The 576716-nt window shown below is 34.2% G+C and overlaps 3 protein-coding genes, 2 long non-coding RNA genes and 2 pseudogenes across 14 annotated transcripts; 3 read left to right on the top strand and 4 right to left on the bottom strand.

Moving 5' to 3' along the window:
• Nucleotides 1-431: 431 nt before the first annotated feature.
• TRIM36 (tripartite motif containing 36) lies at nucleotides 432-86491 on the top strand. Of its 6 annotated transcripts, XM_074207407.1 has the most exons (11): nucleotides 845-1237; nucleotides 4082-4319; nucleotides 32873-33216; nucleotides 36097-36243; nucleotides 45775-45870; nucleotides 52236-52489; nucleotides 52875-52999; nucleotides 62176-62469; nucleotides 68809-69106; nucleotides 70834-71224; nucleotides 86388-86491. In XM_074207407.1, the coding sequence occupies exons 1-10, from the start codon at nucleotides 1211-1213 to the stop codon at nucleotides 71186-71188; spliced, it is 2178 nt and encodes a 725-aa protein (XP_074063508.1). In that variant the 5' UTR covers nucleotides 845-1210; the 3' UTR covers nucleotides 71189-71224; nucleotides 86388-86491. The 6 variants fall into 6 exon arrangements, with proteins under 6 accessions (XP_074063510.1, XP_074063512.1, XP_074063509.1 ...); XM_074207409.1 differs by lacking the exons at nucleotides 845-1237; nucleotides 86388-86491 and adding an exon at nucleotides 432-549 and having other exon boundaries at nucleotides 70834-71443; XM_074207411.1 differs by lacking the exon at nucleotides 86388-86491 and having other exon boundaries at nucleotides 842-1237; nucleotides 70817-70995.
• Nucleotides 86492-145946: 59455 nt separating this feature from the next.
• Nucleotides 145947-333270, bottom strand: KCNN2 (potassium calcium-activated channel subfamily N member 2). 2 transcript variants are annotated; one of them, XM_074207695.1, is made up of 10 exons: nucleotides 333218-333270; nucleotides 323586-323768; nucleotides 321071-322371; nucleotides 320308-320403; nucleotides 288790-289208; nucleotides 189568-189709; nucleotides 167384-167494; nucleotides 154623-154750; nucleotides 148286-148355; nucleotides 145948-147010 (listed from the first exon to the last, which is right to left on the bottom strand). In XM_074207695.1, the coding sequence occupies exons 2-10, from the start codon at nucleotides 323605-323607 to the stop codon at nucleotides 146723-146725; spliced, it is 2577 nt and encodes an 858-aa protein (XP_074063796.1). In that variant the 5' UTR covers nucleotides 323608-323768; nucleotides 333218-333270; the 3' UTR covers nucleotides 145948-146722. The 2 variants fall into 2 exon arrangements, with proteins under 2 accessions (XP_074063797.1, XP_074063796.1); XM_074207696.1 differs by lacking the exons at nucleotides 288790-289208; nucleotides 320308-320403; nucleotides 321071-322371; nucleotides 323586-323768; nucleotides 333218-333270 and adding an exon at nucleotides 266458-267186 and having other exon boundaries at nucleotides 145947-147010.
• Nucleotides 277409-287397, bottom strand: LOC141502770 (uncharacterized). Of its 2 annotated transcripts, XR_012472636.1 has the most exons (3): nucleotides 279012-287397; nucleotides 278282-278320; nucleotides 277409-278140 (listed from the first exon to the last, which is right to left on the bottom strand). It is a non-coding gene; the product is annotated as an uncharacterized LOC141502770 (long non-coding RNA). The 2 variants fall into 2 exon arrangements; XR_012472635.1 differs by having other exon boundaries at nucleotides 278282-287397.
• Nucleotides 333271-342144: 8874 nt separating the features above from the next.
• On the top strand, nucleotides 342145-377364 carry LOC141498496 (uncharacterized). Of its 3 annotated transcripts, none has more exons than XR_012471658.1 (5): nucleotides 342145-342430; nucleotides 343443-343550; nucleotides 363031-363096; nucleotides 364062-364167; nucleotides 371241-377364. It is a non-coding gene; the product is annotated as an uncharacterized LOC141498496 (long non-coding RNA). The 3 variants fall into 3 exon arrangements; XR_012471659.1 differs by having other exon boundaries at nucleotides 371245-377364; XR_012471660.1 differs by lacking the exons at nucleotides 363031-363096; nucleotides 364062-364167.
• Nucleotides 377365-415771: 38407 nt separating this feature from the next.
• On the bottom strand, nucleotides 415772-440876 carry LOC141498951 (pentatricopeptide repeat-containing protein 2, mitochondrial-like; annotated as a pseudogene).
• A 6735-nt stretch (nucleotides 440877-447611) lies between these two features.
• Nucleotides 447612-521690, bottom strand: YTHDC2 (YTH N6-methyladenosine RNA binding protein C2). The gene is made up of 29 exons (XM_074204565.1): nucleotides 521371-521690; nucleotides 519112-519202; nucleotides 513266-513462; nucleotides 510401-510600; nucleotides 507697-507863; nucleotides 506766-506868; nucleotides 504396-504552; nucleotides 499797-499904; nucleotides 498918-499066; nucleotides 497645-497780; nucleotides 493718-493844; nucleotides 493478-493543; nucleotides 488397-488575; nucleotides 488057-488153; nucleotides 487775-487862; nucleotides 487612-487692; nucleotides 482461-482543; nucleotides 475885-475990; nucleotides 475032-475151; nucleotides 473195-473467; nucleotides 469529-469655; nucleotides 464754-464959; nucleotides 463478-463673; nucleotides 456619-456728; nucleotides 455751-456043; nucleotides 453373-453550; nucleotides 452050-452253; nucleotides 449634-449816; nucleotides 447612-448024 (listed from the first exon to the last, which is right to left on the bottom strand). The coding sequence occupies exons 1-29, from the start codon at nucleotides 521561-521563 to the stop codon at nucleotides 447944-447946; spliced, it is 4299 nt and encodes a 1432-aa protein (XP_074060666.1). The 5' UTR covers nucleotides 521564-521690; the 3' UTR covers nucleotides 447612-447943.
• On the top strand, nucleotides 502296-502695 carry LOC141503378 (large ribosomal subunit protein eL36-like; annotated as a pseudogene).
• Nucleotides 521691-576716: the final 55026 nt, after the last annotated feature.

Below are 576716 nucleotides of genomic sequence, written 5' to 3' on the forward strand. Positions count from 1 at the left end.
ATTTATTCGCTGAGATTCCGATCCTGTTTTTTTCCCTTTCCATCCCTAATTTCCATAGCTTTCAGATTCTTATCTGATGTTCATGGAAATGGAGCTGATCTGGTCCAAGCCCTTACTTTATGGATGAGATAGTACTTGAAGCAAGCACACACCAACCTCACAGCCTTCTTGGACTTAGTCTGCTTCAGTGCTGACCTGAATCCGTTATCTTCACCTTCACAATCTCTCATGCTTTTGCATCTTTCTCTCCATGCACACAACAAAGAAGCCCACGTTCTCTCTCCACTAATGTTTAAAGTGGCCTCTGCCTCACCTTCCCCCCTTTTCAATGACTACTTCTGGGAGTCCTCACTGGGGCTATTATTAGGCCAACAGGCCCCTTCCAGTTCGGTGATCGATTACATCACGCACAGTTCGAAAACGAGAATGGAAAGGTCCCAGGAAGGCTGCCTGGAAGCCCGCTGTCCCAGGAGACATCGCCTTACTTCCTCTCCCCCCCGCCCCGGGGCTCCTCCTCCCAGTCTAGAACTTCGGAAAGAGTCCATGGAGGTAGGTGGCACATAAAGGCGACGCTAAAAAGTGGGAAAATGGGAGAAACGGAAAAGGGGTCTGCCCCGGGAGCGGGGCGGCGACGCGGCCTTCTGCGCCTTGGTCCAGCCCTGGCTCGGTCCTGCTGGACAGCTCCAAGCGCGCCAGACCGCGGCCCGGCCCGCGCCCCGCTTCCCCGCTTCCCCGTCCCCCGCGGCCCCGCCCGCATTGTGCGCCGGGGGGCCGGTTGCCTAGGCGACGCGCAGCCGCCCCGCCCCCCTGCAGCCCTGGCCGGGGCCGCCATCCCGGGCTCCTCCTCCCGCGCCGCTGCCCCCTGGGCCGCAGGAGCAGCCGCGAGCGGCGGGCCGGAGCCGGAGCCGGAGCCGGAGCCGGGGCCGGGGCCCGGGCCGCAGCCCCGCGTGGCGCCGCGCGCTCCCGAGGCGGCGGCACTTCCCTCCCTCCCCGCCCCGCCCTGCGTCACTCCGGACTCTCCCCCTCCCCGGCCGTCCCCGCCCCCCACACCTTGGACTGACCGGCCGCGCGCCCGTTAGCGGCTCCGCCCGGCCCGGGTCCGGCTCGCCTCGCCTCGCCTCGCCTCGCCTCGCGCTCCGGCTCCGGCCTCCGCACGCGAGCCTCCGCCACCCGGCAGCCCCGCTTCATGACACGCGGCTGAGGGTCGGCGATGGAGGGAGACTGTGCGGACTCGCTGGTGAGTACGGCCCTCCGCCCGGGGGAGGCCGCGCTCCGGCCCGTCCCGGGGCTCCGGCCCCCGGCCCGGGGCTGGGCTCACCACACCCTCGGGCGGGGGCGGCCTCCCCCGGGGCCGGGCGGGGCGGGCGGGGCGGGGCGGGGGCTCCCGGGGGCCGGGCCCCTGGAAATAAAGAAATGCCCCGTGGAGTCTTTGTGAGCCGGAGCGAGCCCCGCGGGCCGCACCTGCGGGGCCGCACCTGCGCGGGCGTTGGGGACCCCGCCCTCCGCGGGCCGGGCGGGCCGGGCCGGGGCCGGGGCCGGGGCCGGGGCCGGGGCCGGGAGCTGTGGGCCCGGGCCCGGCTTCTCATCCCCATTCTCATCTCCCTCCCGGGCTGAACACGCCCCGAGGCCCCGGGCCAGTCACTGCCCCCTGCGCGCCCGGTCCCTGAAAGCCGCCAGCAAAGGCCGGGACCCAGCGCCGAAGTGCTGCTCGGGAGAGCGAGGCGCCGGGGACAGGAGCACATGAGGAAACTGAGGCAGAGGCTCCACCGAGCCGCGCGGGCGAGCGGGAAAGGGACAAGTGCAGGCGATGGCCGCATCTCGGATTGTGGGAACATTTTGTTTTTCCCCTTGGATGAGCTTCTTTTGTTATTTGGGATCGCACAACCTCTTTGTGTCTCAGTTTTCTCATCTGTAAAATGAGGAGGGTTGGACATTTGCCCTAATCTTTGTAAGGAGACTAAGCTAAGAATTGTTTTTTTTTTTAAAGTAAAGTTTTATTTTTTTTTTTAAATTAAAAAGCTTTCTAGCACTTAGGTCTAAGAAGAAAAAAAAGCTGTGGCTGGATTTGGCCTTTGGTCTATAGTCTGCCTCCTCTTAGTCCAGATGGATTTTTAATTTTCTCCCTGCACTAGATGTGGTTTCTAATGATCATCATGATAAAGAATTCAAATCCACATCATTGACTATCCAGTAGAAAAGATGAAATGAGTTGAAATATAGTTGTATGATATCGATATATATATATATATATATCATGAATATATATATACATTCAGTAGCTCATGATATTATATATCAGGTATCATATATATATATATATATGTATATATATATATGAACCTATATATAGTTGGTAGTTTTAAAGCATATTTAGGGGGCGGCTAGGTGCCACAGTGGATAGAGCACCAGCCCTGGAGTCAGGAGGACCTGAGTTCAAATTCGACCTCGAGACACTTAATAATTTTACCTAGCCGCGTGGCCTTGGGCAAGCCCCTTAACCCCATTTGCCTTGCAAAATCCTAAAAAAAAATGAAATGAGTTGAAATATAGTTGTATGGTGTATATATAATATATATATATATATATATATGTGTGTGTGTGTGTGTGTGTGAAACTATATATAATTGAGGTTTTAAAGCATGAAACAGCATTTAAAAGCATATTTAGGAAATCTAAACAATTATGGTTCATTAGAATCCTTTTTGAGATGTAATTTTTCTACTTTATAATCAGTGGGAATGAATTTTATTTAACATCCAAATGATATATATATATACATTGTATATATACATGTATACACATATATATACATGTATATATGTATATACATGTATATATATATATATACATATAATACATTGAAAAATCTGTTGAAAATCAAGATCCAAGTGATTGTGCTACTTTTTAGTTAGTGAATTATTAGAACACTCTGCACTTCCACAAGAGTAAGCATTAATTGTTTTCTTGAACACAGATGTATGCATTAAGATTTGGGGGATACACTTTAAAAAATAAACACCAAGACAGTATCTAGTTCTAATACTTTAATGTTTGAGCATTATTGATTTTGTTGGGCCATTGAATCTTAGAATTTTAGAACCAGAAAGGACCTTAATGATTAGTCCAACCTCATTTTACAAGTGAGAAAACTGGCCCAGAAAGATGAGCTATATGACATAACTAGCCCCAAACTAGTTAATGACAGAACACATTCAGTAGCTCATGAAATCATAGTGTATGATATTTGAGTTCTTTATTTTATATACAGATGAGACATAAAGGTCAGAGTAGTTGAGTAAAGTCACCAAACATTTATTGTACTATTAAAGGCCCTTAAATATTTTAATGGATCCAGGAAATTGCCATACTAAGTATTTGGCCATCATGGCAGTACTGATTCTAGTGTAAAGAATAATAGTTTATACATAATCCTGTTCATATTGCAGAGGTTTATAATCTTAAGGGTTCTTTTTTTTTTTGCAAGGCAATGGGGTTAAGTGGCTTGCCCAAGGCCACGCAGCTAGGTAATTATTAGGTGTCTCGAGGTCAAATTTGAACTCAAGTCCTCCTGAATCCAGGGCTGGTGCTCTATCCACTGCGCCACCTAGCTGCCCCTATCTGAAGTTTTTTGAAAAAAAATTTTCATCAGTTTTCCCCAAAGCCATGAAAATCAGCATTAGCTTTATAGCTTATTGGCAATTTACTGGAATTTAGGTTGTGGTAGAATATATTGTCCCCAACATATTCCTAGTATTGTTGCCGATTTGTTTTTACTGCTGTGTCGGTCCTTCAGCTTTATCTGCCTTTGCCTCACATACCATATTACGTGCCCTTATAAGATTTATTAAGTTGCTGATGACAGTGTAGAAAATTCAGATTTGTTTTTTCAAGTTATGTTCCTTGGTGATATTTCTGGAAAGGTATCTGAAATAGGCTTAGATATATGCCTGTATATAAATAAACATGTGTATATCTACATATTGCATATGCATATGTATGTATTTTTTAACACATTCTACATAAACATATCTATAGCCAATTGCCTTTTTGTCTCTGATTTCTTTCTCTTTCTTTATTTAAGGTTACTATTAAGAATATTGAACGAGAGCTTATCTGCCCAGCATGCAAGGAGCTATTTACCCATCCGTTGATCCTTCCCTGTCAGCACAGTATCTGTCATAAATGTGTTAAAGAACTTCTTTTACTGACAGTTGATGATTCATTTAATGATGTGGCATCAGAGAGCTCCTGTCAAAGTAGCCCTCGACTTCGGGTCCAGTCTCCTAGTATGGATAAAATTGACAGAATTAACAGAACAGGTATGTGCCAGACTATCTGGACATTTAGCTTCTGTTCTGACATATGTTGAATGGTAACACAGATAGGAAATTTGTATTTCATCATACTTGACTATTGTGGCCAAATGAATAATGTAAATTAAGGTATTTTTTTTTCTTTAGAAGGTAAATTTGTACTTGATGAAATAGTAGCTTACCAGAATGTTGTCCATTTACTTAACTCATATTGAGTACCACTTTTTGCAGAGTACTCTACTAATGTCTTTGGGACAGATGGTTTATAAAGTTAGGGGCAAATAAATATATGTATGTGATCTTTTATGATATATTTGGAAATGAAGATAACTGTAAATGGGAGGTTTTTACAAGAGAAAAATCATAATTTTTTTCATCCTTTAAATGCTGAGGAATATATAGGATCAACTATATAGTAGGGTTATTGCTAGTTTTTGAAAGCTATTTGAGGGCTGCAAATTTTTAGTATCATCAATTCCCACTGATTGCTTTCTCCTCGTTAATTTATTTTTATCTTTTGTATAGGGATAGGGATTTGACCTGTGATTTCATTGGCATGGGAAATACTTTGTTAGTAAACTCCCTCGACTAATTCAGGTTGGTGACATGTGCAGCAAATAGTTTTTAGAGTTGCACTTATGTGACTTGCCTAAGAACACACAGACTATTTAATAGAGGTAAGGAAGGTCAGTTCTATTTACTACTGCACTATGATGCCCTATTATATTTTTGTAAGAATACTACTTTGAAAACTTTTGTCATAAATTTGATCCCTGTATCACTAATGCTTTGAAAAAGATATAAAATTTTAAGTCTGAATAATTGTCAAAACTGTTGAGGGAAAAATATATTAACCACTTTGTGTAATCTCAGTTGAAAAGGCACTTTGAACAGTAATCCAATAATTAGTTCATGTCAGGTGGTGGGATTACCTTTCTTAGGCTAATCTGAGACAGGTCTACAGTCAAGAAATTCCAAAGTCCAAAAAGGCAGTGATTGCTCTTTTTTGGGAAAAATATGAGAGTCATGTAGAAGGGGGAAATCATTGTCAGATTACCTTAACATAGAGGTGAGGATTTGTGAGGAAGGGGATGTCAAAGGTTCTGCATGGGCTTGTCAGGTCACCAGTAACTAGAATGCTTTGGTATACTTGGCTGCTTTGCTTTTTTTTTTTTTCTTGATTCTTGCTTGAAGGTTAAGTAGTCAGCATGCTTCAGTCCTAACTGCTCTTTGAATGTTGTTTAGATTAAAATTCTTCACTCCAAACAAAAATTTTAGCAAGAGGGTACTTTCTTGCCTCATGTTAATTGTAAAATAAGCAGATTTCTCATAGAGAGTAGTAGCTCTCTTTTTTGTGTTTCCCTGTCCTCTAGGACTTTTTTGTGAAGTATTTTCATGCTTGTATTCCTCACTTGGGGTGGCTAGGTGTGGCAGTGTCTAGAGTGCTGGGCCTGGAGTTCCGATGACACCTTTTCCTGAGCTCACATCTGGCCTCAGTCACTTATTAGCTCTGTGACCCTGGGCAAATCTTTTAACTCTGTTTGAGTTTCCTCATCTGTAAAATGAGCTGGAGAAGGAAAGGGCAAACTACACCAGTATCTTTGCCAAGAAAGCCTCAAATCAGTTCATGAAGAGTCGGACATGACTGAAACAACTGAACAACAGCAGCAGCAACAGCAGCAGCAGCAGCAACAACAACAACTATTTTCACCTACCCAGTTACCAAGAGTAGCTTATAATATAACGTGCTCTTATATGATTATAAGACAAAGCAAAAGGTATTTTAAAATTTATTAAAGATTTGAATGCCAACTGGCTTACTGAATGCATTCTGCATATTTTTTAATTCACCAAACAATAAATGTACACTGTGCTAACTGCTAGTGAATATAAGGAAAAAAAATAAGGAACATTTATTGCCCTCAAGAGTATTTATGACCTAGCAGGTAGTTAAGATTTACACAGGCAAATATAATGCATAAAAGGAAGTTACATATACCAGAGTAGGACAAGAAATCATGCTCAGGTGTTGTAGTGGATTGAGTCAGCCTCAAACACTTTATAAGCTGTGTGAGCTTGGGCAGATCACTTAACTTCCATTTGTCTCAGTTTCTTCAACTGTGACATGGGGATGATAATCTTACCTCCAAAGGTGGTTGTGAGAATCAAATGAGATATTTGTAAAGTGTTTATCACAGTGCCGGCACTTTATAGTAGGTACTACAGATACTATAATTGTCATTACTATTATATAAAGTAATCATTACTTCAAACATACAAATGAATCAAAATTTCACAGGAAAATAGAATTTTAACTAGATCTCCATTGTACATATTTATTTTAAGTTTTAAGCTCTTGTAATATGAAGTATTTATATATCTATATACATATTTAATATAGCATAAATAGTAAATAGATATGCAGACATTATTTTCAGTGTGTATCTACTTCATTACCAAATCTTTTTGTGAGAAGAAGCTATTTTTTATTTTCCTGAACACTTAAGGTGGATGGTGGACAGTAAGAAAGACTTTGTTGACAGAAAAATATCAAGAAGTACTATTTTCTACTGTGCTTTCATTTCTTCTGGGAATTCTTAGAAAAAGTAGAAAAAGGCAGCAGTAGCAGCAACTAATTTAGAGACCTATTAGATATAATGTAAGTACTACCACTGGCAGATATTGATAGACTGATCTAGATGCCCCTAATTCTCAGTGACCCAGGAAGTTGAACCATCTTTAGAACTTGAAATAATGGGGTATTGAGATATTCAATTTTTTTTAGTTTATCCTACCAGTTATGATTCTAGTTAGATATTTATTAATTCTTCAATTCCTACCTAGATTTATTTTCTGTAGACCTTTCCTTAACATATTCCATATGTAGACCTCTCCTCAACAAATTTAATTTAGGTCTTCAATTTTAAGTTTGTCAGCTTATTTTGTGATTAACATGAAATAGCTAATCATATCTAAATAGTTGTGTTATTTTTTTAGAACCTACCCATCAAATGTTGCAAATGTTGTTTAACAAAGAGGATAAAATTATGGAGTAAAATAGGAAAATTCCAATCACTTACTGACATAAAAGTAAGTTCTTTTAGGTCAGAAATGATTTTTTTTATGTTGCTTGATATCTATTAGATAATAAATGTTTAATTGAAATAATGATTGTCTGCCATGTGCAGAGCATTATAAGTACCAAAGGTAGCTTTTTCTTAAATGAATGGTGCCATCTCTGTCATCAAGGGGAGTGTTTGGAAGTCAGCTTGTAACATTTGCAAAACAATATTTCAACAAATATTACAAATATAGTACATCAGATATACTCAGTGTCTTATAGTTGGAGGGTTTTGGTGCTATAGTTTTCAGGTGGTGGGCCAACCGTGACAAGTAATTGTATATATTTAGCAATATTCTGTAGTTGATATTAGAAAATTCTCACTATAATGTTATAGCTTCTCATTATGAGATCATTTATTTTTTCTTTTTCTAAAGCTTGAGCATTTTTTTATATCTCTTAGGCTTTATTCCTGTAGGGAAAGTATTAAAATTTTTTTAAAATTGAAAATTGAAAAATTCACCATATTAACACATGCATGTTAATTTCACGGATTCAAATTACTTGGGGGAAATTAGCTTGAATTATAAAAATGAATTATAAAATAATGTTACTGTTGTAAACTGAACTAAAAAAAAGTTGTGGTTTTTTTTTTTTTTTTTAGGTTTTTGCAAGGCAATGGGGTTAAGTGGCTTGCCCAAGGCCACACAGCTAAGTAATTTTTAAGTGTCTGAGGCTGGATTTGAACTCAGGTACTCCTGACTCCAGGACCGGTGCTCTATCCATTGTGCCACCTAGCCACCCCCAAAAGTTGTTTTTTTAATATGCATTTAGATAGGTCCTTAAGGGAATCCATTTTAATGACAAAATAATGCCAAGGTGTAGTTATAGTTCTAAAGTGTTTTGGTACTTAGAAATAGTTATATATTCCTACTGTAATTTTATTGAGGGTGTGTGTGTGTGTGTGTGTGTGTGTGTGTATGCACACAAAAACACCAAGGCATGGAACTGGAAGATTGGAGTTTAAGTTCTGCCTCTGACAAATTGATGTACAGCTAAACTGACAATGTGACTCTGGTCAAGCCATTTAAGCGATTCTAGGCAACTCTCTAAAACTGTAAATTGTAGAGAAGGCACTTAGCTACATTGGTAGAGGGAATTTCTTCCATTAGGAGTTCTCTTAGACAATTTGAATCACAAGTTCAGTTCCTCAGCCTTAGACTGTTTTATTTCATAGATAATGCAACAATATTAAGCATTTACTATTTGCTGGGCACAGTGTCAAGAGCTGGAAATACAAAAACAAAAACAGGAAATAGTCCTTGTCCTAAATAAGCTTAAATTCTGTCAAAGGAATCACCATGTCCATATTAAATAATAAAAAAAGATATATGCAAAATAAATATAAGATTTATTTTGAGAGGAACACTAGAAGTAGGGGGAGTGATCCAAACATTTATTATTCCATTATCAGTGGGACATATACTTCAGATTATTTTTTTTTCTTAGTAAACGGTTAGATTCAAAATGATCTCTTCCCATCTTCTTTTCTTCATTATGGTATAGGCACACATTATACCAAATTTAGAAAAATAAATGCATACATGAATTCCCTCACTGGTTGTAAGTATACAAAATGCACCATTTAGTTTATGTAGGACTTTTTTTAGCATCTCTTCTACTACACAAAGCAAAGTTTTTGAGAATGGTGGTGAATTGAAGTCAGATTTCAATGGAAGTACTTGAGGGAAGAAGGTATATGTTTATAGTATTAGAGAAGGACCTTATAATGGGTTTTCATTATTTATAATAAGAACAGTAGACCTTTTCTCTGTGCAAAGGGTTGCATCTAGTCCTTAAAGAAGATATATGTGGATCCCCAGTGGCAACCTGGAGTAGCAGTAGAGGAAGGGAGAAGTAGTCCTAGACAAAGAAAAAAAAATGTGATTTGTCTTAATGGTGTAAAAACTTAGTTTTAATTCATGAGTGAAAGAGAAATTAAAGCTGTAACCTTTGTATGATATTTGAAGAAGGAAAAACGAAATAAGACTCTGCTAATAGGGGATAGAAATAAGGATTAAAAAGTAAATGAAAACTTCAAAAAAAGGTAACAGGCATGTTACTTGAGTTTGGGGAAGAGTAGGAAGATTATGAACCACTTGATCAGTAAAAAGGAAGACTAAAAGGAACAGAAAAAAGAAAAGTTAATAACTTTTTCTTTTTATTATTTAATTTTCCCAATTACATGCAAAGATAGTTTGCTACATTCATCCTTTTGAAAGCTTTCAAGTTCTACATTTTTCTACTATCCTTCCTTCCCTTCTTCCCCTCCCCATGGTAGCAAGCAATCCGATATAGGTTGTACGTGTACAATCGTAATAACTTGGGATTTTTCAAAGAACTTTCAAGAAAATGGAAGTGGGGGCAGTACTTGGGAGGTAGACTTCTGTATTAATAGACATCTAGGTAGTATGAGCCAAACCAATCATGGACAAAGTACTTATTTAAAAGAGAAAGGGGAGAGACAGCTAGGTGGCACAGTGGATAGAGCACTGGCTCTGGAGTCAGGAGGACCTGAGTTCAAATACAGCCTGAGATACTTTAATAATTACTTAACTGTGTGACCTTGGGCAAGTCACTCTTAACCCTATTGCCTTACAAAAAGCACAGGGAAAAAAGAAGGGGGGAGAGCAATCAATACAAAAGGAGGAAAATACAAATCTGACATTATTAACTTTAAATGTTAATAGATTAAACATTAAAGTAAGACAAAAGATAATGGCAGAAAAATTGAAACCTAACAACATATGCTATATAGATAAGAAACAAAAAAAGACAGAATGAAATTATGGTTATACCAGAATTTATAACATACCAGGCAATACCAAAAAGCAGGAATTGTAATCATGCAATGAGACTCCAATGGAACCAGGAAAATTACATTGTGCTTAAGGCTTCCATGGTCAGTGAAAATGTCAATATTAAATGTTAATTTATATTAACAGTGATAAACAATGTTAAATGTGAATGCACCAAGTAACATAGTATCTAAAATTACAAAAAGAAATGGTTAGTAATATAATTAGAGAAAACTTGTAATGTTCTTAGAACTAGAAAAATCTTAACATAAAAAGGAAAATATAGAACTGAATAGGGACTAGGAAAAGTTAGTTTTTAGATTTGAATGACTTAGGACGTCTGCTGATAATCATTTAGGATGCATATTCTCAGCATCAAATGGTATCTTTACAATCAGAACGTTGAAAAATTAAAAATATAAAAAGGGAAACATTAAATATGTTATTTAAGGATATAAAAATACTAATAAGGGGAACACAAAATATGTAAGTCATTAATGGAGACTTATAATGACATACTAAATAAGCAAGTGAAAATACAAATAATCGAAATAACCATATGAAGAATGATTATGATGATAATATATTAAAATTTAGCTAGGGGAGGAAAAGTCTGAAGACATAATTAGCAAAATAAAAAGACTCAAACTGAGAATGCAATTAAAGTCTATAGTTCATTAAAAAACTCAAATGTAAAAGATGGATCTTTAAATTCAGAAGAGAAAAAAGGTTTTTATCTGAATAATAAAATAAAATAATAAATAATAAATAAATAAAATAATAAAATAAAAATAATAAAAATAAAAGCTACTGTATGAAAATTTTAAAAATGATTAGTAGATCTTTAGGTAATCTCAAAGGAAAACGTTTTCAAAGTGAACATGATAAATTCACAGCGAATAAGAAAATTAAAAAGAACCTACAATATATAATTATATGCTAGCTAAACTGAGATTGTAAAGGAGATGAAAGATTACTTAGAATAATATAAATTATGCAAATTACCAGAATGTAACAGATGTTAAAACAATCCAGTCTCTGAGAATGAAAATGAACAAACTGAGGAGGGGCTACCAAACAAGAAAATTGTTGGTCCACATGCATTTGTAGAGAAGTGCCACACATATTATTCTCAATAATTGGGAGGAAAAATTCTGTTGAAATCATTTTTATGACACAGATGTAGTTCCTGTACCTGAATCCAGAAGGGATAAAATGTACAAAGATAACTATTAGCTAATATTAATAAAGAATATTTATATAAAGATTTTAAATAAACTAGCAAAAGAAAAATATATTAAAATTGTTCACTATGACTAACTTGAAATTATACTAGGGATCCAATGATAATTTAACATTAGGAATGAAATTATTATAATTTACTAAAACATGAGACTTTAAAATTCATTCCAAAAAATTAAAAAGTATAGTGTAGGCTATTTTCAATATGATAAAGTATATATATCTAAAACAAAACTAGAATTATTTATAATAATACATTAGAAGATTTCTCAATAGATATAGGGAAAGCAAAGATGTGTCCCTCCAATAAGACAAAAAAAAAAAGAAATTAAAATTAATGAGGGGGCAGCTAGGTGGCACAGTGGATAAAGCACAAGCCTTGGAGTCAGGAGTACCTGGGTTCAAATCCAGTCTCAGACACTTAATAATTACCTAGCTGTTGTGGCCTTGGGCAAGCCACTTAACCCCATTTGCCTTGCAAAAACCTAAAAAAAAAAATTAATGAGGAACAAAATTACCTGTAATTGTGGTTGTCTTTCTTAAAGAAACAAAGATAAGCAATATCACTACTAGGTCTATATCCCAAAGAGGTCATTAAAAAAAAAAAGGAAAAGACCCATATGTACAAAAATATTTATTGCAGCTCTTTTTGTAGTAGCAAAGAATTGGAAATTGAGGGGATACCCATCGTTTGGGGAAAGACTAAACAAAATGTGGTATGATGGAGTACCATTATTCTGTTAGACTTCATAAATGAGTGGATTTCTGAAAAGCCTGTTAAGATTTGTATGAATTGATGCTGAGTAAAATGAGCAGAACCAGAAGAACATTGTTCACATTTATAGCAACATTGTGTGATATTCAACTAAGATGAACTTCACTCTTCTCAGCAGTACAAAGATCAAAGACAATTAGAAAAGTCTTGTGATGGAGAATACTTTCCACATCCAGAGAAGGAAACTATGGAGTCTGACTGAATGCAGACCAAAATATACTATTTCCAGTTTTTAAAATTTGTTTTACACTTTTATGTTTTTTTCCCTCTCATGGTTTTTTTTTTCTTTTGTTTCGATTCATCTTTCACATGTCTAATATGAAAATATATTTAACATAGTTGTACATGTATAACCTATATCAGTTTGCTCACCGTCAAGGGGAGAGGGAGGGAGAAAAGTATATAACTCAAATCCTTACATGAAAATGAATGTTGAAAACTTTCTTGGCATTTAGTTGGAAAAATAAAGAAAAAAAATTGCCTGCCTCCCTTGAAACTAAAAAAACAAAAAAACAAGCAAAAAAACAACCCAAAGATAATCATCAGTGAAGTTGAGATAGCTAACTATTTCAATAAAGTTGGATACAAAATAAATATATGAAATGATCAGCATATGTCTACAATATTAGCAAAATCAGGAAGAAAGCATAAAAATAGAACTATTCAAAATAAATATAAAATTCATAAAATATATGTGTCAATTGAACAATTCATATTTGAGACAAATACAAGGCATTCTTTATTTTTTGAATGTTATTTTTTTCAATTAAATGCAGAGTTTTTAACATCTTTTTATAAGCTTTTGATTCCACATTTTTCTACCTCCTTTATTCTTCCCCCCTCCCCAACAGCAAGTAATCTGATTTAGGCATGTATAATCATGTTCAATGCATTTCTATATTAGTCATGTTGGGTAAGAAGAAACAATTAAAAGGAAAAAAAACATAAGACAAGTTTTAAAAAGTGAAAATAATACGCTTTGGTCTGCATTCAGACTCTAGTTTTTTTCCTCTGGATGTGGATGACATTTTCCATTTAAATCATGTAGAATTGTTCTTGATCACTAAACTGCTGAGGGTAGTTGATAGTTGATCATCACACTATGTTACTGTTAGGGTATAGCAGTATTCTTCTCATTCTGCTCATTTACATCAGTTCATGGAAATCTTTGCAGGTTTTTCTGAAATTCATCTGCAAAGCTTTTTTTTTTTTGCAAGGCAATGGGATTAAATGACTTGCATATAAAGGTCACACAGCTCTCAAGATTTCTTACAGAATAATGTATTCCATCACATTCCTATACCATAATTCAGCCATTACCCAATTGATGAGCATCTCCTTAATTTCCAATTCTTTGTCATTTTAAAAAGAGCTCCTATAATACAAGGCATTCTTTTTTTTTAGGTTTTTTTTTGAAAGGCAAATGGGGTTAAGTGGCTTGCCCAAGGCCACACAGCTAGGTAATTGTTAAGTGTCTGAGGTTGGATTTGAACCCAGGTACTCCTGACTCCAGGGCCAGTGCTTTATCCACTGTGCCACCTAGCCTCCCCTAAGGCATTCTTTTAAGAAATAATTGTAAGAATATTAATTGCTCATGGTTGGGTGCCACTCATACAATTAAAATGATGTTACTATCTAAATTGATTTAGTAACTTCTGAGGTATTACTTTGCAGAACTTGGTAAAAAATATAGCCATATTTATTTGGAGTAGCAAAGGCCTAGAGAACCTGGAGTACTGAAAATAATGGAAATTAGTAGGAATGAAGGGGAAATTGAGATCACAGAATTCGTTATATTAACAAGTGGTAGTCATTAACTCTTTTGTGTTGGTTAAAAAATAAGAAATAGATCAGTTAAACAAAGTAGTTAATCAAGAAAAACAAACACATATTCCAGTATTCTCTAAGCTCAAGAGTATAAATTACTTAAGGAAGAATTTATATTCCTGGGGGGGGGGGACTAGGAAATTTGTCTTCAAATAGGTATAAACCATCATTTTACTTCATGTACTATATAAGGTTCAAAATGTATATATATGATCTAAAGGTAAAGGTTTCATTATTTTAAAAAAATGGGAGGAAAATGGATTCTGACATCTTTTATAACTGGCTAAGAAAAGAATTTTTAACTGAATAAGGCACAGGGATGATGACAAAAGATAAAACTATAATTTTGATTAAATGAAACTGAATTTTTTTAGGAATATAATCAATTCAGCTAAGAAAGGAATCTGTAATCATGGAAAGATTCTGATTTCTAAGATAAGAATCTGATTTCTAAGATACAAAATTTAACAGAAATAAGGCTAAGAACCATTTCCTAAAGGATAAGTGCTCAAAGTTTATGAAAAGTTTTTTTTTGGGGGGATGGTTAGGTTTTTGCAAGGCAATGGGGTTAAGTGGCTTGCCCAAGGCCACACAGCTAGGTAATTATTAAGTGTCTGAAGCCAGATTTGAACTCAGGTACTCCTGACTCCAGGGCTGGTGCTCTATCCACTGTGCCACCTAGCTGCCCTATGAAGTTTTCAAAAGCATTACACACTATTGCCATATGAAGATATTTTCCCATATAAAAGAAATGTAAATTGAAACAGGTCTGAAAGTTTGATCTGACTAGCCAATTTGACAATGATTACAACGTAATGGAAATTGTAATATGGGAGGGCCTTTGGGACAAGATTGAGATGTCTGTATACACAATGACTATTTCTGGAACATAAGATAGCTTGTTAAGTAGTCAGGGACAGTGTCACTTCTATTTGTATAAAGAAATAATAAATTTCTTGCTTAAATCAAAAATGGCCTTGTACAAAAGGATATAAGTACTGCTTTGTTTTTTTTTTTGTAAACCAATTGTGAGTCTTTTCTTTGAAATTAAATTCTAAACCAAGCTTCCTTTATGCTCATTGTTTTATAGCATAACAATGAAGGCCTTCAGAGTGAAGAGGTAGAAAGATGATATTGCTTTCTATGTGCAAGATAGCCTAATGTGTAGATCTAAATGTCTAAGATAGCCTAATGTTGTAGATCTCAATTAAATTCCTTTTAGTTCAAAGTTCTTAATATCAGTGCTTTATTTTTCAAAACTGTTTTAGAAAGTGGACAAACAAAATTAATCTACAACTTAAGGGTCAGTGATACTAAAATTTTCAAATGAATTCTTTTTTTCTTAGTTTTAATTTTTCTTGTAGTAAACATACATGATATGTCCTATAGTAAAAGAAGAAAATACATTTTTTTCATTTTTTGTGTTAAAAGTAATTTTATACAGTAAACCTTTTAAAATTTTAAGTATATTAAAATATAACAATCATTCAGCAACTTAGGCCTGTTTTCAAATTATTACCATTTTTTCATTTTTCACTTTTATAGTAATTATCTAATCTTAACTTTTTTTATGATGAGATAAAATTTATCAGAGGGTCCATTGGTTAGATACCAAATCAATGATCAGAAATAGATAACTACAATTTTATTATTAGAGTACAAACTCAACTGTCAGTGAGCTTAGAACTTCAGCTCCAGTAACCTTATGTAGAATGTGAATACATAAACAGTATAGAAAATTGGATTTTTACAGAAAGCAATAGGGAAAGATAAGGGTATACATGTCTGGGGAAAGGTATTAGGAGAAAGGAAGGACACCTGCAGTTCAAAATAGAGTTTCAGTGTCCTCTTCTCATAGAGAAGTACAAAGTTTCTTTTTCATCATAGTCCTCCTCATCACAATAGCAAAGAAGCATGAGCCAGAAATTCTCATCACAGATTCTCCCTCCTTTGGTTGAACATTACATATATGTGCCCTTCTGACTACAGTTTTATACCATCCTATCACTTTTTTTCATGATAACTTTTTTTTATTAGGTTTGTTTTTTTACAAGGCAAATGGAGTTAAGTGGCTTGCCCAAGGCCACACAGCTAGGTAATTATTAAGTGTCTGAGGCCGGATTTGAACCCAGGTCCTGACTCCAGGGCCGGTGCTCTATCCACTGTGCCACCTAGCTGCCCCCATGATAACTTTTTATAAGTTCTGGAAGGTATTTCCACAGACAGTTACAAGTACTAGGAAGCATTGAATCTTATGAGAAAGCAAATTAATATAACAATTATTAGTATTCTAAGATTAATTTATAAAACTTCCTTTATCCAATTTGACCCTAGTTCCAATATCAAATGTCCCAGTCAAATATTTATACATGTTTAATATCCTCTAGATCTTTCCCTAACTTCCCAATGCACTTCCAGTTTTGGATGATATTAGGGGTTTGGTTAAACACGTGCAATATTCAGGTAATAATTATTCGAATAATAGATTTCTTATTCTGTCATCTTGAGTTTAACTTTCTATTTTATAAAAGTCATCTGCTTCTGGGAAATATTTTCCCTTGAAAATTCTCTGTCAGATGACGACTCTGTCCTTGACCACTGTCTACAAATTGTCTAGTTTCATGCACTCAGACTGAGACAGGTCTCTCTGAATCAAAAGTTAACTTTTTTTTTACTATAAGTCAAAAGTTTAAAGTTTAATTAGATTTTAATTAAAAATCCTTAAAGATTTAAAGTCTTTAATTTAACAAAATCTAAGTCTTTTAACTGAGGTCTGTATTGGTAACAGTACCTGGAAGGGGCTTTGTTTTCAGGGAAGATTTGCAGAATTGTTTCTTTTAGGAGATTGCCATAGTCTAAGCCACTTTAATGCTGCTTAAACCAGTTAGTGATAAGACTTAGGGTGACTTAGGGCCTCACAAAAGCTAATCATATTGACCTTCCAATAAATAATTAGTTTATATGGATAAAAACAGGTCCAGTTTTATAGTTAATCTTATAAACATCAGAGCTGTGGGGGGCCAAATCAAGCCGTCTAATAATAACTCTTTGAAAATTTGGAGAGTTTTTAAGTCTTTCCATGTTATTTGTTCTTTAATTGTTTACCTGAAACTTGAATGTAGTACGGGTAATGCTAGCTATAGCATTGCTATAGATAATGCTCTATCGACCACAAAAAGAATCATAAAGGGGCGGCTAGGTGGCTCAGTGGGTAGAGCACCGGCCCTGGAGTCAGGAGTACCTGGGTTCAAATCCGGCCTCAGACACTTAATAATTACCTAGCTGTGTGGCCTTGGGCAAGCCACTTAACCCCATTTGCCTTGCAAAAAACTAAAAAACCCCAAAAAGAATCATAAAAAAAGAATCCTTGAGGATATTTGTAAAATAAGTCCTTATCGTTTGTGTTTTTTACATTATATATATATGTATATATATACATCTATGTGTTTATGTCAATTTATAAATGTGTGTATGTGATATATATATATATATATATATATTCACACCCCATACACTGAGAAATAACACCCTCACATTAGAAAAAAGCTCCTAATATAAGATACGTTTTTAAAAATTCTAGTAAAATTTTAACTACATATTGATTTTCTTCTTTTAATTTATTTAAGTGACTTGCCCAAGGTCACATAGCTGGGCAATTATTAAGGTCGAATTTGAACTCAGGTCCTCCTGACTCCAGGGCCAGTACTCTATCCACTGCTCCACCTAGCTACCCCTAGCTACAGTATTAAAACCATTCTTTATTATTGGTAACTCTCCAGTGATATCCTACTTTGAAAACTGGATTTTACTCAAGCAGTTATTCTATGCTTAAGATTTTTAAAAAAAATATTACATCTATTTAACCATTTTATATATATATATATATATATATATATATATATATATACACACACATACACACTGAAATGCTTTGGACAATCAGTCCATTTAATGTATGCATTTCAACAAATTGAGAAAAAATTTTTTTTCTAAATATTTAAGGATTTTGGATTTTGTGACTATAAAAATCTATTTATTTGAAAAACAAGAGCTCTGATTGAATTATTCAATATAGATCCAACAGTTTTGTATAAAGTGTAGCCATATATACTAAGAGAAGGCGAGGAAGTGATCTTTGGTCATTTACTTTCGGCAAGCAGTAATTGTTAATGAGTGATTAACAGGAGAATTTACTTCCATGTGTTCCCTTAGATCAGTAAACTACCGAATTTTTTGTTGTTCTTTTAAAGTCATAAAAATATATTGTTTGCAGAGAATGGCAATATTTGATTGAAACATCATTTGTTTTTTCAGAATATCAGGTAAATACTTTAAAAATCGAATTGAACTCTTTCTGACCTATTATGTTATGACCTATTATTCTAGGGACCATTAGTATTTTCCTTTTCTTTTCCCAATGTATATGTATATGTTTATTGTATGTATCTCTATGTACTGTAGTTTAAATTATTTTGTGAAGGAGAAACATTTTTTCCTCTTTAGTTTTTCCTTTGTAAAAAAATCATGATTAAAAAATTTGACAAGTAATGAAAAGAATTCTATGCGTGAAAGCCTCAATCCAGCTTGAGACATTATAAACAATTACTAAAACACATCTAAAGTCTGTGTTTTTAGGTAATTGAATAGATATTTGTGTACATTTAAATGAACATGAAAGAAGTTCAGTAGTTCCCAATTACTTTCAGGATAAAATTTGAAATATGTTTTTGGAATCATCATTTTTACTTATTTTTTCCTTTGTTTTTCACTGGCAGAACAATAAAAAAGTTCCAAGACTATTAATACAATTATTTTTATCATTAATTTTTTAATATTTACTCATTGGCAAACTCTTGAACATCCTAGATCTCAAATACAAGCAGTGTAGTCTTGTTGCCTTCCCCAACATGAAATTGGCTTAATCATTAAAAATTAAAACTTTTTGGGCAAGCCACTTAACCCCATTGCCTTGCAAAAACCTAAAAAAAAAAAATTAAAACGTTTATGTCTTTTTCATATCACATCTTTATTTTATCTCCCTTTTGAGAGGATATATGTTATTCTAATTATTCAAAATGAATATGATACTCTGGATCTAACCTTATATATATATGAATATATAAATATTAAACCATCAAATAAGGAGACAGCAAATCTAAAAACTAATAATCCCTAGTCACCTAGATAAGAAAGTGTAGATTAGTAATGGTCACAAATTCAAAACCGTAAAAGCTGACCAATGTAAACCATAAGATCTATTATCAAACATTGCAGATTTCCTGCCATGATCAAAGAAATTTACTATGAATGCAGGAAGGGCCTGGTTATAACAAAATCAGGATTGCCTCTTCAGGCAAGCATGATTGGCATACTAGGACCAAACTTTTTTATTTTAGGTAAACATCATAGATACTCTTTGAAATAATCATTCATGCAACAGAATTCCAAAGACTCAGAAACAACCTGGTAGGAAACATTCCTGTTCAGAAGGAAAATATCACAGTAGGGAAACTGAGTGAGGAGAATCCTGCTATTACCTTTGTTAAGGCACCTTCTCTACTCTCCCAGATACTTAACAGTCACCTGTATCATTTCTTAGATCATACCCATTTTGAGTAACTCGTTGGCATTACCTTTGAATGGTGCCTATTGGTTCTACAATAATTTGAATAGTTGTACCTAAATTCAGAAAGTCAGTGCAGATAAAATTATAGTGCTACCTCATATTGTAAATTCTTCTTACTGTTTAGAACAGAATATAATAACTAATAAACATTTCTCTTCAGTACTTATTAAGTATATAGAATGTGTTTCCAAAAGTTTGGTTATTTTACTTCCCTAGTTTAAACACATTCTGATGTAAAAACTAATCATCTGAAATTAAGGAAAAAATAACATTCAGGAGTTTTATATATATATAAAATGAATCTGATAGTTCATTCATATCCCTGAAAGATACTAGCTTCCCATTAGCTTGGATATTTTAAAGCATTTAACAGTAATCAAAGGAAAAAAATAAAAGAAAAATCTTTAAAACTGGGATTTGTTGGTTCAAAGATAAAATTTTAACACATACTATTGTAAGTTCAATTTTATAATTTTCATTATCAGTAGTCATACAATTCATCATATAAATCACTTCTATACTACATGTAAATATGGAAGTTATCTGACATTTTGGGTGTTTGTGTTGGTGGAAGTAAATCTCAGTTTCTTGATAGGTTCACTACTTTAGAGTTTACAAGGCTTACTTTAGTCACATACTTTTTCGTCTCCTTTTCACAGCTGATAAAATTTTATAACTTGCAAAGATTGAAGATCTAGAGAATCGGCAAATCTCTAAAGAACTTTGTAGAAAATGAGACTTTAATAAGGTCTTTGGTACTTTACCCAACATTGTTATTTCTCTTTTTAAGGCAAAGTATGCCCAAGTAAATACTTAAGACAGTATTTTTAACCATAAATCTATTAAGTGATAGTGCAGATTCCTAATTTCACAACATTCAGACTAAAATAAGGAATTAATCTTTTAATGATGTGCATTACACTATTAAAAGCAATTCTTATACCATGGTTTCCCAAAAAATCACAGTGCAAGAAATAAGCATAATTCTGATGCAAAACTATTATGGATATTTAAAAACAAGACATATAGCAGTCACTAACAATCAAATAACATTAATCAGTGAATGCATGTCTGAATTCTCTTTAAAAAAATCATTTCATTTTCTTATCAGTTTGATCAGGGAAAGTAGTATTTTTCATTTAACTGATATTAAGAAAACTTGTGCTAATTTGTAAAGGAGAGATTCAATGAAAGAAACCAGTTCTTAAGATTGGCTTGGGATATATTTGGGAAAAACCATGAGGGACTTAAGTAGTGAAGGTGTGTGAAGAGCTATAGAGAATAAATTTGATCCAATTAGACTTATAACTCTTATTCTTACAGTCACTAAATGTTTTAACCTTAATGCCAAATTTTAAGTATGCTTACCTTTAAGTAAGGATCAAATATTACAATTTTCCCAATTGAAAAAATCTCACTTTAAATGAGGCTACATTATAATATTTTTGAGAATAAACCCATATCAAATATGTATAGTGACAGAATTTCAGGTTTTAACAAGGACCATTTACTGCCAGCATTTAAAATTAAAGAACTTACTACTCCTATCTTTAGAAGTCTGCTAGCAGTGTTGCATTCTCATCTTTCCCTTTTGAAGGTCCGTTTGGCCCTTCTGAAACATGGATAATGTAAACATAACCTCTATTACTTAGTAATGAATTATGAATATATATTTTAAGGACAGAATTTTAGTATGCTGTACCGAAAATAATTTCATACAGCACATTTATTTGTAGATTCTTCCTTTGGTAAATATTGTATCTGGAAAAATACTGTGAAATTAAATCATACTGCATGATTTCAGTTATTTTTCCACGTCAACAAGAATATCTGAATTAGTGAAATAAATCTCAGATCATGAAAAATCTCCCAAGAAATATTTATAGGCATAGTAATCTTCCCTTACCCCTCATCTCTGTGAGGTCTAAATCCTTGAATCTCTCTACCCACTGATTTAACACTTCATTTACTTTACCTGTTTCTTCGGTCGCTCGTGATTTTTCCTGTCATATCCTACGTCTGACCTTGGAACTGGCTTCCTTCACTAGATCCCTCTTTTTCACAAGTTTTTCTTATACGTTACTAAGTAACTGCAAAAATAGAAACTTGAGATTTACAGACAGCTCCTTATTTTGTTGGGTAAAACTTAATTGGGTCTTGCAAATGCACAGTCTTTTCTAATTCCTTTTGGGTGACCTTGCTTCTTATGTAGGCAGTCAATTTTTGTTAAATTATTCAAAGAAAGAACATATTTGTTGGTAAACTTTATTACTTATATAAAACATTTGCTATCTGATTTAAACAAGCATCATCCTCATGTAGAGAAGTGTAATAACAGGTGGTTCTTAAGTTCTTAAGTACAACTTAAAAGCTGCAAAATAATGTTTCTTTCTGTTTTTGAACTTCATTGGAGATAGTTTTTAATTGACATCAGTTGTGTTTATTCTCTAGTTGACAAAAATCATTTTCTTTTCCTTGCACTAAAACAATCTGTTACTTTCCAAGAATGGAGAATGAAAGAGGGGTATGCTGTTTCTATGGAAAAAGTCCTAAATGCTTGCAAACTGACTGATAGGATATTTCAACATTTATAAAAACATTCAGATCACATTTCCATCATAGTTTGGAGATAGGCATTTCATAAAATAGTCATTTAACAAATTTAGTCTCTAATTTGCAGTGAATTGTAAAATTGGAAAGTATCTCTTTCCGTTTTCCAACATGGCCAGAATTAGGAACACCAGATAAGATGATAAGATTATTTTTTTTGAAAGTTTTGAAACTCTTTAAAAAATTGTATAATTTTAAATTATTTTTAAATATTGAGTTCTAAATTCTTTCCCTTCTTCTCTCCACTCCCTCACACATTAAGAAGACAAGCAATATTATATCAGTTCACTTATTAATATTTCCATTTTGGCATATTTTTTTAAAAAACAGAGAAGAATAAAGAAAGAGAAAGTCATACTTCAGTTTATCAGTTTGTTCTCTGGAGGAGGAGAGCATTTTTTTTTCTTTCTTTTTTTTTTTAAGTTTTTGCAAGGCAATGGGGTTAAGTGGCTTGCCCAAGGCCACACAGCTAGGTAATTATTAAGTGTCTGAGGTCAGATTTGAACTCAGGTACTCCTGATTCCAGGGCCAGTGCTCTATCCACTGCTCCACCTAGCTGCCCCAGAGAGCATTTTTTCATCAGGAGTCCTTTGGAATTGTCTTGGATCATTGTACTGATTAGAGTAGTAGCCATGTCTTTTTGTAAGATTTTGAATTCTACACGTTTTCCCCCTACCCTCCCTCCCTCCCCCTTCCGCCAGCAGAAGGCAATCTGATAATCTTTATGTTATTTCTTTGCTATGCAGTGATCAAAATTGAATGTATTGAGAGAAAAAACACATACATGAGGAAAAAATAAAATACTAGAAATATTATGTAGTCTAAAGGCAACTTTTTTTAAAAAAAAAATTGAAGGTAATAATCTTTGGTCTTTAACGCCACAATTCTTTCTCTGGATCCAGATGGTATTCTCTATCGCAGATACCCTAAAATTGTCCCTGATTATTGCACTGATGGAGTGAGCAAGTCCTGGTGATCCTGGGCTGGGCTGGGCTACACTGTGGCCAAGGCTTTTTTCCATTCCCAGGCCCGGTGAAACATACCTTTCCCACAGAACTTCTAATTTATCTTGGACTGGGAAAATGTATCAGTTCTTCAGTTCTGCCCCTCTAAATTGTGGCCAGAGTCATAATTTGATGGCTTTTGTAGTTTTTTGAGGAAACAGTTTCTGGGAAATGCTGCCTTCATGCCACCATCTTGGCTCCGCCCCCCCAACAAGTCCATTAAGGTTGATCATCACTCCCGTGTGGCTTTTAGGGTGTACAATGTTCTTCTGGTTCTGCTCATCTCATTCAGCATCAATTCATGCAAGTTGTTCCAGGCTGCTCTGAATTCCCATCCCTCCTGGTTTCTAATAGAACAGTAGTGTTCCATAACATACATATAATACTACAATTTGTTCAGCCATTCCCCAATTGATGGACATTTACTTGATTTCCAGTTCTTTTTACCACAAACAACTGCTATGAATATTTTTGTACAAATAATGTTTTTACCCTTTTTCATCATCTCTTCAGGGCACAGACCCAGGAGTGGTATTTCTGGATCAAAGGATATGCACATTTTTATTGCCCTTTGTGTATAATTACAAATTGCTTTCCAGAAAGATTAGATGAATTCACAGCTCCACCAACAATGTATTAGTGTCCCAGATTTCCCATATCCCTTCAAACATTGATCATTGACGTTTCTGGTCATATTGGCGAATCTGAGAGGTGTGAGGTGGTACCTCAGAGATGTTTTAATTTGCCTTTTTCTAATCAGTAATGATTTAGAGCAATTTTTATATGACTATGGATAACTTTGATTTTCTCATCTGCAAATTGCCTTTTCATTGACCTTTTGTTAATTGGAATTGGAATTAGCCATGTCTTTTAGAGCTGAGCCTCTTGGTTCAACATTACTGTTCTTAAGCACAGTGATCTGGTTCTTCTCACTTCATATAGGCCTTACCCTATTTTTCCAAAACCATTCCCCTTGTCATTTTCCACAGCACATTAATACTCCATTTCAATCACATGCCATAAGTTCTTTAGCTATATCCCAATTAATTAGCATTCCATTTCCAATTCTTTGCCACCATAAAAGAAGCTGCTCTAAATTTTCTTGTACATAGAGGTCTTTTTACATTTTCTTTGAACTTGTTTGGATACAGACTTGATGAATGGTATTTCTGGATCAAAGGAAATGCAGTTTTATAGCCTTTTGGGCCTAGTTCTAAATTGTAAACTAGAACGATTGGACTTGTTAATTAGTGTACTTTCTTGTCCCATATCTATTCCAACTTTTGTAATTTCTGTAAGGTGTAAAATGGTACTCTAGAGTTGTTTTAATTTGCTTTTCTCTAATTAGTAGTGCTTTTGAGCATTTTCTCATATTTCTACAGGTAACTGATTTTTTATTTGTTTATATCTTTGACAATTTATCAATTGGGGAAAGGCCTTTATTTCTATAAAGCTGACTCAGTTCTGTACTCAGTATATTTTTGAGAAGTGAGGCCTTTAATCAGAGAAACTTGTAAATTTTGTAATGTCACTTAATAGTGCATGGTATATTGTAGCAAAATGTAATTTCTCTGATTATCCCTTTTAATTAGTTCTGTTTTTTGCTTTTGCTTTGTCTGAGATCATAATTGCTATCTCTGTCTTTTTTTTTTAACTTCAGCTGAGAAGGATATTAGATTCTATTTTAGCCCTTTATTTGAATTCTGTAGTATGTGTGTATGTTTCTGTTTCAAGTTTGTCTTTTGTAAACAACATATTATTGGATTCTGGTTTCTAATCCATTCTGCTCTTTTTTTTTGTTTTATAGATGACCTCATCCTATTTATATTTAACAGTTATGATCACTGACTGTGTATTTCCCTCCATGCTAACTTTTTGTTTCTTCTTTTTCTTTTTATTCTAACCCTTCTCAAAAATCTATTTTGTTTCCATTAATTTGTTCTTTCTTTTATATTATCTTCACTTTGTCTTATACCCTTCTCTTCCTGTTTCTCTTTTGGATTAATTACATTTCCATTCACAACCGTGTTTGTGTGTTTGTGTGTGTGTATGTGTGTGTAAACTCTTTTTAATTGCCCCAATCATGATAAAGTTCTTAGAAATTACATATATCATTCCCCCATATAGGAATATAAACAGTTTAACTTTTTTAATTAAAGATTTTATTTATTTTGAGTTTTACAATTTTTCCCCCAATCTTACTTCCCTGCCCCCCCCCAGAAATCAGTTTGTCAGTCTTTACTTTGTTTCCATGTTGTACATTGATCCAAATTGAGTGTGATGAGAGAGAAATCATATCCTTAAGGAAGAAACAAAAAGTATATGAGATGACAAGATCAGATAATAAGATAGTTGTTTTTTTTTCTAAATTAAAGGGAATAGTCCTCGGACTTTGTTCAAACTCCATGATTCTTTATCTGGATACAGGTGGTATTCTCCATTGCAGACAGCCCCAAATTGTCCCTGATTGTTGCACTGGTGGAATGAGCAAGTCCATCAAGGTTGATCATCACCTCCATGTTGCTGTTAGGGTGTACAGTGTTTTTCTGGTTCTGCTCATCTCACTCAGCATCAGTTCATGCAAATCCCTCCAGGATTCCCTGAATTCCCATCCCTCCTGGTTTCTAATAGAACAATAGTGTTCCATGACATACATATACCACAGTTTGCTAAGCCATTTCCCAATTGAAGATCATTTACTTAATTTCCAATTCTTTGCCACCACAAACAAGGCTGCTATGAATATTTTTGTACAGGTGATGTTTTTGCCTTTTTCCTCATCTCTTCAGGGTATAGACCCAGTAGTGGTATTGCTGGATCAAAGGATATGCACATTTTTGTTGCCCTTTGGGCAACCAGAAAGGTTGGATGAGTTTACAGCTCCACCAACAATGTAATAGTGTCCCAGATTTCCCACAACCCTTCCAACAATTATCATTATCCTGAGAAGTGAGAGGTGGTACCTCAGAGAAGCTTTAATTTGCATTTCTCTAATAAGTAATGATTTAGGAGCAATTTTTCATATGACTATGGATTGCTTTGATCTCCTCATCTGCAAATTGCCTTTGCATATCCTTTGACCATTTGTCAACTGGGGAATGGCTTTTTTTTTAAAATATGACTCAGTTCTCTGTATATTTTAGAAATGAGTCCTTTGTCAGAAACATTAGTTGTAAAGATTGTTTCCCAGTTTACTACATTTCTTTTGATCTTGGTTACAGTGGTTTTGTCTGTGCAAAAGCTTTTTAATTTAATGTAATTGAAATCATTTAGTTAGTTTTTAGTGATAGTTCTCCATCTCTTCCTTAGTCATAAACTGCTTCATTTTCCATAGATCTGACAGGTAAACTAGTCCTTGTTCTTCTGATTTGCTTATAGTATTGTTTTTAATGTCTGAATCCTGTATCCATTTGGATCTTATCTTGGTATAGGGTTAAACAGTTTAACTTTAGTGATTCTTTTGATTTTATGTTTTACCTTTTTAACTTTTTATGCTTCTCTTGAATTTTATTTTTATATAATGCTTGTCTTTTCATCAGAAATGCCTGAAAATCCTCTATTTTATTAAAATGGATATTTAATAACCTACTAAGTTTTGCTAGGTAAGTAATCTTAGCTCCTTTGCCTTCATATTCTTAGCCTTTTATTCCTTTAACACGGAAAATGTTGAATCTTGTGTAATCCTGACTGTGAATCCACAATATTTGAATCTTTCTTTTTGACTACTTGATGTATTTTCTCTTTTGGCTTAGAAGATCTGGAATCTGGCTATAATATTTCTGTGAATTTTCACTTTGGAATTTCTTTCACGAAGTGATTGATGGACTCTTTCATTTTCTATTTTTACCCTCTGGATTTATGATATCTATTTTCTTAATTTGGTCATGACTTTCAGGTCATCTAATAATTCTTAAATTTTCTTGTCTTTATTTTATTTATTTTCCAGATCAGTTGTTTTTCTGATGAGATATTTCATATTTTCTTTTATTTTTTTCATTCTTTTAATTTTGTTGTATTGTTTGTTTCAGTTTTGGGGGGGAACAATGGTATTAAGTGACTTGTCCACAGTCACACAGCTAGTAAGTAATCAAGTGTCTAAGGGTGGATTTGAACTCAAGTCTTCCTGACTCTAGGGCCAGTGCTTTATCCACTGCACCACCTAACTACTCATTTTATTATTTCTCATTAGCTTTCACTTGCCTAATTCTAGTTTTGAAAAAATTATTTTCTTCAGTGAGCTTTTATACCTCCTTTTTCATTTAGCCTATTCTATTTTTTAAGGAGTTCTTTTCTTTGGTGAATTTTTGTGCCTCTTTTACCATTAAGCCAATTCTGTTTTTGTTACATTTTAAATTCTGAACTGTCTCCCTCCCTTCCTACCCTGCTCTAGAGAAGGCCACCATTTGACATTTTATATATTTTATATATTATATATATATATGTGTGTGTGCATATATATGTATACACACACACACACACATATATATTCATAACTTTGCAAGCATCTATTGGTTCTTTTTTCTGGAGATGGATACTATCTTCCTAAGAGGTTTTTTGGTAGTTATTTGATATTTTTAATACTCAGCTTAGTCTTTCAGTTATTCTTCAAATAGTATTATTACTGTATACAACATTCTCTTAGTTCTGTTCTTTTCACTCATCATTATTTCATGCAAATTTTCCCATGTTTTTCTAAAATCAGCTTGTTCATTTCTTACTGTATTTCCTTCCCAAATTTTTCTCTTCTACACTTTCTTTTATTCTTCCAGGGATTCTTGTTGACCTTGTGTCCAATTAGCCATTTTTTTGTGCCTTTTTTTTGGGGTAGCTGTTTTCATATTGAGGTGTGTTTATGGTTCCTCGTCCCTGTCAGCATAGTAACTCTTATGTCAGCTTCTTCTTCTTCTCCTCCTCTTCCTCCTCTCATTTATCTTGCCTATTTCTTGACTTTTAACTTTATGTTAAAGTTGAGCTCTTCTTAACTAGGGTTGGGTAGGCACTGTCCCACATTTCAGACTTTTTTGTACTTCAGTTTTCAAGTCTAGGTCTGGTGGTCTGCAAGTTTGAGGTGTTTCCAAAGTGGTGTGATCCTGTGAGAGGTATGATGACTGCTTTCCTGATCTCTGCTCTGGTCTTTACCAAGAAAGAACCCCTGATTTCTGTTTCTCTATATGCCAAGATCCTCTTTGCCTTAGAACTGTGACTAGGGCCCCTGCTGCTTTGTGGCCAACCCCTAAGTGCTGCTTTTGCCATGGAACTTGCAATCCCGAACTACATATGGCCAATAGAGTTGTTAATCAATGCCTGCTGGACCAGAACTAGCAAAGGGACCCCCTGTAATCTCTTAACTTGTTGTCTGACCTCCTTAACATTTCTGGGCTAAAAACTCCTGCAGTTGATACTGCTATTGCTGTGGCTGCTGTGAGTATCACTGTGTGTAGGGGCTCTGGACAGGCCTCCACCTGTGACATAGATTTCTTTTGCTTATCATTTAAGTTTTCTTGGGTCAGAAAAATACACTACCCTGACTGTTAACTCTTTCTTCATTCCAAAATTTGATTTGAGGCATTATTTTAAAGTTCTTTGGAGAGGCATATTGGGAGAGTTCAGCTAAATGACTGTCCCTAATCCTCCAACTTCAGCTTTGAAACTCTTAGAGAAAAAAATTAAGCACTTTTTTTCTATTCTAAAAATGTTTTTCCACTGAAAATTTAATGAGAGTTCAATGGAAGTCCTTGTTTATTTAGAAACATTGGTATTGCAGCAATTAGGGATTGCTAATTTGGGTATGAAGCTTCAACAATTAATATAAACATGTACAATATTTCAAACTCAAAAATATCCTTCCTGAGATCAAGAATGATGTATTTCAGCTCTTACTATAGTTCATACTTTTTTTTTTTTTAACACTTTGACTGGACCAGAATTCCCATAGGGATAAATTCGACCAGAAGCTATTTTGTTCTCCAATTGCCATAAACCAGTCCAGAATTATCAGAATCTGAGGAATCCCATGATGATCTCCAACCACTCAAGGTGGAATTGAGGTTTATGTCAGATTTATATATCCTTATTTACAAATAATAAATCACATGCAAAATATTAACCTGTTTATGCAATTTTTCCTTTTTATTTCAAGATGAAATCTTGTGTTGCAGTTACTGATCTGGAAAACAATCTAAGTGAAAATTATCCAAGTATCCATTGGTTAGATATTTTTGTCATTTTGATTTTAATTTAATTTTAATTAGATACATTTTGTCAATGATACACATCATTAACTGCAAATTTATTATTTTGCTGAGTGTAAACTAAACTGATTATATATAATAGTCAGTGAACCCAGAGTATCAGCTTCAAAAAGCTTATGTAGGATGCTAATGCATAAACAGCAAAGAAAAATTAAATTTTACTAAAAGCGGGAGGGAAAGATAAGGGTAAATATGTCTAAAAACTAGTAATAAAAGGAGAAAGATAAGGGCACCTGCCAAGCTGGCAAAAATTAGAGCTGTGACTTGTTTCCAGCTTTGATTCTGCAGGTGTTGTGACATTTCAGGAACAATGTCTAGATTCTAAAAGCTCAAAATAAAGGATAGTGCCCTCTTCTTATTATTGTAGTGTGAAGAAATATGAACTAGAATTTCTTTCTCATCATAGAGGCAGCAAGAAGACTGAGCCAGAATCTCTTTTTCACAATGTATATAATGTACAATAAGATATCATATTAGATCTAGATCTTCAGTATTGTAATTCTTTGTTTTATTTTATGTAGTTAAAAACATTGTTCTTTATTTTAAATTGAATTGACTTCTTAATATCCAAATTAATTGTTTTATGTATCAAAATTGGGCAAAAGAACATTGTCTTAATTTCAACTAATTTTTATTAAATATCTTTTGTGTCTTGTTAACTTATAAATAATAATGAAAAATGAATAGTCATTGCCTTAAAGGACTTACTGTAGTAGAGTTGATTCATAACTTACTTTTAGAATATTGTTTTAAGGTTTATTATGGATTTTAAAATGAAGTTTGTGTTGCCATTCTATTTAAAGTAGCATAATTTCTGAAAGGAATGGTGGAAATTTCTACAGTGGAATAATTGCTCTTTTACTTCTGTGTTCTTTTTACTCTAAACAATCATTTACTTTTGTTGTTCATTATATCATTAATATAAGATATTAGAGGTAATCATAATAAAATGTTTGGAATTCTCTTAGAAGTTAGTCCATCCTCTTAAAACCAAGTCTGGAAAGAAAGTTAGAATGTATGTGTGTGTGTGTGTGTGTGTGTGTGTGTGTATAATTTCTTGATTGACTTATAACCTAATTTTATTAGAGCTATTTCCCCAAAATGCTTTAGATCAACTTTTCTACTTTTTAGGATCATGAAGAAATGATTTAGTACTTATTTTTATTTCTGAATTATTCAATATATAGTAGAAATAACATTGCTGAAATAAATTACTATGGTGGAAAATAGTTTTCAAAAAATTTTAAGTGATGTTTAGAAAACTACTGAAAATATAGTAGAAAAACTATGTGAAATTGTCACTATCTTATTCAAACATTTCATTTATAGACTAATGCTTCAAACATTTTTCTTAACTATCTTACTTTATAAAATGTTAGTGTTGTGCTATAATCTCTAATTTTGGGTAGTGAAAATTTTGACATAATAGCAATTTATAGAAAAGGAATGAATACACATTAATAATAAATTGTGACTTTTTTGAACATGGAGTAAAATAAGCATGTTGACCTGAATATGCATGTTTTTTAAAGTATGATTCCCTTATCATATTTTTTCAATTGTTTAACAATCAAAATTTTTAGCTTTAACAAGTAATAATTTTTAAACTATTCATTTCTAAAATTATCAATTTTCATTTTCATATGTGATCCACTTTACATGGAAAATGTGAAATTAGAAATATATTTCTTGTTTTGTTCCTTGAAACTGAAGCATAGAACCATAAATTATATTTTCATTTTGTTTTTAAAACTTGCAATTGTTGTTTTATTAAGCTGACATTTTATAAAGCATCTTTGAATGAATGCCTTTCTCTGCCTTTAATTTTTTTAAAATTTTTCCCCTCTTTATTTTAAAAAAAGTTACTCTCATTTTGAAATGATAGTCTAAATGAATTATTTTGTATTTATATATATTTATGTAGTTTTATTTATATAAAGTATTTATATAAACTGTTTCTATACAATTGTTTTCCTTTGTAATTCTATAAGTTTTATTTTATGTAGTTAAAAGCATTGTTCTGAGAAAGGGACCATAGATAGCTTCATCAAACTACCCAAAGGGATACATGACACAGAAAAGGCTTAGAAACTAAATTCAGACCAACCCTCCCCTACTTCTTCATTTTACAGATGAGGAAACCAAATCCTAGAGATGTCAAGTCTTGATATGTCAAAACTTAGAAAAGCTAGAATTCAAAACCAAGTTCTCTGACACCATCGATATTTCCATTAATATTGTTCCTATTAAATGTTGGAAACCAGACGATTCTTTTCCGTGTATTCTATATTTTATGACATTTTAATAATTTTATTTGGAAAACCTTTTTTTAGCTCATAAGAAATTGTTTTGTGCCTTTGTTTTGTGCCTTATGACTATGAATGTGTTATACAACCTTTAGTAGGTTGTTTTTTAAAACTAGATGCTATCTACTGAAATTTCACAAATATTTTTATGGACTAATGAATGGGATTCAGTATTTATTTTATAATTTGTAGGAATTCTGAATTGGCATAGGACTATTTTAGGATGTTTTGGGGCTTATGACAATGATCATTAATAGGTGCTCCTTTGATACCTGAATTCTTCTCAAAGTCAAAGCTGGTGAGATTTTGGGCAAATAGGGGAATGTGCAGTAGGAGTCCTGCAGCTACTTTCTGGAATTTTCTGTTATGGAGCTGCATGTGCAACCAAGTAAGGCTCTATTTTTCATGGCTATATATTTTATATAGGGGTGTGTGTGTGTGTGTGTGTCTGAGAGAGAGAGAGCTGAAAGAAATGAGAGAGGGAGAGAGCAGAGGACTTCAATCAAACATTTATTAAGTTATTAAGTGCGTTCTTTAGGCGGGGCACTATGTTAAATGCTGGCAATGCAAGCTTGTATTCCAATGGAAACAATTTGCTAACAAATATATACAAAGTAAGCTATGTACAGTGTGTGTGTGTGTGTGTGTGTGTGTGTGTGTGTACTATGTACAGTATATATATTTGTGAAGTTTATTCAGCAGTATCAAAAAATATCAAGATCCTTCTATGAAGATATTTCAAGTGCTCTGCTTTGACTCCTTAAGAAATATTTTGGAAAATACAGATGGTTTTTGTATCTGATCTTTTGTATAGCAGGAAAGTTCAATAGAAAGATGTTTTTAAAACCTTGGCATAATTTGCATTAGTTTGTGTTATTTCTTTGGATATTTTGTGTTTTGTGTACTCAATGTTCATACACTTTTCTTTTGTCTTGCAACGTTTTTCATTCTGTGTTTTGTCATTCTAATCATCTTCCCACTGCTATAACTAAACACTAGGAATGATCAATTATTCAGGCTGGAAACGCAGCTCATTGACTCCTAGGACGACCACTTTTCCCTGCCCTGGTTGTGAGCATGATATTGATCTGGGAGAACGTGGAATCAATGGTTTGTTTCGAAATTTCACTTTGGAGACGATTGTGGAAAGATACCGACAGGCAGCTAGGGCAGCTACAGCGATTATGTGTGACCTCTGCAAACCTCCACCTCAAGAATCCACTAAAAGTTGCATGGACTGCAGTGCAAGCTACTGTAATGAATGCTTCAAAATATATCATCCTTGGGGCACTGTAAAAGCTCAGCATGAGTATGTAGGCCCAACCACTAATTTTAGACCTAAGGTAAGTGTCATTTTGATGGAGGTGGGGGGAATAACACCATAAATTACAGTTTTAAACAATTTTTTTGTCTATATTTTAACAAGGACATGTCCTGTCCTAAGTGTAGGCATTGGAATTTGGGACTGGAGATATTTAGAGACTTTTGTAGGGCACAGTTGTGTGTCCAGTGACCACAGAAGAACAAAGAGTGACTAGTCATAATTCTTAGGTTAATTGCATGGCTCATAGGTACATAGAATTAGTTTTGTCAGGGGTGCTTAAAGGCCATTGAATCTAACCCTCTCATTCTATGGATGAAGAAACTGAGGCAGAGACAGGTTAAAATACTTGTCCATTGTCATACAACTTGTAATATAGGAGGTAGGTTAGAATCTGGGTCTGATAACTGCCAAGTTCAGCTTTTGTCACAATATATTACTCAATTTCAGATTTGACTTAAAGCTTCATTTCCTTCTATAATAATGTGTGATCCATCATCATTATTATAATAATAATAATAACTGCAATTTTAGTGTTTCATAAATATTATTTAACTTGATCTTTAAAACAATCCTATGAACTAGAGTCCAGTGTAAGAATTATATAATCCTTTACAGAGGAAACCAAGACCCAGTCAGCACCATTTTCTACATGAAACCTTTCCTGCTCCTCCCAACTATTCCCTTTCTAACTACTTTATATTTATTTGGAATTATTATTTTCATATTCTGTATATACTTATCAATTTTCTCCTCGGAATGTAAGCTCCTTGAGAATAGAGATTATTTAATTCTCTGTATTTGTGTTCCCAACACCCCATCATCAACTTCCTGGTACAGAATGGGTGTTTGATGAAAAATCTGTTTTTTAATTGGTAGGTGCAAATGATCGTAATTTAATAAGTGATAGAGTCTGGGTTAGAATCCAGGGAGTCTCTTCAGTCCAATGCTTTTTATAACTGAATCTTTTGCCTTTATCTTTGTATTTATTGCTGAAGTAATCAGGGCTGTATATGTGGTATATATATGCCTATAGATGTGAGTTCATTATGTTTGTGTGTGTGTGTGTGTGTGTGTGTGTGTGTATATATATATATAAAATTTGTGTGTATGTTCTTGTATAATGATACATATGTTTATAATTAAAATTATATGCTTGGAACCTGACAAGAGCATTGAAATTGTCCTTTAAATTATGAGGCACTTAAAAAAATTTACTTTGAATAATTCAAGGTGAGTATATTTTTTTAAAAACTGACAAGCTTTGCTTTCAAATTACTCAAATTATTATTCTCAAAAACAATAAACCATTCCCACCCCTCCAAACTTGGGACAACAATAGATCAGTTAGTACTTTGTATTAATCAGATAAAACTGATTTGTCAAGCAGTGTCCTAAGTATTGGGGATACAAATACAAAGAATTAAACAGACTCTACTGGTCTGGGTCTTCACCTTGAAATGGAGGTTCTAAGCAAAATGAGCAAATCAGAGAAGAAGTATAAGAGTGAAGATTATTTCCAGTTTGTGAAGTCCAGGTATGGGCAGAACTTTGAAGATAAAGTTTCTAGGACATTGAGTACAAAGACTGGGTGAATCAGGAGTTAAGTAAATGTTGTCTTCTTTGCAAGTTCCTTTAAGTATTTTAGCATTATATGACTGAGTTTTCCACTTAAAAAGTTTTATTGTGTGGACAAACTAAAATTTTAATTGTTGTCCATTCATTCATAAATTTAAAATTTTTGGTTTTGTTAAAAAAAAAAAAGGTTCATCTTGTATTTTAAAAGTGAAGTTTTAATCCTTAGCAATACTTAGGAAGACTTTGTAATAAGATGCATTCTTTTTCCCTAATTTTAACTTTACAACTTTAAATTTAAGTAGTTTTTTCTGATTACGTTTATTAAAAAAAAAGGTCTGGCAGTTAACAGTAACAATCCTAGATTATAGAAAATTATATATATATTTCATATTTTAAATATGTATATACATACTTATATTTTCAACTACAGTGGTTTTAACTTGATGGAAGTATTCTGAGCAAGAACAATTTGGGTTTCTTAATTGGTTTATTTAAATAAGACTTTTTCCAAGCAAGAATATAGATATTTATATAGAAAACACTCCTGTTGTTGAATTTCTTTCAATTACTTCTCCTGATTTCAAAATCTTTAAAATAATGCTTATTTAAATTATTTACACGAAGATAATTATTCTCAGTTATTAATGATTGTCTGCTTTTCATGAGAGATAATATGGAATAGTATTTAAGAGTACTAGTTTGGAGTCAGGAAAAACCAATTTTCAAGAATCCCCTCTGACACATATTATTTATGTTACCTTGTGCAAGTCAGTGAGAAAGGTGATAACCTGCATTGGTAGAGGAAATTTCCTCATCTGAAAGTTCTGTATATCAGTGAAATCATGAATCCATTTGTCCCCATTGCCCTGCTTTTTGTATTTAGAGGTGCCTTTAAAATGTTTGTTTAAATCCTGAAATGTTTTGTGTAGGATTAAAATCATCCTTACTTTGTAATTCACTTGCTTACCAAATTGAAGTGAACAAATACTTAAATATAATAAATACAACTTTCTTGACTTAAAATTTATTATATCAGAAATAATGATTCTAATAATGCTAATTTTCACATGTGATGATCAAGTAATTTGGTTTTCTCATTTTAGTTTTGGTAAATGACTGATTTTGTTAGCTAATAGTGGAAGAATAGATCACATTAATGGAATTTGTGAAGATCAAATGAAATGATATATAAAATCCTTTATAAAACTTAAAGAAATGTGTATAAATACCAGCTACTATTTTGATTGGGTTTATATTTTTGCTTCTTTGACATTAGGTAATTTTAGACATTCTTTCCTTACGCTTCCTTTTTTTTTCCCAACAGATTTTAATGTGTCCGGAACATGAAATGGAGAGAGTAAACATGTACTGTGAATTATGTAGAAGACCAGTTTGCCATCTCTGTAAGTTGGGTGGTAATCATTCAAACCATCGGGTCACCACCATTAGCAGTGCCTATAAAACCTTAAAGGTAGGTCTTGATTCTTGAATGAATGAAAAAAAATATTAATTGCCAGTTCCTGTGCCACAAATACTGGGAATGCATGTAAAAAATTAAGACAGTTTCAGCTCTCAATGAACTCACATTGTAATTGGGATAAATCATATATAAAGGTCAGTTGTAGGATGAATGAAAAGGTTTGGTGGTCTTTAGGGTTCATTGACAGGGCAACTGTCGATGCTTAGGTGTCTGAGGATGCAGCGATAAGGTGGAGTGGACAATAGTAAGGCCTATTGGACAATTGGGGCAGGGGGGGGGGGAGGACCAGGGTTTATCACTCTTGGAATTGAGAGAGGTTCAAGTGATTGGTTGGGAAGCTCCAGGACATGAATAGGGCAATGGAGATGAATGGGGAGAGGAATTTAAGGAATTTAAGAGTCTGGGAAAGGAAAATGGAGAAAGATGTGTTGGCAGGAAGGCTGGGAGGGAAAAGAGGGAATCTGAGTCAGGGGATCATTTTTTTTCCCCCTGTAAGATTAAATTCAAATTTGTTTGGTATAAACTTTTATCTTTTATCTTCTAAAGTTATGTTCATCATGAAATTCAAGGACCTCTGATTCTTCATTATGATGACAGATAAATTGTGTCTGATCCTAATTGTGCCTCAGTGATATTTCAGTTCATTCTTTCTCATTTCTTGCAGTATTTTGTCTTTGACTTGGGAGGCCAGGGTTTTTTGAATACTGTTCTTGGGAGTTTTCCTTTTGAGATTTCTTTTAGGAGGTGACTGGTGGATTCTTTTTATCTCCCTTTTGCCATCTGGTTCTAAGAGTTCTGGGCAGTTTTGAGAGTTCTTGAAATATGATCTCTAGGCTCTTTATTTAATAAGGGTTTTCAGATAGTCCAATAATTCTTAAATTTTTTTTCTTCATCTTTTTTTCTTTTAGGTTTTTACAAGGCAAATGGGGTTTAGTGGCTTGCCCAAGGCCACACAACTAGGTAATTATTAAGTGATGAGGCAGGATTTGAACTCAGGTACTCCTGACTCCAGAGCCTATGATCTATCCACTGCATGCCACTCCTTCATCATTTTTTAAGGTCTTTTGTTTTTGCCATGAGTTACTTTCTTTTCATTTCTTCTATTTTTTTTTCACCTTTTGACTTCATTTTAATACTTTGTTTTGTTGATTCATAGAGTCATTGGCTTCTATTTTTCACTTTCTACTTTTCAGGGATTTTATTATTGGACAAAGTTTTGAATTTATATGCTGAACTGTTAATTTTCTTCCCAGTTCTTTCATTACTCATTTCCCACCCCCATTTTTTCCTCTTGCATTCTCTAATAAAAACATTAAAAACCTTTAAATTCTTGCTTCATCTCTTAGGAATTCTAGTTGAATCCTCTGTGCAAGCTATGTTTTTCTTTACAAATTTGCTTGTAGATATTTGGAGTCATTCTCTCTGAGTATGTATCTTGAGCATTCTTATCACTATAATAGCTTTTTTGTTTGCACATATTTCCAGCCTACTTCCTGACTTCAGACTTCATGTTAGAATTGGGGCTCTGCACATTTCTGGTATAAATCTCCCTGGATCATACAGTATAATCTTTATAATTTATTGTTATAATATTTTAGCTAGAATTTTGTTTAGTAACAGTTTTGCTATCTTCCTTCACAGCATCTCTCATATACACATCTTTTTCTACTCAACCACTTCCCTAGTATAGCCACATTCCCTTACCACATTAACTCTGAAACTTTACAATAGCTTTTCTGGTTCGACTCCATTTATGAAGTCTCTTCCCACTCTAATTCATTCTCCACTCAGTTGCCAAAATGATTTTTTAAGAGTAAAGACCATTTCACATCCCCTTATAAACAACAGGGCTTCCCTATTACCTCTATGATCAAATATAAAATCTTCTAGCTGGAATTTAAAGCTCTTCACAATATGGCCCTTTTTTGACTTTCCAGTCTTATACTTTATTCCCCCCCCCCTTTGATTCCCCCCCAACATTGGTCTACTTACTGATATTCCTCACATATGACATTCTATCTCACAACTCCAGTATACTGACCGTCCTTAATTCTTACAATGTTCCTCCTCCTTGTTTCTATCTTCTCACTTGCTTCAGGACTTGGTTTAAATTTCTCTACTGTAAGGTTTTTCTTGGTCCTGTTCTCCACTTTGCCTAAACCCTGCCACTTCTTCAATGCCTTTCTTTGAAATTACCTTTTATTTATATAACATATATCTTGTATTATTATTATTATTATTATTTACATGTTGTCTTCCCCATTAGAATTTGAGCTCTTTGGGGGTAGAGACTGAATTTTTGCCTTTTTATTCATAATGCCCTAGTATAGTTCCTGACACACAGTAATTGTTGATTGATTTACTATTTATCCTTTTTCCTTTTCTCAGCTAAATTCTTAAAAAAATCTATCTATATTCATTGTCTCCACTTCTCAACTCTTTGCATTGTCTTCTGATACTGTAACCAAATTGAATGAAACTTCTCTCTAAAGCTAAGTTCCATTCTTCTTGACCTCTGAAGCATTTGAAACTGATAGAATGTGAATACCTTGAATATAGATTATCTTATTTTTTCTTTGTATCCTCATTGCCTATTAGTGTTATTTCTACATAGTTAGTCTCTCTTCTTAGACACCGCAAAACTTTTTTTAATTGTAATTTTAAAAAATTAATTTGAATTTAGATACAGAAAGACAAAAAAGAAATATTGATATTTTTACCACGTACACAGTAATGCATTAAAGAGAATTCACTATAAAACCATGGATTTACATTTCAGATTGTTTACTGTTTTGAAAAACTATATTAAGTACTATTACTTTCTAAATTTCCTTTTATTCTCATCTATGTACTTTTTATATTTTTTTGCCTTCCTCTCACCCTGCCCTAGAGTTGGTACCATTAGACACAATTCCAAATATATAGGTAAAACCATACTATACAAACTTAGTCCATCTGATAGGGATAAAATGATATTTCAAAGTTGTCTTAATTTGCAGTTTTCTAATCAATAATGATTTAGAGCATTTTTATATGAGTTTAAATTGTTTTGATATCTTTATCTTAAAACTATCTGATAATATCCTATGATCATTTACCAATTGGGAAATAATTGATATTCTCATAGATTTGACAGTTTTTTATACATTTGAGATACCAGCCCATATCTGAAAAACTGTTTTTAATTTTTTCCCCTCTAGTTTTCTGTTTTCCTTCTGATCTTGACTACATTGGTTTTATTTGTACAGACCCTTCTGTTTTCCTTCTGATCTTGACTACATTGGTTTTATTTGTACAAACCCTTTTTAATTCAATGTAATCAAAATTATGCATTTTACATCTCACAGTGCTCTTTCATTCTTCCTTTTTCTTGCCCCCCCACTCTCTCATTCATAAATTGTTTACCTAACCATAAGTCTGATAGGTAATATGTTCTATGTTCTTCTAATTTTCTTATAATATTTCCCCTTATATCTTGGTGGTTTTTCCATTTGATCTTAACCAGATTGCTTTCCAACTTTTCCATCTATTTTTAACTAAATAATGAATTCTTGTCCCCAAAACTTGTCTTTACATTTGTCAAACACACATTTATTGTAATCATTTGTCTACTCTGTTCCACTGATCTGCCTTTCTATTTCTTAGCTAGTATGAGAGAACTTTGAGATTTACTGCCATATAATATAATTTAAGATCTAGTCCTGCTAATTCATCCTTTTGTTCCATTATTTTATTAGATTCTTTGATAGTCTTGACTTTTTGTTTTTCCAAATGAATTTTGTTATTTTTTCTTATTCAGTGAAATCTTTAGGTTGGGGATGGCATTGAATAGTTTAGGTAAATTGTCATTTTTATCCTATTAGCTCTGCCTACCATGATCTATTAATAGTTCTCTAATAATTTAAATTTAATTTTACTTCTTTAAAAAAGTTATTTCTTCATTTTTTTTATAAATTTGGAGCCTAGATTCATTTTGACAGATATACTCCTATGTATTTTATACCAAAATATGGGATATCTCTTACTCTATCTTCTTAGAGGATTTTGTTGGTGATATATAGAAATGCTGATGATTTATATGGGTTTCTTTATATCCTGCTACTTGGCTAAAATTATTTTTCAACTAGTTTTTTGTTGTGTCTTTAGGATTTTTCAAGTATTTTATAATATCGTCTTCAGAAAGAGAGTTTTATTTCTTCATTGCCCATTAAGAGACCTTCTTTTCCTTTTTGTCTTTTATTGCTAGGCTTTCCTGAATAATAATTATTTTTAGGAATCCTTGTTTCTTACTTCTAGTTTATCCTCATTATAAGTAATGCTTGCTGAGGTTCTAAAGTAAATGATTCTTTTGTAAAAAAAATATTTTTCCAACTATATACAAAAGTTGTTTCAACACTTTCAACATTTTTTGTTATGTTTTGAGTTTCAAATTTTTCTCCTTTCTTTCCCCCTTTTCCTGACAGAAAAATTCTAATATAGGTTATATGTTAATAATTATGTTAAATATATAACCATATTAATCATGTTGTGAAAGAAGAATCAAATCAAAAAGGGAAAAAAATTAGATCCATAAAACAACTTTTAAAAATCGAAAATAGTATACACTGGTCTGCATTCAAACTACATAATTTCTTCTCTTGATATGGATGGTATTTTCTATCACAAATCCTTTAGAATAGTTTTGATTAATTGTACTGCTGAGATGAGCAATTTCATCATAGATGATCATTACACAATGTAGTGTGAAGTATTTTCTTTTGATTCTGCTCACTTCATTCAGCATCAGTTCATGTAAATCTTCCAGACTTTTCTTTCTAATCCCATCCCTCATGATTTCTTACAGAGCAATAGTGCTCCATCACATTCTTGTACCACAGTTTGTTCAGCCATTCCCCAATTGATGGGCATCACTTCAATTTCCAATTCTTTGCCACAACAAAAAGAGCTGCCATAAATATTTTTGTTTATGTGAGTTTTTTAACTTTCCTTGTGATCTCTTTGGGTACAGACCTAGTAGTGGTATTGCTGGATCAAAGGGTGTGCATAGTTTTATTGCCCTTTGGGGATGGTTCCAAATTGCTCTCCAGAAAGGTTGGATCAGTTCATAGCTCCACCACCAATGCATTAGTATCCTAGTTTCCTATATCCCTTCCAATATTGATCATTTAACCTTTCAGTATTAACCAATCTGATAGATGTGAGGTGATACCTCAGAGTTGTTTTAATTTGCGTTTCTCTAATTAATAGTGACTGAGAGCATTTTTTAATATGACTATTAGATAGCTTTAATTTCTTCACCTGAAAGTGCCTATTTTATATTCTACTTTATCATTCTGCATTCCTTTTAATCTTGGTTGCATTGGTTTTATTTGTATAATAATTTCTCAATTTAATATAATCAGAATGGGGGCGGCTAGGTGGCGTAGTAGATAAAGCACTGGCCTTGGAGTCAGGAGTACCTGGCTTCAAATCCGGTCTCAGACACTTAATAATTACCTAGCTGTGTGGCCTTGGGCAAGCCACTTAACCCCATTTGCCTTGCAAAAAAAAAAACCTAAAAAAAATAATCAGAATGATCCATTTTGCATTTTATAATGTTCTCTATCTCTTATTTGTCACAGATTGTTCCCTTTCCCATAGTGTTGACAGATAAACTATTCCTTATCTCTTAATTGGCTTATGGTATCATCTTTTATGTCTAAATCTTGTACCTATTTTGACCTTATCTTAGTATAAGGTATGAGTTGTTAATCTGTGCCTAGTTTTTGCCATAGTATCTTCCAGTTTTCCCAATAGTTTTTATCAAATAGTGAGTTCTTATCTCAGAAACTGGAATATTTGGGTTTATCAAAAGTAGATTGCTTATAGTCATTTACTACTGTTTCTTTTGTACCTAATCAATTCCACTGATCCACCAATATATTTCTTAGCTAGTACCAAACAGTTTTGATGACTTGATAAATGCTTCTTATCAATCTAAGGAAAAATCTGTTTATAATTATACTTTCAAATGTTATTATTAGAAATGAGTTTTGTATTTTATCAAAAGTCTTTTCTAAATATATTGATATAATTATATAGTTTTTGTTATTTTTATTTTTGCTATAATCAGCTATGTTATTTTTTCCCTTATGTTAAATCATCCCTGCATTCCTGGTATAAATTCTACTCGGTGACAATGGATCATCTTTGTGATATTATAGTCTCCTAGTATTCTATTTAGAATTTTTGTATCCATATTCATTAATGAAATTGGCCTATGATTTTCTTTCTCTGTTTTAACTCTTCCTGATTTAGGTAGTAGTATCCTATATGTTTCATAAAAGAAATTTGCTAGGACCCCTTCGTTACCTATAATTTCAAATAATTAATTTAATATTGGAATTAATTGGACTTTAAATGTTTGCTAGAATTTGTTTGTAAATCCATTTGATCCTTATGATTTTTTGTTAGGAAACTCATATGTAGCCTGTTAGTTTCTTTTTTATAAAATATGTTTATTTAGATAATCCATTTCATCTTCTATTAATCTTAGTTGGGTTATGTTTTTATAAATATTCTTCCATTTCACTTGAACTGTTAAATTTATTGTCATATAATTAGGCAAAATAACTCATAATTGCTTTGATTTCATATTCATTGTTGGTATAGTCACCCTTTTATTTTTAATACTTGTGATTTGGTTTAGCTCTCTCTTTTTTAAAAATTTTATTAACCAGTGGTTTATCTTTTATTTGTTTTTTCATAAAACAAGATCCTAGTTTTATTTATTAATTCAGTGATTTTCTTATATTCAGTTTCATTTTTCTCACTTAAGTTTTAGGATTTCCAATTTAGTATTTAATCAGGAATTTTTAGTTCTTTTTATAGTTTTTTAAATAATTGCACATCCAGTTTATTGGTCTGCTCTTTATCTAATTTGATATAAGCATTTATTTTTTATTTTTTTTTAGGTTTTTTTTTTGCAAGGCAAATGGGGTTAAGTGGCTTGCCCCAAGGCTACACAGCTAGGTAATTATTAAGTGCCTGAGACCGGATTTGAACCCAGGTACTCCTGACTCCAAGGCCAGTGCTTTATCCACTATGCCCACCTAACCTCCCCAGATATAAGCATTTAGAGATAGAAATTTCCCTCTGATTACTATTTTATCTTTATCATCCCATAGGTTATCAGATGTTGTATCTTTATTGTCATTCTCTTTAATGAAATTATTTATATATTTGTTCTTTAATCAACTCAATTTTTAAAATTATGTTTTTAGTCTCTAGTTAGTTTTTATGCTCTGTTTCCATGGTCCTTCATTAGATATAATTTTTATTGCATTGTGATATGAAAAGGATGCATTTAATATTTCTGCATGTCTGCAATTTAGCTATAAATTTTTAATGCCCTAATATATGATCAGTCTTTTTAAAGGTCCCATTTACCTCTGAGGAAAAAAGATGTATTCCTTTCTCTTTCTATTCGATTTCTCAAGATATCAATCATACCTAGTTTATCTAAAATGCTAGTTTTTTTTACTTCTTTCTTATTTATTTTTTGTTTAGCTTTCATTAATTTGGAGAGGGAAAGATTAAAGTCCCTCAGTATAGAAGGACTATTTCCATCTTAATTACTTCAACTTATCCTTTAAAAATTTAGATACTGTAGTATTTGGTGTATATATATATATATATATATATATATATATATATTATATATATATATGTTTAGAATTGATATTGCTTCAACATCCATGATACTTCTTATGATGTTAATTTCCCTGTTTATCTCTTTTAATTAAATCTATTTTAATTTTAACTTTGAGATCATGATTATTATCCTCCCTTTTTTTCCCCATTTTGTTATATTCAAAGTATTCTGGATGTGTAAAAATATAAACTCATGAGCTCCTACCAATTTATTTTTAATAATCAGCATATAGATAAAATGTCAGCTTTTGAACAGAAGCTTCAACCCCCCCCCCCCCCAAGTCTGGGCCAAAATCCTCTACAAATATACACATTGTCTGTGGCATATATATAAGGTTTACTGATCGAGAGGCACATGTGTAAGGAAACATGATCAATGCACTTCAGAGCTCCAGCATACTAGGGCCTCAGTTTTCTTATTTTCTTTTTGTGTCTTCATTCGCCATAGCTAGTCATTTGCCATTGACTGTCACTGCCAATTCTGTTTTGAATCTGAGTTGTTTAACTGTATTTCTTCCAGAGGCTCTCCTCAGGTCTGTCTCTGCTGATTCTGTTTTTAGAGATTCTATCCTTTTCTTTTTTTAAATGCCATCACAATGTGACTCGACCTAAATTCTTCACTTTTCATAAAGGGGCAGCAAAATTGGAACCTTTTTCTGCACATTCTTTAAGACATTGGCACCTTGGTATTTGTTTCCTGTCTCTTTTGTTTAGCATAGATAGGAGGTGAAATCAATTGCTTATGAATATCCTGATCAATTCCTTCCACTGTATTTAGTTTGTGTGTGTTTGTTATGTATGTGTGTCATAGTTAGATTGTAAGCTCCTTGAAAGCAGGGGCTTTTGAACCCCAGAGATTAGCACAGTTTGTGGTACTGTGGTGCTTTGTAAATACTTAATAATTGATTGGTTGATAATTCAACTTTAAAAATGCTGAAGTTAATTCTGGAATTGTTGTCAAACCTGCTTTTATTGTCTCCTGTTTTTATAGAAAAGAAATATAGTCTTTTTATCCTCAAATATCTTAGGTGGTAGAGCTTGGAAAATAATAATTGATTATAAAAAAACCAGGACCTTTAAAAAAATTGCACTGTATCTGGGAATTAGTAGGTACTTAGTAAATGTTTATTGAATTGAATTGATTTCAGTACTTATTGTTTGCAATGTTTATTTTTTTAAACAGTCATGGCCCTACTATACCATATTTCCCCATGTATAAGATGCACCTTAATTTTGGGAACCAAAATTTGAAAAAAAAAGTATTATATAAAATTATTGAACTAAAGATTTATTCATCATAAAATTCATACAACTCCTCATCACTGTCAAAACTCCCATCCATTGGCTTGTCCTTATCTGTGTTTGATGATGAATCACTGTATTCATATAGTTCCTCAGTTCCATCTGTGGTATTTGAAATGCCATACTTTTCTTAAATGACTTGACAATGAACTCAATCTTGATGTTATCCCAGCACTGTAGGATAATGTTTTCTGAGCCATTTCTGGGCAATATGTGGTAAAATGTAACCTAATATACCAGTAACAAATGCAAAACAGTGAGTGCAAAGACAGCAAGTACAAAAATCAGGAAATGCAAGTAAAAAAAATCTAACCACTGTGTAAGATGCTCCCAGTTTTTAGACCCTAAATTTTTCAAAAAAGAGTGTGTCTTATACATGGGGAAATATGGTAGTTGATTTTTATTCAATCATAATACAGACTTCCAGGGGAAGGTAAATAGATTATAACCTGTTTTCTTTTATGTCTAAGACCTTCTAATTACATGTTTAAAATTTTGTTCATTTGCAGTACATTTTTATTTTAACAGGAAAAACTTTCGAAGGACATTGATTATCTTATTGGCAAGGAGGGCCAAGTTAGAAGCCAGATATCAGAATTGAACTTGCTAATGAAAGAAACAGAGGTAAGTTTTAGATTAGTTTTGACATCTTATTTGGGAAATGGATTTTGATAGTGTCCCTTTCATTGAACTTGTTAAAAAACCAACAAAGAAAGTTCCAGTTTATTTACAAAACTAAAAATGTTGTTTTTGCATCTGTTGTACACTATATTTTCCTCTTAAAAATGTGATTTCCCCTTTGAGATGTGATCACTCTAAACTAATTTCTACCTATTAAGAATAGTCTGGATATAATAGGAGAAGGACTGTTTTTATTTTTAATTTTTTATAGAATAAGATCCATTTCATAGGATAAGACTGATAAGTAGTAGTATAGGATGATGATGATTTGATATGGTACTATAAAGAATAGTGTACTTATCCTACCTATTGCAGTTCATATTCATCAAGAATTATTCTTAAAAAAAACATAAAATGTAATTTTTAATTTTCATATATTTCTCTAATTTCCCAAACTAGGTTATAGATCCATGAGGACAAATATTACATTGTAATTTATGAATTCACCAACACATCTAGCATATTACTTTTTAAGTGCCATTTATTTCTCTGTTTTTGTGATTCTTTGTGTGTTTGTGTGTGTGTGTGTGTGTGTGTATGTATTTCTTTGTTTCACTTTTTAAAGTCTTTCAGGTATTTCTTTTTCCCCAATGGACATTATCTCAAAATCTCCTTTTCGAAACTTTCTTATTACTTTCCCCAAGTGCCATTCTTCTAGATTTGTAACTTCAGAATTACACTTGACTCCCACTCTTTCTCCACCCCCACTTCCCTCATTTTAAATCTGTTGACACATATTCCCTGTTTCTACCTAAATTTTTGTGTCATTCTTTTCTTTCTCTGAACATGATCATTATACCTTAACTTAGATCCTCAATAACTTTCTCTTGGACTATTTTAATGGCTTCATAATCGATCTCCTAACATTGTATCTCTATTCTTCAATCCATTTTCCACTTAGCTGCCAAACAGTTTACCTGAAGTATAGCTCTAACCGTGTTACTTCTCTACTCAGAATATGCCTTTGAATTTTAAAGCCCTTCATAACCTGTTGTTAACCTATCTTTCCAACCTCAATTATACTTTATTCCACTTTTAGAACTCCATGGTCCAGTCAAGTTGTCCCATTTGCCATCCCTCTGCATGGCATTCCATTAGCTTATTTTTGTGCCCTTTTTGCCTAATCATCCTATACATGAAGTCTTTCCTGATTCCTCCAGCTGCTCGTACCCTTTCTCTGTCGTGAAACTCTTTTTACTGTGTATTTATCTGGTGTGTTTTGTAAGTTTAAGGTTATCTCCTTAAATAGAATCTAAGTTTCCTGAGAGAAGAGATGAGATTATTTTTTTGTCTCTGTATCTTTGACACCTAGCACCTGGCCTGGAAGCTAGCTGTCAGAAAGGCTGTCCATGAGCATTTGTGAAGTTCTCTACCATGTGCTGGGCACTGTGCTAGCTATTAACAAAAGAAAGTACCTGCCCTCAAGGAGCTCACAATCTAATGGGGAAGAAAACTAGCAGATATATACAAATCAGCATATACATGATAAATAGGAAATATTTAACAAATAGAAGGCACTAGAATTAAGAGAGATTGAGAAAAGCATCATGGAGAAGGTGAGACTTGGCTGGGACTTGAAGACAGAAAAGTCAAATGGCAGAAATGAAGAGGGAGAGCATGGGAGGCATGGGAGACAACTACAGGAAAATACTTGTAGCAAAGAGATGGGGCTGTCTTGTTCAAGGAACTGTTAAGAAGATCAATGCCAGGGGATTAAAGAGTGTGTTGAGGGAAGGAGGGTAAGCTATAAAATGATTGGAAAGGGTGGGGCATCCTAGACTGTGAAGGACTTTGAATGCCAAATAGAGGATTTTGTATTTGATACTACAGTTGGTGGGAAGCCTTTGGAAGTTCTTGAATTAGGAGGGAGACCTGGTTGGATTTGTTTTTTGTAAATACATTGACAGCTGAATGGATTTGGACTGGATATGGGGAGAGTCTTGTAACAGGCAGCCCCCTAGTGCAATAATGAGGAGATGAGGGCAGGGCCTGTAGCAGAGTGTGGCAGAATGAGAGGAGTGAAGGGAGTATATTTGAGAGATATTTCATAAAAATTGAAACATGAAGACTTGTCAAATGGTTGGATATGGGGAGGGGCAATGACAGCATGAACATTTAAGGATGACACTTAGGTTGAGAGTCTGTGTGATGGAGAATGGTAGTGGTCTCCACAGTAATAGATTTATGAAGCGGGCAATGTTTTTTGCGGGGATAAGTTCAGTTTTAGACATGTTGAGTTTTAGATGCCTGTGGGATATTCATTTCAAGATGTCTAATAGGTAGGTGGAGATACAAAACTGGAGGCCAGCAGAGAGGTTTGGACTGGATAAGTAGATTTGACAATCAACAGCATAGAGATGGTATTTGAATTTGTAGGCACCAGTAAGATCACCAAATGAAATAGTAATAGAGAAAATGACAGAATAGAACCCTGTAGGACACAGATGGCTAGTGGTCAGATTTGTATAAAAATCCAGCAAAGGACATAGAGAAGGATCAATCAACTCAAAGAGAACCATCAGACAGTAAAGTCCCAAAAACCTAGAGAAAAGTATCAAAGAGAAGAGGCTAATCAGTAGTGTTAAAGGCTACATAGAGGTAAAAAGAACGAAGATTGGTAAAGTGACTTTGGATTTGACACTTAGAAAATTATTTTGAAGACAGGTTTTAGTTGAATGATGATTAGAAGCCAGATTGTAAAGAGTTAAGAGCGAAAGGAAATATAGTAATGGCACTAATGCCTTTTCAAGGAGTTGAGTCACAAAATGCAGAAGAGATATGAGATGGTAATTGTTGGGGATAGAAGCATCAAGCGAGGGCTTTTTGAGGATGGAGGAGACATGAGCACATTTGTAGTTAGTGGCCCTTCTACTGACCAGTAGATAGGGAGAGTGATTGAAGATAAGTGAGAGAGTGAGGATGGTGGAGGTGACAGTCTGTTGGAGTAGAAGGAATGGAATGGGATGGGATCATTTGTCCAGATGGAGAGGTTTGTCTTGGTAAAGAGAAGAGCCACTTGTTCATGTGAGACAGGGATGAATTAGCAGCAGAAGTTATCTGAATGATGAAATGAGGAGCTCTTGGTAAATAATTGCTTCAGATTTTTCAGTGAGATACAAAGTAAGGTTCTTGACTACATTTGGGAGATTTGGGAAAGGATTTAAAGTTTTGTAAGAATAGCTGTGATGAGTGGTATATTGAGTTAATTAGGGAGGTATAAAGGATGACCTAGTTTCGAGGAGGTCCCAGTTGAGTTTATGTAACATAAATTTGCAATGGATGTGGATTTTTCTCCTTCATTCAGCAGCACATCTAAGAGTAAAGACAGTGTAAGAGTAAAGTTAGACTTGGTAGGGCACAACTGGCAATTTGATAAAGTGGTAAAGGAACTTGATAGAAGAGGATAATATAGATTTGAACTCATTCACCAAGAGGAAAAGCCAACTGATAACCCATTAAATGTTTAATGATTGATTGTATATATCAAGTATTCAATAAGTATTTTATTAAATGATCTTTTGCAATAATTTTTTTTGTTTTTGGTTATAGTGGATTAGTTCCACTTGCCTCCTTTGTTCTCTTTTATTCAACCAAAAGGTTGAAATTTAGTGAATCTGTTATGATTTTCTATAAATTATTTAACCTCACTGTATCTTTGGCTAACTGCTTTTGTAGGCTATATTAGTAAGAGTTGTGTCTCATTTTTTATATAAGAAAAAATTATTTTCTTACCCTTATTAGTAATTATAAAATTAATCTTTTACATAAAGAGGGAGATAACATTTGTTATATAAAATGAAAGACATTAATATTTGTTATTATAGTGTTCATTTTTTTAACTACCTTTCCTTTTCAGTTTTCTTGGCTGGATTCTCATTCCAGTCATACCCACTAACAATCCCACAAGGTTCTGTCTTAGTCCTTCTTCTTCTTGTATACTATTTATTTTGGTGAGCTCATTAACTTTATTGGTTTAAATGATCTGTATTGATTCTCAGATTGATTTATCCAACCTTAACTTTTCTGCTGACTTCCAATCTCACATCTCTAGTTGTCTGTTAGACTCAACTATTAGACTCAACATGTCCAAAAATGAACTCATTTTCTTTCTTTCTAAAACCTCCCCCCTTTCAAAGTTCCCTATTTCTGTTTAGGGCACTACTATCCTTCTAGATCCCCTGCTTATCAACCTTGTTTGGGACATCTTTGAGTCCTCATTTTCCCTCATATCCTTTATCAGATTTGTTACCAAAGCCTGCCATTACCTTTCCCCTCCTCTGGTACTACAGCCACTCTGGGGCAGGCCCTCACCACCTCATGTCTGGATTATAGCAATAGTCTGTTCAATGCTGTAATGTCCAGCATTTTCTTCGACTGTTGCCCCATACCAAGATTTTGCTCTTTCTCATTCTCTGACTCCTGAATTCCCTGATTTCCTACAGTTCCCAACTAAAATTCTCACCTTTCACAGAAAGTATTTTCCCTAACCCTTCTTAATTCTAATGACTTAACTCTAAGGACTTAATGATTTCCTCTTTATTCTTTATATAGTTTGTAGTACATATTTGTTTGCAAGTTTTCTTTCCCCCATTAGATTGTAAATTCCTCAAAGGCAAGGACTGTCTTTAGTCTTTTTTTTTTATTCCTAGTACTTAGCACACTGACAGTGCTTAATAGCTACTTATTACCTAACTGACTGCCTCCTTATTTCTCATATTGTCATTGTGTCTATCATTTCATTATATTGTTGAACTATGTGCTGCTACATGATGCCATTTGAATCCTTTCTAGAGGGGAAAATATTCCATTTTGTTATCAGTATTGGTTAGAAGTCAATTGGAAATACAAAAATGCTCTACTAATAGGCATTGTTTGTTGCCCAAGTCTCTAATGATTATTATCCTTTCTGTACACAGTAGCTCCCATCTCTATGCTTGTCACACTTTCAAAATAAAATTAGCATTTAATTTTCTGGGTTACCCCAACCTTAGTAACTAAAAATGCTATGAATTTTCTGACAATTATTATAATAATAACAAATATGTAGTGATTTTGAATTGTGGATTTAGTATTCCTTTGTATTTGTGGCAACATAACATTGGTAGAATGCTAGCTTAGAATCAGAAAACTCTGTGATGGTATCCTACTAGCTATGAGACCTTAGGTGAATCATTTTATTGTACATATTTTTGGCAATTGCTTTGTGGTATGTGACTGTGATAGGATATTATGTTATGAGAAATGATGAGCAGTATGTTTTCAGAAAAACATGGAAAGACATAGATGAATTGATGCAAAGTAAAGTGAGCATAACCAGGAGAACATGTAAATAGTAACAGCAATATTGTGAAATGACCACTTATGAAAAACTTATCTATTTTTAGCAATATAATGATCCAAGACAATTCCAAAGAACTTAGGATCAAAAATACTATGCACTGCTAGAGAAAGAACTGATGGAATCTAAATACAGTTTGAAGCATTTTTTTACTTTATTTTTTCTTGATTTTGTTTTGATTTTTTTTTCTTTTACAACATGAAATATGTTTTATACATATATATATATATACATACATGTATAATCTATATCAAATTGCTTGTCTTTTCACTAAGTGGGGAGTCACAGAGAGTAGGAGAGATTTTGAAACTGAATTTAAAAAAAATGAATGTTAAAATTATTTTTGATGTGTAATTGGAAAAAATTTGGGAAAAAAAAGACTTTTTTATCTACCCATCAACAAATTATTGACTTTGGATAGGTTCTCCTTCTCTTCCTCCTCCTCCTCCTTCTTTAAGGGATGTATCAGATAAAGAGTCTATATAAAAAAGTTAATTAGGCTGTTAATAGAAAAATATACATACAAAATATGTGAGTTTCGATTAAAGGAATATTTGTGACATTGTTCAAAGCAAAATAATTATTTATAGTATTTATATTTGTATCATTTATAATAATTATTATTTGTATCATTTATAAAGAATGCATTGTTAGACTTTTATTATGGAAAATTCAGAGTTGGAAATAATACTCTAAGCAGCAGCAGTGTTGTTGTCTTTGCTTCCTTTGCTTCCTTCCTTACATATCCTATTTCTAAATGCTACTTACCTGAAAAATCATAAAGTGTTTTTATATTGCTTTATTCTCTGCCAAAAAAAATCTTAGTCTGATCTCCTCTTTCCTCCTCCCAGTTAATTCTTTTGAAAACAGTACTGCCTGAATTAACTAGTGCTTATGTTGGCATTGTAGAGTGACTAATTTAATTCTTCAGGGTCTTTGCAGAATGGTAATAAAGTTTTGTTTCAAACAGTGCAATGGAGAGAGGGCTAAAGAAGAAGCAGCCTCACATTTTAATAAACTATTTGAAGTTCTGGAAGAGAAGAAATCTTCTATTATCAGAGCAATTGATGCTTCAAAGAAATTAAGATTAGACAAGTTCCAGACCCAAATGGAAGAGTATCAGGGACTTTTGGAAAATAATGGGCTTGTAGGATATGCTCAAGAAGTACTTAAAGAGACAGATCAGTCTTGTTTTGTTCAGACAGCAAAACAACTCCACCTCAGGTATCATTTTTGCCTTTAATTAAAAAAAAACTTTTCACGAAGTTTAAAGCAACTGTTTCCTTCGCAACTGTTTCCTTCAACTTTATTATCAACAAATTTTATGATGTTGAACAAATTCATTTAACTTCTGTTAGCCCTAATTTCCTTTTGTATATAATGGGCATGATACTTTTTATTTCTTTTTTCATAGTTTTTATGCTTATTTTGTTGTATACTTAATTTTCATTGTTCTGAGGTGCATTATGTTTATATAGTTTTGAAATGCTGTACACTTAATTTTCATTGTTCAGGGGTTGGAAAGGGGGTCTTTCTTATCAAAGATCCTAAGGGATTTAAAAAATATATTTAGTTTTATAACATATTGATGTTAAATTATTTCTTGTAGAATCCAAAAAGCCACTGAATCTTTGAAGACCTTTAGGCCAGCAGCTCAAACATCTTTTGAAGACTATGTTGTTGATGCATCTAAACAAGAAGAGCTTCTTGGAGAATTAGCTTTTTTCTCTAATGGTATGTGTATGTACACAACACCCCCCCATATGCACAAATCTGTCTTTTAACCTTAACTGTCATCAAAATCTTTCAAATGATCAATGGAATTTCAGTGTTGGAAAGGGTTTCAGATACTTTCTGGCACAACCCATCCCTGAACAAGAATCTCTTCTACACTATATAAAACAAAGTAGCTTTTGCTAGAGTTTTCCCTTAACTCTACTTCCAATTTCATCCTACCAAAACTGCTTTCTCCAAAGTTACTATCAGTATCATAATTGCCAAATTCAATTTACTTTTCTTACTCCTTATTCTTGACTTTTCTGCAGCCTTTGACACTGTCTATCACCCTCTCTTCTTTGATATTTTATCTCTAGGTTTTCATTACATCTCTCTCCTGATTCTCTTCCTACATCAGACATATCCTTCTCAGTTTTCTCCTTTGCTTCATTTGAATCTATATCTCATCTGCTATTAAGCAGATAGGTATTCTGTTGGGATCTATCCTGGATCCTCTTCTCCCTTTCTGCTACTTCACTTGGTGATCACATTTGTTTCCAGGGATTCAATTTTCATTTTTATGCAGATGATTCTCAGATTTATTTGTCTCTCTGCTGAGCTTTAGACTCATATCTCCAACTGATTATTGGACATCTCCAATTGAATGTCCTGTAGACATCTTAAATACATGTCCAAAACTGAATTCATTATTTTTCCCCCTAAATCTTACCTTTTTTTTACAGCCTTCCTCATCCTTTTAGTCTTACCTTTTTTACAGCCTTCCTCATCCTTCTAGTCTAGTCCTCCTGGTTCTCAATTCAGTTGTCATCCTAAACTCCTCTGCAACTCCCATATGCAACAAGTTTTTGAGTCCTTTGTAACATCTCTAATATATTCCTACTTCTCTCCTCTGACACTATCATTCATTTATTCCATCACATTCTACCCTAAATCTTGATAATTGGAACTTATCTGTTAATGGAACTTAATTATCATTTAAATATATTTATTGTTAGTATTTATTGTTAACAAGATGTGTCTCCATTCTTATATTCTAACAGTGCTTATTTTTTATATGCTTAAGAAATGTTTTCTAGAGAAAAGACTTAGTTCAGATGCTTGCTAGCTAAGGAGTTATGGGTTAATTCCCATAGAATTTCGACTAAGACATATATAGACATTTAAAAAAAACTAATAATTGCTTAGAAAAATATATTAGTAGTTAATGAGAAAAATCACAATAATTTATTTTATATACTTCTGTTTTTTTGTTGTTTGTCCTTCATTCTTTTTTTTTATATTTTTTTTTGTAAGACAGTGGGATTAAGTGACTTGTCCAAGGCTACCCAGCACTAAGTATTAAGTGTTTGATCTGGATTTGAACTCAGGTCCTCCTGACTCCAGGGCTGGTTCTGTATCCACTGTACCATCTAGATGCCCCCTTGTCCTTCATTCTTGAAGAAAAACCATGACATCAGGGAAGTGATGCCATTACATGCAAGTAATTGGATTTAAGTGGGGGGGAGTCTGTGCAAAGTCACCTTCCTCACTTTCTCCTCCAGAGCCATCTGATTTCAGTGTACAGATATGGATTAAGATGACTGGAGATGACCCTGGTTGTTGTGGGAGACTTAGGTCTTTTTGAGCTAAAACCTTTTAACAGGTCTCAGTTTGACTGAGGAAAGACCCATTCAGTGGTTAAGGCTAGGTAAAAAAGATGTGACAAAGAGACAAAAGAATGGACACTTTCGATTAAGGCTGTTAAGAAAGAAATGAAGAAAAGTAATAGTGTCTCTTGCATAGTCAAAAAAAAAATGTAGTGGTGGGATGGGGAAGACCCTTAGGGTTTCTGGCCAAAATAGATATAATTGTTATATTTACATTCTCTCTGAGCCAAGCTGGGGCAAAATAATCATCAAATGAGACTTGGCCAATCAGTGACCAGAATGAACTGGGGTCTGTTAACCCCATGATATCTTACCAGGCTTCTAGACAGAGCATCCACAGGTAAGGGGGGGAAAAAAGAGAAAGGAAGGAAGTAGGGAACCGTGTAACCAATTGGGCAGCAGTGGGACCACTCCTACTACTCCCAGAGATTGTTGTTTGTTCTTGAAGACCATGACATTTTTGCCTCTTCTCTTTTTTACCTAGTAAGCCTTCTCATAGTCAATATAGTGAATATTGTTAATATTCACTATATTAACAAATCCTTGCATTTGCTATATATATATGTATATATATATATACACACACACATATACACACACACACACACACACATATATATGTATATATATGCATATATATATATAACTAACATGATGTGTAGTTCAAATTGAGTACATTTAATTATCATTGTATTGTTCTTCCTTCTTCCATCTTTTTTTATTGGTAGGCACTAATTGGTGGTGGAGTGGTATGTCAGTAGTTCCTTGTGTACAGACCTGGGACCTATAGGACACAAAAAGAAAGTCTTACATGTACATCTAGCCATAGCATGCTTTTCTTACAATTCTTCTCCCTATTTTATTACTAATATTTTGAATAAAGTATGGGCCACAGTTCATGGCTCTTCTGATATGGAAAACTTTTTTAATGTACTTTTTTTTAATCCTTGTAGAAATAGAAAAGGTTGAGGAACTTAGAGAAGGAATAGTGTAGGGAAAAAGAGAAAACAGAAAAAAACCCAAAAGATTATAAGGAAGCTTGTATCTTTCTTTCCATTTCTTTCATTGTAACCATTCATTTTAGATTAACTTTACCAAGGAGTATTTTGCCAAAACATATGTAAGATAACATAAAGAGATATATACCTCTTTAAAGTCTTTAACCCCTTTAATTCCCTGAAGAAACTGAGAAAGGTAGACTAATTTGCTTTCTAGATCATAGCTAATTATAGCTCAGAACTTTGTACTCATAGTTTTTTATTTGCTCTTTACTTTATATCATGTGATCTCACCATTATCTTTGCCCCTGGACCTATATTGTTTGCTTTTTTTAAATAATTTTAAATGTTTTATTTACTTGTTTTTCCAACCACATACAGCGGTAGTTTTTAACTGACTAATTTTTTGGTAAGGTTCTGAGTTTTACATTTTTCTCCCTCCCTCCCTCCCCCTGAGAGTAAACAATCTGCTATAGTGGCTACTTCTATCTATCTATCTATTTATTTTTACCAGACAAAAGAATTTGAATTTTATTCAGAACCCATCAGAAGACATTTTCCCAATAACTCATGAGAAGAACCCTTTGTTACAATGGAAAGGGAACTTTCCCTTTGAGGGTTAAATGTCTAGTTTTGAAAACTGAGATTGAATCAGGTGTATATCATGTGTACTCTTCTTAATAACTGAAACTCTTGTCTGAAAAATGACAGGGTCAGCCTCAGCCCCTTCCAGGTTCAGATCCCCTATGGGAAGGCTCCCCTCGCTCTTTTTTTTAAAATTTTATTAATTTAATTTTTTTAATTCTCATTTTGTACAAATTTTTTTTTACATTAATAAAATATTCTTGTTTAAGAGTAAACAAAATACCCCTTCCCCCATGAATATAGACTTGCTTGGGCGATAAAGTAAAGGGGAGAGAAAAAAATTAAAATTAAAAAAAATAATAGTAATAATTGTAGGTATGGCCAGGTGGTTCAATGGATGAAGCACCAGGCCTGGAGCCACGAGCACCCGAGCCCACATCCAGCCCCGTAGACCCAATAATCACCCAGCCGTGTGACATGCAAGCCATCTGATCCCCACTGCCTTGCAAAAACCAAAAAGAAGGGAAAAAAAAGACCCAAAATAAAATAAAATAGTAATAATAGTAGGGGTGGTTGGGTGGAGGACAGAGCACTGGCCCTTGAGCCAGGAGCACCCAGGTCCAAATCCGGCCTCAGACACCCAAAGATCACCCTGTTATGTGGCCCCAGGCAGGCCACCCAGCTGCACTTGCCCTGCACCCTCCCCCAAATAATCATAACAAAAAAATGTGCTTCAGTCTTTGTTCCCACACCAACAACTCTGTCGTGAGTGGATCTCATTCTTTATGATAAGTCCATCACAAAAGTTGCTTCCATATTTTTCCAACGTTGCCGTTGCTGATCGCAACTCCCTCCTTTCTTATTTCTCCACTACCATGTACTATATTTTCTCTCTCCTTTCACTCTGACTCTACTGTAGGGTCACTGAGTGGCACAGCAGACAGATCCCTGTTCCTGAGGCCAAGAAGCCCCGAGCCCCCATACCACCCCTTAGGCCCAGAATCCACCTGGCCCTGTGGTCCTGGACAGGCCTTCCAATCCTAGCCCCTTGCAAGAAGTAAAAAAGAAAATGTGTTATATCTGCCCACTCGCCCCCCATGGTCCATCCTCTCCTCCTTTATTCGCATCCCTCCCTTCCCCCTGTCCCCCCCTTCTTACTCCAGATGTCTATATCCCATTGAGTATATTTGCTGCTTCCTCTCCTAGTCACCTCTGATGAGAGCAAAGGTTCCCTCATTCCCCCTTGCCTCCCCCCTTCCATATCATTGCAATAGCTCATTGTAATAAAAAAAAAATCTTATTATGTGAAATATCTTGGCCTATTCCCCCTCTCCTTTTTCTTTCTCCCATTACATTTCTCTTTTTTTCTATTGACTCCATTTTTACACCATATTTTATCTTCGAATTCAGCTTTCTCCTGTGCTTCAACTATAAAAGCTCCTTCTACCTGCTCTATTAACTGAGAAGGTTCATATGAGTATCATCAATGTCATTTTTCTATGCAGGAATACATGCAGTTCATCCTCATTAAGTCCCTCATATTTTCCCCCTCTCCTCCAATCTCCATGCTTCACCTGGGTCCTGTATCTGAAGATCAAACCTTCTGTTCAGCTCTGGCCATTCCAAAAGGAACCTTTGAAATTCCCCTGGTTCATTGAAAGTCCATCTTTTTCCCTGGAAGAGGACATTCAGCCTTGCTGGGTAGTTCATTCTTGGCTGCATTCTAAGCTCTTTTGCCTTCCGGTATATTGTATTCCAAGTCCTACGAGCTTCCAATGTAGTTGCTGCTAAGTCCTGTGTGATCCTGACTGCAGCTCCACGATATTTGAACTGTGTCCTTCTGGCTGCTTGTAATATTTTCTCTTTGACTTGGGAGTTCTGGAACTTGGCTATAATATTCCTAGGGGTTGGTTTTTTGGGATCTCTTTCTCAGGGGGATCGGTGGATTCTCTCCATTTCTATTTTGCCCTCTGCTTCTAGAATATCAGGGCAATTTTCCTGTAGTACTTTGAAAATGATGTCAAGGCTCTTCCTGATCATGACTTTCAGGTATTCCAATAATTTTTAAATTATCTTTCCTAAGTCTGTTTTCCATATCAGTTGTTTTTTCAATGAGATATTTCACATTTTCTTCTAATTTTTCTTTTTTTTTTTGGTTTTGAAATATTGATTCCTGATTTCTGGTAAATTCATCAATCTCCCTGAATTCTATTCTTTGTCTGAAGGACTTGTTCTCCTCAGAGAGTTGTCTTATCTCTTTTTTCCATTTGGCCAATTTTGCTTTTTAAAGCATTCTTCTCTTCCATAACTTTTTGAACTGTTTTATCCATTTGCCCTAAGCTGGTTTTTAGCATGCTATTTACTTCAGCAATTTTTTTGATTTCCTTGACTAAGTTGCTGACTTCATTTTCATATTTTTCCCTGCATCTCTCTCCTTTCTTTTCCCAGTTTTTCTTCCAACTCCCTCATTTGATTTTCAAAGTCTTTTTTGAGCTCTATCATAGCCTGATCCCAATTTCTGTTTTTCTTGGAGTCTTTAGATGCAGGAGCTTGTGCTTCCTCATCTTCAGACTGAGTATTTTGATCCTTCTTGGGCTCATTTGCAAAATATTTCTCAATAGTCTTCCTTTTGTTTCTCTGCTTGCTCATTTTCCCAGCCTGGGCCTAGTTTTGGGGTGTTTCCTGAGCTTTTGGGACACTCCCACAAGGGTCTCAGTGTGTGAGGGTCTGTTCTCCCTCCTGGTTTGTGAATGACCATATGTGTCCCTCTCTGCCACGGGGCTGAGGTGGGGGGGGGGCTGCTGTTCTATGGGGGGGCCTAGATTGTGGTCAGGATCTGAATGTGGTCAGAGCCCCAGAGTCCTGTTCCAGGGGCAGAGGACAGAGCTGGGCAGTCTCTCTTCACTCCCCTCCCTCAGCTCAATGGGCTCATGCCCTGGAGGCTCCTGCTTATGGGCTCCACCTGCTTCTGTTTCCGGATCTGGGCTGCCTAAAGTCCAAGCTGCTCCCTGTGTACCCTGAGGGCTGGGCTCCACATGCTCACTCTGGCAGAGGTCCCCCGTTGTTCCCCCACTTTGTGCCGGTGCTCCCCTGGGTGCAGCTCAGGAGACTCCCCCGCTGCTGTGAGCTGAGACACCCAGCGCCCTGGGGCTGCCTCTGGGAGGCTGAAGTTCTTTCGCTCTGGCGGGCCACCCCTCTGACCCCCGGGGAGCAGAGCCTTTCTGCTCTTTTCCAGGTTACCTTGAGTAGGAGAACTGCCTCGCCAGGTCCCTTTTTGGGTTCTGTCTCTCAAAAGTTTAGTTAGAGTCCTTAGTTTCAAGTTTTATCAGAGAGCACCTAAGACTTGATCCCTTCTTGTTGCCATCTTGGCTCCCTCCTATTGTTCACTTTTTAATTATTCTGCATCTAAATACCGGAAGGGAAAAATGTATTTTTCCCTATAAGCAGTAGAATCTAAACAAAGTGATTGTATATAAATCTGTGGAATCACTTAATATGTGACCTTTTTTAAAAAACAAAATTAAGCCAATGACTTTCAAAGTTTTCTTCATTATTATATTTCTGAACTTTTCACTTGCTCTTTTGTATATATGTCTTTTTTTGGGGGGTAGATTATTACTAACCCCAACTTCCCAAATTTCCTACCCCCACTTAAAAATGAGAAACCTTTATATCAGATAAGCATAGTCACATAAAACTAATCCTTAATTGGTTGTGTTTGAAAATATGTCTCCCTTTGCATCTAGAATCCTTCATCTTTATCAATAGGTAAGTAATTTTTTTAAATTGTTGGTCACTTGGAGATGTGAATGTTCTTTGAATTGTTCAGCATTCTCAAGTTTTTAAAAATTTATTTTAAATAGTATTACTATTCTTATATTTGTTAACTTTTTTCACTATTGGTTCTTACAAGTATGAAACTTGAATCTTTCTGAAGATCCTTTTCATTCTGTGATTCTTTGAAACTTCTGAAAGTTTTTCTGAAACTATATCTTTTATTATTTCTTATGGCATAGTAATATCCTACTATATCCATAGGTGATAGTTTGTTTATCCATTCCCCAATTGTTGGCAATTCCTTTTAAGTTCTTTGCTTATAACAAAAAGATTACCTAGAAATATTTTTGTAAAAATAAATATTTTAATACATATTATATGTTATTCATTTTTCCTTTAAGTGGTTAGATGCAATGCAGTTTGGTGTTTATATATTATATTAATTTATTGTCTGAGGTACTTTTAAACATTATATAGTTTTCCTTTTTATCTCTTTTAATCAAGTACTTTCATTGTATGAGCTCATGGTTGATATTCTTACTTGTTTTTCAATTCTCTTGAAACAGATTTTAGTTCTAGTTTCTTAATATTTGTAGAAATCTTTCTGTTTAAAGTATATTTCTTTTAAAATATCATATTATTGGATTTTGCTTTCTAATTTTTTCTCCTTTCTTCCTCCCTTTTATGGATGAATTGATCCTATTAATGTTCATGGCTATAATTGTTAATAGTGTTTTTCCTTCTACTCTCATTTACAACTCTGTTTGCCCCTCCTTCCCTAGTAGTAATCTATAAATAATAAACACTGCTTCTCTTTTACTGCCCTTTTTCTGTCTCCATTAGGAATGCTTGGAAGTCCTCTATTTCGTTAATTATTTATTAACTGTATTATACTGAGTTGTGATTAATTGCAGTTTGTTATATCATGATTTTTCCTCCCCTGAATTAAACATTCAAGATATCAAGGATTCTTCCCTCCCCCCAAAAGAAAAACTATAAATATAACATTAATATTTCTTCTCTGTTGAAAGTAGATGTTGATGCTTTTTTTTACACTTCCTTAATTAATTTTTTTTTTTTAAGAAATTAAATTTAGGGAGGGTGGGGGGAAATTGTAAAATTCAAAATCTTAGAAAAAGATACATATTACTTTTGTATATACTTGGAAAACAAAATGTTAAGAAATTTTAAAAAATTAATTAATTAATTAATTAATTTAGATTTTGCAAGGCAATGGAGTTAAGTGGCTTGCCCAAGGCCACATGGCTAGGTAATTATTAAGTGTCTGAGGTCGGATTTGAACCCAGGTACTCCTGACTCCAAGGCCGGTGCTCCATCTACTGCGCCAACTAGCCACTCCCGAAATTAAATTTATTGAAGCATTTTATTTGGCCAAAAATAGACTTCTCCTGCATTTATATACAATCCTACTTATAATGTCTATATTCCCTTTATTAATTGAAAAGAGGAATATATTCTTTAACTTTGGTAGCAAAATTATTGATAGATTTTAATTTTTATTAAAAAAGTGAGTTTTCCATGCCTGTTATATCTTCCTCAAAAGCCCAAATTCAATTTTTTTTCTAGCTATGTTTGTCCTAAATTGAAACTTGAAATACTTTAAAATTTTTATTTAAGAAAGCGAATGGAGATTATGTATGTAATTGTTAAAACTTTTATTTTGGATCTTTACAATACATTCCAGTGATTCTGTTTTCATTTTTCAAAAGTCAAATTCCCCATGTTTGGTCTTTGAAATGATTAAAATTTGCTTAAAATTGCAAAACATAAATTAAAAATTATCTCTAATTAGAAGTTTCCTTTCAACATATGATAAATAAAGGGAAAAAGCTGAAAAAATAGAGTAGATAGTATTTAGAAATTATTATATATTTAGCATTATAGGTATAGAGTATGTGTATATATATATATATATATAATTTTTTATTTTAATCTCATTTCCCAGATATTTCTCCCATTTCTTTTGTTTTCTTAGTTTTTAGTTTTTTTAATTGTAGTAATAAATATACCTATTTATTTTCTCCCATATCAACTCAGTTTTTAAGGTCAATGCAAGAAACCATAGCATCATAGTTGCTCTTGAAGAAAAAAAAAAACCTGAGTCTAAAATGTATGTATTTAATCTTGTTTTCTTTTTCATTTCTAGGTGTAGGTATACCAGAGATCAATGAAGAACAGAGCAAAATATATAATAATGCCTTGATATGTTGGCATCATCCTGAAAAGAAGAATAAAGCTGATAGTTATATTCTTGAATATCGAAAGATTGGTAGAGAAGAAGAAATGTTAACTTGGAATGAGACAGAGGTCTATAATACCAGTAAAATAATTTCTGATCTTGAAAGTAACAGTAGCTATGCCTTCAGAGTGAGAGGATATAAAGGTTCTGTCTGTAGTCCTTCCAGCAGAGAAGTGATTCTCCATACTCCTCCAGCTCCAGGTATTATGAAGTTTCAAAGAATCACAGAATGAAAAAATATCTTGATAAATAATCTACTTACAAATTCTACCTCTAGTTAAAATTTATTCATCTGAAACTACTCCAGCGTAATATCTTATAATTTTTTTTGGTGGTCTGCTGACTTAGAGGTGACAAAATAGCCTGTAGTCAAAATGTGTCAACATTATTGTTTGAGAATTACATTTGGAATGGAAGAATGAAATTGGATGTTTGAAAATTCCTTTCTTTTTTAATTATTGTTATTATTTTTAATTTTTTTTAGTTTTTTTTTTTTGCAAGGCAAATAGGGTTAAGTGGCTTGCCCAAGGCCACACAGCTAGGTAATTATCAAGTGTCTGAGACCAGAATTAAACCCATGTACTCCTGACTCCAGGGCTGGTGCTTTATCCACTGCGCCACCTAGCTGCCCCTCCACTGTGCCACCTAGCTGCCCCTATTTTTAATTTTTTTTTGAATTTTACAATTTTTCCCCCAATCTCTCTTCCCTTCCCATCCCCCCCACAGAAGGTATTTTTTACATTGTTTCTGTGATATACATTGATCAAAATTGAATGTATTGAGAAAAAATCTTATACTTAAGGAAAAAATAAAATATAAAAGATAACAAACTTACATAATACATAAGATAACTTTTTTTAAAAAAAATTAAAGGTGATAGTCTTTGGTCTTTGTTTAAACTCTGAAATTCTTTCTTTGGATACAGATGGTATTCTCTATTGCAGATACCCCACAATTGGCCCTGATTATTGCACTGATGAACTGAGGAAGTCCATTAAGGTTGATCATCACCCCCATGTTGCTGTTATGGTGTACAATGTTTATCTGTTTCTACTCATCTCACTCAGCATCAGTTCATGGAAGTCTTTCCAGGATTTTCTGAATTCCCATCCCAACTACAATTAGTGTTCTCTAACATACATATACCACAATTTGTTCAGCAATTCCCCAGTTTGATGGACATTAACTAAATTTCCAATTCTTTGCCACCACAAACAGAGCTGCTATGAATATTTTTGTACAAGTGATGTTTTTACCCTTTTTCATGATCTCTTCAAGTCCTAGTAGTGCTATTACTGGATCAAAAGGTATGCACGTTTTTATTGCCCTTTTGGGCAAAATTCCAAATTGCTCTCCAGAAAGGTTGGATGAATTCACAGTTCCACCAACAATGTATTAGTGTCCCAGATTTCCCACATCCCTTCAACATTGATCCATTGTCCTTTCTGGTCGTATTGGCCAGTCTGAGAGATGTGAAGTGATACCTCAGAGATACTTTAATTTGCATTTCTGTCATCAGTAATGATTTAGAGCAGTTTTTCATATGACTATGGATCGCTTTGATTTTCTTATCTGTAGATTGCCTCTGCATATCCCTTGACAATTTGTCAATTGGGGAGTGGCTTTTTTTTTTTTATAAATTTAACTCAGATAACTTTTTAAATGAGTTTTATGTTCTTAAAAGTACCCTGTTCCTGTGATTTATTGGTATACCTATAGAAAATTTATTGAACTTGTTTAACAGAACTATCATTTGTATATCCAAATGGTAATTTCCAATGGTGAGATTCAAATAAATTAATAATCAGTTCTCCACCTTAATGACCTTTTTAAGTATGCAAAAAGATATATCGAAATGTAGTTTAATATTTCATGCATTTAATACTAAAATAAGAACAATAAAAGGTACACAAAACTAGATTATGTCATAATTACTCATGAATGTATCCTATTGGAGCAAAAGCAGTCACATGACCACAGCAGCCAGTGTTTGGAAACTATGCAGAATCCAAATTCATTCTGCTTCTTTTTTTTTTTTTCATCTACTTCATGGCTTTCAAAATGGGCAGTAAGATAACCTTTGAAATCTACATTTCAGGGGTGGCTAGGTGATGCAGTGGATAGAGCACCAGCCCTGGAGTCAGGAGTACCTAGTTCAAATCCAGCCTCAGACACTTAATAATTACCTAGCTGTGTGGCCTTGGGTAAGCCACTTAACCCCATTTGCCTTGCAAAAAAAAAAACCTTCAAAAAAAGAAATCTACATTTCTATTGGTTCATTGGTTTCACCTTTTGGGGAACACCAGTGCACTCATAATATCTCAACCATAATTTTGGGTGTGTAACAAATTGAGAGGAATGGGAGGAAAAAAAGGAGTTAATATAAATTCCCAAAGTAGAGAAAAGGATACTTTTCTACCATATATGACAACAAATTAGTGAATCTACCAATTAAGTGAAACAAATGACAGCTTGTCTCACCCTCTATTTGACACTTTTTCTGTTCACGTTATATGTGTAATCAAAACAAGGGAATTAAAATGCAGTATTTCATCAAAGATATAATGAATTTTAAGAAATGAATAAATAAATATTACAAGTGTAGTTCTGTCCATTTTTTTTACCTGTGCGTGAAACGAACATTACTAAAACATTGTTGCGCAAATGAACATTAGATTAAAGAATGTAAATTTGTGATTTTCACATTGGGCAGCTGCCCAGTTGTCTACTTTAGAGAGAACCCTGATAACAATTGCCATTTTAACAACTGATTTGATGAACTCAACATCAAATTAGATATCAGTTCTGCTGAATTGGTGTGAACCAATTGAATCGTACCACTGGAAATTTCTCATTTTGATCATTTGTCTAATGTCTTGAAGAAAAACTTCCATCTGATTCTGGTTTGTATGGCTTTTATAGATAGGGTTTCCTAATCAATTCAGGCAGAAGTGATTTCTTTTTTATGGAGTTGGATGTCAACCTAACTACCTTGTAGTGTTGTTTTGGAGGTACATACTCATTTCTCCTTTATTAGACTGGATTGTCTTTTGTATGCCAGTGTCTTACAGAGAAGTACCTGGTACAGTGAATGCTTTATTCATGAATATTCTCAATAAATGACCATTGAGTGAAGGAAATAATCATTTTAAAATCATTCTATTTTGGCCTCCCTAATTTGAAGGGGAAAATGTAAACATAGAAGTTGGTCATAGATGGATGGGGAAGGGAACATGTAGAGAGGAGTGGGTGTGGAGAGAACAGAGAGAGAAAAAGAAATTTTATCCTAAGAAAGGAAAGCTCTTACTGCTTGGCAGTATAAATAGTAAGATTGTTAGACTTGGAGTCAGAACACTTAGGCCATTTCTTGTTCTGTCATTTGACCTTGGACAAATTTGGGCATGCATCTTGATTTCAGTTTTCCCCCATCTGTAAAAATGAGGTTAGACTTAGAACTCTAAAGGTTCCTTCCACAGCTATAATTATTAGGATTGTATAACTTAGTAAGTTTGACCATATTTTTAATGTTAAATTTGATAAAGAAGTGCTCGATTTGGCAGCACATATACTAAAATTTGATAAGGAAAAATTTGCAATTCTGTTTCAAAGTTTTCAAAAATCAGAATTATGATGAAATTTCTTAAGGTTTATCTTTTAAGTGTGTAGATGAGAGATAAATAAAGTAGTCTAAAATAATTTGGAATGAACTATCAGTTCTCTAGGTCTGGGCTAAGATTAATTGGTAGATTCACTAATTTGTTGTCATATATGGTAGAAAAGTATCCTTTTCTCTACTTTGGGAATTTATATTAACCAATTTTTTTCCTTCCATTTCTGTCTTCAAACTTGCATTTCTTAGAATTGACAGCATGGTGTTTTCAAATAGTCAAATATCTTCATTTCAATGTATTAAAAAAAAAAACCTTGACTGTGCTACTTATATATTCTGTCTCACATTTTTGTTTTGTTTTGATTTTTATTTTTAGTTTCACCTTCTCTTTCTCCTTTCATCTCTTTCCTACCTATTTAGAAGGCAAGAAATATGACAATCCCTATACATATGTAGTCATGTAAAACATTTTCCACATTAACCTTGTTCTGAAAAAAAAATGCTTCAGTCTCTGTAGTGAGTCCATTGGTTCTCTATCTTAAGGTGGATAGCGTTTTATATAATGAATTTTTTGGAGTTGTTGTGGATCATTGTATTGATTATAGTTATTAAATCTTTCACAGTTAATTTTCCTTGCTATACTCTGTTACTGTCTAGATTGTTTTCCTGTTCCTGCTCACTTCACTTTGCATCAACTCATGCAGATTTTCCTGTATCATACAAATATTTCTTTGAGCTTTGAGCACAATAGTATTTCATCACAGTTTGTTCAGCCATTCCCCAATTGATGGGCAAATCTTTGTGACAACAAAAAGAGCCATTATAAATATTTTTGTATAGTATTTCTGGGGGTCAAAGGGTATGCACAGTTTTATAGCTCTCAAGGCATAATTTGAATTGTTCTCCAGAATGGTTGTAGTAATTCACAGCTCCACCAGGTGTGCATTCTTGTACCTATTTTCCCAGCATTTGTTATTTCTTTTAGGGTGTGATCTTAAAGTTGTTTTAATTTGTTTTCTCTAATTATTAGTAATTTAGAACTTTTTTTCATACAATTGTTATTTAGGTTTCTTCCTCTGAAAACTACACTTTCATATTTTTAGACTGTTTATTGATTGGAAATGATGTACTTTTAAAAAATAAATTTAACTTAGTTATATATATTTGAGAAATGAAAATGATCATCAGAGAATCTTATGGCAAATTTCTCCCCAAAATTCCTATTTTTCTTCGTATTTCAGTTTCATTAGTTTTGTTTGTGCAAAAAAACTTTTATATTTTATGTAATCAAAATTATCCATTTTACTTCCTGTGAACTTAGCTCCTGTTTGATCATGAACTCTTCCCCTATCCATAAATCTGATAGGTAATTTTTTCCATGCCCCCTTGATTTGCTTATGATATCCTATATAATTAAATCATGTTCCCATTTTAACCTTATCTCGTTATATCATGTGAGTTGCATAGTTTCTGCCAGTCTAATTTCTAGTTTTCCCAGAAGTCTATCAAAAAACTAATTCTTGTTTCAATGCTGGGATCTTTAGGTAATCAAACATTTGATTATTGGGCTCATTTCCTTCTGTATATTGTGTATCTGATCTGTGCCATTGATAAATATTTCTTATCTAGTACCAAATTGTTTTGATGACTACTGCTTTGTGGTATAGTTTGAGATCTGGTACTGCAAGACTTCCTTCATGTACATTTTTTTCAGTAATTCTCTTGATAGCTTACTTTTTGTTCCTCCATTTGAATTTTGCTAATTTTTTTTTCCCCTTTCTTTGGTTTGATAAATTTAGGTAGTATTGGCTCTTCCAATATGTATCTTGACAGGTGAATTCTCAAGTACTTTATACTCTCTACAATTATTTTATTTTTAAATTATTTTTAGGGTGTGTGTGTGTGTGTGTGCGCGCGCGCTAGGCAATGGAGTTAAGTGACTTGCCCAAGGTCACACAGCTAGGTAATTTATTAAGTGTCTGAGGTCTAATTTGAACTCAGGTCCTCCTGACTCCAGGGCCTATGCTCTATCCACTGTGTCACCTAGCTGCCCCTCTACAGTTATTTTAAATGGAATTCCTTCTCTTCCTGCTGGGTTAAAAGTGTTGATGATTTGGGTGGGTTTATTTTAACAATTTTTCTAAAGTTGTTAATAGCTTCAACTAGTTTTTTAGTTGAATAGCTAGGATTCTACAAATATATCATCACATCATCTGACAAGAGAGATAATTTTATTTCTTTGTCTTCTGTGCTTATTCCTTAATTTTTTCTCACTTTTTTTTCATATGCCTTAATTTAGTTTTCAGATTTGCTTAGGTCTCCATTTCTCCTCAGCATTCTCCACAACACTATAATGAATAGCTGAAATGATTTTGGTTTCCCCATCTGTGAAATTTTTCCTTTGTATTTTGATCAAGGGAAATATCAATGCAACCATGATTAATGGTCCTGGGGGTATGAAGAAAACATTTACAGATCCTCAAATCTTTAGTAGTGTATTGTATTGCTCATTATGAATTAGATAATAGATACAATAGTCTTCATCTTGTTTTGAAGGTAGAGAGCTATGAATGGAAGTTGTCTAAAGTCTTCTAAATTGAAATTAGCTGACAGGATTTTTTTTTGCTCAAAGCCAGCTCTTCTGGTTTTTTAGATGTCTAGGGCAGAACATAATCTTTTTCATTGTATTTTTAAGGGAGTATCAAGTCTTAAAGATGTATTTTAAAAAACATTTTCAGTTGTCTTCACAAGTGCTTTCATATACCAACCTTCACATAGTTTTGTGCTGTGTTGTACAAAGAGATTGAAACTTAATTAATTTTATGCTTCATTAGAATAGTAAATCTATTTAGAATTTTACTCAAATTGATATATTGCAATTTTGAAATGTTAATAAGCTTCAAACTAATTTTAGTTGTTTGTTTTTTAAGTTTTTAGTTTTCTCTTTGATGAAAAATGTGGATTTAACAATGAACATCTATTGCTGAATCTAAAGAGAGACCGTGTGGACAGTAGAGCTGGATTTTCTCTTCTGCTTGCTGCTGAGCGTATTCAAGTGGGTTGTTACACAAGTTTAGATTATATCATTGGAGACACTGGAATCACCAAGGGAAAACACTTTTGGGCCTTACGTATAGAACCATATTCATACATGGTTAAAGTGGGAGTTGCTTCCAATGCTAAAATTCAAGAATGGCTCCATAATCCTCGTGATATCAGTAGCCCAAGGTAGATTTTGTTTTATTTTCCTTAAACATTTGGGTCAGTTTAAGACTTATTGCATTTTATGGTAAGTCTAAAAATGGGCTTAGATTCAGTAACTTTATTTATAGAGATTATATATGCTATTATTGTATTGCTATTTTATATGTTCCTTATTGCATGAGCTATCAGTGAAAAATTATACTCTTTATTGTGCTGTCTTACTGCTGGGCATCTAGGTAGTTCAGGGGGATAAGAGTACCAGGACTGGAGTCAGTAACACTCATATTCCAGAGTTCAAATCTGGCCTTAGGCACTTAATATGACCCTAGGCAAGACACTTAACCCTTTTTGCCTTGGTGTTCCTCATCTATAAAATGACTTGGAGGAAATGACAAACAACGTAAGTGTCTTTGCCAAGGAAACTCCAAATGGGGTCATGACCTGACTGAAAAATGACTAATAACAAGTAACTTCACAGCTAATTATTCTAATTCCTATTTTCCTATAGTGAACACAACTTTGTAAAAAACTTCCCTTTAATGTGATTTTGTATAATATCGCTGAAATGAACATTTGATTCAGAGCTAGGATTTTTTTTTCCATTCCCAAATCAGTTAAATCATCCTTAGAAAGAGGGTGACTGGTGTCATATATTACTTTTTAATTGTAGTTAGATTTTATGAAGATTGGAAGAAATAGTCTAGACATATAGCCCTTGTTCACTTTGTTGGCCTTACTCCCAAACAAGGGAATTTTTTTTGGCTTTAAGAATTCCAAAGAAACATTGCTGATCTTTCTGCATTAAAAAAAAATCCATGCCCAAGAATTTACCTTAGCCTATTAATTTAAATTTTTGTTCCATCTCTTTAGTCATGTCCTTCCCTTTGTGATCCCATTTGAAGTTTTCTTGGCAAAATACAGGAGTAGTTTGCCATTTCCTTTCCCAGGTGATTTTTGTGGTTGAGGAAACTGAAACTATTCCCTTCTCCAGCTTATTTTACAGATGAGAAATTGAGGCAAAAAGGGTTAAGTGATTTTATAGGCTCACACAGCTAGAAAGTGTCTGAGGCTGGATTTGAATATAAGGTAAGTCTTCCTAAGCCTAGTGCTTGATCTATTGTACCACTTAGCTGCTCCCATTAATTTAAATAAAATCCTATTATCTACTCTTCTTCTCAAAAAAATAAAGAGTAGCAAGGATTTTCAGTGAGGGATGGTATTATCTTTCCTTTAATCCCATAAATCTTAAGAGGTAAGTATGCAATTCTTAGTAAAATAGAAGAACTTATTATAGGAAACAGTGAGATAAGAATGTGTTACTAATGGAGGTATGTCTAGAATATAAAAGAAGAGGTGGAAATGCAAACAATAAGAAAAATGATTTTGGACACTTGTTAATTTTTTTTTTCAGATGGTTTTCTTGGTAGGTGTTGTAAATGTGACTTATTAGGGAGAAGATTAAACTCAAGGCAAAACCTGGATTCAAATACTAGCTATGACAGAATTGTTTTGAGAAAAGTGTTTTGTTAACATTAAAGCACTATGCAAACACAAGCAATTATTAGCTTATTTGCCCAGTACATTTTACACTGTTTTATTTTTTTCAGTTTTCTATTTAAAATTTTCTAAATGTTTAGCTGTACTTCAGTACAGAAGTTTTGTTTAAACTAGAGTGTGATATTTGAATGTGAATGTGAAAATACACTAGATCTTATGATAATTTATATATTACAGTTATTCTCTTATTTTAGATATGAGCAAGATAGCGGTCATGACAGTGGAAGTGAAGATACCTGCTTTGATTCAGCACAGCCCTTTACATTAGTTACCGTAGGCATGAAGAAATTTTTTGTCCCCAAGTCACCTACTTCTTCCAGTGAACCTGAAAATAGAGTTCTTCCCATGCCAGCATGTATAGGAATTTTCTTCGACTATGATAAAGGCAAAGTTGGGTTCTATGATGCAGATCACATGAAATTACTTTATGAGCGCCAAGTGGACTGCTCAGGTACAATGTATCCTGCTTTTGCTTTAATGGGGAGTGGAGGAATTCAGCTTGAAGAACCCATCACAGCAAAGTATCTGGAATACCAAGATGACATGTAATACAAAGATCTACTGGTGCTGCTTAGGATGAGAAATGTGAGCAGAAGGATGTCTTAGCATTAACAGTCAAAACTAATTACAAATCTCCTAAGTGCTTTTGCCATGCTTGTTTTGTGTGTTTGTGTGTTTTCCTTAAAACACAGAAAAAACCAAAATAGCTTTTTCTTCCATCTTAAGTATTCTACATTTCTTTGTGATGGAGTTAAGGGCATTTTCCCCTCAAGTTACTACTAAACTTGTTGGTTAGCAACTGAATTTTGTTTGATGAGTGTCTTTGTGAGTTGAAAATATATGTAATTTGTCAACTAGCAATTTTCATCTTAATTTTTAATTCAAGAGATCTCATTTTATAGAACACTTATGTTTGTTTTCCCTGTTTTAAATCATGTCTATGTCTTAAGAAAGATTATTTCTAAAAATAATTTATGGAGAGAAGTGAGTGTTAAACAGTGTCTTGCATTTGTTTTTAATAGGAAAATAAAATTTATAGACAAATAATGGACAAGGGGAATTAAAATGATGGTAACATACTTAAATAGGGAAGAATCAATTTTAAAATGTTATCTATGCTATTAATTATATATGTTGATAGTACTTGTTCTACCTACTTACTTTAGCTGATTTTTTTTTGAAAACCAGCTCCTCTACATTACATATAAAATAGTACTATTTAAAAACGTTTTTCCCCCTGGAAATAGAAGCTGTTTTTCCTAAACACTCCTCATATGGAACTGTAATAAACTAAGTTTCTTATTAGACATATTAAAATTAATTCAAAGGTGGATTTTTTCAATCTCTGTAATCTTTAAGATTAATTTAAAATAGCTTTAATTTATGTTCTCCTTTGGGCAAACGTTGTAAACTTGGGTGAAGAGACTGATTTTGTCTTCAATAAATAATTTTAGGAAATCTTGGTTCCAAATGCACTGATATTTAAATGAGATTATTTGCTCTTTGACCCTTTTGATAGTTTATTTAATTTCATTTAGTATGATTATTACATTTCAGTTTTTACTAGTTTTTATGTTTAATGCACAAATGCTTTTATGATTTAATCTTTTATAGCATTAAAATTATCCCAAAACATGAAATAATAGCTGATAGTGTAATTGTTTGGCATTTTCTCTGTTATTACTTGGTGTGGACAATAAATTTTTTGCAGTGTAATCAAGTAGAAGCAAATGTTTGGTATTGCAACTAAGATATAACATTAAGGTATGACATATTTATTCTATTGATGCACTTTTATTAATAGTTGGAAGAAATTAATTGTAAGTGGAATGTTTAGACCACAAAACCGTTGTATGCTTGAACTCATTTTAAAGGATGTGGCTACATTATTGTATAGGGATACTGATAAAGGCACTGGACCTTTGATTTCATTAATTTAGGAAACCCCTAGGTAAGAAAGTTCCTTTTCAACCTTCCCTGCATCTTACTGTCTTAAGAGAGTTAGAACATTAGAGCATTGAGAAGCTTGCCCAGGGTGTCACCCAACCAGAAAGAATCAGTCAGGAGTTGAACCCAGCTCTTCCTATGTCATGCTGCCTGACACTTATTATATGGTTTCTATAAGTAATTGTTTCTTCTTTATTAAGATTAGATAATTGTGGATACTAAAGTCTTGTCCTTATATTGAATCGATGATATTACAGTGCTTTTTTGGCTCATTTAATAGAATAATTCCTCAAGCTTATTATTATTTCCAGTTTTAAACTGAAAAACCAGTTTAAGTCTTTATTGTTCAATTGGTGTATATTATAGAATGGAAGGAATTCAGTATTCAGTAGCATTTGCTTATTTTATCTGATAGTAGCACTTTATAACTTAAAAAATGTATGGTGTTATGTGGATTGTTGTGCAATAAAATTGACTAAATTATCATGTGTTGATTACAGATCGAATCTCTCAAACCTTTGTATGAGTATAAATCATGTAGATATTCCTAAACTTAAATCTTTCGATCAAAGTAGGAAAGTTTTATTTGAAACTGTATAGCTGTAAATAACTGTCCATTTGATTTTTTAGGAAAAAATAAAAATGAGAAGTAGCAAAGTTTGTTTATTTATAAATCTAAATTCTAAGAATTTTTTAAAAAATTACTTTGAAAGTTTCATATTGGAATGAAGTTTGTACATTTATCTTTCAGATACATTTAATTAATCATGAGGAAATCCTAGAAATGTGCATGGATTGATACAAATCTATTACTTGATTTTTAAAAAAATGATTTCTTGGATATGCTGTAGATCAAGGCAAGATAAGACAAAAAAAATGTAAAGCTTTTTTCCTCCCTAAGTTTATGACCTTAGAAATCTATACAAGAGATTAGTGAACTCCAACCTAAGACACCCTTCTCTAAAGGCTTATCTTGAATTTATCTTGGATATGTCTACTTTTATGTTATAGAAAATCAGAGGACTTGCATATGACTTCTTTATTTTCTTTGAAGACCTCATAAGAGCAAGAATTGCCATCTAGTTTGTACAAAGAAGGCAGCTTGAGTAGAAGAAAGAACACTTGGACTGGGCATTAGAATTCCTGAGTTCTAACTAACTTCTTTGGATTGTCATCTGATATAAAAAAAATCTGATGATTCTTAAAGTTACTTTTTCTAAAATTCTATATCTTTCTGCATCCTTCCCCCAACTCTATCAAATCTTTCCTGTTACTTTTTCCCATTTCATGATAACAGACCACCAATCTAAGCAAGTTATCCATCAGTAACCATGCTGTCTTTGTGGAACAATCCTACTTGAGGAGTACAGGAAGGTTTAATATTGTCTAAGGACTGAACTTTAGGATATATATATATGAAAAAAGATGGAGATGATCAAAAAATAAAAGAATTAGAAGAAACTTTAGAAGTCATCCAGCCTAGCCATATCTGAACCCAAAATTACATCACCAGCAAGAAGTAGATGTATTTGTGATATATGATTGAAGACCCTCGGTGATGGGCAACTCACTGATTCCCAAAAATTCAATACATTTTTATTTCTTTCTAAGCATTAGTTTTTCATTATATTGACTTGAAGGTTGTCTTGTTCCAGATTCTTTGGTCCTATTTCAACTTTTGTGTTTAAACAAAACACATCTAATGTTTCTTCCATATGACAGCATTTCAAATATTTAAAATTAGCAAGTCTTTTTTCCCCCATTTCCTATCAGTAAAATACATTCTTCATGTAATATTCTTGTGGCATGATCTAGAGTCTACTCAACCATCAGAAATGCACCTAGAATTTATTAACAGTTTGGATTTGTCTGGATAGAGTATAATGGAGATTGTAGCTTCTTGTTGTTCAGTTTTTTTAGTTGTAACTCTTTGTAATCCCATTTATTGTTTTCTTGGCAAAGATACTAGAGTAGTTTGTAATTTCCTTCTTCAGTTCATTTTACAGATGAAGAAACTGAGTCAAACAGGGTTAAGTAACTTGCCCAGGACCACATAGCTACTAAGTTTTGAGGTTGAATTTAAACTAAGATCTTTCTGATTTGTGGACCTGGCTCTTTATCCATTGCATCACCTAGCTGCCTCTCTGTTTTCTATATATTGTAACTTCTACATTCTGTATATTGTGTTTTTGGTTAGTGCAACTTATCAGTCTTAAGTTTTTCCAGTTGCTGACTCATATTTGATTCAATTAAAATCTTTTTTCACATAAACTGTCATCTGACTGTTTTTCTTCATTATGTACTTAAGAGCTTTTTAAAAATATCTAAATGATGCTACATTTGTTCTTATTAAATTTCTTCTAATTCTTTTTGACCCTTCATTCTAGTATATTGAGATATTATTAGATCTTGATAATTATAGCAGTGTCTGTCTGTTTGTAAAGCATACCATATCTGTCCACATTTGTATTCTCAATAGAAGCCCTACATTAGAGAACTTCCACAAATTTAATACCAATTGGTCCCAAAGAATCATGATTCTTTGGATCCAATTCTTCCGAAGTCACCTAATCAAATCAACACACATTTCTGTCTTCTTCACAAACTGTTGAAGGCCTTCTTGAAATTTAGATATACTCTGTCAAAAATATTCTAGTTACCATCTAGAACCTTTTTCTTAAAGAAATGAAGTTGGTCCAGCATGATTTTTATTTGATTAACCAATACTGACTCATAAATTACTATTTTCCTTTTAAAAAATATGTTTGTTAATAATTCATTTTGGTTTTACATCACAATTATTTCTGAATGTTTCCTTATCCTTGCAATTGTAACAAATCCTCCCTCCTTTAAAACAAAACAAAACAGACAGTTAATCAAATAATCTGTCCCATTCTTTAAATACCCCTCCTCCCTATTGAGAAGAGACCAGGTATATTTTAGTTCTTGTAACATTTTTGGTTTCTCAGTCATTCAGAGTTTAACTTCCTTTTAGTGAATGGTCTTTTCACTTGTAGTTATTGTGCATGTTATATAAAAATATATTAAATTCTGCCTGTTTCACTCTGAATCACAATGCTGTTTAATTCCTACTTGTCATTTTTTCTTAATGATATTCCATAATATTCACATAACAGTTTACCTATTGCCCAGTTGATGATAATGTAGCACTTTCCAAGTCTTAAACCCAAAATGGTTTTATGAATATTTTAGCATATATTTCTTTCTTTGATTTCCTTGGGTTATGACTTAAGATTTCAGGATTAATAGTTATTTTTCTTAAATAATTACAAATTGTTTTCTCAGAAAGTTGGAACAATTCTTAGCTCTATTATTAGTAGATCTGTCTCTTCATATCCTTTCCAACACTTACTTCCTCTTTTTTTTTGGTGCCAGTTTGCAGAGTGTTGGTAACAGCTCAGAGTAGTTTTAATTTGCTTTTCTCTTAGTGACTGGAACATTTTTGTGTAGTTAGTATAGGTTGCATTTATAGTTTTTGAAACTGTTCACATTCTTAGACTACTTTTAATCTACTTGCTATTTTCCTATCTTGGATTTCTGGCTTCTAGCAGTAATATTTATTACACAGATATTTTAATACTTTACCTTATTATATCTGCCTTGATTTTGTTAATACAAAAATTTTAAAATTATATACAAAAATGCTATATTTTGTCTTATGATTACCTATATCCCCTAATTAGTTATGAATTCTTTCCTTAGCCATAGTTGCAAAAGTATTTCCTTCATTAGAATTTTTAAAAAGTCTATGGAAATACAAGTGGGGAGACAATATTTGAAAGGCTTCAGTTGCAAGAAATAAAAAAGTTCTTAAGTGACCCTTAAAGTAGAAAAGAAAAATCATTTCCACTTTAATGTCATTACCACTGATAAAATCTTAACAGTTTGATATTATACCATTTGACAATGTTAAGAACTTTAGTTGCAAAAGCTTTATTTTCTAGGTTGCTAGTTGTGCCAGTATCTTCTGCAGAAACTGTCACCAGGTTGCATCTCCACAAGGTTTGTTTCTTGGGATGATGGCTGAGAGGACACGAGACTGGAAGTATTAGATCTAAGTTTCTTAGTTTAAGGGTCTTGGACTGTCTTCATTTGGATCTGACCACCACGTAGATGTAAAGGTTAAACTGCTTATTCAAAGTCACACTAATTGTAAGGGGCAAAAGTGTCATTCAAGTTTAAGTCCTGTGACTGCAAGGTCAGTTCTCTAGTTCTTCTTTCTTGCTTTTATATCTTCAGTCAAATTCTTCCTTGTCTCTAACAATTGAAAGTATGTACCATGGGGATTCTTCTCAACATTCCCCCCATCCCAAATAATATCAATATGATTACCATACGAATTCAGATTAGATGAAATTATATCCCAATTGCAACTATGCTTCATTATCTACTTCTAATTGGTGATATAATAATGTGATCTCTGCAACAAGAATGTCATTATTCAGAACTAATAAGTGCTTATTGTACTCTTCATGCTTACACAATATCTTGTTATTTTTATACTTGCCTTGTGGTTACTTGTTCCACGCAACTTCCTCTTTCCCCATACAGTAAGTAAAATCTCAGCAAATGGTTATCCTACTCCCCACCTATATTCTAGAATCAATGCTTCTATTGCTAATCAACCAGTGAACAAATATTTAGTGCCAACTGTGTACTAGGCTTTGGGGATGTAGATACAAATGAAAATATCCCTTGTTGGGGCAGCTAGGTGGTGCAGTGGATAGAGCATCTGCCCTGGAGTCAGGAGTCCCTGAGTTCAAATCTGACCTCAGACACTTAATAAGTATCTAGCTGTGTGACCTTAATTTAACCTCATTGCCTTGCAAGAACAAAAAAAATATCCCTTGTCCTCAGAGTTGAGGACAAGCTGAGGGAGAAAATGTGTATATACATACATACATACATATATATATATATATATATATATATATATATATATATGTATATATGAATAAAAGGAGGAAAGACATAAGCAGCTGGAGAGATCAGGAAAGGTCTCATGTAGAAGATGACCCTTGAAAGCTGCTTTTCCAGAGTCCTCTAGAGGCTGACACTCTGGTTCACAGTAAAAAACACGAAGATGAAAAAAGTACTGTATGTGAGAAGACCAAAGAAATGGAATTTTGCCTTCATTTGGTGTGAATTTTGTCATTTGGATAGGCAGTGCAGAAAGACACTAAGTGAAAAAGAACAATGGAAAGTAAGTGCTTTATGCAAATAGTCTCATTTGATTCTAACAACAATCCTGAGAAGTAGTTGATGCTAAATGTATATAAAACTGCCTGGCTAATGCAACTTCTTGACCATGTAAAAGTATAAGTTCCAGGTGGAGTCTAGGTATCACTTTAGACTTGTTGGGTTATCATACATACCCTGCTCTCTTGTCCCACTGACTGGACATGTTTCCATAAGGAAGTTAGAAAGGTTGCTTCTACTAAAGCTGATGACTAGTGTTACTGAATATTTGTTGCATATCCTTTCTGTGTTAGACCAAAATAAACTTCCTTTTTGTTAACTGCTCAGTGATGCCAGAGGGCCTCATTTCATCCCAAAATAGTGTGCTAATGCTAGTCATCTTCTAGTTAGCCATGTTACCTGCTTCAATCAGCCTTGCATCTTATCTTTCATCTAGGTCTCATCAGCTACCAAATCTAGTTACTTCATCTGCATTTCTCTTGAAACTGTATCCTTCAATCCATTTTACTCAACCCTATATACTGCCATCCCTAGACCAGGTTCTCATCACCTTGACTATTGTAAAAAACTCCCAATTGTTTCTGCTTCCAAATTGTCCAATATTTGCCAATTCATTCACTTCATAAATTGTGCAAAATAAAAAAAAATCTTAAAGCCTGGGTTTGAGTTCATCCTGTTTTGGCGAAATACAATTCTTAGTATTAGAAATCACGTGGTCTATTACAAGTCCCAAAATTCACAATAAGTAGAGCCCTCAAAGGCCTTGATAATTGATAACCTTGCTCAATAACATCTCTTGGTAGAAGTGTTTGCTCTCAGTATCTCTTAAAAAATGCCCCCCAGGAATAGGTAGAATAATTCTTATATATTACTGAGTGAGACCTTTCCAAAATTGGTTGTTGCTTGTCCAGGAACCCTCCCGATCCATGCCATACTTATCATCGTAGCTCACCAGAGCATTTCACTCCCCCATTCAAGAATCTTCAGAGACTCCCTAAAGCTTCTAGAATAAAATGAAAACTGCTTATGTTAGCATATTTAAAATGCTGCCCTTTCTGGCACATCTCCACACTGTTTACTTTATTCACAGTGCCTCCCTTCAGATACTATTTCAGCTTGACTACTTGTTCCTTGAATTCAGTATTCCATCTCCTACTTATAAGCCTTTGCAAAATCTTAGGAATAACACTTTCTCCTCATTGCTTCAAGATTTAGTTCAAGAAATCAAACCCAATCCTCCTAAGATTATCTTTTATTTACTTTTTTGTCCATGTATATCAGCTCATTGGAGTCAAGGACTATTTGAATTTTATCTTTGTGTCCATAGTATTTTACATAGTACTGTTGTGGGTGATATAGGTAGAAATGAATTCACAGACTTGGACTTAGAATTGTTGGGGACTTCGAAATTTATTTACAAAGTAATACAGGCTGGGTTCTTTAGGGGAAAGTAACAGAGATACTGAAGACTTTTAAAAGAAGGTACAGCATGATGGCATGATGTTTATGCTGGAAGGGTTTAGGGAGGGATTAGGGTGGTACTAGGGAAGGATTAAGGAACAACTAATTTTTTTTTGTTTTATTTTGTTTTTAGGTTTTTGCAAGGCAAATGTAGTTAAGTGGCTTGCCCAAGGCCACACAGCTAGATAATTATTAAGTGTCTGAGGTCAGATTTGAACTCAGATACTCCTGATTCAAGGACGGGTGCTCTATCCACTGCACCACCTAGCCACCCAGAACAACTAGTTCTTAAAGGTATTTGCAGCTTGGTTCTCTAGGGAGAACTAGGGAGCCCCACATGGGGGAAATCATCTGCATATGTAGATTTTATGGAAATTAGCCTTCAATTAACTTATAATTGAAGACTAAGCTTGCTGTGCATGTCCTGAAGGGTTTGCTAGTGATCATGGTTGCATTTCTAGTTAGTGTTCCGTTATCTCGGTGAATTTATGTGCCTCAGCCTCCCTTTTTGGTAAGATAGCTTTGAGGCACCAGTGCCTAGTGTCTTTGCCTGGATTAACAAAATATACAGAACGAGAGCACAAAATATAGGCTATACAATATGGTAGTTTGTTAGTGTAAGGTCAGCATAGAAAGGAACAAATTAACTATTAATTGGCATAATAGTTTTCTCTACCTAGTATTTTCTCTGCTGCAGTACTTTGCACATTGTAGAGATTTAATAAATGTTTGTTAAATGGGAAAAGAATTCAGAAGTAATCTACTGCCACCTGTATCTGAATGTGTTGGGGCAATATCTTTTCCCCTGAGAGGAGACATCATTGGCCCAGAGACTTGATTTGGCCCAGGGAGTTAAGGCTCAAATCAACAAAAACCTAGTATTTATTTATAAAAGTTCCATTGTGTCAGGGCTATGTTAAACACTGGGGATACAAAGAAAGACAGAAGAGCCCTATTCTAATAGCTGAGACAACACATAGTAACTGTACAAACAAGATATACAGGATAAATTGTAGATAATAAATTGTAGGGAAGGGACATGCATTAAGGGGAATATGGAAAATCTGCTTGGGGTATATTGAATATTCCTGGAATTGGGAGGGGGAGGAAAGGAGGCTAATATCACTGGATCACAAATTTAAGTAGGTTGAAGGTGGAAGAGAAAAATATATGAGAAGACTGAAAAAAAATCAGGTTATGGAGGGTCTTAAAAGTCAAACAAGATTTTCTGTTTGATGTAGGAGATAATAGGAAACCACTGGAGTTGATTGAACAGATGAGGGACATGCTTAGACTTAGACTTAACAAAGATCATTTTCAGACATGGGTGGAGTGTGGATTGTAGTGGTCAAAGGCAGGTAGGCTATTGCAATGGTTAGCATCAGAAGAGAGAAGCAGGCATATACTAAGGATGTTACAATGGTAGAAATGACAGAACTAGATGACTGAATATGAGAGGTGAAAGAGAATGAGTCCAGGATGAATTTTACATTAATTATATAGCAGCTTCTTGGCTTGTACTTCATATTCTTTCTTGACCACAGTCATATCTATATCAGAGAAGAATAAAATTATGGCAACATTCTTTTTGAAAAAAATTTCTGACTTCTTTTTCAAGCTGCTGTTGAGACAGATAACTTCCTCTCTTGCACATCAGAAGGAATGAACTGACCTCTAAATACCTGGGCTTCTTGACAGGTCTCAGTTAAAAGCCTAGGTGCCTGGGAGGATGCTGTTGCTCTCAACAGTGATAAGGATTGCAGACAATCTTTCTGGTAGAGAAGCAACTAGCAGCCAAGGAAATATTCCTTCCCCCCCCCGCCCCAAGCCGAGCACCTTCACTCATACTTCTCTGAAAAAAAAAATTAGGGCCCTTCCCAAAAGGATCTTTCTTATTCCCTCTTCAAAATCATACATCACCAGAAACTTTCTGCCACTTTCTCCTTCAACTGTCTCACATAGAGATGGCCCTTCTTACCAAGGCTATATGCACAAATGATTCCATTCCATCTTTTTTCTCCAACAGATTATCCCCTTCCCCACTGTCTCATGTGTCTCCAATATTTTCCACTATCATCTCTAGGGAGTATAACCCTAGTATAACTCCTAGTATAACCCTAGAGGAGTCCAAGCTAGTCAGTGGAGCAGTTGTTAAGTTAAGGTGGTCTAATGGATCCAGTGCAGACCCACAAGAACAGAGTACTCTAGGCTGAAGATCTCTGAGGACTTAATTATTGTTAAGACTGGTTGAATCACTAACATATTGCACACAGAAATAGCCATTGGTACCTTTTTTTAAAGCTTGCTAAAATAGGGAGTTTTTCCAATCTGGTCTCATAGATATGAATTCCTATTGCAGAAGACTTCCCAATGGAGCTCAGCACATAAGTGGATAAAAGTTTCTTTTTTCTTTTTTTTTAAAATTTATTTTAATTTTTTCCTCCAGCTACATGCGATAGCAAATTTCAACATTTACTTTCAAAACCTTGAGTTCCAAATTCTCTCCCTTCTTCTCACCCCATTCCCTGCATTGAGAAAACAAATTACTTGGTATAGGTTAAAAATGTGTAGTCATGAAAAACATTACTACAATAAGTCATGTTGTAAAAAGTAAACATAATCCTCCCCTCCCCCCCAAAAAACCCAGAAAGGTGTGGTCAAGTTTCTTAAGGAAATAGCTTTAATTAAATTGGCTCTTTGACTTAACCTCCCACATTATGCCTCATAGGTAATTAGGTCCCACTTCCTGGGTGGAGCCTGCCATAATGGCTTCAGAATTTAGTGATGGGTTTCTTCTGCCACACAACTCTAGGGGTAAGCTGATTGTGAAATTTGAAGTCAATCAGATCAGAAAAGCTGTGACCTAGGCAAAAGGCTACCAGTTCAAATAGTCTGTGAATAGGAGGTGATGATACAGAGCTCTGGTACCCATCTTCCTGTATAATCAGAGGGTAATAACATTCTCAACTAGAGAGAAATTTGGATGTGGTTTCTGTGGATTAATAAGAAACCAATTGATAGCCAGTTCATAGGGGTGCTAGTAAAAATGTAAGGGAAATTCAGCACTGGGTATTAATGATCTTTAAGCCCTCTAGCCCTAAAATTAGCCTGGCTCATTTGGGGAGATTACAAAAGGCATAGAGAAGAGACATCCAGGGATGTTGGGATTCAGTATTTGTGCAGGACCTTTTGAAACCTCTATGCGGGTTATTGTGGGTAGGGTCAAGTGGAAAACTTGTTATTTGAACCATCTCATCAGTTAACACTAAATGATATCAGGTCCCAGTGGGGAGAGAGGGAAGATGAATCAAAAGATATTTATTCTCTGGTGATGGAGATAAATTTGTAATACTTTGTTTATACCAATTTCCCTAAAAAATGTTTGCGCATAAGGAATGCAGATGGCCTCTAGAAGCTATTGTATGCCATAAGGATCTGAACAAAGTCGTCATACCCATTATTACAGATATACCTGACCTCATCAATATTGCAGACCAGTCAATCTAGGTCCAGGTTGAGAGGGAGGTGGTTAATGCCCTTATCAATGTTTATTTTCTTTGTCTTTATGACTAAGCATAGTCAAGAGTAGTGGCTTTTACCTCGGAAGGAAGGGTATATTTTCATTGACTTTCCTCAGGGCTACCTGAACTTTCCTTACACTGCTACTTTATAGTGGGCAAAGATCTGAAAAAAGTTACCTGAAAGCACTAATATTTACCACTATATTGATAACATAGTTTTAACTATCATCAGACCATGATGGCTGACTACCTACATTGGATGACTGTCCATATGAGACACAAAGGGTAGGAAATCAATTCATAAGAAAATCTAAGGTTCAGCCTGCTCAGTCTGTTTAGGGAATGCAATGGGTAAGGAACATGCAGAGAATTCTAGGGCCAGTGTTGAATAAGCTACAGACAGTGAAACCCGGAGATTTATTGAACTCTTTGGATTTTGGAGATCCCATACCTGAGTTTCCTGATGGCTCACCTTTACCAAGTCATCCTCAAGTCTATCTATCTCAAGTGTGACCCAGAACAGACATCCACAAGGTCATAGTTGTCCAAAAATGACCATAAGTCATTTAAGTAGAGATCCTTTAAGATTGACATCTTACATGTTGATTAGGTCAGTTATTTTTCTTTTTTTTAATCTTTTTTTTCTAATTAAATGTTATGAAAGTTTTTCAACATTCATCCACTTGCATATTAAGTTACACATTTTTTTACCTCTCTCCCTTCCCACCCCTCTCCCCTCAGTGGCAAATAATCTAATAAGAGTTGTATATTGTGCTTAGCACATTTACATATTAGTCATTTTGTATAAGAGGAATGAATTAGGACTAAGGAAAAAGGAAAAAAAAAACCTGATGTAGGAAGGAAAAACAAAAGTTTTTTAAAAAGTGAACATAATATCCATTCATATTCTGTGTTTTTTTGTTTGTTTTTTTGTTTTCCTCTAAATGAGGATGGTTTGTCCATAGTAGGCCTCTGGATCTCTGACCTGCTGAGAGGAGTTGTTCAACTCACAATGTTGTTGTTAATGTAGTCAATACTCTCTTGGTTCTGCTCCCTTTGCTCAGCTTCAGTTTGTGTAATTCTTTCCATGCTTTTCTAGTCCTACCATTCATGATTTTTTATAGAACAGAAGTAGTCCATAACATTCATATACTCAGCAGTTCCCCAGTTGATGGGCATCCCCTCAATTTCCAATTCTTTGCCACTATAAAAAAAATTAATATTTTTGAACATGTGGGATTTTTCATTTGTAAAATTTCTTTTGTTGCAGGCCTAGTAATGCTATTGCCAGCTCAAAGGATATGATCAGTTTTATTGTTCTTTGGACCATAGTTCCATATTGCTCTCCAGAATGGTTGGATCAGTTCACAACTCCACCAACAGTGCGTTAATGTCCCAATCCTCCCACAACATCTCCAACATTGATCATTTTCCCTTTTAGTCATCTTAGCCAATCTGATAGAGATAAGGGGTGCCTCATAGTTATTTTAATTTGCATCTCTCTAATCAATTTCTCAAATCTAATGATTTGGAGCATTTTTCAAATGATTATATATAGCTTTAATTTCTTCATTTGAAAACTGCTTGTTCATATCCTTTGACCATTTTTTCAGTTAGAGAAAGACTTGTAACTTTATAAATTTGATTCAATTCTTTATATAGTATAGAAATGAGATCTTTATTAGAACCCCTAGCTAGGAAAATTGTTTCTCAGCTTTGTTTTTCTTCTAATCTTGGCTGCATTATTTTTTATTAGGACAAAATTTTTTTTAATTTAATACATTCAGAATCATCCATTTTGCATTTTATAATATACTCTTTCTTGTTTGGTCATAAATTTCTCCCCTTCCCATAGCTGACAGAGTATTTCTTGATCTGTTCATTAGTCTATGTCATTGCCCTTTAATCTAAATCCTGTTCCCATTTTGGTATAGGGTGTGAGATATGGGTCTATGCCTAGTTTTTAACCATACTGTTTTTCAGTTTTCTCAGCAGTTTTTTTCAAATAGTAAGTTCTTATCTAATGTCTTTGGGTTTTTTAAACAATGGATTATTAATATTAATATATTACTACTGTTGTATCTTTTCTACCTAGTCTAATTCACTGGTCTATTACTCTATTTTTTATTTTAGGCTTTTTTTGCAAGGCAATGGGGGTTAAGTGGCTTGCCCAAGGCCACGGATTTGAACTCCTGACTCCAGGCCCAGTGCTCTCTCTATCCACTGTGCAACCTAGCTGCCCCCATTACTCTTTTTCTTAATGAACTTTTTTTTTTATTTAGGGCAGTGGAGTTAAGTGACTTGCCTAAGGTCATGCAGCTAGGTAATTATTAAGTGTCTGAGGCCAGATTTAAAGTCCCATTACTCTATTTCTTAACCAGTACCAGGCAACTTTGATGACAGCTGCTTTATAATATAGTTTTAGATCTGGTACATTTAGACCAACTTTCTTTGCATTTTTTCCCATCAATTTCCTTGATATTCTTGACCTTTTGTTGCTCCAGTAGGCTAATTTTTCACTAAAACATAAAGAAACCATCCTTGAGACTTAGTTGGTAGAAAAAGATGAATGCTATAGATTTTGGTGTAGTTTCTAAGTTGCTTAAGTCTAAAAGTAAAGTACTAGGGGAACTGGAGTCTTCAGGTTTGAAATATATTGCCGACCAGGATGTGCTAGGGGACCTCTACCAAACTGAATCCATGATATAACCCCAGTGAATAACCTTTCTAGTCTCTTGTTAAGTAAGCCCTCATTTTATGAAACATTAGATGGTCAAATAGAGTAAATGAACAACTATTTTTTAAACCCCAGTTATATGCCAGGTCTTTTGCTGAGGGTCTCATCTTTTCCTAATCTTGAGCCTGAACCAGCCGGCTGAACTAAGTAGCCTGACTCCACAACAGTACGAAATGAAGAGGAGGAAGGAATTTGTTGTTTTTCATAACTAGGTACATGAGAAGAGTATGCAAATATGGAGGAAGGGGTGAGGGGAGAAGATAGCTCATGAACTTCGCTCTTATTTGAATTAGGCAAAGAAAGGTAAATAAACACAACAGGAAAGTAGGCAATGACAGTGAGATGGAAGAAATGAGTTCAGAAAGAATAAGTAAAACAAATGTCAACTTTCAGCTGTTGACTCACAGGCAGGAGATTAAGAGAGAGAAAAAGTGTAAGAACCAGAGATCAGGATATGGCCTTGGTGAAAAGAGAAAGGGTGAGAAAGAACAGAACTCCTCAAATATAGATTACTAGCATGATTAGATTCTTGCTCTTCCAAGAGGATATAGTTAACAATTAAAATATTAATAGGCATAACTAAGAACATTAAAGGAATATTAAGCACATTAAGGATTTATCCATAAAAAAGCCAAAAGGTAGAATGGATTAGATAGTAGAATTCAGTAATGTGTGCATGTGTATATGTAATATATTTTTATGTAAATTTCTATATCATGTTTTTTTCCCTTTTTCTGAAACTTTGGTATAAATCTAATCTGGTCATAGTGTTTAATTTTTTTTAAATAATTGTTTTGTTATTATTGATGTCTTTTTTACATCATTGTAGTTCTCTTACCATCTTTCTTCTGTCCTTTCCTAGAGAGCCATCCAATGTAGTAATATTTTAAAGACAAAAACAAGAGGAAAAAAATCAGCATAACTGAACAGACAGATCTTTAAAAAGTCTGAAGATGTGTACAGTGTGCTACACTTGCAGACTGTCTCCCTCTGCAAAAGAATGGGATGTCTTCTCATATTTCTTTAGTAAAGTTTGTTTATAATTTTGCAACATACTTTTGACTTTCTGTCTGTAGTTCTTTCTGTTAATACTGTAGTCACTGGATGTTGTTTTCATGACTGCTTCAATTCACTCTGCATCAATAAATGTAGATTTTTCCCTTTTTCTATATATCACATTTATTATTTCTTATAGGAATATTACATTACTATCATAAAATTTTGTGATTCCTATAACAATTTAGTTGTGTACAGGAACTTTTTTCTAATGATCTTCTTGAGATATTAAGTCCAGTAAAAGAATCTCTAAGATCAAAGAGCATGGATATTTTGGTCATTTGATTCACATAATTCTGATGTAGTGTGTTGAGTTTGGGTTCGAACAATGAAAAAGGTTTCATGAAAACTCACAACTCAGAGTAATAAGGAACAGATAAATTTTATTATGTGGGTACAAGATTATTGTGGGCTTGGGACGGCTAGGTGGCGTAGTGGATAAAGCACCGGCCTTGGAGTCAGGAGTACCTGGGTTCAAATCCGGTCTCAGACACTTAATAATTACCTAGCTGTGCGGCCTTGGGCAAGCCACTTAACCCCATTTGCCTTGCAAAAACCTTAAAAAAAAAAAGATTATTGTGTGCTCTATCCCTAGTGGATAAGCAACTAGCAGGGAAAGAAATTGGGACTCATATTAGGTGTACAGGGAAAGATCTATGTGCTAGGAAAACAGTAGGGGTAGGCTCAAGTATAGTGTATAGGATTATGTCAAGATATCTAAGGATAATAAAGTTTTATTTATGGGGTACAAAGAGGCAACAGTTTATTAAGATGGGCCTCTGCCTTTGTATTCCTCTTCTCTAGTTGGTTGAATACAGGTTACATATATTATTAATTCAATGTTTGGCAGAGGGAGGCAATTTCTTGGGAATAGTAGGAAACTTTTCCCATGGGGATCACATAATTTTTTCTATAATCTACTTTTCAAAAGGTCAGAATATTTAAGGCACAAGAATTAACAGTTTACTATAGAAAAGCAGAGAACTTGTCTATTGTAACAATTCCAAATTCCTTTCCCAAATGGTTGTACTGATTCATAGTTCTGTCATCATATGCTAGCTTCTTTTTCTTTCTACAAGACAATGGGGTTAAAGTAACTTACCTAAGGGGAGGCTAGGTGGTACAATGGTTAGAGCACCCACCCTGGAGTCAGGAGTACCTGAGTTCAAATCTGGTCTCAGACACCTAATAATTACCTAGCTGTGTGGTCTTGGGCAAGCCACTTAACCCCATTGCCTAGCAAAAAAAAAAAAAAAAATAACCTAAGGTCACACAGTTAAGTGAGTATCAACACACAGTTAAGTGAGTATTAAGTGTCTCAAATTTGAACTCAGCTTCTCCTGACTCCACTGCGCCACCTGGCTGCCCCATCTCTGCCATCATAGGCAGAAAAGTGCCTATCTTCCCACAACCCCCTCCAACATTGACCATTTACATCTTTTGTTAATTTTGTCAGTTTGCTAAGTGTGAGGTAAAACTTCAGAGTTCCTTTGATGTGCTTTTTCTCTTACTATATAAGTGATTTGAATAATGCTTTCATGTAGCTATTAATATTTTTGCAATTCTTCTTTTGAGAACTGTTTGTTCATATCCTTGACTATTCATCTATTGGACAGTAGCTTTAGATATTAGATATAGCTGTTTGTGTATATATTGGATGTTAGATCCTTATCAGAGAAATATGGTACATTCTTTGACCAATTTATAATTTATGATTTTATTTTTAAATCTCCATTTGAATTTGTGACTTTAGCTGTGGTCCCTAAACCGATAAGAATATTTATTTGTTTTATGTGTTTTTGTCTGTAAAGGATGATTTACTATTTTTGTCTCTTTATATTTGTTTGTAATATAATAATATGGTCTATATGTAAAAGAGTCATTCAGCACAGTGGAATATGTATAAACTTTTGTAGTCCCATTTAGAAGATGCGTAAGTTATTTAGCTCTATTTTCTCTAGCAGTCTCTATATTTTCCCTTTTGTTTATCTTTCTGTTATTCTTTTCCAAAACTGAAAGAAGGACATTTGAAATCTCCTGTCAGTATTGGATTAGTGTCTTTCTTCTTGTAACTCAGTTCATGCTTCCTTTATTTAAATGCTAGGGTATCTCTTTTAATATTTTTAATATTATTTTTGCTCTTTTATTTCTGAAAGCATGATTCTCCTGTTCTTTTGTATTCCCTTAAAACTTTTTTCCATGTTCTTGTTTTATTTTGTCTATATATTTATTTTTAAAATGTGTTTCCTGTAAACAACAGATTTTATGACATTTTATTTTCTTATCCAATCTGTCACTTTTTACAAAATTGAATTTTAAAAATCCATTCACATTTAGGTTTATAGTTTTGTTCATTTATTTCTGATAGTTTTTGTTTTTTTGCCAAATAACATTTCTCCCATTACTCTTCAAGCCAGTATTATTTCTCTTCAATTATTTTAGCATGATTTATTTTTAAGGCAACCCTATTCCTGTTAGGACTCTTCCCCTCATCCTCAGATTTGTTTGAGGCCCTCTCCTTAGATTTGTTTGCTTATTCTATTTTTGCTTTTATCTAGTTATTTAATTCTTTCTTTTCTTTTCTCCTTTCATTTAAGTAGACAACTAGAATCCTCCCTTCTTTCTTCCCTTTCAATTTATTTTCTTCATAAGTTTTTGCAATTTAATTTTTGTGCCTTTTTCTAGAAAGACTTTTTTTCTCCTAGTCTCTTCATTACTTTCCCTTTCTGTCTCTTCCAGTCTCTTGTCATGGCCCTTACATTTATTTAGTCCTCTTATATTCTCATCATTCCTCATGGAATTGGAAATATTTCTAACCCAACTGGCCCTTCACTTGTCCTCAATTAGCAAAATAGTACTCTGCCATCTCAGAGTAAGAAGGTTGACCCTACAAAAGAACATTGGCATCATTCAGTTTTCCAGTAACCATATTTATGACAAATTAGTGAAATCCTGGAAAAAGGAAAGAGTGAGAGGGAACAGTGAATATCCAGTGTCTTTCTTTGTATGTCCATTTCATCATGTCTTAGGGCTCACGTAACTCATCTTGTTTTTGATTACTTCTCCTTTTGTGTGTTCCAGAATGGGCCTGTTCTCAGAGCAGTTTCTCCTAGGAGATCTTCTTCTTTGGTTTAAGTTACTCATAGAGATAAGATATTTATGTTAAAATCTTGCAAAACATATCTCAATACAATTTAATACAGTCACTTAAATTCTATTTTGTTATTAATTAGGTCATGTGATGAAAACTAGCTCAGACCTAATGACTCTAATCCTATTAACCTATTAATCCTATTAAAGTTTGAAGAATTTAGGTTTTTACTTGCTGATTCTATCTTTACTGAAACCTTGTACTTTATTTTGAACTGTCAGTAGGCTGAAGGAAGAAATTTAAAAAAATCTATAAGGATCCTACTTGTAAAGTGTGAGCCCTTCTGGTTAAAACTTTAATATTTATGGAAATAGACCTATAAGCTAAAATTTGAGTGCTTTTTAAAAATTGACATTGATTCCATTATTATTTCATTTTTTAAAACTGTTCATTTGTTTCATTCTTCACCTCAGATTCAAATTCCACAAAGGAAAAATTTTAGTTATATTACCTTTAACTGCCCTGTGACCTAAGTTAGTAAATTGTTATGATGATAAATTAAGGAAATTCAAATAACTGAGAAATCAGAACTTAACTAACACTTTTAAACTTCCTGGTTTGTTCTGTTAAGGGGTTTCATGAACCTGTCTTTTTGAGTTGCCATATTTTCCAGAAGTACTTGACCCAGAACACACAGGAGGCTCTGAATGTGTCAAGGACAAAACTCTCCCTGAGCTGACATAATTTGTTGTTGCACCCCAAATTTGATTCCCTGTGATCTTTGGGAGGCAAGATAGGCCAGTCTGGGATGGCTAGGTGGCATAGTGGATAAAGCACTGGCCTTGGAGTCAGGAGTACCTGGGTTCAAATCTGGTCTCAGACACTTAATAATTACCTAGCTGTGTGGCCTTAGGCAAGCCACTTAATCCTATTTGCCTTGCAAAAAAAAAAACCTAAAAAAAAATAGGAAAATTAAGATAGGCCAGTCTGTGCCAGCCTGGGAAAATGCTTGACAACTGGGGTCCTCTGCAGATAAGAAGGCCCTCCTATCTTTTGGAGTCCAGCAGTTCCCAGGGGAAAAGAATGAGACTTTTGCATTCACCTTGGAGAGTGGTATTGTCTTTTTTTTCCCTTCTTTGTTGCCCTGCTCCCCCTCCCATGTCATGCCCCTTCCTGGGATCCCTTTCTCCCTTTGTCCTGCTATATAAAAATATAAACTTCTAAAAAGCCTGGAAACCCTTTTTGTTCCACATGCACATTCATTTTTCTTATAATAAACTTGGTTTTCACATAAACCTTGTGAAGTAGTAAGTTTTGAAAATTTAGAGGACAAACAACACAATTGTATATGTGTGTGTGTATATATATATACATATATACATATACATACATACATATATATATATATATATATATATATATATATATAACATCCTAAACCCAAATTTTTAAGATCTTATGCTTTTTCAAAATTTTCCACTCTCATTAATTCTCCTCTCAGGTAATTTCCCCCTCAAGAGCATAAACAATATTCTTTGTTAAATCAGTGACTTCTATGCCTAGGTATACTGGCTATACAAATGAATTTACCTAAAAGATGCTTATTTTACTCCAACTGTAACAAAAAAGACTTGGGATTACATGTGCAAATAAATGTAAGTAATTCCAAATTGTATACAGAGAACAGTATATTTTAAGTGAGCTGTCTATAGTAAGCCATCTTCAGCTATTAACCCTTCAAATGGAACAGATTATATATATAGACATAGATCCTTGTTCTTAAATACTTTCTAAATCATGAAGACATACTTAAGGTTACTCGAGCAATTTACTTGCATTTCAGTGCAAGTAACCATGTTTTGTATGCTGGTTTATTTCTGGGACCCAATCAGACACATACATAAATAATTACTAGCGGGCAGCTGACAAGCCCAAGTACTCATCTACTTAATTGTTTAGGATATGTGAATGATTATAATTTCAAATTGAGTAACAGTAAGATCTTACTTGGATTCTATTATTGTAACTTAAATGTGTTAATTAAATTTAGTAATCTATTAAATAATTGAATAGTGTTGTATTAATATCTTCTCACCACCTTCCATGATTATTGAAACTTGTTACAAGGAAAAGCTGTGATATAATTGTATCAAGGGGAAGATGCTTCCCTAATTCAGCATTAATTGCAGGAAAGAATCATATAGGTAACCAGTTGTGTTGACAAGATGTTATAGCTAGGTTCAGAATTAACCAGGTAAGAAATTTTTTGTATGGGAAATGAAGTCAAGAGGATCTTATCTTAACCTTCCCAAGGTCACTCCACCTCCTAACTAATCCCCAGCAATAGAAATCCATTGATAGCAGTTCACAGATGTCATTCCCATTGGGCTTCTGGCAATGTGGATTCAATAACATTTCCAAATATCATATCTAGAATCCAACTCAGAATAATATCAACTACAGTCCCACAAGATTTAACCTTAAACAGCAAAGTTCATTAATCATAACTTAGGGTTGGATTCAGTTATGTTGTTGAGAAGAAGAATTTTAGAATGAACCCATAAGCAAAATTAAGACCCTAACATAAGAATCTGTCAAGATTAGGTTGGTTCAAGGTGTAACTCCAGGTGTAACTTCATAATTTTTATAATCACAATTCATCTCATAAATTGTTAGTAATACAAGAAGGAATCTCATTTTTTAGTATTTTGGGGTTTCAGAAGATATGGGGAAACCCCTGAAGCAGCAGCAGAGTCAGTCAGCAGAATAGTAAGCCATGGAACGAATGGAGGGACTACAGGGTTGGGTCAAAACCTTTGTTTTTTAAAATGGAAAGCTGCTTATAGATGGGACCACAGGGCACTTTTTCAGTTCATTGGCAACTAGGTGGTGCTAGTGGACAGAGCACCAGCCCTGAAGTTAGGAGGACTTAAGTTCAAATTTTTAACTCAGACTTGACAAGTACAAGCTGTGTGATCTTGGGCAAGTCATTTAACCCTGATTGCCTGACATCGCTAGTCGTCCTGATTCATGTCTGTCCACTGGACCCAGATGACAGTAGAGGAGAAGGTGAGGTTGGTGACTTAACACAGCACCCTCTCAATTCCCATTCATGTGCTTGTCATGGCATCACTTCTCTGATGTCATGGTTTTCTTGGAAGGGCAATCATCACTGGGTTCTGGTTTAGTGTCTTTGCTACTAAAAATTGTGTCCTTAATATAGCTAAATAAATTTAAATGAAACATTTTAATGGACACTAACTTGCAAATTTTCTCATTCTAGTTGGGTATGAAGCTAGTTTTTCAGACTCTGGGTTGGCAAGGTTTTAGTTCTGGTACTATTTCATATATTCATATACATATATATGTGTATGTGTATATAAAATGAAATCCATATACCATATTAGTACCAAGCTGGTAATACCTCATAACCTTGCTCAAATAGCGTCTCAAACAATTTATCAGATAAGACAACCTCAGAAGTCCTTGTAACTCTCATTACATTCCTAATGAAAATGTACCGAATGAAAAATTTAGTAGCTTTTAAACAACTCTTCACCAGCTGAATTTATAATCCTAACAGCATCTGTATTACAAGAATAGTTTTTCTAACATTGTTGCTGTTATCAAGTCTTACAATATAAGACTCTTGATTGCTGGATTAGTTTGAAGTATGCTAAACTAAATATTATAAGTCATTGTTCTTAAATTTTCTTGCTCTTTACATTCCAGGTGGAAGATTGGTAGGATGCTAGAATTTTTGGCCCAGGCAAGAGGTTCTAAGGAGTTGGGTCCCACTCTGACAGGGCATGGCTCTCCTTTCTCAGCCTGGAGTTCTTAAGAATTTTCAGTTTGACTGCACAGAGACATAGAAGCCCAGAGATCAAGCCCAGAGATCACAAAGAAATTTAATACAGTGACTCCCAATTTGCATGCTATAATGAAACACTTAAGGTATTATATAGTAGACACATCTAAACTCTTTTATATACTTATCTAGAATGGAGCACTGGAAATGAAGTAAGCAAAATAGCCAATATTTGTTTGGTGCTTGATATATGGCTGAAAGAGAGTTCTATTGCTAGACACTTAAATAACTTCATTTGTAACAAACTAGGAAGATAAGGCAGACGTCTTCTTAGAGCAATGTGATTAATGGATAGAGATATGAATTGAAACTTTCTGTTTTTTAGTTTCTAGTTCTCTAATAAAATTGAATTATTGAATTCTGACCTGGGGGTGAGGCTAAATCTTAAAATCTTCAAGTGTTGAATCTATGTCCCATTATTGCACGACTTAAGCAGTTTCTTCTTTTTTTATTTTCAATATTTAATATTTATTATCATTTTATACAATTTTTTATATATTAATAAAATATTCTTGTTTAAGAGTAAACAAAATACCCCCTCCCCCCAAAAATATAGATTCACTTGAGTGATAAAGTAAAGGGGAGAGAAAAAAAATTAAAATTAAAAAACATAGTAATAATTGTAGGTATGGCCAGGTGGCGCAGTGGACGGAGCACCAGCCCTGGAGTCATGAGCACCCAAGCCCACATCCCGCCCCGTACACCCAACAATCACACAGCTGTGTGATAGGCAAGCCACTTGAACCCACTGCCCTGCAAAAACCAAAAAAAGAAAAGAAAAAAAACCAAAATAAAATAAAATAGTAATAATAGTAGGGGTGGCTAGGTGGCGGACAGAGTATTGGCCCTCGAGTCAGGAGCACCTGGGTCCAAATCCGGCCTCAATCACCCTGCTATGCGACCCCAGGTGGGCCACCCAGCCCCATTTGCCCTGCACTCCCCCCCAAAATAATAATAAAAAATGTGCTTGAGTCTTTGTTCCAACAGCAACAACTCTGTCGCGAGTGGGTCACATTCTTTATTATCATAAAGCAAAAGTTACTTCCATATTTTTCCACTGTTGCCTTTCATATTTCTCCACTACCATGTACTATATTTTTCTCTCTCCTTTCATTCTGACTCTGCTGTAGCATACATATCTGAGTGGTGCAGCAGACAGATCCCTGTCCCTGGGGCCAAGAGGCCCTGACCCCCCATACCACACCTTAGGCCCAGCATCCACCTGACTCTATGGTCCCGGACAGGCCATCCAATCCCAGCCCCTTGCAAGAAGTAAAAAAGAAAATGTGTTATATCTGACCACTCTCCCCCTGTGGTCCATCCTCTCCTCCATCACTCACATCACTCCCCCTTTCCCCTGTGCCCCCCTCCTTCTTACTCCAGATGTCTATACCCCATTGAGTATATATGCTGTTTCTTCTCCTAGCCACCTCTGATGAGAGCGAAGATTCCCTCATTCCCCCTTGTCTTCCCCCCTTCCATATCATTGCAGTAGCTCATTGTAATAAAGAAAAATCTTATTATGTGAAATATCTTGGCCTATTCCCCCTTCTCCTTTTTTCTTTCTCCCATTACGTTTCCCATTTTTCTATTGACTCCATTTTTTACTCCATATTTTATCTTCGAATTCAGCTTTCTCCTGTGCTTCAACTATAAAAGCTCCCTCTACCTGCTCTATTAACTGAGAGGGTTCATATAAGTATTATCAGTGTCATTTTTCTATGCAGGAATACATGCAGTTCATCATCATTAGGTCCCTCATATTTTCCCCCTCTCTCCTCCAATCTCCATGCTTCACCTGAGTCCTGTATCTGAAGATCAAACCTTCTGTTCAGCTCTGGCCATTCCAACAGGAACATTTGAAATTCCTCTGGTTCATTGAAAGTCCCTCTTTTTCCCTGGAAGAGGACATTCATTTTTGCTGGGTAGTTGATTCTCAGTTGCATTCTAAGCTCTTTGCCTTCCAGTATATTATATTCCAAGACCTATGAGCTTCCAATGTAGCTGCTGCTAAATCTTGTGTGATCCTGACTGCAGCTCCACGATATTTGAACTGTGTCCTTTTGGCTGCTTGTAATATTTTCTCTTTGACTTGGGAGTTCTGGAACTTGGCTATAATATTCCTAGGGGTTGGTTTTTTGGGATCTCTTTCTCAGGGGGATCGGTGGATTCTCTCCATTTCTATTTTGTCCTCTGCTTCTAGAATATCAGGGCAATTTTCCAGTAGTAATTCTTTGAAAATGATGTCAAGGCTGTTTTCCTGATCATGACTGTCATGTATTCCAGTATTTTTTAAATTATCTTTCCTAAGTCTGTTTTCCATATCAGTTGTTTTTTCAATGAGATATTTCACATTTTCTTCTAAATTTTCATTTTTTTGGTTTTGAAGTATTGATTCCTGATTTCTGGTAAATTCATCAATCTCCCTGGTTTCTATTCTTTGTCTGAAGGATTTGTTCTCCTCAGAGTTTTCTTATCTCTTTTTCCATCTGGCCAATTTTGCTTTTTAAAGCACTCTTCTCATCAATAACTTTTTGAACTGTTTTATCCATTTGACCTAAGCTGGTTTTTAGCATGCTATTTTCTTCAGCAGTTTTCTGGATTTCCTTGACTAGGCTGCTGACTTCATTTTCATGTTTTTCCTGCATGTCTCTCCTTTCTTTTCCCAGTTTTTCTTCTAACTCCCTCATTTGATTTTCAAAGTCTTTTTTGAGCTCTGTCATAGCCTGAGCCCAATTTCTATTTTTTCTTGGAATCTTTAGATGCAGGAGCTTGTGCTTCCTCATCTTCAGACTGAGTATATTGATCTTTCTTGGGTTCATAGATAATATACTTCTCAATGGTGTTTCTCTTGTTTCTCTGCTTGCTCATTTTCCCAGTCTAAGCCTGTTTTTGGGGTGTTTCCTGAGCTTTTGGGACACTCCCACAAGAGTCTGTGTGTGAGGCACTGTCCTCACTCTTGTTCTGTAAATGACCACAAGATCCCCTCCTCTGCCACGGGGCTCAGGTGTGGGGTGGCCCTGCTGTTCTGTGGGGAGGCCTGGACTGTGATCAGGATCTGAATGTGGTCAGAACCCCAGAGTCCTGTTCCAGGGGCAGAGGACAGAGCTCAGCAGTCTCTCTCTCTTCACTCCCCTACCTAGGATCAATGTGCTCATGCCCTGGGGGCTCCTGCTTAGGGGCTCCACCTGCTTCTTTTCCTGGATCTGGAATGCAGTGGCCAAGCAGCTTGCTGTGTGCCCTGAGGGCTGGGCTCCACGTGCTCACTCTGGCAGAGGTCCCCCGCTGGTCCCCCACTTTGTGCCCGGTGCTCCCCAGGGCGCAGGTCAGGAAACTTGGCTCCCAGCGCCCTGGGGCTGCCTCTGGGAGGCTGAAGTTCTTGCACTCTGGCGGGCCACCCCTCCAACCCCGGGGAGCAGAACCTTTCTGCTCTTTTCCAGGTTACCTTGAGTAGGAGAACTGCCTCATTGGGTCCCTCTGTGGGTTCTGTCTCTTGAAAATTTAGTTAAAGTCCTTAATTTCAAAGATTTATGAGAGAGCTCCTAGGACACCCTCCACTCTTGTCGCCATCTTGGCTCCGCCCCTCTCTTTTTTTAAAAAAATTATTTTATCTTTAATATATGGGATAAAACAAGCATTTATATAACAAAACAATAAAAAAAATGTTTGCAAATAAAATTGAAAATCTACCACGCACAACTTGCTCTTCTTTCCTTTCTTTTTTGAGAGGCAATCTATGATGAACAAAATGTCAAGTGCCTAAGGCTTTATTTAAATTCAGGTCTTCCTGACCCCAGGGCCAGTATTCTATCCACTGTACCACCCAGCTGCCCTTTATTCTTTTCAAATATACAACAAAATTAAAATTAAAATTTCTTTTTTGGCATTCTTTCCCCTCCCCAACCCCTGCCTTAGGGATAGCTACCATTAGACAGAAATAGATATATAAATATAAATATAAATATATATGTAAATATATACATATACACACATATATACATATATTTATGTAAAATTGTTCTATTCATACTATTATTTATCAGTTCCTTCTCTGGATGCAGATAGCATCTTCATATATCTTTCGCAACTAATTGGGGTATTTATAATAGACAAAGTAACTTATTCACTCAAAGTCATTCTTAAAACACTATTACTGTTACTGTATATAATATTCTCTTAGTTCTTTCACTCTTCATTGATTTGTGCAGGTCTTTTCATGTTTTTCTAAAATCATTGAGGTCATGATTTCTTATAACATAGTTGTATTGAAGCATGATCATCTACACAACTTGTTCAGCTTTCCCCATTCTATGGGCATCCCTGCAATTTCCAGTTCTTTGTCACCACAAAGAGAGCTGCTACAAACATTTTAGAACATAGATTCTTTTTCTTTTTTCCTTATCAACTTGAAAATGGACAAAGTAGCATCATTGCCATGTCAAAGAATATAGGTAATTTAATAACTTCTTGGGTATAATTCCAGATTGTCCTACCAAAATGGTTGTATTAGTTCACAATTCCACCAACAATAAATGACTGTCCCAATTTTTCCACATTCCCTTCAACATTTGTTACTCTCCCCTTCTGCCATTTTAGCAGTCTGGTAGATGTCAAATGGTATTTCAAAGTTGTTTTAATCTGCATTTATCTAATCAATAATGTTTTAATTTTTTTCATATGGCTTCAGATTGTTTTGATTTCTTCTTGAGAAAACTGCCTTTTGTATCCTTTGACTATTTATCAATTGGGGAATGACTTGTATTCTTATAGATTTGACAAAGTTCTGAGATATGAGACCTTTATGTGATTAACTCTATAAATTCCCCCCTCCTCTACCTCCCCATTTTCTGTTTTCCTTCTGATCTTGGCTACATTTATATTTTTTTGTACAAATCTTTTTAACTTAGTGCAATTGAAATTATCTGTTTTATACAATTTACAAATTATACATTTCATACAATTTTGCTAGCTCTTGTTTATCCATAAATTGTTCACTTATCCAAAGTCTGTTAAGTAATATATAATATACTTTTCTTTGTTTTAGTAATTGGAATAACATTTACCCAGTCTTATAGCACTTCTTTCAGAATCAGAAAATACAAATTTCAGAATTGGGACATACCTCAGAGTCCATTTGATCCAATCTCATACCTGAATGGGAATCCTCTCTACAATTTGCGTGGAGAAAGTTCTTCAAATACTTGATGATAATTGTCATTTTTCCCTTTTCTATTTTAACCATCCACGATTCCTTCAACTAATATTACTATGGAATGAATGATCTTGAGTTCCTTCATCATCCTGATGTGTCTCTTCTGAAGAAGACATGCTTCCCAATATCTTACTGTAAGGGTGACTGAGCATGGTAAATAGTTTGGAGAAGTCTGCTTTATATTGATATTTTTTCATATGAATTACAGTTGCTGGTTTCTGGATTTAGGGTCATCCTTCCATGTGGCAAAGACTTCTTGTCACATATTTTTTCCTTAGTATATCATTTATCCATTAATTTTTCATTCATTTAGCAAACATGTTAGCCTAGCCTTTACTACTGAATGGGTATTATGTCAAACAATCTGGAACCTGGGAAAGACCTTAGCTTAAAATATCAAGATCTCCCACTGCATCCAGGGTCATTCTGGTCATCCTGACTGATGTCTTGCCACTAGATCTAGAGGAGAGAGTAAGATTGATAACTGTACATCTCTCCTCACTTAAATCCAATTCACATGCAAATTAAGACATCACCCTTTGGTGTCATCAGCTGAGAACAAAGGATGAACAGCAATACTAATTAAGCATCTGCTACAGAAATGACACTATTAGGTGCTGTGGAAATGTTTTTTTTTTCCCTCTTGCTTTCTAAATCCTGCCTCTTGTTGAAATTTTTTAGTTTGATGCCTAGATATTTGGACTTGGGTTTATTAGGAGATTCAAGATACAAAATATACATTTGAAATTGTGAAATTATATTAAAAAGTCAATACAACCTTAAGCTACATTAATACCACCATATTGTCCTGCACAAGGAAGGTAAGAGTGCAGAATCTCTCCACATCTCTTCATTACTTCCCACATTCTCCACATTACTTTCTCATATATGATGTTCCATCTCCCACCTCTACACCTTTGCACTGGCTGAACCTAAGCCTGGAATGCTTTCCCTCCTCATTTCTGCCTCTTAAGTCCCCTGGCTTTCTTTAAGACTCAGGATCCCACTTTCTGAAGAAGTCTTTTTGGTCTCCCTTCCTTTCCCCTTAGTACCTTTCTTAGTACCTTTCTTAGTACTTTCTTAGTACCATCCCTCTGAGATTTCCTTCCATTATATTGTACATATATCTTATATACATCTTGTTTTTTTGCATATTGTCTTCCTTGAGGGTAGGGATAGTGGGGGTTTTTTAGGTTGTTTTTTTTTTTTTTTGCAAGGCAAATGGGGTTAAGTGGCTTGCCCAAGGCCACACAGCTAGGTAATTATTAAGTGTCTGAGGTCAGATTTGAACTCAGGTCCTCCTGACTCCAGGAACAGTGCTCTATCCACTGCACCACCTAGCCACCCCAGGGATAGTGTTTTTTGAATGATTCATTACAGCTGTCCTATCATTTTTCAAAAGGTAGGAAGCTTCCTGAAGACCATGTGGAAACCATGTTTCTCACCTCAGTTTCTGAGGATCTGTGTCTCCTCTTCCTTCTATCTCTTTTTTGAGGGCCTACTCCAGCCCCAATTTAGCTTATCTCATTTGTAAATAAACTATTTGTATACAATAATCTCCAAGACTTGTTCCAGCACTAAAATAGTGTAACCCCAAATGCCAAAGTCCATAGGATGAAAGTTTTGCCTTATGAGAGAGATGGAGAAGCACTGGTGATATTTGGAGAACTCAAGTCTCTTCAGTTCTGGAGACAGTCTAGAAGGCTTTGAGTTCTCTTTAAGGTTTGAGTCATTTCAGACTCTGTAGTTGCTCTGAGCATTCCTGATTCCCAACTTTATTTTTTTTTATTTTTTTATTTTTTTAGGTTTTTTTGGAAGGCAAATGGGGTTAAGTGGCTTGCCCAAGGCCACACAGCTAGGTAATTATTAAGTGTCTGAGACCAGATTTGAACCCAGGTACTCCTGACTCCAGGGCTTGTGCTTTATCCACTGTGCCACCTAGCTGCCCCTATCTATTACATTTCTATATGAATAGTTTTCAAATGTATTTACATCAGTCTTATAACAACAATCTATATCCCCAAAGAATCTAGCTCTTCTCTGTCCTACAGAAGTGGTGCTGTTCCTTCGAGAACCTCCACAATTATTTTTCTTTTATTTTGGGGGATTCCCTTTTTTCTTTCTACAATCTTTCCCCTACAGGAAAAATACTCAGGTGACTGACTGACCCTGACATTACCTGTTTGAGGGCTTCTGAAACAGTGGTAAGAGAGTAAAAATGGTTTGAACTGAAGCTGTCTGTACTGGGGTAATGGCAGTTTATTTCTTCTCTTTGTCCTGTTTTTCCTTCTCTGGCTTTTTCTTATTCCTGTTTTTCTTTCTTCTTGCCTTCATAAATAAATAGGACAATGCTATTTAGTTGACCTATAAGTATTGCCTTCCATCCAGAATATATTTTATGGAAATGATTTTCTATTTCAAGAAATAATTGATTAATAAAGTATGTGAATAATATATGCATCTCTTGGGCGGAGAAGCAGGCTAATCTTGTAATAGTTTAACAATAGTCTGCCATAAAAAATGATTAACATTCTCATCCTATCTCCTAAAACTCATTCTAGATCTCTGGAAATGCTGCATAATCATTCATACCCTTAAGCAAAAATTGCTTTACCTGCTGTAATCATATGAATTTTTTGGTTCCCAATGTGGGTCTTGGAAATCCCTGGGATTGTAAGTCTTCCTTTCCATCAGATGCAACCTATGTTCTTTCTATGATGGCTTATTTTTCTCCCATGAAGGATGGAGTTATTAAATCAATTACATCTTTCCAAGTAGTATTGACCTCTAAATATTCTTTGAAAGTGGTTTAAAATGACTCAAGGGTCCTCAGTAAATCTATGAATGACATTTTTCCAAGTGGAGAGGTTGGAGGGGCTGAAAGTCTTATATTGTCTATTAAAAACTATTTTGCCCCTACAATCATATCTTGAAGGAAGATACCAACAGATGACTTAAATGTACTTAAAGAATAAGTTCATTTGCAATACCAAAAATACCATTATTTTAACTGACTTGGGTATTTATTTGCTATGACTAATCTTAAATCTTTTAATTTTGAGGGTCTAAATAATTCACCAGCTGAATTTTTCTTTGTTTCAAACCAGATATCGCAAAACCTAATTGTTGTTTTTTAGTCATCTCTGGAGTTCTCTTTTATTTTTACTAATTTTAACTCTAATTATAAAAAAATTCTTAAATGTGACCAAAGAAAATTCATGAGGCAAACACTGAAAAATGAATACAGGGTTGATAAAATTTAGGAAGCATCTCCACAAATCTTAGTTATGACAATGAATATCAGAGTTCCTCATTAGTGTTATTTTGATGCTTTTGAATTTTACTTCTTTAGGTACCTTTTCTGTTTGGAGAAGTCAAAAAGATCTTTTACTGGTCCAGTTTCCAAATTAGATTTCTGGGTGCTTTAAAGAGATAGGATCACTGAGAATGTCTAGTTAAAATTTTAAATCATTTTTAGCAATCCCCCTCAAGAGGTCATGTGAATTAGCCTTGTCATAGGCCTGGAAGTGCCAGTAGAAATCCCTCCTGACTTTTCAAGGTGTTAAAAAAAACTGGATACCAGTTGTTAGCACCAGAACCTATGATCAGTTAAATTACTAAGGAAAAACCTGTGGGTTATTCAGAAATTCAGTGCTTTTGGTATAATTGAAACCTCCTAGGGAGACATAGTTTTAAGCCATATTGGTCATTGTTTTCTATGACTGGGTTCAAAGTACCATACCCCCTCAATATAGATGTGGCTGCCAATAGGCCCAATCCTTTGTCTAGGTACCTCATAAGCTAATAGAAGGCAGTATTAGGGTCAAACCTGGAGATTCTCTTTCCAAACAAAGTGCTAAGTACTGCTGCTATACCTGATTATGATATTTGTCCTTTGTTCTCAAAGAAGACTATAACATCAGGGAAGTGATGTCATGACATGTACATGAATTGGATTTAAGTGAGGGGGTGCTGTACTAAGTCACTAACCTCACTTTCTCCTCCAGAGAGGTCTGAGTCCAGTGGTCAGATGTGAATCAGGATGACTAGAGATGACCCTGGTTGAGAGGCAATGGTTAAGGGAATTGCCCAAGGAGTCCAAAAGTTGTATTTAAATTTAGGTCCTCCTGACTACAAGGCCAATGCTCTATTTACTGGGCTACCTAGCTTCTCTAAGATTGACCACTTGCAAAAAAAATTAAACTGGGAGGATTAAGACCCTCAGGGTTTCTCAGTGATCAAGAAGCACCTCTTTTATATAATCTGAAGGGGGAAAAAAAATGTCAGTCTGGGACGGGAGGATCATCAGGTTTCTGAGTAAAATGGAAACAATCACTATTTACATTCAGAGTGAATGTTTGAGTGTTTGAACCAAGTAGGGTCCAAACAGTGATCAAATGGGTTAGCCTGAGACCAGTTTTGGGGTTTGGATCTATCAACCTGAGAGCAAACCTGAGAGGAAAGAAAAAAAGAGAAAGGAGAAAAAAAGAGAGACAAGCTATGTAGCTCAATTTGCCAGTGGTGGATCTGCTCCTATCAGAGGTTGATGCTCAACCTTCTCAAAGACCATGACATTAGGGAGATGATGTCATAACATGTAAGTGTAAGTGGATGGGTGGATGGGTGGATGGGCAGGGTCTCTGGTCTAGAAACCCTTTTGGATTGGTAATGGATTGAGCAGTCCCTCACCCAACCCCTCTGTGTTTATGTCATGATACACCCCCCCCCCCACACCCTGAGCTCTGATATCCAAGAGCCAGCCTAATTGAGGGGATAGAGAGCTGACCTTGGGGAGACTCTTACGGCAGTCAGGAAGTTTTGTCTCTGACAGTAATGATAACTGGACTCACTAGCAAGTTATTTTAGCTTCCTTGAGCCTCATACATCTTAATAAATTCCAGGGGTTAGGGTTCTATAACTGAAAGGAGTTTCCACACAAATGAAATTAATATCCTTCTCCTCCCAGTAACATCCCCAAAACCCAAGATATGAGTGTGCATATTCCATATATATATATATACATATATACATATATGTATATGTATATATGGAACTTGACACAAAAGCTTCAATAAATAAGTGCTCAGAGCATATGAACAATCTTTCAATTATCAATAATCATATAAAATACTCCATGTTACTAATAAGAACAATGCATACATATTGAAATCTAGGTTTCACCTCATGCCTATCAAATTGGCAAAAAATGGTAAAGGACAAAGCTGGATAGTTTGAAGGAAGATAGGCACATCAATACACCATGAATTTGATCCAATCATTCTGAAAAACAATTTTGAGTTATCTCAATAAAGGATATCTATCCCAAGGAAGTAAAAGAAAATTTTAAAAATTATGTATTCCAAAATATTCACATTCCTTTTGTTGTGTGTGTTATTAAAAAAAAAAACAAACAAAAAAAACCTTGAGCATGCATGTCGCTATTTTCAGTTTGGTCACTAGATGACTCCAGAGATCATAGTATACCACACTCTCCAGGAGGATCAGATTGTAGAGGGAAAAATGTTTTACACATCAAAAAAATTCCTTTTCAAGCCCTAAGTGGGATATAAATTAATTTACTTAATATTTTAGTTATTTCTTATATGACAAGGGCAAGACCAGGACCCCTCAATTCTCCAGGCCTGAATCAACTTCTCTAATTGGGAATATAGGATTTAATTTTTCAGGCTCAAAAGAATGTTGAAAAATAGTGGCACATTTTTGATTCCCCTCCCCTCTCCCAATATTGGGAGTCTTCTTCCTTGAGGAAAAGAGAAAATTCCTCCAAGGGGATTGTATGTTATTCTTTCCTTGAGAAAGTTATATATTACCAATTATTTACACAAAGACAGCAACCCAAAGAAAAATATAGACAGATAAAAACTGCAACTTTTAACAAGAGACAGAAAAATTGTCTCCCAGTCAGTACTTCTTACCTGGAAAATATTGGGGGTGGGGGTAGGGGGGGCAGTCAGAGAGGGAAGGAAGATTCAGTTCACAGCTCAAGAAGAAATTCATTTTGATGGAGATCACCAGGGGCCCCAAAGAAAAGGATGAAGTTCTACTAAGGGAGTAAAATCTACTCTGGTGAGTAAAATTCAATAACTGAAAAACAGGCATGTTTCTCTAAACAAGATCAGTTTATTACCAATGCCTTATTGAGCTATTAATAAAGTGGGTCATCTATTGGTACCCTCAGGTCAGGTCAGCAACTCTCATGAGAAAAAAGACTATTTTTATTGAGGGGAGGAAGGGATCAGATGAATCTTATGATTGGCTGCAACGACCCACTTTTATGGGATTCACCTGTTTTTTTTTGGTTTGTTTTTTAAGGTTTTTGCAAGGCAATGGGGTTAAGTGGCTTGCCCAAGGCCACACAGCTGGGTAATTATTAAGTCTCTGAGGTCGTACTAGAACTCATGTGCTCCTGACTCCAGGCCTGGTACTCTATCCACTGTGCTACCTAGCCGCCCCTATTCACCTGTTTCTTGATAGTTTGATCAGGAGTCCAGAACCATCCAGTTTAAATCTCCATCAAGGGAAGAGGATTAAATCTCTAATTTCACAGGACAGACTAGGGCATAGTAATTGTCTTTTGGGGAGGGGCTCAAACTCAAGATGGACTTTTTCTTTACAGCAATAACAGAGGTCCCATGCTAAAGCAAGCAAATAACCCATATTTCCTTCCAACCATACCTTTAAACAATTCAAAGCAGAAGAGATTGCATCTTTGAGCAGGGTAAGTTCAGGCAGATGCTAACAATTATAAAAATTCAGCATCAAATCAATAACATTGCAAAATCAGTAGAACTCAGAGGAATATTTGATTTTTTCACAGGGGAGAATCATAGAACATAAAAGTTAGTTTTGATTATATAGAATTGAAAATGTTTTGCACAAAATGCCATTAAAGCTAGAAAGGAAAATTTTGAAATTAACTTTGCCACACATTTTTTTTTCTGAAAAAATTATTTCCAGGAGCCATAAGATTTAAAAAATATAAGCTAACCTTTAGCTAATTAGTCAAAGATAAATGGTCAAAGAATTTGAACAAGCATTTCTTAAAAGGAAGAAATCCAAATAATTAGGTGAATAAAATGCTCTAAATCATTAATAAGCAATTCTGGTAGTGTTAAATTGTTAAAATGCCATTTAAAGCCTCATATCTGGATGACAATAAAAATAAAAATTTTAAAAAGACTATAGGAAAGCAGGTTTTGTGTTGCACTATTGAATGAGTTATATATTAGTTTAACCAATTTGAAACTATTACACAATCTCTCTCTCTTTTTTTTTTTTTTTGGTTTGTGCAAGGCAAATGGGGTTAAGTGGCTTGCCCAAGGCCGCACAGCTAGGTAATTATTAAATGTCTGAGATGGGATTTGAACCCAGGTACTCCTGACTTCAGGACCGGTGCTTTATCCACTGCGCCACCTAGCGTCCCCACAATATCTCTTAAACTTTCATTATACCTGAAATGGATCAGAGGAAAAAAAATGAATAATTTGGCATATACACAAAAATATAACGTATTTTTATTGTGAAAAATAAATGGAAACAGTTCTTTCAATTGGGAAATGAGTGAATAAATTATGGTAAATATGGATTATTCACCATGAAAAAATGACAAAAGGCTCTATTTTGGACAAATTTGAGAAAACTTACATGAACGGAGACAGATTGAAACAAGCAGAACCAGAAAAATATTTTTAAAATTAATATTGTAGATGAAGACAGTTCTGAAAGATTTAAGAACTCTGATCAGTGCAATGATCTATCATAATTCTAGAGGATCAGTAATGAAACTTGCTCTTAAACAACTGAGAGGGGAATTCAGTGAGAAGAATGAGACATTTTCTGATTCAGCCAATGTGGGTGGTTTTCCTTGACTAAGAAACATTTGTTTTAAGAGTTTTTGATTTTTTTTTCTTAATGGAGTAGGGAGGAGGTGAGAGGAAAGAGATACTGGAAGTGGGATTGCCTACATTTCCTCTTAAAAAAATGGAAAAGGAAGAAAAGGTCATTGAAGCATTTTTAGAGAATGAGAGAACAGAAGGAAGTCCAGAAGGAAACAGACACAAAGATACACAAAGCAGGACTTTTTTTTGTACATAACAGAGATTTTGAATTTTGTATGCAGTTCTTTTCTGTTCCACTTTGTATATGAAAGTGCTCATTTAAAGTATTTTCTTAGGTTTTTAAATTTCAAAGAACTGCTACAAATAAGTCTCAACCGAATACTTGCATGCTTTGACCATCTATGTAGGCTATGCAGAATTGTAAAGACTAAGTCAAGTGATGAGAGTGAACATTATCTAATCAGTGGTTCTCATTGTAGATGTGAAGAACATTATGAGAAATTTGACCTTGAGGACTCCTTGATAGCTAAGAGAAGAAACAGTTGACGCAGAAACTCAACAAAAGGATGGATATGTTCTCAATATGCTAGAGAAGCAACTTGCAAAATCTGTATATCAACTCATGGCAAATCTAGAGCAATCCAGAAAAGTTCCTTTGTGATGGATGACCTCAGAATATAATCTGGGGGCAGCTAGGTGGTGCAATAGATAGAGCACCAGCCCTAGAGTCAGGTGTACCTGAGTTCAAATCCAGCCTCAGACACTTAATAATTACCTAGTTGTGTGGCCTTGGGCAAGCCACTTAGCCCCATTGCCTTGCAAAAAAAAAAAAGAAAAGAAGATAATCTGAAGAATTTTCTAGTCAATGGCATCTAGTTTATAATCATCACCAATAGAGTTGGTACTGAAGAAAAATAAATATATATGTGTGTAGACTACTGGACTATGAACAAAAGAAGGAAACTATACTAAGTCAAATATCCTAGATACCTTGTACTTTTATGTTAGGAAGTCTTAGTGGCTATTATCAGATTCATACAATGAAAAAGGACAGCTAGGTGCTGCTGTTGATAGAGTCCTGGCCTGGAGTTCATAAGATTCACCTTCCTGAGTTCAGATCTAGCCTTGGATACTTACTAGCTATAGGAGATTCTGGGAAAGTCACTAATAATCATCTAAAATATGAACTGGAGAAGGAAATGTCAAGCCATTACATTATCTTTGCCAAGAAAACCGCAAATGAGGTCACAAAGTGTTGGACATGATTGAAAATAACTGAACAATAGTTGAGCAAGACAAGGAAAAGAAAAAAAAGCAAAAGACATCATTCCAGTTGGATTTTTCCAATATGAGCAAATGTTCCAAGATATCTGAGAAGTACCTGCCATTTTTGAAAGAGTGTTGGAGAAAGTAGTTGATAGAAACTATAAGAGATAGTATTCCTTGATAATGTCATTGTCTTTAGGAAGACTCTTGAAAAATATGAGGAAAAATTTGATGTCAGTTTGGGATCAGCTAGAGGAAAATGGTTTAAAACCATCAAGTGCCAGGTCATATAGTAGTGAAACAGTGACTCAGAATAGAAGTGCTCCTAACTTGTCTATCTTCAAAGAATAAGAATGACATTTTAAAAACCAACAACTTTCAGAGACTTAAAAACTCTGATGAACATAATGACTAACCATGATTCCAGGGGACTAAAGAAAAACATGTTGCTCCCTACCTGATTGAGATTCAGAATGTGAAATGAGATATATGTAACATATATTTATGCACATAACAGATGATATATATATGATGTAGTATATATTAAACGTGAACAGTGTTATATGCTGAACAGTGATGAAACTTTTTCATACAAATTTATATTTCATATAGATATATAAAATATATGTATATTATATAATCTGAATATTCATATATATTATGTGTGTATGTCTCTGTATTTGAGTCATATATCAGGAAGTAGGTATCATTTTTTCATGAGTACTTTGGAATCATAATTGGTCATTATGTTCATCAAATCTCGAATCCAGTGTATGAATATATTTCCTTTTGGACATGTCCAGAGTGGAAATATATTTTGCTTTTTTATAACAAGAGTTTTTTTTCCCCTTGATTTTCAATTCAGGGTATGATGGGAAGGAGATAAGGCAATTTTTCTGGTTGAAAAAAATTAATTTTAAAAATGGCAGTATAGCTGAAAGTTTGGGACTTTCCCCAGACAATATGCCAGCAGTGTATTAATTAAACTATTAATTCATTAAGCCCACATTCTCTGTCTCAGCTATCTGTTGATGACTGAATGGTGGTGCGAGCAGATGGCAGAAGAACTGCCAGAAATGATACAAGCTAAGAAATGAAGTGGAGATGCCAAGGAACTCAAGTGCTGGTCCTTTGAAGGCACCCTGCTTTAGAGACAAGACAGAAGTTAAAATTGTGTAATGGAATATTATACCAGATTGTAACTGATCCCACACATGGTATCAGGAAGCAGTTGAAGATACCTAGTGCATATATTTCCATGAATATGAAAGCTTAACATGACTTTGGACACATGTATAAAGAAAGGACCTGGCAAGAAAAATATTTTAAAGGCTCTATATGGCTATGGATTTCAGCAAAAGTGTGAAAATTGTACTTACTGTGTAAAAAAAGTAAAAATACTAACTTAGGCAGCTTATCTGAAGAACATAAGCACAAACAAACCATTAAAACTTGTCTGTGTAACAGTAATTCTTCACACTCCCTCCTCCCACTGCCTGGACCAAATTCTATTTTACCTCTTGCCCAAGATTTCATCTATTCATTTTTTAGGTTTTTGCAAGGCAATGGGGTCAAGAGTCTTGCCCAAGGCCACACAGCTAGGAAATTATTAAATGTCTGAGGCCAGATTTGAACTCAGGTACTCCTGACTCCAGGGTCGCTGCTGTATTCACTGTGCCACCTAGCCACCCCTTGCCCAAGATTTTATTGTACTCTTAGGAGATTGAGAGGTCTCTTTTCTCTGTCACTGACTCAAGACCTCTCTTGTCATGTCTCCCCATTTTAGGAGTCTTTAAGTACCCTAGTTTCATTTAACCCCCTAAAATTTGGATTAGATTTTATGAAGGAATGCACTTCAAAAATATAGTCAGAACAAATGTAGTCATTTGTCTGTAATGCCTCAGTTATATAATTCTTTTGTTCTTTCCTCCCTCCATCATCTATGGGGGCAGGGTTTAGGCTAGTATTTTAGGTCAGTTTCTACATAACATTAGTCCTACTAAATTAAAAGTCCAAAGCCACTAAAATCTCACAACATATATACCAAGATAAGGCAAAAAACATGATTTAAACAAAAAAAGATGACAAGATGGACAAATTGGAAAGTATGGAATAATTTACCTATCAGATCTATGGAAAACAGAAGCATTTATGACCCACTAAGAGAGGACATCACAAGATGTAAAATGGATCATTTTGATTATATTGAATTAAAAAGGGTTTGCACAAACCAATGTAACCAAGATGAGAAGGAAAGCAGAAAACTGGGGGGAAATTTTTATATCAAGTGTCTCTAAGACTTCATTTATCAAATAGAACACTGAGTCAAATTTGTATGAATACAAGTCATTCCCCAATCACAAATGATCAAATGATGTGAATAAGTGGTTTTTAGATAAAGAAATCGTAACTACTCACAGTAATTTGAAAAAATGCTCTGAATCACTATGGATTAGAGAAATGCAAATTAAAATCAACTTTAAGGTATCACCTCACACCTATAATATAATAATATAGTAGAAAAGTGATAAATGTTGAAAGGGATGAGGGGAAAATTGGAACACTAATACACTGTTTTTAAATTTTGAATTGATCCAACCATTCTGGAGTCATTTCTGGAAATATGCCTAAAGCGCAATTAAACTGTGTATACCTTTTGATCCAGCAATACTACTACTACTAGGTCTGTATCTCAACTTTTTTTAAAAAGGAAAAATGGGGATGCCTATCACTTGAGGAATGATTGAACAAGATATGTGATATATGATTGTAATGGAATACTATTGTATTGTGCTATAAGAAATGATGAGCTTAATTATTTCAGAAAAACCTGAAAAGACTTAAATGAATTGATGCAAAGTAAGGTGAGTGGAATCCAGGCAAACATTTTATACACTAACAGCAACATTGTGGGATGATCTATTGTGAATAACTTTGTTATTTTCAGCACTGGAATGATCCAAGATAATTCTAAAAGACTTGTGAAGAAAAAGGCTATCTTCATCCAGAGAAAGAACTGATGGAGTTTGAATGCAATTTTTGTGGGTTTTTTCACCTTATGACTAATAAGGAAATAATTTTTGCATATTTGCACATGTATAACTTTTATAGAATCTCAGTGAGGGAGAGAATTGGGAAATCAAAATTTTAAGAAAATGTTAAAAATTATATTTACATACAATTGGGAAAAATAAAATATTTTTTAAAAAGTCCAAAATCATACTTTCTCCTCAATAGGCTTGCATCCTAGGACACTGAATTCTTAAGAGTTTTCCTGCTAGGCTGGTTGATACATCTGATCTGAAATCCTGGACTCCAATTTTTCCATTGTTTAAGATCCTGTGTCTGTGACTATATTCCCTCCTCTTAGAACTGAAAAGGATAAATAAAACACATAACTCCCCCCCCCCCCCCCCTCACTCTCTGGCATATGACCTGAAGGAAAGTATAAAAAGGTCTGGAAAAGTTGATGTAGCAAAGGATAGTGAGTCAATTAGAAGGTGCAAAAGCATTGCTTTGCTCCATTGAGGCTCAGATGAGATCATGTAAAACATTTGAGTGGATCCAGACAGCTCTGTTTTGTGATTTTCTCCATGATTTTTCAGGAGCAAGTGAATAGTAGTAAGACTTAACTGTTAGGTAAGGAGGGAAAAGGAGGAGAAAAATAGATAGTGTAAATTTGGATTACTTGGCCAACTAGTAAAAATGGAGAGGGGAGAGGAATATTATCAATGCAGGGATGATGAATGTTAACCATAACAAAGTTTTATAAATGAAGTTTTTTTCTCTAGTATCTTACCAAAAATTCATGAGTTGAGGGCATCCTTTTGAATGAATACAGAATGAAATGAATAATCAATATTTATAGAATTTAAACAAAGAATCATAAAATTTTGGAATCATCAAGTTACACATTTGTGCATAAAGGTATCATTGATTATGGTTCTTTAACCTATCCATAAGGTTTGTTCCAAGTCAGAACTGTCAAAGTTCCAATTAGCAACAGGACTACTGTCTCATCATTTGACTTGATATTTTATTTTATATTAGACATGATATAGACATATAACACATTGGAATTTCTCCCTTTTCAAAATGTCATAAGTATAAAAATTTATTCAGGTTCTTATCTAGATAACTAGGGCAGTTACCTGCCTTCTCAGGATGGTCTTTCACTCTTTTTTACAAAAATTCAAAGTAAAACTTGCAGATGCAATTAAGGCTGTTTCACACAAACAGAACCTGCCTTCAGATTTATAATAGAGACTTTGTGGAGGGCAGAGGCCAATATTCCAAACTAACAAACCTCAACTAGAAACTGAGAGAACAATTTTTGTTAAGGAATAATTTCAGGGGGTGGCTAGGTGGTGTAGTGGATAAAGCACCAGCCTTGGAGTCAGGAGTACCTGGGTTCAAATCCGGTCTCAGACACTTAATAATTAACTAGCTGTGTGGCCTTGGGCAAGCCACTTAACCCCATTTGCCTTGCAAAAAAAACCCCTAAGAAATAATTTCAAATTAAGGAATATCAGAATTAGACATGACCTGGGAAATAAGGGTTGTAGAGATTAGAGGTCATGGTAAAGATGAATAATGTTGGGTTGTTAGGAAAAGTGGAATGACAAAAGATTAAGAATGGTTAAAGCAATTTCGGAGTTCATGAGCATAGAAATGGAAAACTTTCAGGTGATTACAAGATCAAAAAGAGTGGGTCATGGGAAATAAGTTGAATTGTGAAGTTAGGGTGTTTTAAAGTGGCATAGTTATGTATCTTCAAGTCCCTCAGTATGAGGACAAGAATTAGGGAGGAGAGAAAGGTTTTGAGCCAGGCAATGAACTCATTGAGGAAGGAAAGAGAATGTTTCGGATGTTGATATATCTAACAATTTTCCTGGGTGATAGACTGAATGAACAAGGAGGAGGGGTTACTTAGGAATGGAGAAAGGGAGAATCTGAAAGTGGCAATGGGGAGCAAAGAGTATTCCACAACCTTAACCAATGGGTTGGGGAGATCAAGTGAAAGAGCAACTAGTATTGGAAAATTAGAAGACTTTGTCATAAGGTGAGAGTCAGAATTCAATGAAAGTATGAATAGGAAAGAAATATTGACAATGGGGAGCAAGAAATATTTTGACTTACTACCCATGATCAGTGCTTTGGGATTGGAAGTTAGGAGAGGTGGAGATGTAGAGAGTGGTATGAGTGAAGGTGCAACAAAACTCAAGTATATATTGTTACCAGAGGGAGAATAGGTCTCAGTGAGTGCAAGAAAAGAATAGGAAAGGAGAAGACTGAAATGATAACTTAGGAATGCACTGACTGAAAGAAATGATAGTATACTACCAAAATTTATTGTCAAGATTTTAAGCAAGTTTGATTGAGACAGCTTTGTATTATTATATGTTAGCTTAGTATTATATGTCGTTTTTTTATATATTGGGATATGTGTATGTGTGTGTGTGTGTGTGTGTGTGTGTGTGTATGTGTTAGCAGATTGATGGAAAGCTCAATTTCTAAATATGAAGAGATTGACTAATTTTATAATGCCTTTCCAAAACAGAACCCGAGTTTGACAAAGACTACAAAGAAAATCCATTGTAACTACTTTTGTCTTTTGGTGAATTGGTTGGATTCTCTCACAAGTAGTGTCATGACTGATGGATAAAAGGCTTTACTTGTTCAGCATTTCATCCACATTAGGAGTAGGCTGTCACTACAGTTCTTATACTTAGTGCTTTTTACTATCCTATAAGCTTCAAGTCATATTCAACCATAATATGAAGTCAATATGAGCAAAATTGCCTTTGTCAGACTACTTAAACAGAAAGGAAACTTAGACAAAAAGTTTGGGATACAGATTACTTAAACTATTGACAAATCTCATATGTAAAATAAGTCATTCAGATCTTAACTTCAAATTCATAACTTGGTTTTTAAAATGTAACAAGGGTGGCACTTATGGGAAGCAATTAGGAATACTTAATCTTCTGGATCTTAACAAAAATGTTGCTGAAGTTAAGAGAGCTGGAAAGAAGGGATCACTACACCTTAGAATTCATGATGGACTGGGCAGCTAGGTAGCACAATGGATAGAGCACCAACCCTGGAGTCAGGAGGCCCTGAGTTCAAATCCAACCTCAGACACTTAATAATTGCCTAGCTAGGGGTGGCTAGGTGGTGCAGTGGATAGAGCACTGACCTTGGAGTCAGGAGTACCTGAATTCAAATCCGGCATCAGACACTTAATAATTACCTAGCCGTGTGGCCTTGGGCAAGCCACTTAACCCCATTGCCTTGCAAAAACTAAAAAAAAAATAATTGCGTAGCTGTGTGGCCTTGGGCAAGTCACTTAACCCCATTGCCTTAAATAAATAAAAAAATTAAAAAAAAAGAATTCATGATGGAGAAAGGAACTGGGAATAGTGTGATTCATTCCACAGATTTAGGATGAGAAGATTTCAGAAGGTTCAAAGGAAAAATAGACACATATTTTTATGAGAGAAAAGTCTACAAAGAAGTTGGTCTAAGAGAGATAGGAAATTCTCAGCAATGAATTTTGAAGACACAAGTGATTTTGATCAGGAGGAAATTGGGAATGTAATACCTTAATAGATACTTTTCAAATAAAGATTGGATGAGATCTCTTCAATGAGGCAGGTGTAGCATGCTATAGAGCTTCTTGTTTGGGTTTGGATGGGACTGGGTGGTGTCTGAGATTCTGGGATGGCTTTTGCTAAATACCTTTCATTTTAATTGTTGAATTTGTGCCTTAATAGTCTTGCTTCTTACCAATAGGTGGCAATCTAGGCCAGTGAATAGAAATACTTGTTAAATGGCTTCACAAAACTATTTCCTTGTGATTCAGGGCAGATTTCTCTAAGAGAGGATTATAAAGTATTTAAGCATGGGCTTTATCCAATCCATTTTTTTTAGCTTTACCCAATCCATTCTTGTTAGTGAGAAAGAAACAGAAGAGGAGGACAATATGTTATTTGTTCTTATTTCATTGTTGTGGATATATTTTCATGGACACATATTGCAACTCCTCTATATTTCATCTTGTACGATTCTTATTCATGTTTTCCTTTAAAATATATTTTTATTCAGTTCTTAAAGTTTACAAGCAACACTTTCCTTAAAACAAATCAATATCGGATGTAGATGCTGAGGTTCAGAAATATTAAGTCACTTGCTTATAGTTACACAGCTAGTCAGTAGCAGACCCAAGACAATGGCTTTTTTTTTTCCTCCTCTCCTATATGCCCTAGAATTGGAATTGTCAATGGTATTGTGACTTTCTTGTGATCTCTCATTCAACTTCTTGATTTTCCCTTTCCTCTGATCATAGGTGTTTTTAATAAAATATTACAGTGCCAAAAGTCATTGTTGATATCATGTTGATAACAAAAAGCCTGCCTACCATTTGTCTTTCTGTTGCTTTTTGTAATTTTAATTCTTCTTGGAGCACCTAGTTCCATGATTTTCATTCAAACTGCCTTACTGGAAGAATATTGATGATAGAAAGTTTTAACATCAATGAACGTGTGACCAATATAAACATAAAAATCACAAATTATTAGATATGGAAGACCTTGATATTTAATCCAACCACTTACCCTCATTTATTTTTTAAATTCTAAACTTAATCAACACTAAATAAGATCATTTCCATTCACAAATAGAACATAAAAAGAGGACTGTTAGTGAAGCTGAGAATCTTTATTATAAATAGCTTGTTTTTCTCTTTTAACATATGCATCATGCTATCTGCAAAACTGTCCTGTTTTATTGTGTTTCCTAATGATCTTCATTCTGTTCTTTTCCACACATTGTTTAGGTGGCTAGTCTTTATATTGTTTGCAAAACAGTTTACGAATATTTTCTCATTTTTATCCTTACAATAACCTTGGAAAGTAAGTGCTATTATTATCTTCATTGTGTATTATATCTTCAGCTGGAGAAGGAAATAGCAAACCATTCTAGTATATTTGCCATGAAGAGTCAGACATGACTGCAAATTATTAAACAATAACACACACACAAACACACACACACATATAAAACTCACCTGATAAAATAGCTTTGTGAATAAAGAAAAGATTGCTGAAGTTAAAGAGGCGGAGAAAGGCATACACACAGACTATCCCTGAACCCCTAGTATTTAGAGGGTTCTGAAGATCCAGTGAGTGCTCATAACCTCAAATAACCAATGGGGCTTTCACCAGAAGGTGAAAATCAGGGTAGAAGCCTTGGAGATGTGAACTGATACCAAATAGGCTCAACTAAATACCTAAAAGCATAGTGCAAAAAAACTCTGGTTGCTACTGGTCAGTCATGTTCAACTTTTTGTGAGTTTTCTTGACAAAGATACTGGAATAGTTTGCCATTTCCTCCTTCAGATCATTTTCAAATGAGGAACTGAGGCAAATAAAATTTAAGTGACTTGCCCAGGGTCACAAAGCTAGTAAATGACTGAGGCTGGATTTGAAATCAAGAAGATGAGTCTTCCTGACTCTAGCCTTGGCATTTTTAATCACTGTGCTTCCTATCTGCTCTCTGGTCCTAATACAAAGAATTAAGAATTAAAGCTGGAGATATGAATAAATGTAAGAAGATACCAACCACTCTTTGAAATTCTTATTGACATTGGGACAGCTGGGTGGCTGGCAGTGGCTAGAACATCGGCCCTGGAAAGGCCTCAGGAGGACCTGAGTTCAAATTTGTCCTCAGACATTTAATAATTACCTAGTTGGGTGACATTGGGGCAAGTCACTTAACCCCATTGCCTTGCAATAATCAAAAGAAAGAAGGAAAGGAGAGGAAAGGAAAGAAAAGAAAAGAAAAGAAAAGAAAGAAAGAAAGAAAGAAAGAAAGAAAGAAAGAAATTCTTATAGACATAGAAATATCCACAATTACAAACACCATAATGACCAGAAGCAGAGTCAAAGGAAGAAAAGGAAAAAAATAAAAGAATGTCCCACAAGAACTACACAAATAATTACAATAAATGATCAGTAGATAAACATTTTGAGGAAAGAACTAAAAAGAGAATACAAAGAGGTAAATCTTTTTTTTAATTAATATTTTATTATACTTTTCCAATTACTTTATGAAAGTTTTTTAACTTTAATTCACGTGCATATTTATAAATTATACAATTTTCTTCCACCCTCCTTTCCCACCTCTTTCCTTTCAGCAGCGAACAATCTAGTGAACATTATATGTGTTTGTATTTTACATGTTTACATATCAGTCATTTTCTGTATGAGGAAGTAAAACTAAGGGAAAAAAAGGAAAACCTTGGGTTAAGAAAGAAAAACGTAAGAGGACATTTAAAAAGTGAACATGGTGTTCATTTAGATTCTGTCATTTTTTTTGTTTTGTTTTGTTTTTTTTCTTTGTCTGGACGTGGATGGTGTTATCCATAACAGATCTCCAAGGTTGTCCGAGCTCCCTGAATTGCTGAGAGGAGCTGCATCCATCAAGTTGATAACCCTGCTCAGAGTCAGTTCTGTAATTTTTCTATGCTTCTCTAGAGTCCTAGCATTCATGATTTCTTATGGAACAATAGTATTCTATAACATTAATGTACCATAACTTATTCAGCCATTCCCAAATGATGGACATCCCATCAATTTCCAATTCTTTGCCACTACAAAAAAAGCTGCTCTGAATATTTTGGAATATGTGGTACTTTCCCCATTTTTTTTATGATTTCTTCTGGATCTAAGCTGGTATTGGTATTGCTGAGTCAAAAGGTATGGTCAGTTTTATTGCTCTTTGGACATAATTACATATTGCTCTCCAGAATGGTTGGATCAATTCATAACTCCACCAATAGTATATTAATGTCCCAATCTTCTGACAAGCTCTCCAGCATTGATTGTTTTCCCCTTTTGTCTTCATAGTCAATCCTGATGGTATGAGTTGGTACCTCATAGTTATTTTAATTTGCATTTCTCTAATCAGTAATGATTTGGAGCATTTTTTCATATGATTATATATATAGCTTTAATTTCTTTGTTTGAAAACTTCCTGTTTATATCCCTTGAACATTTATCAATTGGAGAATGACCTAAAATCTTTTAAATTTGATTCAATTTGCTTATATATTTTAGAAATGAGACCTTTATCAGAAACCCTAGCTATGAAAATTATTTCCCAGCTTTCTGTTTTTCCTTCTAATCTTGGCTGCATTGGTTTTTATCAGTGCAATTTTTTAAATTTAATATAGGCAAAGTCATCCATTTTACAATTTATAATGTATTCTATTTCTTGGTTGGTCATAAGTTTCTCCCCTTTATGTAGAGCTAACAGCATGCTATTTCTAGATCTGTTAATTGGTCTATGGTATAGTCATTTATGTCTAAATCCTATACCCACTTTGACCTTATTTTGGTATAGAGATGTGGTTCTATGCCCAGTTTTTGCCATACTATTTTCCAGGTTTTCCCCCAATTTTTTTTTTATCATATAGTGAGTTCTTATCCTAGAAACTTATGTCTTTGGATTTGTCAAACAATAGATTACTATAGGCATTTACTACTGTTTCTTTTGTACCTATCCTAATCCACTGGTCCATGACTCTATTTCTTAACTAGTACCAGGCAGTTTTGATGATTGCCATTTTATAGTATAGCTTTAGATCTGATAGAGCTGGGCCACTTATTGCATTCTTTTTCATCAGTTCCCTTGATATTCTTGAACTTTTTTGCTTCAGTGAATTTTGTTAATGATTTTTTAAAGCTTGGTAAAATAGTTATTTGAATTTCGATTGGTCTGGCACTAAAAAAATAATTTAATTTGGGTAGAATTGTCATTTTTATATTATCTTGACCTAACCATGAGCAATTGATAGCTTTCTAATTGTTTAGAAAATGTTTTATAATTGTCTTTTGTTTTTGTTTTTGCTTTTGCAAGGCAATGGGGCTAAGTACCTTGCCCAAGGTTACACAGCTAGGTAATTATTAAATGTCTGAGGCTGGATTTGAACTCAGGTCCTTCTGACTTCAGGGCTGGTGCTCTATCCATTGTGGCACCTAGCTGCCCCTATAATTGTCTTCTTACAATTTCTGGATTTGTCCGGGAGGTAGATTTCCAAGTATTTTATGTAGTCTGCAGTTACTTTATATGCAATTTCTCTTTCTATCTCTTCTCCTTGGGCTTTGTATTTCAAAAATAGAAATGCTGATGATTTATATTTATTTTATATCCTGTTACTTTGCTGAGTTTGTTGTTTCAAGTAGTTTTTTAGATGATTTTCTAAGGTTCTCTAAATATACTATCATCATCTGCTAAGAGTGAAAGTTTTGTTTCCTCATTGCCAATTCTAATTCCTTCAATTTCTTTTTCTTCATTTATTGCTGAAGGTAACATTTCTAATACTGTATTAAATAATAATGGGGATAATGGGCATCTTTGTTTTACCCCTGATATTACTGGAAATGCTCTTAGTTTATTTCTATTACATATTGATAGTTTCTTCAATTTCTTTTTTCTGAAATGGGGATATTTTAAAAAAGTATTTTATTTCCTCTTCTGTTAATCTGGGCAGTTTATATTTTTGTAAATATTCATCCATTTCACTCAGGTTATCAAATCAATTGGCAAACAGTTGGGCAAACTGTTTAATTTCCTCCTCATTGGTGGTGAGTTCACCCTTTTCATTTTTCATACTAATTTGGTTTTCTTCTTTCTTTTTTAAAATCATATTAACCAAAGATTTATCTATTTTAATTTTTTTTCATAAAATCAACTCTTAGTTTTAATGATTATGTCAATGGTTTTCTTGCTTTCAATTTCATTAATCTCTCCCTTGATTTTCAGAATTTCTAATTTGATACTTAATTGGGGATCTTTAATTAGTTCTTTTTCTAGTTGCATACCCAATTCATTGATCTCATCTTTCTCTTTTATTCACATAAGCAGTTAGAGATATAAAATGTCTCCTAAGAACTGCTTTGGCTGCATCCCATAAATTTTGGTATGATGTCTCATTGTTATCATTTTCTTGAATGAAATGATTATTTCTATAATTTGTTGTTTATTTCATTTGTTCTTTAAAATTAAGTTATTTAGTTTCCAATTAATTTTTTTATTTTTGCAAGTCAATGGGTTAAGTGACTTGCCCAAGATCACACAATTAGGTAATTATTGTTTTAAAACTGGATTTGAACTCAGGTCCTCCTGACTCCCGGGCTGGTATTTTATCCACTGCACCATCTAGCTGCCCATTTTCCCATTAATTTTTTATTTATCTTTCTGTGGTCCTTTATTACATGTAATTTTTATTGTATCATGGTCTGAGAAGTATGCATTTATTATTTCTGCCTTTCTGCATTTGATTGTAAGGTTTTTATGACCTGGTACATGGTCAGTTTTGGTATAGGAGCCGTGTACTGCAGAGAAACAGTTTTTTGTATTCATAGTCTTAACTTCCTTCTTGTTTATTTTGTGGTTAGGTTTAATCTAATTCTGAGACTGGGAGATTGAGGTCCCCCACTATTATAGTTTTGTTGTCCAAGTCTCCTTGTGTTTCATAGTTTCTCCTCTAAAAATTTGGATGCTTATACCACTAGATGCAAATTTATTTAATACTGATATAACTTCATTACTTATGATGCCTTTTAAGATGTAGGTTTTTTTTTCTTATCCCTTTTAATGAGATCTGTATTTGCTTTTTGCTTTGTCTGAAATCAGGATTACTACCCCTGATTTTTTTTACTTTCACTGAAACGTATTTTGCTCCAACTCTTTAACTTTATCTTGTGTGTATCTCTTTGCTTCAAATGTGTTTCTTGTAAATAACATATTGTAGGATTTTAGTTTTTAAGCCATTCTGCTATCTGCTTCCATTTTTATGTGAGTTTATCCCATTCACATTTACACTTAAGATTACTCATTTCTCTCCATGCTAAGTGTTCCCCTTTCTTCTTATTCCTCCTCACTAATATTTTACTCCCTTTCCTCTTTAACTTTTCTTTTCTTTTAAATTTTAACTTTAAGTTACTTTCACTTATACCTTCACCTTCCCTTTTACCAGTCCCTTCTTCCCTTTTCTTTCCCCCCTCCCCCCCCCCCACTTCCCTGTAGGGTAGGACAGATTTTTTTCTTCTAGTTTTTGAAAGTCAATGGGGTTAAGTGGCTTGCCCAAAGCCACAGCTAGGTAATTAAGTGTCTGAGGTCGAATTTGAACTCAGGTACTCCTGACTCCAGGGTCAGTGCTCTATCCACTGCACCACCTAGCTGTCTGAGGTCGAATTTGAACTCAGGTACTCCTGACTCCAGGGTCAGTGCTCTATCCACTGCACCACCTAGCTGCCGGGTAGGATAGATTTTTAACACCAATGGAAATGTACTATTCCCTCTCTGGGCCAAATCTATTGAGTGGGATTTACCCAGTGATTGCACTTTCCCTTCTTTCCCTTTACTATAATAGGTCTTTGTAGCTCTTTACCAGGTGTTTTTTATCCACTAATGCCTAGCCTTCTCTTAGTATATATATAGTCCTTTTTATGCGCTTATTGTTTTAACCCTGTCTCATGCTTACATATCCTTTTTTCAAAATGTACTCCTTTTATCTGACCTGATAGTAATACTATTCTCAAAGTTTGATTGATTACTTAATTGGTTGATTGAGTACTTGATTGATTGATAAGCAGTATTGCCTCAGAGTCACTAAGTACCCACCCCCTCTTCTGTCTCATTAGAAATACACTTCTCAAGAATCATGAATCATATCAAATTATAATCACTTCAAACTTTACCCCCTTTTCAAGTACCCTTCAAGGGCACACAATCCTCATGAGCCAATGCATCATGCAAAACCAAATCATTTCATGAACTTTTTACAGCCTTTTCCCCAAGTATACACTCTCCAGTTTGCAGCCAAAGCATCAGAGAAAGCAAAATCTCTTCATGATGTTTTCATGTTCAATCCCTCTAAGTATACTCTGTCCTTCCAACTCTATACTACTCCAACCATAGCCCTACAGCCCTTCTCAACCAAAGTATCAGGTACACTCTCTCCCACTGTCCCTTTAGCCACCCAACTATGGTACTTAAATCCTTTTATTCTTACATAAAGTATGGATTAAGAAAAGATCATTTCCTAATCTCTTTATGTTCAACCCTTTTAAGTAGCTTCTACCCTCTGCTCCTATTGAACCACAACTTCTAAATATTTGGTAAAATAAAATCACTTCTGATTTAATTAAGTATAGATCCTCTAAATACTCATATGTGTCTGTCTCTCTTCTGGACTGTGTAATTCTGATTGTGCTTCCTTTGTATTTAAATTGTTTCTTTTTGGATGCTTGCAGTATTTTATCCTTTATTTGAGAATTCTGGGGTTTGACTATGATAGTTCTTAGAGTTTTTATTCTGGGGTCTCTTTCTGGAGTGTTCTATGTATTCTTACAAGGAATATTTTGTCTTTTTGATTTATTGTACTGAGGCAGTTTTACCCTGATAACTTCCTCAAAGATATTATCCATATTTTGTTTTTTTTTTATCTAGGTTTTCTAGGAGACCTATAATTTGTAAATTATCTCTTCTGTATCTCTTTTCCAGGTCGTTTGTTTTTCCTAAAAGGTTCTTTACATTTTCTTTAATATTTTCAGTCTTTTGATTCTGTTTGATGGAATATTGGTATCTCATAGATTCATTAGTTTCTTTTTTGTCCAATTCTAATTTTTAGGTTTTCATTTTCTTGAGTTAGCTTTTGTGTTTTCTTTTCTGGTTCGTCAATTTTACTTTTTGCTGAATTGCTTTCCCTTTCCAGTTGATTGGTTTGAGGTTTTAGATGAGTTATATTCCTTTTCCAGTTGATCAATTTTATTTTTTGAAGAGTTACATTCTTTTTTCAGTTCGTGAATTTTATTTTTTAAAGGAATTGATTTCTTTCATCACTTTTTTCACAATTTTCCTGCATTGTTTTCATCCCCCCCCCATCTTTTCTTCGTCTCTTCTTTGGTTGTTAAAGTCTTCTTCTTCTTTTTTTTTAGGCTTTTGCAAGGCAAATGGGGTTAAGTGGCTTGCCCAAGGCCACACAGCTAGGTAATTATTAAGTGTTTGAGGTCAGATTTGAACTCAGGTACTCCTGACTCCAGGGCCGGTGCTGTCCCCTGTTAAATTCTTTTTTAAGCTCTTCTATGAAGTTTTGGATTTGAGTCCAATACATAGACTCCTTTGAGATTTCCCATGTAGGTAATTTATCATTGCTTTCTTCCCTGGCTTAACTCTGGCCAAGATGTTAACCACACAGTCCAGGTGTTGGCTATACATAGGTTTGTTTCTTTATATTCAGGCACTGCCTATGCAGTGGTTTGTTCCAAACTCAGTCCTGTCTTTTTGCCCCTATGTTCCCAGGGTTCATATTTTCTGAGGATGGGAACCTCCCTGCTGGCTTGCTACCTAGCTTCCAGGACCTATACTGTTGTCTGGCTGCCTCAACCTGGGCCACATGGTAACTAAAAGCCTCCAGCTGACTTTCCCCTTTCCCCTGAAGAGACAGACCTGAAGTTCCTCCATGATGGTTCAGTTTCAATCTTTTTTTTTTTTTTTTTTGGTGGGATCTGTAGCTTTAATATCTGTCTGGAAGCTTCATTTAAGGTTGTGTAGGGAAAAGGTCCAGGAGTATTTTAGCTTCATGCTACCATCTTGATTCTGCCCCAAAAATATCTCCCAAAGTGGTAAATCTTGCCCAAATAATGGACATTGAAAAAAATGGAATAAACCAAATAGAAATCATGGTCTTTATGAGAAGTCATAAACATTAGAATAAAATCCAAAGATTAAAAAAAAAATGGAAGAAAATTTATGGTATTTTCTATCAAAATAATTGATCTCAAAAACAGATCAAGAATAATTATAAATGAAAATTGTTGGTTAGAATCAGAGAACAAGAGACTTTTCTTTGTTCCTCTCCCCTTCCTACAAATGAAAATGAACTATTTTTTTTTTTGCAAGGATATGGGGTTAAGTGACTTGCCCAAAGTGACTTGAACTCAGGTTCTCCTGATTCCAGTGCTGGTGCACTGTGCCACCTAGCTGCCCCCCCCAAATGAACTATTTTTATTTATAGAGGTATCACATGATTTTTTAAAAAATTCATTATATAAAATGGTGATTCTTCCAGTGGTATTTTAAGCCTAGAAAAATTGAAAAACTATTAGTAAACTGATTAAGAAAAATAAAGAAAAACTGTAATTATTAAAAAAAGAACAAAGTAAATTCACAAGAAATAGAGAAAATAGAAATTATCAGACATTTCTATATAATCTTGTCTCAGCAAACTTATTAGCATCTGTAAAGATATAAAATACTCAAACTAACAAAGTAAATATTGAGATCATAAACAATTGAATCTTAGAAAAAGAAACAGAACAAGTTATGAAAAAAGCAAGCCCATGAGCCAAAAAGAATTTACAAGTAAATTCTACCAAACAAAAAAAATACCTAAGTTCCAAATATTATTCTCAAAAAGTATTCTGTTAAACTTTTTTATGAGGTAAATGTAAGAATACTCAAACTACAGTGAGACACAAAGAGCCATAGACTAAAGTAATTATTAAAAAATTTTAAATAATAATTTTAATAAAAATCTCATGACTTTAGAAATATATTCAGAAAACAGTTCACTATATCAGTTAGTTATAATAGAGATGCAAGTATATTTCAACATTAAGAAAACAAAAAAGGATAATCAGTCCTATAAATAACAAAAATAATAAGAACCATGCCATTATTTCAATAGTCAGAAAAAATACTTTAACAAACTGCAACACTCATTTATGCTAAAAATTCACAACACAAAGGTACAAAAGATCCATCTTTAATATATTAAAAAAGCATATATTTAAAACAAAAGACTTGCATTTGAATAGGAGAAACACTTGAAACTTTATCAATTCAAGCAGGAGTAAAGATAACTTTTCTTCTAATATTATTTAAAAAATAAGAATAAAATTAAGACAATAAACAACAGAAAAGATGTAATAAAGTATTCCTAATTGTAAGTTTAGCATGATGCTGAACTTAGAAAAAATCAAGGAAGAAAATAATTGAGATGTAAAAATAGAACCACTTCAGAAGGTCTGATTGTGTTATTTTATTACAAATAGTTGGGAGGTGAGGGGGGTTGAAATATTCTCAGTATCTAGGATATTAGAGAAACCCCAAAATATCATATTTAACACACTAATATTGTTACATTGTACAAGTTATATTGAACAACTTTTAACAACTTGTATGTTATTAGAATATGAGCTAAAAGAAACTTAAAATTTAAGTAGAATTAGTGTTTTAATAATTTAGTTTTCTCTTTTTTAAATCAGTTTACCTACTAGTTTTTCAATTTTTCTAGTCTTAAAGCAAAAACAAAGGGGGAAAAACCCTCTTTTCTCTAACTCCCAGTCATAGAATTGTTTGCAAAAGTCTCTTTCTAATGTTAATATTTTAGTGAAAACCTCTTGATTTGAATGGTCTTAAGAAATATTTTATAAACCTGAATCTTACTTTGAAATTCATATGTTATTTTTTAATATAGCTGGAAGAATCATTATTTCATGTAGTCACTTTTAAAAAAAACATTTGTTACTCATTCTATGAATAAAATATAGCTCAGTTTTATTAGTATAGCAGATTTTTAAAAATTATAATGGGGGCTATAATCATAGCAGTCTCCTCTGATCTTCTCTGGCTAAAGAATATCCCATACAACATACTTGGAGAAAAACTGAATTATTTGAAGTATTTCCAGGGCTTCAGTACTTATCATTGAAGGACTTTGAGATTGTGCATCAATTCTTGAATTCCTGTGATGGCTGCAGGGGAGAGGGTTGCATTAAAGAGAATTGGTAAACCAGAAAGAGTCACAGACATAAGACTTTAATGGAGGAGAAATCTTTTGTCCTGATTTGCTTCTGTCATTCTTAAGTATGGGGTTTGGAACTCAGTAGACATCTCATAGGAAGGTCAGGGAATGTGTCTACCTCTCCTGAATCCTAGAAGCAAGAGTAACTTCCTTCACATGATTGAGAGTTTATGCTTGTTTAGGAGAGCCTGAGATTGGATCTCAAAATCTTAGCTTTTTTTGTGTTTTGCATTTCTTTCTTTTGAGCATGAGTGATTAGTCATCCTAATATTTTTGACCCAATGCATCCTTGTTACTTCAATTGAATTCAGAAATTCCTTGATTCCTCATTCACTGCTTTCTGGATGCAGTTTTCTATATCCACTACAAGTGGATGTGATAATGGACAAGAGGCTGAGTCCAAGCCATGCCCTGTCTTTCTGAAAGATATGGACTTCTCTCAAGGAAGGTGTTCAGAAATTACAGATCAGACTGGAAGGCAAATGCTTGTTCTTGCTTTAAATATTTGACAATGCAGCTTTTTGTTTATTTTGGGAGAAGGAAGGCATAGGAAATAATTGGCTTTCTTATGTCTTATGTACTTTTTACATTGACTACCTTTCCAGAAGGAACTCTGTTAATCCCTTTTTGAAAGAACACTTCAATAAAAAGTTTTCTTTGAGTGATGTTCTCCAGTTTTACTTTGTGATGGTGGTGGTGATCCAGAAATAAACAACTAGAATTATATAAACATAGGGCTTCTGTGATATTTAAAAAAAACTTACATACTTTTCTTTTTAAAAACTTAAACATACTTTTTTTTGAAATTAATTTTTTTTACCCTAGCTACATGCAAAAGCAGGTTTTCACATTTATTTCCAAAACATTGAGTTTTAGATTCTTTCCCTTCCTTCTACCCCATTCCCCAAATTGTGAAAGTAAGTTATTTGGTGTAAGTAAAAAATGTGTAGCTATGAAACACATTACTACAGTCATGTTGTAAAAATAAACATAACCTCCCTCCCTAAGAAAAATGAAGTGAGAAAACAATGTGCTCAGTCTGTACAGACATCACCAACTCTTTCTTTGGGGTGGATTGCATTCTTTATCATTATTCCATCAAAGAAATTACTTGAATTTTTTTCCCACAGTTGCTTTTGCTAGCTGTATTTCCCACCATCCTATCCCCCCACTCACATTTACTCTATTCTCTCTCCTTTTACCCTGTCCTTCCTCAAAAGTGTGTTGTTATCTGATTACCTTCTCCCACAATCTTACCTCTGTTCTACCAAGTACACCCCTCTTCCCCCTCCATCCCCTTTCTCCCATCCCTTTCCTCTCCTATTTTCCTCTAGGGTAAGATAGATTTCTAAACCCAAATGAGTGTATATGTTATTTCCTCTCTGAGCCACTTCTGATGAGAGTGAATGCTCACTCACTACCCTTCACCTTTCCTCTCTTCAACTCCATTGTAAAAGCTTTTCCTTGCCTCTTTTATATGAAATAACTTATCCTATTCTACCTCTCCTTTCTCTATCTCTATCTCCCAGTCTATTATTTACTCACCCATTAACTCCATCTTTTTAATATATTATGCCTTCAAATTCAACTCCCTCCTGTACCATATATATATATATATGTATATATATATATATATATATATATATACACACTCCTTCTAACTACTATATATATATATATATATATATATATATATATATATATATATATATTCCTTCTAACCACTCTAAAAAAATGAAAAGGTTCATAAGAGTTATCAGTATCATCCTAATGCAGGAATACAAGCAGTTAAACTTCATTAAATCCCTTGTAATTTGCCCATCTTGTCCACTCTCTCTATACTTCACCTGAGTCTTATACTTGAAGTTCAAGCTTTCTGTTCAGCTCTGATTGTTTCATTAGAAAAGTCTGAAAGGTTGGTTTTTCTAGATTGTTGATTCTTGGTAGTAATTAAAGCTTTTTTACCTTCTAGAATATCATATTCCAAGACCTACAAGCCCTTAATGTAGAAGCCACTAAATCTGTGTTATCTTCACTGTAAATATTTGAATTGTTTCTTTCTGGCTGCTTGTAATATTTTCTTCTTGACTTGGGAGTTCTGAAATTTTTTTTTTTTTTTTAGTTTTTGCAAGACAATGGGGTTAAGTGGCTTGCCCAAGGCCACACAGCTAGGTAATTATTATGTATCTGAGACCAGATTTGAACTCAGGTACTCCTGACTCCAGGGCCTCTATCCATTGCACCACCTAGCCACCCTGAGTTCTGAAATTTTAGATAATAATTTTTGGACATAACCAATATTTCAATTTGTTTTAGTAGGCTATACATATTCATCATTATAAGGGCTCTTTTTTAAATTGTCAAAATAGGGGAATAGTAACAGGGAAAACTAGCAAAGTCTTGTAAATAAATGCAATTTAAAAATTAAAAGGAAAGTGAGAACAGTTTATATTTTATTTTTAAAGCAATGAAACTTTCTGAGCAAAAGAGTGTCATAATGATTTTTTTGCACATTTGAAGATTAATTTGGTAGCCAAGTGAAGGATGGATTTTCTTATACCTTAGTAATATGCAATTATGGGTATCTAGTAATATCTTTTTTCTCCAATTCTTTGCTATCACAAAATACTAATATTTTGATATATTTTCTTATTGATGACTAAGTCTCTGGATCAAAGGGTATGGCCATTTTCATAACTAATTTGCATGATTTCAAATTGCTTTTCAAAAATGGATGCATTGATTCACAGCTCCACCAACAATGTGTAGGTGTGCCTATCATTTCATATCTTCTCCAACATTGACCATTGCAATTTTTGATAATTTTCATCAATTTTCAGGATGAGAAGTCTTGGTTTGATTTGGGTTTCTTCTCTTAATAGTTATATGGTGTATTCTTTCATGTGGCTGTGATTTTTTTGCAATTTTTTTTGAGAACTAGTTAATCATATCCTTTGATAACTTATCTATTAGGATAAGGCATATAAATATATATATATACACACACATATAGTTATTCAATGTCTGTATAGTTTGTATACTTAAATTTACCCATCTAGAGAAATATGATACCAAGATTTTGCTCCATTTGACCACTTCTCTTTATCTGCAATAGATTAATGTTGTCTGTGCAGGAGTTTTTCAGTTTCATGAAAATAAACTTGCCCTTTTTTATCTTTTGCTTTTTTTGGTTAAGAATAATTCTATCCATTGTTCTGAGACGTATATAATCTATTTTTCTTCTTAATTCTTTATAGTATAACCTTTATTATTAGAATTGAGTGTCTATAGTGTAAGGTGCTGGTCTCTGTCTAATTTTGTCAGACTACTTTCTTGATTTTGCAACAGTTTTTATCAAAGGAGTTTTTCCTTGATAATTTATATTTTCATCTTTATCTTTGCTTTACTCCTATATTTATTGGAAAGGTTTCTAGTGAATTCTCATTACATGATTTTGGTTTTAGATAGATGACTTTTATGTTAGAAAAAAAGTCCCTTGTGCCTCCTCTTGGTAGGGTTTTTAGCATAAAAGAGTTTGTCAAAGGCTTTTTCTGATTAACAATGACCATCGAGTTTTGGTTAATTTGTTTTTTTAATGTGCTTATTTATATTGATTTATTTCCAAATATTGAACTATCTTTGCATCCCTAGTATAAATCCCACTTGGTCATAATCAATGGTGCCTTGGATTAATAACTATGTTTGATAGAATTTAGTTTAAAATGTTTGAGTCAATGTTCATGAATTCTTTCTGTTTTATCTTGCTATGTTTTAATGTTCTCATTTTATTAAAGCACAGAACTGTGCATAATATGTTTTAATTACTTTTTATCAAGTCTGTTTTGTTGTATTTTTACCTTGTTTATTTGTCATTTTATTGATTTGGTTTTCTTCACTCTTCTTTTTAATCAGATTAGAGATTTATAAATTTATTAGTCTTTTCAAAGACTGATTTGTAAATTTGTAAATTCTATGTTTTATTTCTAATTCATCCATTCCCCGTTTAATATCTCCTCTTCCATGCTTATTTTAGGTTTATTAGTTGGTATTCTGACACATTCAGATCATCAAAACTCATTTTTTTCTATTGTGTTAATGAAGGATTGTGAGGTTTTAATTTTCCTCCTCAGGACTGCTTTAATTGTATTCTGAGATTTTTGTTATATTGTTTTTAAAATAGTTATTGTTTCTGTGATTTCTTCTTTGACCTATTCATTATTTAGAATTTCATTAAATATTTATTTGGGATTGTATCTTTTGTTTCTGGTGCCTGAACTAACTTATTTTTATTGTGCTAACTACTCTCTTTATAATCTATAAAGAAGATATTAACTATTTTTACTTTTCTATATTTGTTTACAATATTTCTGGATCCTACTCTATGGTTAATTTTTATAAAAGTTTCATGTGCTGTTCATAAAAATGCATATGCTTTTCCAATCCCTTTTAGAAAATGTTTTCACTCTATCTCAGCACTTTACTTTCAGTCTTGGGTCAACTTGACATATAAAAGCAGGGTTATGTTCTTTTTTCTTAAACTTTTGGATCTTTACATTAGCTATATTTGAGCCTCTGAAAAAGTTATATAAAACTTTTGTTTATACTCATGCTTGGGAAAAAAGGGAGCAAGAAGTTTATAACCAGATAAAAGCAAGACAGAAAAAGGAACTAAGAAAAATACCTGGATAAAAAGAGCAATTGATAAGAGAAAGGACTTGGGATAAACTCTTGTTTCTCCAGCAATCTGTTGTTTAATACTTTTAATTGTTTTATTTTTCTTTGAAAAAACTGAGAGAGGATAATTGAAGTTTCCTGTCCCTTATTGTATTACTAAGTCTTCTTATAGCTCAGATGTTTCCTCTCAGGGTTTAATGATTATGTATACCAAAAATGCAATCCAATCTATGGTATAAATTGTGTATATTACTAATATTGATTTATTGTCTCTTGTTCATTTTAGCATAATATAGTTTCTTTGTTAATCACTTTCATTTTTGAATGTTTGTTTTTGCTTTGTCAGATGGCATGATTGCAACTCTTGCTCTTTTTGGCTATACTTGATACATAGTAAATTTTTTATTCCCTAAGTTTTATTTTGTGTATTAGAATGTCTTTTTCAATCAATTGATCATAAGGTTTTTGTATTCTTATCTAAATCTGTCATTCTTTTTTTATTTCATTGAATTATTTAATTCATTTGCATTGAAATTTATGAAAGTTAGTTTATATTTTTCTCTGTAGCTAATATTGTTTTTTCCCCCTCCAGGTTATGCTTTCCCCCATTCTTCTGCTGTAAATATATTATGTTCCTTTAGTTTCTTTATCTTAAGCTCTTTTTTTAAGAGGACCATTGGCTCTCTTCCCTTTATCCTAAGTCTTTTCTCTCATTAATTACTCTTTTTTCTTCAGGGATTTTGCTTTATTAGTTCCTTTTTCTGTCCTGCTTTTATATGGTTATAGAACTTCTTGTCCCCCCCCCCCTTAGGGGAAACCCTAAGCATGAGCCTAAACAAAAGCTTTATATAATTTTTTCATAGGCTCAAATATAGCTGATGTAAAGATCCAAAAGTTTAAGAAAAAAGAATGTGACACTGTCAAATTACCCCAAATCTGGAAGTAAAGTTCTGAGATGGAAGGAAGAGGGTACAGCATCCCATTCCCCTAGACAGAGGTTATCATTATAACTGATTTTTTGATTTATTAAAATCTGTTGCATATAATTCTTTGTTTAGTGCCGGTAAGCAGGAGGCTAGGCCTACTTTGTTCTGCTTAGGAACTGTATATATATCTGTGATTTCCTCAAAAATCGATTTTTCAGAAACTTTTATAATATTCTGAAATAGAGCTTTTAAAAATAATAATGATGGTATCTTATGGCTTTATGCTTTGCTACATCTGGTTACTCTGTAGTAAGCAAAACAAGGCATTCCAACCCAACCTTCAGTCCCTAACTTATTTACCATATTTGTACTGCTAAAAATCTCTTTTAGAGTCTGTTTCTCTAAGTACTAAAAATTTCCTTATGAATGTTTCTCTAAGTACACTAAGTAGGCAACGATCCATATCAAAAAAGATAGAAAATAACATCTTTCAACAATCTGCTTGTCATTTAGAAAAGGCTCACTCTAAATGTCACGAAAACAAGCTGTTTCTTGAGAAAAGAAAAAAATTATCCAGGTCTCTGCCTCACATGCTATCCCTTAATCTTAAAAAATGCAAAACCAAGGAAATATGAAATGTTTGAAAGCAAATACTCCAAAGTCCAGTTGTGGCATGATACAAGCAGGATTTTGATGTATTGGTTTTCCTGTGTAATGTGAACTTTGTTTTAAGTTCTTTCTAAGAGGATATAATGAGAAAGATAGGAGGTTGGATAATGCTGAGAGAACAGACATAATAAGTTAACACTGAAAAATGCACAGCATTCACTCTTCTAATACTCACTAGCTATTCAGAAGCTACTCTTCTAATTCTCACTAGCAGTCAGCACCCCCCTGCCCCGAAGCTTGCTGCAACATCTTTCCTCAGAACTCTAGTATTAAATCTCAGGGATTGGAAGTGTCTTTTTTCATTCTTGTGTTCATAATTCAGTATTTGTTTCCCCCTTTAATTATCATAATATCGATTACTCAGTCAAAATTGGTTTTTAGAAAAGGGTATTTACCAAGACAGTATAAAAGCAGTGGGTGCAAAGTATTCTTTCCAATGTTTACAATATATTTTCCTTCCAGTACTTAAAAATTTCGGGAGGAAATGGGCTCACATTTAGAAAGCATATGTAGCAAGAGGAATATTTACAACTTCTGGTTGCCGGAAATCTTTTCCTCACCTTTGTGGTGCCCTCATGAAGTCCACTTAGACCTGGCACATCCTGGAGCTGCAGAGTCCTTGGAGATTCTTGAAGCTGCCTTTCCTCAGCTGTGACAGCTGAATGTGGAGAGAGGCAGTGTCAAAGCTACTTTCCTCCCCCTGCCCTTCTCAAGGGATACTTTCATTCATATCAGGAAGGGGAAGCAAAGGGTTGCGGTAAGAGAAAAGGAACATCTAACTAGAATTATGTCTATCTTCTCCCTTATTGTTAGTCTTGGGAAAATAACTTTAAGGTCCAAGTTAAACTCCAGATCATTATTCATTAATGGGAAAAAGGAGGGTCCTTAGCTTTATATTCAAGGCTTTACTTCCTACCAAATACTGGTTTCATGAATTACACATATTAGCAAATAAAGAAACCCATTTCTCTAAATCAATAGCAAAACAGAAATCAGAGAAGGTTACATATGGGAGAGGGGGAGGAGGAGGAGGAGGAGAAAGAGGAGGAGGAGGGAGGGAGGAAGGGAGAGAGAGAGAAAAGGAAAGAGAGTCTCATAATAAATTCCCTGAAATCTCTAATATAGTAAGCTGATTATAGGAACATAACTTTCATCAGCTCTCATATCAACTTCTTTCCATATTTTTTCTCTTCCTTTTGCAAATGGAGGAGAGGTTAGCATCCTGTCTTCTCTCTTCAAACTGGAAGATAGAAGAATCCCATATTATTTTCTTTTTTTGTTCTTGCCAGTTCTGCTCCTCCCTAGCTTGGGAATTTATTTACAACATTGAAAAGAGAATCCTGTACCAATGGACTTTGGGGCATTAGTTCTAGAATAATTTCATTACTTTATATTTTCCTGCTGGGTTTTGTTGATAATATATAGGAATGTGAATGATTTCTGTGGATTATCTTATATCTCACAACTAAAGTTATTATTTCAATTAAATTAGTTTTTATTTTTCAAATAGCATTTTTCTAATTTTATGTAAAGACAATTTTTAATGTTCATTTAAATTTATTTTGAATTCCATATTTTCTCCTTCCTTTCCTCCCCTCCCCTGTCCATAAGACAACAATCAATTTGATATAGGTTATGTTAGTGCAATCAAGTGAAACATATTTCCATGATAGTCAAGTTGAACTAGAAACAGAACAAAAGGATAAAAATCCAAGAAAAAATAAAGTGAAAATGGTATGTTTCGATCTGCATTCAGATTCCATCAGATCTTTTTCTGGATGTGGATAGCATTTTTCCATCATGAATTCTTTAGAATTGTCTTGGATCATTGTATTGCTGAGAAGAACTAAATCATTCATAGTTGATCATCCCACAGTGTTGCTGTTATTGTATAAAATATTCTGAGGAATTCACTTTGCATTACATAAATTATTATATTACATATTATATGAATGTTACATATTCATGTAAATCTTCCTAGGTCTTTCTGAAATCTGCCTGTTCATAATTTCTTATAGGTCAGTGGAATTCCATTACATTTATATGCCACAACTTGTTCAGTTCAGAATATGCCATACTATTTTCGTTTTCTCAGTTTTTGTCAGCCAATGCTTATCCCAGAAGCTGAGATCTTTGGATTATCAAACACTAAATTATTATAGTCATTTACTTTTATAGTTTTGTGTTCCTACTCTTTTCTATTGATCAACATTCTATTTCTTAGCCAATGCCAGATTGTTTTGATGATTACTGCTTTATAATAAATAGAGTTTGAGAATAATAGAGTCAAGCCACCTTTGCAGTTCTTTGGTATTCTTAATCTTTTATTCTTCAAGATGAATTTTGTTAAGATTTTTTTAGTCCTATAAAATATTATTTGATAGTTTGATTAGTATGGCATTGAATAATAGAATAGATAGAATAGTCATTTTATGATATTGACTTGGCATATCCATGAACAATTGATATTTTCCAATTATTTGTCTAAAAAAGTATTTTATAATTGTGTTCATATAGTTCCTGGATTTTTCTCAGCAGATAGATTCCCAAGTATTTTATATTGTCTGTAGCTATTTTAAATGAAGTTTCTCTTTCTCTGGGCTTTGGAAATTTATATATAAATATATATATATATATATATATATATGTGCTTACTATGCTAAGTTTGTTAATGATTTCAACTAGTTTTTTACTTGATTCTCTTAAATATACTACATATCTTCAAAGAGTGATAGTTTCCTCATTGCCTAATTCCTCCAATTTCTTTTTCTTCTTTTATTGCTAGCAATATTTCTAATTAACAATTCTAAAACAATATTGAATAATAAAATTGATAATGAGTATTCTCATTTCTCCCCGATCTTATTGGGAAGACTTTTATCTCCATTTAAATAATACTTGCTGATGGTTTAAGATAAATACTACTTATCTTTTTAAAGAAAGCCCATATATTCCTATGTTCTCTAGTGTTTTTAATAGAAAAGAGTGCTATATTTCATCAGACTTCTTTTCTGCATCTACTGAGATAATCACTTGATTATTTTGGACTTTGTTATTTATATGGTTGATTATCCTTAAAGTTTTCCTAATTTCCTAATATTGAACCAGCCCTGCATTCATTGAACAAATTCCAGTTGATGTGTGATCCTTGTGCTATATTGCTGTAATCTCTTTACTAGTATTTGTTTTAAAATTTTTGCGTCAGATGTTCATTAGGAAAATTGGCCTGCTGCGAACTCATCCTACCTTTCTGGAGAGAAATTTGGAACTATGCCCAAAGGGCAACAAAATGTGCATACCCTTTGATCCAGCAATACCACTTCAGGGTCTATACCCTGAAGAGATGATGAAAAAGGGTAAAAATATCACTTGTACAAAAATATTCATAGCAGCCCTGTTTGTGGTGGCAAAGAACTGGAAATCAAGTAAATGTCCTTCAGTTGTGGAAATGGCTTAGAAAACTGTGGTATATGTATGTCATGGAACACTATTGTTCTATTAGAAACCAGGAGGGATGGGAATTCAGGGAAGCCTGGAGGGATTTGCATGAACTGATGCTGAGCGAGATGAGCAGAACCAGAAAAACATTGTACACCCTAACAGCAACACGGGGGTGATGATTAACCTTGATAGACTCAATCATTTCATCAGTGCAACAATCAGGGACAATTTTGGGCTGTCTGTAATGGAGAATACCATCTGTATCCAGATAAAGAACCATGGAGTTTGAACCAAGTCCAAGGACTATTTCCTTTTAATTTAGGGAAAAAAACCAGATACCTTATTGTCTGATCTTGTTATCTCTTATACTCTATGTTTCTTCCTTAAGGATATGATTTCTCTCTCATCACATTCAATTTGGATCAATTTATACCCATGGAAACCATGTAAAGACTGACAAATTGCCTTCTGTGTGGGGGTGGGGGGAGGGAAGTAAGATTAGGGGAAAAATTGTAAAACTCAAAATAAATAAAATCTTTAAAGGAAAATTGGTTTATAGTTTTCTTTCTCTGTTTTAGATCTTCCTAGTTAGATATCAGCACTATATTTTTATTATAATGGAAGTGATTTGGTAGAACTACTCCTATTGTTTTGAATGGTTTATACAATATTGGAATTGATCCTTCTCTAAATGTTTGGTAGAATTTTCTTGTGGATACACCTGATCCTGGGGATCTTTTTTAGGGAGCTCATTGATGACTTGTTCAATTTCTTCTTCCTCTCCTCTCTTCTCCTTCTTTTCTCTTCTCCCTTGGAGGCATCCAATGTCCTTCAGTATCCTCTGAATCTGTTCCAAAAAGTCCTCTCCAGCTCTGGTGACTACTTGTCTTCTGGTAAAGAAACTGCTTAACATCTTAATTCAGTTAAAAAACGCATACCTTCCATCACAAAACAATGAGATTCTGGAGCTTATTAAAATTTACATTTTGCCTTACTGCCATATTGACACACATACTTCACTTTTAACTTCCATAGTATTTTACTACATGAGCAAACACAAGCTTGTAACATATACATTCAACAGTCATCTTTGTTCTAAGAGTACCCAACATCTGGTTTAAAATAAAGAAATTTTAACCTTTGTTCCCATTACAATGACTCTAACATCCTTAAACAAAATTTTTTTCCCCAAATATTCCCATATTTTCCTTTTCCTGGTGTACTTATCTAACACATTCCTTTCCTTAAACTAGAATTTGACACTGTAATTATCCTAAGAGTTTCCCATTCTTCTCTTTACCTAAATATCCCCTCTAACACAAAAACTAAGGAAACTTAATTCCTACCTTAGCATGTCGCTGATAGCAGGTGTTAGAGGCAGACACCTAACCTATCTCTGGCTATTACATCCAATTCACCTGAAACCTTTTTAGTTTGCTTAGTAACTAACTATAAAGATCCAGGACATTAAAGGAAAATTCCTTTACAGATATAAGTATTGAATGTCAGTGTCCAGGCAGGTCATGTGAGTAAGTCAAATGTCTTAGGTCAGATTTATTCTTCCAGGTGAGATATTATCCAAATGTCATTTTGGGGAAATCAAGTCAAAGGGGTCCACCCTCAGCCATACTGAGAAGTTGCCCCTTAGGCTGCCCATCCCTGTCACCTGACAACCTTGGCCCATTGGCTTCCTTGGCTCCAAGAACATAACATTTACCTAGTAGCATTTCTTTTTGTTGGCCATCCTAGTATCTGACATAAGAGAAAATCAATTAAAAATCCTGTGATCTAAAATTGTTGTTTTACCTAGTTAGAACTTCCAGTGAATACAATTCACTAAATTCCAATTATAATCTTAATGGAGTCCCAATTAATGAAACCCCTACCTAAAGCTCTGAGTATCCTTCCTGTCAAATTTCCTTTTCTAAGATGGGGGTGGCTATCTAAATATTCTAGTTCCTCTTCTGTTAATCTGGGCAATTTATATTTTTTGTAACTATTCATTTATTTCACTTAGATTGTCAGATTTATTGGCATATAATTGAACAAAATGATTCCCAAGGATTGCTTTAATTTTTCTCTTTAGTCATGGTAAAATCATCCTTTTCATTTTTGATTCAGAATATTTGGTTTCTTTCTTTTTTTAAAAACCAAATTAACCAATGGTTTATATATTTTATTGTCATTTTTTTCATAAAACCAACTCCTAGTTATAGTTATTAGCTCAAAAAGATTTTTAATTTGGTGCTTAATTGGAGATTTTAAATTTTTTCTAGTTCCTTTTTCATTATATGTCCAATTAATTGACCTGCTCTTTCTCTATTTTATTAAAAGAAATTTTCCCATCAGTATGCCTTTGGCTATATCTCAAAAATTTTGGGATATTGTCTCATTCTCTTTAATGAAACTATTTGATTGTTTCTATGATATGTTCTCTGACCCACTTATCCTTTAGAGTTAGATTATTTAGTTTTCCAAGTAATTTTTGATTTATCTTTCCATTGTCTTTTATTGAATACAATTCTTATGACATTATGATCTAGAAAGGACACTTTTAATATTTCTGCTTTTCTATATTTGATTTTTGAGGCTTCTATGTCCTAATACATAGTTCTATGTAGTCCTGAGAAAAGGTATATTATTCTTTTCCCATTCTATTTTCTCCAGAGGTTCATCATATCTGACTTTAAAAAAAATTCTATTCATCTTCTTAATTTCTTTATTGTTTATCTTTGTGTTTAGATTTATCTAGTTTTGAAAGGAGAAAGTTGAGGTTTCTCATAGTATAATTTTCCTATTTCTCCTTGTAACTCACTTAACTTCTCCTTTAAGAATTTGGATGCTAGGGGTGGCTAGGTGGTGCAGTGGATAAAGCACTGGCCCTGGAGTCAGGAGTACCTGGGTTCATATCTGGTCTCAGACACTAATAATTACCTAGCTGTGTGGCCTTGGGCAAGCCACTTAACCCCATTTGCCTTGCAAAAAACCTAAAAAAAAAAAAGAAAAAAAAAGAAGAATTTGGATGCTGTACTACTCAGTGCATATATGTTTAATATTGATATTTTTATTTTTATATTGAGATTGTGACTTGCCCAAAGTCATTGCTAGGTAATTATTAAGTGTGGCTGGATTTGGACTCAGGTTCTCCTATCTCCAGGGCTGGTGCTCTGTCCACTGAGCCACTTAGCTACCTTTTACCCAGTTTTTTTCTCATAGCAATGGGGTTAAGTGACTTGCCCAAGGTCACACAGCTAGGTAATTTTTAAGTGTCTGAGACTGTATTTGAACTCAAGTCCCCCTGATTTAAGGGCTGTTGCTCTATCCACTGTGCCAAAATATTGATATTACTTCATTGTCTTTGATACTTTTTAGCAAGATGTTTTCTTTCTTATCTCTTTTTAATCAGCTCTATTTTTGATTCTGCTGTGTTTGAAATCATGATTGCTACCTCTGCTTTTTTTTTACTTCACCCGAAGCATTATAGCTTATGTTCCAGCCTCTTACCTTTATTCTGATTGTATCTCTCCACTTCAAGTGTGTTTCTTCTAAATAGTATATTGTAAGATTCTGTTTTTTGATCCACTCTGCTATTTGCTTCCATTTTATATATATGAATTCATCCCATTCATAGTAACAGTTATAATTACCCCCTCCATCCTCCTTTTCCCCCGTTCATACTTTTCTTTCTTCTTTCACCCCTTTTCTCCTCACCAATGTTTTACTTCTGACCACTGCTTCCCTAATCTTCTGTCAGTCTCCCACCCCTTTCTTAACCCCTTGCCTTCCTATTTCCCTATAGGGTAAGATACATTTCTATATTCAACTGCTTATGTTTGTAATTCCCTTTTTGAGTCAATTCTGATGAGAATAAGATTCAAGTGATGTTCACCCTCTCCCTCCCATTTGCCCCTCCACTGCAATGGGTCTTTAATACCTCTTCGTGTGGGATAATTTACCTCATTTTATCCTTTCTTTCTTTTCTCAGGGTAATTTGTCTCACCTCTTAATTTTTATTTTGGATATCATACCTGAAAGTCATCTGATACCTGTACTCTCTGTCTATGAATACTTCTAATTTCTCTAATAGTGATAAAGTTTTTGAGAAGTACAAGTCTCATCTTCTTATGTAGGAATGCAAACAGTTTAACCCTGTTGAATCCCTTGTGGTTTCTCTTTCTCTTTTGCCTTTTTTATGCTTTTCTTGAAAATAATATTTTTTTTTGTTTAGCTGTGGTCTTTCATCAGGAAAGCTTGAAAGTCCTATATTTTTTGAATGCCCATTTCCCCCCCTGAAGTATTAGGCTCAGTTTTGCTGAATACTTGATTATTGGTTGTAAGTCGAATTCCTTTGCTTTTCAGACTATCATATTCCATACCTTTCACCCACTAACGTAGAGGCTGCAAAATCTGATGTAATCCTGATTGTTGCTCCATGATATTTGAATTGTTTCTTTATAGTTGCTTACAATATTTTCTCATTGACCTGAGAACTCTGGAATTTTCCTATAATGTGCTTGGGAGTTTTGGTTTTGGGATCTTTTTCAGGAGTGATTGGGAGATTCTTTCAATGTCTATATAACCTTTTGGTTCAAGGATATCTGGGCAGTTTTGTTTTGTTATTGGATAATTTCTGGAAGGATGATGCTCAGGACCTTTTTTTTTTTTTTGATTATGCCTTTCAGGTAGTCCAATAATTCTTCTATGATCTATTTCCAGGTCAGTTGTTTTTCCAGTAAGATATTTGATATTTTTTTATTCCTTTGATTTTGTTTTATCATTTCTCAATGTCTCATGGAGAAATTAGCTTCCAGTGGTCTGTCTAATTGTTAAGGAGTTACTTTCTTCAGTTAGCTTTTTTCCTTTTATCGCCTTTTCCATTTAGTAAGGCTATCTTTTAAGGAGTTGTTTTCTTCAGTAATGTACATGATATTTTATTTTTTTGTGCTTTTTATTGTTGTTGACTTTCTTCATGATATTCTTTCATCATTCATTACTTTTTCCAATGTTTCTTCTACTCTTCTTATTGATTTTTAAAATCTTTTTTTGAGCTCTTCCAGGAATTTTTTTTTGAGCCTGAGACAAATTGACTATTTCTTTGACACTTTGCATGCAGGTCTTTGACACTGTAATTCTCTTTTGAGTTTATGTCTTCATCTTCCCTGTTACTGTAATAACTTTCTTTGATCAGGTTCTTTTTCTGTTTTTTTTGTTCATCTTTTACAGACAATTTCATTACTTTTAAAATTGAACTCTGCTCCTGGAGTGGACGGGGCACTGTCTCAAGCTTCTTGTATTAGGGGTTGCAGGTCCTGGTAGCTTGCCTGGTATTTATAGGTACCATTAGGGGGCCTAGCCTTTTGCCTGGTGCTGTGCTAAGGCCACAGGAGTGCTGTGTCAGAGCCCATGGTGGGGCTGGGTCACTAACTAGTTGCTGTGCTAGGGTCTTCAGGGACCTGGCCTCCTTCCTGATGCTCTCTAGGGTCTTGGAAAGTGAAGCTGGGGAGGACACAACAGCCAGATTCCTGAATAAAATACTCTGATAGTCACATAAGAAGAATTTGCATAGTGTTATTGGGTTTACAAAGCATTTTACATGTGTTATCTCATTTTATATCATAACAGCCTTTTTACATAGGTACTAATATTAGCATCCTTTTACAGATAAGGAAGCTAAGGCACAGAGAGATTAAATAACTTTTCAAGGATCATCCAGCTAGTAAGTGTCTAAGGTAGGATGTAAACTCAGATCTTTCATCTTTTTATGTTTTCTTTTTATTCTGCATGTGCACTCTGAGGGAAAAGGAAGAGGAAAAACATCACAAGGAAGTTAGGTGAAATTGGTGACTTCCTTCTCCCTTTGCACAGCAGGATGGCTTTATAATTTGGCCCCCTCCTACCTTTCTTACAATTTTCTTCGCCTGCTCCCATAATTTCCAATTCAGCAACAGTACCTTCTTAATTTTCCTAAATGATTCATCATCTCCCAACTCTGGACATTTTCCCTAGCTGATGGAAATTATTGCTTGTCTGGAATACTCTCCCTCTCTTCAATTTTTATTCTTCCTGATTTCTCTCATTTCCTTCAAGTCCCCAAATGAAATCTTTCCTTTTTTAGGAAGATTTTTTTTCTATCCCTTTTAATTCTAGATCCTTTCTTCTGGTAATTATTTTCTCTATTTCTTGTGCATAGATTATGTAAACCCCTGTCCTAAAGCTCAATAGTATGAGACTTTCATTGGTTGGCAATGAAGGTTTTGGACAGGACAAATTTGGAGATAGATTCAAGTTTCAGTTCTCAGTCATTCATCCACTGGGGACTCTCAAAATAAAAGTCTTCTTTGAGGATAGTGTCAGCTTCTAACTTTAACAGAGAAAATGGAAAAGGTAAACTATTTTAGGTTACTGGAGGAAAAGAGTTTGGGAAGACATGAAAGGAATCCATAGTCTTCATCATGTCCCTTTTGCTTCTCTAGAATATTTGAGAAGTTTCCCATTGGATGAGATCATGGACTCCTTTTTGGTTGAACTAAGTGATCTTATTTCCAATGCGAGAGCTCCTTTACTCTATTGCCTGGTATTATTCCCCTGCATCTATCTTCTCTGATTTCTGTTTTGCTATGATTTCGATAAAAGGGTTTCTTTGCTATTCTCCAAGTGTGTTCATGTGGAACTGGTATTAGGCAGGGAAGGGAAAAAGCCTTGGATATAGAGCTTGATTATCTTCCCCACAAAACAACAGAGTGATGGAACCTTATAATAGTCCTTGGATTAACAATATTTCTATCCTGATACCCCTTCTCTCTCAGAGGAGTAGTGTTCTGACCTCCAGTCCCAACTTCTTGTTTCCTCTCCTGGCAGGTATGAAAGTCTCCTTTGGAGTAGAGTGTGGGGAGAAGACCTGCCTTCCTTTGGGCCACACAAAAGGACGTTAACCCTGCCCAAGTGGAGCCTTACCACACATGATCCACTCACCACTTCTAAGGCCGTACTTGTTTGTCTATATTTGTTTGCTTGTTTTCTCCCTCATCAGACTGTGAGCTTCTTGAAAGCAGAGACATTCTTTTGCCTCTCTTTGCCAGAACTTAATAGGGTGTCTGGCACACAGTGGATACTTAAGAAAAGTTCATTGACTATTCAGCCCTTTGAGCTGTTGATCATTTTTTTTGTTCTTAAGTCATAACAACTTAGTTATAGCCCTTATAATCACTGTTCATTACTGATATAGTCTCAGTTTGTATAAAGTAGAATTAATGATACTAAATTCACTTACATGACTACATGTAAATATATACTATGGGATTTATTGTGTTCTATGACCATAGACTTTTATCACCAACCATGTTTTGTTTGTAAATCTCTGCCCTTGGTTAGGAAAAAATACACTTCCACTAAAAAAGCAAGTTGAAATGCACTCTTCCTGAAAAGAGATAAATTGATTCAGGTCTATGAATGAACAATACATTATTTACCAGGTATGGCAATGTTGATTATTGTTTCACCAAAAGGTGAAACTGGGGAATGGGAATAGGGTGGTGGCATAGCAGGAAAATGGTTGACTTGCAACATGGTCCAGTCTTGTCCTAGCTAGATATGATGAACTTTCATCTCTCAGAAAATCACTCCACTAGGGCAGGAGATAGAAGTCTGGATAAGATGCATCATGTAGCCATTAATGCCTTGCCATTACAGAATTGTAATTTCTTCAGTTTTGGATACAATTTACTTGTAAATTCATCTGGAAAATTCTCTACCTTATCTCATATTCCTTTATATTTAGTTTGTTTTATTTGATATAAAACTGAATTGTTTAGAATTCATGACTTGACATTTTTGCATTTTTCTATCCTTTTAAATTCTCTGTGTATCATAGGGATGGGTCTTTTGGGTCTTAGTGATTTTTATCTTTTTTTATTTTGGTGGTTTTGTTTTTCCTCTCTTTTTAGCTAAAGGGTTTATTATTTTTCCTAATCTTTTCATGGACTAGCCTGTAATTTTATAGTTTTTGATTTCTTCTCTAAATTTCAAATTTCCTTTTTTTACATGTTTTGGTCTCGTGCCGATTTTTTTTCTCAATTTTAAAAACTGCACATTTAATTCAGCAATCCTCTTTTTCTATTTTGTTAGAACATATTCTCAAAGATATTTTTTCCTCCAGACTGCTTTAGCTGCATGAGATATTTTTGTATTTTGTCTTGCTTTTCTTCTTTACAGTCTAACTTATACACAATAATAAATAGCAATCAGGGAATGCTGAACTTGGCACTGTCTTTAGCCTCCCAAGAAGCCTCCTTCAATACTTACTGAGCTTATCACTCACAATGGGAACCTTATCCCTGTCCTATAGAGAGAAGTATCAGTGCTAAGATCTGGAGGTGTCCAGAGCCTGGGATCTCTGCATTCCAATAATCCCACCTCACAAAGAATGTGAGCCATGAATATATCCAATCTTATCCCAATATTATATTAGAATATTAGAGCTAATGCCTACTGCAAGCATTTAATTTAGGTTTGGTTTAGGGACAAAATGAGACACTCCAAAGTCATGGAACAGTAGACAAAAAAGGTTAACTTCACCCTAATACAGCCAGGATATACAATAAGGATAGGGTAGCACTTAATTTTCACTTTTGTTAGTCTTGGTCTCATCAGGATAGGATATGGTGACTTCTGCGCTCTGGCAACGAACAATCAGAGAATCCCAATAGGTTAGATATTTGATGACCCTTGGTGATCAGGAATCTGTGTCTGGCCAATTGGGTCCTGGGGCATTGCTTTTTCTTCTTTTAGGAAAAACCAATCCCTCTAACAGGCAGAAAAGTGGAGATGTGGACCTAAACTGTGCTGTGTGGTTGGTAGGTCTTTATTTGGAGCCTTTCTAGCCAGGGTAGGACCTGATAAGAGCTTGTGCAATGTTTCATCTTTGTAAAAACTGAAATTCACTTTACTTGCCCTAAGATATCAAAGTACAACTTTTGTAGAGGTTTAGATCTTTCTAGAATCCATCTCCTTGTAGACTTTTTGTGTCATGTTACACAAAACTGCCACCAATTTGACTCTTAACCTTTGAAAGATGTATATGAACTACATATAGGGCAGTTAGTAGCACAGTGGATAGAGCACTGATCTTGAAGTCTGAAGGATGTGAGTTTGAATCCAACCTCAGACACTTGACTCCTACTAGCTGCGTGACCTTGGGCAAGTCACTTAACCTTGACTTAACCCAGGGAAATTTCCTGGGTTAATTTTCCAGTTATCCTGATTCATATTTGGCCACTGGACCCAGGTGACTCTGGAGGAGAAAGTGAGACTGGTGACGTAGTACAGCATCCCTTTAACTCAAATCCAATTCATATGCCAATTCATATGGCATCACCTCCCTGATGTGATCTTCTTCGAAAATGAAGGAGAAAAATTATCATTATGAACTACACATTCCTGTGGCAATGCTTATGATACATTCACTGTTTGGATACTTGTTTCCCATTCCCACCCAATACTTTTATCTTGACTATTTGGTTTTAGGTAATTTTAAATTTTTCTACCATATGTTTCTTAGCTTCTATTTGTAGAAATTTAATCTCTCAATCCTCATATTTATTAGTAGACTTGTAATATATCAGTCTTTTCCTCAAGGTTCAGTTCTTTGGAATAGTGAATTTATCAGTAAGATGAAAATATTAGTTAATTAGATTACCACCCATTCTCATTACAACAAATTAGCCTTTGTGTTGAAGGTAGAAATAGATGAATAAATTGCTTTTGTCCCTGGTTCCCCTTCTATTTCACTTTCCCTTCATATTGAGATAATATATATATATATATATATATATACATATATATATATATATGTATGTCCATGGTTTTTTGGTATGCTTCCCAATTTTGCAGAGGGGGGATTTTTTATATGAAAACAAACTTTTCTCAACTAAGATAATAAATTTCATACAACCAAAAAATTTCCCTGGATTAGGAGAGGTATTCATTTATGTATGGTCACTGAAGTTTCTTTAGTAATAATGTTATATCTTTGTGTTCCCCTAAGATATGCCATTTTTAATGTTTTTGATCTGGAAAGACAATATTAGATCTGAGTACTAACAACAAAGAATAGTTATGAAAGTCATTTTATCCAGGTTTGTGTTTGTTTTACATTCATTGCCTTTGTGCCAGACATCAAAGAAAAGACCAAAGGAAGACCACTGGCAGACTCATAGAATCATAATTCTATAACAGGCACTCTACTCAATACAAGAACATTATCCTCTCTGCATTTTATTATTGGATATAATTAAGAAAAGATATCATGAGAGTGAATTGATTGCTAAAGTGAATTTTGACTTATCTTAAAAGTACTTTATTTTAGAAATATGAACAAAAATGTTTCCAACTTTATTTCAGATCTAGAGAAAATAATTATGGCATGTTATAGTTAAAAAAATCTATGAAAATGAAAGTACCTTTTGTATTGATTCTCCTTTCTATTAAGCAAATGCTCTTTAAAAGCAACAAAGATAATCCATGATCAGTGAATAAAAGTGAATAAAATTCTAAAATTTCATTTAAGAAAATATTATTTAATGAATTTAGAGTTAATGTGGGGAACCCTTATCATGCTAGTTTTTCTATGGAATTGAGAACAAATTGAATAGTCAAACAGTTTTTGACTCCTATGACATTGTTGCTATGATAGAAATGAAGTTAGACTTTAACTTGCAAATGAATTAGAAACCCTTAATTTTACAAATGGAAAAATGGCTGTGTCAGTGACCTTATTTTGCATACTGTTGGAAAGAATACTGCACCAAGGAATTTAATTTCTTTTCCCAATAACCTGAAATATTGGAAATTAGTGTTATTGGTACATAACTGTTCTCACCGATCATTTGCTCTTGAAGATAATGCAAAAATATCATATTCCAAAGTTATATTGGATTGATAAAGCAAATGTGCAGAAATTAACCTCTTTATTATATTATATACTGTAGTAGTAAAGTTCGAAGTGCATGAATAAAAAGTTAGTGGAATTACAGGAGGAACAATCTAAGTAGCAATAAATAGGTGCATTCCCTGTGCATCTGAAAGAAAAGAAAAGAGTTTTCACTCATTTTGGCCTAAAACATTGTGTTCAGGTTCCCGGAATTCTGACATCAGAACCCAGATAACACTGATTAGAACCATAGGGCTTTACAATAAAAGCTAAAATATTGACCATATGATGGCAAAAAGTCTTTTATTTTGTGGTTGGTTAACTTATTCTCTTTTAGCTACTCTCTGTTGAAGTTGGTGGTGTCGTGGAGGAGGACCTTCTTCTTCGGGTCAAGGACCGTGACCGCTCTGCACTGGGGGCAGCATTCTTATTGAAGTTTTGCATCTGAGTTTCCATGAACTGTTTTTGATGGTTTTGGATTGTTTCACTTAGTTGATTAGGGAGGGCTTGAATGTTACCAATCAAAACCTCTAACTTATTTTCCAGGGAAACAACCCTCTTGTCAAGATCTTCACTTCTTTCATTTAGGTCAGAAAGCATGTCATACATGATGGATTGTGTCTGAAAAGGAAGAGTATGATATATACATAAGTAATTTGAAGATAGGGTATAACCCCAGAAGTGCTTGAATATTAAATAATCAGAAGTAGTACAGACCCCCCCCCCCAACCCATTTCTGGAAAGATGTCCACTGAGGAGTAGGCTCTCTGTCTTTGTCTCTCTTTTTCTCAACTCTTGTTTATTTGCTTGTTTGTTCCCTCAGTCATTCATCCCTCAGGTAGAAGGGATAGAGTACTAGACCTGGAGTCAGGAATACCAGAGTTCAAATCCAATATCAGACCAAGTTTGTAACCCCGGACAAGCCCACCACTAAAATGACTCATCTTGACCCTGTGAAAGACATTACAATTTCCTCATCTGTAAAAAGAGGATAAAATGAGATATTTTAAAAGAACTTTACAAACCTGACAGTGAGACATAAATGCTAGCAGCTATTATTAATTAATTCAAGAAACATTTATGGAACATAATTTCAAATATTAGACTCAGGGATACAAGGAAAAAATAATTAAATATCTGACATTCTAAAACAAATACCAATGAGTATGACTTTTGGATATTAATAATGAACTCTAATGAAAAAAATGAAAGAATAAAAAGAGTGATTAGATGCTTCTTAATGCCTTTGAAATAGTATTAGAAAAGAGTACTTCTTCATCTCACCTCTGATCTCTGCTACTTGTTTGACCTATAATAAATCACTCTGTTTCTCTAAATAACAACTATTGTTTCATTTTCATGGGGATCTCTCTCCCTTCTCTTCCATCTTCCTCCTGATCCTGTAATCCCTTAATATATTCCCATCATGCTTCCAGTCTTTATAATAATGAGAAGATAGTCCTTCTCATCATGGCCAGCTCCTCTCCATTTACCCCTTTTTCACATCCTCTCCCATTTCTCTAATCATCTGCTTCCTTTAGACACTTCTTTATAAACACAGATATAAAATCAAAGTAAAACAAATTGAACTTCTAGTAAATAAGGCTTTAGAAAACCTCACAATGTTTAAAGTAACTTCCTATTTTTTCCTCCTCCTGAAATACCCATCACCAGATATCATTAGATGCGAGATATAGATGTAATAGTCTAATATACTAAATCCTATTTTTGATATTTCAGTGTGATGATTATAGACAGCATAGTTCTGCCAAAGATTGAATTACTATGGGCATTCAAGTGATATCTAAATTCTGTCTGAATGGCCCTTGACTTGAAATTCAGACTAGATGACTATGAGAATAGTCCTGGCTTTTGCAAGGGAATGTGTTGACTCACCTTTACTAGGTCCACCAATGTATTTGCTTGGTCATTCAGTTTCCTCTGTTCCATTTTTACGCTTCTTAATCTATGAGGTAAAATTTAAAGTCAGATAGTTTTCTCCTTTTTTCTTTCATTTATCTTTTTCCTCCCCAAAAGCATGCACAAAATTAATAAGAGCAAATTACTGCATGAATAATGCCTTGAATATTTGGGGTAAAGTCAAAAACTGGTCATGTATCTGGTATAATGAAAAGCATGCTTTTTTAACACCACAAAAAAAGAAGAGCAAGAAATGTGATGTCCTCAGGACTATTGTCCACCATGTAGTTTGAGTTGTATTTGAAAAGGGGTAATAAGGATTAATTCATATGAGAGAAAGCCACAACATTCCTTGAAGCTTCAGTATCATGACAGATAGACATAGGAAGAAAAATATAATGTAATTGAGATTTCATCAATGTGGTAGTTATTCAACACCTTGGTAGTTATTCAACACCTTCCTATGCCTATATGAGCAGATACAATAATTAGCCCTGTTTAGTCTGAAATGAATTGGGGTGTTTGGGCTGATGAAAAGACAGTGATAAGTGAGATTCTTATTAATTTAAACACAGCTTTTATTCAACCAGCAGCATATTAAATCTCTAAATGTTTTATATAATTCTTTCACTTTTTTTACTTCACTTGAATTTTACTTCAAACCACTTAATGTAAATTTGAGAGAACTATCTTATTTTCAAATTCATATATACACAAACCATAAGATTTTTAAAAATTGATGCTTTGAGCAAAATATTGTTTTTAATAATGCAATATCTCTCAATTTTGTTTTTTGAATGCCTTGAAGTAAAGATTAATTTTCAAACAATGGGTTAAGAAACTGACTTACATTGTACAGTATTTATTGGAAAGCAATTAACTTGGGACAACTCTCTAACACCATCTTTCTTGGTATTTCAAAGAAGCAAGTCCTAATATAAATTATTACATATCCTCCAGAACTGTGCTCTAAAAGATGAACAGATCAAACAGAACTACTCCTGGAATTAAAAATTGCTTTTTTAAAAAAATCAACATCAATTTACTTATAATCCAGGAACTCAATAATCAAAAAAAGAGTAGTTTAAACTACTTAATTTGTTACATTCAGCTGGTTAAACAGTTACACAGGAAAATCCTTAACTTTTAGGGCCAGAGTGTATCACTGGGGAAATTTTTGCAAATCTCTAATTCTCTGAAACCACAGTATTTATTCTATGTCATCAATGCTGCCCCATTGTGGCAATATATTCTTTGAATAGTTAAAGCATATTTAAAGAACAATCTCTAGTAATTTTAGTTATTTATCTTATTTTGAAAGCATAAGAGATTTCTTTGTAAGTTTATTTGAAATCAACCCAATTTGGTTTGAAATGAAATTACATTATATGGTTATACCTTTCCATTTTGAAAGGCTAAAGATGGAATGTTATAAAGTAATCCTTAAAGGATTAAAAAGGGATTCTCCGCTTGAGTTCTGTGAACCTCTTAAAACGTATTTTGATACTCAAGTTCAGTAAAATTGGTTACTTTGTAATTCTACATATTTTATGTATTTAAAATATTATTTTGAGAAGTGGCCCTTAAGCTTCATCAGATTGTCAATGGGAAAAAAATGTTAAGAACCTCAGTCCTAAACAGAATTTTCCAAAGGATCATTTTCCCTCAAATGTGATAAATAGTTTTTATATACTAACTTTATGGATACTTTTTAAAAATACTAAATTGGTAAGTCTGTTATAGATAAACAAGATGCTAAGTAGAAAGAAAGTGCTAGACCAACAATGTAGAAACCTGATTATAGTTTTGCCTCTGCTACTAACTCTAAACAAAGAACATCCTTATTTATATAATAAAGAGCTGGGTTGCATATTTTCTAAAATATGCAAGATATTTTGAAATAAAAATAAAAGTATATGTAAAGTGCTTTCTAAAATATAAAAGCATTGTTGTTTGTTGTTATTATTATTACCTGGTATCATCATCATCACTACTATCATCACCACCACCACCATTACCATCATCATCATCATCATCATCTTAGCTCCCTTTTCAGCTATGAAGTTTTTAATAAAACAATTAGAAGATCCATATGGCTTTAAATATAACATTTTTGAAGTATGTTGAGAGGATGAATAATTATGCCCTTAAGATCAGGGAAAAATTATGGAAAGCATCAATGAAGTATTTTTACATCCCAAGAGATGATGCCTAGTTGATCTCTTAGACAAGAGAATATTATATATAAAACAGTATAATTTTGCCCATTATATTTTTTGTAGAGCTTGGAAAGGTTAAAATAAACCATATAATATATATACACACATATTTGCTTGAATTAAACTTTTCTTTTGCTTAGAATTATAACTTGTAAGTCCTCTTGACCTTGATCTTGACCTGGTTTTTATTCTGTCATCATAAAGATCTATAGGGAAATGGTCTTACTTGAGCTGCAGCTGCCAGAATAAAAGGTAACATGCAGGTTTGTGTGTTGTGAGTTTTCCCCCTCAAAGTAAAAAAAAAAAAAGCAGGGAAAGGGAGGAGAAGAGTAAAAGACATGTTGACTCCTTCCTTGTGAACTTCACTTATCACAGAAAAAAGACCATGAATTTGGATCACATTTCTATGGTAGCAATCATACTACTGAAATTCACAAATAAAGGATCTGCTGGTTGCATGCAGACGGTAGTAAATTCTGCAAATGTTGAGCAGAGCAGCTTATACAACTTACTTCCGAGCTCTATTTTCATTTTGTCGAAATAAAAAGACAAAACAAAAGAAAAGAAACTGTAAAATATATTGGAACAAAAGAACATAGAATGGTGTTCAGATGGACACAGGGGGCTCGATTCACCAGCTGGGAGGTCCTGCACTCATTCTGCAGGTTCATAAGGTTCATCAAAACTCTCTAGAATAACCCTGATGCAATATTTTTTATCCCATCAGTATTTCCACATTGTTACTACCCACCCCTGCAACCTCCCCTCCAGGCAGCAAATTCTGGTTATATACACAGTAATAGTGATCATTCAAGAAAAGCAGGTCTGAAAATGGAAAAGAATTATCCAATTTCATTCATAACAAAGAAATTTTAAAAAATAAGAGTATTTTGGATTGAAGGAGAGCTCTACTAGTATGTGATTTGATATAAAAGAAGAGATTTCAAACAATGTCACAGCAATTGTGTTTTAGTTTCTACATACTTTTTATTTCATTTTGGATTCTTCAGAAGTTTGCCTTCATGAGAGCCAGATAAACAAGACTTACAATTTTATGCATATTCATATGTACATATTAGAAATATAGATGGATCTATTCTAATATATATCTCCTGTTTTCTATGATTCACATTTTTCAATGGGCTTGCAAGTTGGATAATAAAATGATACATTTTAAAGCCAAAATCACCATTGGAAAGAATAAGATATATTGAATTTAAAAGCTCCATGACATAGATCTGTGAATCCAAAAGACCAAGTTGAAAAATTCTTCTAAAATTAAATGGCACAAATCAAGAGGTCAATTATGTGGTGGGAGAGGTATTAAGGGAGTTGAGGAACAGGAAAAAAGAGAGGGGGGCGTAGAAGAAAATAGATTAAGCAAAACCATCAGTTGCAAAAATTAGAAAATAAAGCTCTCCTGGAGAAAAACAGTAAAAATCAGGAGAACTCTATCAAACAAATTAATTTTCAATATTCATTCAATTATCAGTACCAAGAACAAAAACTCTCACTGTTTGACTCTATCAAAGACTTTGCCATAAGAATCGAGCCCTATGCGCTTTTAAAAAACGTCCTAAACTTCAACAAAATAAAATAAGATTATGCATTATAAGAATAAACTTATATGACAGCTACTTAAGTACACGATTGAACATGGCCTGAAAATACAACTTTCCTAAAAACAACATGCCCCAGATTTTCACAGTATTGATTAGCAAATGGGACTTGGAGTCTTTGAAAATTACTTAAGGTTCAAGTCAAATTGTTGGAAATTTATATTGCTATTGAAACAGCAGTGTGGATGATGTCTTGAAATAAGTAAAAGATCTTGAGGATGTTCCCTCAAGTCATTCTAGCACAAGTAATACCATAATACCCTTAAAATAGTCTTGCTATTTGTTATGTTTTAGGATTATGCTTTTCAAAATTTTTTATGTTATATATTTTGGTTTATATGAATTCATATCTGTACATGTATGTATAAAATATATCTATTGTAATAATATCCACTCATGATTGAAATTAATTTGCATTCCACTCTTCACACAATGCTAATACTTACCTTTGCATCTTCATATGCTCTAATCAGTCAGTCAACAAGCATTTTTAGAACCTACCATGGGCCAGGCACTGTGCTAAGTGCTGGGGATACAAAGAAAGGCAAAAACAAAAAACAAAAACAAAAACCCAGTCCCTATTCTCAAGGAGCTCACAGTTTCATTGGGGTGACAACATGCTGTGTGGAAATAGGTTATACAGTTTAGAGACTTGGATATATCTCTGATATTAGAAATAAGGGAGGTTTAGAAAGGCTTCTTGTGCAAAGTAGGATTTTATAAGGGACTTGAAGGAGGCTGGGGAAGCCAGGAGAGAATTACAGATCTGAATGATAGTTAATAAAAATACTCAAGTGGCTTATACTAGAAACAGCCAGAAGGCAAGTGTCAATGAATCCTAGAGTACGTGGGGATGATCTAACTATAAGAAGACAGGAAAGGTGGAGAGAGGGCAGATTATGAAGGCATATTTAAAGTCAAAGAGAGGATTTTATATTCGATCCTGTAAGTAAGAGGAGTCATTGGAATTTACTGAATGGGAGAGGATTGGACAGGGTCAAACTTGTGCTTTAACATAATTTGAAAACTTGAGTGGAGGATGATTAGAGTAGGGAGAGACTTGAGGAAGGGAAAATAATGAGCAAGCTATTGGAATTGTCTAGGTGTGAAATGATGGGGGACTAGACCAGAGTGGTGGTAGAGGAATGTGTCAGAGGAAAGAAGGCATACATGAGAGATGTTACAAAGGTAGAATCAAAAGGACTTGACAACAGCCTTTTGCCCACCCACATGGATGTACAATGCATATGAACATACTTTGTTCAATATGAGCACTGTTATGCACATATCCATAAGAACAAAAACATAGAACTTTCTGCTCTTCAAACATAAACTAACATATATGGTTAACAGGAAATAAAGAATTGGATAGATAAAAACACACACAAGATTGATGGGAAAGAGTAAGTAGTACGTTCACAAGAGGGTGAGAGAATTGTAAAGCTCCAACAAAATCTTAATGATACTGTGTTGGTTAAATAAATAAATTATTGAAAATAATCAGAAGAAACTTTCAGAAAGTTTGCTCTGTTTGACATAATATTTTAGATTTAAGGAGACACAGGGTCTGATATCTTGAATAGAACAAGAGAATTAGTGTCAAAAGATCTTTTTCTTCAATTAGTCTCTTGCTGGATAACACTAGAAAAGACACTTTGGTTCTTTGTGAAACAAATTATCCTGGAAGTTAGAAAATCCCATCTATTCCTACTTCTTGGTGATATAATGAGTAAAAAGAAATAAAATATCAACATCCCCAGGAAAAATAAACACAGTAATGATGTATCCAGCCTTGGGAAGAAAGTCCCTGATTCTTAAAAACCAATGCCTCCAATATATTAGAAAATATTTTATGTGTATTTCTTTCTTGAAATTCGATGTGTTATAAGAAAATATAATCATATATAATCATTCTCTTTAACATCAGCATAATTGCAAGAGATACCTAACTGAAAGAATTCAAAAATATAGAACTCTTTGAAGGTCATGTATTTAAAGTGAGTTCACAATATGGAAAGGAATTGAAAAACTCAATATGTTCATTCCCTAATATTCAGGTATTTGGTATTATGTTGATTATGTAAAATTCAGAAAATTTCTTAAAGATTTTTGCTTTTATTCAAATGTCTGATATCATGTAGAGCTAGTCTAAATCTCAAAGAGCAAATGACAAAGATTCATATGCTTTGTTAGGCAATAAAATCTCAATAACTATAGCAATAATTTGAAAGTATTCAACACATAAAATGAAAGCCTTAAGTTAAGTAACCATTATCATATCAAATTTTTATTCCTATCAATGAATGTTATTTATATATAATTTCTCAAAGAGGTAAGGAATTTACAAATTGGGGTTTAAAAATCTTCATATCTAAAAAAAAGCTTTTCCATTTAATGCCCTCTGGAAATAAACTTTTTCCCCCTAATATAAATCCACAGATATAACAGCAGAATGGGAGAAAAATTACTACTTACTGATGAATTGCTTGTAAGAATTTACGCTGATGTTTTCTTACTCTTGAATGATCTATTTTTTTTACCAGCTTTGTATTTTTGTAAATTAGCCATGTTTCCCTGAGTACATTGGCAGCTGCATTTTTCACCTATATAAAAAGAAAAAGATCAAGTTCATAAAATCAATACCTGAATCTTCTATTACTTTTCTAGGAGGACCTTGTTCACCAAAAATCATTGTGATGACTTAGGCTGCTAAACAGATCTACTATTGCAGGCAAAATAATGAACAGAAGCACAGAGAGGAATTTTGACCTATTCTTTCTCATGTACCTATGAAACATTAGAAAGACCTTTTAATTTTCTAGTAGGAAGACATACCACTAGAAGATCTTAGGGATCTGAACTAGAGGGGATACCAGAGATCATATGGTTTATGTGAGATCCCTTTACTTTATAGATGAAGTAACTTGGGCCCAGAGAAGTGAAGGTATTAAGTGGCAAACCTAGAATTCAAACCAAAGTGTCCTGACTTTACTTATATTAGCTGGAGTATCTGATACATAAAAAAGGATGTTTTCCACCATTTTTGTTGTTCCTTTGTAGGTGCTTTCCTCAAAATTTATTCTCAATTCTTTTTATTCTCTTTTACATTATTTATCAAGAAATTATTTCTACCTTGTACTGTGATTGTTTTCCTGTCATTTGTTTCCTTCAAAAAAAGCAAACTGCCAAAAATATAAGATTAGATTTATAAGGCAGTTGGACTGATTAATATTGGAGTCTGAAAATTTTCCTTGGATGGACAATGATAGTCTAAATCTACTTTCATTAGGGATGCCAAATCAATTTTTTGGATAAATCTTTAGAAATTTTGACTGAAAGTGAAAGTCTGCGACATTCATCTAATCCTCATACAGGTTAAACTTTTACTGTTTGACTATTTATGAATATCCAAATGTTTGACATGTTGCTTATGTAAATTAAGAAAATTGATTTAAGATCTCTTGTATCACATAGATCTTATGTAAATTAGGAATATTGATGGAAGATTACTGTTTTTATCCAGATGTCTTGTATCATATAGATCCAATTTTGGCATAGCTACTCAGGAGTTGTATAGCTGGACAAATCACATAATTTCTTTGAACTTCAGCTTTTTTTAACTTGTAAAATGAAGGGTGAACTTGTTGGTTTCTAATTTACTTCCAGTTGTAAATCCTTGAGTTTTTTTGCAAGGCAATGGAGTTAAGTGACTTGCCCAAGGCCACACAGCTAGGTAATTATTAAGTGTCTGAGACCAGATTTGAACTCAGGTACTCCTGACTCCAGGGCCAGTGCTGTATCCACTGCACCACCTAGCTGCCCCAATCCTTGGGTTTTTTTGAACTTATTAATCAATAGTGTTAGAAAAAGTTTATTAGTGTATTTAATGTGAAGAAAAACGAACTTTCCATATGGGAAGGAGAAGGGTAAGGCCATGATTTGAACATAGAAAACTGCCTTTTAAGGATGGCAGTGTGATATAGTAGAAAGATTAGACTAGGGGTGCTTACTGTCCTTTATACTTTTATTTATCATTCTAAAATCTAAATAACCAATCTTAAATAGAGTTCAGTATTCAAAAAGATATTAAAGATAGTGCCAGGTACTACACTAAGTGCCAGTGATATTTTTACAAAAAATCAAAAAATATCTACTTGAACTTTCCATTTAATGAGGGAGACAAGTGCATATACAAACATGTATATAATAAATAGAATGAATAAATATAGAATGAAAAATACAAATATATACAAAGAAGTTAAATACAAAGTTTGGAAGAAAGGAGGACAGTAGCAGGTGAAATGATAAGGAAAGCTTTATGCAGAAGATAGTGCTTAAGGCAGAGCTCAGGAGGGAATGAATTAGGACATGGGGTAAAGGATAGAGTGTGTGTGTGTGTGTGTGTGTGTGTAGAAAGGATGGCTAGTGCAAAGGCATAGGACTATAAGTAGGCTGTTTTGGTTAGACTGCAGTGTAGGACCAGATTGTATAATGTTTTAAAGGTTAAGTAGATGAATTTATATTTTATCCTAGAGAAGGAGTTCTTAACTTTTGGTGTGTGCAGTAGTCTGCCTATGGACCTCTTTACAGGATAGAACTTCAAAATGTATAAAATTAAAAAAAATTAAAAAATATAAAAAAATTATGTTGAAATACCATTATCAAAAATAGTATAAAAATTCATAGACTCTAGATTAAGAATCTTTGTCCTAGGGGCAACAAGAAGTCATTGACTTTGATTGATTAAGGTAGTCACATGGTCATATCTATGCTTAAGGAAAAGTACTATGGAAGTAGAGTATAGATAGGATGCACTTACAGAGTAGTGAGAGAATTGAGAATAATTTGTTAGAACCGATAAGAGACTGAATTAAAGTACTAGCTGTGTGAATAAAGTGAATAAATTAAATGCAAAAGAAGTAATAGGGGTAGAAACAACAAGATGACAACTGATTGGTTTTGGGGAAAAAGAGAGAATGATGTTTTAAGGATAATGCCAAGCATATGAACTGAGGAGACCATCAGGATGATGAGGCCTTCAAACTAAATAGGAAAGTTTGGATGAGTAATTTGGGGGTAAAGAAAATTTGTGATTTGAACATGTTGTATTTGTAATGACTTGGGACATCTGGCTCGAAATGTCTAATTTGCAATTCATAATATAAGTGAATCGTCTGCAAGGAGAGATATTAGCTAAACCCAAGTGAACTGATGAATTTGCCAAGAGAGTTTAGACAAATCAAAGAAGAAAGAATAGGACAGAACTTTGAGAATCACTGACAGGATTATGATATAGATAATGAACCTTCAAAGAAGATTGAGAAGGAGAGGTCAAATAAGAAGAAGAAGAAGAAGAAGAAGAAGAAGAAGAAGAAGAAGAAGAAGAAGGAGAAGGAGAAAGAGAAAGCATGGTTACAGAGAGGAGAGGTATTCAGGAGGTTGGGATGATCAGAAATGACAAATGTAGTAGATGGACTGAGAATAGATGAGGACTAAGAAAAGAATATCAGGTTTGACAAATAAGAGATCACTGGTAGCTTGGAGAGATCAGATTCATTTGAGTGATGAGGCTAGAAATCAACTAACCAAGTAAAAGGAAAATAATATAGGCATCTAGCGTAGACAGGTTTTTATTATATTATTTAGTCTTTAATTTTTTTTCAGGTTTTCTTTCATTGTAAAGGTAGCTCTTTTGCTTCTGCACACTTCACTCTGCATTAATTCATAGAAAACTTCCCAGATTTTTTCTGGGATTATCACATTAATCACTTCTTACACCACAATATAATTCTAATATATTTATATACAATTAATTGCTCAGCCATTCCCCAGTTGATGGACATCACTCTGCTTCCAGTTTTTGATAAAATAAGAAGTGCTGCTATGAAATATTTTGTACACAGGCATCCCATTCCCTCTTTGTTTTCTTTGTAGTAAAAGTCAAATATTAATATCATTAGGTCAAAGAATAAACACTGCATAGTGACTTTTAAAGTATAATCACAAATTACCCATTTTTTTCCTATTCTATTTTTTAGGATGAAAATATTTATTCTCCATTTACTTTTGAATCTTTTCTTCAAAAATCTTTATTGATTACAATTTTGTTATGCTGTGATCAGCAAAGGAAGTACTTCATATTTCTGCTCTTTCTATTTTTTAAAGTTTTATGATATAGTTAGTTTTGTTTTATTTTTTTGTTGTCATTCAGTTGTGCCCAACTTTTCATGATCTCATCCAAGTCCATCCACGTTCATATCTGTTATTTCCATGACACTATTTATCTAGCTCATCCTCTACCATTCCCTTCCTTTCAAATGAGTCTTGTTTTCTCATCATATGACTAAATTATTTAAGATTCATGCTTCAGTATGTTTTTTTTTTTGCAAGGCAATGGGGTTAAGTAGCTTGCCCAAGGCCACACAGCTAGGTTATTAAGTGTCTGAGGCCAGATTTGAACTCAGGTACTCCTGACTCCAGGGCCGGTGCTCTATCCACTGCACCACCTAGCCACCCCAACAGTATCTGAATTTACAGTGAATAATCTGAATTAATTTTATTTATTGACTGAATTGATCACTTTGATGTCCAAAGATCTCTCAAAAGTCTTCTCAGGGACTCTCCAAGCGACAATTCTAATGGTGCTCAGAGTTCCTTTAAGTTCAATTTTTAAAGCCATATGAAATCTACTGGAAAAATCATAGCTTTGACTATGTGGATCTCTGTGGCATGGTGATGTTCTTGCTTTATAGTATACTGTCCAGATTTGCCATAGTTTTACTTCTAAGAAAAAGTCTTCTAATTTTATGATTATAGTCACTATCTGCTTTGTTTTTTTTTTGAGCCCAAGAATATAAAATCTGATATTAAAAAGAGGGAAAAGATATGAATTATGTTTCATGCCAGCTTTTATACTCCCTACTCCGCTCTTTCACTCTCATCAAGAGCTTCTTAATTCCTCTTCAATTTCTGCCATCAGAATGGTATCATTATTTTCAATTTTTTAAAAAAAAATTCAATTTGGTAACTATCAGAAATCTATCGTAATCTAATTTTTTTGAGGTCCTTAATTTCTTTTTAATTTTAATTAGATCTGAAAGGGTATATTAATATCTCCAAATATTTTTGCTGCCTATTTCTCTCTTCAATTCAATTAAGCGATTCTTTAAGTATTTATACATTTCACTTCAATTAATTTATTCTTTAAGTATATGTGTGTGTGTGTGTGTGTATATATATATATATATATATATATATATATATATATATATATAGACTGATCTTATTCTCTCTGGCGCCTTTAAAGATAATAGTTTCACTGCTTAACTCTTTTAACAATGTCCATTTTTTTTTTGTTACTTTGCTTGAGCTCACCAATGCTATCCTATTTCTGTTATAGCCACTCAATTTTATAGTATGATTTTTTGTGTCAAGGGTTACTTATAAATGATATAGTATTAGATTCTATTCTCAAATCCATTTTGCTACCTTCTCATTTTATGGATGATTTCATTCTATTTATGTTCGCTGTTATAAAGTGCTAATTATGTATTTCCCTCCATCCTCTTAATACTTTTCCCTTTTTAAAGGGGGAATTAAGATTATGTAATCTGTTTGAGGCTCTTCTTTCTGCCAAGCTCTAACCCTGATCATTAGTTCTTATACCTTCTGTCTCTTTTTAATATACCCCTTTTAATGAACCACCCTCTGAAGATGAAGTTCCTTTAGCGATTTTTGGCCTCCTTTTGTTCCGCCTCCTTCTTTCTTCTGATTCCATCTGTTTCCTTGATTAGTTTTATGTAGTTCTACATTATGAACATGTTTTTTCCAATATTCTTTTGCCTGTTCCAGAGAAGATTGAGTTCAGGAGAATCTGCTCCTCCTACTCCTTCCTCAAACTTGTGTACTTTTCTTCTCACTCTCATTATGCAAATTAGAAACTTTCCCCTTCTTCCTTAATCATTCTCTAAGACATCCCATTTTCCTTCCTCTTTCCTCTCTTCAACAAACCCATATCTGAACCTTGTGGTCTTCAAGGACTTCTTCAATGTTTATCTTCCTCTAATTGCTCAAATTTTAGGTTTCTCTTTAACGTTTAGATTCATATTTCTCAATTTCTACTGAGTTCTGGTCTCATCTTCCTTAATGATTGAAAGCAGTCTACTCTATTAAACATCCATAATTCCCCTCACAGGGGAACTTAGTTTTCAAAGTGTTATCCTCCTTTTCAAGCCTTTATCTTTTTGTCTTTTAGAAAGCTTACATTTTAAGATTTCTTCCTTTATAAGATTTGCTACTAAGTCCTATGTGATCCTGTTCATGATAGGTTCTTTTGAGAACTAGGTGCAATGGATAGAGCACCAGCCCTGGTGCAGGAGGACCTGAGTTCTAATCTAACCTCAGACAATTAATAATTACCTAGCTGTGTGACCTTGGGTAAATCACTTAGCCCATATCCTTGCCAAAAAAATGAGCAAAACCGCTTTCTTTTTGGTTCCTTGTAATAATTTTGATTTGAATAGGCAAGATTTTAGTGATTACATCCTTGACTGTTTTCAGTTTGGAATTCATAGGCTTTGAAAGGAAGATTCTTTCTATTTTTACTTTATCTCTAGTTTTAAGAGAAAATTCTCTCGTGATTTTTTGAAATATAGTGTTTAGATTTTTCCTTGGTCAGAGTTTTCAGGGGCTCCACAAATTCTTATGTAATGATTATTGTCCATTATATAAAGACACACCTTAGGATGCAGAATCTTTAGGGCAGTAAAGATGTGGATGCCTGCAACACCAATGGAAATTCTAGTTCTCAGTTTGGGAAGAGTGGAAGCTAATCAGTGATTAGGAATGGAAGATAGGGTTTCTCTCAACAGAGAATAGATTTTGTTCCATGCATTAAGAAAAGGTTTTGAGTAGAAGACCTCTTGCTCTCCTTCCTGATGGCTTTTATGGGAGCAGAATTGTTTCGAATCTCTTGGTGGGAGAAAGGCAACAGTTTTGCTTGCCTTCTCTTCCTGTTCAGTGTGCATTTGCCTTTGGGATAGCACCTTTGTTCCCTGTGTGTTTCTTCTTTTCTGCTCTTAATTGACTTCTTGTCCTGAGAGAATAACCCCAGGCAACCAGTGATACTGAGAAAGCATCAAGGCATGCACTCAAGCAACTGGTGAAAATAGATCCTTCAAAATCATCTGAGTTCTCTCAAACAACCCAATTACTGAAGTCAATGGTAGCTTCAACCTAGACTGGTAAGGAGACCATGCACCAGGGCTGGAAAGCAATGAATTTGACCAATCTAAAAGAGAAGTTAGCAGGGGTGGCTAGGTGGCATAGTGGATAAAGCACGGGCTTTGGAGTCAGGAGTACCTGGGTTCAAATCTGGTCTCAAACACTTAATTACCTAGCTGTGTGGCCTTGGGCAAGCCACTTAACCCCATTTGCCTTGCGGAAAAAAAACAAAAACAAAAAAACAAAACCTAAAAGAGGAGTTGGGGCAGGTAGGCTGAGCAGTGGATAGAGCACCAGCCCTGGAGTCAGGAGTACTTGAGTTCAAATGTGACCTCAGACAATAATTACCTAGCTGTGTGGCCTTGGGCAAGCCACTTTAACCCCATTGCCTTGCAAAAACTAAACAACTAAAAATAAAAAAAAAAAAGAGGAGTTAGACCAACCAAACAAGGGAATTGACTTGTCCAGTGACAAGGCCATATGCAGAAGTAAACTTGGTGGTGATTCTGGAAAGGGAGAAAATGGCTTAAAGGATCAAGAAACCTATTCCTTACCCCTCTATTTGGGGGATAGATGTTCTGCAACAACCATTTTATATTTGAATTTATTCTCTATAGAGACTAAATTTTTTTTGGGGGGGATGGGTGGGTGGGTGGATGGAAACTGAGGGAGGAAAAAGAATGATTTGTATTCTTGTCCTTGCTGAATCTTTTCAGTAAATAACCTTTTGTAAAATCTATTTTTTTGCTAATTGATTAAATGGTATTTGGGAACCTACCTATTAAGTACTTCACCTAGGATACATATTAGGACTTTACCTTCAGTTTGGGACTCTTCTAAAGAAAAATTGTAAATTTGTTTTTAGGATTTTGCAAGGCAATGGGGTTAAGTGGCTTGCCCAAGGCAACCCAGCTAGATATTTATTAAGTGTCTGAGGCTGGATTTGAACTCAGGTACTCTTGACTTCAGGGCTGGTGCTCTATCCACTGCACCACCTAGTCACCCCCTCTCTTTTCTTTTAAATTCCAATTGTACAATAATTTGTTTTCATATTTGTTTCCTTATAAATCAGAACAGTTTCTATTTGATAACTTTTTGTTTGAATCTTTATGTACTTATCTGTTGTATCACTGTATTATTTGGTCAAGTTCACTCAGTGCCTAATAGTTTTCTTAAAATATTGATGCTTAATGTGTGTGTGTGTGTGTGTGTGTGTGTGTGTGTGTGTGTGTGTGTGTTCATGAGTGATTGATCACTTTGGAAGTCTGATAAAATCTGTGGACCCCTTCAGAAAATAATATTTTAAATGCATAAAATAAAATTAAATACAAAAAATAATCCTAAAGAAAAAGAGGAGGAGGAAGAAAGCAAACTGACTGATTAAACTTTAAAAATATCCGAGAAAAGTGAAAGACAAAGATAGAGAAATACCAAAGACAGAATACCAAGGAGAAATAAAGTTTTCTTAAATGACCAATAAAAAGAAATGGAAGTAAAACAATAGAGCAGGAAAGTCAAGATATCTCTTCAGGATAACTGGAGATATCAAGGAAATATTTCTTGCAAAAATGATGAAAGACAAAACTGGTAGGTACTTAACAGAAGCAAAAGAGATTAAGAAGAAGTGGCAAGAATACACAGAACTATAGAAGAAAGAACTTAACATCATTGCTAATCATAGTGGTGTGGTTACTGACCTAGAACCAGAAATTAGGATACTGGAAATGAGGGAATTTTAGTGAGCTATTTACAGTCATAAAAGATGATGTTGTTAGGATGATAATGATATTTGTCCATTGTTCTCAAAGAAGATCATATCATCAGAGATGTGATGCCTTAACTTGCATATGAATTGGATTTGAGTGAGAGGGTGTTGTGCTAAGTCACCAGCCTCACTGGTGCCATCTGGATCCAATGGCCAGATATGAATCAGGTCAATTAGAGATGACTCTGGATGTGAGGCAATCAGGATTAAGTGACTTGTCCAAGGTCACACAGTTAGTAAATGTCAAGTGTCTGAGGTCAGATTTAAACTCAGTGGTTCTCTATCCATTCTAGCCCTTAGGTGCTCATGCCGTTATAGTACTGCATTAAATATGTCAGCAAATTTGGAAAACTCATCAGTGTTCTCTGGATTGGGGAAAAGATCAGTTTAATACCAATCCTAAAGAAGAACAATGCTAAGGAATGTTCACACTATTTAATGAATTTATTTCACACGCTTGAAGGTTATGCTAAAGATTTTGCAAGCCAGTCTTCAGTAATATGCAGACCAAGAATTAGCAGAAGTACAGGTTGGTTTTCAAAGAGGCAGAGGAACTAGAGATCCAATTGCCAAAATTCAATGGATTAGGGTAAAAGCAAGGGAGTTCAAGGAAAAAAATCTTACTTCTGCTTCATTGACTAATGAAAACCTTTGATAGTTTTATCACAACAAATTGTGGCAGGTCCTCAAAGGAATAGGACATCTTATTTGTTTCTGGAAGAATCAATACATGGATCAAGAAGCAACAGTAAGAATTGAACGTGTAACAACTGATTGGTTCAAGATTGGGAAAGGAGTACAAGAAGGCCATATCAATGATCTTAGATATGCCGAAGATAATACAGGTAGGCAGAAAATAAAGAAAAATTAAGAAACTTCTTGATGAGGGTGAAAGATAAGTATGTAAAAAGTTGATTTGAAGTTTAACATGGAAAAAATACCTAAATTCATGATATCTGGATTGATAACTTCCTGGCAAATAGAGGGAGAAGAAATGGAAGCAGCATTAGAGTCTATATTTTTGCGTTCAAAGATCACTGCAGATGGTGATTATAGTTATGAAATCAAAAGACACTTGTTCCTTAGAAAGAAAGGCAAATTTGGATGGCAGACTAAAAATCAGAGATATTACCTTGCTGACAAGTCTTTTTAGTCAAAGCTATGATTTTTCTAATGGCAATGTATAGCTGAGAGAATTGGCCTATACAGAAAACTGATGTCATGGAATCAATGCTTTCAAAATGTGATGCTAGAGAAGACTTTTGGGAGTTCCTTGGATATCAAGGAGATCAATTCAGACAATACTTAAAGAAATCGATTCAGACTATTGGAAGGTCAAATACTGAAAATTGAGGCTTAGATACTTTGTTCATATAATGTGAAGAATAGGACTCTTAGGAAAAGTCTCTGATACTAAGAAAGATTGGCAAAAGGAAAAAGGGACAGCAAATAGTGCCATGGAAATAATGAATATGAAATTGGACAAACTTTGAGAGATAATGAAGGATAGAAGACCCTGACATTCTAAGGTCCATGGGATCATGAAGAGCCAGACATTACTGAACAGCTGAACAAGTGTTTAATGCCATTTAAGAATTTCACACATATTTAAGAGTATTACTCCATTTTTGTCTTTCTTTGTTCCTTTGTTCATTCATTCCTTCTTTTATTCTTTCCTTCCTTTGATTCTTCCTTTCTTCTCTTATTCTTTGGTGATTTTGTAATTACCTTTAGATTGCCCTTGTAGTGGTAGGGGCACTGTGATTAATTTTTGGTGCCCTTTGATATAGGGACTCAGAAGAAAATTATCTGGACCTTCAAGGGAATTGCCTATAAAACAGGAACTTCTGGAGAAATTTTGATTAAAAAGGGACACCTAAGGATTTTGCCTGGGCCCCAGAAGGATGGTGGTATGAACTGAGGGACTCAGGAAAGAATTTTTACCTAGACAGTTTGATTTCTCATCATGGGGAAGGGGGTAGGGCAGGTAACTTCCATTGATGCATGCACAAAATACCTGTGGGAGGAGAGTACCATGTATCCTAGAAAGTTCTTTAGGGATCATGTTTACTCCTTAAATAGGAAATTTGATTTTCTTTGCCTTTTTCTTGTCTTTATTTTCTTTGGGTAGGGGAAGTCCTTTTGAAAGAACTAAAATAGATTTTATAAATTCTAGTCAAGTAGGAATCTCTGATAAACTTTATAAAAATATTCTTTGTTTACTGAATAAACATAATTATATTTGGGGACAGTATTTCTAACTATAGTTTGCAATTGTATAAGACTTGTGCCATGTCTTTTTTTGAGACCTATATTGTACAGGAATGGCAAATGAAAAGATAATGCCTATGCCTCCCTATTATCCTATAGGACTTTTCTGGATGGGGATATGGATAAAGAATCTAAAATGTAGTCAGTATGTTGAGGGTGTGAAAATTTAATTGGAAGAGGAATGTAATAGAGAAAAAATTATATATATATATATTTAATATCACACTAAACAGAGAAAATATCTCTAAACCTGCTGCAGAATATACACATATAGAAAATCTTAATGGTGTTGCCTTTGCTAAATGTATTAGTAGGGTAGTTTTGAAAAGCATTTTATATATGTTATGATTTCTTTTTTTTTTTTGGCCAGTTTCATTAATGTGAGATGACATATCCTCAGGATTCAGTATGTAATTCTGAAACAGAACAAAGCTCACTGATCCTTAAAATGATACCATTATGATATGTCCTATCCAATAATCTACAAACAACACATAATCTATGTGTTTTTTAAATTTTTAAGTCACATTTTATTCTCTAGTTCAAGAAGAATGAAATGGAAAAAAGTATATAATCTTGCAATATCATTAATTATGTTAATGTTAATTATGTTAAATTAATGGTAGGGACTTATGCAAGGCAAAAAGTCACTGAAAAGTGAAAATACTACACATAATGCAATACAAAGGCATTTACTGAATATGCCATTCTACATATGTAGGCTACAACATTCTTAACCAATGAGCAACTTTTAAGTATAAATAAAAAAATATCAAGGAAATGTATCAGAGGAAGAGAAGATTAAAATGACTAGTAAATAGTCAAAATGCAACACTGGCATGTATACCATGTCAGAAAAAAAGCAAATAAAGCTTTTGGCTCATTATCATTACCTGGACCCCTTGTGGTAAACTTATGGTATAAAATGGACAACATTCATGAAGGACAGGTAGATATAGAAGAGTTGTATCCTCTGTTATTGGAGGAAACAACCAATTTAATGAGATGAAAGTTCCATTTGGGAATTTAAATATGCTCAAATAATATTCTTATTAAGAATCTTTGACACATCCATGTCCAGAATTAATTCATAAGTACATCTACTCTCTAACTCGTTATATTTTAAAAATCATGATTGACTTTCAGAAAATTTTTGATTTATGTATTTCTTTCTTTTTGCTTTAAAATGTATTTAATTCCCTCACAGCACTTTAGGTATAATTCTCATGGCATAATTTATTCTGAATTATATGATTCCATATTTATGGCATTTTATTTAAGTCTGTGTATTAGATTAAGTAATGATTATAATAATAATAATTAGGTTTTTAGACTCAATGCGTATCTTTTGTCTTAGCTTGACTGTGTAGTGAAATTCTGAAAATAAAAGAATTTATTTGAAAATATCTATGTGTATATTTCCATATGAACAAGTGCTAAGTGAAAAGTTTTACTTTTTCCCCCTTAGCCTTGATATAAAAATATCCATTGCCTCTCACCACTGTAATTAGTCTTTATACCTCAGCTTCTTTTACCTTTACCTTTATATGTATTTTGAAACAATTGTTAAAGGAGATGATTTCATCTAATAAAGCATCAAGTGCTCTTGTTTACCAGTAACCAGTGCTACTGGTTATAAGGGAGAGAGAAAAAAATTCTCAAATAAAAATTCTATTATCTTTCCATACCAAAACTATAGAACCTGCAGAATAATGAAAATGAGGAATGCTTGTTTTTCATTTATTGTTGATTTAGTTTATTTCTTTAGTGAATGCTACATTTCTAAGATTTAGAGCTCATTTTTCTCTAACCCATACCTCATTCTTTGAAATGTGATTAATGACTCCAAAGAGAATATTACAAATGATGTCATCTAATTTTAATAGAGCCTTCAAACTAAAAGTTATAGTATTCATGAGACATTGAAAACACATTTAAAAAGATAGCCTCTTTTCAGATATATGGAATATAGACTTACTCTTTTGGTTAGCTGGGTATCCATCATGAAATTATGCACATGTTTTTCAGCTTTGGTAAGTTCTAATTTCCTTGCAACCACAGCTACCACCAGTGCAGTGCAACCAGCACCCTGCAGATGACAAGAGAGAATTCCAAGGGGTTACCACCAGGAGTGTCACATGTAGTTCAAGATTCTTCATCTATTTAGAAAAACTTCATTTTATCAAGTACATTATTTGGTAGATAGAAACATTACATTGGTACAAGTATTGAATATGGTCATTACATATTGTGCAGAAATGGAAGGTAAAGTTTGAATAAATAACACATCAATTTGAAATGAGATTAAGATTATACATTATATTTATGATTTCTAGGAAATTAAAAAATGACATTTGTAAATATTGCATTTCTACCCTTAGAAAAAGATGCATGTAGCTATATTGCAAAAGGTCAGAAGGAACTTACTGAAATTAAAGAAAATGTTAAGAAGTGTTATTTCTCAAAATTATTATGTCAATAAGAGGAAAATTATGATGTGCCCAGTTAGTAGAAATATGAATTGGAGGAGTAATGATAAACATTTTCCCTGGCAATGATTCAACTGTAGACTGAATATTTGTTATTTTGAATGGAACAGAGTTCCATTTAGCTGGGATGAGAATGGATATATAATTAATGTTTACACAGTCTAGTATGTGCTTAATGAATAATGATATTGGAAGGAAAAGGGAATTTTATCCCCTGGAAAATGAGTAATCTGTCTTTGGAAAATGATGCTCAACTTCAGTGAATTTGGAGAATTGTTAGAAGAAAGATAAGACTAGTTGAGTTAAGGGATCCCTCAGAAGTCAGGTACAAAGATTCATTTAGGTAAATACTAAGCTGAGACTAGTAGGAAAGGCAGGTAGCTCTTTAGGGAGCAATATGCAGAAAAGTACAAGTATCAAGGGGCCTTTATTAATGCTACTTTTTATTAAGGCACATATTTTTAATACCAGAATAATACTCAAGGTTGTGAGAATCAAAAGAGATATTTGTAAAAGGTCTGCATATAATAGATTTGTTTTCTACTTTTCTTTCCTTCTCATTAAATAAACATTAAGATTCCATTGAATGCAAAGCACTGTGATGAGTGCTGGGTGAAATTTTGGATATGAAATGGACCCTTTCCTTATTAAAGCTTATGGGGAAACTGATTTAAAAGCATAATCATAATATTCAGTAATATGTTCAAAGAAATACAAAATAAGGTGGTGTGTGAGGACAAAGGGAAAAGGTTGTCTCATAAGAAGGGATCAAAGTAAACTTCGTTGAAGAAAAGGTATTTGAGTTGATTTTAAATGATAAGTAGTAAATTCAACAGATCTAGATGAATAGAGAGGACATTTAGCAGGGGAATGAGGGCAAAGAAATCAGTGTTGTTAGAATGTGGTAAGCATTGTAGAAGTACTAAAGTACTAAAAGATAAGGCTAGGGAAGAGGATGAAAGATCATGGAAAGTAGTTCTAGTCTGAAGGTACTTGACTGCTAATCCAAGGAGTGAACTTTTTTTCATTAGACAAGCGGGAACCACTGAAGATTTCTGAGCAGACAAATGGTAAAATCAGCATTATGAATTTTTTGTACATTTATTTTTTTATTTTGTTTATTTAAGGCAATGGGGTTAAGTGACTTTCCCAAGGTCACACAGCTAGGCAATTATCAAGCATCTGATGTCAGATTTAAACTCAGGTTCTCCCGACTCCAGGGCCGGTGCTCTATCCATTGTGCCACCTAGCTTCCCCAGTACTATGAATTTTAATTGCAATTCTCTATCTTCAAAAAAATCAACAGTAATCCAAAATTAAAAAATAAAAATAACCTTAACCTCCGGGAATACTGTATTTCCCCTTTTAATTCTAAAACATAGCATTTTTCCCTCCCTTCTATTTAGCTAATTTCTTCACAAATTCCTCTTTAACTTTTCTGCACCTCTACCAGAGACCCCATCTGGCAGAAAATTTCCTTTTGATACCCTCAGTTTTAAGACTGGTAGTTTAAAACACTTTTAAATAAGTTCTAGGTATTCTACACTTCCCTCTCTCCTCTCTGGTCTCCTCCTCCACAGCCTTCTTGCCAGCTGCCTTGCCTATGGACATATAGATTTTTCCCCCATCTGCACCTTTTAGGTCTGGAATAGTGAACCTTAAACAAATCAGTTCTATCATTGTTCCCACATATCAATCTTATTTCCCTAAAATCCCACTTTTAATTTCTATAAAATTCCTTCCAGAGTGCCCATCTCTGGTTACTCATCACAATAAATGTTATCTCTCCTTTAAAAAAATATGTTCCTTGAGCATAGAGACTGTCTTTGCTTAGTAGAGTGCTTAGAACATCTTAAATGCTTAATAAATGATTTTTCCATTCATTCTTTCCTACCTACGCTAACCCATACAGTATCTTTCTATAAATATTTTTTAAAACTTAAGATCGTAAATCATGGAGAATTTGATTTTTATCTTAATTTGAATTGAGAAAATTTAATTTAATCATAATTCTATAGTCTTGTGGGTTTGACTTATTAGTTTGTGTCTCTTCATATGAGAGTCAGTGTAGAATAATGAAAAGAAAGCAAGATTCAGAGAGAATCTATATTCAAATCTTGGTCCAGCTCTTTTAATACCTTTGGTTTTTATTTATAAAATAAGAGCTATATATAGAAAAAGAATCATCTGGATTAACTGATATTTAAATTCTTTTTCATCTATGATCCATCAGAATGACCACACCATCAATATGAATGCAATAGCATTTTAGAAATAGGGAACCTACTTTCTCTAGTACTCAATGTCTTAATTCTTTCAGTGAAACAGATAAGGCTGTACAGTTACTCTGTAGAGTATTATTTATTTAATATGACATTTAAGAAAGTCTGAAAAATAGCTTATATTCAAAATCCTATAAATTCAATCAAAAACACAAGAAAAGAAGAAAGCATGATTCCCTGATCATTAACTATCTAAACTAGTAGATAATTTATGGGTAATCCAGTTCAATCCATTCATTAAATTGAGGTCCAAATTCCAGTGATGTGTTAAAAAATCTTCTGTTTCATATTAAAAATGATTTTTCCTCCTATTTACCTCAGTTTGATTGATCTTTTCACAGGCATATCCCAAGTTAATTGATGCCTTTCGTCATACATTCAAAAGAGTTCATTTCATATTTATATCCATTGTTTTGAAGATTATAACTATATAAATACTTAATATTTACAAATCCAACACTGCTTGCAGTAAAAAAAAGGCATTCATATTCTATGGTATGGTTGGAATACTGCAGTACAATCCTATTTCAATGTCTCATTAGTGTGCTGGTAACCCTGATTTCTCCAAAGATATTCTAGGCAGAACAAACAATGGTAAATTCCATATTAGCTGGAAATATTTTGATTATTAATCCAGTTGATGAATTAGCCTATCCAGGTTTGGAGACACTCATCAGCACAAGGTTGGCTATATGGTGACATTTTTATGACAACAGCAACTCATAAAGATATGACAAAATCATGGATCTTTGAAGTATAAAAATAAGATTAATGTCTATTCTACTAGTCTTAGTGAAGAGGAAATGGAGATGGAAGTGACACCCTTGAATTTCTATTTGTGTAAAATGATTTTCCTTATTTGTTGAGAATGATATTAAATTCATAGTAATAAAAAATTAAAAAGCAAAGTCTTTCATTACCAATTTTCTACATTATGTAACTATGGTTAAAGGGAAGAAATGGAGAATGAGAAATTTCTCATGGGAGAGAAAAAAGAAGGCAGAGAAGGTAGGAGCAGAACCAAAAAAGTAATTTGCTCTGCTATCCTCAATAAAGAATAAGATAAAGTCTAGGTTGAAAAATTGGGAATTATTTACAATGAATTGTTTTTTTTCCTACACTCTCCTACTTTAGCTGGTAGGAAAAAAATTAATATTGCCTAAACAGAGTTATACCCATGGGTTTAATTCTACTTATTTAATGATCATACCTATATGGATCACATGAATCCATATGAATTGAATGTGATCACATGGATCACTGATCTCAGGAAGTAATATATGTTAAAGAAAAGGATTAATGATACTTTGTTTTTAGTAAGTAAAGAATATTAAAATTGGATGCTCTTCAGCAACTGAATGATATGTATCCTACTTAAAATGAAGATAGGAAAAGGTTCTTGAAGAGCTACATATACTTCATCAAAAACCTAAAAAAGACATCAGATGGAATTGTAAGCAAGAAATCCAAGAAAAGCCAACAGTAAATAGTTTTAGCAGCCCAGGAAAAAACTTAGATGCCTGAATTTGTTGGGAAAACTTGTAAAGAAAGTCAGTGGTAGCAGAGATTGGGAGCCTGTTCTGATCAAGAATTCTTCAGTTAACTCCAGAAGAGTTCTAAAAACTGCAGTACTTTGTCTTGAGGTAAAAAGGGGAGAGGGTAGCTTGCAAAGAAATTGAAATTAAGACCCAAAAGGAACTTATCCCCAAATCAACAAAGTATGGGTCATATTCTGGCACAGTCCCAAACCAGGAGGTGAGACTGAAAATATGAATAGAAGATACCAAACACAAGAACAAAAGACTTTGGGTCAAAAGTAAACACAAAAGAAGAAAGTAGTTCAAAAATTAATAAAGCCATGGGCTGGGGAGGTGTGTTGGGTGAGACATGACCCACTAACAAGGACTACAAGAGTACTTGGATTAAACCCCCCCCAACCCACAAGATATTTTTTTTAAATGACATAATAGCACCATTATGATATGGCATAAAACTTTAGGCTGTATTTGTGGGCAAAATGAAGTGGATATTTTAGAGAATTATTGTCATTTTAAACCATTTTGTAGAATGTTTTAATATTTCTCCAATAATCTTGCTATGTGAACTTGCATAAGGAAATTTGTCCAGAAAATTTCAGGGCCTCAATTTTCTTATTAGATGATTTGACCTAGATTTGCTGATACTGGAATTCTAATTTTCTTTCTGGTTTTCATATGAGACAAACCACACACACCAGTATAACCCCCCCCCCGAAAAAAAAGGTTAAATTTTTTTTAAAAATCAGCTATGTGGGGCAGCTAGGTAGTGCAGTGGTTAGAGCACTGCCCTTGGAGTCAGGAGTACCTCAGTTCAAATCTGGCCTCAGACACTTAATAATTACCTAGCTGTGTGGCCTTGGGCAAGCCACTTAACCCCATTGCCTTGAAAAATCCAAAAAAACAAAAAACAAACAAACAAAAAAAAATCAGCTACACTTTTGGGCTTGAATGAATGATACTAGATCTGTATGTTATAAGATAGCTTGCTGAAGTAGATGGTTGCAAGTTTTGGTCAATTGTAGTAAACAAAAAGGACAATGTATTTAATTTATTAAGTAAGGAATGTCAAGAATATACCTCTTCCTCCCCCCCCAAAATGAAATAAAAGTTCCAGAGGAAAGTGGAAGGTGTGTTTCCACTACATAAACAAGCCACAGTAATGCCAGTTTTAGCCCATAAATATAACCATTTACTTAGAAATAAGGCAAAGGAAATGATAACATTATAGATATTTCATATATTAAATCAAATGTAGGAATAATAAATATAGCAAAATCTACATATCAACTTGCCCACAAATATATTCACTATCAATGAGAGAGTCATATACAAATATATAAGGGAAACAAGCACTAGAGCTTTGAGTTAATTCATAATCCTAGATTTCTGGCTTTGATATCATTGGTTAATTCATTAACATCTGCCCACATGAAACTACTTTCTGCTACATCTTCCTGTTCTAATCCTCATTGTTTTCTAGCTAACCAAATACTCCTTTCTTCTCCATTTTTAACCACTAAAGAGTGAACACTTTTAACTCACAATCACTTGGAAAGAACATTAAACCACATTGCAGTATTAAATGACAAGCAGGGATTAGTCAAAGAACTACAAAGTTTATCCAGCTTGTTCCATTTGAGTACAGATAAGCATAGCCAGCTAGCTCTTCACCAGTATTGTCCAATTTTAGAGTAAATGAAGCTCACAGAAAACTTGTCTACTGACTTCAAGAGTTCATAAAGGAATTAAATTAGACACAGGGTCTGGGTTGAGTTTTGTTCTCTGATGGTCTTTAGGGAGGAAAGAAAAGATGGGGGGGATACATTAGGAAAGAAATGAAAAAGGAGGGAATGGAACTTATTTCATGTAATTGTTATGGATGAGAATATAAAAACAGGGAGGACAGGCGGGGATAACAAGTTTCACATGAACCTCCTCTTCTTAACTGCCAAAGGAAGGTTGAATATATTCATACAAAGCGAGAACCAGTTTAATATAGAGCTATGTTAAACTGAACAGGGAAACATGCATATTCAAAGTCGGGGGTATTTATGATTAAAGGTAGAATCATAGTGGGAAATATTTACTCACAAAGTATAACTATTAAAACTTGGATTACCAAGGTGGAAAAAAAAGAAAGTGTAAATCTCAATATGTGGGCCAAAAGAAAAAGAGGATTAGAAACACACTTATTCATTTAGAGATTCCTAGAATATATTAAATCCATTTTTTTAAAAACAATTTTTTTATTGTAAAGAGGGGAGTGAGGCAGGGAGAAGAAATGGGGTGAAGCATAAGATAATCTGATTGGGAAATTAGCAATCATAATTAGCAATCATAACTGTGTGAATGTAAATGCAAATAAAAATGAAGATAGTAAAATTGAATAGATGGCAGAATTAAATAATAAATTATTTATAAGAAATATATCTAAAACATAAAGATTCACACAACTTAATTCTTCATTCACATAGTATTTACATTAGGGGATGGAGGTGTAGTATTTATTGTGCTTCTAGCCAATTAAAGAATGGGAGATAACAATCAATCTCAGACAATGAAACAATTAAAATAGGCATAGTAAAAAGACATAACTGGGCAAGCTACATTTAAAGGCACAATAGATAATTGACATCAGTACTTGTTATATATGTATGCTGAATGGCAGAGTATCTATGTACTTAAAAGAAATGTCAAATGAATTAGAGATAAGAAAAAGAAAGGGGAAAAGAGCAAAAGATAATAAATAAAGAATAAAATACTATAAAAGTTAGATAATATATTGGGTAATTATTAAATGTGAACAGAAAATATATACATATTTCTTATTTGTTAATGGTGCTTTCATAAGAATTGACTGTTCTTGGACATTAAATATTGTAAACATAATCTGAAAAGCAGACACTGAATACATCTTTTGCTGACTATGGTGCAATAAAAATTATTTTTTTAAAAAAGGGACATCTCAAGAATGGATTCAAAACTTTGGTGTAAATGAAATAATCCTAACAAAATGGTGGGTCATAGAGTAAAACATGTAAGCGAGAGATAATTTTAACAATGAAATGAACATCAAACCTTTTGGGATTCAACCAAAATAGTGTTTTGGAGAAAATTTATATCTCCAAAGACCAGATTAACTAAGAAAAATACTCAAATGAAAAAAGTAATATATAAAAGCAACAACTAAACATTAAAAATAAAAATATTAAAAATCAAAGACGAGATTAAGAAAATTGAAAGCAAAAGCAGCATTGAACTGCTAAATAATATTAATGCCTTGAGTTCTCTTTTCCTTTAAAACAAATTAGGAAACCAATTAGTTAATAAGATTTTGAGACAGATGAGAGAAAAACCAAATTGCTAAAACAAAAATGATAAAGGAGAATTCACAGCAAGTCAAAAGATAAAGGGAATTATTAGGAAATATTTTTGCCTGGTTATATACCAATAAAGAAGATAACACATGAATATTTACAGAAAAAAGTTAAGAAAATAAGAATTTACATTAAAATCATTTTAATTTATTTTATTAAATATTTCCCAAAAGTTAAGAAAATAAGAATTTACATTAAAATCATTTTAATTTATTTTATTAAATATTTCCCAATTATATGTAAAAGATTTTCAACAATCATTTAAAAAACTTTTGAATTCTAAATTCTTACCCTTGCTGCCTCCCCTTCTTCCCTCCATTAGAAGTTGAAAAGAAAATACAAACAAAATAAAATTAAAGAAAGTTGAAAAAAAAGTATGCTTCAATCTGTATCCAAAGTTCATCAGTTCTCTCTCTGGAGATGGATAGCATTTTTTATTATGGGTTCTTTGGAACTGTCTTACATCATTGTCTTGATCATCTTAGCTAAGTCTTTCACAACCAATCAGCTTTGACAATAGTGCTGGTATTATGTAAAAAGTTCTCTTGGTTCTGTTCACTTCACTTTGTATCAGTTCATATATATATATATGTATATGTACATATGTATATATACATATATATGTGTGTGTATATATATATATATATATATATATATATATATATATATATATATATATATATATATATATATAATCTTCCTAGGTTTTTCTGAAACCATTCTACTTGTCATTTCTTATAACATAATATTATTCCATCACAATCATATAACACAATTTGTTTAGACATTACCTAATTGATGACATTCTCTTTGATTTCCAACACAAAAAGTTGCTAAAAACATTTTTGTGTACTAATAGATCTTTCTCAATTTTCTTTGAACTCTTTAATATATAAGCTTAGTACTGGTATTGCTGGTATGCACAGTTTTATACCCCTTTGGATATATTTCCAAATTGTTCTTCAGAACTACTGGATAATTTCTCAACTCCAACAGTGCATTCATTATTCTCATTATTTTTTCCAAATCCTCTCCAGCACTTGTCACTTTCTTTTTCTATTGTTAGCCAATATGATAAATGTGAGTTGTTTTAAGTTGCATTTTCTAATCTGAAGAGCTTTAAAGTATTTTTTCATGTGACCAGTAATATTTATTCTTCTGAAAACTGCCCATTCATATTCTTTGACCATTTATCTTGTTTTTAGAAATTTGACTCAGTTCACTATAAATTTGAGAAATTAAGGCCTTTATTAGAGAAATTTGCTGTAAATCCCACCACTCCAAATTTCCTGTTATCCTTCTAATTTTGCAATATGAATCTATGTTTAGCATAATTACATATGTAGAGCCTGTATTAGATTGCTTTCTGTCAGGGGTAGGAGGAAAGGAAGGGAGGGAGGGAAAAATGTAAAACTCAAAACTTTGCAAAAAATGTATCAGGAAAAATAAATAAATAAAAATATTTAAATTTAAAAATACTCATTTCAATTCCCATAATCTCTTTTATGTTTTGTTTAGTCATAAATTATTACCTTATCCACAAATTTGAAAGGTACATTTTCCATCTTCCCCAAATTTGATTTTATGATGTCATACTTTATGTCAAAATTATGTACCTATTTTTATGTGACATAGTTTCTGCTAAACTACTTTCCAGGTTTCTCAACAATTTTTGTCAAATAGTTTGTTCTTATCCCCCCCCAAACTTGGATCTTTATGTTTATCAAGCAATAGATGATTGCGGTCATGTACTACTATATATTATATGTCTAATTAATTCCATTAATCCACCATCTTATCAAGTTCCAGGATTTTTTTTGGTTTAGTGATTAATATTTTGAAATGAAGTTTGATATCTGGTATTATTAGGTCACCTTCCTTCACATTTTTTTCACTGAATTCCTTGATATTCTTGACTTTTTATTCTTTCATATAAATTCTGTTACTATTTTTTCTAGCTCTATAAAATAATTTCTTGGTATTTGGGTATAGGATTGAGTGACTAAGTCATATTAGGTAGAATTGCCATTTTTATTATATTGGCTTATTATATCCATAAGAAATTAATATTTCTCTAATTATTTAGATGTCTTTTGTGTAAAAATGTGTGTTTGTCTTGGAAATTAGATTCTCAAATATTTTACATATTCTCAGGCTTTTACATATTTGATTTATTAATTTCTTCCTGCTGGATTTAGGTGGGTTTATTTTAATTTTTCAACTAGTTTTTTTGTTGATTCTAGGATTCTCCAAGTAGATAGTCATATCCTCTACAAAGAGTGATTGCTTTGTTTCCTCATTGCCAATTTTTATTCCCTCAATATCTTTTTCTCATCTTGTACTCAAAATGTTTGAGTACAATATTGAATAATAGTGGTGATAATGGACATTGTTGTTTAACTACTGATCTCATTGGGAAGGCTTTTGATTTATTCTCAATATATAGATGAGATGTACTCTTGGTTTTAGATAGATACTATTTATTTTAAGAAAGATTATATAATATTTTTAAAGAAATGAATATAGAATTTTGTCAAGGACTTTCCCTATATCTACTGAAATAAATAATATGATTTCTGTTGGTTTTGTTATTGATATGGTCAATTATGCTGATAATTTTCCCAATACTGAACCAACTTTGAATACCTGTTATAAATTCCACCTGGTCATTGTATATGATCCTTGTGATATTTAGTTGCAATCTCTTTGCTAATATTTTATTTAAAATTTTGCAAAAATATTCACTAAAGAGGCTGGTCTTTAATTTTCTTTCTCTGGTTTTGCTGAACTTGTTTTAGGTATCAAAACAATATTGAGCAGGAATTTAGTAGAACTCCTTCTTTACCTATTTTTTTCAAAAAGTTTATATAGTATTTAGATTAATTGTTCCTTAAATGTTTTGTAAAATTCACTGTAAATCCATTTGATCCTGGGGATTTTTTTTAGAGAGTTCATCTATGGCTTAATAATTTCTTTTTTCTAAGGTAGGGTTATTTAAATATTTTATTTCTTGTATTAATCTAGGCAACTCATTTTTTGTAAATATTCATCCCTTTCACTCAGATGCCAGTTTTACTGGCATATAATTAGCTAAATAACTGAATAATTACTTTCATTTCATCTTCACTGTAATGAATTCACCCTTTTAAATACTGGTAATTTAGTTTTCTTTCCTTTTTCAATCTAAGTAACCAATGATTTATCTGTTTTAATGGATTTTTCATAAAACCAGCTCCAAGTTTTACCTTTTAGTTCAATGGATTTTTTTAATTTTCCCTTTACTAATCTCTCCTTTGATTTTCAGGATTTCCATTTTTGTATTTAATTGAGGACTTTTTATTTGTTCTTTTTTAATTGCATACCCAATTCATTGATCTACTCTCTCTGTCTCTCTCTCTCTCTCTCTGTCTCTCTCTCTCGCTATGATACATCTAGAAATATATATTTTCCCCGAAGTACTGCCTTGACAGCATTCCACAAATTTTGGTATGTTGTCTCATTGTTTTCATTCTACTAAATGAAATTACATCTAATTAATTAGATATATAATAGTACATGACCATAATCATCTATTACTTGATGAACATAAAGATCCAAGTTTGGAGGATAAATGAAATTATGTCTAGGCCTTTGGCCTACTCATTCTTTAGAATTAGATTGTTTAATTTCCAATTACTTTTTTTATTCATGCTTCTATGACCTTAAATTAAATGTAATTCTTACTGCATTATGGTCTGGAAAGGATGGTTTTAATATTTCTGTTTTTCTGCATTTATTTGAGGGGATTTTATGGACTAATACCTCTTTTGGTTTCTGTGAAGATGCCAAATGCAGCAGAGGAAAAAGGTATACTCCTTTCTTTTCCCATTTAGTTTTCTCCAGTGATCTATCACATGTAACTTTTCTAAGATACTATTCAATTCCTTAAAGAGGTTAAGAATTTAAATTAAGAAAATGAATAAGAGAAAAATAAACTCCCAATAGGGAAAATAAACAAACAAACCCAAGACTATATTAATTTAAAAGGAAATTATATTAAATACTCAAAATTTATTCTAACATTACATATGTTGTTTAGGGGGGCAAATTTAGCAAAGTAAGGATTCAACCAAATTCTTTTTATGAAATAAATGTGATAATGTTATAAAATGGAGAGAGACAAAGAAGAAAAGGAAAATTAAAGGTTGATATCTTTAACAATGAAAGATATAAAAATATTGAGCAAAATATTATCAATGAGGTTATTGAAGTAATTTGAAAAAATATACACTAAGAGAATGTATTTATATTAGCAATGAAATGTTGGTTAGGAAAACTATAAAAATATTATACAATAAATACAAAAGTAATAAAGATCATGATTGTGTCAGTAGACAGAAAAGGTTTTTAAATAAAATGTAATCCACATTTTAAAAAATATTTAAAAGCATAAGAACAAATTGTTTTTCATAATGTGATTGGTAAGTAGTCTATATCTAAAATCAAAAACTCATGTAGCAATGGAGAAACATGCAAGTCATCCTAATAAAATCAGTAGTAAAGCAACGCTATCCACTATCACTACTATTATCTTTTATAACTATCATAATCTTATTAGCTTTAGCAATAAAACAAGAATTTAGGAAATTTACAAAATAAAAGAGCAGATAAAAATTTTTATTTTGCAGAAGATATGATCTTCTACTTTAAAAACTTAAAAAAGGAAACAGTGAGCAAAGTAGAATCAAATAAAACAAGCCCACAGAAATTATAATTTCCATATATTCCTATGAGAAGAGCTAGATAAATTATATTCAAAAATAACTAAAAATGTTTAAAATATCTTGGGTTCATTGATCAAAACAGATACAGGAATGGTATGACATATGAAGAATAATTAAAGAAATAAAAGAAACAATTGGAGAAATAATATTTGCTCATGATTGGACCCTGCCAATATAAGTCAATATTATATAAATTAATCTATCCAATCAGTCAACACTAAAAGATTTCTTTGTATAATTAGGAGAAAATGAATAAGATACATCATTTCCTCCTGAGTTGCTTTTGTAAACTAAATAATCTTCCAAAACGTTTCACTGTGCAAGATGAAATAAACTATGAAACTCATTCCCCCTCAGCACCTCCTAGCACTGGAGTCTCTTTCTTCTTCTGTCTGATGAAGTTGGAAAGTGGGCATTGGAGATTACCTCTCAGAATTTCATCACCTCTTCCTACACGTGATTTTCAGCTCCTTTCTATGTGTTGTCTTTGCTCAGTAGATCGTGAGCTCCTTGAGAGCAGGGACTATTTTATGCCTTTCTTTGTATATCTAGTCCTTTGTACTGAGGCTTTGCTAAGCAGGTATTTGATGTTTATTGATTCTAATTCTAACCCTATCTCACCTATAGCAATAAATGGTCAAGAATCCCAAGGAAATAATGAGAGTTAAAAAAAAAAACCCTAGCAAGAAAGGTGATCTATCAATACTCTCTATTTGGTAATTAGTTAAAAAGTGAAAAGTTAATCAGGGAAGAAGATATTGAAATGAAATCTAGAAGCAACTGAAAATAGCATGGCATTTGATAAGTGCATAGAACCCATTTGAGGGGAAAGGATCCACTACTTGATAAAATTTATGGGAAAAGCAATAAAAAGTGTGGCAGAAATAATGAGCTCTAAGTAAATTTTTAGGATGCTATAAAGATTTCAGCAAAGCATTTCATAAAGTATTTCATGATATGCTTATAGAAAATATCAAAATGTGGTCTAGATGATAGCAGAATTATATAGAATTTGTTGACTGTACGCAAAGAGTAGATAATGATGATTCAGTGTTAACTTGGTTAACTTGGTTTTTGTTGATCATTTGCTTCACTCATGTCTGACTCTTTGTGACCTCATTTGGAGTTTTCTTGGCCAAAATACTAGTGGTTGCCATTTCTTTTTCCCACTTATTTTTCAGATACTGAAGCAAGCAGGATTACACCAATTGTCCAGGGTCACACAGTAAGTCTGAGACCAGATGTGAACTTAGGTCTTCTTGACTCCAGGTCCAGCACTCAATCCATTGAATCACCTAGCTTCTGTATGAACTTGGTAGTAGGTCTCTAATAGAGTACCTTAAGGATTTATCCTTAACCTTTTTTTCTATTTTCATTAAAATCTTGGATATAAGAATAGATGACATTCCTATAAAATTTACAGATGACACAAAACTGAGAAGCCTATCTAAAAGCATAAGAATAGCACAAAGTCAGGATCTGTAAAGATGTTGATATTAGGGTGTATTTAATAAAAATAAAATTCAGTAGTAATAAATGCAAAGTTGTATATTTGAGTATAAAACATCAATTAGATATAAAAAAGAGATTGTTCTTGGATGGTTCAACTAGAAAAGATCTGGGAGTTAAGGGTGTGAAATAAGCCCCCCTTTCCATTTATATATAAATATATATACATATATATATACACACACATATATGTATGCATACTTACATACATATACACATGCACATACTCATACATATATAATCCCTGGTCAAACTGCATCTAGAGTATGGTATTCTAGGTACTAAAGCGTAAAAAGTGCATTGCTAAGCTGGAAAGCATCTTGAAGTAGAAAACCAAGGTGACGAAGGACCTTGAGTCAAAGTGATAAGAAGAGTTGTTAAAGGAACTGGTGGAGGTCAAACTATTCAAAACATTTGAGGGGTATACAATAATTTCCTTCTGGTATTTTCATTTGTGGGTTTGGCTTGTTGACTGTCAAGTTTCTTCCAACTTCCAATCTGTGAATTTTTCTAACAAAATTCATTGACTGTCAGTGATACATTTCAATGAAAAGTATCCTGGCTGATGTATTTGTATTTAAAAACCATGTTTTCCATTTAGTTAGCCTTTAGTATTATAAAACTAGCTTTGCCCCTAAGCACCCAAATTTCATTAACCCTCAAAATATTTATTTTCCCCACCAAATTCCTATTGCAATGTTCATCTTTGCAGATTGGGCTTGAGATCACCCATCTTTGATAGATCCTACCACGTCAGAAAGGCATCAGGTATGGCCACAACAAGAGATGACACTTCTATTTTTAGAGGACCAAAATTGCTAAGTTTTGACCACAACAATGCTAAAAGATCAGTAGTATAATTTCAAAGGTGGTTTGTGTTGGCAAAAGGAATACCTATGCAAACGTTGCCACAGATCCCTAGATTATTGAATTATTTTGGTTAATTTTTTAATTAAGTTTTACAGATAATTAAGAGAATTTTGTTTACTGAAATGAAACAAATAATAATTTAGCCATCATCATGCCTACAAATAATCAAATTAGCAATTTCAAAATCAAATTTATTTTCAATTCACAAGCATTTACCATGTAACAAGAAAAGCTATTAGGAGATAGGAATTTTTAAAAAAAAATCTTCCCTGAATTTAAATAACTTAATTTTTAAGTTGTATTCTTTCTGTTTATTGTTCAAGCCATTCATTCTTGAATTAAAATCATTTTTTAAAAATTAAACTTCGTCCTAAAATAGTATAGCAGATATTCTTATAGGTAAGTAATCAATATTATAGATGGTGGGAGATCTGTTAAAGGTCACTAAATTTACTAAGTTGAACCACACTCAGAGAACTTCAAAAATAATTTTCCTTTGTGAGAGATGTGCTGTTTCCAGAATCTTCAATTTGTGAATCTAGATAGTTTTTAACAGAATGAATGTTGATTTTGCTTTTGCTTATTATAAAGAAGTTATGTTTCTAATGTAAAGTACGCAATATAATACAGTAACTAAATGATTAAGTTCAGTGAGGGATTCAGATCTTATTTCAATAATTATTCTATGTCAATTCTTCTACTGTTTTCTTAAACCTAGTTATCAACTTTATTTGATAATTTTGCTTATAGAATTATTATGAATGAGATATTACAGTGCCAACCAGGGATACTAGTTGAGGAGTGGAATCAAGGAGTGCTGGAAAGTCACAAAAACTTCCAGCTATACTTGCCTGTACCCCGAAGAAAGCAGCAGACACATTTCTTATGAATTTTTCTTGGGATCCACTGAGGGGAGAAGTGAAGATCCATTTAGGGCACTGATGGGAAATTTAGCCTTATGACTGAAAAGGCCCATTCCCTCCTGCTGCTCTGCACAAAATAGAAATTGTTGTAAGAATTTAAAGATAGGTTCTACTTATTTGGCCCTTTTGTTGGTAAGATTAGATGAATATCCATCAAAGAACCAAACAGTAAAATACTCCTTTAGAACTTTATTTGATGTTCAAAGATCTTTGATAACAAGCAGTCTATAAAAGATTAAAAAAGATCCTGTTCGAAACAGTTTTCTTGTTTACTTAAACATAAAACAGAGGTAATGGCTTAAAATATGGAACATTTAATCCTGAGCAGGACCACAAACAGCTTTAAAAATACATATTTTTTACATTAGCCATTTACCTCCCCCTCTTCTCACTGCATTTTAAAATATAAGCATTAATTTATTGTAACTTGTATGGTTAATAAAGATGGAGTGGGAAATTATTATCTTTTACATTGACCTGAATCACTCTGTGATTTTTATTTTAATTCACAAACTGCATGGCATAGCGGATAGAGCAATGAATTTGTTATCACCAAATAGGGTTCCAATACTAATTCAAGCATGAATTACTAATAAAGACTGAACAAAATCACTTAATCCCCTTACCCCAGTCCCCATTTTATCCATAAGATAAAGCTCCTACCTCATAATAATGTCATAGAATGAAATGAGATAATCTTCAACTGATACATAAATATTAGGTGTTATTATTCAGAATCATAATATTACTAAAATTGAGATGCTGTAAACATTTAGAGTGAAGGGAGAATTTGGAAATGTAATACTAAGGATCTATTTTATTCTAATTCAAAAACCTGACAATAATCTAATCTATCTGTTTTTACATCCTTAGAGGTTATAGAATCATCTATTTGTAGTTTTTTTGAGATAATTTCTTCTCTCATTTTTTTGACCCAGATCTATGAATTCACTAGTATAGAGAACCAAATATACCAGTTGATCAATCATGCAACTTTCTCTACCAATGCAGGACTATTCTACAACCTAGTCTCACCAGGTTGCCTAGGACACTGAAAGATTATGTAATCTTCTGAGTGTAACTGAACTAGCAGTTATCAGAAACAATTTGACACACTTGAACCCATATTTTTCTAACTCCAAGGGTAATTTGACTATTTGCAACTGTATGCTGCCTTTCATTAAGAAATAATTATTTATATTTATATGTTTACTTCAGATGTTAAAAGAATTGTATTAATTACTAGAATATTCTCAGGCAAGAACTTTCTGTTTCCTTTTACCAAATGAATATACTTAAAACAAGAGATATCATATTTAAATTAAATTTTTCAATTAATTTTAAAAATGTATGATGTTTTGTTGTTGTTATTCAGTTATGTCCTATTCTTTGTGACACCTTTTGGGGTTTCTTGGCAGACTTAGAGTGGTTTGCCATTTCCTTCTCCAGCTCATTTTACAGATAAGAAACTAAGGCAAATAGGGTTAAGTAAATTGCCCATGGTCACATAGCTAGTAGTGCCTGAGGCCCAATTTGAACCCAGGAAGATGAGTCTTTCTGACTCCAGGCCAGGCTCGTTATTTACTGCCAAGTTACCTAGTGAAATGCTATAATGTGACCTAAGTTCAAAATGAAATTAGAAAGTTGTATCTTTTTTTTAAAGAGAGTTTAGATACTAAAACTAATATATGTGAAACATTCATTGGGAATCTAATCAATCAAAAATGAATAAATGAAAAATCATTTATTAAGTGCTTGCAATGTGTCAGGTACTCTCTAAATGAGTTTACAAATGCAAAAAAGTAAGAGAGTACCTGATTTTGAGGAATTTGCATTCTAACAGAGAGATACAACATATATAAAGGAGTGACAGCCAGAGAAAGGAATCTTGGATCAGGTAGTCACAAGAATGACAAGTTGATATACAGGGCAGTAACATTACAAGGAGATAGAGAAGGAAAAAAAAGTAATGATTCTCAGATTATACTTACAAAATAAATATCTAATTACTAAGGATATATTATTTATAACACAGTTGAGTATAAATATTCACATACTATATGGATCTTTGATTTCATCAGTTTGGGACTTCCCTCTAATGCTGTAAATCTTAACTCATTTATGCTTGCCTATCTTGTATGGCTCTTATTCACAATCTACTATAAGTTTTCCATAAGGGTCTATCTAACATGCTGGAAGTTATCTTCACTTTCTCTTTAGCATACTGCTGATACTGGACATCTACCTATTAAACCTCAATCTTGCCATGTGACCATTTTTTTTCCTCTGTCATATATTTCTAATTCTAATTCTTCGATAATATCTTTACTGTTATTCTAAGACTATTGCTGTTGTTATTATCAAGAATTTATTAGAATACATTATCTAAAAAAGTCAAGTTATATATTATATATGGGATAATAAGATATCAAACATATAATAGATACATTTTATATTAGAAATTATATAATAATAATAAAATAAATGAGATTTCTCAAATTTTTAATTAAAATATCATTGACATTTGTGTTTCTATCATCAATCATATTTCTTCAAAGAGTAGCATCAGTATGGTATTAGAATAGTTACTCAATAAAAACAAGCCATACTCTACCAGTACAGGAGAAACAAAATAGATGAGCTTAAAAGCAAATTATAGTGAGTAGTCAACTTACCTATAATATTTTGTTTCTTACTGATATTATTATCTACCCTGTTTAAGTAATTTGCTGACATTATCTAATAAGTTGTAAAGTCTCTGAAGTAAAGAAAATGACTTGCATTCTCACTCTCTCTAAAATATGATTAAATATTTCTGTAGAAACTATTTCTCTCGGGCAGCTAGGTGGTGCAGCAGATAGAGCACTGGCCCTGGAGTCAGGAGTACCTAAGTTCAAATCTGGTCTCAGACACATAATAATTACCTAGCTGTGTGGTCTTGGGCAAGTCACTTTAACCCCACTATCTTGTTAAAAAACCTAAAAATGTTCTCTATTTAAAAACTAAAAATAACCCTATTTATAGCTAAAGTTTTCTATTAAAATGCTAATAGTTATTATTATTATTTGGTATGAAATAATTAAGACAACTTTATGGAAAGAACATTTTTATAATGATGTCCTAATGTGTTCTGTTATTAAAATGTGTGAGCCCTATTAGGGATAAACAAAGAAAGAATTACATTGTTACAAAACTGTAGAGATCACAAATACATTAGCATAATATCAAACTTCTTTCCCATATCTCTAACATACAAACTCACATGACAATGAGACAATTCTAATGAAAATGCAACTTAATACTAAAAGATGAGGATGAACATATTTTCATCCTTTTCATAGAAATAATGCAAGATGTAATTCAGTGACAATTCTTTTGTCTTATGATTAGCACATATTCACAAAATTGCAGAAGGGAGGTAAAGGATGAGCTTATTTGAAAAGACATGGTAGGCTAGACATCCCTTGAGGCTAGGGAAGAATGAGGCTGGTTCATCAGGAATTCTAAGATGAAGTTTGACAAAAGACAAAAGGGTATCTATTTTAAGGCTTAGACCAATATGGTGTGGCATGGGAGCCAAGGGTCACTAGGGCTGTGTTGATGAACTAGTTCAGATGACAATAACTCAGTCTCTGGGACAATCAATGAACGGGATCAGGCCAAGGATCAGGACCATAAATGTCTAATGAATTTCCAGTCTGAGTGAATAGGGAAATCCAGTCATAAGAAAGCAAACAACCAAAGAATGGAATTCTACTTCTGAATAAATTAAATCAATAACTTGAAATAAAAACAAATCATGTCTTGATTGTATTAATTCAAAAGAAATCAAATGAGGAAAAATATTTCAGACTTGTGGATATTGTCTTGAGAGACAATGAAGAATTAAAATGTGATGGTTCTGCTATACTTTGTCTTGGTCTGGGCAGGGCTTACCTCAGATCAAGTTCTCTGGTAGTTTAGGTTTGATATAGGAACAAAATGTTAAGTTTGTGGATCATTCAACTTAATTAAAGGTCACTGATTTAGTTAGTCATAGCAGAGGGTATTCCACAAAGAAAGTCACTGAGGACTGCTTCATTTGATTCACATTCCTTGCCTGAGATAGCCATTATTTCCTACCAGCTAATCGAGAGAGAGAGAGAGAGAGAGAGAGAGAGAGAGAGAGAGAGAGAGAGAGAGAGAGAGAGAGAGAGAGAGAGAAACCTGCAGGTACTCATGTTTATTTTTAGGCTTAAAGCATGAGCTATTAAGAAAAACCTAGCTTGTATGGTGGCAGGTGGCTCCTATCACTATTGGTGATTAAAAGTTATTCTGAGTGGCCCTTAAAGATGGATTGACTTTGTATCATCCAGGCAAATATCATAGCAATCTTTTAGAGAACAATATCCATTCTTTGTCCAAATTCATGGAGACATCACATGGAATACACACATAACATATAGAAACTAGCTTATTGAATGGAATGAATGAATATCATCCTAAGCTCACTTCCCTGAAAACTCAATCTTGTGGCCCAGTATCAGATGAATTCATTTAGCCAACTGTATAGAAATAGTCTAATGAATCCATGTAATATAATTGCATTTTTTTCATAAAAGATGAGTGGAATCTTCTATAAACAAGTTCTTCTGATAAGTAGTGTGACAAAAGTCTTTAAAAAGGATAATAGATAGGAAATTGAGGTTAATTTATGTCAGCCTGAAAATGATATTTGAGAATACAAATTTAGAGAGTAGTAACTGCATTGTTTTCATTTTCATAAATTTCATTTTTATTTAATGTTTCCCTTAGTTTATATTATTTAATTGAAATTTATTATTCTACACTACACATATGACAAGCATTAAATAAAAATTTACATGATGACAACCATAGATTTCAAATTTAAAAGTTCACATTCTACGATGAAACTTGTCATTGGAACCAACTATGTCAAAATCAAAAGTCTGTGATGTTAAGAAAGGAAATTGGTGAAGGACAATAGGATTCAGAATAAAGAAAAATCAAGGAAAGATAAATGTACAGCTATTAGTCATGCAAGAAAAAATAACCTTAGAGTTTTATCCAACAATATAGATGTCACTGTATATTAGCCCATACTCAGATAAGATTTAAGACTAGAGATGAAGGAAAACTTTTCCATAAAGGCCTCAAAGGAAGCTTCTAATTAGAAGACTGGTAGAAAATATTCTATAATTGTGAGATATTTTAATAAATATTATCTTGTTATGAGACTTTCTAGGAAAACTTTTATGTAAATGATATTATTATCAACATTATCACATCATTCTCTATATAGAAAATAAAGGAAATAACACCATGTCAAATATACAATATAAGAAATAAACTGCTATGTAAATCAAACATGATAATTTTTCCCACAATTCTGAAAGTACTTGGATTTATATTATGCAAATAAGAATAAATTATTACAGAAATTACATATATTTTATAACTCAGACTAGTAATTTTGCCACTGAGTTGCCATTGGTAATCTTATATTTGATTGTAGCTATATTTTTGTGGCTAATGGGATGGTGTTTGATCTCAGTATAAAAATGCACAGCTATGTCAAAGAAGGTATACTCCACAATTGTTAGGTGTCACAATAGGCAAAATCTAGGTTGTAGGCTATGTGTGAGGTTGGTCTTTTTAGAAAACTAGGTCTTTTGTCTGTACACTAACCCTGAAATAAGAAAAGGAACATTCCTAGTTCAGAGTGAGGCATGCCTGCCATATTACTATGTTTGACTTCAAAAGCCCAAATAACAAATCACTCCATCATTCCCAGAGTTTAAGGAATCCAAAATTTCCATTCAACATTATACCTAATTACCTACCAAGGGAAAAAATGTTTATGATGATGATACACACTAAAATCAACTTCACAAAAATCAATTTAAAATGAATTTGGAGACCATCTGCTTTACTCTAGACACCTAAAAATAAACATTGCAAAGCATTAAATGCTCTATGTATTTACAAATTTAAATAAGAGCTATCAGTCAACTAAGATATTGTTCCATATAACATCCTATGTTAGCACAACAGCTGTATAAACTAGGAGTACTTAAAATTTTATCCTTGAAATTTTCTTTTTAACTGTTATAAACTAATAACTTATCAGGTAACCATAATGTGTTCTGGTCCTAAAAAACTGACAATGTATATACTGAGGCAGATAATGTTTAAAATATGTTTTACGTGGAACTCCATGAAGTAAAGAATTGAAAATGAAAAAGGTGAAAAGGGCAAAAATGAAAACCATTTTTTAGTTTTCTGTTATGAAAAACTAGAAAATTAGTTTGAAGTGACTTGGCCCATAGGTAGAACAGCCTAAATATCTTCTTATCAGAATTGAATTAAAATAGAGTTTGAAGGAGGTGGAGAGAGGGAAGTGTCACTTACCATAATTCCAGTAAGTAAACAGACTCCTTTTCCACAATATGTATTAGGTACCATGTCACCATAACCAATGGAGAGAAAAGTTATTGAAATCAACCACATTGCTCCAAGAAAGTTGCTAGTGACATCTTGTTGATCATGGTACCTGAAAAAAAAGAAAAGAAAACCTTTATCAGCTAACCAATCTAAACATTGGGCAGCTGAGGGCAATTTGTACTTGCCTTAAAATTATTTTTTAAAATTTACTCCCTAAGTTATTGTATTCTTTTATGAAATGCGAGAAGGTTAGGGGGTGGTTAAATGAGAAGTGAATTACAAATTGCTTACAGAAATATTGTCCACATTATATTATATAAACTTCCTGTCTTTATTAAGATGAATATGTGGAGAAAGATCAAAATGATTAACATATCCTTGTGAAAAAAACCGAAGATCTATAAAGTAGTAGCATAAATAGATTAGTATTATAGGCAAACATACAATTTGAGTTTGAGAACATTGGCCTCTAACCTTTTAGACAATTGCTGGTATCAATTGTTAACTTCTCATATTATTCATGGTTGGCTCACAAACTCAATTTTGAGCTTATGATTCCAGTAAAGGGTTTGTTCTACTTCCAGGATATACATTCTGGGGTATACATTTGCAAGACAATGAAGCATGTTTTCCTGTGATGTAGTCAAGTAATTGATTGACATAGGAATTAAAATCAACATTTGATCTAATTTATATCATATTCATTCCATTTAATTAATTAAACAGAGAGGAGAATCTAGAACAATAATTTGTCTTGCACTTAGGATATTAATTTCTACCTAACTCTGTCATTGTTGAGATCTATAACCAGAATTATGTAATGCTTAATTGTGATGTCAACTATTTATGGGTCAGTTGCTCTACAAGGACAATATACTGTAATGTATGAGATGGAGTTCTGAAGAAAAAAAATAAATGTAAGCCACTTTCAAATACCACATGTTTGGAGAGAAGGAATATCCATGCTCATATTTTGCTTATAGACTTCACTTTCTAGTAAAACTTAATTTTCATGTTGTACCCTGAATTTGATCTATCTTCCATCTCCATTAATTTGTACAAACTGTTGCCTGTATCTTGAAATGTACAGTACTTTGCTCCTTTGCCATGTAGAATCTATTTTCCTTCAATTTCAGCTCAATATAGCTCGTTGGAAAAGTTTCTTTTATTCTTTGGTTATTAACCCCCTCCTTGGGGGTTTGGGAGAGATTTTCTAATACTATTGTACTTGCTCCAATGATTATGAGTTGTAATCACTTAGCCAACCATACTTAATTAGCTTTGAGAAATAGGTCATTACTAAGCTATTATAATTAGAACAGTTAATATAAAACATTCTCCTCAAAACTGTGTGGCACACTATTCACCAAATGCATATAGAATGCAGGGTAAAGTAGGTTCAATCTTAGAGAGCTCAATGGCAGAGATAATCTCTATTCATGTTTATTGGAATTTTTCTACCTTTGTAGTATCCTCCTGAAGTTCAGCTTAGGCATTGTGTATTTTTTCTGTGCAGTTTCTTGTAGTCCTGAAGCTACTTTTCCTCAATGTTTCTAGTTTTCTTAGGCTCCAGACACCAGCCACTACTGTTCTGGGGACTCTGCTGAGTTGACTATAAGAAACCTATATCTGTGACCCTTTAACTTCATAAGGTCATTCTCTGGTCATTGCATGGAATACTGGAATATAACTGGGCTTGTTATTTTATACAAGTCCCATAAGGCATTACTGAGGCTCTGAAGCCAATCTTAACATACTTCCTATGTAGCATCATTTCATTTTATCCAATGATTTGAAGCACTCTAATCCAGGTGAGTTCAACACGTAGTGCCCTAGAGATCCATTCATGTGATCCTTTTGGATTTGTTGTTGTGTTCTGTGGGATATATGTTGCACTGGATTCATGAATTCTGTTTGCTGCCCTTGACGGTTTTCATTAGGCAAAGTGACCCAAAAAAGGAGTTGGACACCCCTGCTCTAATCCTTCCTAACTAATTAACTAGTTTGTTCACCGCTTCCTGCTTTTGATGGATTTAACAGCAATGCTCTCACCTGATAAAAATATCTTATTAAATACTCTAAAGTGGGATTGGCTTGATTAATCTATTGATTCAATTGACCTGTATTCATCTAAAAGTTTAATATTTGTTGTCTTCAGCAAATACCCCTGAATATGTCTGGCAAAATTCATATTCCCAATTTTGGATAGTCTCCTAGTGACTTGGTGATTCAATATCATCCTCCTTAAATTATATCTAAAAAGACTTTAGAAAAAAGTCTATGAAATACAGTTTATATTCTAATTTGGCCATTAATTATTTCCCTACACACACACATATATATATATATAGTGAATAGACATATACATAGCATATATATATATATATATACATAGTATATTTGTCATTTGTCAAAGTTAATAAGTTTTACAACTTATATTTCTAGTCAGATTCTTATTATATAAATAAGGATTATAAATCTGAAATGTTATTTCTCCATTTTTGTCCTGACAATCACAAGAAGACAGATGATTACAAATTAAGAAATTTGTATGATTGTTTCTGTAAAAGTCACATAGGTTTCTGCCACCATTAAACATTAAACTGGGAAGGAGATAACCAGTTACCTTCACTTAGATCTTGCTTGAAACATACTTGACAAGATGATAACAATGTATAAGGATAACATTTTTGTGAGTACGTAACCTGATTGGCCACCAAAAAGTTAATGATTTCCCTCTCTGATCTGTATAAATGTACCCTTCTTCCCTTCTCTCTGGGTGGTCATTTATAAAATGGAAATAGGTTCTGTAAATCTTAGAGAATAAACTTCATGTAAAACCTATATTAACATTACTTTGTTTTATCCAAAATTCATTGTTTTTACAGATTGTGCCTAGTGACTCAGATATGGACAGTGACTTGACCTGAGACAAGTCCTCATGCAAAGGACCTGAGTCAGGTAAATTATTGCCTGAAGAAAATCATAACTTTGGATGGAAACTTTTAAACTCCTGTCTATTTTGAACTCTTATTTTAGTTGAAGTCAAAATATTTTCAAGGATTTACCTTTACTGGAAGTCTTGCCAAAAAATAGGTAAATTGATTTTTGCCTTTGGTGAAATGTTCCTCGGTTTTGACCTCTGTATACCCCTCTTGTTTTCTGGTCCCTCTAGTGTGAGAATTAGTTCTGGTATCTCCTGTTATGTGTTTTGTTATCTGATGTGGTTTTTTTGTTTGACTTTTTTATGTGGTAAAAGCAAAAGAAAAATCTAAGCTTTTACTACCTGGTTTGTACTGTTTTCCTGTCTTTCTGTCTTAATTGGCCAATTCTACTCCCTCTTTTCATTCCCTCCTCTACTAGGGAAGCCTCTTACCTCTCCTCTGTTTCACAATCAGGGAATGGGAGAAATTGGGATTTTCCTTTTAAACTCACAAATTGACAATATCCTAGATTGTTTCCCTATCCAGAAATTGTGACTTTGAAAGAAGAAAGTATATTCTCCTATTTCTAACTTTGATTTGGGTCAGATCTCAAGGCCCATTATTATCCTGCTGTGAAGCCTATTTTGTCTTATTCTCATTTTGGAAGCTGTTCTCCCCTCCTTCTCCTCTCCCTCTCTCTTTGAACTAAAAGAAGATCAAGTTATAGCACAGACTAACTGCTATCCTAGGACCATGATTAATGTGTGAGAAAAAAATTTGTCTTGAGATAATGGGATGCAAAATTATACTCATACAAATGTACACACATACTAACACATACATAAAGGTAATTGGGTTTTGATTGGAAAATATTTTTGATCAGATATTTTAAAGGTTATACAAATTAAAATCTAAGCTTTGATCAAATGTTGAATGAACTTTTTGAAAAGGAAGATATATTGTGAAAATTGAGAATTTTTGTTAAAATTATATGAGACTTCTATCCTATTATAAATTTTGGTTTCTATAATTTAAGTCTTGGAACATGTTTTGTTCCTCACCATAGAAGATAGGAAGTAACTTGAAATGGTATATTGAGGCAGCTAGATGGCACAGTGTACCATAGAGTACCAGCCCTGGAGTCAGGAGGGCCAGAGTTCAAATGTGAGCTCAGACACTTAGTAATTACCTAGTTGTGTGAACCCAGGCAAGTCACTTCATCCCATTGCCTTAAATAAATAAAATTTAAAAAGAAAGAAAATGGTGTGTTGCCACATTTGCAAATAATTAGAACTTGACTATGATTTGAATGGATCAAGTTTTATAAGGATTAAAAAATCTTTAAAATATTTGGTTGTTGCTTTTATCTTTTAGGAAGTTAATGTAGAATAAAAAAATGAACAATTATCTAAAAACAGGTTATGGATTTCTTCTGAGACTATGGAATCCAGATTTGAACAGAATTAAGTTGTACTCAAATGTGATAATTGGGGCAAAATTAAAATCCTAACATCAGCCTGCTACTTTTGCAATCTCTAGCAATGATTAGACTGGGAAAAATGAACCCCAGAAATAATAAATGTTTGGAAAATCATATAACTCAGAATGGTAAATAATTGAAATTAGAAATTTAATGATTTCCTTGTCCTTCATGCATAAATACATCCTTTTTCCCTTATCTCTGGGTGGTATCTTCTATCATGGCTACCACCTAGAGGTTCTGTAAATCTTAAAAAATAAACTTCATGTATAACCTATATTACTGTTATTTTATTTTAGCCAAATTTATTAAGTTTTTACACATTTTATAAAGTTCTCATTAGTTATCACCTATTTTTATGCTTGCAAAGACCTTTTTCAACTCAAATCAATAAAGCCCAAAATGAAAAGAAAATAAAGCCTTCATTCTCAGAGGGAAACTCTGGTCCTATAGAGCTCCTAGAGCATATATTGCTATTGCTGTTGCTGTTCATCCTTCATTGTTGCAGAGGACAACTGACATCCCGAGTCTTTGCAAGTGAATTGGATTTAACTGAGATAGAGCAGTGCAAAGACATCAACCTCCTTAACTTTTCTAAAGAGTCATGTAAACCCAGTGGCAAGACATAGGTCAAGATGACTAGTAATGATCCTGGATGCAGTAGGAGACTATGTATGGCCTTTTTGTTTGTTTTAATTTTTTAACAAGGCAGTGAAGTGACTTGCCCAAGGTCACACAGCTAGGCAATTCTTATGTGTCTGAGACTAGATTTGAACTCAGGTCCTCCTGACTCTAGGGCCAGTGCTCTATCCACTGCACCACCTAGCTTCCCTGACTCTGGCCTTTTTAAACCAAATTTTTCCAGGTCTCAGTTTGTCTGAGGCAATATACATTAAGTGATTGAAGGTTAGGAAAAATTGAGGCAAAAGATGACTTAGTATGACTTCCCAAAAGAATCAGTCTGGTATAGGAATACTCAGTTATTTACAATCACTCTTGAGACCATCAAAACCCAAACAACAAGATAGTGAAGTTTAGACTGGGACCTATAATGGTCAATCAGTGAGAGCCAAAGTGATTTGAGTTTAAAGGTATATATTTAAGTAGCTCTATTTGAATACCAATGGGCTTTCTCAAACTTATTAGACTGAATGCTTATAGACTAATCTCAGAATGAAGGTACCCACATGTGTAGAAGGGGTAATATTTGAGGTAATTTTTAAAAAATTCAAAAAATCTGGACAGGAGGGAGAGAATACTATGTCTAGGAAAAGGTACAGAACCAGGAGATGTAATGCTGTGTGTAAAGAAAAAAGTGAAGATTAAGGTGACTGAATTATAGGGTTCAGACAGGGGAGGAAAGTGTGAAAAAACTGGAAAAGTAAAAAGATTATAAAAGGTTTTAAATACCAGAGGAAAATATATTTAATCTGGGAAATAATAGGGAGAAATGTAACAGGGAGTAGTGTTTTGAGATTGTTTGTCTGTGTGTGTATGTGTGTATGTGTGTGTGTGTGTGTGTGTGTGTGTGTGTGTGTGTGTTCACCTATAAGCTTTAGAAAAATCCATTTGACAAGCTGAAGGGAGGAAAGGGGGCTTAAAGACTGATCTATGGGTGTTTCTTTGGGGGGTGAAGAATGCACCAATTTTTGACTCAGGAGAGTAAGAAAAGGCATAAACTTTAATTTACAGGTTGCTCAAAAATTTTCAAGTTACTACATAAAGTTCATAGTTCACAAGTTAAATTTTTGAAAAAGCAACACAATAGTGAGTTTCTTAAAGGACAGACTGGTTAGTAGAAATTGAAGTTAAAAAGGTTAAAATGCTTAAAAAGGAAAAAAAAAGTAAGTAGCTTAGATCAACATAGATCAACCACATGGAACTGGGACCATATTGGTAGTTACAAGCTGGGAAAGGAGTAGTCAAGCTAAAAGGGAAAAGGGGAGGGTCAGGGAGGAGAGGAGAGGAGAGAGAGAAGAGCTGGGCAGAAATCCACTCAAACTTTCCCATGGCCAGGACAAGGGTGGTGCTTGAGGAGGGAAGCACCTGGCTCCAGCATGCCTCAGGGACAGTTCCCAAAGAGTGGCTAAGATAGCACTCACTGCGAATGAGTGACCTGTTTTGCACTGCTAAGCCTCTTCCTGCCCCAAAGGACTTGACCAAAAAGTAATGGACAACAGCTATGTCTAGAGCTCCCCTGCTACAACCTGAGAAGAGGATAAATTGGAGTGAGGAAAAAGTTGAGATAGGGAAATCAGTGGAAAAACTATTGCAATAATTCAGGCAAGATCTCATCACTTCAACTAGCAGCCAAATTTTTTGTTAAGGAGATCATATTCAGAATAGAATTTCCCCCTTACTGGCTCCTTCACATTTTAAACAAAAAGGCAAATGAAGAAGTTATTTGTTGCTTTTGTCAGAGGGAGGGAAGGAAAGGAACAGAGGGGGAAGGAGAGAAAAAGAGAAAGAGGAAAGAGAAAGGAAAGAGAGACATAGAGAGACAGAGTCACAGACTGTGACAGAGATGAAGCTTGTGATCTGTTTGTCAAACATACATTTCATAAAATAAGGAATTTGACATTGACACATGATGTAGGACAGTAGTGTTAAACTAAAATAGGAACTGGCATATTCATTAGATGAAGATCCCAAGGGACCCCATTGTGACTTAGTTAAAATGGAATATTATCTTGCTTTTACTTGATTTTTATTTTATTTATTTATTTTTAATTTTTTTCAAGGCAATGGGGTTAAGTGGCTTGCCCAAGGCCACACAGCTAGGCAATTATTAAGTGTCTGAGGCTGGATTTGAACTCAGCTACTCCTAACTCCAGGGCCGGTGCTCTATCCACTGTGCCACCTAGCCACCCTTTACTTGACTTTTATTTAGTTTGTTAAATAAATGGTTTGGGTTGTACTCAGCTGTCTTGTGGGTTGTTTGAAACCTTTGATGTATGGAACTTAACATTAGAATATGATTCATCACATATCTGTTAAGAGGTAGAATGTGCTAAAACACTGTGCTAAATATTAGAGGTAAGGAATCATAGGGACTTAATTTAGAATAACATACTAGGATTTATTCTTTTAGAAGTTTGGAGGCTTCACATTTAATATTAAAGTATCCTCTTTGTATTTGAAATAATAGCATTCTCCTGAGGAAAAAAAATTTTAGAATTGGAAAAAATCATATTTTTGATTATCTTCAACTAAGGTTCATAGTAATTTAAATTTTTTTCTTGAGAAACTAGATACAAATATGAGATTTATCAGCAAAGTAATATTATCACAGGACAATTAGGTGGTACAGTGAATAGAGAGTCAGGAAGACTCATTTTTATGAGTCTAAATCTGGTCCCAGATACTGAATAGCTATGACTATATGAGCCTAGGCAAATCATTCAACCCCATTTGTCTGTTTTCTCATATATAAAATGAACTGGAAAAGGAATTATTAAACTACTCCAGGGAAACCACTCCAGATCCTTCTCAAGAAAACTCTCAAATGGGGTCACAAGTTGAACAAAATGCTTTCAATAAGTTTATCTCCAATTTAAAATTTTGCCATTTATATACCATTATTAACATTGGAGCTAGGAAGACTTGGACTCTAGCTCTTCTTCTGACACATACTGGCTTTATGAACATTGGCAAATTATTTAATCTCAGTGATCTAGACCATATTTTAAGAGTTAAAGAGGTGTGAGCCTTTGTTGATAGAGGGATTTCCCTTATCTGGGAGGTCCCTACTCTTTTGAAATCAATGGTCCAATTTGAGAGCTCTTGTGAAAGTGAAGAATCACTACCAACCCTGAAGCTGAAATAGCTCAGGATTTATTTCATAAGCCAGTGAAGTTTACAGATTAAAACTTTTTCTGAAGAGACAAGCAGAGTGAGGAAAGGGTGAATAAGATAGAACTAGGTGAAGTGCCTGAGGGAAAGAAAGGAGAGAGGCCAGAAGACCTGGCTGGGATGAGACACCTGGTTGGGCTGAGACTCCAGTGGGGTGGGCTATATGGAGCAGAGGGCCCAAATTTGAAGACAGGCAGAACAAGATTTTAGGTAAGGGAGAAAGGAGAAACAAACATAAGAGCTGGCTTAGACTAATGCAAGTTCAGCCACATGGAATAGAGGCCATAGTTCTCCAGTGGCCTAGGCTGAGAGTACATGGTGGCATCCAAGGAGTGGTCAAGACAATGAAGTTCTACATGCTGCTCTTTCTGTCCCAGAATGTGTGATTTTTAAGTCCAATATGCCTTTTCTTGTGGCTTAAGATGATTGTTGAGTCTGAGTGTAATCTAGCATCTAGTTTGACTTAACAGGAGAGATATGGTCAAGGTCAAAAGCGAAAGTCAAGAGGAAGTGTTTTAACAGTACAGATAGTATTTTAACAGTGCAAAAGATTACAAAATTTGTAATTCAATTTAAAATATTTCCTATGCCCCCAATTCCCTGCATCATACCCAGATCTCTATAAATAAAATTTAAAGAACTTGTCTTAAACTTCTAAAACATTTTCTAGTATTTATATATTTACAGCTTTTAAGAGGAAAATCAACTTTGTTTCATAGTAAGAATTATATATTTTTGATTAATGAATTCATCTTTTAGTTTCAATCAATAAAAATATTACATTGCTCAGAAAATAATTTTGTGTACTTGAAATTAGTAACAGGAATTATAGATAAAAAGATATTAAAATAGTAAGGTTAGATGGTTTTTGAGCATAACTAAAATAACTGAATTATGATAATGTTTGTCTTTCATTTTCAAAGAAGACCACAACATCAGGGAGGAGATGCCATGATAAGTATGAAAATTGGATTTGAGTGAGGTGATGCTGTGCTAATTCACCCAGCCTCAGTATCTCCTCTGCAGTCATCTGGGTCCAAGTGGCCAGATATGAATCAGGATGATTCCAGATTCTAGCTAGTGTGTCAAGTGTCTGGATTTGAATTCCTATCCTCCTGACTCCAAAGTCAGTGTTCTATCTACTGTATCATCTAGTTGCCCCAAATGAACTGAATTAACATAAGTAAGAACATAAGTAGTAGACCTGTGCAAAAATAGAATTGGTTTTTCCACATATTCTTTAAGTTGATGTCAGATGACAAATTTTTAGGACATGAGGCATTGTGGAGTAGTTGCAGATCTAAGATTCAGGAGTTCTGGGTTCAAATAATGCATAAGATTTAGTGATAACATTTAATCTCTCTGTACAACAATTTCAATGCTTGTAAAAAAACTGAGGTCAATTTCATTGGGGTGTTGTGAAGATGGATTTTTCAAATATTAAAGAAGTATAATAAAATGAATTATTGATGTCATTGAAGGGATTACTAAAAAGGAACAGGGAGGCTCCTGCTACCAGAAACCTAATGATGTTACAGGAAAATTTATAAAATAACTATTCAGTGAATTCTGTATTTTTATTCAAAATTATATCAATATTTCAGAAGGTTGGATTTGAAGTCAGAAAACCTACTAGAGCAAAAATTACCTTGGGCAGATTTATAATCTCTAAACCCTGGTTTTTAATTTGAAAAATGAGAGAGTTTGTGCTGGTTACTATATAGAAAATAATAAAGAAAAAAAAGAGTAGAATTAGCAGTGTTAAATATCAGTCTATTGGAGGATTTCATTACAGATCCTGGTACACAGGTCAATGTTTTTCTTGTTATTTTTTTCTTCAAATTTGGTTCAATTTTCTTTATTCAATTCTACAAGCATAAAATTTATTCCTTCTAGTATTTCTAAAATTTTCAAAACTAAGAGGGTTAATACATCTTATAATACTAGAAAATATTTCTTCATTTATCATGGTAAAAATGACCAATGAGTACTGGAAAGAGGTTTTGCAAACTAGAGAAAAAACTGAGTAAAGGTGTTTGAGAGGGGAAGTAGCAAATGCCTAGAGTTTTTACCTCAAGCAACAATTAGACTTTTTTAAAAAGGGGGAAGTCAGCTACATGTTTTCTAGTCAGTCATATTTTTTGATCTATTGAAAATGTCAATTTATGTTAATAAAAAGATTCTATAGCTAGGAATATAATTGTCTTCTTAAAATCATCAGGTTCATGAATTTTATATATACTATATTAAAATCATGGTTAGTTGAGCACCCAGAGAGAGAGTCACTAAGACTCTCAAATAGAGTTACAAAAAGTAGGGCCAGATCAGAATAAACACGGTATAATATCCTTTTGGAATAGAATAATCCCTTGATTGCTAAAATAGGCATATTGCTATCAATTTTTTGGTAGTGTGATCAAATATCTTTTTTTATTTAATATTTAAATTGACAATTAAAGCTACTCTTTGTAGCTGGTGGGGAATTTCTATAATGGCATAGAAAAGTATTTGACTTTAGGAACTATCAGCCTTGAGGAATAGCTTTTCTATTGGAAGGCAGAGAATATAATTGTTTTTTAGTCTCTAGATGGCACTGGCAAACTATTTTGTATTGAGGTTTGTATGACTGAATTGTGTATAACCACATTGGGTGGGTCTGCACAGAACCAGGCAAGTGGAGAACACTATTCTTTTAAAAAGTTCAGTGGGTTCAAGGTCAAGTACAAAAGCACACATTTGGGGTAAGACACATTCAGGTATTCTAGTACTGAAGAGTCCTGGTTTAGGGACAAGCCAGAAGATAGTTCCAGGTCCATACTGGGGTAGATGTTCTGTGCCCATGATCACTGGCAACATTCTAAACACATTAAGAAGTAAATGCAAAATGTCATATTACTGACATAGTAGTGAATCTAAGTAAGAGACCAAAAACTAGGCCAGACCACTTAAAGAGTTTACAGACCGAAGGAAGAGGAGGAAGAGAAGAAAGAGAGTAACAAAGGCATAAAGAATTTTAATAGAAGATATGAGACTTGTGCCTGGTGAACTGAAAAATTAAACAAATAAAAAAGCAAATTTAAATAGGGTTGAAAAGTAGGAGGAAATTCTCACCATCATTCCATTATGCACCAAACACTCAAAGTAAAAACTATGTTACAGCTTCTTGATAATGCCACCCTCTTCTGTTCCCTACCATTTCCCTTCTCACCATAGCCAGCACTTCTGGAAAAGAGCAGGCAGAAGTTAAATTTCTTCACCTATATGGTAATTAGCATGGATTTTAAAAATAGAACATTTTTAAAAAGCTGAAAATGTTTAAAATCTACCTAGAATACTATGTCTAACACATTGTCCTATCTTTCTTTCACTTGTGTTATATATTTCTGTATACTTTCTATAACCTATTCCATTGGGTTATAGATGCTTATATAAAATCCTTGAAGGCAAGAAATATGGTTTGCTTTTTAACAAATTCAGTAGCCTTAGCTTATAGCACTGTACTTTAATGAAAGTAGGAAGCAACTGAATTGTAAGTTGGCTAGAGCAGGGGGACATAGTGGGTGTCTAAGTCAGACCTATAAATCTTTCCAAAAAGTCTTAGAGTTGGTGTATATAAATATTTATTAAAATTTTATATTTTTAGTTTTGAAAATAGTCATATTTTTAACATTGGGTACTCATAGGGAGTAAAGCCCTGATTTAAGGTAATAAGAGCTACTGACCACTCCCATTTTAAAATGTTAGATTCTCTTCCTAGGAAGGCATGTTGGGGGGAAGATACCTGTGAATGGGTATAAACATTTTGGGGAGCAATTTAGTATTATACACAAAAATAGTGTCCTTTGACCCAGCTATGCCATACCAGGCCTATACTCATAAGAGAGTGAAGAAAAAAAGAAAAGGTCTTAATTGTGTGTGGTAAAAACCTGGAAACTAAAGTTATGTCCATTAATGGGAGAATGGTTGAGCAAATTGTGGTATATGAATGTGTTGGAACACTATTGTGCTATAAGATATAAGGAAATGGATGATTTCAGAGACATAAAAAGACTTAAATGAAATGATGCAGTGAAGCAAGCAGAACCAAAAGAAAAGTTTATATAACATCAACATTATAAAAACAAATGATTTTATAGATTTTTTTGATAATCAAATGAGTGGAAGCAGGAGATTTATTATTTATACAATAACAATTTATATAACAATAATAATGTAAAGACAAACAAATCTTTGAAAGATGAATGATCAATGTAATTATAGATCCAGGATTCCAGAGTACCAAGGTGAAAAATGCTATATAACTTCTTAAAGAGAGATGATACAAAGTACAGAATGCTATGCATACACACACACACACACACACACACACACACACACACACACACACACACACACACACACACATATATATATATATATATACATACACATATTTAATCTTCTATGAGAGAATTTATTTTTCTTCACATTTATTTTGCTACAAGGAATTTCTTTTTCTTTTTTGTCCCCCAATGATGTGTAGAGGGTTAAAGGGAAAGAAAATATATTTTCTCTTCATTAAAACAATGAAACTTTCCAAAAAAGGCAAAGAACAAATATCATCTTGTATTCTGTGAGTAAATGTTAAAAAAAGGTAGCAAACTCTGTTATCTTTATTTTATAGCTGAAGAAAATAGTATTTTTCCTCAATCATTTAAAAGGTAAAATTACAATTCAGCTTCTCTACTTAAATGTTTTTAAAGTGTTTTTAAGGAAGCCATTGCCTTTGAACAACATAATATATAAGGGACCATAAAGCATGGTTCCTTGTACCTAATAATTGTTTAATAAAGGTTTGTTGACTTAATCAGTGTATGTATTCATGTAACTTATTTATAACAAGTATTTATTTTATATTTAATCCAGAAAAAACAAGAATGAGGGGAAAGGAAAGAACAATAATATATTCCCCAGTACTTTATATTTGAGAAATTTTAAAGTGGATCCAGATCACAAAAAGTCTTCACTGTTTTAAGAAGCAAACAGATACTTCAGGTTCAAGATGGTGGAGTGAGGCAGGAATATGTTAGCACCCTCCTAAATTCCCCTCAAAATAATACTTCAAGTCTAAATAGCTTGGAAGGTCAGGTCTTTTCTCAATGGTGTGGAAGGGGAGTGTGATTCAGGGCAGGCTGCTCCCAAATAGGTTACACACTAGGGGGACAATTGCAAACCCCGAGCCTAGAGCAAACAAGTGAAGTGCAAATAAGCAGTGAGGTCCTAGACCCAGTGCAAATCAGCAGAAAGACCTTGCCCCTGATTAAGCCAGCAGTGAGACCCCAAGTCCAGTGCAAGCCAGCAGACCCAACATAAGAAATTTGGGACAGTCCCTCTCTACTTTAGAGATAGAGAGCAATTTTTATAAAAGGTAAAATTCAAGAAAAAGACTGGAAAAATGAGCAAGCAAAAAAAAAAGAACCTAAACATAGAGACAATGGTAACAGGGAAAATCAAAACACAAACTTGGAAGAAGACAGCAAAGTAAAAAACTGCTACATGCAAAGCCTCAAAGAAAAATGAGAATTGGTATTGGGCCCCAAAAGAACTATCTTTTTTTAAAAAAACTTCTTTTATGTTTAAAAATCAAATAAGAAAGGTAGAAAAAAATTGGGAAACAAAATGAAGACAATGTAAGAGAAGCATTAAAAAAATCAATAATTAGGTCACTGAGGAACAAAAAAATCATATAAAAATTCATTTGTAGTAAACGATCCTTGAAAAGTGGAATTGGCCAAATGGAAAAGGAGATACAAAAATTCACTGAAGAAACAACTTACAGAGGGGCAACTAGGTGGTACAGTGTATAGCACACTGACTTTGGAGTCAGGAGGACCTGAGTTCAAATCCAGATTCAGACACTTAATACTTGCTTAGCTGTGTGACCTTGAGCAAGGGAATTAACCCCATTGTCTTGCAAAAAAGAGAGAAAAAAAGAAAAAAACAACTTAAAGAGAATTGTCAAAATAGATAAGGAGATACAAAATCTCACTGAAAAAATAATTTCTTAAAAATTAGAATTGGGAAACTATAATCTAATGACATTATGAAACATCAAAAAAGGATAAAACAAAATCGGAAGAATAAAAAAAGAAGAAAATATTTATTTCTCTCTGGAAAAAAATAACTGACCTGGAAAATAGACCCAGGAGAGATAATTTTAAAAAGATATTTAAGGGTCAGGAATGCTTGAAAGTTTAGATATGATAGACCTTTGGAGAAAACTGAATGAGGATGGAAAGAAATATACCATTTTCTCTGCAGAACATGGAATCTATACCAAAATTGATCATGTACTAGGGCATAAAAACTTTACAACAAAATGTAGAAAAGTACAAATAATAAATCATCCTTTTCAGAGCATGATGCAATAAAAATCATATGATAAATGGCTCTGGAAAGATTAACCAAAAGTTAATTGGAAATTAAATAACCCAATTTTAAGAATGAGTGGATTAAATAACAAATCAAAGAAATAATCAGTTTCATACAAGACAATGGCAAAGAGACATCTTACCAAAATTCAACCAAAGCAATTTTGAGGAGAAATTTTATATCTCTAAATGCTTATATGAATAAAACTGAGAAAGAGGAGGAGATCAATGAATTGGGCATGCAACTAAAAAAAGTTATAAAAAATTAAAAATCCCTAATTAAATAATGAATTAGAAATTCAGAAAATCAAAATAGAAATTAATAAAATTGAAAATAAGAAAACCATTGAAATAATAAATAAATCTGAGTTGATTTAAGAAAAACATAATAAAATAGATAAACCTTCAGTTAATCTGATTTTAAAAAGAAAGAAGAAAACCAAATCACCAGTATCAAAAATGAAAGGATGAATTGAATGTATGATTAAAGTAATAATTTGGAGCTATTTTGATCAATATGTATTGCCAATAAATTTGACAATCTAAGTGTAATGGATGAGTATTTACAAAAAGATTAACAGAAGAGGAAATAAAATACTTAAATAATCCTGTTTTAGAAAGGAAATCGAAGAAACCAATAAACTTCTTAAGAAAAAAGGCCCAGACCAGATAAATTAACAAGTGACTTTTACCAAACATTTAAGGACCAATTAATCCAATTCTATATAAACTACCTTAAAAATAGGGGTTCTGTCAAATTCCTTTTATGACAACAATATTGTGCTGATAACTAAATCAGGAAGAGCCAAAAAAGAGAGAAAATAATAGACCAATCTCCTTAATGAACATTGATGCAAAAATGTTAAATAAAGTTTTAGCAGAGAGATATCAACAAGCTATTATTAAGATAATCAGGTAGGATTTGTACCAGGTAGGAAGGGATGGTTCAATATTAGGAAAACAATCAATATAGCTGACCATATCAATAACAAAAACTAACAGAAATCATATTATCTCAATAGTTGTTGAAAACATTTCTATTAAAAACATTAGAGAATATAGGATTAAATGTAGTTTTCCTTCAAATAAAAAGTAATATCTACCTTAAAACCATCAATAATCATTGTATGTAATGGGGATAAACTAGGAACTTTTCCAATAAGATCAGGGAGAAACAAGGATGCCCATTATTCAAGATAATATGGTCTAGCGTACCAGATCTCAAACTATATTATAGAGAAGAAATCAAAACATCCAGGTACTGTTAAGAAAAGACCAGTGGACTGGAGTGAATTAGGTACAAAAGAAATGGTAATAAATGACTACAGTAATCTATTGTTTGACAAACGCAAAGACATTATTAGCTTCTGGTATAAGAACTCACTATTTGACAAAAACTGCTGGGAAAGTTGAAAAATAGTATGGCAAAAACTAGGCATAGACCTGTTACTTTAGTCCCTATACCAAAATAAGGTCAAAATGGGTATAGGATTTATACATAAAGGGTGATACTATAGATCAATAAGAGAACAAGAAATACTCTATTGGATCTATGGAAAAGGGAGAAATTTATGATCAAACACGTAATAGCAAAATTATTGCTATTATTATAAATAGCAGAATGATTGATTTTTGATTATATTAAATTTAAAAAGTATTTGCACTAACAAAACAAATGCAGTCAAGAAAGAAGGTAGAATGCTAGGAGACAATTTTCACAGCTAGTGTTTCTGATAAAACAATAATTTCTAACATATATAGAGAACTGAATCAAATTTATAAGATTCCAAGTCATTCTCCAGCTGATAGTCAAAGGATATGAAAAGACAATTTTCAGATGAAGAAGTTAAAGCTATTTACAGTCATATAAAAATTCTTCAAATAATTATTGACTAGAAAAATGCAAATTAAAACAACTATGAGGTACCACCTTAACCTATCAGATTGGTTAAGAGGACAAAAAAAGGAAAATGACATTAATTCATTGTTGGTGGAGTTATGAATTGATCTAGCCATTCTGGAGAGAGCAATTTTGGACCATGCCCAAGTAGCAATAAAACTGATTAAACTCTTTGATCCAACAATACCAAATGCTAAGTCTATTTCCCAAAGAAATCATAAAAAATGGAAGAGTCTCACATGTTCGAAAATATTTATGATAGTTCTTTTTGTAGAGACAAAGAATTAGAAATTGAGGAAATGCCCATCAAGTGGGAAATGGGTGAACAAATTATAGTATATGAATGTTATAGAGTACTATTGTTCTATAGGAAATCATGAGAGAGGGACTTTAGAGATGCATCTAAAGAATTACATGATCTAATGCTGAGTGAAGTGAGCAGAACCAAGAGAACATTGCTCACGTTAACAACACTGTGAGATGACCAACTATGAAGGATGTAGCTCCTCTCAACAGTTCAGAGATCAAGGAAAATCTTGATAGCCCTGCTATGGATAATGCTGTACACATTCAGAGAAAAAAAATCATAGAGTCTGAATGCATACTATGTTCACTTTTTAAAAAGCTTCTTTTATGTTCTCCCTTCCTTTCTCATGTTTTTCCCCCTTAGTTCTAATTCCTCTTTTACAACACAACTAATATGTGAATTTGTTAAACATGAATATATATGTACAACTTTTATCAGAATGGTCACTGCCTTGGGGAGGGGGGAGGGAAGGGAAGGTGGTAGAAAAATGTGGAACTCATAAATCTATAAATGGATGAATATTGAAAAACTACCATTGCATGTAATTGGAAAAATGAAATAAAAATTCAATTAAAAAAAGATAAAAGGGAGAATAGTTTAATGGAGGTCAGGAGTAAAACACTTCTCAGAAGGGACAGGGTGAAAGGTGAGAAATAAGGCTAAACAGAATGGGAGGGAATAGGATGGAGAGAAAAACATAGTTTTCATAACTAAATGAAAATGGGATGAACTTAACCATAAAATAAAAGTAGATAGCAGATATGAATATTTTTAATGTAATTTTAATCTAATCTAATCTAATTCTTCTATCTGAATGAATACAATATATTATTTATAAGAAACACATCTGAAGCCCAGATACACACAGAGAGTAAATCTAAGGGACTAGAATAGGATTTATTATGCTTCAGATAAAGTAAAAAAAAAATCAGGGATAACAATCATGATCTCAGAGAAAGAAAAAGCAAGAATAGTTCTAATTGAAAGAGAAAAGTAAGAAAACTATACCTTGCAAAAATGTACCATAGACAAGAAAGTAATACCAATACTGAACATATATGCCTCAAATAGTATAGCATTCAAATTTTTCAAAATGTTAAATGAGTTACAGGAAGGATCAGAAAGTAAAACTATATTAAAGGAGGCATACAACATTCCTTTATTAGACTTAGTAATCTAACCAAAAAATAAACAAGAAAGAAGTTAATGAGATTAATAGAATTTTGGAAAAGTTAAGACTTAACAGACCTTTGGAGAAAGGTGAATGGAAATAGAAAGTAATATACTTTTTTCTCAGTGGTGCATGGCACCTACATAAAAACTGACCATGTAATTAAGGCCTAAAGACATCATAACCAATTTTCTTAAAAAAGTAGAAATATTAAATGCATCCCTTTCAGATCATAATGTAATAAAATTACATTCAATTCTAAAGGGCAGTAGAAAGATAGATTAAAAATTAATTAGAAACTACAAAACTAATCCTAAAGAATAAGTGGATCAAAGAATAAATCATAGAAATAATAATTTTATTAAAGGGAATGACAACAATAGGAAAACATACCAAGAGCTGTCTGATACAGGTAAAGCAGTACTATGGGGGAAGATTTTTAATCTTTAAAGCTTATCTCAATAAAATAGAAAAAAAGAGTAAATTAATTAATTGTGCATGTAACTAATAAAACTAGAAAAAATGAATGAATAAAAAATCTCTAATTCAACACCAAATTGAAAATTTTTGAAATGGAAAAACCAATGAATTAATAAATAAAATTAATAACCAGTTTTTTGAAAAATACCCACTAAAGAGATAAACTGCTGGTCAATTTGATTTAAAGAAGGAAAGAAGAAAAATAAGTTACCAGTAATAAAGACAAAAGGTGTGAACTACCAATGAAGAGGAATTATAGCAATTTTTAGAATTATTAGGAATTATTTTGTCCAACCATATGCCAATAAATCTGACAATCTAGGTGAAATGGATGAATATTTGCAAAAATATAATTTCCTAGATCAAGAGAAGAGGAAAGAGAATACTTAAATAGCTCCATCCTAGAAAAAGAAATTGAATAAGCCATCAATGAACTCCTTAAGAAAAAATTCCCAGGAATAGGTATGAAAAAACAAGTGAAGTCCTACCAAATTCCTGCTATAATGGTGCTGATACCTACACCTATAATATGGTGCTGATACCTACACCTCTTCAGGAAGAGCTGAAAACAGGAAAAGAAAGCTATAGACAAATTTCCCTAATGAATGCTGATGTAAAAATATTAAATAAAATACTAGGAAGTAAATTACAGCAATAAAGTACAAGGATCATACTCTATGGACAGTGGGATTTTTAGCATGAATGCAGGTCTAATTCAACATTAGGAAAACTTTCAGTATAACTGATCAAAAGAAAACAAAGCCAAAAAAATCATATGATTACCTCAAAGGAGGAAGAAAAAGACTTTAATAAAATACAATACTCAAACACTAGAGACCATAGGAATAAATGGAACTTTCCTTAAAAGATAAATACTATCTATCCTAAGCCATTAGCACACGTTATCTATAATGTGGATAAAAAATAGGATCAGGGAAGAAGCAAGGATGCCCTTTATCAGCGTACTTATTCAATATTATACTACAAATGTCATCTTAGTGACAAGAGAAGAAAAAAAGAAATTTAAGGAATTAGAGTAATCATTGTGAAACAAAACTATCACTCTTTGCAGATGATAAGAAGGTATATATAAAAGAATAAACTAAAAACCTATTCAAAATAATTTACAACTTTAGCAAAGATGCAGGATATAAAAATAAAACTTTGACTTTTCTATATATGTTGCCAACAAAGTCCAGCAGCCTTTAAGGCAACAAAACACAAATACTTGATGTTCTACCATTCAAGACAAACCAAGGAACTGTATGAACACAATTAAAAAATATTTTTAACATAAATAAAATCAGCTGGAAAAATGCTAATTGCCTGTGAGATTGAACCAATATAATAAGAATTCCTATCTAAATTAATCTATTAAATGTCATACCAATAAAACTTTGAAAATTATTTTATAGTGCTAGAAAAATAATGATAAAATTCAATTGGAAAAACAAAACATCAAGAATATCAAAGAAATAAAAAAAAAGTGAATGTGAGTGGCCTAGTCATACCAGATCTCAAACTTCACTGAGATCTGCAATCTCAAGGTATCATCAATTTTTCTCCTAAAGACAGTCACCTAAGTTGGGAATCTTGGTGTACCTTCAATTCCTTATTTTCATCATACACATCCAATCAGTTGGCAATTCTTATCCTTACTATTTCTATAACTGCATTATAAAGTGGTAATCATCAAAACAGTCATGTACCAAGAAACAGAGTGGTGATTAGTAGAAAAGATTAAGTACACAAGACACAATAGTAAATGACCATAGTAATTTAGTATTCGATAAACCCAAAGGTTCAACCTTTTGGGACAAAACTCACTACGTGATAACAACTCTTGTGAAAACTGGAAAGTAAAATGGTGTACACTAGTTATAAACCAACATCTTTTACTGTATTCCAAAATAAGATCAAAACTGGCGCATGATTTAGACATAAATGGTGATACCATTAGATGAGCATGGTCATTCTCTTTGACCCAATATTTCTAATACTAGTCTTATGTCCAGAAGAAATCATAAAAATGGGAAAGGTCCCACATGTTCCAAAATATTCATAGCAGCTCTTTTTGTAAGGGCCAAGAATTGGAAATTGAGGGGATGCTCATCAATCAGGGAAAAGTCGAACAAGTTATGATATATGAATGTTATTGAAAACTATTTTTCTATAAGAAACCATAAAGGGTCGGACTCAAGAGAAGTGTGGAATGAATTACAGGAACTGAGGCTGAGTGAAGGGTGCAGAACCAAGAGAATGTTCTACACATTAACAGCAACATTGAGCTGATCAACCTTGATGTATGAAGCTCCTCTCAGCAGTTCAGAGAGCTAGGACAATCCCAGGAGATCAGCTGTGGACAATGTTATCCTCATCCAGAGGAATAAAAACAAAACAGAACGAAATGAAAAACCTTACAGAATCTGAATAAACACTACACTCTCTTTAAAAAAAAATTCTCTTATGTATTTCTTTCCTATCTCATGGATTTCTTTTCTCTTAATCCTAATTCCTCATACCCAAATTGACTAATCCGTAAACATGTTAAACATAAATGTGAAGGTATAATATTCACCTGATGGTTCACTACTGAGGGCAGAGTGGTAGGAATGGAGGGTGGAAGGAAATCATGTAACTTAAAAGTATGCATATGCATGTGGTGACTGTTGAAAAATTACATCATATGATGTAATTAAAAAATACCAAATAAAATATCAATAACAAAAGAAGAGTATGTAATAATTTATCTGTAAAATCTATGGGGGAAGGGAAGAATTTAGAAGCAAACAAAAGATAAAGATCATAACAAAATAAATGATTAATTGTGATTCTATTTAACAAAAAAGGGATATGAAAAAAAACCCAATGCAACCAAAAACTGGAAGGAAAGTAGAATACTGGGAAACAATTTTTATAGCAAATATCATTGATAAAGGCCCAAATTTTCAAATATATAGAGAAGTGAGTCAATTTATAAGAATAGTAGTATTTTTTCCAGTTGATAAAGTCAAACAATATGAACAGGCAAAGAAATCAATGCTATCTCTAGTCATATGGATAAGTGAGTAGAGAAATACAAATAAATTAAAGCAACCCTGAGATACCACCTCACATCTATCTGATTGACTAATATGACAGAAAAGGGAAAATGATAAATATTGAAGGGAATGTGGGGAAACTGGGATACTGATACATTTTTGATGGAGTTTTGAACTGATCATCCATTTTCAAGAGCAGCTTGGAACTATGTTCAAAGTGCTATGAAACTGTCCATACTCTTTTTTTATAGCAATTCGACTACTAGGTTTATATTCCAAAGAGATTTTTTTGAAAAGGAAAATAACCTCTTTGTACATGGATATTTATAGCAGCAACTTTTGTGGCAGCAAAGAATTAGAAATTGAGGAAATCTCTAACAATTGGGGAATGGTGACCTTGTGGTATGTGATTGTAATGGACTTATTGTGTTATAAGAAATAACATGAACTCTTGTAGAACAGGCAAGATAAATCCTGTACACAGTACAAAATAACAGCAATATTATACCATGTACAATTGTGAATGACTTATTCTCAGTAGTACAGTGATCCAAGACAATCTCAAAAGACTAATGGTAAAAAAGCTATCTACCCACAGAGAAAGAACTAATGGATAATACTATTTTTCACTTTCACTCTCTTTACTTTTGGTTCAAGTTTTCTTCCACAAAATGATTAATATATAGATATGTTTTTCATGATTATATATATTATAACTTCTTAGATTGCTTACTGTCTCAAGGAGGGGAGAAAAGAGGAAGAGATAATTTGGAACTCAAAATTTTGAAAAATAAATGTTAAAAATAGTTTTTCATTTAATTGGGAAAAATAAAATATTATTTTAGAAAAACAGTGAGATATTCTTTGGAAATTGATATTATTAAGGTCATGAATCATAAATTCAAAATCTTGGAGGGCTTGTATAAATATAGAAAATATATATTATTTTATATTATTACATATATAATAATGTATATTATATATAAAATAAATAGTATATTTTCTATAAATTCTATATTTTTACTTTTCTAATTATGTATATTATAAAACAACTAAAATTAACATTTAAAATTTTTAAATAAACATAAAACAATATTTGATTTTAGAGTCAATCAGGAACTGCTGAGTTAATTGAGAAATTAATTGAGAAATCAGAAAATCCTAGCAGCTGTGTGGTGGATGAATTGTAGAGAGAAACAAGGCAATTAGACCTCTTTTTAATATATTGATATAATCCAGGTGAGAGATGATGAGGGGCCTAGGGTCAAAACACAGGAATTGTCTACTGATTGGATATATGTGGTGAGAATGAGGACTTGAAGAAAATACCAAGATTTCTAACTTAGGTGACTGTGTTTAGGGGAAAAATTGGTGATACATATCCACACTACCTCAGCTTGTATGACTTACTCCATCCTTCCAAAAATTGAAAAGATGAAGACTTCTGCTTTTTAGCCTGTAGATCAGAGACAGCCCGTAGATACCAATTACAATCACAAAGAGATCTGGAGGGATCAGTAGGAGGTATATTGTAGGTAAAGAGGATTTCTCTAGTAGAACCTAGGTACTAGCATAGATTCTTCAGTTAGAATTAGTTTATAATCACCTTGAAGTTATCCATGCTCTGCATAGAAGAAAAGAGGTTGGTGAGATACAGTTGAATGGGTAATGTTGGGTAATAATTCATGAATGGGTGATAAGGTTGTATTGGATACAAGCCTCATGAGAAAGTATGGTATACAAGTCATTTACTCACTCTCCAAATGGTTTATCAAGCATCCCTTGAGGTTATACCATGGCCAAATTGGGTTTTAGGACCCCAATATTTGAGATTATTGAAATAGCTAAGAGAAAATATTTGTTCCTTGTCACCAGTACCCAAAATAAAATGCTTATTGTTAAAGGATATAGCAAATATTGTTTCTAGGCAGAATTTTTTTCTTCTCACATAGGTTTGTCAAAAATCTTTCACAAGAACTTTGGATAGCAACTGCGAAGAGCTAATAGAAAAACATGAAGAATGAAGAAATGGTCTGATCAGTCTTAGCACTGTCTTACAGAGACATCACTCATTCTTAACTAGTGATATGGTAATTAAAAAAGAGTTAGAATCAATTATCATGATCATTCATTTTATAAGGAAAATAAATTCTCTTTCACTCAATAATGTCCTGGAAATCTGATCTAATTATAGTGTGCTAGAATTGTAATTAAAATGATTTAATGCCCTAAAAGTATACACCTATCATTGAGACTCAGGATCATGAAGGATAATATTATCTTCCTTAACCATTTGATTTTTGCAAGAAGATGCAAGGACCAGAGAGATTAAGAAACTTATTCATGTAGCTAGTAAGTAATAGGTAGAAGAGCTATTTGAACCCAGGTTTTTCTGATTCCGAATGTGCTTTTTTCCATTATGCCTAAGGCTTAGAACAAATGGAGACATCTGAAATTGGTGAATTCTTTCTTTGGAATGTTCTGTTAGGAAGCATTATTATTATTTTTATTATTCACAGCAGTCTAATGTTCTCAGTACCTATCAATCTTCACTTTAATATTTTGGTTGCATTATTAATTTCTTTCTCATACCATTATTATTTTAGGGATTTATGATTTTATACTGTGTCTCTGTTCTTGAAATTACTTTTTTTTATGTTTTTGCAAGGCATATGGGGTTAAGTGGCTTGCCCAAGGCCACACAGCTAGGTAATTATTAAGTGTCTGAGACTGGATTTGAACCCAGGTACTCCTGACTCCAAAGCCGCCCCTTGAAATCACTTCTTTATGGAATTTAACAGCTTCTCTTTTTAAATGAGCAAATCTTTATTTCTCTTTGAGAACACGAGAAAATATAATCTCTCTGCTCTCAATTAAATGCCTGCCTTCTTTCAATCTGGGCCATCTCCATTGGGAGAGTGGGGTACAGAAATGCAAATGCTTCCTCAAACGTATTGAGGCTTATTTTCACTAACTATACTCAGTTGAAAAAGAAAAGGGGGAAAAAACCTAAATAGTTTTTGTTACTGAATATCATAATATCCCTTTAGTGTCAGGAAAATATCTGAGAAACTTTAGACCTTGTTTGAACTCATATCTAGAATCCATTCTTTTGAATTCTTCCTCTCACAACCCTCACTTGGCACCTCTCACAGGTTGCCTTGTATTTTTACACAACATTTTATGTCTTGTCTCTAAAACAGGAACATAAACCTCTAATGAAGTCTCTGCAGATTACTAAAAGCCAAGCAAGAGGAGATACCAAAAACCTCCAATAAAACTATAGAATATATAAAATATCTAGTTTTACATATGAAGATATAGTTGAGGCTTATATAAATAAAATTACAAAATATGCTTCTGAAAATAAAGAAAAAGAATTGGAGAAATATTAAATCCTTCAAGATAAGGTCTTAAAATATAACTAAAATGATTATACTATTTAAATTAATTTATTGATTTGTGACATCAATAAAAATATCAAGGTGTTATGTTGTAGTAGAACTAAATAAAATAATAATAAAATTCATATGGATTGAAAAAAGGTAAAGAAATAATTTTTTAAAATGAAAGAAAATGAAGTGGGTTTAGTAGTACAAGATCTCAATCTGCCCCACAAAGCAGTTATCTTCAAAACTGTTGAATATAAGATAAAGAGAGAAAAGTTTAATGACACAGATTATGTAAATAGAGCCCAGGAATAATCAAACATAATAAGATTGCTTTTTAGAAATCCAAGAGATTTAGGATTTTGGTCATGTGACTAATATTTTTCTTTTATCTTCATGACCTCTCAACCATCTTCAAAATAAAAATATATGCTAGAGATAAAGCAATTTCAGCTGCGTCCATGATCTTGGGCAGCAAGAACCAAAAGAAGATAAACACAAACAACAACTCAATGAACTAATGACTAACTTCAAGTGACTTAACTGCTTCCCCCACTGTTCACCATGGCTACAAATCTACCCAGACTTGCAAGAGAACTCAATACAACACTGGGCCTGCTAAGACTCTACTCCCTTTCCAATGCTGAAGAAAGCCAAACTACAGAAATTTTCTGAGGTTGTGACCGCTATGCTTGCAGTAACATTCTATGCTGTCACAGAATTCTGTAGGAAATCAGAGGAAAAGAAAGAATAGGACAGAACATGTGTCTTGGCTTGTTAAAGAACTGAACTCTATACCTTGACCCCTAGCTTTTCTTAATGTTTTTTAGATCCAAACTACAGAAATTTATCCAGGGAGAAAATAATAGCTGTGCTCTGAATCACCAAGTCAGGGAACTGAGGAACTGAAGGAATGGGACAGGACTATCCTCAACAGCATCTAGCTGGGGCTAGTTTTGTTCTTCTCTAGTCACTTGGGGAGGAGACCTCAGTTGGATAACCATGAATTTTCCATTGAGGGAGAAGGCTATGTGCTTTGAGTTCACTCCCCTTCCCCCACTGCCTCCCACCTCTAAGGAAAATAACCACAAAGTTAGGAAAAAGAGAGGAAAAATCATCAAAGGTTTTAGGAGGGGGAAAAAATCCCCTTTCATACCATTGAGTGTAAACAGATAAATCAAGAAAGAAAATATTAATATTTTGGATCTGGATCTAAAATGGATCTAAATGGATCTAAATGAGTCCAGGAATTTATGACCTGTACATAATTGAAATAATTGGTAGGAAGAAAAACTTCTCTCACCAAAGAAAGAAAAGAGGACAACAGATTTGGAATGAAAATCCACAGAAGTAAAGAACAATCTAGTAGAGAAGCAAACAAAATTAAAGGAACACACACACTCTATACAAGCAAAATATATTGATCTCCTACACAGAGACAATGTAAGAATTATAGGGACCCTAGACAAATATATGCCAAAATATCTGAAATCATAAAGCAAGAAATGATACCTGAAAATTTCCTAGAACTTCTGAACACAGAAAACAAAATACTAATCAAAAGAAACCAAGACCATCACCAGGAAATAAGAATACAAAGAGCACAAAAATACAAGATATATACTAGTTAAATATTAAATTTCATTCAGACAAATTCTATAAGCAATTAGGAGAAAGACCATCTGACATAAAGGAAAGGAAATTACAAGACTGTTTTGCACCCACAAGAAAATGAGGGAGTCAATATGTCATTAAGAGTATTGAAACTTGGGGCAGCTAGGTGGCATAGTAGATAGAACATCGGCTCTGGAATCAGGAGGACCTAGGTTCAAATTTGACTCAGACACTTATTACCTAGCTGTATGACCTTGGGCAAGTCACTTAACCCCATTGCCTTGAAAAAAAAGAGTAATGAAACTCAAGAGGCAGCTCAAGGTAACTTGCCCTGAGTTTAATTATAGATGGGAAAAAAGTTGAATGTTTAATAACATAAATGTATTTGAAACCTTTTTTTTGGGGGGGGGGGACTCAAGTAGATTTAAGATTATTTGCTTTTCTTTTGCCTCAGACAACAGAAATCCAGGAGGGAGGAATAAATTAATGCAGGATCAAGCAATGACAGAATGACAGCAGATATACCCTGAAGGGATTTTTTCCTATATGTGCATTGGGAGAGAGAGGTCAAGATGAAAATCAGGGAGGTGATGATGCAAAGATGGGCCTGGAGCATAGATTGAATAGCAGTACTCTGCCTATAGATGAATTAATGAGAATGTGTGTGTGTGTGTGTGTGTGTGTGTGTGTGTAGGACTAAATTATAAAATAGGAAGGTTCATGGAAGAGGGGAAGCCCAGAAAGAGTTGGCCTTGCTTGAATCATGGGAGAGGGTGCTATGGATGAATGCTTTCAGGAATGAAAAGAGATGTTCTGTGTAGGGAGATGAGAATCTCCTATCAGAAATTGTCCTTGGGAATTTGGTGCCTGTAGAGACCACTTACTCTACCTCAGGAGAGGTGTGAGGGTAGAGTCAGAGTTACTGAGGGCAACTAGTGCCTAAGAAACTGTGAGGGTATGAACCCAGGGAGAATATTTTTTTCCTGTCGAAAGTAGAATTTTGTTTTATTTTATTCTAATTATGTATTTTTCTAATTACATGTAAATATAATTTTCAACATTCATTTTTGTAGTTTTGTCCCTTGTGTCCTTCTCTTCCTCTATCTTAGGATATATATATATATATATATATATATATATATATATAGTAATCTAATAATGGTTAAACATGACAATTGTATTACACATAGTTCTATATTAATCATCCTATGAAAGAAGAATCAGAACAAAAGGGAAAAATCACAAGAAGAAAAAAAAACAAATTTAAAAGGTGAACATAGTATGCTTTGATCCATAGTTCTTTCTCTGGATATGGATGGCATTTTTCTTTTATTTTTTATTGAAATTTTACTTATACATATTATGAATACATGTTATGAAAGGTTCTTTTTAGCATTCATTCATCTATATGCCTATGCATATTTCCAAGGTGCAAAATTTGCTTCCACTCTCTCTTTCCACTCTGCTCCCCTCAGTAGCGAACAGTTAGGTTAGCATTATACTTAAACATTTGTGTTAAGTATGTTTACAAGTTAGCCATTTTTGATATGAGAAATTAGAATTGAGGGAAAGAAATACAAAAGAATTTTTTTTTAAAAAGTGAATGTTCCTCAGATTCTGAGGGATTTTTTAATTTTGTTTTTCTTCCTCTGGAAGGGGATAGCATTGTCCACAGCTGGTCTAATATGGTTGTCCTAGCTCTCTGAGCTGCTGAGAGGAACTGCTTCCATCAAGGCTGATCATCCCACAATGTTATTGTTAATGTGTACATTGTTCTCTTGGTTCTGCTACCTTTGCTCAGCATCAGACACTGTAATTCCTTCCATGCTTCTCTAGAACCCAAGGATTTGTCAGACAGTGTTTCTTATAGAACAATAGTATTCCATAAAATTAATGTACCATAATCCCAAATGAGGGGAAGGTATTCCCTCAATTTCTAATTCTTTGCCACTACAGATGAATGTTTTGAATATGAATATTTTGAAACATGGGGCTTTCTTCATTTTTTAATGATTTCTTCTGGGTATAAGCCTAGAATTGGAATTACTGGGTCAAAAGGTATGAACAGTTTTATTGCTCTTTGGACATAGTTCCATATTGCTTTTCAGAATGGTTGGATCAATTCCTAACTCCATCAGCAATGCATTAATGTCCCAATCCTCCCATAACCTCTCCAGAATTGATCATTTCCCCTTTTTGTCATCTTAGCCAATCTGATAAGTGTGAGGTGATACCTCAGAATTGTTTTAATTTGCATTTCTCTAATCAATAATTATCTGGAGCATTTTTCCCATATAATTATATATAGCTTTAATTTCCTCATTTGAAAAATTGTCTATTCATATCCTTTGGCAATTTATCAATTGGGGAATGACTTACAGACTTATAAATTTGATGCAGTTCTCTATATATTTTAGAAATGAGACCTTTATCAGAACTCCCAGTTGTGAAGATTGTTTCCCAGCTTTCAACTTTCCTTCGAAATTTGGCAGCATTGATTTTCTTAGTGTAAAACCATTTTAATTTAATATAAGTCAAAATCATTCATTTTGCCATTTATAATGTACTCTATTTCTTGTTTGGTCATAAATTTGTCCCCTTCCCATAGATCAGATAGATAGGGTAATCTTTGGTATATTAGTTTATCCATGGAGTCAACCTTTATGTCTAAATCCTGTACCCATTTTGACCTTATTTTGGTATAGAGTGTCAGATGTGGGTCTATGCCTAGTTTTTGCCATTTTAATTTCCAGTTTTCCCAACAATCTTTGTTAAATACTGAGTTTTTATCCCAGAAGCTAGTGTCTTTGGATTTGTCAAATAGTAGGTAACTGAAATAATTTACTACTGTTTCTTTTGAACCTATCCTAATCCACTGATCCATAACTCTATTTCTTAACCAGAACCAGGCAGTTTTGATGACTGCTGCTTTATAGTATAGTTTTAGATCTGGTAGAGCTAGGCTACCTTTCTTCACATTTTTCTTCAGCAGTTCCCTTGCTATTCTTGATATTTTGATGCTCTAGATGAATTTTGTTACTATTTTTTCAGCATTGTAAAATAATTATTTGGTAGTTTAATTGTATGGAACTGAATAAGTCATTTAATTTGGCTAGAATTGTCATTTTTATTATATTAGTTTGACCTAACCATTAACAATTGACATATTTCCAATTATTTAGATCTGACTTTATTTGGGTGAGAAGTGCTTTATATTGTGTTCATACAGTCTTTGGGTTTGTCTTGAGAGTTAGATTCCCAAGTATTTAATGTTGTCTACAGTTACTTTAAATGGAATTTCTCTTTATATCTCTTGCTTTTGGGCTTTGTCATTCATATTTAGAAATGCTGATGATATATGTGGGTTATTTGATATACTGTTACTTGGCTGAATTTGTCAGTTGTTTCCAGGAGTTTTTTTAGATGATTTACTTGAATTCTCTAAGTATACCATCATATCATCTGCAAAGAGTGGAAAGCTTTGCTTCTTCATTGCCAATTCTGATTCCTTCAGTTTCTTCTTGTTCCCTTATTGGTAGAGATTTCTAAAACTATATTGAATAGCAATGGTGATAATGGGCATCCTTGTTTCACCCCTGATTTTACTGGAAATGTTCTGAGTTTATCCCCATTACATATAATATTTATTGATGGTTTTAGATACTATTTATTATTTTAAGGAAAACTCCATTTATTCCTAAACTTTCTAGTGTTTTTATCAGGAATGATTTTATCAAAGGCTTTTTCAGCATCTATTGAGATAATATATGATTTCTGCTGTTTTGCAATTGATATGTGAAATTATGTTGAGTGTTTTCCTAATATTGAACCATCCCTGCCTACATGGTATAACTCTTTACCTGATCATGGTATATTATCCTAATAATAACTTACTGTAATCTCACTGCTAAAATTTTATTTAAGATTCTTACATCAATGTTCATTAGGGAAATAAGTGTATAATTTTCTTTGTTTTGGTTCTTTCCTGGTTTAGGTATCATAAAAAGAATTTTGCAGAACTCCTATTTTTTTAAAATAGTTTACATAGAATAGGAATTAATTGTTCCTTAAATGTTTGGTAGAATTCACTTTTGAATCCATCTGGATCTGGAGACTTTTTCTTAGGGAATTTATTAATGGTTTCTTCAATTTCTTTTTCTGAAATGGGGTTATTTAAATGTTTTTTCTTCTGATAATCTGGGCAGTTTGTATTTTTATAAATATTCATCCATTTCATTCAGGTTATCAAATTTATTGGCATAGAGTTGGGCAAAGTAGCTCTGAATTATCTCTTTAATTTTCTCCCCATTGTTGGTTAGTTCATTTTTTCATTTTTTATACTGGTAATTTGTTTGTCTTCTTTTTTTAAAATCAGATTAACCAAAGGTGTATCTATTTTATTAACTTTTCCATAAAACTTACTAATTTTAATTATTAGATCAATGGTTTCTTGCTTTCAATTTTATTAATCTCACCCTTGATTTTCTAATTTGGTATTTAATTGGGGATCTTTAATTTGTTCTTTTTCTACCTTTTTTAGTTGCATATTCAATTCATTGGTCTTCTCTTTCTCTATTTTATTCATATAAGCATTTAGAAATTAAAGTTTCCCCTCAAAACTGCCTTGGCTAGATCCTATAAATTTTGGAATGATGTCTTATCATTATCACTTTCTTGGATAAAATTATTTCTATGATTAATGATGTTTTTTGATCCACTCATTTAAAATTAAGTTATTTAGTTTCCAATTAGTTTTTAATTTCTCTTTCTGTGACCCTTTATTACATATAATTTTTATTGCATCATGGTCTGAGAAGTATGCATTTATTATTTCTATCTTTCTGCATTTTGTTGTAAGGTTTTATGATCTAGTACATTGTCAATTTTGGTATAGATGCCATGTGCTGCAGAGAAAATGGTATATTCCTTTCTATTCCCATTCAGTTTTCTTCAGAGTCTAAATTTTCTCAGATCTCATTCCCCTTTTTAACTTCCTTTTTGTTTATTTTATGGTTAGATTTATCTAGTTCTGAGAGAGGGAGGTTGAGGTCCCCCATCCTTAAAGTTTTGCTATGTCTCCTTGTAATTCACTCAATTTTTCCTCTTGGATTCTATAATGCTAAGGGCATACATGTTTAATAAAGATATAGCATCATTACCTATGGCGCCTTTTTAAGAAGATGTAGTTTCCTTCCTTATCTCTTTTAAAGAAAACTATTTTTTCTTTTGCTTTATCTGAGATCAAGATGGCTACCCCAATTTTTTTTTACTTCAGCTGAAGCATAGTATATTTTGCTCCATCCTTTTATCTTTACCTTATGTGTATCTTTCTGCTTCAATTGTGTTTCTTGTAAACAACATATTGTAGGATTCTGGTTTTTAATCCATTCTGCTATCCACTTTCATTTTATGGGACAGTTCATCCTATTTGCATTTACAGTTAAGATTACTAATTCAGTATTTCCCTCCATTTTATCTTTTCCCTTTAATTTTCTTTCTTTCCTTTCCTCTTATTCCTCCTCACCAAAGTTTTATTACCTTTCCCCTTTAACTTTCCTTTTAAAATTTAACTTTCAGTTTATTTTCACTTATACTTTAGCCTTTTCTTTTATCAGTCCCTTCTTTTCTTATCTTTCTCTTCCCCTGCCTCCCCCACCCCTTCCTTGTAGAGTAGGATAGATTTTTGAACTTAAGTGGGAATGTATTTTATTCCCTCTCTGGACCCAATCTATTGAATAGAATTTATTCAGTTTTCATACCCCCCCCCTTCTTTCCCTCTAAAATTATAAACCTTTGTGCCTCTTCACCTGGTGTTAGCACTCAGATGCTATTAATCAGATATCATCACTCACAGATTGATTAATTGATTGCTTGATAAATTCAAATTGTTATCAAAGTACCATCTCAGCTGGATTGGTTGATTGCTTGTTTGATAAGCAGCATTGCCTCAAAGTCCCTAAGTACCCTTCAGTCTTCTGTCTCATTAGAAGTATACTTTTTATGAGTCTTGAATTACATCAAATTATAACCATTTTTTTCCTTACCCCTTTTGCTAAGTACCCTCCAAAGATACACAATCCTCATGAGCCAAAGTATCATCCAAAGGCAAATCATTTCATGAACTATCTGTACCCCTCCCACAAGCCTATTTTATCTCACACTTTACTACCCCCTCCCCACCCAGGGTATGCAAACCCTTAAGTGAAATAAGGACTAAGTCAAACCCTGATTTAATTAACTATACATATCTTAAAGGGCTCTAAATCCTGGGATGCTCTGAAGTTCTCACTTGAGAACTTTACAAATGATTCCAAATTATGGGAGACATTGACTCAGAACCACCTAGTTTGTCATAGAAAGTGCTAAGCATTGTCAGCACAGCATAATTGAAAGTGGGTCAAAGGCTACCAAGACCCTTATGTTTAGAGTTAACACCCCTGCTTTTCATCAGGGTGTTTTTGTCTCAAATATAGTGATGTCAGCTTGGACCCCTTCAATGGAGAGACAAGACGCAACTACATCCATATCCTCTAAGTCCAATCTCTTCAATTATATTTGATCCTTTAATTATCCTAAGAGAACTAAAATTCTCAATAATTAGAAGTGTTATGGCTTCCCTTTTAGGGAATACAATCTGATGATCTTGACTAACATTTTTTGTTTTGCTTTTTTCCTTCCCTTTTTCATTTACCTTTTATACATCTCTTCAACTGTGTATTTGACAATTGAATTCTCTGTTCTGTTCTGGCCTTTGTGTCAGGAAATTCTGGAAGGTCCTCTATTTTACTGAACATCCATCTTTTCTCCTAACAGTATATGCTGAATTTTACAGGGTAGTAAATTATTGTAATCCCAGGTCTTTTGCCTTCTGATATATGTTATTCCAGGTCCTCTGGTTCTTCATTGTTGGTCCTATGTGAATCTGATTGTCTTTCCTTTATAAAGGAAAGTGTGATTCTGCTTGATTGTCTTTCCTTTGCATTTAAATGGTTTCCTTTTTGTTGCTTGCAGTGTTTTCTCCTTTATTTTAATGTTCTGGAATTTGGTTATAACAGCCCTTGGTGTTTTTATCCTGGGATCTCTTTCATCCAGTGTCTTCTTTCAATGATTATATTGTCTTCTTGTTCTGGCAGATTTATACCGTTTTCCCTGATAATTTATATATGATGTTTTCCAGGTTCTTTTTTTGATATAGGCTTTCTGGTAGTCTGATGAATGGTAGATGATCTCACCTGGATCTAATTTCCAGGTTGTTCGTTTTTCTTAAAAGGTTTTTTATGTTTTCTTCAATTTTTTCAACCTTTTTGTTTGATGGAATCTTGTAATCTCATACATTCTTTGGTTTCTATTTGCTCAATTCTAATTTTTAGGGTTTCATTTTCTTCGATTACCTTTTGTGTTTCCTTTTCAAAGGTGTTGAATTCTCTGCTCAGTTTTTCATAATTTTCTTCATTGACTCTCATTTCTTCTTTCCATTTTTCTTCTTCCTCTCTTCTTTGGTTTTTAAATTCTTTTTTAAGCTCTTTTATGAGCTTTTGGATTTGAGTCCATTTCATAGACTGTTTTGAGACTTCCCTTGATGAGTGATTTTTCACTGATATCTTCTGACATGGCATTGTTATCTTTTTCTTCAAAGTAGTTTTCTACAGTGAATGTTCTTTTAGGTTTTTTTTGCTTATCTTTGTTGTTTTAGCTCTGTGTCTGAGGTATAGGGAATATAGATCCAATTTTTTTTTTTTTGGCTGGGGCTGGGGTCTGATCCCTGGCTTGTTATTGGCCAAGATGTTGTCTATGCATTCTAGGTCTTGACTCTGCAGAGGTTTATTTCCTCCTTTGTTTCCATGTTCTGACTTAGCAGTGATTTGTTCCCAACCCAGTCCTGTCTTTTGCCCCATGTTTCTGGGGTTCAGACTTTGGGGTTGAGATCCTCCCTGCTGGCTTGCTATCTAGCTCCTGGAACCTCTGCTGTTGTCAAGCTGTCAGGACCCAGATTGTACTGTGGCTAAAAGTTTCCCACTGACTTTCCTGCTCTCCTGCTTCCTGGGCTTTACTTCCCCCCTTTTCCCCCAAAGAGACAGATCTTCACTGAAGATCCTCCATGATGGCTACCATTGAAAACTTGTTTGAATTTTCTCTTTTTCTTGGTATGATCTGTAGCTTGAATGTCAGTCCAGAGGCTTCATTTATCTTTGGTAGGGAAAAGCTCTGGGAGTATGTTAGCTTCACAATGCTAACTTGGCTTTGCCCTAGAAGTCATGGATGGCATTTTCCATTACAGGTTTTTTAGAATTGTCTTTGATCATTGTATTGCTGAGAAGTGCTGAGTCTATTATAGTTGATGATCACACACATAAATTAACTGCTATGAATATTCTTGTACATGTGGGCTTTATCCCTTTTTTATATCTAGTAGTGGTATTGCTGGATCAAAGAGTATGCACAGTTTTATTGCTCTTTGGGCATAGCTCCAAATGGCTCTACAGAACGGTTGGATCAGTTCACAACTCCACCAACAATGCATTAGTGCTCCAGTTTTCCCACATTCCAGGGAGAATATTTTGAAGCAAATGGGGAGAGGAAGGTGACAAGGTAGAGGGCAAAGATGAGCTGCATAACTGAACATGCAGGGGTTAGAAGTCCTTCCTTTGAGCAGTTTCCTCTCTAATACCTGCAGGAGTTGGTATTTCTTTGGGAGAAAGGCACAATGGAAAGGCAGTTGTAGAGACTGCTTAGAAAGAAGATCCTAGAATGGATAATTTAGAAGTTTTGATTTCAGGAAAAACACAGAGAATAGATAAAGACTAGGTAAAGTCTAGAACAGACAGAAAGGGATTATGGATAATGAAAAGAGTGAGGGAGAGAAATTCTTTCTGGAAAGGGGTATAGAAATCTAAAAAAAAAAAACAAACCCTCATGAATAGTTCAAGTCAAAGGAAAGAAAAGAGGAAAGATTACTAAATTACTAAATTACTAATGATGGGAAAAAAGAGAAAAATTAACTAACCAAATAGAATCAAGAAAGAAAAAGAAACTAATGAAACTTCAATGGTAAAGGGTGACAAATAGGATAGGGTAGGGGTCAGAACCAGTGGGTATAGGGCCATCTTAATAATGATTAAGCTAAATTAGCTAAAAAAAAACCATAGCATTGTGTTTATAGAGGAAGAGAGGAAAAATCATAACTTTTTAAAAACCCTTATTAGAAAGAAGTAGAAGGAAATATAACAAACACAATTTTAAATGTGATTTAATTAAACAATCAAAAAATGAAGAAGAGTGACAGAATGGATGAGAAAAATAATTCTACAACTTATTGTTTATAAAAAACATATACCAAATGAGCTGGAAAAATTTATTATGCATTGAGAGAAATTAATTTTAATGCTGTACCATTTGATTATTAATAATAACTTGCAATATTCCCTTCTCTGTACAATGTACTCTTGACCCAATAGGGAAACCTGATTTTTTTTTAAAGATATAAACATGATTGTGTTTAGGTGAATTTTCTTCTTGGTAGAAAGAATTTCTGTCCTTTCCCTCCTTTATTAGGGTGACTCAGCTCATGCAGGAGAAATCAAACCAAAGAAAGCCTGGTCAAGATTCCCAAATTGTTGGCAACAGCTGAGTCTCTTGACTAAGTCACATTGTCAGCAGGAGGACCTGAAGACTTTTAGCTCATCTCCTCATTAAGTATCCATCAATTAGAATGATCTTTTCCTAGTAAGAAAAGGGTCTAATTATGTGTTATTAGGAAGACAAGACATTCAAGATGATGCAGGACCCTAAATCTTTGACTTTGATTATTGAATCACTATTCATAAATTTATTGATTAGCTGGCCTATTTAATAAATTAATTTTTATTACTCAGAACCTGGTCTCTTGGAATTTTTAATCATTTTAGTTGGAGATCAAGATTTTTAGGGGGAAAAAGTCTGATCTGGGTTAAGGTCTCTGGGGAAATGTTCTTTTTTGAGCACTCATTGTTGAAATGGGAAGAAGGAAACTATAGGCTGAGATTTTGACACTCTCCTTGATGTACAACTCCACTCTTCTGACCTTGAGCTTTGATCTTCTCTAGGTAAGAAGACTATATGTTCTATGTCTGTTCTGAGTGCTTTCTATGTGTTGCAGCTTTCTGTTAATAAATGACTATTCTCACAGTGGGGGCCATCAGTAGAGTGTGTTTTAGCTGACAGAGATTTCTGAAAGAAGTAGCTACAATTTCTGATGCCCTAGAAATTTGACTGCATTGTGGAATTGTCTATGATCCCAAGGTGCTTACGCGGCAGCAGATTTCCATGCCATGGGATTTCAAAGGAGAAGTCCAAGTTATTGATCTATGAGAGAATAAACTTTAAAATTCTTTTAAATCAATCAAAGATTGAGCAGAGGAAGTAATTAAGGAAAGTATTTTTATTTTTAATCATTGAGATTCTGTATCCCATAAGTACATTCTTGTCTGTCTTTTTTTCTCCATGTGTCTATAAACATATAACTGGATATCTGAAGGGCAAGAGTAAAAGAGCAAAATACACATATTTGTATTATACACACACACATACACACACACACACACACACACACACACACACACACACACACACACATATATATATATGTATGTATGTATATACATCTCCTTTTGGAGTTTCAGCTGTGCCTAAGCTGGAACAAAGAAAAGTGAAAACATTATAAACTAACTAGAAATGAATGAATTTCAACTAATTTAAATGAATATCATTTATAGGTACAATGAAAAGGCTAGTTTCTACAAATGGTTTAGCCCAACTTTGGACACTAAAGGATATTAATTGAGACTCAAATAAGGCCAAGAATTGCATCAAATTACAAAAAGCTAGGGAAACCTTATTTAAAGGAATGGAAGCATCTTCAGTTGGATTAGAGAGTTTAGAGACATTTCAAGGAATTTTGCAAAAGGAGAAAGAAAATTCTGACTAGTTTTATGATAGATTATGTAAAAGTGCCTGGATTAGATCCAGTTTACCTGAGAGAAGCACATATTATCTGCACTTACTTTGTGAATCAACCATCCAGATAAAAAGGAAGCATTTTCACAAATGAACATAGAACAATTAAGCAATACTGCTTTAAACATTTATGAAGGGAATGAAAAGAAGGGAGGCAGGAGGGGAGAGGAAGAGACAGACTGAGACCCAGACCAAGAGACAGTGAGTCAGAGAGACAGAGAGGGGAGGGAGAAGAGAAACACAAAAGAAAAATAAACAAGAGAAAACAGGGAAAAGAACAGGGATAGACTAATATTACCTCTAGATAAACAGCCTCAAAAGACTGTGACATGATAGAAAACGTCAGATTTTGGAATAAGAGATATAATGGCTTTAGAGGCTCTAATGATTTAGTTCCAGTTATCTCAGACCATTCCCTTCCTCAAAGTGATAATTATTTACTGGATATGGGAACTTCAAAATGTCTGAAATGTTCTACTGGATCTCTAAATGTGGTTGGAATTTCAGAGAACCAATAGGATGTTCCTAAACTATCTTCCTGTATGGTCTCAATGGGTCCTCCAATAGTATAGCACTAATTTCTTCTCATGAATCCCCTGAAAATTTATTAAGATAGGTTTCCTATGTAAACTTGAGGCCACCATTTTCTAATATGCCCATTGGTAGTATGTTCTTACAGCTGCCCAAGGCCTTCCTCCCTTTGCTCCCAGTCTTCATTCCAAGCACTCAGGAGATAATAGGAAATACTTTGAAATTGCCTCTGATATCCTCACTCCTTCTGGAGTTTCTTCATCCTCTGACATGTTCCTCTGTAAATCTAGTATCCTTGTTACCATTAAAATGAAAGTTGGCCACCTTCTACCATCTATTTCCCAGTATCTTTTGTCCAAGAAAGCTATTGAAGGAATTTCACAAGGCATTATTACTTTTGCAAATCCCAAGTTCTCCCTGTCAAAAATCAGTTCTCCCTGTTAAAAAGAATCTTAAACAAGGGCCAAATAACAAACCTATTTTTTCTATTTTTTTCATTCAAGAACTGCATGTAATTAATTCAGATATCATATGTAAGCATGCAATGGTGCCAAATCCTGCTAGGATCATCTCCTCAATCCTTTGTGAAGCAATTTGCTTCATGGTGGTGGATTTTTTTTCTATATCTATGCATACAAACAAAATTTGTTTGCTTTTACCTGGAAACACTCATAGTCTCAAAGGTATGTAAAGAGCTTCATTTTATTTTCTCAATTTTTACAGAAGGACTTAACCTCTATCACTTTTAAAGTGCTACCCTATGGGAGTGGCTAGGTGACACAGTGGATAGAGCACCAGCCCTGGAGTCAGGAGTACCTGAGTTCAAATCTGACCTCAGATACTTAATAATTACCTAGCTGTGTGGTCTTGGGCAAGCCACTGAACCCCATTTGCCTTGCAAAAAAACCCTAAAAAAATAAAGTGCTACCCTAATTCAGTATGTAGACCTTCTGTTACTAGCAGCACCAGATGCAGAGATCTGCAAGGAAGAAAGCCATCCTCTATTACTGGAGCTTCACCAAAGAGGCAAAAAAGTCCCTAATTCAAATGTACTAATCCCACAAATGGATTATTTGAGATTTATTCTAACTTCTAGGCCTTACTCTAATTCGACCAAGAGCATTTGAGCATTTAACAATTCTACTTTCTTTTTCAAGTGGCAACTGAAAGTCATCCTAGAGGCAGCAGGATTGCAGGCAATGAATATCTTTTGTTCAGTGAGTCTGTCAAAGCTCTTGTATCTATGGCTGGAAATTCTGTTCCTGAACCTTTGTAGTTGGATGTTTACTATCTCTTAGCTCTTTCAGAGATGAAATGCCTTCATGAAGTTGAACTCCTCTTATTCTGTCACTGGACATAGGCCTTTCCAGATCAAAGACTTGCTAAATATAAAGTGATTTTTCTGGGGGATTAGGATATTGCCTTTAAATGCTAAACAGTTCTTAATTCTACAATATTATTACTTGGAACTTTGTCTCAGAATTTTTGACTTATTATAGCATTAAGTGAAACCAAAAAGGCAAGAGTATAACATAATAAAGCAAAAACAAACAATTGAAAAATAAAAGGGGATAAACAAGGAAACTACATTATGCTGAAAGGAATTCCAGGCAATAAATCAATATTAGTTTTAAATTTATATGTTCTATATGCCATAGTATATTAATTCATTAAGGATCCGTTAACTGAGCAACAAGAGTATATAGACAATAATACATTAATGAATAGAGATTTACATGTCAGTCTCTCAAATTCAGATGTTTAACAGAAAGTTAAACAATATAGAACATATGAAACTAAACAAATTGCTGGAGAAATGAGAAAAATTGTGGTATCATCTAAATAAAACTTCTAAAGAAAATACTTATTTCCAGTGCTGCTGGAACTTTTCATAAAAATTGACCATGTACTAAGGCAATATTGCATTCTGCAAACCAATGTAAAAAAGATGAAATAATAAATGTATCTCTTACAATGTAACATGAAGTCATTTTTTTCAAAGTCCACAAAAGACATAGATCCCAAATAGAGATTTAAATAATGAGTTCTTAAGTAATGAGTGGGTCAGAGAACAACTCTTAATTATGTGAAAGAAGACAGATAAATGCAAGAATATCATCTACTATGTTAAAATAATCTCTATTTGACAAAGACTGCTGAGAAAACTGGAAGCTGTTAGAATTAGGTGTCCTGGAGATCAAATTTCTCTTATAAGTAAAGGTATACTATCCAAAAAGCAACTAGCAAATATGGTTGATACCATATAAGCAAGAGTAATTACCCAATAGTTAGCCAGTCAGAAGAGATGAATAGAGAATTCTTAAATGAAGAAATGGTCACCATTGACAACCACTTGAAAAATGCTTCAAATAAAGAATATTAGAGAAATGTAAATTTCTGAGGTGTCACTTCACACCTATCATGAAAATAACTAATATATTGTTTGTAGAATTGTAAATTAGTTTATCTAGTCTGAAAAACAATTTGAAACTCTATCCAAAACATCACCAAACAATATACACTATTTGACTCAATGACACTACTAGTAGGTGTATAACCCAAGGAGACCAATGAAACAGGAAAAAGATAGTAGCAAAGAACTAGAAACAAATAGGTGTGTCACACTTTTGAAACAACTAAATAATTTGTAATATAGAAATATAATGAAATATTATATGTCATAAATAATGATGAACATGATGAATTTAGAGAATTTAGAGAAATATGGGTAACATTGTAGTAGTTAATGCAAGTTGAAATGAATAAAAACAGGAGATCAATTTCCTCAATGACAACAATATCATGGAGAAAAACAACTTAAAAAACCCTAAGCACTCTGAAGAAAGAAGCAAGCAATAATGTCTGCAAAAACTGGTACTGCCTCTTGGTAGAAAGGTAATGGGATAGAGATTCAGAATGAGATACGTATTCTCAAACATAAAAATAATTTTAAATTTAACATTTGTTGTTTTTGTCTTAAATTTTGAGTTCCAAATTCTATTCTTCCTTCCCTCCCTTCCTCCTTTCCTGAAATGGCAAACAATTTGATATAAGTTATACATATGCAATCATGTAAAAAAAATTCCATATTTAGTCATTTTAAGGAAGAAAACTCAAAACAAAAGAGAAAAGTGCAAAATATCATATTTATATTCAGAGCCCATCACTTCCATCTGGAGGTGGATAGTATTTTTTTCATCATGAATCCTTTGGGATTATCTTGGGTTATTATCTTTCTGATATTAGCTTGTTCACATTCGTTCATTATACAATATTGCTGTTAATGTGTGTATTGTTCTCCTGGTTCTGTCCATTCTGTATCAGTTCATGTAAGTTTTTGAGGTTTTTCTGAAATCTTCCTGCCCATCATTTCTTACAGCTTAATAATATTCCATTATAATCGCACACTATATTTTGTTCATCCATTCCCCAAATGATAGGCATCCCCTCAATTTCCAATTCTTTGCCACAGAGTTACTATAAATACCTTTGTACAAATATATTCCTTACATTTTTTCTTTTGTGATATATACCTAATAGTAGTATTTCTGGGTCATAGGGTGGGCAAGTTTTAGAACCCTCTGGACATATCTCCATGTTGCTCTCCAGAATGGTTGGACCAGTTCACAACTCCATCAACAACATATTAGTGTTTCAGTTTTCCCATATCCCCTCCAATATTTATCATTTTCCTTTTCTGTCAAATAAACAGACAGTATTTTGATGTGCTTTTTGATGATACATATATTTATTAAAAGCAAGGGCTTCTACCAAAAGTAGGGGTGATAGGTTTAGTGAGTGTAGAAATATGTTAATTAATTATAATTTTTAAAAATGCAGAATAAAGTGAGAAAGAGTTCAGAAAGGATACAAATAAATAGGACAGTTTTTGTTGTTACCTCTAGTTGTCTTTCATTTTCAAAGACGACTAATGACATCATAGGTAATATATTAACTTGTGTGTGAATTGGATTTAAGTGAGGCAGAGTCAATACAGTCATCACCCTCACTTTTCCTGAGTTATTGAAAGCCAGTGGCGAGACAAAAGTCAGGATCACAGGCAGTGGTCTGAGATGCACTGAATGACTTAGTGTCTTTGATATCTGACCAAGTTCTAAGTGCTTCACAATATCTGCTTTAGCTGCTTTTACAGCCCTTAGAACAGATTATTCTCATCCACCTATTCTTCCAGGGAAAGTCTTCACATACTTGTGGTAGACATCCCTCTAACTCACCAATAGGTTTAAGGCCTGTCTGTTCCCTGACTGTTTTTGGTGCTCTTCTACCTGGGTATGATATAGATATACTTAAAAAAACTCAATCCTTCAAAATAATAGTTCATATTTTCCTATAAATTCTCCTTTTTCTTTCATATATTAAAATGTTTTTATTTGTTGATGATTACATTCAGAATGATTTAATAATGACAAAAATTAAAGTAAGAAATAAATTATTACTCTTTTCATTTCCTACAGTTCCTAGCACATAGAAAGATCTCAGACCTTCTTATATGGCCTATAATGTTTTACACATCATAGGTGTCCAACAATGTATGCTGATTATGCATGGGTCATATATAATATATACCAGAATCAAGACACTGAAGCATAGGATAAACATAACTTCCCTTTGTTTACAAACTGATTCTCAATTGGTTAAACAGGTTTCAGTATAGTGTCATAGGTAGAGAACTAGTGTGAAGTCAAGATGGTGTTTTAATGCATCTTAGTTGCAGATAGGGACAAGTCGTTTAACCTCACTAAGATACTTTCCAGCTCTAAATTTATAATCCTAAAATCCTGCACAAATTGTGGTGTAACAGGTGATATTGCTTCTTTCTTTAAAGTTCAGGACAGTGGGGGTGGAGCCAAGATGGTGGCAGGAGAACAGCCTTTCCAAAATATTTCAAAAACCTTAAAATTATGACTCTAACTAAATTTTCAAGAGACGGTGAGGCAATTCTCCAGCCCAAGGGAACCTGGAAAATCATGGGAAGGTTATGTTCCATGTGGTTGGAGGGGGCAGCAGCATGCCAGAGCAAAGGCTCTCCAGCCTTCTGGGAACAGCCTACAGGGTGCCTGGATCCCTGGAAGTGCGGGATCTCGGCAGGAGAAGCAATTTCTTGACCTGACAACCTAGGGAGCACCAAGTATAACTTGGAAGATCAGCAGGGAAACCTCTGCCAGAGTAAGTGTGAAGCCCAGGCCAGTGTGGCCCTCCTCAGTGTGGCCAGCCACAGCCCTCAGAACAGCCCAGATCCCAGGAAACAGAAGCAGGCCCCTGAAGCCACCCAGCAGGGAGCCAGTCAGCAACTGCTTCCAAAGTGCTCAGCCCATGGAAGGTAAGGGAGTGGGGGGAGACTGTCAAGGTCTGACCTCTGTCCCTGGAATAGGACTTGGGGGCTTTGTCCATATTCAGACCTGGCCATAGTCTGGGCTCCCATACTGTCATAGAGCAGGGACCTACCTCAAAGCCCCTGGGAGGAGGGGTACTCTTGTGGTCATTCACAGAGCAGGAGAACAGTCAGAACCTCTCATAAGATCTTGAAGGAACTGAGATCCTTGTGGGGGTGTCCGAATAATACTCAAAAGCTTGGGAAGCACCCCAAAACCAGGCACATGCTGAGAAAATGTGTAAACAGAGAAAAAGGGAACCTGACCATAGACAATTACATTGTTCCCATGGGGGATCAAAATGCACCTTCAGAAGATGAGAAAGTCCAAGTTTCTGCATCTAAAGACTCCAAGAAATATAGAAGTTGGCCTCAGGCTACAACATAGCTCAAAAAAGATTTTGAAAATCAAGTAAGGGAGATAGAGGAAAAATTGGGAAGAGAAATGTGAGAGATGCAGGAAAAACATGAAAACAAAGCTAGCAGCTTAGTCAAGGAGATCCAAAAAAATGCTGAAGAAAACAACATATTAAAAACAAGTTTAGGTCAAATAGATAAAACAATCCAAAAAGTTAATGAGGAGAAGAATACCTTTAAAAGCAGAATTGGCCAGATGGAAAAGGAGATATGAAACTCTCTGAGGAAAACAAATCCTTCAAATTTAGAATGGAGATGAAGGAAGCTGATGACTTTGCGATGAATCAAGACACAATAATTCAACACCAAAAAGTGAAAACTAGAAGAAAATGTGAAATATCTCATTGATCTGGAAAACAGATCCAGAAGAGACAATTTAAAGATTATTGGGCTACCTGAAAGTCATGATTAGGAAAAGAGACTTGACTTCATTTTTAAAGAATTTCTACAGGAAAATTGCCCTGATATCCTAGAAGCAGAGGGCAAAATAGAAATTGAGAGAATGCATCAATCATCTCCTGAAAGAGATAAAAAACCCTCCAGGGATAGTATAGCCAAGTTCTAGAACTCCCAAGCCAAAGAGAAAATATTACAAGCAGCCAGAAGGAAACAATTCAAGTATCACGAAGCTACAGTCAGGATCACACAGTACTTAGCAGCATCTACATTAAGGGCTCATAGGGCTTGGAATATAATATTTCAGAAGGCAACAGAGCTTAGAATGCAACTGAGAATCATCTACCCAGCAAAATTAAACATCTTCCAGGGGAAAAGATGGACTTTCAATGAAATAGAGGAGTTTCAAATGTTCCTGTTGAAACCAACCAAAGCTGAACAGAAAGTCTGATCTTCAAGTACAGGACTCAGGTGAAGCATTAGAGAGGGTGGATGAGAAGAGTAAATTATGAGGGATTTAATGATGATGAAATGCTTGTATTCCTGCATGGGAAGATGATACTGATAATATTCATATAAACCTCATTTATTAGAGCAGTTAGAAGGAGCATATATAGAGAAGACACAGGAGGGAGCTGAATTTGAAGGTTTAGTATATTATAAAAGGGGAATCAATGGGTGAAACAGAAATGTACTGGGAGTAAGAGAAGGGAGAGGTAGAATAGGTTAAGATATTTTTGTGTAAAAGAGTCAAGAAATAGCTTTTGCAATGGTATGGAAGGGAGGAAGGTGGGGGGAATGAGGGAGCCTTTATTCTTATTGGAAATGGCTCAGAGAGAAAACAGCATATATACTTAGTAGGGCATAGAAATCTAGAAGGAAAAGGTGAGAAAGGGGATGGGGGAAGGGAGGGGGGATATAGGTGATAAAGTAGAGGGTAGATCATGGGAGAGGATAGTCAAATACAACACATTTTCTCTTTTACTCTTGTAAGGTGGTGGGATTAGGTGTCCTGTCTGGGATCAAGGAGCTGGGTGGTTGCTGGGTCTCTGGGGTGGGATGTAGGCTTTGGGCCTCCTGGCCCCAGAGCTGGTGCTCTGTCCACTGCATCACTCAGCTTCCCCACAGCACATTTTTGAAGGGGGACAGAGAGAAAGGAGAGAGAAAATATAATAAATGGTAATGGGGAGAAATGGATGGGGGAAATTACAATCAGCACAGCAACTGTGCAAAAATATGAAAATAACTTCTCTGATGGACTTATGATAAAGAATGTGATTCACCCTAGAGACAGAACTGATGGTATCAGAACACAGACTGAAGCAATTTTTTTTCTCTTTCTTTCACTTTATTTCTCATGAGATTTTATATTTTTGTGGGGGGGAGGGGAGGTTAAATTTACTCTTACAACAAGAATATTTTAGTAATGCATAAATAAATAAAAAAGAAATAAATACAAAAGAATAAAAAAAGAAATTTAAGATTAAACCAAAAATAAAGTTCAAGATATTTTGGGATCTTACAAGTCATTAAATGCATTTGTTCTGAGATCACCATATCTGAACCAGTTAAATCCAAGAAATTTAGAGTCCAACATCTGATACCTACTTCAGTAAAAACTAGACAACAAGGCTAAAAGGCAATACAGAAAAAAATGATTCCAGAGTTCTTGGTTCATGGGGCAGGATTTTAATATTCTTTTCACTAATTCATTCAAGAAGTCTACATTATATTTCAAGAAATCTACATAAAAACATTTACACATAAATAAGCTCAAGATAATTTGAGGAGGAAGAGCACTAACAGCTAGGGAGATCAGGAAGCATTTTTTTTAACAGAGTTCTTAACCTAGGGTCTGTATATTTATTTTCTTCATATTTTGATAACCATGTATTTCAGAATAATTGTTTTCTTATATAATATTATTTTCTATTTTATGCATTTAAAAAGAATTATTCAGAAAAAAGAATCCATAGGTTTTACCAGTTGACAAAGTAATCCATGACACTTTGCTATAGAACTCTTGCTATGTATATAGAATGTGGCTCCTGAATTAAGCCAATATAAAAGATAAGTGAAATCTACTGAAATCTAATTAGCACACATATACTGAACATTTACTATAAAGAAGTGATAGGAAATAAAAATGAATGTAAGGTATAGTTCTTGCCTTCAAGGAGCTTACCATCTGTTTATCACATTTAATTTTTTTTTTTGCTGTGTAATTAATTGATTATTTAACTAAATGTCTTGACAGATTGATTTTAACTTTCCGCTGAATTCATTCCCTATTATCTTTATGATAAAAGTCAAGTTAGAAAGGGGGGAGGATTTGGAGAAAATTATGAGTTCAGTTATGGACATGTTGAGTTTAAGATGTCTATGGGACATCCAGTTTGATTGAAGTTAACTATAATTGGAGTGGATATCTTAGCTCAGTTCTCTTCTCTACTCAAATTTCTTGTTCTGGAAATAAGAATTTAGCTGCCTAAATATGGAATCTGGGCCAAAAATGTCTATAGTCAACTAAAGGCTAGTTAGCTTTGATGGGGGGGAGGGTTAAGAGGTACACCCTAACTTCTCCACTATACTTCTTCCAAAAATCATAGAAAATGTAGCAGACTGAATTCTGGTTGTGAAATACAGGGGAAAAAATCTCAATGAGTCATTTTTCTAGCTCAGGTGAGCTTAAGGAAATAGAGAGGTCCAGGGAAAGGATCTGGCCAGGAGCATGCCACCAGTAAATATAGCATTACACCAGCATTTATAATCTGCAAAGGGGTCAAGACTAGACACCAGGGTGGGAAGAACTGAGATAGAAAGAGATTCCCTTTTACTAGCATAAAGTCCAAGAAATGATATCATCTGTTAGTTCTGCTATCCAGTACCCAATTGCATGGAATATTTGCAGAGGAATAGTAGGTACTTGCTATATACTAAATGAAGAACAAGTCAAGAAGCAAAAAGTAATTATGTGATTCTGAGCTGGAATAGAGCAGGGTTTCATTCTAATATTATTACAAAGACAAGAATCTGTGATCAAAGGATAACCTGCAGTTCAATCATTCTGAACCTGTAGTCCTTTTAGTAGTTGTCTACTGAAATTTTCAACCAGGAACAAACAGACCTGAGTCTGGGTTTGGACCAGTGGGGCAGTGAGCAGACTTGGCCCTGGGTCACATCACTTTGGGAAAACCAAAAATTTGTCAATTCCCAAATTGAGTTGTGAAAACACCAGAAGACATAAGATGACAGAAATGAAGACCAGATAGTCCCTTCAAAAGTATTTAGAGCCTAATCCTAACATACAGTTCAAATTCAAAAAAACCCTGGAAGAATTAGTGAACAAACAAACCCCTTAAAAATCCACCATTAAAAACTATTATGGCATCAGGAAAGGTCAGGACACAAACACAGAAGGAAAAAAAACCCACTTCAAAACATCTTTAAGCAAAGCTTTGAAGAAAAAAGTAGCTTGGGACACAAGTCCAAAAAGAATTCTTCAAAGGATGAAAAGCAATAGTTTAAAAAGAAAGAAAATGTTTCAACATCTCTGGCTTCCCCTTCCTCTGGAATACTCTCCCTCCTCATCTCTGCTTCCTGGCTTTCCTGGTTTCCTTCAAGTGTCCCTTTTATATACAAACATACACACACATGGCTATATGTGTGTGTGTGTGTGTGTGTGTATGTATATATATATATATACATAAATTTGAATATATATGCACAAATATATATATATATTCAATAGAAAGATTTGTCCAATCCCTCTTAGTTTTAGTGCTTTCCTTCTTTTAATCATTTCCTATTCATTCAATGTATAGCTTGTTGCTACATCATTTATTTGCTTGTTGCCTATCTCATTAGATTGTGAGCTTCTTAAATGAAGGTACTGCCTTTTGATTTCTTTGTATCCTCAGAGCTTATCATAGGACCTGGCAACCTAGCAGGTGTTGAATAAATGCTTGTAAATTGATCAATTGAAAATTGAGGGGGTGGCTAGGTGGCTCAGTGGATAAAGCACCGGCTCTGGAGTCAGGAGTACCTGGGTTCAAATCCAGTCTCGTACACTTAATAATTACCTAGTTGTGTGGCCTTGGGCAAGCCACTTAACCCCATTTGCCTTGCAACAACCTAAAAACAAAGAAAAAAAAGAAAATAGAGCTAAAACATTTTTAAAAACCAAATGAGAGCTATATTAGATATGAAAACAGAATTATTTGGAACAAGAGGTATAAAAGTATAAGAAAGTAACTCTCTAAGGTTAGAATTGAACAAAAAGAAGCTAATAACTTCATGAGACATGAAAAATAATAAAGTAAAGTCAAAGGGACAGCTAAGTGGCACAGTAGATAGAGCACCAGTCTTGCAATCAGGAGAATCAGAGTTCAAATCCAGTCTCATACTTACTAGTTTTATAACACCAGACAAGTCATTTAAACCCAATTGGTTAAAAATAAACCCAAACAGAAGACTCATATGCATATGTTCATTCATTACATCCCATTATATTCATATATGTATGCCTATATATATGTTTTCTATATCTAGTATATATACATATATATGTATATATCTAGCAATGACAATTGTACTTTTTCATGAAGTTAAATAGTAATCTTCCAGAAAAGTAGGAAATTCAGGTGATAATACATTATATTTTGAATATTTTACTTTTGGAGGTAGATTGCAGGGGGTAGGTTTTTGCTCTGTATTACATAATGTGGTATAATGTTTACTTAATTATATCTTTTGGCATAATAAAAGAAGCTTATAAATGATAAATTTCAAGGATACTATAGACTTTACTCTGTCCCATCAATTTTGAACTTTAAGAATCATTGTTAAATTGTTACTAATTCCAATTCCACAACAGTGTAAAGTGTGAGTGCATAGGTGCATATATATGCAAACATACACATACACACACCACACACACACACACACACACAGAAAAAACACACACACACACTGTTGACTCCTTGTAATCAGCTCTGGAACTGGTATAGGGAGTGGCAATGGTACTACTGTTTTCCTGCCCCAATGGAGCCAGGAGTGAGAAAGATAATGGGGAGAGAGTCAGGAAACTATGATTGAAGAAGGAGGTAGCACAATATATCTTTTTATGATGGGTTACTGACAATCTCATTAAATAAAAAAGTTATAAATAAGAGGAAGAAAACACTGAGAAGATATTTAAGGAAAAGCTCTCAATACTACTCTTCTCCAATTACTTTCAGCTCAAGGAAATTAAATCAGGAAACATTTCCTCATTGACTGAAAATTAGATTTGTTCCAAGGTACTCTTTTAGCTCTAAATTTACTTAGAAAATTTCCATTTGCTTCCTTTTCCTTTTCGTTATGACATCTCCATTCTGAATTGATGTTCATATTAACAGAAAGTTCATATTTCACCGATTTGCATTAAGTTTTCTTCCATTAGCTGATTTGTCTCCATGAATCTGACTATTACTGGGGTTCTTGCCTTCCACAGATTATTTCTATTATAAAATTTTTACAAGTTTCCAAAATTAGTGTGCTTCATCATACTATTTTTGTGTGAGACCTCAAGGACAGGGAAAAATAATTTTAGAAAAACTATTTTAGTCACAAGATAATGAAATATTTCATGCTCCTGCTAATTTGAGATCTTTGAATTTTTTAAAAGTCTAATTTGATTTTGATGCTAAAAGTTGTCACTCCTTAATATTTTATCCCAGGAAAGACCCTCACGATAACAAGTTAATTTTTAATTTGTATAGGTTGAGCAGGATTATTTGCCAACAAGTTTTGGGTATCTCAACAGTCAAAAAAATATATTCTGCCTAGAACATTCTTTGAGAATAGGTAACCCTCTAATTTGTATTCCAAAGATGTATTCACCAGACCACAATGAATCCAGGTTCAAAGTACTCTGTGGATCTTCACTCCTAAAACTGTATCTCATTAGCCCTTTTCTTTCAACAAAAAGCAAGAAGATCTGATTAGTTAAGATATTATAGAAGAAGGATAGTAAAAAGATTTACATTAGAGGATTTTTCACCAAAACCTAGGCCACATTCTACTATCAGTAAACCAATAAACATTTTTAAGAAGGAACTATACTGAATGTTAGAATTAACAAATAAAGGTAAGAGAGTTCCTGTTTTCATAATCTAAGAAGGAGGGCAGCATGAAAACTTTGTACAAACAAGTTATATATGGGATAAACTGGAAATAACCAACAAAAAGAAGACAAAAGAATTAAGGGGAAATTAGGAAATTCTTCCTGTAGAAGATGATACTTTAACTGAGACTTAAAAGTTCAGATATGGAAGCTTAGCAATGATGAGGAAAAGAATTTCAGACACTGGGATCAGCGAGGGAAAATGTCTCTTCTGAAGATGGAGTATTTTGTTTAAGAACGGTAAGAAGTTGTGTCACTAGTTTATAGAATATATATGGAGGGTTAGAGGTTTGAGGCATCAGAAGACTGGAAAAGTTGGGAAGGAAAGTTTATGAAGGGATTTGAATGCCAAACATAAATTATATTTACTCCTAGAGTAACAGAGATTCACTGTAGTTTACTGAATGGGGGTGGGTGGTGATGGTACTGATAAGATGGTTAGATGTGGAAAATCATTTTTACATCTGAATGAAGTATGGACTAGAATGGGGAGAGCCTTGTAGCAAGGAGATCAACCAACAGGCTATTACAGTAGTACATGTGTGAAGTGATAAAAGTTCAGAGTAAATAAGGCAGTGAAGGAGGTAAGTGAGAGTATTTAAGAGAAGTTAAAAGATAAAAATTCACAGAACTTGGTAAGAGATTGAATTGGAGTTGGAGGAGAGAGAGTAAGGAGTTGAAGATGATATCTAGGTTGTGAACTTTGGTGTCTGGGAGGATGGTGGTACTCTTTTTAATGTAAATAGCATTTTATTGTTTTCCAATTATATGGAAAGACAATTTTCATCATCTTTTAAATGAGATTGTGAGTTCCAAATTTTCTCCCTTCCTTCCTTCCTCTCCAAACCCTTTGCAACCACCCTTGCCAAGATGGCAAGCAATGTGATATAGGTTATACATGAATGATAATGTAAAATAATCACATTGTGAAAGAAGAAACAAAAAAAGAAAATGAAAACAGTATGCTTTGATCTGCATTCAAACTTCCTCAATTTTTCTCTAGATATAGACAGCATTTTCTTTTATTTCATTCATTTGAATATATTTATTCATTCATTTGTCCTATTATTGCTACATATAATAATAGTAATAATAATGTTCAATATTCATTTTTGGAAAGTTTTCTCTTACTCTTCCCTCTCCCCATCCTAAGTAATCTGAAAAAGGTTACCCATGTACAAGCATACTATATGTTTCCATATTAATTATGTTGTGAAAGAAGAATCAGATCAAAATGGAAAAAATCACAAGAAGGTAAAAGCTAAAACCAAATTTTAAAAAGTTAAAATAGTAGACTTTGATCTGCATTTACACTCTAAAGTTCTTTCTCTGGATGTGAATGTCATTTTCCATAAAGTCTTTTAGACTTGTCTTTGATTACTGTAATTTTGACAAGAGCTAAGTCTATCATAGTTGGTCATCACACAGTGTTGCTGTTAAAATGTACAATGTTCTCATTCTGTTCTCTTTGCTCAGCATCAATTCATGTCTTTACAGGTTTTTCCTGAACTCTGCACACTCATTTCTTAAATAATAATAATATTCCATTAAATTCATATGCCACAACATATACTAGTCATTCCCAGCTGATGGGTGTCCCCTCAATTTTCAATTCTTTGCCATCATGAAAAGAGTTGTAGATAACATTTCCCATCATGAGTCTTTTGAGATTGTCTGGCATCATTATATTGCTGAAAAGAGCTAGATCAATCATAGTTAATCATTATACATTGTTCCTGCTACTTTGTATAATGTTCTCCTGGTCCTGCTCACTTCACTCAGCATCAGTTCATGTAAGTCTTTCCAGGTTTTTCTGAAACCTGACTTCTTTATTTCTTATAACACAATAGTTTCCATTATATTAATAATACCACAGCTTGTTCAGTCATTTGTCAAATGATGGACATCCCCTCAATTTCCAGTTTTTTGACACCACGTACAGAGCTTCTATAAATAATTTTGTATGTATCAGTTCTTTTCCCTTTTTTATGATTTCTTTGGGATTGGGTTGGTATTGCTAGATAAAAGTTTAATTGTCTTATGGACATAGTTCCAAATTGTTCTCCAGAATGGTTGGATCAATTCACATCTCTGCCAACAATGCATTAATGTCCTAATTTTCCCATATCTTCTCAAACCTTTTATTATTTTTCTTTTTTGTCATATTAGTCAATCTGCTAGTGTTGGGTGGTACCTCAGAGTTTAAAGTGCATTTCTTTAATTAATAGTAACTTAGAGCATTTTTTCCATATGATTAAAGTAGCCTTATTTCTTCATCACTTCAAGTATTTTGAATGGAATTTTTCTGAGTTTTTTTTAAATACACTGAAAGCAAAGGGTAATGATTTTTTGTGAACATGGTTTATAACCTGCTTGCTTATAGCAAGCATTTCTAAAGTTATATCAAAATAGGGATAAAAATAAACCTCCTTGTTTTCACTCTAAGCTTCATTGAAAGACCTCTAGCAGTTTTTCATTACAGATACTGCTAGATTTTTATTCTGGCTCAATAAATTAAAGAATCTATATTAATATAGATCCAACCCAAGCCTTTATGGCTCATTTTCAGATTTGAATGGCTTATAATGAGTACATTTAACAATTGTTTTCTGTTCTGGCCAGATTCTTTCCAAGATTGACATTTTTTTGTGATGATAAATTTGGTCATCTTTTTTCTCAATTATTACCTAGCTCTTAGTCATTAGAGAAGACAAACTTAAGCCAGGGAAAAACCTTAATTCAGAAATGTCAAGGTCATCCACTTCATCTCAGGCTACTGCCAGTCATCCTGACTTATTTTTGCCACTGGACTTTGATGACTCTGGAGGAAAGGCTGTTGCCTGTGCACAATTCTGCCTCAGTTAAATGTAATTCATGCACAAGTCAAGACATCACACTCAGGATGACAATGGTCTTCTTCAAGAAGGAGGATGAACAACAATAATTTCATGAATACATGTTAAGAAAAGGTTCACTTCCTATGCTTTTTAACATTTTATTCAAGTGGGAGTTTTAATTTTTAAAGTTTATTTCTAATACTACTGATTTAATGATGTTTCTTATTATTTTTGTTAATAATATAGCATATTAAGTTTATAGTTTTCCTCAAATTGAATGAACTCTGAATTTCTGATATAAATCTCATATGATGATAGGTAGATAATCTCTTTAATATGTTTCAGGAGTTTCTTTACTAACATTTTATTCAATATTTTTCAATTGGTATTCATTAGAAATATGCATCAATAGTTCTTTTCCTCTTCTTCACTTACTACTTGGTTTATGGATTAGATTTATATTAGTCCCCTAAATTGAGTTTAGGATCTATTTTCTATTATTGGAAATATCTAAGATATTTGATATCTATTTTATTTGTTTATTTATTTGATATCTATTTTTGCTATTTTAGAAAACAACTTATTTAATAATGGTTTTAATTTTTCTTTGAATTTTTGATTCCCTTATAATTCCACGTGGGCTTAAAAAACTTTTCGCGGTTCCTTTATGTATTTTTCAATCTAATATAGTGGACATACACATTGCTGTCCTTTGATATTTCTTGGACCACATTTAGTGATCTAGTGTCCCTTATAAAACTCTGCCTTGTGGTATGGTTTTAATTTGTTGTTGAAACTTGCAGGTGCTAAATCTTCCTCCCTTCATTTATTCCTCATTAGCTTGGTTTTTTCCTGATTGTGCCTTCAATAGGAGGTCATTTCCTAGCCTGTTTCTTGGCATATTCATCACTACAAAAGATGCCCAAGTTCTGAATATTGCCTAGACTTTTGCTTACCCTGCACTGAGAAAGCTCCCAACAGTGTGCAGATGGGTGGGAGAACATCCTGAAGATCTCTATAAGAACACCACTCATAATTTCTATGCAATAGAGAAATCATTGTTAGTCCCTTGACAGCATCCTTGTATTCTACCCTCAACTGATATCCAGAGGTATCTCCCTTCCTACAGCAATTACCAACTACCCTGATGGGGTCCCTCCTCTCAATCTACTTCTCTATTCCTTCCTATAGGATTTATTGCTTGTGCCACAGACCTCTGGACTTGGTTTATACCTTGAGGGTGGTACTAATGCATCACTAATAAAACTTTCTGGAATATTCCCTTCCTGTCAGAATCTAACTTCACTAGTTAGATGAGATCCAGTTACTAATATTTGCCCTTAGCTCATGAACTGCTAACTAGGACTAGGAATAGGACTTTTGAGTACTCCATTTAGACCAATAGAAAGCAGTCCCTATCCTATTGTGGTTAAGGCAAAGTTTGTAGAGTATATGAACATCTCTATATATTTTATATTTTTATGAAGTCATTTTATTTGTATTGTCTTTTATGTGATATATCATTTCCCCTAATATTTTTTTATTATCCCTTTATGTGTTGTGAATTTTACTCTTTCATTTCTGAGTGTGCTATTTCTTTCACTTTAAAAAAACAAATCTAGCTAGCAGCTTGTCTATTTCATTAGAGATTTTCAAAAACCAGCTTATAGTTTTTAAAATCAATATTTTTCCATCTTCTTTCTCTCTCCTTTGATTTTCAGTATTTCAGAATTATTTTAAAAAAATTTTAAATTGTTCAATTCTCTCTATTGTTAATGAAATATTTGGAGATATTAAATTTTTCCAAGTTTCTATTTTGGTTGGATCCCCAAAATTTTGGTATGCAATTTCATTATCATTTTCTTTGATAAAATGATCTAGTGTTGGTATGTTTTGCATTTTGGCCAATGCCATTTGGATTATATCATTTAGTCACTGTATTAAATTTGAATCCCTTTTTCAAATATTTTTATTACTATAATTTGTTTTGTGACCAGCAAAGAATGTATTAATATTTTTCCCTTTTTTCATCTTTATAAGATTTTTGCTTAGAAATATGCATATCACTTTATATTTTCATTGAGTGAGCATTAGAATGCATTACATCTAACTTTTAAGTATTTCTATTCAGTTCCTAACTTCCTGTCAGATGTATCTTTATGTTATTTTTCTTAGGTCTGAAAGTGACACACTGAAGTCTCCAAATATAGTTTTGATATCTATTTATCCTTTTAAGTATATTATCATTTCTTAAGTATTTAGGTGCTATGTCATTTGGTATATATAGATTAAATATTGGCACTATTTCATTATTAGGGGTAACAAACATAATGTAGCTTAGCTGCTTTTTTCCTACCCATGTCTTTTATTGTTTTCTTATCCAAGAAAATGATTTATTGAGAGTTCTTGGTTCATCCAGGTACTTGAATTTGCTATCTTAATCAGAAGTTGTTTAGAAAGATATCCTACTTACATGCTCAGTTTTTCCTTATGAATCTTAATAATTACTGGATAAAATGAGCTCTGGATAAATGTTAACCAGTGTTAATTAATTTATATAATTTTTGTATATAATTGTATAATTATACAATGTATAAAAATTATATAATGTATAATTATATGATGTATATAATGTATAATTAATATATATTTACATATATATACTTTTCTAAGATTTTTTAAATTTCAAAATGTTAAATATGAAAACAAAAATCAGTTGATAATATTACTATTACTTGCATTTTTCATAAAATACATGTTGTTTAAAGTTAGACAATTAAGTGCCCTCAATCTATTTCTGAACCAGCAATGAAAAATATTCTTTGAATTATGTAATTTGTCCCTGTGAACAGTCATTAAAACTTAATTCCATTTGTCTAGTTAGCTACAGCAAGAAGAGCTCTAGTCTGAAAAAACTAGGCATTAGAAGTCCAAGATCAGAACATAACTGAGTTCAAACTTCATTGAGTATATACCAAAACAATATGACAGACTGTGAAATAAGAACAAGGAAAGGGGCGTATTTGGGGGATGGTGTGGTTTTACTACCACCTTCCACAAAATGCCAATAGCATGAAATAGTTTGGCAATATCAAAATAGATATGAGGGGGAGAAAATTGAAGTTAGTGAGGATTTCAAGGAAAGAAAGATACAATCAACAAAAACACTTCTAGAACATTTTCCCAATAGTTTTCAGACTAGTCTAATTTTTTCCAAGGGATAAGAGATTAAGACTACAGACTATTGAGATTTTCTTCTATTCCATCTTAACTATCCTACAAATATCTTATTAAATAAAGCCAACATTGTGAATCTCCAGATGTCCTATTTCTATAAGCCTAGACTTTCTGTTACTTCAATGTTAGAAAATTTTACTTGAATTTTCTGTTTTTCACATAAAATAAGAATCTGCCTAAATTGTTAAGGAAGGTAGTTAAATAGGGTTACTTTTACCTATTTAAAATCCATCATATCAATTGAAGGAATTAGAATTGGGAAGGAAGAGACAAAACTCTCAATCTTTGCAGATCACATGATGGTATACCTAGAGAATCCCAAGAATTCATCCAAAGAACTATTAGAAACAATTAGGAATTTTAGCAAAGTTACAGGATATAAAATAAACCCACATAAATCCTCAACTTTTCTATATATGTCTAGCAAGATACAGCAGGAAGAGCTAGAAAGAGAAATCCCATTCAAAGCAACCTCAGACAATATAAAATACCTGGGAATCTATTTGCCAAGACAGACTCAGAAACTTTTTGAAAACAATTATAAAGCACTTCTCACACAAATTAAATCAGATTTAAACAACTGGGCAAATGCCAACTGCTCATGATAGGTAGAGCTAATATAATAAAAATGACAATTCTACCAAAGCTAAACTACCTGTTTAGTGCCCTACCAATCAAAATTCCAAAAAATTACTTTGATGAATTAGAAAAAGTTGTAAGTAAATTCATATAGAGAAATAAAATGTCAAGAATTTTCAGGGATTTAATGAAAAAAAGGTGCAAAAGAAGGGGGATTAGCCCAACCTGTTCTAAAATTATATTATAAAGCATCAGTCATCAAAACTGTTTGGTATTCTAAGAAATAGAATGGTGGACCAGTGGAATAGACTAGGTGCAATAGCAGGAGACGATTATAATAATCTGCTGTTTGAAAAACCCAAAGAGTCCAGTTATTGGGATAAAAACTCTCTCTCTTTGATAAAAACTGCTGGGAAAATTGGAATAGTATGGAAGAAACTTAAATTAGACCAACACCTCACACCCTTTCCCAAGATAAGATCCAAATGGATACAGGATTCAGACGATAAAAACAATACTATAAGCAAATTAGAAGATCAAGGACTAGTTTACCTGTCAGATCTGTGGAAAGGGGAGCAGTTTATGACTATTCTTGAGTTGGAAAACATCACCAAAAACAAACTAGATGATTTCAATTACATTAAATTAAAAAGCTTTTGCATGATAAAACCACTGTAACCAAGATCAAAAGAAATGTAGTAAACTGGGAAACAATCTTTACAACTAATGTTTCAGACGAAGGTCTCATTTCTAAAATATACAGAGAACTGAGTAATATTTTTTTTAAAAAAAAAGACATTCCCCAGTTGACAAATCGTCAAAGAATATGCAAAGGCGATCTACACATGAGGAAATCAAAGCAATCCATAGTCATATGAAAAATTGCTCTAAATCATTATTAGAGAAATGCAAATTAAAGCTTCTCTGAGGTACCACCTCACACCTCTCAGACTGTGTCATCTGCAACTTCCTCAAAACTACCCCCAAATTCCAATTTAATATATATATATATATATATATATATATATATATATATATATATATATATATATATATATATATGTAAACTATGATGGGGAAAATTGTGATCTGGTAGGGATAACTATACTTTAGCTCTTCATCCTGAAGCTATACTTCTATCACCTTGGATAGCAAACATTTTTAATGAAGAGGATATTTTTGTAAGTCTAGTCTTTTTTTTTAAGTTTTTTTTCAAGGCAATGGGGTTAAATGACTTGCCCAAGGTCACACAGTCAGGTTAATTATTAAATGTCTGAGATCAAATTTGAACTCAGGTACTCCTGAGTCCTGGGCCAGTGCTCTATTCACTGTACCACCTAGCTGCCCCATAAGTCTAGTCTTGATTATAGGTTTTGAAAGGTTTCTAATTGGATGATGTCTCAGACCATGGAAGCACCTGTTAGATAAATTTTTTAACCTTCCATTAACATTTGATTTAAATATAATTCTGCTTTTCAGTACATCAATATTTGTCAGATTTAATTATTCTCCTAATGAAGATAAAACTTTCCCATCATACATTTTTAGAAATCCCCTAAATGTCATATATATATAAAATATATATTACATGTGTTAATATTTAACAGTCTGATGATGCCCAGATCTTATTGCCTCACCAGTACTTTTTTCTGACAATAATTTTGGAATATCCTTCAATGGAATTTCCTTTTTTCAATGTTCCATACATTTATCTTTTTATCATCTTGCTCTTGATGAGCATTTTTTTTCTTCCAAGTAAGGGTAAACAGATTGAAAAACAATGTGGTTTTCTCCCTGTACCTCTAACTTTATAAAGTCTGCATCATATTTCAGAGGAATAATCCCTCCAAATGTCAGATTTTCTGAAGGTCTTTCCTTATTTTCTGAGGATTAATTAGACTTATTTGCAGCAATAGTTTGTCAGCCCTTAACATTGTTTTGTTTTGTTTTGAATCATACTTTCCTCTTTTTTTTGGAGCCACTGATCCTATTTTACTGAGATCTTGAAAAGTCTTTTAAATGTTGCTAGACTCATAAGCTTTGCCTATCACCTTGAAGTTTCTTATAAAATCCATAGAATTTAAAATACAACAAAAGAGAGCAATGAAACAGATGTGTAGGAGATACAACTGATAGAAATTCACTAAAGGTAGGGAAACCAGCATAATTCAGGTTCATCTGTTGAAATCAGAAAGTCTTGAGTTAACCTATCATGTTTAGGATCATGAATGCATTACCACTGCTACCACAAAGTGAAGTCACGTCAACATTAGTTTGTTTCAAACAATTTGCATTCCACTTTAGATTTAATAGGAACCATTGCATCTTCTGGAGAGCAGGGGAGTCACATTGTCAAATTAATAACACAGATTTGTGCTTGAGAAATGCAATTTTGGTAACTGTGAAGAGACTAGACACAGATAGGCATTAGCTGTCTTTTGCAATAGTTTAAATGTTAGATGATGAGAGATTGAAATGAGTATTTGAGAGGAGAGGAAAATAATATTTATGAGACATTGTAGTGAAAGAATCAACAAGATTTTAAAACTGGGTATGGGGTAGGAAAGGAAGAAGAATGAAGCAACTTCTATGTTGTGAAAGTTTAATCAGCATTATTAACATTTTCTCTATTACTTTCATAAGTCTAGAAAATCAACAAAACAACACATTCTGATTCACAACATTTGCAGACTTGAGGTGTTCATGTTAACTGAAAATTTATGACTTCCCAGAACCAGAAACAATTGACTTTCTAATATCCTTCCTCCAACAACTTTTTATATTTGCTTTGTAGGTAGTTTGTACATACTGATATATGGAACTCTTGTTCCCTCACTGGAATATAAATAAACTCCTTGACGGTAGGAACTATTTAATTTGGTCTTTATGTCTCTAATGCCTGTTATGGTGCTTGGCACAGGATAAGTACTTAATATATGTTTATTGATTGAATGGTTTCCCAGCCCACAAAATAATTCCTTCCTACCACTAACTCTTCTTACTCCAAACTTAGTTATTTTTAAAAACTGGGTCTCCACATATTACTCAAGCTGTATCATCTTACTCTAATTCTTTCATATTATACATAAGGAAACTGAGGTCTAAAGAGATGAAATGGCTTTCCAAAGGTCTCCAAATAAGGCAGTGGGTTTTGAATTTGTGTCTTTTGCTTCCAGCTTTAGTATTCTTTCTGTTATGTCATGACCTCATAGTTCACATTTTTAACCTTTTGGTATTTATAAAAGATCTCTATTATAACAATCCTATGAGTTAAAAAGTATACATATATATATGTATATATATATATATATATATATATATGTATTTTACCTCCATTTTTATAGATGTGGGGAAAACTTAACCTCAGTGAGTTTAAGTGATTGGCCCAGAGTTCTCCAGTTGGTAGGAGGCAAAGCTGTGACAATTTCAAATTCTGATTTTACAGCTTGTGCTCCTTCATTAGATTCAATTCAAAATGTCAGATTTATATAATTATTTTAAAAGTAAGTCTTTAAGTTTGCTTTTCTAAAAAATGATTCCAAAATCATAAATTAAAAAATCACTACTCTCTTGATCCATAAATGCAGGGCAAGAAATGCACACTCTGTGCTATATCACAAAAAATGCTTTGGTACTGGCAATCTGAACACAGACCTGTCATTTTTTTTTTTTTTTTTTGCTAAGAAACTTAAAAGCACCTGTACACTGCAAGGGAAAGAACATCCTTGGAAAGTGATTATGTAAAATTAGAACCAGACCCTGGGGAAAAAAATTAACATTTGATGTAATTGAATCTATTCAGAACTTAGATTAATTTTTTTTAACACTAACATTCTCAAGGTTTCAGTTCCTCAAAGAATTAAATTTGGAGCTTAGAGAACCAGGAAATTGTTTTAAGAACATGATCATATTCTGCAACTTAGATTATATAATGAAAGTAATCTCATTGTTATCATGGATTTATTTAGAACCTCCTTTCAAGATTTCAAATGTTCTTTCATAATGATTAAAACTGGGGCAGCTAGGTGGTGCAGTGGCTAGAGCACTGGGCCTGGAGTCAGGAGGACTTGAGTTCAAATCTGACCTCAGACACTTAGTAACTACTTAGCTGTGTGACCTTGGGTAAGTCACTTGATATCCCATTGCCTTGCAAGCCCTCCCCCCCCAAAAAAAGAATGCTTTGAGAACTAAACAGTAAAAGCATTATTTTTTTTTAAAATTTCCAGGTGAGGAAACAAAATGAGGTTTAGAGAGTTCAAATTAATTTTTCATGGTCATCACACAACTATGAAGTAATGGATCCAGAACTTTTGATAGAGATTACTTATCTGGAATTCTGATTACCAGCTTAATTATAGCAAAGTGTTATATTTGGCAAAATATTAATTACTGTCATTTGAAAGATAAAATATAGAGGCCGATATTGACTGCTTCCTTAGAACCTGAGATGGCCGTTGCAGCTATTCACAGTATATATGTCCAAAGGAAGCAAAAACAAAATACTGATAACATGTTAATTTATTACCTCATTGAGGTGGGTACTTAACCTATGTCATTCTTGATAATATCTTTCCAATAATCCTATCTCCCTAGTCACTAAAGGCCTTCCTCTAGGAGATTTTGTGGCTACTAGTCAACACTTAGGCTACTCATCTGTTATCTCTTCTTCAGAACACTTTTTTCCCCCTACCAAATATATCTTTGATAATATCTTATAACAAATCATCAAAAAAAAAAGAGTTTTCAGTGACAAGAAGTGTCACAAACTCGGAGAAAGAAAAGAAACACTTTTTTTATGCCATAATAAAAGAAGTCACTGCCATCTTGCCAAGGAAGGAAGAAGAGAAGGAATAAAGAAGAAAAGAAAAAAGATAGAAAATGTAATCAAATTACATTTAAATTAAAGTTATTACCTGTCTGACAAAAATTCTTCATTTTCATCTAAGAAACTTGAGAGGAGAACAAAAAAATACTTAAATAATGCCCATCATTTAATGAACTCAAATATATATGTTAGTTTCTATTTTATGATAGAAAAGGTCCTAAGATATATAAACAATGCTTCTCATTATTTCACAATTATTATTAATTTTTTTAATGAAGTCAATTGTACTTTAAGTAATATATATCTACTTCTGAAGAGAATGACACACAAATTTATCTGGAATAATACTGTGAAAGCAATGTCATATAACATGACAGAAAAGAAAAATGAGAAATATTTGAGGGGAAGTAGAAATAAATGGAACACTAATCTACTGTTGGTGAAGTTATGAACTGGATCAATCATTCTGGAAAACAAAAGGGTTTTAAAACTATGTATACATTTTGGCCCAGAAATACCACTACTAGGTCTGTATTCCAGAGACAGTTTTAAAAAAAAAGGGATGAAGGACCTATATGTTCAGAAATATTTATGTTTTTTTGTGGTGACAAAGAATTGGAAGTTGAGTGGGTGCCCATCAACTGAGGAATGACTGAAAAAGTTGTGGTGCATAATTAAAATGGAATATTATAATCCTATAATAAATGATGAACACAGTTGCATCAAAAAACCTAGGAAGACTTATTAGTACTGATGTAAAGTGAAATGAACAGAACCAGAACACTGTATACCATGACAACACTATCATATGATGATCAACTATGAATGACTTAGTGGTTCTGATCATTGCAATGATCCAAGACAATTCTGAAGGACTAATGATGCAAAATGTCATTCGCCTTCAGAGAAAGAGAACTGATGATGTCTGAATGCAACCTGAAGTATAATTTTTTCACCTTTACTTTTCTTGGTTTTTTTGGTCATGACATATTGAAATATATTTTGCATGATTTCATATGCATAATTGAATTTATATTTCTTGCCTTCTCATTGGGAAGGGGAGGAATGAGCAAGAGGGAAAGAACTCTAAACTTAAAATTTTAAAAATATGAATGTTAAAAATAATATATTTATTTTATACAAAAGAAAGTAATGCCACATTTTAATTTATACTATCATGGAAACTTTGTACAAAATACCTAGGATTGAGATCATCTCAGATATGAGAAAAGATAAAAAAGAGATGTGAATAGATATAAATTAAAATTTTGTAGCCAACAGGAGGCACTAAAAGAATTATTGGGTGGCAGCTAGGTGGAACAGTGGACAGAGCACCAGCCTTGGAGTCAGGAGGGCCTAAGTTCAAATCCTGCCTCAGACACTTAATAATTGCCTAGCTGTGTGACTTCGGGCAAGTCACTTAACCCCACTGCCTTAAATAATTTAAAAAAAAAAAGAATTATTGGGCCCTAAGTAGCCAATAAGATCTGCCCTCATCCAAAAATATTATGTAGGCCATATAAAAATTTCTTGGATAGGTAATACACACCTTATCTCTGCCCTACCCCCAAAGACTTTGGGTGAAGCCACCATTCTCTTTTTCAGCTTTCTCCTTCCATTCTCTTGGGTCTTAAGAAGAAAAAGATTCAGCTTTGTGCATCCACCCTGTCTACAATAATAATGGGAGGTAGGAAGAAAAGCTGGATTGAATTTATTTTAACCCTCTGCCTGTGAAAGTTTATTAAAAAATTATAATTTCTCGCTATGCTCAAAGAAGGTAACTTTCTGCCCAGTATACTTCAATGATGTCAAATTTCCCCAGCTCTTACTCTCTGACTGCAACTTCATTTGGAGAACAACTAAGAAAAATCTTGTTAACTAGAGCAATAGTTCTCAAAATGTGGTTTGAAGCCCTCTTGGGGCCCTAAGATTTTTTCCGGGAGTCCAAGAGGTCAAAATTCATTTTTTAGTAATACTAAGTTTAATTTTCAATGTGGTAAATATTAGTAGATTTAGCACCAATAAACAAAACTTTGGGAAGTCTGAAATAATTTTTAAGAATGTAAACATATCCTGGGTCCAAAAGCTTTGAGAATGCAAATGTAGAGAATTACAGACTTAAAATGACATTGAATTTATTGAAATAGTAAGAGCACCTTAAAGGAAAACAATAAATCTCTAATCACATGAAAAGAGAGAAAAGAAAGTGAAAAGAGAAGAGTCTCCTTGAGGCCTGTATTCTCAGTCTAGAGAAAATTTGCTAATGAGGGCCTTCCCCAAATCTGATTATTGCTGTCATGTCTGCCAACCATGTACCGAGACCCTGGCCATCTCCTGGTAGTGACCAATATGTAGTACAGTCAGTTCATTCATGTCCCTTACTCCTTTTTCAGGCACATATTACAATTGAAAAACTTCTTTGGATGATAAAATTGTGCCCCTAATGTCTCATAGTTCTATCAATACCAATAGACTAGATTGCCCAGGAACCTTAGAAAATGTTTAAACTATTTTCCCCATAAATACCACATTACACACAGATATTGAACTTAATTTAGAACCATTTTATGTTTTCTCCAATAATTTGTAAATAAGCCCAAACTAAGGATTGATCGCCTTTAAAATTCTATAACCATATTGTAAAACACTCACTGCTGAAGGAACTAAGTATTTCAAGAGACATTGAAAGGTTAAGGTGTTAAGATTAAAAGAGAGTAGGAGGGGGGTAGTTGGGTGGTGCAGTGAATGGAGTACCAGCCCTGGAATCAGGAGTACCTGGGTTCAAATCTGACCTCAGACACTTAGTAATTGCCTAGCCGTGTGGCCTTGGGCAAGCCACTTAACCCCACTGCCTTGAAAAAATCTAAAAAAAAAAAGGAGAGAGTAGGATAAATTGGGGAAATTCTCAGTAGTACTGGAACATGGAGTGCATGAAGGGAATAGCATAAAGCAAATTGGGAAAGGGATCGTAGAACCATCCTTGGGTTTGTATTTTTTCTAGTAGTCAATGGGGAGCTGCTGAAGGGTTCTGATCAGATCTAAAAATGAGGAAAATTATGTTGGCAATAGTGTGAAGCATGAATTGGAGAAGAAAGAAATTGAAAACAGTGAGGAGATGGGAAAAAACCAACCAGGAAGGTAACTAGATTCAGAATTATTGTACGGGCAGTGGATTTGAAAAAATGGTTAAGAAAAGTCAGAGATCTTGCAATGCTTGTACACTGCATGTAAAGTTACCTGCTCCTAGTCCTTGCCCCAAATGGTCAACATCATTTCACTCTGGGCTTAAGATTGGTCCCTATTCAGCCTAATTTTCCTTTAGAAATTTATAATATGACTTCACTAAAATTGAATATTTTGAAAAAGAAATCTTTTAATGCTGAGACTTAAGTCTCAGTCATTGAGGAAGAAGATTTATCACAGGTTCATGAACCTGGAATCATAGAGGACACAGTTTAAAACAAAGCAACTATTTTTTTCTTGTCAACCCTTGAACAAGGTATCCTCTTTGTGTGGCTAGAAATCCAAGGGTTGTCAAGGGTTATAAGAGATCATTTACTTAATCTCAGGGACTACTATATGCCCCAACTAGCTGGGTACTAACTTACCCAAATGACCCTGGCAAGTCATTTAAATTTTCTCACCTCAATTTCCTTATCATTAAAATGAGGGGTGTATACTTGACATACCCTTAGTAGACTAGGTAAAAGTGGTCATTCTTGGACTCTTTGCATCATCTCTATCTTACCTATACTATATTGGGTATTGCCTCAGTCAACCTGGGAAACACCTTAGTTTAAAAAGGTTAATGTCTCCCACTGCATCTAGGGCTACCTTCAGTTAACCTGATCCTTATTTGGCCACTGGACTCAGATGGCTTTGGAAGAGAAAGTGAGGCACCCCTTCATTCAAATCCAAGTCACTTGCAAAACATGGTATCACCTCCCTGATGTCATGGTCTTCTTTGAGAACACAGAATAAAAAAACAACAGTCCACCTCTAGGATTCCAAGTTTATGAATCTGTGATATAATTTTCTTCAATGACAAAGACTTCAGTCTAAGGCTTAAAGGATTTTTTCTCATAACATTCAACTTTATTGAAGTCATATTATAAAGCATTGATATTTCATATCACAATATGCTGAACATCTTTCTGAATGCTGTTAAATTTTTAAATTTTTTTTGGGGGGAAAGATTTAGTGTCCTCTAGTGATGATAGCAACTTGATTTTGATTTTGTAATCCAATCATGAGGACATTTTGAGTGTTTTCACTATTTTAGAATGCTTTTTAAAAAGCCATACATCATGGGGTGGCTAGGTGCTGCAGTGGATAGAACACCGGTCCTGGAGTCAGGAGTACCTGAGTTCAAATCTGGCTTTAGACATTTAATTGCCTGGCTATATGACCTTGGGCAAGTCACTTAACCCCATTACCTTGCAGAAATAAATAAATTAAATAAATAAATAAAATAGAAAGTCATACATCTTTCCTTTCTGAGTTACATATCTTCAGCAGGTAGAGTACCTTTATTTGGCATACAATTTTTTTTTAACAAAACTTTTAAAAAATTGTAACCAAAATAAAAGACATATTGAGCCTCAACTCAATTTAAGGCAGAAGTCTATAAAAACAGCAAAGTTAAAAGAACCAAAAAAATTCAAATTAACATATTAAAATTCTATTAACTGTTAAATGAAAGCATTCTACGTACTAGAAAAGAAAACAAATTTCTTAAAATTTAGACCACTGAAAATTTCTTATGAATTTCAGTATTAAAAAGAAAGCCAATATGATTCCTAAGTTTACAGAAGCAAAGACAAAGCCAATAGTTTCATTAAACAAATGTTAATAATATTAGATATCTACTTCCTTGATAGCATGAATGAAGTGACTCATAGTTGCTTGTGTTTGCAAGTTTGGTTTTTCAACTATAGGAACATAACTCATTAACGTCTCCAGGCCAAATCTTCCTTATTTTTAAAATGGAAATAATATACTTCTGTTTGCCTTATCACAGGGAGATATGCAAAATGATTTTATATGCCTTTAATAGAAGAGCAACTAAGTTCTGGGAATAAAAAAGGAAACAAAAGATAGTCCCTGTCCTTAAAGAGTTTACGATCTAATGAGGACAACAAGCAAACAAATCTATACAAAGCAAGCCATGTGCAAGATAAATGAAAAATAATTAATAGAGGGAAGGTACTAGAATTAAGAGAGTTTGGGGAAGCTTTCCAATAAAAGTTGAGATTTTAATTATGATAAGGGAAGTCGGGAGATCAGTAGTGGAATCAGAGGAAGAAGAATGTTCCAGATATGGGAGATAGAGAAAATGCTCAGTCCTGAGGGATATAGTTTCTCGTTCCAGGAACAATCAGGAGACCAATGTCAATAGATTGAAGGAGAGGTGTTAGGGAGCAGGGTGTAAGAAGCCTGCAGAGGAGGGGGCTAGTATTAAGGACTCTGAATGTCAAACAGCATTCTGTGTTTCTGGAAGCAATAAGAAGTCACTGAAGTTTACTAAGAATATGTGTGTGTGTGTGTGTGTGTGTGTGTGTGTGTGTGTGTGTGTGTGTGTGTGTGTGTTTGGAGGAGGGTACAAGGATTAAGAGATGGTGAGGAGAGAAGGTTGTGGACCTAAAGGACTGAGAAGATAGGATTGGCCTCTATAGAAATTTAGAAGGTAGGTGGGACTTGGGGCAGGATAGATAGATTTGAAAATCATAAGCACAGAGATGGTAATTAAATCCATAGGAGCTGATAAGATCACTAGGTTAAGCAGTATAAAGGGAAAAGATATAGAGGGCCCAAGACTTTAATTAGAAGTTTTGATCTGGATGAGGAACCATCCAAAGACAAGAGAAGAGGATTCATTTAAGAAGGAGAGAGTGATCAGTAGTGTCAAAGGCTGCTGGGAGGTCAAGGACAGTGAGGATTGAGAAAAAGTCACTGGATCTAGCAATGAAGGAACCATTAGTAACTTTAGAGAGGCTAATTTCAGTGGAATGATGAGATTGGAAGCCAGATTATATGAGGTTAAGAAAAGAATAAGAGGAGAGAAAGTAAAGACACCTAAGAAGATGGTCTTTTTTGAAGAGTCAAGTTACAAAGAAGGGCAGAAGAGATTATAGACTGATAGTGAGAATGGAAGGATCAAGTGAGGGGTTTTTCAAGCTGAGGGAGACATAGGCATATTTGTAGGCTATAGGGGAAGGACCAGTAGAGAGGCAAAGATTCAAAATAAATAAAAGAGTGGGGATAACAGAATGGCAGTTGGAGGAGATAGGATATAATGGGATTCCTTAAACAAATAAAGGGGTTAGCACTAGCAAAGATTAAAGCTACTTTATCCATCATGTGTGAGAGTAGTGAAAGAATGAATAATGACAGAAGGCATCTAATGCTAGAAGAGGAGGAAAATGATAGAAGAAGAGATCATAGTTTTTTTCTGTAAAATAGGAAGCAAAGTTCTCACTGGGAAAGTCAGGGGAGGGGAAAAATGAGAGGTCTGAGGAGGGATGAAAAGATTTGGAAGAGTTACTATTGGGCAGAGATAGTGTGTTAATAAGGGAGGACTGTCTAACAGCAGTAAAGGTCCAGTTGAGGCTTTATAATATAAATTCGTAGTGGACTCAATCAGGACAGTTGCAAGATATTCTCCATCTTTATTTAGCAGCATGGGTGTAGCAAAAAGGCAGAAGATGGTGGGAGCAAAACAAAGTTGGAGCTTGGCAGGGTGAAACTGGCACCAGGATAGAGGAAGACTGTAGAAGTGAATTGTTTCACAAGTCAAGAAGTCGAGATAAGAAAAAAGAGAAAGTGGCTAGTGCAAAGGTTTGGCCTGGTAGAGAATCTAGGGGTCAAGAGATTGGTAGTTATGGTGTGGAAGAAGAATAAAGTTTTATTAGTCAGAGAGAGGTGAAAAGTTCATAGATTATGACTTAATAGGATTTTGGAATTCTTGAACATGGAGAGGCAGTGTATGGGTGACAAGATCAAGGGTATCTTTAGGTACAGTTAGTCACTTTAAAAACAGGCAAGAAGCAATGTAGGGTGAACTAAGGTGGTAGAATGAAACAGAAAGAAAAGGGTGAACATGATGAAACTAGAAGATAAAACTGGCATATCACTGGGTTTAGGGTGAGGGGAGAAGTCCAAGGTGGCTCAAAAGATATGAACCTGGGTGAGTGTAAAGATCATCACATCTTCTGCTGATTTGGAAAAGTTAATAAGGAGGACAAGTTTGGGGGAAAAATATAAAAGATATCTGTTGAGTTAGAAATGCTTAGAGGCCAAAAGTCCTAAAGATGCAAGAGTGGAGTTCATGAGGAATATGAATGCTAAATAGACTTGGATATCTATTGCACTGTGTTCTGAGATGTAGGTACAAGCCTACCATAAAAAAATATTAAAATTATTTATTTTGAAATTTAAGCATTTTCTTTCTAGAGAGAAAAATATCCAAGCTGACAAAGTATATCAAATCAGACATTTTTAGCAGAAACTACATTTTGTAGCATTTTTTGGTTTTTGCAAGGTAATAGGGTTAGGTGACTTGCCCAAGTTCACAGGTAATTATTAAGTGCCTGAGGTTGGTCAGGTCCTCCTGACTCCAGGGCCGGGGCTCTATCCACTGTGCACCTAGCTGCTCCTCTAGTGTAGCATTTTTAAAGAATATTTCACAATCCTGACCAAACAAGGGGTCAGAGTTTAGGCAATAATTCTATTAACAGGTTGCTTCATTCAACAAAGCAACATTCACTTAATTTTGGCATACATTTGAGGGATCATATACTTAAAATTATTCAGTCCCTCTTTGACCACTCCCTTTAAAGTTTCACTTTTCCAATTGGTCAAAGGTGAACCAGAGCGATAGTCCTATTTACTACAGTAATCAAAAGGACTGTCCCATTCTGATCATTTTTCCAATTCATTTAGAATTTGGGGAGAAAGGACTCAGCTCATTTCAGTGGATCATTTATTCTTTCAGAGTTTAACTGTATTGAGGTATTTTCCATTCTAAGTTAGATTAAAACCATTAATTTATTTCTTAGTCTTAGCTTTTGCTCCTAACCTTTCACTTACTTTTCCTTAAAAAAAATAGGTGTTAGGGTAAGATAATCTTTAAATGTTCTCAGAAAACTTCTAAAGGAGAGAGCAGGAAGGAGGGGGAGGGAAGGGTAATCTTCTTCCAACAAAAGTGGCTATTGAACTCATAAAACCTTGTGAGTTCTGAGGGCAGCTGGTTGGCACAGAGGATAGAGCACTGACCCTGGAGTCAGGAAGAGCTGAGTTCAAATCCAGCCTCAGACACTTAATAATTGCCTAGCTGTGTGACCTTGGGCAAGTCACTTAACTCTATTGCCTTAAATAAATAAATACAATTTTTAAAAAATCTTGTGAGTTCATTGAGAGAGTGTAGAGAGAAAAGAAGATTTGTACAAAACCCTGGGATATATTCACACAATGAGGATGCATAGTGAATGATGATGTTCCACAGGAGAGGCTAAAAAGAATAAGACAGGTGGATGGTAAAACAGTATCACAAAATCATTGGGTTGACAGAAAATCAGAGAAGAGGGTTGGTGCAGAGACATCTTTAGCAATCCTTAGAGTTAATACAGATATCAGTGATGACCAAGTGGAAAGGGGTTTCAGTCAAGTGATGCAGTCACAAAAGTGGGTTTAGAAATGGTGAGATATGGTATGTTATGTGCAGGGAACAGTCTTTAGACCAGTCTGTCAGAAATATAAATTGCCTAAGTATGTGAAATATACTGGAAAAGTGTGGGAATAACAAGTGTAGATAACTTTTTTGTATGAATTTGGATGAAAAGTGGGTAGTAAGAGGATGACAAGGTCAAGTGAAAATGTTTTAAGAACAGGTAATATGTGAGCATATTTGTAAAAAGTTTCCAGAAATAGTAACCTTGGGAAATGTTCTAGAAAATCCCAGCTATTTTACCTCAAGAGCAATAGGAAAAAAAGTCTAAATAAAGAAGATCAACAAATAAGAAAAATGAATTAAGAAAAATGCAGTCAATAAACAGCAAAAACAGAAAAGCAATAAAAAGGATCCCACAGTAAGCTTCAAATTTGAACTGATATTAAGTGATTCCCAGATCTTATCTTAAAATATAGTAGCAGACAATAACAATCTTTTAGTTTCCATTAGGAACTTTATTTCTATTTTCTTCCAGCACTCTCTTGCTCATTCAATCTGGTGAGCAAGGATTAGGCTTAGCATACCTAGCCAGGATTTTAAGAATAAGGTAAAGATGACTTAGTGCTCCTGATCTGGACTGTGTCAGAAGGAAGATCCCCGACACCATCATGATTCCAACTAACCCAACCTATCCAGGACTAAGTAAAAAGATAGAACACAAATAATAGGCTCAATCACTCCATCCAAAACTACAATACATACTATAACATCTTGACTCTGTCAAGAATCTATTATCAACTAGATTTACTAGCTGCCCTACCCTTCGAAGCTCATTGTGTCTTCTTGAAGCCCTGTACTCCTAATAGGCTCCCACAGTGACAACAAATCCAGTAATTGCAATGCCAAGAGAAGCATGAAAGAACAAGAAAGGCAACCTTCTCTAGAGAAGTTTGAGCAAATATGCAAAGAAAGAGCATGAGCAAAAGAAATGAGCAAACATTTGCTTAAGAAAACTCTGATAGCCTGAAACGGTAGATAGTATAAATATTATCCCCATTTAACAGGAAACTTACTGAACCTCAGAGGAGTTAAGTGATTTGCCCATGGGTATAAAGCTTCTAATTGTTATAGCTTGAGTCAGATATGTCATCTGACCCCAGTATCTGATTCTCTTCTTAGCCCAACTCTAAATTGCACTACCTCTCTCTCTCCTTCCTCTCCTTACCCTGTCCAATCAATTGAAAGGTCATCAATGATTATCATCTATCTTCTTTTCTGCCAGAGGTCTTACTCCTTAAAGGAGCTTCCAACCTTAAGTGATTGCCTTTCTGTATTGATATATATTTTAAAAAATATATTTTATTTGATTTTCCAATTACATTAAGTGACAATGTCTCTAAGATTATGATGACAATATTAATTGTGATTGGGGGGGAGGCTTTTATTCCTTCTCCCAGATGAGTAGATATAGCCATAATATGGAATTACAGATGATGATAATTTATTTTATTAGCAAGATGTCACTGGCCTGTTATCCCTTTAGAAAACATGAACATGGGGCAGCTAGGTGGCATAGTGGATAAAGCACCGGCCTTGGAGTCAGGAGTACCTGGGTTGAAATCTGGTCTCAGACACTTAATAATTACCTAGATGTGTGGCCTTGGGCAAGCCACTTAACCCCATTTGCCTTTGAAAAAAAACCTAAAAAAAAGAAAAGAAAACATGAACACCTTTTGCTGAGTTAAGAAAGAACAGCATGGACAGATAGAAAAAATATCAATAACCTTTCAGGGTTTTAATAGCTAAACCCTAGAGACAGTTAACAGATCAGTCTTAGGTGAATCTAAGGGAGATAGCCATCAGGGAAAAACAGTTCTTCATCATGTCTAGCCACAGAGCTACTCATACTAGATATATGCCATTCAACCCTTGGGGCATCAATTTGAGAGAATTTGAGATACATTTGAGGGAGTAGAGACACAGATTCCAAACAAAACAGAGTGACAGTTGTTTGGAGAGGAAGCAGCATCAAGCAAAGGGAACTCTGGCATCACAGGAGAAAAGCAACTCAAGAGCTAATCCTGGCAACAGAGAGTTGAGTTGGAAAGAGGAGAAAAAAGGTATTTAGGCTCTGCAATTCTAGAGATGTGAGTTGCCTTGGCCCTGTGTATTTCCTGTATTTATGCCTCACTATGACTATAGGGATGATATACTTATGGGAGAGAATGCTTCACATGGGAGCGGGTAGTATCTTGTGATAGATTCTAATGGGAAGTGCCCTACTGAAGTTGGGAATAGTCACTCACAAAGCAACCTTTGAAGTAATCAAATTTCTTTGAGATAACTTGTGCTTGGTTCAATGTCTATGTTTTGATTTTACTGTCTATTATTGTAGGTAATATGACTAAGATGAATATTTTGGCCTTTGAAAATGGATCCTTAGTATTTCAGTTGGAAATCTCCACAAAAGTGAAATAATGTTCATAACTTAGTGTGTTTTAACTTTTAAACAGACCTAGATGGCTTATCTTACTGTGTCTTAAGTTCAGATAATTTGTCTGACAGACTTGTGGACTGCAGGTTCATAGGAGAAAGGTTCTTGATGGTCCACATAGTCATTCTTCTAGTGCTCTATCCTTCTGATCAACTTCAAGCACTAAATCTGACTCTCTACCCACAATGGCCAAGGTGTTCAACAACAGAACTACCTGCCTAGAAGATACCCAATCCAGGAATTGAAGAGGTTGCTCAAGAGATTTGAGGAACACACTTCAAGTATATATTGATACATCTGAAGAGATTATGAAAAAGGGTAAAAATCCCACATGTACAAAAATATTCATAGCAGTTCTTTTTGCAGTGGCAAAGAATTAGAAATTGAAGGGATGGTCATCAATTGGGAATGGCTGAACAAATTATTCTATAAGAACACTTGTTCTATGAGAAATGATGGGGACAGGATTTCAGAAAAGCCTGGAAAGACTTGCTTGAATAGATGCTGAGTGAAATAAGCAGAACCTTTAACAACAACATGGGGTGATGATCAACCAGGATGGACTTGTTCATTTTAGCAGTATAATAATCAGACAATTTTAAAAGACTTGTGCTGGAAAACACCATTCATATCCAGAGAAGGAAATGTGGCCCAAAGCTTATTGCCTTCAATTTTTAAAAGTTGTCTTATGTATTATGTCATTTTTTCCCCTCTTTAATGGTTTCTTTTGTTTGGATTGATTCTTCTCTCCTAACATGTCCAATGTTGATGTATGTTTAGCATGGCTATAAATGTAGCCATGTAGCTATATCAGATTGCTTTCTGTTGGGGGGGGGGAGGGAAAGGAGGGAGGGAGGAAAACTGTAACATTCAAAACCTTTCCCAAAAAATGATTGGTTAAAAACTACCACTGAATGTAATTGGAAAATCAAATAAAATATTGTTTTAAAAAGTATATATCCATACAGAAAGGCAGTCACTTAAAGATGGAAGCTCCTTTAAGGAGTAAGACCTCTGGCAGAAAAGAAGATAGGTGATAATCATTGGCGAACTTTTAATTGATTGGATTTGAGGGGTTAAGGAGAGGAAGGAGAGAGAGGTAGTGCTGGCCATTAAGAGCTGAGCTGAGAATAAAATCAGATCCTGGAAATCAAGTTGACAGCCAATCTAGCAAAGACACTGTGTACAAAGAAGAAGAGTTTTTTGAGGACTGCACAGGAGAGAAAAGATTTCTAAGCCTACATATTAGAGAGGTTATTCATCACATAGGTGCCTCACTACCACAGTACTTTATATTTGGAAAACATGTTCATGGATATTATTTATATTTGTGGAAGAGGGTTTGCAGTGGGGAAAAAAATTTAGCTAGGTTTGAAAAAAAAACAAAAAACTCAAACTATTCCATTATGTACCTTTGCCTAAGAAGTTAATTGCATCAACTGAAGGGAAAAACACTCATTAAGAGGCTGGTGAGCTATAATCTTAGAATCTATAACCCCACAGGGTAACCATAAAACTTGAGAATAGCTTCTAGGAGTCTCCCAAAATAGGTTCTACATTAGGAATTTAAAATGTAGCCCTTTCCTATTATGTGATATAAATATGGTATAGAGAATTTAAAAAATTAATTTCAAGTGGTGATTTAACTCAATGAGATAAGAATAGTTTTCAAAATCAAGAATTATAATCTACTATTTAAGTGACTAATAATACTAATGAGTAATAAAAAAAGTTATATATAAAGTTGTAAAAGTCACTATTCTTTTATTTAAAATTTTTATTTCTAAATTATTCCATGGCAGAGAATAAAAAAATGGAAATTCATATCATTTTTAATTGATGGACCATCAGTTAGAAAGCTCTAAATTAGTCCTCAGGTATAGTTGATGAAAGTACCTTTAAGTTTCTGTACATTTTTCTTACAGAATACTGTTGGTACTGATAGTTATAGAAGGAAATACAATAAAGAAAATGATATCCCTGAAAAATTAATAAAACAAATGGCTTCCCTCCCTACCTCCCTATCATCCCTATATGGTTAACTGAGGATGAATCCTAAAATACACTATGTTTCATCCCCACCTGAAATAAAGCAATGCTATTGGAAATGTGAGAAACAGAAAATATATAGTTATTTATGATTATGAATGGTAAAATCAGACAAAAAAGGAGTAGACCCCACAAAATAGCTCTTTGAAATAATGTCATCTTTTCAAAAGAAATGAGAATTCGAACTTCTTATACATAAAACCCTTAGATTTATCAAATAGTCATCTTATAGTGGTAGAACAATGAGGACAAGTGATTACTAAGTTTGATAAGTTATTCTATTGATAAACAGAATAACAAATTTCTCTAACTTGCAAGTGTGAAATAAAAAAATTAAACCAACATCAACTACTGCATTTACTCAGATATTTCTTTCTATTGTAAATTTTCATAGATATTAGATTTTGGAAAGGAAATAAGGAAAAAATTTCCAAATTCCCCTCTCCCCAGGACTGTGGAAACAAAACTACATGGCCAATCAAGACTTCTTTAAGTGGAGATGAATAGATTTTGACTAAAAATGACTTAAGAAATCATCTTTAATTTACAGATGAGGAAACTGAATTCCAGAAAGATTGACTGTCAAAGGTCATAGAGGTTTTCCTGGCACCAAATATAGAACCTTGTTTTTTTAACCTTATCATGCTACAAAAATGTAGTGATAAAAGAAACCTTGAAGATCTTTTAGTTTATTCAGTTTATTTTTTCAGATGAAGAAACAGGTCAGAGGTCAAGCAACTGTTCCAAGAAGTCTTAAATAGCAGAACTGAAATTTAAATCTAAGTTCTCTGACCCTGAATTCTCTGCTTTTTCATCTAAGTCATATTGTCTCAGCTCCTAGGCACAGAGAGTCTGTGTTCCCAATTTTCTCCTTTCTGAAATCTATCTTTCATTTAGTTATCAAAATAATCCTCTTAAAGTATAGACCTGACCTCATTAAACTCCCATTCAAAAAACTTTAGAGGCTTTCTATTGCTTCTAGAATAAAATATATGCTCCTCATCCTGTCATTTTAAACTTTCACACTCTAATTCCAAACTATCTTTCTAGACTTATTTCACCATGCCTCCTATTCACAAGCTTTATGTTTTGGACAAAATGCATGACTAGTTGTTCTCCAAACTGCACTTCTTCATATCTTCATAAAAGATATTCCCCCAATTCTGGAATGGATTTTCGAATTACTCTTAAATTTCTTAGCTTTCTTTCTGGCTCTGTGTTTTCTCCTCTGGGAACTCTTCTCTAAACCATTCTAATTAATGCTCTCTTCCTTCACAGATTCTCTCTCTCTCTCTCTCTCTCTCTCTCTCTCTCTCTCTCTCTCTCTATATATATATATATATATATATACATATATATACATATATATACATATATATATATGTATATATATTTATATATGTATCCTGGATCCCCTACTTATCTCTATATATCTGTATGCTGGATCCCCAATCCCAGTAAAATATTAACTTTTGTTTTTGAATTCCCCATGCCTAATATACTGCACTTAATGTTTTTTTTAAATGAATATTAGTAGAGAAATGATTGAATTTGCTTGAAGCAACTTAAGAAGTCTGTGATAGAGCCAGGATTCAAATTTAGGTCTCCTGAACTAAATGAGGATTACTCTTTCCTATAAATGACAGACAATTCAAACAACAAAATAGCAAAAAAAATCAAAATACCCAATTAAAGAAATTTCTTACAGATAAGAAAATGTATGCATCTCTAATTCTCTCAGTTGGAAATGATTTCTCCCTTGTATGAACTCATAGCACTTTATCTTCTTCCCAAACACTTAAGCACAAAACAGAATGTATGTCTTTCTGACCTATGAAATTCTAAGTTCCTTGGTGGGGGGAGGGGCTAAGCCTTATTTTCTGCTATATGTCATCCACTTCCTCTTATAGTAAGTTCATAGTAAATGTTTGTTAGTTCTTGAATAAATACATCTGACTCACAAAACAATAGAGATAGTAGGAATCTTACAGGAAAACTACCCCATCCCCCTCACTTTTCAGATGAAGAAATAAGACCCAGAAAAAACTTATAAATTAAAACATATTCAGTTAAAAAAGAAATCCCTTGACTTTGGCTGGTACAAAACACAATATCATGATCTAAAGCATTTCCAATTTTTGGAAAAGATTAAGCAGTGAAGCTTCAGTCAAAGTCTTGCCCTGAAAGTAAAGCACTATGTCATAGGGCACCCTCAAACATAAAGTAGCCTGTATTGTTGCCTCCTCTTTAGCTAAACACTATGTTCACTCCATGTTCTCTTATTTAACTCTCTTCTGTTAACCATGACATCACAAATCAGAGCATTTAGAGTTGTAAGGGGGCTTTTAAGATAATCTACTGGAGCTCCCCAGTCCACTTCCTCCCCAGGTCCCTCCTCCCCCATTCAGTTTACAGATGAGGAAACTAAGGCTCAGAGAGAGCTAAAGTAACTTGCCGAAAGCCTCAGAGCAGAGCCAGATTTCAAACCAAGGTCCTCTGTCTCCAGTTCCAATGCACTTTCCAGATGATCATCAGCACAGCACAGACCCAAATAGCTGGTTAAGGTACAAAAAATTATTTTAATACAGTGAGAGGAAATCTCAGCGTGCAAAAAACAAAAACAACAACATATAACAGCTATATATATTTATTTCTTGATCTAGTTTTACATGTTTTAACGCATAGATTAGGTTTCATAATTCTGGTTTATCTTGGTCTCCGGGTGATAAAAACCTATCAAATTCAGATTTAAATTGTCACCTCTACAGTCACTGAACTTAGGTTTATAGCAAATCTTCCTTCCTAAGGTCCTTCCTGTCCAGACCAAAAAATCTTTCCTACTTCAGTTAGGCTTGCAACTAACAATAATATAACTTTAGTTGAAAAATCTTATTTGTTAAAATAGGTCAAGAAGGGATACTGTGGACCAGGACTCATAAGGACTTATAAGTTCTTTTTTCTTATTTTACAGTGAAAACTCCAGCTTGCATTTGATGACAAAAAGTGATATCAAATACAATTTAGGTGATATAACAAAATTTGCTCGAGGCCACTCTTTAGCATATATATTCTATGAAATTTCTCAGCCCTTCTTTGTGGTATTTGCTTCGAGTCTAAAATATTGACAATCCTATATACTTATATATGTTCATATATTCACTCATATATCACATATATATATATATATATATATATAAAGCTTGAATAATACATATTAAAAGTCACAGTTCAGTGAGTTTCAGTATTATAAGGATATTTTAATGTTCATAAGAATATTCTTTTTTTTTTTGGTTTTTGCAAGGCAAATGGGGTTAAGTGGCTTGCCTAAGGCCACACAGCTAGGTAATTATTAAGTGTCTGAGACCGGATTTGAACCCAGGTACTCCTGACCCTGAAGCCGGTGCTTTAGCCACTACGCCATCTAGCCGCCCCTAAGAATATTCTTAATCAATAATATTCTCAATCTGTTGGCTAATGGGTCATTCTGATCATATCTGCATTATATGGAGGGAATCATTGTATTTGCTATCATTTTGGCTAAGTTACTATCCACACGCAATAGGAATGTGGATGATGGTTCCTCTTTGACCTCGATGATATTGCTAAACTTCATACTGCTGTCACAGTTGTTCAGCTAGAGCCATAGAACTATTTGAGATTCTCTCTCTCACACTCTCTTTCTCTTACTCTCTACACACACACACACACACACACACACACACACACACACACACACACATACTTCACATATGTGGAAGAAACTAATTCTTTCTCTTTAGACCATGTATCTAGTTTTAGGGGGCCTTTAAGGTTTTTCCATCAAACTATTTTGTCCAAGTAAGAAGTCCCTCCAGTTCTGATAAAAAGTGTTCTATACATGGCCTATACTTCTACAGAATCTTTCCTCAGGAGAACAACAATACTTTTATGAGAAAATTACTCTCTTGGATTTATATTTTTGTCTGTAATGAGAATCATTATCTGGAAGCTCTTCAGAGGTACACATTTCTCTGGGCAACTCAAGGAACCTAATTATTGCCTATCATAGTGGTATTATTTCTCCATGAGTGAATGAAACAAACTCAAATTTCATGTAGAAATAAATTATCTTTTTCTACTAAAGACCTGTCTTCCTGGTGGTTGTTCCTTTCTACCCCAAATATATTTTTCAAACTCCTTGCTATCAGAATTTCTTTCTCATTAAGGACACACTTTTCTTGACCTCATAAATAAGTTCCCAAGCACTGGTTATTACTGTTAAGATAGTTGGTACTTTTGAATGATACAATAGATAATATAATTCAGAGTACTGAGTCAACTCTCTAGGTCTGATCTTACTTCCTGAATTACCTTGCATTTCTTTGGAATTTCTTTTAGATATTCTTATAATATCCTTATACATATTCTCTGGGTCCACTCCCCTAAATGGGAAACTCCTATGAATTTCTACTCTGAAAACATTTTAATACATATTAGGAAAAGTAGTGGTATTATATTAGCAAATCAATAATATTAAAATATCAATAAGTACACAAATTGCTTTCATAAATTTTAGTATCCTTTCAGACTCTTTACATATAGATTCTATGAGGAAAGATCAATGTAAATGAAGGGGGAAAATATTCAAAAATCCTGAATGTAAGACCACACATATTCTCATGTTTATGATATTTGAGTCTACTACATTCCCTTGTATATCACCTCTCATTATGCCATTTGACTTCTTTTTTTTCCCTAAAAAAAGTTATCAATAATTTTATTATTCCAACCTCTAGAGAGATTCAGGGATTTGCTTTATCATTTCTCAGTGGAAATTACACTCATTTTTCTATTAACAAAATAACTTTATTCCTTATAATTAAATATTGAAAATACTGAACATAAATGAAAGGAATAATAAAGCAAAAACATATTTATGTCTATGTGTCTATGTGAAAGTTCACAGTTAGTCACTTCAAATACTCTATATTATAGTAGATGACTTCTCTGTTCTCATCTAGAAGCATATTCTCATACATTTCTAAACTGCAGATACCAAATGAAGTCACGAATCTTCTTTATATTTTTCCACAAGATTTAAATTCAGTATCATTTAGGAACAACCTAGACAAGTCCCTTTTCTTTGTTTTCTCTTCAGAAAACTTAGAGAAATTTTTCTAAAATGTATTGTACTTGCTAGGTCCTCACAATCCCTTCTCTTTATGTTTCTTTGTAATGTATGCCCTAGGACAGTACTAATGAGAAATCTGTTTCACCTTGCCTTCTCCCTCTGTGTCTCAACAGATTCCTCATACCAGCTCATAGATAAAATTTATCCTTTCCCTAACTTCATAGCAAGACATTTTTCAAACTGTTGATATTCTCTACATTCCATTTGGACCTTAAAGATAGTGTAACAGTCTTTGTATTCTTTCTGAGAAAGGGATTTGAAAAAAGGTTACACTAATAAAATAGATATAACTAGGTTTCCTTTTTTTGAGAGTACAACCTTACTTGGTTTAGAATGTTTCATCACTCTCTAAATGTCAAATTGTAGGATTTTGAAATGTTGCCTCATTGGAAGCTATTCCCTCAGATGCTTTTGATTTTCTTGAGCTGAAAAAAATGCAAAGAATCCAAAATGAACCTGTATTTTTATAAACCATCACCAGGTAGGGGAAAAAAGTTGTTCAGAGAAAATATTACATAAATGTTCTTTCATAAAGAAAGGAAGATGAAAAGGCCTTTCCTATTTATATTTGTTTCCATATTTCCTACTTTTAGGAACTCCTTAAAGGCAATAACTATTTCTTTTCTATCTTCAGAAAGTATAAAAAGCACTTCTAATAGAGTGCCAGTGATTGCTGAGCATGGTTCAATATTAGTCATGACCAAAAAAGAGACTCAGATCCTGAACTATTACCTTATTCAGCAAAGGTAAGTTTTGTAAGGAATTTACAAAATACTACTTGGTTTTTCATTCCTGTTATCATTTTTCATACAGGTCTCCCATTCCCTATTTCTTTAATTATATTTTAAAAACTAATTTTAAGTTCATTGGATATTTTCCTATTTGATCTTCTATGAAAGGCCTAGTATAAGATTAATAAATAATTCATAAACATTACTTTCTACCCCCACAATATATTTTTCAGAGTTTCCATTATTGTTTAGTTGGCAAAAATACTGGAATGATTTGACATTTTCTTCTCCAGCTCAGCTGACAGATGAGAAAACTGAGGCAAACAGTAAATGATTTCCTTAGGTTTAAACAGACAGTAAGTGTCTGAAGCCAGATATGAACTCAGGAAGATGAGTCTTCTTGACTCCAGACCCAGCACTCTAATTACTGTCCCACTAAGTTGCCTTTTCCAAATTATCAATAAATGATTTGTCATTAATTATTTCCTGCCCTTTTGTAACACATCTCTTAATTCTGGGTTGATTTGCTTGGTTATTTAAAAAAAACAACTTTCTTCAAGTTCTTTGTTACTTTGACTTGTGTTTTTTTTTTTATTTCTTTTTTAATTTTTTTATGTGTTTACCTACTTGGTTTCTTTTTTTTCATTTTTATTGCTCTGGGTATTAACTAATGAAACTACTCTAATTAATTATCTGATAACTATTTGATATAATGATGCAGGTACTCTAACCAATTAACCAATTAACTATTTTTATTTTATAGGTATTCCACTTTAGTCATTTAAAATTTTTATTGTTCTTTTTTCCTTTTTGAGTATATTTAGTTATTTCTTCATCGGGGTATTTCTTTCTGTCTGTCTGTCTATCTACCTATCTATCTATTTTATCTCTTGGGGGATATTTGAAGACTCTAAAATGAAATTTTATATCTTGGATCTTTTGACATTCTGGATCAGTTCTCAGGTACTAACCCTTACAAATTTAATATTTGAATAATCTATGAGTTTTTTTATAACTCTATAAGCAATTTATTCTACAGAAAGGTTTTTTAATCCAGTTGGATTTATAGAAAAATGGATGAAGCCGATAGTCAAACATGGTGTGCAGTTAACCAGGAAAACCATTTAAAAAGCCAAGCTAGGGGCAGAAACTCAGAAATACAGTCCTACTTTTCAAGATCTTTTATAACATAGTATCAAGGAGAAGATTTCAGGTATGTCTATGTATATAAATACCACCTACATGTAAGAATGCATAGAACTTTAGAGATGGAAATTATACATGAAATTCCAAAGAGGTAAAGCCAATACTACTTGATGTTAGTGAGTGATTCTTTTAAGTACTTTCCCCTTCTTATATATATATTTAAGGCCTCTATATTCATGGCAGGTGTAAGTGCTGGTTAGAGTATGCTAGTATGGCCAAGATTATGAGGAATTCCCATGATGGTCAATTAGATTCATTCTATTTCATGTCTATTAAATCAGATCCTTAAAGGCAAGAGTGTTCTTCCTTCATCACAATGCTAATCACACAAAAGGATATGTGGATGATTAAGTCCAAAGTATGCACAATTTAAAAGTCATATTGTTCTAATGATACAATATCTAAAGACAGAATGGGATACTTTTTTATGAGCACTTCATAAAATATATTCTCTTTAGTATTTCTAGATTCATTATCTTTGCTCCTAGATATGTGACTTAGTTACCTTGTGAGAAAGTACATTTAATTCTTATTAGTATTGAAATACATATATTCTTAGCTGAAATAACTTGGAAATTTAAAAAAATGTTTCATAGAAATTTGGATGTTTAATATTGATCAGAATTTGAAAGTTAACCCACATAAGACAGATGAAATTAAAGGTTCTCTTCTCCTTAAGTCACTTTGAACATGAGCAGATTGGGAATACTTCCAACAAAAGATTCAGAGATGCAATAAAAATGAATGTTATTAAGTCTTAAAAGAAAGTCAGTCAAGAAATCCGCTTCAAAGAATTGGAAATTTTGAAAATGGCAATCTTCCTTTGAATTATACACAGATTTGTTTCCAAACCATTCATTTTTGAGGGGGGAGAATTCACCAAATCTGGGAATGAAAAAAGTCTAAAACTTAAAAATCTCATAGTAACAATTTTTCCTAAAAATATTACTATTCAAGATTTTTAGCAAAGGATTTTTTTAATATTACAAAATCTGCATAAATCCCAGGGGTTCATATAACAACCACTGAAAGAAACCATAGAAACAGACCATACCTTAAAACTTTTTAGCAATGTTGTAAATTACAATTCTATGTAAATCTAGAATATTGAAAGGAAATTCTTCACAATAGTATACTTAGTAAATTGGATCCATTGCCAGGTCACTCAATGCTCAGTTTAACTTATATTTCTTTGCTACCAAAGTGCCATTTTGAAGTAGCTAAGTAGTAGTTTTAGGATTAAATAGTTTCCACTGATTTTTAGGAATGTTTGTTTGTTTTTGTGAGGCAATCCAGGTTAAGTGATTTTTCCAGGGTCATTCAGCTAGTTATGTCAAGTGTCTGAGGCCACATTTGCACTCCAGGCCCAGTGCTCTATCCACTGCAGCATCTAGATGTCCCCATTGTGCTTATGTTTTTGAAACAGAACTATATGTTTTGCATTCTTTGGCTGCTGTTATAGATTGAATCAGTGGAGGAAAGAAGAGAGAGGAAGAAAAGGGGGGAAGAGGAGAAGGAAGAGAAAGATGATAACTCACTATTGTCTAGTTAAACATTAAGTTGTCCAGTAATAACTATCCAGCAAGTTTTTTAAAAAAATGATTATTTCTTGCAAATAGTCTTATACTAACAGTTTATACAGGACAGTAGAAAGGAGAATCACAAGTGTCCTCTTCCCCCTATATTTTCCTAGAATTTCTTTGGTATACAATTTCTTAAAAGTCATGATCAAAAAAAGTATATAATCATATTTCAAGTAATTATTCAGGAAACCTATCACAGTATCTTAAGTCTAGAAGATAAAACAGAAATGGAAAAATTCACTGATTTACTGATTTAATTCAAAAAAACCACCATTTTTCAATCTAGTCTAGTCAAGCCTAAATTTGTCTTTGCAACTTCTACCCATTGGTGATGGTTTGGCCTTCTGGTGTCAATATCAAATCTATTCCTTCTTCCACATAACACTCCTTCTTATGATAGGCATGGGACAATATCTTTTTCCTTTGTAGATGATAATAATTTGAAAGGTGATTTTATTCAACCAAGTGAAAAATCCTAGGAATATTATAGCCAAATTTCAGAGCTCCTATGTCAAGCCATATTAGGTCAACAAACCACTAAGCCACTAAATCTTGTGTTCACCTAACTGGCTACACAATATTAGAATTGTTTCTTTCTGGACTGTTTGCAATACTGATATGACAGCAAGTCACTTAACCATGTTTGCCTCAGTTTTCTCATCTGTCAAATAAGCTGGAGAAGGAAATGGCAAGCCGCTATAATATCTTTGCCAAAAAAAAAAACCCAAATGGGGTCACAGTCAGATATAACTGACATGACTGAACAGCAAGATAAAAAGAGAGATAAAAGAATAAAGAAGAAAAAAAGAAAGAAATATACAGTTACTGATCATAATTGTGAATATGAATAGGATGAACTCAGAAGTAGATAGTAAATAATAGAATGGATTAGAAATTAAAACCTAACAATATGTTGTTTATAAGAAAAACACTTAAAACATAAAGACATTCACAGAATTAAAATAAAGGGTTGGAGAAGAATCAAAAATGCTTCAACTGAAGTGAAAAAGGCAGGGATAGCAATCATGATCTCAGTCAAAGAAAAATAAAAAATAGAACAAATTTAAAAAGATAATCAGGGAGACTGCATTTTGCTAAAAGAAACCATAAACAATAAAATATCATAAAAATATTTTTTTTGAAAGGCAATGGGGTTAAGTGGCTTGCCCAATGCCACTCAGCTAGGTAACTGTTAAATGTCTGAGGCTGGATTTGAACTCAGGTAACTCCTGACTCCAGGGCTGGTGCTCTATCCATTGTGCCACCTAGCCACCCCTATAAAATGTTTACAGAGTATTTTTCCTAATACAAGCCTCATTTTTGAAAATATATTGAGAACTGGATCAAATTCATAAAAATTAGAACAATAAAGTTATTTACAGTCATAATTAAAAATTCTCTAAATCACTATTGAGAAAGATAAAACAACTCTGAGGTACCACCTCACACCTATCAGAAATGACAAATGTCGGAAGGGTAGGGAAAAATAGGTACATTAATTCAGTTTTGGTACAGTTGTAAACTGGTCCAACCATTCTGTAGAACAATTTAAAACTGTCCAAAAGGCTCTAAAACTCTGCATACCCTTTGACTGAGAAAACTATTACTTATCTATATCCTAAAGAGATGAAAGGAAGAGGAAAAGGAAAAGTGGTTGTTTATAGAAAAATATTTATAGCAGCTCTTTCTAAGGAGGCAAAGAATTGGAAACTGAGGAAATGCTTTTCCACTGGGGAATGGCTGAACAAGCTGTGGCATGTGATTGTACTGAAGTATTATTGTGCCATAAGAAATGACCTGGAGGTGATTTCAGAAAAACATGACTAGATCTATATGAGTTGAGGCAAAGTGAAGTGAGAAGTGAGAACAAAGATCACTGTGAACATTTAATGGCAATATTCCAGTAAGGATGATCAATTGTGAAAGACTTTTGACTACTCTGATCAGTAAAATGATTCAACACAATTCCAAAGGACTCATGGTGAAAAAATGCTGTTCCTCTTCAGAGACAGAGAGAGAAATAAAAAACTCTGAGGGGCAAATTGAAGTTTAACTTTCTCATGAAAAACTTTAATTTTCATTGTTTTTTATATAAACACATCTTACATGATTTCACAAGTATAATTGATGACATTATTTACTTTCTCAGTGGGTAGTGAAGGGGTAAGAAGGAGATAGAAAATTTGGAACTCAAAATTTAAGAATAATGTTTAAAATAAAATAAATTTTAAAAAGAGGAACATCACAGAATTTTATCATTCTGTTATTTAATCATGTCACATCTATGTCCCTCCCTCTTCCTATTCTTATGAGAGAGAAAAATATCAGTTTAAAATTTTTTTAAATTGTCATAAGACACAATGATTTGGGGATGGAGTCTGAATAAACAGAAGTAACTCAGTTTTACTTACATGGCCAAATAAAATCAGATACAAAGAATGAAGGATAATTAGGTTTTTTTTTCTTTTGCAAGGCAATGGGGTTAAGTTGCTTGCCCAAGGCCACACAGCTAGGTAATTATTAAGTGTCTGAGGCTGGATTTGAACTCAGGTACTCCTGACTCCAGGGCCAATGCTCTATCTGCTGCACCACCTAGCTGCCACTGGGACAATTAGTTTTGAGGGCTATGTTTCCTATAATGAATATAAAACTGAATATTATGGTAATGTTGCAAATCATAAGTAGATCACAAAATTTGAAAGTTGGAAGGGATTTTACCAACTAATTTTTCTTGGTCAGTTGTTTCAGTCATGTCCAAATCTTCATGACTCCATTTGGGGTTTTCTTGGCAAAGGTACTGGAGTGGTTTCCCATTTCCTTCTTCAGCTCATTTTATAGATGAATTAATAGGGTTAAGTTAAACAAGGTTAAATGACTTGCCCAGGGTCACAGAGTTAATAAAGTGTCTCAGGTCTTCCTGACTCCAGGCCAGATGCTCTATATACTGCATAACCCAGCTATCCTATTGACGCCATCTTTTATATGAAAGAATTAACACTATAAAATAGTCAATAAATCATCATTTGCCCTCTTGTTGAGGTCAACCCAAGGAGGGAGAAGCCACCATTTTCTAAGGTAGTTTAGTCAAGCCTAAATTTGTCTCTGCAATTTCTACTCATTTGTTGTGGTTTGGACTTCTGGTTTCAATATCAAATCTATTTCCTTTTCCACATAACAGATAGGAATAGGACAAAGTCTAGTCTTTGACTTTCATATAAGTAATAACATGTCTTCTCTTATGATGTCTAAACATTCCCAGTTCCTTTCAACTATACTCATATGAGCCAAAGGCTCACCACCATTCTGTTTGCCCACCTCCATAAACTCTCCATCTTATCAATGTCCACAAATTTTGGTACTCAAAACTGAACACAATAATCCAAATGAAGTCTGATGAAGGCAGAGTAAAAAAGAATTACCACTTTCCTATTCCTGAAAGTTATGCCTCTCTTAATATAGCTCAAGAGCATATTATTTTTTTCTGAATGCTATATCATACTATAGACTTATATTGATCTTGAAATATTCACTGTATTTCATACCAACTGTGATCTAGCCATATCCATCTTATCTTATACTTGTAAATGTATATTTATATTTTACACTTAAATGTAAGACTTTATATTTATTCCTTTTGAATTTCTGCCTATTAGTTTTAATTCAATTAACCTAGCCCACCAGGATCTTTATATGTTTCTTCTTTAAATGCACACACATAAAAAGCTTTTCCCATGAATATTTTCATCAGGCAATGTCACATAAGTCAGTTTACCATCATTGTTGCATGTCAGAATGGTTAAATAGAGGGTTACTTTACAAATAAATAAGAAATAATAGCAGGCTTTTAAGATCATTTATCTAGAAATTAAGCAGAAAAACTCTTATTGTTATCCTTTTCTATGTCAATTAACTCTGATTCCACTTTATAGAATCAGGTCTTTATCTAGAATTAGAGACCACAGGGAAGTATCAGTCACAGAATTTTATTACAAAACATTCATGATTATATAACAGCAACAAGAGGGATTTCACTCTTATTTACAATGCCAAAGTAAACAGACATAACAGAGTCAATATATTTTCAGTGAGGAAGGAATTCACAGCTGAATTTTAAAGTGTTATTGAACAGTGGCCTGTGAGGAGTACTTCATATTCATTTAATGGAAAGATGGTGTGACAATTTGATTTTGTGGTAGGGACCCAATTGTAAAGCAATGCTATTATCCACAATATCAGCTCACATGTTTTTCAGATCTTCATTTCACTGTAGGGTTTCCAGTAATGGTACATGAGCTCAATAAAAGGTAAAATCCAGGGATCTGAAAAAAAATTTTTTTATTTAACAATGATTAAAGCTACCTCTAGTCCTCAAAATTTTAAAGCATTTCTCTGATAACTTATAACCTGAATTAGATGGTCTTGACTGGTGTAGTTAATTCACAATATACATATATGTATACAAACATTAATTAATAGTTATGAAAACATGTCAGCACAATCATCAAAATAGCAAGAATTAGAAGAAATGTTTAAATCATTAGGTTTTTAAATAGCCATTTAAATGACCATTAATCTTTGATTAGGAATAAGATTTCACTAAAAGGGATGTCAATATAGTATAAAATAAGCTACAATACTTACTTTATAAGGGTCTCATCTTGGAATATGGTAACTACTCCCTTGTTCTTGGATGTTCTTCCTGACTCCAAAATAAAATCAGAAAAATTAATCTATACGCACACACACATATATACATAATACTATAGAGTTTGAAATGACTTTGACATTATTATAGGATAATGTCTGAGAAAACTTAGAATGTTGAAAATAGCATTTCTACCTGTTCTCTCATTCTGCAAACACTTCTTTGTCCTGGTTCCTAGGAAAATGATGAGTAAAACAGAAGGTCAGCAAAGTACTAAGTACGACAAAGTCTCTAAGAAAAAGTTAACCTAGGTAAAGCCTATCAAAAAAATTCTTACATTATTTTGCAAAGAGATCACCTGGGCCCCCTTCAGCAACATGTGTAACTCAGAAAAGAGAGATTTAATGGATTTTTTAGCCCGGCTGTTAAGTGGTCCCTTCCCATAGAAGGCTGATGTGTTGTTTCTCAGAAGTTCTTCAGTTGATTGATTAGGAAAAACCACCCCTGAAACAAACTTTTCTGACTGAAGAAATGTTTGACTTGTCTAGTTTTCTTATCAACCTGACTTTCAGACAACATTTATGGAGAAAAGCTTACAGTATGATACAAGTTAGGTTGAAGAACAACAATCTTCCAGTATCTGAAGATTTACATGAGAAAAAAGAAAAGAAATACATGAGAAAAAAATCCACATTATTAATATTCTCCTGTTTGATCAAGTCAATCAACATAGAGAGTGGCCAAGTGTAATGCACAAATTCATTTAGGAACCTGAAGGGATTTTCCTCTCACTTTATCTGTTTAAGTAACTTTCATCATTTCACTATTATTAGGAACACATAAAATTTGTGAGTAATTGCTCAAAAAACTTGAATTAAATCAATGACATAAACAGAAACTTTCCAAGGAAAGAAGAATATCATACCTGTCACACATCTCTCGTGATTCCTTGGGCATGACCATTCCATATTATGAAAGATTCAGCTTTCTAGAATCCTTATTTAACTCACAGTCCTTTAAGTCCCCAAAAGTGCAGGAACTGCTTTTCTGCAGTTTCACAGAGATTTTAAATTAATATATTCTTATATACTTTACTGAACTTGTTATACTAATTAAAATTGTAAAAGTTTGAGTAGGATAGATTAGGACACAGGAGAGGGCAATAGTAATGGAAAGTTTAATTTTAATTTTCCTTACTCTATTCCTTCTATCACTTCATATAATAAGCACCTCAGTATCATCATCGTTGGAATACAAGGCTTTTGAAAATAAGTCATTTGAAAATACATTGGGTTGAATTTTAGTATAGAAAGTTAATGCTTAATAACACTTTTCTGTTTAAATGATGGGTAAACTGTGGCACAAATGTTCATCTAACATACATTTATTGAGGACCTATAATGTGGACTCTGCTAGACTCTATAGTGGAATACATGTATATGGCTGAAGTACAGTGGATAATCCCCAGGTCTTGAAGAGTTTATAAATAAATTTTTGCCCCCATAATACTTAGTATGTTCTTGAACATATAGCAAGAACTCAAAGTAAATGCTTAGCAAATTGAAACAGAATTCAGAATTCACTAGGCTTCCACATCTTCTAAGTAATTTTCACCAACATAACCTTTGCAGGGTGAGAAGATGGTAGAATAAGAATTTTGAATCTGATGTCATGATATTGACTACTTATTACAGGATAGACTTTCCTGTAATAACTAATATGGAAAGCATTGCCAGTTTTCTATAATATGTTATTTATATTTTATTCATTTGACAAATGTTTATTGAACACCACTATTTGCAAGGCACCATGCATCATCTAATACATAAAAACATAATACTCTTATTAGTAGTGAAGAGAGAGAATAAGTTTGGGTAATTCAGGTATAAGAATAAGAAAAAAAAGATGGATCCATATGAGTCTTGTAGAAATAAATATTCTGAATTTAATAAGGGAGGGTGAAGATAAGGAATGGAATATAAACAACAACATTCAAGTTTCCATCAAGGATCTAATTATATATGTAAATTGTAGCAAGCAATAGAGAAGACCTCAAGTAGAAAAACTACTTCAAACAAATACCTATAACAACAGGAAAGCAAGAATCAATGATGTTATATTATAACTTACTCAGGACAGTATTAGGAACGAAGGCCAGTTATAATGCTCCTCGTATGACACAAAACAGTATTAGAGTGCTGATAGATATAGAGTCAAGAAGGCCTTGTTTCAAATCTTGCCATCATAACTTACTAGTTCTGTGAGCCTGAGCAAAACTCAATTTCTTCATCCATAAAATATATGTTTGATGTAATAAGACTATCTGTAGTGAAGATGCAATGCCATAATGTATGTGAAGCACTTTGGAAATAAAGTATTATGTAACTATGAGATGAAAGAACTGAAGGAAAGAAAAGTGTACAAAGTCAGCTACTTGTGCAGGGTGACCCCATTTAAAAATATTGTTTGGACTTTGGGTATGTGGGTAGCCTGCCTAAAGGAGAAGCAGTTCCATCTCCCTAAGATATTGTAATGAGAGAGGAACTGAGGCAGCACTAATCTCATCTCTTTGCTGATTATGTGTACCAATCAATATACTTTTGTTTTTCTCTGGCAATTCTTTACTACTGTCTATAACAAGCAGCACAGTATGAATCAGAGTTAGCTGCACCCAACCACTTACTATCTTGTGTACTAAACAACAAAATTTTACCTTTCTTTTCCAGAGTCTGTCTCACTAACCAGGGCAAGGTCTGAAGTAATATTTTTTTTTAAGAGGAAAGAGGAAAATAAAAAAGGAGAAAAATTGAAACTTTAGGTCATACATTTGAGAAATGTTTACACAAATTATAATATATACATTCAAAAGAATATTACTGAACCACAAATAAGGCAAATATCATAAATACTAAGAAATATAGGATGGCATACCAAAGGAAAAAAGAGCAAAAAAAATCCCCCCCCAAAACCCAGACAAGATATATGCTTAGTAGAAGCATATAAAGATAACAAAATGTTGAAAATTATCTTTGAAAAAAAATAAGATATAGGGAAATCAATAGGCCAAGTTTGTCACTATATTGTTAAAACTTTCATAAAACACAAATTTCTAGATGAATTATAAATAACAATTTATAATTCTCTGTACATATTTTAATTCTTAATCTATTAAATATTTGTCTAGCCATGGATTAGAAACAGAGGATCTTGGTTTGAATTATCACTCTGCTACCTACCACCTAAACTTAAGTTGTTTAACTTCCTAGAACTTCAGTTTCTTCATCTAGAGAATGAAAATGTTGATATAAGTTCTTTCTAGTTTTATATCCATGATCTTATATGTTTATGGAAGATCAGGTAGAAATGGACTATTTAGATCAAATCTGGGGGTACAGAAGAAATAGACATTCAAATTAAACTGAGTAGATCATCTCATTAACACCATTTCCTTTCTCAACTTCCATAATACATCTCATACTAGTAGATTTGTTGGATTTATATGTAAGAGATAATGAAGATAACCAAGAGAACTTCCCCTTCCTATCCATCCCCCCTAGTCTGCTATTATTAGGGCTAGGGCTATATATATTCCATGGAGTATTAATGTACAGTACTACCTGTGGAGTTGACTTGCATTCTCCTGGTCACTTCTGATGATATGTAAGGTGTCTTGGCACTAGACAGTTTTCACTTTGGAATGATACAATAATCCCTTAATCATCCCTTGTTCCCTACGATGGTGGTATGAAGGATGGAGAATTTGAATCATCTATAATAGGGTTTTTTCCTTAAATCAATACCTGAATAGTTAGCCAGGAATGAATCTTCCTTCTTGAGCTGTTTTCCTGATAGTTGAGCAAGCAGTTAGGATTCTACAAGTTTTTCTTATGTCCTTCCAGTGGTGGGTGAGGAGAATCCCTATCTTTTCCCCAGCAGTTACAGCAACAGAAGTTAGAATTTTTCTGTGATAGATCAGAGTGAGACTGACTTTCCTCTCGCTTCTTGTTTTTTTGGGGGGGGTCTCTTTATCTGAACACAGTTGATTAAATGATGTTTAGACTTGTAAGTGATAAAAGATATATTTTGCCTCAGTGATCCATTATGGCCTTGTTTTCTGCATGTGGCTGTACTTAAATAGCTTATTTCCTCACTGCTAGATGGAGTAACTGATCCAAAAATTCCAAAGATTCCTTTGCATATGGTTGATACTTAGTAAATATTTATTGCATTTATAACTTGTTGACAAAAAATACTTTAAAAAAACAAGTTTTTCTGTAGCCTAGTTAAAATTTGACCCTAAAGGAATGAGAAAATGAACTGCTTATTTAAGATATAATCACAAATCAAAATGAAAACAAGACAATAGTGGATCACTGAGGAAGCATATATATATATATATGTATATATATGTCACTTATAACTCTTATATTGCTTTTCAATAATGCAAGACTTATTTTTACAATAAGTGAAGAAAACAAGCATAGTACATGGTTCAAATTGAAGATAAGCAATAGAAAATGAAGCCCATCTAATGAAAGTAGAAATTATTTTGCTCATTATTTTGTAAATCATGACTGGCAAAACAAAATAAAAAATATCTAAATATCTAAAAATATAGTCTGACACTACTGTACCATGGAGTACCATGTCCAAAGAGCTATGAAACTGCACACCTCCAACATTATCACTACCAGGTCTTTATCCCAAAAGAGATAAGAAATAAAAAGGAAAAGGTCTGATATGTACAAAAATATTTATAGCAGCTTCTTTCTAGTGGCAAAGAATTGGAAAGTGAGGGAATGTTCATCAATTGAGGAATGGCTGAACAAGCTATGTTATATGATTGTGATGTTACATTATAGTGCTAGAAGAAATGATGAGCAAGATGCTCTCAGGAAAGACTTACAGGAACTGATGCAAAGTGAAATGAATAGAACAAGAACAACATTATACATAGTAACAGCAATATTTTAAGGTGATCAACTGTGATTAACTTCAGTATTCTCAGAAAAACAATGATCCAAAACAATTCTTAAAGACTTATGATGAAAAATGCTCTTCATTCCCAGAAAAAAAGTGATGGAGTCTGAATACAGATTGAAGCATTTTTTTACTTTATTTTTATTGAGATTTTTTGTCTATATTTTCTTTTACTTTATGGTTTATATGGAAATATATTATATATGACTAAACAGGTATAATATATATCAAATTATTTGCCTTCTCAATGGGAGGGAAGGACAGGACATTTTGGAATTCAAAATTTAAAAACTAATGTTAAACTGTAGCTCCCATTTAAAATTCTACCTTCTATGAAAAATATAAGAATTTTTATTTGCTATGTATATAAAGATAAAATATTAAATCACAAATTCTTACTGGTTAAGGGAAATAAAATTTGATTATTCTTAAAAGAGACTATTCTCAGACTCTAAATGAAAACTTTAGTGAATTTAAAATCATGGGGGGGCATTTTGATGTCATTCAGTCATGAAGCTTTATGTTTCACTGTAGTTAGAAGGACCCATGGTCAGGCCACAAAGTAGGAATTTGATCAATTAATTATATGGGTACCAAATTGAATTTCCCAGAAGCACAAATACGTTATTTTTTATTCTTATTTGTCCTTGGGCACAAAAGTAATCATTTTATCTTCTATATAACATTCAAACATGCTCAAAGGATATAAAACCTATTTTATTTCTCTCCCAGATAACTATAACTGCAGAAGACCTAAGATCAATTAAAATTTTTCCTACAATCTCACCATAAATTTATGAAGACATTCTGTAAAAAAAAATTGATTATCTTACACAGAAATGAAACAGTTCATTCAGTAATGAAGGATTTCATGTTAAGAACTACTTTGTAAAGTTGGCAAAGGTACAACTACACAAGGACTATACAAAGAACTTCTAAGACCTACAAGTATCAGAAGATGTATTATTCTCTTTTGCCACATGTGTATCCTTTACATGTACCTCATTACCACATTTCTTAAATATGAAATCACTCTTACTTATAGATGCTGTTTGTATTTGTGAGAATTTGCCTTTCTTGTTGGGGAGGAGAGAAACACTATATCAACTGTTACTCTGCCATCTTAATAAATGCTTTGGATAAAAGTTTATTCTGTCTACTAGCTTATTGTTAATGGGGAGCACAGCGGGGAGCATAGCATTGGGAGTTCATGAACTAAAGTAGTAGGAGAAGCCACTAGGATTTTAGATTTACTCCTAGAATAGGTTAATAGCAACTCTCTGGGGACATAATCCTTTTATGCAAGAGCAAGTTGAGGATGCATTTAGGGCCTTGATCCAGGGTATTTTAAGCCTTGTACATTTTCAGTGACCCCTAGGGAGATTATTCATCTAGTACTCTCTCCCTGGATACATTAGTTTTGTCTGGGAGTCATCAGGGAAAAATTAGCATTTCTTTCTTTTTTTTTGTTTCAGACTTCAATAAGACAACTGTTTTCTTGTGTATCTATTTTTTTAAGTCAGATCAATTTTGTTGGCATATGCACTCAAACGAAATTATTAATATTTGTGGTATTTCTGTGTCTTATAATGTAAGCAGTATGAATTTTGCATCCTTAAAATATTAATGCTTGAGAAATTCTGTGCCTCATTCATGTTGCTCATCTTTTTTTCATTTTTACTTTTAAAGCAGATCTAGACTACTTGCCTTATTGTGATATAGATCCAGTTTTCCTAAGATCCTTATGAGCTGTAAGTCCACTAGATGAGGTTTGCCTATTGGTTGAGTAAGAAATCCCAATTGGCTGAATAGCTTTTTAAGGGGTGGCTCACATCTCTTTGGTGCTTTTCTGTTTTCTTTTTAAGTTTATCTACTTGTCCTACTGAGATTTAAATTAGGAATTCTATTAAAGATCATTTGGGGAAATTTCAGGAGCTCTATGGTGCAGGAAAGAGGAAATTTTTGTTTGCATCTTCACTGAGAAAGATTATTCTAAGTGTTAGAGGATCTCAAGAGATATTTTGGTTTAACTGGTGTGTGAAGAAACACCTCCAATTATATCACTTTTAAGCTAAAAGGAATCATGAATGAATTTTCAACCAGAATAGTATGGATTATCATCTGAGGGTGAGGGGTGAGGCTTCCAGTAGACCCTAAGTCTATATTTTTTGGGAACTCAACGGGGAAAAGGGCTTCCTTTTATAAGGGGAAACTTGATTTCTTTTCCTTTTTCCATTCTTCACTATCTTGTTTGGGATTAGTCTTTAAAAATACCAAGACAGATGATGAATTATTAGAACTTTGTAAAATTATATTTATTAAGTTGCATCACCGTGTACTTCTCAAGCAAATGTTTTGAAAAAGATGCCAACATTCATGCCTGTACTTCCTCTACTTTCACTCAATTCTTAACCTTAGGCAATTTTGATTCTAATCGATCACTTCGCTGAAAGGCTCAACAAAGTGATCACTGATCTCTTAATTACCAAACCTGTTCTTTTCTCAAAACTTCTCCTTTTCATGGGGTGGCTAGGTGATGCAGTGGATAGAGCACCAGCTCTGGAGTCAGGAGTACCTATGTTCAAATCCAGCCTCAGACACTTAATAATTACCTAGCTGTGTGGCCTTGGGCAAGTCACTTAACCCCATTGCCTTGCAAAAAACTAAAAAAAATACTTATCCTTTTCAGTTTCTCTATTGCATACACTCTCCTCTATGGGATTTTTGTGACACTAGTCTCTTCTAGTTCTCCCTTACTGGTTTCCATACTGGCTCATCACCCACATCATTCCTTTAACTGAATATTATGCAACATTCTGTCCTAGGTCCTTATTTTCTCCTTCAGTTACCTTATCAATTCTTATAGGTTTAACTATCCCCTCAATCTAGATGACCCATATTTCCAACTCTAGTCTCTTTCTAGAGCTTTATTCCCACATTGTCAATTGTCTATTGGACATTTTAATTGGGATAGTATAGTAATAACTCAAACTCAACATTTTCAAAACAAAATTCATTATCTTTTCCTTCAAACTCTTCCCTCTTCCAAACTTCACTATTTCTGCCCAAGACACCACTATCCTTCCTCTCCCAGGTTGGTAATCTTAGCATTATATACTCAATTTCTCTCTCCCTCATTTCACATATCCAACATTCACCTCCACAACCTCTATAAAATCTAATCCCTTCTCTCTACTCATAGCTACCACTTAATCCAGTACTCATTATCTTTCACTTAATAATGCAAGAGCTTAATTGATTTCATGCATGAAGTCTTTATATCTCTAGTCTAGTTGCCAAACTAAGTTTCTGACTATTTCCCTATTCCACCAACTCCAGTTACTTCCTAGTGCCTCTGGAATAGAACAAACTCCTTTGCTAATTTTTGAAAGCCTGACTTCAACCTATCTTTCCACCTCCATCATACATTACTCATCTTCTTGTACTTTGCTTTTCAGTCAAATTAATCTTCTCACTGTTCCTCACATAAGTTGAGACTAAAGTACCCACCCCAGGTGTTCATAAGGACTAAATCTGCCCAACCTGTGGTAGAGCATTCCGAGCTCATAGTGGTCTAAACAGTCACAGTCAGACCCACTGTAATTTGTCTCAAACATAGTGATATCGTTTTGGTCTTCTTCAATAACAAAGGAGATTTCATTCCCTCCTTTTCTGTGATTCATAGAATCCTCTTCCTTTTAAGACAAAACTCAGTCATCGTCCTCTTTCTTTATAAAGTTTTTTTTTTTTTATCACCTCAACTGCTAGAGCCTTTCCAAAATTACCTGGCATTTACTCTGTATTTATTCACTCTTTATTTATACTTAATATAAGTGTGTGTGTGTGTGTGTGTGTGTGTGTGTGTGTGTGTGTGTGTGTGTGTGTGTGTGTGTATTTTATCTCCCATTAGAATGTAAGTTCCTTTTCAAGCATTGAAATTTCAAGCAAGTACAGGACCTGGAACACAAGAAGTACTTAATGTTTACTGATTGCTTTCTGAAGAATTGCTTGTGAATTATATCATTGTAGACTTTTCTAAGATTCTTTAATAAAAGCAAAAGAAACTTCCTTCAAATTAAGATTTTGCAAATTGATTCTCTTCAAAGAATTTTTAAAATACCTGAGCAATAAAATGAAAATAGGTTTTTCACGATTGCACATATATAAACTATATCATATTGCTTACTGTCTTAGGGAAATGGGAGGAAAGAGAGGAAGGAAGGAAATTTGAACTCAAAATTTTATAAAAAAATGGATGCTAAAATTACTTTTACATGAAATTGGAAAAAAAACCATTAAAATTTTTAAAAAACAAAAGACAATAAATGAGCAATAATTATATATATCCTTTTAGATAGTTTTAAGTTTAAACATTTATTAAATTAAAACAAATGCCTGAATTATGAGAGAAGTGTTTTGTCAAACTGAAAAGACTTCTATAAATTTGTTATTTTCACAAGAGGCACCAGTAAATCAGGAAAAAAATATTAGTATTGTAATCAGAAAGCCATTACTTGAGTCTAGATTCTACCATTTATAAGATGTGTAATGTGGGGAAATAGTGAGTACTTAATCTCTCAATGACTAAGTTGTTCTTCATTGATAAAATGTGAATAAGTGTTATTGCTACTTTTGCAAGGAGAAAACCTGGTATAGTGTGCCAAGTATTGGAAAAGTAGCAATAGCAAATTATTTCAAAGGTATTTTCAGAGATTTTCCTTTCAGTAAAGACTTTTCAATTTTAACATAAGCACATACCAGTCCTCTACTTCAGAACAGCACTCAAAATTGTAGTTAATAAAGACACAGAGGAAAAAAGTATTGTCTTTAGATGCTGTAGCCAGAGTTCTATCTATTGATTGACACCAGGCATAAATGTGAAAAGTTTAATATTATGATGGCTCTCCTCCAAAATAAAGGAGGAACAAAGAAACAATTGAATTGAGCCAAGCTTCCAATGTGATATAACTGGGAGACATACAATAATAACTGAACATTTGCAAGCCTTAGTTATTTCATCTTTAAAATAGGGCTAAGATCATATCTGTTTGAAGAAAAAGGACTAGATTAGATTATATTTCAAAATATTTAAATTTTTTTAAAAGTCTAAGATTTTTGTGTACTTCTCAGAGATAGGTCTCATTACTATCAATTCCTGGTTTTGGGGGGAGACCTAAAGTTCCAAATCTAGTCTACAGAAGGATATGATCCTTTTGGATAGGTTTATTCTCATTTATTGGGAAATGCTGGAAAGGGTTTAACTTGGCAAAGAATGGCTTCAGAAGACATGTCCACAGTGGCCATAAATACTACAGGCAGAATTGGTATGGAAAGTCTGGGATTGTGGAGAATAGGGATGACTCAAGACTTCTATTAAACTAGTATTTTCAGTGAAAATCAAATTTATACGTAACATAACCATAAACATGACACAGAAAAGGTAATTCTTGACCAGAAACTCCATGTAGAGTAAATGAGAAAGAAATCATATATACATTCATGATGACATTTTCCTAAATCATATAACAAAGCAGATATACCTTGAAAGCAGGTTTGTTATGCTCATTAAAAACAAAAACAAAAAACTCACATGTCATATCTAGAATCACAAAGAAATTTTTTGAGAGAATAATGTCAGAAGCATCAAAACAAGATCTAAATGTGCCTGAATCCTGGCACCTAATTCTTATTCCTTTTTACAGAGAAACAAGAAATTAACTTACCTTTCACAGGCTCGGACAGTCCATGCAGCAATTATCCATAAGGAGATACTAAAAACCAACAGTACAGTTCCCGGACATATAGTCATTAAAGTCTTCATAACAAAACGTGTGTTGAAGTTTATTTTATTAAGAGCTCCAATGCTTCTAGAGGAGGCATCAGTGAAAAGTTTGCTATGTAAAAGCATAACTCTGGCAATAAGATAGAGTCTTAAGAACATTGGTATAGACAAAATGATATCCACATCAGCAGTTGTTGTGGATGAGGTATAGGAGAAGGCAAGCCGGGCTGTCCATGTGAATGTATAATTCCCAGGTATGGGATGAATAGCACACACCAGTATTTCCAAGCAGATGAAAAAAATACGCTCATAAGTCATGGCTATTCTCCAGTCATCAGCTCCATTGTCCACCATGAACAACTGAAAAATAAAGTAAAAAAATCATCTTCAGTATGAAATAAATGGTTTACAAATACATTTTTAAAAATAAAAACAAGGTGATCATTAGCAGAATTTTAGGAAACTGAAACATCAATTTTTTAAAAACATGCTAGTCAAATAACCTACTATTAAACATGGCTTTTCTCACAAATGAATAAGGATGAATACAAAGGTAGAATATTTGCTTGGATGGCAGTTGTCTGGTGTAGAATTAGAGTAAGAGAACGTAGATCCAAAATCTATTTCTGTTATTTGTTTGAGGTTGGGAAAGTCATTTTTCTTTTCAGTGCTTCACTTTCCTCACCTTTAAAAGATAAGAGGTTGGAGTAGATGACCTTTAAGATAACTTCAGCCATGTCTGACCCTATGGACTTATTATCCATGTGGTTTTCCTGGCAAATATCCTGGAGTATTTTGCCATTTCCTTTTCCAGCATGCCCCCATTTTACAGTTGTTGAACTGAGGTAAGGTTATGAAATTTGATTCAATGAGTCAATGATTTTTGAATCAGGCAACAAGCACTTACATAATGAAAGTAATTAGGGTAAGTGTTGAAGATACAAAAAAAGGCAAAAAAAACCCCCTACTCTCTGTTCGCTCAAAGAGTTCACTTTCTTGTGGAGGAGACATTAAAAATAGATATAGATATGTATACTTCTATATAGACATACACATGTGTGCATATATACATACATACATATACATATTATACATATGAAGTTAATCTCAGACAAAAAGGTCAATGTTAGGTAGAGGAGAGAAGGGATCTTTTGCTCACCTCCACTCCCCTTCCCTCCCAGCCCCTCCCCACTCCCCTCTACCTCCTCTTAAGCAGTTCTCTCTCAGGGGCTTAGCTATACTCTATCCAAATGACTGACGCTCCACTCAAATGCTCAAATCTGAATTAGTCCTATAGAGCATGACTTTCTCTTTAAGCAACTACAACACACTTCTTGTATAGCATCATTTCATTTTATCCAGTGACTTGAAGCACTATATTTGTCCCACCTTGACTAAGGTAGGTTGTTATCACTTTATTTAATGTATTTGATTGACAGATAGAACAAGCATTTATTAAGTGCTTACAATTTGTCAGGCTAATCACTGGGGATAGAAATACAAAAATAAGACAATTCCTTGTACTCAAGAATCTTTATTACATTCTAATGGAGGAAGGTAAACATAAAAAAGAATGCTGGCAAATGGGGTAAGAGTGTGCCTGCCCAGGATCAGAGTGGGGAGATGGTAACCACATGATGTGGAGGCCTAGAATCATAGTATGATAAGGCAAAATCTCACATATCAGAGAAGGAAGATTTCCAAGTTTTCAGTAGAATGGAAATGGTCTAATAACAGAGTCAGTGCAGAGATGGTGGGGGAAATGTCACAGGTGCCTGGACCCAGGCAAGGCAAGGCAAAAAATTCATAGAAGTGTTCTTACCTAATAAGATATCACAGCTAGAGTATGTTGTTAAGTGCTTTAAGCAGAGGGTGAGAATGGGGTATGATTGATTTGTTAATTTTATTGATCCTCACCCTAATACCTCATAGATTAAAAAGTTTCCATTGAGCTCTTTCATAGTTGGTACTTTAAGGACAATCTGCTCCACCTTGGAACCATTAAGTTCTTCTAAAATTGCATATGCATTATTTTGTTGATGTTGTTCAGCCATGTCTGATCCTATGGACTTATTATCCATGTGGTTTTCCTGGCAAATATCCTGGAATATTTTGCCATTTCCTTTTCCAGCATGTCCCCATTTTACAGCTGTTGAATTGAGGTAAACAGGGGTCAAGTGACTTGCCCGGTGTGTAGAAAGTTTCTGAGGCCCAATTTGAACTCATCTCCCTGCAGGAAGACCACTGAACCATATAGCTGCCCCCATATACACTGTTTTCTGTCTATTAAATTTGTGATTGATCTGGAGAGACAGTTTAATTTCATTTTTTGTCAGATGTACGGATTTCATTTGGGTAGGAAACTCCCAGTGAGACAACCTCCTCTACCAATAGTGTCAATAACTGCTCTACCAACAGTGTCAATTTATATTCTTACAGAGCTACCTGAGATACTAAGATGTTAAATGATTTTCTGAGTCAGTCATTAGTATGTGTCAAAGACAGATCTTGAACCTAAACTTTAATTCCTGATTCTAAGGCCAGCCCTAACCACTATGATTGGTCATAGAGACTAATACATATTATGCTTCAGCTTTCAAAAATATATTTAATTCCCTAATGAAGTCTCTCTATTCTTTCTAGGTACAAATAAAAACCTTGTCCTGATCTATTGATCTCCATCCTTCTACTGATACTGACAGTATTCCCATCACCTTAAATTACAGATGATAATTTAACTGGACATTTTCTTTGTACTTACTATCTTCTTTTGCTGTTAGTATAGGATTGTATATAGGGCTCTCTTCTATATTAAATTATAAGTACTTTGAAAATAGGGTCTGTGATTTTATCTATTTTTGTATATTCAATCAAACAAGCTTTTTATTAAGTGCTTACTATGCACCAATTCAGTTATTCACTTTTTCTGTTGTGTCCAATTTTCTGTGATCCCATTTATAGTTTCATTGGCAAAGATTCTGAGGCCAGATTTGAACACAGGAAGATTAGTCTTCCTACTCCAGGTCTGGCACTCTGCATCCCTTAGCTGCCCTATTACTATGGCACTGCTTACCAACCACTATGTTAAATACTGGGGATACAAAGAAAGGCAAGAACTTGGACCAAAAAATGGTTCTTGTCCTCAAGGAGTTCACATTCTCTTTTTTTAAAATTTTATTTGAGTTTTGAGTTTTACAATTTTTCTCCCAATCTTACTTCCCACCCCCCCACCCCACCAGGGAAAGCAATCTGTCAGTCTTTATTAGGAGTTCACATTCTAATGGAGAAATCAACATTCAAATAATGATGGGTATTCAAGATTTGTGCTGTTATTTAGAAATTTTTCAGTGGTGTCCAACTTTTCATGACCCACTTGGAGTTTTCTTGCAAAGATGCTGGTATGGTCTATGCTTTCCTCTAGTTCATTTTACAGATGAAGAAACTGAGGCAAAGAGGGTTAAGTAAGTGGCGTAATGTTACACAAGGATTTGAGGCCAGATTTGAATTCAGGAAGAAAAGTCTTCCTGACTCCAAGTCTGGTACTCTTATCCACTATACAATCTAGATGTTCTACATGCAAGATTATATCATCACAAAATCTCTGGTATATGTCCCTGTCTCTCCTCTGACATAGCCATCACTCTAATACAGACCCTTCTCTCCTTGACTGGATTATTCTAATAGCAAGCATTCTGGTAGATTTCTTGCTAGTCTCTCCCTATACCAGTCCATCCTTCTCTCAGCTGCCTCAGTGATATGTCCACTTACCTACTCAATAATATCTAATGATATCTTGTCCAACATCAAATAAAGAACCTTCTATTTGACATCTAAACCCTTTGGAATCTGACCCCTCTCTACACAGTCGTCTTATGCTTTACTCTCATCCAGGTTCTCTATAATCCAGCAGAACTGGTCTTCTTGCTGTATCTCACATTTTGAAAAGTTTTTGGTAATCCAGACAGAGGATCCTTGAAGACCCCAACAGGAAATTAACAATTAGACCTGAGTAATGTTTACTTTTTCAACTCCTTTAAGAACAGGATTATTAGAAAATAGGAATAAAAGGATAATAAGATTGCTATTCACAAGCTCAAGTATGAATGAAGACTACCCTAAAGAAAATAATTCCTCATTGAACAAAAAACCTAAGACAAACCCTTCAATAAAGTATTTAAACAGCAGTAGAGATAAACAACTAAGCTTAAAATAGGTAGAGAAGAATATGACATCAGGACTTTTGCCCCTACATTTGTTATCCTTTGATGGCAGTAGAGTAGTATCAAAAGATTATTGGAAATTCAAACCTCAATGGGACTAGTGTTTCAAGCCAGACTTCCTCTGCCAAAAGGAGTGCCCCTTTGTACTCATTCATAGCAACAATTACAAGACTTTTCAATTTTGGGAAATAATTGCTATATAAAATCCATTTTACAATCCTTTTTTTCCCCACTTCAGTCATTTGCTTAAACAAGGTATCCCATGGGGAAAAAGTACCACTTAATGTACTTATCAGATACTTTTGACCACTTTCTTATTAAGAAAGATGTCTATAACTCAGGAAAAAAAAGATTTGTTCAAGTTTAAAATGTCATTTCAGTTACTGATACACATGAGTTTTTAAGTTAGTGTTTAGATCAGTGAAAGGAGGACATGGAAAAGTTAAATAAAACTTGGAAGACTGAGCCTGTATCTGGGGAAAAAAAATTTCTCCAGGATGGCCTTCAGATGATATTGCGGCAAATAGGATATACATATGCTTTGTGATTACTAATTTGGTATTTGAGGTCCGATATATCTCTAAATATATATACTCTATAAACATATAAATGATGTCACATATCTCTTTTTATTATATGTATACCTATATATGTATATATGCACATATACTGTATATAAAAGAGATGTATAGAACATGCACAATATATGTATAGTAATTAAGTATGAGGTACAATAAAAATGCCATTTCTACTTCATTGTAGAGTACTTGAATGGGAGTAAATCAAAGAAAACTCTGTAGGAAGGGGCTCAGGTAATAAAGGCTTTTGAATGTCAGAGGATTCTATATTTGAGTTTTAATAGTGAATACTAAATATTATTGAGCAGGGAGGTGGTCAGATCTGTGCTTTCAGAAGATCACTGAGGCAGCTGAGTGAAGGATGGATTGGAGAAGGAAGGGATTTCAGGCAAGAATTCTAACCAGAATACCTGTAATAATCCAGGCAAGGTGATAAGGGCCTGTATCAGAGTGGTAGCTATGACAGAGGAGAGTTGGAAACATATACGATATATTCTCTGAATATAGAAATGACAATACTTAGCAATAGATAATATTTCTAGGTGAGTATAAGGGAAGAATCTAAGTTTTGTTTACCCTGGGAAGATGACAGTACTCTTAAGAGTAATAGGAGAGGGGTGACTAGGTGCTGTAGTGGATAGAGCATGGGCCCTGGAGTTAGGAGTATCTGAGTTCAAATCCAACGTCAGACACTTAATAATTACCTAGCTATGTGACTTTGGACAATCATGTAACCCCACTGCCTTGCAAAAAGGAAAAAAACAAAAAAAAGATTAATAGGAGAAGTTTAGAAGAGAAAGTATGAGATAGGAGGGAGAGAAATAATGTTTTGAGTTTGCAAAGTCCAAAAGGGAGTTGTAATGTGAGAGTGAAGGTCAAAAAGAAGTTTAAAGACTAAAATAAAGAAATAAAGAAAACAATCAACTGTAGTAAAGATAATAGAATACTTGGAGTTCATGAAGAGGAGACAGGATAAATCCTTGGAAGAGATCCACTGCTAGTAGGTGTTACTTGGAGGAAGAAGCAGCAAAGGTTTCAGGATGGTCAGACAGGTACGGGGAGAATCAGGAGATAGTAGCTTCATGAAAGCTCAGAGAAGAGAGAGCATCCAGGAAAACATGTTCAATGGTATCAAAGGCTTCAGAAAGGTCATGAATGAAGATTGAGAAGAGATCATTAGAGTCAGTAGTTGAGAAATCACTGGTAACTCTGGGAGAAAAACATTAAGTTGAATGATGAAGTCGCCAGTCAAATTATAAGAGTTTTTTGGAGAGTGAGAAAATATGAAGTGGTGGCATTGATTATAGACAATTCTCAAGGATTGTCACAATGTCATAAAGATATAAAATGATAGCTTATAATAGTTGGATCAAGTGAATGTCTTTAAAAGATGGAGGGAGGGGGTCATGGGAATGTTTGTAAGTAGTATGGAAGTGGCCAGTAGAAAGGGAAAGAGTGAAAGAGAATTAGAAATTGAGGATGATAATAAGGTTTGTCTGTCAAAGAAGCTAGGATGGGATATAGCAATGGTTATATAAATGTGTTTGCATTGCCACGAAGGAGGACATCTTGTGAAATGGGAAAGAGGAGTCAACTGAATGATGTGAGATGGGGAGGGATATATGTATATGTGTATACACACATACACACACACACATATATACATATCATTAGTTGTCACTGAATAAGCTCCTCCAGGTTGGACTTCACTTTTTCAAAGTGTGAATTGTACTATGAATTTAAGGCATTTAAAAGCAATGAATCCTAACATCTTACTAATTGTTGTTTCAAAAAACCTATTTATGGAGACAACATACAATACATAGTTTATATCCAAACTTTAGAGGATATTTATTGTCAAAATCTTTCATTGTGGGGTGGCTAAGTGGCACAGTGGATAGAGTACCGGCCCTGGAGTCAGGAGTATCTGAGTTCAAATCCAGCCTCAGACACATAATAATTACCTAGCTGTGTGGCCTTGGGCAAGCTACTTAACCCCATTGCCTTGCAAAAAAGCCTCAAAAAAATCTCATTACCAGGCAAAGTAAAAACAGTAGTTCCTTGACCACCATCTTCCCTCAAATAACTACGATAAAAGCCCAAAATTCCTAAAAGGAGCAATAACTTCACACTGCTGGCCCTTCTTCCAGCCCAGTCCCTGCTGCTATCATCCAAAGAACCAACCTATGGATATGTAGGCTTGTAAGTGCTTTGCTAGTGCTGTCTCAGTCATCTCAAAAGTCACAATTACTAATGATCTGAAAATAAAATTGTCATAAAAGTCTGGCTGTGGTTTTATCAGTGGAAATAAAATTAAACAAGAAGCATTGCCATCTGCTTTGCCATTGCAATCTAAGGAGTCTTAGGATATTTTATCTTACTTGCAGCAAAAACCTACTATTTTTGTTGTCTCTCCCTATCAATTCTTCCCTTTAGTTATCTATTTTACTTTTGTTACCTATTTATCTATTATGATGTATGTGTGCTTTTGACTTGCTTTCTTACTGTCACTTTACAAACTAGAAACAAGGAAAAATGGGAAAAGGAAGGAAGAAAGAAAAAGAATTTTTAAAAATAGGCTTTGAGCCATTCCCCAATTGACAAATGGTCAAAGGATATGTGAAGGCAATTTACAGATGAGGGGATCAAAGCAATCCATAGCCATATAAAAAATTGCTCAAAATCATTAATTATTAGAGAACTGCAAATTAAAGTTTCTTTGAGGTACCACCTCATACCTCTCAGACTGGCCAATATGACCAGAAAGGATAATGATCATTGTAGGAAGGGTTGTAGGAAACCTGGGACATTATTGCACTGTTGGTGGAGCTGTGAACTCATCCAACCTTTCTGGAGAGAAATTTGGAACTATGCCCAAAGGGCAACAAAAATGAGCATACCCTTTGATCCAGCAATACCACTACCAGGTCTATACCCTGAAGAGATGATGAAAAAGGGTAAAAACATCATTTGTACAAAAATATTCATAGCAGCCCTGTTTGTGGTGGCAAAGAATTGGAAATCAAGTAAATGTCTTTCAGTTGAGGAATGGCTTAGCAAACTGTGGTATATGTATGTCATAGAACACTATTGTTCTATTAGAAACCAGGAGGGATGGGAATTCAGGGAAGCCTGGAGGGATTTGCATGAACTGATGCTGAGTGAGATGAGTAGAACCAGAAAAACATTGCACACCCTAACAGCAAAATGAGGGTGATGTTCAACCTTGATGGACTCACTCATTCCATCAGTGCAGCAATCAGGGACAATTTTGGGCTTTCTGCAATGGAGAATACCATCTGTATCCAGAGAAAGAGCCGTGGAGTTTGAACAAAGTTCAAGGACTATTCCCTTTAATTTTGGGGAAAAAAAACAGATATCTTATTGTCTGATCTTGTTATCTCTAAGACTTTTTGTTTCTTCCTTAAGGATATGATTTCTCTCTCATCACACTCAATTTGTATCAATGTATAACATGGAAACAAAGTAAAGACTGACAGATTGCTTTACGTGGGGGGGGAGGGAAGTAAGATTGGGGGGAAAATTGTAAAACTCAAAAACTTAAATAAAATCTTTTAAAAAAATAGGTTTTGATTGACTTCTGACAGTCTGTCTTTGGTTCCTTTCTAATGCTTTTCATCATTCCTTGAGCCCTTCCTTCTTTTCTATTTTTGGGCTCACAGCACAAGATAATACAAGAGGCTGATGACTTCAAACAATTCTGCCTCATTTAAGTCCAATTTGTCACCATACCATATAACCATTTTTACATATCTCAAAGTCCTGTAATGACAGGTGATGAAGCAGCAGAAGTGGATACACTAGGCTGTAGTAACAACCCTGCACACAGGTAGCCCAGGCCATAGGGTTGTTTCCTCACTGAAATGAGCAGTGGCATTCAGCAATACCCTGAATATATGAAGAGCGTCCTAGTGTGAGGAAGGGATTAGAAAAGGTACCCTAAAAATTGTCTGCTGCCCCAATCCTAACATGATTACTGAGGCAGGTGGGGATCCCACCCTGTGGTCAAAATACAAAAACTGTACAAAAACTGTTCTGGGTTCTGGATAGTGGACAAGCTCTTGTGATTTTCTGGTCACCAATGGAGTGAAACAAGGCTGTGTGTCCTTGCTCCTATGCTTTTTTTATCATGATAAGCTCAGTCATGTTATCAAATGCCTTTACTGAGGATGAACATGGTATCAAGATCAGCTACTGCACTGCCAGTAAATTCTTCAACTTGAAAAGGTGACAAGCCAAGAGCAAAGGGAGTGTTGATGCATAATTTTCTATTTGCAGATGATTATACACTCAATGCAGCCTCTGAAGCTGAGATGCAACAAAGTATGGATTGATTCTCTGCTGCTTGTGCTGATTTTGATAAGAATACACAAGGGTGGAACCATAAATTAGAGCAAATAGAGAAGTTTTGAATTTTTTTTTTTTGGCAGTATACTTTCCAGGGCGATATACAATGATAATAAGGTTGACACTCGAATTGCCAGAGCAAGTTCAGTATTTAGGAGGCTCCAAAGGAAATGTAGGAGAGAAGAGGTATTATTAGACTGCCAGCCAAAATGAAGGTCTACAGAGCTGTTGTGCTAACTTCAGTGTTGTATGCTTATGAAACCTGGATAGTCAACAGTGCCATGACAGGAAACTGAATTGCTTCCATTTGAAATATCTTAGGAAGTTTTTGAAGATCACCTGGCAGGAGAAGATACCAGACACTAAACTGAGCTAAACTGCCAGACATTCAAATTCTACTGTTAGAGAGCTCAGCTCTAATGGGTTGGCCACATTGTTCAAATGCCAAATATACATTTGCCAAAAAAGTCTATTTTAAGGAGAATTCATACACAGGAAGTGCTCACAAGAGGGGTCAGAAAAAAAAGATATAAGGACATTCTCAAAGCCTCTCTTAAGAACTCTAGAAATGATTATGTAACATGAGAGACACTGACACAGGACCACCCAGCTTGACATGCCCTCATCAGAGAAGTTGCTGTGCTTTATGAGCAAAGCAGAACTGAATTAGCTCACAACAAATATAAGATACACAAATTTAGAGAAACCACCACAAATGTTCACATGGCCTATTTGTACCTAACCCATGGTAGAGCATTCTGAACTTGTATTGATGTGTTCAACCACAGTTGGAAATACTGTAATACAGAGATTTCATTTTGGTCCTCTGAGAATAAAGGACAACAACAAACAAGAAAATATTTGGGAAAAGATCAAATTCAAAGCAACTCAAATGGTAATCATAACAAAAACCATAGCCATTTATATCTTCATAGTATTTTCAGGTTTATTTTCCTTGAACTTTGTTCAAACTCCACAGCTCTTTCTCTGGATACAGATGGTATTCTCCATTGCAGAAAGCCCAAAATTGTCCCTGATTGCTGCACTGATGGAATGAGTGAGTCCATCAAGGTTGAACATCACCCTCATGTTGCTGTTAGGGTGTACAATGTTTTTCTGGTTCTACTCATCTCAGTCAGCATCAGTTCATGCAAATCCCTCCAGGCTTCCCTGAATTCCCATCCCTCCTGGTTTCTAATAGAACAATAGTGTTCTATGACATACATATACCACAGTTTGCTAAGCCATTCCTCAACTGAAAGACATTTACTTGATTTCCACCTTATTTTGTGGGTTATTTAAATATTATTGTCTACATTTTGTAGATGAGGAAATTGAGATTCAGAGGGATTATATGATTTGCCTATGGTCACAAAACTAGCAAATGTTGGATAATGCATATAATTAGAAGGCAGTTATGTTAAACATAGTTAACCTCTGTATTATGGAGTTAACCTCCATAGATTCATTTAAAGCTTTTCTCTCCCACAAGTTGCTGTTAATTGTGCCTGTCCATTTCCTTATGGCAGGGTAAGAAGTTACTGGGGGGGGGAAGAAAACAGTAAGCCTCTATTACCAATCAAGACTTGTTATTACTACAAAATAAGATTTCATGGCATTCTCCCCCCAGTACACCAATATACTATGTTGTGGAATTGGAATTGCATCATTTTAAGATTGAGAGGAAAAAAACATAAATTGTAACTGGGCAAAATAAGTGGCTGAATATGGTAAGATGGTCACTAAGGGCATTTAAAAAAATAAAAATATACATGCTGTCACAAGATATTCAAGATGAATAAATCTTTTCTATAGTATAAATACTCATCTCATTTTAGGATTTTTGAGTTTGTACTTTAGAAATATATTACAAGTTCAAATTCAAATTGAATGCTGTATCAGTGTTATCATGCATAGATGAGTTCAGTAAGATTAGAATAGACTAAAATGATATCTCTAACTCCCATACCTCCCCCCCCCCAAATAACTGGCTATAATTATTAGTAACTTCTAATCACAAAATCTGCATAGAATATTGGCCTAATCCTGCCTATCTTCTAGTTTTCTTAAATACAAGAGACTAAGAAGAACAAATGTCAATCCTTTTTCTTGATAACAAAGACAGAAAACTCAAAAGATAATCAGCATGTGTTTGGAAGGGCAACAGAATGCCAACAAATGAAAGAGATTAGATTTAATGTCAATGTTATTTTGGGGCTAATCTTGCCTTTCATCATGGCAAGGTTTAATTTTTATTTTATGCAGGAAGAAATCAATCCTGGAATAATATTTTGTTTAATAACACATAGCAGGTCAAAGACAGCTATAAAAATTAACTCATGACTAATCCCGTCACTTTCAGTATCAATTTGGTTTAAAAATTTTTGGATACATAAGAATAGAAATATACTTTTTTACCTTTTACATACTTTGTATTTACTTACATGTATAGTTGCATTCATACCACTCCCATTAGAATATAAGCTTCATTTTAGGCAGGAGCTATCTCATTTTTGTTTTCATATATCCCTGGTATCTAGCATAGTGCTTTGCACAGAGCAGGCTCTTAATAACTGATTATTGAATTGGAGTTCAATTCATCAGAGTTGGTTGTTTTAAAAAATCAGGTCCTTCAAAGTGCTATAATGTGTTGCAAACTCTGAAGATCATAAATAAAGAAAACATCCAAGAATATTCTTAATGACAATACAGGACTGCTCTCTCCTGCATGACCACTTAGAATGAAAAAATGGGCAAAGGAAAGAGTATTGGGCTTGGAGGCAAAAGGCCTTCAAATCCTTGTTTTATTACTAATCACTTTTGCAACATTTGGCATGTCATTTTTAAACTCTCTGGGGTTGGACTGGATCCCATTCTGAACATATTATGATTCTTGTGATCTGAGAACAGCAATTATGGTATTTTTTTAAATAAAAATTTCTCATTAAACATCTCACATAAAACTATATTAAGTGTGTACTTTAAATAATAGGATTTGAGAAAAAGTAAATAATTGTCACAAAATTAAATTTGCTTATTTTTCAATTATGACTAACACTCTCCTGCAATATTGTAGCACAACCAAAAATTTACCTGTACTGTCATCCTATCACTACAAATGGTTATGTAATATTTCAGATTTATAGATCACTTTACATAGTTTGTAGATCACTTTACATACATACACTTTATCTCACTTGGACCTGATAACAAACCTGTAAGGAAGTTACTATTCGTATCCTCATTTTACAGATGAGGTTCAAATAGTTTAAGTAATTTGTCTAGATTCAATGAACTAATAATAAAGTCTAAGGCAGAATTTGAACCCTGGCCAGCCTAAATTTAAAACCAGAACTCTATGCCACCTAGCTATTCTTTTCATCATCATTATCACTACTATCATAACAACTATCAACTCAAATTTGAGATTTGCAAAGCACTTTCCTCAAGACAAGTCTGACAGGTAAATAGTAAAAGTAATTTTAATCTGAAAAGTTGTGATTTGGTTGTATAACCAAAGAGAAAAAGAAAAAAACAAACAAACAAAACTTATGATGCAGATCTACAACTAGATAGTTGCCCATTTCACTGAAGGATGAATGATTTGTCCAGGTTCACAAACCAAAGTTTTGTCAGACTCAGGAGTTGAACCTGGAGCTCTTGTCTCTAAGTTTAACACTCTTTCCAAAGTGTGAACAGCTTAATCAAAGAACATGGAAGGTACCACAAAGGTCTTCTGGGCCAAGCCTATTATTTTACAGATGAGAAAACTGAGAAAAAGCATGAGTGATTAAATCCATGGCAAGTTCATCACAAAGGTCCAACTAAAAGTTGTCTCCAAACTCTTATTTTCTTTTTTTTAACATTTTTTATTTATTTAAGGCAATGGGATTAAGTGACTTTCCTGAGGTCACACAGCTAGGCAATTATTAAGTGACCGAGGCTGTATTTGAACCAGGTCCTACTGACCCTAGGGTCAGTGCTCTATCTATTCTGCCACCTAGCTGCCCCCCAAACTCCCATTTTCCTGGATTGCACAGAAGTCACAATGCAAGTGTCATTCTTGGAAACTCTGACAAATCTCTCTCTCTCTCACACACACACACACACACACACACACACACACACACTATATCATTCAATATGCTTGCTTTCTTCAAATCCTAATTTATCATGTTAAATAAAACTATTTTCTCAGTTTCTTATAAATAATTATCATATTCCCTTATAACACATTCTGAGTATGAAATGATTTTTTTTCTTTCCTCTAACTCCATGCTAGGTAATACAAACAAATAGACTGAATAATTTGCCAAATTGCTGTTGGAAGTCAAAATAATGAACTTAAGAAAATATAATTCACTGTGCTAGACAAAGTATGAACTATAAAAGTTACTAAATCATATTCCATGCCCTCAAGGAACTTTCAATGTTATGGTATTCTGCATATTAATAGACATTTAATAGATCCTGATTTAATCTACAGAAGAGGAACAAAGGATAAAAGAATTATAGACTAATTGAGACTAGAACAAAGTATTTATTCATTCATTTTTCACACAAAAATGAAATTCATACATAACTTTATATTCTAATGTATCCTAGCCTGGTGAAAAGCAGTATGGTATTGTGGATAGAGGGGTATCCTTGGAGGTAAGAAGACCAGGGTCCATGTTCAGCTTCTGACCCATATCTTTGTTGTTCTGGCAAGACACTTTAACAGGAATCTCCTTATGACTATAAATTACCAATGTGTTGCCAATCTATATCTGCTTTTGTGGAGGCTGTTGCCATACTTAAAGTTCCCTATCCTAAGGGAGCTCTTCATGACAGTGAAATCTGATTTAGACTATATCTTAACATTGGAACTGGATTTGAGATTTCATTTATACATATATATATATATATATATATATATATGTGTGTGTGTGTGTGTGTGTGTGTGTGTGTGTGTGTATGTATATACATATATGTGTGTATAAAACAAAACAACAGTATTGTAAAAACAACTGACTAAGACTTAAGAACCCTGATCAATGAAATAATCAACTAAAATTCTAGAGAACTGATGAGGAAAATTACTTACCTCCTGATAGAAAGGTAATGAACTAAATATGCAAAATGAGATAAATGATTTTTTGGACATGGATGAAAAAGAAATTTGTTTTGCTTGTCTATGCTTACTTGTTATAAGTACTTGATTTTTCTTTTCTTTTTTCCCTCCAGTGGAAGTTAGAGGAGGAAAAAAATTCTTAATAACTTCAAAATTAAATGTAATTTAAAATTTTTCTTAATTTCTTTAAGGACTTGTGGTCATTTGGAATTTATTATTTATAGGCAAACTGGCTTAGATGAATGATGGGTTTAAGGTTCAAATTCTGCCTTTGTCACTTGGTCAGCAAGTCTCTTGACTTCCCTAGGGTCTCAATTTCCTCTTCTTTATATAGAGTAGTTGATCTATAAGATTCCTTCCAGCTCTCACTCCATGGCCCTATGATCCATGCCTGGTCTACATTTCTGGGATATTACAGAATAGCTGGATTCTAAAGAAGATCCATCTTTAAAAGATCTAGGAATCTATCTAATTTTTCCTTATAATAATCCTGTTTAAGTATAAAGGAATACAGGAATTATCCAAAATAAAAAGTAATTCAAGGGAAGAACTTGAGCTAATATTAAAATTTGGGGCATTTGAATACATTTTGTTTTACTCAAAAGATATGTTACTAAAGGGAAGCGTTAAGGGAGTCAGGTTTTCCTAATAATTTGTATTTCTAAAATCTATTATCTACACATCTGAATCATCTCAATTAACAATACCATAAAGATTTTGGGAAAATTACAAATTATGAATTCCAAGTAAAGTTAGAAAGGAGCATTCAAATTTTTAAAAGTTAGGGGGGGATTATTAATAAGATTAAAGATGAATAAGAAATAAATAATTCAAACAATCAAGAAGTATTTATTTGTTGTTTATTGTTGTTGGTTGGATCTAACTCTCACTTTGTGGGTGACCTTATTTGGAGTGGTGTGCCATTTCCTTCTTTAAAGGAAACTGAGCAAATGGGAGAATGACTTGCTCAGAGTTGCACAACTAAGAAATGTCTGAGATTGGATTTGAACTTAGGTCTTTTTGACTCCAGGCCCTGCATTCTATCCACTGTTACCCAGCTGCCCCAAATAGTTATTAAGCAACTACTATATGTCATACACTGGAATTGGAGATCTAGAGGCAGACCTTGCCCTCATGAAAACCTATGTGCTGTGAAGTTGGGGAAAACTCTCCCTCAGAAATAGAAGCCTCTTAGGGGCAGCTAGCAATGGATAGAGCCCCGGCCCTGGAGTCAGAAGGACCTGAGTTCAAATACAACCTCGGTCACTTAATAATTGCCTAGTTGTGGGACCTTGGGAAAGTCACTTAACCCCATTGCCTGAAATAAAAAAAATAATTTAAAAAAAAAGAAAGAGGAACCTGAGAGGTCAAAGAAAGGTAGCCTGCAGGGTTGTATAAATATAGACTTCTAGTCTGATTTCATCTCACTATCTCACACAGACATTCTGATGGGATTAACTGCAAAGAATTTGGGGTTTTCTTGGCAAGAATTTTGGAATAGGGGCAATTTTCTTCTCTAGCTTATTTTACAGTTAGGTGATTTGCCCAGGGTCACACAGCTACCAAGTGTCTGAGACCAAATTTGAACTCAGAAACATAAGTCTTTCCTGATTTTAGGTCAGTACTCTAATCTACTACATCACTTAGCTGCCCAATTAAAAGAAAAACCTCTATCTAGAACAGATGGGATCTTGATTGACAGCAGGTCCCTCCAAAGTTTGGATATTTCCCCCTCCCCAGCACCCACCACACCTGACAACCTGTCCTTATTACATAACCTGTCTCCATTACTTAACCTCTGAAATGAGCAAAGTGCCTGGAAAGCCTCATCTGATAGGCTCCTTTTGCCACCTTCCATAAAGTTGTGTAAAACCCTACATATGTGTGAATCACTCTCTTCTGCAGTTGCTAGTTACCCAGCATCTTCCCATCTGCTCATGCTATTTCAACTTTTTATCTTCTAGCATTGCCTCTTGATTTATTGATCCTTGGTCAAATCTAAGTGGGAAGAATTACTCTCCAGGAATGGTTGAGGAATTTCCCAATAACTCTTACAGTCTAATGGGGGAGATAACATGCAAATAATTAAAATATTTAAGAATAAAAATCAGAGATAACACCAGGGGAAGGCACTAAGATAAAATAAGACTGGGAAAGGAAGCTAAATCAAGTCTTTCTTAAATACCACTATCAAAATGAACATTTGGAAATGCTAGATACACTTCAGAAGTTGAGCCTTTTAGGATTCACTGCTCATGTGTATTCTTATTGTAATCATGAGCATAATCAAAATAATAGTTGAAAATTGTACAAGTCTTTAAGGTTTGCAAAATGTCGTATAACATTTTTTCAACTGATCTCTACAAGAACACTTTTCCTTATTTTATTTTTTTTAATTTATGGACTTTTATAGAGAGAGAAAGAATTCTAATCTTGAAATAGTTTCAGTAGAATCATTTCACTTTTACATAAAAACCTCACATAGGCAAAGGGCTATAGGACAAAGAAAGAAGAAACTATGGAAAAATGTATATATAGAAGAGAACTTGGAAATCATTTAGTCTGGCTCTTTTAATTTACAGATATAGAGACTGAGGCTCAGAAAGTTGAATCAATATGTCCAAGTTTACAAAAATAACATGTAGCAGGTTTGGGACCTGAACCCACTAAAATGATTTGACAATTCAATTAAATATCTATATCTACTATATAGAAAAAAATAAAAAATTAAAAAACAAATTTATGATCTTTAGGCTATTCAGCCTAGAAAACGCCCAATCTCCCTCAACCTCTCCCATGTTATTCAGTAAAAACTTAATGGTTAATCATCCATAGTATCCTTAGTATTTTAGAACCTATAATGAATAGCTAAGAAAATAATATTATAGCCATGTTAATTAAAAAATTACTTGATAATTCATATAGCTGAAAAACTTGTGCTAAACTAAACAGGTAAGCCTGGAACTGAGCATACAGAGGCATTAGTTTCTTTTAAAAGATGTTAGAATCAGCATGAAATAATGGATAAAGAAGTATAAAAGGGCCAGTAAGACTTGGATTTGTTTCTGACATTTCCTGGCTGTGTAACCATGGCTAAATGCCTTAACATATTAGTTTCCAGATAATCTCTTAAACCATGAATTAAATTTTGCATTATCAGGGTCAGTTTACACATTAGGAATTACCTGCACTGCATACAGCAAAGTCTAGACAAAAACAACAACAAAAAACATAAAAAATATAATTAATCCAAAAAAGTCAGTTTGAATCTTAGAAGTTAAAATTATATTGGCCTAAAGGATAATTTGTCTCCAAAACTGCTTAACTTAGTGAAAGAGAAAAATTTGAATTTGGGGAAAACTAATTGAACTACTTAAAGTAAAATGTCTCTCTCTTTGAATCCCTTTAGCACCTTGTAGCTCTTTTAAAGTAGTTAGTCTATTTTATATGATGATAAGTTAGCTATGGGCATATTTTATCTACTCTATTAAAAACTATCTGCTCCTTAGGGTGAGTCTTTGTCTTACTTTGAATACTTAATACAGTGGCTCCAGTTAGCACTCAACAAATGCTTGTTAAATGACTAAGAGAATGATTAATGCTTGTATGGTTATTTCAGCAAATGTTAAAGAAAGTATGGCTGTAGGTAACTTTTTCAGTCTAATCATAAAAGGGAGGAGATAAATCATTTGTTCTATTCAAGTAGGCTAAAGGCTATGAAGAAATATCAGCTTTTGGGAAGATAAGAAATACCTATCTGCTCAATACAAATTTAGCAATCAAAGTTTAATATCAGCAGATTAATACTGTTTTGTTTGAAATTAAAGGCTGAAGGCAATAAACTACAAATCCCTGAAGTTCAAGGGATCATAGGATCATAAACTGAGAGATGGAAAGATCTGGGGAAATGTTATTTTTTTTTTAAATGCTTAATTTTAAGTAATAGCCTACTATTCCAGAATTCAGTGAGGCAAACAATACACAATGTGGTAGCTTGGCAACTATGACCATCCCTCTGAAATACTTTCATTATTACAATTTATTTAGTCAACAAGGCAATTTATTTTAATATCAAAAAGAAACAGAAAAGAAGCAATGGGCTATCAATTTCAATCTTTAAGCATAATCCTTTGAAAATTCTTGCTATTCTTGGTCCCTGAAGTTTACACCAAATTCCATTACTTTAAAGTATTCTTTTTGTTCACTTTCTAGATTCTAAGTTAACTCTTTGGGACCATTTGGAGTCTAATTAACAAAAGATAGCTACTACATATATATAGTAGTGAATAGCATGCTTAGAAACTGAAGGGATAGCCAACACAGCAGATTAGCAGCAGCAATCTAGCTAAACTTCCAATAGTCCCTTCCAAACAATTTTAAAATAAATTCCTCAGGGTGGCAGTAGCTAGGCGGTTCAGTGAGTAGAGCACTGGCCCTGGAGTCAGGAGGACTTGAGTTTAAATCCAACCTCAAATACTTAATAATTACCTAGCTGTGTGACCTTGGGCAAGTCACTTAACCCCGTTGCCTAGCAAAAATAAAAAAAAATAAAATAAACTCCTCAAATCAGATTTTGGATCAGTAGAATTAACAAAAGTCAGAGAGACATTTTTCCTAGACTAAGAGAATTTAGGAGGTCAGTAAGAGAGGTCTGTGACACTGGGGTGGGGGCCACCAGCCCATAATGCTGTAGGGGCAGTAGGTCTTGGATATGGCTGTGACAGGGGCAGCAGCACCAGCTTTTGGAATTCTCAGCCCAAAGATGGTTAAGGGGATTGAATAATTACAGGATCAGAAAGAGATTAAAATTCCTTGCTGGCACAGGGTATAGTTGAAAGTACTGATAAGTCCCAGTGCCAGCAAGGAATTTTAGTAAGGCAAAGACTCACCCTAAGGATCAGATATTTTTAATAGAGTAGATGAAGCATACCCATACCTAATTTATCATCGAATAGACTACTTTAAAAGAGCTACAAGGTACTAAAGGGATTCAAAGAGAGAGAGACATTTTACTTTAAGTAGTTCAGTTAGTTTTCCCAAAATTCAAATTGTTCTCTGTCATTAAGTTAAGCAGTTTTGGAGACAAATTATCCTTTAGGCCAATATAATTTTAACCTCTAAGATTCAAACTGAATGCTTTGGATTATATTTTGTATGTTTTTTTTTTGTTGTCTTTGTCTTACTTTGAATACTTAATACAGTGGCTCAAGTTAGCACTCAACAAATGCTTGTTAAATGACTAAGAGAATGATTAATTCTTATATGATTATTTCACCAAATGTTAAAGAAAATGTGGCTGTAGGTAACTTTTTCAGTCTAATCATAAAAGGGAGGAGATAAATCATTTGTTCTATTCAAGTAGGCTAAAGGCTATGAAGAAACATCAGCTTTTGGGAAGATAAGAAATACTCATTTTTTAAATTTTATTTATTTAAGGCAATGAGGTTGGTCACTGACACAGGACTTTCTAAACTTTCTAAAGGATGCTGTCTAACTGAATTTTCCCCTTACTATGGGCTCTGGAATCCCCTTTTGCAAGCAAATCAATACGATTATGCCAAATGTAAGCTCACTTACATCTTTACTAATTACATAAAAGACTGCTCTGATTGTTGTAATTCATCCCTGGCCACTGAGATTAATCCCTGACTTTGGGATTTCATTTAATGGCAACTGCAAGCCTGGCTAATAAATGATAATATTCTAAACTTTGGGCCTCAGGTTCTCTTCGCTACAGATTTTTATGACAACATATTGCTCGTGGCTTCAGGAGAGCATGGAACCTGGTCACAGAGAAAGGGTCAAGGGAAGTAATGCTAGTGCTTATGGCTTTAAGGGAACTGGAGCTCTTGTTGGGTAAAAGCCAGTATAAAGACTAGGAGAACAGTGACCACATCTCTCCCTGAATCACTCTGCCATTGGAAGCCTTGAAAACTTGCAGATTCCCAGAACTAACTCTGAAAATCGTAGCATTTAAAAAGACTGAAGCTAGTAACAATCTTCTCCAACCCTAGGTAAACAAGTTCAACTTTAACAAGAATATTTTAGGAATGTATTAAAAAAATCACTTGCACAAAAATATTCATAGCAGCTCTGTTCATGGTGGCAAACAATTGGAAATTAACTAAATGTCCTTCAATTGGGGAATGGCTTAATAAAATGTGGTATATGTATATGATGGAACACTATTGTTCTATTAGAAGCCAGGAGGGAGGGGAATTCAGGGAAGCCCAGAAAGATTTGCATGGACTGATGCTGAGCAAGATGAACAGAACCAGAGGAACACTGTGCACTCTAGCAGTCATCTGGGGGTGATGACCAACCTTGATGGACTTGTTCATTCCATTAGTGCAACAATCAGGCACAATACTTTATCTTTCTTCCTTAAGGATGTAATTTCTCTCTCATCACATTCAACTTAGATCAATGTATACCATGGAAACAATGTGAAGAGTAACAGACTGCCTTCTGTGGGGGGAGGGAAGCAAGATTGGGGGGGGGGAAATTGTAAAAAAATTCAAAATAAAATAAATAATAAAGATACAAACAAACCCCCCCCCAAAAAAATTCAAAATCAAGAAAGAGGTTGGAAAAATGAGCAAACGACAAGAAGAAAATGAATTTGACCATTAAAATAAACTATGGTGGCAGGAAGACCAAAGTGTAAACTAAAAAGAAAACAATGAGAAAACGGCTTACAATCAAAGAAAAATATTATTTGGACACAGTCCAACAAGAATTATTGGAAGCATTAAAGAAAGATATGAGTGGTAGAGGAAAATTTGGGGAAAGAAATGAGAATGATACCAAAAAAATAAGAAAAGAAAATTAAAGCTTGATAAATGAGGAACTAAAAATACTGAAGAAAACAACACCTTAAAAAATAATTAGCCTAATGGTAAAAGAAGCACAAAAATTCATTCCTTAAAAATAAGCAAAATTGGCAAAATGGAAAAAGAGGTACAAAAGTGCATTGAAGAAAATAATTCCTTAAAAGATAGAATTATGAAACTGGAAGTTAATACCTCCATGAGATATTAGGGAACAGTAAAACAAAGAGAAAATTTAGCAGCTTCCATCTTCAAGGAGTAGAGGGCTTGGAATATTATATTCTGGAATGTAAAGGAGCTAGGATTACAACTAAGAATAACCTACTCAGTAAAACTAAGTATAATCATTTATGGGGGGAAATGAATATTTAATGAAATAGAAGACTTTCAAGTATCCCTGACAAAAAGATCAGATAGGAATAGAAAATATGACATTCAAAAACAAGACATGAGAGAAGCAAAAAAAAGACAAACCAGAGAGTATAATTATAAGGATCTTAACAAAGTTAACTGTTTACATTCCTATATAGGAAGATGATACATGAAATACCAAAGAACCTTATCATTATTGGAGCAGTTAGAAGCCTACATAGACAAAGAATATGGGTGTGAATTGATTACATTGGGATGATCTCAAAAAAGAAAAAGGAGTGGGGGAAAAAGAAATGAACTGGGAGAAGAGGGGAAGGAGAGATAGAATGAGGAAAATTTCCCACATAAAAGAGATCTGCAAGGAAATGTTTTAAACAATTTTTTTCAAGTAAGGAATTATATAGAGAAAGGGGAAACATGTGTGTGTGTGTGGGGGGGGGGTGTACGAGCAATACTTGAACCTCATCCTTATATAGAATTAGTTCAAAGAAGTAAGAACTCTATTCATACTCTATTAGGTATAGAAAGCTATTTTACCCAAGAGGGAAATAGGAAGGGAAGGGGTTAAGGGATAGAATGATAAAAAGGAGAGTGGATTAAAGCTAGAAGTGGACAGAAGCTAAATAGATTTTTTTTTAGGTTTTTTTTTTTTTTTGCAAGGCAATGGGGTTAAGTGGCTTGCCCAAGGCCACACAGCTAGGTAATTATTATTAAGAGTCTGAGCCCTGATTTGAACCCAGGTACTCCTGACTCCAAGGCTGATGCTTTATCCACTATGCCAACTAGCCGCCCCTAAATAGACTTTTGAGGAAGGACAGTATGTTGTTGTTTTTATTTTTTGCAAGGCAAACCGGGTTAAGTGGCTTGCCCAAGGCCACACAGCTAGGTAATTATTATTAAGTGTCTGAGACCGGATTTGAACCCAGGTACTCCTGACTCCAGAGCCGGTGCTTTATCCACTACGCCACCTAGCCACCCCGTGGAAGGGCAGTATGGAGAGAGAGAGAGAGAGAGAGAGAGAGAGAGAGAGAGAGAGAGAGAGAGAGAGAGAGAGAGAGAGAGCGCTAAGATGAAAGTAAATATATAGTAAACATTACTGTGTATGTGAATGGGATGAGGTCAACAATAAAATGGAATGGAAGCAAATAGCAGAATGGATTAAAAAACCAGAATCCAGCCATTCTGTATGTTATACATAAGACCCGCTTGAAATAGAAAGACACACTTACAGAGTTAAAATAAAGAGCTGAAGCAGAATCTAATATGCTTCAACTGAAGTAAAAAGGGCTGAGCTAGTAATTATGACCTCAGACAAAGCAAAAGCAAAATTAGAACTAATTAAAAGAGATAATCAGGGCAACTATATTTTGCTAAAGGATATAATGAAGCAATGCATATTATAGTAATATCAAAGTTTTTAGAGCAAACTTCTCTGATAAATTTTTCATTTTCAAATATATAGGAAACTGAGTCAAATTTATACAAACTGATAAATGGTCAAGGAAAAACTATAATCCTATAAAAATGCTCTAAATCACTATTGATCAGAGGAATGCACATTAAAACAAATCTGAAGTACCACTTTCACAGCTAACAGAAATGACAAATTGGAGGGAATATGGGAAAATAGGTATACATATTGGTAGAGAAGTGAACTGCTCCAACTATTCTGGATATGGAACCAAGGGGCTACTGTATCAGCCACTACTATATCTACACCCTAAAGAGATCAAAGAAAAAAAGGAAAATGACTTATCTGTGCCAAAATACTTCGAGCACTTCTTTTTGGGGGTGGCAAAGAATTGGAAATTGAAGGGATGCTCATCAACTGAGGAATTGTTGAACAAGTTGTAGCATATGATTGTGATACAATACTACTGTACTAGAAGAAATGATGAGGGGGTCTGGTTCAGGAAAGCATGGCAAGATCTATATGAACTGAGTTAAAATGAAGTGAGAAGAACTAGAAGATCATTGAGCACAGCAGGACAATGTTATAATTTTGATCAACCATGAAAGACTTGGTTATTCTGATCAATACAATGATTCAAGACAACTCCCAAGAATTCATAATGAAAAAATACCATTCACCTCCAGAAAGAGAACTAATGCACTGCAAGTTTCACTGGCTACTAATTGTTCCAGGTATGATGATAACTACAGTCATGTAGTATCTACTATGTTCTAGGGCCTGGGCTAAGCAATTTACAAATATTATCTCATTCTATATTTATAAAAACTCTGGGAGGTAAGTGCTTTTATTATACCCATTTTAGGTATGAGGAAACTGAAGGTTAAATGACTTGTCCATCAGCTTCACACAACTATTTGAGACTGGTGACTTAGTACAGCACCCCCTCCCTCAAATTCAATTCATGTACTTGTCATAGCATCAACTCCCTGATGTCAGGGTCCTCTTCGAGATTGAAGGACAAACAGTATTACTTTACACACCTCAAGGCATTGTTTAACTATTCCATTCAATATGAGAAACTGCAATGGAGATATCAGATACAATGATTTCACAAGTTTTCCAGGACATAACCTATATAGTATTTTCACTGTAAGTTGCTTAGGAACAGCTTCATTTAAAAAATAATTGGTGAGATGTTCAAAATGGATATAATCTCCCCAAAAGAAAATGTTCACTTTGATTTAAAGAAAATTCTAGATCATTTATAGAAACAAATGCTTGCTTTATTAAAAGTTTATTATTTAGAAAGGCACAAATGGGTTAGCCTCAGATTTAGAAGAACTCAGGTTCAAGTTATGCCTGGTTGTAGATATTTAAGCTATGGCAACTGCCTGCTTCTTCAGAGAATTCTTTAAGACAAACTGACAAGTTGTGAATTTGCATTAGTGGAGAGTTTCTATAAGAGGATGTAGCTTCAGCAGTGAAATCAAACAAAAGATTTATCAGGCTTATCATAAAAAACACCCAAGCTGAATTGATTATTTATAAAGTATCTGCATTTCATTGCCTTTTTCATTAAATCCATTTAGAGCCTAGCCTCTTTTGGTAACTTGCCAGATTTAGTTTTATAATAGTTTCTGCTGGCAGTGTGCTTTTTTTTTAGCTATGCTGTGATGTGACCTAGATAAGAAATTATAAGCAAAATCACTTGTAGTAAAGTTGAAAGCATCATTTCCAATTCACTTGTGATGCTACTCTGTAGACACATAAGGATTGTTTTATTTAGTGCCAAATGCATTAATAATGCAAACGTCTTTTAAACCAGTAGGTAGAATAAATTAGTCCTGAGTGATTTTGTTACTACAGTGTGTATACATGAAGTTACAAGAACTGCGAGTCTCATTTCAGGTAACGTGGAATATGCTGATGACCTAGACACCAGTTGTTCTTCAGCAAAATATCTCCTTCATGTTTGTTTGTTTGTTGTAGGGGCCAGTCTATTTAATTTCTATAATTCTGTCCTAATAGGGACATAAAAGAAAAATTCTAGGAAAATTTCTTCTTCCTTGTCTGTTTCCTGAAATTAGACAAATGCTTTGTTTTGTCTTTGAAATTGACATTTAATCAGATCATTAGTCAATGGGCTATCAGAAATTAGTGAATGAATAGGAATGACTATTGATAATAGGCTTATCAGCATTTCTTTAAAGCCCATTTAAAGAATTTCACATAAAGAAGATATTAATCAAGTAAGTTTTTTAGAAGGTAGAAAGATGTTGGAAAAGTTATTATGTATTTTCTATTCAACTTGGAAAGCAATCACTTATTTTAAGTGTCCCTACACATCTGGAGGTAGATAAGTAGGTTCCCAGTCTTTTCAACTCTCAAAATTCTCACTAGAGTGTATATCCAACTACTACAATCCACTGTGGTTGGGACTAGGACAAGATGTGAAAGTACAAAGAGGAGAGGGAAAAAACCCCAATATTAGGTGAATTTCTCTCTGTTTCTCTCCCTCTCCCACTTTCCCTCTCCTTTCCTATGTGTTTTCAAACCAATGTATTTCTAAAATGTGAGAAAATTAAACTTAAAAAAATTTGGCAACCAATAATTGTACAACAGCACAGCTATTAATAGAGATATCTACCTAAAAGTAAGGAAGAGGGAGAATTTTATATAGTCTCATGGTAGCCAAGTAAATGAAGAGGGAACTCTGAAAGATTTTTTATGTGTGATTTCTTAAACTAAATGGTGGCAGAACACTGTCAAAATGACCAATTCTCAAAAAAAAAAAGGCTAAAACTTGTCACACTTGCAGATGACTAGAAATTCAAAGATGCTTTAAAAAAAATTTCAAACTTATGGAGAATGTGGGAAAATCAGAAAATAATTGTTGGTGAAGCTGTGAGCTCATCCAACGATTCTAGAGAACAATTTTAAACTATGTGTAATGAGTTATAAACTGTGCGTACCTTTTAATCCAGCAATACCACTACAAGGTCTGAATCCCAAAGAGATTATTAAAAAAGGAAAACAAACTGACATGTACAAAAATATTTATGGCAGTTCTTTTTGAGGTGGCAAAGAACTGGAAATTGAGGGGATGCCCACTAGTTGGAAAATAACTGAACAAGTTGTGATATATTAATGTATGGAATGAAATTGTGCTATAAGAAATGACAACAGGTGGATTTCAGAAAAACCTGGAAAGATGAATGAAATGATGCTACATGAAGTGAGCAAAACCAGGAGAACAGTGTACACATTAATAGCAACACTTGTGATGATCAATTATGACAGACAATTCTTAGCATAGTAGCGATACAATTCCAAAGGACTCCTGATGGAAAATACTATCCAAATCCAGAGAAAGAATTATGGAATCTGAATACTGATCAAAGCATACTATTTTCACTTTTTATTTTTAGGTTTTACTTTCTCATGGCTTTTCCCTTTTGTCTTGATTCTTCTTTCACAAAACGATTAATGTGGAAATATGTTTAACATGATTGTATGTAATATAACCTATATCTGACTGAAGGGAGGGAGAAAAATTCTAAATTCTAGGAAAAAGAATGTTAAAAATTTTCTTTATATGTAATTGGAAAAACTAAAGATATTATTGAGAGAAAACAAAAATAAGTAGTCAATAAGGGTTTCCTCCAGAAGTAAAACCTAGCCACTTAAGGTAGGGGCAGTGGTTCAAATCCCAGCTGAGTAACTCTGTGACCTGGAGCAAGTCATTTTTATATCTCAGTTTACCATTTATAAAAATAAGAAACATTCCTCTACCAAAATATATCACAATTCCTGAATTACTTAAACTTAAGGATTGCTTTGTCCAATTATTTTCTCACATATAGCCAAATTAGTGTTAAGTATCTTTCTCCAAATTCAGCTAGAGTGATCTTCAAACAATAGACATGGACTATTGAAGCATTCCATTCTTGTGTATATATTACTCATTTTGTAATCTTTTAAATTATATTGTTTGTTGTTATGATGTATTCAGACCTGTGATTTCCTCTGTATAGTAAACTCCTGGTGAACTATTCTACCAATCTAAACGTGTTACTATTTTGTAAATTTATGGTCAAAGAGAGTTGACCAGGAACATTAAGAAACTAATTGACTCAGGAGCATTCCACAGTTAGCATGTGGCAGAAGTAAGAACTGAAGCTAGGTCTTCCTGACTCCAAAGCCAGCTCTCTCAATATTAGTCATGCTTCCTCTTGGAAACAGTATTACACTTATTTAACTATCTCCTAGATGAAAGCAAATTCAGAATTAAAACTTCTAATTCTTATTAAAGTCCTAAATATTATTTGAAATTATTATTTTCCAATTAGACTATCAAAGCAATATCTCCAAAATCAACTTCTGATGATTTAAAAAAGATCACCATAAGCCCTCTGTAATTTAATGCATTTCAATTCTCAAGATGGATTAAAAAGCTACACATTTGGCTTACAGTTTCCATTTGGTAATTATAAAAAAGTTTCTTGTTTTTTAAGAGAGGTATTTATTTGATGACAATATAACTACAGAATAAACATCCCTCTAAACTAGTTTATCTTGATTGAGACTTCAGAAAGCAACTTGATGGTAGAAATGATTAAACTCTGAAGTATAAAATTATATAAACATTAATAGACCATAGCTGATTCAAAAAGTGAGGAGCTGTCTGTGGTATTAAAAAATGTGACCCCAAATCTGAATTTATTCCACTGTTAAAAACTTAACTACCACATTTTTCCCTTTTGTGTTCAACATGAACAATATTTAGCCTAAATACTTTGCTAAAGGTCTCAGTGATAGTTTTGAAACTTGCTTCCCTGAGCTTCCTATTGAAGAGGCTAAGTTTCAACATGCTTTATTAGTAGCTTAACAACTCTTAAATAAAAAAATTGAAAGCATTTGAAAAATCTTTATTTTTTCCAATATGATAAGAAATTATATGTTAGAAATCAGTATGGTAAACATAAAGAGAAGTTATCAAAAATATCAGTTGAATAACTTAGTTTATAAAAATAAATTTCAATACAAAGTTCTGAAAAATAAATCAACTCAGGGGAGGCTAGGTGGCTCAGTGGATAGCACCAGCCCTGGAGTCAGGAGTACCTGAGCTCAAATGTGGCCTCAGACACTTAATTAATTACCTAGCTATGTGGCCTTGGGCAAGCCACTTAACCCCATTTGCCTTGTAAAAACTTAAAAAAAATCCACTTACAAAATATCGATTTCCTATCACATAATATTTTAACATGTTTGCCAAATGAAAAAGGTTTCAATATATAGAATATGGAAGTTAAACTTGAGTCAATATATGCAGGTCATACTGAAGCAAAAATACATATAATAAGCAGCCACCTGGTGAACAGGGCAGCTAGGTAGCACAGTGGATAGAATGCTGGATCTAAAAACAAGAAGATTCCTCTTCCTGAGTTCAAATCTGACCTCAGAAACATAATTAGCTATGTGATTCTGGGCATGTCATTTTAACCCTGTTTGCCTAATTTCCTCATCTATAAAAATGAGCTGTTAAAGGAATTGGCAAACCACTCTAGTATCTTTGCCAAGAAAACCCCAAATGGGATCTTGAAGGATTGTATTTGATTGAACAACAAAGTGAAGTAGACTTTTCCCCTATTACTAATGATGCAGATTTAAGTGCAACTACACACACACACACACACACACACACACACACACGAATCCATTTCAGGGTTAAAAGAAAATATAACACTTTCACAGTTTTGTTTCCTTCCTTCCTTCCATCTAACTGTGACATATATCTATATAATATTATCATAGAATGTAAAATTATATAAAATGTATCTCTCAGATGGGAATTTATAAAAATATGATTAAAAACAAATTTCAAAGGTAAAATAATTCTCACTTATGAAAGAACATTTAAATAAGACAAATTTAAAAGTGTCGCATCTATATTAGACAAGTAATATTTGTATGACATTTTTAGTACTTATCTTGAATTTACAAAGGGTTCTTAAACTTGTGATTTGTGTCATGTTTCAGATAAAATCCAAACTTGTAGAAGCCCTTCCCAATCCTTAATAATAACACTTCCCTCTCTGATTATCTGGAATTTATATTGAATATAAGTTGTTTGTGCATAATTGCTTGCATATTGTCTGTGAACTGCATTTGGTACATAAAAGGTATTTAATAAAATTTTGTTGCCTTGATTTGACAGAAGCAATACAATATATCAAAATGATTACAATAGGAAAAAGGATATGTTACCTTATTGAAATGTTAGTGTCAATGTCATTAGGACAAACTGTTCTTTAGGAAGCTATTACATTTCAGTTAAGACAAATACATTTTTCTAATTCTAGTAAAGTGACTTTCTTAAGTAGTTAACATTCTTCTAATAAAGTGACAAAATTATGCAAGGATGTATATTTAATATTTTGTCATCGTACTTTATGTTTTTACATGGTTTTATTTCACACAGCCAGAAAAACCATAATCATAGCAATTCAAACATTTTAGGTAGTAGGATACTTTTGCTATAGATAATCTAAACACATACTGGCAAAATGCTCTTCTTTGTTTCTTATAGTCTTTCCCAAGAATATATTGAGTAATCAAATATAATTTTCCTGTGACCTTGTCCAATCAATTGTGACTGTAGAATAATTTAATGAAACTACTATACTTTAGAATTGAAAGCAAAATGGTATGTGAAATTGTTCGATGATAAAATATAACTGCGTTAACTGTAGGGAGGAAATCATTGAGGAATGCAAGTCTTTTTGAATCAAAACCTCAAAAAGTCTATTTTACTTTGTGAAATAGTTGTATTTAAATACTTCTAAAATTTTGCCTTTTATTGACTATAATACCTGTATAATTGAAACAAAAAAAATAGAATCATTGTGTTTTAGCAACATTCTCATGTTTTGGGGCTATGGATTTAATCACAAGATGGAGAACATACTCAGTTTTAGAAATGACATCTTATAATGCCACATATGGGGGTACATAAAATGTCAATATAATATTTTCCTAAATAGAATAATCCACTATAACAACAATCTAGGAATAAAGAGCAAAGCTCTAAAACTAAAAAAAAAAAAACCAAAAAACAAAAAACTGGTCCATGATTTAAACTGTGTGGCTACTGAGGTTGCTCTGCCAGTAAAGTTTTGCTCATTCTTTGTACCTCATCTCTCTTCTTTTCCCCTAACCCTACTATCTTCCAAAATGTGACCTTCTTTTATTCCAGATAATAATTTACATATATATGTATGTATGTAGTGCTTAATTATCTTAAATTTTTTCCCTTTCAATGTTGGTGCATGTTTGACAGAAAGTAATTAAAAATAAACACTAATTTATACAGATGCAAGTATTAACTGGTGATAGTTTCCAAAGGAAATCAGTCATCAGCATAAATTTGGGGATTTAATATTTAAAGCAAATATTTATAACAATGTCATAGAATCAGAAGATATATTTATATAAGAAACACTGGAAACCTAATCTCTCTAGCCTTTCAATATAAAAAATACTCACTTCAAAACATCTGTGTCAATAATGAAACTATTCGCAATCTATGATTCTTTGCCCTTGTTTCATTGGTATAGAGGTCTCCCAAGTAGGAAAATTTCTCCTATGTCAATTAAAAACCATAAACATTACTGCAGCTTATCACAGGGAGTTATTTGGGTCATTGAAAAGTGTTTTGACTTGCCCACAATGTGTGTTGAGACAAAACTTGAACTCATATTTTTCCTGACTCCAACATTAAGTCAAATTTCCTCTCTATGAATGTCACAATTTAAAGAAAGAATATTCTATTGTAATGTATAGAATACTCATTAACTAGATCAAAGGTAGGAAAGTCTGAGGGAAACACTACTGAATTTTCCTGGATGGAACACCAGTCCTGGAGGACCTGAGTTCAAATACAACCTCAGACACTTAATAATTGCCTAGTTGCGACCTTGAGCAAGTTACTTAACCCCTTTGCCTAAAATAAATTTAAAAAAAACTTCCCCCCCCCCCTTAATACTTGGCTGAGAATTATTTTTGCTGTTGTCCACTAGATGGCTATGATTTCTCCTACATTCCCATTCACACTTGAAAAAGAATCAAGCAGATAAAATTCTTTAAAACAACAACATACACTTGAATATACACTAAAACAAAGGTATCAAATATACTAATGAAAAGAAATAGAAACCCTAAAAAGCACAGATGTAAAAAGGAGGGTGAAGAGGAAGGGGAAGAGAAAGAACTTATTTTAAAACTTAAAGAATTGGACTCCTAGAGTCAAATTACCCAAGAAGTAGTTTTTTTCCCCTATATATTTACAGCTCTGTTGAGAAAAACAAACATTCTATTTATTTTTAAGCCGAAAAATTATCATATTTTGGAATACTTTTTTTTAAAAGATCAGTTTATTTTCTTAGACTTGTAAGCTTATGCCCTTTAGAGCCCCCCCAATTTTTTTTTTGAAATCTGACTGATTCACTCACTTATTTCTACTAAGGAAGCATTTCCATGATTCATAAAAGCAGCATGTTTGTTACCTGGATCTCCCTGGCGTGATACACAATAATAAGACCAAGCAGGATAATTGTGGAGAGGCTGATAAGGCATTTCAGAGCTAGGGAATACAGGGATGCCTGAAATAGAGACAACAAGAACTTTACTTAAAAACCACATTAAAACGGTGTGTCAATTCACTGTCACCCCCTATAATGACACACAGAGACAAGCTTCTGCAATCAAAGAGACCCCCCCCCCTTCTCCCTACCTGCCCTTCAATCAGTCTCTGGGATCATAGAGACTAGGCTAATGGAGATAGAGAGGAGAAGGGAAAAGGTGATCCCTGGGACATGGCTATAGCTCTTCAAACCACAGAATAAAAACTGAACACGAGGAAACCAGGAAGAAAAGTTACTATGTGCTTAGAGGTGCAGGCGAAAGGAAGCAAAGTCAAAGAGGGGACCAGAGCAGACCTCCTTCCCTTGACCCTTCATTTATTTAATTTGCGGTAGTACCCAGACGAACTATTGTCAGCACCTTGGGCAGCAGCAAGAGGCACTTCCAAAATGCTCCCTGGAGCCGCGGGCATTCTGAAAGCCAAGAGCTCCAAGAGGAGGAGCTGCAGAGGCCCGAATGTCTGGGGTCCCCACTGTCCCAAAGACAGACTCGCCCCGTGTTTGACTGCCTGTCTAACTTAAGGAGTGTGAGGGGCCACAGGTGGAGTGGTCGGTGCTTCTGGTTAGTGCGTCCGGGCATCCCGGGGTGGGGAGCTAAGTGGGGTCTGCCGGAGGCCTTGGCGCGTACCTTGTCGTAGGCGCCCCAGGACAGCTCGGTCTCGATGACCATGACCACGATCCCGAACATGCCGAAGATGAGCGCGTAGTCGCTGAGCCGCTTTCTCTTCTCAAACAAGGCTCTCCGCAGGCCCAGCCTGTAACCTATGTTCTGGTTCTTCTTCTTGCTGGACTTGGCCCGCGGGGTGCTGCCCGTCGCGCTGCTCCTGGCGCCCGCGACCCCGGCGTCCTCCCCGCCTCCGGCTGCGCTCCCGTAGAGCGCCAGGTTGTTGGAGTTGTTGTGCTCGGGTTTGGACACCACTATCTCCGGGGCCGAGGAGGAGGGGGCGGCCGGAGGCGGCACGGCGGCGGCCGAGGAGGACCTGCAGCCCCCGGACACGGCGGGCTGCAGGGGCTGCGACTCCGAGTCCATCTCCTGCAGGTTCCTGCGGGAGGAGCTCAGGTTGCTGAGGGGACGCATCACTCCTCCGTTGTACCTGCAGCTGCTCATGGCTATTTCGGTGAAGGGGTTGCTTTCCCGGCGGACCTGCTGCTGCTGCAGCTGCTGCTGCTGGTGATGGCGGTGGAGGTGGAGGTGCCCGCTGCCGGCGCCGCTGCTTCGGAGGCTGCTGGAGGGGCTGGCAGCCTGCTGCAAGCTGCACTGGTGGTACTGGGACGGGCACTGGTACTGTGGCGGCGGCGGCGGCGGCGGCTTGGGGGCGCTGGCATGGCTGGGGGGGTTCAGCTCGCTCACATTGAGCTGGCTGCCCTTCCGAGAAGAGCAGCAGCAGCAGGACGAGGTGGAGGCGGGCGAGGAGTTGCGGGTTCCAAAAGCGCTGGCGGGTGAGGAGGTGCGGAGCAGCAGGGGCAGGCTATCCCCCGCCCTCCCCCCCGCCCCCTGGGCGCCGGAGGAGGCGCAGCTGTTGCACTGGAGGCATGAGCTGCTGCCGCTGCTGCCCGGCTGCCACTGGTGGACCTGGGGCTGCGGCGGCGGCGGCGGCGGCGGGTAGTAGTGTGCGGGCTTCGAGTGCTGCGGGAAGGAGAGGCACGGCTTGTCTGGGAAGTGCTGCTGCTGCGGGGGCTGCGGGGGCTGCGGGGGCTGCGGATGCTGCTGCTCCGGGAAGAAGCCTCGCTGCAGCTGCAATGGGGTTTCCATAGCAGAGCTGTTAAAGCTGCAGGGAGACCTGGCGGTGGTGCACCCTGCGCAATGCGTTATGGTAGAGAGCGGGCAGTCCTGCCGCTGGGAAGAGGATGGGCCCATCCCGGCTCCTGTAGAATCCAGGGGGTGAGTCCGATTGGTCGACCGCACCAAAACAACGGGCATGACATCACCTGCGGGGAAAGGCGAGCGAGATGCGGTGCTGGGCCTGGGGGAGGGGGCCGAGACCGGACTCGGTGGAACTGGGCGGCCGAGGGGGCGGGGCGAGGGGGAGGGGAGCCGAGGCTGGGGCGCTGCGGAGAGGGCGCACGGGCAGGGGGTGCTGAGGCCTGGCGAGCCTCTCCCGGAGCAGAGGAAGTTCTCCCGGGCTCCGCGGCCCGCCCGCTCCTGGGCCAGCCCAGCCGGCCGCCGCTGCCTCGGAACTGGCTGGAGTCCTGGAGTCCGCCCCTGCTCGCCTCTGCCCAAAAGGCCGCTCGAGGACCTTCTGCTGCAAGCCCCAAAATAACTTTTTAACTATTTTTTAATAAATTGATAAAGAGAGATCAATTACATACATTTATAATCAACATGTCGGTCATCCGTGTATATTCTGATACGCTGATTGCTCTGTTCATTAGAATGCAAGCTCTTGAGAGTAAAGGTTTCATTCTTCTACTCATAATCTCAGCTCCCAGCACAGTGCCCGGTGCATCGTGGGCATTTCATACACCACTTTCTGCGTGGGCATTTCACTTAACTGTGCATTCTAAGTCCCAGAACCTCTCCTCAAAAAGGGAACCAGCGAATCCTCGGAAAACAGAGTGCATGAACTGGGGGACGGAGCGGCGGGGAGCTGAGAACCGCCTTACCTGGACCCTCCACGGGCATAAGCAGACAAGACCTGATCCCTCTCCGTCCCCGCCGTCCCTCTTCCTCCCCCCACCTGTCTGTCTCTCTGTGTTTCTGTTTCTCAGCCCCTCCTTTCTGATCCTGCCTCAGATCACGCACCTAAAAAGGGAAGCCGACTGTCCCCGGCGATGGAGTTGGAGCAGTCACTGCCAGGAAGACAAATCGCTAAGGCGCCACGCTGCCTAGAGCGCCTCTTGTGGACAGGTAACCCTGGTTCTTGGATTCGGGCACTCCTTCCAGCTGGGCGCTCGGTCAGGCGCGTTTTGCCCCATCCCTGGCCGGCTCAGAACGAGGAAAGGCCGGGAAAGGCTACCTGTGTCTACTCTAACTGGTAAAGATGAGGAGAGATCTGGGAATGGCACGGGAGTTCTCAGAGCAACTCTCGGGATCCCCTTAAAGTCAGGAGCCACAAGTGCTTGGGCAGTGCTGGAGGTGGGTGGGTGGGTGGGGGGACTGGGTTGGATTCCCAACACTAAACTCTAAGTAAAAGAGTTCTTACATCTACGCCTCTTCAGAAACATCAAGGAGGTGACGACCAAACCTCGCAGTCTGGCTTGATGCGGCTTGCTTCCCTTCCTGCAGGATCACTAGGTTTTCCCTGATCCTGGGAAGACTGTGCCCACCTAGGGCGCTGTCCAGGGAAGTAGATCTGAATGCCAGCGGATGTGGTCCTCCAGCCTACCTGCAACATAGACACAAGAGAAGATCCAAGAAATAACTATATGGCTTCCAAGTTTCTCTCAGGCAAAATTTGGTTTTTGATAGAGAGCAATGCTACTGAGAAAGGGGCGAAGTGCTGACTGATAAGAGTGACTACATACCAGGTTATTGGAATTTTTAGTAATGTTAATGACATTCACAACGAATAATAATAATAATAATAATAAACGGTGTGTGGATTTTAATTATAATAACTTGATAGTACAAATTTTCATTTTAAAAATTCCAATATTTTATTTTCTCAGTCTGATTGCTTCTTCCTGCTTCCATTAGATGGTAAGCTCCTTGAGGACAGGGACTATCTTTTGTCTTTTCTTTGTATACCCAAAGCTAAGTACAGTGCCTGGCAAGTAGTAAGCAATTAATAAATTCTTATTGACTGACCGACTACTTTCTCAATGTGACATTTCCTTGGCTTCCTTCCCAAGCATTCTTGTGAATTAACATTCTGGTATTGGCCTCTGGGAAATTTGCTTTGAAAACAGTGACTTTAAGCATGATGGAGATTTGTTCTAATGGATTGGCAAAAATAACCTGAGCAGAGGATCACTTTCATTAAGTAATTGAATTGCTAAGCTGGATCCAATTTCTTGATATTCTACTCTGCAACATCCCTAAAGTTGGTCACCTGCTGCCTGTTTCTCTCTCTGTGTGTGTTTTTCCAAGAGTATAAGGTGAATAATTCATTTTAGTAGATCTTTTAGCAAATGTAATATGTGAATTGAAGAGTTGTTTTTTTTCTTTCTTCCATTTAATAAATGGTTAAAAGAATGGCTGGGGGAAGAGCCAAACTATTCCCCCTAATAAACTACAATTGACTAGCAGAATCCCCCTCCCCCATTACCTTGGTCCAAACTATTACAGTCACGATTTATTGGTGAGGATAGGTTTGTTATCCCCAATACAAATTTATCAGATATTAGAACTCTATGATCACAACAGAAATCTGATCCAGGAAATACCTACTCCCTTAATATCTGATTAGAGCAGTTTTATTAATTCCTAAGTGGCAATTATTCTTGGAACCATCTGCCTTCTGCACCTAAATAACCAAAAGTTTCATTAGGAAATAATGCCTATCTTATGAAGGATTATTTTTTAAGTCAAACTCATTTAGCTGGGAGGGCAGATTCTGTAGGCTACAACAGTCCCCCTGCCCCATTTTGAAAATCTAATGTGGAGGCAGCTTAGGTGGCGCAGTGGATGGAGCATTGGCCCTGGAGTCAGGAGGACCTGAGTTCAAATGTGAGCTCAAATACTTAACTGCACCGTGTTTTTATTATTTAGTGTTCAAGAAAGTCTAAAGGTCTTGGGTCAACTGAGTAAACACTGATTAAATGCTTAATAAATGGGAAAACTCAAATACTAGGACTACTTTTGTGTTAAACAACTTGTTTTAAAGATAAAAGCATGTGGGCAGCTAGTAGCACATAGACCTGAGTTCAAATGTGGCCTCAGACATTTGATACTTAGTAGCTGAGTGACCTTGGACAAGTTACCTATCCCCATTGCCTTGAAAAAAAAAACAAAAGAAGAAAAAAAGCGTGTAAATGGAGAAAAGATTTTCATATGTTCAGCTTAATTTTCCAATTAAAGATGAAACTGGCATGGTATTCTTCCAATTACTCAATATGCTTGAATAGAACCATTTCCAATGATCTGAATACTTTAGAAAGATATTGTCATGTTTAATTAACTACTATTTTCTTAACTTTTCAGAATCAAAGATGAAAGAGCATATGGAAACAGAAAAAATTTTCATAATTATATCTTACTGTATTATAGTAGGCAGAGTCTTCAGTATCTCAAAAAATTTCCTTAGAGAAAGATTAACTATATTTTTTGGTGTCAGATAATTTCCATAATAGTAGATGCAGGAGTTATGAAAACTCTATTACATGGAGTGTTAGTAGCCTCATTTTCTTTTGCCACCTTTATTTTCCAGTTACTGTTTAGGAATTATTGTTTAGCCATTAACCAAGGAAGTACCTGTTGTCATTGTATTGATAAAGTTCTGACCTTATTCCTCATAGTTGTATGAATATGATGCTGAGCTAAGGAAGACTATGCCCATGGAGCTTAAGCCCTGATGGTTTTGAAAAGCTTTGACTACAACCAAGAACTTAATAATTTATCTTTTAGGGGCAGCTAGGTGGTATAGTGGATAAAGCACTGGCCTTGGAGTCAGGAGTACCTGGGTTCAAATCTGATCTCAGACACTTAATAATTACCTAGCTGTGTGGCCTTGGGCAAGCCACTTAACCCCATTTGCCTTGCAAAAAAACCCCCGAAAAAGATAATTTATCTTTTAAACTTTATTGTTTATTGCCAAAATTAGACCCTATAGTCTTAAGCCTAGCTTAAGGTTGTTAATTAACAACAATCCCATGTTGTTGATATTTATTTCAGCTAAAAACTCTTGGAGACCTTTTAGGAAGGTTAAAACTTGTGTTGGATGTTCACACCAATAAAAAACATAGATTTTTTGAAATGTTAAAATATAAGTACTGTATAAAGCTTCCATTGATACTCAAGGAGAGCACTGAAAGAGCAATGTGTGTACAAGAGAATAAGAAGATGGTTGTGCCAAAAAAATTGCAATTGAGACTTATTTTAGCTCTTGACAACATCTAACTGCTTTATATTTTGGAGATTCACTATCAATAATCTTGATGAAATGCTCACTGGTCTATTAATGACTTGGAGTTTCATTGCTTTATACTATCATCACAACTTTGTTATACAGTAATGCATTACTTAAATATGTTAGCTATATGTTAAGTATATTAATTAATATGTTAATATCATTGAGTATTGATTTATAATATTGTTAGTTTAAAAAATTTTATACTTTCATTATTTCTATTTTCTGTGTCAACATGTTGACAAATGAGAAATCTTTACAAAGTAATTACTAACACCATACTGTTTCTCATCTCTTTTTTGTTCATTGACATTATTTTTATCTGTCATATACATAATTTATGGGTGTGTGTCTATAACTTGAACATAAACAATATAGTTTCATAGGTAATGTCTTATACATAGTTTACTCAATAAATATTCCTTAAAAAAGGAAGAATAAAAATGATATATTTTAGAATATTAGATTTTCTTCCCTCATCTTCCTAGCAAGGTACAAAAATACTGGAATTTCCTTTTTCAACACAAGAGGTCATACTAATCCATAAAATGTATTCAAATCAAAAGAATAGTAATTTCATTTACCACTCTTGGATGCAGAGAACCTGATCTTCTACATCTTGGTAGCTTCTCTAGAACCTAGCACAATACTTGGTCCCTAAATTTTGGTTGCTGCTGAATGAATGAATGATGTACATATAATACTATTAATATTAGAAACTATCTTTTAGAACTGGGAATTATTCGATGGAAACAGATTTTAGAGGGATTTCTTAATTTTATGTGATAAGAAGTAAGTAATAGGTATTGTAAAGTGACACAATATCAGCATATGAAACTAGCAGGATCTGTTTTGTTCTTTTGGAAATTTTAAGAAATTTATCCTGAGACCTAGAATCTATTATGTTTCTATATAAAATGTAACAGCCATGGTACCTTCTGCAATGATTTGAGAGACATAAGATTACAAATGTAACATCTATTCCTATTTAGCAATGTTACTTTGTAGAAGGATTAATAAAAACAAGTTGAATTTATAACTGAAAATTGAAGTTCAGGGTTCATGTACAGTGTGATTAAAATATTGATTTTCAAGTAAGAAAAATAATTATTTGCAAATATCAGAGTCCTATATAAATGCTAAAACCATCATTGTTACCTTTTAGTAGCAACAACAATAATAATCAGCATTTATGTAGAGCATTAAGGTTTGTAAACTGTTTTATGAGTATTATTTTATAGAACAACCAGCTATTATTATTCCCATTTTACACATGAAAAAATAGAGTTTAAATATGTTATCCAGGTTCCCATAGCTAGATTTCTCCAATTTCTGAATCTGAACTCAGATCTTCCATGACTATAGGTCCAACTCTAACCACAGAACCACCTAATTGTCTCAATCATACACACTGAAGTGAGGCAGATCAGTGCATAGAATACTGAGCCTGGATGTGACACTAGCAATTCATTTAACCTCAGTTTCTGTGTATGGAAAATGGGATGATGATAATAATAATAGCACCTACTTGCCAGGGTTGTTATGAGGATCAAATGGGATTAATATGTGTGAAGTGTATTTAAATAGTACAGTGTTTGGCTTAGGACAGTGCTTCCTGTATCCCAGGAGCAGAGCTCAACCTTTAAAAATGAGCAAAAAAAGCAACAAAACAAAAGAGAACTACTATGGTGACAGGGTCCTAACCATAGAGAGCTACTATGGTGACAGGGTAGATAAAACCACAAACTCAAAAGAGGACATTGGCAAATATCCTAATGTGAAGCCTTGCTTAAAGGGGAAATTGTTCTCAAGTCCAAAAAGTCCTCCAGAAGAGCTTAAAAATAATTTTAAAAATCAAGTAAGAGAGGTGGAAGAAAAATTTGGAAAAGAAATAAGAATAAGCAAAAGAATTATGAAAAATGAGTCAACAGCTTGGAAAAGGAATGCAAAAATTGAAAAAAGGCAACTAATTAAAAAATAGTTGATCAAATAAGGGGCAAAAAATCTGCTGAGGAAAACAACACTTTAAAAGTAGAATTGAACAAATTGGAAAAGAAGATACAAAAGCCAATAATTGAATAAAATAATTCCTTAAAAATTAGAATTGTGAAAGCAAAAGCTAATAACTCTATGAAACATCAAGAGTTGTTCAAAAAATATCAAAAGAATGAAAAATTAGAAGAAAATGTAGAATACCTCAATGAAAAAAACAAGTGACCTAAAGATATATTCAGGAAAGATAATTTAAGGTCCACCTTCATTTATTTAGCTTTATTAAAGTCAAATCTCAAAACTTAGTAGCAAAGCCTCTAAGGTTAAAGAGCCCAACTGTTCTTCTGGAGGTTTGGAGAGTAGCTATCATGAGAACTTAAAAGAGCCTGTGGTACTAGGCTAGACCACACTCATTTTAAGAATGGAGGGGAAAGATGACACCAAGCATTTTGCCCTCTGGCCAGACTTTGACTTATTGCTTTGCTGCTGAAAGGCTTTCCCTTATCTGGTAAAATTCCAGAATGTGGTTGCTGAGGAAATGAAATCATTCCTTAATAATGTCTTTTATATATTAAAGTCTTCATTCAAGAAATACTAAACTGAATGTCTTCTAAGTAGAATCAAAACTCGGAAATCAACACTAACCTTGCCAAGGTTATCAGGCATAGAACCTTGTTGATCTTGGGGCCTGGAGAAGCAGCATGGAGAAGTGATCCCAAGGTCAGGAAGGAATACTTGGGTTCAAGTCTCTCCTCTGAGAATTTCCCTTGGCATAATGATTGAGTGACCCTGAACAAAATCACTTTGTCTCCCAGTTTAAATAGAACATTTCTGGTTTTAAAAAAAATCTAAAAACTGGAGGCATCACTAAGAAGCCATGAAAACTTTTGTTTCATTTAATCTTGGTGCTGTCTGACAGTTTTTCTCAATAGTGCTATTAAGTGGTTTATTACAATAGAGTCAGATGAACATACATCTACATTTCTGAGGACAAAATTTGGATTTGGAGCAATAGGGGATGTTGGTGCAAGCCTGTATCTATGTGAAGAAGCTTTTGGTCTTCCCTTTAATATACTTCAAAGACTCTCATTCTTTACTCTTGCATGCTAATATGTTCTTTTCATTACCGTGTTGCTCATCTGAACCTCATTGATTCTAACAATGTATAAGACAAAATATACTATTTTGCTGAAGTCTGGAACAACCTATATGTAACTCAATGCCCTCTAATCTGTACAATTGGCATTTAAGACATTATCACATTTGTGTGTTTGCATCATTTGGCTTAGGCAGCTGTGACATGTAGGAGCTACTTTTAAAAATTTGTCTATTTCTAAACACCAAAGAGGAAGAAAATAATGAGATATTTGGTGCCAGTGAACAGTCATAGATGAGTTCTAATCAGGAATGATGGCAGAGCCATCAGAGGTGATAGAACTCTAAGATCCAGACACAGTGTAGCTGATGAACTGGATTAAGTCAAACACTGCCAGGAAGATTATATTTAAATGCAATTGTTAGCCAAAAAATATATACTCCAGGGAGGATCATAACCAGTCAGCCACACTAACAAGATAAGGGAATGGGAGAGGGAACAAAGGAGATCAATCAGATATATGCAATAAGATTTCCAAGGAAGTGAACAAACTAGAGTTTATGGTAAATTAATTTTACCTGGAGAGACTAATAAATACTCTAAAGGTTGATATGAATCTTGATCTTTTTGAAGGTGTTTGCATAAACTAATTTTTTTCTTTTTTCTCTAGCTTTTTCTACAGGAGGTTATCTTCTTGAGTATTAAGCAGTTTTCTAATGTCTTTGAACTTTGCTGCTTGAGGAGTTTTCAATGGAGGGGAATACTGAATATGCTCAGGGTATGCTTGGGTTTGAATTTTATTGAATTGAAACAAGTGACTTGTAGTCAAATAAATGAATAATGGCCTTACAATTACATGTTATTGAAATATTATATACATTAATAATGTATGGTAATTAAAAACAATTTACTCATCTTTTATTTTACAGGTATTTCAAGTTTTCTTAACATTCAAATATTATGACAGCTTTGTATATTTATCTGATATTTTTTCACTGACATATATGCTTAAACAAATTTTTTTTCATGATAGGATATTCAACTAGAATTTGTTTTATGCCTGTCCAGTGTTTTTGTTTTAAAACACATTTTTCCTTCTATTAATATTATTTTGCGTTTTTGCTAGATTCGCAAACTTTGTAACTTGACTTCTCTGGTTTTTTTTGGCTTTTGAATTTTTTTTGGGGGGGTGTTGCAAGGCAATGGGGTTAAGTGACTTGTCCAAGATCACACAGCTGGGAAATTACTAAGTGCTAGCCAGCTGAGGCTGGATTTGAACTCAGGTCCTCCTGACTCTAGGGCTGGTGCTCTATTCACTGCTGCCCCTGAATTTTTTTAAAAGCTTAGCATTTATCTATTTTTTAAAATGTCCTATGCTACTATTATGGTATTTTAGGCAATACCAGTGTTACCATATCATTCCATAGTGATCAAATATTTTCAAGAAAAATGTAAAGAGGAGGGGGGAAAAAGTATACCAAACAAAACCCACTTATTCTTATTCTTTCTAAGACATTGTGACACTCTACTGTAGAATTCTTCTAATTTCTTAAAAGATAGATAACCCAAATATTACCTGGACATTTTCAGAGTTAGAGTCAGAGCCCTTCCTTTAATTCTTTCACACCATCATTTTCCTTTCACCACCAAGTTTCTCTGCTATCCTACTATATGAGTCATTCAAAACTCTTGAGACCTTAACTATCTTGGTTCTCAATCATTTTCTAAGAACTAGCTCTGGGTTATTTTGTCTGTCTTGCAGCAGGAACCCACAAAATGAATATGGGAAAAGACAACAATACAGGGACACCCTGCAGCCCAGCTCATAGAACTCCTTGACACTTCCTTTGCTCAGCCATGAAATTCCAGAATTCATCTAGGCCTACAGAAGGAGATGTCAAAGGCAGCTGACTTGGAGCTGACCTTATACTGTGTTCCCAAATCCATGAATTGTTTGAGACTGACCAGACATTATCACTCCCAGTCTCTGACTACTCTGTAAATGTCCTAATTGCTCCCCTTTGGGATTCCTAAGCTTTCTCTTTAGACTTTCAGATGCTGTATAAGTTAAACAACTTATTTTGTGAAAACATGGAATATCTCAAACCCCTGCATCTGCAGGCCCTCTTCCTCTGCCCTAGTAGTTTATAAGAACCCTATGTCCAGTGTCTTCCTCTTTGGGTTCTCCAGCACTTAGGCTGTGTGGAACCTCAGCTGCAACTACCTAGCCTAGACAAAAGATCATAATTTTTGCTATATTGGCTGCCTTCTCTTTGATTTGAGTCGACAAAAAATATATAATAGTGACAGATGACTTTAATATTCCCCTTCTCAGTTTGGACAAATCAGACAGAAAGATAAAGAAAAGGAAAACCATGTATCTGAACAAACTTCCATAGAAACTAGTATAAAAAGATGGATGGCATCTTCTAAATGGATTGCAAAAGAATATATATATATATATATTTCTCAGTAATATCTGGACATTTTGAAAATAAAAAACCTGATGATGGCACAATGATATTGCAAATATAAAAAAGCAGAATTACATCCTTTATAGACCATAATGTGATTACAAACCATTGTTTCAGGACCAATAGCTACTGGCATACAAATATTAACATTACAGCAAAAGAGAGGAACTGAATACTCACTTAAAAATTAGAAAGTCAAGCAACAAGCAAAACTAAAATAAGCAGAAATTATAAGAAGACTAGATAATTTGGAAACAAAAAATAAAATAATGAATAAGACTAAAAGTTGATTCTATGAAAAGATTAATAGAGATAATCAACTTTACACTGATTAAAAGGAAGAGGGCAGAAAAACATATCAATAAATTAACAAATGAGCAAGGTAAAGTCACAACAATCCAAAAAAGGGAAAAACACCAATGACATTTTCTGCACAATAATATGCTAAAAAAAAGCAATATCAAACAAGAAGTAGAATACTTTCAAAAATGTTAAAAAACAATAAACTACATAAGACCTGATCTGAGAAAGGGTAATAGATTTAGCTACAAAGGAACTACCAAAGAGGGAATAAACCCTAATATGGCTACTGATGAATTTAGGAGAATTCAATTACATTTTTAAAGAAAAATTACTTTAAGAATTATTCTTAACAACTGAAAAAGAAAAACCCTTCTAGAATCCTTTTATGAGATAAATATAATACTAAATACCTAAGCCATGGAAAGATGAACCTCAGAAGGAAAACTGTGGGCTAATATAATTCATCAATATTGAATTAAAATTTAAACATGACTTCTAGTGCCAAGATCTTGGAGTGAGGAAGAAACCTTCTTTATTCCTTCTAAAATCCCCTCTGAACAACTAGAAAACCACCTCATAATTCATCTTGGAGTAGGGAAGCAACTTATCAAGAAGTCAGGAAGGTAGGAAAGGTCAATCTCATTGGGGTAGGAGAGAAGTGAGGTCCCAAAGCAGCAGTGGCCAACCAGTCTCACATCAGGGGCCTGCAGCAAGGCTTCAAGGTGTAGTCCACCAGGGAGGCCCTTCCCTAGGCAAATAAGCAGCTCTCCAGGAAAGTTAATAGTCTAAGCAATAAGACAAGGTCTTGCGTCCAGCACAAATCATTAGCATGGCCTTGCTAACCAAAAAGGAGACTACACCCTAGGGACAGGGCAACAACAAGACCTTGCCCCGAGACTTACCAGCAGAGAACTTAAAGATCAGCCACAGGGCCTGCTAGTAAAGAGGCCCTGTTTCCATAGCAACTAAACAGCAGGGCCACATCCCTGGAACAGGACAACAACGAAACCTCATGTTCAGGGCAGGCTGACAAGGAGACCCTATCCTCCCCTATAAGCCAGAAGGGAAGCCTACCCTTCAGAGAAAGCAAGCAGCTAATCCTTGAAGCCCAGTGAAACCCAGCAGTAAGACCCAGAGCCCCAGCACCAAAAGCTTAGGAGAGTGCAAGATCAAAGCCTAATTCACATAAAAAAACACCAAGTCATTAAAAAGAAAGGCAAAAACAAAAAAGAACTTGACTATAGAAAGTTACTATGTTGATAGAGAGGATCAAAAAGAGGACAATAAGTGTCAAAATGGCTACATGTGTAGCCTCAAAGAAAAATGTAATTTGGTTTCAGGGCAAAAAAAGAATTCCTGAAAAAGCTTAAAAAGAATTTTAAAAAGCAAATGAGGGAAGTGGAAGAAAAATTGGGGGGGAAAAATGATAGTAATGTGAGAGAATCATGAAGAAAAGAGTCAATAACATGGGAAAAATACAAAAATTTCTTGTAGAAAACAACTCCTGAAAAAAAATAGAATTGACCAAATGGAAAAGGAAGTACAAAAGCTCACTGAAGAAAACAGTTCTTTAAAATTAGAATTGAACAAGGGTAATTAATGACTGAATGAGATATCAAGTGGAAATAAAGCAAAATTTTTAAAAAGTTAAAAAAGAAGAAAATCTGGGGCAGCTAGGTGGCAGGGGCGGCTAGGTGGTAGAGTGGATAAAGCACCAGCCCTGGAGTCAGGAGTACCTGGTTCAAATCCAGTCTCAGACACTTTAATTACTTAGCTGTGTGGCCTTTGGTAAGCCACTTAACCCCATTTGCCTTGCAAAAAAAATCTTAATAAAAAAAAGAAGAAAATCCGAGATTTCTCATTGGAAGAACAACTGACCTGGAAAAGAAGTTCAGGAAAGATAATAGAAAAATTATTGGACTACCTGAAAGTCATTATAAAAAAAAAAGCCTGGACAATATTTGTCAAGAAATTATCACTATAAAGTGTCCTGATACATTAAAGCCAGAAGGCAAAATAGAAATGGAAAGAATCATCCCCTGAGATCCCAAAATGAAAATTTCCAGGAATATGATAGCCAAATTCCAGAACTTACAGATCAAGGCAAAGTATTGAAAGCAACTAAAAAGAAACAGTTCAGATATTGTCAAGATTATAAAATGTTTGGTAGCATCCACATTAAAGAACTGAAGGGGTTGGAATATGATATAGTGAAGTGCAAAGAAATTAGGATTACAACCGTGAAGCACTTACCCAACAAACTGAGCATAATCTTTTAGGGGGAAAAATGGCTTTCTAAAGAAATAGAGGACTTTCAAGCATTTATAATTAAAAGACTAGATCTGAATAAAAAATTTGAGCTCCAAATCCAAGGCCCAAGGGAGACATAAACAAGAAAGACAAAATATAAGAATAATGTTAAACTGCTTATATTTCAGTATGGGAAGATAAAAATTTGTAACTCTTAACTTTATAACTATAAGAACAATTAAAAGGAGTATATGTAGACAGCCAGTGTGGATATAAGGTGATTCCCCCCAAAAAAAAAGAGTGAGAAAAAAATCACAGTGGAAGGAGTGGGGAGATTGAGTAGGGTAAACAATCCCATGGGAAAAAAAGTCAGGAAAGAGCTATTACAATGGAGGGGAAAATGACAGTGTGGGGTGGGGGTGGGGGAATGGGTAAAACCTTGCTCTTATTCAATTTGACTGAAAGAGCCAACTCAGTTGGATATAGAAATCTTTCTTACCCTTTTTAACCCTAATTAAAAAGAGATGGGAAATGGGGATAATAGAAGGAGAATAGGGGACTGATAAAAGAAAGGATTGGGGAAGGAAGTGATCAGAAGTAAAATACTTGTAACAGAGAGAGAGAGCGGGATAAACAAATGAAAAATAGGATGGAGGAAAATACAGTGTTATCATAATTATAAATGGGAATGGGATGAACGCATAAAAGGGAAACTGGTAGCAGAATGGATTGAAAATAAGAATCCTACAATATGTTTACAAGAAATACATTTGAAGCAGAGAGATACACACAGGGTATAAAAGTAAAGGACTGTACACACTTGATTAAATATTTGTTGATTGTTAAGAGAAATTATTATAAAGCAGCCTATATTTCTCTTACCCACAATAACTTTTTATTTTATTGAATAAATTGAAATCTTTAAAAAAAAAAGTAAAGGACTGGAGCCGAATTTAGTATGATTCAATATTATCTATTTTCAGCTGAAGCAAAGAAAGGAGAGGTAGCAGTCATGATCTCAAACAAAGCAAAAAAGAAAAAAATAGGAAGGTACCAGAGACAATGAAGTCATATCAGTACAAAACATTTATGCACCAAATGTTATAGCATCCAAATTTTTGAAGAAGTTGAAAAAGTTACAGAAGGAAATAGGTAATATTACTATACTAGTGAGAGACCTCAACTTTCCCCTCTCAGAACGAGATAAATCTAACCAAAAAAAAAAAAATAAGGAAGGAAATAAAATCCTAGAAAAGTTAGATATGATAGGTCTCTGGAGAAAACTGAATGGGGGGAATAGAAAGGAATATACTTTTTATTTTCTCAGTGGCACCTACAGAAAAACTGACCATGAATTAAGTCATGGTCTTACAACCTCAGAACCAAATGCAGAAAAGCAGAAATTGTAAATACATCTTTTTCAGGTCATAATGCAATAAAAATTACATTCAATAATGTACAATGGAAATAGAAATTTAACCTGAATTGGAAATTAAATAATCTAAAAATAACAAATGGGTTAAGAACAAATCATAGAAGCAATTGATAATTTCATTAAAGAAAATTACATCAATGAGATAACAAAACAAAATTCATGGAATGCAGCTAATGTAATACTTAGGGGAAATTTTATATTTCTAATTGTTGACATAATAAAATAGAGAAGCAGAGATCAATGAATTAAGCATGCAATTTAAAAAGCTAGAAAAAGAACAAAGCAAAAATCCCCAATTAAACACCAAACTGGAAATCCTAAAAATCAAAAAATAAATAAATAAAGTTGAAAGTTTTATGAATAAACAAGTAAAGTAGATAAACTATTGGTTAATTTTACACAAGGAAAGAAGAAAACCAAATTGCTAGTTTCAAAAATTATTCTAGTACATTCACTGATATGCATTGGAAAGAAAATTAAGGCAAATGTTAGAAGCTATTTTGCCCAATTGGATCTCAATAAATTTGACAATGTAAATGAAATTGATGAATACCTACAGAAATATAAATTACCCAGATTAACATTAGAAATAAAATATTTAAATAACTCAATCTTGGAAAAAGAAATTAAACAAGCTATCAACGAACTCCCTTAGAAAAAAATCCAGGGCCTGATGAATTTATAAACAAATTCTACCAAATATTTAAAGAACAATTAATTCCAATATTATATAAACTATATGGAAAGATAGGCAAAGAAAGGCCTACAAAATTCCTTTTGCAACAAATCATGCTGACACCCCAAATAGGAAGAGCCAAAACAGAGAAAGAAAATTATAGATCAATTTTCCTAATGAATTTTGATATGAACAATTTAAATAAAATCTTAGAAAAGAAATTGTAGGAATATATCACAGAAATCATACACTATGACCAAGTGGGATTTATACCAGAAATGCAATATCATGAAAACAATCATCATGATTGACCATACCAAGAACAAAATCAACAAAAAGTTGTTATATCTCAACAGATGCAGAAAAAAAACCTTTGACAAAATATAGCACCCATTCCTATTAAAAATGCTAGAAAAGAATGGGAATAAATGGAGTGTACCTTAAAATGAGCAGCAATATTTATCAGCAAACATGTAATGGGGATGTTCCTTCCCAGTAAGATCAGGGTGAAACAAGGATGCCCAATGGCACCACAATTTTTTAATATTGTACTAGAAATGTTAGCTATAGCAATAAGAGATGAAAAATCAATTAAAAGAATTGCAATAGGCAATGAAGAAACAAAACTCAATCTTTGCAGATGATATATGGCATATTGAAAATTCTAGAGATTCAATTAAAAAAAAACTCCCTGAAATTATTAAAAACTTGAGCAAAATGGCAAGATACAAAATAAACACACAAATCATCAGCATTTCTATTTATCACTACCAAAGTCCAATAGCAATAGATAGAAAGAGAAATTCCTCTTAAAATAGCTGTAGGCAATTTAAAATACTTGGGAACCTACTTGCCAAGGACAAACTCAAGAATTATATGAACACAACTATTCCACACAAATAAAGTCAGATCTAAGCAACTAAAAAATATCAATTGCTCATGGAAAGGCTGAGCTAATATAATAAAAATGACAGTTCTACCTAAGTTAATCTGTTTATTCAATGCCATTCCAAATTATAGGTGACGCAGTGGATAGAGCACCAGCCCTGGAGTCAGGAGTACCTGAGTTCAAATCGGGCCTCAGACACTTAATTACCTAGCTGTATGACCTTAGGCAAGCCATTTAACCCCAATACCTTGCAAAAACCTAAAAAAAATAAATAAATTATCAAAAATTATTTTAGAGAATTAGAAAAAATAATAAGAAAATTCTTCTGAAAGAACTAAGCTCAAGGATATCAAGGAAATCAATAACAAAATTAAAAGAAAGTGTTCTAGCAATAGCAAATATAAAGCTGTATTATAAAGTGGGAATTATCAAAACAATCTGTTAATTGTTAAGAAATAGGGTGGTGGATCAGTGGAATACAGGAAAATACCTTATAGTACAGTGGAAAGTACATTATAGTAAATTACCACAATAATCTAGTATATGATAAACACAAAGATCCACACTTTTGGAACAAAAAACTCATTATTTGAGAAAAACTGTGGGGGAAAATCATTATCCCATGCTGTATCCCAAGATGAGACCAAAATGGGTATGTCATTTATACCTAAAAAGTGATACCATAAGCAAATTAAGAGAGTGCAGTTTGTCTCCTAGATTTATGGATAAGGGAAGAGTATAGGACTAAAGAAGATATAGATAGCAATAGAAAAATAGGTCATTTTGAGTATATAAAAATTTAAGTCTTTGCATAAAGAAAACCTATGTGAGCAAAATGATAAAGAAAGCAGAAAATTGAGATTTTTTTGCATTGAGTAGCTCTGATAAAAGCCTGATCTCTCAAATATACAGAGAACAGTGTCAAATTTATAAAAATATGAATCATTTCCAATTGATAAATGGTCAAAGGATATGAATAGACAATTAACAGATGAAGAAATTAAAGCTGTCTAGAACTATATGAAAAAGAGCACGAGCCCTGGAGTCAGGAGGACCTGAGTTCAAATCTGGCCTCCGACACTTAATAATTACCTAGCTGTGTGACCTTGGGCAAGCCACTTAACCCCATTTGCCTTGCAAAAAAAAAAGCTAAAAAAATGTCCTAAAAAAGTGATGAGATAGTCACTTATCAAAGTGGCTAATATAATAAAACAGGAAAATATTGGAGGGAATATAGGAAAACTGGGACCCTGATGCACTGCTATGAAATTATGAACTGATCCAACCATTCTGAAGAGCAATTGGGAACTATGTCCAAAGGGCTTTAAGACTGTGCATACCTTTTAATCCAGCAATACTACCACTACTAGGTCTGTATCTCAAAGACATCCAAAAAAGGTAAAAGGACTTATTTCTACAAAAATATTTATAGTAGGTTTTTTTGTGTAGGCTAAGAATTGGAAATCAATGGAAAATGAGGGAGATGCCAAACATGAAATCATGAGTAAATGGACTGACTTCAGAAAAACCTGGAAAGACTTTCCAGGAATTGATGCTGAGAGAAGTGAGTGCAACCAGGAGAACTGAATATATCAAAGGCAACATTGTATAATGAGTAACTATAATGGACTTAGATCCTCTCAGCAGTTCAGGGATCAAGGACAATTCTGAAAGATTTGTCATGGAAATGCCATCCAGAGAATAAAACCTGAATGCAGAACAAAAGATACTATTTCACATTTTAAAACTTATTTTATGTTTTTTTTCCTTTTTGTCATGATTTTTCCCCTTTAGTTCTGATTTTTTTTCACAACAAAACTCATATGGAAATATGTCAAACATAATTATGCATGTATAACCTACATCAGATTACTCACTATTATGAAGAGAGGGGAGGGGAGGGGAGGGAGGGAGGTAGAAAACTGTGAAACTCAAATGCTTTTATAAAGAGGAATGTTGAAAATTATCTTGGCATGTTATTGAAAAAACAAAATAAAATAACATTTTAAAAAAGGAAGTTACTCACCAAAAAAGAACTGGAAATCAAAGGAATGCCCATTAATTTGGGAAAGGTTAAAAAAAGCTATAGTATATGATCGCAATGGAATATGATGATAAGGAAAATTATTTCAGAAAATCCTGGAAAGATTTTTTTTTTTAGTTTTTTGCAAGGCAAATGGGGCTAAGTGGCTTGCCCAAGGCCACACAACTAGGTAATTATTAAGTGTCTGAGACCAGATTTGAACCCAGGTACTCCTGACTCCAAGGCTGGTGCTTTATCCACTGTGCCACCTAGCCACCCCAATTCTGGAAAGATTTACATGAATTGATCCTTAGAGAAGTGAATAGAACCAGCTAGTTTTAGCAATGTAATGAGCCAGAAAATTCCAGTGCTAATGATGAAGCATACTATCCTGTTTCCAGAGAAAGGACTGACATTGAATGAATACAGACTGAAACCTGCTATTTTTAATTTCTTTATCTTATTTTTTCCCTTTTATTCATCTTCTTAACAAAATGACTAATATATAAATGTTTTACATAATTGCACATATATAATTGATGTCATATTGCTTATCATCTCGGGGGGGCAAGTAAGAAAGGATAGAATTTGGAACTCAAAACTTTAAATAAAAATGTCAAAGATAAAAAATTTAAACAAAATTCTATCAAACAGATTACAATAATTTACTTACAAAATCATTCATTAAGATCAAGTAGAATTTTTACCAAAGATATGAGGATGATTCAGCACTAGGAAAATAATTGATATCATTAACTACATTAAAAATCAAAAATCTCAAACTAGATGATCACATCAATAGATTCAGAAAAAGTTTTTGACAGAGAACAAGAAACTTTGTGCTAAAAACATTACAAAGTATAGGACTACTATGACCTTCTAAAATCATAAAAAGAATCTATCTAAAAACAAAAACAAGTACCATAAGCAATGGGAATAGTCTAGAATCTTTCCCCCCAAAATATAGAAACAATAACACTCACTTTCACCAGTATCACTTGATATAATTATGCAAGTGCTAACAATAGTAGTGAAGACAAGAGTAAAATTAAAGTAATAAAAATAAGTAGAGGAGACAAAACTGTCCAAATTTGCACCTGATTTTATAAAATACTTAGAAAATAAGCCAAGATACTAATTGAGACAATAACTTCAGCAAAGTTACAGAGTATAAAATTAACCTTCAAAAATCAACAGCATTTTAACATAATAATACTCAAGAAAAAAATAGAAAGGGAAATCCCATTCTAAACAATTATAAAATGTATAAAATATCTTGGGATTGATCTACTAAAGAACAGAAAAAATTTATATAGATTCTATTGTGAAAAGTGCTTCTTAAAGAAATAATGAACAACTTAAATAAAGATGGAATAGAGGGGCGGCTAAGTGGCGTAGTGGATAAAGCACCGGCCCTGGAGTCAGGAGTACCTGGGTTCAAATCCGGTCTCAGGCACTTAATAATTGCCTAGCTATGTAGCCTTGGGCAAGGCACTTAACCCCATTTGCCTTGCAAAAACCTAAAAAAATAAAAAATAAAAATAAAGTTGGAATATTCAGTGTTCATGGTTAGGCCATTTCAATATAATAAAATGCTTAAACTATCAATGTTAATTTTCAGTTTCAGTGTTATACTGCCAATGTTAATTTTCAGTTTCTTTGTTCCCCTAACTAATTTACCAAGGGGATATTTTGTAGAACTAGATAAAAATAATAACAAAATATATTTGAAAAAAACAAAATATTTAAAATATCAAGGGAAGTGATGAAGAGACCTAAGGAGGAAACTGAATGGGGATAGAAAGGAATATACTTTTTTTTTCCTGCAGTACATAGCACTTACACAAAAAATTGACCATGTACTAGGGTATAAAAGCCTAATAATCAATTGCAGAAAGACAGCAACAGTGAATACATCTTTCTCAGATCATAATGCAATAAAAATCATATACAATATTGGGCCAGGGAAATGTAGACACAGAACTAATTGGAAACTAAATAACCTAATTTTAAAGAATGAGTGGATCAAGCAACAAACTATAGAAAGAATTCATTATTTCATCCTAGATAATGATAGTAATGAAATAACATACCAAAACCTATGGATGCACTCAAGGTGGCTGTCAGGGAATATATAATATCTTTAAATGCTTACATGAATAAATTAGAGAAAGAAAAATCAATGAACTAAATATGCAACTAAAAAGTTAGAGGAAGAAGAGAAATATGGATGAAAGGGTAATAACACTTCCAAATCCCAAACTTTATTATATAGGAGCAGTCATCAAAGGCATCTGATATTATTTAGAAAATAGAGATAAAGCTCAATGGAACAGATTAGACAAGGGAGAATCAAAAACAATGTAATTCAACAACCTAATGTTTGATAAAGTAAAAACACACATTACCTGGGAAAAAAATTTTATATGATATAAACTGCTAAGAAAAAAAATGGAAAACAGGGAACCAGGATGACAGCATGAAGGCAGCATTTCCCAAGAACTCCTTCCCTCCAAACTCCACCCCCTCCAAAAAAACCAAACAAATGATGGCTCTAGCTAGAATTTAGAGAGGCAGAACCCACAGAAAGACTGAGTGATACATTTTCCCAGTCCAAGATAACTTAGAAGTTCCGGTGGGGAAAGGTGTGTTTCACCAGGACCTGCATTTGGAAAAAAAGCTGTGGCCACAGCCCAGCCCAGCCCAGCTCAGTCCAGCCCAGAGATCACCAGCAACAGCTTGAAGGGGCAGGGAGAGCACCAGAATGAGTGTGGAGTGAGGAGCACGGACCACAGAATCAGCAGTGAGAATCAGGAGAAAGCAACCTGCACCCCCAGAGATGGTAAGGGAAGTCTGCTCTCCCTGGGGCAGGACTCTGCTGTTTGCCACTCAGATCCAGGTTGCAGTTTGGGCTTCCATACTAAGATAGCAGGATTCCTCCTTATAGCCCCAGGGCAGAGGGAAGTGGGGGGGGGGCATCTACATATCAAAGCACAGGCAAGATAGCTTAAGACCTTGGAGGAATAAAGGTCCCAGTGGGGTGTCCCCCCCAAAAAAACCCCAAAGCCCCGGAAGTGCTACCTTGGGCTGAGGAAATGAGTAAGCAAAAGAAAAAAAAAGAATCTGACCATAGAGAATTACTTTAGTCCCATGGAAGATCAAAACATACTCAGATGATGACAAAATCGAAGCTTCCCATATCCAAAACCTCTAAGAGAAATAGAAAATGGGCTCAGACTATGGATGAGCTCAAAAAAGACTTTGAAAAAGCAATTAAGGATGATGGAGGAAAAATGAGAGCGATGCAGAAAAATCATGAAAACCAAATCAAAAGCTTAGTGAAAGATATACAAAAAATACTGAAGAAAATAATATGTTAAAAACCAGTTTAGGCCTAATGGAAAAAGCAAAACAAAAGGCAAATGAGTAGAATACCTTAAAAAGCAGAATTGACCAGCTGGAAAAGGAGATAAAAAAAGCTTTCCGAAAAAAATAACTCCTTCAAATGCAGAATGGAACTAAAGGAAGCTGAAGGATTGAAAGTACATGAAAGTGCACATCATGACTGCTATGAATAATAATAATAATAATAATAATAATAATATAAATTTTTCTTTTACTTGAAAAAGCTCCCCTGCAAAGTTCATAATTACTATCACATCATTTTAAAGAACCAATGTTGTGGAAATAAAAATGTTAACTGTCAGTTTGATAAGGAAGTATAGGGTGGTGACTTTAGAGAATAAATAAGAATTTTCATGGCTTGGGAAAAGCTAGAGAGGAGAGAAAGAAGATAGAAAAGTTTTCTTTCTTATTGGAACCATTTTAACCTTTTTCTTACAAAAATGATGAAGAAAACCCCGACAAGAGACTTTGCATGGTATCTTGAGTGAATTAAATTATGGAACTGTTTTTCCAGAATAATGTGGAAGCTGCAGTCCTGCCTTTAATCATTCTCAGAGGTAAATATTAAATATAAATGTGAAGTTTTTTTACATGGCTATATTATAATTATTGATTATATTGTTTAAAAATGTATAACCAGTGACAAATATTTACTTAATCTTAATAGATAAAAGTTAAAATAGATATGGTATGACTATCCACTATAGGAAAAAAAAGATTTCTTCTAGTTATTAAACAGTTATTTAGAGATTATGTTAAATTTTATTAATTAATGAGGGAATATACAAATGTTCCAACTGATATTCTAGAACTTGAATAATGAGAACAAGCCAAAGGGTGCACAACAAATTTGGTTGATTACATAAATACTCCAAAATAATAGAGGCAGCTGGAAGCACAGTGGATAGAACACTAGGCCAAAAGTCAGAAACATATGAGTTCAAATCTGTTCTTGGTCACTAGTTGTAGAATTCTGGCCAAGTTATTTAATTATTTTTAATAGGAATAGTTTACCATTATCGATTTTATCTTTGAATGTATTTTAAAGATTTGAATTAATACATTCAATAAATGTGTTTACTTTTGGATTAGAAATTCAAAAGTTTCCTAAATATAATAGTGGGCTTAGAGAACAAAAAATGATATTATATGATTAGGGCAGTGCAGGAGAGGAAGAGCTCAAGATAAAGGCTAATTCCCTAGACTTATTAAAGGAAAATCATATTTGCTGAGGACTAGTTTCCCCTGACCTGAATAATGCTGTGTCATCTGTGAAGAAGTACCAGATTTGACCTTGAATTTAGAAGGCAAGAATGTTAGATTAGGTTTGAGAAGTATACTTAGTCAGTATTCTATAAATTATTTGATCTATTGAATCAAACTAATCTGATGGATCATTTGAAAAAATACTAAGTAATTGAGCAATAAGGATTGGTTTCTATGAACATTTAATTTAATCACTCCTCTGGAGAAAGAGCTAGTCAAGAAAATAGTTTAATAAGAAAAGAGGCCTGGACAAAGAAGCCTGAAAAAATATTTGGGTTAAAAATGGACAGGGAAGGTATCCAAAGCCAGTTTCATTTACCAGAAGTGAACAATTCACTTAAAGGTAGGGCTGAATCTGAAGCCTTGTTCCATTGAGGAACCCCATGACAAGCTAGGGCAAACTTTATTACAGACAGAAGAAATAAGGCCAGATTAGAAACTTTTTTTTTTATTAAAGTACTATTGTTCGCCTGAGGAAAAATTTATAGAAGTCTGAGACAGGCATATCATATATCTTCTATAGGGTTAATGTATTTATTTAATGAAAAACTTTAAAGGCCCTTTATCTAAACTGTAGGGTATAAGACAAAGAAACTCTGTAGATCCATATCTGGAATGCATGCAAAGATTTTAGCTAATCTACAGCCATTTATAATGATGAGAGCTGAATTTGGCATCATTCAGCACAAAGCCCAACAGCTGTTCAAATACCTATCACAAGTGCATAGCAATTTATCCAAATTTGTGGCAGAAGGGATTATATCCTTTTATATATCCAGTAATGATTAGAATAATACAAGTAATCAATAGATGGGGGGGATGGAGGAAGGTAGCTGTAATTATATCCATATTTTTCCTATGGAATGTTACTGTATGAAACCATCACTTGAACTGTAATGAATTGATAGACCATATGTCTGGTTTGACTTAGGCAAGTCTCCTTGAAACAAAATGAGACAGATGTAATATGTCATAAAATTTTTAAAAATATAAGATACAGAGGAAGGAATAATCACTTATTTAACTCCACTAGGTAACAGGCAGTAGGCTAGGCATTTTCACTAATATCATCTCTTTTGATTTTCACAAGAACCCCTGCAGTTGAGGATTTGCCCAAAATCATAATTGGTAAATGTCTGAAGCTGAATTTCAACTCAGATCTTCCTGATTCTAGACTCAGAACTCTATTCACTGAGCCACCAGCTGCCATTCTTGGCAAGGATGTTCATCCAGAATAAAATATAATTCATTTGAGCACAACTTTCAAGTCTTGCTCATGGTGCTGGGCTACCTTGTGAAACCTCAAGGGGTGGAGGGGGAACTCTTGTGGTCAAGGTTTAATCTCTTGAGTCAATCAAATCTCAAGGACAGGTTTTTCAAGAAAAAAAATTATCTAATTTAGATGAATACGTATGGTGCTTTTCAATATTGTGCCTACTATAATCTTTAGTTATTTTCCTAAGATTTTCTGAAGAGTTTTTATTAATTAAATGACTTTAGGATAGTTATTCCTGTACTTGGAGATATGAGAAGTCTAATGAAGGCAGCACTAAAGGAGGCAAGGAAAAATTAAATCTGAAGGATAGCAAAATCAAAACAAAATAATGTTACAACCTTGAAGGAGTGACCAAATATGAAAGAATGAAGATCAAAAATCTCTGGCTTTGCTTGCTTTCCACCCTTACTTTTCCACCCTTTGGAAGGGCCAAGTTGTAGATCTAAACAATTCTTCAACATAATGATGCCAAATCTTTATTGTTCAGTGTGACTCTAAGTAAAGAGGTAATCATGAGTAGGAATAGTATCAAGAAAGATAACTAAGGGTGACAGTGAAGGTGATAATATCATGCATAGTCACTAATCCTTATCATAATTCTGGAGGAACTTCTGTACTTCTTTCCATTGAATGTTCCCTGACCACCATCCAGGACCTTTCTCTCCCTGGGAAACTCACGGTAGGAAATAATCAAATCTTTGTAGCATTTGAATTCTCGGAAGGATTGCCCCTTCTGCAAGAGCTAAGTAGTCAATGTCATTTTCCCTTTGTTGTCAGAAAGTTTAACCACCTTTCAGAAATGTTATTTTTTGGGGAGTCTTCAGGCCTTCCCTGGGGAGAGGTTATCAAATGACCACTGGCATCAATGTGGAGGAGTCAATCTGTTATATATTGCTATTCCCACTGGTAGTTGTGAGACAGTGGCAGTAGGCAAAGGTGCTATCCTTAGCAGCAGTGGCAGGAGAAGCAGGCATGAATATGGGCAGTGAAACTGGTCCCTGTGGCAGTAGAGTTGGTAGAAAAAGAGGCCCCAGACAAGGGCAAATCCAAGTCCATCTAGTCGTATGCTAACTGTAACCTTTCCCATGTTAATAAAACAGTGCCTGGAGAGTCACAGAACATTGATTCTACTAGGATTGATCTCTGTTGTTTTGAGCTTGGCCAGATGCTCAAGGCCAGGGTGTCACAGACTCTGGCTGATCTACCTTAGTTATGTCAGGATCAGCCAAACAGCTATAGAGGTGGTTTAAGAAACTAATAGATGTTGGAAAATCATGACAGAACTTGATTATCACCAATTCAGGAAATGCCTCTTACTGCCATTTGGATTCCACTGTCATCTTAAACCTACAAGGTTGCTACAAAGACTAGGGACCACTTATGCTTAAATAAGAAACAAAAAGCTTTAAAAAAAACTACCAGACTCAAATCACTGGGAAAACAGAGACAAAAGACAGCTCCAGGCCTCAAAAATTTTACAATCTAATGGGGGAGACAATACATAAACAGTCATAGACAAAGCAAACTATATACAGAACAAACAGGAAATAATTAACAGGGACAGCACTAAAATCAAGGAATTGGGAAAAGTTTCTAGATAGTATTTTAAAGGAAGTTAGGCAAGTTGGTAGGTAGAATTGAGAAAGGAGAGATTTCAAGGCACAAGAGACAGCCAGAGAGAATACCTGGAGTGGAGAGATGAAGGTCAGTGTTCAGGAGGCTAGTGTCATTGGATTGAAGAATATGTATTGTAGAAGGGGTAAGATGACTTGAAGGGTAGGAGGGGGCCTAATTTATGAAGGCTTTGAATATCAAACACAGCATTTTATATTTGAACCAGAAGACAATAGGGAGCCAGTGGAGTTTATTTAATAGGGGAGTGGTAGAACCTTGGATGGAGGATACAGATGAGTGGGGAGATATTAGAAGCAGGCAAGACTCACCAAAAAACTATTGCAATATTCCAGGTGTGAGGTGATTTGTGCCTTCACTAGACTCAAATTCAAGTTGTTCTATTTCCTAGATTCAAGTAGTAGCTATTTCAACTATGGAGGAAGAAGCCTTAGACTTGGGATCTGGCCTATGCAAAGTTCCTTAAGTGGAAATTTTAAAGATGAAAGAGATGCAGAGAGACAGAATTATAGTCCACAATTCATAATTACAGTTGACAGTTCAGAAGTGAGAGTGCAAGCTACCTTTCTTTTTAAAATTTTAAACCTGATTCATCCACACTTGTCCTCAAGTAAGTCAATTGCAACTGGAACATTTATTTTAGCCCATCTTTTCTAGTAGATTGTACCCACTGTTTTTTCCAGTCAGTCATTTATCTTTAGTGTCTCACTTATCTGCAGTCTGACCCTCTCTGCTAACTGCTTCCCTACTATCCACAAATATAGATATCAACCCAAAAGACCATCACTTCATCCATACCCAATCTTGCTTCCTTCCCCCCACTCCCCACAGAAGGCAATTTGCCAGTGTTTACATTGTTTCCATGGTACATATTGATCCAAACTGAATGTTATGAGAGAAAATAGCCTATCCTTAAGGAAGAAAAATAAAGTATAAGAGATGGCAAAATTATATAATATCAGGGTTTTTTCTCAATTAAAGTTAATAGTCCTTGGTCTTTGTTCAAACTCCACAGTTCTTTCTCTGGATACAGATGGTATTCTCCATTGCAGACAACCCCAAATTGTCCCTGATTGTTGTGCTGATGGAATGAGTGAGTCCATCAAGATTGATCATCACCCCCATGTTGCTGTTAGGGTGTACAATGTTTTTCTGGTTCTGCTCATCTCGCTCTTCATCAGTTCATGCAAATCCCTCCAGGCTTCCCTGAATTCCCATCCCTCCTGGTTTCTAATAGAACAATAGTTTTCCATGACAATTATATACCACAGTTTGCTAAGCTACCACAAATAGGGCTGCTGTGAATATTTCTGTACTAGTGATATTTTTACCCTTTTTCATCATCTCTTCAGCCAAGTAGTGGTATTGCTGGACCAAAGAGTATGCACATTTTTGTTGCCCTTTGGGAGTAATTCCAAATTTCTTTCCAGAAAGGTTGGATGAATTCACAGCTCCACCAACAATATATTTAGTGTCCCAGATTTTCCACATCCCTTCCAACACTGATCATTGTCCTTTCTGGTCATACTGGCCAGTCTGAGAGGTGTGAGATGGTACCTCAGAGAAGCTTTAATTTGCATTTCTCTAATAAGTAATGATTTAGAGAAATTTTTTCATATAACTATGGATAGCTTTGATCTCCTCATCTGTAAATTGTCTTTGCATATCCTTTGACCATTTGTCAATTGGGGAATGGCTTTTATTTTTTAAATTTGACTTAGCTCTCTGTATATTTTAGAAATGAGTCCTTTGTCAGAGATACTAGTTGTAAAGATTGTTTCCCAGTTTACTACATTTCTTTTGATCTTGGTTACAGTGGCTTTGTCTGTACAAAAGCTTTTTAATTTAATGTAATGGTCCTTTTCTTAACTAACCATGAAAAAGTGATCTGAAATCAATGCCTCTTTCCTTTCACTCTGTTCTGCAATTTCTTCATTCTGACTTCTGACCCCATCATTCAACTGAAACTTCTTTCTAGAAATCAATGATCTCTTAATTTCCAAAGTTAACAATCTCTTTATAATACTTTTTAATATTATTCTCCATTATTTTCCTATAGCTTCTGATTCTGTTAATTATCCTCCTCTAGATATTTTTTTCTCTGGTTTTTGTGACTCTGCTTCCTCCTGGTTCTCCAACTATTGGTTCTATGTGGATTATCCTAAATTGTTTTATTCTGGATCTTCATCTAGGTAATACTTGTTAATTGTTGTCTCCCAAGACTTTTTTCCTTGTCTATCTTCTCCTTTCCTTCTATATTTATTTCACTTAGTTATCTCATCAACTCCCATAGATTTAATAAGCTTTCTATACAGATGATTCTCAGATTTATTTACCTGGCCCTAACCTCTCTCTTGAACAGAAGTCTCACATCTCTAACTGCCTATTAGACAAATAGATTTCCCATAGACATTTTAAACTCAGCATGTCCCAACCTCAATTCATTATTTTTCCCTTCAAGTCTCTTCTAACTTCCCTATTGGTAGCAATATCCTCCCACTTACCAAGGTTCATAAGTTCAACTCCTCACTATCTTTCCTCGCATCTCCCCCAATCAATCAGTTGTCAGGGCCTGACCTTTCTACTATCAAAGTTTCCTTTGTATATACACCCGTCTCTTCTCACATAAGGCACCATCCCAGTTCAGGCCCTCATTATGTCAAGCCTGGATTACTATAATAAATTTTGGTAGTTCCTTATTACCTCCAGGATCAATCAGTCTATCAATATCTAATAAAAAAAAAGAAAGCGTGCAAATAACTATACAAACAAGTGAAATTAGACAAAGTCAATGAGAGAAAATACTAGAATTATGAGTGATTAAGAAAAGTCTGAGATGGTAGGATTTTAACAATGACTAGAAGGAATTCTGGGAAGTCTTTTATTCTACTGTATTTGTCCTTTGCTCTGGGTGGGGAGGGGCGAAGGATTATTTAGGGACTTCCCTTTGAGATTATCTCCAATTTATCCTGGATATAGTTTGTATAATTTATATTTTATATTCAATGATTGACTGTGAAATCATCTGTTCAGCTTAGAAAGCCCTTCACAACTTGGTTCCTTCCTCACTTGCAAGTTTTTTTAACTTAATCTCCTTCTACATACTTTGCAATTCAGTGACATTAGCCTTCTTGTTGCTCCTTAAACAAAATAGTCCATCTCCAGACTTCAGGAATTTTCTCAGACTTTCCTCCATGCCTCAAACTCTTCTTTTTATCTCTGCTTCTTGGATTCCCCAATTTCATTCAGATCTAAGCCAAAGTCTCACCTTCTGAAAGAAGTCTTTATCAATCTTCTATACTTATTTTCTTCCCTCTGGGATTATTCCTATTTGTGTTATATCTTGTTTGTTCTTACTTGTGTGAATGTTCTTTCCTCTATTAGAAAGTGAGTTCCTTGAGATGAGGGACTGTTTAATTTTTTATATTCATTCATTCATTCATTTCTTTGTTTTTGCCTTTTTTGAATCCCTGATGCTGAGCATAGTGTCTGGAGTAGGCCCTTAATAATGCATTCTGACCTGACCTGTCCATATCTCCAATACCAGATACATCTCTAGGCTCTTAAGGAGGATGAAATATTGTGCTTTCAAGTATCTTCTCTAGTTCCCTATACTAATAAGTTACAAAAAAGTCCATGAAACATAAATCCCAATAACATCTCAAATTACATATTCAAACCAAAAATTCCAACAGTTCCTTCATCACAAACTTTAGACAATCCTAAAATTCCAAGCATTTGTCTTAAACATTGTTTGGGGACCACATGCTGCCATCTCAAGTAACTGGGCTATAAATAAGCAATTATATCATGGAGGACAATTTATTCAGGTGCATTGTAATTTCCAAAAAAATAACATTCAGAAACAAATAGTTCTTTCTTCATCCACATATAAATTTCACAGCAAGGTTCAAAAGAAGAAATTTATTTATATTATAGGCAACTTTCATAAAGTTGGAAAGCAATTTCTCAGACAATTTCCATTAGCAATATTGAAGCAGTAGGTGATACTGGCAAGGTTGAGGCCTATTTCATTCTTCTGCCAGGCAGCTTTTCACTATAAACTGTGTAAGCCTTTAAGTAGTATATGGTCATATAGAAGAAACTTAAGACCTTTCTTCCCAAGGTGTTGGTATGTAATGGGATCAACATTTTCCTAATTTGTTTGACCACAGTTTTGCTGATGCAGTTTCCTGGATTAAAATCCTCCAGCCATGTGGAGTATGAGCCTCTCAGACTTGCACCAATGAATCATTTCCTTGAAGAGCAAGAAACCCACATCTATCAATCCTGAAGAAAAGGGTCACCTTACTATATATCTTTGCTGTGTCTGGGCAAAGTAAACTTACTTTGATAAATGTTTGGGGCCTTAAGACATCTCATGTGGTCCCAAAATTGAGCCTGAGGCCTTTTCCCTTCTCCCTCTCCACTAAAAATTTCCTTCAGGTCTAGGTTTAGATATGAGCGGGGTTCATTCCTAGCTGAGCCAGGTTTTTAATAGAGAAGGGTCTTGTATTCATTAGCCATTCACAACCCCCATCCTGAAACCCTGGAGAAAATCACTAAAAGCTTAGGTTGGGAATTTATGGCTAAGACGTCTTCCTGAATGAAGGAAAGCAGAGCAACTTCAGGAATGAAGAAAAAACCTAAAACCAGCACCAAACAAATTATGATAAAGAACTCCAATGAGAAACTAGAGTATATAGACATTTCTTGAGATAGAAATCATCAAGGCATATAGGTGAAGCCAACTAAGACTAAGCAAGGCTATTAACCTTATCCAAAAGTGGAACAGAGCTACAGTAGGGCCTTGGTACAAAATTCTAATCAGGAATTAAGGCTGAAGATGTGGGTAGAGAACAATACACTCTCTATTACAAAGAATTATTATACATTCAGAAATACCTCAGAAATCAACTTAGATGAAACAGAGACTCAAAGGGAAAATAAATTTTCTCTAATGACTGCATAAATACTTGGAAGAATTGAAGTTATGAGGTTTTTTTTTTGAAAAATGGTAATAACAACTCTAGAGGAAAAAAAATTGATTGAATGCCTTAGATAAGAAAGTGATAAATCTTTTTTTTTTACCTTAAGGATTTTATCTATTTTGAGTTTTACAATTTTTTCCCTGATCTTACTTCCCTCCCCCACCCCCCCACAGAAGGCAATTTGCCAGTCTTTACATTGTTTCCATGGTATACATTGATCCAAATTGAATGTGATGAGAGAGAAATCATATCCTTAAAGAAGAAGCATAAAGTATAAGAGGTAGCAAGATCAGATAATAAGATATTGTTAAAGGTAATAGTCCTTGGTCTTTCTTCAAACTCTACAGTTCTTTCTCTGGATACAGATGGTATTCTCCATTGCAGACAACCCCAAATTGTCCCTGATTGTTGTGCTGATGGAATGAGTGAGTCCATCAAGGTTGATCATTGCCCCCATGTTGCTGTTAGGGTGTACAGTGTTCTTCTGGTTCTGCTCATCTCACTCAGCATCAGTTCATGCAAATCCCTCCAGGCTTCCCTGAATTCCTATCCCTCCTGGTTTCTAATAGAACAATAGTGTTCCATGACATACATATACCACAGTTTGCTAAGCCATTCCCCAATTGAAGGACATTTACTTGATTTCCAATTCTTTGCCACCACAAACAGAGCTGCTATGAATATTTTTGTATGAGTGATTTTTTTTTACCGTTTTTCATGATCTCTTCAGGGTATAGACCCAGTAGTGGTATTGCTGGATCAAAGGGTATGCACATTTTTGATGCCTTTGGGTATAGTTCCAAATTGCTCTCCAGAAAGATTGGATGAGTTCGCAGCTCCACCAATAATGTAATAGTGTCCCAGATTTCCTACAACCTTTCCAACAATGATTATTAAGAAAGTGATAAATCTTACTCAGGTAGCAGACTCCTTGAAAAATGCAAATAGAACAAATGGAAAATAATAACTCTATGAAACAGAAAATTATTAGTGCAAAATTAAAAGTCTGAAAAAATACAAAGAAATATAAGATATCTACTATTAAAACAACCAATCTGGAAAATGTTTAGAAAGGAGAATTTAAGATATTCCTCGAAAAATCACAATTCAAAAAGAAAAACCTCACTGGCTAACTGTGACAAAAAAAAAGGAAAATGATGCAAGTTGGAGGGGATGTGGAAAAATTGGTACACTAATGCACCACTGCTGGAATTGTGAACTGTTCCAAATATTTTGGAAAGCATTTCTGAACTATGCCCAAAAGACTATAAAACTGTATATATCCTTAGGTCTTTATCCCAAAGAAAACCAAAATAAAAAATGGGAAAAGGAACCTATTTGTACAAAAACAGATATATATATATATATATATATATATATATATATATATATATATATTTGTGTGTGTGTGTGTGTGTATATGTGTGTGTGTGTGTGTGTGTATATATAATCAGTTCTTTTGGGGGTGGCTAAAAATTGAAAAATCAAAGGTATGATCATAAATTGGGGAGTGCCTTAAAAATGTAGTATATGACTGTGATGGAATATTATTGTGCTCTAAAAATGACAAGCAGGATGATTTCAGAAAAACCTGAAAAGACTTATATGAACTGATACAAATTGAAGTGAACAGAACCAAGAGAAAATTGAACATAGTAACGGCAATATTGTACAATGAAGAATAGTGAATATCTTAGCTGTTCCCAGCAATACAATGAATGATCCATACAACCCCAAAGGACAAATGAGGAAGCATGCTATCTAATCTGCCTCCAGAAAAAGAACTGATACTGTCTGAATATAAATTGAAGCAAGCTATTTTCACTTTCTTTTTTTACTCAATTTGTCTTATACAAAATGACTAATATGGAATTTATTTTTTTTAAATATTTATTATTTATTCTTCCAACTACATGTAAAGGTAGTTTTCAACAATCATTTTTGGTAAGGTTTTTGAATTCCATATTTTTCTACTTCCTCTACTCTGTTAACAGAGAGTAATCTAATATAGATTATACATGTTCAACTATGTTAAACATATTTCCATATTAATCATGTTGTGAAAGAATAATCAACATCAGTCATAAAAACTGCCTGGTATTGGCTAAGAAATAGAGTGATGGAGCAGTGGAATAGACTAGTTGCAATAGCAGGAAATGATTATAGTAATCTACTGTTTGATAAACCCAAAGCATCCAGCTATTGGGATAAAAAACTCTCTTGGATCAAAACTCTCTCTTCGATAAAAACTGCTGGAAAAATTAGAAGTTAGTATGGAAGAAACTTAAGATTAGACCAACACCTCACAACCTATACCAAGATAAGATCCAAATGGATACAGGATTTAGACATAAAAAACCAATATTATAATATTAGAAAATTATATTATAATATTATAATTATATATTTATAAGATAATATTAGAAGATCAAGGACTAGTTTACCTATCAGATCTATGGAAAGGGAAGCAGTTTATGACTAAGGAAGAGATGAAGAACATCACTAAAAACAAACTAGATGATTTTGATTACATTAAATTAAAAAGCTTTTGCACAGACAAAACCACTGTAAAAACAATGTAGTAAACTGGAAAACAATCTGAAATTTCTGAAATTTCATTTCTAAAATATACAGAGAACTGAGTCAAATTTAAAAAAAAGAGCCATTCCCCAATTGACAAATGGTCAAAGGTTGTGCAAAGGCAATTTACAGATGAGGAGATCAAAGAATCCATAGTCATATGAAAAATTGCTCTAAATCATTACTTATTAAAGAAATTCAAATTAAAGCTTCTCTGAGATACCACCTCACACCTCAGACTGGTCAATATGACCAGAAGGGATAATGATCATTGTTGGAAGGGATGTGGGAAATCTGAGACACTATTAAATTGTTGGTGGAGCTGTGAACTCATCCAACCTTTCTGGACAGCAATTTGGTACTGTGCCCAAAGGGTAACAAAAATGTGCATACCCTTTGATCCAGCAATACCACTACTGGATCTATACCCTGAAGAGATGAGGAAAAAGGGTCAAGATATCACTAGTACAAAAATATTCATAGCAGTCCTGTTTGTGGTGGCAAAGAATTGGAAATTAAGTGAATGTCCTTCAATTTGGGAATGACTTAAAAAACTATGGTTACATGTATGTCAAGGAACACTATTGTTCTATTAGAAACCAGGAGGGATGGGAATTCAGGGAAGCCTGGAGGGATTTGCATGAACTGATGCTGAGTGAGATGAGCAGAACCAGAAAAACATTGTACACCCTAACAGCAACATGGGGGTGAGGATCAACCTTGATGGACTTGCTCATTCCATCAGTGCAACAATCAGGGACAATTTGGGGCTGTCTGCAATGGAGAATACCATCTGTATCCAGATAAAGAGCCATGGAGTTTGAACAAAGACCAAGGACTATTACCTTTAATTTAGAAAAAAACTGATATCTTATTGTCTGATCTTTCTATCTCTTTTACTTTATGTTTCTTCCTTAAGGATATGATTTCTCTCTCATCGCATTCAATTTGGATCAATGTATATATACCATGGAAACAATTTAAAGACTGGCAAATTGCCTTCTGTGGAGGGTGGGAAGGAGGGAAGTAAGATTGGGGGAAAAATTGTAAAACTCAAAATAAGTAAAATCTTAAAAAATAAAATAAATCTTGGAGAAAAAAGAAGAATCGGAATAAAAAGGAAAAAACCATGAGGGGAAAAAACAAAACATAAAACAAATTTTAAAAATTGAAAATAGTATGCTTAAGTCTGCATTCAGATTCTATAGTTCCTTCTCTGGATTGAATGGCCTTTTTATCACAAGGCCTTTAGTATTGTCTTTAATTGTTGTACTGCTGAGAAGAGCAAGTCCATCATGGTTGATCATCTCCTGATGTTATTGTTAATGTGTACAATGTTTTCTTGATTCTGCTCACTTCAGTAAGCTTCAGTTCATACAAGTCTCTCCAGGCTTTTCTGAAGTTCAGTCACTCATTACTTACAGAACAATAGTACTCCATCATATTCATATTCCATATGTTCAGCCATTCCCTAATTGATGGTCAATCCCCTCAATTTTCAGTTCTTTGTCACTACAAAAAAAATGTTATAAATATTTTTGTACATGTGGGTTTTTTACTCTTTCTTATGATCTCTTTGGGATGCAAACCTAATAGTGATATAAATAATAGTAGTGATATCAAAAAATAGGCAGTTTAATTGCTCTCTAGGTATAATTCCAAATTGCTTGGAAAGGTTGGATCAATTCACAACTCCACCAAGAATGCATCAGTATACCAGTTTTCCCACATACCCACCAATATTGATCATTTTCCTTTTTTGTCATATTGACCAATCTGATAGATATGTAAGATGGAACCTCAGAGTTTTAATTTGCATTTCTCTAATCAATAAGGATTTAGAATATTTTTCTATATGATTCTATATCTATATGATTATAGTTAGCTTTAATCTCTTTATCTGAGAACTGCCTGTTCATATCCTTTGACCATTTATCAATTGGAGAATGACTTATATTCTTACAAATTTACTCAATTTTCTATTTATTTTAGAAATGAGTCCTTAATCAGAAACACTAGCTGTAAAAAATGTTCCCCAATTTACTGCATTCCTTTTAATCTTGGTTGCATTGGTTTTATTTATGTAAAAACTTTTTAATTTAATGTAATAAAAATTATCCATTTTGCATTTTATAATGTTCTTTATATCTTGTTTGGTTATCAAATCCTCCCCTTTCCATAGATCTGACAGATAAACTATTCCTTGTTCTAACTGACTTATGGTATCACCTTTTATGTTTAAATCCTGTACCTAATTCAACTTTATCTTGACAGAGGATGTGAGAGTTTAGTCTATGCCTAATTTCTACCATGCTATTTTCCAGTTTTCCCAGCAATTTTTGTTAGAATGAGTTCTTAACCCAGAAGTTGGAGTCTTTGGATTTATCAAATAGTAGATTACTATAGGAAATGTTGATTGCACATGTTTAAAGTATATCAAATTGTTTTCCACCTCAGGGACAAAGAAAGGAAAGGAGGGAGAGATAGATTTGGAAATCATAACTTTAAAAAAGATGCTTTAAAAATTGTTTTAACATGTAATTGAGGAAAAATAAAATATTATATGTAAAAAAAGAAAAGAAAAAACCTGAATTTCAAGAAGACATAAATGAAAACTACCCAGATTGGTTAGCACAAAGTAGGGATAGAAAGAATCCACTAATCAGTTTCTGAAAGAAACCCTGAAAGAAAAAGTCCCCAGTGCTTTGTTTAAAAGATCAACCTCATAATGAAATTTAATGGAAAAAAATGTAAAGCATTATTTGAGCTGAGTATAAATCAGTTTTGTAGTTTTCAAAGAAATTAATATTTTAATTTTTCAATCTCTGAATTTAGCATTTAATTTCCATCATATAATACTCACTTTGAAAGGAGTACTGACTAGATCACTGAAATTATTTCTCTACATATTGAGTAATTTTCCTTTAAGAAATTTTTGTTTTTCTTCTAATTACACGTGAAGAATTTTAAACATTGATTTAAAAAACATTTTAAGGAAGATAAGTTGTTAGACTTTTAAAACACATCTGAAGTACTCCCCAAATCCTTTCAAATATTGTGTTTCCCTGAGTTACACAAATTCAGGAGAAACTCAAGAGCAATCAATTTACAATATAAAATATTTGTTAAATAGCTATTACTCATTGCAGGACAGAATTCAGGGTAAAGTAAATCTATATTAGGGTTTCATTTTACTTAATGAAATTTTTTATAGAAGTGAATGAGTTTAATTCTTTTTAATTAACATTTTGTTTTCCAATTATATACAATAGTAGTATCTGCCTATCATTTTTTGTAAGATTTTTGAATTGTACAATTCCCCCCCCTTCCTTCCCTGCCCCACAGAAGGCTGTCTGAAGTCTTTACACTGTTTCCATGCTATACATTGATGGAAACTGAATGTGTTATAAGAGTAAACATAACCCCCCTCCCAAGAAGATGAGAAACCTCAAGAATAGAGAGAGAGAAAAAAAAATTGTACTTGAGTCTGTGTTCAGATTCCAATGGCTCTGTCTCTGGGGTGAGTTGCATTCTTTATCATAAGTCCACCAGAGAAGTTGTTTCAATATTTTTCCCATAGTTGCTATTACTAGCTGTACCTCCACTCTATTCCTCCCCACTCTCATTTATTCTATTCTCTCTCTTCTTTCATCCTGGCCCTGTCCAAAAGTGTGTTGAATCTGAGTACCCTCTACCTTGATTTTCCCTCTCTTCTGTCACCTGTTCCCCCCCTTCCATTCCCCAATTCTCCCTTATCGCATCCCTTTCTTCTTATTTTTCTCAGGTCCCAATGACAGGTGATGCTCTCATCGAGGTAATTATGGACCTGTAAAATTTTTACAAATTTGATTGTAACATTTATATAATTATATACTTGTTAAAGGCCATCAACTAAGAAAAGTGTGTACCCTCTCTAAAGATCACTAGTTTGAGGTGGGGGTGAGGTGGGAGGTTGAGATAACAGAGAAGCTAGAAAGTTGCCTAAGCTCTCACCAGTTTCCCTCAGAAATAATGTTAAATCAGACCCCCTCCCAAAAAAATTCTGAACATTTCAAAAATATATAGAAAGTTGGAGCAGCTAGGTGGTGCAGTGGATAGAGCACAGGCCCTGGAGTCAGGAGGACCTGAGTTCAAATTCGGCCTCAAGACACTTAATAGTTACCTAGCCGTGTGGCCTTGGGCAAGCCACTTAACCTCACTGTCTTGCAAAATCTAGATAGATAGATAGATAGATAGATAGATAGATAGATATAGAGATATATGAAGTGGAGTCAATTTTATAATATTACAAGTCTTTCTCCAATTAAAATTGTGCAATGATCAAATATGATTGCCTTAGTTCTTTTCAGCAATACAGTGATCCAAGACAGTTCCAAAAGACTCATAAATCGAAAATACTATTCATATCCCAAGGAAAGCTATGAAGTCTGAATGCATATTGAAACCTACCATTTTCATTTGTTTTTGTAGCTTTTCCCTTTTATTCCATTTCTTCTTTCACAACATGATTAATGTGGAAATATATTTCCATGGTTGCACATGTAAGCTATATCAGATTCCTTACAGAAGAACATGGTAGAAACAAACAGGTACGTGTCTGCTCGGACTGAAAGGAGAAGCTCAGGTGTAGGGGGTACTTTTGAGAGTTATCAAGTTCAAGAGGGATTTCCTTTCTCCTTAGAGAAAGAATAGAAGCACCTACATAGTTCCTATATAGCATCCTACTTAGGAAAAAGTCCAGTGTACTTGGAAAGTGCAAGTTTCAATAGAATGAAATTAAGTAATTCCAAAGTTTGTCTTCTGAAGAAATGATTGGGGACAACTGTGACACTGTGAAATATTTTATGGGACTCTGAAAGAGATAGCAATCTACCCCAATGTCTGCTTCCCCAGGAGTAATACCAAGTTCACTCCCTTTGAGCAGAGCTGATGGGTATTTGAATACCATATTTATCTCTGCATCTGTTCATAGACTCTTGTGAAATCTTTTAATTGTCTGAATTTTCTCTGGGATGAAGGCTTTTCTGTCCATGTGCATCATTACTTTAACTCCTTGTCCAGGAGCTAGGAATTTACTAATCAAAGGTAGTTTTGATGAGCCAATAGTTGTAAGAAGGCCTTGATCCTAGAGCTATATGAAAAAAAAAGACAAAATGAACAATTTAAGCACAAAAAATTATGGATTATTCACTTCCTTTCTCTGAAACTGGATTATTTAATTTCTTTATTTTGCTCAATTAAATTGGGTAATTATTATTTTTATAAATATTCTTTTATGTCATTTAAATGACCGATTTGATATAGAATAGGCAAAATAAAATCAATTCTGACATTATAAGAAAAGAAATTATTAGGGTAAATAAATGGATTCAGATATCTCTGAGTAAAGTCTGATATCCAAAAGTCCACATGAAACTCAAACACACAAATAATGATAAATTACCTAATATATAAGTAGTCAAAGGATATAGAAAAATCCTTTTAAAAGAACAAATACAAATTTTCAAAAATGATCTGAAAAATATTCTTAATCCTTAGACAAACTATTATTATAATATTGAGGTAGAGCATTTCAAGCTTGTATTGTTCTGATTAGCCACAGTTGGCTAATGTAACTTGTAAAATAGTGATGTCATTTTGATACTTGTCGAGAATGAAGGTCTACTATGATACGCATCTATATCTGTATTCATAGTGACCTTTTTGTAGTAGTGAAACTATAGAAACCAAATCCAATAATTGAGGGATGGCAGGACACAACTGTTGTATATTCATTCCATGAGGTATTATAGCATAAGAAAAATGAATATTAAAAATTCAGAGAAATTTCAGGAGGAATTATGAATTGCTACAACCATGAAAAAAACAAGAAACTCAAGAACAATATATACAGTGATTACAATAATGTCTATGAAGATAAAGGGCAGCAACATTCAGATCAAATGCAATGATAATTTTTTTTTCCAGATGAATGGTGTTACTGCTAGCTCTTGCAAAAATTGTAGTAGAATACAAATACAGAATTTTAAGTATCAAAAACAGTTACTGGAACTAATAGGGGTCAGGCTGTTTATTGGAAAGTGTGATGTTGAAAGTTCTCTAATAAAATATTTTTTAAATATGATAAAATTCAGAAGTATTAGGGTGGCAGAATTCAAGGTAATATGAAGAAATTCTTAATTATCAGAGCTTCCAAAAAAGAGGACTGTGCTGGGCAGCTAGGTGGTGCAGTGGATAAAGCACAGGGCCCTGGAGTCAGGAGTACCTCAGTTCAAATCCGGCCTCAGACACTTAATAATTACCTAGCTGTGTGGCCTTGGGCAAGTCACTTAACCCCATTTGCCTTGCAAAAATCTAAAAAAGTATATAAAAAAAGAGGACTGTGTTGTATCAAAATTACTTTAGGTAGCACATGGTACAGCTGGGTCTGGAGTTAGGAATAATTGAGTTCTAAACCATTTTCAGGCACTTGTTAGCTAGGTGACCTGGTATGTCACTTAATCTCTGTTTATCTCTATTTTCTCAAGTACAGAATGAAGGGTTTTAATAGATCTACTTCCCAGGGTTGTTGTTAGACTCAAAAGAGTAATATCAGTTAAGTGCTTAGCAGTGACTGGGCCCTTATTAGGTGTTAATTCTCATTATCATTTTTATCATTGATTGATTTGGTCCTCAAGTAGAAGCTGTATGACTAATTGTCAGACTGTTGTGGAGGGAATCCTGCTCAATTAAGGTTCTGATGTATGTCTCTGGGGTCATAGGCCTCATTAGGAGGTCAAGGTCTTGAATTGGGACAGGAATAGTTATGCTGTGGTCTGGATAGTGGATGATAGTGTAGGAAAGGGAAATTTGTTGGAAAATCTTTTGCCTACTCTTGGTCAATAAAATCAATCATTTAAATGATATAAATGAATATTTATAAAAATTAAAATTACCCAATTTAATTGAGCAAAATGAAGAAATTAAATAATCCAGTTTCAGAGAAAGGAAGTGAATAATCCATAAATGTACACTTAAAGGGAAAAAATGGGACCAGTTATATAGCCAGATGGATTTTGTCAAAATTCAAAGACTGATTAGTTCAAATTTTCCAAAATTGGAAAAGAAAGGATTTTACCATATGCTTTCTATGATATAAATATGAAATTGTTTCCTAAATCAGAGAGTAACAATGGCCAAAAAACCCTATAAACCAGCATTACCAGTGTTGATGCAAACATTTTAAATAAAATATTAGCAAAGAGGCTAAAAGCAACATAGAGAAATGAATTTGGTAGCCTACTGTTTGATAAATCCAAAGACCACGATTATTGTAATAAGAGATCACTGCTTGACAAAACTGTTTGGAAAACTGGAAAGCAGCTTGGCAATCATTAGATTTAGCAACTTTGTTTATTCCTATCATATTTATACCTATCAGATTAGCTAATATGACAGAAAAGAAAAATAATAAATGTTGGAGGGGATGTAGGAAAACTGGGACACTAATGCATTGTTAGTGGAATTGTGAACTGTTCCAATCATTCTTTAGAGCAATTTGGAACTATGCCCAAAAGGGCAATAAGTAACTTTAGGTCCTTAGCTAAGGGTCTCTAAGCCAGATAGAGATGGTTGAAGTTTCCAGGCCCTCAGGGATAGGTTCAAACATACAATATATACAATAAAATTTTCTTGCAATTTCCATAAAGTTCTCTAACAAGACAGTAATTGGACTTAACTCATAATTGAATAGAAAAGGAACTTAGCTAGATCCAAAATTGAGTTAAAAGATGGAATCAACATGATTTACTCAGTACCCACAACTCCCTCAAGTCTTAGATTATGTTGATCAGAAACCTCCACAGATTCACAAATTGATACAAGGGATTTTCTCACAATTATAAATCTCATCAATCCATATGTTTATCTGAAAACTGACCCTATTCTTTCCATATTCCTTTGTATTGAATTACAGACATTTGGTGGAAGTAGGGCACCTCTTTTTTTTAATTTTACAGAATTACACCTGTTTGCCCCCCATCTTTCGATTCAGAAAGTTTCTAAACTCCAATCAGAAATCAGATTATCTAATTTTTATTTCCTGGTTTGTATCCTGATGTTTCCTTTTAGTTAGTTGGTCTTTTTTGACTAATAGTTTTTAATACATAAAAATCTTCCCCTGCATCCCCCTGTATTCAGAGTCCAGTGCCAATCTAAGGAGGCCTGTTCCCAATTTGTTATGCAATTGCCATGTGTTGCTTAACAAATTGATATGCTCAGGAGTTTGAACTTTTGTTTCCTCATTTCTTTCAGATTTCACCTGCCACACCTCTAGAAGCATAAAGAATCTGGCATTCATATGAAGTTCTAATTTGTGAAGTAAGGCAAGGAGAATGTATTTAAAAAACCAAACTTCCATTTTAAAGAGTTATTATGCTGTCAGGGACACCCAGGAGAGAATAACTTTAAAACATCTAAAAGTAAAGCCTCAAAAGCTGGCATTAAGATGAGCTGTAATACCTAGAAGGAATGAAGCAAGACTTAAAGAATAAAGTAATATTACAAATGAAATGAAAGTGTCAGTATAAAGAATCAGAACACAAAATGAAAGTTTTGGAGGAAAGACTGGGGAGAAGAATTAACAGTTTAGTACAAAAAATATAAAATTTTCTCCAAATAATAGACTTCTTAAAAATGAGAAGCCCAAGGCTCCATGAGACATGAAGAAATGTGTGTGTATGTGTGTGTGTGTGTGTGTGTGTGTGTATAAAAAGAAGGAAAGGAAATAGAATATGACACTAGAATAAAGGGAAATACAAAATTAACAATCATAACTGTGGATATGAAAGTCAATAAAAAGAAAGTGGATAGAATGACAAATTAGAAATAAGACTCCAACAATATGAAAAGGTTATTTATAAGAAATATCCCTGAAATATATAAATTTACATGGAGTTAAAATAAGGGACTAGAGGAAAATCTATTTTATTTCAGTCTAATTAAAAAAAATTAGGGAGAACAATATTTATATCAGACCAGATAAAAGCAAAAAGAAACCTGAATTAAATGAAATAAACAGGGAGATACACTATCCATAAGGACATCACAGATATGGATTAGTATAAGTGCTAAACATATATATAAACTGAATAATAGCTTCTAAATAAAGGAAAAAGTATAATTTATTTTTTGAGGCCTAGAAAAATCTAAAAAAAGTAAACAAGAAAAGAAGTTAAAGACTTGAATATAAAGCAAGAAATGTTAAATATGATAAGTCTCTGGTGATTATTATTTGGGAAGAGAAAAGAATATGCATATTTTTAAGCTATGCCATTTCATTTTAGGTGAAAGGAGAACATCCACTATTTTGCAGCAAGTTCAGAACTGATGTCCCAAAGAGCAAAAGAATGACCTTCTCAGCTGATTTGAATTTTGTGGGATCATTACTTTGTAAGAAATGAGTTAAGTTTGAGTTTAATCTTCCCAGGTGCTGAGATGAGATAAGGTAGACTGAGTGAATCCTGGAGTTTTTGAGGGAAAATGTTTGTACTTTTTCTTTCCATATAGTTAAAGTAACTGTCCCTTTGTTAAGCCAATTGATGCTAACTGGTTAAATGTAACTGAAGTTCGAGTCACTGATAGTGGGAGAAACATAACATAAATTAATGACCAAATATGTTTTTCTTTGAAATTTTCTTTTAGATGTTTTGAAGGTATGCTTTGCTGCTTTTGTCTTGGATGTCCCTAGCATCTAGCACCTAACTCTTTATTTTGCAAGTTTCTTATTGTTCTCCTAACTTAACTTCATACCCTAGAACAATGAAGGTGTATATTAGCCAATATGGCTCTAGGAGAGTGAATTAGAATGCATCTTGCTATCTTGCTACATGTGTAAGCTCATCTTGAAAACAATTTGACTCTTCATATTTGTGAGTTTTTCTGAAGATTTTCTCCCCTTGGGACCTACTCTATAGTTTTCAAGAACCTAGAAAAAGGCAATAATTTTTCTCAGTCTATACCTAGATAGCTAGATAATAAACAAATACTCTTCAGCATGGTCTTTAATGCCACATTTCTATTTTAGGGGCTTGCTTTCCCATATGTATTACCTCTAGGAAGATTTCCTGTCTATCATTCAAAATTTTGTGATTGCTTCTCATTCTTGAACTCCCCTTTCAGCCCAGACATCCCTGCAAAATGAGTCCTTTCTCTACTTGTATATATAGCATCATCACAGGCAATAGACTCTAAGTCAATCATAAATCACAAGCTTTGTCACAGAACTTTCCCCTCTGGAAAGCTACCCTAAACTTGAGCAAGAGTAAGATTACACTTAAGATGCTTCTTTCCTCTTACAATATTTGAATATTACTAAATAATATTGAAAAATAAAATTATTAAATTCATAAAAGCAACAGGTCAACTCAGGGAAATATACTTATTCAAGATGAGTTGTTTCCACAGTCCATAGCTTTTGAGCTATACTATAAAATGTCCCTCTTAACCAAGCAACAATGTGAGACATGGCATGAGTGACATATAATTGGTTGCAAGAGTTGTGGTTACTATTTATTTTGTAATAATTGTAATTTATTTTAACATTTATTTATCAGATTAGTTCCAAACTCTCTCTCCCTCAAGCCCTGCCCCTCCCTATTGAGAAGACAAACAGTATGATAACAATTCTACATGTAAAGTCATGTAAAATATATTTTCATATTAATCACATTACCAAAATTCCCCAAAATAAAATAAGTGAAAAAGTATGTGTCACTCTGACTCAAAATTCATAAATTCTCCTCAGGATAGTAATTATATTTTTCATCATAAATCCTTTGCAGTTGTCTTGGATCATTGTATTGGCAAAGTAACTAAGGCTATTCTGGTTGATCCTCATTATAGTACTGCTGCTGTCACATACAGTGTTCTGGTGCTGCTCACTTCACTTTGATGTTCATATGTTCTCCCAGGTTTTTCTGACCTTCCCTTCATCATTCCTTATGACACAACAGTATTTCAATTATTCAGCCATTCCCCAATTGATAGGTACCTCCTCAATTTCCAGTTTTTTTGTAACTGCAAAAAAGAACTTCTATAAATATTTTTGTACATAGAAGTTCTTTTCCTTTTCTTTTGTTCTTTTTGAGATATAAATTTAATTAGTGGTATGGATTGGGTCAAAGAGTATGCACAGTTTTATGCCTTTTGGGGAATATTTCCAAATTATTCTCCAGAATAGTTGGACCAGTTCACAACACTGGCACCTATGCATTAGTATACCTAATTTTCCACATCATCTTAAGCAATTGCTTCCTTTTCTGTCATATTAGCTAATCTGATAGTTTTGAGGTGGTACCTCAGACTTGTTTTAATTTGCATTTCTCAAATAGTGATATAGTATTTATAAGGAATAGTGAATTACCATTTTTTCATGACTCTTAATAACTTTGATTTCCTCTTCTTTAGGAAAAGCTAGCCCTAATAGCTAAACCAGACTAAGATAGATAGCCTCTTTAATCTAGATTACCTATAGATTTAGTAAATAAACAGAATGAGAAGACTTTATCATTTAGTAGCAGATAATTTGGAAGAATAAATAAGCATAAGATTAAAAGGTTTTTCAAAAGACTAAGTCTCCCTTTCTAGCAGAAAGTGGAGTTGATCAGAGACAAAGTTCCTATTTCTGGCAGTTGGAGCCCCCTTTGTTTCTCAAGATAGAGTCTAAATTGAGTAATGAACTCTGTTAAGGAAGATGGTTTGGGTGGGGATAGAGGGAAGACTGCAAACCACTGACTACAAGTTTCTCTTTTACAAAACAATCTCTGGTTATAAAGGTATCACCTAGAGGAAAGGATGCCTGACATAGGATTGAGGAAGTCTGGCAGAAGCTAAGTAGTCAGGTGATCTGCTTGGATAGTTGGATTATGTTCAAAATAAATTTTCACCATTTTTAATTCCTTATTTTTTCTGGGGCAGCTAGGTGGTGCAGTGGATAAAGCACTGACCCTGGAGTCAGGAGGACCTGAGTTCAAATCTGATCTCAGACACTTAATACTTACTTAGCAGTGTGAGCTTGGGCAAGTCACTTAACCCCATTGCCTTGCAAAGAAAAAAAAAAAAGCCCATCTCTATAAATCACTCCTTGTCTGTGATCCCTGAGGAATCAGGTGATCTGATTTGGTATGCAAATGATAGCTTTGCAGATTAAATCATAGATGGCTCAGAAAGTTTTTCCTCAACTTCCTTTACATTCATATAATCAATTTTAACATTGTCCTTCTTTTGAGAGTTTCTACTCTAAATTCAAAGTGCCAGAGGCAGACTTTTTCATTGAAAAACACTATAAACATAGACCAGTATCTTGTACCATTTACCAAGCTAAGACCAAAATTGAGGTATGACCTAGATATAAAGAGAGAGATTACAAGAAAATTTGAAAAACATGGAACACATTACTTAGCAGATTTATAGATTGAATAATTTATGAATAAATAAGATATAGCAAGCAGAGTGAAGTATAAAATGGATAATTTATCATCTTATTTTTTCCCAATTTTCCCTTTCATTTTGATTACATTTCTTTAGATCTTCTAGAAATTTTACTTTGGCCTTGTGTCCAATCCGCATTTTTCTTCCAGGCTTTGCTTACAGGTGTTTTCACTTCTGTTGTTTTCTTCTGAGGCTGTGTCTTCCCTGTCACCATAGTTACCTTTTTTTGGTCAGTTTTTTTGTTTGTCTCTTCATTCTTTTTCAGTCTATTTCTTCACTTTGAACCTTATATTAAAGTTAAACTTTGTAGGTTTCCTGCAGTTTTCACATTTAGTTCAGAGGTTTTGCAAGTTTTCAATGTCTCAAAAGTGAGTGATGATGATGATAAGGGGTAAGTTGGGGCCACTGTTATCTTGATATGTGCTCTGTCCTTAGCCAGTAATTGCCTCTGTTCCTTTGCAATCCCAAGCACTAGCATTCCTATCTCAGACTTGGATTGTGTCCCAGGCCTTTACTTCCTTGTGGTTGCAAGTATTCCTCTCTACTGTTGAGAGCTGGAACCTGGAACCACTTATGGGCAATGAAGTAGTCAAGCAGAATCCAGGTCTCCTGCCTAGTACTAGCACAGAGGTCCCCTGTAATATCTTTCTGACCAATTGTCTAACTTCCTTGGATTCTTTGAGTTGAGAGCTCCCGAAATTTTGGCTGCTGTTTTTACTGCCTCCTAGGCCCACATTCATTTTGCTACTATATGCTTGTCACAGACCTTTTCTTCAGTCCTCCTAAGTTGTCTTCGGTTGGAAAAATGTGCTACTCTGATCTTTTTTGACTGTGTCCCTCCAGAGTTTGATTTGAAGGCATTATTTTGAAGTTGTTTGGAGGGGAATATTGGAGGATTTTTGCTGTAATGTTTCTCCTCTGCCACCTTGATTCTTTCCCTTGCAGTCACCATCTTTGCAACTATCCACAAAGACTTACATGTTCCAACAATTTTTTTTAATATGTGAAGAAAATAAGCTAAGCAGAGCCACTTGGGTAACCAGAATATCTAATGAAATTCAGCATCATGGAGATAATCAGAAAGGAAGAAAAATTCAATAACTAAATAGCCAACATTTCTTGCTTCCCTTACATCAATCCAGGGAGAAATATAAGTATTATTTTTCTAGATTTCAGATGAATGAGCAGAGTCTGAGGGCAGGCCCATTATTATACCACAAATGAGTTGTGCATCTGAAACTTGAATGTAGGACTTTTGACTTCTAACCTAATATTTTTCCCCTATCACACACTTACTAAAAAGTAGTAAAATCATTTGAACTTTCTCCTACTTCTATTTAAATATATTTTTATTTGTATTTTTAAATGATGAGGGGTGGTTTTTAAATACAAGTCCAATTTAATTAAATTCAATTCCATAAATATATATTAAATACCTATTTTATTCAAGGTACTTTATGTAGTTCTATGGATATAAAGAAAAAAGTCCTTGGCAGTCCTTGCTTTCAAAGATTTATGTTTATATTGAAACAAATTTTTCTATGGCAAAAAGATTTATAAACCTTTTTTTTAAGAGAAACAAAATATTTGTTTAGACAAAAATCCAGCCAAGAATTTGAACAGTTCTCCTGAGTTTACTTTATTGGTATCTGAGGTGCTATGTGAAATTACTGCTATTATATTATAAAATGAGGAAAAGTTATAATAAAATACTTCATGTTTATAAATCCCTTTCTGCTGTTTACTGTAATGAAGTTATAAAAATTCAAATCTTAGCCTTAAATTTAAAAAAAAACATTCTTTAAGAAAAGTGAAATAGATCTTTCTACCCAAACTAGGTATATAATCATAATTTATTTCATTTGCTTACATTCCATAGTACATATTACCTTGTCTTTATAGAGCTCTATAAAATAAATGCCAACATTGTAATTACCAGATATAGATCAACAAATTCTGAATTATTGTTTATTTCTTGTGCCTTTCCCCTAAAGAATGCTGCTTGCCTCAAAATGAATTTACTGAGTAGCATAATTTATGGAGGAGTAGGGCAACTACAGTTCATTGTATCTTTGTTTAGTCAATACCTAGCAAAAATTATTTAATTCAATTTAACAAGCATTTCCTATGTCCACTCTGTGCAATAGGTGTATGCAATATACAGATAAAGATAAAAAAAAAGTCCCTGCTGGCATAAATTTTATACTGTATTGGAAGATACAGACTGTAAACAGATAAATGATCTCTGAACAGATAGTTTGAGGAGAGAGATCAATAAAGGCTTCTCACAGAGAGGTGACATAAGAGCTGGTCTTTGAAAGAACCTAGGGAATCTTAGCTAGATGGGAATGCATTTTAGGACACAAGGAGATGGCACTGTGGAAGACAAGAGTTTGGCTGAGAAGAATTTTGACCCTCCCTTCAGAAAGGGAAGAAGAAAAATAGTCAGATCATGAATACCTCCGCTTGCTGGGCTTTTGGTTATCAACTTTCCTCTTCTTCTTCCTCTCAAAAGAGAGTGAGATGGGTAGAAATTGCCCTAGGTGCCATTGGAGATACTAGGTATGATCATAGTTTTTCACTGGGAACATTGACTCATAAGCAAATAGATTTTTTTCTCCCCTCTGCTTTTAAAAAACAAAAAAGAGATGCAGATAATTAAAACTTGTTATTGATAACATTTTAATAGCTTGAACTTCAGTTAGAAAGGAAATTAAATATGCAGTAAAGTATAAGGCTTATTTATTGTATGTCAAAAAATTTAATTATTTTACTTTACCATAGTTTATTTGTATTCTACTATATTATGGTCCTTCTTGTGTTATAACTGGTTTTGTATATGTCTTAAAAGAAAATCTATCCATAGAGGGCAGAAGTCATGTCATAATCATATTTAATCTCTCATGATTTATCACAGATATTTAATAAATTAATTTGATAAATTTAATCCAAATGCATGAATGAGATATTTTATTTGCACAGTTGAGTTTTTCACCTAGCAATAGGCACTAGGCAATAAGCTTTATGAAATACTTGCTATAATGTCAGATACCATGCTAAATAAAATACAAGCATAAAAAGAAAGGCAGTCCCTCCCCTTGGGAAATTTATATTTTAATGTGTGTGTGGGGAGGAAGACAACACATAAAAGATGGCTGAAAAGCATGCAATAAAAGTGAAGAAGGAATTTGGTAAAATTGGTTTAGGCTCATTCCCCAAAATGGAGGTCCCAGTCAGAATTCACCAATGGGACAAGGGAACTGGCATAGTGGAGGAGTGTTCCCCAGTAAAAACCAGACATTGAGGGAAGTTCCAACGGGAGAAGGTAATAGGTGATTTAGTAAGTGCTAGTTTCTCTACAATCAATGACTTTTTTTTGCAAGGTAACAGGGTTAAGTGATTTGCCCAAGGTCATACAAGCAGGTAATTATTGTCTGACGTCAAATCTGAACTCTGGTTCTCCTGATTCCAAGGCCAGTAATCCATCCCATAGTTGCCCCCAATCACTGACTTTTATAGACCTTAGAAATCATTTGCTTCAAATTTTTCACTTTCCAAATGAAGAAACTGAGACTCAGAGTGCTGAAGTACCATGATCACAAATGTAAAAAAAAAAAAAAAAAAAGATTGAATCTGGGACAAAAATCTCAAGAATTCTGATTCACACTCAATACATATTATTATCTCTTTTAAAAGTGAAAAAATAATTATAATTTGGAAAACAGAAAAGTTAGGTAACTTATCTACAAGATAACTAATTAGCAGAGCCCTGTACTCAAACTCTGATTATCTAATTTCAGTATGGTTTTCCTTCTTCTAGGTTTCTTCTCAACATAGGCATGTTATATGTTTGAGGTGTATATATAAAAAGATGATATTTTTTAAAGAAATAATGCTATTGATTAATCATTAGTCTCAAAAGGTCATTTGCTACACAAGTTTTGTTTCTTTTTTTTTGTTTTATCAGAATGGTGATTGTGAGTTGTCTTGGATTTACTATAAATAAATATAACCTTTTAATGTGTCTTTGAAAGGTAGAGTGCCTGAGTGTGGGAGAAAGGAAAACCACTACAATCTGAATATTCCCATCAGTTCTTTGAAATGGAAAATGATGAAACAAAGCTGATCTGGCACAAGAAAGAATATGAAGAAACACACCATATCAAGGAAAGAGAATTTTGAGTTATTCATGCATTGAAACAGCTTCTGAAAGCAACTTATTTTGATGTTAGGTCATTTTGGTTTCATTATGGCCTGCCTAATTAGAGATGAAGAGACTGGACCTGTGATTTCATTTTTATAAGGAATTTCATGATGAGGAAGCTGTTCATCTTTTATGCCACTTAGAGAGATGCATATAGTATTGAGAGGTCAAATGATTTGTGCAGGGTAACCCAGGCAATAAATATCTATGATAGCGGAGCAGGGGAACTCTGAACAGAGAGCAATTGCAATCTTTTCCACTTTACAATTCTTTCCTTACAAGAAGTAAGGAATGTCCCTAGCAAACCGTCACTCTGTTAAAAGAGTTAATCTTTTGAATCTATTAAACCTTCCCTATATGATTTTGTATTATGTGAAGGAATCTAGGTAGCAGTGGACAGAGGGCCTTGGAGTCAGGAAGACAGAAGTTCGAATTTGGCCTCAGACACTTACCACCTACTAGCTGTGTGACCTTGGGCAAGTCACTTATCACTGATTGCCTCTTATCAAATTTTTCACTTTCCAAATGAAGAAACTGAGACTCAGAGTGCTGAAGTACCATGATCACAAATGTAAAAAAAAAAAAAAAAAGATTGAATCTGGGACAAAAATCTCAAGAATTCTGATTCACACTCAATACATATTATTATCTCTTTTAAAAGTGAAAAAATAATTATAATTTGGAAAACAGAAAAGTTAGGTAACTTATCTACAAGATAACTAACTACAAGATAACCATCTCCAGTCATCATGATTCATATTTGGCCATTGGCCCCAGATGGCTCTGGAGAAGAAAATGAGTCTGGTGACTTAGCACAGCTACCTCTCACTTAAATCCTATTCATATGCCTGTCATAGCATCACCTCCCTGATGTCATGGTCCTCTTCCAAAATGAAGGACAAACATCATCATTATACTATGTAATACTATCTAAACTAGTCTCTCTAAGTTATCCCACCAGGCCCTTCTAGTTATACATCATAAATTCCTCAAAGTTGTGTTAATCCTAACTCCCAGTCAAGCTGATGCCTTCAGTGAAGCTGTTATAAATTCTTATCCTTCATTTAAGAATTTAAGGTTAATCTATAATTTTTAATTCCTCCAGGCCTGGGTAGGGACAGAACTTTATGTCATGCAGTAGGCTTCTCTTATGTCATGCATTTAGTCCCTCCCTGGTACCTCCCAGGTCTAACTCCTCTCAGTTCTATCCATAACTCTACTTGATACCTCCCCCAAGAATCAACTGAAAAAAACCCATCTTCTCATCTTGAAGCTGCAGGATCCATGTTGATCCAAGCCCAGTCACCCATCTCATCACTGTTCCCTTTTTCTTTCTTAACTGTCTTTGATGTTCTCACCATCTCAGTTTGTAGCTGTTTCTTCTATGATTAACTTCACTATTTCTACTGAAACTCACTTTCTTTATCTTACTGCTTCTCTAAAGAACTTAGCTTTTAACTTTTTGCAATAAGCTGTGAATTAACATTTATGCCTTTTCTTATCCTCCTGAATCAGAGAGCCTAGTGATTTCTTCACTGATAAATGAACTCCTGCCAATCCTTGCAAGGTTGTTTCCCCAACCAATTCTCCTTGCAACAGCAGGATTTTATCCCAGGTTTGGCCAGCTTCATGTCTTTCCAGGCACAATGTAACCCTTATATACTACTTAAATAACCACTTATGTACAGAGGAAAATTACATTTTCATAAATTCCTTGAGGTTCACTCAAGTCTCATCTGAACATGTAGATATGGTTGCATCACTTGTGAGAAAGTGCAAAGAACATTTTACCAAAGATCAATTACAATTTCTTGTGATCTTTCAGAAATCAGCAACCATGCAATTTAACTCATCTTATATAAGGCTGGGACCAGTATAATTATGTCATAGATACTGGGTAGGCTTTGTAAAAATGACTTTAAAAGAATTAAAGAATTTTTTAAAAAGCACGTTACACCATGGTCACAACAAAATAAAAGTAAAGAACACTGAAAAACTTGAGAACTCTGATCAATTCAATATGACTCTGAAAACCCTGATAGTGAAATGATAGGCAATGAGTGTGGAATGAAGAATGAATTTTCAGACATAGTCATTGTATTGATTAATTTTGTTTTATTGTAATTTTTCATCATAAATAATAAATTGAGAGGAGATGGAGAGTGAAAAGTGACAATGATATTAAAAAGAAGAAAAATGTCTTAAAGTATTTAAAATAAATAGGTTCTTTCTAAAAATGAGGATAATGACACAGAGTTTTGTCCTGGAAAGAAGTCTAAATTTAGAATCAAGATGCCTTCACTTATATTCTGACTTAAACTTACTAGCTATTGGGACCATGAGTAAGTCCCTTAGTTGGTCTCCTTGTCCACAAAATTAGATTATGAATGGTACTTGTGAATGTTTTATAAGACTTATAATCCTATAGAAATATGTTCTATTGCTATTTAAAAATAGCGGTTTTGAATTGGAACTAAGTACTTTTAGTCTTATCATGTGAAGGATCTAGAATTGAGATTGCAGGGGTGGCTAGATGGCATAGTGGATAAAGCACCGGCCCTGGAGTCAGGAATACCTGGGTTCAAATCTGGTCTCAGACACTTAATAATTACCTAGCCTTGTGGCCTTGGGCAAGCCACTTAACTCTGTTTGCCTTGCAAAAAAAAAAAAAAAGAATTGAGATTGCATCCTGATGTCTAACACAATGCTGTAAGAATTCCTTCCAAATCTCTCTCTGGTTCTTTGCTTCTTTCTTAAATTTTGAGGTTATGTCTTAGTTTATACCTCTATTTAGATGCCCACTGCTCTGGCACTCAAATTTAACATATTACAAAATTAGGATAATTTTATTTTCCTGTAAACCTGTTTCTCTTTTAATATTTATGTATTTTGAAACAGCTTATATTTAATTCTGGAAGCTATAAAGAGCCACTGAAATTCATTGAGTATGTGAGGAGGGGGTGACACATCTAGACTTGTGCTTTATCATTTTGGTGAATGAGTGAGAAGATGAATTACAGTGGGAAGAGATTAGAGGAAGGAAGACTATGTTAAAATTGTCTCTTGTTCTGGTTTCACATACCACTCTATGCCTAACTGAAGAAATGATTATTAATTATCAGTGATTTGGGAAGATCCAGATTTCTTCCTTTTTCTAAAGTCAGAAGTTGTAAAAGTTCAATCTCTTGAAGGACATTGCTGATAATGAGATTGGATTTACTTTCTTACTTACCATCCAAGTGGTGTAGCCATTGTGTTCTGCTGTTGGTTCCACATATGGATAGTGTGGTCCTGGCTGATGGAGCAACACCTGTGTTTTCTTGGTGTTAATTGTTAGATCAAAATTAGACCAAGCAGCAGAGAATTGAGCCATACTTTGTTGCATCTCAGCTTCAGAGGCTGCACTGAGTGTACAATCATTGGCAAACAGAAGATCCACTTTGGTCTTGGCTTGTAGCTTTTTCAAGTTGAAGAATTTGCCATCAGTGAAGTATCTGACCATGAGGCCATGTTCATCCTCAGTGAAGGTGTTTGATAACATGTCTGAAAACATCATGCTAAAAAATATTGGAGCAAGGACACATCCTTGTTTTACTCTATTGGTGAGTGGGAAATCTCAAGAGCATCATCCACTATCCAGAACCTAGGCATGCATGCTGTCATGAAATTGATACACAAAACTGATGAACTTCTCTGGGCAACCAAATTTTGACATAATTTTCCATAAACCCTGGTGACTGACAGTATCAAAAGCCTTGATTATATTTACAAATGTATACAGACCCCTGTTCTGTTCCTGTCATTTTTCTTGGAATCATTGGGCAGCAAACACCATATCAACCCTTTCTGAAGCCACATTATCTCTCAGGGAAGTGACCATCTTCCAAGTGAAGGATCAGTCTATTGAGAAGGACTCTGGCAAGAATCTTACCAGCAATGACTAAAAGAGAAATACCTCTGTGATTGTCACAGGACAATTTATTCCCTTTGCCTTCATAGAGATGGACAATGGAGGCATCCTTGAATTATTGGGGGATAACTTCTTCATGCCATACAATCTGGAAAATTTCAGTCAGTTTTTGGGTGAGCAATGGGCCCCCCACCTTTTAGATCTCAGTTAGAATAGAATCAGCACCAGGTGTTTTGCCACTTAAAAGGAGTCTAATGGCACTCAAAACCTTTTCTTCAGTTGGAACTTCAACTAGGGACTAATTGACTTCAATTTGAGGTAAACTGTCAATAACTTCTATATTGATTGATGTTGGTCTATTAAGAACACTATAGAAGTGTTCAACCCATTTCTCTAGGATTATGTCCCTATTGCTAATTAATGTGGATCATCAGCATTGTGTAGTTGAGATGCACATATGTCTTTGGTTCATAAATAGCCCACAGGGCATCATAAAAGCATTTTGGTTTTTTATTGTCTGCATAAAATTGGATTTCATCTGCCTTCTTACTGAGCCAAGAGTCCTGCATCTCTAAGCTTTACTTGAACTTTACTTTTTTTTAGGTTTTTGCAAGGCAAACGGGGTTAAGTGGCTTGCCCAAGGCCACACAGCTAGGTAATTAATTAAGTGTCTGAAACCGGATTTGAACCCAAGTACTCCTGACTCCAGGGCCGGTGCTTTATCCTCTGCGCCATCTAGCCACCCCTTGAACTTTACTTTTGATAGAATTAAATGCTGCCTTCTTAGAAATGGATGAACTATCCTGCTGGTAAACCTAAGGAATTCTCATTTTTCATTTAGCAGCATCTGTATTTCCCCATCATTTTCATCAAACCAGTCTTGGTATTTGTAAGTCTTTCTGATCAAGAATAATATGATATCATTATCATCTCCATCATTACCTCATGGTAATATTCTCTCTTTTTAAAGAGAATTGATTGCCATTCCTCTTTTAAAAGAAAATATAATCCCTGAGCCCATCACTATAATTATTTTTAGTCTGAGAAGTCAAATGACCAGCTAATAAATTTGTTGACCTTGTTAATAAAATTATTAAATTACCCAGAAATTATGTCTAGAACTTTTTTAATCACCACACTTCCAGTCAGTGTAGTAAGTTTGTAAGTAGACACTATAAAGGGATAATAGCTGGAAATAAGATTGCAAAAGGGACCCTGGAAGTTACATATAAACCATTGCTGAGATAAGAGGGGTACATTTACAAATTGTATTATATATTAAACAGAAATCACATACTGGTATTATGTCCTGAATAGTTTGTACTGAATGAAAGACATTTAGGCTTTTCTGCCTGGGCCTTTTGGTCCTATGATATATAAATCCTAGATCAATTCCAGACCTCCACAGTAAAGACCACCAGATTGTTAAATGGTGCTGATAATTTTGAGATGCTGTGAATGTGTTAAATTTTACTGATAACTTTGAAATTGAAATTATGGATGTCAATGAACAAATGCTAAGGTAGCACAGATCAAAGTTAGTCTACTCCCTTCCAAAACTTTATAAAAATGAAACTTCTAACTCCTCTTCAGCACTCCCTCCCCTTACCATTTGCCTCTGTACCCTTATCTCTACCTAGCCTTGTACAGTCTGCAAGCATTTGCTCAATATTTTCTGTGTCTTATTAAAGTGTTACTACAGCTTCACTGCTGCCATTGTGGTCTTTCCCAGTGAGTACCCAAAGAATCAGGCATGTTTGCCCCATTTCATAATTCCATAAATTATCAATTCACAAACCCTCCATCAGATTATTATAAAATCCAAGCACTATGTCAGTAAAGTATTGGCAAGGTCAGATGAGAGAAGGGGCAAGAGGTGTTGCAGAGGTGAAATCAACAGGCCATAGGGAGTAAGATGTAGTGTAAAGTTAAGGATACTATGGAACTGGGAAGATGATGTTGTCCTCGAAAGAAAGAAAGAAAGAAAGAAAGAAAGAAAGAAAGAAAGAAAGAAAGAAAGAAAGAAAGAAAGAAAGAAAGAAAGGGGAGGCTTTAGAGGGAAAAGATAATAAGTCCTGTTTTGGGCATGTTTAGTTTAAGGTTTCTATTGGACATTGAGTTCATGATGTCAGAAAGACAGTTGGAGATGTGAGAGGTGATCAGAGGAGAGATGGGAGCAGGATAGGTAGATTTGAAAAACATCAGCAAGAGATGGAAATTAAATCCATGGAAGAAGATGAGATAAACAATGGAATTAATACAAAGGGAGAAGAGGGCCCAGGCCAGAATCCTGGAGATACCTGTGATTAGAGGGTGAGATCTGGATGAGCATCTGTCGAAGGAGCAATCACATGGGTAGAAGCGAGACCAGGAGAGAATGGCATTCTGAAATCTAGAGAGAAGAGAGTATTAGGGAGGAGAGGATGATAAACAGTATCAAAGGTTTCAAGAGAATGATGACTGAGAAGAGGCTACTGGATTTAGCATCTAAGAAATTTTATTAACTTTGGAGAATGCAGTTTCAATGGAATGATAAAGTCAGAAGTAATGGGAGTTCAAGAAGAAAGTAAAAGAGAAGGTAGAGGTACCTATTGTGGATGGTCTCTTGAGGAATTTTGTTTCAAAGGACAGAAGAGATATAAACTAAAGTCAGTGTGGAAGTAAATATTAAAATAAGGTGATTTTTTTCAGGATTGGATAGACATGGTCATGTTTGGGCAGCAGAGAATGAACCAGTAGACAGGGAAAGATTGTAAATAAGTGAAAAATTGGGGATGACAGAGGGGTCAAACTTTTAGAGGAGATGGGATGGAATAGAATCACTTGAACATATGGAAGTGTTCATCTAGGTAAGGAGTGAGGCATTTCCTCAGCTGAGATGGATGAAGGAAAAGACAGTGGCAGAAGGCATCTGAGTAATAGAAGAGGAGGAAGAAGAGAAGGAGCTCACAGTTAATGAGGCAAGAGTCTCAGCAGAGTGAGGGAGTGGAGCTAAGAGAATTTTGAGAAGCGACAAAAAATTTGGAAGAACCTGTTTATGGAGTAGAATAGAGAGTTAAGGACTACCTATCAGCAGGGAAGGTGCAGATAAAGATGTATAACATAAATTGTGTGATTGAGGCAGCTAGGTGGCACAGTGGGTAGAGCACTGACCTTGGAATCAGGAAGATGGTGGTTCAAATCCAATCTCAGACACTTGACTCTTACTAGTTATGAGACCTTGAGCAAGTCACTTAACCCTGATTGCCTCACACCCAGGGCATCTCCAGTCATTCTAATTCAGACTTGGCCACTGGACCCAGATGATTCTAGAGGAGAAAGTAAGGCTGGTGACTTAACACAAATCATTCAAATCCAATTCATATGTTTGTCATGGCAACTCCCTGATGTTTTGATCTTCTTCAAAAATGAAGGACAAACATTATGAATAGATTTGAAAGTAAGAGAGGTTACTAAGTGATGAAGGTAGGAGGAAGACCTAGAACTGGTAATATGGAGCAAGGAGTATTCCAACTTGATCATTGACCTGAGGAGACTAGTTAAAGTTGCAGTCAATATTGGAAAGTCTGAAGCTGCTTCCTCTGGTAAAGATTTTGACATAGATGGTTCTAGTATTATCTAAAAACACTCACAAATGAATGAAATGTAATTTCAAACAAAATGAGAATTGAACAGAAACATGGGGAAAAAAATGTCAATCCAAGACTCACAACAACCAGTGTGATCTCTGTTCTGCGCAGATGTGGTGACTGCAGAAATGGATCGGGGACCACTAAAGAAACAAGACTGAAGCATAAATGACAAAGAGTCTACTATCCTTGGAACATATATCTTAGGCTAGTATCAACAATTGGAGAGGAAAAATACATGATGGGTTGTCTCAGCAGGTTCTCAGTCTAAGTGCAAAAGGCACTTAGATGATGATAAGTAAATGTAGTTATTCGCATTTATTAATTCATGAAATAATGAGTTAATGGAGGTAGACTACAAAAATTGGAGAACAGTAGCTTAGTGTTGAAAAACAATCTTATTAGTATAACAAGATTCTATGTCTAAATCAGAGCTAACTCAGTGCCACTGTTTGCTAAAAACCTAGAATCTAAACTGGCATCTGTATACTAGGAGTAAGTTAACTGCAACTAGGGCTCTGAGTACTAAGAATGGAGTTGATAGGAACCTCTAAAGCTTCTTGAATTCAGAAGTGACATGGCAACAATTTAGGATCTTACAAATGTTAGTTTGTAGAGGATGGATCAGAGATAGGAAAGAATGGAATCCGAGAGACCAACTAGGAGACTACTGCCATATTCCAAGCCAGACACTATCAGGGCCTGATCTAAAATTATTGCTGCATGAGTAGAGAGGAGATATATATGAGAAATCATGAAGTCTTGGAAAAATATAGTAATACAGATATGAGAGTGAGAAAGAAGGAGGAATTGAGCATCACCTAACCTGACAGGAATAGTAGAGATGTCCTAGGTTTAAAGAAATGCATGTAGTCTAAAATGTTCACCACTTTCTTGATGATGATGATGATTAAATGTAGTTACTTGCATTTATTGATTCATGAAATAAGTTCCATAAAAAGAATGCTAATAGAATTTCCAAATGTATAAGAACTCAAAGACTTAATATTTAGCAATCTAATACAAATGTGTAACTTTCTAAACATAGTTTTAAAGATTCATAACCTTTAAAAGACAATAGGCGAATAAGAGCTATAATGAGAAGAGACAGTAATGAAAATAGGAATTCTCCTTTTTTAAGGGTTTTCTAAGTTTTCCAACACTATGGGAAAATTACATTGCCTGCATTTACAGTTTTCCACCATTCAAAAAAAATATAGTTTCACTAACGTTTTGTATCTTTTCCTCTGGTTCAATCCTGTTGATCTGCCTTTCAGTTTGAGCTTCGCATTTCTCCAAAGGCTCTGCTCTTTCCCTCTGATAATTTATATCCAGTTTCTAATCTCTTCTACCAATTAAAACATTTTCACTCTTATTTTTTTAAGATAAAATAATTCCAGAAATGTTTTACTTAGGTATTAAAAGTATTGTTTTAAAATAAACAAAAAGAAATTATTCATTTCAAGCTTTCAGCTCTCTTGTTTGTGATGGGGAGTAATCATAAGTAATCATTTTGAAAGAAGAAAAAAATGACATCTCTCTATGTAGTAGATGAAAAAGAATCTTATTGAAATCCCCAGAAGTTCCAAAAAGGCTACCACAGAAAACATTTCTCCCAAAGGTATATAGTCTCTTTGATATCCAAATAATTTCTACTGTGCAGAGGGAAAGGAACACCTCTATTACAAAAGACATACATCAGACAGAAAAGAGTCTTTTGAAGGACTAGAATGGCTATAGAAATGTCAGCATGATTGGCATTCCCACTGCCCTTTTTTCTTTTGTGTGGCCATCTATGCATATTCATTTACATTCACATAGAAACAAACGTACAAATCCATTTAGGTTTCCAGATTTTCACAAAACAAGAGTCATTTGGAATGCTAGTAAACTATGTCAAATTTATAGTATATTATCTTATCTTAAGCCTACTATGTAATTGTTGAATATTTTTATAATAATATATATTGGGACATAAAGACAGTAACTATACAGAAAATAAATCTAACCTTTTTCTCAAATTAACAGGGAAATGTTGCTACTCAACTTACCTCTCTTCTCCATGGTACAAAGAAATATGGGGAAATGATACTATTGGTATCAGTGGTAAATATTTGCATTAATTCAGAAACACTCTTATAATTTTCCATTGAGAGCAATAATATGTATTTAAAAATTGACTGCCTTTGGTATAGTTTATAGATATTGAACTGAAGAAAATATACTGGTAATTATTTTGGCTTTATTAGTAAAGTGCTCTATTCCAGTGGTCTCGAATTTTTTTATTACACTTTCTAAATGTAAAATGTTTCTGAGCATACTCCTCAAATTGGTGTACAATTGCTTATTTATAAATTATGTGTATATGTATATATATAAATTATAATAACTGTAAAATATCCAGAAATAGCTGAGATGAAAGAAAGATGAAATACTTTTTGATTCTAAAGTTGAAATTATTAGAATATACTAAATATAGAAGTGACATGGACAAATATATGCTTTAGAAAAATCATTTTTTGCAGCTCTTTGAAGGATGAAATAGAGAGGAGAGATATGAGACAGAGAGACTAATTATTTCAGGAGAAAAGTGAAGAGGTTCTGAAGAAGGTGGTACCTGTATGAATAGAAAAAGGGAACAGATGCAAGAGATGTGGAGGAAGAAATGGCGTTTGGATTGATTCGGATATATTGTTGGAGTGATTTGGATATATTGGTGAAGTAGACTGAGAAACTGAAGATGAAATCAAGGTTGTGAAACTGAGCAACTAGAAGGATAATGATACTAGAAGATAATAATAGGGACATTTGGAAGAGGGGTGCTTTTTGGGGGGGGGGACATACTATGAAGGCTTCTCTGATATAGACAGGATGAGTTCACCCTGTTGACTTCTTTTTCACCCAAAATGAAAAAGTAAGAAAGAAAGGACTTTTATTCACCAATTCCTTCCCTAAAGCCCATTCAAGTGATGTCTGTTGAAACCATGAGGTGATGTTGGGGGGTGGTGTCACACTTAAGTATGCTTGCAGGGAGCATGGAGAGGAATTTTTCTTATAGCTTTGTGTGACTTTGTCTGTGAATGCCCTAGAAGTTAGGTGATACATTCTCTGAAAGATCCATAACAAAAGCAGAAGTGAGAGCTTGCAAAGCAGATGGAAGGGTTGAAATAAGGAAAGTAAGTGTAGCTGTCTTAGAGACAAGCTCTATGACTGACAAGCACAGGAAGGGTGGAATGCAACCCATATTTATTCCTTCCGATTGATCAACAATCCTTGGGGTCATGCTGTGGCTCTTTTGTGATCAGGCCATGTCTCCTGTGATCTCAGATCTCTATTTTGGGATCTATCTAACTATCAAGCCGTGGAGAGAAAAAATCATGATGGCCTTCACCTAGAAAGTCTATAAACAAGTATTTATTAAAAACCTATATTCTATCTTCCGAGCTCTATGTTAAGTACCGGAAAGAAAAATTATTCTGACCCAATTTGTTTGACATTTGTTGGTTTCCCTCATGACTAAATATTCTGTTGCAATTAAATTGAGAAACTAATTCTGAGCAAAGAAATTTATTGGCAAAGGCATGCAATTTGAAAATAACTCAGATCTTCAGCTTCTAGTTAACAGAAAAGGATATGAGGTGGGGTTTACAAGACTTCTTATAGTTTAGGGAAGGGAAGTAAAATAAAAATAGAACAAAATATAGGCAAGACATAGGATCAAGTCATCTGACTTCTCCGGGTAGAAAGGATGAGAATGCTGATTGGTTGTGTCTACCTGCATCCTGCAAAAAAATGGTTGCTGGTTCAGAGATAATGGATTTCCTTGACATAAAGAAAGCACAGTGATTTACAAGACTGAACTTTTGAACTTAAGTCAGAAATGAAGAAAATTCATTTAGACAGTTATACAAAATGTCAATAGAGATACAGAATAAAATTCATTACAAAATAGAATCAATAAAATGGAAACAGAATGAATTTGCTTTTTTTGGTTTCTCAGTGCAGATAACTTCTTGAGTATAATACTGACTAAATGCCTCCTCTTGGTCCCCCAGCATCAGGGGAACCAGAAATATATTCAACTGATGTTGTTCAGATGAGCCTATCTTGACATGTTATGTCATATGCCTTGCCATGTTATCCAATAATGACTTGTTGCCTACTCTGGGAGAGAGAATCAATAAGCCCTGAAATGATAAAGACCTTAGAAAAATACACCACATTACTGTTGCCCTCCTTACATGATCTCACTCAAAACAACATACCACTAACAACCACAAACCTACTCCCAAGGTTCTAATACTAATTCAGTCTTTATATTATATGTTTTAATTTATTTTTTAATATTTTATTTGTCTTTCCAACTACATGCAGTGGTAGTATTTGCTGATCATTGTTTGCTAGGTTGGATTTTACATTTTTCTCCCTCCCTCCTATCCTTCCTCCCTCCCCCTGACAGAAAGCAATCTGATATAGGTTTTACATTTACAACCATGCTGAATATAGATCCATATTCATCATGTTGTGAGAGAAGAATCAAATCCAATCAGAAGAAAGAAAATATTCGTGAGAAAAAAAGACATGATACATAAGACAACTTTTAAAAATTGAAGATAATAGTCTTTGGTCTTCATTTAAACTCCAAGTTTCCTTCTCTGGATATGCATAGCATTTTCCATCACAAGTCTTTTAAAATTGTCTGATTATTGTACTGCTAAAATGAACAAACCCCTCATAGTTGATCATTGCCCCAAGTTATTGTTAGTGTGTTTATTGTTCTTCTGGTTCTGCTCATTCCACTCAGCATCAATTCATGCAAGTCCTTCCAGGATTTTCTGAAATCCCATCACTCATAATTTCTTGTAGAACAATAGTGTTCTATCACATACTTATACCACAATTTGTTTATCTGTTCCCCAATTGATAGGCATCCCTTCAATTTCCAATTTTTTGCCACTACAAAAAGAACAGCTATGTAATTCAATCTTTTTAATACCAAAACTAATCTCATTCCTCCACCAACATTTGATTAAAACAAACTATTTTGGTACTTAATATTCTTGACATCTAAAAATGTAATTACAGAGTCAAAAATCAACAACTTCCTTCTATAGATATAACCCAAAAGGATATGATCTTTGGATTGAACTTTTGCTTGGAATGAGGTTTGTTGTTGTTGTTATGATGATGGTTTATCATGGAACCCTTATTCTTTTTTAGAACATTTTTTACACTCATAATTGAAAGAAATGCCAAAGTTAAGGTGGGAAGTTACTGAAAATAAAGATGTAATTTTTCCCATACAAGTTCCCAGACCTCTTGAAATATTTCCATAGATCCTTGGATTCCAGGTTAGGAATCTCTGCTTGAATCCTGAGTGTAGCAACATTAATCAATAGTTCTCAAACTAAAGGTCTCCTAACATTGAGGTTATGAGACAATGCTCCCTAAAATATTTTGAAATTGTGAGTTGATGACCATGTTTGATAATTGAGTCTCTCATTGATTAGCAAAAGATTAGTTACATCCCTATGACATTTTAAAAACTAAACCTTCATCAATCTAAGTTCATCTTTCACCTTTGTCTCCTCATATATTTTCAAAAGATACTCTTAATTTTTCCCATTTTATTATTATTTTGTTATTGTTGTTAACCCTATCAGAGATAATTTTCTCTTTCCAGTCCCTCCCCTTTTCCCCTTGGGTAATATATTTAGTTACTTGTGAAAAGAATAAGAGAAAGAATGGGAAGAGGCAGGGAGATTTTACCTTATTTAAAACAGAAGGAAAAAAAGGGGAAAATTAGATAGTGGATAAAAAAGAATATTTAAGCCAGGAAAAAGTCCCCAAACTAGGGAAAGTGGTTTTTTAAAAAAAGGAGAGGGTGTTAAGGATGAAGAGAAGAGAGCCTATTGAAATAGGGTTGCCTAAAGGAAATTAGGGAAAAAATGAAGAGAAAAAGTTTTATATTTACAGTGAAAGAGGAAAACCCCCAAACCCAAATTCAGAAAAAGGAAAACCAATATTAGAGAAATGCTGGAAATTATAAAACTAACTCTCATAATCTGAAATGTGAATGGAATAAATGCTCTAGAAATATAGAAGTATATTGGATAAGAAGATAAAACTCAGTTATCTGTTATTTACACAATATACACCTAAAAGCAAAAGCTAAACACAGAATGAAAATTAGAGACACTAAAAATTTACTTTGCAACCCTTTGATCTAGTAATACTACTGGGTCTATACCCTGAAGAGATGATGAAAAAGGGTAAAAACATCACTTGTACAAAAATATTCATAGCAGCCCTGTTTGTGGTGGCAAAGAATTGGAAATAAAGTGAATGTCCTTCAGTTGGGGAATGGCTTAGCAAATTGTGGTATATGTATGTCATGGAACACTATTGTTCTATTAGAAACCAGGAGGGATGGGAATTCAGAGAAACCTGGAGGGATTTGCATGAACTGATGATGTGAGAGATGAGCAGAAACAGAAAAACACTGTACACCCTAACAGCAACATGGGGGTGATTATCAACCTTGAAGGACTCGCTCATTCCATCAGTGCAACAATCAGGGACAATTTGGGGCTGTCTGTAATGGAGAATACCATCTGTATCCAGAGAAAGAACTGTGGAGTTTGAACAAAGACCAAGCACTATTACCTTTAACTAAAAAATACCTAAATGTTATTGTCTGATCTTGTTATCTCTTATACTTTATGTTTCTTCCTTAAGGACATGATTTCTCTCTCATCACATTCAATTTGGATCAATGTATACCATGGAAACGATGTAAAGACTGGCAAATTGCCTTCTGTGGGCAGTGAGGGGAGGGTAGTAAGATTAGGAGAAAATTGCAAAACTCAAAATAAATAAAAATTTTAAAAAATAAAAAATAAAAGGGGAAAAATTACTGTGCAGCAGAGGAATCCAAAAAAGTAAGAGTGAAAATCACATAGACAAAGTAAAAATCAATCAGACAAATAAAAATATTCACAGTATAAAATGGATTAGTTAGAGAATTATATTAGACTGAAAACCATCACAAACAAAAAACAATATCAGTTTTAAACTTAGATGTTCTAAATGCTTTAGCATTAAAATTCATAATGGAGAATGACAAATAAAAGGAAAAATATTGGATTGTAAATTTTGTTGGATAAAGAACTAAAAGCTTTATAGTCTTCCAAAAAAGAGACATTCTATTTTAGATTCTATTTAGATGCGTATTTCTAAAAACATACTTATTTCTTTGGTATGGAGGACCCTATATTTGGCTAATTCTGATTTTTAAAGAGTTATTTTCTTTAGTAAAGTTTTGTTTTTACAAAGTTTTACAAAAGTTTTTAAAAAATTGGTAATATTCACTTTGTGTTGTTTGGGGTGTTCACGAAGGAATAGCTTGTCTAGTGTGAGGGCTTGCTAAGACCTTTTCAGAGTTGCTTATCTACCTTTGGTGCCCACTAAATAAATAATTCCCCCAAATAAAATAATTCCTCAAATTAAATTTTGGAATGTCATAGACAACAAAAAATGATCAGGGTAGAACCTTCTTTATTTGAAAACAACTTAGGAGGTCATAAAGAGAGATCTGTAATATGGAGATAGAGACTGGTTTCAAGTTCATTTGGATGACATAATGGTAGTGGGATTTGGTGGTGGCAACAGAAGCAGCAACATCTTCAGAAACAACTAATCAGAAAGAGATTACATGATATCCCTATGCTATCTCTGGATCTAAAACCTGGCACTGTTTGGCAACTTCATTGCCTATATGCACTTCTAGGTCATAGTTTAAGGTGGAGAGGAACACTTTTGGATAAAAGGGAACAGATGTCCTGAAGAACACTATTAATTTTAGCCACAAAGAAATAGGGACACTGAGAATATTGATTGCAATACCAAAGAATGAGGGACCCTTCCTGGGTAAGGACCAGAACATAGTAGGACAGTAGTGATGACAACTCTTTGCAGATCACTGAAAATTTTCAAACCCTTAGAACTATATTGGAAAACAGCAGTTTTAAAAAAAACTTGAAATGTAAGACAGTTACTCTCCCCTTCCCACACCAGGAACAGAATGAACTTTAACATAAAGTGCAAAAATCAAGAAATAGGTTAGAAAAATGAGCAAACAACAAAACCTGACTGTAAAAAAATTTGTATGGGGCTAAGGACACAAGCTCAGAAGACAGTAAAGTCAAAATAGTTACAAACAAAGCTTCAAAGAAATATATGAGTTAAACTCAAGTGCACAAGGATTTCTAGGAGAGCTAAAAATGATTTTCAAAAATCCAATAAGAATGATAGAGGTAGGGGGTTAGGTGGTGCAGTGGATAGAGCACCAGCCTTGGAGTCAGAAGGACCTGAGTTCAAAGACAGCCTCAAACACTTAATAATTACCTAGCTGTGTGACCTTGGGCAAGTCACTTAACCCCATTGCCTTGCAAAAACCAAAAATAAAAAGAAAGATAGAAGTAAAATAAGATAAAGAAATGAGAATGAGGAATAAAATTAACAATAAAATTAATAGTGTGGTAAAAGAACAGAGAAATACTGAATCAGTATTTCAGAAAAATCAGAATTGGACAAATGTAAAAAAGAGATGCAAAACTCTGAGGAAAATGATTTCTTATAAAACAGTGTTGGTTAAATGGTAAAAGAGGTACAAAAGCTCATTAAGGAAAATAATTCCTTAAAAATTAAAATTGAACAAGTGGAAACTAATGACTCCAAGAGACATCAGAAACAATAAAACAAAATAAAAAGAAGATAATGTGAAATATTTCATTGGAAAAGCAAGTAACCTGAAAATAGATGCATGAGAATTAATTTAAGAATTGTTGAACTTCCTGAAAGCCATGATTGGAGGAAAAACTTAGACATTTCAAGAAATTATATAGGAAGTTGGATTTGATTCTTCTTTCATAACATGATTAATATGAATCTATGTTTAGCATAGTTACACATATAGAGACTATATTAAATTGCTTTTTGACAGGGCAGGGTGAGGAAAGGGAGGGGGGAATGTAAAATTCAAAATCCTCCAAAAAATGATTGGTGAAAATTACCATTGTACTTGGAAAAAACAAATAAATTTAAAAATTTAATAAAAAAAGAAATCATGCAAGAAGACTTCTCCAATATCTGGAAGCAAAAGGGAAAATAGAAATTGAAGGAATTCTGCAATAAACACCTAAAGGAGATCCCAAAATGAAAATGCTCAGGAATATTATAGACATATTCTAATGATCTGAGATCAAAGAAAAAATATTTCAAGGAATGAAAAAAGGAACCATTCAAATATTGTGGAGCTACAGTCAAGATCACACAAAATTTAGCAACTACCACAATATAAGAGTGAAGAGTTTGTAATATGATATTCTGGAAGACAAAAGGATTAGGATTACAATGAAGAATAGCCTATCTGACTGAAATATAGTACTACTAGAAAAAATAATATTTAAGAAAATAGAAGACTTTCAAGCATTCCTGATGGAAGAAGTAGAAATAAATTGAACTTTTGACTTTCAAATAGAAGACTCAAAAGAAGCATAAAAAGGAAAACATGAAAGAGAAATCATAAGGGAATCAATAAGGTTAAACTGCTTATATTTCTGTATGGGAAGATGATACATATAACTTCTAAGAAGTTTATCATTATTAGTGCAGTTAGATTCTAAGTCAGATGATGTAAAAAATGAAAGAATAAGAAAGAGGGATGCCTTGGGAAAAGGAGAAAGAGAGGAGAAGAAAGGGTGAAATTATCTCATATAAAATAGATGTACAAGGAAAAGCTTTTTTCAGTGGATGGAAAAAATAATTGGGTGGGGGGAGTAGGCAATGTTTGACCCTCACTCTGATCTAAATTGATTCAAAGAGGGAAATATATATATATATATATATATATATATATATATATATATATATATATATGTTTTCACCTCAAATCATTCAGACTGGATAACATGATAGGAAAGGAAAAGGACAAATGCTAGAGGGAATGGGAAAAAAATAGGGGACAGTAACGTGTTGTTGGTGGAGTTGTGAACTTGTCCAATAATTCTGGAGAACAATTTAGAGCTATTTCCAAAGGCTATAAAATTCAGCACAGCCTTTGACCCAGCGGTATTAAATCTGTTTTCTAAAGAGATTGAAGAAAAGGGAAAAGAGCCTATTTGTAGAAAACTATTTATAGCAACTTTTTTGTGGAAAAGAATTGAAAATTTAGTGACTATCTATTGACTGGGGAATGGCTGAACAAGTTATGATATATAATTAGAATGTAATGTTATTTTATTAAAAAATAAATGTTGAACAGTATGGTTTCAGAAAAAACTGGGAATACTTAGAAAATCCTACAAAGACCATGCCTAGCACAGGACACTTATCTTCCTTAGTATAACATCTTTCTTCATAAGTCATAGATGCATTCATGGGAGGGAACTCATCACTACTCTTGCTCCTTTCTCCCTCTTTCAATCTTTCACCTCACCTCCTCACCCATTTCCCTGTAGGCATCTTCTCTTCTGGAGATTACTGGAGTCATCTTTCCCTTATTATTAGTCATTATTTCATCCAGGCTTAGCACACTCTTTCCTCCCCCGCTCCATCTCCCAGTTATTCTTTACCCTTCCATTTTGTAATATAGAATTACACACACACACACACACACACACACACACACACACACACACACACACCATCCAACTCTAGACCAGGTGTCATGAAATTCCATCATGCCCCAAGCATATCTCCTCATCATTGCTTTTCCCTACCTTTTGCTCTCACCACTTTCTCCCTATATACATTTAGGAAAAAATTCTCTTTCTGGTCTCTCTGCTATCATTCTGTTGCCATTGCTGTTTGTGACTATTCACTCATCCCTCCTGTATCTCTTTAGAACTGTTTTTCTTCTAAGGAATGTTTCAAATACTCTGTTATTGAATACTTTTCTTTAAAAAAAATGTTTAACCAATATTTTCAGAGCAAGTCATACTAGACTTCATCCTGAGGTCCATTACTCTTTGGAACACATTATTCTTCTACTTTCTGTTATATTTATTTGCTATTTGAGTTCTCTGGTTGATTGCAGAATTTGTTGTTTCTGAATTGAATTATTAAATTTCATCACTCATATCTTGAAGTTTGGAATCTTGGGTTGTTTTGTTTTTTCATGGGAGTAACTTATGCATTCTTTATTCTGGTGTTTCATTTCCAATGGTCAGAAATTCTGGGCTATTCTTATATTATTTCTTATGTTATAAAGCTTAGATTTTTGACTTGTGTTCTTTTGGGGGAATTTATAATCTTAGGTTGTCTCTTAAATTCTGTCTTGAAATCAATATGTTTTGCTTGAATAATGAGCATATTTTCTTTTAATGTTAGTGTTTTCTGCTTCTAGTCTTCTAGTTTGTCCTGTTCTAGTTAACCTGAAAATAAATGCAGGAGAGTTCATTTAAGAATTGTTGAACTTTCTGAAAGCCATGATTAAAGAAAAAACTTAGAAATTTCAAGAAATTATATAGGAAGTTGGATTTGTATTATTTTGTCTGAGACTTGCCTTTACAGATTTTAGGTTTTTCTATCTTGTTATTTATTTTTGCTGTGCAGTTCCTGAATTTTGCTCCCATAATTCACATTTTTCTTTTTTTAATTATATAAATATTTTATTTGTTTTCCAATTATATACAAAAGTAGTTTCTACCAATCATTTTGAGTTTTATAATTTTTCTCCCTCCCTTCCTTCCCTCCTCCCTTCCCCTAACAGAAGGCAATCTGATATGGGCTTTACATTTGTAACCATGCTAAACATAGATCAAAAATTGAACCTATTGTGTGAGAAGAATCAGATCCAAAAGGAAAAAAGAAAGCATTAGAGATAGCAAGATTACATATTACATAAGACAACTTTTAAAAATTAAAGATAATAAGCTTTGATCTTCATTTAAACCCCACAGTTCCTTCTCTGGATACAGATGGTATTCTCCATCACAAATATTCTAAAATTGTCCCTGATTATTGCACTAATGGAATGAGCAAGTTGATTATGGTTGATTATCATCCTATGTTGTTGTGTGTATAATGTTCTCCTGGTTCTGCTCATCTCACTCACATCAACTCATTCAAGTCTTTCCAGGCTTTTCTGAAATCCTGACCCTCATGATTTCTTATGGAACAATAGCATCCTATCACATACATTTACCACAATTTGTTCAGCCATTACCCAGTTGATGGGTATCCCCTCAATTTCCAATTCTTTGTCACTTCAAACAGAATTGCTATGAATATTTTGTACATATGGGATTTTTACCCTTTTTTATGATCTCTTCAGGATACAAGCCCAGTAGTGGTATTGCTGGATCAAAGGATATGCACATTTTTATTGCCCTTTGGGTATAATTCCAAATTATTCTCCCGAAAGTTTGGCTCAGTTCACAACTCCACCAACAAAGCATTAGTGTCCCAGATTTCTCACAACCCCTCCAACATTGACCATTATCTTTTCTTGTCATGTTGGCCAATCTGAGAGGTGTGAAGAAGTGATACCTCAGAGTTGCTTTATTGCATTTCTCTAATCAATGATTTAGAGCAATTTTCATATGACCATAGAAAACTTTGATTTCTTCAACCAAGAATTGCCTTTGCATAGCCTTTGATCATTTGACAGTTGGGGGAATGTTTTATTTTTTATAAATTGGACTCAGTTCTCTGTATATTTTAGAAATGAGTCCTTTGTTAGGAATACTAGTATTAAAAATTGTTTCCCAATTTACTATATTTCTTCTGATCTTGGTTACAGTGATTTTGTAAGTGCAAAACCTTTTTAATTTAATATAATAAAAGTTTATTTTTAATAATGGTCTTTATTCTTTGGTCATAAACTACTTCTTTTTTCCATAGATCTGACATAAACTGTTCCTTGTTCTCCTAATTGGCTTATAATATTGTCTTTTATGTCTAAGTCTTGCACCCATTTTGACCTTATCTTGATATAACATATGAGATGTTGGTCTAATCCTAGTTTTTGTCATGCTATTACATAGTCATTTCCTACTATCTCTTTTACACCTAATCTATTCCACTTAGCTACCACTTTTATTTCTTAGCCAATACCAGATAGTTTTGATAACTGGTGCTTTAATAATATATTTTTAAATCTGGTATTGCTAGGCCACCTTCTTTTCCATTTTTTTCATTCATTCCCTTGATATTTTTGACTTTTGTTCCTCCATATGAATTTAGTTACTATTTTTTCTAGCTTACTAAAGTAATTTTTTGAAAGTTTGATTGGTATGGCACTAAATTTAATTTAGGTAGAATTGTCATTTTTATTATATTAGCTCAGTCTACCCATGAACAATTGATATTTGCCCAATTATTAGATCTGATTTTATTTGTATAAAGTATTTTATACTTGTTTTCATAAAGTTTCTGAGTCTGCATTGGTAGGAAGACTCCCAAGTATATTATATTATCTGAAGTTATTTTAAATGTGATTTCTCTTTTTACCTCTTGCTGCTATATCTTCTTAATTATATACAGAAAAACTGAGGATTTATTTAGGTTTATTTTTTTATCCTGTGACTTTGCTAAAGTTGCTAATTGTTTCCAGTAGTTTTTAAGATGATTTTCTAGGGTTTTCCAGGTATACTATCAGATCATCGGCAAAAGACTGAATATTTTGTTTCTTTATTCCCAATTCTAATTCCTTCAGCTTTTTTCTTCTCTTATTGCCAAAGTTAACATTTCTAAAACAATATTGAATAATAATGGTGATAATGGGCATCTTTGTTTTACCAGATCTTATTGGGAATGCTTCTAGCTTGTCCTCATTGCAAATAATGCTTGTTGATGGTTTCAGATAGATACTGCTTATCCTTTTAAGGAACAATCCACTTATTTCTTTGCTCTCTAGTGTTTTTAGTAGGAATGGGTGCTGTATTTTGTCAAAAGCTTTTTTTTAGCAGGAAATCATGTAATTTCCTGTCAGTTACTGACAGTTTAACAGTTTGAACCAAACCTGCATACCTGGTATAAATCCTGCTTGGTCATAGTGTATTATTCTAGTGATAACTTGCTGTAATTGCTTTGCTAATATTTAAATTAATTTTTTTTGCATTTATATTCATTAGGGGAAATTTCTCTGTTTTGATTCCTCCTGGTTTAGGTATTAGTACTATATTGGTGTCATAGAAGGAATTAGTCAGAGTTCTGTCTTCACTTATTTTTTCAACAGTTTATATAGAATTGGAACCAATTGTTCCTTGAATGTTTGATAGAATTCACTGGTGAATCCATCTGGTCCTGGGATTTTTTCTTAGGAAGTTCATTGATGATTGCTGAATTTCTTTTTCTAAGATAGGGTTATGGGCAGCTAGGTGGCTCAGTGGATAAAGCACAGGCCCTGGAGTCAGGAGTACCTGGGTTCAAATCTGGTCTCGGACACTTAATAATTACCTAGCTGTGTGGCCTTGGGCAAGCCATTTAACCCCATTTGCCTTGCAAAAAAAACCTGAAAAAAAAGATAGGTTTATCTAAGTATTTAATTTCCTCTTCTTTTAACTTGGGCAGTTTATTTTTTGAAAATATTCATCCATTTCAGTTTTATCAAATTTATTGGCATACAGTTGGGCAAGTTCCAAATTATTACTTTTATTTCCTCCTCATTGATGGTGAGTTCACATTTCTCATTTTGATACTAGTAACTACGTTGGCTGTATCCCATAAGTTTTGTTATGCTGTCTCATTATTTTTCATTGCCTAGGATGAAATCATTACTTGTTTCTATGACTTGTTGATTGATCCCATTCATTCTTTAAAATCAGGTTAGTTTCCAATTAGTTTTAGGTCTCTCTCTCCATGCCCTTTTTTGCATGTGATTTTTATTGCAACATGGTCTGGAAAGGATGCATTCAATATTTCTGCCTTCCTGTATTTAATTATAAGGTTTTTATACCCTAATACATGGTCAATTTTTGTGTAGGTGCCATGCACTACCAAAAAGAAAAAAAGTATGTTCCTTTCTATCCCTGTTCAACTTTTCTCCAGAGGTCTATCATATCTAAGTTTACTAACATTCTATTCATCTCCTTAACCTCCTTCTTGTTTATTTTATGATTAGATTTATCTAATTCTGAGAGAGGGAGCTTGAGGTCTTCCATTAGAAGAGTTTTGCTGGGGTGGCTAAATAGCACAGTGGATAAAGCACCAGCCCAGGAGTACCTGGGTTCAAATCTGGTCTCAGACACTTAATAATTACCTAGCTGTGTGGCCTTGGGCAAGCCACTTAACCCTATTTGCCTTGCAAAAAAAACTTAAAAAAAAAAGAAGAGTTTTGCTGTCTATGTCTTCCTGTAACTCATTCAGCTTCTCCTCTAAGAATTTAGATGCTAAACCTTTTGGTATATATATTTAGTATTGAAATTACCTTATTGTCTATGTTACCTTTGCTTATCTCTTTTAATGAGGTATATTTTTGCAGTTGCTTTGTTTGAGACAAGGATTTCTATCCCTGCTTTTTTTTTCACTTTAATTAAGGCATAATATATTCTTCTCCAGCCTTTTACCTTTACTCTGTATGTATCTCTCTGCTTCAAATGCAATTCTTGTAAGTAGTATATTGTGAGATTCTGGTTTTTAATCCTTTCTGCTATCCACTTCCATTTTGTGGGAGAATTCATCCCGTTCTTATTCAGTTATAATTACTCTTTATTGTCCTTCATGCTATCTCCCCTCTATTGTATTTACCCCTTTTTTTCACATTATGCCTACTCCCCAGTATTTTGCTTCTTTATACCACCTCCTTTAGTGTGTTTATCCCCTTCTATCCAACCCCCTCTTTTCTTTCCCCTTTCCCTTTTCCCCTTCCTCTTTACATTCCTTCCATCCTCCTTCCCCTCCCCCTTTCCCCTCTTAATACTTAAAAGGTAAGATAAGTTTCTAAACTCAATTGAGTGTAGGTGTTAAATACTCTTTGAGCTAAATCTGATGAGAGCAAGATTCAAGTGGTTCTCACTTCCTCCCTTCCTCCTCTCTATTGCAACAGGTCCTTTGTACCTCTTCATGTGATAAATTTGCCCCATTCAATCTCCCCTGTCCTCCTATCTCTTTACTGTCCTCCCCTTTTTAATGAGATATTTTTTTGAACTCCTTCCATCAAAATCATGGACTTGTTATGAATGTCCCTTTCTTCTGCCCAAGTATATTCCCTCTAACAGAGTTACAGTTATCAAGAGTTATGAGAATCTTCCTCTCAGGAGGGGATGTAAGCCAGTTTAATCTTATTGGGTAAAATATTTTTTTCCTGTTTATCTTTTCACATATCTTTTGAGTCTCCTTTTTGAAGATCAAATTTTCTGTTTAGTTCTGGTCTTTTCATCAAGAAAGATTGAACTCCAATTTCATTAAATGTTCATCTTTTTTCCTTAATGAGAAGGCTCAGTTTAGCTAGATAGAGAATTCTTGGTTGTAATCCAAACTCCCTTGCTCTCCAGAATATCATATTCCAGGTCCTTCAATCCCTAAAAGCAGCTAGGTCCTGTGTAATCCTGACTTGAACCTTGATATTTGAATTGTTTCTTTTTTGGCCACTTGCGGGATTTTCTCCTTGATCTAATAGTTATGAAGTTTGGTCACAATATTTCTTGGTGTTTTCATTTTAGGATTCCTTTCTGGACGGGATCAACATATTTTCTCAATGCCTATTTTGCCTCTGATACCAGGATATCAGGGCAGTTCTCCTTCACTATATCTTGAAGTATAGAGTCCAGACTTTTTTTTTTTCTTCAAGGTTTTCAAATAGTTCTGTGATTCTTTTTTTTTTGTTTGTTTGTTTGTTTTAGTTTTTGCAAGGCAATGGGGTTAAGTGGCTTTCCCAAGGCCACACAGCTAGGTAATTATTAAGTATCTGAGGCCACATTTGAACTCATGCACTCCTGACTCCAGGGTTGGTGCTCTATCCACTATGCCACCTAGATGCCCCTGTTTTGTGATTTTTAAATTGTCTCTTCTGGATCTATTTTCTAGATCAGTTGTTTTGTCAGTGAGGTATTTTACATTTTCATCTATCTTTTCATTTTTTTGATTTTGTTAACAGATTCTTGATGTTTCATGAAGTCATTAGTTTCCCACAGATTCCAATCTTTTTTTTAGAGAATTTTCTTTCTTTACCTTTTGCATCTCTTTTTACAATTGTTCAGTTCTATTTTTGAAGTTGTTATCTTTTTCCATTTGTCCAGTTGTGATTTTGAGAGAATTATTTTCTTTTTGCACTTGTTCAATTGTATTTTCAAAGGATTCTGTTTTCTTGTTGTAAGATGTTAATTTTCTTTTGCATTTCTTTTTCCCAATTTTTCCATTTGATTTTTAAATTCTTTTCTGACCTTCTCTAAGAATGTGGCTTGGGTCTTCCAAACCAGCCAAGCTGGCCAGATAAATGTCTGGGCCTCCACACTGGAGCTCTTCCATTCACCCACCATACACACAGCAAATGCTTCCCTGACAGTTCATAGGTTAGTCCCTGGCCTCACCTCTCTACTCTCTATCCTTGGCATGCCCATACTCCCCCATGACAGAACTCGCTGAGAGATGTTTCCCTCTGTTCTCTATAAGTTCTGTGGATCCAAAATCTGTTAATAGACTTGATTCATGTTAGTTCTAAGGGAAGGCCAGGAGAGCTTAAAACAGTGCCTGGCTTCTCTCCACCATCTTGGTCAGAAGTATCCTTACATTTTTCTTTTAAATAACTTAGGAACAAGTGTGCTATGATGCTAAGTTTGCCTTAAAGTCCATTGAGTTCTCTGTCATTAGGTTTAGATCATTTTGCTTTATTTAGCAATATTTATTCATAGTTCCTAAACTCATTTACTAGATATGGTGGCCACATATTCTTCTACTGTTTATGTTTTTATTGTTGAATTGCTTATGTTCAAGGTATTTGAGTTTTTTCCTATCTTGGATCTTTGATAAATTTGATACTCCCTCCCCCATCCCCCTTATTTTGTTCTGCTGCCTGCTTTGACTCCTTCTTTAATGGTGATTTTTCTAGGACCTAGATCTCAAAGCATCTCAGTCTTCTTCAACCCCAGTCTAGGCCTTTGCCCCAAGTGATTGTTTAGGGAGACATAATTGGTCCCAATTTGATATGGACTTCTTTTCCCCAGGCTTAATGTGGTGCCACATAGTTCCCGGAAACATTGTAATCTATTTCAATGTTCTATCTTGCTCTTTTCGTTGCTTTCTTCTCTGGCCCAGAACCAATAGCTGATTTCTGTAGTCTTGGTCTCTAACAATCTTGAGTAGAATGTGGAGCTCAGGTATTTTTCAAATCCATATATATGTCCTTCCCTGCTTTCTCCATTTTTTAACTCTCCTGATAGGTAGGTGGTACAGTGGATAGAGCTTTGGTCTTGGATTCAGGAGGACAGGAGTTCAGATCTGCTCTTAGATATTTGAATATAACTAGCTTTAAGACCTTGGGCAAGTCACTTAAGCCTGACTGCCTCACCTCTGGGGCCATCCCCAGTCATCCTGATTCATAACTGGTTATTGAACCTAGATGGCTTCAGAGAAGAAAATGAGGCTTTTCATGGCATCACCTCCCTGATGTCATGGTCTTCTTTGAAAATGAAGGACAAAACTATTATTATTATTATTATTATTATTATTATTATTATTATTATCATTATCATTATTGGCCTCTCTAGTAAGGAACTTTTGAGCCATAGAAGGCTATCTCTACAGTAATGCCTGGGTGGCTTCAGCCTGGAACCTGGGAGCCTAACTTGGCTCTGTTTATAACTAGTCCAGTAAACTTTTGTAGCCTGAGACTGGAATCTCTAGGGAACTGGGAAAAAGTTAAGTGTGTGTGTGTGGGTTTGAGTTTAATTGAGGGGAAGCTCCAGTGTTGAGTTCTTGGGTCAATCAGTAAAAATATCGCTGCCAGTAGTGTATGTGGTGAGGAAGGTATACTGAGTGAGCTCAGGTAGACATCAGTTCATGGGTATAGTACTGTTGTTTTTAATCTTCTTTTGGGTTTCAATTATCCTAAACCATGGATTCAACTAAAGTTGATTTAGCTTTAGTATATAATTTCTATTATAGAGAACTTTGAGAGGTTGAGGGAATCAGGGAAAAATGCCTAGTCCTTTATCTTGTTAATCACATAATCTTGTTAATCCATAATCACATAATAAGTTTCCATAAATTTTTTAAAATATCTTCTCCTTAATTTAACATCCCCATGTTTTGCTCATTGGGCATTTTAATATTGAGAAAATAGTTTTATATTAAATGTCCTAATTTTTAGACTAAAATATTAATAAGAATCCTTAAAAATAACTCTATTACTGAATTGGAATGTTTTATTCTCCCAAAATTACCCATAATCACTCCTAATGAACCCTATAACCAAATGGAAATTGTTAAAATTGGCATGTCTTATGCTAATACATCAGATGCAGAGATTAGAAAAATTCATCACTTCTGAACACTAAAATAATGTTTTGAGGCCAGATATTGTTGAAAATAATTTTGCTGGGCCAAAAGACAAGCAAGAGTAATTAAGAACCAATTTTAGAATTTCTTTTATTCTCAACCCTGCTTTTTCTTTGTGATTCAATCACTGTAGGGTTGAAGTTTCAATATAAATTAGGATTCTCAGAACTATATCACTGAACACTTTTGTGTCAAGATAACTAATTTTCTTTTCTTCCTATATTTTACCATCTTCTAATAAGGATTCTCAGTGAGAAACATCTTTGAGTAACCTCAAAACTATAATTATGAGTTACTTTGGATTCAGTTCACTGAATTAAAGAAATAGAAGTTATAAAAGATCACTGATTTATCTAACCCAGTTCCTGATTTGCAGATGTCTGTAGAATCTATTTCCTAATTTTGAACTCTTCTTACTCTCCCAAACAACTTCTGCTCTCTTCTCTCCCAAACACTGCTACCTTCACTCAGTTCCATTTCTACATAGTCTGACTAACTCTGTAAATGCCTAGAAAGTCCCAGAAGTGTTGTCACTTAAAAATTTTTTGTAGTTAATTTGTTATTTTAAAACAGTATATTTTCCCAAATATATGCCAAGACAATTTTTAATAATCATTGTTATAAGATTTTTAGTTCCAAATTTTTCTCCCTTTCTCCCTCCCATTCCCTCTTCCCAACATGGTAGGCACTTTTATAATGATTATATATGAGCTATCATGTAAAATGTATTTTCTTGCTAGTCACAGCTGTAAAAGAAGAAACAGAACAAAAGCTTAATAAACATGAAAAAGGCTAAATTAAGTGAAAAAAGTATACTTTGACCTATATTGAGAGTCCATCAGTTATTTATCTAGATTTGGAGAGCTTTTTTCTTTGTGAGTACTTTGTACTTGTTTTGGAGCATTGTGCTGCTGAGAAGAGCTGAGTCATTCATAGTTGTTTATCCCAAAATGTTGCTAATACAGTGTACAATGTTTTCCTGGTTCTGCTCATTTCACTTTACATCAATTCATACAAGTCTTTCCATCATCACTTCTTATTGTACAATAGTATTCCACTACATACGACAGCTTGTTCAGTCATTCTGCAACTGATGGGCATCTCCTCAGTTTTCAATACTTTGCTCCCAAGCAAAAGGCTGCTATAAATATTTTTGCACACTTTTTTATGATATCTTTGGGATACAGACCTGTAGTAGGATTGCTGAATTAAAGAGTGTTGACAGTTTGGTTGTCCTTAGGCTGCAGTTACAAATTGCTTTTTAGAATAGTTGGATCAGTTCATAACTTCACCAACTATGCATTATTGTCCTAATTTTCTCACATCCTCTTCAATATTTATCATTTTTCTTTTTTGTGAAATTAGCCAGTCTCATAGGTATAAAAGTGACACCTCATAGTTGTTTTAATTTGCATTTCTCTAATCAAAAGTTCTTTATATATCTATAGATAGCTTTATCTGAAACTGTATCTTCATATCTTTTGACCATTTATTAATTAGGGAATGGCTTGTATTCTAATGAATTCGACTCAGTTTCCTATATATTTGAGAAATAAGGCCTTTATCAGAGACATTTGCTATAAAGATTATTTCCCAGTTTTCTGCTTTCCTTCTAATCTTGCTTGAATTAGTTTTGTTTGTGCAAAACCTTTTAAATTTAATATTTAATTTAATTTGATGTTCTCCATCTCTTGTAACCCACTTAACTTCTCCTTAAAGAATTTGGATTCTATACCACTTGGGGAATATATATTTAGTATTGATTACTTCATGGGCTATGGTATTTTTTAGCAAGATGCAATTTCCTTCCTTATCTCTTTTAATTAGGTCTTGTTTTATTTTTTTACTTTTTCTTTATCTAATATCAGGAGCGATAACTGCTCTTTTTACTTCAGCTGAAGCAATTTTGCTTTAGCCCCTTACATTTACTCTGTGAAAGTCTTTTGACTTCAGTTATGTTTCTTGTAAACAATATCTTGTAGGATTCTTCTTTTTGATCCATTCTGCTATTATCAATATCTATTATCATTGCTAACTGTATTTTTTCCCTCCATGCTATTTTTCCTCCTATTTGTCCTCTCCCATTCTGTTCTTTCTTGTCAGTTTCTTTTCCTTTACTTAATCATCTCTTCTGTTGGGTAAAAGAGATTTCCATATTCATTATATCATTCCCTTTTTGAGTCAACACTGATGAGAGTAAGGTTCAAGTGATGCCCATCACTCATCTTTCCTTCTTTCCCACACCTGTAATGGATTTTTCACTCTTGTTCATGTGAAATAACTTAAACATTCTACCTCTCCCTTCCTTTTGCACCCAGTGTACTCCAGTTTCTTATCCCTTAATTATTTTTGTGTCATTCCCTCACATTCACCTTATACTCATAATCTATGTCTATGGCTATTCCTTCTAACTGTACTATTAGTTGTGTAATTTTTAAAAATTATAAGTATCATCTTCCCATGTAAGGATGCAAACAGTTCAGCTCCACTGAATCGTTTATGTTTTCTTTTGCTCTTTTTACAATTCTCTTGAGTCTCAACATTAGAGATAAAATGTTTTTGGTTCAATTCTGGTCTTCTCCTCATGAAAGCTTGAAATTCTTCTATTTCATTGAATGACCATTTTTCCCCATGAAGTGTTATGCTTAATTTTATTGAGTAGATGATTCTGGATTGGAGTCCTAGAACCTTTGACTTTTAGAATATGATGTTCCATGACCTCTAATCCTCTAATGTTGCAGCTATTAAGCCTCCTGTACAGGGTGTCTAGGTGGCACAGTGGATAGAGCACCAGCCCTGGAGTCAGGAGAACCTGAGTTCAAATCTGACCTCAGACACTTAATAAAATTACCTAGTTGTGTGGCCTTGGGCAAGCCACTTAACCCCATTTGCCTTGCAAAAACTTTTTTTTAAAAAAGTCTCCTGTCATCCTGATTGTGGTTCCCCAATAACTGATTTTTTTCCTTTCTGGTCACTTGTAGTATTTTTTCCTGAACTCAATAGTTCTGCAATTTGGCTATAATGATCCTTGCAGTTTGTATTTTTGGATCTGTGACCTGAGTAAATTGGTACATTCTTTCAATGCCTATTTTCCCCTCTGGTTCCAGGATATCAGGGAAATTTTCCTTCATCATTTCTTGAAAGATCCTATCCAGATCTTCCTTTTGATAATGGTTTCCAATGATTCTGACACTGTCAGTCTTGGTTCCAGGTCATTTTTTTTTTTCAACGGGGTATTTTATATTTTCTTCTACTTTTTAATTCTTTTGAAATTATTTGACTGATTCTTGACGTATCATAGAGTAATTAGCAAGTAGCCTAATTCTAACTTTTAAGGAATTTTTTTCCTCATAACTTTTTAGTTTCTTTTCCATTTGGTTATCTGTACTTTTTGAGTTGTTTTCTTCAGTGGATTTTTGTGTCTACTCTTCCATTTGGCCAATCATCCTTTTTAAGCAGTTATTTTCTTTTCCAAGCAGTTAACTCTTTTTTCATAGCTCTTTTTGTATCTCTCATTTCTTTTCCTAATTTCTCTTCTACTTATCTTATATAATTTTAAGTTCCTTTTGAGCTTTTCCATGAGTTCTTTCTAGGCTTGAGTCCACTTCCCATTTTACTTTGGGGTTTTGTTCATAGGTATAATGACACTGTTGTTTTCTTTTGAGTTTGTGTATTGCTCTTCCCTGTCATTATAATTTTCTATGGTCAGATTCATACTTCTTGTTGATTTTTTGGCAATCCTTTTTGACTTTTTTCTTTTCTTTTAAATTTGAGCTCTGCTCCTGAGGTAGAAGGGGCACTGTCTTAGACTCTTGTGCCATGAGGCCCAGGGGTGACCTTCATCTGGTGCTGCACTAAGGGATGAGATGAGGATGGCTGTTGCTTCTGGAGGCTATAAAGATCTGGTAGTTGAGCCTGGGTCCTAGAGCCCTTATGAACCTAAACATTAGTCTGATATGTGATGAGGCTGATGAGGTATTTCTGTATTTCCACAGGATTACGCTGAAGTATGTGGTAGTTTGTCTGCTGGAGGCTACCTGTTTGTTTGCCCGAGGATATGCTGAGGCATGGGGGAGGGGGGACGGGGAGGGGGAACATTCTGTTGGTGTTGCCTGCTGTATAGCACTAAGGCTCAGGCTCTCCTGTTGTTTTACTGAAGTGGGGTTTTCTGCTGGTTTGCTGGGATGATTCTTTGCTTGACTGCATATTCCCCCTTTACCTGAGTGAGAGAAATCTTTCTTGCCAATCTTCCAAGTTTCTAGGGCTAAAAGATTTTTTCACCTCTCTCTTTTTTTTAAACTGGTTCTGTTCTAGTATTTGTTTTGGGGCACTCTTATATGATTGGAGGTGACAGGAGAGTTATTGTGATTTACTGCTTCACTGTGCCATCAAGTTGTACTTTTTAGAAATTAGAATTTGATATATACTTTCTCCAGAGGTATATCAAAAATGTAATTTCTTTAATTGGAAATAAATTTAGATTTTCTGGTTATTTCAGAGATCAATTTGTTCATCTTTCAAATGGTTATTATTGATTTTTTCCTAGTTCAGTATGAAAGAGCTTTCATATTTAAATGTCATTTATTTGTTTTTGCTCAGGAGGATTTACTCCTTGAACTTGTTCTTTTGAATTTTTTTGGATACTCTATCATGACCTTTCCATTTCCTACATGGTGCCTGCCTCATAACTAATTCTCTCTAATCTACTTCTTTTTATTTTTTAGTAAATCAACTACTTTTGGAACACTTCCTTAGGATAATATATATAATTGTTTACCAAATACTCGTTATGATCTCCCTTGCTACTTACTATTCTAGCTCTGAATCCTTGACAAATATGTAACATTGCTATCATTCTTTCCCCCATGGTATAGTGGACAGAGCAGTACATCTGAGTAAGAAGAAATGAGTATGAATCCCAGATCTCCTATTTACTACCTGAATGACCTTGGACAATGAACTGAAAATGGAAGACAGAGTCAATGTACTCCAAAGCTCTGGCTGATCTATTACTAGAGTGATTTTGGATTATCAGTATCTCAGGAGTTGAGATAATTGGATAAAATGGTTAAAGGAATATGTACAAAAGATCAGGAAGCCAAAATGGAGAGAATGTAAGAAGTTCAATTCTCTAGAGTTGACGTTTCTTGGAAGCTGATAGGTCTCTACAATCCACAATCATTCATCACCCAGGCAGCTAAAATTAGTGACCATTGTGTTCCCAAATAAACCTCATTGCTTCTTGCTGAGGTGAGGTCCTATACATGGATAATGCTTTCCTTATACATAAAAAATACTGGTACAGAAGCAAGGTATGATAGTAAAAAAATCTTCAACTTCTTTTCTTAGCTTCTCTAGTCAACAGTTTCCTCTCTCAGAAGTATAAAAGAAGGAAAGAACTGTTGTTCTAAACTTCACATGTCAAGAAAAAAAGAACTGATTAGGCATGCAGAACTGAGAGAAAAATAACATGACTTTTGCCATTTTGTAATATTCTTAAAAACAGGCGGAGATATCACATGGCATTGCCAGACCTGGACACAAGCCATTTAGAAAAGCTTATTTCAAAATGTTCAGAGAAAAGAGAAAACAATTGCAGGGACCAGGACTCTAAACTTGAATACAGATTAAGAGGGTAGGATGTTATAGGCAGTGAAATTCTAAATATACAATTTAGAATAAGCACAATGAGTAAGGGATATGGTTTAAATACACATATGCATAAAATACAGAAGAAAGGGAAATATCTGAAGACAAATAGAGAAGAATTCTATCAGTAAGAAAATAAAGAATGAAATGTGTTTTATGAAAAATGTTAATGGCTGTATAAAGGACATTTTTTAGTTATATTCAGAGAAAAAGGAACAAAGATAGAATATATCTGCATTTCTAGACAGCATTAACTGATGACAGGGTAAACAGAGAGAACTATGTCAACTTTGCCAATTTCTTTTCAGCAAAGGGAACAGTTTTCAAACTGAAAAGGGAAAACCAAATATAGTTCAGAGGGAAAAGAAGCCCAAGATAAGTGAGGAAACAGAAAACTGTGAAGGTCTTATCATTGGCAACATAATAAGGGTATATGAGATAAATAAGGAAAGGTAGAAGAAGGAATAAGGGGGAAATCTCATTTTGAACTGGAGTATGAATGGTCGAACATATCTACATACACACAAAAAGTTTGGTGAGACCTAGATTAAATTCAATAGGAGAATAAGTTGGAACAGGGAGAGGATAAAGCAGGTTTAAAAGGGAAGATAAGATTAATTTTAATCAAAACAAATTCCAAAATTGGAAAATGGATACTTTTAAAAATAATATTAGGGGTAAAACAAAAATTTTCACTATTATATGATAGAGTCCTAGGAATGCTGGTTATAGAAATTACAAAGAAAATGAGAATATAATTATGGGGGGAAGCAAAACTATAGTTCTTTGGAGAATATATAATGATCTACCAAGAGAACATAAAGAATTTATTTAAATTAATTGAAACAATTTATAACTTCTGAGAAGTTATAAAATGTAACTAAAAAACACCTAAATCAACAGCATTTCTGTCAATTTACCATCAAATCCAATAGGAAAAAACTTTGCTTACTTTAATGACTGTTTTTAACCACTACTTGAGCATCCTTGGTTCCAGAATTTAAGGGCATAAAAGTAGTTACAGAAAATCTTCACTTCCAAGTGAACTGCTGGCACTAGAACTTTGGGCTCACTTCCATGAGAAATAGTAAGGCATCAGGAAGCCATTCTCTGCTTATAGTTTCATGTATATTTGAAAGCCTGTCTGACTGTATCATTACAGAATAATAATTGGGATTGCTATTCATGTGCTCTTTCTTAGAAAATTAAGCACCTGGGAACCTTCTTACCTAATTCAACAACTTTATGAAAAAAAATGCTCTAGATGATCAATGATATACTAAATGACCAAATACATAACAAATTATGTAAGAAAGTTACTAACCCATTTATTCTCTTTGACCCATCAAACTCACTACCAACATGATGCCCTAAAATAGTCATCACAGTTAAGAAACATATAACTATATATATCCAAGATATAGACAAATACAATATCCAAAATAAAAACAACATACCAATATACAGTGTGCAATGTAGACTCTATACAAATAAATACAAAATATCTGTAGTAGTACTTTTTGTGAAAGTAGAAAAAAAATTAAACCTGAAACAATAGGGAGTATGGCCACTAATTTGGAAATTGATAAGTAAATTATGGTGCATAAATGTAATGTTATATTATAATCACTGTGATGGTGGTCTTTATTTAGACTTGTTTTTGTACTGATCATCTCATAAATGCAAGTATGAGGGAAAAATAGGAACCAAAATCATTTCTTGATATTTGATGGATTAAAAATTCCCCAAGGTCTCTCTTACAATTGTCAAAGTATTGGTAACTTCCTCTTGTCTCCTGATCTTGAACATGAAATGTCTTCTTATCCTGATATCAAACCCTGCAAGGTGCATGGCAAATATTCCCCCAGAAATCACCACCTCTCCTTTTTCTCCCTTAAATAATTCTCCCTTTATTTAAACCTCCCTCTCCTATGAAACATGTTACTTACCTATTCTAAGTTGCTACAGAATGATACTGATTGGTTGTATAATCTAAGTGGGGGGAAAATTTACTAACCCTATACCTCTAAGAAGTTGCAGTTGATATCAGCAATTTCCTTAGTATGCATGTTAATAAATCTGTTTTCAGCTTGGCCTCTTATAGTCATTGATGGATAAATCTTTCCAAAGAACTATTGCTCCCCAACATAGGACATTCCAATATAGATTGGACTAAAACAATCCTGTGAGTTTTATTCTACATGGCTTTAGGGTTATTCAAAAACTACACATTAGCAAGCCAATGGAATGGTGCCCTGTATTGAATTATTCCATAATAAAGACTTCAGTTTAGATGACCTGGGAGGGCCACATGTTTCCTGCCTAGAATTTATGCTGTGGAGACTTTTAGTGAGACATTCCATAAAGAGTGGAAATGTTGATAGCCTGGGTTCTCAACAAGTTCAGGATTAAGAATATAAATATGTTGATAATGATAATCAGTCTGTACCACCAACAGTTCATGTATAGGTACAGAAGGATCAGAAGATCACAAAATAACCAGTTTTCTAGAAGCTATATAATTCAGAGGACATACTATTAACACAAATATAAGGTAGATATAAGGTAGAATGTGATAAAGGCAAGAAAGAGATGCTCTTTTAAAAAAGGCAAAGCCAGAATGCTCTAAGAAATTGAGCAAATAGGGGCGGCTAGGTGGCACAGTGGATAGAGCACCGGCCCTGGAGTCAGGAGTACCTGGGTTCAAATCTGGCCTCAGACACTTAATAATTACCTAGCTGTGTGGCCTTGGGCAAGTCACTTTAACCCCATTTGCCTTGCAAAAACCTAAAAAAATTGAGCAAATAGAAATGAAGGAGATAATAACTGAAATAAGATTTCAAGGACCAGAATAAGCATTTCAATAGGCAAAAATATGATAGAACTTTATTCCCAACATGAGAAGTGTTCTGTATGAATGACTTTATAGGTAGGAGTACAGTATATGATACCAAATTTAATAGTTGAGTTGGATTGAACTTTAATGTGAAGAATATTATGTGAGAGATTTAGAAAGCTAAATTGTGGAAAACCTTAAATGGAAGGCTAAGGATTTTGTATTTTATCTTGGTTTTATAGTAAAGGAGAGAGATAGGGTCAGAACTTTGAAGATGAAATTGAGGGTATCATTAGGTAAAACATTCCTGCCAGGGGGAAATTTCTTTATGACCTATAGTAAAAATTTTATTTTGGCCTCTTGATAGGTTTATTGTTTTAAAGCTTGCATATTTAACTTTCAGTGAAAGTTTTCTCAGGTAAATTTGTAAAAATGTACACATTTTGGCAAAGATGGCACCATTCACTTTCTGGAAATTCAAAGAAAAATGCACTACATTTTCCATTTTAATCCAAATTTTTAATATTTTATATATACACATAACCTGCTATGTTATATTTTACTGTGGCCCTGGCTCAAAAAGCCAGTAATACGGGGCTATCTACAAATTAATGGAGATAGATTACTTCCCCCCATCCCTGCATGAGGAGTGTAGCAGAGCAGGAGAGAAAAGAGATCTCCTGGCTTCTAACTTTGAGAGAGAATATGTATGAGTTCAGTCTCTTTTTAGGACTTTGAAGGGAGAGGAAAAAGCTGACATGAGAGGAATTGGTAGTTTCTGTCATGTACCTGTTTCTTCATCTATAAAACAAAAAGCTTGAATTATATGATCTCTGAGGCTATGATGAATTATAAGGTTGCTATAATACTGACTGAAAGATCGGTCATGTTCCTGCTGGCTTTAAAAAGTGTGAGCAAGCTCCAAGGATAGCTACCTCTGTAAAGATGGTATAAACTGATCATCATTATTATCATATTAGTATTCTTAATCCTGAACTTGTTGAGAATCCAGGCTAGCTATCAGCATTTCCACTCTTTATGGGATGTCTCACTAAAGGTCTCCACAGCATAAATTGCAGGAAGGAAAGATGATGCAGGAAAGATGTGGCCCTCCCAGGTCATCTAAACTGAAGTCTTTAATCTGGGATAATTCAATACAGAGTATCATTCCCTTGGTTTGCTAATGTGAAGTACCTGAATAACCCTAAGGCCTTGCAGAATAAACCACACAGGATTGTTTTAGTCCTATCTATATTGGAATGTCCTATGTTGGGGAGCAGCATCTCTTGGGATAGCTTTATTCATGAATGACTATAAGAAGTCAAACAGATAGCTCTGTAAGAATTTAGTTCTTAAGAGAAAAAAAGGCTCTATCTTTTCCTTTGTGCCTTTCGCAGAGTACAATAGAGTAGGGGCTGGGCAATGGCAATGAAATAAAGTCAAAGAACTGATCTAGTAGATGTTACCAGTAGAGAGCAAGTTCAGCAATAGAGTCACAATGAGCTTTGGAGAGAAGCACTCTTTCAGGTTCTCAGGAGAATAACCTATCTAATAGAAACTGCACCCAGGAGACCATATGAGAAAATATTAGTGCCAGAGATGTGACTTATTTGGCCACATGTGTCCCCTACATATATACTTCTACTTTTGTGAACTCCACATGTATCTATTCTCCCTACTGACACTCTCTGTAATTGTAAGAGAGTCTGTTCTAAATTTATGATGGAAATATTTTATTGCTGCTATTCTGATAATGCTGTTTCAGAGAGTCTTTGCTTTGAAATAATTGTGTCATCTGGTTGACTAATGAAAGTAAATATTTCTTTGGGCTCTAGTTTTAACAGTGTGGATGTACAAAGTATATCACATCATGGGGAACTAAGCTATGAGTGCAAGCTGGTAAGGGTTAATGCTGAGAGGGTCTAACATATATCACATTTAGAGTCATTATAGGCAAAAAATAAAACAACACAAAACACTCAAAGATGATTTATTTTTAATGTATTTTTCCAATTATATGTAAAATCAATTTTTAATGTTCATATTTTAAATTTTTGAGTTCAAATTCTTTCCCTCCTTCTCCTCTATCTTATTAAGAGGACAATTTGATATAGATTACAGATATGCAAGTCATGTAAAATATATTTCAATATTAGTCATGTAGAAAAAAAGAACCAAAAAATAAAGTAAAAAAAATAGCATGCTTAGATATATCAGACTCCATCAGTTCTTTCTCTGGAAGTAGTAGAAAGATGATTTGTGCATTTTGAAAATTAGATATTAAACATGGAAGGTATGTTCAGATCAACAAAACTTACTTCAAAGAAAAACATCAAATGGCCATAAGCCCAAAGAGTTCTTGGAAGAACTTTAAAAATCAAAGAAGAGAGGTGGCTAGGTGGCACAATGGATAGAGCACCAGCCCTGGAGTCAGGAGTACCTGAGTTCAAATCTGGTCTCAGACACTTAATAAATACCTAGCTGTATGGCCTTGGGCAAGCCACTTAACCCCATTGCCTTGCAAAAAAAGAAGAGAAATGGAGAAAAAATAAAGAAAAATAAGAACAATTCAAGAAAATCAAGAAATTTATGAAAATAACGGCAACTATTTGGAAAAAGAGATCCAGAAATTAAAGAAAAAACATCTCCTTAAAAACAATTAGACAAGAGGAAGCTAATGTTAAAAGATACCAAAAAATAATAAAATAAATTCAAAAAATGAAAAAATAGAAGATAATATAAAACTTCTCATTAGAAAACAAATGATCTAGAGAGTAGATAGAAGACAGACAATATAAAAACTATCGAGTTATGTGAAGGTTATAATTTTAAAAAGAGTATAAGTACAATATTACAGGAAACCATGAAAGAAAGTAGCCCTGAAGAGCTCAAATCAGAGAGGAAAAAAACAATCCAACAATTTCTACCTGAAATATCTCAAGATGAAAATTCATAGGCACAACACAGTCAAGCTTTGGAGTCCCAGGTTAAGGAGAAAATATTGTATTTCCCCATGTGTAAGATACTTCTTCAAAAAATTTGAGGTTTAAAACTAGGACCATCTTATATAGTGGTTTTTTACTTGCATTTCCCACTTTTTTGCTCTTCTTCTTTGTGCTCATTGTTTCACATTTGTTATCAGTATATTGGTCATGTTTTGCCATGTCCTGCCTGGAAATGGCTCAGAAAAGATTTTCATACAGTGCTAAATTCAAGTTAAAAGTGATCCAGTTTGTAAAAGTGAATGGAAATTGTGCTGCTGAATGTCAGTCTGGTCCTCCTCCGACTGAGAAACCAATCTGAGTCTGGCCACAGAAAGAAGAAACCCTCCTGAAAATGCTATGACAGAAGAAAGCCATGAGAGGCAAGTCAGCAAAATGGCCTGATCTAGAGAGAGAGAGAATTGAAGAAATGGATTGAAGAGCAAAGGGCCAGTAGAATTCCTTTGTCCACAAAGATGGTTCAGCAGGAGGCAAGAAGAATTTCTGATGAAAAAGAAGTGATTGATTTCAAAGGAGGACACAATGGATGCTTCAGGTTTATGAAACAGAATGGACTAAGCATGCATCCAAGCCCCAAACTTGTCCAGGGAGTGCTTGTGGTCAACCTCAGACCAGAGCACAGGCAGGAGCAGGCAGAGCTTCTCCTAAGATAAGGATTCATCATCAAACACAGATGAGGACAAGCTAATGGATGGGAGTTCTGACAGTGAGAGTTGTATAAATTTTATGATGAATAAAACAAATTCAATATCTTCATGTAATGCATTTCTTTTCAAATTTCAGACCCCAAAATTAAGGTGTATCTTATACATGGAAAGAAATACAGGTACTAAAAGTAACAAGGGGAAAAAAATCCAATTCAAATGTTGTGTAGCTACAATCAGGATAACACAAGATCTAGCAACTTCTATATTAAAAGATTTGAAGGAACTGTAATATATATTTCAAAGAGCAAGGTAGCTGGGTTTGCAACCAAGAATAACTTACACAGCAGAGCTGATTATAATCCTAAATGAAAAAAGGACATATAGTGAATTAAAGGACTTTCAGGTATTTGTGACAAAAAGACCAGAAGTCAAAAAAAATTGGCATATAAACTCTAAGAGAAACACAACTAAATAATAAAAACCAATTAGAAGGAACACAATAGACTTTTTAATTCTATGGGAAAAAGTTATTGTACTCCTGAGAAAGTTATTCTTGATTGGGTAGTTAGAAAGAGTATGCATAAATAAAAGGCTTGTGTTGAGTATAATGGGATGATTCTAAAAAATTAATTGGGTGGAGAGGCAACCACCTCATATAAATGAAGTAAGACTGGTGGGGGTAGAGGTTTGGTGTAGTATAGATAAAGAAAAAGGAGGGTGGTGGGGAGACAATGAGGAAGGTAATCTCTAAAATACAGATTATAGGGATAGCTAGGTGGCACAGATTACTGTCCTGGAGTCAGGAGGACCTGAGTTCAAATTTGACCTCAGACACCTAATACTTAGCTATATGACTCTGGGCAAGTCACTTAAGCCCATTGCCTTGCAAAAGCCAAAAAAAAATTGATTAGGCAGGTAGTTATTAGAAGTAAACAAGACCTGTGAGGAAAAATAGGGTAAAGTGAGAGGATGAGAAGGATAATAGAAAAGAAAACAAAGGATGGAGGGAAATAAAAACTAGTAATTATAAATCTGAATTGGAATGGAATGAATTCATAAAATGGAAACATAGCAGACTGGATTAAAACTCAGTATCTGACAATATGTTTACAAGAAAAAAAATGAGAGATATACAGAGTTGAAATAAGGGGCTGGAATAGAAATTATTTTCCTTTTTAAAAAACAGGGATAGGTAGCAATCATGATTTCAGATAAAGTCAAAGCCAAAATAAATTTAATTAAGAGTTAACAAGATAACTACACTATAATAGGGTACCATAGAAAATGAAGTAATATGAATATAAAACCTATATAGTATCTAAAATTTTAAATGAAAAGTTAAATGAATTACAAATGGAAACAGAGGGGGAATTTAATTACCCCACACAGAATTAGTGAAATCTAAATAAAAAATAAATAAGAAAGATGTTAAGGAGGTAAATAATATCCTAGGTAAGCTACATATAACATATATTTGGAGAGATTTAAATATTAATAGGAATGATACACCTTTTTCCTCAGGGCTATATGATACCTTTATAAAAACTGAATATATATATTAGAGCAGAAAAATTTTAAACTTGGGAAAAATTTATTTTTTGGATAAAGGTCTATATCTTAAATACTACAAAGAACTTTGTCAAATGTATAAGATTATGACTTGTTTTCCAATTGATATATAGTCAAAAGATACAAACGTAGTTTTTCGATGAAGGAACCAAAGTTATTTATATTCATATAAAAAATGCTCTCAAGCACCACTAATTAGAGATATGCAAATTAACCCAAATTTGAGGTAACATTTTACACCTTTCAGATTAGCTAAAATGATAGAAGGGGAAAAGAAGAAATGTGGGAGAAGATGTAGAGAAATTGGGACAGTAATTCATTGTTGGTAGAACTGTGAAGTGAACAAATCATTTTGGAGTGCAAGCTGGAATTATAAACTTTATATACTTTTTGACTCAGAAATACCATCTGTGGGTCTCTTTATAAAAATGATTAAGAAGAAAGGAAAAGAACTTAATATGTTCTAAAATTTTTCCATTTGCCTTGAAAAAAGTAAAAAAAAATTTATAGCAGCTCTCTTTGTAAATGAAAAAGAACTAGAAATTGAAGGGGTGCTCATCAATTGAGGAATGGTTAAGTAAGGTTGTGTTATATGATTCTGATGGTTTGTTTCAGAAAAACATGAAAAGACTTGCATGAAATAATGAAGAGTGAAATGAGAACTAAGAAAATATACATAATAACAGCTATGTTGTTCTAAGAGCAATGACTATATGATTTTGAGTATTATGAATACTCAAATTAACTATAAAAGACCTATGAAGGAAGATGGTATCCCCAGCCAGAGAATGAATTGACAACTAGATGTATAGCATGGTTTTATATATCTATCTATCTATTTATCTATACTATGCATTTCTGTGTCTAATATTAGCCTTTTCTAGGGCAGGGAGGAAGGAAGTTAAAAAAAAAGTTTGTAGAGCAAAGAAGAAAAGAAAACTAGAGGAAAACAGAGGAAAGCAGTGTGTTTTGAAAATGATGTGTAGGAGGGGCGGCTAGGTGGCACAGTGGATAAAGCACCAGCCCTGGAGTCAGGAGTACCTGAGTTCAAATCTGGTCTCAGACACTTAATAATTACCTAGCTGTGTGGCCTTGGGCAAGCCACTTAACCCCATTTGCCTTGCAAAAACCTAAAAAAAAATGATGTGTAGGGCAGGCTAGGTGGCACAGTGGATAGAGTACCGGCCCTGGAGTCAGGAGTACCTGAGTTCAAATCTGACCTCAGATACTTAATAATTACCTAGTTGTGTGGCCTTGGGCAAGCCACTTAACCCCATTGCCTTACCAAAAAAAAAAAAACCTAAAAAAGAAAATGATGTGTAGCTTTATTATATAGTTTTCCAAAAAAAAAGCAGTGTGAAATGGAAATTCATTACTTTATGAACTCCTTTTTTTATGTTGTGCTTTGTACATGGAAATGATCTCTTTTTTTGTCTTTTTTATATCTAAATTCAAAATGAATAAAAATTTAGTAAAAATAAATTTTGAAGGAAAACTGTTCTGATATCCTATAACAGGACTATCCAACTTTAGGCTATCTTAGGACCACATTAAAATAAAATAATTAGTCGAGGGCTACACCTAGAATAAAAAATATGGCACACTAATATAATAGTTCACTTGTAGTCTTACCTTAGTTAGGTTTAGCAAATGCTACAAAAAGTCATGGTACTTTTAATTTCTTAGAAAGTAGGGGAACTTGCTTCATCAATATGAAAGGCAAAGGCACTAAGCAAGAAAACAAACACAAAACAACTACACAATGGTATAAAGGTAGGTACATGTACAGACAGAACACATCCCACAGATCGATTGAAAATTCCATTTGATTTGTTCCATCCATAATACTGCTTAAAAATACCAAAGAAAATTAATACCAATGAGATTATTTAGTAGTGATGGAATTTAAAAATATAATATGCATTCCATGCAAATTATTATTTTATTTTCTTGCTCATGAAAATTAAAATCCATAGACAGGTTGCATAAAATCATACTGCAGGCTGCATGCAGTCCTATAACCAGAGGGTAAAATGAAATTCAAAGAATTCACTGATCTAGGGGCGGCTAGGTGGCACAGTGGATAAAGCACCGGCCTTGGAGTCAGGAGTACCTGGGTTCAAATCTGGTCTCAGACACTTAATAATTACCTAGTTGTGTGGCCTTGGGCAAGCCACTTAACCCCATTTGCCTTGCAAAAACCTAAAAAAAAATTTTTTAAAAAGAAGACAACCAAATTACCAATATCAAAAATGAAAAGGGTTAATTCACCAACAATGAAGATAAAATTAAAGCAATTATTAGGAGTGATTTTTCCTAATAATATGCCAAAAAAAATCTAATGGTCTAAGTGAAATGGATGAATATTTACAAAATTAGAAATTGTCCAGAAGAACAGAAGAGGAAATAGAATATCTAAATAATTCAATTTTAGAAAAAGAAATTGAACAAGACATCACTGAAAAATCACCAGTTCCAGATGGAGTCACAATTAATTTTAATAAATATTTAAAGAAAATTAATTCCAATACTAAATAAAATATTTTGGGTAAATAGTCAAAGAAAATAGGCAAATTCTTTTTATGACACAAAATATGATGCTAATAATTAAACCAGGAAGAACAAAAAGAGAGAAAGAAAATTATAGACCAATTTCTCTAATGAATTGATGCAAAAATTTTAAAATACTAGCAAGATTACAGTGATATTTAAAACCCCATGACCAAATAGGATTTACACCAGGAATATAGGACTAAAAAAAACTATTAGCAAAATTGATTATATCAATAACAAAACCAACAGAAATCTTATGATTATCTTAATAGATGGATAATAGGGTTTTGATAAAATATAACACTCATTCTATTAAAAAACCACTAGAAAGCATAAAATAAATGGAGTTTTACTTAAAATAAGTGGCAATCTAAAATCAACAGCGAGCATTATCTACATTGGGGATAAAATATTAGCCTTCCCAAATGAGATCAAACTGGAGCAAGGATGCTAATTATCAGTATTATCTAGCACAACTCAGTCTTGTACCAGAAATGCTAAGCTACAGCAATGAGAAAAGAAAAAACAAATTGAAGGAACAAAAGAAAAAGTAATGAAGAAATAAAAGTATAATTCTTTTTTTATTTTTTAAATTTTATTTATTTTTTAATTTTACTACTTCCCCCCCTACTTCCCTCCATCTCGCTCCTCTCCCCCACCCCCCACAGAAGGCAGTCTGATAATCTATGAATTGTTTCCATGCTATACATTGATCCAAATTGAATGTGTTGAAGGAAAAATCATATCCTTAGGGAAAAAATAAAGAGAGAAAAATTACATAATAACATTTTTTTAAAAAAAATTAGAGATAATAGTCTTTGGTCTCCGTTCAAACTCCACAATTCTTTTTCTGGATACCGATGGTATTCTCCACCACAGATACCTTCAAATTGTCCCTGATTGTTGTACTGGTGAAATGAGCAAGTCTATTAAGGTTGAACAACACCCCCATGTTACTGTTATAGTGTACAATATTCTTCTGGTTCTGCTCATCTTGCTCAGCATCAGTTCACGACATGGTTATTTTTGAATGATATGGGCAAGTCACCTTAGCTCCCTTCCAGGGCTACTCAGCTATCAGAGATGAATTGAGTGGCTGTAAAGTCTGGTGGCTTATTTTTCTCTTGTTAAAGGAGAGAATGTGGGGTTTCTTGCTCTGAGGGATGACACAAAGTATTGTATCCACAGGTTGGGGGATGACCTGGCCAGAGACCTGGAGCTTATCCCAAATCTCTTTGAATCTAGCCTGGAGACCAGGCTGTCCATCTAATTTCTTCTTCACTGTAGTCAGCACTTCCTCTGAGAACTCTTGCTTCTTCACAAAGCTGGAGTAGGCTTTTTCAGTAGATGTCTCTAGGATCTGCAGGACTCCTTCCAACATGTCTGAGTGGGCATGGATAAGGATATTTAAATTACTGCATGCTTTGCTGTCTGGGTTCATGATATGAGAATAAATGGATCATGCTTTTGCCACCTGGTTCTGTTTCAGTGCTAATGCTATAGCAAAACCATAAGCTCGCCTTGTCAAAACTACTTCTTTGATCAATGCTTCGTCCAATAAAGTCATGCAGGTACTGAAAGAATTGGCACTATTCAGTTTGTAGCAAATTGCAAAAGCAAGGATGTAGGTGTCTTTATTGAACTTTACCTCTTGTTTTTTCATTTCTAATAAAACCTCCAACGCTCCTTTGTAATTGCCTTTGATAAATAGCATATTCATCAGAATATTGAATGATGTGCAGTCTGAAAAGAAACCACGCAAATGCTGGTCTTTGATGAGTTCCACTGAAGACGGTTCTAGGTCCAGCTCATAACAAAGTCTTATAAAAAGGGGTCCAAACTTAAATTCTCCAAAGGAGACATTTCTGTTTTCAGAAAGGTACCTGTAAATGGCATTTCTTATCAGCTCCAGGTCATCTTGGGTCTCACACAAATGGAGCAGGATTTTTCAATTCCTCCTTTAAAATGAGATCCTTTTTCTTCATTTTCTCTTCTATATCTTTAAAAAAAGATTTCTTTTTTGCCCTGAAATCGACAGGAAGCTGCCATTTTTGCATGCTGGAATTCTTGCAGCTTCACAACATCATCTGTAAACAGATAGCGTTTCCCTCCGAGGGCCCAGCGGCCAGCCGGGCCGCCGAGCAGCACGCTGCGGGCCGCCGCATGAATTCCTGCAGGATTCTACCGGAACGTCGGGTCACCGCCGCCAGTATAATTCTTTATAGCTGATATGATAGCATACTTAGAGAATATTAGAGAATCAATTAAAAACTGGATGAAATCATAACTTTAGTAAAGTTGCAGGATATAAAATGAACCCATATAAATCATTAGCATTTCTATGTTTTACCAACAAAGCCTAGCAGTAAGAAATGTAAAGAAAAATTACATCTATAATAACTGTAGCTATATGAAATATTTTGGAGTCTACCTGTAAAGAAAAACTGAGGAATTACATCAACACAATTGCAAAACACTTTTCAAAAAAAAAAGTTGGGGCAGAGCCAAGATGGCAGAGTGAAAGCATACAATCCCAAAAGCTCTTTCCCAGAACATTCCAAATACCTTTGAAAAATAATTCTAGTCAAATCAGAAAGACTGATGGAAACAATTTTCCGGTCCAAGACAACTTGGAAGATTGGCAGGAATGGTCTGTTATACTGGGGTTATAAAGAGCTGCATCACAGCTGGGCCCGTACCAGCCACCAGAGCAAACTGACTCCAGCCATCTAAGAACAGTCTTCTGGGTCCCTGAAGGCACTGATCTGTGACAGTGGGGGCAGTTTCCAGACCCCTCAGCCCAGGAATTGCCAGAGACAACTTAGAAAGTCAGAAGGAAAATTCTGCTGTACCAAGTGAACTCAGAGCCCAGTCCAGCACAGACCTCAGAGCAGACCCAGCCCTGGGAAAGTAGTAGTAGGCCTGGGGAGCATCCAGAAGCTGTTTCTAGAGTGTTCAGTCCATGGATGATACGGGGGCTGGAGGGAGACTGCAGAGGTCTCTTTGCTCTCCCTGAGGCAGGACTTTGCTCCTACTCAGATCTAGGTCGCTGTCTCAGGCCCCAGTCTACTATCATAGAGGAGCAGGGAACCTCCTCACAATTCTATGGCAGAGGGCAGTGCTTGTGGTCATCCACAGACCAGAGCACTGGGCAAAGGAGAGCAGTCCAAGCCTCTAATAAGACATTGAAGGAATTGAGGTCCTGGGAGGGGGGGAAGTTATCTCTGAAAACAACTGCAAAATCCCTCAAAAGCTCAGGACAGTAGACCATCCACCATGGAAGCAGCACCCTACCTTAACAAAGAGATAAAATCAAGTCATAGATTGAAGAAATGAGCAAATAACAGAAGAAAAAATGCAACCATAAACAATTACTTCAGTCCCATGGAGGATCAAAATACACACTCAGAAGATGACAAGATCAAAGCTTGTATCCAAAGACGCCAAGAAAAATGAGAATTGGTCTCAGGCTATGGAAGAGCTCAAAAAAGAGTTTGAAAATTAAGTAAAGGAGGTAAAGGAAAAATTAGGAAGAGAAATGAGAGTGATGTGGGAAAATCATGATAGCCAAGTCAGCAACTTGGTAAAGGAGATACTCAAAAATACTGGGAAAAAATAGCATCTTAAAAAAACCAGTTTAGGTCAAATGGAAAAGCATTCTAAAGGTCAGTGGGGAGAATACCTTAAAAAGCAGAATTGGTCAGCTGGAAAAGGAGATACAAAAGCTCTCTGTAGGGGTGGCTAGGTGGCGTAGTGGATAAAGCACCAGCCCTGGAGTCAGGAGTACCTGGGTTCAAATCCGGTCTCAGACACTTAATAATTACCTAGCTGTGTGGCCTTGGGCAAGCCACTTAACCCTGCATGCCTTGCAAAAACTAAAAAAAAAAAAAAAAAAAAAAAAGCTCTCTGTAGAAAGGAATTCTTTAAAATATAGAATGGAGTTAGGGAAGCTGATGACTTTTTGAGAAATCATGAAACAATAAAACTAAACCAAAAAATGAAAAACTAGAAGAAAATGTGAGATATCTCACTGGAAAAACAACTGGCCTGGAAATTTGATCCAGAAGAGATCATTTAAAAATTATTGGGCTAGCTGAAATTTATGACCAGAAAAAGAACCTAGATTTCATTTTTCAAGAAATAAACCAGGAAAATTGCTCTGATATCCCAGGAGCAGAGGGTCAAATGGAAATTGAGGGAATCTTCTGATCACCTCCCAAAAGAGATCCCAAAATAAAAACTCCCAGCAATATCATAGTCAAATTACAGAACTCCAAATTAAAGAGAAAATATTACAACCAACCAATCAATTCAAATATTGTGAAGCTACAGTTAGAATTACACAGGATTTAGCAGTATCTACATTAAGGGTTCGTAGGGCTTGGAATATGATGTTCTGGAAGGCGAGAGCTTGGATTACAACCAAGAATCAGAAAAACTGGACATCCTCTTCAGGGGAAAAGATGAACATTCAATGAAAGAGTGGACTTTCAAACTTTACTATTGAAACTACCAGAGTTCAACAGAAAGTTTGATCTTCAAGTACAACAGGACCCAGATGAAACATAGAGAGGTTGGATGGGAAGACCAAATTCTGAGGAATTTCATGATGTTGAACTTCCTGTATTCCTGCCTGGAAAGATGATACACATATGAATCTTCTCATTTATTAGGGCAATTAGAAGGGACATCATATATATATATATATGTATATATATATATATATATATATATATATATATATACATATATATATATATATACAGGAGGGAACTAAATATGAAAGTATGATATATTATAAAGATTGAGTTAATGGGCAAGAAAAGGATATACCGAGAGAAAGGGAAAAGAGAGATAGAAGGGGCTAAACTATTTCAAATAAAAGAGGCAAGAAAAAGCTTTTGCAATGGTGTGAAAGAGGGGAAGTTGAGGGGGAGTGAGTGAGCCTTCACTATCACTGGAAGTGACTCAGGGAGGAAATAACATACATTCTCAATTGTATAATTGAAATCTATCTTACCCTAGAGGAAAAATAGGAGAGGAAAGGGATGGGAGAAAGGGAACAGGGGGAGGGAAGGGGAGATGTAGGTGATAGAATAGAGGAAAGATCATGGGAGAGAGTAATCAGATACATACACTTTTGAGAAAGGACAGAATGAAAGAAGAGAGAAAGAATGGAATAAATTTCTGTGGTGAGGAATAGGATGGAGGGAAATACAGCTAGCAATAGCAGCTGTGGGGAAAAAAAATTGAAGCAATTTTTCTGATGGTCTTATGATAAACAATGCTATCCACAGAGCTAATGGTATCTAAATTCAGACTGAAGCACACTTTTTTCCCCTCACTTTATTTTTCTTAAAGTTTTACTTTCTTATGGGGGGAGGGATTATGTTTACTTTTACAACAAGACTATTGAAGGAAAGTGAAAAAGAAAATAAACATATTTTGAAAAAAAATAAAGTCAAAAATATTAATTGTTTATTGGGAGGCTGAGGTAATATAATAAAGATGAAATTTTTATCTAAATTAATCTATTTATTCAGTGTCAATCAAACTACCAAAAAATTATTTTAAAGATTTTAAAGACAGTAAAACTAAAAATCATCTAGAACAAGAGGTCAAAAATATTGAAATAATGAAAAAATGTAAAGGAATGTGATCTAATCATCCCAGAACTCAAACTGTATTATGAAATAGTAATCATCAAAAACAATCTGTTACTGACTAAGAAATAAAGTGGTAGATAAGTGGAATAGATTATATATTTAGTATACAGTAGTATTATACACCCTAGTAATGTAGTGTTGGATAAAAACCAAGACCCAAGACTTTAAGGAAAAAAACTCAGTATTTGAAAAAAAACTACTGAGAATACTAGAAAGCAATTTGGCAGAAACTAGGCATAGATCCATATCTCACATTTATATGTAAAGATAAGGTCCAAATGGGTACATGATATAAATATATAATGATATCATAAGCTAATTAGGAGAGCAAAAAATAGTTTACACATCAGATCTATGAAGAAGGGAAGAATTTAGGACCAAACAAGAGACAGAGAACACTATAAAATATAAAATGGATAATTTTGATTATGTTGAATTAAAAAGATTGTGCACAAACAAAAGCAATGCAACCAAGATTAGAAGAAAAGTAGAAAGCTGGAAAACAATTTTATTTTGCTAGGCAATGGGGTTAAGTGGCTTGCCCAAGGCCACACAGCTAGGTAATTATTAAGTGTCTGAGGCTGGATTTGAACTCAGGTACTCCTGACTCCAGGGCAGGTGCTCTGTCCACTGCACCACCTAGCTGTCCCTGGAAAAAAATTTTTATAAGTGTCTTTGACAAAGGCTTTATATCTTAAATACATAGCAAACTGAGTCAAATCTGTAAGGATATAAGTCATTCTCCAATGATAAAAAGTCAAAGGATATGAACAGGAAGTTTTTAGAAGTAATTAAAGCTATCTATAGGTATATAAAAATGCTCTAAATCACCAATGTTTAGAGAAATCCAAGTGAAAACAATTCTGAGATACTTCTTCATGCCTATCAGATCAGCTAATATGACAGAAAAGGAAAATCATAAAAGTTGGGACTGGGTTGGGGCTAAATTGCAAATTATAAAAGGGATGTGGGAAACGGACACTCATGCACTATTGGTGGAATAGTGAACTGATTCTAACCATTCTAAACTATAATTGTAACTATGCCCAAAGGCTTATAAAACCTTTGATCAAACCCTTTGATCCAGCACTAGCAAGTCTAGATCTGTATACAAAGATATTAAAAAGGTGACAGTAAAAGCAATATTATCCAGTGATCAATTATGAATCACAACTGTTCTCAGCAATACAATGATCTAAGACAATTTCAAAAGAGTTATGATGAAAAATGCAATGCATCTCTAGAGAAAAGTCATTACAGAGTCTGGATGCAATTTAAAGTGTATTTTTAATTTTTTTTTCTTTTTTTTAATAGTCTGTTTTCTTTCACAACATGATGAATTTGGAAATGTTTTACATGACTGCACATGTATAATTATATTAAACTACTTGACTTCTCAGTGAGAAGAGAGCTGACAGAGGGAGAGTATTTGTAACTCAAAATTTTAAAAAACTAGTGTTAAAAATTGTTTTTATGTGTATTACATCCAAATTGTTATATGTAATTGGATAAAAATAAAATAACTAAATGGGGCCATTTAAAATACTTGGTAGTCTGCCTGCCAAATCACATCTAGGAAGTATGTGAATATAATTACAAAACTCTTCACACAAATAAAGACAAATATAAATAAAAATGGAGAAATATTTGTCATGTGTTGGTTAAGCCAATATTAAAAAATTACAATACCACTTGCATTAATTTACTTGTTCATTGTCATACCAATCATGTATCAATTAACTAACTTATAAGTCTAGTAAAATTAATGACAAAATTCATATGTAGAAATAAAGAGTCAAGCAAATGAAATAAATAAATAAATAAATAAATAAATAAATAGAAAAAAGATATAAAAGGGCCCAACAGTAGTAGATCTCAAACTTTACTACAAAGCTCTAATCATTCACACAATTTGCTACTAGATAAGAAATAGTTGATTAATGGAGAGATTAGATACACAATAGACAGATGGTAATGAGCACAGTAAGTTAGCATTTGATAAATTCAAAGATCCCAGCTATTAAAGTAAGAATTCATTATTTGACAAAGTCTCTTGGAAAACCTGAAAATTAGTCTGTCAAAAACTAGTCATATATAAATATTTTATTCTGTATATTAAGAGATGCTCAAAATGGGTACATGAGTTAGACATAAAAGGTGTTATCATAAGCAAATCAGTGGAGCATAGAAGAGATTACCTTTTAGACTTATGGATGGGGACTAGTTCATGACTGAACAAGAGATAAAAGATTTAAAGAAAGTAAAATGAATAATTTTGATTATATAAAATAAAAAAGAAAAGAAAATGCAGCTAAAATAGAAGGAAAAACAGGAAATGCAAACAAGGTCTAATATCTCAAATATGCGCAAAACAGTCAAATTTACAACAATATGAGGCATTTATTAATTGATAAATTATTAAGGTATTATGAATAGGCAGTTTTCAGAGGGAAAAAATCTGAAGAAATAAAAAAATATATTCAAAAATATGTAAAATTATGTAAATTCATGTAAAAATGCTCTAAAGTATTACCAATTAGAGGAATATAAATTAAAACAACTCTGAGGTATCACCTTATAACCTCAGATTGACCAAGAAGTCAGAAAATGAAAATGACAAATGCCAGAGGAGATATGGGAAATCAGGTACACTGTTGGTGGAGAAATGAACTAGTCTAAGCATTCTTGAAAACAATTTAAAACTATGCTGAAAAAACTATTAAATTGTGCATACCTTTTGACCAGGTAACATTGCTTCTAGTTCTATATTACAAAGAGAAAGTAGAAAAGGGGAAAAGATACATGTATGCCAAAATATCCATAACAATTCTTTCTGTAGTGACAAAGAATTGGAAACTGATGGGATGAATGAACAAATTATGATATTTGAATGTGATGGGATTCTATCATGTTATAAGAAAGGATGAAGGGGATTATTTCAAAAAAACACTTGGGAAAATTAAATGAACTGATATAAAATAAAGTGAGCAGAAACAGGAGAACAATTTGAATTAATTGAAATTTGTTGTAAAGATAACGAACTGTGAATGATTCTGATCAACACAATAATTCACTGCGGTTCCAAATAATTTATGATGAAAATGACATCAATCTCCAGGTAGACTTGTAGAGCTTGCAGAACAAAATATATATTTTTTTCTCTTTTTGGGGTGGTGGTGGTGGTGGTGGTGTCGGTGGGAGGAGATAGGATAGAATGAAGATTTTCCTTTTCCATGACTTCACACTGGTAATGAATTATACATTTATATTTTAAATGGATGGATGAGAAGTTGGGGAAGGGAGAGAAACAAATTGAAGATAAAATAATTTTGGATGGAAAACAATTAATTGCTTTTCTTTGTTATAAAGAAATGTTCAATGAGATGGGCAGGCATACAGAAACAGTAAATGTTAGTGGGGGATATCAGGTGAATTTATTACATTACTCAACTATATCTAAAATGTAAAGATTTTAAGTCTTGATATTTTAACCAAGTAGTAAATCAATCACAGATTTTGGATGAAGCATGGGAAAAGTACTTAATCAACTAAGAACACACAGGAAATGTGTTCAGATTGGCTAATGAAATTTTTTCATGCCTTGAGGATCATCTACAAAATAATGCTAGTTCAGGTCCAAAAGGGTGATTCAAGTGTCTGGTAACAGAAAGGAGAAATTATTTCAGTTACTCACCCCACCACTGCCACCACCCTTATCACTGTTAAAGTTCTATCCTTGGAATGGGAGTAATTACCAGCAATGAGCATATTAGGAGCAAAGAACAAATGGATATGATGAGAAAAGGTTCAAGATCTATGAAGAGCCTAATTTAAAAGCTACTATCTGAATGAATTTCATTGGCACTGAATTTGAATTTTGCCATTTATTTTCTGCATTTTGCTACTCTATAATTCCTCGATATGTTTATCTCCACAAAATAATATACTCTGAGGGAGGAGCTAATTAGGCAGTACTGTTATTTTTATTGTATTGGTTTGATCAACTCTTGAGCAACTAATGTCTTTTTTTTTAATAAAAGAAAGATTTTATTTTGAATTTTACAATTTTTCCCCTAATCTCTCTTCCCTCCCGCACCCCCCACAGAAGGCAATCTATTAGTTTTTACATTGTTTCCATGATATACATTGATCCAAATTGAATGTGATGAGAGAGAAAAATCATCTTTAAAGAAGAAAAATAAAGTATAAGAGATAGAAAAATTACATAATAAGATAATGGGTTCTTTAAAAAAATTAAAGGTAATAGTCATTGGTCTTTGTTCAAAATCCACAATTCTTTCTTTGGATACAGATGGTATTCTCCATCACAGATATCCCAAAATTGTGACTAATTGTTACACTGATTGAATGAGCAAGTCCATTAAGGTTGATCGTCACCCCCGTATTGCTGTTAGGGTGTACAATGTTCTTCTTGTTCTGCTTATCTCACTCACCATCAGTTCATGCAAATCCTTCCAGGCTTTCCTGAATTTCCATCCCTCATGGTTTCTAATAGAACAATAGTGTTCCATCACATACATATACTGTAGTTTATTAATCCATTCTCCAATTGATGGACATTCACTAAATTTCCAGTTTTGCCACAACAAACAGGGCTGTTATGAATATCGTTGTATAAGTGATATTTTTACTTTTTCATAATCTCTTCAGGGTATAGACCCAGTAGTGGTATAGCTAGAGTAAAGGGTATGCACATTTTTGTTGCCCTTTGGGCATAATTCCAAATTGCTCTCCAGAAAGGTTGGATGAGTTGACAGCTACACCAACAATGTATTGGTATCCCAGATTTTCCACATCCCTTCCAACATTGATCATTTGTCCTTTCTGGTCATATTGGCCAGTCTGAAAGGTGTGAGGTGGTACCTCAGAGATGCTTTAATTTGCATTTCTCTAATAAGTAATGATTTAGAGCAATTTTTCATGACTATGCATCACTTCGATTTCCTCAACTGTAAATTTCCTTTGCATATCCTTTGACCATTTGTCAATTGAGGAATGGCTTATTTTTTTAAAAAATTTGATTCTAGGGCAGCTAGGTAGTACAGTGGATAGAGAACCAGCCCTGGAGTCAGGAGTATCTGAGTTTAAATCCGGCCTCAGACACTTAATAATTATCTAGCTGTGTGGCCTTGGGCAAGCCACTTAACCCCACTGCCTTGAAAAAAAAAATAAAAAAAATTTGATTCTGTTCTCTTTATAATTTAGAAATGACTCCTTTATCAGAAATACTTGTTGCAAAAATTGTTTCCCCACTTACTATATTTCTTTTGATCTTGGTTACAGTGGTTTTGTCTATACAAAAGCTTTTTAATTTAATGTAATCATAATTATCTAGTTTGTTTTTAATGATTTCTCCATCTCTTCCTTGGTCATAAACTGCTTCCCTTTCCATATATCTGACAGGTAAACTGTTCCTTAATCTCCTAGTTTGCTTATAATATTGTTTTTTATGTCTAAATCCTGTATTCATTTTGATGTTATCTTGGTATAGGTTGTGGGGTGTTGATCTAATCCAAGTTTCTGCCATACTAACTTCCAATTTTCCCAACAGTTTTTAATTGAAGAGAGAATTTTTATTCCAGTAGCTGAACTCTTTGGGTTTATCAAACAGCAGATTACTATAATCATTTCTTGCTATTGCACCTAGTCTATTCCACTGGTCCACCACTCTATTTCTTAGCCAATAACAGACAGTTTTGATGACTGATGCTTTATAATATAATTTCAGATCTAGCAGAGCTAAGTCACCTTCTTTTGCACTTCTTTTCAATAAATCTCTGGAAATTCTCAACTTTTTATTTCACATATGAATTTACTTACAGTTTTTTCTAACTCATTAAAGGGATTTTTTTTGGAATTTTGATTGGTAGGGCAGTAAACAAGTAGTTTGATTTTGGTAGAATTGTTGTTTTATATTAGTTTGGCCTATCCATGAGCAGTTGATGTTTGCCCAGTTATTTAAATCTGATTTTATTTGTGTGAGAAGTGTTTTGTAATTGTTTTCAAAAAGTTTCTGAGTCTGCCTTGACAGGTAGACTCCCAGGTATTTTATATTGTCTGAAGTCACTTTGAATGGGATTTCTCTTTCTAGCTCTTTCTGCTGCATCTTGCTAGTAATATATAGAAATGTTGAAGATTTATGAGGGTTTATTTTATATCCTGCAACTTTACTAAAGCTGCTAATTATTTCTAGTAGTTTTTTAGATGATTTTTTGGGATTCTCATGTCATCTGACAAGAGTGAGAGTTTTTGTCTCTTCCTTCCTAATTCTAATTCCTTCGATTTCTTTTCCTTCTCTTATTGCTGAAGCTAACATTTCTAGTACAATATGGAATAGTAGTGGTGATAATGGGCATCCTTGTTTCAGCCTTGATCTTATTGGGAATGCCTCTAGCCTATCCCCATTGCATATAATGCTTGTTGCTGGTTTCATATAGATACTGCTTATTATTCTTGGTAACAATCCATTTATTCCTATGCTCTATAGTATTTTAGGAGGAATGAGTGCTATATTTTATCAAAAGATTTTTCAGCATCTATTGATATAATCATATGATTTCTGATAGGTTTGGTATTCATATAATTAATTATACTAGCAGTTTTCCTAATATTGAACCAACCCTGGAATAAATTCCTACTTGGGAATAATGTATTATACTATTGATAACTTGTAGTGGTTTTGCTAAGATTTTATTTAAGATTTTTGCATCTATTTTCATCAGGGAGATAGGCCTATAATTTTCTTTCTCTGTTTTAACTCTTCCTGGTTTAGCACCATATTGGTGTCATAGAAAGAGTTAGGCAGAATTCCATCTTCATCTATTTTTTCCAAAGAATTTATGTAGTATTGGAACCAATTGTTCCTTAAATGTTTGATAGAATTCACGTGTCTGGCCCTAGAGGTTTTTTCCTTAGGGAGTTCAATAATGACTTGTTGAATTTCTTTTTCTGAGATAGGGTTATTTAGGTATTTAATTTCTTCTTCATTTAACCTGGGCAACTTATATTTTTGTATTCACCCATTTCCCTTAAATTATCAAATTTCTTGGCATGGAGTTGGGGCAAAATAATTCTGAATTATTACTTTAATTTCCTCCTCATGGGTGGTGAGTTCATCTTCTTCATTTATGATACTAGCAAATTGGTTTTCTTCTTTCTTTTTTTTTAATCAATTTGACCAGAGGTTTATCAATTTTATTGTTTTTTTTCATAAAACCAACTCTTGGTTTTATTTATTAGTTTAATAGTTTTCTTGCTTTTGATTTTATTAATTTCTCCTTTAATTTTTAGAATTTCTAATTTGGTATTTAATTGGGGTTTTTTAATTTGTTCTTTCTTTAATTTTTTTAGTTGCATATTTAGTTTGCTGATTTCCTCTTTCTCTAATGTATTCATGTAAGCATTTAAAGCTATAATATATCCCTTGTCAGCTGCCTTGGCTGTATCCCATAGGTTTGGGTATGTTGTTTCATTATTGTCATTATCTAGGATGAAATAATTCTTTCTATAATTTGTTGTTTGTTCCACTCATTCTTTAAAATGAGGTTATTTAGTTTCCAATTAGTTTTGGGTCTATATCTCTTTGGCCCAATACTGTATGTGATTTTTATTGCACTATGATCTGAGAATGATGTATTCACTATTTCTGCCTTTCTGCAATTGATTATTAGGTTTTTTTATGACTTAGTACATGATCAATTTTGTTTAAGTGTCATGTACTGCAGAAAAGAAAGTATATTCCTTTCTATCCCTATTTAATTTCCTCCATAGGTCTATCATATCTAGGTCTTCTAACAATCTATTTACCTCCTTAACTTCCTTCTTGTTTATTTTATGGTTAGATTTATCGAAATCTGAGAGCAGGAGGTTGAGTCTCCCACAAGTAGAGTTTTACTGTCTATGTCTTCCTGTAACTCCTTCAACTTCTCCTCTAAGAATATGGATACTATACCATTGGGTGCAAACATATTTATTATTGAAATTACTATATTGTCTATGGTACCTTTTAGGAGGATATAGTTTGTTTCCTTAATTCTTTTAATGATATCTATTTTTGTAGTTGCTTTGTCTGAGATAAGGATTGCTACCCTTGCTTTTTTTCACTTCAGTTGAAGCAAAATATATTTTGCTCCAACCTTTTACCTTTACTCTATATGTATCTCTCTGCTTCAAATGAGTTTCTTGTAAGCAGCATATTGTAGGATTCTGGTTTTTAATCCACTCTGCTATTCATTTACTTTTTTAAAAAAAAGGTTTTTGCAAGGCAAATGGGGTTAAATGGCTTGCCCAAGGCGACATGGCTAGGTAATTATTAAGTGTCTGAGGCCAGATTTGAACTCAGTACTCCTGACTTCAGGGCCCGTGCTCTATCCACTGTGCCATCTAACTGCCCCTTTCATTTATGTTTTAAGGGAGAGGGTCATCCCATTCACATTCAAAGTTATAATTACTAACTCTTTATTTCTCACCATTCTATCTTACCTCTGTTTTTAGTTTTCCCCTTTTTTTCACTTTATCCACATTCTGCAGTATTTTGTTTCTGAATACCACCACCTTCAGTGTGTTTGCCCTCCTATATCCAACCCCCCTCCCCTTTCTTTTCCCCTTCCCTTTGCCCCTTATTCCTTCCTTTCCTTATGTTAATTCTCCTTTTAATATTTGAAAGGTAAGATCAATTTCTTAACTGAGTGTATGTATGTATGTTAACTTTAAGCCAAATCTGATGAGAGTAAGATTCAGGTGGTTCACACCTCCTCCCTTCTTCCTCTCTATTGCAATAGGTCCTTTGTACCTCTTAATGTAATGAGATTTAGCCTATTCAATCTCCTCCATCCTCCTGTCTACTTACTGCCCCCCCCTTAAGGAGGTATTTTTTAAAATCATTCTATGTGAGTCACAGAAAAGTTATGAGTGTCCATTACTTCTGGTTAAGTATATCTCTAATAGAGTTACAATTCTCAAGAGTTATGAGAATCTTTCTCCCAGGTAAGCATATAGCCAGTTTCATCTTATTGGATAGCAGTTTTTTTTTCCTTTACCCTCTTTTTTTACTTTTTTGTATGTGTCTCTTGAGTCTCCTATTTGATGTCCAAATTTTTTATTTAGCTCTTATCTTTTCATCAGGAAAAGTTGGAAGTCTCCCATTTTGTTAAATGTCCATCTTTTCCCCTGGAAGAGAAGATTCAGTTTTGCTGGATAGTGGATTTGGGGCTGCATTCCAAGCTCTCTTGCTCTTCAGAACATTCTCATTCCAGGCCCTTCTATCCCTTAATGTTGATGCAGTCAGGTCCTGTGTAATCCTTACTGTGGCTCCTTGGTATTTAAATTGTTTCTTTATGGCTGCTTGCAGGATTTTCTCTTTTATTTGATAGTTCTAGAATTTGGCCACAATATTACTTCGTGTTTTCATTTTAGGATCCCTTTCCAGAGGAGATCAATGTATTCTTTGAATAAGTATTTTGCTCTCTGGTTCTGTGTTATCAGGGCAGTTTTCCATGCCTAAACCCTGTAATATTAAGTCCAAGATTTTTTTCCTCTTCAATATTTTCAGGAAGACCAATAATCCTTAGGTTGTCTTTTCTCAATCTGTTCTTGAGGGCAGTGGTTTTGCTGATGAGGTATTTTACATTTTCTTCTATTTTTTTGATCTTTTGGTTTTAATAGAATCTTGTTTCATGAAGTCATTAGTTTCCATCTATTCTATTCTTTTTTTAGAGAAGATTTTCTTAATTTACCTTTTGCAACTCCTTTTCCAGTTGGTCAGTTCTATTTTTGAAGTTTTCCATTTGCTCAAGTGTAGTTTTGAGAGAATCATTTTATTTTTGCATTTTCCCAATTGAGGATTCGAGAGATCTATTCTCTTTTTGTATTTGTCCAGTTGTATTTTAAAAGGATTTGTTTTCTTGTTGCAAGATGCTATTTTTCTCTTGCAATGTCTTAATTTTCTCTTTAGTTTCTTTTCCCAGTTTTTCCCTTTGATTTTAAACTCCTTCCTAATTTCTTCAAGGAAGTCTTTCTGGGCTGGAGACCAAAACATAGTCTCCTCAGAAGTTCTAGATCTTTCTGGGTTAGGATCTGTGTCTTAAAAGTAATTCTCAATGGGCTGACTTGTCTTCATTTTCCTAGGATCTTGTGCTGGAGGAGGGGCTAGCTCTCAGAGGTTTGCTTTTGAAAACCCTAGCGCCTTTGGTTTAGTAACTCCAAATAGCTCAGCCAGTAGAGGATGCTTTTTGCTTTCTCTGGAATGTTTGAGGCCCTCTCCCTAGGCCTGAAGGGGGTGAGGAACAGTGGCAGCAGGGTCTGAATTATACTTGAACAATATGGGTTGGACCCTGAGGAAGTTAATCTCCCTTTCAGCTGAGGGAGCTCTGCTGCCCATACCTGAGTCTGAGGGTGTGGGGAGTGGGGAAGCTAATACTGTTTGTTCTGGGAAGAGGGCTCTGCTAAAAGTATGTAGCTCAGCCCCCCCCCCCCCAGTCCAGTAGGTCGATGTCCAGCTGTGATCTGCAACTCTGTGCTGGAACTCACCCTCCAGCCCAGCTGGGATTCACCAGAACTCTATTCCCCAGCCAAAGATTCTGCAGCTAAATTTGATCCTCAGACCCACCACTCACCAAAGCCTGGTCCTTTGGCTTCACCCTGACCCCACTGGCTCTCTGCTCTCCATTCTCTGCTCCTGGTTCACCCATGGTCCCTTAAGACAGAGCTTTTGGTAGGTGTTCTCCTTCTAGATTCTCTTTCTGGGTTTTTGTCTATGGAATTTCTGTTAAGAGGGTTTCTTTCATGTTATTTTTGAAGGGAAATCAGGAGACCTTAGCACAGTGCCTGTCTTCTCTGCACCATCTTGTCTGGAAGTTGATGGTGTAATGTCTTTTTCCAATAAAGTGTTTTGCAGTTATATTCATATAGTTTCTGTGTATGAGTATGCCATGAAGGATAAAAAAAACTACCAAAATGAAGCTATTTTGAGTTATTCCTTTGCTTATGGGCTTTCTGTGTAAGGGTCTACTTTCCCCTGGACTCTATATATAATGGTAGTAAATTGTATGGCTGACTAAATAATATCAATTAATAATCATGAAGGGAAGTTCTCTGTTAAAATCTCATATCAGGAAGACAACCCAACCCTTCAACCCTCTTAGAATTCAAGAAGAGAATTAGCAAGTATGCTCTAGGGACTCAGTCCAGGGTAAGTTCCTCCCAGAATTTAAATGTACTACAGAGGTAAAGACAAAAATACATCTGCAATTTTTTTCAAGATCAAGGAGAAAAGCAAGAGACTGAGGAGGAAAATGAGTCTTTACAGGTTTTAACAAGTTTTTTTTTTTTATCATGAGATTAAAAGACATTCAACAGTCAAATTTTTACAGAGTAATACAATTTGCTACAGACTCCTGTCAATCCCTGGTTCTGAGCATTAGGAATGTATTCTCCATTAATTTCTTTACTAACCTTTGGTGTTAAAATACCCTTTCTCTTCTTTATCTGTCCAAAAACTTTCTATCTATAAAGATTCATTTAAAAGTATCACCATCATCCTTCCTTGATAACTAGAACCATCATTTAATCAATTCTCTGACAATCCTTTATGCCATTATCATAGGCATCTAATTTGAATTTTGTCATTTATTTTCTGCATTTTGCTATTTTATAATTCCTTGATATGTTTATCTCAACAAGATTACAAACTCTGAGTGAGGAGACCTTTGGTTTCTACAGACAAATTTTAATTTTTCTAACTCTAAAGAGTAATTCTTTGCTTATTTAATTGCTATAGAATTAAATATTTTAATTAGGTAGTATTGTTATTTTTATTTTATTGGCTTGATCATCTCTTGAGCAACCATTTAATATCTTTTTTCAATAAAATGTTTTGTAGATGTATTCATATAATTTCTCTATGTGTCTTGGCAAGTAGATTCTCAAATAATTTATACTTTCTGTAGTTATTTGGTGGCAGTATACAAAAGTGTTGATGATTCATGTGAATTCATTTTATAGCCTGCAACTTTGCTGAATTATTTCAATTAATATTTTAATTTACTCTCTAGGATTCCCAACACATCATCTTCCAAGAGAGCAGTAATTTTGTTTCTTCTTTGCCTGTATTTATTCCTTCAATTTTTTTCCCTGTCTCATCACAAAAACTAGGATTTCAACCATTTTATTTATCAGTAATGAACATAATAGACTTCTTTGCTTTTCCTTTTGGTCTCACCATAAAGGCTTCCTATAAAGGCCCACTATAGATAATGCTGCTTTTTTAGTTTTATCTTTTATGTTTGTTTTTAATCAACAAAAACCTTTCTCTTATTCCTTCAGTAGCAGGAAACTCAATTAAGGAAAACAAAACCAGTTTAAAATACTTATAGTCAAGCAAGACAAATTATCCCACTGACCATGTTCAAAAAAAAGGTTATTTTCCAGCAAGAGGTGCCCTGGAACCATGATTGATCATTGCGTTGATCAGAGTTTCTAAGATTTTCAAAGTCATCTTTACAACACTGTTGTTCTATAAATTACTATCTTGATTCTATTCTTCATTCTCAATTCACATAAGTTTCCCCAGATTTCTCTATAACCATCTCCTTAATCATTTCTTATAGCTCATGAATATTCCTTGTATATTATAATTCTATCTCTCCAATTGATGAATATTCCATTTTCAATTTATTGTTACTACAACATTTGTTATGAACACTTTTGTACCTGCTTAGTTTGTTTAGAACATTCCCTCCTTTTTATCTACTTTCCTTTTCACTCCTTTCTTTTATTTCTCCCCTTTTGCTTATGTTTCTCTATTGAGTGAAATGCATTTATGTATTCAACTACGTGTGTATATTCTTCCTTCCTATGACCATTTCAGATGAATGAGGCTCAATCAAGTGTTGTCTGCTACACCTCCACCTCAATATCATCCTTCTTGTTTGTATAAACTTAATTTGGGCACCCTGATGAAGTGAAATTGTTTTCCCCCATCTTTTCCTTTCCTTGTTTCTGCCCCCCCATGTATTCTCCCCCTCTTTGAAAGAAGTATTTCCTACCATCATTTTCCCCAAAACAAATTAGACCAATCCATCTTTCCCTCTACATGGATTAGTTTTCACTAAAAGTAAAAAAAAAGCGTTCCTGGCAGTGGATGGGCTTATTACCCTGACTCAGCTTCCTCGTTAACTTAAGGCCCCACATATATACCATAGGGGTCTCAGCAACTTGGTATATTTCTTTTTTTATTTATATAAATATTTTATTTGTTTGTACAATTACATAAAACAATGGTAATTTGTACTAATCATTTTTTTTGCAAGATTTGAGGTTTTACAGTTTTTCTCCCTCTCTCCCTTCCTTCCTCCCTCCCCCCCGAAAACAATCTGATATGGGCTTTACATTTGTAACCATGCTAAGCATGGATCGAAATTGAGTTGTGAAAGAAGTGTTGTGAGAGAAGAATTATATACAAAAGGAAGAAAGAAAACATTAGAGATAACAGAATTACAAAATACTTAAGACAACTTTTAAAAATTGCAGATAATAAGTTTTGGTCTTCATTTATATTCCACAGTTCCTTTTTTTGGATATGGATGGCATTCTCAATCACAAATCCCCTAAAATTACCTTTGATTATTGCACTGCTGGAATGAACATGTCCATCATGGCTGATCATCACCCCATATTGTTGCTAGACTTTTCTGAAATCCCATCCCTCATGATTTCTTATAGAACAATAATAGTGTTCCATTACATACAAATACCACAATTTGTTAAGCCATTCCCCAATTAATGAGCATCCCCTCAATTTCTAATTCTTTGCCACTACAAGAGGAGTTGCTATGAATTTTTTTGTACATGTGGGATTTTTACCCTTTTTCATGTTCAGGACACAGACCAGATTCAAAGGGTATGGTCATGTCTTTCACTGTAACCTGTCCGGAGGCCCAGATATGTTTCAATACTGAGATAAGGGGAGGGAGTTTCCAGAGAAGTTAAGTGACACTGAATCCTTGCTACATGGGGGCAATTTACTATGTTGGGCAAAGCAAACCATTTGTCAACTGTTGAATGATTTGCGAGGATCATTTCATCCTGATATCAAGCCTCAACTAAGAGAGCTTTGGTGTTAGAACCACCTTCAACATCTGACTTAATTAGAGCAAGATGGGATTAGATGAGATGAGATGAAATGGCACTTTGGGTCACAATGTGGTTAAAATTAGGGAAAAGTGCTGCAGAAGTGGAGCATAAGGGGATCAGGTGGTAGGATAATGCATAGCAACCAGTTGCAAGAGCCTTCATGATCAGGAAGCACTCTTTCTGGAACAAGAGGCAGTAGGCTCCTGGTCAGGCAGAGGAATGAGCTCAGTGGGTCTTAAAGGTTACCTAGGAGGGTTAACAAGCAACACATTTGGCATTCCCTGCTATGTGTTGACTATTTTGAATGAGTTGAATTGTCAGTATGATAAACATTCAGCAATTAAACTTTCAAATTCCAGGAAATGTGCAATAAAAGTTGAGAGGCAACTAATGGACCTGGAAGGGCAAGTAAGCAGAAGATCGGAGACTGAAGGCTTCAGTCACTAGCTCATGGTAGTTTCTGCTGAGAGCAAAGCAAGACAGGAAGAGAGTAAGGGAGAGTTTTGAGAATCTTAGCAGCCAGCATGACTTAACACTGCCTTAGAGGTGCCTCCCAGTTCTGAAGGAGCAGTGAACACTTCTCTCCACTAAGGAGCTTGGTTATTTGAAAGAGTTCAAATAGACACTTGATGTGTCTGTCACTGAAGAGAGATGGCCCTCGAGGGTGTGTCTAATGGAATCAATATGGACATTTCCTCAGATCTCCACAATTTACTTGCATGGGCCAGAGAAGTTCTCTGAGAATGTACTTTTTCAATCACCTAAAATTGTTAAGAATCTCCAAAAGGAGAACACTTACTTAGAAGTCCCTTTTTACTTGCCTAATATGGGAATTTCTTCCATGTGGCCATATAAACATGAATTTCCACTGTAATCAATGATCAATCCTACCCCTCCATGGAGATATGCAAGGGAAGAGGTGAAGATTGAAAAGAAAATGGGTTTGAGAGATTAAATTTATGTGTTCCCTCCCTATGACTTGCCACACTTAATGCCCTGCCAGGCACAGGGGTAATTAGATCTCATCTTAAACATGAAGCCCCCAAAGAATGGTTTCAGGGATTAGTTATCCATCTCCTGGTTATACAATTGTCAATGTAAATGGGTAAGCTGGGACTTGGAAGGGGAATCTCAGAATTCACTGCCCTCTTAAGTGAGTAGAAATCAATGATCCCAGAGCTTTGTGGGTTGATTCTGAAATATGAGTTTGATAAGGTTGATAAGAAAACAACTAAATAGCCTATTACTGAGGTTAAAACTTACAGAAAAATTCAGCACCAGAACTTTGCAGTCCCTGCCAAACCTGAGGTATCCTACAAAATCACCAACCCATTTTGATTTTTAGGGGAAACTATAAAGGGCAGACAATTGAGTGGAGGGGTATTATGGGCTTAGTCAAAGGTCTTTTCCACAAACCTCAAGGGAAATTCCAAGCAGGGCCACATGGAAACCCTTAAAAATTATCTAAACCATCCAATGTAGTTACCATTATGAGGTTTCTCAGAGAGTGAAAAATATTTCTCTAATGAAATGAAACTGAAGCATTACATTATGTCAGCTCCCTTTACAATAAATCTGCATTACTTTTGAGGAAGGCAGATGGCAAATTGAAATATATAGTAGATTTAAAGGACCCAACAAAGTTGTCACACTCATCACTACAGCTATTTCTGACCTCATCAAGGCTATAATCTTGTCAGTGTTTTTCCCTCTATTCCTTTTTCTGAGACTAGTCAGTAGTTTGCTTTCACCTGGGAATGAGTACCTTATACTTTCATCATCCCTCTACAGAACTACTTCTACTCTCCCTTATACTGTTAAATGATGGTAAGCAGAGACCTGAAAGAGGCCTCCCTTCCTGAGGACATTGATGTATACCATTACATTGATGTGGCATACTACTGACCAGGTCAGATGAGGCCACAGTGACAGAGGCCCTAGATCAAATTGTGTTCCATTTGAGGGACAAAGGATCAGAAATCAACCCCAAGAAAAAGCAGAATCTAGCCCAAACAGTTTATGGAAATAGAGTGGGTAGAGAAAACCCAGAGGATTTTTAGCACAGAATAAGCTAAGTCTTGCTTCCCCACAATCTAAGAAGGAAGGTTAGAAATATTGTGCTCTAAAGGTTTGGAAAACCCACAATTTCCTATCTAATTTCCTGATGTTTGGTCTGCCTCTTTCAAGTGGCTATATCTTGAAAAATCTAATGCAAAGCAGTTTTTAGAAGTCAGTCTCTTCTCTTGGACCTTTATGTACCTGAAAAACCCATGATTTTTGAAGTCTCTGACCATAAAGATCAGGCTGAATGGAGTCTTTTGGCAAGCACCAAAAGGTAACCAGAATAAGTAATTGTTGAGCATCTGAAGCTCCCAGGTTCTCTAAAGCAGCCACTCTAAAGCATACCTGTGAAAATTCTATTATTGGGTCTCTATTGAATTGATGATACTGAGTTGCCTTTGTCCAGAGTTGCCTGTTATAGACTGAATGATGATATGGTCCTTATAAGATCAATAGAACATAGGAGGCTTCTACTTACCCTGTGAAAATGGTATTCAAATAGTTTGCCTGGGGCCCTCTGGTGTTATTCCTCATTCACAAATAGATAGCAACTATACTGAAATCCCCAGTCCAGATCCTAGAACCATGCCTCCTTGGGTCCAATGGGTTTCTACCTACAAGGACTACTGAGGAATACCATTTTGCCTGGTATGCTGATGATTACATCTGCTATGAGAGAAGTATAACTAGGGAATAAGGGTCTTGCCAGGGCTTCTCAGGGGAATGAGCTATAGTCTGCATGGCTGGGATGTGAGATTGAGAGATGGGGCATAGAGAAGATCTTTATCTACACCAATTTCTGGATGGTGGCTATGGGGATAGCTAAATGGTCCAGAGTCTGGAGAGCACAGAATTGGGCAATTAAAGACTCTCTCCTTTGGAGTCAGAACCAATGAAGCAATTTAACAATGACTCCAGCAGAGACTGGGGAGTGGATTTATTGCCAATCTAGACTCCAGAGTAGGGGATTCCATGTTGTGCTGGGCATAGGGCATGATTCTCTTAAAGAAAGAAAAACAAGTTATTTCTATCCAATTGAAGTTTTTGGACCAGTCAGAGCATTCATCTAATCCAAGTAGTCCTTAATTTATCCCCAGCTGACAAAAGGACATTTCCTCAGGGCAGCAGATTTGCCCCTGCTAATGAAACACTACATTGTTATACTCCTCATTTTATAGAAGACTTCTTCAAAGAAGTCGTGTCTGTGATAAAGACTATCCTAGCAAGGGAAAGGATTCTCTGTTCCAGTGGTTTCTCAAATCCAGGCTCCAGAATGATTTAGCTGATATGAATGCATCTTTTTTTTAATATAAGACCAGCTTATCTTATCCATTCCTTGCCCTGAGGGAGGACTTCCTAAATACTTGGGAAGTAGCACAAATTTCCCCTTTAAATAGCTGGCTTCCTTTCCTCTGAAATTATTGGGACAACTCCTTCTTCAAGAGAATTTAGAAGATCAGGGGTGGTATAAGTGTTTGTAATAGCATTGGGGAGATAAAACTGTTGCTACCTAACTACAGTAAGTGTGTATTAGAAGAAAAAGGACAAAATTCGCTTGGTAGAATTTTTAAGTCCCTGGGTGGGGTAAGGGAGAATCCTTATCTAGTCCCTGGGAAAGAAGGAGATAGCCCATCCACAGATGCCTCTACAGGGGCAAAGATTCCCTTTGCTTTTCCTGATGTAGCTCTATGGGAGAGGGAGGGTTTGGCAGGTGGATTAGAGAATACTGAATGTATGTTCATACAGGGAGAGCCTAGTAGTAGCTTAGATTCCAGGATAGTTGCATACAAAAGAATGATGACTCCTTAGTTATAGCTCCTCACATCAGAAGAAATCTGTGACTCTATTGGAGGTGCCATCATCTGTGCTGTCAATTTTGCCCAGTTCTGTTCTGATTCATCATTACTACCTTGTATTAAGAAACCTACCATGTTGGGCAAGCCACTTAACCCCATTTGTCTTGCAAAAAAAAAAAAAACCCTAAAAAAAGAAACCTACCATGAATTGCAAAGATTTGCAGATCATTCACTACATGGAGCATATTAATGAGACTTGAAACTTAGTCCTTCTGGAGTTTTTTCTTTTCTTAGTCCTTATGAAGTCTTTTTTTCTTTTCTTGGTCCTGCTGAAGTTTTTTTTTCTTTATTCTTTATTATAGTGACACCTTAGTCAGAGGCTAGGTGGGAAAGGAGTGAATTGTAATTTCATTGTTATTTTTTTTATTGGTGATGGTGGTGACTTTGTCCTTCTCTTTTCTCCCCCCCTTAGTATTGCCCCTTCCATAAAAACCCAGTTTAAAAAAAAGTCCAGTAAAAACCTTAAAAGAATTAAAATTGTAGAAGGCCCTCTAGAAGATTCTTAGGATCATACCATTAAAGCATGCTATTTAATTTAATAGGGCTACTATCTAATAGCATTTTTGTTACAATATGGGTTAGGCCCACCCTTCCACCTTCCTTCCTGCAATGTTAAGTTTTCTCTAAAAAAGATTCAAAGCAGTGTCACGACTGATTGGCCCATCATGACCTTTCATACCTCTTCAAAATGGGAATTATGCTCAAGAGATAAATTGATTTCAGTTGTCTCCATAGTCTAAGACAACAAAAGAAAACTAGCAAAGTAATAACCTGATAAACCAACAGAAGAGGTTAATCTTACTCAGCATCCTCTATTCTCCAGCAGCCTGTTGTTGTGCATTATGCCTGTTACTTTATTTTATTTGTTTTTTGCAAGGCAAATGGAGGTTAAGTGGCTTGGCCAAGGCCACACAGCTCGGTAATTATTAAGTGTCTGAGGCCATATTTGAACTCAGGTCTCCTGATTCCAGGGTCGGTGCTCTATCCATTGAGCCACCCAGCTGCCCCTGTTACTTTATTTTCAATAAAGGGATGGGGGAAGGGAATCAAAGAACAGAGAAAATTATACTGCAGTAGTCAGGTTGTAGATGAGCCAAATCTTGTTTTTCTAATTGTGAATGTATTTTTTTCCTTGTGATCACAGTTCACAGTAGAGTTGCAGGGTCTCTTTTTAGTAGACACCTCCCGTCTGCTGCTGGAATACATCCATTGCAGCTTCATCCTCCAGTTCCACCTGTGCAGGTGTGTCTGTTTCATTGATAGGTGGCCCATCAAATCGAAGTCTGATCTTCCTCATTAACAAAACCTGCCATTTACAATAGGCTTTCATTGGTTTACTAAGTGGTGTGTGTGCCTCTTAACAACCCCTAATTTTTTAATCCCTCAGCTGTTTCCTAGGCTATCACCCTTGTGCCTAACTTCAACCTGGTGAACCAGTTTAACTCTATAATTATCCTTGTCTCTCAAATCTCTTGCCCCCTCATCCTATTGCCAACCTTGCCTGGGCAAACCTCAATTTTGGATTACTACTACCATTCACAGCATTTGCTCCAACTCACGTGCTGCTGAATGAAATTGGAGAAAATTATAAAACCGTGTTGACTGGGTACACTACAAATATATGTGACATTATCTCAATTGAGCCCTTACTGTTAAGGCAATCCTTTTATACTTACCTAATCAACTCTCCAAAATCTTTTTATTCTTCTTTAAACCTCTCATGGTTACTCTTCTCCTATCCTCTTAGATAAGAATTTTTCCTTATATTTTATGGGGGGGGGGGAATGAAGCCATTCATCAAGAGTTCTCTTCTTCCCCTCTTGTCACTACTTGCTTTCTGCTGTTATTTTTTCTTCTATTCCTATCTCACAGGTTGCAGACCCCTCAAAATTCATAAATGATCCTTTTTCAGTCTTTTCCTTAAGATTGTCCACCTTATCATCCCCACTCTCTCACCTGTCTTCAAAATTTCCCTGTCTAATGGCTGCATTTCTACTGTCTATAAACATGCCTGTTTCCTCTGTCCTCAAAAAACACTTACTTGTTATATCTTCTCCCCATTTTTTTTCTTTTTGTGGGTATACTCCTTGAGATGGTCCACTACAATTGATGCCATGACTTCCTTTCCCCCAGTCTTTTTAAAAAACAAACAACTCTTTACAGTTTGGCTTCTAACATCATTCGGCTGAAACTGTGATTCAGTGGTAACAAATGATTTAATTGTCAGACCTAACAGCCTTTTCTCAAACCTCACGACACTGTAGATCACCCTTTTCTCTTTGATATTTCTTTTCTCTACATTTTGTGACACTGCTCTATCCTGCTTCTCCATTTGCCTTTTAGACTGCTCCTTCTCAGTATCTTTTGCTGGACTTGTTACATTCATCAAGCATGTGTATTCTCCAAGCCTTTGTCCTGGGTCCTTTTCTCCCTCCATATTATTTTTAATTTTTAATTTATTTAAGGCAATGGGGTTAAATGACTTGCCCAAGGTCACACAGTGAAATAATTTTAAGTGTCTGAGATTGGATTTGAACTCAGATACTCCTGACTCTAGGACTGGTGCTCTATCCACTGTGCCACCTAGCTGCCCCCACATTATTTCACTTACTGATCTCATCAGCTCTTTCAATTGTGACCTCTGTTGATGATGATTCTTAAATCTACTTATCTGATCCTTTTTTTTTTTTTTGGTAAGGCAAAGGGGGTCAAGTGGCTTGCCCAAGGCCACACAGCTAGGTAATTATTAAGTGTCTGAGACTGGATTTGAACCCAGGTACTCCTGACTCCAGGGCCGGTGCTTTATCCACTACGCCACCTAGCCGCCCCCCTACTTATCTGATCCTAAACTCTCTCTTCTCTGATTTCCAGTCTCACATCTCTGATTGTTTATTGTACATTTCAAACAGGATGCCCTGTAGTCATCTTAAACTCAATGTCCCATTTTACTTGCCTCCAAGGCCTTACCTCTATATAACTTCCTATTAGGGTAGAGGATACTACCATTCTCCTTGGCATCCAAGCTTACAACCTGTGTCATCTTCAACTTCTCTCTTACTCTTCCCCCTTACATATTTAGTCTGTTGCTAAGTTCTGTTGACTTAACTTTGCTTAACATTTCCATATTAAGTCCCTTTCTCTCTTCTAACACTGTCATCACTCTGGTGCAGGCCCACATCATGTCACACCAGGACTATTTCAACTTCACTCCATTCTAGCCTCCATTTGACTAGCATTTTTTCTCAGGGATACATTCCTACCACCCTTTTCATTCCTCATATATTTTACTACCTCCATAATTTCTGTGATTTAGGGATAATAGTATCTCTGCTATTTCTCAAATAAGACATTCCATCTCCTGACTCAATGCATTTTTACTTGCTCTCTCCCATGATTAGCATTCCCTTCTTTAAAAGTAGACTTTCTTGATCCCCCTTAGTGATTACTTTCCCGTTAACTATCTACAATTTATTCCATATCTTATTTGAATGTAGTTGTTTGCATGTTGTCTCTCCTGTTAGACTGAGTTTCTTGATAGCAGGGTTTGTCATATGGCCCTTTTTTATTCCTAGTGATTAGTGCCTGATACTTATGTAAATCGACTTAACAGTAAAGGATGAATTCTTCAGAAATTACAGAAATATCACTATCAGCTAATACTTCTGGCTTCATCAGTATAACATTCCCATACCATTACATTCATACTAATAAATGAGCAATTGCAAGATTATCAGTTATATATACCCAAGTTCATACCCATTCTACTCTTTATTAGCACTATTTTTTTAAAATGTGATACATAATTTCATTAGTTTTGACTCCTTCCTGTCCCTTCTAGAGAGGAAGCTTGAACATGACTGGAACTGTTTTTGTTTCTTTCCATATTAATACAATCTCTAAATAGACAAAGCATGAATATGGAATATATGTATGGATGTAATTTTGAAAAATCTTAATTGGTATCTTGATAAGAGGATAAATTTTCTTTTCTATGTGAATCAAACAACAAACCTAATTTGTATGATTCTTGGTGATTAGTGTCCTTAAGAAAAATGCTATGGTCTATAGAGAACTGACTACTCTGGACTATTACTAGGCTTTAAATCCTGCCTCAGTTATTAGCTGTGTGACCCTGAACAAATGAATTAATCACTCTAAGCAGCAGTTTACACATTTGTAAAACAGGGATGATAGCACTTAAACACAAGGGTTATTGTGAGGATCAAATGAGATAAAATATTTAGAGGACCAAATAGATTTATTAGCCATTATTATTTGGTATGGCTGTGTTTAAAGAATTGACAGAGATAGTAAGAAATTAAAATGACTTACTCAGGGTCACTCAGCCAATTAATTACAGAGGAACTATCTTGTCTATCCAGAATGCCATTATGATATTCTAAGATTACGTTGAAGTTTTTTTTATTTTTATTGCCCTTTTTTTGGCAAGGGTCACACAGCTTGCCCAAGGTCACACAGCTAGGTAATTTTTAAGTGTGTGAGGCTGGATTTGAACTCAAGTCTTCCTGACTCCAGGGCTGGTACTCTATCCATTGTAGCACCTTCCTGCTCCCATTTAAAGTTTAATACTAAAAGACACTTCATGAGAAATTTAACTTTTAATATCTAATATTTCTACTTGAGTTACTTTTATTTCCAGGGAGTAAAAGAGGCAGTACAATATTCCCACTCTATTTAAAGGGGAAGAAAAAGCAATCCATTAAATTTCAATTTTATTTAATCCTTACTCAAGATTTTTTTTAAATGTCCCCAAAATGGAGATTTCTGAGTGAAAAAAATATACTTTGATAATCAAAAATAACAGGTGCAATTTCTATTTGATAGTTCTATATGTATACTTTTGTTGGAAGTTTAAGAAGTTTTCTTTGAAAAACCTATATATAGGGGCAGCTAGGTGGCGCAGTGGATAAAGCACTGGCCCTGGAGTCAGGAGTACCTGGGTTCAAATCCAGTCTCAGACACTTAATAATTACCTAGCTGTGTGGCCTTGGGCAAGCCACTTAACCCTATTTGCCTTGCAAAAACCTAAAACAAAACAGAAAAAAACCCTATATATATAGTTCAACAGTAGGGATATGTTTATAGAACAAAAGAAAAGGTAAGAGATAAACCAGTCAAAATTATACTGGATATTATCCATAACTGGAAAAAAGTTTTAGAAGATAGGTTATTCAAAGAGACCTATGCAATAATTCTCAATTAAGTCTTTTAGACTCTAAGGCATAAATATCACTGATACCAAAATGTATAAATAAAATTTTTAACATCTTATAAAATTGGTAACATTTTAAAAATTATAAATGAGGTCATAGAATCTCTGCAAATCAGTGACCAGAGAACAAATATATTACATCAAGCTCCAGCCTCTTCTTTTCCATCTACAGAGTTAAATTATCTGCTTTCTGGCTCATTAGCAAGCAATTTAGAAAATACTCTTTTCACAGATAATGACTGTGCTACCATCTTACATATGGCTTGATAGTGCATAGTTGTTTGCGTAACATCTCCCCCCATGAGATTGCAAACCCCTCAAGGTCAAAGACTGTCTTTTACCTTTCTTTGTATCTACTGCAGTGTCTGGTATATAATACAGTAGTAGGTAGTTAATAAATGCATGTTAACAAGATTATGGACACTCAGTGCCTCATTGACTATATGTAAAACTCTAATGTTTACATCTTAAGAAACTCTGGGCCATTTGATTGGAGTGCAAATAATATTGCAGAGTTGCATATTTGGAACCAGGGCACTGTGTGCCACTACTGTAGGTCTGTAGGCAGTGGAGCCACATACTGAGTTGTTCCTCAGTGGAATCTGTTCTCTTCTTCCCCTCCTGAGTATTGACAAATTTTAAAAGCTATCCTTGGGTAGTGTTGCCTCTTTTCATCTGAACTCTGCTGCACTACAATTTCCTTTGCCAACTAAGTGAGATTTGAGAAACTTAAAAAAAGAATAAGTTTATTATATAAGTAACAAAAAGTTAATTTTCAATTCTACATTACCAAAAATATCAATTAAATTTAACAAATTCATTTTTCAAGAGATACTTTAATAATTTACTATCAACTTTCAAGGCACAAATGAACTTGATTTTAGTGTGGGACATAATGTATTTTGATGAATCAAGAGTTGGACTTAGATTCAGAAAGAGGGACTCAAATTCCATCTATATTTATGTTACAGTTGGATCTTCCTTAAAATCATGTTTCCTCATCAGTAAGATACTGATCAGTAAAATCCTTATCTTATCTACAATTGACCAAGTTGTTGAGATACATTTTACAGGTACCTACTTTGAAAGTTTTATATCACTATGTAAATGTTAGTTTTTAAGTAGTTTTTAAGTGCTTAATATGTTTGTTATATTGAAGGAAAAACCTTAATCATTTTAAATAACTAATATTGGAAGAATACAGACAAGACTTAAGTTTAAACAGCTTTTCACTAAATCATTTCAGATAAAATCATTTAGATTTGAGATTTCAATGTAGTAATTCAATAGTAAATATATATTCACTATTTTAAATATTAACATGCTAAAAATGAATCAAAAAATTAAAATAATTTAGGCAGGCTTGCTCAAGTAGTATCTCTCTATAAAAAATCTATCCATATTTCAAGGGTCAGCTCAAATGCCTCATCTACTTCAAAGATTGTCTCATCACCCAACCAGAAGTAATCTTTCCCCTCTTACACTTTGTACCATTTCATATCATCCAAAGTCTTGTATTATGGCTATTTTTATTGTCTCCTTCACTAGATGATATGTATCTTGAGGATAGGATTGTATTTCTTATTCCACATAGCATTGGCTGCAATTCCTTTTACAAAGTAAACACCCCAGATTTTATTTAACAAATGTCAATCAACTGTTCTCATTAGATTGTGAGCTTGTTGAGGGCAAAGAATATTTTAAAGCACTTACACTTCATAAATGTTTGATTTATAGATTTTTTCCTAACTTCTCCCAGGAGATCAAATTTTATTCTAATATGAAAGAAAATCATATAGAAATAAAGGCTAAGGGTAAATACCAGGATCTTTTGTTCTTAGGAAAAATGTGAGTGCATGCATGGGCTTTAAGAGAACATGTTTTCTGTTCATTTATTATCAATCACCATGATACCAGTAAGGAATAAACCCAAGATGGACCTCCCAAGTACATATGCATGAATAGAAAAATCATTAGATAAGTTTAAAACAACTGATGTACCAGTTACTAGAAGAAGGACAGCAATACAAAGTTGTATATCATGGAAAAACTTAGGTAAGATATAAAGCTAAAAATAATTTCAATTATTTTCTATTATATGGTCAGGGAAAAATTTGATAGAGGAGTTAAGTCTTAACACTCATTAAAGCTTGAGCTGCTCTACATATGGAAGCAATATATCAGTTTGAACTTAATTTCTGTACTATGCTCAATTTCATTTTTGTAAACATGTCATTAACATTTAACATTCCTTTCTTTTTTAATACTAAGTTTTCATAAGAGATTCTTTCACAATTTAATCTATATAATTGATCCTGAGTAATCTAATTCTCAAATATAATCTTAATATATTACAATGCATTTCATGGATATAAAATTATTAGAATGTCACTATTTTAAAATGTTCAAAGTTTATTACTCCCACTACTATCACTCTCATTCAATAAATTCATTTTAATATCAATAACTCATAATTTCTATGAGACTAAAATTTAAAGTATAGAGCAAAAATTAAAATTCAAGAAGGGAAAACAAATCTAACTTCCAAATACAAAACACTGTAAAATATTAAACAGGAATCTAAATGAAATTTCTATATCATCACTAAACTCACAAGTTGCTAGAATAATATAATAATATTTCAAGCACTATGAAATTTTAATTCATATGAAATGTCTGGAAGTACATGTTTCAAAAGCAAAACTCCTGGGTATAAATGGAAATATCAATTACTGAATACATATTTTCATTTTTATTTTACATTTTTTAAATTATTTAAGGTAATGAGGTTAAATGACTTGCCCAAGGTCACTCAGGCAATTATTAAGTGTCTGAGGCTGGATATGAACTCAGGTCCACTTGACTCCAGGGCCAGTGCTCTATTCACTCCACCACCAAGCTGCCCCACCATTTCATATTTTTAATATATGCAAATGTGCAAACATAATCACATATTATTTTTCCAGAAATAAATGGAAGAATTCTCAAGGTCTTTTGTTGACCTATGATTTTAGGAACTTTAAAAAAAGGCATATTTCTAATATTTTCTTAAATAAGAATGCCTTTTTCAGTTGTGTTACTTTGACTTGTGTTACTCAAATTTATTTTATGTACAGTAGTTATAATCCCTGATATTTTCTCTGAATTTCTTAAAAATCAACCATGACCTTCATAAAATCTCTAAGTAAACATTTTTTAATATATAATTTTTAATAGCAAAAAGTAACAGAGGTGTCAGGGAGAAAAATTTTAAGTGCTTCAATAAAAAATAACAATGTCAAGAATACTTAGAAGAATCACTGTTTTACATTCCAAACTACTCAGTTCATCAAGATGGCAGAAAAATTCTGTGTCAACTAATATAGACTTAAATTTCAAATTACCAAAAAATGAGGCAATGATTTTAAAACATATATAAAATAAACTATTTTCCCATAATTCACTGAGGGAAAAATGGAAAAAAATGAGAAAAGAAATTTTAAAGATCAGTTAAAGAAATTTTAGTGTGAAAGACATTTAGCATCTCTTGCTTTAATATTACTCACTGTTATGAATAAAACAGCACTAAGTTAAATGAGACTAGTCAGAAAACTGAAATCAGTCTACAATCAAGAAAAACTCCTTTTACTCAAATTTTAATCAAAATGGTAAATTATGTAATCATTAAAAATAATTATACCCCCATTTATGCCTTTTATTAACTATGGTCAAATATTTAGCTAGCCTTTGCACAATATGAGTTGAGTGATATTTTGAGAATTTATGTTCTCAACAGAATGATAGGAATCCTGGAAGCTTTACCTAGAATTTATGAATTCAATTAAGGGTTTTTGAGAAAGAAAATTATTTGTTACATTTAAAAGTTATATACAAATCAGAAGACAATGCTTTAAATAATTTCAATTTTTTAAAATTTGAAAACATAACTGCCATTCGATGTCAAATGAAGAAAAAACAATTTATTCCAGTTTTATTGAATTAAAAATATTGCCAACATACACTGTATTATCATTCATTATGATCTTAAAAGATTAAAATTATTTTAAGATGGTGATTCTAGAACAAGATCATGAATTAACAAGGGCCCAGTCATAAATCATTATCCCCACCCTTCAGTTTTGCAAGTCAGTGCATTCAGTGGTCAAAACAGTTGTGACATTTTCCAGCATCTAAAGATCTTTTTAAAGTGGCTTAAAATATTTAGTTTAAGTCCTTTATCAACATAAAATAGACAGTATTTAGAAAACTTCAACAATACTATAAGCTAAATGTCAATCAGTTGCATTTTTCTCTCCGAGAGGAATACGTTCCCATAACTGTAAAAGTTGTTCTCCAACTTGGGGCTCCAATTCCTATTTGAAAAATAAGAAAAAGCAAACATAAAATAAGATAACATTTCTCTAATGGGTTAGATGTCAAAATACATGGACTAATGAAAATTAAGAAACTTTCAATTAAATACTTAAATATCTACTATGTAAATAATACTGTAATAGTTGTTGGAAGAACACAAATGTTGCTTCTTAAAGTCTTAGGGAGTTTATAAACCCCAAATAGAGACTTAACCAAATGCAAATAAATACAAAAGAAAACATTATCTAAAATATATCAAACACGATCTGAGGGAATGATGAGGTAAATTCAGGGAAAAAGTGGGGAACTTGAGCAGGATTTTAAAGGATAAGTAAAATTTCAACAAAGATCAGGGGAGAGGAGGAGGAAATGAAATTCCAGGCATAGGCAACAGAAAAAGTAAAAAATATTGAGGTAAAAAGCAAAGGTTATGTAGTTTGGGATAACAAATTGTTCAGTTTGCCTAAACCAGGGGTTTGGATCTTTTGGTTTGGTGCTATCCACGACAACCACAGGCAGACCCGAAATTCAATAAATCTAGGGGCTTTTTAGGAGTAAATTAATTAAATGTTTGACCAACACAGCAGGCTAATTTTTAAGTTGATAATTCTGTATGGCCCATGAATGATGTTATAAATATCCAGATGGTCCTTGGCAGAAAAAAGGTTCCCCACCACTGACCTAGACCCAAGTATACATGGAAAGAGATTAGTATAAGATAAAGCTAGAGAGTTTGGGTGACCTGATTGTGTAAAACAGCCTTAAATGTATTACCAAAATTCATGATTACAACAAGGCATGAATAGCGACTTCATTAATTACAAAATGGTCCATACCAAGTACAAAGGAGCCAAGAATATAGGCAGAGCTGTAAGAATTTTTATATGCGACAGTGAGAATGGGAGACTACAGGAAAGGGAATGGGAGAAACTCCTTAGAGTTGAATCATGAGAAAAGTGAAACATGGTTGAGGCCCCTCCTAGGAACTGCCAGACTTACTTATCTGAAAAAATAGCCCTAGCTACGCTAGTCTGAGTTAGGGTGGCTAAAGTCAGAATTATAGCTGACGTGGCTTCAAGAGCACTGAGAGTTAAATAGAGTTCTGTTGCAAAAGATCCCTGATATGTTAGTTCATGGGAGCTTCATCTGTGATGATTAAATTATGCACAAGATAAATGGCTATTCCCATTTTTAAGAATCGGTCAAAGGATCATGCTTAGTCTTTAGTCTAGTATCTCCTAAATCTAGGATCTTCTAGACTAGTCTTGATTATTTCTTAGAAAATTCACATTCAAAGAAATCATGAAAACAAAAAAAGTGGTGACTATTGAAAATTTTTCTAATTTAACAACACAAGAAAGTTAAATTTGAAAAACCTCTGATTAGTAGTGAGGCTTGTGAAATAAATCAGATATATTTAACCCAATTCTCAGTTTTCCCATCTGTAAAATGTGAATAGTGATATTTCAAATAATCATCCCTAGAGTTCTTAGGACTCAATCCACTATTTCCTACACATTATAATCATTAATCTTCAAAACAAAATATTGGACCAAAAAAAAAGAAAGTATTTTTCTAAAATACCCCAAAGCAACATAATTAATATACCTGTCCATCTCTGCTTATTTGTACTTTCTTATTGTCATTCCAAGGATTGAGTAAATGGTGTGCAAACTGAAAAGGAAGACTTTCTTTCCGTATCCATTCCACCTTGAAGACTCCTCCCAGACCTGCCGAGCCCCAATCCTGACTCTTTTCCCGTCCTATCTCTGAAGACATCCTAGAAAATCCCTGTAGTGAAATTGAGATCAAAAATTCAAGATTTTCCAATGCCTGCTTTAATTTAATATTTTAGCATGCAATATAAACTACAAAAATTTATAGATATTAATTAATTAGCAGTCTACATTTTTAATGGGGGATCAGAGATATCAAACATTATCAGTCTTTTGACAATAACTTCAAACATCTACTTTTTAAAAAGATCAGACCTATGGGTTTTGTCAAATTAGATCATCACCTGTTCTACAACTTATAGCCTTAATCAGTTGTGTAGGCCAGAGAGGTTAAGTGTCTTGCCCAGGACCACATAACTATCAGAACTGAGGTTTGAATTCGGGTTCATGATTAGAACAAACAGGCCTCTTATCTACTCTATGGCTGTACCTCTCATGGGGCAACAAACATTTATTAAGCACTTACTATGTGTCAAGTACTATGCTTTTAAAAACCTTTATTACCTATGTAGGTACGTGTGTATGTGTCTTATGTTTTGTGTGTGGCACATATTCACACATATATACACATAAAACAACAAAATTAACAGATAGTATTCAAATAGCAATTTTGTCTACATATGTTCTACATTTACAGCAGAATCTATTTCTAAAAAATCTATAATAATTAAGAATTTCATTATTTTATAAAATTCAATATTTTAAGGAACGAATGAATGTCCCTTCTTCCTTGGAGAAAATCACTTCTTACTCTTTATTTTCTATAAGACACAACATGATGATTTGAATAGAGAGCAGGGTCTAGGGAATAAAGAAGACTTGGATTCCATCTATGATATACTGACACTATGACCTTGGACAAACATGATAAGATTTATGTTGCAAAAATTATGTTTATCTACAATGGTAAAGGAATTTCATAATTATAATGAAACTACAGATTCTGCCTCTCTCTGTATATGAGGTAATTTTTTATATCAAAGAAAATAGGAACTTAATGGGTAATTCAGTGAAGGACATAATCTCCAAAAGCTCAAGAAAATAAATTCAAAAAAACCAAGTTGATTACAAAATGGATGTCAGTCCTCAGAAGGGATGATCATGAAAGAAGCAATGTTGGGGTGAAGAAAAGATCTAGATATTGTTTTAAAGTGGTGTGGTAAATTTGAAATTACATTGCTAATTATGGCTCCTTTCAGTTATCTGGAAAAGTGGGACTACAATCAAAGGTATTATTTTAGTCTTTAAATATCTTGGAATTTTTAAGAGATTAGTGTCACAGCATGACACTGCCCTCTAACTGGAATAGCAGTAAGTCCTGTGGCTGTATATACCCAGAGGGATATTAAATTTTTAAATAATTAACTAGAATAGCACACATTTGAGAATTTCATTAGAATCCTGACCACTTTCTTTATCCAATCAAATCCCCTCCCCATCTGTGTGGCAATTAGGTAGCATAATTGATCATGTTGGAATGGAATCAGGAAGATCTAGGCTCCAAGCCTGCTTCAGATACTTAGCTATGCAATTTTTTTCATGTAAAATGAGGATAATATTAGCATCTACCTTACAAGGTTGCTGTGAAGCTCAAATGAGTTAATATTTATTTTGTAAACCTTAATAAAGCCTATAAAGATATTAAGCTATTATCATCATCATCATCATTAACCTTGCTTGTTTTTCTCAAAAATGAAGATAAAATAGTGGGAAGCACTATAATAATGTGGCTACTAGATTAGAATTAGAAGCTCAGGTTCTACCTTTCACACTTTGTAGTTATATAACTGTATACAAATCCTTAAACCTAATCCTCAACTTTTCCATCTGTAAAACAGGAATGACACTTATAAAAATTACTTCAAAAAGTTGTTGTTTTGAGTGATTTAGAGAATGCAAAACAAAATTTTGTGAACTATCATAATTATAAATTTTTAGGTAGGCTTTTAATATACACACCTTCACTTTATTAGGTTCTTTGTTTTCACATATAACATCTTCAGATATGACAGAATAAGTAAACAAAATCCTAATGTCTATTTAAGAGTTTAGTTAAGCATGTTAGTTGACTGAAATAAAAAGAAATAGCACTGCTCTTTTTAGAAATTTGGTTAAATGCAAAGGACTTCAGAGAGGTCAATGCAAAGCAGTGATAAAATAAATGGGGGGGGGATGAGGGCCTAGAAGGACAATAAAAGGATATTACAATAAATGGAGATATGCACATGGCAAAAAAAAAAAAAAAAAATTAAAACCAAAAACATTTTTTTTGTATCAGAATGACTCACCTGAAAATGTCCAGATCCTTGAACAGAAAACACCAAATAAACCATGCTGCTCTCCCAAAAGGCTCTATTTAATTTCCGTTCATTGCTAGGGGTTGTAGACCATATACCCTTCTGCTGAGAAATCTCAAGATTTCTCAGATTGCTACTCTTCATTATGAAGTATCGAACTGGCATATTTGGTCTTGGTGAAGGGGATTTTGAGCCCTGCAAAAGAGTACCTAAGTTCTTGAAAGGTAACATAAAATCCAAAGACTCATATATAAATGCTACAAAAAGACAAATCAAAATAATTGAACAAAACCCTTTCCAGATTGTGTTCTGTAGAATCCTAGCTTTCCTTGAGAATGTTATATGTATTTTCCTCCAAAATGTTAAATAAAAAATTATGTATCCAAAACAATACAATTTTTTAGTATTAAAAGACTCAAATTCCTATTCAGATCCCACTTAATTATGAATAAATTCATTACTCCAAATCTTCCCATTCCCATTTATGGATCCCTGTTACAAATAAAACCCCAAAGTATTTCAAAGCCAAATTCATTTGGAGAAATTAATCTAACAACTATTTAAAAGTCAAATGACTCTAATGTGATGAAAATTATCCACAAAAGGTAGTAGAAATACAGTGCATATTTTATTGCCCTCAAAAGATCTATTATGGAAAAAAGGAACCTATTAAAGATCTTGCCATACATTAAAATAAATGATAATACAATTTCTTAAGAAAGAAAATAAAATTTTTTTTCACTATCTAATTCTTAGAAATGTAAATTTATATGAAACAACAAAATTTGGGTAAACAGTCTTTAATATTTACAATGCATTACATTTATATGTACATATATGTGCACACATACATACTGATACATACATACTTATGTCTTAAGAAATTATGAAAGATATGAGGTTGCTATATAAGTATCGGAAATCATACCTATAACTATTTATTTTAAAAAATTGTACTTTTAAATATATTCCAACAGAATATTGCACATGGAAGGCACTTAATAAGTGTGTTTAATTATGGTTGCTGAATTTTTTTCAATCAAGTTTTTAAGTGTAATAAAAGATTCAGTTCAAAGATTAAATGATGTTCAAACTGACCTTTGACATAATTATAAGCCATGTCACAAGAACTAAGATACTCAATTTTGAACCAAAGGTAACTGCTCATAAATGGATAAGTTATAAAGTACATACAAAATTGACTAATTGTGTTCATAATGATCTTTTAAGACTGCAAATGCAGCATTAAAATCTCAGCTAAAAATGTAGTCATATTCACCTACTTTTAAGTTTACAGGAATATATATACTCTACCTTTCCTGAGGATGGAGGAGAAGGACTGGCACAAGGACTAGGATAACTACTACTATCTGTAGATTTCACAGAAGATTGGTCAGATCTATCATCAGAGCTTCGTTTAGGATGTAAAATACCTCTATCTTTGTATTTCTGGGGTGGGTGGAAAGCTGGTGATGGAGACTTCATCAAGACTCTTCGGGGAATAGGAAAGACATTAAAGACAACTTGGTGAGTAATTTTATAAAAACAAAGTTAAAATAATTCCAATAAGATGTGATTTTTTAATGGGCCTTAAGATTACATTTTATGGAAGAGTAATTTATAGAGAAATTACATTTTCTATATCAATATTTGGAGGTTAAAAATACAAAATTACCTTTATGTAAAATGTTTATCAACTTTCCAAGAGCTAAAAAAATTTTGTCATTAAACCTTACATGCAGTCTTATCTGAAAATTCCTGCTTTTTAGTAATCAATGGTGATGTCAATCACTTATAAATATTAAAATTATTATTTTGAATAGATTTGTGATTTCATTGGCTCTCAGTGAAGAAACTTTCTTTAGCAATGAGGAATGACAATTGATCTCAATTAATTTATAATCTTAGTTGACTGGGACTACTGAGTGGGTATGACTTGCCCAGACTGACATAGCCAGTATGTATAAAAGGCAGCACTTTAATACAAGTATTTAGACTATGCCATGAGACTTTTCATGAATTTTTATATAACTGACTTAGGTGGTTCAGATATACATAGCATGCATAACATCAGGTACTAGCCTTTTCTTAAAAAAAAAAAAGAATTAAGTATCACAGAATGGACAAAATACTAGTCAGTTCCTAGGATTACTTATTATATAAGTTTTTTCATTTCTTACATTTTAACTTCCTTTCAGTAAATCCTCTTCTGGCTTAAAAACAATCTATTTTATGTTTGTTTCCTGTAAGAACTATCTATCTCAATGTGAGAGGGGACACAGACATTAATTTAGCCATGCGTCCTCTAAGTAAGCCTGTATGTTTTGGAAGCTTTGTTGATTTGATATGTTCAAAAACCAGAAATTCCACACTGAAACCCTTACATACTAAATCTTTAAATAAACTTAAGAGGAACTCAGAAATTTTTAGAGGGGGGACAAAAGGCTTGTGTTTGTTAGCTCATTACTCAACCTGGACCTATATACCAAATTCTTCCATGTGACATTTTTCAGCTTCTTAGTTGATATGCATGTCCTTGTTAAGTCTGGGCAGTTTAAAGTGTTCTTGATAGGTTTGGAGATTTGAGTCTCTTTATCTGTAATGATATCATAAGGCTCTCCAAAAAGTATCAAACTATTTTCAAGAATCACTTCATAGGGTTACCCAAATAAAAAGAGAGACAGACAGACAAAGACAGACACAGATGAGGGGGGTGAGTATTGAGTGTGTGGGTATGGGTGTGTTTTTTTTCCCAATCTGGACCTATGGTTTCAATGATTGGGAGATACCCTGTGAGAAGCCTCCTACATGCTTTCAAAAACCTTCCGTGCCACCATCTCCTATAGGATAAAATTTAAACTCTTTATGCTGACATTTTCATTCCTTCATAATCTACTTAACATTTATCTAGTCTTATTTCAGTGATTCCCCTGTATGGTCTCTATGTTCTACCACCCTGTCAACTAGTTTGACTCTTCCAAGTTTAACTATTCCCAACTCCTAAGCATTTGCAAAAAGATGTTCCCCATGATTAGGATTCACTCTATCCTCATTTCCACTTCTCAGAAAGTTCTATCTTTTCTAGGTTCACTTCAAATGCTAACTCCTCTATGTAGCCTTCCTTTTCTTCCTAGGAGTTAGTGCTTTCTCCTCCCTCAATTTTACTAGTTCTATATTTACCTGTGTATATGTTAAACACTGAATTAAAATGCAAGATCCTTGAGGGTAAGCCTTTATTACATTCCTGCACAGGCTGTCTCTGTCCTCCACTGACATCTTCTAAGGTTAAGCTCAAGTACCATTTCTCACAAGACATCTTGATCCCTTTCTTGATCCTACCTTGAAGTCTATCTTGATCTGTCTAGTTACTAAAGCTCCTATACATACCTACAAGGAAATTACTTTGAATTTATGAGGGGAGGCAGGATATCAATAGAGCGATTATTTGTACATTGATACTGCTCTCCCTGCTTCATGTGTTTTGTTTAAACATGTTTTAATTTTGAACTTAAATTCTGGAGAGGGGAGAAATAGGAAAATTGAGGGGTAGAGGATAGAAGATAAAGGAAACTAGGAAAGAAGAGGGTGTAAAGGGATAAATATTACAGTAAATTTTTTTCAACATACAGAACTTTTCTTCATAAAATTTCTTGAAGTTAACATTAATTTAAATAAAAATCTAAAACATTTACCTTTCTGCATTAGAAGAATCATCAGAGAATTCAGTATCTGCTGAACTTTTCCTGCTATTATTTGACCTCCAAGAAGATGCCAAAGGAAGTTCCTCTGAAGACATCGGTCTTGGTCGTTGGCCAATCCCTGATGGTTGCTGCAATCCTGCAGATTGTTCTTCTGTGCTTAAAACAGCTATAATTGCTCTTATAGTTGCTTCATCAACTTGAGACCAAGGCTTGGAAGGAGCTCTCATTCGGCGCAAAAATAAGCTATGCCATTTCTGTCTGAGTTGTAGCAATAAGCTGGCGGCCTGAAATTAATTTTTATTCTATTAGAATTCATATTAAAGCAGAATATATATATATAATATTTGTTTATTCCATTATTCAGGGTATTTTGAAGTTTTCTATGAACAAAACTTGTTATTTATATTTTTCTCATAATTTTAGAAAAAACTGTTATTTCCTTTTTTCTTTTTTTCTCTTAGATAATCTTCATAGATAAGTAGAAAATTCTTAGTATCATAGAATTTAAAGATGAAAGGGACCTCAGAAATCTGATTTTAAAATATGCTTATGCACTATTCTCTCTCTCTTTCTCTCTTATAGTTTTATCTTCTGTGAGGAAATATTTCTCAGAAATTAACTCAGTTTCACTGAAATGTTCAATACTTTTCCAAGACTGCCATCATTATGGTCATGAGTTTGATTTTTCTATCTTTATATTGAACACAAAGTTCATCTGAAGATACAATCTATAGTGAGAATAATAACCAAAAAAAGGTTTTCTCTCCTAATATTCAGGGAGAGAACTGGTTAGAAAAATCACATAAACACAACGTTACCAAATATGTTATATAGTCTACATTAAATGAGAAGTAACTACCTCTGGATCCATTTTGAAATTTAACCATTCATCCAGTTTCAATGCAGCCAAATTAGCAGTGGTTCGATCTTCCATTTCACTGTCACTGCTGTCATTAGGAACACCATCCACTATTCAAACAAAATATTAAGAAAGGAAAAAATATGCAAATTTTAGCATATATTTCAGGGCAGAAAAAAATTTCCAAGCTGTTTCTGAGTAATGTTCCCATGCTTACATAAATCTTCCTGACTTATTTAAAAATTTATGTGAACAGATCTCTTCCAGGTTTCCTTGAATTAAAAGCCATCAAGGAGGAATAGGAAGGGAGGTGATAGAAAAAGGCAAACATCCTTCAGAAAAGCTCAAGCAATCAAAGTAAATACTTTAATGAAAAACATTTTGAAAACCTTAAAACACTATATAAATTATTATTAGAGTGAAGAATGCACAAATAAATCTTAAGATATTTTAGAATTAAAGAAATTATGATAAAACTTTATTACCTGAATTCATTACTCAAATATACTAATACACTGTGCTTTCATAAATGCTCCCTCCAACAATGAAGATCACAAATTACCCATGCTTAGCAATTTGATATGATTCTTCTTGTCTTCTTGCAAATTTGTCAAAGCAAATAGTCTACCTAATATGGCCTTCCTCTTTCCCTTATCACCAAGACACAAGTGGAGCACCTCAATTGTCCACTAGATATTATTTGTTTAGCAGGTAACTAGTTCATTTTCTTTTTTGAATCATCCCATCTTTGAGGACATATGGTACTCTTGTTCTTCAATTTCACTGTTGTCCTCATGTGTAACAGCCTGTTTATACATACCTTATTATTTTCCCTTGTCCTTTGGGTACAATTTTTAATTATTAAGAGATTGTAGCATTGGTTTTTAAGAAGATGGGTCATTGTATCTGGGAGAAATTTGGAATCACTAAAAGAACTCTGCAATTTCATAGCACAAAGTGATGAACAAGTATGATATTCATCCAATTTCATGATTTAATCTGGGCAATAGACATTTCTCAATCACCTGATTTTTTTCCTGTATGACTGGCAAGAACAACTCTTTTGAATGGTTATGGATGTCCTTTAGAAGGATCTACAATGTCTTCAGGCTTGACATAATCCTTCATTTGCAAGTAGGAGTGGAAGAATGCCCTTATCATCTCTAGGGAATCCATTTCAACTAGGACTCTGCACTACAACTTTCCATGACAATGGCAAACCTAACATTAATGAACAAAGAATGGGTAGAAGCAGTATCTCATGCACACAGGATAGGCTGATTTTTCCCATAAAGCTAATGACTCTTGATTTTGGATTTAATTGGATTTGGAGTCTTAAGGTTCCATTCATTAACATAAATATAAATGCTTAGTGAATAGGAAAGAGCTTACCACCAAGGCAAAAAATATAAGGAGAATGATGTACAACTAAATAAATACTGTATTCTTGTTAAATATCCTTTCTGTGCTGATGCTGCTCTGATTATTGGATCAATTCAGTTATCTTCAACTTTTTTTTTTTTTAGGTTTTTGCAAGGCAATGAAGTGGCTTGCCCAAGACCATACAGCTAGGTAATTATTAAGTGTCTGAGGCCAGATTTGAACTGACTACCTGACTCCAGGGTCAGTGTTCTATCCACTGCGCCACCTAGCTGTCCCCTATGTTCAACTTTTTGTGACATTTGTGATTTTCTTGGCAAAGATACTACAGTGGTTTGCCATTTCCTTCTCCAGTTCATATCATAGATGCGAAAAATGAGACTAACGGCAAAATGACTTGCCTAGGGTCACTAAATAGATACTAATATTTGTTAAATATCCTTTCCATGCTATTGGTAAGTAAAATTAATTTTGCTAAATGAGCTATGAATGCCCATTTTATTAATACCAAGTCTGAACCAATGGACCTACTGAGTCAGGTCAGGTTCAGAAATCTCAATGTACAAATCATCAAAATGAAATGTGATTTCACAAATTTAGTGTAGGCTAAAAGGGCCAACTTTCACTTATGTCCTCCCCAAAATTCTCCAGAAAAAATCCAGAAGAGCTTGAGGCTTCTCTTCCTCACTTTCTCTAGGAATTGCAAAGGAGTCACTCTGGTCAACTAAATATCAACCCCTGCTCTCACCATATGACCCGTTCATCTTTTCTATCTATTCTTCAGAGTTCCCCATTGGTTATAGGTGACTGCTAAGTGTTTGGAAGAATAAGAGAAGAATTATTAGACTGCTGATAAAACTGAAGTTATACAAAGCCACTGTGCTTCCCTCATGGTGGTAAGCATGTGAAACCTGAACAGTCTACCAGCACTATGCCAGGAAACTGAATCACTTTCATTTGAATTGTCTTAAGAAGATTGTGAAGATCACCTGGGTGGATAAAATACCAGTGAAGATTACCAGACTCAAGTCCTTTCTTGAACAAAACTGCCAAGCATGCAAACTCTACTACAGAGGACTTTACTACAGTCCTATGGGCTGGCCACATTGTTTGAATGTCAAACATTCTATTGCTGAAAAAAACTATTTTATAAAGAACTTACATTGCGCAAGCACAAGGTGGTCAAAAAAAGCAATACAAGTACACTCTCAAGGTCTAAGAATTTTGGAATGGATTACATGACATGGGAGACATTGGCACAGGATGACCCCACATTACATACCCTCTGTGCTCTATGAGCAAAGTAGAATTGAATGAGCTCAAAAGAAACTTGAGATGTACAAATTCAGAATTCACCCCAAATGCTCATGTGGCTTGCTTATGCCTAACCTGTGGTAGAACATTTTGAGCTCATATCTGTCTGATCAGTCAGACTGTACAATGCAAATATACTGTAACTTGACTCTAACAAAGTGCTGTCATTTTGGTCCTCTTCGAGAAGGAAGGAAGATCCACTAACCAACCAGTCTATTCCCATCTATTATGCACCCTTTTGTTATAAACATATTTTTTTGTGTTATCTTTAGTTTTTTAAGAAAGTGGTGTTCCAAGTCTTACACAAGCAACACTGGTAAAATGTTTATACTGAAAAGAGGAGCCTTTGCTGTTATAGGAAGCTTTAGATAGGCAAAAGATCCTAAAAAGGTAAAGTCCTAAAAGTAATCTAGTCTATTGCTATCTTTACTTTCTACTCTGGGCTCAACTTACCTGTTCATATGTATGCTTTAATTCAGATATATATACTATGATATGAATTCAAGTGATGTTCACACTGAAATGTTTCAGCTGATGCATCCTATTTTTTATCTGTTTTGTTTTTTCCATGAGGATGAACAAGTCAAACTCTTAAGTGATTACAGATCTCTTCTAGGCAGACTTGGGTTTCATGAAATTAACCCAATATCAGCTTTCAAAAGAAGAAAAGAAAATAGGAACATACCACAGGGAATTTCTCTTTAACTTGTACTTTTGTGAATATCCTCCCTCACAGTAAATTTTTAAGACAAGTATGTTTTCCTATATCATACCATGCCTGTACTTTATTATGAGGTCATTTCTGATATTAACGTCTTTCAAAGAAACTTAAATGATCACCACATGATTTAATTTGGCTGCTTTGCCCTCTTCATCTATAAGTTCTCAGAAACTGTGATATTTAGAGTTCATTACCCTTGCTGATCTGTTAAAAGTTTTTGAAAATCTTCCCCATTTTTCCTCTGTTTATAGACTTTTTTCCAGATTCATTTTTAAATGCAATTAAAATGACTTTAGTGTTTTATTTAAAGTTGTTTTATTCTTCGTTGCTTCCATTGGTTCTATGAAGTTCTCATAATTATTCATCAGCTTTCCTCGTAAGATTTTGCAGATTAATTTAGATCCTCAGACTTTGTTATTTCTATTTCACCAGAAAATCAATTATTTGCTAAAGTGCTTTCTGGAATATTTTGTGGTCTCTGTGTTGCAAGCAAAAATATGCTGATTTAATTTCTAGATGAATTATAGTTGTTGATGATGTCATTTTTGTTGTTCACTTCCCATTTTGGTTAAATAATTCAATTATATCACATCTATTTATCTTTTTCTTATTACTTTTGTTGTTATAAATTCTGATCTTAGCTGTGTCAATGGTCTGACTGTTCACATATACTGAATACACAATAAATCCCGTATCAGTAACATTGTTGATTTCATTCTTTTAAGATTACTTCATACTTACTTTGTCCAGTGTCTACCACTCATTTTGATGGAAGAGATCATGTTTCTGCAGAATATGTAAGGCTTCTGCAGAAGATATAAGGCTTCTGCACAATCTCCTAGCCTTTAATCAATTTCACTGCTTTCTCTTGAATCATACTTTCCCTTATATCTCTCTTCATCTTCACTTTTTTTTCCTACTTTTTCTTTGAAGTCCCCAAGTAGCAGTGTAGATAATTTGATTTGGAGGATCTTATGAAGTTGTTCATAGAATTCCTATACTATTTAATTCTAACCCAGAACAAAAGATTATTCATCTATAAAATGCTTTACAATTCTTAAAAGTGTTATAAAAATTTAGCTGTATGTCTCTCAAGGTACTGTGAACAATTTTTGATGTATGTATGAGAAAGATCTTGTACAATAATCATTAAGGTTGGGGTGGCTAGGTGGTGCAGTGGATAAAGCACCGGCCCTGGAGTCAGGAGTACCTGGGTTCAAATCCGGTTTCAGACACTTAATAATTACCTAGCTGTGTGGCCTTGGGCAAGCCACTTAAGGTTATAGTTTGTATGAAACTTACTCAAATGATTCTTTTTTTATTTAATAGCCCACAAACTAATCACAATAAGATTTTATGACTTTATCTTTTAGTTAATTATATAGCAAAGATATGATCTTATGGTGGAACACTTGTAAAAAAAGCAGGCTCACTTTCTTATATTTATTAACACCCATTAAGGAAAGTTCAAGATTGATCTAATCCCATTAATATTTTCAAATGTGAGGCAGCTAGATAGTTTAAGATATAGTGCTGGGCCTGAAATAAGGAAGGCTTGACTTAAAATCTGGCCTCAGGCACTTACTAGCTATGTGACCCTGGGGAAGTCCCTTAATCTTTATCTTAATCCACTGGAGATTATCTGCCCCCAAAACTCCATAGACAGTATGGTCCAAAAGGGCATGAAGAGTTGGACATGACTGAGCAACTGAAAAAGAAATTTCCAAACTGGTTCTTTAATGACATTTCTACCTATTTAATAAATACATCTAGGACTGTGATATTAGTCTAAGCATGATGGATCCACTGTTTTTCATGGTGAAAACATTTTGTTACAAATTTTTTTCTTCATCTTTCTTCTGTTATATTAATAGTTCTTCTAGTTTTATTCCTAAATGCCCTCAATATGATAGTACTTAGTTCAATCTTTGCCAAGCTTTCTTAGAATTGGTTTATCCTTTTAGCTTCTATTTTATAAAACAATAATGGCTTCCACTATTGATCTCCATAAGATTTAAAATTTTTATTTATGCTGTTGTTGTTTTTGAATATCATCTCTTTTTACTTGACAAGTAAGTCAAGTGTCATCTAACTAAGGCTGTTTTTAAAGTTCTTTTGGTGTCCTTTTTGGTCTATCAGTGAAATTTCTTTTTTTTTTTTGCAAGGTAAATGGGGTTAAGTGGCTTGCCCAAGGCCACACAGCTAGGTAATTATTAAGTGTCTGAGACCGGATTTGAGCCCAGGTACTCATGACTCCAAGGCTGGTGCTTTATCCACTACACCACCTAGCCACCCCTATCAGTGAAATTTCTAAAGGAAACTATTATACTCAGTATCAATGTACTTCTGTCAATCTATATCCCATTTTTAACACTGAACACTTATTTTAAAAGATTAGGTTAAAGTTATTTTAATTAATACCATAATTTCTCAATTTTCTTTTCTTTTGATCTTTGCTCTAACAAATTAGTGGTTTGAAGGTATAGACAGTTAATTTAGGAATTACTTCCATAAAAGCAATGAGTCTGTTCAAATTTCCTATCCAATAACATAATCATTTTCATTTTTTGTGATGTCACTAATTGTGGAAAACTTTTGGTCTTATTACTTATTCCAGATCCATACCTTCCAATATATTTTTTACCATTGTCACAGTGCCACTATTTCCACCTTTGTAGTGAAGTCAATAAGTATCACAATACATATTTCATTTGGAGAGTAAATAAATTCTTCATAGAACTGTTCCATGACTTTGTCCTCAGGAACATACACTGCTGAATAAGTTAAAATTGTTTCATGCTGGTCTTTTTATGAATATTTATAAGCACAACAGCATTAAATGAAAATGGCCCATGAAATTATGTCTCTTGTTGACTTTAGACCCCTAATAAAAGTCAGTCCATCAATTTCTTTATTTATATTTTCATGTGGTAATTTTCTTCTTTTGTATGATTTTATTTAAAATGAAAATGTTGTACTTGATCTGATTTAGTTCTTCTAGTAATATAAGTACTCTCTGTCACTTTATAAAGATTTTATATTTAGAGCTAAGTTAAAATTGAGAGAAGTGTAATCCTTTTTACTGTTTACTTTCCCAGAACTCTGCCAATGGTACTACAGAAACTGAAGGACTAGGGGTCATTTTGTATTTTTTTTTATTTATTTAGTTGCCCTGGATTATCCAATGAATTTATAATCAAACAGATAATTTATTAATGATGCTACTTAACTAGGTAGGTCCTCAAAAAACTGACATTCTGTTGCTGAGATCATATTCAAAGCACTGGGAATATATCTATCTCATGAGGAAACATAAAGGAAGTAACATTTATACTGCATTTGACACATGATAGCTATTGTTTGATTTTTTGACATCCTAACATTCTTGTTTTAATAATTTTCAATTATAACTACTGAATTTTAGTCAACTCAGCATATATTTACCTCTAAAAGAAGAAGGTTCCTGAAGAGCATTACTTGCCAACCTAGCTGGTCCACAAAATACAGAAACAGTGACAGGTGTTACAGCTGAGCAACATCGGATATTGGCTATTCTATGTGCTCTGGTCATTTCATCATATATAAGCCAATCTGTGGGAAGTGCTTGAAGAGCTGCTGCTTGGCCGTTGGCTGGAGGAATCTGTTAAAATTATAAAAATTAAAATATATAATTACAAAGTAATGGCATTTCTTTGTTAAAGGGTATAATAGGGGACTAATAACTCTTTGGGTAGAATTCCAGATTCCTCTCCAAATGGATCATAACACAATTCCACCAACAATGAATTAGTGTTTCCCTTTCATTATTTTAGTCAATGTAGTAGGTATAAAATCACAGGAATGGTCAATGATTAGGAAATGACTGAACAGGTTGTGGTAAATGATTGTGATGGAATACTATTATGCTCTAAGAAATAATGAGTTCAATGATTTTTTTTTAAAAAATGGAAAGACTTGAATGAAACATTGAAGAGTGAAATGAGAAGAACCAAGAGAACACTGTATATAGTAATGGCAATATATTTAAAAAGGACTTTGACTGAGTTAATTATTTTATCTATTGTAAATACCAAAATTAACTCTATTAAGGACATATAAAGACACTATCTGCATTGAGAAAGAACTAATTAAATATAATCAGAATAATTTTACATATATGTATATATATATATGTATACACACATGTATATATATTTCTGTCTAATGATAGTTATCTCGAGGGTGGAAAAGAAAGAAAAGAAAAAAAAGAAATTTACATGATACTTTTGTTTTATGTTTTAAAGAAATAGCAAATTGTGCATAACAGATTTGCAGTTTTATATACAATCACCTTTTTTTATTGTACATTATAGAAATGCTTGTTTTATTCCCTAAATTAAAAATAAAATTTTAAAAATTATAAAAATGTTTTAAATGTTTATTTCAAAATGTCAATATTTTCTCATGAAATACATATGTATACTAATATATACCTTATTATTCAATTCTGAAAGTAATATTTTATGAGCTTTAAACAAAATAAGTTTTTATTATATCAATCACTATATTTCTCATTCCTATGTTGCCATCAAATTTGCTTTTTCCCTCCGGTATTTAATTTTGATTATCTAAATGTTTCAATTACACAAGACAAACAAATTCTTGACATTTTCCTATTCTTGAGCTAAATTTTATTCTATTCATTCTGCATTCTAAAAATAAAATCAAAAATGTAATTTACCTTTTTATATTGAGGTTGACTGAGAACAGAAGTTGGATGAAACCGTACTTTTTTTTCCTTTGGTCCTGTCAATACTACATTTTCTCTGTCCACATGAACTAAATTAGGATACATGCCTGCCACCAATGCAGCTTTAACAACAGCCCAGTTCTCAGAGTTTGTGTTAACATCGCGAATGTCACCACCACCTCGTGCTCTAACAAAACCTAGAATAGAGAAAAGCCATTTATGCTCTAACGAATCCTAGAATGGAGAAAATTCATTTATGCATTATGAATGATTCAGATTAAACAAAAATTTTCTCACAATAAAAGTTAAAACCCTGGGGCAGCTAAGTGGCACAATGTATAAGAACACCAGTCCTGGAGTTAGGAGAACCTGAGTTCAAATTTGACCTCAGACATTTAATTATTACTTAGCTATGTGACCTTGAGCAAGTCACTTAACCCCATCGCCATGCAAAAACGAAAAAAAGAAAGCTAAAACCCAGTAAATCAAATGATGATGAATCAAAGAATAGCCTTTTCTAGAAAAATCTTTAAATAGGAAAAACCATCTCATAAGAAATTCTGTGATATTAATAAATGAGATCATAAACTCTCTGGGATTTTTTTAAATCTATAAAATAAGTAGACTTGATAAGGATTTTTAAATTGATCAACATCTTATGATCTCTATTAAACATATTTTTTGATTGTCTAAGATGAAGGAAAGTAGTTAGGATTAAATGATGTCCTAAGAGCTCTTCTATTTCTATTATTTGAAATAGTCCTTGGGCTTATCAATTGCTGGGTGCTACCAAAACATACCACAAATGGATAACTGAACATTTCCCTGGATCAAAGTAAGTTATATATTGGCTACAAAACAGAGTGAAATGTCAAAGACTTTTTTTTTCTATCTCTACATTCAACATATTATTAAACTCTACTCTTTCATCCTAACAATAGAATTTTTTTTGTTTAACCCATAATTTAAAGCCTGAAAGTATTTTTCCTCACTAAGCTGAAATCCTCAATAACTGATTCAAAGTAATTATCCTAAAGGGAAATGGAAACAAATATTCTCTAAAAGGAAAAAAAAAGGCATTTGGTGCTTTAAATCAGTCAGTTGCTTTTAAAAATCTTAAATCAATTTTATTTTAATCTCCACACATTTTATTTTGGGTTATAATAACAAGAACTAAAGTTCCAGCAGAATACTGAATATACTTCAAGTATTGCCCCAGAAAAAGACTGAGTTTGTTTTTCAAGAACCAATATAACTATAGAGGAGTTTATTACTAGAAGGCTGGACACTTTGGGATTAGATCTTTGGTCATAGTAATTAGTGAAACAGAAAAATGTGTCATTGGTTCCATATTACTTTCTTCTGTTTCTGCACTGACAGTGGCAAAGCAGGAGAAAGAACAAAAAAAATCAGTTTTTAGACCATTTACTAGCATCAACTTAGCTACTGATACTCTAAATGAGAAATATTCTTGTCAATTATAATAATATTAGAAAGATAGAATCATAATAGTCTTGCTACAAAAAGACCAGAAGAAAAAAAAGTTATAGATAAATTAATAGTTCATTTTTATCCTTGAAAAGAAGCGAAGAGGGGTGGCTAGGTGGCACAGTGGACAGAGCACTGACCCCGGAGTCAGGAGTACCTGAGTTAAAATCTGGCCTCAGACATTTAATAATTACCTAGCTGTGTGGCCTTGGGTAAGCCACTTAACCCCATTTGCCTTTCAAAAACCTAAAAAAGAAAGAAAAAGAAAAGAAGCAAAGAAAGCTGAATTGATTTTGTCGTATGAACAGACAGAAAGAAGCATTACAGAATAGTTGGTCACTTTGTATTCTAATTCTCATTCTAAAAGAACACTTTAAAATAACTAACTTATGTATCTTTTTAACAGAAGATTAAGGGGTACAGAAATTAGAGAAATTCTCTGAAGAACTTGCTAAGATCTTCTAGATCAACAAGCATGACACTCACTGACTTCAATGCAATGACTGAAAAAAGTGAAGATAATGGGAAGCATGGCAAAGTATGTTTCAAGAAGCAATGAAAGAGACTTTGTAAAAATATTAAGCCTTTACATATAAACACATCAAGAAAAGAACTGGTAGTCACTGGACATAGCAAACACTAATAAATATCACAAAAAAAGAAATCAATTACATTTTAATAAAATGGAAGAGATTCACTGATGTGGGATCCATATGTGAATCAACTATGCCTTTAAAGACAGGTCCTGGGCTTGCCAAAGAAAAGGTATTATTTAATAAAAAGTTTGAAAAAATAATCAAGAGGAAAAGACATGGCATATAATTAGCTCAATCTTGAATTATTTAAATAAGATGCTAATAATGAAAAATGGGAAGCAGAAAAGAGAGAGGATATCAATATAATAAAAATAATGTTATATCAAAGTTTAATCATTGTAAACACTAGTCATAACAAAAGCAACCAGAGTTTAGAATAGGGCTGTCCAACCTGACTTTTAAAAGGTTTTATTGAAATATATATTTTGATTTGTTATTTTAATGAGAGCTCTGCAGTAGCTCAGCTTCATTTACTAAAGCATTTAATAAACCCACAGGTGGGTTGCATAAAATTGCACTGCAGGCCACATGCAGTTTATGGCTTGCATTTTGGACAGCCCTGGTCTAAAACATTCCTTAGTAATGAAACTTTTGATTTACCTGAGAGAGACGACAGCTAAAGACTAAACCAATTTAGAATATACACTCATTTGTGCAATTTTATGAAGGATGACTAATGGCTATGAGCAATATTCTTTCATAAACTAAGAGAAAATAATATTAAAACAAGATAATATTAAAAAAGACTCAATGATGCAAAGTTATCTCAAGGACATTTGAAGATGAAAAAAAAGGAAAGTGAACAATTAGAAGTAAAATGAGAATAATCTGCAAAGATCACTATAACATGTCAAGAAAAGTAGAGCCAACACTCTAATACTGCAGTCCTAGATGTTTTTATAGGTGAAGCTGAAATGTTACTAAACAGAACAGAGTTTGCAAAAGCAACAGAACTGGACAAAAAGTATATAGCAAACATACTAGAGATAAAATAATTTTAAGGTTTTTGATGAATCAATAAATCATAAAGTTGAAGGAGGGGAAATAGTAAAGATGTTGAAAATATTTCTGATTTTATTAATAATAAAAAATGACCAAGAAAAATAATCTATGACTTACTTTTTCTTCCATCATTATAAAATCTTTATGAAAGTCATTCTTGCACAAATGAAGGGCACTGATGATGTGAAACTTTCAGGTTTCAAAAGCAATTCAACAATGGGCCACACCTTTTACTATTTTATAATTAACTAAAAGATATAGAGAATACATAAAGAATACAAGACCCTCATCATGTTTATTTGTGGATGATGAAAAAGCATTTGTTTCAGTAAAGCAAAATGCCAGCTTAAAAGCTCTCTTCCAACAAAGTATATATCCCATTTAAAAATTATAATAATTCTAGATTTCTTGATATAATATAAATAACTGTCTCTTGACCTTCTCATTTTTAACATCTGGCGAGGTATAACAGAGAGAAATCTATGCTTGCTATAGGTGTTTGTCACAGTGATGGAGGAGATCCAACACAGCGTGTAAGCTGAAGCAGGATAATGAGGTACTCCAGATGCTACTGTTTGCAGTAACCATAATTATTGTGATACCTCCTAGGAGAGCCATAACTATTGCCCCCCCAACAAAAATTGGCTTTCCGTTCATACAGAAAAGATCAAGTCCATGAAGATTGTCTATTACCCAAATTATGACATGCACTTAGAATGCATATATCACTCTATGTATGTATATATACATTTATACTCTCATATATATATATATATATATATATATTCCTATGGATACATAGACATATGTGTGTATACATATCTGCCTCTCTTCCCTTCCTTCCTATCTATCTATCTGAAAAGCAATACAATGATTTAGACCAGAGCAGAACAATTAATTATATAGTGGCCTGGATTGTCTTTGAGAAACAGAAAAGCTGCTTTAATAATTCCAAGGTTTCTTGAAAACCATGGAGATAAAGACCATCTTTTTAATACTAACATTCTACTGGTGTTGTTAAGTCAATAAAAGATGAAATACAAGTTTTCAAAATAACTAAAAATAAACCAGAGGATAATAGAGAAATACGAAAAACACAGAAGAAGAAATGAGTTAAAAAGGAAATATATAAAAATATATCAAACTGAAAGAATAAAGGAAGACAGATAGACATTTGTAGTGCTCTACTGTTATGTTCTTAATCCCAGGAGAAGGCAAGGAAGGTCTTAAGGTCTTTAATCTATCTAGCAGATTTCTTTGGCAAACATAAACAAGATTGGAAAGAATCATACAGGATGAGATGGTATTGGAGGTGTAACTGTAACCTTCATAACTAGAAGGAACAAGCAAATTTTAACTTTTATAATTTCTCAGTCAAAATGTTGGCCATGAAATATTTGCTACAAGCATGTATAAGAAAAGAGAAGGAGGAAGGAAGAAATGGAGGAGACAGAAAATGCTAGAAAAGAAGGGAAGTGCATATTACTTTCCAGGTTAATCATAATTTCAGATGTTTCAATTCAAATTAAAATGAGAAAACTAAAGGCAGACAAGTAAAATTCCATAAACATTTTCTTAAACCTAATATGTATATTCTGAATGACAAAAACAAGCTGTCACTGTTAAAAATATTTTAAGTAAAAGACATTACTTAATGGAGTAATTACTTTATATATTTACCTGATGCTCTAAGCTGACCAAGCAACTGAGTTCTCATGCCAATGATAATTTCCATAGTAGCTTGTGAAAGAAAATTTTTTTCACAAAAAGCTCGTTCCCAGCCATCACTTCTTGCTTTTTGCCATGCCTATAGAGAAGATTAAACAATACTTAATGAACAACAATATGCAAGGCAACACCATTATTGAAAACTAAGACCTATTTATGTCACTCTAGTTTAGCTTTTCTTCTTTTGATATTTTATTTCCTTTTAAAATTATCATTAGCTAGTCTGGCCTCCTTCACATATTTTTTAATTTTAATTTTCAAATTATTTGACTCTGTGATCCTCTAATTTATCAAATGATAAAAGCTCCTTAAATTAATTATTCATTAAAAAGAGGAAAGGATATTAATGATATAAGCATGCTACCTTAAGTCCCAAGTTGGGAAAGGTCCAATAATATTTAATTTACTTTTTGCTATTGCTACTCCAAAAAAACTTCAAAAATTCTCTAATGTATGATTAATACTCAATTTATTCTCTTTCCTCCTCCTAGGGCTGGGGAAATATCCAATCTCTAATGAAACTTCAAATTAACATATGGTGCAGAAAGTTACTTACAGTAGCCACCCTATCTTTAGGCTAAAGCTATAACTCTGACCTTCCTTGATTGGAGCTAGAAAGTAAGGACTTCTGTAAGCTGTCTACGAAGTAATGGAAGCTGCTCTAGAAAAAGCAGTAGGAAGGAGAGCAGCACAAAGGTAAGAAGCCAAAGAAATGACAGATTCCTCCTGCCCCCATTCCCTCTCCCTCTTTTCTTATCAACTTCTCTGTTTTGAGGAGACAGGGAAATTAAGGTTACAAAATGCTAAACAAAACAAAACAATATTCCTTCTAACACTTATCTGCAGACTATGATATTTAGTAATCTAATAGCCCCCTGTTATAATGCTAAAAACGATTTGCATGTAATAGGTATATATTGAATTTTTAATTATAATTATTCCTAGTCCCATGAATACCACATGAGACAAAATAATTTTGCAGTAGCTCTATTTAGTGGGCACTTGATGTATGTGTGATTATATTAGAAACTTTTTTTAAATGATTCAGAAAGAACACATAATTATTATAATAGATCATGTCTAGGAAGAAACTTTAGTGCTTTGGTCAGGTTCCTTAGTGGCAGAGGAGGCTTTTAATTCAGGTCCTACAATCTAAATCCAACATTCTTTTCATTGCATTCAAGATCCTACATCTTCTATCTCAGAAAGTGACAAAATACACAATCTGCTTTTCCATATAGTAACTCATTTCTCCTGTTGCTTTCTGTTTATCTGTTTTTCATATTTTACTTTGTTTCCCACCTTATCATCATATTTTGGTCACAGAGTACAAGAAACTTTTTAAAAATTATATTCTTGGTATCTTTAACTGAATTTCTACTCTTCACTTAGCACAGTACCTGGCACATATAGTAACTCCTTAATAAAGGTCTGTTGATTTGATATCTCATCATGGAAAGTCACTCCTAGGTTCATGAAAGCTATAGAAACAGTACATAAATTCTAGCAGGTTCTACTAAATTATAAAGGTTACAAATAGTTTAAACAGCTTATCTAAGAACTAGACTAGCTAAGTTGGAAGAGTTCAGTACTAGAAGATTAAGAGAAAAATGACTAATTTTCTAGTTACAACTCACAAATATCATTTATTAAGGCATTAAAGTTGTTTGAGGTAAATTGTGAGGGAGAATAGTATGACTGAAATCACATATTCTTAAAATACTGAAATACTATTTCTTATATAACATGGAATATAAAGATATTAAGAGCCAAAAACACAAACATCAAGACACAGACCTTAAAGAAGATAATAGTGTTTGGATACAATAAAATAATATTCATCAATAGTTAAGAATCTGTAGGCTGGCTCTCTCTGTCTCTGTATTTTGTTTCTCTTTCTCTCTGTAAATGTGACTGAACATTTTTGAGATTTTAAGTTTTTTTATCCCCTACACTATGTACACCTGAAGTCTGCCATAGGTTCAATTATCATTACAATGAAGATGACTCCCAAATCTATAAATCAAGTCCTGATCTTTCTTCTGAAAAGTAATTCCCCTTTACCACCTGCCCTCCAGGGAATTTCTTAAGAGGTTTTTCCATAGGCATCTTAAATTCAACATGCTCAAAATTAAACTCCTGATCTTTACACACAAGCACAATCCTTCTCCAAATTTTGCTATGATGCCTATGCCATCCTCCTAGTAATGCAGGTTTATAAATTCACAATTATTCCCAGACTTTACTGATTTCTTCTCTCCCTCCTCCCCTGCAACATGTCCAATCTATTGTCACATCTTACAGATCCTACCTCCATGTCTCTTACATCCACTCTCTTCTCTACACTCATTTACTCATAAAGATCCCATTTTAGTTCATGCCTATCTCTCACTTGGTTTAATATAACAGCTTCCTAGTTGGACACCCAAGTTCCAGTCTCTCCCCATTCCAGTTCATGTTCCACACAAATGCCAAAATAATCTCCCTAAAGCACCAAGTCCCATGTCACTTCACTGTGTTAAGAACCTTCAATGCTTCCCTAGTATCTCTATAATAAAATAAAATTCAATTTGACATTTGAAGCCTTTCACAATCTGACTCCACCCTACCTTGCTAGGGTCATTTCCTATTGTTCCCATTTGTGTAAACCTTACACTTTAGCCACACTGGTCTACTTTTGTTCCATAAATTTATGTGTTTTTGTACAAAACTTGTTCCTAGAATGGATTTCCACCTCTTTCCTGCCTCGAAAAATCCCTGGTTAGTGGTTCATGTGCTATCTCCTGTGGTAGGTTTTCTTGACCTTTTCACTAAACCTTACATCTTGCACACTCCTAGGAAAATGTAAGCAACTTAAGAAAAAATAACTGTTATTACTTGGTATCTAGGACAGTTCTGCAGCACATATGAAATAGTAAATAAATATCTGTTAGATTAAATTATTGTCTTGGCCTTAGGGAATTGTCTGAAGTTCAAAAGAGGTACAATGACAAGCCTATGATCATAGAGATAACAAATGGCAGAAGAGGAATTCAAACTCAGCTTCTTCATGGATCTAAGAACAACTCTCTAAAAGGACTATGGCATTAAAGTAATAAAAAAAATAATGCTCCTTAATGTACCAGCTATTATTCAAGATTATTGCTCTATTTTGTAAGATTACTATTACTAAAAAAAAGTTAAGGTAACACGCTTAAATACTTTAAAAGAGTTGTGATTTCATGAATACAGGTATTTCCCTTCCACAAATATCTATCACAAGCATTTTATACATTAATAGGTGATTCCATGAGTTTCTATAATCAAAAATATTCATCATCTAATGATTAATCTTTTAGTAATGAATTTTTCAAGATTAAGGTATGCTAGTCCTGCAGATCCTCCACTAGGTTAATATTCAGTTTGCTATAAGAGGTTTTGTTGCACTACCATAACTTCCAAGCACCCAGAATATACAAAAAAGGACTTAAGTAAAATAATATATATATATATATAACACATAAGGTAAATAAGACTAAACAGTTTTGAGATTTAAAAGGTTTTTCTCCCCAATACTATGTACACCTGAAATATGTAAAGCCTGTAACCTTTTCATATATTAAATGATAATGACAGTACCTGAAAAGCTCTCAGAAGCGCCATATGGTCACTAAAGGTGCCTGCAGTAAAACGTTTCCTACACAGCATGGCTGCACGCTTTTGAGAAGCTTGTGTGGGTAGCACGAAAGGATCTCTATATGCTAAAGTACAAGCAATAGTAAGGATGGGGTCCAGACACTTCAAAACGACAGCACACAAGACCATTTTACCAAGGTGAGGTTCTACTGGCAAGTCAGCCAAATGATATCCAAGCTCAGTCAGATCTTCCCAGGTATCCATGGCATCTATTGTCTAAATAAATGACAGAACAGATATTGTTATAGTCTGCTAATCAGACTAACAAAATTATATACTCATAATAAAGAAAACAAAATATTTTATCATTATTTCCCATACTCACTGTATGTGAGTGGGAAGGAATTTCTTCAAGATCACCTAGTCCAGCTCCAAAATCAATGCACAAATCTTGTCTAAAGATCCCTAACAAAGGCTCATCAAATCTTTGTGTGAATACCTTGAAGACAATCTTGTCTCTTTATAAGAGAGCCAATCACATTTTTTGGGATATCAAAAAGCATTAGAAAAGATTTTTGTTATCCTGAGATAAATCTAGCTCTTCATAATTTTTATCCAATGATTCTAATCTTTCTGTTGTAGCTAAGCAGAGTTAAATTTGATCACTTTTCCAGACGGCAACTTTTCAAATGTTTTAAGACTGACATTATTCCTTTAACTTCTAATAAAAAATGTGGCAATTTGCTTCAAAATGACCATATTTATTTATGACATAAAATACTGCTTTATTTTGATTATTATTAAACATCCTTTAATTAAAAGTGTAGAGTTAATTAACGATATGAAAGAATGCTCCACATCACTAATAATCTAAGTAAAGCAAATCAAAGTAACCTAAGATATTACTTCACTCCCAGCAAATGGATAAATGTGATAAAAAAAAGTAAATAGTCACTACTATACAATAGGCACACTAGTTTATTGCTGGCATTTATGAATTATAAGAATTATAAGAGTTACTCTATTTTGGAAAGCTACTAGGCATACCTCAAGGAAATCATTAAATAAAAATTCTCCTATGTACACCAAAATATTTATAGCAACACTTTCTATGCTGGCAAAGAACTGAAAACAAAGTAGATGTCCACTGATTAGTAAATGACTAAACAAATTATAGTATGTAAATAAAACAATATTACTGTGCTATAAGAAATAAGAAAACAGGGGCGGCTAGGTGGCGTAGTGGATAAAGCACTGGCCTTGGGGTCAGGAGTACCTGGGTTCAAATCTGGTCTCAGACACTTAATAATTACCTAGCTGTGTGGCCTTGGGCAAACCACTTAACCCCATTTGCCTTGCAAAAAAAAAAACCTAAAAAAAAAGAAATAAGAAAACAAAGTAGAGACTTACACTAAACTGATGCAGAGTAAAGCAAGTAGATCCAAGAAAACAATAATCATAATAATGTAAATAAAAAAAACAACTGATGGTGAATGTTGCAAAATTAGAAATAACAAGCAAAGATTCAAACAGATATAAGTCGTCACTTCCAACCCTCAATTTCTTTGCAGAGGTGGGAGGTCCATTGCTGTGAAACACTATATATTTTAATACTTATTTTCATTACATTGATTGGTTTTGCCAGTTGTCTTTTCTTCCGAAAAAAAATACTCTTTGTTATAAAGGATAGCTCTAAGAGGGGAATATAGAAAGGATACAGGGGGAAATGTAGATAATATAAAAATCAAAAATCAATAAAAGTGTATTTTTAAAAGGCACAGTTTTATACAAGAGAGTCCAAAAGCAATTACAGATTAGTTAATACAATTAAGATACTTACCTTGAGCATCTGTACAGCATTTCTAACAATCAAAGCTGGTGGAGGTTCTGGGGCTTTCATAAGAAAGTCAGCAATGGGACAATTAATTGGTGCTAATAGTTTGGTATGTAAACAAAGCTCCTGTAAAGCAAAATCAGTAAATACATTTTGAAAAAAATTAGTCTCTCCTACACTGACTTTTGAAATTTTGCTCTCTCACCAAATTTGTATGTGATTTTTTAAAAAATGAACTCTAAAAATAAAATTTTTGAAAATATTATGGTTTAAAATTAAATTCTAGATTATATCTTATGTAGTAGCCATATTTATAGAAAAATCAGATCTAACAGAATTTGACAAATGCCTAGTAAGTGCTGGCTTACCTACCATGGATGGGGGGGTGGGGGTGGGGGTGGGGGGGGAGGGGGAATTTTGTAAGATCATGATTCCTAAAATGTTGAAGTATGATAACATATGAGATAAGCTAATATACTAGAACCCAGGGTAACAATGTACTTCTGGGATTATACACTTTAAAAACTAATAAAACCTCTTCTACTTGAAATGACTTTATATGTTTATTTTCTAAAATAATTGAGAACATAAGAGAATCATACATAGGAAATGTGCTTGTGAAAATCTGTATATAAAGTATTTTCTGTAAACAAACTACTGAAAATTTATTTCAGAAGTAATACCATTAACTTTAAAAGAACCTTTAAAGGATGAATTTTCTTTTTTTGTAATGCAAGTAAAAACTTCCTGAAACATTTGCCATGTGAGTTTAGAATTTTTGTAACTATGGTTTCTTAAAAGTCACATCTGTATATTAAGAATCAATAAATTCTATTGTTCAAAGCTTTCAAATTCCCACCTGCAGAGGCATTCTCAGAAGTTCTGGAGTCTGAAATTCCAACATGTTCTGAAATCGAAGTCTGCTAAATAGACGAAAACAGATTCCAGGCCTACATCGCCCCGCCCTTAGGAATAAAACATTAACCAGAGACTGAATATACAAATTTGTTTAAGTTCAAGAAAAAAATCATCTTCCCCCTCATGATATAAATATGAAACATAAAGTGGTTTATGACTTTTCTTTTTAGGTTTTTGCCTTGGGGTCAAGTGGCTTGCCCAAGGCCATACGGCTAGGTAATTATTAAGTGTCTGAGGCCAGATTTGAACTTAGGTACTCCTGACTCCAGGGCCTGTGCTCTATCAACTGTGCCACCTAGCAACCCCCAGTTTATGACTTTTAAAATAAATGCTTCCTATATAAATCATGTTGACCAATAAGAATCTTTCAATTAAAATATTATCCTAATGAAATTAAAATTCATATTCAATATCACTTGACTTCTTTGGACATCATTTGCCTGTAAAAAGATTAAGTTTAAGATCAATTTAATTTAGAAATTACAAGAGTTCAATTCAAATACTCGATAACCTACTTGCTTACTTGATTTCTCTGGGTCTCAGTTTCCTCATCTGTAAAATGGACTGGATAATTTCTCTGGTTCAATTAGATTTAATTTAATAATGACAGCTCAGAATAAGCTGAGGTTATCAAGATAAGCAAGAGAGAAAAAAAAGGAGGATCAAAAAATAGAACCTTTGCTTGGGATGGATGGAACAATAATAATTGACAACAAAGAAATAGACTTGTTCAGTTCTTGTTTTTGTTTTCTTTGTAAGAAAAAATGAATTTTACACTGGAAATGACAGAGCAAAAATAATTAAAAGAATTGATAACCAAGTCATGTAAGGAGATATTAAGAGAGCATTTTTCTCTTCTTGGTGATTTTTAGCTATTTAGGCCAGATCAATTACATTTCTCAGTCTTGAAAGGACAGGCAGTTATACCTTTTGAGGAACTATCAGTTATATCTGAAAGGTCAGAGGAAAGGGGAAAGGAACCATGGCAAAAGAGAAGGCCAAATTTCTGGATTTTCAAAAGAAAGAAGAGAATGGTCTAGGTTATAATGGTTTTAGAACAATCAGTTTGACTTCTAGTCCTTGGAATATTTTTAAGTGAATAATTTAAAAAATGAATAGTGAACATCTAGGAAGGGGAAACAGGACTTATAAAGGCATGGCCTTATCAAGAACAGGTTATGTTAGACTAACCTCATTTTCATTTAAAAAAGGTTATTAAACTAGTAAATAAGGAGAATGTCATGACTATACTTTACCAAGATTTAAGCAAAAGGTGGAGATATGAGGCAATCAGATTTAAAATTGGTTGCATGGCCAAATTCAGAAGAGTAGTTGTTAAAGGTTCAAAGTCAATGCTTAAAAAATATTTTTAGTGGGGTACTCTAAGGATTTGTGCTTGGCCCTGTGTTGTTATGTTATTTATGACTTAAGTGAAGAAGCAGATGGCACATTTCATCATATTTTGATTATAATGAATGATTATGATCATGAGACCAAGCTGAAGACAGCTATTACAATTGAATAAAATATGAGAATCCAAGGGAGATCTGGAGATACTAGAGCATCAAATTTGATAGCCTTATTTTTATATTTAAAGAAACACAAAACAATAACAACTTCAGAAATACAATGGAAAAAGGCATGGTTAGTCATTCTGAAAACTGGTTCAAAAAAGCAATTCTGAAAACAAGGAGTTTCAATGGACTGAAAGCTCAGTATGAAGAGAAAATGGAAGCCAAAAAGACTAATACTGTCTTGGCTTGCATTGGATCCGAGAGAGAGAGAGAGAGAGAGAGAGAGAGAGAGAGAGAGAGAGAGAGAGAGAGTGTGTATGTGTGTGTATATCCTTATGAGAGCAGTATGTTCAACTCTAATTACCATGATACTAGCATGGAAACAGAAAGACTAAAGTTCATATCAGGGGCAGTTAGATGATGCAGTTGATAAAGCACCATGCTTGGAGTCATCTTCCTAAGTTCAAATCTGGTCAGATACCTACTAGCTATGGAATTTGGTCACTTAACCCTTTTTGCCTCAGGTTCTTCACGTGTAAACTGAGCTGGAGAAGAAAATGGAAAAGCACTACAGTAGCTTTACCCAAGAAAACCCCAAATGAAGAACTAGATATGGCTGAAAAATGACTGAACAACAAAAATGTTCAAGTTGCTAGTTGCTACCTGCAAAAGTCACTTAATTTCATTGTCTGTTTCCTCATCTTTAAAATGAAGGAGCCTCTATGGCTTCTAAGGTCCTTTTTAGCTCTAATACTCTGAGCCTTTAAAGGTTGTTGATGGGGCAGCCAGGTGGCACAGGGGATAAAGTACTGGTCTTGGAATCAGGAAGAGTTCAAATTCAGCCTCAGACTGGATTAATAATTGTCTACCTGTGTGACCTTGGGCAAGTCACTTAACCCCATTGCTTTAAATAAATAAAATTTAAAAATAAAAAAATAAAGGTTATTGAGAATTAAGATGGGTCTTGAGGCCATGTTATACAAAGTTTTATTAAAGGGCCTGGGCTTAGATAAGAAAAGGCTTCAATTATATATAAGAGTTGTCTTCAAGTATCTGGAGGACTAACATGTGGATAAGGAGTTAGATTTGTTCCATTTGGCCCCAGCAGGCAGATCCAGGAAAAATGGATGGAGGCTGTAAAGAGGCAAATCTAAGTTATATTTTCTTGTAAAACAGCACAATCCTAATCCTACTGGGGGTGGGGTGGGGGGATGGACTTATAATTAAAAAAAAAGAAAAAGCACTTATAAGCACTGCTAAAAAAAAAAAAAAGACCAGAACTGCCTGGTATCTTTGAAACAAAAACTAAGACAAACTTAGGAAGACAATGACATTTGAACCTCCTTCAAAAAGAGAATAAAGTCAAACTCACAGACTAAAAGTGAGTCTTCTTTTGGTTCTATTTTGTTGTTTTAAGAAAGGAAAGATTTTACCCTGGGAAAGTCACCTAACCCACAGCCTCACAAAAACAAAAAAACAAAAAAAAAAAAAAAAAAAAAAAAAAAAGAAAAAAGGGGGGGGAGAATTCAAGTTAACAAAGAAAACATTAGGGAAGATATGAAGAAGGGACAGAAATTTAACTTTCACTCATAATTTGGATTAATCAAGCAACTAATATTTTTTAAAATCTACCATGCTGTGTTAAGCACATAGGTACTGTACTAACTATAGTGATACAAAGAAAAGCAAAAACGAAACAAAAAACAAGGTCTTGCTCTCAAGAAGCTTTTAATAAAAAGCATAGAAACCATGGAAGTAGAACTGGGGAAATTAGGCACCTCATGAAGTATATGAGCAAAGAAGAATTGAAAATTCACATATACTTATAGTTCAAGGAAGAAAAGGAAACAGGCATGAAAAGTGAATAGAAAAAACAGTTATTTAAGAGAAAGGAGGAGCCAAGAGAGGCTAAACTAACTTCAACTATGGAAAATAAATTACCAAGGGGGATTAAATGGTAAGAGAATATAAAAATCAATTAAGGGAGAAGCCTAAACTAAGTAAAGAAAAGAGGGGAAAAGGAACAAAATGAGACCACTTCAATTATAAACTGTTAATGTCAATTCTATTCTGCTTCCTTCTCCACCCTTTGGATGTTGTAAAGTACGGGTGGGGTAGGCAAGGAAGAGACAAAATATGTAAGAGGGTTGGAAGGGAAAAAATGCAATTTACAGAATTACCAGAACCAAGTTCATCCATAAAATAGAAAGCAGAAGAACAGATTAGTAAGCAGATTCCAATAATATGTATTTACAAGAAATAAAAATGAAGGATAAAGACACCCAATGACTGAATTAAATTGAGGGGCTGAAGCAGAATTTATATTAGCTTAAAAATCTAAAAATATTGGCAGAAGTATCAATCATGATCTCAAGAAAAGAAAATCATTAAAATGGACAAAAGATAAAAGCATTATGATTAAAGTGATCATAGATAATGAAATATTATCAATACTTAGAATATATGTACTGAATGGTATATCATTTAAGTACTTTCAAGAAATGCAAATCAAAATATAGGGCAAACTATACAACAAAACCAAAGTGAGGTTCTCAATGTATCCCATTAAGAAACTGCCAAATGTAATAAATAGATTGTGAAAAAGGAAGGCAAGGACATTTAAAAAGTTAAAGATGCCATATCTTGGGCAATTAGTGAATGAAGATCAATGATTAAGATCTCCTATTTCCTTCTATTTTCTCCAAGTCTCTTGACACAAAAGTGATCCTTCATGTCAAAATCAACTTGTTTACAATTACATCTTATCCTTTATCCTTCCATTTTCTTCAGCAAAATAATCTAAATTATCCTGTTTTTTTCAAATTTTTAAGCTCTGTCTATCTATAAGTTGTTGCCTGTTGCTTTTAAATATGCCAGTCTTTTCCATCTTTAAAAAAACCATCATTAATTTTACCATGCCCTTAATTCTTATCTCTTCCCTTTTTAAGTCATAATCACTGAAAAAGCTATTTAGACATATTGTCTATAATTCTCAATCTTTTGCAATCAGACAAGTTCTTCCCTTCCAATTGGTATCTTTGACTTAAGTCTCTCACTACTTGAATCCCTCCTCCTCTTGTATTTTAAGATCTAGCCAAATGGTCTTTCTTCCTGTTACTCCTATATGACTCTCCATCTCCAGTTTCTATGATTTTGCAATGGCTATAAAACTGAGGGTAAAAAATCAAGTCGGCTAGGCTGTGAAGGACTTTGAAGCTAAACAGAGGAGATTACATTTGATATAAGAAACAACAGGAGGATCAATAGAGTAGGTGTTCAAATCTTCAATTAAGGAAAATCACTTTTATAGCATTATGTAGGATGGACTAGAGTAGTGAAAGACTTGGAGTGGAGAAACCAACTAAGAGGCTAAAACAATAAGCAAGGAGTGATGAGGGCTGAATTCTGATGATAAAGAGTTTTACAGATAGGGAGAAGAGTCAGATGTGAGAGATGTTATAAAAATGGAAATAGTAATCTTTAATAATTGAATGTATAGGATATAAAGTATGAGGGAGAGTGAAGGGTTAAGGATAATGTTTATGTTAAATAACTGGGAAAAGGGAAAAATGGTGGTATCTGACAGAAATAGGAAGTTTGGAAGAGAGCTGGGATTGTGCTTAAAAAGAATAAATTCTGCTTTTAGTATACTGATTTTAAGATGTCAGCAGAAGATCCAGTTAGAAATGTTCAATAAGCAGTTGGTGCTATCAGACAAATTCATAAGAAAGGGCCTAAAATATATAGTTCAGTTAATCATCAAAATAAACTGAAGTCATCAAGAGAGCTTATAGGGGCAGCTAGGAGGTGCAGTGATTAGAGCACCAGCCCAGGAGTCAGGAGGACCTGATTTCAAATTCGGCCTCAGACACTTGAAAATTACCAGCTACGTGACCTTGGACAAAAACCTATTGCCTTGCAAAAACAAAAGAGAAAGAGGAGGAGAGGAGAGGAGAGGAGAGGAGAGGAGAGGAGAGAATAATAAAAGCTTAGGATAGAGATTTGGAGACAATTCACAATTAGGAAGTGATTCAACAAAGGAGACTAAGAAGGAGCAATCAGACAGGTAGTATGAGAACTAAAAGAAAACCTCCAATGAATGTATCTACATATCCTCTGTGAAGGGTTTATATGAATAGGAATCACATGGGATGAGAGGGTAAAAGAGGTATTTAGTATTAGTATATTAGTATTTTTATTTAGTATTTATTATTAGTATATTAGTGAACATCCAGAAAGGGAAACAGGACTTATAAAGGCATGGCCTTATCAAGAACAGGTCATATTAGACTAACCTCATTTTCATTTAAAAAAAGTTATTAAACTAGTAAATAAGAAGAATGCCATGACTATACTTTACCAAGATTTAAGCAAAAGGTGGAGAGATATGCGGCAATCAGATAGAAATAAAATTGGTTGGATGGTGAAATTCAGATAATTCTAAAATTTTTATTTAATTTTCCAGTTATATGTAAAGATAATTTTCAACATTTATTTTTGTAAAGTTTTCTCCTGCCTACTTTTCCCTCCCCCATCCTAAGATATAATCTGATATAGAATATACATGTATAATCAAGCTACACATATTTCCTTATGTATCATGCTGTGAAAGAAGAATCAGAACAAAAGGGAAAAACCATAATAAGGAAAAAAAATCAAATTTAAAAACGTAAAAATAGTATTCTTTGGTCTGCATTCAGATTCCAAAGTTCTTTCTCTGGATGTGGATAACATTTTCCATCAGAAGTCTTTCAGAATTGTCTTTGATCACTGTATTACTGGGAGCTTGTATTTTATAAATAAGAAAACTGAGGCCCAGAAAGTCTAAAGTAATGCACTATGTCATAAAGAGAGTGAATGACAAAGTCGGATTTGATTTCAGTTCCTTCCATTATACTTTATTACCTCTCACATCCAAGTCTGATCATTACCTTTAAATATTAACATGCAAAATTAATAATTAAAAATTAAATTTTATAAAATGCACATTAAATCCACATTACCTGCCTTTTCTTTGGATAGCACTGGCTTTTGAAATCCACACCATTTTTAGCATCGTAACGTAATTCAGGGCATCAAAGGATTTCTGCAATATTTAGTTCACATTCAAATATAAAAGCATGAAAATCCTTTAACAAGGAATAGTTTTATCACTATTTTTAACAAATAATTCTTACTATTTCTCAGAAACAGTAATGGAAGGGAGTAAAGTAATAAATAATCCAAAATTCTTTTCCAGTGAGCAATATCAGTTACAATGCTGAACTGCTTGGTGCTCTATTTTGGTGAAAGAGTATCATTATTTCTCTTAATTGCTGTTTAATGATCTAGTCTAATAATTACCCTTTCTAAATTTACTTTTTATATGGATTACATTTTCCCTGGGAATATAGAGAAAAAGATCTAAGAATACAGTTAATGTTTATTTGAAATATATTTCTTGGTGATTAGCGCATGCTAGGAAGAATGGAGAACAATTCTAATTTACTAGACCCCTTCCTCAGAATGAAGAAGTCACACTTCCTTCTCTTCTAGTCTTTGCTAGATTTCTGGTACAATAGATCAACATAAGATATAAAAATAATAAGCAGGACCAGAAAATTAAGACACAGTAAACAGTCTTCTCACAGTAGTCATAAACCCTCAAAGTTCTCCAAATTAAAATTAGTTACAGAGGGACAAGCTCTTTCCAAAGCATGAATTCTAAACTATGTAATTAACCTTTTATAAATAATATTCCACTTGATACTGACAACATCCCTGCAAGGTAGGTGATTTTGTTATCCCCATTTTATAGTTGAAGAAACTGTAGAAAAAAGAGGCTCACATAGCTAGAAAGAATTAGAGGTTGGATTTAAATTTAGGCCCAACACTCTATCCACTGAACCACCTATCTGCCTCTAAAATGAGATGAGAATTTGCATCCTACAGAACTCTATCAGAGGGGAAAAGTAGCTAGGCTCCACTGCCTTTTACTTACTCTACCTTGGGCTCTTATAGAGGTTTGGGGCCTCATCATATTTTTTATACTAGACTATTTGTCTATGCTTAAATCTCCTCAATCTCCATAAATCAAAAGATCTATGGGGAAAAGAACCAAGTTTAATTTATCCATGGACTTCCCCCACTATTCTAACAGAAAATTCAGCATACAGTCATTTGTTGAATGTGTATAAATTGGTCCATAACCACAGTAAATAAATGTAAGTTATCATAATTTTTACTTCAATTGGCTTATAGCTTGCTAATTAAGAAAATGTTTATAGCTTTTTCATTCATATATTTTATATATAAGGGGAAATATATAAAAAATAATAAAAATAAAAAAAAGATTTTTAAAAAAAGCATTGCTGGCGCAGCTAGGTAGTACAGTGGATAGAGCACTGGCCCTGGAGTCAGGAGTACCTAAGTTCAAATCCGACCTCAGACACTTAATAATTAGCTAGCTGTGTGACCTTGGGCAAGTCACTTAACCCCATTGCCTTATCCCCCCCCAAAAAACTTAAAAAAAAAGCATTGCTAACATATTAAATAGAATGAAAAATTTCTTGTTTGCCCACTTCATGAAGAGAACTATATTATCAATTTTTGTTATTGTTGTTGAGTTGTTTTGGTCATGTCCAATTCTTTGCTGATCCCATTTGGGAGTTTTCTTGGCAAAGAGACCAGAGTGGTTTGCCATTTCTTTCTCCAGTTCATTTTACAGATGAAGAACTCAAGTGAACTTGGGTGAAGTGACTTGCCTAGGGTCAGATTGCCATAAATGTCTCAGATTCATAAAGATGAGCCTTCCTTATTCCAAACCCAGTGCTCTATCCTCTGCAATACCTAATTGTACTGTACATCATCAATACATACTATCCATACAGTAGTCTTTAAAACCAAGTCATTTAAAATTTTACCAATTAATTTTTAAATTAAAAACAAAAACTGGTACAGCAAAAGAAGGGGCAAAATGGGACAGTAAAATTAGTACTAAATTTGGAGTCATTGGACCTGGGTTCAAATTCCAAGTATACCACTACCCTGACCTTAAGCAAGTCATTTCACCCGAGACTGTTCGCTCCTCTGCAAAATGAGGAACTTGGATTAAGTAACCTATAGGATTCTTTTTATTTAATTTTCTAATAAGCAATCTAATTAGTTATCAATATTAATATTTCATTCACGATAGCCTAATTTTCTTCTTACTAGACAAAATAATTAAAATAATAGAATTTACATTTTCTTGTAATTTAAATCCCATTATGGTAAATTTCAGAAAAGTACCCAAATTCTTTCACATTAGAATTGTTCTAATATTTCTAAAAATAAGTTCCTCAAAATAAGCAATAATTGAAAGAAAATAATTTTAATGAAGCTTAATTATGCCCTCTAGTGCATAGATACAATATAGATTATTTTCAATAATACAGACAAAATTTTTTCTCCAAAAATTGTTTCTACTACTGTTGTGTTGAGAAACATTTCTATGGCATTTTATTCATTCTGCCATTGTTAGATGTTTTTCTATTGAATTTTGATGGAAAATAAAAATTTTATATTTTGTTCATTATATTTTTTGTAATTGTGTACTGTCTAAATCTGATAATTCTTTAATTTGGAATCAACATTTCTGATCAAATATTGTTCTTTTTGTCCTCAATTGAGTCCCTCCACAAGGTCTCTCTCTTTTTCTACTGTTAATAATCAGAAGGCAAGCTCTGGCTGTGTAAAACAATCCTAGCACCCCCTCCCCCATGCCTCTCCATAGCTGTGTTAAAAAAAACAATTAAAGAAATCAGCCTTTGGGTAGCTAGGGTAGAACAGTAGATAGAGCACTGGGCCCTGGAGTCAGGAGGACCTGAGTTCAAATTTAACCTTGGACTCTTAATTGCCCAGCTGTGTGAAGCTAGCCACTTAATCCCATTGTCTTAAATAAAAGAAAGAAATCAGCTTTTGAAGGAAGGATACTGTTCTGTTTATTTAGATAAAAGACTGAATGAATCCTAACACTTATGACACATCTTAGAAAGGAAGGAACCCTAATGTTTCATATGCCTATATCTTATCTAATACAACATAAAATATCAAGTCAGAAGAGGAGACAGTAGTCCTTTCTAATTGGATCTTTGACAGTTCTGACATGAACATACCTTAGGGATGGATTAGAGAATCATAAAGTAATCAATGGCACTTTTATGCACGAAAGTGTAAGCTGACTGGTTTATAATTCGTTGTTTAAATTCTATAAATACTGATTATTCATTTAATTCTGGGTTGGTATTTGTAAGGATGCCATCTATCCATGAGTTTTTGCTAAGATCCTAGAAAATAAATCTTCATTTATAAAACTTGGTTATTTCATTTTTAGCCTAAGAAAGTAAATTTAACAGTATTTTATGGAAAATAAAAATAATAGCCACTATATGGAAAAAAAGAACTGAGAAGATAAGATTTCATTTGAGTTTTTTTGGGGGGGTGTCCTTTTAGAAAAGAGAAGGCTATCTGTTACTTCTAGGAAACTTCATTATCCTTGTTTCCATTTGCTATTGTCCAATTGAAAGCTTTCCACAACTAATACCCTTACTTTCCTCCTATACAGTTAGATGCCAATGTCCCACACCTTATCCCCCTCCCATATTAGCAAGTAGCTATTAACATATAACTAAAACAGAAAAGAATTCATTGTATTTAAGGTGGGGAATTCTGCTCTAAGATAAGCAAATTGCTGAGACCAAGATTCTACTAGGCTCAGATCTAAATTATGACTTTCTTCATGAGCTAAAGTTGTGAAGTGATTCACTATCAATGAATCAATAAGCATTTATTAAGTGTCCATTTTGAATCACAGGTGTGGTAGTGGGCAGAGTATTAGATCTGAAGTCAGAAAGATCATCTGGACTCAGATATTTATTAGCTGTGTGACTCCAGGAGAATCACTTCATCCTGGTGCCTCAGTTTCCTCAACTGGAAAATGAGCTGAAGAAAGAAATGACAAACTACTTCAGTATCCTTGCCTAGAAAAACCACAAAGGGGTCATGAAGAGTCAGATATGAATGAAACAACTAAACAAAAACAACAATTTTCTATGAAACATTTTATTAATTGCTAGGGAACTAAAAAGACAGAAGCAAAAATAGTCCCTGTTCTCCAGGAGGGGATATTCTATCGGGGAGAGAAAAGGCAAACAACATATTTAAGTAAATACACGATAAATGTATTTAGTCAGCTTAGAGAAAAGGCACTAGGCAACTGAAGGTACCAAGAAAGGAAAAAAGTAGCATTTCAATTCAATCTTTTGAAGGAAGCTAGAGATTCCAAAAGGTAGAGGTAAGGAGGGAGTAGGAGGCATTCAGTGCAAAGGCACAGGGAGGGAAGACAAAGTATCATGTATGAGAAATAGCAAGAATGACACATCACAGAGTATATGCAGGGGAAGTTCAAAAAAAAAAAAAGACTGGAAGGTCAGTTGGAAACAAATTGTCAAGAGTTTTCGTGCATTTGTTAAATGCAAACAGAATAGGAAGGAGACATCATCAAATGTATGCTTTAGGAAAATAACTTTTGTCACTTTGTGGGAGACAGAATGCAACAGAGATAAGACTAATTAATTTGCTGTGTTTTAGTCATTTCAGTTGAGGCCAACAGGGTTATGTGACTTGCCCATGATCACATAGCTACTAAATATCTGAGGCTGGATTTGAACTTAGGAAGAATCTTCCACAACTACACAGTTGGCACTCAATTCACTGTGTCATCTAGCTATCCTACAAACTAATTAATAGGTTACTGCAATATAGTCCAGGCAGGAGATGATGAGGGCTTGAACTAAGATGGTAGTTATATGAACAGAGATAGGAAAGCATAAGAGATGTTCTGAAGATAGAAATGACAAAATTTGAAACTGGCTAGTTATATGGGTTAAGTCAAAATGAGGAATCAAGGATGACTTCAAAGATATGAACATGGGGTAAATGGAAGTATGATTGTATTCTTCCTAGACAATAATAGGAGTTTAGAATTCTGAAGTTTGAGGGAAAATCTAGTGAGTTGTTTTGGACAAACATGTAATATAAAATTTTCAATAGGCAACTGCTGATATAAATCAGATTGTCAAATGCTTAAAATGGTAACTAAACACACAGGAGCTAAAACCAACAATAAAACATACCTCTTTCACTTTGCCAGAATCAATAACAAAGACAACATCATTGACTGTAATGCTGGTTTCTGCAATATTGGTAGAAAGGATCTGCAATAAGAATATTACTTTTAAAATAATGCTAGAAATAGAAAAAATTAGTAAGAATGGAAATGAAAATTTGCATACTTACTATTTTCCGAATACCTGAGGGTGGATTTTTTAGTACCTTTTTTTGATCAGATGTTTGCATATTTGAATGAAGCATAAAGACTTGATACCTATAGGCAACAAAAAGAGATAGTATAATAGAACATTAAGAAGATTAGCAATGAGTTAAATTTGAAAACTTCAGCTTTACTTAGATAAATCACTTCACCTCTCTGGGTTTCAATATCCTCTCATCTATCAAATGAGTGGCTTGAACTAGATAATCTCTAAGAGGCATTCCAGTTCTAAAATTCTATGATTGTACCTATGTGTATTATCTGCAAAACGCTTGTCATCAAACAGAATGCGATCCCTCAGTCCAACAATTTCATCATAGCCAGGCAGGAAAATTAAGATTGCTCCTATGGGAAGAATAAAGAAAAAAGTCCAACAAAACTCAATACAAATTCAATCAAACAAGAAATGTTAACTGAAAGTCTACCATTTGAAACAACCTAAGTATAGCTGATTTGTAATATGAAATAATTTTGGGATTATTCAAGCATTATTATATATAATTACACATAAACAATTTGGCAAGCTAAGAATCACTTTAAAATCAAACTATTTTAGTTCCTTAGGTTTAACATAAAATGCATATTTACCAGAATCACAGCTATGGCAGATGTTATAAAGAAGATGCATGATCAAATCCAAGTCCACTTTTTCATCATCAAAGCTATGATGATATGCTTTCAATAATTCTCTGTCTTCTGCATTGAGATCACTTCCATTTGCTTGGACTAAAGAACTTTCATCTAAATTTCCAAACTCCAATGAAGCACTTGAATGAAGAAAAGATAATGCAAAACCCTCTCAACATTATATAACAAAATTATTTCACCTACTACTATACTGTCCAATAAATGGCATGTTCATATAACTATTTTTGTTATATGGCAAACTATAGCAACTATAATTGCTATTTATTTGGGAGTTTTCAAAGATACTTGAAATCCCCTTGAAGAAACATGGCACAGAAGACAGGGTCACAGTTGGAACCTGGGTTTAACTTCTGACCAACTCCTAACAGCTAGGAGACCATGGGCACTTCACTCTCAATGCTAACATGGAGACAATATCTGTAGTAACAAAAACTGAGAACTACGGTTAAACTCAGATACATAATGTATGTAAGACATTTTGTAAACATAAAAGCTGGGTCTTTTGTACTTGAAACCACCAAAAAGCAACACCAACAAGTTTAAGCTCTAGTTCACTAGTCTAATCAAGTTCTATGGACAGCCTATTTGCCACTTTAAAGAAAAAAACACATCTACAGTCTATAGATGTTATAGAGTTCTATTTATACATATGTGTGTGATGAGCAGAACCAGAAAAATACTGTACACCCTACCAGCAACATGGGGGTGATGTTCAACCTTGATGGACTTGCTTGTTCCATCAATGCAACAACCAGGGACAATTTTGGACTGTCTGCAATGGAGAATACCAACTGTATCCAGATAAAGAACTGTGGAGTTTGAACAAATTTCAAGGACTATTCCTTTTAATTTAGAAAAAAAAGGAGATATTTTATTGTCTGATCTTGTTATCTCTTATGCTTTTTGTTTCTTCCTTAAGGATGTGATTTCTCTCTCATCACATTCAATTTGGATCAGTGTACAACATGGAAACTGACAGACTGACAGACTGCTTTCCGTACGGGGGTGGGGGGAAGGAAGATTGGGAGAAAAATTGTAAAACTCAAAACTCAAATAAAAAGCTTTAAAAATTAAAAAAAATACATCTGTGTGTACATATACATGTATGTGTGTATGTGTGTGGGGAGAAAGAGAAAACACTAACTTTTGACTAAGACCAATACTCTAGTATAGAACCATGGTATATCAGTTAATATTATTGCCAATTTAAGGTATAGTAGAATCAGTATATCTTTTAAATAGGTGGTACTACTGGTTTTTCTTTAAAGTGACATAGAAGTTGACCACAGAACTTGATTAGTTCAATGAATGAAGGCTTGCCAAGAAAACCCTAAATGGGATATTAGGCAGAGAACATTTTTTTGCAAGATATAATGTAAGGATATTATATCTTGTTAAAAAACAAAATTATATATTTATTTTTAAAAATTAACAAAACTAAGAGTTAAAGAAATTTAAATAACTCAACTTTGACATGATTTTTAAAACAAAAATGAGGCAACGGACATTCCCTAAAAGACAAGTAAGATGATTTAGTAAGCTAAATAGGGTTTTTTAAACTATGTGATTGTATTAATATGCTGGAAATTTAGAAGTTGAACTAAATTAAAGTTTACCTAATGGCAAATAATTACCAGTTCTTTGCCCTTTTTTATGTCTTTCTTCAAGGGTTATGGTAAAATGATTTGTGGAGATAGCTATGAGACATAACGGAAAGAACACTAGACCTGGGTGTCAGAAAAACCTAAGTTCCAATTTTGCCTCTCACCCTTAAGTACATCATTTAATTTCTCTGAATCCCGATTTCCTTATCTGCAAGATGAGAATGATAACATTATATCTCCAGTTTCAAAATTGTTATGAGGAAAGTGCTTTGTAAATCTTTAAGTGCTATTAAAATGTGAATTATAATATTAACTTTGCTCTTAAAATCACAGGTTCAGACCAAAAAAAATCATATTAGAAATGTTCTCATTTAGTTGACAGTGTTGATCTGAAAAGGAATCATTTGTTCTTAAATTTTTTGAGTTCTAAATTCTGTCCCTCTCTCACATATTCCCCTTCCTGGAGAAGGCAAGTAATGTAATATCAAATATATCAAATGTATAGATATGAAAAACATTTCCATATTAGCCATGTTGCAAAAGCAAAGACCAAAAAAATAGAAAAATAAAGAAAAAGTGGATGCTTCCATTGGCATTCAGACTCTATATGTTCTTTCTCTGGAGGTAGATAGCATTTTACATCCTAAGTCCTTCAGAAGTCTTGGATTATTGTACTGCTGAGAAAAGCTAAATCTTTTACAGTTGATTATCCTTACAATACTGAGGTTACTGTATACAATGTTCTCCTGATTCTGCTTATTTCATTTTGTATTACTTCATGAAAATCTTCCCAGGTTTTTCCTGAAAGCATCCTACTTGTCATTTTTCATAGCACAGTGGTAATCCATCACAAACATATACTACAACCTTTTCAGCAATTTCCCAATTGATAGATATTCCTTTAATTTCCAATTCCTTGGGAAAAGAGTTTATCTTTGTCCTTTTCCTTTGATCACTTTGGAGTATAGGAAGATCTACTACTTTTGACCCCCAATACTATCATAATGGTATGTATATATAAGATGGTAATAGAAATATACTACCTAGACCTATCAATAGTAGGATTTCTTTTTTTGGGAGAGGGGCGCAAAGGAAACAAAATAGGAGGATATTGGTTGTAGAATGACTAGGGAAACTAATTTAATAACATATTACTGCACTGTAAAAAAAAAAACCCCAAACAAAATATTCAGAGAAATCTGAGAAGCCCTATATGACCTGACAGAGGAAAGTTAAGCAAAATCAGGAAAACAATACAATGACTACAATAACATAATCACAAAGAACAGAACAAATAAAACTGAACATTGAATAACTAAAATGAGCAAGTATGACCCTGGAAAAGAGTAAAAAAAAATGCTTTCCCCATCTTTCAATTAAAACAGGGTAAGTGCAGAAAATTCCACTTACTGCCAGACATAAAACGTATGTTAATTGGTTTTGTCAATCTCTTACTTTTTTCTCCCTTTTCTTTAACCTTTTTAATAAGAAATAAATTTGGCAAATGTGATAAAAAACATCAGTCATCAATCAATATAATTATTTTTTAAATTTATTAATTCACAGTAAGTTTGTTTTTAATTTATTTTCTTGTTTTATGTATTTTAAGATTCATAAATTTCTTTAAGTAATGGTCAGGACCTGTACAAATAAAATGAGTAGTCCGGTTACCATTTGTCATTTTAAATAGTACTTTTATACCTTCTTCATTTGAACACCTAGAGAATCTGAAAAGGAACATCATGAAAAACACATGAGCTTTCATAAAACTGGTGTTGCATAAGCAACCATTGTTGAATATTGAAGATTCTATAGCTATATTTTTGTTTTTTTGTCCTTGAAAAGTGACCTGTCCAAAAACTTAACTATATTGATTGACATCCTTTTCCATCAAACTAAAGTAGAATTGATGGGATAAACCTGGTCTATGAACAAGTACATTAGAAAAAGCCTACAGAAATATTTCTAAGTGCTCCAGATTTTATAGTAGGTTCGTATGATTTTCCTATTTGGATACTTGATTGTTCAACTAAAATCATAATAATATAATCATGTGTAATTTTCAAGTTTTACTTTATCTAGTATATTAACTATATTAAAAGGAAAAATTCTGATTCAAAAATGTTTTACTTATTTTGAAATAATGGATATCCTATGTTAAATACAATTTTCCCTACAATTTTCTTTGATAAGATTCAAGTAGACTTAGAAAATGTAATCAAGATGGCAGAACAAGGCCTGAGCTTTCTCAAATTCCCCTCCAAACAACTTTAAAATAATGAATTTTGAAATGCATGAATTTCATATAAATTCTAGAATGGCAGAAAGCAGATGAAACAATTTTCCAGCTTTAGACAACTTAAAATGTCAACATAAAAGGTCTCAATGAGATGCAAGTGAAGTACAATGAAATGCAGGTAATCTAAACAAGCCAGTAATATTGTGTCCCAAGCAAGGAAGCAACAGTGAAGCCCTCTACCTAGACAGTGAAGGTCATGACATGTGGCCCTTAAAAAAAGTCCCCAGAGTCAGATGGATTCACAATCATTCACCATGAACCATTTAAAGAACTGATTCCAATACTATATAAATTATTTAGAAAATTAGGCAAAAAATCAGTTCAACCAAATTCCTTTTATGCCACAAATATGGTGCTGATAACTAAACCAGGAAAAGTTAAAATTGAGAAAGAAAACTATAGACCAATTTCTCTAATAAACATCCATGCAAATTTAAAAAAAAATACTAGCAGGAAGATTACGGCAATGTATAACAAGAATCATATACTATGAACTACTTAGGATTTATATCAGGAATGTAGGGTGAGTTCAATATTAGGAAACCTAGCAACATAACTGACTCACTCTATGTGTGTGTGTGTGTGTGTGTGTGTGTACACATATATATATGTATATACATACATATATATACATAGAGAGAGATACATGTACGTGTATATGAACATCAATAACAAAAACCAATAGAAATAACTATCTCAATAGAAGGCTTTGACAAAATACAATCATTCCTATTAAAAACACCAGAGACTATAAAAATAAATGGAGTTTTCCATAAAATGCTAAATAGGATCTATCTAAAACTATCTAACAAGCATTACCTGTTAAGGGGATAAGCTTCTCAGAAGACTTCCTAATAAGATCAGAAGTGAAGCAAGGATGCCCATTAATATCACTAGTCTTGTCTCTTAGTAAAAATATCCCAGATCTCATTGATTCTTAGTTATCTAGTGTTATTATATTCTGATAAAAATGACAAGTTATATTCTAGTATGCAGATATTTGTCTCAATTTTATTACAGTATATCTTGCTTTTAAAAGCAAATTCTCTGTCATATGTATGTTTGTATATATGTGCTTGTGTTTGAAATCTCTTTAAAAAGTAAAATTATCAACTTACCTGTAAGATTCCAGAAGATCAACAATCTCAGTCTGTCCAAAGTGTTTAGCCCAATCTAAAGCCATCCTGCCAAAATTTCAAAGACTCAATCTAAGATGCATTTTCCTTTAAATTAATATCCAAAAACATGTAATAGTTATTCAACTATCAAAATGCAGGTAAAAGGAAGTTTTAGTATAAAATTGTAAATAAATTAATGGACTTAAAAATACATATAACTGAGGGTTAAAAAAAAATTACCAGCCATTTGATGCTTTGCTATGGACATTGGCTCCCATACTAATTAACTGCTCTACTTGACTCAAAAACCCTCTTCCTGCAGCAACCATTAGTGCTGTTGCACTGGTTTCGCTGTGTCTGTAATCCACTAACAAAAAAGAAATAAAAATATTTATAAGAACATTTTCCAAACTATCATATCACAAACAAATCACACAAATATTACAAATTTAAGTTTTTATTCAACTGATGAATTTTAATGTCTTTAGTTCCAGAAACTAAACATTTAATTGCTACTAAAAAGTAAAAACCTAAAACACTTAAAAAATTCCAACACTACCCATTCTTTCAAAATGAGAACAAAATTGGAATATAATTACAAAGTGAGAATATTACAAAAATAAATTTTCTTCATAGAACTCATTCTTAAATAGGTCAACCATGACAATCTTTGTTCTTATCTTACCCAAGACACAGATAAGATTAGTGAAAGGGCTTTGCTACATGGAAAAAATAATTAAATTTTTAAAGAAAGAAAAGTAATATTTGAAATCTGTAACATTGGTGAAAAGGAATTAATACTAAAAGTATATCATTCTCTAAATCACATGAATTATTTTCCCTTGCCCAATCTCTTTCTTGGTCATAAAATGATAACATACACATTATAAAACAGGACCCTGAATACAAAGTTTAGGAAAACAAACTTTTTTTTAATCAGTAATAAGAGTAATTTTAGATTTAGAAATCCATGAATTCAAAGTATTTAAAAGAATGACTCATCTATGAGATAATTTCCCCACAGAATTTAAGAAGAATTACAACTTTTATAAAAATGCTATTTCCATAAAATCCTCTCCAAATCTACAATGCATTTCTCAGGGACTTTAATAAATAATTCCATCTCAAAATAATTTACTATTTTTAAATAACCAAAATCAAATGGATGACTTCTGAAATATAGAAAGGAAAACTAAATAAAAAATAAAAGTTGATGCATCATACACTACTTATACCTGTAACTGAATTATCTGTTAGGGCCTTTAATATTCACTTATTCATTTCCAAAAGCAAAGTGAATGACTTAATAAACACACACACATATATATGTATGTGTATATGTGCATGCATTAGCATATGTGTTCTATATAAGCTCATATACTATTAGATACATACATGAGTGTTATATATTAGTATATTATAGATATTTGTATTTGTGTATGTGTACAAATATGCAATGTGTACACAAATATTCAATATTGTTACATTGTAATATATTATCCTAATATACATAAAGTATGCCATATCCATAAATATACGTGTATGTGTGTATACACACACACACACACACACACACACACACACACACGTATAATAAAATAATATGGTTGATTCCAGTGATTCCTAAATTCCCACAAAGCTACATAATTCCACCCTGTTATACAAGATAACTCAACTTCAGCTTCTCTTTCCTTTCAAGTGACTTGGCTCCATTAAGCCCATCTTCAATCTTTTGGTGAGCAGAGCAAGGAGAGTAAAGAGTCTATGGAAAAAGGAGGAAGGAGAATAAAAATGCCTCTTGAAAAAAGTACTCCAACCAAAAGGAAAAAAAACTTGGAAAAATATAAAATACGGGGGGGAAGAGATTTATAGAAAAATAAAATGTAATTCAAAAGTCAACTAAAATACAATATTTCCTTTAAAAAGACTGCTTGAGGATCAGCCATTATACTGCTTGACTTGACTACTAAATATTTAGACCAGAGTTCCTAAATTTGGCATATATATTAGATATGTGAAAGTGGCAGGTTATTTAACTTCTCAGAAGGTCACTCCTTCTACCCATACAGTAGTCAATTCATGAAGTTGTTTTGAGAAAAAAATTTGATGTTATAAAATGACTTGTAAACAATATAACATTATATAGTGTTTAAAAATTAAATATTAAACATTATTTTAATGCAATGTCTAGTAAAAATTGCCATTTGTATAAAATCCCATTATAAAATATCTTATTAAAAATGAGTTCTATATAGTAAAGTTAGTTCTAGACCTAATGTATAGCTCACACAGTTAACAATACTAATTCTAAACAACCCAAGACAACTAATGTTTTGCCTGTTCTTGAATCATAAAATAGTTAACTCTAGAAAGGTAGCATCTAATTTTATGCCATCTTCATTATAGGCAAAGAGAATTAAGTACTTCACAAGTATTAAAACAATAAGCAGCAAATTCCTTTTATTTCTCTCTAAAATCCTTACCAAGTATACTTCAATTACTTATTAAACTAATGTAAAATTCCAGCCATATATACCAAAACAATATAAAAAGAAATTGTCAGAAGGAATGAATGTATATGTAAGTATATATATATATATATATATATATATATATATATATATATATATATATATATATATATATATATATATATATTTTCCCCACAAGGTATGTCAAAATTCTTAAGGCCATTTTAAGGTACTAAAGGTTTACAATGCACTAAGACTTTTGGGACACCTTGAATATTCAAACTCTAATAAGGGGAAATGTTCTCTTAAAAATACTCTAAAGTTAAATCTTGAATCTGTATAAGTAAAGGTACAAAACTCACAGATTTAAATTGTCTTAAATGGCTATATAATGACATTAAATTTTACAGGTCATCAGAAACCTAAAGATGGTCAGTATCATATTGTACCAAGTGAGATATGCACTCAAAGAGAAAAATGAAGGTATCTAAAGAGATTTCCTTGTTCCTTCCTCTTTTTGACTGCAAATACCAGAAAAGAAAATTTTCCTTCTTAGGAAATACAACCTAATAAGGAAAAAATGGTACAAAATTTACTTGGTGCGATGGCCTGAACAAAAAGTACCAAAGATCCAGGATGAGAGCCTGGTATAACAAACCAGACTCATTAGACCTAGAGCCATAAAACCTGAATTCAAATTACACCACATCCACTTATATCTTTATGTAAACCCCTGAGTCTTAGATCACTTATCTATTAGGCTTTCTACCTCAAAGAGAAGTTCAAATGAGATAACATATAAAAAGCACTTTATAAACTTTTAAGATATAACTGTAGGCTATTTTATTTAAATTTCACCAGGAAGTTTTCACAAACTTTCTTCCCATAAATAATCAACTAATTGGAGATTTCATCTGGTTTTTAAAGCTATTTTTTTAAAAATACAAACACACTCAAGGAAGACGACGCTCATTAGTCTCATAATGCCTAAAACTCAGCTAAAATATCTGAGAATGATAATTTCATTATACACACATGCATGAACATACATGCATACTCATACACACACACACGCCTCCCTTTCTTATACATAAGATAGTAGTTAGGTTTGTATATGGGGACTAGAACACCGAGACAATAGCATGAGAACAAGTGTCTTATCAGCCATGGACGAAAGGGACCAGGAAGAGGAAGAGAATTAAGATAAATGAGATTTTTTACAAATTTTGCTAGGGCCCCGTATAACTCAGAAAGTGCACCTTGATGTTATTATAAGTTGCTGGTCCTTATTATATTCTTCAAATATGATGTAGGGATACCTCATAAATTGAAATATTGGTAAAACCATATATTATGCATATATAGTATGCCTCAGAGTCTGTACAATATCATTTATCATTTATTAAATTTGCATTTAGTAAAAAAATATTTTCCAATATATAAGCATGAAGTGGTTTCAGAGTTATAAAATGAATTAAGTACTGAACACAAATAACATTATGATCATAAGGAAGAGATCATGTCTCATTTGTCTTTATCTTCCACTGTGCCTTACAGAGTAGGCACTATATGTTTGTGGAATGAACAACTTTTTGAATAGAAATAAAAAACTTAGGGAATAAATTTCTATATAACCTAAATTTACTCTACAAAATAACTACATGTATTGAGCAATTCATTAAAAGATGTAACCTACCGCTAACATTTTCAGTTAAAATAAGATGAAACACCTGAGCAAAGGCATCGACATCTTTATGCAGCCATATGTCAGAAAGACAAGCATCCATTTCTTTTATTAGCCACGGTTCAAGGCAATTCACATCTTTTTCAGTCTAAAAATGCAGAAATTTTCAAATTAATCTAATGTCCGAAGAGATGGTTGTTAAGAATGTGATAATCTATTAAAACTATTATTTCATAAAGTCTTTAGCATCAAATAAAAACAAACACAATAATATGACTAGGTAGCTAGATGACATAGTGGATGGAACGCTGGATCTAGAAGTCAGCAAGATCTGAGTTAGAATCCTATCTGAAATACTAACTAGCTGTGTGACCCTTGACAAGTAATCTAACTTCTCTCAGCTTAGGCTTCTTCATTTATAAAAATGAAAATGATAATAACTTCTAATTCATAAGGTTGGTAAGAAGATCAAATGAGATAATATATATAAAGTGTGTAGATAACTTTAAATCATTTTATATATGCATATACATATATATTTTAGCAGTTAACATTATTAAGTCAAATATAAATAAAATAATACAAAACATAAATATAAATAATATGATGATGATAATGATGAAAATGACATGTTCAGCATGAGCTAACAACAGACCTTCACAATGTTATCTCTGGACATACAAAGAAGATATGATTCCAACCAAGCACTATTAAGCAATAACATGATGAAAAACTGCTTTGGAATACTTGAATACTTCAACTGATCTGTAATTTTATTGCTAAAAGTACTTTTTCAGAGAGCATAAACTTCCATGTTTTATAAAAAGTTATGTACACTGACCAAAAAAATTCATGGGTTGACAGTCAAACAGAAAATGATTATGAATTATGAATGAATTTTACTTGGCAAGTTTCATAATTACAGTCTTTCCAACTTGTATCTCTTGCCAAGTTTGCATTTTTCAGGCAGTCTGTGTGATTATAGGGTCAACTCTACACCACAATGAGGCATCAAAATACAGCAAAATGATAAAAGTTTTTAATGTGCTCAAGTCATTAACCATACTTCCTAGAAATAAGTACATTGGGAACACAGCAACTGCACAAAAATGTAAAATATTTCCCTTTTCTAGGATACACTTTTAGAAAAGTAAAAATTCTAAAGCTATTTAACTGATGAATGCATCCTCTATGATCATAATGAAGAATGATTAGAATACAATTTAATGTTCAGAAAAAAAAGAATAAAAATCCTCAAAGTTCCAGTTGAGATATTAAGTCTTACCAGCTGACTGAACACAGCATCACCACCATCATCCAATAAATCATATTCTTCAGTAACATTTGGAACAGTTCTTTGCCTTTGAGATTCAGGTTTGATGCTATTCTCTTGAGCTGAATACCATTCAGTAAGAGTAGTTTGCTGTTTCTCTTCTAAATCATTTAAAAGAGAAAGATTATTTGCCAGTCTATTCCTTTCACTTCCTTTTCAAATTTTATGTCTTTGAAATTGTGGTACATGAATATAACCGGAAGATAACCGGCTATAAAAAACAACAAATGAGTTCAGAAAAAGCTTTTCACAAAAAGGATACAGAGTGAAGTAAACAAACTAAGAAGTTAAAGAAAAATGTCAAATTATAAAAATGGAAACTAAAGTAAATTTTAAGCCTTATTAAAACTATATCAAAACTGAAAACAAAATGTTCATAAGCTCATAGGATTTATAAATGAAAGCTACTTTAGAAATAATTGAATTCGAACTATTCAATTTACCATAACCAGGACTAGAAAAATAACATAACCAATTCCAGGATTATAAATCTTAATAGGAAAGACAGAATCTGAGGGTTATGTTTCTATCTCATACACCTTCCCTATCCTCAGCAGGAGCAGTTTCAAGTCAAAATAATTAATTTCTGGATCAGATTTCTTTTCCTGCTAAGTAGAGTCAATATTCCTCATTTCTCATGTCACCCAGAAAGTAAGCAGTCATAGAAGAGGGCATGTTTTTGGCTTAGGCTACTGGGCAACATCAGTATTTATATAACAAACAAAAGCAAAAGAAAAAAATCTTTCAATTTTACTTCTCTCTGATATGTGTGTAGTTAAAAAAAATAACAGCAGACATCTGCTTACATTCTTTATAAGGAAAAAAACTCACCTCGCTGTTTTTCCTTTTTGTATTTTAACATTTCTTTGTTTGTGTATCCTGTACTTCTTAAAATATCTTCCAGAAACATCTCTTTTACTTCAAATGGTCTTCCCTGTACTGAATAATCAAAAAACTTTTTTCATTAAGCAAATTAAAAGTATTTTGCCTTTTCCCAAATAATCCAAACTTTAATACATCTTTTTTTAAAAAACTAATTTTAATAGAAAAATGAATGGTTTAAAATTATCTTTATTCTTTATAAAATTCCTTTATTTTTTTAAAAAACAAATATTCCTTACTTCAATGCTTCAACATAGCAGGTAAATAATCCTAAATTGTTGAAGGCTATGTTAGTAGAACAAAAACTCTGAAAGATCCTGTAAAGACCTTATGGTCCTGGTAACTGTCTTCTTTCTGAAGACCAGCCTAGACAGATTCCTTAACAGTATAACGGCCACTAAGCAATGGATTCTTTGGCCACAGTAACTCACTGAAATGAAGAAAAACGTAAAATATTCTTTATCTTATAAGACTACCTTTCATTTCTGCAGCAATGAAGGCCAAGTAGCTGAAAAGAAGTAAAGAATGCTAACAATCACACAATTTTATAGACATTAAACTAATTACAGATCTCTAAATGCTCTTCAGACCTTTGTTCACTGATAATAGGGGCAAATATTTGCATAGAAACTATCAAAAACATATTAAAAATCTTCCAAATCAGCAATAAAGAGGTATACAAATTAAAATGTCTCTTGGACTCCAAAATACAAAAGGAAAATGAACAATGGCTGAAAGGTTATGGAAGGTCAGGCACCCAAATGCATTCTTTGTGCAGTTGTGAATTGGTATACCAATTATGGAAAAAAATTTGAAATAGGGCTATATTTATTTCATAGAATAAAAAAAATCTTTGGAGGAATAAAGTTTGAGGTCATTCAAAGTTCAAGGGAAAGACAATGACTTGTACGAATGACTGTAGCATTTTATCAACAAAGTATATTAGAAAAAATGTACAACAGTAGTATCAAACTTATAAACAGGTCATTTACTGTATGGATTTTTACTTTTAAACGTTTTTAATGACATCTTAATCTGGTTCAGGTCATTCTTCTGAGGTGCTATAATGTGATGTTAAAAGATGGCAAACAAATGTGTGACTAAAAAGTAGGCTTTATGGGTAACCTTTACGTTCCACTGTATTCACATAATGTCAACAGACAAAACAACACAAAAAAGTAGCCCTCTTGTGGATGATTTAAAGATAACCATGGATATAAACTGTACACTTTTTTATGCTACACAACAAAAATATGGTCTAAGTATCAGGTCAATGAAATGACAGATTCTCCAAATGATTATATTTTCATATTTATTGTACTTCACAGATAATCCTTTAATATTATTATTTATTCAGTCTGATAGTAAATAAATTGCAAACATGATTGTTCAACATCTTTTTTTTAAAGTTTTTGTAAGGCAAAGGGGTTAAGTGATTTGCCTAAGATCACACAACTAGGTAATTATTAAGTGTCTGAGGCCACATTTGAACTTAGGTACTCCTGACTCCAGGGCCAGTGTTCTATCCACTGTGCTACCTAGCTGCCCGTTTATTACCTTTTGCAGACAACAGAAAACTAAGAGGAAATGGCTAAAAATCCAGAAGAAAATTGAAATCAATCAAAATTTAAAATAAGCAAAATAAATAGGAATATAATTTAATTTTTTTAAGAATAACCAACTCAGGGTGGAGCCAAGATGGTGGCATGAAGGCAGCATTTCCTGGGGAACCCCCCCCACCTCCAAAAAAAAAAGGATGGCTCTAGCCAAAATTTAGAGGGGCAGAACCCACAGAAAGACTGAGTGATACGCTTTCCCAGTCCAAGATAACTTAGAAGTTCTGGGGGAAAGGTGTTTCACCAGGACGGGGGGGGGGTTGGAAAAGAAAGCCCCTGCTGCAGCCCAGCCCAGAGATCACCAGCAAGGGTTAGGGGTGAGAGAACTCTGCTACACCAGAATGAATGTGGAATGAGGAACACTGGTGGCAGAATCTGCAGTGAGAATCTGGAGAAAGCAGCCTGCACCTCCAGAGAAGGTAATGGAGGTATGCAGAGATTTCTCTGCTCTCCCTGGGGTAGGACTCTGCTGTTTGCCTACAGGCAGATATTGCAGTTTGGGCTTCCATATTAAATAACCAAGCTGGATCCCTCCTTATAGCCCCAGGGCAGGGGGGAATCTACATATCAAAGCACAGGCAAGAGAGCATTAAGACCTTGGAGGAATAAAGGTCCCTGTGGGGCGTCCCCCCCAAAAAACAACCCCCAAAGCCTTGGAAGTGCTGTAAATTAGTCTTGGGCTGAGGAAATGAGCAAACAACAGAAAAAGAAGAATCTGACCATAGAGAATTACTTTAGTCCTATGGAAGATCAAAACACATACTCAGATGATGACAAAATTGAAGCTTCCATAACCAAAACCTCCAAGAGAAATAGAAAATGGGCTCAAACTATGGATGAGCTCAAAAAAGTCTCTGAAAAGCAATTAAAGTACCCCATGGCCATGGGCCTCAACAAGGGCCACAAAGTTATCAAAAACGTGGCGAAGCCGTGACACTGCTGCCACCGTGGGCATTTGACCAAACACACCAAATTTGTGAGAGACGTGATCCGGGAGCTGTGTGGGTTTGCCATGGAATTGTTAAAGGTCTCCAAGGATAAGCGAGCCCTTAAGTTCATCAAAAAAAAAAAGGGTGGGAACTCACATCTGTGCCAAGAGGAAGAGAGAGGAGCTCAGCAATGTCCTAGCTGCCATGAGGAAGGCTGCTGCCAAGAAGGATTAAACCTGGTCCCTGCCTACCTTCCCCATTTACCCAATAAACATTTGACAAATAAAAAAAAAAAAAAAAGAAAGAAAAGCAATTAAGGGAGAGGGAGGAAAAATTGGGAGAAATGAGAGCCATGCGGAAAAATCACAAAAAACAAATCAATAGCTTGGTGAAAGATACAAAAAAAAAATCTGAAGAAAACAATGTTAAAAACCAGTTTAGGCCTAATGTAAAAAAAAGTAAAACAAAAGGAAAATGAGAAGAAGAATGCCTTAAAAAGCAGAATTGGCCAGCTGGAAAAAGAGATAAAAAAGCTCTCTGAGAAAATAACTCCTGGGGCAGCTAGGTGGTGTAGTGGATAAAGCACTGGTCTTGGAGTCAGGAGTACCTGGGTTCAAATTCAGTCTCAGACACTTAATAATTACCTAGCTGTGTGGCCTTGGGCAAGCCACTTAACCCCACTTGCCTTGCAAAAACCTAAAAAAACAAACAAACAAAAAAAACCCCTCCTTCAAATGCAGAATGAAACTAAAGGAAACTGATGACTCTGCAAGAAATCAGGAAGAAATAAAACTCTTAATATCCTTAGGACTACTGGGCCTCTCCATATGACTTTTAGTGGAAATATCCTATATGTAGGGGGGGGGGGGGGAGATGAGCTTTTTTTAAAGGTTTTTGCAAGGCAAATGGGGTTAAGTGGCTTGTCCAAGGCCACACAACTAGGTAATTATTAAATGTCTGAGGCCGGATTTGAACTCAGGAACTGATGCCAGGGCTGGTGATCTATCCACTGTACCACCTAGCCACCCCAAGAACTTACTTTAATATTTGTATTCCCCAAATTTAAGAGTACTCTGCCATTCCATTAATCTTTTCTTCCCACCTTAAATCTAGCCTTGATTTTATCTGAATCATTCAAATATTCTCTTAACTTGTGTTCTTGGCTCCAGTCTCTCCTATCTCACACTGCACACTACAGAAAGATCAATCTTAAGTACAGATCTGCTAATTTAAGTAGTTCCCCAAAGGTTTTGTACTAGAAGTTGAACTCTGTATCTGACAATTTTCTATCATCTTGGCTCAACTCATCTGCCCAGATTTCTTTTTTATTATTTACCTTCACACTCTTATTGCCCAGAGAAACTACTGTTTTTCAAATCAGCCCTATACTTTGATATCTTATTTTAAGTTACTCTTTACTACTAAAATGTCCTTACAATCTTTCCCCTTCTGAATACATTCTTCAAGATCCAACTCTTACATTTTTCCCTAATCTGAACCCATTTCCCTCACAGAATAATCAAGGCCAGATATGAACTTCCACAGCACTTTTTATGACACAGCATTTTGTTTTTTCTAAAAGTTCTTATTCATCTTTGTATCTCCAATACAACTTTCTACAATGGTACAAATATGTTAAGTGTTTGCTGAATTAGTGAATGAAAGCAAAAAATGCAGTTTCTGAAATGTATGTCAGGGTAAAAGGACTTAAGGAAAGTAATGGGCAACATTTGGGTAATAGTTCAGAGTTCAGGATACATTAATTGACTCTATTCTGAAGGTATAGTCAATTCCTCTGTCTTATTACCACTACATTGGAACCTAATCCTAGTTCATTACTATAATGTATATGATACAGATTGGTTAAAGGAGATTTGAATTAATAAAAAATAAATAAATTTTACTTCCAAAGTTTCAATAAAGAGTATTTAATAATGATATCCATAATACTTTTTCCCAAGATTTTTAATTTAAAAGTTTGACCGCATTTCACATTTACTTACTGTATATCACTGGGCAACTTCCAAAATATCTTATAAAGAGATTCACATCCAATGCAGCACTAGAAAGAATCAGTTTCAAAGTTGGATGCTTCTGCAACAAGTCTCTTAATTTTGTCAATAAAAAATCACTAAATCGATCTCTTTCATGCACTTCATCCTAAATCAAGAAAAAAAGAAAAACAGATAATTGTTAAGACACTACAGACAATTATGGGCTCTTTTGTCGTATTAATTAAAAAAGTAGGCTAAAAACCTTAGCAATTCCAAATCTGAATGAATGAAAAATTAAATTGAGTATTTGAAAAGAAACAGTTTTAAGTGAATTTTCCATTGGTACTATTTAACTAACAAATCATTGCAAATTCTTTTTCTTGAAAAACAAAAAACACAAATTTCAGTCAACCCATAGTCAAATTAATATAAAATCTGATTTAATGGAATGAAAATCAACAAAGTTTTACTTTATACTTCAACTCTATTACTTAAAAGACTGCCATTAAATTAAACTCACTCAAGTAGTTCAAAAACACCTTTAAATCTGAACTCCAAAAAAATTCTATTTGGAAAATGCAAGTCATGGAAAATGAAGTCAAAGGACTAAGTTTGATTTCCAGGTTTACTATTATATAATGCTGGGCAAGTTGCTTATCCTCTCTGCACCTCAGTAAATCGAGAGGATTGTAATGACACAATCTCTGAGGATCCATTCAGGTATAAATTTATGATCCATTGACCATTAATAATGAAATAGCTATTTTCTACTAATTTATCTTAAATGTATGTGATTCTGGGACCCAGAAATAATTTTTTTCTGTGATAAAGTCACAGAAAACCAAGTTCTTAATTCTCAGGGAAACCAATGGCAGGGAACAATTTTTGAATATTTACTATATGCCAAGCAATAGGTTAAAGTACTTTATTATTACCTCCTTTGATCCTCACAATCCTTATTATCCCCATTTTACAGATGAGGAAACTGAGGAAAACAGAAGTTAAGTGATTTGCCCAGGATCGCAGTTAGTATCTGATGCTGGGTTCAAACTCAGGTCTTCATGATTTAAGCCTAGCACTCTATCCACTACGCTACCACTTACCAGTTAGTTTTGAATATTTGAATATGGTAATAATGAGGTAAAAAGCTCAATAAGTAAGTTAAGATTCATTGTCTTCCAGGGACAAAGATAATATTTCAAAGGTGTCCATAAGTGTATAATGGAAAAAGATTTAGATAAAATTTCCAACTATCTAAATGCCAAATCTGATTATCTATTCTCATTTCTCATCTTTCTTGATTTATCTCTGCATCATCTGAAATTGCTCACCTTCTTTTGTATATTCTTGTCTTCTCCTGACAGTATTCTCTCCTAGTTCTCAACTCACCTATCCAATCACTCCTCAAAACTCTTTTGCTAGCTCTTTATTTATAACAACTCTCTAAATAAGGTTACAGGTAGATTCTTAAAAACAAATTACAAGGGCAGCTGGGTGGGGCTGGGATATCTTGGTGGTACAGTGGACAGAGTGCCAGCTCTTTAGTCAGGAGGGCCAGAGTTAAAATCTGGCCTCAGACACTAGCTGTGTAAAAAAGAAAAAAAGAAATTCACAACTAAGCAAAGTGCACAAGCCTCTCTGTTGGGCATTCCTTAGTAACATTTTCTTATATTAAAAAGAACAAGCAAACTATATCAATATTATAATTTTTGATAAGGTCTGTTAAAAAAAAAGTCTTACAATTGTACTAATTATAACAAAAGCAATTGGCATTTATTCAGTGCTTCAAGGTTTGGAAAGCATTTTAAAGATATCTCATTGTTCTTCACAAAAACCCCACAAGATAAATACTCTTTTTTATAGTCATTTTACAAATGACTAAATTGAGATTCAGGATGTTCAGTAACTTTCCCAGAATCACCCAAAAAGTGTCTATGACAGGATTTGAATTCATATCTTCTGGTCTCCTACAATTTTAATCTTCTTTTAAATATGAAACAAGAAATAGACACATTTTTTAAATACTAGAAATCATCACATGTAATAGTGCAATAAATAAATATTTCTCTCTTTGGAGGGGTCAGGTCGAGGTCTATAATTTAATCAGTATGTGGACATTCTGGTGTGAAAATAATCTCCAATGCCAACAACTCCTTCCATAATTTGAAACTTAACAGGGTTGCCTGAGGCAGTGAGAGATTTAAAGAATGATCTCTTGTCACATAGCTAATATATATGGTATTCAAGATTTGAACGAGTACCTTCCTGATTTTAATGCTGCCCCTTTTTATTTTAGTAGTCTGCTCTACACTGGCAAGTAAAAGTCACAATCATAATTACTGAATTTCAGTAATATAAAGGAAAGAGCAAAATTCTTACCACAATAACATGTGTCACAGTTGATAGTGTGCTATCTCCTGCCATTAATGTGCGAAGTAACACTCCATTGGTGCAAAATGTCAGAAGAGTCTTTGGAGAAACTCTAAGAAAGTAAAGTGTCTCGCAAAGTTACAAATCCATTATAATTGATATTTCAAATATATATCCACTAATACTAATACTACTGTTTTGAGCTCGAGGTTTTATATGAAAAATTACCATAGACTTATGGAAAATTTCACAGATTATTTGTCAACTCTACAAGTATAATATTTCCAAAGTCTCCTTTGGTTAAAGAGTGGCATTTTCCTTTAAGTAATCAAGCAGCCTTCAAAGTTTTTCCATGGGGAAAAATGTCCTCTTCAATGAAGCCTTTTTTTTTTAGGTTTTTTTGCAAGGCAAATGGGGTTAAGTGACTTGCCCAAGGCCACACAGCTAGGAAATTATTAAGTGTCTGAGGCCGGATTTGAACTCAGGTATTCCTGACTCCAGGGCCAATGCTCTATTCACTGCACCACCTAGTGGCCCCTTGAAGCTGTTTTCTTGAGCCACCATGAACACCTCATCTGCAAAGTATATGGAATAGCTAAGAAGTCAGCTATTCTTCAAATTAAGGTACTAAGCAAAGGGGTAAGATGAAAAAGCTTATGTCTGAAACTAAAATCCTAGGAAAGATTTCCTCCCAATTGCCACTGTAATTTGGAAAAAAGATAAAGTTTCTATTTCCTATTCTATAAATCATTGCCGAATCTTCAATGGCAATTATAATTTTAAAATCTCAAAATGGGTTTGATTATCATCTTTGAATCCAAATTTACTTTGAGTAAATTAATGGTATGAACTATCTCCCTCATTTTGACTAAATCTGGAAAATGCAGTTTTCCCAAACAAAAGGCTAACAAAAAGTATGTTTTAGGAAAATTTACATTACCTGCTTTCTAATCGTATCTGATAGCCAATTGTCTGGCCAATCTTTTCTCTTCTTTCTGCTGCAACTCTTTCAGCCACAGCAATAGCTGCTAAGCGTCTTGGTTGAGTACAAAATATACGGCAGGGAATTCCATTTTTGAAGCAGTCATCTAAAAGGAATTGAGGAATCTGAAAGAAAGTTGTCATTATAATTCTTCAAACTCAGTCTACAAGGCAGGAAGAACCAATTATTCATGTTCTCATTATGAAAATTTACTGTAATTGTTTAAATCCCAGCACACAATTACCTAGAAATAATTTTGCAAAAAAACTCCAATGACTTACAATAGTGTACTACAACTGCTTTCTTCCCCACATTCCCAGGGTTTCATCATATCTTAATTATACCAACAAGATAAATTTGAGTTTCTAATTAAGATTATAAGCACCTTAGCATAATAAGTAAATTAACATGGAAAAAATTAAAAAAGTTTAAAAAACAAGAATATAAATGAGGAAATCTCATGATGTCATAATAAAGGAAAAAGATTAAATAAGGAAAATTTAGATTTATCATGTATCCATCATGATGTTTCAAATCTACAAATTCCATTAATGATGAATATATTATAATAGAAATGAAAAAGATTTCAAATGTATTACCTATTCCAAACAATATTTGATACTGAATCAAAATATCCCAGTACTTTCCACCACATCACTCAAGTGAAACTACTCTATCCATAGCTATCAAAGTTATACTACCAAATCTGATCTTTTCTCAATCTTCATCCTCCTTGACCTTTTGTTACATTTGATATGGTTAATCACTCTCCTTTTAGATAATCTGCTTTCTCTAAATTTTAATGACATTACTCTCCTCTGGTTCTCCTACCTAATCACTGCTCAATCTCTTTTGCTGCCTCCTTATCCATATTTGACTCTCTGATGATGCTTTGTCCTTGGTTCTTGAAGACCATAGCATCAGGGAGGTGTTATGACAAACAAATGAATTGGATTTTTGTGAGGGGATGAAAGTCTCACTTTCTCATCAAAAGTCATATGGGTCCAGTGGTCAGATATGGATCAGGATAACTGGAGATGGCCCTGAATGCCAGGCAATAAAGGTTAAGGTCACATAGTTATAAGTGTCAAGTGTCTGAGGTTGGATTTGAACTCCCATCCTCCTGACTCCAAGGCCAATGCTCTATCCATTGTACCATCTAGCTGTTCCCTGAACCCTCACACTCTAGGTACATCCCACAACTTTGTCCTGGGTCCTCTTCTCTCTTTTCACTCTCTTGATGATCTCATTAGCCCCTACTGATTTAATTATCTTCTCCATGAAAATTATCTTCATATCTATAAATACAACCATAGCCAATTTTTCCCCAAACTGTATTCTCACATCACCAATCAGCAACTGTACATTTTGAACAGAATATTCAACGTTTAAAAGTAATTATTTTTATCATTATCTCATTACAATCATTATATACATATCATTATCTTCCCACAGATCCCCCTCCTCTTTCAAAACTCTATTTCTGTCTAGAAATTACCCTCAGCTTCTTATTCTCCTTCATCCCATATATTCAATCATTCACCAATTCTTGCCATTTCTAGCTCCACAACATCTCACATCCATTCTTTTCACCCTCTTCACAAAGGCCAATGGCTTTATTTAGACTTTCATCATTTCTCTCCTGGGACTACCTTAATGGCTAATTATGATCTACTTGTCTCAAAACCCACCCTGTTCTAAATTCATCCTTTACTAGCTACCAATATGATTTTCCTTTTAAACATATGTCAGACTTTGCCACTTCTACCACTCAATTAACTCCAGCGTCTATCTACTGTTTTTTGGATCTTTTATAGTCCTTCACAACTTGGACCTTACCTAACTTCATTAAACATCATCCCCCCTTCTCAGACTCAGTTCTATCCAAACTGGCCTTTTTCCTGGTCTTCAGATACGGCATTCCAGCTCTTATCTCTGCCTTCACTTAAGTCATCTCCAAGTCTGGAATACTGTCTGTTCTCACATTCACTTCATATAATCCCTTACTTTTTTCAAGATTCACTTCAAACATTACTTCCTATTTGAAGTCTTTTCCCGATCTCCCCAGTGCTAATCCCCTTCCTAGACTATCTTGTATTTATTTTGTACATAATTATAGACATGTCTCCTAGTGAATTCAAACTCCTTGACATTGGGAATTTATCATTTTTGCTATTTTATCCCTATTTTCTGATACACTGGTAGTTCTAAATGAATGTCTCGTGATTCAGTTGTATGGTAATTGTAAGGGTCCGGTATATTATCTATATGATTTCATTTCCTCTGTGGCACTCTTGTCCTGTTCTTAAAGTGCTTTCCTACATCAAAATTCACTGAGGTTTTTTCCTGATAGTTCCCTCAACTATTTACCCAGGATGTGGTTTTCTCACAGCAAAATGCAAGCTTCTTGAGGAGAAAATGCCTGCTTCTCTCATTGTTATTTCTAAAAATGAACATAATATCTTGCATATAGTAAACACTTAATAAATAGTTGCCAAATTTAATTTTCTATTGCAACTAAAATTTTTTTATGGTTTCTAAAACGTATTAGTCAGAGGCAAATTTTGTCTAAAACATATTTAAATCCTTGTCATGGATAAAATTAGGCTTCAAATCACAAAATACAATAAAATATTTTTCTGCAACTGAATTAAAAACAAACCTGTGTGGTCTTTCCTGATCCAGTTTCTCCAACAATCAAAACTACCTTATTATCTTTAATTATTTTGACAATTTCTTCTTGCTTCTCAAACACTGGTAAAGACTGTCTAAAAGAATCAAATTCTGATTCTCCCCTTTTTACTGGAATTTGAGGTATTCCATTGTTCAGTCGTCCACTTGTCTTGCTCATTTCTCGGTTTTCTTTAAAAAAATGGAAAACATAACAAGGAATTAACAATCAAGAGTGAATAAGTAAATATTCAAATATTATACAAATAAATTTCATTTTCTCCTCCACTATTATAGACAGAAGAGTATAAAAAAAGAAAAAAGCACAAAAGATGAAACAAGTAACAACAACAAAGACAATGAAAATGTCTGTAAATTTCTGTTGTTCACCCTCAACCTTAGTAGCTTTATTATCTTTGTTTTCAGGAACCTTTATTATATTTGATTCACATTTTTAAGAGCTAAGATTCCTAGGTGGCACAGTAGATAGAGTACTGGCCCTAGATGAAGGAGAACCTGAGTTCAAAGATGACCTCAGACAATTAATAATTACCTAGCTGTGTGACCTTGGGCAAGTCACTTAACCCCATTTGCCTTGCCAAAAAAAAGAGCTAAAATTTAGTTTCTTCTTGTAATAAATTAAAACATCATGATAGGGGCGGCTAGGTGGCACAGTGAATAGAGCACCAGCCTTGGAGTCAGGAGTACCTGGGTTCAAATCTGACCTCAGACACTTAATAATTACCTAGCTGTGTGGCCTTGGGCAAGCCACTTAACCCCATTGCCTTGAAAATTCTAAAAACAAAACAAAAAAAAACATCATGATAGTGGAATTTTTCATATGAATGAAAAGAACTTACAATTTTCCTACTTCAAAATGAATAACCAATAAAATAACTTAAAAAAACTCAAATGAAGAAATCAGAATCAGATCATGATACATGATTGCAACAATGTTAAAAAAACAAAGACTTTGTCTTTAATCAAAGACAAAAGCCAATATTATTGACAAATGATTCATGTATCAAGCAAACATTATTTCCTGTCAACAAGTTAAATTGCAAAAGTCAACAAAATTGTTATGTCATATCAAAAGTAACAGACACTAACAAATGAAATCATTCTCTTAGGCACTTTCAGTTAACCTTTTTCTAGATTATACTTTGTAAATATTAGAGAATATAACTTGTCAAAACAAAATAAATTAAGAAAAATCACTTATTATTAAAGTAATCATAAAGCTACCTCAGTTAGAAAATAAAGTGCTCATCACTAATCTTGGGTTCAGCTTCAGAAACTAATAAGGTTTCTATCAATGAAAATGATACTACTTTCATGAATACTAAATCCCACAATTAGAATGAGTTGCAGAAGAGCATAGATTATTTTTTATATCCACAGTGATTTACACTTAACATGAACTTAATAAATTCTATTTTCATTCACTCATAAGTATTTACTGAATTAACAAATTTTCATTTCATTTACTGAATTAACAAGATTGGGCTTATGTTCATAGTGCTAACCTAAGACTGGGCATTAATCTCCTTCAATCTCTTGTTAGAATAGTATCATTAAAGTTAAATTCTCTATTAGGTAATTCAGAAAATTTATTGCTTATGTTTGTCTAAAAATCTATATAAATTTTCCCTCAGACACTAAGAATTCAACTGAAATGCAAGTTATTACGTGGCTCTACATTCAATAACTTCCCTCTTTGTGGTGCTCCCTGTGTAGTTAGGGATCAGAAGTGACAGAACTACAGTCCCAAGATGGTTTCCTGTTGGCTTTTGTATGGCTACATTAAAAACTACAGATATCTCAAAATCCAGAGAATATTACTGAGAAGTAGCAAAGAAAACTTACTTTAACATATTTACTTCAATATGCAATGATTTGTGAATTCACACATGTGGATACTAATACTGATCAAAGCCCTAGAAGAGATGGTCTTTTGATAGCTAATATGGTTGAAAAAAATGTGTCACCCTGAAGCAAGTGAGGGGATGAGCCACTTCCAGGCTCTGTAAGGATCTGCCAAAACTTGTGATCCACTGGCAAAACTTTCAAGACCCTATGTATAATTCTGTAACCCAATGAGGTAATAAAATAGGACTTAAATGGAGTTATTTATATGAAATATAAATTTCAGTATCAGAACCCAAATTAAAGAGAAAATAAAATTTTAACTTGGAAAAAAAAATTAATGATACTCCGAAAAGTTAACAAATTTACCAAATTGTCTTTTTAACTGAATGCTCTAAAACATAGGTGCCAAATTTGAATCCAACAAATCTAAATCAGTATGTCTTGTACATAATTGCAGGTCTACTTTTTTAAAACAATTTTCAACTTTTTGAGAGTTGAAACCTTTATTTATAGTGTAAGTCATCACACATAAAATCTAATAGCATATATTTGTTACCAGAAAAAAGTGATAATGCTAAAATAGTAAAGGGAACTAATTAGTCCTAATATTCTTATTATTATTATTCTGCCTATCATTTCTAAAGTAGAAAATTTTAAAGTTTTTACCTTTTGAAACACAGTAAAAAAAGAGTCAATGAATCCATCAAATACTTTATCTCTGATTTCCCTGCTAGTTAGCTTGTAATGGTTTTCAAATTTAAACTAAGGTCACTAGTTAACTTTCTACCATTCCAAACAAATAATAATCAAATTCTGTACTCTAGATTAAAACATTTAAACAATTTCACATTTAAATCCCTATACTGAATAAATTAACTAGTCAAATTTGGAAAACTTGCTTCATCTTAGTTTCAATTACATTAATCTGGAGGAGGGAACAATCTTCACATAGCAAAACATATAAGGAAATTCATGAGAGGATACATACCAGCTTCAACTGCAAATACATTTCCCCGTTCTGTTTTAGGCAGAAGTTCTGTACGCTCTTTATTTGTAACTGGAAATCTTTGAATTAGACTCCTAACAGCATGTTTTGTATTGTGAGTCAAACTACAGGTCATCATTGCATGTGCTGTTTCTGATCCATCCTTCTTTTTCACAGTTAGGTATCTATTTGCTCCTTTTCTAAAAAATAATTAAAAACTATAAAGTCATTTTTATACATAAAAATTATTCTTACTCAGAAAACATTCTAATGGTTTTGTTTATTTTTTGACTGGACCTGTTAGGTCTGGGAGCACAAACAAGGAACTTCTATCAGTTAACGTGGATGATGAACTTCTCCGCAACTTGTAGTCTGAAAAAAAACTATCCACTGCAGTAAGAAGTTAAATGAGTTGCCCAAGGTCACAAAGCCAAGTATGTGCCACAAATTGAATTTCAAATGTATTTATCCACTGAATGCCTTCCAACATTCAGTAAAAAGGAGTCATGTTAAGCTATATCACAAAAATATTAACCAAAAAAAGTACTGAAACTCAATTTACAACCACTAAAAAAAGGTTTACTTATCTATATGAATACATCGCCTTTAGCAAGGCTTATGAATGCTAGGGGCATGTAGGGGGTGCAGAGGATAGAGCACTGGCCTTAAAAGTCAGGAGGATTCCAGGAGGACAAGGATGGAAGTCTGAATCTGGCCTCAGACATTTGACACTTGCTAGCTGTGAGACCTTGGGCAAGTCACTTAACCCTGACTACCTCGCATTCAGGGCCATCTCTAGTCATCCTGCTTCCTATTTGGCCATTGTATCCAGATGACTCAAGAGGAGAAAATGAAACTTGTGACTTTATACAACATCTCCTTGCTCAAATCCAGTTTATGTGCTAGTCATGACATCACCTCCCTTAATGTCGTGGTCTTCTTTGAGAATGAAGGACAAACACCATCAGCTTATGAAGGCTGAACACCACAGCATGTCAGGGAGAGGGATTAGGGTACATAGTAGAAATAATTTGAACAAGATCTAGAAATAATAAAAGTTTTAGATCCCCTATACAGTCCATGATTCCTCTGATTATCTCTTTAGTACACCCTATGATATTGTCATTCTCATGGAATCCTGTTAATAAAATCTAATGTAATGGATTTATTTAACTAATCACATGGAGGCACAATGGATTAAAGTGCTGCACTTTAAATCTAGAAGACAAATTTTCCTTAGTTCATCAGGATTCAGATATATACCAGCTTATTTAATAGCTGTGTGTCCCTGGCAAATCACTTAACCATTATTTACTTCAATTTGCTCATTTATAAAATGAGCTGGAGAAGGAAATGGCAAACCACTTGAATATCCTGGCCAAGAAAATCCCAAATGGGATCAAAAAGACTCGGAAACGACTGAAAAATGAACAGCAATTCCTACTGTTGTAACTGTAATGACCAATCTCATCCCCAGTGAATGCACCTTGCTTTGATCTTTGGCTAGAGGTATAAAATGATGCCCATGTAATCATTTGAAAGGTAGTTTTATTTTTAAAAATGATTTGTAGGGGTGGCTAGGTGGTGCAGTGGATAAAGCACCAGCCCTGGAGTCAGGAGTACCTGGGTTCAAATCCAGTCTCAGACACTTAATAATTAACCTAGATATGTGGTCTTGGGCAAGCCACTTAACCCCATTTGCCCTGCAAAATACCTAAAAACAAAAAATAAAGAAAAACAAAGAAAGGAAGGAAGTTATAAAAAAATGACTTGTAAAAATCAGCTAACAAAAAATATTCTATTATAATGATTAAAAAATATATATCCCAGTCTTAGTCCTATTATTATCACAGGTTTATCTCTGGTTTAACAAAAAATTTAAGCAGCTATTTAAGTTCTATTTCTCCCATATGTAAGGAGGTGTTATAGTTTTAAAGTTCTTTGATGTGTTATTTGTCTCAAATAAGGTTCATATAGTGAGGGACATTTTCTATCACTCATCTCTTCCAGTCCTCTTCTAGTGTTTCTTCACAGCACAAAAATAACAATGGGTTCTTAAAGAAGGCCACAAGTCTAAATAAATCATTCATTATTTTAAAACACATTTTATTGATATTGTTTGTTATTTAAATAGCCTAAATTTCCCTTTCCATCTCTCTCTGTCACTGTAATATCCTGAGAGTGATATGAATCCACAAGAATGAACATCAATAGCTGCAATTATAGATCTGAGAATACAGAGGCACTGGTAGAGTAAATGAGTCAATATTACGAAAAAAACAATAGAAGGCTGGATTCAGCTATAATTTCTAGTATCTTTTACAATAAATTCATTATATTTCTATTGTCTTTTCATTTCCTCATGTAGATTAAGAAACTGAGGTCTTGACTTTCTACCTTTAATAACTGCTATGTGGGGAAATCCCTATGCTAAAAAGACTGGGAACTTTTATTTCTTATGTCCTTATGAATTACTTATCAAGTAAAAACTGGGCATTTACACTATTTTATTTTGTATAGCTGCTTGTATTTGGGATATCCATTACACATCTCACTAGGCTACATTTTGGGGGTGGGGGGTGGGAATACTAGGTAACTCCTATTTTACCTTGATTGGAAATACAGCAGCTACTCACAGATGCAATCTCACAGCTGATATATACAGAAGCTTTGTTTCCAATCTGGGCCAATTCACCCTTCCATGAGTAGCCTGGTATCCCCCCCCACATCTATCCCTCCAATCTTGGAGGCTCACCACAAAGATGCCAGACTTAGTGAGAACAACTAATCAACTTAAGCCCTTAAGCTCAGAACTCCCAAATTCAAGTGAACCACCAGCTTCAGTCAACCTATCAGTAGGGACTCCAGGTGTGCACCATGATTTTTTTTTTTGCATGAAATGTCAAATGTCTTCTATTTTGTTGTACAAGTTTCTTTTACATGCACAAATATAGTTAACTTATTTCTGATTGTATTCTTCACTTCCAAAAGTGAGAAATTTGTCTTCTTCAGGGTGAAGATAAACATAGTATTATCCAAAGATTAATTCAAACTATCTCACTGGAACCATAAAATAAATTCATGCCAAAGATCACTGTTAGGTCCTAAGAAGTGTGCCAAAATGGCTAAAAGGCAAAGCGATAAGGTTTATTTCACAGACATTATTATTCAAAAATTGAGAAGACTAACAAAATGGGTTAGGGGACCAAAAATCTTTGAACAGTCAAGTGAAATTTAAAAATTTAGGCAGAAGAAAATTTTAGTACTCCATAAAGTGACTCAAATACAACCAAAGGAAGAAATTGGCTGGAACATTTAATCACACCACAAAAACTGCTCTTGGTATGAAAAGAAATGGTAAAGGGTGGGCAGAAAAAAAAGGATGGTTTGATCAAGCTGCAACATCAGAAAAGGAAAATGAGTGAAGCTTTAAGAAATGATGCCTTTTAACTTCCTCTCACATTTAGAAATGATGCCTTTTAACTTCCTCTCACATTAAATGTTACCTTATTCCTTTCCTTGCTCTGCATACTCCTTTACCAATTTTCCTAATCACCTCCCACCAAATGCCATTGCAACCTAAGAACCATGGGAACAAAGACTGTCTTTTCCATTTGTATTCCATGTACTTGTATAAAAAAAATGCTTAATAAATGCATTTTCATTAATGTATTCATTACCACTAGTGTAATTCTTCTCTTAGCCTTTTCCCCCTCTAGCCCCTGTTGATACCTCTTCTACCCTATCCTAATCTTTTACCCCCAAATAGATGCCTCTTTTTTTTACCTGAAACCGAATAAAAAGTTCCAAGTTATAAGCAGTTAAAATTTCAAAGGTATTTTAGTAAATCAATCATTTGAAATCTGGAACTTGTTCTATCCTTTTGTTGTTCAACAATCGTTTAGTCATGTCTGACTGTGACACTGTGGATAATGGGATGTCAGGACCTTCTTTACTTCATTACATCGAAGTTTTTCCAAGTTCATGTATATTTCTTCAGTGACTATCCATCTCATACTCTGTGGTTCTCTTCTTTTGCTTTCAATCTTTCCTCACATCAGGGATTTTCCAATGACTCCAGACTTCAACTTTTTGATCTTCCAAAGAATAATATGAATTCATTTACTTAAGTATTTGATTCATTTATCTCCTTGTTGTCCAAGTCTTCTCCAGAACAATTTCAAAGCGTTGATTCTGCAGAGCTCAGCTTTCCTTATAGTCCATCTTTCACAGCCATACAGTGATGACAGAAAAATAATAGCTTTGACTATATTGAATTTTTTTGGCAAAATAATGTTTCTGCTTTCTAGTATGCTTTTCAGATTTGCCATAATTTTTCTTCCGAGGAGCAAGTGTGTTTTAATTTCATGGCTGCATTCACCGTCTGCAGTGATCTTTGAGCCCAAGAATATAAAATCTGATACTGGCTTCATTTCTTCTCCTTCTATTTGCCAGGAAGTAATAGGACCAGTGTAAAAACAGCTAAAATATTGTATATTTAAAATTAGAAAATAACCACAATAGCAGGAAACAATACTGTTATAAATGTACGGTTCTATTTTATTCTTTGTGGGCTGAACAACAGAGTATGCAATATGTTCTATGGGAAAATGTGTTCCAAATTTCAAATAAAACTCTTGGGATCCAAAAAGCACATCATTCTGTTTCTGAAGCACTAGCAGCAAGAGGAGATTCTGCCACCTCCCAGCAAAGTGATCACTAAAAGCAATAGTCCTTACCACAATAAGGATAATAAGATGGGAATTACCCAGGCTCAAAGGCAACTATAAATATATAGAGAGAGGAAAAGGATGGTCTGCATAGTTCTTTTTGATAATGTTAACTTTTTTTGGCATTTTACTTTTATTCCCCTTAATTCTCCTTATCTTATCTGTCAACTTGCTTTCTGTTTTGTAGACCATTTATTTTGCTGTTTTAATAAAGTGTTCTTTGTAATCTTCTATATTTTATATACATTTAAAAACATTATCCTGAGGAATTCATGAATTTCATTGGATTGCCAGTGTTACATACTGCTTTTTTTATTGAGGATACCTCTCAAATAGACACTCTTATCCCCCGCCACCCCAATCTAGTTTATGTAATTATTTATTCTGAGATAAGATTTCCCTGTTTTGCCCATGTTAGAAGTATAATAGTTAATTATGGACCCAATTCCAAAACTGATGGGCAAAGAACCTTCATCCTATTTCTTTTTTCCAACCTGGACCCATTTGGCTCCTCCTTATATAGTCTATATTGGCCAGATTAATGCAAATACCCAATAAAAAGGCTTTAGTCCTATTGTAATTCAGAATTCCTAAAATCAAGCAATCTACCAGCCTCAGCCTCCTCAGCAGCAGGGACTGCAGGTGTATGGCATTATGTTCAGCCTTACAATTATTGCTAAAATCTAAAACCTGGTCAGGAAGAGGAAAAAAAAATAAGAGGATATGAACTATAATTATTCTAAATCACATTTTAAAAAAGTCCATAAATAAAAAAAATATGGTATAAGTGGAATAAATGACGGATTCTAGCTCTGCTGTTTATTAGAATGATGTTGGATAAATGATTTCATTTCTCAGGCTTTAGTTCTCCCAACTGAGAAATACGGAGATTAAACTAGCTCATTTCTAAAATCACTTCCTGTTTTAACATTTCTGTTCTGATATCAAGATCATCTTTCTCTTTCCACAGTAAGACAGAATTAATTTCTTGTGTAGAAGAGATAAGAAATAGGAAGAAAATATGGGATGGGTATTCAGAAAAGTAGTAGACACAGTAATTCTCTCTTCCACCTTATAAAAAGCAGCCAGAAATTTCTTTTTAATTAAAAAAAAACTTACCCTTTGCTTTTAGAGACCAAACCAAGAGACTGACTTAATCGATGAATAAAAGCTCTTTCAGTACTGGTTAAAGAAGAAGGAAATTCCATTTCTAGAGGGAAAAAAAATTTAAATAGTCATATAGGAAGCAGAAAAAAAATACGTTTCTTTTATTGAGTCTTAGATAAAACAATATATTTGAAATCTCATTTATTTTTACTATGTTTACATGGTGAATTAATTCACTTCAACAAGTATTCACTGTTAAGTCAGGCTTTTTATCATCACTTAAAAATGTTATGCCTGGCAATGAGAAAAAATTATATACATATACCACCAATATCATCCAAAAGAATTTAAGCTTCATTTAGGCTACTTGTCACTCTCTAAACATGCACATTGGCTTCTATTCCTTTAAACACAATGTTTACACACCCAGAATGCCCTTCTCAATCTCCAACTCTTCAATTCTTATATATCTTTCAAGGCCTAAATCAATGGCATTTCTTTTAAGAAAATTTGCCTCAGTTGGAAGTAATCACTCCCGCTTCTGACCCAATGTAACTTTATACCTTCACTCTCTCTCTGTGGCACTGCAGTTATTTGTATTCCATTTTCTACTTCTCATTTTAATTACAGTTGACTGTAAGTTCTATGAAGTTTAGGATAATTTTTCTTCCTCAAATTATAGTAACATGGACTCGCATTTTAAAAAATAGAAAAATGTGGATCCAAACATGACGATTCAAAACATTTACTGTATGTCTACTATATGCAAGTCACTGGGCAAAGTCATGTTGGAGAAAAAAATAACAAATTGTTGTATGTATATCCAAGATAGTTTTGCCTAGGATTATTATTGCATGGTTTGCCTTTAAGTGCTTACTATGTTTCAGCAAAAAAATAAATAATCCCTACCCACAAGGAGTAGACATGCTAAAGAAGGAAGACAACACATAAAAGAGGAAATGAAAGGAAGTGGGAAGAAGAAAGTGTGTGGGGTAGAAGCATGGGTGTAGAATTAGGAGAATCAAGGATGTGTGGTCTGTGTCTTTTCCCAAGATAAAGGCTCTGTGAAGAACTTACTAATAAGGTGAGCAGAGTGAGAGGGTTAAGTTATGGTAAACTGATACAAAGGTCCAAGTCCTACTTCTGTCATATACTGGTTGTGTGACCTTGGGCAAGTCATCTCAGTACACTAGGCTACTTTCTAAAACTAGAAGTTACAAATAAATCTGCAAGAGCTCCCTACACTGAAGCAATCACAGATCTGTTCCAAAGAAAACGCCTATATAACTCACTATTATTGTTTTGGTTTGGAATCTTCTAGAAGAGGGGGGGGTCTTAACCTTTTTTGTGTGGGGGGGGTCTCAAGGAATTCTGGTGAAGTTTATGAACCCTTTCAAAGAAAATCGTTTTGAAATGCATAAAAATCAAATACATAAAAAATCTATTAAGGAAAACAATTAAAATATAGTTAGCAAAAAAAAAAATTAGAATCATGGTTGTGGGTTAGGAACTCCTCTTCCAAGAGGGTAAGGATCAGTCTAATTCTTTGTGCAGCACCATAGGATTACTAAAACTAGTATATATGTGCATGTGTGTGTATATATATATATAACATATAGATGTACATATATACGTATATATATCTTTATGGTATATTATGCAATATATTATATTATGCTATATTATACTTTATATTATGTTGTTATATTACTGCATTATATTACAATATGTAGACATATTACAATGCATAAACTTATATATTATAAAAGATAACATATTGTATTATTTAAGTATATATTTATATGATGTACAAGCATATATTACAGCATGTGTTTTAGACTCTGAAACATGCTCTCTTTTGCGCCTCCCGCCCTCCTTTCAGCTGCTACAGCCCGTGTGTGGCGGGTGCGGAGCTCAGGGCTTGCCCCGGGCTCGCCAGCTCAGGAGGAGGGTTCCGGCTGCCAGCCTCCGGCAGACCACGACGGGAGGTGCCCACCGCGCACTGCACCCGCAGGCGAAGGGTCTCGGCCGTCTACACCGCCGCCGCTGTGCCGGAGGCGAAGGGCGACTTCTGCGAGGCTGGAGGCTCCGGGGAGGCGCGGAGGCGCGGGCACGGGCGCGGGCCCGCACCGCCGAAGCCTTCTCTCCGCTGCCTCGCGTCTCCGGGGGCGGCATCCGCGCCCCGGGTTTCCCAGGCGGGCGGCCGCGGCGGCGGCGGCGGAGGCGGCGACGACGCCGCCCGAGCCCGGGGGCGGCGGGGCCCGCACTCACCCCGCTGATCTCCGTAACGAAAGCGCTCCAGGGCGATGTTGACGGCGATCTTCACCTCCTCGTCGATGCGGATGTCCTTCAGCCCCTTGGCTCGGCCGCCGCCGCCGCCGGAGCCGCACTGCGCGGGGACGCCGCCGCCGCCGCCGCCGCCCGGGGCCGGGGGCCGCGGGGAGACGCTGCTCGGCCTGGACATGGTCCCCGGCCGTCGACGGCCCTGAGGAGCGGCCGCCTGACGCGGGGGGCCGGGCCTCGGAGGCCGCCGGAACGGGGAGGGCCGCGCGGGCCGGAGCCCGACGCCGGGAACGAGAGGCGGCCCACCAGCCGCAGCGCCCGCGGGGCCGTCCAGCCGCCGCTCTCCGCGCCGCCGGCGTCGCGACGCACGCCGACGTCGGCACGTCGCCGCGGGGGCGGGGCCGAGGGAGCGCTCCGGGAAAGATGGCGGCCGGCCCCGCGCGGAGCCGCCGTGGCCCCCCGCCTCGCCTCCTGCCGCCCTCGTCTCTTCCCCGGGCAGCTGGGGGCCCCCGGGTGGACTCAGCTCCTGAGACTCTGGGGAGCGTCACAGCAGATTCCCTCGGGGCTGCTCCCCGCTTCTGACCGAGTCATCGCGCCAGCCCACGCGTTATAGTGCTTCTCTAATGTCTTCAGAATCAGACTGCCTTTGGCTTTTTAAAGAATTTAACTTCTTAATAAAATGGGCATTATTGGGGCAGCTAGCTGGCTAGTGCACCAGCCCTGGAGTCAGGATGACCTGAGTTCAAATCCGGCCTCAGACACTTAATAATGGCCTAGCGGTGCGGCCTAGGGCAAGCCACTTAACCCCATTGCCTTGCAAAAAAAAAAAACAACTAAAAAAATTTATAAGAATACAAATCATTCCCCCAATGATAAATGGTCAATAGGAACAGGCAGTGTCAGACTAAGGAATCAGTCATCTATAGTTATATGAAAAAGTACTTTAAACCATAATTAGAAAAATTCAAATTAAAACAACTCATACCTATCAGATGGGATATAACAAACAAAGAAAATGATAAATGTTGGAGGGAATATGGCAAAACTGAGACACATGCATTGTTGGTGGAGTTGTGAACTGACCTAGCCATTCTAGAGAGCAATTTGGAACCATGCCTAAAGAGGTATAAAACTGTGCTTACCCTTTGATCCAGCAATAGCACTGCTAGGTCTACATCCAAAAGACGTAAAATACAGAAAAGGACCTCTCTGTACAAAACATTTAAAACATCTCTTTTTGTGATGGTCAAGAATTGAAAATCAAAGGAATGTCCATCATTAGGGAATGGTTCAACAAGCTGTGGCATATGATTGTGATGGATTATTATAGTACTATAAGAAATGACAAGCAGGATGATTTCCAAAAAACCTAGAAGAGAAGGATAGAATTTGAAACTCAAAACTTTTTAAAAAATTAAATTATTTTAGCATGTAATTGGGGGAAAATATGATATCTATATCTATCTATCTATATATATATACATATATATATATATTATATATATATATATAAAACAACTATATGGCCCTAACTTACCACTTCAGTCTTGTTATAAATTATTCATTTTTTTGCCTTTCACAGTCTAGACAAACTGAGCTCACACAGATGACATCTCTGATCTCTAAGCCTTTGCGCTGACTGTACCTCATATCTGCAGATAGAGATAAATATCAAATGATTAAAAAGAAACTGCTAAGTACTAAGGGATCAGTGTCAGATGTCACAAGATCTGACAACTTCTACTGAAAATTGAGAAGAGATCTTGGAGTACAATTATTAGAAAAGGCAAAAGATAATAGACTTATAATAAAGATAACACACCCTGCAAAGCTGAAGATAATCTTAGGGAGGAATGGATTTTTAATGGAATGAAGGACTTTTAAGGATTTGTGAAAATACAAAAGCTGAGTAGGAATTTGGTTGCTTGGTTGAGTGGATGGTTGTTGTCCTTTATTCTCAAAAAGGATTAAAATTACATCATTATATTAGAACCAAGTTATGGTGTTTCCAGTTCTGGCTGATCAGACTAAACAAGGTTTTTGGAATATTCTACCATAATTTGAGCACAAATATTTCATGTGAACATTTGGAGTGGATTCTCTAAATTTGCACATCTCATTTTTCTTTTGAGCTACCGCAATTCTGCTTTGCACATAGAGCATAGTGCCTTCTTTGATGAGGGAACACCATGCTGAGGAGTTCTGTGTCACACAATCAATTCCAAAGTACTTCAGAGAGATCTTGTATTGCTTCTTCTGATGACCATGTAAGTACTTGTCTAGTGTGAGTTCTTTGTAAAATAGTCTTTTAGGCAAGTATATGTTTAACATTCAAAAAATGTGACCAACCCATAAATTGTGCTCTCTGCAATAGAGTTTGAATGCTTGGCAGTTTAAATTGAGAAAGGACTTCAGTATCAGGTACCTTATCTTGGCAGATGATCTTCAAAATCTTCCTAAAATCATTGAAATGGAATTCATCCCATTTCCTGGGATGATGCTAGCATTCTGCCCAGGTTACATATGCATAGAACAATGAACTCAGCCTTGTAGACCTTTAGTTTGATAATCAGTCTAATACCTCTTCTCTTCCAGACTTTCCTTCAGAGCTTCCCAAACACTGAGCTAGATCTGGCAGTATATGCATCAACTTCTATATCATCCCTGGAAAGTATACTCCCAAGTAAACTTATTTGCACATTAAAAATTTCTTCATTTGCTATCATGATGGTTTCACATATTAATATGCTGGCTGATAGAGCACTTGTGATTTCTTGATGTTAACTGTTAGGCCAAAATTAGCATAAACAACAGAGAATCAATCTGTACTTTGTTACATTTCAACTTCAGCAGCTACATTGAGTACACAATCATCTATGAACAAAAAACCATGCAACAGTTCTCTCTCCACTTTAGTCCTGGCTTGTAGCCTTTTCTTTTTTTTCTTTTTTCTTTTTGTCAAGGCAATGGGGTTAAATGGTTTGCCCAAGGCCACAAGGCTAGGTAATTATTAAGTGTCTGAGGCCACATTTGAACTCAGGTCCTCCTGACTCCAGGGCTGGTGTTCTATCCACTGCGCCACCTAGCTGCCCCGAAGAGAATAGTCTTTTCAAGTTAAATTTACACTAGAGTGGCAGTTAACCTTGATGCCTTCGTTGAAGGTTTCTGAAAACCTTATTGAAAACATGCTAAAAAACATGGGAGCAAGCCCACCGTCTTGTGTTACTCCATTAGTAACAGGGAAAGCATGAGAGCATGTCCGTTGTGTGGAACCTGGGCAAGCATGTTGTCATGACACTGACATACAATACTAATGAACTCCGGACTGCCAGATTTTGACATAATTTTTCCATAAACGTTCACAATGGAAAGTATCAATGGTCTTGGTCAAATTAGTGAATGCTGTATACAGACATTGGTTCTGCTCCAGATATTTCTTCTAAAGTCATTGAGCAGAAAACACCATGCCAATTGTTCTTTGGCTCTATTTGAAGTCGTACTGGCTCTCAGGTCCACCTTCCAGCGGACTCTGGCAAGAATCTTGCCAACGATGACAAAAGAGGGAGGTGTTCCCATGATTGTCACAGGACAATGTATTTTCTTTATCTTTGGAGAGATGAACAATGGAGCTATCCTTGATCTCCTGAGTATAACCTTCTCTTGCCATTTAACCAAAAAAATTTGTCAGCTTTTGCATAAACAATGGACATCCCACCCTCTTGAAAATCTCAGCTAGAAAAAATAAGCATCAGCTATTTTGCCACAGGAGAGGAGTCCAATGGCATTCAGAGTCTCTTCTTTTGGAAATTTGACTACAGAAGGATTGACTTCAAACTGAGGTAAACAATCAATGGCTTCTGCATTGATTGATGACTGTTAAAAACATTATGGAAGCATTCCCTTTCATCAGACTAATATTGATGTTTATGAGTATTCTGAATCTAATGAACAAATGCTGTGCTATATACCAAATAACTGAAAACTGCTCACTCCTTTTCTTCTCCACTGTTGCCAACAATGTGTTGGCTCAATTTTCCCTCCAAATTAGCAACAAACTATTCCTGCTCAGAGAAGCACACTAATATGTTGACGTTAATCTTCTGGTACTCATCTTCCCTTGGGGCTGTTGCTTTTGTTGAATGTAAATATTTAGCTTAGAGAGAATAAGTCTAACATCAGTCCAGTACTCTGTACCTCACATGGCCTTCATCATTCCCACATCATATCTACCTCTTCTTACAATAACAGTCTTTTAAATGTCAATGTTTACTGTGGGAGTACATCTACTAAGTTTTATTGCATTTAGGTAACACAAAGATGGTGTGATAAGAAAGTCATGAGATGCACAAGTCTTTAATAGTAAATGCTGTTTATGACTCCATTTCTCCCTAGCATTCCCTGCCATGTCTGGTAATCTGAGCTATCTAGCAAGCTATCTAGCAAGCTATCTAGCTTGTCCTCTTTTGGTCCATTGATGATGAGGATCTCCAGGTTTTCATAAAATTTTTCTTTAATATCATTAGAGTTCATCATGTTGGGAGCATACACACAGATAATGGCACTTTCCTACAAGTGGCAATCACATTGTCATGAGACTTGTTCACTCTCTTTGGTAAGCATACAAACTTTAAATTAGTTTCAGGGGGTGGCTAGGTGGTGCAGTGGATAGAACGCCAGTCCTGGAGTCAGGAGGACCTGAGTTCAAATCTGACCTCAGACACTTAATAATTACCTAGATGTGTGGCCTTGGGCAAGCCACTTAACCCTACTGCCTTGCAAAAACCTAAAAAAAAATTAGTTTCAGTTGCAAAATCTACAATAGCTTTACATGCTTCCCTTCACTGTGGCCACTCCAGAAAAATGTGTATCCAACTCTAACTTTGGTAAGGTGGTCTTCATTTGCTAGTCTTGTTTCACTCAAGGCTGTTACTGATAGTCAACACTTGCCAAGTTCATCTTTTAGGTCTACTGAATTATGTGTTGTCCATAAGGATGCATACATTCTGTGTACCAATGGTGAGTAGAATCATCTTTGCAGACATTTTTGTATTTTTTTTTTGGTTTTGACCACAGGGTATAGTAAACAGGCCAGTAAGCATCTAATTTTTAGTGCACCTTTCTTTAGCCCTTCCTCACAACAGGAGATGAGCAGTGCAGTCCTTAAAAGACTGCTCAGACACCCAGGGGGCTGCCAAATGCCATTGTTGCTTCCAGTGAGAAGATGACTATATAGCCTGGGACACCTGTGTATAGGGTTATGACTACAGTTCCCATTGTATCCACAGCTGTTGCTTTGTCATTGCCTGTTGCCATAGGACTTTGAAATAGGTAAAAATGATAAAATGATATAGGTGATGTGTTTTGATTTTTACATAAATTAAAGTGAGGTAGGCTCAATCTCTCTTCCAGACTTGTCATAGTCCAGTGGTAGGTCAGAGTCAAGACACTGGCATTAGTTCAAGATGCATTGGCTGACCTTGATATCTCAGGTGTCTAAGTAGGCTCTAAGCATTCCATAATGCCTGCTTCCGTCACCTTCCTGGTCAGTGGAACAAGTTGTTCTCATTTACCCATTCCATCTTGGGAGGTCTTCATATGCTTGGGGTAGATACTCCTCTAACTCAATAAAGGGTTTGGTTATCTTCAATCTGGTTTAACCTTTCTGCTGAAATGGTTTACTGGGGTGTGGCCATTGTGTATGTTACAGCTTCTTCACAAGTTAGAATTGGGTGTATTACATATGTACCTAAAGTGGAATAGCAGCCCTGAATGGGGTAGACAGCCATAACAAGAGGTACTAGTCTTCTCTGAACACACCCTATAGCCCAGGAACTCCAGAAACTTTGTATTTCAGGCACATTAACAAAAGAAATCTAGAAAGGTAAATTTATAAAATCTTATAGTGGGAGGGAAAGAATCAGGCATTCCTTTAGAACATTAATATCTTCAAAAGGTAAAGAAGAGGTAAAATAAGATAGAGGACCTGGGAGGAGTTTGGTTCTAGTTTTGAAGAGGAAATGAGAGTAAAAAGCATTATTGTATTAAAGCAGAAGAAAGAAGTGATACTTGCTGTAGCCTATAGAATATCTAAACAAATCCAAACACCTCTAAATAACTGGAGTTCATCAAAAAGGTATATAAACATGGAGGAATGAATAGTTTAAGCAAGGTTCAGATGAACTTCACCCTTATCTGAAATGGATAAAGGAGAATTGAAAATATACACTTTGGAGTAGAATTACAAGAAAATATACTTCCAGATCACATACTCTCAAAAACTTCTCAATATGCAAAAGGTAAAGTAATTTTGGATGTCTCCATAGATGAAGACATGGGAAAAAACCTCTGAAAGAAGTAGCACTTTGATGAATTAAGAAAAATTAATCCATAATCCCCAACTCACTCACTCAGCATTACCTTTTCCTCCAGACTCCACAGTCTGGCCAAAGAGTTCAATAAGTTCACAGACTTGTGATTTGGAATCCATTCAACAATTTCTTTGCTACTTTTGAAGTCTTTACCAACACACCCTGCCCATACCCTTACCCCACAATATTGTGGCAAATCTCAACAGAATTTGACTCTATCCACCTATTCCCAGTGTCCTATGTGAAGGAGATATAAGCATATATACATATGTGTGTATTATATGTTAAAAAGCATATATGGTATAAGCATATATACCATATATACATATATATACTATAAAGGATAAGTGTGTTCCACCTGGAGGGGCAGCAGTGCTCAGACAGAACCTAAAGAACAGAGGAAATTGGAGTAAAGTACCAACTTATGTGAGATATTACATTAAACCTGAAGGAAAAAGGACAAGAATCCAGATGGAACCATTTCTGTCCTCCTATAAATTCCTGGAGACAGGGTCTCAGGTCAATGAAAAGTGAATCCCTCAATGTGGGAGGGTGCTAAGACAGCTTTTAAGGCCCAGTCCAGGAGATCTGTCAGTAAAAAATGAAAACTGGAAATGAGCAATAGAGTAATATGAGAGGGAAAGACTGTAATTTCCAAAGCTCTCTAGGTTATTCCACAATAATAATGGTTGGTCTTGCTGACTCTGATAGAGAAGCTTTATTACCATGGAATCAAGTAATATCTTTCCAATTTATAATATGTATCCTATACAAGGACTCATGAAAATCCAACAATAAAGTACAGTGTCATTTTTACAGAAAGAGATAAAGAACTAGAAATCAAATGCATAAAATATATGGTCAACAGTTCAATTTATTTTTAATCCATTTTAATTCATGTTTCTATGGTTCTTAAGAATCTCAACAAATCAAATTGAGTGCTCTCTCTAACTAGAAACAATCAGCTATATTATTTTCCATTCAAAAGGAATAGCCTATAGCTCCAGGAAAGCAAAATTTGAAAATCTCATTTAGTTTTTAAAGGACTTACTCCAAATTGTCAGTGCAGTCCTACACATTATCTCAGGTTGATATTTATATAGGGAATAAAATCAAATCCTATGGAAACACAGTAATATCTAGGAATTAATGTGCCTAACCAGAAATTGGTCCCTTTCTTGGATTAAATAATTTAATATAATCCTCATACTTTTTATTATTTTGGTTGTTATTGCAATCAAATAAAGATAGATTTGTCATTCAATTTATTTAAACAAAATCTTAACTTGAGTTTTCTTGAGAAAACTGCCTGGAAGAGAGTAAGTGGTATTTCAGTCAAAAAACCTTGGCAAAATCTCTTTAAACTTTTATCTAGAGATACAAATGGGATAACAGCAACAGTCCAATCTTTCATATCATGTCATATTGCTATCTCTAGGAAGAATCCTGGAAATGCCAAAGGAAGTATGCAATATGCTCTGTTGGAATCAGGGTATTTGATCAATGATTTGGGATATTCATTGACAAGGAGACTTTTCCTATATACCGTTCACTGTGGTTCCCACTCAATTGGAATGACTCCTTTTTTGATAGGGGGATAAAGAGAAATATACTCTTTAGTGAGAATGAAGCCTCTAAAACTATTTTTAATAGGTCAGCAAATCAAGTTCTGTGTTTTATATGATAACTAAAATATTGGTCTGAATATCCAGAACCAAGTAGTTGCATGGGAAACAAGTTAAAGGAATGGTATACTGTCACTCTTATTAAAGCTTGGAAAGATATTCTGCAAACTGACAGTTAAGACCTCTAAGTTATGATACATTTATATCCATAAAAGGAATAAAAACAAAACATTTGGAAAAAGACCAAATGATCTAAAGGAATTACTGTACCCAACCAAGGAACCAATCCATGCTTAAATATATCATAATGTTCCTCATACTTTTTCTATTTTGGTACTAATTATAATCAAATAAAGTGAGACTTTTCTTTCAATTCATTTAAATTCAATATTGCCTTCTTTTTTAAAAAAAAATTCTTAGAAAAGGATAACAGCCAATTCAGCAAATAAAACACAGTTATAATTCAAAGGATTCCAATATAATTATGGTAATCAGGGAGATAGCAGGAAACAACTAAATGTCATGAAACTGATTGACTTCATTATCTTTATATGGGCATAATTCTCATTTGATGAGATACATGATATACAAGTAAAGAAAAATTATAATCAAAGGAAAAAGAAAGATATTAAGTAGCATTCAATTTCTTCAGAAACTTTACCAAAAGTTTTTATTGTCTTCCACTTTTTGTCACTTTATTGCCTATGGGAAGAATCCAAAACACTGAAGGAAAAATACAATGTACTCTTGTAGCATCAAAGAATGAAGTCAATGATATAGGATAAAATTTGACAGAGGCTTTTACTATATTTTTCATGGTTTAGAGCAACATCATTGTGATTCTTCTCAATTAAAATAATTATTGTTTTTGCCATTAAAAAAGATCTTACCTTCAATGTGTCTGATGTTTATATAAATTTGAAGAACCTCACAAAAGAAACTATTTTTTTCAAGAAGTCATTGCACCAGATATTCAGTTTCATGCTGAAGTCAACTAAATTAGATTCTAATCTAATGGTATTGTTTCTTTTGTGCTAGTATTGTTCTCAATCAATTTGATAAATTACTTCAATATAGATCAATGACACTGCTCCGAGGAAGAAAGATATAAAATAGCCATTCACTTTCTGAAGCATTGACTTAAAATTGTTAGTTTTGTCAAACTGATGATGATTGAGGAAGTAGAGACAAACAAATTGGTAAGAGAAAAAAAATTACATAGGAATTTATAGTGCCTAATGAGGATTCTCAATCAACAGTTGAATTATATACATTACAGTGCTAATCACTGAGACTTCCATTTTGGTGGTTATTGAAATGAAATGTAGTTGTTTTTCTCTTTTAATTCACATCAAGGATATCTTACTTTCTGTTGAAAAAAAATTGCCTGCAAGAGCAAAGATTATTAGCTTAGAAAAAAAATACAGTAGTAAGTAAAGAAAAACTTGACAAAGTGTTATTTCCTCCAGTAACTTTAATTCTATTCTGACTTTTGATTTTCCAACCTGGCATTTCATTTTATGTATTGGAATATAAGTTAAATAAATAAGGTGACAGCCTTAAATCTTAATCCAATCTTAAATCAATCAGTTGTTATATGTTTGGTTCTAACTGTTCCTTCTTGGCTTAGGAGACAAGTAACATGATCTGGTTGTCCCATTTCTTTGGAGACTTGACACATTTTTTTTGTAATTCACTCAATAGTTAGTATTCCATCACAATCACATGTCACAACTTGTTTAGATATTTCTCAATTGCTGAGAAACTCCTTGATTTCCAGTTCTTTGTCACAACAAAAATAGCTGCTATCAATATTTTTGTATGTATATGTCTTTTTCCTTTTTTTTTCTTTTTATCTGTTTGGTAGCTGTTGGTGGGGTGGACCAGTTCACTACTACATCAACACTTCATTAAATGTTTACCTATTTTCCCACATCTCCTCAAGAATATGTCATTTATGATATCTATAAGGTAATACTTCAGAGTTGTTTAATTTGCATTTCTTTACTCCATAGTAATTTACAGTATGGTTTTTTTTAGGTTTTTTTAGAAGGCAAACGGGGTTAAGTGACTTGCCCAAGGCCACACAGCTAGGTAATTATTAAGTGTCTGAGGCTGTATTTGAACTCAAGTACTCCTGACTCCAGGGCCAGTGATCTATCCACTGGGCCACCTAGCCACTCCTTACAGTATGTTTTAATATGAACAAAAATGACTTTGACTGTTTCTTCTGAAAACTGCTTGTGCATAGTCTTTGATCATTTGTCAATGGGGAATAGTTTTCAGTTTTATAAATTTGACTCAGTTCTATACTCATTATATATTTGAAAAATGAGGTCTTGATCAGATAAATTTGCTGTAAATGTATTTGCTATTACTTCATTGCCTATTGTATACTTTAGCAAAATGTAATTTCCCAGATTATCTCTTTTAATTGAGTCTATTTTGCTTTTGCTTTGTGTGAGCCCATGGTTGCCACCCTGCCTTTTTTATTTCAGAAGAAACATAACTGATTCTGTTTTCAGCCCTTTATTTTAACTTTGTGTGTGTGTGTGTTTTCAAATGTGTCTCTTATAAAAAACATTGTTGGATTCTAGATTCTAATCCATTCTGTTATATTCTTTTTTGTGAATGAGTTCATTCCATTCACATTCGTTATTATGATTAATAACTGTGTAGTTTCTTCATCCCATTTTCTTCTATTTCTTCCTCTCTCTCTTCTCTATCAGTCCCCCCCTCAAAAGTCTCTTTTGCTCCTAACTACAACCTCCTTAATTCCACCTTCCGTTAATAATCTTCCCTTCTATTATCTTCTTCCCCTCCTAATTTCAGATTGGGTCAGATAGATTTTTATATGCAACACACACACACACACACACACACACACACACACACACACACCTTTTTTATTTTGAATGAATTCCAATGAGATTGCTATTCAAGCATTGCCCTCCACCCCTCCATTTTCCCATGTACCATAAAAGCTCTTATATGAGGACTTCTTTTATATGAGAAAAATTTCCCCATTCTACCTCTCCTTTCCTAATGCATCCCTCATTCTTAATCATTTGGATTTTTTGGAGATCATTACAATATAATTGATTCACACCTATGCTATCCATCTATGTGATGATGATGATGATGATGATGATGATGATGATGATTGCTCTTCATTCTTGAAGAAGATCATTACTTCAGGGGAGGTGATGTCATGACAAGCACATAAATTGGATTTGAGTGAGGTGCTAAGTCACCAATCTCACTTTCTCCTCTAGAGCCATCTGGGTTCAGTGACTAGATATGAATCAGGATGACTGGAGATGTCCCTGGATTCAAGGCAATCAGGGTTAAATGCCTTGCCCAAGATCACACAGCTAGTGTCAATATCTTAGGCTGGATTTGAGCTCCCTTTCTCCTGGTTCCAAGGCCAGTGCTTTATCCACTACACAATCTCTATGTAAATTCCTTTTAATTGCCTTAATAATGATAAAGTTCCTGGAACTTACAAGTCATTTTTCTATATGGGAATGAAAATTGCTTAACTTAAAATTGAATTCTTTTAATTATTCTTTTGTGCTTACCTTTTTTTTTTTTAACTTTTCTTGAATCTTCTGTTTAAAAGTCAAGTTTTCTATTCCATTCTGGTCTTTATGTCAGGAATGCTTAGAAGTTCTCCTTTCATTAAATGTCCCCTGAAGGATTATACTCAGTATTGCTGAGTGGTGGTAATTTTGTATTCTTGGTGGTAATCTAATCTCTTTTGCTTTCCAGAATATCATATTTCAAACCATCCATTCCTTTAAAATGAAAGATGATATGTATTGTGTGATCCTGACTGTGACTCTGTGACATTTGAAATTTTTTTCTGGCTAGTTGCTGTATTTTCTCCTTAACCTGGGAACTTTGGGATTGAGCTATAATATTCCTGGGAGTTTTTATTTTAGGAAATTATTGGTAGATTCTTTCAATTTCCATTTTGCTCTCTGGTTCTAAGATATCAGGGGAGATCTACTTGATAATCTCTTGAAATATGATGTTTAGGCTAGGTTTTTTTTTTTAATCATAGCTTTCAGACAGTCCAAGGTAACAATAAGAGTGCTGGGCCTGGATACATGAGTTTAAATATGTTCTCAGACACCTACAAGCTGTGTGACTCTACAATTCACTTAACCTGTTTGGTTCACTTTCCTCATGTAAAATGAATTGGAGAAGAAATAGAAAAACTACTCCAACATCTCTGCTAAGAAAACCCCCAAAAGGGGTCATGAAAGAATTTAGGTGTAGGGACAATATGATTAGCTAGAAATTGGGAATGTAGATGGGCAGAGCCAAGATGGTGGAGAGAAGGCAGGAACTCCTGGGAACTCTTCCCCAGACTACTACTACTACTACTACTACTACTAATACCTTTAAATAATGGCTCTAACCAAATTCTAGATTGGTGAAACCCACAGAAAGATGGAATGAAACAATTTTCTAGACCAAAACAACTTGGAAGATCCACAGGAAAGGTCATTATATCAGGGTTAGAAAAAGCCACAGCACAACAGCTCTAGCTATCCAAGAATAGCCCAGGGGTAACCTGGGTCTCTAAGGGTTCCTGGGTCCATGAGTGGTGGTGATTTCCAGACTTTCCAGCCCAGGGACTGCAAAGACAACTTGGAAGGTCAGTGGGAAAACTCTGGCACACCAGAGTGAGTGTGGAGCCCAGTTCAGCACAGGCTAGGGGGTCCAGGAGCAGGCCTGGGGAACCACATGCCAGAGTGCTCAGCCTACAGACAATAACGGGGTCAGAGGAGAATGCAAAGCCTATTGGCTATCTCTGAGGCAGAACTCTATTGCTTTGCCCATACTCTGACCTAGGTCACAGGACTGAGCCTCCTCACAGCTCCAAGGCACAGGGGAATGCTGTGGTCATCCATGGACCAGAGCACAGGCAAGAGAACAGTCAGAGCCTCTCATAAGACCTTAAAGGAAGTGAGGTCCCTGGGGGGGGGTATCCCTGAAAATGGCTTCAAAATTCCTAAGAGCTTGGGATAGTGCATCTTCCATCCTGGAAGCAGAACTCCCATCTTAACAAAGAATTAAAATCAAGTCATAGACTGGGGCAATGAGCAAACAATAGAAGAAAAATAATCCATCCATAGACAATTACTTTTGTCCCATGGAGGATCAAAATTCATGCTCAGAAGATAAAGAAGTTAAAACTTCTATATCCAAAGCTTCCAAGAAAAATATGAATTGGGCTGAAGCTATGGAAGAGCTCAAAAAATTTGAAAATTGAATATGGGAGGAAAAGGGAAAATTGGGAAGAGAAATGTGAAAGATGTGGAGAAAATCATGAAAACCAAGTCATCAGTTTGGTGAAGGAGATGCAAAAAAAAATTGAAAAAAATAACATCTTAAAAATTAGTTTAAGTGAAATGGAAAAAGCAGTCTGAAAGGTCAATGAGGAGAAGAATACCTTTTAAAAAAAGCAGAATTGGCCAGATGGAAAAGGAGTTAGAAAATCTCTCTGAAGAAAATAATTCCATCAAAAGAGAATGGAGCTAAGGGAGCTGATGACTTTGTAAGAAATCAAGAAACAATTAAACAAAACAAAAAGAATGAAAAATTAGAAGAAAATGTGAAATATCCCATTGGAAAAATAACTTATTTGGAAAACAGATCCAGAAGAAATCATTTAAAAATTATTGGACTACCTGAAAGTCATGACCAGAAAAAGAGTCTAGACTTCTTTTTTCAAGAAATAATCAAGGAAAACTGCTCTCATATCCTAGAAGCAGAGGGTAAAATAGAAATTGAGGGAATCCACCAATCACCTTCTGAAAGAGATCCCTCCCCCAAACAAAACTCCCAGGAATATTATAGTCAAATTCTAGAACTCCCAAATCAAGGAGAAATTATTAACAGCAGATAGAAAGAAACAATTCAAATTTAGTGGAGTTACAGTCAGGATTACACAGAATTTAGCAGCTTCCACATTAAGGACTTGTAGAGCTTGGAAAATGAAATTCCAGAAGGCAAGAGCTTGAATTACAACCAAGAATCAACTACCCAGCAAAATTGAATGTACTCTTTCAGGGGAAAAATTGGACATTCAATGAAATAGGGGACTTCCATACTTCTCTGATGAAATGACCAGAGCTGAATAGAAAATTTGATTTTCAAGTAAAGGATTTAGGTGAAGCATAGAGAGGGTGGATGGGAAGGGCAAATTATGAGGGACTTATTGATGTTGAATTATTTGTGTCCCTACATAGGAAAATGATACTGATAACTCATATGAGCCTTCTCATTTATTGTAGCAGATAGAAGGAGTATATATAGACAAAGCACAGAGGGGAGTTGGATTTGTAGATACAATATACTGAAAAGTAAATGGGAGAGAAATGAATGTACTATGAGAAAGGGAAAGGAGAGGTAGAGTGGATTAAATTATTTCACATAGGGGCGGCTAGGTGGCATAGTGGATAAAGCACTGGCCCTGAAGTCAGGAGTACCTGGGTTCAAATCCAGTCTCAGACACTTAATAATTACCTAGCTGTGTGGCTTTGGGCAAGCCACTTAACCCCATTGCCTTGCAAAAACCTAAAAAAAAAAGATAGTGGCTTTTCTTTAAACTCCAGTAATTTATAGGGATAATTGCACTTTGAAACTTAGAGAGGAAAACTGAACTTTCATACTGATGACTTCTGAATTTAGCTCAGAAGCAAAGAAACTTGACTTATGCACCAATATAAAATGTTGACTGTGATACATAATAGAATAACTTACAACATAAAATCAATTTGTTTTTCTTGGGGCTTTGCTTGTGGTTGGTTTTTTTTGTTGGCTTCTTCTAAGTTTGTGTCTTGGTCTTCTCTGCCATCATACTAGCATTTTATGGTCAAGTTCTTTTTAAAAACATGTTTACAGGGGGTGGCTAGGTGGGGTAGTGAATAAAGCACTGTCCCTGGAGTCAGGAGTACCTGGGTTCAAATCTGGTCTCAGACACTTAATAATTACCTAGCTGTGTGGCCTTGGGCAAGCCACTTAACCCCATTTGCCTTGCAAAAAAACCCTAAAAATAAATGCTTACACATTTTATAATCTATATATTGATTCTGAATTTTATGTCAAGATTGAGCTCTGTTTACCTGGGGATTGAGAGGTGGTAACCCAAATTTGAGGGGGGAAGGTTGTGTTGTTATTTTCACTTCTAGTTTTGGGAGGTCTGCAAATGTTCAGTGCTTTCAGTGTTGTGATCCAGGAAAGATGTGGTCATTGCTTTCCAGGTCTGGTCTTACCCAGGAAGCTGCCCTGCAGTCACAAGTGTTCCTATTCCTCTTGGCCCTAGAACTGTGATCATGTCTCCCTGCTGTCTTCTAGCCAAAAGGACTAGTGCTCCTGGACCTAGAAATGATTATGAACAATAGAATTGCCAACTTTGTTAACTGTACCCAGTGACAGCAAAAAGTCCCTTTTAATCTATTTCTAACTAGTTGTCTGACCTCTCACCACCTCTGGGTTGAGAGATTCAAAAACCAGTACTGCTGTTGCTGCCTCTAATGCTGCTGCTATATATGTTTTTTGGACTCAACCTCCTAAGCTTTCATAGACTAGAAAAATATTTTGCCCTAATCTTTTATTGGCTTTGCAAATACAAAATTTTATTTGAGGTATTATTTAAAAATTATTTGGAGGAGAAAATTGAGCTCAGGAGGGTTGTTGCCTTTAATCTACCATCTTAGTTCTGCATACTAATGAAAATTTTTCTTTTTTTTCAGAGAATTTTCCAGAAATAAAATAAATGTTATGTTAGTACTTAAAATTCAGCAGTATCTCAAAGGCTTTCCTATGTTGTATAGGTGATATACTAAAAGTACATCAATGGCCTGGTTCATTGGGGATAATTTCCCTTTAGTGCTTGATCATGTCCAAGTGATGAAAATACATAAGCCTTAAGGAAAGTAAAATACTTATTCTCATTATTTACTTCAAAATCTTCCATAATTAGTCCGTGGAGCTTCCGTTTCAAGTGAAATTGCTTCCATTAGGAGGACTCATGGCAAATCTTTAAGGTCACTATGTAGTCTATGGGAATGAAATAATGTGGCAAGTGACATGGGATATTCCTTGAAAAAAAGATATTGGGTCTCAATTACAAGGAATGGTATTTTTTTCTTTGAAAACAAGGCTATTTCACATTGGATGTGCATGTTGCTTTCTTTAAGTATTCCTAGGACCTAAACAAAAGGGTTTTCTCTAAGGAATAAATTACTCACCTGGATATCCAGTTCTCAGTTCAAATCAAGAAATTGACTTGGAACACAATGATTATACTTCTTTTGAGTTTGTACTATTTTCAATTAATGGGGTAAGTTCCTTGAATAGAAAGTAGTAACATGCTGCTCCAAGAAAGGTAAATATATAACACCTATTCAGTTTCTACTGTCCTTTTTGGGGAAGGGGGTGGTGGTATTATAACATTGTTCTCACTAAAGGAAATAAAGGCAAACCATTTTGAATGAAAAAAGTAGTCTACAGAAGGAATTTTGTTTAACCAGGAATCTTCCAATATTTGAATTAAATGTTATTATACCTAGATTTGAATTTTCCTTTCCTTCTTAATCCATGCTAATGAAACCTACTTTTTATGGAGAGAATTTGCTTACAAGATTTTTGTCTTATATAAGCATTACTTTATAATTTTATTGATTTGTTCCAATTACTTGTAAAAATAGTTTTACATTCATCCTTTTGCAAGCTTTTGAGTTTCAAATTTTTTTCTACCACCATTTCTTTCTTCTCCCCTCCCCATGGCAACAAACAAGCTTGTATAGGTTGTACATATATAATCATGTTTAACATATTTCCATAGTCATGTTGTGAGAAAAGAATCAGAACTAAACAGGGGAAAATACATGAGAAAGAAAGAAAAAATATAAAAGAAATTTTAAACAGTGAAAATAGCATGCATGGAATGCTTAGTCTGCATTCAGACTCCATAGGTTTTTCCTCTGTATGTGGATGACATTTTCCATAATAGGAAGGGATTGTCTTTGATCACTGAACTGTTGAGAAGAGCTGAGTCCATCATAATTGATCATCACACAATATCGCTTTAATGTGTATAATGTTCTCCTGGTTTTGTTCAATTCACTCAGCATCAGTTCATGAAAGTCTTTTCAGGCTTTTCTACAGTCTAGCTTCTCAAGATTTCTTAGAAAACAATAGTACTCCATCATATTCATATACTATAACTTGTTCAGTCATTTCTCAATTGATGGACATCCCCTCAATTACCAATTCTTTGCTACTACAAAAAAAAAGTCTATTATCAATATTTTTGTACATGTGGGTCTTTTCCCCCTTTTTTATGATCTTTGTGATATAGATCTAAATAGTGGTATTGCTTGATGAAAGAGTATGCCCAGTTTTATTTGCCCTTTGGACATAGTTTCAAATTGCTCTTCAGAATGATTGGATCAGTTACAATTCCACCAATATGCAAACCATAGTTTTCATTTTTCCATTAATTTTCATAATATTCTTGATCTTTTGTTCCTACAGATGATTTTTTTTACTATTTTTCTACCTCTGTAAACTAGTTTTTTAGCAGTTTGATTAATATGGCACTGAATACATAATTTAATACATAATTGTCATTTTTATTATATTAACTCAGTCTACCTAGCTTACTTTAGCATTTAAATGCAATGGTATGTCAAAGGACCTTCATATAGTTGTGAAAAGGAGTCAGATAACTGGAGTGAAATAAATGGGCTGGTTCACATCAAATTCACTCCTTTGTTATGGAGAACATTTCCCAATAGTGTAATATTTTATGTACATATAAAAAAGACATAATCCTAGAGGAAAGCAAGAAACTAAACTCCCATTCATATTCTGAAGGGCCTTCAAAAATCTAGCTATTTGGAGCATTCCATTTCAATTCACATTGCTGCCTTTAGAAGGAATTATCTAAAATCTTTAAGAAGATTACATGGAAATGCAAGAATTAGGAACATGACATGGGATATTCCTTAATGAAGAGGTTTTGTACTCTTGATTTAAAGTAATTTCCATGAAGCTTTATTCAATTGGAAAGATTTTGCATTGAAAACAAGAAAGTATTATCTAGAGGATTGGGGAGTAGGTACCTTTTTTTAAGCATTCCCAAAATCTCAGAAAGAAAACAAATAAATAAGTGTATTTCATAAGGAAGCAATTATTGAGCTAGAAATCCATGATGTTGAAGTCAAGTATCTGTCTCAGAACACAATGGTTTTCTTTCTTTTGTCTTAGAATTATCCTCAATCAATATAACTATATCAATCCAAGGGGTTGGCAAGTTATGAAAGACAAGACTCACTTGGGTTCTGATGCAACTTCAAATTATCATTATTGTCACACTGATATCTTAAGAATATAGTATGGCATGAGAAAAATGATTCTTTAGGAATGATTATGCCTGGGGAGGCTAGGTAGAGCAGTGGATAGAACACCTGCCCTGGAGTCAGGAGTACCTGAGTTCAAATCAGGCCTCAGACACTTAATGATAACCTAGTTGTGTGGCCTTGGACAAGCCACTTAACCCCATTTGCCTTGAAAAAAACAAAAATAAACAAAAAAAGGAATGATTATGCCTGATCTGGAATCTCTTCTGTTATTCAAATCCACTATGTTACTGTTTTCTAAATTGAATCCTTTCCCTCTAAATTAAAGCAATTGCCTATTAAAAAATTAGTTATTTTGCCATGGTAATCCAAAACACCTTGTTATTGTAGTAAAAATAAAGGAGACACCTGAAATCAAATTAATGGCCAGATTCACCTGAATTAATCGCAGGAAACCTTTTAAATTCATGGGATGTTTTATTTTCTTCAATATCTTCAACAGTTAGACTGGAGTTTTCCATTTCATGTCACATTGCCATCTAGAGAAGAAGTGCAAAGTCTTTAAGAAGATTACTATATTGTCTATGGAAATGAAGTAAATTAAATTAATGAGGTAAATGAATGGAATTAATGACTATAAAATAATGAGATAATTGACTTGGGATAGAGTTTTGGTCTCATGGTTAAGAGTAATTCCATATAATTCCAGTCATTTGAAAGAATTGTTGCCTTTCAGTAGAAAAAGGAAAATTTGAGGTGTACTTGTTGCTTTTATAAGAATTCCTAGAATCTCACCAAGACAGAGTATCTTCTCTAATGAACAAAGTATTTATCTGAATATTCAACTCCTAGTTGAAATCAAGTAACTAACTGGGAATACACTGGTTTTATTTCTTTTGACTTTGAACTATTCTCAATCAATGGGATGAGTTACATTACTTCAATAGAAAAGTTGGCTTATTGCTATAGTGAAATAAGATAGTTAACATATACTAATTCCAAAGTGCCTTTTTTTCAAAATACCAATATTATATTCCTATCTGTAAAATAAATAAAGGTATACCATTTAAAATTAGATAAACTTTTCTACAGGGCTGATTGTGTCTAAGCAATAATTAAATTTATTAAATTAAATTAAATATATTTAATTTGGATTAAATAAATGACAATACTCAGAACTGAATCTTCTAGTTGGATATTTATTGCAGTCAAATGAAGCTGTTTTCCCCTCAATTCACACTGATGAAATCTTTCTTTTGTTTAACAAAGTGCCTTCAGGGGAATAAGTATTATTTTAACAAATAAAATTCAATAGTAACTCAAAGATTCTTGGTATAATGGTGGAAATTGTTAAGTTAAAGATGTTGTGGTATGTGCCATAGTCACTATTTTCTGTTGGGATTCTATTTCTAATCAATGGGATATTTTAGTTCCTTTTAAAGTAAAAGTGTGCTCCTAGAGTTAAGCAAGACACTTAATTCCTGTTTCTTTTCTTCAATCCATTCAACAATCAGATGGAGCAATCTTCTGTTTCATGTCACTTTCATAAGTGTAGGAAAGCCTATAATAAATGCAATATGTAGTCTATGAGAATAAGAGAATGTGGTCAATGATGGGTTATTTCTTGAAAAAGAGACTATTATTAAATATTTCAAAATATTTTTAAATTAAAAAAAGAGACTTATTGTTTTCCTCATGATTTAGAACAATTTTCTTGTGATTCCATTCAATTGACTGAACTGTTGTCTTTCTATAGAAAACTAGGAAATCTTTTGTATAGTGTTCATGTTGCTTTTTTAAAAATATTTCTAGAACTTTAGGGGAAAACAACTCTATCCCTAGGAAACAAATCAGTGATCTGAATATCCAGAGTGATGCTGAAGCCAAGTAACTGCCTTGGAATACAATGATTATATTTCTTTTGGCTTTATATTGTTCTCAATCAATAAGATGAGTTACTTCGAGAGAGGTAAAAGCCATACTACTCCAGAGATTGAAAAAACACGACATCCATTTCATTTTTTAAATTGCCACTATAATCATATTGATATCTAAAGAGGAAATAAAGGCAAGTCACTTAGAATAAGAAAAATATTCCAATGGAAAATATTCTGTAGAACTGATTTGTGTCTAGCCAGTAATCTCTTCTATATTTTAAAAAAATTAAATGTGTTACAATAGTCCTATCAAGTCTTTCAATCAGATCTTTATTGCCATCAAATGCATTTGACTTTCTCAGTTTATGCTAATGAAATTTTGCCTTTTGTTGAGATATTGCCTACATGAGAATATCTGTTCTTTCAGTGCATAAAACTTGTGATAACCCAAAGTTAGTGTGGAAATGGAGGAGTTGTATGAAGCCCAGAAAATGCTCTAGAACACAACAGATAAACTCCCTTTCTGTGGTAATAGTTTACAATTGGTCTTATATATTACATTCAAATAAAACAAGCATATATTCTCAGAAGAAATAAAGACAAAATTCTCAATCATTTTCTTAAGGAACTTTATCAATTAGTTAATGTAGCCTTCCTCTTTATATCACTTTTTTACTTTTAGGAATAATTGTGGAAAGCCCTTAAGAAGATCTATGTGTTGTTTAATGGGAAGAATATTATCAATGATAAGATATTTCTTGATAGAGTAATTTTAAATTTCTCATGATTTAGAACAATTTTTTAAGTCATGTAAAACATAATCCTCATTAGCCATGTTCAGAAAACAAAAAAAAAGTAAGAAAAGTAAAGGATTGCACTGAGTCCATCAGTTCTTTATCCTACTTTCTTTAATATTTTACATTATAAATCCTTATTGATTGGAGTATGAAGTCTCATGGTTGATTATCTTTACAATATTATTACTGTTATAATACAGATCTGCTCACCTCATTTTACTTCATCAGTTCATATAAGCTTTTCTGAAATCATCCCATTATCATTTCTAACAGACTAACAGTATTCCATCACTATAATTTGTTCAACTGTTCTCTAATTATGGAATATAGCCTCATTTTCCAAATCTTTGCCACCACAAAAAAAAGAATTATTCTAAGAATTTTTGTACATATGGCTCATTTGCCTTTAAAAGAACAAATGTTCTTGAGTTATAGACCTAGTAGCAGCATTGCTGGATCAAAGTGTAGGCATAGTTTTATAGCCCTTTATAAAGAGTCCAAAATTGTTCTCAAAAAAGGAAGATTCTGGGAAGATAGTAGAGTAAGCAGAAAACACCAAAATTTTCTCCCACAAACAAGATAAAAATATTTCCTCAATGGGGCAGCTAGGTGGTGCAAGGGATAGAGCACCTGGCCTGGAGTCAGGAGTACCTAAGTTCAAATCCAGCCTCAGACACTTAATAATTACCTAGCTGTTGTGGCCTTGGGCAAGCACTTAACCCCATTGCCTTGCAAAAACTAAAAAAAAAAATTTCCTCAAAGAGAATTTTGTGTGGTAGAAATAATTGAAAGTCTGAGTAAAGCAGTTATCCTCCTAAGACAACTAGGAAGGCCCTTAAGACCCAACTCAACTCAATGAAGGTTTGTCCTGATTGAAGTGCAAGTACATCCAGAAAGACTCCACTGAATCAATAAAAAACAAGTTTGTGTGTGGGTCGGACATTTAAGCTGGTTGGTTGATTGTTTGGTTCTTGTCCTTTATTACCAAAGACCAAAATGACAACACTTTGTTAGTGACAAATACAGTGCATCTGATAATGGCTGATCAGCCCAATATGAAATCAGAATGATTTATCACAGGTTGGAAACAAATAGTTCATGTGAACACCTGTGGTAGGTACTACTCTAAACTTACATTTTCTTTGAACTGCTTCAACTCTGTCTTCCTTATAAAGTGCAGCACCCTCACTGAAGAGGGTATGTCATGCTGGGTGGTCCTATGTCAGTGTCTCCCATGCTGTATAATCAATTCTAAAGTTCTTAAGAGAGATCTTCAAAGTGTCCCAGTATTGTTTCTTCTGACCCCCTTGTGAACACTAGCCTTTTGTGAGTTCTCCATTAAAATAGTTTGCTTTTTTTCACACATACATTTGGCATTCTAACATTGTGTCCAGCCCATTGTAGTTAATACTCTCTGTAGTAATGTTGGAATACTAGGAATTTAACTAGGGAAAGGACTTCAGTGTCTTGTATCTTCTCCTGCCAGGTGATCTTCATCTTCCTAAGACAATTTAAATGAAAGTGATTCCATTTCCTGACATGGAGCTGGAAGACTGTCTAGGTTTCATGGGCATATAGCAATGGGGTCAGCACAGCACTTTGTAGACTTCAGAATGGCAGTCAGTCTAATAACTCTTCTCTCCCACACTTTCTTTTGGAGCCTCCCAAATATTGTGTGTCAACCTCATTGTCAATGTGTACCCTCCTGGAAAAAACACTGCCAAGATAAGTGAACTTGTCCACAGTACTCAAAACTTCTCTATTTGCTGTAATGGATGGTTCCACATATGTAGGTGTGGCTGATAGAGAACCTGTGTTTTATTAATTAGCACAAGCAGCAGAGAATTGATCCCTTTGTTGTGTCTCAGCTTCAGAGGCTGCCTTGAGTGCACAATCATCTGCAAATAGAAGACCATGCACTAACACTCACTATACTTTGGACATTTAAGCAGGGGAAAATTGAAGAATCTGCCACAGTTGCTGGACTCTAGGCACAGGTGCCCAGACCAGAGGCAGTCTGAGCAGCAGCTGTGATCCTGGAGGAGTGAGCAAATACCCAGTAAGTTCAGTAGCAGAAGCGACCAAGACTATGGTGTCTGTGGGCACTCCCAGAAGAGCAGAGTCAATGGTTTTGGCTTCCATTGACTCTATACCTGAGGGTATAGAGATTGGTTCCTAAGGTAAAACTCCCAGTCAGAGCTGAGAAAACAACTGTGTATAAAACCTGAAATCTGAGACATCATTCCCCCTAACTCCAGACTAGAAGGTAACTATAAAATAAGCTGCTCAGCAACAACAACAACAACAACAATACCAACAACAAAGACTAAGCAAAGGAGAAAGGACCCAAGTAAAAATAATTACTATGGAAAGAGAGAAGTTCTGAGTCTATATTGAGAAGAAGATAATAAAGCTTTAAAAAACCTACTCCTACATCAAAGAAAACTATTAAATGGTCACAAACCCCAAAACAATTCATGGAGGAGCTTAAAAAGGATGTTAAAAAATAAATGAAGGAGGTTGAGGAAAAATTAAGAATAATTCAAAAAAATCAAGAAAATTATGGAAAAAGTTGGAAAGAGATTGTAAAACTTAAGGAAGAAAATAACTCCTTAAAAACTAGAATTGGAAAAAATTGAAAAAATAAAAAATAAAAACTAGAATTGCACAAAAGGAAGTCAATGATGTTATAAAACACAAAGAAATAAGAAAACAGAATCAAAAGAATTTTTAAAAAGATGAGAATTTAAAACATCACTAGAAAAAAGCAACTGATCTGGAGAACAGATTAAGGAGAATCAATATAAGACTTGTTGGAATTCCAGAAAATTATGATACAAAAAGAGTCTAGATGTGATATAACAAATTATTAAGGAAAATTATCTCAAAATACTAGAATGAGAGGGTGAAATAGAAATAGAAAAAAAATCCATCAATCTTTGCCTGAAAGAGAGCCCAAGATGAAAACGTTCAGGCATATTCTAGTAAAGTTTTGAAATTACCAGATTAAGTGGGGCGGAGCCAAGATGGCAACAAGAAAGGATCGAGTCTTAATTGCTCTCTGATACAACTTTGAAACTAAGGACTCTAACTAAACTTTCGAGAGACAGAACCCACAAAGGGACCCAGCGAGGCAGTTCTCCTACTCAAGGTAACCTGGAAAAGAGCAGAAAGGCTCTGCTCCCCGGGGTTGGAGGGGCAGCCTGCCAGAGGGGTGGCCCACCAGAGAGAAAGAATATCAGCCTCCCGGGTGCTGGGAGCCACGGCTCACAGCAGCGGGGGGAGTCTCCTGAGCTGCACCCTGGGGAGTATGAGGCATGAAGTGGGGGAACAGCGGGGGTGCCAGAGCATGCACGTGGAGCCCAGCCCTCAGGGCACCCAGCCAGCAGCTTGGTCTTTCCCCAGCCCTGATCCAGGAAACAGAAGCAGGCAGACCGGTAAGCAGGAGCCCCCAGGGCATGAGCCCATTGAGCTGAGGGAGGGGAGTGAAGAGAGAGAGAGACTGCCAAACTCTGTCCTCTGCCCCTGGAACAGGACTCTGGGGCTCTGTCCACATTCAGATCCTGATCCCAGTCTAGGCCCCCCCCATAGAACAACAGGGCCCCCCCCCCCACCTTGGCCCTGTGGCAGAGGGGGGGCGTTTATGGTCATTCACAGACCAGGAGGAAGGACAGAGCCTCACACACTGAGACTCTTGTGGGAGTGTCCCAAAAGCTCAGGAAGCACCCCAAAACCCGGCCCAGGCTGGGAAAATGAGCAAGCAGAGAAATAAGAGGAGTACCATTGAGAAATATTTTGCAAATGAGCCCAAGAAGGATCAAAATACTCAGTCTGAAGATGAGGAAGCACAAACTCCTGAATCTAAAGACTCCAAGAAAAACAGAAATTGCGCTCAGGCTATGACAGAGCTCAAAAAAGACTTTGAAAATCAAATGAGAGAGTTAGAAGAAAAACTGGGAAAAGAAATGAGAGAGATGCAGGAAAAACATGAAAATGAAGTCAGCAGCTTAGTCAAGGAAATCCAAAAAAATGCTGAAGAAAATAGCATGCTAAAAACCAGCTTAGGGCAAATGGATAAAACAGTTCAAAAAAGTTACTGAGGAGAAGAATGCTTTAAAAAGCAAAATTGGCCAGATGGAAAAAGAGATAAGAAAACTCTCTGAGGAGAACAAATCCTTCAGACAAAGAATAGAATTCAGGGAGATTGATGAATTTACCAGAAATCAGGAATCAATACTTCAAAACCAAAAAAAATGAAAAATTAGAAGAAAATATGAAACATCTCATTGAAAAAAACAACTGATATGGAAAACAGACTTAGGAAAGATAATTTAAAAATTATTGGAATACCTGAAAGTCATGATCAGGAAAAGAGCCTTGACATCATTTTCAAAGAATTACTACAGGAAAATTGCCCTGATATTCTAGAAGCAGAAGGCAAAATAGAAATGGAGAGAATCCACCGATCCTCCCGAGAAAGAGATCCCAAAAAACCAACCCCTAGGAATATTATAGCCAAGTTCCAGAACTCCCAAGTCAAAGAGAAAATATTACAAGCAACCCAAAGGACAGAGTTCAAATATCGTGGAGCTGCAGTCAGGATCATACAGGACTTAGCAGTAACTACATTGGAAGCTCATAGGGCTTGGAATACAATATACCGGAAGGCAAAAGAGCTTAGAATGCAGCCAAGAATGAACTACCCAGCAAGGCTGAATGTCCTCTTCCAGGGAAAAAGATGGATTTTCAATGAACCAGGGGAATTTCAAAGGTTCCTTTTGGAATGGCCAGAGCTGAACAGAAGGTTTGATCTTCAGATACAGGACTCAGGTGAAGCATGGAGATTGGAGAAGAAGGGGAAAATGTGAGGGACTTAATGATGATGATGAACTGCATGTATTCCTGCATAGAAAAATGACACTGATAATACTCATATGAACCTTCTCAGTTAATAGAGCAGGTAGAGGGAGCTTTTATGGTTGAAGCACAGTAGAAAGCTGAATTCTAAGATAAAATATGGTATAAAAATGGAGTCAATAGAAAAAAGGGAAATGTAATGGAAGAAAGAAAAAGGAGAGGGGGAATAGGCCAAGGCATTTCATATAATAAGATTTTTCTTTATTATAAATGAGCCATTGCAATGATATGGAAGGGGGGGGGCAAGGGGGAATGAGGGAAACTTTGTTCTCATCAGAGGTAGCTAGGAGAGGAAACAGCAAATATACTCAATGGGGTATAGACATCTGGAGTAAGAGGAGGGGGGAGCAGGGGGAAGGGGTGGGGATGTGAATAAAGGAGGAGAGGATGGACCATGGCGGGAGAGTGGTCAGATATAACACAGTTTCTTTTATACTTTTTGCGAGGGGCTGGGATTGGAAGGCCTGTCCAGGACCATAGGGCCAGGTGGATGCTAGGCCTAAGGGGTGGTAAGGGGGCTCAGGGCCTCTTGGCCCCAGGGCCAGGGATCTATCTGCTGTGCCACCCAGCGACCCTACAGCAGAGTCAAAGAAAATATAGTACATGGTAGTGGAAAAATAAGAAAGGAGGGATTTGCAATCAGCAATGGCAACGTTGGAAAAATATGGAAGTAACTTTTGCGATGGACTTACCATAAAGAATGTGATCCACCCGTGACAGAGTTGTTGGTGTTGGAACAAAGACTGAAGCACATTTTTTTATTATTATTATTTGGGGGAGGGTGCAGGGCAAATGGGGTTAGGTGGCCTGCCTGGAGACTGATTGTTGGTTGTCTAAGGCCAGATTTGGACCTGGGTGGTCCTGGCTCAAGGGCCAATGCTCTGTCCACCACCCATCCACCCCTACTATTATTATTATTACTATTTTATTTTATTTTGGGTCTTTTTTTTTCTTCTTTTTGGTTTTTGCAGGGCAGTGGGGATTGGGTGGCTTGCATGTCACACGGCTGGGTAATTGTTGGGTCTATGGGGTTGGATGTGAGCTTGGGTGCTTGTGGCTCCAGGGCTGGTGCTTCATCCATTGTACCACCTGGCCATACCTACAATTATTACTATTATTTTTTAATTTTAATTTTTTTCTCCCCTTTACTTTATCGCTCAAGCAAGTCTACATTTATAGGGGAAGGGATATTTCATTTACTCTTAAACAAGAATATTTTATTAATGTAAAAAAACACATTTGTACAAAATGAGAATAAAAAAATTAAAAAAAAGAAATTACCAGATTAAGGAGGAAAAATGCCACAAACAACAAGATAGAAAAAAATAATACTACAGATAACACAAGTTCTAGCAGCCTCTACATTAAAAGACTGAAGGGGAGTTCTGGGGTGGAACTAAGATGGTTGCATAAAGCTAACATGCTCCTGGAATTTTTCCCTACCAAAGATAAATGAAGTCTCTCTCCTCTGACATTCAAACTACAGATCCCAACACAGAAAAAGAGAAGATTCAAAGAAGTTTCAACTGTAGACATTGTGAAGGATCTTCAGTGAAGGTCTGTCTCTTTGAGGGAAAGGGGTAAAGTACAGGAGATGGGAAAGCAGGGAAAGCCAGTAGGAGGCTTTTAGCCACGGTACAATCCAGGTCTAACAGTGTGACAATAGCAGAGGTCCCAGCAGCTAGATAGCAAGCCATCAGGGAGGATTCCAACCCCAAATAAAGTCTGAACCTTGGGAACACTGGGGTAAAAGACAGGACTGGATTGGGAACAAGCCACTGCTTTCAGAACCTGAATATAAAGGAAGTAAAAAACCTCTGCAAAAGCAAGGGCTGGACTGCATAGGCAACATCTTGGTCAATGACAAGCCAGAGATCAGACCCCAGCCCCAGCAAGAAAAAGCTTGAATCTATACTCCCTATACCCCAGGAGCAGAGTTGAAACAAGAAAGATGAGCACAAAAAGCTAAAAGAGCATTCATCATAGAAAACTACTTTACAGATAAAGATGATAATGCATGTCTGATGATGAAAGCATTGAAAAATCACTCACAGGGGAAGTGTCAAAACAGTCTATAAATTGGACTCAAATACAAAAGCTCATTGAAGAGCTTAAAAAAAAGAATTTAAAAAATCAAAGAAGAGAGGAAGAAGAAAAATGGAAAAAAGAAATGAGAGACATGCAGGAAAATTATGAAAAATTGACCAAAAGAAATCAACTCCATTAAAAGTAAAAATTACCAACTGGAAAAGCACAAAAAACTAACTGAAGAAAATAAAACCCTAAAAATTAGAATTGAACAAAAAAAACCCCAATGAATCTACAAGACTATGAGATTCCATCAAACAAAATAAAAAGGTTGAAAAAATTGAAGAAAATGTAAGGTACCTTTGAGGGAAAACAAGTGACCTGGAAATTAGATCCAGGAGAGATATTTACAAATCATTGGACTACTAGAAATCCTAGAACAACAACAAAAAAAGAACCTGGAAAACATCATACAGGAAACTATAAAGGAAAACTGTCCAAATCTACTAGAACTAGATAACAGTATAACCATTGAAAGAATTCACAGAACCCCTCCAGAAAGAGACCCAGGATAAAAACTCCAAGGGCTGTTATAGCCAAATTCTAGAACTCTCAAAGGAGAGAATGTTGCAAGCAAGAAAAAGAAAACAATTCAGATATAAAGGAAGCACAATTAGATTCACACAGGACCTATCAACTTCAACATTAAAGGATTGGAAGACCCAGAATACCATATAACAGAGAGCAAAGGACCTGGGATTATAACTCAGAATGTACTACCCTGCAAAATTCAGCATATACTGTCAGGGAAGAAAATGAATTTTCAATGAAATAGAAAACTTCCAGAATTTCCCGAAACAAAGACCAGAACTGAGCAGAGAATTCAATCACCAAATACAAAATTCAAGAGATGCATGAAAAAGGTAAATGAAAAAGAGAAGGAAAAACAAAACAAAACAAATATTGGTCATGACCATCAAATTGTATAAACCCTAAAAAGGAAGATCTAATACTTCTGATTCTTTAGAAATTTCCTTCTCTTAGGATAATTAAAAGGTTGATTATAATTGAAGAGAATGGACTTAAAAGATATGGGTATAGTTGGGTCTTATCTCTCCATTGAAGAGGCACAAGATGACATCACCATGTTTGAGACAAAAAGCCCTGAAGAAAAGCAGGGGTGTTAGCTTTAAACTTAAGTGTCTCATTATCTTTTGACCCACTGTAATTCTACTGTACTTAGCACTTTGTCTAATGAGGGCATCCTAAACTTGAAGGTCCTAAGTTAGTGTCTCCCATAACTTTAAATCATTTCTAAAGTTCTCAGGTGAGACCCTCAGAGCCTCCTAGTACTTAGAGATCTTTGAGATTCTTTCAGTTAATTAGACCAGAATTTGACTTAACAAAGGGTTAAGTCCCCTAGGTGGGAGAAGGAGGGGCAAAGCAGGAGAGAGAATAGGCCCTGCTTCACTTAACAAGGGGTTAAGTACCTTGATCCTGGGTTGTGGAGGCAGAGGAGGGGATAAAGTATGAGAGAAAATAGGCCTGGGGGAGGGGCACAAATAATTAAAGAAATGATATGGCTTTGGATGATAATTTGGCTCTTGAGGAGGATTGTGCGTACTTGAAAGATACTTGAAAAGGGGGTAAGGTTAAAAAATCATTATAATTATAATTTGATATAATTTGAGACAATGCTGCTTACCAAGCAATCAAGCAAACAATCTGTGATGATACCTTGATAACAATATGAGCTTATCAAGCAATCAAATGATCAAACTGTGATTAATGATACCTTATTAATAGTACTAGAGTGATAAATAACACCAAGGGAAGATTTATAATATTTTTATAATTTTATAATATTATAAAGATTCATAATATTAGAGGGAAAGAAGTGAGAATGTAAACACTGAGTCAATTCTATTCAATAGATTTATCCCAGAGAGGGAATAGGATACAATCTACCCTAATCTCCAGGGAAAGGGGAGACTGGGAAAGGCAAAGGGAAAGATAAGGGGAAAAGGGAAGGTGAAGGTATAAGTGAAAATAAACTGAAAGTTAAATTTTTCAAAGAAAAGTCAAAGGGAAAGGCAGTAAAATTTTGGTGAGGATGGATAAGAGAAAAGGAAAGAGAAAAATATAAATGGAGAAAGATAGCATGGAGGGAAATACAGAATTAGTAATCTTAACTGTAAATATAAATGGGATAAACTGACCCATAAAACAGAAGCAGATAGCAGAATGGATTGAAAACCAGAATCCTACAATATGTTGTTTACAAGAAACACATTTGAAGCAGAGAGATTCACACATGGTAAAGGTAAAAGGGTGGAGCAAAATATATTATGTCTCAGCTCAAGTAAAACAAAAGTCAGGTGTGGCAATCCTGATCTCAGAATAAAGTAAAAGAAAAAATCAATCTCATTAAAAAGGATAAGGAAGGAAACTACATGTTTTGGCGGGGGGGTTGCAAGGCAAATGGGGTTAAGTGGCTTGCCCAAGGCCACACAGCTAGGTATTTATTAAGTGTCTGAGACTAGATTTGAACCCAAGTACTCCTGACTCCAGAGCTGATGCTCTATCTACTGCACCACCTAGCTGCCCCAGAAGCTACATCTTCTTCAAAGTCACCATTGGTAATGAAGCTATATCACTACTAAACATGTATTCACCTAGTGGTATAGCATCCAAATTCATAGAGGAAAAGTTGAGTGAATTACAAGGAGACATAGACAGCAAAACTTTAATAATGGGAGATCTCAATTGCCCTCTCTCAGAACTAGATAAATCTAACAAACAAATAAACAAGAAGAAAGTTAAGAATGTGAATGAAATCTTAGAAAACTTAGATATAATAGACCTCTGGAGGAGGATAGAAAAGAATATACCAGTTTCTCAACAGTACATGCACCTATACCAAAACTGACCATGTACTAGGGCACAAAAATTTTATAATCAAATACAGAAAGACAGAAATAATAAATATATACTTCTCAGACCATGATAAAATTAAAATTACATGTAAGAAAAGGTCATGGAAAGATAAGCCAAGAACTAATTGGAAATTAAATAACTTAATTTTAAATAATGTTTGGATCAAATAGCAAATAATAGAAATAATCAATAATTATATCCAATAAAATGATAATATGAGCCATTATACTAAAATTTATGGGATTTAGTCAAGGCAGTTTTGAGGGGAAACTTTATATCCCTAAATTTCTATATGAATAAAAAAGAGAAAAAGAAGACCAAAGAATTAGGTATGTGTTGAGTCCGCTAGGAGGGAACGCAGACACGCACCAATGTGGTGAATAAGCTGGTTCGTTTATTGATCACAGGATACATACTTTTATACTTTTCATTTACATGACCACTTACATAAACGTTTTAGCAAGCATTTTTTCACATGCCTACCATACATTTCCTTGTGTTTGTCTTAGGTGAATGTTTTGAGAACCAAACGGTGTTTTGAGAAACCAGAGTGCAGAATGTTTTGAGAACAGTGCAGAAGGTATTTTCTCAGAATGTGCTTTCTTATCTGAGCCTGGGAATACATCTTGTTAGCTCAGACATATAGCTACTCCCTTATCTAAGCTCTGAAGTACATCTTGCTTGTTAAGGCACTTAGCTATTTCTGTGTTAACCCTTCATAGCTCTTAACCTGGAGCACATATGATACCACAGGTATGCAACTAAAAAAGCTAGAAAAAGAACAAATTAAAGATCCCCAATTAAATACCAAATTAGAAATTCTGAATATTAGGGGAGAGATTAATAAACCTGAATGCAAGAAACCATTGATCTCATAAATAAAACTTAGTTGGTTTTCTGAAAAAGTCGATAAGATTGATAAACCTTTGGTTAATCTGATTTTAAAAAGAGAAGACAACCAAATTACCTGTATCAAAAATGAAAAAGGTGAACTGACCACCAATGAGGACAAAATTAAAGAGATAATTCAGAGCTACTTTGCCCAACTCTATGCCAATAAATTTGATAACCTGAATGAAATGGATGAATATTTACAAAAATACAAACTGTCCAGATTATCAGAAGATGAAATAACATATTTAAATAAGCCCTTTTTAGAAAAAGAAATTGAATAAACCATCAATAAACTCCTTAAGAAAAAGTCTCCAAGTCAGATGGTTTTACAAGTGAATTTTACCAAACATTTAGGGAACAATTACTTCCTATTCTACATTAGCTATTTTAAAAAAATAGGAGAGAAAGGAGTTCTGACAAACTCCTTTTATGACAGCAACATGGTGCTGATACCTAAACCAGGAAGAACCAAAACAGACAAAGAAAATAATAGACCAATCCCCCTAATGAATATTGATGCAAAAATCTTAAATAAAATTTTAGTAGTGAAACTACAGCAAATTTTTACTCAGATAATACACCACGATCAGGTGGCATTTATACCAGGTGGGAAGGGAGGGTTCAACATTAGGAAAACACTCAACATAATTAAACATATCAATAGCAAAACCAACAGAAATCATATGATTATCTTGATAGATGCTAAAAAAACCCTTTGATAAAATACAACTTCATTCCTATTAAAAAGAAAGTTTAAGAATAAATGGAATTTTCTTTAAAATAATAAATAGTATCTATTGAAAACCATCAACAAATATATATAATGGGAATAAACTCAGAGCATTTCCAATAAAATCAGGAGTGAAACAAGGATGCCCATTATCACCATTACTGTTCAATATAGTATTAGAAATGCTAGCTATAGCAATAAGAGAAGAAACAGAAATTGAAGGAATCAGAATTGACAACGAGGAAGCAAAACTTTCACTCTTTGCAGATGATATGATGGTGTACTTAAAGAATCCATGAAAATTATCTTAAAAATCCTTGAAGCAATGAACAAATTCAGCAAAGTAGCAGGATATAAAAGAAACCCACATAAATCATCAGAATTTCTATATTTGAACAACAAAACCCAAGAACAAGAGATAGAAAGAGAAATTCCATTTAAAATAATTATAGATGTTAATTGGGAATCTACTTCCCAAGATAAACCAGAAACTTATGAACACAATTCTAAAGCACTTCTCACCCAAATAAAGTCAGATCTAAATAATTGGAAAAATATCAATTGCTCATGGTTAGGTGGAGCTAATATAAGAAAAATGACAATTCTGCCCAAATTAAATTACTTATTTAGTGCCATACCAATCAAACTACCAAATAACTACTTTTTTAAGCTAGAAAAATAAAGTAACAAAATTCATCTGGAACAACAAAAGGGTAAGAATAGCAAGGGAACTGATAAAAAAAAATGTAAAGGAAGATGGCCTAGCACAATCAGAGCTAAAACTATACTATAAAGCGGCAGTCATCAAAACTGCCTGATACTGGTTAAGAAATGGAATAATGAATCAGTTGATTAGGATAGGTTCAAAAGAAACTGCAGTAAATGAATACAGCAATCTACTATTTGACAAACCTATAGACATCAGTTTCTGGGATAAGAACTCACTATTTGCCAAAATTGTTGGGAAAACTGGAAATAGTATGGCAAAAACTAGGAATGATTCACATCTCACATACACACACAATACAAAATAAGGTTAAAATGGTTAAATCCGGTTAAAACCTGATTTAGACATAAAGAGAGAGAAACTATAGATAAATTAACAGACCAAGAAATACTCCACCTATCAGATATATGGAAAGGGAATAAATTTATAACCAAACAAGAATTAGAGCACATTATAAATTGCAAAATGAATGATTTTGACTATATTAAAAAGATTTTGCACTAATAAAATCAATGCTGCCAAAAATTAGAAGGAAAACAAAAAGCTGGGAAACAATACTCACAACTAGAAGTTCTGATAGAGGTCTCATTTTTAAAATATCTAGAGAATTGCATCAAATTTATAAGGTCACAAATCATTCTTCAAGTGAAAAATGGTCAAAGGATATGAACAGACATTTTTCAAATAAAGAAACAAAGGCTATATATTATCATATGAAAAAAGCTCCAAATCATTATTGATTAAAGAAATACAAATTATAACAACAGTGAGGTATCACCTCACACCTATCAGATTGGCCAAGATGAGAAAAAAGGGAAATGATACATGTTGGAGAGGTTGTGGGAGGATTGGGACACTAATGCATTGCTGGTAGAGTTGTGAATGGATTCAACTTTTCTGGAGAGCAATATGGGGCTATGCACAAAAAGCAATAAAATTGTTCATACCCTTTGACCCAGTCATTCTAATTCTAGGTTTATATCCAGAAGAAATTATGAAAAAAGGAGAAAGTCCTACACGTTCCAAAATATTCATAGCAGCTCTTTTTGTAGTGGCAAAGAATTGGAAATTGAGGGGATGCCCATCAATTGGGGAATGGCAAAACAAGTTATGGTACATGAATGCTGTGGAATATTATCATTTTATAAGAAATAATAAATGGTTGACTCTGGAGAAGCATGGAATGACTTATGGATCTGATGCTGAGAGAAGGGCATAGAACCAAGAGAACAATGTATACATTAACAATAACATTGAGAGATGAACAACATTGATAGAAACTATTCCCTTCAGCAGTTCAGAGAACTAGGACAACTGTATTAGACCAGCTGTGGACAATGTTATCCCCATCCAGAGTAAGAAAAACAAAATAAAACAAAACAAAACACAAAAAACAACAATCAAGAAAATCCAACCCTTCAGAATCTAATGAACACTTTATAAAAATCATCTTATATATCTCTTTCCCTTAATCCTAATTCCTCATATCGAAAATAACTAATCTGTAAACATGTTTATCAAAAATATGTATGTATGTATGTACAATATTAACCTGACTGTTCACCACTGAGGAGAGAGGGGTGGGAAGAGAGGGTGGAAAGAAATTTTGTAACATAAAAATATACATAAAAAGACTGAGGGACTTGAAACATTACATCTCAAACAGCAAAGGAACTAAATTTGCAACCAAACATAATTTAGCTGGCAAAGTTCAATATAATCCTGAATGGAAAAAAATGACATTTAATGAAGTAAAAGATTTTCAGGTATTTGTAACAAAAAGATCAGAATTCAATGGAAAAATTAGGCATATAAGATCAAGATAAAACAGGGTAAAATCATGAAAGATCAATTAGAAGGGGTTCTATAGGTTGAATTGTCTACTTCTTATACTTGGTTAAAGAAGGATAACATATACACCTAGAATAGTGTGCCAATCTTGTAAATTTATAAAGAAATAGTAGGGTGAGGGGATAGAATGAAGGAGGGACTTTTAGAAAGGTAGATTAATAAGTAGGAGGGTGAGGAAGAGGATAAGGAGGAGACTATTCATGGAGTGCATAGATTAAGGAATAAGAGGTAAGGTAGTGGTTAGAAGTAAATGGGATACCTATCAGATTGGGTAATATGACAGAAAAGGAAAATGAAAAATACTGGAGAAGATGTGGGAAAATTGTGAACTGATCCTTCCATTCTGGAGAGAAATCTAGAACTCAATCAAACTATGTATCCCCCTTCAAATCAAGAACAATCAAACTATTCATCTCCCTTGATCCAGCAATACTACTAATAAGTCTGTATTCCAAAGAGATCATTAAAAAAAGGGAAAAGGAGGGTGGCTAGGTGGCATAATGGATAAAGCACCAGCCTTGGAGTCAGGAGTACCTGGGTTCAAATCCGGTTTCAGACACTTAATAATTACCTAGCTGTGTGGCCTTGGGCAAGCCACTTAACTCCATTTGCTTTGAAAAAAAAAAAAAACTAAAAAAAGGGGGAAAAGGGCCTTCATGTACAAAGGAAGCCCTTTTGGGGTAGTAAAGAAGTGAAAATTGAAGGAATGTCCATCATTAGAGAATGATGGAACAAGTTATGGCATATGAAAGTAATGGAATATTATTTTATGTAAGAAATGATGAACAAGTAGATTTCAGAAAAATCTGGAAAGACACACATGAACTGATGCCGAGTAAAGTTAATAGAACTAGGAGAACAGTATATATAGTAACAGCAACATTGTATGGTGATCAACAATGATGGACTGAACTCTTCTCAGAAATACAATAATTCAAGACAATTCCAAAAGACTCATAATGGAAAATGCTTTCCATATTCAGAGAAAGATCTATGGAGTCTGAATGCCTATCAAAGCATACTATTTTCATTCTTTTCTTTTTTTTCATGGTTTTCTTCTTTTGTTTTGTCTCTTCTTTGACAACTTGATTAATGTGGAAATAGATTTAACATGATTGCACATGTATAATGTAAGTCAGATTGCTTGCTGTCTTGGGGAGGGGGGAGGGAAGAGAAAAAGGAAGAAAAATTTGGATTTCAAAATCTTATAAAAATAATGTTGAAAATTATCTTGGGGGGGGCGGCTAGGTGGTGCAGTGGTTAGAGCATAGTCTTGGAGTCAGGAAAACCTGAGTTCAAATCAGGCCTCAGACACTTAATAATTACGTAGTTATGTGGCCTTGGAGAAGCCACTTAACCCCATTTGCTTTGCAAAAACCTAAAAAAAAAAATCTTGACATACGATTGGAAAATACTATTAAAAAATAAGTAAATTTGATGCATAAAAAAGAATAGGGTAAATAGGGCAAGAAGGAAGAAATAGTGAGAAAAAATATAATGGATGGAAATACCCAAATAGAAAATATAATTTTTGAATGGGATGAACTCACCAATAAATAGAAACAGTAGAATAGTTTTTAAAAATCAGAATTCTACACTATACTTTTTTAAAATTAGCACAATTTTAAAATGAGACATGCAAATAAAGTTAAAATAAAGGATTGGAGTAGAATGTATTATGCTTTAGGTGATGTAAAAACAAACAAGGGTAGCAATCATGATCTCAGACAAAGTTAAAGTTAAACTAGATTTAATTAAAATAGATAAAAGTGTAATATACTGTGACACCAATATTATTTAATGTTTTGGAAATACTAACAATGAGAGAAGAAAAAGAAATTGAAAGAATTTGAATAGAAAGTGAACTAACAAACTATCTCTCTTTTTGAAGATAATATGATGATATATTGAAAAATCTTAAAGATTCAACTAAAAAGTTAGTTTAAAAATTAACAATTTTAGTCAAGTAGTAGGATATAATACCCATGAGTCATCAGCATTTTTTTATATATCACCAAACAAAACCACCCAGAAAGAGAAAGTAATAGAAATTTCATTTGAGATAACTGTAGACAGTATAAAATTCCTGGGGAGTATACCAAAACAAACCCAGGAACAACATGAACATAATTATAACATACTCTTTATACAAATAAAGTCACCTAACCTTCTGTTGGCTACACTGCTCCAGAATTTGATTTGACATATTTTTAAATTGTTTGACGGAAAATATTAGGAGGATTCAGTCAGAATGCTCTCTCTACTCTGCCATCTTGACTCTTCCTCTCCAGTCTACTTTTATTAATTTTATAATCTCTACTCTCCAATTTTTCTGGTCTTGAATTCTCTACTTTTTCTCTTGTTCATTCCATTCTATTCATCCCAAATGCCCAAGCTCAGACTTTGCCTGAGGGCTAGAAGGTTTAGAAAGGACTTGCAACCACCATATGTAGGAGCTAAGACTTAGCTTATAGCCCTCTCTGTTCTGAGATCCGTAATAAATAAGCAATGTTGCTCATTCATGCCACTCCCATCCAAATGGGAGAATATAACTCACTTTAAATGAAACCACAATATATTATCTTTTTAGGACAAATGCAATTAGAACAAATCTGAATTTACAATCCTAAATGGTAACATTCAAAAAATCTCATTTTCTCAAGGGTCATTAGCTGCTACTACCTCAAAATACAGAATCCATTCATTTCAGCTTGCCCACTTTCAAAGATTTATGGTTGTAGTTTCACATTCCATCCTCTTTTTCAGGTCCATGAAACTCTAAAGATTGGAACACACCATTCCAGTGTTTCTACAAAGAGAAAATTTTAGTTTGCTAAACTCAAATAATTCTAAACTATGACTTTATTTCTATTGTTTCCATTTAGTAAATATTTTCTTATGTGAAATTGCTAACAGGAATTTCTCCAGAGAATTTTTTATATGCTATACTTCTTATCCCAGTGAGATAAAAAACCACCTCATACCTTCCAAAACTCCAAATCCTTACTTCACATTACCACAGTCACACTATAAATGAAAATGAACTCTGCTTTTCTTTAATGTTCCACCCATTCTCCTCTTTTCTTTACTTACACTTTCATGATTTTTTTTCATTCCAGGGTTCTTTGTCTCTACAAACTTCAAAACTGAATCTTGCTTTTTAATACTCCGATTTTATGCTTCATTCACCTCTGCTATATTTTCTTCAATTCAATGCATCTTTATTTCCCATTTCTTTGCTAATCTAACACTCCACTGCTTTCTGATTTAGCCATTCTTTTTCTGATTCTTAAGTGTCAGATAAGGCTCAAAAACTGCAAAAAGATGTTTCCCCCCCCCTCTGCTTTTGAACATCAGAAGTAGTTTTCAAACTAGTCCAGTTCTGTTTATTCTCTAATCAGTGAAATCACTTTCCAGTAATATAATTCATCTATTCCCTTTAACATTTCTCCTGCTAATCTGGGTCCTAGAATATATTCAACCTGAACTTCACGGAAAGGTTCTCAACATAATTATTTGATTCTGGTGATTGGTCCTGCCTTTGCTCATTCCAGAGATCACAGACATTGGCTCAGCTTCTATGATCTTGGAGAACCTTCTGGTTTCTTAGGTAAATTATCAGCAATCCTACTTCTGAAAACAAGTTGTCAGTTGAGAACAAACCCAAACCTAAATGTACTTTTAGGAGTCATTTGGCAGAGGACAGATCCAGATGAAGATGTGTGACCCTCCTCTTGAATATTTAGTTTTACATTATGTAGTTATTTTCTTCAGTTATTTGGCTGGTCTTTATCAAACAAGTTCCACATCATTGCCTCTTTTACAAAACTATTTTGTCTTGCATAGCTTTCATTTCTTTTCTAATTTTTTTCTTCAATTGCCTTTATTTGATTTTTAAAATTTTTTTGTTCCTTTTTTTTAAAGCACTTTTAGGAATTCTAATTGGCCTTTTTCCTAATCTACATTTTTAAATTTGAGGTTTTGCTTGCAGATGTTTTTAAATCATTGTCTTCTAAATCTTGAGTTTTTCTTTTCACCAGGCAACATTTTATGATTAGGTCCTTCTTTGTTGTTGTATGCTCATTTTTCCAACCCATTTCTTGACTTTGGGCTTTATGTTAGAGTTTAACTCTGATCATCCCTGGCAGGGATGACTGGTCTGATCTTCTGTCTTTTATGTTCTGCTATTTTCATACTTCAATGGGGATCAGAAAATTTTCAGGGCTTCCAAAATTGGTCAGTCTGTTCCTTTCTCAGGTAGGGTTCCTGCTCCCTTTTGATCATGACTATTCTTTTCCACCATGGAACTAAGCCTAGAACTGGGTCACTCATTGGAGAAAGTTAACAAATGGTATCTGCTCACAGTATCACATCAGGGATTCTCTGGGTTCTCTTTTTGACTAGCTATTTAACCTGCTCCTGTAACAGTGCCACTGTAACTCTCTTCTGCTGAAATGTCCCTTTAATCAGTCACTCTCCTAGTGTCAAAAGATCTCTATGTCCCTCTAAGCTATCTTGGTCTGGAAAAATGACTTATTGTGATTGTTGTTGATTTTCCCACAAAGAATTCAATTTGTCATATTTTAAATTTTTGTTGTATAGGGGATATGTTGGGAAAGCTGCAGGGAAAGCATGATTTAGTTGTCCTTTGAACATAGTGTCAAATTGCTCTCCAGAATGGTTGGATCTGTTCATAACTTCACTAACAATGCAGTAGTATCCCAATTTTCCCATATTCTCTCCAACACTTATTTTCCTTTTTTGTCATATTAGCCAATCTATAGATATGAGGTGGTATCTTAAAGTTTTTTTTAGGGGGCAGTTAGGTGGAGCAGTGGATAAAGCACCAGCCCTGGAGTCAGGAAGACCTGAGTTCAGACACTTAATAATTGCCTCAGACCTCTTAATAATTTAGACATTCTCTTTCTGATTCTTAAGTGTCAGGTAAGGCTTAAAAGCTGTAAAATGTTGTCTTTTTCTTTTTCTCTGCTTTTCAACATCAGAAGTAAAGTTTCCAAACTAGTTCAGTTCTGTTTATTCTCATACACTTAATAATTGCCTAGCTGTGTGATCTTGGGCAAGTCACTTAACCCCATTACCTTTTGCATTTCTCTGATTAAAAGTGATTGGGGGGGGGGGCGTTTAGGTGGTGTAGTGGATAGAGCACCGGCCCTGAAGTCAGAAGGACCTAAGTTCAAATCTGGCCTCAGACACTTAATAATTACCTAGCTGTATGGCCTTGGACAAACCACTTAAGCCCATTGCCTTGCAAAAAATAAAAAAAGTGATTTGGATCACTTTTTCATATGCCTATAGATAGCTCTAATTTCTTCACAGAAAATTGTCTGTTCATATCCTTTGACCAGTTATCAATTGGGTATTGGTTTGTATTCTTATAAACTTGATTCAGTTTTCTATGTATTTGAGAAAAGAGGTCTTTATCAGAGACCCTTGCTATAAAGATTGTTTCCCAGCTTTTTGCTTTCCTTCTAATCTTGGTTGCATTGGCTTTGTTTGTATAAAACTTTTTTAATTTGATATAATGAAAATTATCTATTTCACATTTCATAATGCTCCCAATTTCTTGTTTATCATGATTTCTTCCTTTCCTCATAGATCTGAGAGATAGACTATATCTTGCTCTTCTAATATGTTTATAGTGTCACTCTTTATGGCTAAATCATGCACCTATTTGACCTTATCTGGGTAAATGATGTGAGATGTTGGTTTATACCTAGTTTGGGTCCACTGTTTTCCAGTTTTCCCAGAAGTTTTTGTCAAATAGTGAATTCTTGTCCTAAAAGCTGGAGTACTAGGGGTGGCCAGGTGGCACAGTGGATAGAGCACCAGCCCTGGAGTCTGGAGTACCTGAGTTGGAGTCAGACCTCAGGCACTTAATAATTACCTAGCTGTGTGGCCTTGGGCAAGCCACTTAACCCCATTTGCCTTGCAAAAAAAAACCTAAAAAAAAATAAAGATAGAAAAGTAGATTAATGGAAAAGTCTAGAAAAGGGATAATTCAAAATAAATGACACTCAACAGCCCCAAAATACATATTACTTAAGAGAAAAATTCCCCTAAACAAAATTTATTTTCAGAAATCAGGTATAAGTCAATATCTTATACCATATTCCTCAATACATACAAAATGGATATATTACCTGGATATTAAAGATCATACCATAAAAAATTAGAAGAGGAAACAAGCCATATACTTTCTACAGCTTTGAGGAGATATATTCCTTTTTTTGCCCTTTAAATTTAAGTTTATAAAATGTTATAAATTTAAGTTTATAAAATGTCTTTCTGTGCAGAGAATCAACGCCAGCTAAACTATAGAGTTTATTGTTTAGCACCTGTTGATTACAAATATAATAGCAATTCTGTAAAACAGGTAAAGAAGTTTTGATCTGTTACAAGAACTTAGAAATAAAGAGAATAGAGAGGTCGTCCTTGGCCTTTACCCTATCTCCACTTCTTATGAAAAGACTTCTTGCAGTTCTAATGGAAAATTATAAATTAATTTTTATTTGACAATTCAATTTTAATAATATTAGCATATATTTATATAGCATCTATGACAGGCATTTTATAAGTATTATCTCATTTTATATATTCTTAACCAAAGAGAAAGGGCATGTGTAATGCCATTACCTTATTTGTTTTGATGTTAACATGAAATGAGATATTCAGAAGTCTTTGAATAAAAAAAAAAGTTTGCTTAGTCCTCATACAGCAAGATATACAATGACGATATAGTAGCACTTAGTTTCTATACACACAACTATCCTCTACCTAAAGAAGTTTATCTCTTCAGCAAGACAGATTGTTTTGCTTCCAATGGTCTTCAGATATCTACCAAATCAGGGGCTGCCTGCTCTCCTAACCCTGCCCTCTTGACACATAAGGTTAGAACCTGTTGTTATGCTTCTGGTGATAAGAAAGCAGTTTCAACACATCCAGGTGCCACCAAGAAGCTATGTCAAGGGGAAGAATATATTAAACTTTGCCCTGCATCTAAGTCAATTATGTCCTAGCTTTATCACTTTTCCTTACTATCCAAGGAGCAGGAGGAAGAAAAAGGAAGAGGACAGCTGAATAGGGAGGGGGAGAAATATGAATATTAATTCTAATATAATAATGGCCTAATGGTCTGAAGGTTATTAGAAAAAACAAAATAGATAATTTTGATTATTTGAAATTGAAAAGTTTGAGAGTTATGGCTATAAGCCACGACTTATATATCCATTGGAAATGGGTGTTTTCTGAGGGTAACAACCAGCTTTAATTGGTTAACAGTCAATGAGAGAATGAATATTAAAATGAGGGACCATACTTGAACTTTGATTATGTCATTTACTTCTTAAGTTACTATCAATTTTGGGCAATCTATTCAAAGAATTCATTCCCACCCAAACTTGAGCAAAACACAATGCTTTTCCTACCTAGGTGGGACCTAAATAGAGGAGAATGTAGGAAGAGTCAGTGTTGGAAGAAATGTAAATAGATATGCACACATTTTGTTTGTTGTAATGTAGTATTACTATACCTTAAGGACAAATATATTGATTGTACAGAAACATAGAAAGGTTGATGAACAATAAAGTGAAGCAAAGTAAAATAAACAGACCCAAAAATCAAAATGCCCCAATGATCACAGCGATGAACATGGAAATGGGCAAACCACAAATCAATAAAAATGAATATTGCAAAATTACAAATAAATTTGACCCAAAAAAGAAACTTGAGAAGCTACCTTCCTCTATTCCTTTTTATAGGTGGTGGGCAGCAGGAGTTGATGGGTTTTGGACATTGAATATAATGTTCATTTGCTATTTTATTGATTTTTATTTTCTTCTCTCTTCTTTTTGATCAGATCAGTTAAGGGTTTATCAGTTTTATTAGTCTATTCAAAGAACCAGTTTTTAGTTTTATTGATCATTTCTTTGCTTTTTGCCAGTTTATCTATTTCTTCTATAATTTTTGTTATCTCCTCTCTTATGCCCATTTTAGGTTTGTTTGTTGATTCAAAAACTTTAAATGCATATTCAGTTTATCCCCTCTTTTCCTATTTTCCTTATGTATAATTTTGAGGATATGATTTTTCATCTAAGCTAAATCTCTGAAATTCTGGTATATTGCTTCATTATCACTTTCTTTTACATATTTATTAATTATTTCTATGATTTGATCTTTAACCCATTCATTATTTAAGAATTTATTGTTAAATTCCCATTTATATCTATATTTTTTTGTTTTGTGATCCCTCAGTTTCTATTTTGATCACATTTCTGTTTTAAAAGAATGTACTAACTACTTCTGTGTTTTTATATTTGTTTGCAATATATCTGTGCTCTAGTACATCATCAGTTTTTATAAAAGTTCTATGTAGTACAGAGAAATCTATCTATCTATCTCTACACACACACACAAAACTATCTTCTAACTAAAAAAGTTTATCTCTTCAGCAAGACAGATTGTCTTCAGCAGTTTATCTCTTCAGCAAGACAACTGAAGATGGCATAAATCTTTTGACTCATTTCTCAGTAATTTGTTCAGTTCTATATTTTCCCATTTGTTTATATCTTTGTTAGACTTATCCAAAACTTACAGAGGAATAGTGAAATCTTCCATCATGATTATTTTACTTTCTGTCTTCTTGAAACTCAGTTAACATTTTTTATGAATTTAAATGGTAAAATATTTGGAGAATGAGTTTATCATGATATTTAATTGTCTATGGTTCTTTTAAACATCTTTTCCTTATTGTATTCCTTTTTATTTTTAAATGTTTGTCTTTGCTTTGTCTGATAACATGATGACAAATACTACTTTTTTGACTCACTTGATGCATAGCAAGCCTGTCCCCCAACCTCCCACCATCCTTATCATTTTATTCTCTGCTTCTCTTCATTTTTTAAATGGGTGTCTTGTAAGCAGCAGATTATAGGATTTTGTATTTTTTTGTTTTATTTTTTATTTTAAATATCCATCTGTCACTTTTTTTATTTTATTGGGTAGTTAAATCCATTCACATTTAGATCTATAAAGTTAGGCTTATATTTTATTTCATTTGCCTCTAAGAGTGGTTTTGTTTAAGTTATGATTTTCTCTTTTTCTGCCATCAACACAGTATTATATTCCTTTAGTTATTTTGTTTTAATCTCTTTTTAAGATGACCCTGTTCTCACAGTCCCTTCCCTCACCCCTGCTCCCCTCTTTTCATTTGTTAGCCCTTTTCCTTTATATATTGGTTCCTTTTTTTCCTGCTTTTACCTGATTATAGATTTCATTTCCCTTTTTTTCCCTCTCAGTCAAGTGGATGTGTGGATTATCCTTTCCTCTCTTCTCTTTAGTTAGGCTTGTTCATTCGTTTTTTTTTCAATTTAGTTTTTTATGCCGCTTTCCAAAAAAGGATTTCATTCATCCTATTCATTATTTGCTTTCTCTTTCTGTCTACTCTAGACACTCATTTCCTGATTCATGACCCTTATAATTTTTTGGTTTCTTCTCTATGCATTCTTCATGCTACCAAAACTTCCAAGGTATCCATTCTAGGATCTCCCCCTGGGCACTTTTTTTTACCATGGATCCCTTTTTTCCCATTGAGTTTCATTTCTGGGATAATGCCAGTTACTGCAGATGTTCCATGGTAAGCTCATCCCACAAATCTCTAATTATGCAGCCCCTCATGGATTTATACTCTCCCTTGTTGGGTTTTTTGCCTCCTACATTTGCTTGAAAATTTCCTTCCTAAGACGTGCATGAATTGATGCTGAGTGAGATGAGCAGAACCAGAAGAACATTATATACCCAAACAACAACATGGGGTAATGATCAACCATTCCATCAATGCTCATTCCAACAAGTCAATAATCAGAGACTATTTTAGGGGATTTGTGATGGAGAATACCATCTTTATCCAGAGAAGGAACTGTGGAGTTTAAACAAAAACCAAAGATTATTACCTTCAATTTTTAAAAGTTGTCTTAGGTCATTATGTAATTTTGCTGTCTCTAATATTTTCTTTCTTCCTTTTGGATCTAATTCTTCCTTCATGATCAATTCAATTTCAATCTATGCTTATCATAGATGCAAATATAAAGCCTATATCAGAGAGCCTTCTGTTGGTGGAAGGGCAGGGAAGGGAAGGAGGGGTAAAAATTGTAAAACTCAAAATCCTGCAAAAAAAATGATTGGTAGAAACTGCCATTGAATGTAATTGGAATGCAATTTATAAGATTAAAAAAAAGAAAAAATTTCCTTCCTATCTCTATGCTGTTCCACTTCTTTAAGTGACAGTTACCTCCCAGGATTCTAACCCTTCTCCCCAATAATATGACAAGTAGACTTTTAAAGAACCAAATCCCCTAAGCCTCATGCATTGTAAATTCTTCATTTCCCTTCACTAATCATCTTTCTTTACCCACAGGAGCATTCTTCAGTGGTACTCTTTCCACATTCAAAGACCTTCTTTCTCTCCCTTTTCAAGATCCGCCCCCTACTTTTCACCCACTCACCTGTAAACTTTTCTCTTTCTGAGATCACAGGGTCACTTTTCTCTGATTGCTAGCTCTTAATTTGACCTTGGTGCATCATATAGTCATCTCTATCTGCCTACTCTCCTCCCCACCTTATTATGAAATACAGTTCCTCTCATGAAATATAGTTCCACAAAAAAGCATTTATTCACCTTTGGTGAGTGTTACCAGGTTCTTTCTACTTCTTCACTATTGCCTCTGCCAGTTACTATCTTCACTTCTCTATGAACATTTAGAAAGAAATCTTTAAATGTCATTCTGTTGCTGATTCTATCCTTAACTTCTGTATTTATTTACTACTCCTGTATAACTGTTGTTTGGAGTGTTACAGCAAATAATTTCTCCAGTTATGGTTTTCTTTTAAAAACATTTCAAACTCATCTTTATTATGTAACTTGCCATTTTCCCCCCATATGGTTAAACTCTTTGGTAACTTCAGTCTTCTGACTTTCCTGCCTTATTTTCCTTATCATTCACTTCCTCTTAATTTTTTTTCATTTTTACCCCTCAATAACATATAGACAAAACTCTGTTCCTTCTTCTTTGAAAAAAGCAAGTAATTTGATATAGATTACATATGTGCAGGTCAAGCAAAACATTTCCATATTAACCATGTTGCAAAAGAAAATGCAGACCAAAACCAAACAAGAACTATAAAGTTTAAAAAAGGTATGTTTCATGGAATAAACTGCAGGAACTGATACTAAGCAGAACCAAGAGAATATGCACACATTAACAACAACATTGTGAGTTAGTTGATCAACCTAAATAGATATATTTCCTCTCAGCAGTTCAGAGATCTAGGACAACTCAGAGAGACCTGTTGTGGACAGTGCTAACCACATCCAGAGGAAGAAAAAAACAAAACAAAACCAAAAAACCCTATAGAATCTGAATGAACATTACATTCACTTTTTAAAAATTTCTCTTATGTATTTCTTTCCTATCTCATGTATTTTTTCTTTTCCCCTTAACCTAATTCCTCATACTGTAAATGACTAATTGGTAAACATATTAAAACATAAATGGGTTTGTACAATATTCACCTGACTGTTCACCACTGAGGGGAAGGGGGTGGGAAGGGAGGGTTGAAGGAAATCATGTAATTTTAAAATATGCATATGCATGTAGATGAATGTTGAAAAACTTTCATACTGTGTAATTGGAAAAATAAAGGAGTAATTTAAAAAGTGTACTTCAATCTGTATTCAGATATATCAATTCTTTCTCTGAATGTAGGTACAGACCTAATTGTTAAGGAAGGGGTTTTCTTGTCAAAGTATGATCATTTTCCTTGACAGAATGGGTGGATCAGAATAATTTCTTGCTATGGCCTTAAAGGTGGCTGAAGCAAGTTCTGTGAAGCACTCAGTGCTTGGTAGACATTGAAGACACTAATTTCATTCATTGCATTCTGGACTATCACTAGTCATACTGACTTCCAACTTGCTACTGAAATTTAAGAGTCTGAAAGAGTCAGGCTTATGATTTTTGTGCAACTTTGTCTCACTTAAATCCAATTTGCACATAAGTCCAGACAAAACCCTGTGATGTCTTTAGTCTTCTTAGAAAATGAGGGGTGAACAACAATAGCAGCAACTGTGTACCTAATCTATTCTACTGATCCACCTCTCTATTTCTTAGCCAGTATCAGATTGTTTTGATGATTACCATTTTGCAATACTATTTGAGATCTGATATTACTAAAGCACCTTCTTTCATATTATTTTTTCACTGATTCCCTTGATATTCTTGACCTTTTGTTCTCCATATCAATTTTGTTATTATTCTTGGCTCTTTAAAGTAATTTTTCAGAACTGAATAAATAAATTAATTAAGGTAGAATGGTCATTTTTATTATTTTGGCTCAGTCTTATCACTCACTTTCTGATTCCTCCCCTCTGATTTTGGTTTCCTTGGGGCTGGATCTCAAAGCATCTCAGCTCCCAGAGCAGACAATTCACAGTTCACCATCCTAGGTCTCTATTCCAACTTACTTTTGGGTAATCAGAGCTATAAACCATTGGATGCAGAGCTACTTCCCTCAGGCTCAGTGGAATGTTGCTTAATATCCTCTCCTTTTGACCTTACCTACTCTCACCTACCTTAGTTCTCTGGATTGGGCACCAGCAATTCAGAACTTTTGATGATTTTGGTTTGCAGTCCCAGCAGGATTTAAATGCAAGCAAACTTCTACAACCTGGAGCTCTCTCCATGACACTGAAAAATGGGAGAGAAAATGAGTTGGAGGGATGGGTTTTATTGTAAGCCCATGGTAAGTCCTTTGGTCTCCCAGAATAGCCTTGTTGTTGGTAGTATGAGAGGTGGGAGGGGGATGCTCAATGAACCTAGGATTAATGACTGTCAGTTCATGTGTTTTCAGTTGGGGAGTTTCCTCTTTTGGCTTCTGAGTGTCCTAGACCACAAAGACAGCTGAAATTACTTTACTATAGGCATATAATCCTGCTTTGGAAAGATATTAAAGGTTGAGGGTATTAAAGAAAATATCTTCTATCAATGGCCTTCATGACCATATTCCACTTAATCTTAATGTTTTCCCTTTGAGATTCCCCTCTCTCATTTTATAGTATATAAAATTTGTATATAGTTGTATATATTATTTTTATGTAGTTGTTCTCTCCATTAAACTGTGAGTTCTTTGCAAACAGGGACTGGATTTTTTTGTCTTTATTTAACCCAATGCTTAGTGCAATGTGATAGGACTCATGGTGGGTACTTAGTATAAATTAGTTGATTTGACTTGACTTTAAAAATCTATTTTAAAAATTCTAGAATATGGAGCAACTAGGTGGTACAATGAATGGATAGAGCAATGGCCCTGGAGTCAGGAGGATCTGAGTTCAGATCCAGCCTCAGGCACTTAATAATTGCCTAGCTGTGTGATCTTGGACAAGACACTAAACCCCCATTGTCTTAAATAAAAAATATTTTGAAAGTCTAGAATATAAGAAGGTAAATAAAAAGAGAAAATATTAAAATTGGAAGGGTGAGATTAGAGTTGTGTAGGGAGATGAAGCTTTGTCTGGGTAAGAGAAACTATGCTAGGAAACTGCTGTCCTACCACTGAAGGGGTGGTTCCTCTGATGGAGACTCATGAAAGTCTCATGAGAAATGTTCTGTGAAGCAAGATAGAAACCTTGTACTGTGTGTGGTCTGGAAGATTTAAAGCTTAAAAAGATAAATTGTTCTAGGTGGGGGCTGGAGGGAGGATTTGGAATGATAAGGGGCAATTGGCACTTGGGAGAGTAAGAGTCCATGGACTCGAGATTTCCTGGCATATGAGAAAAGAAGGTAATTGGGGGAGGATATAGATCAGTGATGGGCTGAATAAGAAAGATTTAGTTGGGGTGTGGGGCTACATGGGATCCTATCTATTCTTTTATTTTTTAGCTTTTTTAGTTTTTTTTCAAGGCAATGGGGTTAAGTGGCTTGCCCAAGGCCACACAGCTAGGTCATTATTAAGTGTCTGAGGCCAAATTTGAATTCAGGTACTCCTGACTCCAAGGGCCAGTGCTCTATCCACTGCACCACCTAGTTTCTCCCCCCATCTTTTCTTATATCTGCAGGAAATGGCTTTCTTCTGGGAATAAGGCACAATCAAATGGGGACTTCATGGGGCAATCTTTTTAAAATTTAAAAAGTTTATTTTTAATTTATGGAATAAAACAAACATTTCCATAACAGTACAATTAAAAAAGATGATTGCACATGAAACTGTAAATCTATTATGCACAACTAACTATTCCTTTCAAATATATAACAAAATTATCATATAAATTTATTTTTCCCCTATAGATGTCTATTCTATACATATGTCTATTTATCAGTTCTTTCGCTGGACACAGCATTTTTATATGTCCTTTATAGTTAATGTGGGGATTAATAATGCTGAAAATAACTTATTCACTCAAAGTCATTCTTAATATTGCTATTACTGCATCCAGTGTTCTCTTGTTCTCTTGTTTCTGCTCTTTACAATCCTCTTTATTTCATGCAAATCTTCTAACATTTTTCTAAAAACTCACCATTTCTTAGAGCACAGTAATAGTCTATCACAATAACATACCACAACTTGTTCAGCCATTCCCAATTGTTAGGTATCCTGACAATTCCCAAAGGTTTTACCACCACAAGGAAACTGCTTTAAAACATTTTAGAAAATGTGGGCTCTTTACCTTTCAAGTAGTGATATTGCTAGGTAATTGGGTATAGGTAGTCTAATAACTTTGGGTATAATTTTGGGTATAATTACAGATTGCTCTCCAAACTGATTGGATATGTTCAAAATTACACCACATTCCCTCCAACATTTGTCATTTTTGCCCTCTTTTATTTTAGTCAATCTGGAAGGTGTAAAATATTTCAATTTCTCTAATTAATAATGATTCAGAACTTTTTTTCAATATGGCAATCAATTGTTTTGATTCTATGCCTAGACACAACCTTTGACCATTTATCAATTGAAAATGACTCATATTCTTATAGATTTGACTAAGTTCTTTATGTGTTTTAGATATTAGATCTTTATTTGATAAATTAACTGTATAATTAACCTCAATTCTCTGCTTTTGTTCTGATCTTGTCTATATTTGTTTTATTTGTATAAAAACCTTTTGATTTATTCTAATAAAAAATTATCCATTTTATATCTAACTTGGCTCTCTATCTCTTGTTTATTTATAAATTGTTTGCCTATCAAAATCTGATAAGAAATATGTTACATATTCCACTTTTCATGCAAAATCTAGCTAGGTAGTGTATCCATTTTGACCTTTGTAAATGGTCTAAGATATTAGTCTTTGACCATTTTCTGCCATATTGCTTTCCATTTTTCCCAACAACTTTTAACCAAATAATCAATTCTTATTCCAAAATCTTAAGACTTTAAACTTGTCAATTACAAGCTTATTATATTTATTTGCTGCTGCAGATTCTATATCTACTCTATTCCATCTTTTTTTCTTACTTCATACATGAATTGATTAAAGATATGGACATGATCCTAGAGAGATGGGCTGAACACTTCCATAGTGTTCTTAACAAACCATCATCAATTAATGCAGAAGCCATTGACCATTTACCTCAAGTTGAAGTCAATTAGTCCCTAGCTGAAGGTCCAGCTGAAGAAGAGATTTTGAATGCCATTAGGCTCCTTTCAAGTGGCAAAGGACCTGGTGTTGATTCTATTCCAACTAAGATCTACAAGGTAGGGGGTCCATTGCTCATCCAAAAACTGACTGAAATTTTCCAGACTATATGGCATGAAGAGGTATTCAAGTATACCTCCATTGTCCATCTCTATAAAGGTAAAGGGAATAGATTGTCCTCTGTTTCTCTTTAGTCATTGCTGGTAAGATTCTTTTCAATAGACTGATCCTTCACCTGGAAGATGATCTCCTCCCTGACAGCCAGTGTGGCTTCAGAAAGTCAATATGGTTTTTGCTGCCTGACAACACCAGGAAAAATGCCTGGAAAAGAACAGAGTCTGTATACAATATTTTTAAATCTGACCAAAGTTTTTGATACCGTCATTCATGAGGGTTTATGGAAACTTACATCAAAACTTAATTGCCTGGAGAAGTTCATCGGTATTGTATGTCAGTTTCATGATGGCATGCTTGCCTGGGTTCTGAATAGTGGATGTTGCTCTCAAGATTTCCCAATAACCTATGGAGTGAAACAAGGATGTGTCCTTGCTCCCATACATTTTAGGGGTTTTTTTTTGGTAAGGCATATGGGGTTAATTGGCTTGCCCGAGGCCACACAGGTAGGTAATTATTAAGTGTCTGAGACTGGATTTGAACCCAGGTACTCCTGACTCCAGGGCTGGTGCTTTATCCATTGCCGCCACCTAGCCGCCCCAAAAGATATAGCTGTTTAATTTCTTTTTTTTTTGCAAGGCAAATGGGGTTAAGTGGCTTGCCCAAGGCTACACAGCTAGGTAATTATTAAGTGTCTCAGACCAGATTTGAACCCAGGTACTCCTGACTCCAGGGCCAGTGCTTTATCTACTGTACCACCTAGCTGCCCCTGCTCCCATACATTTTAGCATGATGTTTTCAACCATGTTATCAAATGCTTTCACTGAGGATGAAAACAGCCTCAAGGTTAGCTACCACACTGATGGCAAATTCTTCAACTTGAAAAGGCTATAAGCAAGATCAAAGCGCAGGGAGAAGTGTTGGTGCATGATCTTCTGTTTGTAGATGATTGTACACTCAATGCAGCTTCTGAAGCTGAGATACAAAAAAGTATGGATCGATTCTCTGCTGCTTTTCTTAATTTTGGTCTAACAATGAATACCAAGAAAACACAGGTGCTGGATCTGCTGGTGCCATACCATCTATATGTGGAACTATCCATTACAAAAATGGAGAAGTTTTGAGTACTGTGGACACTTACCTTGTCAGTGTCATTTCCAAGGAGGTACACATTGACAATGAGGTTGACACATCATTGCCAGAGCTAATTCAGTGTTGGGGAGGCTCTGAAATAAAGTGTGGGATATTACACTGACTACCAACTGAAAGTCTACAGAGCTATTGTGCTGATGTCATTGCTGTATTGCTGTGAAATCTGTAAAGTCTTTCAGCACCTTGTCAGGAAACTGAATCACTTCCATTTAAATTGTCTTAGGAAGATTCTGAAGATCACCTGGCAGGGGAAGATACCAGACATTGAGGTACTTTCTTGAGCTAAACTGCCTAGCATTGCAACATTAATACAGGGAGTGCAACTATGATGGTCTGGTCATGTTGTTAGAATGCCAGTCATACACGTGCCAAAAACCTATTTTATGGAGAACTCACACAGGGTAAGTGCTCACAAGGGAGTCAGAAGATACTGAGACACCCTAGAGGTCTCATTGAAGAACTTTAGAATTGATTGTACAGCACGGGAGACATTGGCACAGGACTGCCCAGCATGGCATGCCCTCATAAGTGAGGGGGCTGAGCTCTATGAGGAAGACAGAACTAAAGCAGCTCAAAGGAAACTTACATCCATAAGTTTAGAGTACCCATGGCCTATTTGTGCCCATCCTGTGGTACAGCATTCCCAGCTCATATTGATCTAATCAGCCACAGTTGGACACACTGTAATTTGTCTCAAAAACAATGATGTCATTTTGGTTTTCTTCCATAATGAAGACCAAGAACCAACCAAACAACTCTATTCCATTGATCTACCAATTTATTTTTTAGCCAATACTAGATTAGTTTTGAAAATTATTGCCTTACAATATAGTTTAAGATGTGGTACTGCTAATGGAGCAGCTAGGTGGCACAGTGGATAAAAACCAGCCTTGGAGTCAGGACTACCTGGGTTCAAATCTGACCTCAGACACTTAATAGTTACCTAGCTGTGTGGCCTTAGGCAAGCCACTTAACCCCATTGCCTTGCAAAAAAAAAAGAAGAATGGAAAGAAAAAAGATCTGGTACTGCTAAACTTCCTTCCCTTACATTTTTTAATTATATCTTTTGATAGTCTTTACTTTTTCCAAGTGAATTTTATTATTTTTCTAATTTAGTTAAAAAAAGAGAGAGAGGGCAGCTAGGTGGCACAGGTGGCCCTGAAATCAGGAGTACCTGAGGTCAAATTCGGCCTCAGACACTTAATAGTTGCCTAGCTGTGTGACCTTGGGCAAGTCACTTAACTCCATTGCCTTAAATTAAAAAAAAATTTTAGTTGGCAATTTAATTGGATTGGCATTGAATATATAAATTAGGGTAAAATTTTCCTTTTTAATATATTGATCTTTTCTACCCATGAACATTTAATATTTCTCCAGTTATTTAAATCTGATCCTTAAATTTTTTTTTCTTGAAAGGCAATGGGGTTAAGTGGCTTGCCCAAGGCCACACAGCTAGGTAACTATTAAGTGTCTGAGGTTGGATTTGAACTCAGGTACTCCTGACTTCAGGGCCAGTGCTCTATCCAATGTGCCACTTAGCCACCCCTAATCTGATTTTATTTGTATAAAGGTTTTTAATAATTTTGTTTTTATACTTCCTGGGATTAGCAAATATATGCCTAGGTATTTTATACTGTCCAGAGTTATTTTAAATGGGGTATCTTCTACTATCTCTTCTTTTTTTTTTTAGATTTTTTTCAAGGCAATGGGGTTAAATGGCTTGCCCAAGGCCATACGGCTAGGTAATTATCGTGTCTGAGGTCGGATTTGAACCCAGGTACTCCTGACTCCAAGGCCGGTGCTCTATTCACTGTGCCACCTAGCTGCCACACTATCTCTTCTTGAAAGATTTTGTTGCTGATGATTTCTGTTTTGTTTTATATCCTGCTTTGTTAACATCACTAATTATTTCAACTAAATTTTGGTTGTCTTTAGGATTTTCCAAGTATGTCATCATATCATTTGCAAAAAAACCCCCAAAATGATAGTTTTATTACCTCTGTCGATTTTAATTCTTTTTATTTCTTTTTCTTCTCATTACTAGGATTTTAATTAAAAATATTAAACACTATGGGTGACATTGAGAATTCTTGTTTCACTCAATTTTATTGGGCAGGATTTTCACTTATTGGGCAAACTTTTGGATATAGTAGCAGAAACAGCCTAAATGAGAGATCATAATATGAATAATGCTTCAAAAATTTTGATTCCATGAATAACAGTGAGATTTGATAATTGGGGGGGGTCAAAACCAGAGATGAGATTTGAGTGTACACAGAAAGAGAAGATGGATAATGAAGAGTGTGAGACAAACTCTCGCTTGAAAGGGAAAGAAAATGGATTTTCAAATCCTAATGACCAAGACTGGTGGAAGAGAAGAGGGAATAGGGAAATCTATTTGACTGAGAGAGGAACACTTCAATAACCATTCAAAAGCAGGAGAGAATAAGGAAACAAAGGAAAAGGGGAATCTATTTGACTGAGAGGAGCACTTCAGTAACCATTTGAAAGCAGGAAAGAAAAAGGAAATAAAAATCAAAACCCCAAAGGGATAGAGGAGGAGGGAATGGGGATAAGGGGATTATTGTATGTTCTCAAAGAAGCAAAATGACATCACTATGTTGTCAAGGTACACTGTTTCCAACTGTAACTCACTAGACCATTATGGGCTCAGAAGGCTCTACTATAAGTTGAGCACAAATAGTCCACATGAAATTTGGAGTGGAGGTGTCTCTAAATTTGCACATTTCATCTTTCTTTTGAGCTACTGAAATTCTGCTTCACAAATGGAGCACAAAATCTCTGATGCAGGCATGCCATGCTGATTGATCCTTTACCAGTATCTCCCATGTCATGTAATTGATTCCAAAGTTCTTCAGAGAGACCTCAAGAGCATACTTATATGGGGGCAGCTAGGTGGCATAGTGGATAGAGCACCTGCCCTGGAGTTAGGAGTACTTGAGTTCAAATGTGCCCTCAGATACATAATAATTACTTAGCTGTGTAGCCTTGGACAAGCCACTTAACCACATTGCCTTGAAAAAACCTTAAAAAAAAAAGTGTACTTATACTATTTCTTCTGACCTCCATGTGAGTGCTTGTCTTATGTAAGTTCTCTGTAAAATCCTCTTTCAGACAAACACATATGACACTCAAACAACATGACCAGCTCATTGGAATTGAATTCTCTGCAGTTTGAATGTTTGGCAGTTTACCTGGAGAAAGA

The sequence above is a fragment of the Macrotis lagotis genome, chromosome X, assembly GCF_037893015.1.
Source record: "Macrotis lagotis isolate mMagLag1 chromosome X, bilby.v1.9.chrom.fasta, whole genome shotgun sequence".
NCBI classification, from domain to species: Eukaryota; Metazoa; Chordata; class Mammalia; order Peramelemorphia; family Peramelidae; genus Macrotis; species Macrotis lagotis.

Excerpts from the sequence above, each read along its gene's own strand:
- YTHDC2 (XM_074204565.1), bottom strand. The coding sequence starts at position 521,563 with ATGTCCAGGCCGAGCAGCGTCTCCCCGCGGCCCCCGGCCCCGGGCGGC. Across the intron at positions 487,863-488,056 it reads TTTGCAGATAATACACATAG|GTATCAAGTCTTTATGCTTC; the intron begins GTACAATCATAG and ends TGTTGCCTATAG. Across the intron at positions 475,991-482,460 it reads GCTATCCAAAGAAAAGGCAG|GGCGGGGCGATGTAGGCCTG; the intron begins GTAATGTGGATT and ends TTTATTCCTAAG.
- TRIM36 (XM_074207407.1), top strand. The coding sequence starts at position 1,211 with ATGGAGGGAGACTGTGCGGACTCGCTG. Across the intron at positions 36,244-45,774 it reads GTGCCTATAAAACCTTAAAG|GAAAAACTTTCGAAGGACAT; the intron begins GTAGGTCTTGAT and ends TTATTTTAACAG. Across the intron at positions 52,490-52,874 it reads GCAAAACAACTCCACCTCAG|AATCCAAAAAGCCACTGAAT; the intron begins GTATCATTTTTG and ends TATTTCTTGTAG.
- KCNN2 (XM_074207695.1), bottom strand. The coding sequence starts at position 323,607 with ATGTTTCTGAAGAGGCGTAGAT. Across the intron at positions 148,356-154,622 it reads TTCTTACAAGCAATTCATCA|ATTAAGAAGCGTAAAAATGG; the intron begins GTAAGTAGTAAT and ends TTTACCTCATAG. Across the intron at positions 147,011-148,285 it reads CATTGGTGGACCTAGTAAAG|ACACAATCCATCATGTATGA; the intron begins GTGAGTCAACAC and ends CTTCCTTTTCAG.